Genomic DNA, 576,716 nt, shown 5'->3' with positions numbered 1-576,716 from the left:
TCAATCTCACTAGAGACTGAAAGTTTGAACCACAAGCCAAGTCACTCCCCAGTTCTTGACCCACAAAAACCATCAGAGATACTAAATATGTATCTTTGGTTTAGGCCACTATGTTTGGAAGGGATTTGTTGTGTAGCAGTAGATAACTAAAACATTGGGTTACCCAAGAACTACTGATTCCTTATATCCAAAGAGTAAGAATCCAACTCCTGGATTCCAGGAATTTCAGGTCCAGTGAGTGAGAGATTGAGAGATGGAGCTATCAAAGTCTCTTCAGTTTCCAGCTTTGTAAAACTGCCTGAGAGTAACTACAAAAGGCAAATATGTACAAATTCTAACTTTCAGAAATTCTGATGATATCTATGCACTGAACAGAAATGCATTCATTAAAGACACATGCAAAAATTTTTATAATACTGTTATTGATAAAAGCCAAAATTCAGGAACCACCCGGATGCCCATTAACAGTAGAATAGATCAATAAATTGTAGTAAATTCAATGGAAAACTCTAGAGCAATGAAAGTGATCAAGCAATCTGAAACTACACACAAAAATATGGATGAATGTTTCAAACACTGTATAGAGTGATAAAAGCCATACATAACAATACCAATCTATGATTTTATCTGTATAAAGTATAAAAAGGCAGAATTCCCATTGTGGCTTAGTAGGTAACAGATCCAACTAGAGGATACAGGTTCAATCCCTGGCTTTGCTCAGTGGGCTAAAGGATCCAGCATTGCCATGAGTTGTGGTGTAGGTTAAAAACACAGCTTGGATCTGGTGTTGCTATGGTTGTGGCATAGGCTGGCAGCTGCAGCTCCTATTTGACCCCTAGCCTAGGAACTTCCATATGTTGCAGGTGAAACCCCCCAAAAAAAGAAAAAAATAAAAATAAAAAGGCAAGCTCATGTATAATGTAAGGTAGTAGTTACTAGAGAGTATAATGAGGGGGCTGCTGGGGTACTAGCGGTGTTCTGGTTCTTGACCTGAGTGCTAATAACATGTGGCAGGTTTCTCATTTGGAAAAATCATTGAGCTATACACTTACATGATTTATACATCTTTCTGTATGTATGTTTACTTCAAAACACAATTTAGAATGCATAAACAGTAAGTCCCTACCGTATTGCACAGGGAACTATATCCAATCTCCTGGGACAGACCATGATGGAAAATAATACAAAAACTTTCCTTGAAAAGGATACATGCACCCTTATGTTCACTGCAACACTATTCACAGTAGCCAAGACATGGAAACAACCTAAATGTCCATCAACAGATGAATGGATCAAGGCGATGTGGTATATATACGCAATGGAATACTATTCAGCCATAAAAAGATCAAAAGAATGCCATTTGTAGCACCATGGATGGAACTAGAGACTCTCATACTGAGTGATGTAAGTCAGAAAGAGAAAGACAAATACCATATGATATCAGTTATATCTGGAATCTAATAATACAGCACAAATGAATCTTTCCACAAAAAGGAAACTCATGGACTTAGAGAACAGACTTTTGGTTGCCAAGTAGGAGGGGGAGAGAGTGGGATGGACTGGGAATCTTGGGTTAATAGATGCAAACCACTACATTTGGAGTGGATAAGCAATGAGAACCTGCTGTATAGTACTGGGATATCTAGTCACTTGCGATGGAACATGATGGAGGATAATGTGAGAAAAAGAATGTGTATATATGTGTGTGTGTAAGAGGGAGAGACTGGGCCACTTTGCTGTACTTTACGAATTTGAGAGAAGACTGTAAACTAACTATAATGGAAAAAATAAAAATCATTAAAAAAAAGAATATTATGTATGTATGACTGAGTCACTTTGCTGTAACATTGTAAATTAACTATACTTTCATAATAATAAAAAGGGACAAAAAAATAAATGTACATGAGAGCGGTATAATTTTAAAAAGGATCTTTCGTTATATTAAGCAGGGAGATGGGAAATTCCCCGTCTGCCGTTAACTTGACTGAGCCTCAGTTGCCTCATAATAATAAAATAACCATTATTATTTATTATGTATCAACCATACCTAAAGCATTTCGGCAAGCAAAGAAGTCTGCTATTATAATTAATTGTTAAATAATATTTTAGGAAGGCAGATAATCTTATACTCATTTTACAAATGTGGAAACAGAAGTCAAAAGAAACTGAGTAACTGGCCCAGAGGTACACTGTGAATCAACGACATGGGCTGCACTTGAACCTAGATCCCTAGCTCCTAAGACTGTTTTTTTCAACAATGGCCTGAGCCTGCTGAAAAGAGGGTGGTAACTAGGTGTGACTTTTCCTCTTCTAGTACAAGATTAAGACCTATGCAAGTGTAAATCTATATTGTACATGTATGTAAGTTTAGACACACACACCTGTTGCCAGGGGGCGGGCAGTGAAGGGGCTGTATAAGTTACATGGCCAAGGTTCTGTTTGCTCAGTGCCAAGATCTAGAGGGAAACTGAAAAATGTGAATATTCACAGGGCTGATTCCAAATATGTGATCTTTGGCACAGGCAATTCAAGCAAATGACTAGACCCTCTCTCTGCTTTTCATCCAGATACATTACCCAATATAGACAGTGGCTCAGGCTCAGTGACCCAGTGGGTGAATTGATAAGAACAATTATCACTTGATATCTGCACAGAATTGGTTCCAGGCCCACCAACTCCAACACCAAAACCCACAGATGCTCAAATTCTTCATATAAAATGGTGTAATATTTTCATATAACCTACACACATCCTCTTGTATACTTTAAATCATCTCTAGATTACTTATAATACCTAATACAATGCAAATACTATTGGAAATAGTTGCATGCATAGCAAATTCAAATTTAGCCATATGGAGCTTCCTGGAATTTTTTCCCAAATATTTTCAATCCTTGAAAGGTGGGTCGAATCCATAGATGCAGAATCTGCAGGTACTGAGGGATGACTGTATTCACTTTCCTGATGTTTTTTCTTGTTTTGGCTGCTCCTGATCTTGAACTTAGAATTAAAACTCCCAATTGAATCTGGACACATGGTCATCTAGCTAGAGACTATATTTTTCATCCTTCCTTGAAGTGGGACACGAATGAGGATAAATGAGGCATGGAACTTCCAGGTCGTCTCCTCAAAGATAATGTTCCTTATGCAGGATTTGCTTTATTCTTCCCTACATGCTGCAAAGCTGATGAGAGAGCAACCCAGCCTCTACTAGAGATAAAGACGACATGCTAAAGATGGTGTGTACATACAACAAATATTAACTGACATAAAAGGAGAAATTGATGGGAATCCAATCATAGTAGGAGACTTTAACACCCCACTCCCATCAATGGACAGATCCTCTAGACAGAAAATCAATAAAGCAACAGAGATTCTAAAGGAAACAATAGAAAAGTTAGACTTAATCAGCATTTTCAGGACATTACATCCAAAAAAATCAGAATACACACTCTTCTCAAGTGCACATGGAACATTCTCAAGAACTGATCACATACTGGGGCACAAAGCTAACCTCAACAAAGTTAAGAGTATAGAAATGATTTCAAGTATCCTCTCTGACCACAATGGCATGAAACTAGAAATCAACCACAGGAAAGGAAATGAGAAAAAACCTACTACATGGAGACTAAACAACATGCTACTAAAAAACCAATGGGTTAATGAGGAAATCAAGAAGGAAATTAAAAAATACCTCAAGACAAATGATAATGAAGACATAACCTCTCAAAATCTATGGGACGCCACAAAAGCAGTGCTCAGAGGGAAGTTCATAGCAATATGGGCCTTTCTCAAAAAAGAAGAAAGATCTCAAACTGACAACTTAGCCCACCACCTAAATGAATTAGAAAAAGAAGAACAAAAAAAACCTAAAGTCAGCAGAAGGAAGAAAATCATAAAGATCAAAGAGGAAATCTATAAAATAGAGATTTAAAAAACAATAGAAAAAAATCAATAAAACCAAGAGCTGGTTCTTTGAAAAGGTAAAAAAACTGACAAACCTCTGGCTTGACACACTAAGAAGAGGAGAGAAAGAACCCAAATTCAAAAAAAATAAGAAATGAAAAAGGAGAAATCACAATGGATACTGCAGAAATACAAAAAACCATGTGAGAACACTATGAACAACTGTATGCCAACAAATTTGACAATCTGGAAGAAATGGACAACTTTCTAGAGTCTTACAGCCTGCCAAAACTGAATCAAGAAGAAATAGACCAACTGAACAGACCGATCACTAGAAATGAAATTGAATATGTCATAAATACACTCCCCACAAATAAAAGTCTGGGACCAGATGGCTTCACAGGTGAATTCTACCAAACATATAAAGAGGAACAGGTGCCCATCCTCCTTAAACCTTTTCAAAAGGTTGAATAACAAGGAACACTCCCAAAGACATACTATGAAGCTACAATAACCCTCATACCAAAACCAGACAAAGATACCACCAAAAAAGAAGACTACAGGCTAATATCTTTCATGAATATAGACACAAAAATACTCAACAAAATTTTAGCCAACCGAATCCAACAGCATATCAAAAAGATCATACACCATGACCAGGTGGGATTCATCCCAGGTTCACAAGGATGGTTCAACATACACAAATCAATCAATGTCATACACCACATTAACACAAGAAAAGTCAAAAACCACACGATCATCTCAATAGAGGCAGAAAAAGCATTTGACAAAGTCCAATATCCATTTATGATAAAAACTCTCACCAAACTGGGTACAGAGGGAACATTCCTTAACACAATCAAAGCAATTTATGACAAACCCACAGCAGATATAATACTCAATGGAGAAAAGCTGAAAGCCTTTCCACTAAAATCTGGAACAAGACAGGGATGCCCACTCTCACCACTGCTATTCAACATAGTATTGGAAGTCCTAGCCACAGCAATCAGACAAACAAAAGAAATAAAAGGCATCCAAATAGGAAGAGAAGAGATGAAACTGTCACTGTAGGCAGATGACATGATATTAGATATAGAAAACCCTAAGGACTCAACCCAAAAACTACTTGAACTGATCAACAAATTCAGCAAAGTAGCAGGATAGAAGATTAACATTCAGAAATCAGTAGCATTTCCATATACTAACAATTAAACTTTAGAAAAGGAATACAAAAACACAATACCTTTTAAAATTGCACCCCAAAAAATCAAATACCTGGGAATACACCTGACCAAGGAGGCAAAGGACCTATATGCCAAGAACTATAAAGCATTAATCAAGGAAATTAAAGAAGATGTAAAGAAATGGAAAGATATTCCATGTTCCTGGATTGGAAAAATTAATATTGTAAAAATGGTCATACTACCCTAAGCAATCTACAGATTCAATGCAATCCCTATCAAATTACCCAGGACATTTTTCATAGAACTGGAACAAACAATCCAAATGTTTATATGGAACCACAAAAGACTCAGAATTGCCAAAGCAATCCTGAGAAACAAAAACCAAGCAGGAGGCATAACTCTCCCAGACCTCAAGCAATATTACAAAGCCACAGTCATCAAGACGTGTGGTACTGGTACCAAAACAGACAGACAGACCAATGGAACAGAATAGAGAGCCCATAAATAAACCCTGACACCTATGACCAATTAATCTTTGACGAAGGAGGCAAGAACATAAAATGGGAAAAAGACGGTCTTTTCAGCAAGAATTGCTGGGAAACCTGGACAGCTGCATACAAATCAATGAAACTAGAACACACCCTCATACCATGAAAAAAATGAACTCAAAATGGCTTAAAGACTCAAACATAAGATAAGACACCATCAAACTCCTGGAAGAGAACATGGGCAAAACATTTTCTGACATCAACCTTATGAATATTTTCTCGGGTCAGTCTCCCAAAGCAACAGAAATAAAAGCAAAAATAAACCAATGGGACCTAACAAACTGACAAGCTTTTGCACAACAAAGGGAACCAAAAAGAAAACAAAAAGACAACTTACAGAATGGGAGAAAAGAGTTTCAAACAATGCAACTGACAACAGCTTAATCTCTAGAATATGCAAGCAACTTATACAACTCAACAGCAAAAAAGCCAACAATCCAACTGAAAAATGGGCAAAAGTCCTGAATAGACATTTCTCCAAGGATGATATACAGATGGCCAACAAGCACATGAAAAAATGCTCAACATCCGTGATTAGTAGAGAAATGCAATGAGATACCACCTCACTCCAGTCAGAATGGCTGTCCACAAATAACAAGTGCTGGAAGGGGTGTGGAGAAAAGGGAACCCTCCTGCACTTTTGGTGGGAATGTAAGCTGGTACAACCACTATGGAGAATAGTATGGAGGTACCTTAGAAATCGATACATAGAACTACCATATGACCCAGCAATCCCACTTTTGGGCATATAGCCAGATGAAACTTTCCTTAATAAAGACACATGCACCCACATGTTCATGGCAGGTCTATTCACAATAGCCAAGACATGGAAACAACCCAAATGTCCATTAACAGATGATTGGATTAGGAAGATGTGGTATATATGCACAGTGGAATACTACTCACCATAAAAAAGAACGAAATAATGCCATTTGCGGCAACATGGATGGAACTAGAGACTCTCATCCTGAGTGAAGTAAGTCAGAAAAAGAAAGACAAATACCATATGATATCACATATCTGGTATCTAATATACAGCACAAAGGAACCTTTCCACAGAAAAGAAAATCATGGACTTGGAGAATAGACTTGTGGTTGCCCAGGGGGAGGGGGAAGGATTGGGAGCTTGGGGTTAACAGATGCAAAGTATTGCTCTTGGAATGGATTTACAATGAGATCCTGCTGTGTAGCACTGAGAACTATGTCTAGATACTTACAACACAACACGACAATGGGAGAAAAAATTATGTATACATGTATGTGTAACTGGGTCACCATGCTGTATAGTGGGGAAAAAAAAAAGATGGTGTAGAAATAAACTTGAGGAAACCAGGGTGGCTTGTGGAGTAAAGCCACCTCACTAAGCGAGACTGCTTGCCCTTAGAATTTTAAGAGAGAAAGTAACCTATTTTACATAAGCCCAATGTGGGGGCTCTCTGAAACCTTTCTAATGCCCATGGATTTACGAAAAGGGGTTAATGCACAGACACATGAACAAGCTCCTCGGCCAATAGCTCAGCCCTTAGAGAGCAGACACTCAGGTCCCCAAGTGACAGACCACTCTCTGGGAGGAACCGATAATGTCCTCTTCGTGGCTGACAACACAGTCTCATATACACCTTTTAATTTGATCCCCACCACTAATATATGTGGTAGGAATTAACTTTATTCCCATTCTGTCAGAAAACCAGGTCTCAGATAAGTGACATGGAGCCAAAAGCTGTTGTTCATCATTCCTGGTCCCCCTGGGAAAGGACCTCCATGGAAACTTGAGGCCAAGGAAGGAGTTCCTGACAGAGGCTTTTTCACCATTCCTGTAGGGCAATGCCATTCAGACGTGCAGTCCAGGCCTTCTCCGTGAGAAGGTAAAAAAAAATGCAGGAATGTCAGGAACACGACTTTAAACCAGCCTCGCTTTCTGTCCTTTGCCACCTTCGGGTTCAAGTTGGAATAACTGGAGAGCCTTAGGACCATAACCTAGACTTTGTTCATTTAAGTCACATGTAAATAAAAATTTAGGGCCTGCAGCAACCATAGTCTCATGAGCCTCATGACAAACCTAGAAGTATTTTTATTTTCCCCAATTTTTACAGATGGAGAAACTAAGCCTCAGAGAGGTTAAGCAGCTTGCCTGTGGCAACACAGTGAATAAGCGAGATCCTTCACGTCAAATACTCAGCTCTGTGTCTGGCTCTTTTGAAGTGCGCAATAAATTTAGTTACTATTTTGAATGGTAGACAGGGACTTAAATTGAAGTCTCCTGGCTATAAATCCACGATTCCACTTGGCCTCTGTCCTGTAGCTTTTGCTCTCAGATATCCCTGTCCTCAAGGCTGCAGTGGTAACCTACCCAGTAATTATGATTAGATCCTTGACATGGTGCTGATTCTGTGCCAGGAACTGTCTCCATGCTTCCATTTATGAACTTGTGTCCATGCCACCCAACCAAAGACCACCAGGAACAATCTGCAGCTGACTGATTCACTGCAGAGAAGGGAGCATGCACGTCACGGGGAACCATGGGGCGTTTCTGCAGAGAGTATCAGAACTTAGCAGAGGTGGGCTTCTAGGAGATGAAGTCAGGTGATCTTGGAGAGGGTTTAAAGAAGCAGGGGTTTGCTCTGTATTGGGTGCCATCAAGAAGCAAAGATAACTCTGATTTGATACTTAGTAGATCTTATCCAGAAAGAGGGAAGAAGAGACAGAGGCTAAAGAAGTAATTATAAAGAGTCAGCAGGAGTTCCCGTCGTGGCTCAGTGGTTAACGAATCTGACTAGGAACCATGAGGTTGGGGGTTCGATCCCTGGCCTTGCTCAGTGGGTTAACGATCTGGCGTTGCCGTGAGCTGTGGTGTAGGTTGCAGATGTGGCTCGGATCCCACATTGCTGTGGCTCTGGGGTAAGCCAGTCGCTACAGCTCTGATTCGACCCCTAGCCTGGGAACCTCCATATGCCGCAGGAGCGGCCCAAGAAATGGCAAAAAGACAAAAAAACAAAGCAAAACAAAACAAAAACCAAAGAGTCAGCAATCACTCACTTGTATTACTGGGAGATAGGGATGTTTGGTATTTTTGTGGCTGGCACGGTGACCTTGTTTCTGTATATGCTTAGAAAAAATATATAAAATAGCCCTTTTTGGGTTTCATGTGTAAGATTATGTTCAGCAAGAGAACCCAGGCTGACTGCAAGGGCCAGGCTGACACCTGGCAACACAGGAGGGAGGCCTTGCTATTAGTGCTGGGCCAGTTCACAGATGTCCAGCTGCTTTTCTCTTTCTCATTGATTTAATCTTAACAAAAATTATATTTATGACTTAGATCCTATTAGTATCCTAGATAAGGAACATGAGGTCCAGAGGATTTAAGTAACTTACCAAGGTCACACGGGTAATAAATGGAAGCGCTAAGGTGAGAACCCAGGCAGTGCAGCCTCAGAAATCTTCCCCCAGACCAGTGGGTGGACTATTCCACCTCTCCAGTTATCTCCCTGGGGGCCTAATCCTCTCTGTAAACCCTCAGAGTTTTACCCTAAGGGGACTCCCCTGCTGACTCCTGGAGCCTATGCTATGGTCCCCTCCCTCCCAGATAATCCCCTAGACAGATTCCACAGACCCATGATGGCCCAGACTCACCCTCAGGAAAACAGCTGAAATTTCTGACCTGAGAGCCTGCCTGGACCTTTCAATCAGCCCCATCTCCCAAACTCACTGGAAACCTGCCCTGCCTGCTTCGCTGGACACCCCTCATCACCTCCTATGGCTCCCCAATGTCCTCCCCGCCCTGGTGAATGAGGCTTGTTTCTGGAGGGGCTAGACTTGGGGCCTGCCCAACCCCAAGTGCCTGTTGTGACATCCTAAAAGAATCTGATGAAGGCTGCCTCGGAGGTTAGACGCTGCCTGTAAGCTCAGAGGCAGCATGCTGCAGAGGAAGCCTTAGTTGAGCCCCTACTTAATGAATGAACTTGTCCTCTGGGTGAGTTAGTTCTGAGGTTCATCCGCTGTCAAACTAAGGGCACCTAGTGACCCACGAAAAATGCTGCTGGAAGGATCAGATGAGGTGAAATATTCTTCTTTTGGTGGAAAATGAGGAAGGGATTAAGTTTCCTGCCTGGGTCTTGATATAACAGACGAGACAGAGGAAAAAGGGAGGTGAGCCACCATCCTGTGCAGGGGAGCCTTCTGGAACTATTGGCCTCCCCTCCTCTTACAAAGGGGATAGAAGGAGCACTGGGTCGGGACTGTCCCCTGAGGGTTAGGAGAACAGACACTGACATCAGACTTCAGGGTCCAAATCCTTTTCTCATCAGGGCTAGTATGTGGCCTCAGGCAAGCTGCCTAACCTCTGGGCTTTTCTCTCTTTTTTATTTTTATTTTTATTTTTTTGTCTTTTTAGGGCCACACGCAAGGCATATGGAGGTTCCCAGGCTAGGGGTCAAATCAGAGCTGCAGAGCTGCAGCCACCGGTCTACACCACGGCAATACTGGACCCTTAACTTGCTGAGCGAGGTCAGGAATCAAACCTGTGTCCTCATGGATGCTAGTCAGATTCGTTTTCGTTTTCGCTGAGCAACAAGGGGCCAGCTCCCTGGGCTTTTTTCTCTTTAGGTGTGATGCAGGGAAGAACAGGGGTTGTGAAGGAGCAGGGAGTTGCATCTTTGGAGGACAGTCCCCTGAGAGAGGTTCCCTTCCTTACTACCCCCCTACCCCGGAAACCCCACCTGACCAGGTTACTTGCATTTGAAAAGAGGGGAAAGGGCAATGCCTAACTCAAAGGTGGGAAGAGCTGACAGCAATTTTTTCAGGCTTCAGGGAGCTGGGGTAGGGGAGGGAGGGTATCCCAACCCCCATGAGGTGCTGACCTTTTGAACACAGCTCAGTGCAGGGCCTGCCCCCAACAATGTTAAGGTTAGGGGAGAATTTTGGTCTTTGATGGGCCTAGGACTGCAAGATACTGAATGTAAGGTAAAAGTATTGGAGTTAGACTTAGCTTAGCTAAGTTCTAGATCTGGTGCCACCGTTTTCTGCTGTTGGGCCAGTCACTTAACCTCCATCTTTTTCTCCTCGCTCTCCTCAATAACAGAAGGGAGGTTCTGAGAACCCCAAAGTTAAGCCCTTGACTTCAATTTTTCAGTCTTCACCACAATGCTCTCCAGGGTCCAATGTCATTACGCCCACTTCACAGAAGTGGAAACCCAGCTTAGAGTGGTGGTCCAGGGGCCTGTTTAAAGACACACAGCCAGTGGAGGCGGGGCTGGGACCCAGGCAGCCAGCCAATGGAGCCTGTACGCTCACCCTCCTCCCCGAGCACAAGTAGCATCTCATTGTTTCCTCTTTTACATCTGAACCCCCCACTCCGCTTTCTTTTGGGGGTTCTGAGGATCATACGGGCCAATGGACATGACTGGGATGTGCTCTCTTGCCTGGGAGACGCGTGGCGGAGACATGGTGGCATCCTATTCTCTGTGGCTTTGGAGGACAGTGTCTCAGTGTGGATGAGCAAAGCAGACTCAGCCCCAGTAAGGGACGGTCTTTCCAGAGCAAGCAGCTGGGCTGCCTCAGAGGCAGGAAGCCCTCCCAGAACAAGAAGCACCTGCTGAGAAGTATGGGAGTTTCCTTCAACACCCACTGGAGGTTCTGGAGGCTTCTAGCCCAGAGTTCCACCCAGAGGAGAGAACCATTCAGTGGGGTTGCCCTCCTCTTCCTCTCTTCAGGTTAGATGCTCGCAGCCATCATTTCCCCTTCAGACTGTGAATTTCCGTGTTTCCGTGAGGATGCTGGACTCCAGCTTGATCAATATGCTCTTTGCCAACTTCCTCACAGCCTCTGGGGCAGGGGTGGATCTGCGGGAAAACATTTTTCCTGAACTCTGGCTCAGGCTCCTATAACATCTGCAGAAAACAAGGGAGTTTACCACTCAGCCCTCTCACAATCACACACTCATTTCAGGCTTGGCTCCCCAGAGCAATCGTTCTCAAGAAAAATACCATTTCAAACTTTTTCTCCACCTCTCTCCCTTTCTGAGAGAGGGAGTTCTGAGGCCAACTACAGAGAAAGAGTCTTTGGTTTTCGCCTGCAGACTGTGGTTCTAATACCCTGGGCCAGAGCCAGCAGAGGGACCTCAGAGAGTACCCTGGAGTGACCTCTGCTCCGCCTGGGAGGGGACAGAGGAGGGACTGAGGTGAAGGGCTAACAAGGGAGCAGGGACTCCTTGGCAGCTTTCCCTGTCACCCTGAGAGGACAGGAGAGCCCTGTTTCCTCAGAAACACTGAGAGAGGATGTTGAGGACAACGATGATGACGGTGGTGGGTGAGAGAGAGGCACTGGGTGAGACAGAGAGGCACTATGATGGAATTTTCCTTTCATTTGAGATCTGGAGCCCTATGATTCGAGGTGTGGTCCACGGATTGGCAGCATCACCATCACCCATGAGCTTGTCTGAAACGCATCGGAAATGCAGAATCCCAGGCCTCACTCCAGACTGCCTGGATCAAAATCTGCCTTTCAACCAGACCCTCAGGGGGTTTGGAGGCACACTGGAGGTTTTTTGGTTTTGTTTTGTTTTGTTTTTGTCTTTTTAGGGCCATACCTGCAGTATATGGAAGTTCCCAGGCTAGGGGTTGAATCCGTGCTGCAGCTGCTGGCCTACAACACAGCTCATGGCAATGCTGGATACTTAACCCACTGAGTGAGGCCAGGGATCAAACCCATATCCTCATGGATACTAATTGGGTTCATTACCACTGAGCCATGACAGGAACTCCCACACTGAAATTTAAGAAGCATTCTTGGATGTAAGGTTGCCTTCAAGCTCCTAGCTGTGTTCCATGGAAGTCCAGATCCTGAGTGTATATTCTAGGGAAGTCCAAATCCCTTCCCATATTTTCCGTGAATTCCCAGGGAGCTCACTCTCTCAGAGTCACCTCTGAGAATCACCCAGTGACTGCCCCCTCTCTTTCCTATCCTCACCCCTTACCCTTAAAGGCCTATTTTCTAGAGAGGGTCTCAGATGAGTCATTTCTCAAAGGTTCATTCCTCTCTTGGGTTACTGTCAGAGGCAACTGCATGGTGGCTGTGCTTGGCTCTGGGAATCTTCTTCATTTGAAAATCCAAGCTGAAGAGACATGACACTCTTAAGGGAGAGTGAGAAAAAGACATGGCTGAAATTTGCAATGACTCAATATTTCTGCTTGGTCTTGATCTAAATCACTCCTACTTAGGTTCCATCAGCTAATGCAAGTCATAGGCTCACATCTGATGTTAGTAATATGCAGGAGTATACCCCCTTTCCAGGGAAACACTGCAAGCCATGGGACAAAAGTTGGGAATGTAGAATTCTCTTATCAAAAGACAGAGTGAAGAATTATGTCCAATAATATAACATGACACCACTTACGTATAAGGATGGCTCCATAGGTAGAAAAACAACAATTGGAAAAGCAACCAGATCTTCCCCAATCTGAATCCCAGGAGATAATCCTGAGGGAATGTAGCTGAAGCCTTGAGGGAAAAGTGTTGGCCTCATGATAGAGAATCTGGAAAAGAATCCTGCCTCAGTCAATTCATTGTGTACAACGGCAATAAATTTACTTCCCTCTGGAGAGTTCTTCACTTACTCATGACTTCCTGCAGGATCTACAGGAGCGAGTGCCCAACAGCAGTGTCTGTCCACTGTGACACTACTCATGGGCCAGGTTTGATCAGACCAGGGGAAGGCTCCCGTCCCAAACTGGTTCAACCAGGTCCCATCTGTGGTAATGTGGAATCCAAACAAAGAAGGGCAGAAGACCAATCTCTCTTATGGCTGGAGTGACGACTTGTGATAATTTGGAAGTGGGAGGTTGTCACTCCTCTAACCATTTGTACAAAGTGGCTGAAAAAGCACGTCTTTGGAGAAATCGATAGAGGCAGCCCATCAGCCAAACAGAGAAAAGGGGCAAGAAAGAAGAGCAGTATTCCCCTGTAGCTTTCTTCTTCCCAGGTCTTGTCATTCCTTGGTCCCTTTTCTGTGGCTCACACAGAGACTGGGTTATCTGAATCACCCTGCATCATTAATGAACTTTAGCTTAAGTTATATTCAGTTGGTTTCTGTTGCTTGGAACCTAAAGTTCTTTGAGCAAATCACACTCGCCTCTCTGAGCTTTAACTTGTTCAGCTTAAAAATCAAGACAGTGTTGCTAAGGCACTGAATTGTTGAAGAATCAAATGGATGTAAAAAGTTCTATAAAAATCTGAAGGGCTGTTATTACAGGAGAGAGATATCATAGATAAAGCAAAATGGCTTAGAAAGAAGGTTTGCTCGGAATTTTTGAAATAGTGGTTAAAAATAAGAAAAATAATAATAGAAACTAATCAGGAATATATCAGATGCTGTTCTAAGTATTTTATACATATTAGCTTCTTTAATCTTCACTTCCACCTTGTTTTGTATAGATTCTGTTCTTATGACCCATTTGATAACTAACCAAGGTCATATAATACTAGGTGGCAAAGTATTATCTTTGGCTTTTATATGTTTCCTAACTCACACAATGGACTATGTTTTGAGAATTAACCAAAAGCATCCTCACAAAGCATATGACACACAGTAAGTACTGACCCAATAATCTCTTCCCTAAGAACACACATCATAAATCTATTTCCTTACTACATTGCAAACAAAGAAAATAAGACATGCAACTACATGGAGGTAACTTTCAAATAAAAAAAAAAGACAATTCTGTTTCCATAGCAGGAGACAGGCTCATTAAACTCATTAACCCAAGTGTGAACAGGCTTGAAAATTTGTAGTGCTTTCATGAAATCTGGCTAAGCCAGGGCCTCAAGCCCTCTCATTCCAGCAGAATCATAACTCACACTCTGCAGTGCCTATTGACAATAAAACCTTTTTTTAAGGGGCACACCTGTGGCACCCAGGCTAAGGGTCAAATCAGAGATACCAGCCTACACCACAGCCACAGCAATGCCAGATCTGAGCCATGTCTGTGACCTACACAATAGCTCATGGCGACACCAGATCCTTAACCCATTGAGCAGGGCCAGGGATCGAACTTGCCCTTCATGGATACTAGTCAGGTTTGTAACTCCCTTAGCTACAATGGAAACGCCAATAAAAACAAACAAACCAAAAAATCTCAGCTTTGAGCATGGCAGGTCTCAATTGGGTATGAAATGAGAGAGGGCAAGGACACTGAGAATGAAGATATGGTGCTATACCTTGGGGCTTGTGCAGGCATCATGTCATGTTACAGATAGACAACGGGAGCTCCAGGAGGCAAAGTAACAACCAGGAAGCGGGAGGGCTGGATTTCAAATACAAGTCTCCCCAACATTGGAAGTGCCTGCTTTCCTCCCCACACCCTGAAAAGCTTTACAAAATTAGATAGTTTCCACTGCTCAACAAATAACCCAAAGTCAATAATTTCAAATAAGATGCACTTATTATCTCAGAGTTTCTGTGGGCCAGGAATTCAGGACTTGCTTATCTAGGTGGTTCTGGCTCTGTCATGAGGTGACAATCGAGGTGTCAGCTGGGGCTATAGTTAACTATAGGTTTGACATGGGAGGGGGAAGAGGACCTGTTTCTAGAGGTCATAGCTGACAATGTGGTGCTGGTGATGGAAAGGAGGCCTCGGTTTCTCTTCATGTAGGACTGTCCACAGTTTGCTTGAGTGTCCTTGCATCTTGGGGGCTGACTCCCCGAGAGCAAGCAATGAGAGAGAGAGAGCACGCCAGGAAAGCTACCCTAGCCTCAGAACTCACATAGCATTTGTCACATTTTATTGATCAAAATAAGACTGCCCTACATCCAAGGGAGGGAAATTAGGCTTCACTTTTTGAAGACAAGAGAATTATGGACATACTTTAGACCATGCCACTGAGCAAATGAGAAAGAATTGGCAGCTCTGCTGTGAATGGCCTGTCTTTTGTTTAAAATGAATCATAGGTTTCCAGTACCTCTCAGGTTAGAGATCAAAATCCTCAACATGACAGCAAGGCCATGCATGCCCTACAGACTGTGTGGCCCCAGCCTCAAATCAGGTCTTTCCCCTTTTGTTACACACCTGGACCACTTTCATTTCCTCTGAAATGCCACACTACCGACAGCCTGAAAACCTCTCAGAGAGGGTCCCTTGGCCTCCAGCCTGCTCTTGCCTTGCTCACCTTCATCCATCCTTCAGGTCCTGGTTCAAAGGTCGCCTCTTCATCATACTTTCCCTGAGCTCTCAGACTGCCTCAGGTCCTATCAGAAGCTTTTATGAATCCTTGGTTTTGATGATTCTTTTCATCTGCCATTGTGTATGGATGTGATCATGTGATCCACATCTGTCTTTCCCACTAACATTCGGTCTGTGTTGAGACTTACTTTTTTACTCACTTTTGAATCCCTGGCACTTTGCACAGTGCCAGGAATGTAAGGTGTACTCAGTCACAAATGTATTGAAGGATAAATGCACAGATAATGATCTTCTCGTCGCTGGAGGTGTGCAAGCAGAGGTGGAACCACCTCTTTATAAGTGTATTTCAGTTCTAATGTCAGATCAGAGTTGACTGGATGACTTTTAAGGTTCTTCATTTTCAGGGGACTCTGAGATTCTGTGAGTCTGTGATTCCAGGGTCTGCATTTACTGGGAGAAAACTCCATCTCCTTGAATGACTCACGGATGGCTCAGGTCTCAGGTCTTCTGGGCTTCTAGGATACACCCTCTCCAGGGGCGGCCAACTCCAGGCACAGCTGGCAGCCTGACACTCACATCAAACACAAGGAAGGCCTATGTTGGAAACCTTGGGAGCAGCTGCCTGGGGGCTCTAGTGATTGGACCCTCTGTGGCTCCTTTAAGAAGTTTTACAAGGTTAAGGTTTGCTCTAAAAATAAGCCCACAAGGCTTTTTAAAAAGCTTCTAAAACCATATGTCCACAACAGCCATTTTTTGAAGGGCCAGTGAGCCTTTAAAAGCTTCAAGAGCCACTACTTGGCCTGCCTCCCACAGTGGAGAAAATTCAATATGCAGTGTTTTTAAAAACAGACCTGCTTTTAAGTCTTCTAGAATCTGCACCTGAAACATTCTGCTGCTATCAAAGGGGTTCGAGACGGATATCAGTATGTGTGAGGTTCGTTACCCTAGAGGCCAGGTTTCTTTCCACAGTAATCAAGCGCCCCACATAACCACAAAACTGCAATTAGTTGCTCATAGAAAGAGTAGTTGAAGTTTTTCTTTTCCATTCCCTCTCTCCTCCCATAGGTCTCTTCATACTATGGCATGTTGTGGATTATTCTAAGTGCATACACACATGTGCACGTGCATGCACATGCACACACAAACACACACACAACCATGGTGTGTCCAAGAAAAGGTCCATCCAGATAGAGGGCCTATCAGATGATGGGCAGCAAATGCAGAAGAGCACTTATTTGTTCAGGTGTTGGTAAATCCACCATTGGAACATGATTGTTAGGCAGTTATATATTTATATACACTGAATACATTTCAGGTGGGAAGGCAGGGTTAGAGACAAGGGGAGAGCAGTAGAAAAGATATTTGAATGAATCAGAAATATGATCTCCCCCCAAGTTCCTCAAAAAACTAAAAATAGAGTTGCCATTTGATCCAACAATCCTGCTCCTGGGCATATATTCAGACAAAACTATAATTCAAAAAGACATATGCACACCCATGTTCATTGCAGCACTATTCACAATAGCCAAGACATGGAAACAACCTAAATGTCCATCAACAGAGGAATGGATAGAGAAGATGTGATACATATATACAATGGACTATTACTCAGCCATAAAAAAGAATGAAATGATGCCATTTGCAGCAACATGTATGAACCTAGAGATTATTATCCTGAGGGAAGTAAGTAAAAAGAGAAAAAACAAATACCATATGCTATCACTTATATATGGAATATAAAACATAGCACAAATGAACTTATTTATGAAATAGGAACAGACTCACAGACATAGAGAACAGGTTGCCAAGGCAGGTTGTGGGAGAGAACTGGATTGAGAGTTTGGGATTAGCAATCGCAAACTATTATGTATAGGATGGATAAACAAGTTCCTGTTGTATAGCACAGGGAAGTATATTCAATATCCTCTAATAAACCATAATTGAAAAGAATATGAAAAAAATACATATGTATAACCAAATTGCTTTGCTGTAAACCAGAATCTAACACAACACTGTAAATCAACTTCACTTCAATAACAAAAATACTTTTTCTCCAAAGGCACTTTACAATTTACAAGGATTGGAGAGGGGTACAGATGTGATGAACCATATTTCAAGCTCCTTGAATACTTCAAGCCTCAGTAAGGAATCCCCTATTGACCGCTTTACATAATGAGGAAACTGAGGCCCACAGAGGTTCAGACTATTGCTCATGATTCCACAGGTCTAGCAGTCTCCATGTACACATCTTGCTGTTTCCTCAACAGAAGAAATACAACCACCCAGAATAGTTACAGTGATGTAGGATGGGGCTCAGGACTATAAAAGCAGTATCAGAAAAACCTGATAGGGGAGTCAAAGAAAAAAGCAATCCCTTCCAGCTACAAGGGTCAGAGAAGGTTCTGAAATAACACCTTGCAGTCCACTAAAGTAGATTCTCTCTTCCCTGAACCTCGCCTCAGTCATCTGCCTGTGTAAGTACAGTATTTCTACTTCTTGTCAAACATCCAAGGCTAAGCACCCAAGAGAGAGGACTGCCTACAAACTTCTGCTCAGAATTAAACATCACAGGGGAGAGAAGAACCAATCCTCCTTCTATGACACCTTGACAGGTGCTCACCCAGCTTATGCCTATACATCCTTAGTGACAGGGAGCTTGCTATCTCACACAGTGTGACATTTCTGGGTAATTCAGACTACTGCTGACAGCTTTTTTTTTTGGTCAAGTCACAATCAGGCTCCCTATGGTTCCACATTCTAAAGTTGGGACCATCATGGCCCTGGAGATGCATGGAGATGCTTTCCACATGCTCTCTGAAGGCTTCTCTTTACCAAACTAGACTTTCCTGGTTCTTCATAGTGGTATAAAGACGTAGCATGAGGAGCGAGGAAGAAAACTCTCTGGAAATAGACCCCTGAGATATGAATCCTGGCTTTACCACTCGGTGGTTGTTAATGTTTGGCTAATTTATTTCACCTCACAGAACTTCAATTCCTTTATCTGCAAAACAAAGATAATAATATCGACCAGAGAGGATAACTAAAGAGATAAACTGCAATAATCCATATAAAACTACTCTCTGAATGCCTGGAATATAAGCATGTAGAAAATGTTACCTAGTAATGAGAGGGGTCTCTCTGAAATCCTGAGAAAGAAAGTTTTTCTTCCCTGTTTGGAGGCAGAAAGAAATGAGCAGAGAGCTCGTTTTGAAGGATTATGGCACTGAATCACTTAAGAGACAGCTGAAGAACTGAAATGTCTCAGGTGCATTCTTAGTTACCACAGAGAGCAGAGATTCTCAGGCTTGAGATGTACCAGAATCTTCCGGAGGGCTTGGTGAAACACAGAGTGCTGGACCCCACCCTCAAATTTTCTGATTCAGTGAGATGGGGTAGGGCCTGAGAATGCGCATTTCTATCAAGTTTCCAGGTGAGGCTAAAGCTGCTGATCCAGGGACCACACTTTGAGAACCACCGTCCAAGCGCTCAACTGGCGATAAGTACCAAGTTAACAGTGATGTTCCTCGGTGCTGCGCTCATGAACTTTACGTCTTATCTCAAGCAGGCCTCCCAGTAGTCCTCCAAGGTAACTACTTACTTCCTCTTTAGAAACAAAGAACTAACATGGGCGGGTGGGTAACTGGCCCCTCATGACCCAGTCAATGGCAGAACTGGATGGAAATCCAAGTTGATCGCCCCCAAAGTCTGTGCTCTTAACCCCCATTTAGCAAATGAATAAATTAAGGCACAGAGCAGTTAAATCTTGCCTAGGTCACCCATATAAAAGGAAATTGGATTTGTCTTCACATCTAGATCTGTCTGAACCCAAAGTCAAGCTTCTGTGCAAAGAAGGATATGTTCTATATGGGAAAAGAATCCGAAAAGGAATGGATATAGGTATACGTTTAACTGATTTACTGTTTATATGTTTACCTGAAACTAACACAACTTTGTCAGTCAACTATACTCCAATAAAATTTATTTAAAAAAAAAAAAAAAGCAGGGTATGCTAAAGGCTGTATCCATTCCAGCAAGGAGCCCAGGACCTCTTCCCTGGTACACGATTTTCCTTTGTCCTCTCCTCTTTGCTTGACTTCTCTGGGTAATTGCCTCCTTTCTCCAGGCCCTTGATAGGGTTGACACAGTCTTTCTGGGGATCAAACGACCACAGAAAGAAAATAACTTAGAACAGGCAGTTCTTCATTCTTCCTCAGCTGGTGTTTTTCCTTTGGAGCCTGGAAAGAAACATGGCCTCTGCACACTTTAAATTGGACCATCAATTATTTGTGTCCTGAATATGCAGAGCTCATTAGGGCTGTGTTGGCCACAGCAGAGCACCTGGGCTGAGAAAAGTAAACTTTCCTCAGCTATTTCAATCCATGCCACCCCTCCAGAGTGGAACCCGGCCTGGGACTGCCAGGCATTAATGTGACCAATTATTTCTGTCCTCAGTTACTAGGTCATAAATCCTGCCCTGGCACTGAGTCCCTGGTTTCTGGTGGAAGAAGGTTGGGTTTTAGGAACAACTCTACCTTCTGGCTGTGAAGTGGTGTGATGTTGTGGTTAGGACTCTTGGACTTGAAGCCAGAGGGTTGCTGGGACCTCATTACGGACTTTCAATAACCAGCTGTGTGTGACCGGTACCTTCTCATTTCACCCCTTAGCTACAAAATGAGCCCCGTGCCTCCCAAGTTTGCTCAGGTGACACTGGGTTTGAGAAAAGAGGTCAGGCATCCACAAGGGGCCACTGAGAATATCTAGGTTTATCTGAAGTCCCTGGTGTGGTTTCCTAAAAGGAAGGTACATAGTCAATCCCAGGCTTCTTCCTGTTCTGGGGCTTTTGCACTTAGTCTTACTCTACCCTAAGAAGCAGAGAAGAGATCCTGGGTAGCAAGAATGTGCTAAACTGATGACTACTTAGGATTTTTTTTTTCCACTAGGAGAAAAGAAATCTCCAGATCATCATCTGCCCAGTAATTCTGCACTACTTCTAGCGCTCTATGGAGTTTTTGCAGGGTCTGTGTTTCATTCATCTTTAATCAAATGTGAGAGAGGAAAGGCCAAGATGATCATGTCTATGACACAGATGAGAAAAATCAAGCCTTACTTTCAGCAAAATGCCCAGGGTTTCCCTTCATACTCTGCAAAAAGAAAGTTGATCACATGGTTTGCCTTGAGGCAGATAGAAAAAGAAAGATTAGAGGGAATCCAGAAGACTGTGAGTGTAGCTCTTTCATCTTCATTAAAGTGGTGTCCTATCACCTTCTGAAAGGCCAACTCTGAACCTTATCAAAAACTGTAACATGCCTGGAAGGGCATCATAAACAGAAGATAATTAGAACAAAAGTGAGACAGAAACCATGGGGGAAGGGAAAGGAAAGCAGATAGCCAATAGACAGACTCCGGCTGGCCCCTGAAGGGAATCTCAGACTTCCCAATCCACTGGGCAGGGAAGGACTATACCCCAGGCGCCCCACCCGTTCACTCACCCACCCCTTTTAATTGTTAATTCTGCTCTCCATGCAGATGTTGACATCTGTGTCAAAATGCAACACAGGGCCAGTCCCTAGGAAGAGGGCTACACCCATCTGTGCATGGCACACGTTTTAAAAAGGTATTTGAAAATATGTGCTCTAGATCTCACGAGAGAGTGACTTGAGAGGAAAAGAATTTTTTTATTGTGTTTTGGGCTGTTTTCCTCCCCAACTGTCACCTCCTCCCCTACTAGGAAGACAATTCACTTAAGAGGTGTCCCTTTCCCTTCTCCTTCCCTCTGGAGAGGAAGGCCAGAAATTCCAACATATTCTCATTTCCAAATGATAATGAAGTGGAATGATGGCCAAGGAGGGAGCTCGCTGGCCTGCAAAAAAACCCAGCTTGTGTAGGGTATTTCTGTTCACAGTCACCAGGCAGTCAGAAGACTCAGGATGGAGGATCAGCTCTAGTCCTTTACCAGCTGTCTGCTAGGGACAAATGACATCTTGCCTCTGAACTTCAATTTATTCACCATAAAATGGGGATACTCCCCCAAAGAGTGAAGAGATTCTGTGAGATGCCTCCAGCAGACATGTCTCATAAGATGTTCTCCATTTAAAGCTCTCACAAGGAACTTGGCAGGTGCCTTCATTCAGCTCTGGAGCTTTCTCTCTTCTCTCACTGCCAGCTTATTCCCAGAAATGCCCATGGAAGAAATGCACTGGTCCCAAAGACCATAACATCTTGAAAATGGGATTTAAACAGATGAGAGGAGGGGAGAACAAGCCTTTCAAATGGCAGTAAGTGGGAAATCTTGAATTCTTCCTTTAAAAATTACAGTTTACAAACTGGCAGGGAAGGATAAATTAGAGGATTGGGCCGAACGTATACACACTACTATATATAAAACAGATAGGTAACAAGGACCTCCTGTATAGCATGGGGTAACCTACTCAATACTGTGTAATAACCTATATGGGAAAAGAATCTGAAAAGGAATGGACATTTGTACATGTATGACTGATTCTCTTTGCTGTACACCTGAAACTAACATGACTTTCTAAGTCAGCTGTATACCAATAAAATTTACTTAAATATAAAATAAAATAAAATTATGGTTTATACTGGGGTAACCTGTTGCCAAGGACATTGTTTGGGAATTCTGGAAAATGAGCTCTGCTGGGACACAGCCAGTCACTGTGTTCTGTGACCCTCACTCTTCTAACAAAGGGGGTTCCTAAAGAAGGGTGTTGCATAAGAGAACACACCCTACACACTGTAGACACAGACAGATCTGGCTTCAAATCTCCATTCCTGTGGCCAACCAGTCAAATGACTTTGACTTCTCTCAGTCTTACTTTCCTTGTCTAGTAAGCAACTTTATTAAATGTACATATCTAATGTGGTTATCCTAAATATTAAACAAAATAAACTACATGAGATTAAATAGGTTGCTTGGTTGATAGTAAGTATTTAAGAAAAGGAAGTTGCTATATTATTAGAACTATCATTATCATTAGTTAATACTAAAACTAATTAAACTAAGTAAAACATTGTTACTGTGTGGACTTCAAGAAAGTAAAGCTCTTTGTACTCTAAGTTGAGATCGGTCTCAGCAGGGGTGCATTTTGAATGGTCCACTTTCTCCAGGACCCACAGCAATGCCCCAAAGAGAGGGTGTCCATCCTGTCTGGCACACAACTTGGGAAGGGAAATTAAGCCCTCCTATGCCCTCTCTCTGGAGTCTCATGTTTTCCTCCTGGCCCTGCCCTGCCTGGCCTAGGTCTGATGGCTGGAGCTGCTGTCCTCTGGGCTCACACTAGTCAAGCAGCCAGGAGGGAGAGGAAACCAAATAAACATGTTTTGCAACAGTACAGCCAGTTTAAGTGAAAGCAATTCTAAATAAGGACAATACAGAGCCTTGGCCGCCTGTTGGCAGCTTCCTCCACACAGGGGTTTGCCATGAAAAACCAAAGGTCAGACTGATAAGCTGGGGGTGTCTGCAACCAGGTTGGCTGGAAGTCCATGACAGGACCTCCTCATTCATCATTTGAATCCATCACAGGCCAGGGAGTGTGGGTACAGGGGCAGAAAATCCAAAGACCCAATCGGGATAGAATCTCAGCTACTCTATTGTGACTTAAGGCTGCCCCTTCACTTTGCTGAACCTCAGATTCCTTATCTATAAGGACATTGGTATCAATATAGATAGATAGATAGATAGATAGATAGATAGATAGATAGGGAAACTCTAACTCATCTTTTCCAGGTTCTGATGGCTGCACAATTCTTGGCTTATGCTTAGTTCAAGGAGAAATAGAGAAACTAGAAACATATCTTCAGACCTACATTAAAGAATTCTGATTCATTGTCTTCCTTTCTATCTCTAATACAGCTTCCCAAAAGGACCAGGATTGGGATTTGCTTCTAGGTTTTAGTACTTGGTTAAAAACAAACAAAAACCCAACAACTTTGATCAAGTGAGTTCTTTTTTTTCTTTTTAAAATTTTTTTATTACAGGTGGTTTACAATGTTCTGTCAGTTTCTGCTGTAGAGCAAAGTGACCCAGTTATACATATATATATGCATACATACACACACACACACACATATATATATACACATACACATTCTTATTCTCACATTATCCTCCATCATGTTCCATCACAAATGATTAGGTACAACAGGATCTCATGGGTCTTTCTTTCTTTTAAAAACTCCTTCATTAAATATTTTCTGAGCACCTATGACCTAGAACCTTCCTGAACTCCTTTCCACTGTGGGGCTAAGGGGTGAGAAAGGGACTGAACCATTGAGAGTTCCGTGGACCCAAGGCAAAAGCTGCAGTTCAAATGACTGGATGGAATTGGGTGGGGACAAGACTGGCAGTTGAAAGAATAACATCTTTATCAAGAAGAACTGGAAGAAATACTAAAACATAGATACCAACACCCAGGAGATCCAAAGGCCTTGGGAACAACAAGGAGTTGGATAAGAAATGCCCAGAGTATGTGTTATTGCTGTACTAAACTTTTGGGTATTGCTTTGTTTGAAAGAGCAGGCTACATTTAAAGGACCTATTTTCAAGGATTGTAGGATCTACCAAGAAAACAGATATGTATACAACAAATTTAAGATGGACTATGAAAATGAAGCTTTAGACATGCTACAGGGCAGGGAGATGAAAGCAAAAAATCCAGCTCAAGGACAATGAAAGGGGATGAAATTGGGAAAGTGTTTCAAAGAAAGTGACATGACATTTCAATGGGTTTCATGCTGTTTCCTGTAACCCTAGCCCTTTCAAAACATACTTTGAAGAAACAAACACAAGAGACCAGGAGAGAGATTATCTGGTTTAGACCTCTGCTTTCAAGTGCCTGTTTACCCCCATTTTATAGATAAAGTTGCTGAGGCCCAAAGAAACACAGGAAATGTTGGTAGAGAGAAAACGATAACATAGATTCTTCTGCTTCTTAATGTTCTCTATTTCCATACAGGATATGGAAGAAGATACAATTTTTAAAAAACATTGTAATTGCTAGGTCCCTAAAAGTATGATCAGTGAGAATGACAAAAATCCAAATAACAATGGGTTAAATAGAAATATATTCCTCTCTTATGTAAAAGAAATCTAGAGATACCTGTACACCAATGTTCATAGCAACACTACTCACATTAATCAAAAAAGTGAAAACAACCTAAATGTCCATCAACAGATGAACGAATAAACAAAATGTGGTATATGCGAACTAGTGTTCAGTCATAAAAAGGAAGAGAATACTGATATATAATCCATCATCCAAGATGGATGAATCTCAAAATCATTATGCAAAGTGACAGAAGCAAGACACAGTCACATATACTATGACTGCATGTATATAAAATATTCATAATAGAGAAATCCAGAGAAACTGAAAGCAGACTCATGGTTTCCAGTGACTGAGGGAAAGAGGGAATGGAGAGTAACTATTTGAAGGGAATGGAGAGTAACTATTTGAAGGGTATGGTGCTTCCTTTTGAGGTGATTAATATATCTTAGAACTAGATGGGGCAATCACTTCATAACCTAATGAATTATTAACTGCCACTGAATTATATACTTTAAAATGATTAATGGCCAATTTTATGTTACATTAAATTTACCCCAATTAGAAAAAAATAAATAAATCCTGAGGTGGGAAATTTAGAACTGGCAGGCAGTTTTACAACAACTTCAGGGATCCAGGCTTTTTCTGTTTTGCAGTTCTGCCATCTATAAGCTTTAACTTCTACCTCATGGTCCAAAATGGCTGCTCAGACTCCAATGATCACAACTACACTTTAGCTATCAGGAAGGAGAAAAAAAATAAGTATAATAGGGAAGGGCCTTGAAGAATGACATAAACATTGAGATTTGAAGACTGTACATGAATTAGCCAAAGGAAGCATGATGAGGAAGAGCTTTCCAGAAGACGGACTTGGAAGGTTGGAGTCTTAGGAAAGTTTGGAGGAGTCCAGCACAGCTGGCACATGGGGAGTGAAGAGGAGAGTCCTGGAGAGGTGGGCATGGGCAAGACTCCCTAGACCACCCGAGGTTCTGTCTGGCTCTGGAAATCTGTTATCTTTCCCCTCACCACCCCAGTTCTTTCTCATTTTACCACATCATAGTTCTGAATCTTAAGGAAATTGATTCCATAAAAATAAATGAGGGAAGAGTCTAAAGATGGCCTTTGGTACACATAAAAGCACACATTTTATCTTCCAGTCAAGGACTTTTTGAAATTATTTACCTCTCAGAGACAGCTGCCAAGGACCTCATGACTCAGGGGCTCTCTCCCGCCCCCTGATGGCATGTTTTACTGCTGCCCTTCTGGAGGTCTTTCCCGTTGTCTCCTTCCTTTTATGACCTCATCCTCAGTGCCAGTGAGAGACAAGGTAATTCGTACAGACTTACAGCTGGGGTCAGCTGCTGAGATGTGAACTAGTTGTTAGTCTCTCCAAGCCCCAGGGGAGTGGTCTTTGGGAGAATGAAGAGGAGGAAGCCGTTGCCTTAGGTCACCAGTGCCCAAGGCTCTCTCTGTTTTGGCTTTGATGGAAGCTGGGATTTTCTGTGCCCAGGGGCATACCCGAGGTCAGCCTGCCCTGCTGAACCTCTCATGCCTAAAGAGAGAAAACAGGAAGCTGCTGGGCTCAGCTAGGGCCCTAGGATACTTCAGTGTGCCCTAAAGATGCCGCAGTTGGTTGTGACGACAAGTACAGCACAGCTGGAGGACCTAAGTTCTGGATAGCAAGGGGATGCTCCCAAGGACAGAATTTGAAGAGTTAACCTGGGCAGCTCAAAGGTTACAGGTTATCTTAATAAATGTCTTTTGGCAATAACCCAAGAGAACTCCCTCCAAATTGCTCAGTTTTGACCAGGAAAGCTGTGGACAGAGGGGAGACAAGAATGCAAAGGTTAATAGGGAATGTGAGCTTTGTTACTGCTATGCATATAAGGGCTTTCCAGTGAACTCTTAGCTGGGAATAACTGCTGTGAATTGATTCCTAATCACGTGCTTAACTCTAAGTGCATTCATTATATGTTTAAACTCATGTCATCATTTTCCCAATGTTGTGAGGTAATATGGCTGTCTCCAGGTCACAAGGTGAGAAGCTGAGCCTCTAAGAGGTGATAGAACTTGTCCAAAGTCACCCAGCTATTGAGAAATACAGTCAACGGAGTTCCCATCGTGGCGCAGAGGAAACGAATCCGACTAGGAACCATGAGGTTGTGGGTTTGATCCCTGGCCCTGCTCAGTGGGTGAAGAATCTGGCGTTGCCATGAGCTGTGGTGTAGGTCACAGATGTGGCTTGGATCTGGTGTTGCTGTGGCTGAGGTGTAGGCTGGCAGCTACAGCTCCAATTAGACCCCTAGCCTGGGAACCTCCATATACCATGGGTGCGGCCCTTAAAAAAAAAAAAAAAAAAGAAAAAAGAAAAAAAAAAGAAAAGAAAAAGAAAAAGAAATACAGTCAATATTGAAACCTAGTTATGCATGACCTCAAGATCCAGGATCTTAGTCAATATCCCTCACTGTTTCTCTCTAAACTCTGCTAACCAGCATTGCCCTGTTGAGGCAGATATGTGCTTCATAGCACAGGAAAAGATGTGAATCAAACTCCTATTTGATTAAAAACAGAAACAAGGTGGAGTTCCCTTGTGGCATAGCGGATTAAGGATCCGGTGTCGTCACTGCAGTGGCCCAGGTCACTGCTGTGGCTCAGGTTTGATCCCTGGAACTTCCACATGCTGCAGGCATGGCCAAACCACCCATTACCCATAAAAAAAAAAAAAAAAAAAAAAAAAAGAAAGAAAGAAAGGAAGAAAGAAAGAAAAAAGAAAACAGAAATCAAGTAGCTGAGGATGTGAGACACCTGGCTGAAGCCTGGTGACAGACAGAGGGTGGAAGAGAAGCAGACTTCTACCTTCTATCATCTTGCAGTAGTCTGCAAAACTTGACATAAGCTGGGTAGTTTCCATTCACTCTTGCAAATCCTCTTTCCAGCTTGGCCTCTCTGGGCCCCTGAAGCCAGGTCTCCCTGGACTCCATTTCTGGTTTCCAGTTGGGTTCGGTCCCTGGGTGGCAACCTCAAGAGATTTGAGGGCAAGTAAGAAAGGTCAGAGTATTTATTCCCTGTTGCCGCCTGAGAGGCCACAGGTTGGCAGTGGCTGGTTTCCTCCCCCAGATGCCATCAGGTAGCTTTCAGCTGAAGCTATGGCACAGCTCCTGCTCTAAGGAAACTGTTATCTTGTTTGTTTCCCTTAATTCCATTCATACTTTTGTTAATTGTCCCTTCATTAAACTGTTCTCAATAACTCCATTCCAGTGAGCCATCTGTTTCCTGTTAGGACTCAGGGTAATTTCAAGTCTGGAAGGCATGTCGAAAGCCTGATACTCCTGTGGTTTTTAATTTTTTATTGTTACCTGCAGAAATCTAGTAAGAGCCATAATTCTAAAACTGATAACATTCTGGAAGGTCATGGAACCCTGCCTGATCCCATCCCACCCCAAAGCACTCCTCTTCTCTGCCTCCCTCCAACTGTTCCTTGAAATCCAAGTGCTGTAGGGAGCACATTCCGGAACCAGCTGACCTCATCCAAACCCCTCACTCACACCAGGAGCGAGGTGGTTGGCAAAGTTTCCAAAGTGTCCTTTGTTGGCCCGAGTCTGATTTATGCCCTGGGCCTTCATCAACCGTTTGCTTCAATATCTTCCAAAGTGCAAAGTGCCATAAATCTTCCCAAGGAGCGACAACTCGACCGCCAGCCCGTGTTATACAAACACACAGAAATGCCATTAAGGCAACAAACAGCCCCACTGGTTTTGGCAGAGACCTTTTCTGCCAGGCTCAAGTTACTTAAAATCAATATTTGAACAAGGACAAAACCACATGTTTTCAAAACCAAATCAGAGGGGCCTAATACCAGGCCTGGAAATGTGGTTACATCACGCGAGGTCCAGCTGGCCCCCAGGGGCTTCACCATTGGGCTTCACAGGGCTGTGCAGGCTTCCACCCCCTCAAAGGCACTGGACTGACTTGTCCTCAGTGTGTGACCTCACCAGACAGGTGACACCGAGGGACAGAAGGAGCAATAAACAGGGAATTTCAGACCCAGGCTTGTGACACAAAGGAAGTTGGGTGTGTTCCTTCAGGGGTTCCTTAAGCAGTGATTCAGGATGGGTACCAGGCTCCCCACGAAGGTCTGGGAGTCCAAGAGTGAGCAAAACCATGAGTCTCGGCTCCCAGGGAACTCACGCGACAGCGTGGGAAGAAGGGGAGAGCACAGGTCACTTCAGTCGGAAGGAGAAGTCCCAGGGGTGCAGGTAAGTTGATGATGCTTTGGAGGCACGTGGCAGGGACAGGTAACCCAGGGCCTGATTGGGGGTCTGTCAGAGAAACCTTCCAACAGCCAATATGCTAAAAGGTGCTCTATCTAACTTATTATTCTGGCTTTGTATGTGTGAGGCCCAGAAGAGGAAGAGGGTTGATGAGAAGAGAAAACCCTGCCTTCTCCCCAAGAGGAAAAAGTGCGCAAGGAAGAATTCCAGCTTCTTTCCTTAGTTTCAAGTTGGGGACAGGAATGGAGCATGCCCAGCTCCGCCTTTCTGGGTCCTCTCTATTATTATTACTATCATTATTATTGTTGTTGTTATTGTTATTATTGGCTGCACCCGCAGCATGCAGAAGTTCCCAGGTCAAGGATCAAACCTGTGCCACAGCAGTAACCAGAGCCACAACAGTGACAACACTGGATCCTTAACCTGCTGAGCCACCAGGGAACTCCAGCCTTCTCTGTTTTAGAACCAGCCCATCCACAGACATCCCCACCACCCTCCTTTCCCCAGATTCTCTGCAAGCCTGTATGGTAAGGATGGCAGGGTTTCTGCAGCTGGGACAGCCCACTGGCACCTGGTGCCTTGTGGGTAACTCTTACTCAGCAGGCAGCATCAACCTTTGGTTGCACATCTGAAGCTATGTTCTTTGGGTAAGAAAGCTTTTAGTAACTTGGCTCTCCACCTACCTCTTGTGTCCTGCATCTCTCTTGAAAGGGGAGTGTTAACCGCTGTTTTTTTCCCAAAACAAATAACATGAAAACTGGTTCAGGGTATGTGAACACACACAACTCTAGGATATCAAATTGTATTTTTTTCATACTGTGCTTAGAAAAATAAGATAAAATAGGCCAATATATAAACCATGGTTATATTTATATGTGGTGATACAAGATTTTCTTCTTTTTTAAGGGTATTTGCCTTCAAAAATCACTATGGGCTGTTTTTAATCATAAGGGGGAAAATAGGAGAAAAGAAATGGGCTTTTAAATTTGATGAAAATATAAGAAATTGTAAATCCTGAAAAAGATGCTGGGGGTCCTGGATGGAGCAGTCAGAGTTGGCTGAGAAGAGAGCAGGCCCAACCCGTCTGTCCTCATTCTCTTTAACTTATGAAGCAATTTTGTGTTCAGTGTGCAGGGCTGCAGTCACTCTCCTCCTGAGGATAGTATTCCAGGCTGCCCACGTTTTGCAAGAGCCTGTGACCTGTCTGTGCTCAGGATGCTCTGTGCTGTACGGCACATCTCTCCTCGGGGAGTGAACTCTGCCCTGTCTCTGTGCAGGCATGTGTGCCCCATTCACTCGGCTGGAAATGCATCCTCCCATCAAGCACACGATGAAGACACCATCTACCCTTAAGATTCAACTTCAGGAGTTCCTGTTGTGGCTCAGCGAGTCACTAACCTGACTAGTGTCCATGAGGATGTGGGTTTGATCCCTGGCCTCACTCAGTGGGTTCAGGATGCAGCACTGCTGTGAGCTGTGGTGTAGGTTGCAGACGCAGCTCACATCTGGCATTGCTGTGGCTGGGGTGTAGGCTGGCAGCTGTGGAGCTCTGATTTGACCCCTAGCCTAGGAACCTCCATATGCCACGAGTGTGGCCCTAAAAAGCAAAAAAAAAAAAAAAAAAAAAAAAAAGACTCAACTTTGGTGTCCTCTTCCCCAGAACATCCTCCCTGGTTTTTCTTCACTTTCCCTGGGCAAACTGGACATGGTTTCCGCTTGCTTAGAATTTAGCTGTGAAAACACTTGGGCACTTTGCATTGAGACCGCCTGTTTACTTAATCTGTTTCTCGTTGGTGTAAGAGCTGTAGTCTGTCCACTCTCTTGTTTCTTTATTCATTTCCTTCAAGCAGAACACTGATTACACTCTATTATAGGCCAAGTACTGGGTGCTGGGGGTGCAAAAAGGAAAAGACAAGGACTCTCCCTTTAAAGGGCTTGTTGTCTAATAGAGAAGAATTAATATTTCTCTTGCACATGATAAAGTGGAGCTTGGTGGTAGAAGGAAGGTAAAATCTAGTCAAGGAGTTTGTAAAAATTTCAAAAGAAAGATCAAGGAAGAGTTAATGGCAACCAAGACCCAGAAACTTGAAATGGTCCGTTTTAGGTAGGAACCTACAGGTAACTTAATATAGAAAAATGCAGCAAGCTGAGCAGGCAGGGAGGAGCTTGATTTTAGGGGAGACTCTTTCTGGGTAGACAGATGCACCTAAAAATTCTAGGGAGAGGTTGGATCTTGTGGGTGGAAGAATGAGACCAAGAGAGACTATGGTGACAGCAGCAGGATCTAGTGTAGAAAAAGCAAAAACAGGGTCTGGCACTTAGTAGCTACTTCATAAGTATCTGTTGATGAGCCTGTCTGCTCTGTGACTTCCTTGACAAGACAAATGGATATGAGTACTCAGATATGGAACCCTGAGTTAGGAGATACCAGAAGCCTGGGGCAGTGATCAGTATCCAGTAGGATTCTGCAAATAACTGAATCCCAATAAGTATTTCAGCTCAGAGTCCTGGGATTCAACACAGTGACTATGCAGGGGGGAGCAAGCAGAAGCATGGTCAGGCCTACGGTACCAGGGGCCATGGCCAAACTAGGAGCACTTCATTTGTTTATCCATCCACACTTCCTGCCCTTCAGGAAGGTGCATCCATTCAAACAACCACCCTTTTTGACAAACTATTTCCATAAAAGATAGGATTAGACTTCCTTCTCACTTCCTTCTCTTTCTTGCCACAAATCCTTGGCAGAGAAGTCATTGTTAGTAGGAATAATAAAGATATAAAGGGCATGTCAACACAAAAATACATCAAAGATGTACTAAGAAAGTTGGTCAAAGTTAGGAATCAAAATTCTTTGGCTTTGAATGTTGATGTTCCATGCTGAGGAACTAGAAGACCCTAAAGCTTTACAGATTTGCTGCTACCCCTTGGAGTTGAAGCTGAGAGTCTGGGCAGGGGAGGAGGAAAAATAGGCAGGAGGTAGGTGCAGAAAAAGAAGAAGATCGACAAGAGAGGAAGAAAGTCCCCAGATCTCAAATGTCTGTGTCAGCTAGACTCTGGCATGGGAGATGGCAACATGAGAAAATAAATGTTTTAGATCATCTTTATGTGTCCTCAGAAATTAAAAACAAAAAAATTGTGCACTTTCGTGGTGAGAAATACCCACAAGCTCTTCCTGATATTTTGTTCAAACTAGGACCAATCCTTCCTAGGCCCTGGGGACACCAACATGGATTAAGATACAGTCCCTGCTCTGGAGCCCCTCACATTCTAAGGGAGACGGCAGACAAGCATAGAAATGCAAAGGGGGATTTTTGTGTTGATAAGGCAGGCATTTCACCCAGATCGGAACTTTCATGAAGACTTTCTCAGAAGGTGTGAAGGCCAAGAAGCAGAGTTTTGGAAGAAGAGTTATCCAGAGAAAGAAGAAGTAACAAGTGTTGTGTGCAAAAGGATAAGCCTGTGAAAAGGGCTAGGGCATGAAACAGTGGTGGCTCATGTGGTTAGAGGAAAGGTATGAGCAGGAAGGAGAGGACTAGGTCATGAAGGATCTCCTATGCCAGGATAAGAGTTAAACTTTATTCTGAATGCTTTCAAGAGACATTTAAGACTATTCTACAGAACTGTGATCTTAAGTCACTGAAATGGAACTACTGGAATTTATTGGATGCCTCAACCGTTTACCTCTGGGTCCTAGGCTCTGATGTCTGGCCTGAAACTCATACAGCCTTTGGCTTCACTTCGTGCATTGGAAGCCAGGATGGACACCTCGGCCCAGAGGCTGGGCTCACTTCCATGGTGTTGGGCCACTGGGTGGAGCCTCTTTAGGCGGGGTCTTCCAGAAATGAGCTGCACACCCATGATGTCATGGGGGGCACAGGGGGAATGGAGTGGGGCGTAACCACTGTTATCACTGTGCCCGCCCCCCTTTACTCCTGAGAAATTACAAATCACTCCCCAGGCTGCTGATCAAAGAGTCCTTGCATTTCTGCAGAAATCCAACCTTTAGTAAAACTCAGTTACTTCTGGAGACTGTAGGGTTACGAAAAGACCTCAAGCTTTGTCGTCAAGTTGATCTAGATTTGGATCCTGGCTCTGTAACAAGCTGTGAGACCTTAGGCAAATTAATTACTTTCTCTGAGTCTTGGTTCTTTATCTATAGGATGGAAATAACAATGCTTTTCTCACAGGGGTTTTAGGAGCATTCCAAAAGAAAATATTTGTAAATCTTAGGCCATGTAGTTCTGCCCCCAGAGAATTTTCTTCGTGTGGAGTTTTACTCCTTTATTGGTCATCCAGGGCTCACTCAGTTCAGCTTTCTTGCCCTAGTCAAAGAATCAGGGACGTATTATTTGAAAACATGGGTGTTGTTTACTGGAAGATTCGGCTTATTTTATTTTATTTTATTCTTTTTAGGGCCACATCTGCAGCATATGAAAGTTCCTAGGCTAGGGGTCTAATTGGAGCTACAGCTGCAGGCCTACGCCACAGCCACAGCAACGCCAGATCCAAGCTACGTCTGGGACCTATGCCACTGCTTGTGGCAATGCCAGGATTCTTAACCCACTGAGCAAGGCCAGGGAGCATGCTCATGGATACTAGTTGGGTTTTTAACTTGCTGAGCCACAGCAGGAACTCCTCATTTTAAATTTGTTAGTAAACCACACTAGATCAGGTGCCATGAATTTATGAAGTTATAATGCAAAGAACCTAAGACTCAAAGTACAAGTCCCCTCACTGGAAAACCAGGTCCCTTCCAGTCTTGATGGTCTCCAGAACAAGCTTATAAATGAATAGATTCCAATAAGTCTCATGTATGGGGAAAACAGGAGATGAAGCACCAAAGAGTGTTCCTCTTTCTTTGTTCACATAAGTTCCGTGAATTTCCATGCAGGCCTGCTGCTAAGGAAGAAGAAATTCTTTCACGGGAAAAGAGTTAAAAAGGTCATGTTCCAAGGATGAATCATAAAATATTCCAAGAATGCTGGAGAGAAATATGACCTGACCCCGGGGACCCCCGGGGGAGTGGGAGAGGTGAGCAGCTGAAGTAGCCACATGGTGAGCCAGGTACCTCCTCCAGTTCAAGTCCAAAAAGATGAACACAATGCAATGCCAGGGTGGGACTTCTCTCCCTCTGTTTCTATCCCTGTCTTCTGGAATCAGAAGTCCTTTCTAGGGTGACTCTACTGACGCTGTCTCCAACATCTGTTTAGTAGATAAGAGAACTAACTTTGGAATCAAACATCTGGATTCAATACCCAATTCTGCCACTTACTGTGTGATCTGAGCCAAGTGAATTCATCTCCCCGAGCTTCAATTTCTTCCTTCATCTGCCCAAGAGGGATACAAACATCTATTCCCCAAGATTTTTAAAGGGACTGAATGAAATAATCTAATAAAGCCTTTAGTCCAGCATCCTGAGAGAGATTCCATCAATGGCAGTTAATATTTTGGGAAAAAGCAGCTGGGTGGAGTGGCTGTGTGCTGCATGCATGGCTCAGGCCTTCTCTGAATCACTCTGGGTCCCAGTGGATAAATACAAATTATGAGGCCAACTTTGGTTTCCAACCACAGATCTAAGTCTCTAAGGTGTGGGGAGGGGAAATGGAGACTTGTTCCAGAAACATAAAGGGAGAGAGAGAGCTTCCAAGAGGCCAAGTGGCCAGAGGAGTAGGCCTGGCTCTCTGCCTGAATGTGGACGTGCAGCTGGGCCAACACTGCAAGGGTGGGGTCTGAGGGGTGTGGTAAGCTCCATGGGCTTTTTCAGTAATCATTCAACTGCCCTCTGCTGGGCACCTACTATGTGTCAGCCCCTGTTTCTGGAAACTAGAGACACAGTAGAGAACAAGTCACTGCCTTGCCTTCTGACATGTTAGTGGAAGAATAGAAGTTAAAAATAATTAACTGATAATCTTTCAAGTAGTATGTACTTCCCTGATTCAGAGGGATCAACCCTGGGTTTCTGAAGGGAGGCAGAAGTCCTAGCAGGGGCCCACAGGTTGGCAGCAGTCTCTGCCCTCAGGTGGGCAGTGTCCCCAGATGGTAGCAAGAGTGATTCAGTTGCTGGGGTTAAAAGCACAGGTTCTGAAGCCAGACAGCCAAGGATAACACCTCATTCCACCAATTTCAGACTCTGGGCCTTGGGTACACTACTTAACCTCTGGGCACTTTAGTCTCCTGCTCTGTAAAAAAGATTATAACACAATTTACCTCTGGGGTTGCTGTGAAGATTAAATGAGATGATAGACACAAGGGCTTAGGAAAGAACCTAGCTCAGAGTAAATGCTCGATTAAGGTGAACCATTAATTAGATGGTTATTATCCTATGAATTAGCATGGGAAGAATGTATGGGTTCATCTGAATAGGGGTCCTAAGGAAAAGAATGATGGGGTGCATGTACAAGGACTCCATGACTAGGGCAGTTGCCCAGTCCTGTGTTTGGCAATGAGTAGGAGACAGCAGAGGGCATGCGGGTTGGGAGTGAAGGGGGAAGGAAAGTGGGATTCCAGTAGTCAATGCCAAGTATGGACCCTGGGCACATTTGGCAACAGAGCAAAAATAAAGAAGAATTCACAGACAACCCAAGGGACAAAGAGAAAGTTGATGTTCAAGCCAAAGAGTGATTAGTATTATCTCATCTTGACTGAATGCTTCCACGTGCCAAGCCCTGTGTAAATGTTTCATATTCCTGTTGCCATTTAATAATTCAGCAGTTCTCTGTAGTAGGTATTACTATCACTTATTTTACAAATGAGGAAACTAAGACTCAAAGAGATTGTAACTTACCTAAAAGTCAATTAGCCAGCAAATGTTCTTGAACCTGGATTTGAATCCAGATATATCTAATGCCAAAGCCTGTGTTCTCAGATAGAAGGCCATTCTGTTTTGTTTTTGTTTGTTTTTTTTTTTTTTCCCAAACTTACTTGGCTTCTTTCCATCGGGACTGTTACATTCATTCAAGTGACAAACATTTATGAAGCCTCCACCCTGTGCTAGCCATTTGCCATGGGTTGACTTGTGATGAAGCCTGCAATAACTCTTAGTAGTATTATAAACAGGGGTGTGCAATGGAAGGAGCCCTGCTTGGAAATCAGACAGAACTTTGTGACTAGGAGGTGACACTAGGAAGCTCTTCACAGCCCAATTCCTATTCGTCAAAACCTACCACAAAGGCTACCTAGCTAACACAGGTTTTGGCATCTTGAATTGCACTAAAAATGATGTTGCAGAATGAATCTGTGTCTCTGAGTCAGAAGACTAGTTGCAGGTCTCAGACATGTCATAGAACCTACTAGAACCTGTCTGCCACTGCAAAACCAGAATTAAGAACTAGAAGCCTGAAAAGACCCTTCTAGGATGACAGAAGGACCTCAGGCCTTAAAATCTTTGAGTGCAAGGGAGACCAGCCAAAATGGTGAAGATAGAAAAACCCTGAGCTCACCGCTTCTCATGAACACATCCAAATCAACAACTATTTGCAAAACAACCATTGATGAAAAAGACTGGAACCTACCAGAAAAAATCTTCTACAATCAAAGACATAAAGAAGGAACTTCAACAAGATGGGGAGGAGGGACAGACATGTGATACAGTCAAGTCCCATACCCCCAGGTGGGCGACCCACAAACTGGAGAATAATTACATTGCAGAGGTTCTCCCACAGAAGTCAGAGTTCTGAGCCCCACATCAGGCTCCCCAGCCCACGGGTTCTATGTCAGGCAGATGAAGCCCCAGAGCATTTGGCTTTAAAGGCTATCGGGGCTTAGTTTCAAGAGTCCCATAAGACTGGGGGAAATAGAGACATCACTCTTAAAGGCACATACAAAATCTCACATGCTCTGGGACCCAGGTCAAAAGCAGTAATCTGATAGAAGCCTGGGCCAGACCCACCGGCTGGTCTTGAACAGTCTCCTAGTGAGTAGAGTATGGGTCACCCTGGTGTTATGGACACTGGTGGCAGCCATTCTTGGGAGCTTTTTCTACCGTGTGGATGCAGGCACCATTATGAAATCCTCCCTTAGATCATTAGCGTCAAGACCTGGCACCACCCAACATCATGTAAGTGCCAGTACTGGGTTGCTTCAGGTCAAGAACCAATTGGGTGGGGACAAAGCCCTACCCATCAGCAGACAGGCTGCCCAAAGACCTCCTGAGGCCAAACCTGCCTCTAGACATGGCCCTGCCCACCGGGCCTTGGACCCTTCTCCACCCACCAGTGGGCAGGCACCATCTCCAGAATCCTCTAGACCTCAGCCCTGCCCTCTGGGAAAACTGCTCTATCCTCTAGACCAACCTCATCCACCAGAGGGCAAACACCAGATCTAAGAAGTCTACAATATGGTAACCTGCAGACCCAGCCAGCCCACCTCAGGTCAGACTCTGCCCTGGAACCAGCTGGGCCTTGACATTGCCACCAGCAGAATAACACAAGACTCAGGACACCTGTTCTACCTACAACAATCAGACAAGAAAAAGAAAAGACTCCAAATCAGAAAGGAAGAAGAAAAATTGAAAAGAATATACAATGGAGAAGCGATAGTTTCGTTAAATATTGCTGGGAAAACTGGACAACTACATGTAAAAGAATGAAATTCAACCATTCTCTAACACCTTATACGAAAAAAAAAAAACTCATCATGGATTAAAGACATATATATGAGGCTGGAAACCATAAAATTCCTAGAGGAAAACATGGGCAGAACACTCTGGCATAAATCATAGCAATATTTTTTTAGATCTGTCTGCTAAAGCAAAGGAAATAAAAGCAAAAAAAAAAAAAAAACAAAACCAAAAACAAATGGGGCCTAATTAAACTTAAACTTTACAGAAAAAAGGAAACCACTGACAAGCTAAGACAACCTATGGACTGGGAGATATGACCAAATATCATATGCAAATGATATGACCAGTAGGGGGTTAATATCCAAAATATATAAACAGCTAATGAAACTCAACATAAAAAAACAAAAAAACAAAACTGATTAAAAAATGGGTACAGGTCTTGAATAGACTTCTTCCAAAGAGGACATGCAGAGGGTCAACAGGCACATGAAAAGATGTTCCACATCACTAATCATCAGGGAAATGCAAATCAAGACCGCACCTTACACCTGTCAGAGTGGCTTTCACCAAAAAAACGCAAATAACAAATATTGCCCAGGATGTAAAGAAAAAGGACCCCTCATACACTATTGGTGGGAATGTAAATTGGTTCAGCCACTGTGGAAAATAGCATGGAGGCTTCTCAAAAACCAAAAGTAGAACTACTATATAACCCAGAAATTCTACTCCTGGGTATGTATATGTATGTATGTATGTGTGTGTGTGTGTGTATATATATATATATATATATATATATATATAAACAAGCCCCCAAACCCCTAATTTGGAAAGATACATGCTCTCCAATACTCATAGCAGCATTGTTTACAGTTGCCAAGATATGAGAGCAATCTAAATGTCCATCAACAGATGTATGGATAAAGAAGATGTGTTATATATGTACAACAGAATATTACTCAGCCATAAAAAATAACACAATTTTGCCATCTGCAACAACAGGGATGGACTTGGAGGGTATTATGATAAGTGAAGTAAGTCAGAGAAAGATAAACACTGTATACCACTTACATGCGGAACCTGAAAAATACAACAAACTAGTGAATATAACAAAAAGGAAACATATTCACAAATACAGAGAACAAACTAGTGGTTAACAGTGGGGAGAGGGGCTATAAAGGAGTAGGAGACTAAAGTTTAAACATAAAGGTATAAACTTTTCTGTTTCAAATAAGTCACAAGGATACAACTGTACAACACAGGGAATATAGCCACTATTTTATAATAACTATAAATGGAGTATAACCTTTAAAAATTGTGATTCATTATATTATACACCTGTAACTTATACAATATTGTAAAGCAACTATACTCCAATTAAAAAATTAATAAAATAAAATCTTTGCACTCAAATCCTACATCTACTGCAAGCCTACTCTGTGACTTTTGGTGATTCAACCTCCTATAACCATTCAGCCTACATCCTGGATTCCTTTGTTAAACAGAGAGAATTGATTCATTCAACATTCAATAAGCCCTTCAAGTTGGTGGCTGTTTCCTCCCCCACATCTTCGAATCACTGGGACTGGGAATGATATTGATTAAGTGTCTTCCTTCTAACATCCAGCCCATTGTCCCTCCCCCCTCCAAAAATTCCTCAGCTTAGAAGCTCATCAAATGCCTGACAGCTGGGAGAATGAGTATCTGGTCTGGGGTCACAGCAGTACAGATTCTTGTTTTGAATAGTAAGTTCAACTTGACTGGATAGCTCCTGTAAGAGCCTGTTTTCTTTCCCCAAGGAGACTTACAAGAGGAAAATTAGTAGTCCCTGCAACCGCAGTTGGTCTCCTAGAGGCAGGCAATTTGCACCATGTTCCTCCTTTTACCCATTGTATATCCCTGGTACCTTCTAGCACCTCTGCTCATCTGCGTGGCTTATGTGCGAAGATAGAAACAATCCATATTCTCATCTGTGAAGTCTGGGCCCCGAGTTATCATGACTTTCTTGTCCATTTACTACCAAAACTGGTCACAGGCATACCAAACGATGCCCCCTGTGAATCTCCCGGGTGTCAAACCAACTCCTGCATGACCCCATTGTATAGTAGCAGCCCCCCCTCCTCCTGCTGATGATCAGAATCAATGAACTCTGACTATGGTGGTGATTCCTTTCCTTGCCTGCTGGTCTTTTGACATAAGAAATTCAAGGGGACCAGTAGGTAGTGATAGCTTAAAGTTCAATAGGATTCTTGGAATGTATCCTGGTTGAAGTTTTCTTCTTTTGGGAGCCAGGACCTCTAAATCCACAAAGTCCAGAATTGTATGGATAAAAGCGCAAATTCTCCAAATGGATCATTAGAAGTCATGGTAGAGAAAACACTCTTACTTCTACTCCTTGGTTTCTGAACCCATGAATTCTACCTGTTGGGGACACAGCATTATATAGTGGTCATTGATTTGGCATATTTACTGCATTCTGGAAGATCATGCCCATCTTTGAATGGTACCATTTCAAGGCTGGCATTTTAACCATTTCTTCAAAAGGCCGTTCCGTCACTCTATCAGGTGGCAGCTTCTGGATTATACAATACATAATAGAACTGATGGACCTCACCATATGTCACTGCCTTATACATTTTGCTGTAAAGTGCATTCCTTGGTGTGTGATATAAGCACTCCCTGTATTGAATACTCTGTAAATCTGTGGAGGTGGTTCTGGCCAAAGCAGAAAAGTCAAACCTACACCCACAAAATGTGCTACTAAGTGACCCCTTTTATTTGGGGAATCCATCCTCCCCACTGCTATCAGGGAGTCCTGCGATACTATCTTCTACCATTAGCTCAGATCCAAACAGGACAACTAGGCTTCTCAGTGATGCTTGTTCTCCTCTGTCCAGACCATTTCCTTTGGTGCCGATCTTCTCGCAAAATACAATTGAATGGGGAATATGTTTCCTGTATATTTACTCTAATATGCCCATTTTTTTGGAGGGGGGCTTGACTCATATCTACCCCTTTTTTTTGATCCCTTCTTCTGCCATTTGCCATGACCATTCTGTTGATTCTACTTTGTCCAATGTTGGCTAAAACTTTTCTCAAAGTTTCTGGGATCCACTGTATCATCTCCTGAGGTTTTCCCCAGGGTATTAAATCTTATATCACAGGATAGTTTTCTCATGCAAATAAACTATCACTTATTCTACTCTATGTTCTGCTATCCCTGATCCATCACTCTTTGGACACAGGTCCAAACATGCTTGCTCAGCTCCCGCTGGTTTGTGTAGTGTAGGTCCTTCAGCTGCTTCAAAGTACAGTCCCTCTCCTCTTTTAGCAGGTCTAGCATTTCATCAGACTGCTTATGTTAGGACTTAATTACTGGTTTCAAAGCCACAAGGAGAGGTGGAGAAGGGTCCCTGGTGGTGGAATTTTGTCTTGTAAGTTAAAACCACACCACTTCTATAAGCCAAGAGGGTTCAGAGATATGTTGGGTCTTAAGGTTTTCCCATGCAATCAACCAAGCTGTTCCCACCCCAAGTATCAAGATTCTTTTCCTTCTCATTAAAGCCTTGGCCTTGGTTTAGCTGGCTCACTGTGGTTAAGAATTCAATCTTCTCTAGAGCTCTTCTACCTTTAAAATTAAGTTCTGGGATGGAGACTCAGCTTTTTTCTGCCCTCTGCCTGCATTAAATGAGAGCCTCTCTTTTTGCTGCCCAAGAGGACCTCTGACTTTCACATTTTGCCTTTAACTGGTCATTAATCACCTCGGTCTTTCATATCTTTTTCCAATGTGTTAATTGTACTCAACCATCTGACTCCATTGTCCTTATACTGACTCTTGCCCCTAAAGCTCTTAAATGGCTGAGATGTTGCATGGCTAGTTCATTCCTTTCCACTGGGCTCCCATTCACCACTAACTGAAGTGTTAACAGTGGTACTGCCAGGGCTATCAGGGCTCTGAAGATCACCAGGGATAGGGTCCTCACTGCCTGCCAGGATGCCTACTCACTGAGCCCCCACTGAGATAAGGGGTCAGGTCTTTGTAACCCTGTACCAACCAGTCATTGGATGTGAACTGCCCCTAGACAGCAGGGGCAAAACACAATCAAAATAGCTCCTTTACTTGAGGGGCAATTCCAGGGGACTGGTACAGATGTGAGCCGTCGGCAGCTTCTAGAAACTGGGAGAATGAATACCTTGGTCCTGATATGGGCCGTACAATACAACATTCACCAGGATGCCTTGAAATTACAGGAACATTCTTACCATTCACACTGCAAGTAAATGTCAAATTTCATCTTACCAGTAAGGCCTCTCTCTGGCATCCTCTGTTCCCCTCACTCTGTTTCATTTTTCTCCATAGCGCTTATCTCCGTCTGAAACTCCTGTTTATTATTTATCTCCTACCACCAGCTGCATACTCTAGACTTATGGTACCCATTACCCAGAAGAAGGCCTGGCACAAGACAGATCCCCAGAAAATAGGAAATGAAATGCCATGTATTTATATGAACCTACTATGTGCATCTCATTGGAATTGCTGTGAGGACTACAATCTCTTATGTGTAGGAATCTAGCTCATAGGAGACACAGCGCAAATAGGTAACATAAAAATAAAAAGGTAAGTAAAGAAACTCTTGTGAACATACGTCTATAAGTGGCATTAGGATAAGGAAAAGGACCTTTTATTCTTTGGAGAAAGACTGCAATTTGAGCAATTCCACAGCAGGGAACAGAGACTGAACTTCTTACTCAGGGCTTAAGGGCAGGCCTTTGACTCTCCATAGGCAGGGAGATTTAAGACTAGTTTTTATTTCTTCTAGCACCAGCATTTAATTGCAGACTTAACAGGGGCTAAGGCCTATAAAAGATTCACCTTGTTTCTCTGAATGTATATATTATTTACCATACAGTCTTATAAAATATTTACCCTTTTCTCAGCCGACTGCACCCTGCTCAGCCTTAACTACCTCACTACTGCCCAAAGCTGATCAAATAGGTGGCTGGCGCCTCTCCAGAAATGGCCGAAGGGAGCAGCTGGAAGGGAACCATATTTTATGCGTCTGTCAGAGTACATAGCAATCAAGGGTGTTGAAAGCCTTTCTGAAGGTACCAGGGAGGGGTGTGGGTCTTTAATCCCTTCCCACCTCCACCCACCTGCTCTAAAACAGGACTGCCTTTGCCAGGTCCCCCACATTCATCTATTCAGGATGCATTTATAGAGCAGCTATTGTGAGCTAGAGGTATTAGAGAGATGGATGAGCGTAATGCACATTGCTATGTCCTTGCTGAAGCAAACCAGCCCTGGGATAAAGAATCATGGTGAGAAGAACACCCAGATTTGGGGCTCTCTGTGTGACCAGCACAGGCAAAGCACATGGGCCAGATTTTCGGATTGAAATTCTATCATTCTTCATCACTTGAGTGGATATGCCTGGACAAGTTGTCTAACTTCTGGTTGCCTCAGTTTCCTCAGACCATTAATAGTCCTAATTTCATAGGGTTACTAAGCATAAGGCAGCCAGCACAGAGAAAGCACTCAATAAAGGTTAGAGGTGAGGAGAAAGGGGAGGATAATCCCAAGGACAGCTCTACGTGGTAAACACGTGATGATCCTCATTTTACAGATGAGAAACTGAGATCCAGAAAGTTTAGTACTTTGCCAAAATAAACTTGTAAGTGGAAGAGCCAGGATTCAAGCGCCTGTCTCCCCAATTCCAAAGACTCTATTTGTGTAATCCATACACAAACAAATTTCTGTTCGAAACATCAAAACACAAGCATACAGACACACGCACATGTAGAACATGTCATAATCACCATGTGTGCCATGATTTCAGTGACACTCCCAACCAACATTCAGTGAGATGAGATTTCCTTGTTATTTGTCTGTATAGCACCACTTTCAATACAGTCATTATGACTATAATAATTTATCAATTTCACCCTTATTTGCTATGGTCTGAGTCCCTCCCTAAACTGTACTGAAGACAGCGGTTTGTGTTGACCATGTATTCCCAGTGCCTTGATGAATGTTTCATATACATGGGTCACTTAATCTTCACAATCATGTTAAGATATAAGTAGTGTTTTTCTCCCATTTTCTTGCCAATGAAGCTGAGGCTCAAAGAAACTAAATAACTTATGGAAGAATATACAAATAAAAAAATAAGATTTTAACCCAGCTCAGTCAGTCCTAAAGCCTGTTTCCCTTCATTGGGCCACACGTCTTCCCCCCTGCCCCCCTGCCGCCCCACCACCAAGAGGACAAGCCAGATGACATGGATAGAGGAAGGAATTTCTACATATCAAGGGCCACCATGTCGGGCAGTATGCTGAAATTCATTGTCAACACTATCTCTTTTACTCCTCAGGACAAATCTTTGTTCAAAACAAGATTTTCGCTACAAGTTTTTTGCAGACCTATGTGCAAGCCCTGCTGGGATGAGCTGGTGAGGGTGGAAGAGGAGGCTGGCACTGAGGACAAAGTGAATGGGGGAAACCGACAAGGTTACAAAGCCCTCCAGTGTAGCCCTTTGCTCCACTACTTCATGTTCAAAGAATAAGGCCGGCTCAGTGGGGCTCAGGAAAATGCCCACGTCGGGCATGGGGATCAGTTCTGGGGATCAAGATCAGTCCTGGGGAGGTAGGGTGAGGCGGGGATCAGGAGAGAAGTCAGATGCTTTGAACCCATCATTTTGACTCTGACTCACACTGCACTACCTCTTTGCTATACTAATGCTCTTTTTCCTTTGCCTTTAAAAAAGAAAACACAGAAAAAATAAAAATAAAAATCAATAAATAAGAAAAGAAAACACGGGTATCATTTATCTTAGTCTTTTATGTTCACTTTTTGGTCGAGTCTTAATGAACACAACTGGTAGAAATGCTTGGCACAAAACAAAGTTGATAATGATAAAACCACACATAGTATAATGTGTCATTGGCTATCATTTAACAGAAATATCCACTCTACTTGAACATGAATAGCTTTTCAAACTGAATTTTACGGAATGAATGTTCACAAGAGAAAACTGGCAGTGGCAGAAGCTATAATCAGTTTAACTGGACATGAAAAAATGATGATTGATTCATATTTATTTTACAAGTTACCAAGAAATATTCTATTCTAGTAAAATTTAAGTGAGAAAATCAGAAATGGTTAACTGTGCTGTACAGAATTTTATAATCGAAATTATAAACTGGCTCCAGAAACAAATATTTGGATCAACACAAGTACAATTTTAATTGAAGTAGTTGTTTCATATAGTCACAGCTTAAATACCCTTTGGGTCAAATTCAAGGTCTCTGAACATCTTTTTCATCTTAGCCAGAGTCTGGTGCTGTGCTGAGTGAGGGTTTAATGTTATCTCTAATCCTACGAGAACACTTTGTTACAGGATTTCAATCCAATTATTTTTCTTTAAATAAAAAAAATTTGTTTGGCCACACCTGCATCATGAAGAAGTTCCCAGGCCAGGGACTGAACTGCATCACAGCAGTGACCTGAGCCACAGTAGTTATACCACCAGATTCTTAACAACTAAGCTATCAGGCAACACCTGCAATCTTCCAATTTTTACATAAAGAAACTGAAATTCAGAAAAGGTCAGCAATTTGCCCAGGACCAGGATTACTTGTTGATTAAAACAGAATCACCAAACCACCTGAACCTCCCTTCCTGGATTTCAGGACATTTTGCAAGAGGTGGGGGTACCTCTTCATTTCGTGGCCTCTCCAGAAAAGCAGGCGTACCTCTTTCCAGCTGGAAATCTTGAGACCTCAGGAGAGAAATGAACTAGCTTAAGGTTTCAAATTATATGAAGAGTCCAGGCCCTAATCCACAATTCTCTTTTCTTGATGGAATGACCTGCACAATGATGCTATCTTTAAAAAATAACTAGAAGCAGGGAGCTCTCTGCCCCAAAAAGGGTAGAGTTGTATGGACTGTAAAGTGATTTATTCACAGCTGAGAGCATTCACAGAATTTTGTTTCCCCCACCCCACCCCAATTCCCTAAAGTGAAACTATCCATCAAAGATACCCTAAGTAATATATAATAATAAGTAATATATCCTTAAAGGTCCCCGTGCTCCTTATTCAACACTTAGAGGATGAAGGGAAGGGCCTAAGTTGGTCATTTGCAACATCATAATATCACTGTCTTCTCTTATCACTGGTTTCTCCACGAAGAAGATTTTTCCCATCTGTTCAATAGTTATCTAAATCAGGGGTTCATGGGGGAAGAGAACTAACCATACTTCAGGTCTCTAGGTAAAGAAATTAAACGTTTCCAGTGTGATTTCCATTGGTTTAATACAAATCAGTAAAATCATACTGAATTTCATTTCACATTCCTGGCACGATACTTAGTGTTCTGTGATGGGGGAGCAATTTTATAGGGCATCTTAGGAGATCACCTGCCCTAGTTGCATCCTGGTTTCAGGATGCAAGGTTTTTCAGTTTTAAAATCCAACACAGGGAGTTCCCTGGTGATCTAGTGGTTAGGACTTGGTACTTTCACCACTGCAGCCCAGGTTCAATCCCTGGTCTGGGAACTGAGATCCCATATCAAGCCTCTGCACATCATGGCCAGAATAACAGTAATAATAATAATAATAATAACAACACCACACATATATATATCAAACATAATATATATATCAAGTAAAATAATATATATCAAACAAAATAATACACACATATATATCACACACATATACATATTGAACATAATATATATATCAAACAAAATAATAACACACACATATATTTCACACACACATGTATATATATATATATATCAAACACAGTGTCAAGCCAATCAGGATGGTTGGTCACTCTACTTGTTCACCACTGTATTATTAGCAACCATGCCAGTTCCTGGTTTGTAATGACCCTCTGCTACCCCACTGGAGTTCCCATGCCTTGACTCCTTCCTCTGTAGAATGAGAACAAAGGGGGCTAATACTTGTCCTGTGTCATTTACATCCTCCTCCTACAGTAATGCTGAAGGAGGATTGCTATGGTTGTTTTTCATTATTCTTATGTCTAGTAAAGCAAAAGGGAATCTGAATAATCTCTGAAAAATTCTATCTAGAGTGTCAGCTTTTTAGACTGGACCCATGTTATTGTATTGCATCCTGTAGCACAGTGCCTGGCAAAACAAAACAAAACAAAACAAAACAAAACAAAACAAAAAAAACTCAAAAACCTCATAGGAGGAATAAAAGACTGAATATGTAGATAATTAGATGAATAACTACATGAATGAGTAAAAACAGATTAAATTAACTAATTTTGTGGATTATTTTCAGAGCCAGAAGTTTATTTAATCCAACCCCTGCATTTTTCAGAACCCACATGTAAACAAATTCTTGGTAGGGTTAAGATTAAAACTGGGCCATTTCAATCTACTAAAAAATATGGTAAGGAGTTTCCATCGTGGCTCAGTGGAAACAAATCTGACTAGTACCCATGAGGATGCAGGTTATCCCTGGCCTTGCTCAGTGAGTAAAGGATCTGCGTTGCCGTGAGCTGTGGTGTAGGTCACACACTCGGCTCAGATCTGACGTTGCTGTGGCTGCGGTGTAGGTCAGTGGCTACAGCTCCAATTGGACCCCTAGCCTGGGAACCTCCATTAATTTTACTTATTCTCTCCAGTGATTTCTTTCCCCAACACCAGAAACTTCAATTCAGTCCACAGTTTATAGAAGCCTGAGGGCTTGTCTAATAGCAGAGCATGTGGGTTTGAGTCCGATCTCACATCTACTTTCTCCTCTCACCCAGCTATTGGTAAGCTTCAGAGGTGGTTTCAGGGAGACCTGAGAAGTGCAAGGGGTTTGCCCAGGAGCCAAGGTCATGGAAAGTCATTATCATCAGCATCAAGAAACTGCAAGTTGTTGGAGTTCCCTAGCGGCCCAGCAGTTAAGGATTCAGTATTGTCACTGCTGTGGCTTGAGTTCGATTCCTGGCCTGGAAAATTCCACATGCTGTAAGGACAGCCAAGAAAAAAGAAAAAGAAAGAAAGAGAGGAAGGAAGGAAGGAAGGAAGGGAAGAGAAAAGAGAAAAAAAAAAGAAAAGTGGAAGAAAATTTCCAGTTGTACTAGAAGCCTAACCAGAGCAAGCTAGAAATCTCAATCTTGTCTCACCCCTTCTTCTACTTTGCCTTTCCAAATCCACTCTCCTTCTAGGCCCCTATCAAATTTCTCCTCATAGTTCCAGCAGTGGTATCTGTGCCTAGCTTGAACTGTGATTTTGACAGATATTGAATACATGTATGAAATAATGAATGAATGACTGATATGAATGACTACTATCAATGGACTGTTGATTATGCAATAGACACTGGCTTGGAGCACATTATCTTATTTAATTCCTTTCAACAACCCTGCTTTATCTTTTTCTCCATAGGCTTAGCACTATCTAATATACCATACATTTTACTTATTTACTTTGTCTACTATCAGTCTCCTCCACAAGAATTTAACCTCCACAAGGGCCAAAGTCTTTGTCTGTTTTGTCTACTGCTGCTTCCTCTACCTAGAGGAATATTCTTGGTACTGAGTATGTGTTCAGTACATATTCATGGCATGAACACTGAATAAACATTATTATCCCTATCTTGCAGAGAAAAAGCTAAATTTAGTGATGCCAAGAAAACCATCCTTATTTTGTAATAACCTATAAGGGAATAGAATATATATATATGTATATATATATACACACATATATATATATATATGAATCACTCTGCTGTATATCTGAAATTAACATAATATTGTAAATAAACTGTGCTTCAATAAAATAAATCCCTGATCTTGTGTCAGACACTCCAAGTCTTCCACACTTTCAGTGAAACCTGGTCACTACAGTGTGATGTAGGTATTCAGGTATTTTCATTATTCTAGTAAAGTAGACACTTGAGACTCAGGAAAATAGCATCCCCAGCTCAAGTCAGAAAGCAGTTCACCTAATAAAGGGCTAGGTCACAATTCAAATCCTCATTCGTGTAGACTCAAAACCTTTGCTCTTGTCATGACCTCAATCCACCTTGCAATGAGAAGATGAACCATCCCTGAATTAGAATATTTATGGGAAGGTGTTGTTTGCATGCCCCAAACACTCAAGAGACCCCATTACAACCCAAGTCAATTTAGAAAGTCCCCGTTGAACAAAGAACATCCTTTTAACATTAACAATGCAATAAATGCCAAATGTAGGAGATTAGAAAAAAGTTATTAGGAGGAGAAAGACATGCCAGTGACTTGAGCTCTTAATGAGATGCCCACTGTATCTAGGAGTAAGCAATTACCCAGAGGATTATTCGATGTGAAAGGAATAGTAAGGAGCTCTTTAGCTGCATCCAGACACATCCCCTCACATACACACCTGCTCAGGGCTCAGTGAAAGACAGTGCGTAAATGTCTGGAATATTACATAAAAGCTGTCTGCCCAACCAGTCAAAGCTATTAAAATCCATCTTGCTGAAACGAACCCTGAGAGCAGGTCAAACAAATCTAATTTTTATTGTTCCTTAAGGAGATGACTGTGTCGGAGACAAAGGAGAGAGGCAGGAGGCCAGTTAGAAAGGGGGGGAAAAAAACTAAGAGGCCTTAAAAATTAAATGTTCAAAAGAACCGTGGCAGGCAAGATAAATGATATATTACAGTGCTGGTTTAAACCTAATTGATGACTAATGTTGTAATGCATCTGAACCTACACTGATCTATTATCCGTCTGGTCCAGGATGAAGGGACACTGCAAGGAGAAAAATTGCTAACTGTTTTAACCTGATGGAACTTAAAAAAAATAACCAGCCCAGTTACTTTAAAAGATAAATGGTTGGGTGGTGACCTCCTAATGTATATCAGGGTCTTGCAATGCAAAATCAAATGTTAATTAAATAGAATCCAGTGCAGAAACAATGCAGAAAGAGTGGGGTTTAGAGACTAAGAGGCCTTAGGGAAGTGTGTTGTTGGATTTCAGAGAAACTACCAATGGAGATACAGTAATGCAGATCACATAGGACCAATTGAAAAAAAATCAGATGTACACACCAAAAGCATCTAGGTAACACATATATACTAGTTATATAGAGTAGCCTGTGGGCACAGCTAAATCACAATCATTGGAAGGACAGGATCACCAACAGAGTTGCTTAAATTCACCATATCTGAGAGGCTTTATCTTCTCAATCTGTATCAACACAATCTTGACACCACCCTCAGAAAGCGAAACAATGTAAGATGTAAGAATATATCAAAAGGATTCGAGAGTCACCTTGAAAGGGCTCTTGATGGTCAAGTCTAGGATCATGTTAACCGCAAAAACAGTGGATGCAGAAAATTGTAACCAAAGGCAAAATAATGAGTTCATACTGATATTAATAAATGAATAAGTGAATGAAGAGAAGGGGAATTTCCTTCTTAGAGTAATAAATAAGATACAAGGGAAATGGAAAAGCATCATTTGGCAATCAGCAAAATAATGTTTCAGGCAAGAATCTGCAGTAGATACTAAAATTAGTGAGGAAAAAAATTTGAGAGATAGAATCTTTGCATAGCTCCACAATATCTTCACTTGAGGACACCTGGGCCAAGGGACAATGGTTATCACCAATTATGGAGCAAATGGACATCTTGCGCCTCCTGATAAAATGCACCGAGAAGGACACAGTGGTGTTCTTGATAGAAATGCATAATCAGAACTCAATCAAACTGAAGGAATCATCAGGCAAACTGAAGAACATCCTACAAAATAACTGGTCAGTTCTCCTCAAAGGCATCCAGGCTGTGTACCAAGCGTCAAGTCAAAGAATGACTCAAGTAGTATTCCAGATTAAAGGAGATCAGGGAGGTACAGCAATGGAATTGAACTTGTGAGGTTGCTTTGGACACTGGACAAGACATCTGTGGGACAACTGGAGACATCTGCACTGGGGCTGTGGATTAGATACTAATACTGTACCAATGTTCCTTTTGTAAAATTGATAATTACACAATGGTTATATGAAAAAAAGTTAACATGGGGAATTGGAGTAAAAGACACACATTCAATTCAGTGTTCTACTTTTGAAACTCTTTTTATAAGCCTGAAATTATTTCAAAATGAAAAGTTAAAAAAAAGTACAAAGGGTGCCATCTTTGTATTTTCTCTGAGGAATTATACCTAGAATGAGCTGTTCTCCTTAGAGGTGGGAAGAGCCTGTATATCCTTGTTCAACTGGGAAAGGAGAGAAGCAGGAGCAGAAAGAGGTGATCATTTTGAGAAAGTTCGCCGGAAAGGGTCAGATACCTCCTAGGCATGAGTAACACAGGATACTTGTGCCTGACTTGCTCAAACGTAGGATGGTATCTGACCTTTTAAGGTACAGGGGCTGCAAACAGGCCCACTGAGAACAGCTCCTTTCTGACTGTGGTTCAGGAGGCAGAATCATTAGTAACAACATAATAATAAACACCATTATTTTGCACTTACTGAATTAGTCTTTGTGCTATGTCTTTAATATGTGTCATCTTAATATACGTCATCTAAGATGCATAAAAGCCTGTGAGGAGGCGTTCCCATTGTGGCTCAGTGGTTAATGAACCTGACTAGCATCCATGAGGACGTGGGTTTGATCCCTGGCCTCGCTCAGCGGGTTAAGGATCCAGCACTGCCATGAGCTGTGGTGTAAGGTCACAGATGAGGCTCGGATCCTGAATTGCTATGGCTCTGGCTTAAGCCAGCAGCTACAGCTCCAATTGGACCCCTAGTCTGGGAACCTCCATATGCCATGAGTACAGCCCTAAAAAGACAAAAAATAAAATAAAATAAAATAAAATAAAATAAAATAAAATAAAATAAAATAAAATAAAATAAAAAAGCCTGTGAGGAGGCACTGTCTGCATTTTAAGAAATGGGAGAAGATGTATTTGTTTTCTGAAACAGACTTCTTTCGCTAAAAGAGAGATTTAGCAATTTGGCAATGGAAGCTTTAACCCATAGTCTCTGCTTATTATTCTTAAGCCTGAGCAAGAGTGCATAGCCCCCCTACCAATGATTTTTCAAATATTTAACTAGATTTGATCCAAAGATTAGAGGGAAAGTTGATATGTGAAAAGGAAAAAAAAAAAACAAAGAAAACAAAACAAAGAATTTCTTAGTCAAATATACAAATACATTGGTAAGATCAATGTTTCAGGGCCATTTAATCTACTGAGGACACCTATGATTTCCAGCATTTAGGGAGAATGTCACTTGTTTCCCAGGAATCATTAATGTACTAATTGCTAATGATCCTCGTCTGTTCTTTTGAAGTGACAAGGATTTAATGAGCATCTTCTGGTGCAAGATATAGTGCTGGGCCTCGGAGAGATAGAAAGAGAAAAGTTACTCATCTGGACCTGTTGAGGGCAGGCCATGTTAAGATACATCATGGCGATACTTTTTCCTCTCGCTCTCTCCTCCTCCCATTCTTCTCCTACCTTCCTTCTCCTCTCCCTCCCCCCCTTGTCCTTCTTCTCTCCTCTTCTTCTCCTCTTCTCTCCTCTACTTCTTTTTCGCCTCTCCCCTCCCTCCTTGTCTTTCTCCTCCTTTCCCTCTCCTTCTCCCGCTTTTTCGTTCACATCTATGGAAGCACAGATTATATATGGGATGGATAAACAAGAAAGTCCTACTGTATCGCACAGGAAACTATACTTGATATTCTATGATAAGCCAAAATGGAAAATAATATAAAAAGTATATATATACATGCATATATATATCTCAATCACTTTGCTGTACAGTAAAAATTAATACAACATTGTAAATCAACTATACTTCAATCAAATACAATTTTGAAAAGAGAAAAAAAAAAACTTTGAAAGCACAGGAAAGGGAGGAATGCATTTTAATTGGGAGATTTAGGAAGACCTAATGGGGCAGCAGAGCCCTGAGCAAGGTCCTGAACAAGAGGCAAGATTTCAATATGCAGGGAAGAGAGAAAAAGGTTTTCAGACAAGATACTCACTGGAACAAAACCATATACTGCTGGGAAAGTTCAAGGAAATAAGAACTACTGTAAATGATCAGAGCATGTGTGCATGAGACCATGAAGGTAAGGAGGAAAGAGCAAGGCATAGGAGTGGCAGGACTGCTCAGGGAGGCTGGAGCTGATCCTGGGGAAGCCATCAGCTCCATCAGGAGGAATCTGCATTTGACCTTCTGGATCAAAGAATGGTCACTTGTGAGAGGGTTGAATAAACAGATTCCTTGTCATCATCTAAGACTTGAATCCAATTTGTGAAGGTCAGGCTCTCAGGAATCTGCATTTAAACTCACCAGGAGAGTCTTACAAACACTAAAATGACTCCATGAGACCTCCACCTGGGCACAGGTTGTTCTTTACATTCATTTTAAAGAACAAATTGTATGTGCTGCTGTCCTTTAAGATTTATCCAAACCTTTCTGGATAATATAAACTGGCTGTCTCTCTGCTTTGTAAAAACCAGTAGAGTTGGCTCATAAGGGCTCATTTTCCATGATATATTTTGATGGAAGTGGATGATATGAGTGCCCAAAGTTAGCAAAGTAAGAACAAACACTGTTGGGAAGAATTATTAGCTTCCCCATTAGTGTAGAGCTAACAAACAGGCTTCCCTATGCAGAGGCACTGGCTACCCTCCAGGCTGGCCATGACCACTCGAGCTCCCGGACCACTGGCTAGAAAGGTCAAAGTCATATTTTATGAAGCTTAGCTAGTTCAATGAAAACATCATGTTGAAAAGCCTCAAGTACTCTGTAAATAGATTTCTAGGGTTTTCTTGAAAGGTTTATGAGAACACCATGGCTTAGCACTAAGTTCTGTGAGTGGAAGGACCAGAATGCACCTTTAAAGGCACGTCCGTCTCTCCGTAAATCTGTGCTTAGCCACTAGATAAGAACACGAGTTCTGGGGTCAGGAAGACCTGGGTCCAAATCACAGTTCTTCCATTTACTGGCAGTGTGCAGAGGCAAGTTACTGAATTCCCCCGAACCTGTTTTCTTGTGGCTATAATGCCCTGTTCTCAAGGTTATTTTGAGAGCTTTTCTCTTCTGGAAGACATCTATATGACTCATGTCCACAACCATTTGGGTCTTCACTCAATTTCCTTCTCAAAGGAGACTTCCCCAAGCTCTGTATTTAATATTACAAATAACCCCCACCTGCCCCCCCACACACACACTTCTTATGCTTGTCCCATGCTTTAATTTTCTCCTCGGTACTTATCACAATATAATACATTATATATTTTATTTTTCTATCTCCCACACTTAACATTCTAACAACACAAGGGCAGGGATTTTTGCCTGCTTTGATCACTGTTACATCCTTTGTTATATCCTAGAACATTACTTGGAACAGAAGAAGTGCTTAATAAATATTTATTGAATGAATGGATGGATGATTAAATGGTTAGTCAATGGGAAGATTCCTGGCCCAGAACTTCTGGTCAGTATGGTTTGATGAGTTCATGCTTTTCACTGTCCTTGAGTGCCAAAGACCCAGAAATAATAGATAAACTACAAAAAGAAAAAAAATATATATTAACAATCTAACTTTGTTATAGGAAAAGTTGATATTAGGAGAAGCAGCTAGGTAGAAGGTATTAGTGAACTTTATGTACTATCTCTGAAACTCTTCTAAGAGTCCAAAATTATTTTAAAAGTTAAAAAAACAAAACAAAACATGGGAGTGCTGCTGTGGTGTTGTATGTTAAAGATCTGGCACTGCTGCAGCTGTGGTGTAGGTTGTAGCTATGGCTCAGATTCAATCCCTGGCCTGGGACCTTCCATATTCCACTAGCGCATCCAAAAAAGCAAATAATCATGGTTGGAAAAAAGAAAGATGAGCATCTCTGCAGCCCAGAAGTAGAACCAAAAGAGCAATAATCAGGGCTAAGGGTGTGGCCCACTAGGCTCTTTGCCTAGCCAGCCAAGACTGGCTGTTGAATTTCCAGGGCAAGGAAAACCAAATGTGACAGGGAACCAGAGTGAACCTCCCCAGTTAAAACTGAGAGTCTGGGGCAGGACTCTCTAATCCACAAAGGGAGGCTTTAAAGCCGTACTACCTGTTGTTCAGGGCTATGGCTTGTGTAGGGCTCCTGGAAGGAGCCAAAACAGCTCCTTGCAACCAGGACATGGAACAAGATATTTGTAACTGACCCTCTTTTAGACAAGGGTGGAAAAACAGTATTTGAAAAGATAGTGGATGAGAATTTTTCAGCATGAAAGACAGACCACACTTAGAGTGAAACTCAACGAAGGCCCCAAATAAATGAAAATTGAACTATATTTACATAAAAAGTACAGAACGTCTTGGATACCAAGAGCATCTCCAGAGCTACTAGAGAAAAAGGACAGAGTATCTACCACAGAACATCAGTGAGGCAGATATCAGGCAACTCAGCAGCAGCAAGCTCCAGCGGAACTCAACAGATAGCTACAAAGTGCTGACAGAGAAAAGACCTGACCTAGACTTCTATACCTTGTACTACTGTCAATTGAAAGCATATTTTGATTGCCATAACAAAATACCACACACTGGATGACTTAATAGAAATTTATCTTCTCACAATTCTGGAAGCTGGAAGTCCAAGATCCAGGGATTAGCAGGTTTGATTTCTCTGGAGGTTTCTCTCCTCGGCTTGTAGACAGCTCTCTTCTTGCAGTATCCTCAAAAGATCTTGTGATCCTTTTTCTGTGCATGAAAACCTGGTGTGTCTTTTGTGTGTCCAAAGTTCCTCTTCATAAAGGGTCACCAGTCAGACTGGATTGGAGCTCACACTAACGGCCTAATTTTAACGGAATCACCCTTTTGAAGGCCCTCTCACCTAATATAGTCACATTCTGATAAAGCAGGGCTTAGGGCTTCATCATGGATTAGGAGGGGCTGGGCACAATTCAATCCACAGCAAAAATAAGAGAAATAAAGATATATTCAGATCCACAAAATATTAGAACACTTATTACTTATAGATATTTCCTTCAAGAACCACCAAATGTGTTTATCACTAAGGAGAAAAGGAAATATAAAAGAATGGTAGACATATATCCAAAATGTGGTAATTAAGTTGATTATAAAGGAATTAAATCCATCTTCTGAAAGCTAGAGATTATCACACTGGATTTTTAAAACATCCTGTTACATGCCTCATGAAACAGACATATCCCAAACACAATGACCCGAAGATGGAAACTAAATGGATGAAACAGGATGTCATAGCACATGTGAAGCAAATAAAGCTGGTACAGCAATGTTAGTGTTAAACCAAAAACAACTTAAGGAAAAAAAATTAGTGAAACAAATAATATCGGTAATAATTTAAAAATTCTGCCAAGAAGATATAAAAATCATAAACTTGTATTTACCTAAAATTAAATAAATATATATATAGGACAAACACTGACACATCATCAAATATATAATCATGACCAGAAATTTCAAATCATCTCTCTGAGAGATGATTTAAACAATCTTGGATATATACACATTTATATAGGTATACATACACATACACAGATACATGCAAGTTTCTAATGTAAAGAATATATACACTTTCCTAGAAAGTTCTCTCTACCTTGTGAACCTGGCAAATGCTTTTCAAACATCAAGACTGAATCCTGCTTGGGTCTCTTGGGAAGAATTAGTCACTACAACTCTGGGTTTCCTTAGTATCAACTACATACCTTGTACAGTACTTAGCTCAGCATTTGTAGAAAGGAACCAGTTTGTTTCCAGTAGACTCTGAGTCCTCTGCTGTTGAGCACTGGTGTGTTACCCATCTCTGCAACTCCAACGCTGGCACATGGTACATGGTTGGTAATTGCTTTTTGAATGAATGAATCCATAGTCTCTTCCCTTGAGATGCTCTCACAAGGTAGGATGATAAGTAGCTAACATGCATTGGGAGAGTCAAAGTGCTGAGCACTCTTCTAAGTGATTTACAGGTAGTATCCTATTAGGTATCTCAGCATCCCTGTGAGGTAAGTGTTGAGATTATCTCCCATTACAGATGAGAAAATTAAGGCCACTGAGCCTTTATAGCTTGTCCAAAGTTGCGTTGTTAATAAACGGCAGAACCAGGATTGGGCTCTGAGCGCTTCAGCATCATATTATACTTCTCATATTTGGTATGTGAAAACACAAACAGAAAGCAGTACTGGCTGAGCAACCATAGAACTAAACAGTAAATCCAATGCTATTTTGTTGAAAACACTAGTTGCACCACACTCATATCTTGACAAACTGTAAAATGACTCTGACTCTCCTCTGGAAAGCACTGCTCTCCCACATTTCTGGAAGCATGTGTTGGGTGGGAATAAAGGGAAGAAGGCAACTGGTCACTTTCCTTGGAGTCCAGCTCCTCTCTGAGGTCATTCCAGAACCCTACTGGCTACCCTACAATTCTACAGTCTTGGCAGGAACTGCAGAGTGATGCTCTGTGACTCTCAAATGCATCTGGCTTGCTGTTTCTCAGTTCCCTTAACAGGGACAGGAGAGACGAGTGGAACCCAGAACCCAGGTAGACAATCAGGCAGCTGCTTTTTTCCTCTGTATTATCCAGAAGGTTCAGCTGTGGTCAGTCGATGGATTCGGAGAAAAACTTGGGGTGGAAGGGAGCAAGAAAACCATTTGCTTCTCAACCCTCATTATCAGGAAAACATTATGAGATATTTTATACTTTCAGGCCTGGATCGTATGGGTCATGAACTAACTTACATGCATATAAAAATATACAGATATATGCAATTGACAGCTTATTTTCATGGAAGTTAACGGTCAAGATAAAAATACTGCTTTATTTGAGGAGATAGGTATCAACTTCTCTGGAGTTTTGGAAGCCCTCATACTCCACTCTGTGTCACCGAGAAATTATTATACAGCTTACATTGTCCGCTGTATTTGTTTTACGGTACATTTGACCACAGTTTATGAGACAGTTTACCACTGAATAATTTCCATCCAAATGTCAAAGCTGGAGACATTTTAATTCATGTCTAACTTCAAAGCTGAAGCAGTTGATGGCTGCAGCTGAGCAGTGAAGCAGTTGGCAGGGTGAACAGTATAAAGGCTTTGACTACAAAATTTAGAGCACATAGTTCTTGCCAGTACTTTAACATCAATGGTCCCTTTTTAAGAAATCATCTCAAAAAGCTCCTCTGGTTTTCAAGGTAGATCTCTCATGGCCCCGAATTGGTAAAAGATATAATAAGCAAAATAACAATACTCTGTTTTTGGTAGAGAGGGTTTGAGTTTTAAAATTGGAGTTCCTGTCATGGCTCAGGGGAAATGAATTGGACTAGTAACCATGAGGTTGCAGGTTCGATCCCTGGCCTCGCTCAGTGGGTTAAGGATCTGGTGTTGCTGTGAGCTGTGGTGTACATTGCAGATGTGGCTCGAATCATGCATTGCTGTGGCTGTGGCATAGGCTGGCAGCTGTAGCTCCAATTTGACCCCTAGCCTGGGAACCTCCGTATGCCACAGGTACGGCCCTGAAAAAGCAGAAAAAAAAAAGAAAAAAGAAAAAAGTATTAACAATTTAATCCCAATGCAAACTTTGCTAAGACTTTACAAATGAGAAGAAAAAAAAATTCCCAGAAAAGAAATGACTTATTTGGGCAAAATCACATCGTTGGTAGGAACTAATAGACATAAGACTTAAACCCAGATTTTTCTGTCCAGTCCAACACCTTCCCACCACATAGAAGTTTGTCTGTCTTGAACTCTGCAGGTTTTTTTTTTTTTTTTCTTTTTTTGGCTGTACTACGGCATGCGGAAATTCCTGGGCCAGTGAGTGAACCTGTGCCATAGCAGGTAGCCAAGCTGTTGCAGTGGCAATGTTGGGTCCTTAACCTGCTGAGCCACAAGAGGACTCCTTTGTGGTTATTTTTAACTGCTTCAGATGTCTTCTTTAGCCAAAGAGCTAGAATCTCTGCTGTGTTTCACAAGGGAAGGAAGGTTAGAAGATACTGGAGCTGAGAAGGACCTAAGACACCATCTGGTTCCCTATTTTTACTTTAGGATGAGAAAACCAAGGCCCAGAGAGATGAGATTACTTGTTGAGATGAGACCAGGGTCAGAATCCATCCTTCCTCATTCCAGGCTTTCTGCTGCTTCCTGACACTTCACCAGAAATGTTTCACCTCCAAACTCTTGAAATTCTATTTATTTATTCAGTCTACATTTACTCAACAGTTGCTATGGGACAATTAATGGTTTACTCACTGAGAACACAAAGATTTACACCACAGGAACTCTTAGTCCTTTAGGGAAGATAGATACATAAATAGTTACAGTTACTACATTGGAGGTTTATACAGATGAAATGGATTAGCAGAGAAGGAGCAATTGGAACAAGAGAGGATTTCACCAAGAGGCAAGAGTTGACTTTTCAAAGTAAGAGGAGAAGTTTGCTATGCAGATCATGGGGAAAAGGGTTTTGCATGAAGAAAGAATCATTTGTATAAAGGAATAAGGGCTGTGAGAGATTGCTGAGAGAGAAGCTAAGTCCTTAGGTATGGGTAAGACACAGGAGACTCGGGAGAGGGACAGAAAAAGAGAGTGGGAAGTCAGGAGGCAGATGAAAGCTTCACGCGTCACGTTGAGGGTGGACTCTCTCCACAAAGAGATGGGGCACATGTCATCACAGAAAGCAGCAGATTTGATTCACAGACTGATGTCGTTAGGCAGGTATTACCACCCCCAACTGTACAGATGGGGAAACGATGAGGTTCAGAGAATAAATAACACACTCTGGTCACCTACTGTGTGTGTGCGCGTGTGTGTGTGTGTGAGAGAGAGAGAGACAGAGACGGAAACAGAATGCTGCAACAAAGATCCAAGATTCAGATATTTGAATCCAAATCCCCACTTCTTTGGACATCATCATGTTGCACTTGCTTGTGAAAGAGAGACTGAGTCCTGAGGTCCTTCCAAAGATGCACAGCACAAAGAGTATAGAGGCCTCCTTTGACTCCATCCCTGATGAAACATCCACCTGGCTACTGCTGACTTCCCAGAGCCTGCTTTTCTGCTGGTCTGTAGAACTTAATTTATCTTTCCCAGGTCTGAAAAACAAGTGAACAAAACTACCACACTTTTCTCTGCCTTAGGGGTTTATGTTGACAGGACAGTAAGAGGCAAGCAGTAAGATGTAATGAGAAGAAGGCATCACTCTCTCCAGCTCTGCCTTCAAGAGAAGAGCTCAGTCCATGCAGGAAATTACTCCTGATTCACATTCTCCCCCTCCCTCCCTCTCTGTGTCTCCCAGATTATCTTCTCTCTAGACTCCTTCCCAAGAATGGACTTGTCAAGCCTGCCCTTTCTACATGATTCCAGGATCCAAACAAATTTTGTTTATCCTTTAAGCTACAAAAAAATGCATTTATTCTATGTTTCATTTCCTCTGTGATATACTTTCTGCTCTGATCATACAAATGAGAGACAAAGAGGAATTCCCTGGTGGCCTAGAGTTAAGGATCCTGTGTTGTCACTGCTATGGCTCGTGTTCAATCAATTCCTGACCTGGGAACTTCCACATGCTGTGGGCAATGGATAGGGCCAAAAAAAAAAAAAAAAGGGAGGAAAATGAGAGAAAAAGAATCAAAGATCATTAGTAGTGGCTCCGTCCAACTGCAGCATCTTTTGCTGCTTTTGTGTCTCTAGCATCATTTGTGACCAATTCATTGATAGTTTTATGCTTGGACTAGAGAAGACATTCAATAATTTTTAGCTAAATTGTCCAAATGCTTGATTCCCTTTTTAGCACCTCAAGTAAAAACTGGAAGAAAAAAAAAAAAAAAAAACAGCAGCCATCTATGTACAGCTGAGCAAATGTCTAAAAATGTAAAAAAATGCAATTAAGAAAATAGTAATTACCAGGTCAGTCAAGGTCCAGTTAGAAAAACAGAAGCTAGGCCAAGCAATTCAATAGAGGAAATTTAATATGAAAAGCTCATTTTATGTCTTGGGAGAACTAAAGGTACATACAGGGGATAGAGGAATAACCCAGGGTTGAACAGGAACCCACTGTCATGTTAAATGATGGCAGGACAAAGGAAAGAAACGGGATTAGAACTAAGAAGCAGAGCTGTGGAGAGGGAGGAATCACAGGCACCCTGGAAGTACTGCCCAAGCTGGCAGAGAGGGACAGAGGGATGCCCTGTCTTCTCTCCCCCCTCTCAACCCCCACCCTTGTCTAGTGCCTTCCATTGGCCAATCCTAACAGAGTGACTGACAGAGAGCAAGAATGCATGGGAGATGGAAAATGAAGTTTGCAAGGTTTGGCTCCTTACAATACAAAGAAGATCACAGCAGTGGTGAAAGGTCTGAAAACAGACAAGAAAATTACAGAAACAGGTAGCTATAAGTTCACTTTGAAGAGAGAGTTATGGTTTCTATGCTAGCATATTTACCTTTCATCTCCTTTTTACGTATTTTTCATTTGCATAATTGAGATCACACAGGTTTTCCAAGTTGATGTCCTCTGTTGACTCAGTATTATTTCTTACGTATTTTCCCACATCATTCAAAGTTTTATAAACTTGATTTTTATGGATGCATACTACTGAATTTTTATGAGTGTACTATGATTTATGTAGCCACTTCATTATTATTAGATATAAAAATGTATCCATCAAAGTAATATTTTAAAGGAAGGATAGAGCTAGAGAACTTCAATAGATTTCAAGACACATAGAGCTACAGTAATTAAGCCAGTACAGTATTGATGCTAAGTTAGAAAAACAGATCACTGAAACAGAATACAAGGTCCAGAAATAGATCCCCAAATATAGGATCACTTGATTTACAACCCCCAAATTCAGTAGGAAAAAAACAATTTTTCAATAAATGGTGTAAGGCAATTTGAATATCCATTTGGAAAAAACAAACTTTGCTCTCTACCTCATAGAATGCACAAAAGCTAATTCAAAATGGATTAAGAACCTGAATGTGAAGGCTGAAGTAATTAAACTTCTAGAAGAAAATATAGAAGAATAACTTCCTGATGTTAATATAGAAAAGATATACTAAATAGGACACACAAAAAAACCTTGCCTTAAAAGAAAAAATGATAAAATGGATTATATTAATGGTAAGGATTTTTATCAAAAAGTGAATATATAAACCACAGGTTGACTAGCAGGCATCATTTTTAATACATAAATCCAACAAATAAAACTCATACCCATAATATATAAAGAACTTCCAAAATCCCATAAGAAAAACACAAATACTCCGATTTTTTTCAAAGGCAAAAACACTTGAATGAGTACTGTGCTAAAGAGGTTATTCAAATAGCCATGCACATAAAAAAGTATTTGATTTCATTAGTCACAAGAGAAATTCAAGATAAAACCACAATGAGAAGCCACCATAAAACCCAAAGAATGAATAAAATTAATGACTAGCCATATCAAATATTCTCAAGACTGTGGAGAAACTGGAACTCTCATACATTAATGGTAATGTTGTAAACTAGTTTGAACATTTTGGAAAACTGTTTTTCAGTATCAAGTGAAACCATGACACAGGAATTCCAATCCTGGTGCTTACTTAAGAGAAATGAAAATACGCATCCACTAAATACATGTACAAAAATATTTATTGCAACGTTATTTTATAATAGACCCAAAATGACACAATTGTCCATCAATAGGACTACAAACTTGTGAAAAGTGTGCACAATGGAATAGAACAGTAATAAGAAAGAACAAACTATTTATATACACAAAATTTGCATGAACTGTATAAACATGAAGCATAAAGAATCAATCCCAAAAGACTTTCTACATGGTTCCATTTATATGAAGTACTTGAACAGACAATTAATCTATGTAGATGGAAGTTGGATAGTGATAATAATTGGATATGGGTTATCGGCAAAGAAGAGGCAAGCAGAAGACCACTGGGGCTGTGGGGATGTACTACAGCTTTATCCAAATGGCAGTTGCATGGTCCTATACATACATGAAAAAATTCACTGAACACTTCAGATTCCTGCACATTACTATAAGTAAATTATACATTTATAAAGTATCAAAATGTTCCCTAGGATAAATACTATGGTAATGCATATCTTTGTGCATAGATCTTAACCCACATATCTGTCTACATAAATTGGAGAGGCCACGAAGTATAGTGTTAAGCATGCCAACTCTGAAGTCAGATTGCCTCCGTTTAAATTCCAGCTCTGCAAATTACTAGATGTGCAAGTGTGGGCATGGCATGTCGATTCTACTTTTCTTACGTTTTCCCCTCAACAATGAAATGGTAATAATAATGTTATCTACCTCATGGGATTTAATTGTCCTAATACCTGCAACTTACTTAAAATATTGCTTGTACATACTAAGTATTTCATTGCTGCACCTGGATTCTCCAAAGAAACGGAACTAATAGAAGACTGATGGATTGATTTAATTTTTTTCTTTTTCCTTTTTTTTTTTTTTTTTTAAGGAATTTGCTCATGAAATTATGGTAGCCCAAGTTCCAAGATCTTCAGTTAGCAAATTGGAGCCTTGGTAAAGCCAATGGTGCAGGCCCAGCCTTAATACCAATAGGCTTGAGACCCAGGAAGAGGGAAGAGGAGATTTTTCAGTTTGAGTCCAAAGGCAGAGAAAAAAAAACAACGTTCTAGCTCAAAAATAGTCAGGCAGCAGGAATGTGTTATTTAGGAGAAAGTCAGGCTTTTGTTTTGTTCAGCCCTTCAACTAACTGAATGAGGCCCACCACATTAGCAAGGGAAATCTGCTTTATTCAGTCTGTCAATTTCAGTATTTTTTTTTTTATTACTGGAGTATAGTTGACCTACAATGTTGTGTTGTCTTCAGGTGCACAGCAAAGTGAATCATTATAATATACATATACACATTCTTTCTCAGATTCTTTTTCCATATAAGGTACTACAGAACACTGAGTAGATTTCCCTGTGACATAAGTAGATCTGTTCGCCTTCCAATCTATCTATAGTAATGTATATATGTAAATCCCAAATTTTAAGTGTTAATCTCATCCCAAAACACATAGAAACACCAGAATAATGTTTGTCCAAGCATCTGGGCAAATTGTGGTCCAGTCAAGCTGACACATAAAATTAATGACTAATAATTAGCTATTATTATTAATGAAAGTCCTGGATTAAAGAATATTGATCTTAAAGGTTCTCCAGACAACATCACACAATTTCTTTGAAAGAGTTTGTACCAGTTTACATTTCGATCACCAGACTGCAAGAGAGCCTGGAACACCATTTAATGAAGAAAACTATGTTTAGATGTTACTGAATATTAAACGGAAAGAACAAAAGCATTTAGGTCAGCCAACAAGCACAGAGATTTGCAGCTTTAAGGAGAGCATAAAACAACCCCAAAGAAGGCTGGATATGGTGATTTAAAACTAACTTGCTCCTATGAACTCCTTATTTCACAGATTCCATTTTGAAATGACTGTCACCACTTTTGGTACTTGTTCTGCATTTCGAGGCCCACTCCTGCTGTTTCCCCATTCCCTCTCCAACTTTGGCTACTACCTGCTGGCCATTCTCTTCTCTTGCCCTGGCACTCTTAATATGCAGTTTCTGCAACTGCTATCGAGCAGTTTCCTTAAACAGATGGTGGAAAAGGGGATTCTTGACAGTGGAATCAACACAAGCAAAGACAGAGAGGGGAACTATTATTAATGCTGAAACATATGTCTACCCCTGGGCTCAGCAATTCCAACACCAGGTATGTGCCATATGAGAAATAAAAGCATGTGCTCTAGTGATGGGAAGAGGGCTGATGGACTGGAAGTTCAGGATGCACAGGATAATAGGAGTGATAACTCACAATCATCACTTACCTGTCCTGCCATTCATCACCTTCCCCACTCACTACCCATGTTCATTTGGTATAAATGACTTAATGTCTCTGAACCTCTTCTGTTTTCTTTTGTCTCTGAATATTTGCATGTGCTCTTCCCTCTGCCTGGAACACCATTCTTAATTGTTATCAGTTAATGGGCTCCTATTGTTCTTAGGACTCATCTTGAGCATAACCATGTCTATATCCCCTTAAGTCAGGATGGTTGAAAGAAAGTTATATCCTGAGTGACCCTTCAAACCTGGAGAAAACCTAATTAAAGCTTTCAGATGCCTTTCTCATTGCCTTTAGGATCAAAATCTGGAAATACATGGCCCAAAACAATCTGGTTCTGAGTGCCACTTCAGCCTCATCTCGTAACACTTTCCCATCATGCTCCAAGGTCCACGTGATTGACAGCCACTGTTGCCTCTGGGCTTTTGCTTATGTGCTCCCTCCACCAGGAACACTCCTCTCTCTGCTGCTCACTCCTATAGGTGGCTGACTTCTATTCACCCCTAAGTCTCAACCTAAAGGCCACTTTCTCAGGGGACTATTCTGTGGGCCTTAGATTTGATTAGCTATGTCTCCACCCCCATGTACTTCCAAAGCCTCCTGACCTCTCAACAAAATACTCATTATGCCTTATGGATTATTTACTTTGCCTTTTTTTAGACTAGACTAGGAAGTCCATAGGGTAAAAATGGTACGGATTTAGTTTACCCTTTCACCTCCAACGCCAAGCACATGGTCTCTAGCAGCTTTTATCTCTATTATTTTTATAGTAGGTGCTTCAAACTCTTTGCTAAATGAATGAATGGTGCATGTGTGTGTGTAAATGCCAGATGTGCTGGTTAACCTGCATTTACCCTCTCCCCAGATCCATTTTCTGTCCTACTTTGCCCAGCTCTATGCTTCAGGAAGCCGGCTCTGTCAAGTTATACCACATTTGCAAACTGGCTTTCAGTTGGGCTCAATGGGAAGTGCCAGTGGAAAACGAGAAAACTAGGCAGAGAGAGGCTGAGGCATTTCTTCCCGGCTTCCTCCTTTTCTCGGGTGCCTTTTCTCTGGCAGTGGCTGTGACCCTGGCTGCAGCCCCCCCAAGAGGCTGCTCTCCAAGGCCCCACTTCTTATCAGACTCTAATACGCTTTGTCTTTCTCTTGCTCTTTCGATTCTAGAAGAGATAATGGCTTCCAAAAAGTATTCTCAAGGTGCCCCCAAATCCCTTGTTTGCGCCCATCATTCTCGAAGTAGTCCCTTTATTAGTCTCTTCATTTAAAACTCTCTGAATGAATCCTGTGGTTCCTTCGGGGGCTCTGACAATGCAATGATTGTTTCCCTCCCCTCTCCCAACTGCCAGCCCTCATTTAGGGGGCTCCCTCCGTTGCCTGGCATTTACTAGTCTACTTGCTGATCACTCATTTTTATGGGATAGTGAGTGCCTCAGGGCAGAGAAACATTTATGTCTGCATCCCCAGGACCTAAGACAGCACCTGGACTACACTAAACAATAATAACCATTAATTTTTGGACACCCCACTTCATCTGTAAAATGAAACAACTGGACTGAACTATCTCTAAAACCATTTTCATGTCTTCCTAAGCAAAAGAAGCAAAGAAAATGGCCTTTTAGATATCTTCTCCCCAAAGAGCTGCTTAGGAAGATGCAAACACATGTGTCTTTTCTGAGATGATGCTGAAGCTGTGGGGTAGATGCCTAAAGAAGCCCGTCTTGAGCAATTTATGTTGGAGCAGAGATTTACCGCAAAATATCATAGTTCAGATCAGATTTAATAGACCAATAAATGGCTGCTTAACAAGGACATTTGGTTACTGTTACATTAAGTTTCCTAAGGGACTTTGTTCTGTTCTACTAAAAGGCTGCAAAGGGCTATAAAAGTACAGGCCTTCCAAATTTAATTTAAAAAAAAAAATCAGTCCTTTTTGGAAATTGTTTTTCTTAAGCGACAGTATGAAAATAAGCCTCAAACGTTTTCTTTTCTAGGCACTTCCTTCATGTATTTTGGAGAAAATTTGGCCTGACTTACAAGGAAACCCCTTAATTGTCCCTTAAAAGTAGAATTGCGTCATTGTGGATAAGACATGGTGTTCAAATAGCTCCCCGGGGGCTGGACTCTTGGAAACTCAGCAGGATTTTAACTGTAAGCAGACAATTTGTTTTGGATTGTATGCAGAGCATGAAGATATAACTGCTATAGAAGCTAACAACATATAAGAGGATTAAAGTCTAGTATTTCTCTGCTGCTTTACTTCTTGGTCCCAGGCATTTTTGCAAACCATGAGTTCACCACCTAAGCTAATTCTGAATCCTTTTGAAAATCTGAAATGTATTAATTATTAGATCCTAGCACCTTAAGGGGAAACGTCAATCTTGTTCATGCCTGTATCACTGGTGCCTACATAATTGGCTATATCATCTGTGCCCAATAAATACACTGTATTTCATCAACTCTAAGGCGTATTTCTTTCCATAGTTGAAGAGCTCTGAAATCAGAATACTTTATATCTCATCAAAGGCATATCACAGATTAATAGGTTTTTCCTTTATCAGTGATACCTAAAATCATGATGCCTATTACAACTGAGGGTATCTTAGATTCAGTGAAATGTGGATGCTGAGTGCGTCTGGTGAGCCAGCTTCTATGTCAAGTCCTTTAATGCATTATTCATTACACATTGTGACAATAACTCTTCAATGGAGGTTCTATAATCTCCATTTGACAGATAAAACTTAGAGTAGTACAGTTAACTGCTTAGAGTCACGATTTCTGCTTGGAAAATATAGAGTTGGCCTCAAACCCAAGTCTGATTCCAGAGCCCACAATCTTCCCATTATATTGTGCTGTCTCCCAGGGGAGACCTCAGATAAATGTATTTTAGAAACTAGGTATTAAAATCTGGGATGCTTCACTGTGGTTTTAACTTTCTCTACCCTGGTTGTCCTAATTCAAGCAATGAATGCCATCCCAAAGAGCTCTCAAAAGTGATCAAGATGTATTAATTAACTTGCATTCTTGGTGACAGAGTGAAAGAAGCTCATCCCAAACCCAATTAAGAAAAATGTGGAATTTATTGGAAGCATCCATGAATATCTCACAGTTCCAAGGTTAGGCAAGGGTTGGACATAGTTGAGGCATCAGGGCACACTGCTGTGTCACAGATGGCTTACAGGGTGCTTGAGATACTGACCCCTCCATCCCTGGACCAAGCATCCTCCTCCTTTACTCCAGCATGGCACATGAAATAAAAAATACTCTAATTTTCTATGTGTGCCATGATGAGACAAAAGCTGAAAAGCACCCAAGAGGACACAATTCAAATATCTAGCTTACAACGTAATTCTCCTCTCTAATTTCACATCCATCACAATCTTCCAAGTCACCTCCAAGATAGGAGAGATACATAGGGGGCTTAATGGTGAGCTGGGACAATGTAACTTGTTTCTACCTTCTCTTGATCCTTGGTTTCAGAGTAGCATTTACAGGGGCCTTCGTGAAACTGACTCCTGATGATACAGGCATTTCCTGCACTTTCTTCTTTTCTATACCCATGAGCCATACAAATTTCTTTAATATTTTCTCCCAGCCCACCTCCCACCACACCTCTGTCAAATAAAGGTGTTTGACAGAGGTGTGGTTTCACATCTCCATGTCTTTGCTCTTCCTCCAACTTCCTGGACTGCCCTGACCCAAATCCCTTGGAACCCTAGTGCTGAGGGGTATTCATAAGTATTGCAAAAAAAGTAAATATGATTGCACTTGTAAGCAAAGAAGATGAGGGAGTCTTGGCTGACCAGAGTCAAAGGGTGCCTTCACCACAGGATTTCTCAGAGCTTTCCGCATGGTGAGTTGCACTCTGAATTTCTAGGAAGAGGAGTTATTTAGGATCCTGGGTTTCCCAAAACTCCTTAACCACAAGAGCCATTGTAGGTGGAACATCTGTGGGATCAGGAAATGTTCCCAAGGTTACATAGATGGGAATATGAAGAAATAATGGGGTTTGAGTTTAGTATGGAGGGAAGTAGAGTGAAGGAGGAGGGAGAGGGTAGGACAGAGAAGCCAGAAGAGGAAAAGGAGGAAAAGAAGACAGCTCTACAAGAATGAAGGCTCCCCTTCAAAGCCCAAAGACTTGCCAGATGGCCCCTAACTACAAGTAATTATTTTTTCCCTTGGCCGAGTCCTTGGAGTTGGGCTGTGTAGAGGGTAAAAATAAGCCAACAAAGCCACCTCCTGCTGCTGATCAGTAGGATGGTTAATAACCATCCCTAGAGGGTGAGTAGTGTCCTTTTGGTCAAGGTCCCAGCTGCAAGGATGGTTGCTGCTTGCTCTTGGGCTCTGACAATGCCTTTTGCATCAGGTTTTCCTTCCGTATCTCAAACAATAGCTCTTTACACCCCCGTCAGAGTTCACTTAAGGAGTAAGATTCGAAAGGCAGATGGTTGTGGCATCATTGCTTAACTGTTCTACCAGGTCTGTACTTTAACCACTTGAGCCAACTATATATTAATATTAATAATCAGGCTACTGATCATAGTTACCATACATTAAGCATATTTAATGCATCAGGAACAGTGCAAAACAATGTGCATAGTGAGTATTCAGAGAAGAATTGAAATAGCAAGATAATTATAAGCATGCCTTTTTTGTCCTTGTAACTGTGTGAGCTGCTTGACCAACTTGAGTTGCAATTAAGGTCACATTTTCATGATTTAAAATTAAGAGGAGCATGGCTCTTGGCTCCCTTCTCTCTTTTTGCTTCCTACTTTTGAATTGCCTTCCTCAGCACAAAACCCCAGGGCTATTTCTGATAATTCTTTAAAGAAGAATAGGAGGATTTGGTCCATGGATGAATGGCTTTACTTTCTAGCTCCTGACACTGCTGCATGAGTGTCATAACCACAGTCTGATCCTGTCTGGTTACCTTCACCCTCACCTTCTGCCTAAGTGCCTTTCTTGCTGTTTTAGACCCTTTCAAAGCTGCAAAGGGTTTTTTGGTGCATTTTTTTTTTTTTTAAGGAAAGACAATCCTGTCTTCCCAGTGTTATTCTTGGCCAGGTTTGCTCCCCATCTGTGCTTCCAACTATCCTCAAAGCATTCTGACCAGCAGAATCATAGGCCACACACTTGACTAAAATGACCCTTCATTTGCACCGTCTGAGTGCTAATACTGAACCTGGCTAATCAGTCCAGAAATTTCCTCCTGGGGAATTTTCTTTTTAAGCAACCCTTAGTGTCCTTTTTGTCTGTAGACTTCAGTTGGGCCAACTCTGAAAAGTGCTTAAAAAAAAAAAAGTGTCACTGAAAAGTGCATAAAACAGTTGACTATTCAAAGGAAAGTTCAGATCTCAATGCCTTGAGTCGCTATGCATGTGTTCCTACGTTGAGATTTTCTTCAACTATGAAGGGAGGGCAGCCTCCCAAAGCCACAAGTAAAAGTCTCTGTTACAGAATTCCTTCTGGCACTGTGTGCCCACTTGCCTTATGTTTGGGCAATTAAAAAGGGCCACCACGTGAAGAGACTACTCCCTGATCAAAGAAAGATGACTCCACTGGCTCCCAGACTCTCTCCTAGATAGAGAGGCAAATTTTATTTATTTATTTATTTATTTATTTTTTTATTTTCCCACTGTACAGCAAGGGGGTCAGGTTATCCTTACATGTATACATTACAGTTACATTTTTTCCCCCACCCTTTGTTCTGTTGCAACATGAGTATCTAGACATAGTTCTCAATGCTATTCAGCAGGATCTCCTTGTAAATGGAATACTACTCAGCCATAAAAAAGAATGACATAATGCCATTTGCAGCAACATGGATGGAACTAGAGAATCTCATCCTGAGTGAAATGAACCAGAAAGACAAAGACAAATACCATATGATATCACTTATAACTGGAATCTAATATCCAGCACAAATGAACATCTCCTCAGAAAAGAAAATCATGGACTTGGAGAAGAGACTTGTGGCTGCCTGATGGGAGGGGGAGGGAGTGGGAGGGATCGGGAGCTTGGGCTTATCAGAGACAACCTAGAATAGATTTACAAGGAGATCCTGCTGAATAGCATTGAGAACTATGTCTAGATACTCATGTTGCAAGAGAGGCAAATTTTAAATGACAGCTTACTTTCAAAAAATGTTTTGGATCCACCAACTCACCTATATTTAGGCCACTGTCCTTTCTCTGTCTGGTTTGACTTTCTTCCTCTTGAGTTATAAATTCTTGCTTCAGTGTCCACTATGTTGGTGACTCTACAAGTCTTTGTCCCTTACCAGAGGTATGTTGGGGACCTACCTAGAAGTCTAGCACTGATGTGGTGCTCAATACATTCATTATCTCTAAATGCCAAAGGAGGGAGTTCTCATTGTGGCATGGGGGTTACGAACCCAACTAGTATCCATGAGGATGCGGGTTTGATCCCTGGCCCCTCTCAGTGGGTTAAGGATCAGGTGTTGCTGTGAGCTGTAGGCCAGCAGCTGTAGCTCCGATTTGACCCCTAGCCTGGGAACTTCCATACGCCGCAGGTATTGCCCTAAAAAGCAAAAAACGAACAAAAAAAAAAAGCCAAAGCCCATTTCATCAGAAATTAACCTGCCTTTAAAAATGCATACTATTATGTAAAAATAAAATAAAACAAAACAAAACAAAATAAAATAAAATAAAGCTTTTTTTCCCCCATAGATATTGACCCTCTTTAAGTCTCCTTCTTTGGGTCAGTGGTGCCACCAGCTTCTCAACCAAACTTCAGTTCAGAAGAGTTATCTTGACCAATTTCCCCCCTCTACCTGCTGCTCTATTCTGGCCTATTTTCACATCTGTAAAATGGGGATAATTATATAATTATAGTATCTCCATCACAGCACCTAGCTTATTGAAGGCAATATATGCTAATCATTATCATTTTTTAATACTCATCAGAATTCCTCCATTTGGTACGACTATAGTCCTCTGAGGATGCAGGGTGGACCAACCGCCAGTTCAATTATGGTCTGTATGTCAAGAATGATGACACTGTCCCCACACTAGGAGGGTTATTATAAGAGGTTTATTACTCACATAATGAGGCTTTTTAGGGGAGATCATAGTGGTTGCCAAGCACATTCAAAAAATGGCTCCAGAGAGAACAGAGGCAGGAAACCTGGTTGGGGTTTTTACGGTGGTTGGGAGTGAAGCTGGGCTGAGGGTTCTCAGGCATGGTTTAAAATTCCCACTGATGTCAAAGGAAGGAGCACTGGGCTTTCTTATCAGCTTGCCCAGATGTGGGGGAGAAGAATAAGAAAAGGGAGGATGAGGCTTAAAAGCATCAAAAAAAAAAAAAAATGGATTCAGACTCTTTATTACAAAGATAAGAGGGTAGACCTCAGCCAATCAGCTACCAAATCTTCTCAATTTTTAATCTGATTTCTCTTGAATATGTGCCTTTTCCCTCCCCTCTTAGGATCCTGAATGAATGAAGGCTCCCATTTGAGCAGCACAAAAATCTCCTTTCTGGCTTCCCTACCTCTATTTCTCTTACCTACTCTTGACTTCTTTGTCCCTAACCATCTTTTTGCTAATGTAGTATCTCAAATGTGAGTTTCCTTCTAACTGTGAAGTTCAAAGTGGTTCCCCCTGTGACTTTTTAAGACAGAGTCTGAAAACTCTTTGACACTCTACCTAAGAAGAGGTGAGATCTATGTCCCCTTCCCTTGATTAATGAGGTACAGCATTCCCAAATTGGATCAGTAAAAGCCACGCCCCACTACCTGGTTTTCCTGGAACGTTTACCCTGAGGAAGGCAGCCACCCTCTAGCTGGCACACACCCTGAGCTCACCAGGCTATAGTGGCTGTATCTGGGGGCTCCCGTTGATCGCTTCAGCTGAGCTCCCAGCCAGCAACCAGCATCAACTGAAGCCAGGTGAATAAGCCACCTTGGACACCCCCAGGCCAACTGAGACTACTGCCTACAGCCTCATAAAATATCTGACGATAACCATAGGAAGGACCCTAAACAAAAACTTCACAGAAAGCTTATCACAAAGTTCTGGCCCACCATATTGTGAGTTAATAAATGGTTGCTGTTTTATATCACTTGTGTTAGGGTAATCTGTTATGCAGGAATAATAACTAGAAAACTCTTTTTTGGCATTAAAAAATAAGGACTGTCAAGGTATAATTTTTTAAAAATATAAACAATCCTAAAGTAAATATAAGAGTAACCTAACTCATTAATGAGGGAACCAGCAGGATTATAAAAAAATCATTTTAAAAAGCACATATAACACCAAATATTTATATTCACCAAAGAAAAAAACATTGAAATAAGACTACTCAGTTAAACACAAAACTGGTTAATGTCCTACTGAGCAATAAAACCATAATCTTTGGGGTTCTTTTTCTTCCAAACAAAAATCACTTGCATCCGTGTGGGGAAAAAATTTATGAGTTATTATATTTCTTCACAATTTCTGAGCCTCAAACAACAGTAAATAATATGCCAAACATCAGAAATTAATAATCCTATAGTAGGCCCATTAGATAGTGCTCCAACATAACACTGAAAGAACACACAGCTAACACGTTATTTAAGTTTTTGATAATTTTCCTTACTAGGACCTACACTAGATCTCACCTTTTTCTAAAAGCTTTTTGGAGGCTGAAAAAAAAATATATAAGCACAAATGGAGGATGAGTGAAGCTTCTGTTTCAGTGACAGACAGTCGGAGAGAGACATTAAGGGAGGTGCTATTCTAGCACCTTCAAACCACATAATGTAATCACCAGCCTCCTTCTTGTATTGAGGCCATCATTTAGCAAAATTGATGGTTTGCAGATACTATATGGGTTAGAAACTGACTGAGTATTTTTCCTTGGGAAATAATGGCACTCAATAATGAGGATGATGTTGGGGGAATGGCCTGAAGATTGGGTTTTCAGACCCTCAAAGTTTTTATGAGCATGTGATATATTTAAGGAAGAAGTTATTTGTATGGAAAAAGCAGACAGGGCCTGGACTAGGAATCTTTTTTCAAGCCACCATTGCCTAGTTGAATCATAATACTTGTTTTCCTGATCTGCGAAATGGGGCTAATAGTACTTAACTTTCCTACTCAGGGAGAGCTTTGGAAATGTAGAGTTCTGCTTCCATGAGAAGGATTAGGAGTTCCCGTCGTGGTGCAGTGGTTAACGAATCCGACTGGGAACCATGAGGTTGCGGGTTCGATCCCTGCCCTTTGCTCAGCGGGTTAACAATCCGGCGTTGCCGTGAGCTGTGGTATAGGTCGCAGACGCGGCTCGGATCTTGCGTTGCTTTGGCTCTGGCATAGGCTGGCAGCTACAGCTCCGATTTGACCCCTAGCCTGGGAACCTCCATATGCCACGGGAGCGACCCAAGGAATGGCAAAAAGACAAAAAAAAAAAAAAAAAAAAAAAAAAAAAAAAAAAAAACCAAGAGAAGGATTACTAGTGGGTTCACACTGTGGCGCAGTAAGAATCCCTCTACAGCAGCTCATGTCGCTGTGGAGGTACAGGCTCCATCCCTGGCCAGGCTCAGTGGGTTAAAGGATCCAGTGTAGCTACAGCTACAGCGTAGGTCTCAGCTGTGGCTGGGATGCAATCCCTGGCCTGGGAACTTCCATATGCCACTGGTGTGGCCATAAAACAAACAAACAAAAATACTGATGCTGCTGTTGCTACTACTACTACTACCACTACCATCACCACCCATCTGAGGACACAAATGAGGGAGAGGAAGAAATCCATTCTAGTGAGTTGTTGGGCCAATGCAGCCCCACCCAGGTGGCTGGACTAGAAGTTTATAGTGCTGCTGACTATTACCCATGGAATTGCCTGAGTGAACAGGATGTTTTGACATATATTGACAGGAAATCCCCTCTTCACCCCAGCAGTGACTCAGAGGGACTCAGAAAAACCAAAAGTTATCTGGGGAGGGGGTGGGGAAGTCTCCTGAGCCTTTAAGGAGATCTAGAGAAGAACCAGTCCTCAGAAGAGAGAGGAAGTGCTACTGCAGGCTTTTGAATCACAGGGGATTGGATTAAATCCTGACTCTGCCACTGTGTGGCCATGTGACAGCAGGAAAGCTTCCTATCCTCTCTGAGTTTCAGTGTCCTCACTCATAGAATGAAGATAATAATACCCATCTCAAAGAGTTGGTGGGAGATTTGAAACTGGAGATGGAAAAAAAAAAATCAGAGAGTTCTTTAGAGTAGGTGGTCAAGGAAAACCCCAAATCATTGTCAACAGAGCAGCTAAAGGCATGGTGATGGTGTCAACAACAGAATAGTAATTCCTTTTACTCAGCAGTGAAAGGAATAAACTATAGTGATCTGACCAGGCGGACTGAATCTCTGTAATACAATAAACGCAAACATGTGTGTGCATATGTGTGTGCATACTGTCTATTAAAAGAAAGGAATAACCATTGCAACAGTTAAGAGTTTGAAAAGCAGTTAACTTGCTTGGGTTAATGCCAAGGTTCCAGTGCTAATGCTTGGTGGCAGGTTCAACAGTATTTTATGTGACTATTAATAATGATGATGGGTGTTTACTCATAGCTAACATGAGGAGAGTGTATCATGAACCAAGGATTACAACTGATGCAGTTTGGTGCAACAGTAACACTCAATGGGCACTCAACACACCTTCCTGTCTCCTCGTCTCCTTTCTAACCATCTTCTTCCTCTGGAATTTTTTTTTAATAAGAGCAAAACATTTCTTCTCTGATATATTTGTTTTCAATCACACTGTATGTACAGTCCTTTGTCCCAGACGTCTTTAATTAAAACTAACCATTATTGGTATTGCTATGCTTAATTGTTTCCATCTTCGGTAACCATTTTACTATACAGTTGCCTGCTTCTCTTTTCTATGATGTCTTTTCTAAATTCTATTTCACACTCACATTTGTAATATAATCAGGGGGAAATATAACAAGATATTCCTATAATTGAAAGGAAAATGCTACCTGTGGACAAGATAAAGCCAAGACTTCAAAGCCGACATATAAGGCCTCCTGTAGGTCTCAGAACAAACTCAAATTCACCCCTCAGCATACCTTCCTTCCAATCAAACCGAGAGTCTCACCATTGCCCCAACACACAGCCACCATTTACACCCCCATGCCATAACCTTCTTGAATGCCTTCACGACTATTTTTTTTTCTCTCAAAAAATTCTTGCTCTTCTTTCAGAACCATTCTTAAATGCCACTTCCCCTACAAAGCCTGCCTGAGCACCCCCAAGAAGGCTGTTGCTACCTCTTCTACGAGCCTACATTACTTGAAAAATTCCAGTACATTAGCCCTTAATGCACAGCTATTTTAATTATATCTTCACAGGTGGTTGCCCTGCCACTTGTGAGGAGGAACTCAACCTAGTTCACCCCAGATGTGTCTGGCACATTGCATACAAGAAAAGAAAAATGTGTAAGAGTGGGGAGTTCCCTTCGCCGCTCAGTGGTTAACGAATCCGACTAGGAACCATGAGGTTGCGGGCTCCATCCCTGGCCTTGCTCAGTGGGTTAAGGATCTGGCATGGCTGTTTGCTGTGGTGTAGGTCGCAGACTCAGCTTGGATCTGGTGTTGCTGTGTCTGTGGCGTAGGCCGGTGGCTGCAGCTCCGATTAGACCCCTAGCCTGGGAACCTCCATATGCCGCAGGTGCAGCCCTGGAAAAGACAAAAAAAAAAAAAAAAAAAAAAAAAAAAAGTCTAAGAGTGACCTAGTCAGAGATGGTTGTATCAAATATTTCATGGCTCCTCGACTCACAGGTAATTCTTCAGTTGTGGTGTGGTGTTGACTGAGACTGCTATGGAGATCAAGTGTCCAGCCAGGGAGGTCTCTTGGAGAAGGAGTTTATCAGGAACCTTGAAGGATCAGGAATATTGGAAAGGGGGTATCTCCTCTGTGGACTCCATCCATCCGGAGTTGCCGTCTCTCTTGATTTGCACCAAGATCCACCCCCATCCTGGTAACAGCGCTCCCGTGAGTTCTAATAAGGGAGATTTCTAATAAGGAAGATTACTCTCTTGTGAGAGAGTTTCACAGGAAACAAACAAACACTTGTGGACACAGCTTTGGGTGGCCTGGAAACCATTTCCAGAGGGAAAAGTTGTAAGCTATTTTCATGTTACTCCTATTTGGTGAAATATGTTCCGTCTTCTGAAAGTGTGCATGGATGGACGGGAAGTTGGTGTAACTGAACTCAAATTACAAATGAAGTCAGATAGTAAATGTTATTGCTGTCCCTGGCAAGTGACAGGTTCTACTACTCTGGGATCTGTGTCTACAGGCTATCAGCTACTTCAGCCTATCAAGAAAAAATAGGACAATAGTGTCTAAGGAACAGGATTTGGAACTACACCTGGGCTCAAGCTCATGTTTCATACATTTAGCCAAATATCCTTGGACAAGTTACTCAACTTTTGTGATCATTTAGTTTGTCCCAGATGACATGGGCAGAAAATAACATTTACTTCATAGGATTTTCATAAGATTAAATGAGATGTGAAAGCAATTAGCATATCAGAATTGTCCAATACATGGTAGCGACTACTATTATTTAAACTCTGAGTTTGTTTGCTTCAAGAAAGAAAAAAGTGAGGGGCGGTCAATTTTACCTAGGTTAAATGAGGAAGCATTCAGTAAAATTTTTTTAGAATCATGTTTAGCAGGAGGGTCAGCATTCACTGAAAATCTGAATCAAGAAGAACGCTTAAAATGAGTAAGTTGATCTAGGATCTCTTATTTTTTTCCTCAGATGAAGTCAGAGACCTCTAACAATCTCAAACATCTATGAAGCATTTCACCAGGAAAAAAAAATATGCAATGTATGTATATATTTAAAATTCTAATAAAATTGTAGTGACACTTCAAATTCTATTTAAAAATAGAGTATTTGGATCCCCGGCTTTAAAATTCCTTATTAAAAAAAAAAGCAAAAAAGGTATAAAAAGTACAGGTTAGAGGAAATGGGAAATACACTTTTTTTTTCCCCCTTGGTTGTAAGTGTGTGGGTCTATTATTCATTTTTAAAACTCTTGTTAACCAAGGTAGGCAGACTGTTAAGTGTAAATTAATAAACTCTTTTGGTGGAAGATTCAGGAACCAGTGGCAAATATTTCATCTTTTCTCTTTCAGGTTGGAGTGGTTTGGTCTCTGCCCCTTTGGAGCATGCTATAGATTTGAATCCCCTTTCGGCCTCTTCTCTTGATTAGAGCTAATGGAATTATTCCCCCCTTATGTCTTCATTTTCCATTTCTCAACCTGTCTGGACTTTTGCCTCAGAAGGTTAACATCACTATGACATCATGTAATCCATCATTACCAGTTAGACAGATTTATGCAGAGTTCTCTCCCCACAGCTGTCTGTGAGCATGGTGAATCCAACATCCAAGATTGCCCAGTGGGGTTGGATATCACATTTATAGCATCTAAGCCCAAAGCTAAGAAGCAAAGAATCCTCAAAACCCCCACAACTTTAGCGAACTTAGTTTCAATAAATTGGCCTTACTTTGGGGCACTGGCGTTCCCTTACCACCATCTCCAGGTTGGATGAAATATGCAGATGCACAGACTCACAAACATTGAAGTTTAGAAGGCTGTCTAAGGGACAGCACCATTTCTTAAGGAGCCTGGCTGTGAAAAGATTCTCAACGGAGGCCCAGGTAGCTACCATCAATCAGTTGGAAATTTCTTAGGAGCAGAGACCATTCCTGGTATTTTAGGGAAATGCATTTGGAGAATATCCTTGTCATCATCTTCACATTTGAGTCCCTCTTTGGAAGGGGACCTCTTAAGGGCATTTTTCCATCTTGGGACCATAAAGCTTTTTTATATCCAAGAGTTGAAATCTGTCTACCCCATTGGAACTGACCTTCTCCTTGAGGAAAAAACACATAGAAACCCTTGTTCACTTAACAGATATTCAGCAAACTATTTAATTAATTGCTCCATTTACTATTTATTGAGCAATAACAATATCCTAGGCTCCCTGTCAGACACCTTGGGTACTGTGGTGAGCAGGATGGATTCTGGCTCTTACAGAGCTTATATCTCAACAGGAAGGAAAATTGATGACAACTGTGATTCTTCTTATTATTATTATTTTGCTTTTTTAGGGCTGTGCCTGTAGTATATGGAAGTTCCCAAGCTAGGGGTTGAACCAGAACTGCAATTGCCAGCCAATGCCACAGCAACACTGGATCCAAGCCGCTCTGTGACCTATACCACAACTCAAGGCAACCCCAGACCCTTAACCCACTGAGCGAGGCCAGGGATTGAACTCGCATCCTCATGGATACAGTCGGGTTCGCTACTACTGAGCCACAACAGGAACTCCCAACTGTGAACCTTCTTATCTTCAGGCCAACCACTCATAATTTCATAAACACTTCACCATTCTGCTCAGCCTCTTTGAAATTTGCTCTCATTGGGTTAACACCCTCAAGGGGTGGGGCTAAACTGAACCCCAGGAGGAAGGCAGGGCAGAGCTAGGCCTATCACTACTATCCCAGGTTAATGACTTTTCCTGTGAATCTCAGTACCAACCTTTCATTCCAGTCCCCCAGCTACTCTGTGGGGTAGGGGACAAGGGCAGTGCCTCAACAATCTGAATTATTTGGAATAGGTGTCAGTTTCACTCTGATCATGGGGTACTCCCACTGTAGGGTTGCTTATGAATTGAGACCATGCGCTTCCTGATCAAAGGGTGCAACTCTTGGCTTTGTCACTTACTAATTTAAGCAAGCTGGGCCGACTTTATGGGCATGTGACCTTGCAGGGGTCAGGGAAAGAAGGAATCATGCTTAGAAGGACTCTGAACTTGCTTTAATGCTCTGCTGTCATCATCTTGAAATTCTTCATAATTTCTCAACATGGAGCCCTGCATTTTTTTAAAAATTAAAGTATAGTTGATTTACAACGTTTTGCCAATTTCTGCTGTACAGCCAGTACACACACACACACTGGGTCTTTTCTTATATTACCTTCTATGAAGGTTCATCCCAAGAGATTGGACACAGTTCCCTGTGCTAAACAGTAGGATGTCATTGATTATCCATTCTAAACGTAATAGTTTGCATCTACTAACCCCCAACTCCCAGTCCACCCCACTCCTTCCCCCTGGGCCCTGCATTTCTATTTTGCACTAGGCCTTGCAAATTATTCAGCTGTAAGCAAGTTATTTAACTTCTCGGAGCTTTAAGGACCTCACCTAAGACACAAGGGTGATGATGACAGCTACTCCACAGGTTTCTGTGTTCTTTAGATAAGACAATGTGTGTACCATGCCTATTCCATAGTAAAGCTTACCCCCCAATCAAGGTAAGGCAATGGCATTGTTATTTAGAATATCTGACATGGACTGTTCTGAATTTTTATCTATGCTGCCACTGTGAGCACTTCTAACTTCTATGTGCCATTAATTATCTTATTTTGTACATCTTCTATTCATCTAACTCAATAATACATGCTTGGGAAAGGGGAGTTAATTTTTTTTTTCTTTACTGGGAATCTGATTTCTTTGCATGTGACGAAAAAATGCTCTGGGTCGCTTATGCAAGGGGGAAATTTTGCAATGAACACATGACTTCAAAAAAAAATAAATGATAGTTAAGTCTGGAGAATTGGGCTTGGAAATGAGTAGCAACCGAGACAGCCTAGCTCCTGGGCAGAAGAGTTCTGGCAACGGTAGAATGTGTGAGCTCCTACCATTTTAGGTCTCTGTGTTATTTTGCTGAAGATTTATATTCCAGAGAGAATGTGTCCATGACCTACCTTGGTTCACATACTCACTCCCAGGCCAGGGCAGGGCAGGACATCTGATTATAGTATTTACCATAGATTGGGGGTAGAGGGGACCCACCCAAATAAAAATGAGGTGCTGGTAATTGGCCCAGAAAAATAAAAAAACAACAGATATTCTCTAGAATGTTTGCTTTGTATGCATCACACTTCTAGGTGTTTTTGCATAATATTCATTTTACATATGTACAGTGCCTAGCCTGAGGCAGGCACTCTGTAGATATTTGTTGAGTAAGTAAATAATAAGTGAACTTAAAACCTTCACACAGCTGTTGGAGGTAAGTAATGACAGTTCCATTTACAGAAGGAGAAACTGAGGTTCTGCGAACTTATTTTGCTCAAAATAACACAATCTACAAGTAGGAGAATTGAAATTAAAACCTGAGTCTATTTGACTCCGAGGTTAATTTTTGCACTACCAAGAATGCCGCGCCCACCTTCCCTGTGGTGTGTGGATGAGATTATTTTAAACCTCAGGACCTCCTCCAGTGCTGCCCCAAGACACAGGAGCTGCATGCATTATCATTCATTGATGGGTTCTAGAAGGTTGATCTGGGCTGAGAGAAGTTCATTTTATGAGTCCCCACTAATTTCATTCATTCATTCATTCATTCATTTATTTATTTATTTATTTATTTATTGTCTTTTCTTGGGCTGCTCCCACAGCATATGGAGGTTCCCAGACTAGGAGTCTAATTGGAGCTGTAGCCACTGGCCTATGCCAGAGCCACAGCAACTCGGGATCTGAGCCGCATCTGCAACCTACACCACAGCTCACAGCATCACCGGGTCCTTAAACTGAGCAAGGCCAGGGATCGAACCCGCAACCGCATGGTTCCTAGTCAGATTTGTTAACCACTGTGCCATGACGGGAACTCCCCAATTCTCCACTAACTTCAGAAGAAAGTGGTGCAAACTGTTTAACTTTTGGCCAGATGTCTCAGTCTCTTCAACGTTAAACACTATAAATCAACTACACTTCAATATAAGTTTAAAAATGAAAAAAAAAAGTTATTATAAAATACTGGTGAAAAAATAAAGGGTATAATAATGGTGTCTCCTACAAGGTTACTGTGCAATTAGTTGAGAGAATCTGAAGTCTTTAGTACAGTTCCCACACACAGAAAGCCCTCAGACATGACACCTTATCTATTGTTTTGAAAAAGTGTAGAGAAACAGGAAGAAAGTACTGGGGGAGGCATCAAGTTTCAGTATCATATTTCATCAAAGTTTAGGCTCCACCACCTGAACCTCTAATTTACATATCTCTTAGGAAGAAAAAGCATTGGCAATTAAACTATAATGATGCTTTCTTATGATTTAAAGTTTTTATAATTTTATTAGGAGTTCCTGCTGGGGCACAGTGGGTTTAGAATCCGACTACAGTGGCTCAGGTCACTGCGGAGGTGCAGGTTCAATCCATGGCCTGATGCAGAGGGTTAAAGGTCTGACATTGCCACAGCTGCAGCCCGGGTCACAGCTGTGGCTCAGATTCAATCCCTGGCCAAGGAACTTCTATATGCCACAGGGGCAGCCACAATAAGCAAAAGAAAAATTACTGGTACTAAGAAAATCTCTTGTAGACATAATTAAACATGATTTAGATATATTTTTAGTGAAAATCTTTTAGACTTCTTTAGACAGTTCTTTAAATCATAAACTGCTCTTTTAAAAAAAATATTGAAGTATAGTTGATTTATAGCATTGTGTTAATTTCTGCTATACAGCAGTGATTCAGTTATACATATGTATGTGTATACATATTCTTTTTCATAATTCTTTTCAATTATGAATATAGTTCCCTGTGCTACAGAGTAGGACCTTCTTGTTTATTCATTTTACATACAATAATTTGAAAATACTAATCCCAAACTCTCAATCTTTTTCCCACCTCCCCTCCCCCTTGGCAACCACAATTCTGTTCTCTACATCTGTGAATCTGTCTGTTTCGAAGATAAGTTCACTTGTGCTATATCTTAGATTCCATATATAAGCAATATCATATGGCACTTGTCTTTCTTTTTCTGATTTACTTCAATTAGTACAATAAACTCTAGGTCCATCCATGTTGCTACAAATGGTATTATTTCATTCTTTTTTAAGGCTAAGATTTTTTCCATTATATATATGTACTGCATCTTCTTCATCCATTCAAACGTCAATGGACATTTAGGTTGCTTCAACGCCAATTTCATATTGCCCTTGTGTACATGTAAAAAGGAAAATTTAAGGAAGATGCAGTGGTTAAAGTATTCGTAAGGCTTCATATTCAAAATGATTCACCTCTTCTGGAGCACTTTCTCCTCAGTTGTTGATGTGTTTTCCCACACATTGTAAACAGACCCACTGAGAGAGCTGGAGAATGCAGCATTTCTTAAAAGAGTGCTACTCTATTGTCTTGGGAAGTTTCTGCCAATCCACCAGGACCAATGTACCAGTTTTGATTGTGGCGCTATTTTCTTACTCTACTAGAGGATACAAATAAAAGGTTCCAGGCAACAACTAGAATGCATATTTGTTCCTCCAAAGGAGCATAGGTGGTTTGTTGACTAAAACATCAACAACTGTGGCTGTCTAGTCATTTTGTCCAGGAATAACAACCAAGAACCTCCAGGCAGGTAATGTAAAACTATGGCACTGCCGGAGCCTGGCCATCTGTTATCACTGATTGTAAGGCATGCCCTGATTTCTGTGAAGTTAAAGGTCAAATAAGAATGTGTGTCTTGGAGCTTCTGCTGTGGCTCAGTGGGTTAAGAACTTGACCTAGGGTCCATGATGATTCAGGTTCGATCCCTGGCCTCGCTCATGTGCATTAAGGATCTCGCATTGCCACAAGCTGCCATGTAGGTCTGGATCTGGCATTGCTGTGGCTGAGGCGTAGGCTCCATCTGTAGCTCCAATTTGACCTCTGGCCTGGGAACTTCCACATGCCACAGGTGCCGCCTTAAAAAGAAAAAAAGGGAAAAAAGAAAAAGAATGTGTGTCTTAGAGTACCTGAAATATAGCAGTAAGAAAGTTCTGGGAATGAGATGTTCTCAGACCTTTCCTTGCTTTATCACAACCAACTTGTGACTAGAGAAAACTGTCAAGCATTTGGAGAGATCTGGAGCATAATTTGGCTGAATCCTCTCACAGGTAAGAAAACTGAGATAAAAAGAGTTGTGACTTAGTAAGGACACTCTGATTGGAAAAACCTAACTTATGTTTCTTTGCTTGAGCATTCTGCTCCACTGACTCCTGTGGAAGAAATGGTTATTTTGGAAGAATACAAATCACTGGTGAGCCAGTGCTGTTCTGTCACTAGACGTGCCACAGGTTTCTCTAATCGCTCACTATCCATTCTGGGCATTTCCAAAGGCTTTAATCTTCTTGGCCTTTAAGGTCTAAATCAAACGTCCTCTCTTCTCAAAATTCTTTTCTAAGAGCCACTTTCATCTCTCTGCTCCCACCCCCAAATCCCCAGGCAGGTAACTGCTCCAGGTTTTCTGGTTTCACAACACTTACTACCTGTTCCTCTCATAGAAGGTGTTGTATTGTTAGATATAAATTTATTTGCTTTTAAAAAACTTATGGAAAAATATACACATATACAAAGTAAACAGGATAGTTTAATGGATGTCAGTGTACCCATCGTCCAGATTCCATAATTATCAACATCCTGTTGTTCTTGATTCTTCTATACCTGGTAGCACTCTCTAGTTTTTCACTTGATATAAAATTTCCATGTAATGAAATGGATAATTGCAAAAGGAGATGCTCATGTAAGCCACATGTCTAGCAAGGTTTTGAACATTTGGTCACTCCAGAGTTTTCTCATATACTTTCATAGCCAGGCTTCCTCTTAACCTTCACTCGTCCACCAATCAGGAGAACCCAAGTAATTTTTTCCCGTCATTAATTAGGATGGATTTCACATAACTGTAACCATGTACTATGTGCTCCTTTATGTCTAACTTCTTTCACTCAACATAATTTCTAAGGTCCATTCATGTCATTATATGAAACAGTACTTGATTCTTTTTTATGACTAATACTCCATTGTATGGCTATATCACAGTTTGTTTATCCATTCCCATGTTAATGGACATTTGTGCTGCTACTAATTTGGGGCTATAAATAACAAAGCTTCTATGAACATCCAAATATTTTTTAGAAATATGGATGATATTTCTTGGTTGATACCTAAGACTGAATTGCTGGGTGACAGTATAGATGGATGCTTTTTGGAAAATGGTTCCGCCATTGTCCATTCCAATCCAGAACATAGGGGAGTTCCTGTTGCTCCACATTAGCTACCACGTTCATTGTCCATCTCTTTAATTTCAGTCATTCTAGACATGATGAAGTAGTTCTCATTGTGGTTTGAATTTGCATTTCCCTAGTAGCTAAAGATGTTGAGCCCCTTTTCACGGGTTTATTAGCCATTCATGTGTCTTCTTTTATGAAGTGTCTGTTTAAGTCTTTATGCTCATTTAAAAAATTAGCTTTACATTTTTATATATTCTGGATGAAAAAATTTTCCTGGATATAGGTTTTATGAATGTTTCTTCCCACTATGTGGTATGCCTGTTTATTTCTTAATAGTGTCTTTTGATGAAGTTTATCAACGTTTAAAATTTTGTGGTTGTTGCTTTCTTTGTCCTGTCCTATCTGCTTACATGCCATTTCTATCACTAGGCTGTGAGTTCCTAGAGGGAAAGAATATAAATATTTTTTTATCTTGTGCCCCAGTCTCTAGCACAGAGCCTGACCTATGAGTATGGCACTAAGGTTTTTGGAAGTAGGGAAGAAGAAACATATATTCTCCTTTCTGTCTAGCATCTCTTTGAGAAATCATCCCCAGCTCTTGCTATTCAGTCCTGCTGACACAGGGGAAGCTCAGCTCTTCCATATCCATCCCTAGAAATAGGCACTTGACAGAAGTCAGGCCAATCAAACTTGATAGCATTCTTGAAATAGGAGAATGGAGCTACCCTCCCCCTCATCTTCCAAGATTTATAGGGACATTGTAAGTCTAAAGCAATTGCTGGCCATCTTTACGACCACACATACTGATCTTATTTGAATATGAAGTAAACATGGGACTTAAAAGATGAAAAATGGAGGATAAAAGACCCTTAATAACATTATTTGAATGCCTGGATCTAGCCTTTCCTGAAGTTTATCTCCCTTCTGAACTGCCCAGATATAGGAGGCAATAAGTTGCCTTTTGGTTTATTTGTAATTTACTTAAGTTTGAGTTACATTTTCATTTCTTCCAACCAAGAGCCCTGTGTGGTACTTTCCTTAATGCTTCACCCTCACCTTCAATACCTGTATCACTTTCCATAGCTCCAGGAGGCCTTGGGGAGGTGAAGGAGATGCAGTGGAGACCACCAGTATTTGTAAGTGTCTAAAAATGTATAAACAACAAAACAGGAGTTCTGCTTCTATACATTATATAGCAGTGTTGAAAGTCGCACATTTTTCATCACAATAAAAACAATGAATTGCAACACTCATATCATGGAAAGACCTGACACTAACACGTCTGAGTGTACCCCTTTTCCCACCACCTCTTTATTTCAACATATTGTCATCAAATATTTGATTGACAACTGAATAAAAATTAATCCTCAAAAAGAGCAAAGTAACTCTTTTTTATTTTTTTTTTCTTTTTGCCTTTTCTTGGGCCGCTCCCGCGGCATATGGAGGTTCCCAGGCTAGGGGTCGAATCGGAGCTGTAGCCACCAGCCTATGCCAGAGCCACAGCAACGCAGGATCCGAGCCACGTCTGCAACCTACACCACAGCTCACGGCAACACTGGATCGTTAACCCACTGAGCAAGGGCAGGTACCGAACCCGCAACTTCGTGGTTCCTAGTCGGATTCGTTAACCACTGCGCCACGACGGGAACTCCGTAACTCTTTTTTAGTAGTGAAATGTTTATCACAATTTTTTTCAAAAATAGACTTTATCATGTAAAATTGATACAGCAGAGTTGTTCTGGTTAAAGATCCATGTACGTGTGCCCACCTGTGTATGTATCCACATCTGTGTGTGTCTGTGTCTGTGTATCTGTATGCTCTGTATGCTTGTGTGTTGTGTCCGTCTATGTATAAATGCGTTTGTTTATACGTGTGTGGTGTATATGTGGCTATGAGGCTGTGGGTGTATGTATGTGTATTTGTGTGGTATGTATGTCTGTGGGTCTATATCAGCTTGACTATATTTGTGTCTGTATAACTATGTCTACATTTCTGGGGATTATATTGTGGTCTAATTTGCATTTATGTGTGTCTATAAGTGTGCGGTATATATGATGTATTCATGTGTATATGTATGCGTCTGTGTGTTCTTCATGTAACACATATATATGTCTACCTGTGGGTTTGTATAAATCTGTACATGCATGTATGTGTAAGTCTGCGGGTATGTCTGTGTGGCTATATGTGTGTATATATTTGTGTTTGTGTGGTTGGGAGCAGGAAGGGGGCAAAGCTACCACTCTCCGATTCCGTACTTTGTGCACATCAGGAAGAGTTGCCCTCTCTGCTGGGGCACTCCACAGGCACAGAGCTTGGGTAGCAGAGTTGGGACTGGATTCCAGCCTCCATCAGCACTCTCATCTGGCATCCTGCAGAAGAAAACACCTTGGCAGGGGAGGAGGGCATTTTGGAAGGGCTGGGAGTCCATTCGCTCTCATCTTTGTTATGCAGGGACCTTCCCAAAGGATTCAGTCTGAAAACTACCCAAACCAGTGTTCTCTGATGGTTTCCAAATGCCATGATTCTAGAGAAGTACATGGCAGCATTCCTCTAACTGACATCCACATACTGTACAGGCTCCAGGGGCAACCTCTGACTCAGCCCCTGAGGCCTTGATCATGAACTTCCAGCAGGCTGACTCCCAGTCCTTCTTTGGCCTTGTCATCATCTCTCTGCCCTGGACTCTCTTCTTCCACCTGTTTCCACACTGTAGAAAAACACTCATTGGAGTTTAGGGTTGCACATTGTTGTCATGGCTCATCGCATAGTTTGCACTTTTGTTAAAATGACTCATGGCCAAGAGGCTGTGGGGTTGTGATTGGGCCGTGTCAGGGGAGAAGGTCATAGGTAGTGTACAACTCGTCAGGACAGTGAGGTCTTAGAACTGCGGAGTGGGTGAGCAGCTCACACCTGTAAGAGAAAACTGGTGCTGCAGGTTGAAATCAGTGAAATTATTAGGACCTGCACTCATTTGAAGCCTTTTATCCAATGTGAGCATTTTTTCCAACTTTAGCTTATCAGCAGAAACTCCCTCTTCAGCAGTTTGGCCTGTGGCATCTTTCAACAGATGACTTCTGGCAAGTTGCTCAGCTTTTGTGAGTCTCCGTTCCTTCAGCAGAAACCCCTACTTGCTCACGTGGGTGGTGGGAGGAATCACTGTGACACTGCACATGGCGGTGCAGATTCAGTGTCCAGTAAGTGTTAGCACAGTCTTTCCTTTCCCTTTGTACCTGTACCCTCTCTCTTTCTCACCATAGGGTGCCCCCAGCACTTTCTCTGTGCTTTAGTATAATACCATCCAGCTGTGGAGCAGCACTGAGCAACTATTTAGTATCCAGTAGATGTTGGGTAACTGAAGAGATGAAGGCAGGCAGGCAGGAAGAGGGCAAGAGACAAAGTAAGCTGGAACATTCCCCCATCTTTGGAAATGAGCTGCTGGCATCCCTTAGAGACGAGAGTCTGTAAAATATGGCTCTAGGTGGTAGGGAGGATGGGGAGCTCAACGGCCTTTCCAGTCAGTGGTTTCCCCTTACTGACCATCTGTTGGGTCTCCAGTGAACTATTTCAGTTATTTTCTTCCTAAGATGACAGTGTGGATTTGGAAGAGAGAGACTGTGCATGTAGTGGCACCTGTTCCTGCCAGAGTATCAAGTTTAAGGGGAGGCTTAAAGGAGTCTAAGTTGAGAAAGAAAGGAAGACAGAAGAAAACAAGTTTGACTAGGAGTGAAGGACCCAGGAGGGAGGTAAGGGCTGTTACTGCCATAATTAGATGACGATGACATACCTATTACTACAGACCACTGTGCTAGTTGCTGAGATGGTAAAGGAGAAGGCCTGGAGCTTGCCCTCCATAGGCTTCTGATCCAGGGAATGGAACTGCGTAGAAGACGAAGAAGGATGGAGCACTTACCATCTGTTCAGTACCAGGGCACATGTTTTAAGATATAGCTCAAGAAATAAATGTATTTCTTCAAAGAAACTATAGAGGGGTTAGGCAATGTTTTCCAGGTCACTCAGCAAACAAGTGGGACAGAGAAGAACCCGGCTCTGTCTGCTCTAATGACCTTGTGCTGCTCACAGGACTGCGAGCAAGGGCAACAGGGCAAGCATGTAAAAAAGGAGCATTAACTTTACAAGGTGTCCCAGGGTCAGCAGCACATGAGTAATGCATGACGATGATTGCAGAAGCTTAGGAAACAAGAGATGTGTTGAGGTTCCAGAGAGAAGGGGGCCCTCAACTAGACACCGAAGGCAGACCGTGAACCCAACAAAGGAAGCATGGAGAGAGAGAAGCTCTCCAGGTGGAAGGAGGCATAGTGTGTGCCAAGGTAGGAGGTGGGCTGTGCAGTGTGGCAGAGAGTGTAGCCTGCTCCGAACTTACTAATAGTGTAGCCTTAGGCCAGTCCCTGAGTCTCTCTAAGCCTCAGTTTCTCTGTCTGTACAATGGTCATCATAGCGGCCACTTTACAAGTTTACTGAAGACCTGAGACTACGTAAAGCATCTGGTTCCTCAGAATCACCAATCTAAGTTAGACCTCAATCTGCATCACGCTCCTTCTCGCATAGTATCTGATTTCCCTTCATACTGCAATTGCGTCCATTATATATTGGCAGGCTGATTTTCTGAATGTCTGTTCACGACTGTCAGTTTTACGACAACATGGACAATACCTGCTCTTCTCAACATCATCTCTTTAGTGCCTAGAATGGTAGGCACTCAAGAAATCTGTGAGTGAATACCTAAATGTCTGAATGAATAAATGAATTCATGAATAAATGGATAAGCATACTTATTTCTGTGCCATGACTCTTAAGAATCTCAGGGAAACTTCTCTCTGGTGAGGGGGACAGGTGTTAATGTAGGAAGAGCAGAGAATCAGAAAATGCAGTTAGAATATTGGAGGGCCTCCAGGGGCCACCAGGGAAAGCAGCAGGTCTCCTCTCTGCCTCCTGGTGCTGCATGGAACAGTCTCTGAGCAGGAAGGAAATTACACAAACTTCCAGTTCAGCTGGTTCCAGGGTTTCACAACCCAGCTCTTTCTTTCTCGCTCAAATCTGATGTGCTAATTCACTGGTGTAATGTCTGACCTGTCTACTGGACAATGACTCTGCGTGATCCCCATGCTGCCTTGCAATAACCCTGAGTGGACGTCTAGATTTTCCAATAAATTAGTCTTTGAATCCAATGCCACACAATAACACTTTATGGTGAGTTGGGGAGGAGGAGCAGGGATAAACAGATGCAATAAAACTACTAGGCATTTGATATGTTCTTGGAGTTCCACGATAGAGGTAAGGAGAGGGAACTGAAGGATACAAAGGAGGCTATCTGGCCCTGCCTAAGGTGAAACAGTGTAGTCACAGTTGGATAACATTTATAGCTTTCAAAATATAGGTGTTTTGTCTTTTTGGGTGTGTGTGTGTGTGTTCACTTATGGCACGTGGAGGTTCCCAGGCTAGGGGTCAAATGAGAGCTGTAGCCACTGGCTTATACCACAGCCACAGCAACACCAGATCGAGCCACATCTGCGACCCACACCACAGCTCATGGCAATGCCCGATCCTTAACCCACTGAGTGAGGTCAGGGATCAAACCCAAGTCCTCATGGATACTAGTCAGATTCATCTGCCACTGAACCATGATGGGAACTCCTCAAAATACAATTATGCATACCATATCATTTTAGTCTCCCTGTAGCCATGGAAAATGGAGGTATGGATAACATTTGCATTATTTGCTCCCGATATCTAGGAAAACCGAGGCATGAGGGATTGGTTCAGGATATAGATCTGGTTTGAGTCAGGCAGACATGAACTCACAGCCCGGATCTCGTGATTACCAGTTTAGGGATCTTTCTTTCTTCTGGACCTCACTGTCACACACTGGCCTTTATATTGTATTGATCAACAGGGTGAGGGTGCCTGCAATGTCACAACCCCCACCCCCCATCTTCTGTACTGTATTTGCCATGAACTTTTGTGATGGAATGTCAGAATCTAATAAATTACGGGATGGCCAGCCAAGGCCCACTGGGCTACAGGGGCCATTGCTTTTGTAAAGCTGTGTGAAACACAGTCACAACCACTCATTTCCTTTTATCTATGGCTGTTCTTGCCCTATCAAGGCAGAGGTGAATAGGTGCAACAGAAACTGTATGACTCACAAAGTCTAAAATATTTACTATTTGGTTCTAATACAAAAAGTTTGTCAGCTCCTAGAATAAATGAATGGAAAAGAAGCACATGGAAGAAAAATAGAGTCGTTCATTCACAATAGGCAGCGGGTAGAACTAAAAAAGAGAATGAGGATCAGCAAAAGAATCACGTCTCTGTCACTTGGTCGACTTTGAACAAGTCATTTATACTCTCTGGGTCTGTTTCTGTATCTATCCCCTTATAGAAGTACTGTAGGATTTCCATGAGGTAATGTGTATGTATCAGAAATAATGAGGTTTAGCCCCACGGGACAGAAAACACAAACTTAGTGTGTTGCACAAGACCGCTATTTCTTTCTTAAGATGTGGAAGTGGGCAGTGGTGTTGGTTTGGTGCTTCCTGGTGTTAGGAACTCGAGCCCATGCACCTTGGGTGTTTCTCTGTGGTTTTCATTTCTGAAACTCTTTCATGGCCCAAGATGGCTGCTGGAGCTCCAGCCACTTCTCTATTATTGCTATTACTACTACTGATAGCATGATAATAAGAGGAAACAAACCAAAATCAAATACAAACATATATATATATATACACATATATAAAGATCAGGCAGCGAATCCACATTAATTCAAGTCTAGCCAAGATGAGATCTCCTGCCATATTTCCTGAGGCAACCACTATATTTCATTTATTCTATTCCTGAGGTACACACTGAGGACGCTCTGGAAGCCATGTCTCGCATGTGTTCAGTACCTAACACTTTACAAAGTATTTCCATATTTATTACCTCATTTGCTCTTCAATACTCTGTAAAGGTAAGATTGGTAGGTCTTAATATTATTAAGACCTTTGTATACTATGATTCACACAGGTGCCGAGTAACCAGATCCCAGTATATCTCACATTCCCAAAGAGTCCGTAGTTAGGTTTTCGGGTATCTGCTGGAACCGAAGGGGAACGATCATGGTGTAGAAGAAAAATGACCCTGTAGGGGAGCAAAACTTGCCACCCCAAAATGTCTCTTTGGCATGAGAATTATTTTGAGCTGAAAACAATCATAGTCCAAAAGACTCAGGCAGAAACTGTGATGTTCCCCTTAGCTGCTTAAAGAATAGTTAGAAGACCTCTTCCAGGAAGAGTTATCATCATAGATAACTGCAGTATGAACTAGGTGTGGTAGCCTGGGAGGAACCTAAGGTCTTCTTTTGTTTGTTTTTAATTCTTCTTCGTGTCCCACTATCTCTGCTTGACTCAACAAACATCTGTTTACCAAAATTTGCTTTTCCATCTCTATGTGAATTGCCTTCCTCCTCTTTGAAGACCCAAACCACTATCCCTAACCTCCTTCTTTTGTCTTTAGCTGAAGATGGTTTTACGGAGAGACTCTGTTTTTCTAGGTTTCTCCTATGTATACAAGTTATTAAACATTATTTGATTTTCTCCCATTAACATGTCTTAACATGAATCAACATGTCAATTCAATTCTTAGACCAGCCAGAAAAACCTACAAGGATAGAGGAAACTTTCTTTCTCTGGCAACCCCAAACTAGGACTTCTAGCAGATGCAATTAATCATGTGGCCCTGGCCTCAATGAGCCAGAATCCTCACCTGTAAGACCAGGATAAAAGCACGCATTTGGGGTTGTTATGAGGAAAGTAGAGTGACTTTCATGCACATGGCATAGAGTCCCGTTCAGTGAAATCAGTTATTACCTAGGCTTACCTCTCATAACCGATGTGTCCTTTGAAAACCACTTCCTTTTACTGCACCTCAGTCTCCTTTTCTAGGAAAATAAAGAGTTTGGATTTGTTAAACTATCTTCCATATCTCAGTCCCATCAGCCTAGGAACCTGCCTTTTTAAAAGATCTGGCTCAGCTCAGCTCACGTTGGAATCTACTTTCCTTTTACTGTGTATCACAAAACAAGCTAAAAAACGTGTCTGACGCTCTGCATCTGTAGAGCGTCAAAACAGGGACAAACGATACCTAGCTTACTGGAAACATAAAGACGTGAAGATTACGTGAGATAGAGTGTCCGGGACCCATCAGCTTGTAACTGCCTTGAAGGCTGGGACCCATCTGTTTTGCAGATTTACAAGCCTGACACCTCTTCAGAGGGTTGGGTCACAAAACTAGATGAATAAATTCACGTGAAGTATCAGGAGCAAGACCTGGCACAAAGTAAGCATTCAATAAATATTATTAATTATTTTAACACCTGTCTGCAAGAGTTCGGGTACTCAGTATATGGTTGAGAAGTTAACATGATACACATTGGACACACACACCCACCAGAGGCTGCTGAGAGTTTGCGTGGGCGAGTTCTTGGAGAAGAGCCCCCAGAGCAGGACACTGAGAGGGCAGCGGCCACTTTGGGCCTTTGAAAATCCGGGAAAGCGGGAAGATCCGGGCGGAGGCTGCGGACCTAGCTCCCAGCCGACGCAGCACAGCACGAGGCGACGGCGGGCAGGCACCGACCAATCCGGGGCCTGGTTCAAAGAGCCAATCGGGGCGCGCTTTACAGGGGCCGCGGCCTTAGGGGGCGGGGCAGGGGGAGGGGCCACAGCCGCCTCCCGGACCGCCCAGCCCAGGCGCGGTGCGGCTCGGTGCGGTAAGCTGCAGAGCCCTGTTAACTAAAAATGTAATTTCAGATTGGACAAGTAAGTGATCCTCCTCTCGGTCCCACGTGTGCATCAGGGGCTTTAGCGGTTGCTCAGGCTCACAGCGAGCCGGTTCTCTAGCCTGAGAGCGCTGGGCCGAAGCCTCCCTCCCTTTTCCCGCAGCCGGCGCCTCCTCTTCCTCCTCTGGCCGCTTAAGTCTTAGTGCTGGTCGTGCTTTGGCTCTTGTTGAGTCCCCAGTGTCCACTCCTTGGTGAGGCGTCAGGCCACTCAAGAGAAGGGTCAGCCTTGACTGCACCCTCAACACTGCCTAGGAGCTTTCTGAAACCTGGGGTCCTTTGCCCTCACTGTCCAGTTAACTAGGTTAATTTCCTATCTTTATCACACCTCTCCCCACCCCCCACATCTTATTTTAGAATGTTTCCCTAGGCATTTTTGAGCCTTTTAATCCCAGGCTGGCCACCTAAAGCCTTTTAAGGCTAGTGCTGCTTGTGATTATGTTTGAGGTGCAGTTTAATTTAGATGGTGTAATGCTCTTTGTCTATAGTTAAACTGCATAGGAAAGGCCTAGAGGTATCTTTCCATTTTTATTAATTTCCTTTTTTTTTTTAAGGATGAACAACATGCAAAATGGGGCATTTCCCTAATCATTGGCTATTTTCCACTAAAGCACTTCTCATGTTGTAACTAATTTCGTTTGTAAAGAGTCAAGTCATTTTCAAGATCTGGGAAAGCAGTCATCCTTAGGTTAATTTTTAAAGTGATATCAGAAGGAAGTGATTATGCTTTTGAATCCATAAGAAAGAAGGCAAGCTTTCTCTTAGTTCCTGGCTGTTAGACGGTAGTTTTGCTTTGTTTTGTTTTGCTTGCTTTTCTCTTCTTTGCTGTGATCCACCTTCTATCCTGAAATTGTGCTTTGTAAGTTGCCAGCTGGGTCTTCCAGCCTGCTGACTGCCTCCTGGTCTTCTGGGAGTCTCCTGTTAATTAGGCCCTGTGCTTGGCTTTTGACCTAGTGGCCACAGGCCTGGCTCTTGGAGGGGCCAGCTGAGGAGGCCCAGCGAACTCTTGTTAAGGATGATTAAGGAACCAGAGAGGCTGAGAGGGCCTGGAGATTGATTTTGAGGGGGAGGGAGATTGGGAGCCTCCCTGATGGATTTGGAAGTTTTGGGAGAAGGGAATAACCCAGAGAGTGGAGATCTGTGTCTTTCTGGATGAAACTGAGAAGTTTACTGGGAGGAGACTGGGCCTTTTTCCAAGCTGTGTTAATTTTTTCTGTGGGCCTTGTCTTTTCCTGGAATCTGGTTCCCTTTCCCTAACCTTTCACTTAGTTCAAATCACAGTCAATTACCAGATGGTTTTGAAAACAATTTGAGGTAATGAATCTTACCCTTAAACTCCCAGTCAGAGTGGGACCATCGCCGTGCCCCCCACCCCCAGCCCCAACCAAAAGGATTTGAAATAATTATTTTACCAGAATGTTCTACAGAGATCAGGGAGTTCCCATAGTAGCGCAGCAGAAACCAATCCGACTAGGAACCATGAGGTCGTGGGTTCGAACTCTGGCCTCTCTCAGTGGGTTAAGGATCTGGCTTTGCAGACTTGGCTCGCATCTGGTATTGCTATGGCTCTGGCGTAGGCTGGCAGCTGTAGCTCTGATTAGACCCCTACCCTGGGAACTTCCGTATGCCGTGAGTGTGGCCTTAAAAAGACAAACAGACAAAAAAAGAGAATGTTCTGCAGAGATCATTCAGCTTCTCACCTGCCCATGTTTTTATAAGGTGGAATTTAGAGTCAACACAGGTGGTGTAAGAGAAAGTCATTGAGGGAGTTCCTGTTGTGGCTCAGTGGTGATGAACCCAACCCCGCTAGTATCCGTAGGACTTGGGTTTGATCCCTGGCCTTGCTCAGTGGGTTAAGTATCTGGCATTGCAGTGAGCTGTGGTGTAGGTTGCAGACATGGTTTGGATCCTGCATTGCTGTGACTGTGGTGTAGGCCAGCAGCTACAGCTCCAATTTGGCTCCTAGCCTGGGAACTTCCATATGCCTCAGGTGCTGCCTCTTTATTTAAAAAAAAAAAAAAAAAAAGGTTACTGAAACACTAGCTATTGTGTTTGTTCATTTGTTCTGTTTGGAGATTGTTCTGGGCCTGGCCCTGTGGTAGGCTCTGGGAAAACAGAGTAAATAAGACTTGGTCTTTGCTTTTGAGCTTTTATCCAGTCTGCTTCTATCTAGTCCTTTGAAGGAGATTATGTGATAGTGAGATTAGTGCAAGGTATGCAGAAGATTCTCAGGAGTTGAGAGAAATCCAAATGGCCCAATATGGGGTTTTAGGGAAAACTTCTCAGAGGAGATAATACACAAGTGGTATGACCCTTATGACTGGGCCAGAGAAGGACAAAGGGAAGGGGCACAAATTAACATAAGGAACATTTCTAAAACCCCCAGAGATTTCTTGTGCTCCTTTTTCTGCCTTAGAACAGTATGTGCAAAGCTCTACAAGCCTGGCGAATCGTTGATTAGTGTAGGTGGACAGGAAAGGGTGAGGTGAGAAATCACCGGAAAAGAGGTTGGGGAGAGTAAAAAGGCCAGATCAGGGAGGGTCAGGTGAGTCAGGTTAAAGGACTATGAATATGTCTCCAGGGCAAGCAGGAACTATTGGACATGCTCAGATTGATGTTTTACTTGTTTGTTATTTTTTATTCTTTTGGCTGTGCCTGAGGCATGCAAAAGTTCTAGGGCCAGGGATCGAACACACACCCCAGTGGTGACCTGAGTCACAGCAGTGACAATGCCGGACCTTTAAGTCAGTGGGCCACCAGGGAACTCCTTCAGATTGATGTTTTAAAACATTAATTCTGGCTACAGGGTGGAGCTAGAGTGGGGAAAAAATGGAGAAGAGACTGTTATAATGAAGGTGAGAGATGGGTTTGGGTAGTGGTTATGGGACCAGAAGAGAGAGAGTAGGAGGATAGAATGGTTAGGAATTAATTACTGATTGAATGTAGGGGATGAAGAAAGGATATAGCAATCAAGGTAGCATGGGGGAAAAAGGGCATTCCCAACTGGGATATTTTTCACCAGCTATATTGAAATATACTTGATGTACAGTAAACTGTATGTATTTAAATTGTCTAATTTGAGAAGTTTTGGCATGCATTTATCCATGAAACCACCATCACATAAGAACATTTCTAAAACACCAAAAGATTTCTTGTGCCCCTTTCTAATCCCCAGGCTGTAGTAATCCCCTACTCCAAGAACCAGTGTGCTGCTTCCTGTCACGATAGATTATTTAGCCCTTTTAAGAATTTTTATCTGGGGGTAATATAATATGTATTTCTTATGTGCGGTGGCTTTTCCTTAGCATAATGCTCTTGAGATTTATCCATGTTGTGTGTGCATACGTAGGATTTTTATCTATTTTAGTTTAGTTTATCTAGTAACTATTGCTGGACATTTGGATTATTTGCTGGGTTTTTTTTGGCTACTACAAATAAAGCAGATAAGAATATTCGCATAAACGTCTTTGTAGGGACATAAGCCTTCATTTCTCTCGGTTAAATATTTAGAGGTAGAATGGCTAGTTCACATGGTAGGTGTATATTTAACATTTCAAGAAACAGTAAACTGTACTTGTGTGATTCTAGTTGCTCCCACTGGTGTGGTCACTCTTTAATTTTAGCCATTCTAATATGGCATCCTCTCATGGAGTTTTAATGTGCGCTTCCTAATGGTTAGAAATTTCAAGCTTCTTATCCTGTGCTTATTTGCATATAACATCTTCTGGGGTGCAGTGTATATTAAATCTTTTGTCCATTTAAAAAAATGGGCTGTTTGTTTCCTTATTGACTTTTGAGAGGCTTTTGTATATATTCTCATTACGAGTTCTTTATTATAGCTGTGATTTGCAAATATTTTCCCTCATTTTGTGGCTCATTTTAAAATTTTCTTAAAGTGTCTCTCGAAAAGCAGAGTTCTGGAGTTCCCGTCGTGGCGCAGTGGAAATGAATCCGACTAGGAACCATGAGGTTGCAGATTCGATCCCTGGTCTTGCTCAGTGGGTTAAGGATCTGGCGTTGCCGTGAGCTGTGGTGTAGGTCGCAGACATGGGTCAGATCTGGCATTGCTGTGGCTCTGGCCGGCAACAATAGCTCGGATTAGACCCTTAGCCTGGGAACCTCCCTATGTCCCTAAATGGACAAAAAAAAAAAAAAAAAAGAAAAGAAAGAAAAGCAGAGTTCTTAATTTTGATGGCACAATTTATCAGTTTGTGATTTTGATGATGTCTATTTTATAATTTGATTTGTTTATGGATCATGGTTTTGGTATCTAAGAAATCATGCCTAGCATGAGGTCTCAAATATTTTCTTTTTTTTTTTTTGTCTTTTTGCTATTTCTTTGGGCCGCTCCCAAGGCTTATGGAGGTTCCCAGGTTAGGGGTCTAATCGGAGCTATAGCCACCGGCCTACGCCAGAGCCACAGCAACTCGGGATCCGAGCCGCTCGCGTCTGCAACCTACACCACAGCTCACGGCAACGCCAGATCGTTAACCCACTGAGCAAGGGCAGGGACTGAACCCTCAACCTCATGGTTCCTAGTCGGATTCGTTAACCACTGCGCCACGATGGGAACTCCCTATTTTTTTTTTTAAAGAAGCTTTATTGTTTTTCGTTCTGCATTAAATCCAGGATGCATTTTGTGTTAAGTCTTTTGTAGCCACAGAAAGTACTTTGTATGACTTGACTCCTTTTAACTTTTTGAGGCTTGTTTTAATGACCTAGAATGTGGTCTGTCTTGGTAAATGTTCTATGTGTTACTTAAAAAAAAAAAAAACGTGTATTCTGCCCTTGTTAGGTAGAGTACTTTTTACATGTCAAGTAGTTAGCTTTATTGACTACTATTATATATTACATACTTGCCAATTTTCTGCTTACCCATTCTATCAATTATTAAGAATTACATTTAAATCTATCATAACTATAGACATATGCATTTCTCCTTGCCTTTCTATCATATTTTGCTTTATGTATTCTGATGCTTTTTAGTAGGTGCTTTAATATTTAAGATTTTTAGGTCATCTTGGTGAATCATGTCTTTCATTATTTTATAATTTCTGATAATACTCTTTGCTTTAATATGTACTTAATCATTATTCCTGGCAGTATTTTTGCCCTCAAATCTACTTAGTGTTATACCAATGTAGTGAACTCCAGCTTTCTTTTGATTGCTGTTTTATGGTATTTCTTTGTTCTTCTTTTACTTTTTAACCTATTTGTCTCCTTTTATTTAAAGTGGGCTGCTTATAAGTATGCAGCATATAGTTAGACTGAGTAACAAAGCAAGACCTGACAATCTCTGCCTTTTAATTAGGGTGTTTAGACTATACATAATGTAATGCATATGGTTTGCTTTAAACATGCCATCTTATGCTTTTTTTTCTTTTCTATTTGTTCCATGTGGTTTTTTTGTTCTCTTTTCTCTCTTTTTCTGCCTTCTTTTGGATTAGTTTTTTTAAATTATTTTTTCCTTTTTTATTGGCTAATTAGGTATAACCTTTTTTCACATACTACTTTAGTGGTTGCTTTAAGGTTTATAGTACATATTTTTAATTTATCAGATTCAACTTTTGTGTGATATACCACTTAATATATAAAACCACATAATATTTTTTTTTGATTCTTGCCTCCTAGCCTTTGTGCTACTGCTATTTTATGTTGTACATTTTACTTTTACGTATATTTAAACCCCGTGATACATAACTATTATTTTAGTTTTAAGCAGTCAATGACTTTTTAAGACATTTAGAAACTTATTAGGGAATTCCTTTAAGGGCTCAGCAATTAATGAACCTGACTAGGATCCATAAAGATGTGGGTTCCATCCCAGGCCTCACTCATTGGGTTAAAGATCCAGCATTGCCGTGAGCTGTGGTGTAGGTTGTAGACACAGCTTGGATCTGGCATTGCTGTGGCTTTGGCCCAGGCCAGCAGCTATAGCTCCAATTCAACCCCTAGCCTGGGAACTTCCATATGCAGCAGGTACGGCCCTAAAAAGATAAAAAAAAAAAAAATTTAGAAATCTGTATATGTACCTACATAGTTACCTTTATGCTTTTCTTTCCATTTTTATGGATCCAGGTTTCCATGCAGTGTCATTTCCCCCCTACTTCTTGTGGTACAGTTCTGCTGGTGATTAATTTTTTCATGTTTGGTAGGTCTGAAGAAGTCTTTATTTCACCTTCAGTTTTGAAAGATTTTTTTTCACGGGATGAAGAATTCTAGATATAATGTTTTTTTCATTTAGTCATTCAAAGATCTTGCTCTACTGTTTCTTAGCTTGTACTATTTCTGGTAAGAAATCTGTTGTCATTCCCATGTTTATTCTTTTGTGCGTAATCTGCATCTCCTACCCTGACTGCTTTTAAGGTTTTCTCTTTATCATTGATTTTGAATAATTTGATGATGATATTTCTTGGTTTAGTTTTCTTTATATTTCTTGTGCTTGGGATTCACTGATATTCTTGAATATGTGGATTTTACAGTTTTTGACAAATCAGGAAAATTTACAGCCATTTTGTCTCAAATATTTCTCCTGATCCCTTCTTTGTTATAGTTTAGAAAGTTTTAAATTATTGTATCTTGAAGGTCACTGATCTTTCTTCATTTTCTAATCTCATATGGTCAGTTTTTCATCTCAGACATTTTAGTTTTCATTTCTAGAATTTCACAATGAGTCTTTTTTTAAATCTTTCATGTCTGAACTTTTAAGTTCATTGTTTCCTTTTTAAACATATGAACTTCAGAAATAACAGCTCTTTTAATGTCCTTGTGATTCTATCAAATGCGTCAATGCTAGGTCAGTGTCTTGATATTTCTCATTTTAGGTATTTTCCTACTTTTTTCCATGCCTGGTAATTTTTGATTGACTATCCGACATTATGTATATTACCTTATTCAATGCTGGATATTTTTGTGTTCTATAAATATACTTGAGTTTTGTTTGGGGGCATCTGTAAGTTATTTGGAAACAGTTTGATTCTTTTGCCCTTTGCAAAAAATCTTTGTTGAGCAGAACCAGGGCTAATTCTTTGGCACTGCTGAGGTAAAATTCTTCTGCATACTCTACCCAATGCCCTGTTAATTAGGAGCTTTTTTTCCACTGCCTAGTGTGAATAGGCACTATTCATGGCCTGTATGAAGTCCATTGATTGTTCACTGCAATCCTTTTGAATGCTTCTGGCTCAGATAGTTTCCTCACATGCATACAGTGATTATTACTCTACTGAATAATTGAGAAGTACCTGTTGCAGTTCTCTGGAATTCTCTTTCTGTGCAACTCTCTCTTGTCTTGCACTTTGCCCCAAGAATTCTAGCCTCTTTGTTTTCCATAGACTCCAAGCTCTGTCTCCTCAGCTTGGGGAATTGCAGGACTTGGTGTGGATTGCCCCTTCCTGTGCCCTGGTCCCAGGCAGTCAGCTTGAGCAATTTCAGGATACCTAATTTTTTCCCCATCTCTTTGTGTATTTTGTTGCCAAATTCTGATGTCCAGTGTCTGGAGAAACTTTGTTTCCTGTATTTTGTTCATTATTTTAGTCTTTTTTTTAAGTGGGAGGGTAAATATCATGCCTGTAACTCCATCTTGGCTAAAAGTAGGGTTTTTCAGCTGGAATTATTGAAGAAAATTGTAAATGGGACTATCTGGGGTTGTGAGGAAGGGATTTCAAGATGCCCAGCCTCTTTTACTCCTTAAGAGGCATAGTGAAGGAAGTATATTGGAAAGGATTATAAGCCATCCTCAAATTAGTATAAATTTAGTTTTATTTATTTATTTATTTATTTGCTTTTTATGGTCATACTCATGGCTTATGGAAGTTCCCAGGCCAGAGGCTGAATCAGAGCTACAGCTACCGGCCTACGCCACAGCCACAGCAACGCAGGATCTGAGTTGTGTTTGCGACCTACACCACAGCCTATTGCAACGCCGGATCCTTAACCCACTGAGCGAGGCCAGGGATCGAACCTGCAACCTCATGGTTCCCAGTGGGATTCGTTTCCGCCGTACCATGATGGGAACTCCAAGTGTAATTTTAAAGGGACTCTTTAGAAAGATACAGGCAGCGTGAATCCCTGTGGCTAATAGTAGTATGGTTGTTGTATCCCTCTACTTAAGAGGCAAGGAGAGAAATTGTTTCCAGAACTCAGAAGGATAAATTCCACAGAAAAGCCTGCCTTGACAGAATCCATTATCTTAGTTCAAGAGATGCAGCTAATCCAACGCGCCTCCAGAGGAAGTGAGCCTTGACCTTACTTTCTTTCTTCTTTTAAGGCTTCTAGTGCTCTCCATCTCTCTAGTGCAAACCCAACTAGATGACAGAGGGTTAGAGAGCCTTAGAGGTCAGATTATAATCCCAGGGCACAGGGCGGGCAGAAAAAGACTGAGCGTGTGGTGGTGGTGGGGGGGGGCAGGGGTAACCGGGGAATAACCTGCAAAAGGAGTCATTGATTTCCTGGCTACAGTGTCAGGGGGTTTGGTGGTGCCCCTCGAGAGCAAGAAGAGAAGTATGTTGGGGGAGAATTAGGTTTGAAATGTGAGGGAAAATGATGAGATTCTTTTCTAAGCTAGGCATACTTTTTCCTGGAGATCCTGTAACCCCTTTATCATCTGAAATGATGAAAGAAGTTCTTATTAACACAGATGACAAAACGAAGCAGAGTTCACGTAGCAGGTTTATATACAGTGTTGTATGTGAGTGGTGGGTTTAGGGAGTGTGGGAAAATAAAGTAAAAATTCTTCAGGCTGAATGTGTATGATGCCAGTCCTGTGGCCAATCTGGATTTGGGACTAAATTACGCTGAAATCTGTTGCAGACCAGACCGAGAGCTGAGTTCCTTGAGTTTCACTCAGCTGGCCATTGGATGGAGAGATTAAGGTAGGACTCAGCCTGAGAGTTCCCTTTGTGTATCTGCAAGTTAAGAACCCAACTAGTATCCATGAGAATGCAGGTTTGATCCCTGGCCTCATTCAGTGGGTTAAGGATTCAGTGTTGCTCCAAGCTGCAGTGTAGGTCACAGATGCAACTTGGATCTGGCATTGCTGTGGCTGAGGTGTAGGCTGGCGGTTCTGGCTCTGATTCAACCCCTAGCCTGGGAACTTCCGAGAAAGAAAGGATTCAGCTATTGATTGACTATGGCGGACGAAAGTTGAGAAGACAGATTATAAAATCAGTCATGACTTAGATACACCAAACTCAGAGTAGTTTACCAGATTCCGGGATTGTGGAATTATGTGGCCACCTTTGATGTTAGAAAGTGGCTATTGTTAGGCTGTTTTGAATCATCCTGTGACATAGTGGAAAGAACATGGGAGTCCCTCTGGTTTTTTTGGTTGTTTGTTTTGCTGAGTCTATGACATTGGGCAAGTGAAAAAAATGCACAGAAACTTGGTTACCCCATCTCTGAGTTGTGGATCCTCCAAAGTTGTTGGGAGGAACAGCAAGGGCATCTTCTGAGACACTGGTACCCGGCCTGGAAGGGAGGAGATGCTCATGAGAAATCTGTAGATCCAAGATGCGGGTTGACCCAGAATATAAGTGAGTTTGAGAAACACTGGGATTCATGTGAAGATATGTATTGGTAGAACACAGGTAACACTAATGTCTAGGGACTTACTAAGGGAAGAGTAGGGTCTTTGAAAAGGGCTACCTCAAAGCCCACCTTCAAAGGTGCTTGTGGAGACACCTCCGCTCCCTTTCTTTTTTTATCCGGAATACATTATTCTGATGTTTAGTGTCAGAGACTGGGTTTGGGGCTGGATGGACCACTGATTTGTTCCAGCATGTGATGCATCTGGGGGTCCTCGGGGAGGATAGAGAAGACCTACTGTGTGCTCACCATATGTGTGAGCTCAGCCCAGCTTCCCTCATCTCCACACAGTGTCATGTGGAAATGTGGGTGTCTGAAGAACCTTCTTGCTAGTTGTACCGAGTGCCCCTTCTCCCCTATACTCTGTTTTTATTTTGGGAAAAGCTATGGCAAGGAGGAGCAGTTATAGGAACTAGAGGTAGATAGCAGAGAGGAAAGAAAACCCAGTAGGAGGATGTGAGAATCATCTCAAAACATCTAAGAGATAGCTCACCTAAAAGAGATTAGGTGGTTTGGGTGATCCTGTGGGGTAAAAATGAGGACTAGAAGGTGGAAGTCGTATAAAGCAGACAGCTCAGTATGAGGAAGATCTTTCTTATCATTACCGTCATAGCTACTTCTTGCAAAATTTCAAACAGCATTGAGAAGGGATGTTAAAAATTGCCCTTCAGGAGTTCCCGTCATGGCGCAGTGGTTAACGAATCCGACTAGGAACCATGAGGTTGCGGGTTCGATCCCTGCCGTTGCTCAGTGGGTTACGATCCGGCGTTGCCGTGAGCTGTGGTGTAGGTTGCAGACTCGGCTCGGATCCCGCGTTGCTGTGGCTCTGGCGTAGGCTGGTGGCCACAGCTCCGATTAGACCCCTAGCCTGGGAACCTCCATATGCCGCAGGAGCGGCCCAAGAAATAGCAAAAAGACAAAAAAAAAAAAAAAAAAAAAAAAAAAATTGCCCTTCAAGCTTCCACTGCCTGTCTTTTCCCTAGATGTTACTGCAGTAAGCAGGCTTTTGCATATCCTTCCTGAAGTTTTGTGTGTTAGGTCTTCATATGGTACACTGGTTCTTAAACCTTAGCATCCATCAGGGTAGCCTGGAGGGTTTGTGGTGGTACAGGCTGCAAGCCAAGCCCTCCAGAGTTTCTGAATCAGTAGATCTGGGCTGGAGCCTGAGACTTTGTATTTCTGACATGTTCCCTGGTGATGCCTAATGCTGCTCTTCTGGAGACCACAGTTTGAGAACCAGTGATGCCCTTTCCTCTTTACAAAATTAATATAAATGCTGCCATTCTGTCTAAGAACTCGCTCTTTTACTTGATAACACATAATTAGCATTTTGCTTTAGCTCCTTCTCATTGCTTTTAACTGCTGCTTCTGTACCAATTTTAGCAAGTCCCCTGCTAATAAACATTTGATTTGTTTCCAGGTTCTTATGAATATGCTCTTGCTTTTACAAAAAAAGTTAAAGTAGACATTTTTATGTATATCTTTTAGGTGAGCCAATCTGCAAATTCTTAGAAGATAAATTCTTAGAAGTTCAACTCTTGAGTAAAAGGCAAATGTTGCCAAATTGTTCTGAAGGATGTTGAACCAATCATTCTCCCTCTAAAAGCATATCAAACTTCCCGTTTCCTCCAAACTCTTGCCGAAAATGAACATTTTCAATTTTTGCCCATTTTTTAAGGTATAAGAGTGTATCTAATGTTTTGATTTGCATTTCCCTCCATTATTTGTGAGGCTAATGGTTCACATGTATGCATTGTATATCTTTTTCTATGGAGTGCAAGTTTGTATTTTTTGCGTTACAGGAGGGGAGGACAGTATGAACAAAGGTGCCAAACCTTCATTTGAGGGGTTGCTAGTAGCTTTGCAAGGTTGGGGTATTAGGGGATTTGATCGGGGAGAGGTAGGGGGTAAGGTTAGAGGTCCAGGCAGGAGCCAGAGCTTCCAGGTCCTCGTGGGCCCAGTGAGGAACTTGGGCTTTACTTTGAGCAGAAGCAGCATCGATGGTGTTGGAACTTGCACTGTGGTCTTGGTAATTTTAATAGGACATGCTTCTGGAAGGGCACACGGTCCAGTCTAATGTTTAATCGTCTAATAACTCATTCATTAGGCCTTTCACTTTGGAGCCTCGAAGCCACTTGGCCATTCTTCATAAACAGGTAAACACAGGAATAGGCCAGAGACCTTAGCCAACCTCTGGCTGCGCTTTGTCTTTGAGGAAGGGTTTTGCAAGCTGGTGCAGGGGGTGGATTTTGTTGTTCTACCTGATACTGCCCTCAGCCCTTCCTGAATTTGTTGACATCTGACAGCAGTCATTAAGGTTGGTGGGTTCTTCTGTTGTTTTAATCTGAGTGACTTTCTGGGAAAAGCCATGGATTTTGGCCAATGTACTAATGATAACAACATTGCTTTGAAGGTCTGATCAGTGCTGTAGGAAATCACTTTATAGTTAATTATGTCCACAAATCAACAGCAGACTGTTGGAGAAGAAAGTGACAGAGGGGGAAGTTCCCTTTGTGGCTCAGTGGTTAACGAACCAGACTAGGATTCACGAGGATATGGGTTCAACACCTGGCTTTGCTCAGTGGGTTGGGGGTTCCAGCATTGCCGTGAGCTATGGTGTAGGCCAGCAGCTGTAGCTCCGATGATTCTACCTCTTAGCCTGGGAACCTCCATATGCCATGGATATGGCTCTAAAGAGGAAAAAAAAAAAAAAAGAAAAAAAAAGCCAAAAAACCCCACAAGTGACGGGGAAGAAATACGTATATATTTAAATTGCTCACAACTCTGAAAGAGGTCAGGAATTCTTATAAAGAAGAGTCCACTTAATAATACATCGCTAAGTTTGCTTGTCTTTTCCCCTGCTAAGTCCATAGCTTTGTAGCTGACATGTTGGCATTAAATTGTTATAACTTTGTGTTTAGAATCAGGACACCAGCCCTGGCTCTCTCTGCACCTGTTCTGCCATTTCTCTGCTTCCAGGGTCCTAGCATGAAATTAAGAGGCCATGAGTTTCAAGCTTTGACTTTTAGTGAACTCAGAGTGTGAACTGGGTTTGTGATAAACTTCATCCTTCTTCTCCCCTCTACACCTGTGCCTGTGGAAGTGGGGCTCAGAGTCAAGGAGGAAGATTATTCTGGGAAGGAGTGAACTTCTTTACCCAGAAGAGAGGCTTGCTGATAGTGCTTCTAGAAGTCGCCAGGGACAGAGAGTTTTAGAGACATCCCCTGCACACACACCCATGGCATCCAGGCTAGGGGTCGAATAGGAGCTATAGCCACTGGCCTACGTCATAGCCACAGCAAAGCCAGATCCAAGCCTCATCTTTGACCTACACCACAGCTTAAGGCAACACCCAGATCCTTAATTCACTTAGTGAGGCCGGGGATCAAACCTGCATCCTCATGGATGCTAGTTAGATTCATTTCCACTGAGCCATGATGGAAACTTCTAGAGCCTTTTTATGTTAAAAGGTATTTGACTATTTTATGCATTGATCTTTCCCTCCTTCCTCCTAACTCAGTGATTCCCCTACTGCTGCATTACACAGGCTCTGCCTCTCTAGGTGGAAGGAAAGTAGGAGACCAGACATCCTTAGTTAATATCTAGTGTTTCTCACAGTAGCATTTACAGTGACCTAGGTGGTCTTCATTAATCAGAACATGGAGGAGGCCTTTCTCATGGTTGAGTGAGAAGTTTTCATAGGAGAGAACACACTGGAATTGTGTTTGGAGTATATCCAGGATGAGAACAACTTGGGGGGGACGCCAAGTCATTTCAGGGGTGGGTAAGAGTCCTGCTCCAGCTTAGACAAAGCTCAATTGGAATATAGCCTCCCTCTGCTACGGGCTTTGTGATCACGCACTGGATGTTGCTCCTCTCTGGATTTTCAGTGTCCTCCCCTGTACAGGGGAGAAGGATTCGTGTCATAAATGTGGGTTCCCCTCTCCCTTTCTCTGCAAAGAGAATAGCTTGGTAGGGCATTCTAAAGCGCTTGGGAGGCATTTTAACAAGGAGCTGCTTTCTTGGATCCCAAGGGCTGAGGAGAAGGGAGAGTGAGTGAGGTTCTCTAGAAGAGGACATGGGAGATGCAGAGTTTAATCTGCTGCCAGGCGCTGTTTGTTTGTGGAGTTTGGGGATGTCATTTGATGCGTCAGATTTTCCAGCCATGATTTCCTTAGGATCTATACCATGCATTTGGCCTCAACATGGTTGGGTTTTTTGTTTTCTTTGTGTCAGCTGTCGTGCCATTGCCTGGCTTTTGGAGAGTGGTGGGTTTGGGCCACCATCCAGGACCAGCTTGGTTTTGATCCTTGTGGCTGCCACATTGTGAGGCTGGCATGAGGATTTGGGGAGTTTTGCCTTTCTTTTCTGCTTGTTGGACTCCAACTTTGAATTTAAAAGGACAGACAACCTTTCTACTTTCTGATTTCATAACCATACCTCTCCTCCAATCATCTCATATTTGTCTTTAAAGATGGGCTCAGTTCAGGAGTTCCCATCGTGGCATAGCAGAAACGAATCCGACCAGGAACCATGAGGTTGCCGCTTCAATCCCTGGCCTCACTCAGTGGGTTAAGGATCTGGCATTGCCGTGAGCTGTGTAGGTCACAGACGCGGCTCAGATCTGGTGTTGCTGTGGCTGTGGTGTAGGCTGGCAGCTACAGCTCTGATTAGACCCCTAGCCTGGGAACCTCCATATGCTGAGGGTGCAGCCCTAAAAAGACAAAAAAAGACACACAAAAGATGGGCTCAGTCCAAAGCACAAAGATGGGCTCAGTCCAAAGCACAAAGATCTTAAACATCCTGAAAAAAATACCAGTTTCTGGTCCAGTAGTTGGATAATAAACTCTTACTGCCCCCCCCCTTTTTTTTTTACCAGCTATCATCTCTGTATTCAGTGGAGTAAGGTGGAGTTGGAATAAGATGCTTGGCCCTGAGAGTATGGCTAGGATTCTGGTGGGACCGCTTTACTGCCATATGCAATGTCACCATGAGCGTGAGGTTGAGCTTGAAGTACGTAAACATGGCATCACTGGAAGGATCACCACTTGGTTTTGCTTACATTAAATTGTGAGCCCTCTAAAATCAAATTATGTATTTCAGACTCTTACGTTAAATTGTCAACTCTTTAAAGTCAGAAATTATGCATTTTTCAACTTCTGATTCCTAGCATCTTGGCACAGAGAAAACATTTACCATTTGCTTTGTTTCCTGGAATTTGAGCTGTTAGGTATGGTGAGAATACCTAGGTATAGACAATGCACCCTATTAAATAATTGAGGATGTCCCCAGGTGATTTGGTATTGGAAGGGAGGGTTGGCACATATTAATAATCCTAATAATTGCTGCCGTGTACCGAGCATTACCATACATCAGGCAACTCTGGCTATGTAATCTTGGTTAATTGTTCAAATACTATGAGACTGCAGCCTCAGGAGACAGCCTTTAACTTTAAGAGAAGTACCTGTCAAGTACCTGTACTTTTCCTCCAATGTGTATTTTTTGGAAAAGCCAATGGAGAACCAGGTTATTGCCAGATTATCTCCTTCCTTCCCTTCCCAAACTTTCTTTCCATCTTACAACATGTGGGAGTTGTTTAAAGTGGTATTTAATTCTTGTTGTTAAGGAGACTGAAGTGGACCAGCATACTCATTGCTTTTATCTTTTTCTTCCCAAACTTCCCAACCCCCTGACTGCAGTATAACTAAGTAAATGAATTGTGTGGGACGCGTGTACCTGGGTTCCCAGCCAAAGCCAGAGATCAAAGCAGAGAGAGGATATTGAGCTTCCTCCCAGATCCCCGAGACGCTGTCCCGACAGTCCTGGAGGAGTGGCTCTTTCGGAAATAGGACTGCAGGTAAGCTCATTCACTCGGGAGGGTTATAGGCTTAGGAAACAATGTTATTGCTATTTGGTCATTTCGAGGAAAAGAGGAGGAGAATATAGCAGAACAGCCCCTGGAGATTGGTTTTCAGCGCCGTCTCTGCAGCAGGATCTCTCCTTAGGATCCCGTGAATAGTTTTGCAGAGACCTGCCTCTCTGGGACCCTCTTCCCTTTTCTCACGCTTCCTCTGATCAGCTTGCACATTTGTTGAAGACTCAGCCGTGAAGCCTGTGGTTTCCTGTGGCACATTTCTAATAATATTTGGACAGGCTATCATTTAATGAACCACGTAAATATTTATCACAAGAGCAGTCTTTTGATCATGAACAGGGGCTAAAAACCAGTCCAGTCCGTGCTGGGGACTTGGCCGGGAGGCCGTTCCTGCCCTTCGGAGCCTTCAGTCGACTGAGAAGTTAGGTAAGGCTCTGGACATGTGTGCAGGCCGCTTGAATTTCTCTCTGTAGCTTTTCTTTCTCTTGGCCTCCCCAGTCCATGTCCTTCTTTCTCGGTCTGACCTGCCTCCCCAGATCCCCATCAGTTGTTTTTCCTTTTAGAGAATTGATCTCCGCCTGAAATGAATGAGCTGGGACCAACCTTCTGACCATCACCACTCATAAATCAGGCTCCGGAGCCCCACTGTCCTAGCCTGGAGCCCCAGCTTCTCTGATTTTGTGCTCTGTGGCCTTAAATAGCTTTATTGCGGAGAACCTCAATCCCCTTACCTGGAAAATGGGCTCATAGTGCCTACCTCACAGGGTTGTCACGAGGACGAAGTGAAAATTACAGAATCAGGTGGGTGACTGGCAGAGCATAGCTTAATAAATGCTATTGTTGCTGCTTTTGTTGTTGTTGTTGAAGAAGTGGTTGAAGGATTCTGTTTTCATTTTTAAGCTGGTGTGTGGAAAGAGCCCTAAACGTGCCTTAAGAGGCCAGGGTTCAAGTCCAGGTGCTGCTCTTGTTTACTCTTTGTGTCACTTGGGGTAAATTCCCCCATCCGTCTGAGGTATAAAATGCTGATAGGTTTATCAGCTTGATTGAATTTCAGTCAGAAGAGATGAACAAATGTATGAAAGCGCCAGACATGCACAAGGATCCTAATCCTTTTTTTTAAAAAAAAAACAGAAAAAGGAATAATGTTTTCCATTTTGCAGTTACTTTATTTTTTGAGGCCAAGAGGAACTGGAACACAGTTTGGCATCTAGGACACAGCAGCGAGGACTCATGACCCAGGAACAAAGGGCACAGAGGGATCGACAAAGAATCTGAGTTGCAGAAAATCCTCTGGCAGAGTTTTTATAACTCACGGGGTCAAGTTTCAGGGTAGCTGCCCGAGGGTTTGAACTTCTCTGCTTCCCTGCTTTCAGAGCCCAGGTGTGGAAACAATCATAAAGCGATCGCTGAAAACGATAGTAATGGGAAACACGGTGAACCTGAACTATTTAATTAGGATCTGTTTCTTACAGAAACATGAACTGGGAGCTGTGTGTGAACGGTGCAGGGCGAATGTAACACCCTGATCCCCTGGGTCTGATTCTCTTCCCAATGGATGTCTTGGTCGTATGGTCTAGAAATGGGTAGGGGGCCAGAGAGAAGTAGGTAGGAGCCTAGGTAGGAGTGGGTCAGTCTCTACAGGTGGCAGGTGTCCTGAGTTAGCCAGTTGTAGCCAAAGTAGGCAGGGACACCTAGCAGAGCCCTTGGCAAATAGGCGTTTAATAAAATGGAGGGTAACAGGCAGTAGAGCGTTCTAAGGACAGGTAGGGATGCTGGACCAGAGGGAATGAGATTGCTGTCACCTCTGTGACTCGCTAGTTGTACGACATTAGAGCGAGTTGCTTTACCCGTCTAGAACTCATTTTCTGCATCAGTAAGATGGGGATGTAACGGTAATTATCATCCAGGGTTGGTATCAGGATAAAAAGTGGATTAGAAATGTAAGCAAGGTGGTTAGTGGAGCATTGGATACACAGCAAATTTGTACCTTTTATTATTTACCTAAAGGTAGGTTATAAAGGTATCCGCTGAGTCCCAGAGACTTGGTGAGTTCGTGCTCTGTGCCAGAAACTGTGCTGGCACCAGGGATTCATCTGTGGTCCAGCAGCAGTGGAGTTAACTGTCTACTGGCAAAGCTCTACTTTCTATCCAGGGAGGGGGTGGGGTTCTTCTGAAGAGTGGGTTCTTTCCTGTTTAGCCAAGTGATGGGTCCACAACCCAGAGCTGGAGTAAGCCCTGGGTCAGCTGCAGAGTAGAAATCTGCCTCTTTGGGTTTGACTGGGAATAAATCAGGTGGGCTGGGTGGTGGGTGGCACGAGAGAGTCAACACTGAAGGAGCCAGGCCTGAGGGGCTGGGTCAGCCCCCAGGGGGACTCTCTTGTCACTGAAGCTGGCCAGAGAAGCCTGGATGATGGCCAGCCAGGTCTGTGTGGGCCAGAATGTTTGTATAGAGTCTTCATTCCCTATGTCCCCCCCACCGCCACCCGGTTCTCCTTGCAGTGTCTAGAATAATCTTGGAAAGTTGTAGCCAGGAATGAGAGATGTTGGCTTGCCAGGATCAGTGTTGAGGGGCAGCACCCTGGGCTCTTCCCAGGGAGACTGTGGGGAGCTAAGAGAGGGCATCCTAGTACAGCAAGAGCCTGTGTGTGGTCAGTAGGGGAGTAGAGCAGCTAGCCTCTCTGCAGGCAAAGAAACCGAGGAAGATGTAAGCCACTGTCCTGTTTTGTCCTTTACTGTATCCTCAGCTCTTAGCTGGGTGACTGGTCCTACATTTCTTCAAATATCCATCATTAATTGCAAAAGGCCTCATTATTTCCGATATTACAACGAAAACCTGCTACCAATTAATTGTAAGATGCCATTGATTGTAAGGTTCACTGATTTCAGAGAAGCTAAGTGAAAAAAATGAGTGTCTTAGAATTAATAAAATGTGATTGTTAGCATCCAATAAATATTTGTTAATTGGATGAGTAAAGCGTGCAGAAATTAGAAACAAGGCGAAACACTAGTGCAGATAAGTACAAACTTAGGAATTCAAACTGTTAAAGCATGAACCTGTTCATCCTTGTTTTCTGTTAAGTCACTGATTTAGGTGTTCATTCAGCAAAAATCTATTGAAAACCAATTATGTACCAGACACCGTAGGAGCTGGGGATACAGAAATTGGCCAGTTCCTTTTTTTTTTTTTTTTTCCAAGTTCAGACCAGTAAGGGAGACAGACACAGAGACAAAACCAAAAAATCAGAGGTGGTCTTTTTTTTTTTTTTTTTTTTTTTAATGGCTGCACTCCCAGCATGTGGAAGTTCCCAGGCCAGGGACTGAATCCAAGCTGCAGTTGAGACTTCTGCTGAAGCTATGGCAATGCCAGATCCTTTAATCCACTGTGTGCTGGCCGGGGATCTAACTTGGGCCTCTGCAGTGTCCTGAGCCCCTGAAGTCAGGTTCTTAACCTACTGCACAACAGTGGGAACTCCCAGAGTGCTAAGTTTTTAAAGACAGCAAGGGACACAGTATTCACATGGCACCCAGGGATGTAAAGATGCAAGAAGAAGTCTCCCTGAACCGGTGATGGTTGAGCTGGATCTTAAAGTTAAGTCCATGGTCGGCCGGCACCCAAGAGAGGAAGTAAGGGAAGAGCAAGTGTGAAGTGGTGACAGTGCTGTAGCAGTGCAGAGCCCCTGGGAACCTGTGGGGGCTTCGGAATGTCTGGAGCTTGGTGCGAGAATGGGTGGGGCTCTGGGAGGCGTGATTGGAACTGCAGGCAGAGCACAGCTCCTGGTGGGCTGGGATGCTGGGCCCAGGGCCTCAGCCAGTGGTTCTCAGCCATCTCGAGTCCTGAGGAAGGACCCCGCCCAGCGACTGCTGGGCAGGAGAGTAGAGAGCCAGGCAGGGATGACCTTTGCTTCAAACAGAGCAGTTCTGCTTTGATCTGTTTTATTTCAATTTTCTTCGAGTTAGGGCTTAAAGAAAGGGTATCCCTGTTGAAAGCATGAGGGGATGCGTGGTTTGAAAACTGGTGCTGCTGGTCCTGTGGGTGAGAAGAAAAGAAAGCCTTAGGCTGGAGCCTGAGGTTCTTCTCCGAAGTTCAGACGAGTGTAGCACATGTTCTTACTACAGCTGCCTCTCCACCAGCCTGTGAACCAAGGGGGGGGGGGGGGGCGTGCGCGCACGCACGCACGCACGCACACACACACACACACACACACACGCACCCCTTGTGATTAAGCTAGAAGGCATCACTCTTAGTGAAGCTGACTTTGGGGTGGACATCCAGGAAGCTGTAATGGAACATCTGCTGGCCGACTTTGTTTTAGGATCCCCTAGGGTGACTTTGCCCAGGAAACATTGCCTTTTGGAATGGAACAGCGCCAAGTGCTGCTGTGGTGGCAATTAGACTCTGGCTGGGCACTGAAACCACCTACCCAGGAACTTGTAGCATGCCCACCTGCCTGGGTGTCTTGGGGGCTTTTTCTTATTCTTTAAAAGGCCAGTCTGGAAAATGAAAGCCTCTGTGAGATGTCTCTATCATGGGGGCTAATCTGACCAAAGGGACTCAGGGCAGCAGTGAAGGCCACGGAATTCCTGAGTGTTCTCTGGTGAGATCTCCTTGTAACTCACAGGGGATCTGCAAAGAAAACAGATTGTCTGACACGTTCCTGATCCTGTCTCCCTTGAGGCTCCTTCCCAATTCTCAGTCACTTCCTGACACGACCACGGGTTATCTGCCTCTTCTCCAAACCTGTACTCAAGGCTGTTGAGAAGGAAAGGGAAGGAGGGAGACTTGGGAGCATACAGATGGGGGGGCGGGGTGGTGCCCTCTGAGTCCAGGCTGCTCTTGAGTGGTGCTGGTTAAATCTCTTATCTTCTCAGAGACCTGTCTGTCCATCAGTATAACGTGTATCATTGTAATAATGTGTATTTCCTGTTCTTAAGGTTGTGGACCTGGCATTAAGAAAAGTTAGGTATCTCTTGGGGTTTCATCTTTGTCACTGTAAAATGGATACTTAAATATACTCACCTCTGGGGCCAGGGGGAATTGGATGAAGGTATTCTAAAGGTACAGACTTCTAGTTACAAGATAAAGAAGTTCTAGGGAAGGTCCCATTGTGTCTCAGTGGTTAATGAACCCAACTAGTTTCCACGAGGATGCGGGTTTGATCCCTGGCCTCACTCAGTGGGTTAAGGATCCGGCATTGCTGTGAGCTATAGTGTGGGGTGCAGAAGCAGCTCGGATCCCGCATTGCTGTGGTTATAGCGTAGGCTGGTCCCGATTGGACCTCTAGCCTGGGAACCTCCATATGCCACAGGTGAGGCCCTAAAAAGATAAAAGACAAAGAAAAAAAAAAGTACTAGGGGTATAATGTTGTACAAAATGGTAAATATATTTAACCCTGCCATATGTTATACATGAAAGTTGTTAAGCAAGTTAATCCTAAGCGCTCTCATCACACAAAATTCTTATTTCTGTTTCTTTACTTTTATATCTAATAGATATAAAAGTTCACTATACTTACTGTGATAATCATTTCTTATGTTTGTAAGTCAAATCTTCATGCTCTACACCTCGGATGTATTCCATGCTGTGTGTCAATTATAGCTCAATAAACTGGAATTAAAAAAAAGACTTTGTAGAGTCAGAGTGAGGAGTAGAGGGGATGTTTATACTTTTTACAGTGCTTGCTGGCACATAGTAATGCTCAGTAGGTAGTTTTTCTGAATGAATAGTTGACTGGGTAGATGAGGTTTGTTTTTAGTACCATGGCCACAGTTGTTGGTTTGATTCAAACTCTGTGAGAATAAAGCATATCTATTGCCTCTAGAGTCTCAGTTCTGCAACCCTCTATCACGACTTTGCTTAAATAATTATGCAGTTTGCAAATGCTCACCATCTGACTCCCTTCCAGGAACGGAAACTCCATGTCCGAAGCCACATCTTTCTGTTCACCTACCACCTAGCTCAGAGCCTCTTAGCACACCATGGCACTCAGTCTTTGTTGGATGAATAAGAAATCAGTAGCCACCAGCATGTCAGCTGCATCTCTTTGATTTCTACCTTCAAAGTGTCTCGTGTTCATCTTTGAGGACCCACTTGGTCTTCACCTGGCTTTGCCCTTGATTCCCACAGGTGGAAGGATGGCAGTGCCCCGTGGAGACCGGGAACCAGGGAGCTACTATGTAGGTGTGGACGTGGGGACAGGCAGTGTCCGGGCGGCTCTGGTGGACCAGAGGGGCACCCTCGTGGCTTTTGCAGATCAGCCAGTCAACCAGTGGGAGCCTCAATTCAACCACCACGAGCAGTCCTCCGAGGACATCTGGGCTGCGTGCTGTGTCGTCACAAAGGTATGGCCACAGTGCTGGCATTCTCTTTTCACACTTGCTCCCTGGTCCTACCTGCTGAGTGAATGCTGTGTGTCTGTCTGTTGCCAAGGATGACATCAGGATAACTTTAGACACAGGCTTTGCCTTTCAGGAGCTCATAGTCTATGGCAGAGACCAATAGGCAGCTGAGCTATGTCGTGATAGGTACTAGGAACTAAGTGACTATGGCTGGAGCTGAGGAAGGGGCCAGCTCTGCAGGGCTCAGAGCAGACAGGACAGAGGATTTGGTCAGGTGTGACCCAATGTGAAGATGTCATTGATCACCACAGCTAATTTTTTTTTGTCTTTTTAGGGCTGCACCCACGGCATATGGAGGTTCCCAGGCTAGGGGTCGAATTGGAGCTGTAGCTGCCAGCCTATGCCAGAGCCACAGCAATGTGGGATCTGAGCTGCGCCTGCGACCTATACCACAGCTCATGGCAACGCTGGATCCCTAACCCGCTGATCGAGGCCAAGGATCAAAGCCTTGTCCTCATGGATGCTAGTCAGGTTCGTTAACTGCTGAGCCACAACGCAAACTCCCATAGCGAATTTCTGCTGTGCCTTCACGCGTGCCCAGTGCTGTGTAAAACGTGGTAACAGGCATCACTGCATCCTCACAGTGACCCAATAAAGTTAGTGCTATTACTGCCCTCACTTTATTGAGGACGAAACGGAGGCACAGAAAGATGGGATAACTTGCCCAAGTTCATGCAGTTGCTAAGTGGGAAAGGTGTCATTCTGACTCCAATTCCACACCCTGGGTCCCTGGACTGCCCTGCCTTGCAAGAGGACAAGTGAGGGGAGGCTCGTTTTGTTCGGAGGGAACAGCACATACAAAGGCGTGGTGGCCTGGGAACACGGTGGGTTCTGAGAAAGGAAGGAAAGTCTGGGAGTGCGTCTCTGAGTTGTGCCAGGTAGATGTTTGTCTTAAGTGTCCTTGGTTTGCCGTCAGCTTGCTGACTTGGGAAAAGGAGTGATGCTGCATGAGAATCGTTCCTCTTTAGTTTCACTTGACTGGTTTTATATCCCAGTGATGAGAAATGACAGAGATGCTGTCGTCTTTTTTTTTTTTTTTTTCCAGAGGGAAGAATAAAGTCCTGGGTTCTCTCTTCTCCCCAATTCCTAGTTTAGTTCCTTAAATATTCATGAAGGGCTTGGTAATTTGCAGATGGACAATTCACCATTCTGTCTGTATTGATCAGTCTGTTTAAATTTTTATGAGCTCTGGGCTGCTGTTAGTGCCCCCAGAGAAGAAGGCAGAGAGAGGAGGTGGGGGTGGGTGGCACTGGAGCATTCTGTAGGAATAAAAGGTGGCACATCTTCTCTTCTGCCTGTTTAATTTTCCTCCACCTTCCCTCCACGCCAGCCCCCACCTTGGTGAGAATCTTCTCCTCTTTGCCCTTGGGTCTCCTTTGTTCTTCCAACATATAGCCTTTCTTGCCGTTAAGGAAATAGTCAAGAAGAAAATATAATCCCCTGATGAAAAGCTGCTTGAAAACAGGTCTGCTCTAAGTACAGCTTGGTTTAATGTTAGATTTTTAATCATCTCCCAGTGGCAGCCACTTTGGCATCTTTTGAGCCCCGTTAGCCACGTGAGTGCTCTGGGCATTTGTTCTTAGTGACGCTGTCTCTCTAGCAAACCTGGATAAAGCTTTGGTTCTTAGGCTGTTCCCCCACATGGCATATGGCCATGCAGCTGCCATGCAGAAGTCATAGGGTAAGCATGAGGTATCACTCACTGCCTGTTGCTGTGTGAGGTTGAAGGAGGGAAGGTTTTTGTTTTGTTTTGTTTTGCTTTTTAGGGCCACGCCTGTGACATATGGAAGTTCCCAGGCTAAGGGTCGAATCGGAACTGAAGCCATAGCAGAGCCACAGCCACAGTGGATCCTTATCCCACTGAGCAAGGCCAGGGATTGAACCTGCATCCTCATGGATACTAGTCTGGTTTGCAACCCACTGAGCCCCAGCAGGAACTCCCGGGAAGCATTTTTATAAAAGGTAACATACCAAAGAGCACAGATTCTGGAGTCAGATCTCCTGGATTGATATCCTAATTCTAAGATTTATTTGCTGGTCATCTTGGACAAGTTATGGTTTCTTGCTTGAGTTTCCTCATCTGTAGAGTGGGTATGATGCTTATTCCTGTCTGCATTGGGTTGTTGTGAGGATTAATGCATCTACAATGTCCTAACAGTGCCTAGAAATGAGTAAACACTGTGATTCCTATGGGGATGATGACAACAATGGAAATGAGTAGATTATGGAGGAGAAGGAATTTCTAAGATGAAATACTGAAAAGTCAGAAGCAGCCAAGGAAGCATCTCATAGGAGTCTTCACTGACTCCCTTTCTGCTTAGGGTTCTTTCTATGTGAGATTTGAGAAGCAGTGGCCTGGGACACAAGGTGGCATAAAATACATCCTGACCTGTCTTTCTCAAGGACTTAAGGAAGTCAAAAGCTTGAGAACAGCTATACTGCTTTTGTTTTCCCCTACATTGTTCACACTGCCTGAGATGGTTTCCCCCTTCGTCAATTAATAAAAAACAAGAACAGTAATCATAATAATAATAGGATGATGGTGATGACGAGGGCAGCTAATATTTCTTGGACACTAGTTATGTTCCAGGTACCATGCTGAACATTTATACCTTCCACTTCATTTTACCCACAAAGCAACCCTTTTTTTCTTTTTATGGCCGCACCTGAGGCATCTGGAAGTTCCTGGGCCAGGGGTTGAATTGGAGCTGCAGCTACAGGCCTACACCATAGCCACAGCAACACCAGATCTGAGCCGCATCTGTGACCTCTGCTGCAGCTTTTGGCAATGTCAGATCCTTAACCCACTAAGCAAATCCAAGGGGTGAACCTGCATTCTCCTGGATACTAGCACGGTTCTTAACCCACTGAGCCGCAATGGGAACTCCCACAAAGCAACCCCCTTGATGTAATTATCATTCATTCTGTGTTTTGTTTTGTTTTTTTTTGATTGTCCACACTTGTGGCATTTGGAAGTTCCAAGCCAGAGATCAAATCTGAGCCATAGCTGTGACCTACGCTATAACTGCAGCAATGCCAGATCCTTAAGCCACTGCAAAGACAACACTGGCTTTTTAACCCACTGTGCCACAGCAGGAACTGCTATTCACTCTGTTTTAAAGCTAGAAGAAATGAGCTATGAAAAGGTTTAGTAGCCACTCAGAGTCCGGTTAGCCTGCCACTGCTCCTAGTCATGCTCTACCTCTGGCCCCTCTCTTCAGCCTCATCTCACTCCACATGCCCCCTTCTTGGAAATCATATGAAGCCACATGAATTTTTTTTTCTTTAATTACCACTATAGGGTGAACCTTGAGCTTATCCTGATTCTTACATGAACTTTTGTGAATTACAGGTGCTTTTACCTGGCTGTCTGCTCATGTGGAAAATGTGTGCCCCTGAGCAGGGGTCATACCTTAGAGCTCCTCGCTTGTAATATGCCCCATTCATGTCGGTTGAGAACATGAATGGATGAAATGTCTGTTGTTTCATTATCTGGAATGCTCTTCTCTCATCTTTTTTACCTGCTCAGCTCCTGGGTACCTTTTAAGGTCAGCTTAAGCATTCCTTCCTCCTGGGAGCCTTCCTTGAGGGCTTCTGACAGTCCCTACCCTCCTTTGAGCCCGTGTTTGGGCTGCTCCAGAGCCCATGTCTTCCCCTGCATCATTATGTGGTCCTTACCAGACTGCATTTTAATTGGTGGCTTGTTTAACCCATGAGCTGAGCTCTTGGAGAGCATCATCCTTGTATTCCCAGAATCTAACACGTTGCCTGGCACAAATCTGATGCTCAGTAAATTGTTGAATTAAGGTTTCTTAGAGCTAAAACCAACCAAACAAAAAACCTTCTGACATTCTTCATCTCGTTCAAGTGTTGCCATAATCTGGGAGACAGACTGCCATACTTCCTATTAGATGGCCATGCTTCCTACTTGACGCCTGAAGATACTGAGGCTCTGAAGCTGAAGAGTCTTAGAGAAAGACTCTAGTGAGGTGATTCCAAATCCTCTTCTCTGTTCTGTTCACCACTGCCCCTAAAATTGCCAGGTCTTTATTGAGTTGGTCCCCACACATCTAAAAATTTCTGTGGAAACACTCAAGTCCTAGAGTTCTATGTCATGCCTTATTTTCAGGGCGTCTTCCCCTCTTTGGAGCCACAAATCTCAATTCCCTCAACAATGCAAGGATAGTTTCAGTTAATGCACAGAAAGAAGATGATAAGCTGGAGGTACCATTCAGCCAGCATGTTATTTGTTAAATGTCACCTAGTTTGAAAATATTTATTGAGCACCTACTATGTGTTATGCTCTTTGCTAAGCATGGTGTATAGGCAAGAGGGCTACAATTTTCCATCCTTAAGGATGAAAGACTTCAGTTGCATGGAAAAGACAATACCCACAAAGCCAAGGAAGTAGCATTTTTAAGTTGTACCAGCTATATGAGTAATGGTTGGAGGGAGAGGGAGCAGAAGAACGAGTCATCCACATGGGATTGAGCAATCATGTTAAATTCTTACTTTCATAAAACCTCTATGTTCCTATCCATTTGACTGTCATACAAGGTAGGTAGGGGGTTGCTATTCCCCTGTTATATTTGAAAAGAAAACCTGAGATTCATAGATTTAAGTGACTTTCCCTAAGTTGTCCAGGAAGTGGGAGATAAGCCTGAACTTAGGTCAGATCTCTGCATTCCCTCCAATACCTCACTCCTTCATCCTTTGTCTAGATTAGCATTAGAGTGTAATGGACCTTGTATATGCCCTTCCCGTCTCCAAGCCCTTTTCTTCCTTCTTGGAGCTGGAATGATAGATATATTTTAATGCTGATCTGATCTTGTTATTCTTTGGCTGACAACTGTTCTGTAACTCCGCACTACTATTTGCATGGAACTCAGAATCCTTAACGTGGACCCCAGGCCCTGCTCATCTCATGATACTTCTCTCAGCTCTTCTTTCCACCCACATTCTCCTTCTGTCATGTCCTCAGACATGCAGTGCTTCCTCTGGCCACAGGACTTTTGCACACATTCTTTCTTCTTCCCGCACACTCTTCCTGCCTTCTACTGACATAGTTAAACATATTTAACTCTGTTCACCCTTAGACCCATACTGTCCAATACAGCAATCACTAGCCACATGTGGCCATTCATTTTCATTAATGAAAATTAAATCCAGTGTAAAATTCAGCTTCTGATTTGCACTGGCCACGTTTTAAGTGCTTAGTAACCACATGTGGCTGGTGGCTGCTGTATTGGACAGTTGAGACATAGAACATGTCCATCAGCACAGGACGTTCCATTGGCTAGTGCTGCGCTGAATCTTAGTTCAAGAGTCAGTTTTTCAAGAGAGGACTTTTCTCACCCAACAGGATCTCTAAACTAAGTCCTTTTTTCGCTAATGTTTTTACAGCATCTTGTAATTTTTCTTTGTAGAACTTCACATGGTTTGTGACTCATTCATTTGTTAATATCAAGTAATAAAATCATTGCATAATCAAGTAATAACAAATGGAATTAATATAATTCAGAAAAGCTTTCTTTTCTACTAGATTTTGTATTTCAGGAACTATAGTTTGCTCACTCAAGTCCAAACATACCATAGACCCAGAAAGTGGAGGAAGAATGAATGACTCAAGACGTTGGAACCTCCCTACTCCCAGTCAATGGAGAAAGTCCGAGGAAGGATGTAGGGCTTTTGAAAAGTGAGACTTGAGAACACTATTCAGGGGGAATATCATGGATAAAAGTGCTGAGATGGGAAAGTTAAGGCTGGAGCAGGTGGTTTCCAGAAGAAGGGCAAAGGGAGGCTGGTATTAGTGATGGGGGCTTACTTGGGAGGGCCAGTTCTGAGGGCAGGAGGGAGCTCTTCTAGAAGCATCCTGAGTCTCAGACTGACCAGCAACAGATTCAGGATGGCCTGGAGGAACAGAAACTACATTTAGGAATGCCAGTTAGGAGGCAATTTTTTCTTCTAATGAAGTTCTGGAGCCTGAAATGACTTACAACTCCAAGGTCTGGGGGGCCTGGGACTATGTCTGTCTTATTCAGCCTGGGTCCTCTGTGGTGTATACATTGGTGCTTAATAATATCTCTGTCATGATGACTGCCTGGGTTCAAATGTTGGCAGAGAAATAAACAGGGGGACCAGGACGGAGAGACTTTGGAAGGGAGATCTAATAGGACTTGGTGGTGATGGAGAGGAAGGAGATAAAGGCAGTTTCAGAGTTTCTGTTCTTGGAAGAATGTTGGCGTATTGACGTTAACTGGCAGTGTGTGGCCTGTTTCCCTACCTTATCTTCAAGGGGCAACACCACACCTGAGCTAAGATGCAGTGTAGGTAGTGGACCAGAATTGGACTTGTTCATTTTACTAGTTGCTGGAATGGATTTTGTAAAATTGAATGCCTCCGGGGGCCTTGCAGGTGACACAGCCCCCTTCACAAGCCGTAATAGCCTCCTTGCTATTCCTGCCTCAGGGCCTTTGCTCTGGCTGTTCTCTCGCCTGAAACACTTTTCCTACAGATTTCTACCAGATCTGCTCTTCAGGTCCTGCAAGTATTTCCTGAACTCTCCCGTTCCCAGCAACCACCTCCCCTGCCTCCGGTATTCCTGGCCCCTCTGACATCACTTTCTAGTACATTGTAGGTAAAATATATATTTTTCTCAGTTTATTGGCTGTTGATTCTCCCTGCAGTGTAACCTGCAAAAGACTAAGGGATTTAAAAATATATTTTGCTTTCCATTGTTTTCTAAATACTGAGAAGAGTGTACAGCCTGACCTTAGAAGGGGCTTGATTGCGTTTGCTGACTGACTGAGTAAATGAGTAAGTGATTGAATTGTGTGGGCAACAGGAAGTGATAGGCCTGAGAGAACAGGTATTTCACAACCTCATGCACCCCCTCCCCCCAAAGCTGACAGAGGCATTCAAATTAAGATTTAAAAGAGCACAGTACCAGCCACACAGAACTCTGTTGCAGGCTGGATTCTGGGAGGCCCCAGGCTTTTGACCCTTGCTCCAAGCTGAGCTCAAGATAAAACCAGGTATGCCTCTGACCCTCCAGTTCTCAGTTGGAAAGGTTTCTAAGGAACGCTGTCTCCCCACCCAGTATGGCAGAGCCTGCTGATTTAAAACACATGCAGGATTGAACCGGTTCCCACAGTCAGAACAAAGCGATGCACAATCCCTTCCCCAAATATTTGTTTGCTGCCCCATAGCTACGAGTTGACAGTTGGGAGACATGGACCAGGTTACCAAATGAACTTGCAGAAATCTCCTTCTCTGGAAATTCTTTAGGAGAGCAATGTGCTTTTTCTCTAGCTGAGGAAATTCCCTTGATGCCAGGCTGTTGGGGTGAGTTTACTAGACTGCTTTCTTCTTCCATTAATGAGAGTATAAAAAAGAATCCTCAGGTCAGCAGGTCAAGTCCTGGGGGCCTTCTGGGTAGTGTGACCCTGACAGCCATCTTTCTCAGATGGTTTGGATGGGGGTGGGGGTGGGGAGTGGGGTGGTCCTACACATGGTAGGCATGATCATAAGGCATTTCCATATAAGGCTGGGGAAATGACAGCGGCTGCCTAGCCAAATCAGGTTTAAATGCATGTCACAGTTATTCCTCCAGTTCCTTGAGATAGGTTTCCGATTTAGAGAAGGAGATGCTGAAATTTTGTGATCGAAAGGCCATATAGAACTCTTGTAGGTTTCACAGGAGATTCATACCATAGATTGAAGACAATCTTTTCTTTGCTCCTACTGTAAGGTCACTCCCACCAAAATTCTTAGGAAGGTTTGAGTTTATCCAATCTTTTCACTGTTCCCTTTGCCTGCCGTTTTTATACGTGCTTACATGATGCAGGGAGCAAACCACGCTTCCTTCATAAGAAAGTTTGCGTGAGCACAACTTAGAAGGCATTGAGTGCATTTTCCATCCTTCACATTTCCTGCAAAGGTTTATTGGTTCCAAAGCACGTTCAAATCCATTGACACCTTTGATCCTCACCTGGGAGTTTCTCTCCTGTGCCACTCCTCCCCCTCGTGGAACCTGAGGCTCAGAAAGGTGAGATTACTCCAAGGTTATCTTGCAGTGACCCAACAGTGGTGGAGTTGTAGCCAGCAGAACTCTTATGATACCATATCCCATTCTCCTTTCTACTCTAGAGCTGCCTTGTGGTAGTGAGTTTTATTGAGTTTTCTACATTTCCTCTCCCAATTCCTTTATTGATTAATGGCAGTCCTGTAGGAGAAGGGCTTGCCCAAGTCAGGCATACGCTCTCTGGGCACGAGGCCAATAGGGCTGCATGGCCGGTAGAAGTTAGGGCTAGTTTATTGAGTGAAAGGTTGATGCTCTGTGAGTTTAAAGGTTTGCGGCAGCTGATTTACTCAAATAAGGGCTGCCACTTATTGGACACTGAATGCCAGATAGTGGATTAATCATATCTTATTTTGCTGAATTCTCATACCAACATTAGGCAATGTAGGTCTAAGTACTGGTTTTGTGTAACCAAAGGTCTTCTGGCTTCCCAAAGTCACATGACTTGTCAGTGGCAGAGCCAGTTTTCGGAGTCAGGCAGTCTGCACCCAACACCACTGATTTTAGCCATCACCCAGAGATTTCCAAGCCAGGTTGGAAGGACATGGCAGGCAGAGGACGCTGTGCTTATAAATGCTAGAGAGACATGATCCAGCAACACAGGAGGGTGACTGGAATGACTGGAATTGTATAACCTGCCCTGGACCACATAAGCAGAGAGACATAGCAGAGATTTGAAACCAGGTCTCCGTGACTCCTTGTCATGAGACCATGCTGCCTGACAGAATTGGGCTTGGTCCTCATACTCTTCTAAGTCTAGGTGGACCAGTGCAGTATAGAGGTACAGGGCCCTCTCTTGGTGCTGTGGGGCAAAGTTATGCCAACACTCACAGGTGGGTCATGAGTGATGCTCTTCCTTAGAGCTCATGCGCTCTCTGTAGGATGAGTCTCTGGGCAAAAGAACTTCTCTGATGACAGAGGCAACCATGTGGTGGAATAGGAGGAACACAGGCTCTGAATTTCAGTTCTGGCTTTGCTGTCAGCTGGCTGTGCGACAGGGATAAGTTCAAGTTCTCAGTCTCTGGAGCCTGCTTCTTCTTCCCTTCCTTCCCCAGTCTTCCACTTATTTTTTTATATGTTTGCCATACCCACGACATGTGGAAGTTCCCAGGCCAGAGACTGGACCTGAGCCACAGCAGTGACAACACCAGATCCTTAACCCACTAGGCCACCAAAGAATTCCAGTCCAATTTTTTTTTTTTTTTTTAATGAAATGGAAATACTAAGTGTTTCTTCAGAGGGCTTTGTAAGGATTAAATAAAGTTGTATATGTAAAGTAGTTTCCTCATTATTTTTTTTAAATAATAACAACAAACAATAAAATGTCACCATATGTTGAGCATCCACTGTATGTCACCTATTTCACATTTGAAAAAATAATGTTTTTCTTTATTGAAAAGCTGTTATAATTGTGTGTAGCTTTTATTTGAGAAACATGTTAAACAGTAAGAAGTAGAATCCTAAATGACCAGCCTGGCATTCCAAAACAGGAAAAAAGAATAGTGTGTTTTAAGAGGTGGTGGACACTTTTGAGATGACTTTTGTAGGATTTCAAAGGTTGTTGTCATGTTTTAAGTTGATGGGAACCAGTAATGGGTATGGCCACTCAGGCATTTTCACAAAAGGAAACCATGGAAATGAAAATGTAAAAATAGAATTAATCAATAAATCTATTAACTTAAAAAATTATATAACAAAGTGAAAAACTCCCATCTCCTCCAGCTGCCATTTCTGCTCTCAGAGGCAACCACTATTAACAGTTTGTTGTTGTTTTTTTTTTTCCCTTATTCGCATATCATGAATATTCTTCCATTTCATCTTTTATAGCTCATCTCTTAGAAAAAAAAATCATTCAATGTTTTTCATGGTTTATATACTATAAAGTCCATTCATTTTAATTGTATAGCTCAGTGATTTTTTTAAACTTTCATGTCTGTGTAATCATCACCATAATCCAATTTTAGAACACTTCTGTTACCCTCACAAGTTCCCTTATGCCTGTTTGCAGTCATTCTCCAGTCTTAGTCATAGATAACCGTTTTCTGTCATTGTAGTTGTTCTGTTTGTAGAAATTTCATGGAAAAGGAGTCACACAACATGCCTTCTTTTTGCGTCTGACTTCTTTCACTTAGCATAGTGTTTTTAAGGTTCATTCATGTGGCTTCACATATCAATAGTTCATGTCTTCTGCTGAGTACACTTCCACTGTATGGGTAGATCACACTCGGTTTCACCATTCGGTTAACTCATAATGAACATTTGGTTTGTTTCTAGTTTTAGGGTATTATGAGTAATACTGCTCTGAATATGCACATACAAGTGTTTGTGTTGGCATATGTTTTCATTTTTCTTGGGTAGACCTTGATGGGTTATATGATAAGTTATGCTTAAAAATTGCCAAGCATTTTTTCCAAAGTGGCTGTATTTTACATTTTTACCAGCAATGTACAGGGGTTCCACCTTCTCCACAATTTTTTTTTCTCCACAATTTTTGAACACTTGGTGTTGTCATCTTTTTAATTATAGCTATTCTTATAGGTGTGCAGTGGTACCTCATGATTTTCCTTTTCCTTTTTTTTTTTGTTTTTTTTTGTTGTTGTTTTTTTTGTTTGTTTGTTTTCGTCTTTCTAGGGTCATACCTGCGGCATCTGGAGGTTCCCAGGCTACGGGTCCAATAGAAGCTGTAGCCACTGACCTACACCACAGCCACAGCAACGCAGGATCTGAACTGTGTCTGTGACCTATACCACAGCTCACAGCAATGCTGGATCCTTAACCCACTGAGTAGGGCCAGGGATCAAACCTGCACCCTAATGGATGCTAGTCAGGTTCGTTAACCACCGAACCACGAGATAGGAACTCCTACTTTTCATTATCTGTCTGTCTGTCTGTCTGTCTGTCTTTCTTTCTTTCTTTCCTTCCTTCCTTTCCTTTTCCTTTTCCTTCCTTCCTTCCTTCCTTCCTTCCTGTCTTCCTGTCTTCCTTTCTGTCTTTTTGCCTTTTCTAGGACTGCACCTGAGGCATATATGGAAGTTCCCGGGCTAGGGGTCGAATCAGAGCTGTAGCCGCCAGCCTATGCCAGAGATCCAGCAGCTCGGGATCCAAGCCGCGTCTGCCACCTACACCACAGCTCACGCAATGCCAGATCCTTAACCCACTGAGCGAGGCCAGGGATCTAACCCGTAGCCTCGTGGTTCCTAGTCGGATTCATTAACCACTGAGCCTTGACGGGAACTCCTCATTTTCTTAATGAGTGATGATGTTGAGTGTATTTTCTCGTTCTTTTTGGCCATTCATAGTCTTCTTTGGTGATACGTATATTTAAATCTTTTGCCCATTTTATAATTGTGTTGTTTGTCCTCTTATTATTGTTATAAGTATTCTTTATATGTCTATTATAAGATGAATGAATTGCAAATGTTTTTTCCCAAACTGTAGGTTATCTTTTCATTTTCTTATGATTTCTTTTAAATAGCAAAACTTTAAAATTCTGAAGACGCATTTATTATTTTCTTTTTCTTTTATGAGGCTTGCTTATTATTAAATCTTTGTTTAACCCATGTCAAAAGATTTTTCTTCCACAGGTTTTATAGTTTTAATTCTTACATTTAGTGACATATATTTTGCATTAATTTTTGTGTATGGTGTGAGGTAAAAGTCTAAAAATGTAAGTTCTTATTTATTTATTTTGCATATGGGCATTTAGTTTTTCTAGTACCACTATCAGACAAATTATCCTTTCCCCATTGAATATTCTTGGACCTTATACAAAAATCAATTTACCATTAATGTTTGCATGTATTTGTTATATTTTTCTTCTTTCATTCATGTATAAGTTTATCATACTAGTGCTACAATAAGTCATGGTAGTTTTATAGTAAGTTTAAATCAGGTAGCATAAGTTCTTCAGCTTTGTTCCTTCTTTTCAAAAGTGCTTAGGTGCGTCTGTGTCCTTACATTTGTATATTAATGTTTGGAGCAGCTTGTCCTTTTCATTAAAAAGTCTGCTGGGATTTTAATAGGGGTTGTGTAGAGTCTGTAGGTTTATTTGAGGGGACTGCCAACTTAACAATGTTGAATTTTCCATTTCATACATAAGGCATATTTCTCCAATTTGTGGTTTCTTTTTTAGCAATGTTTTGTTGTTTTCAGGTTATAGATTTTGAATTTATTTTAATAAATTTATTTCTGAATGTTTTCCTTTTTTGATGCTGTTGTGAATGGAATTATGTTCTAAATTTTGATTTTGTCATGTTAGTTGTTAGTATATAGAACTTTGGTTGATTTTTTTTATTTTAATCTGGTATGCTGTGATCTTACTAAGCCTGCTTATTAGTTCTGTTCCCATTTTAAAAATTAAAGTTCTTAGTATTTTCTGCATATGAGATTATTTCTTCTGCAAAATAAAACATTTTAACTTCTTCCTTTCCAGTCTGTATGCTTTTCTTTTCTTTTTTTTTTTTTCTTGCCTTACTGAATTTGCTAGAACTACTGGCATAAGGTTGAACAGAAGTGGTGAAAGAGAACATCTTTGCATTGTTTATAATAGGGAATAATTCATTTTATTGTGAAGTATGATGTTAGGTATAGCTTTTTTATAGATGTTCTTTATCAGCTTGTGGAAGTTCCCTTCTCTTTTGGTTTATTGCATTTTTTTTTAATTTTTCCTTTCCCTCTTTTTTTTTTTTTTTTGGCGTGTTTTGAGATGATCCCTTGACATTGTGTTTTATTCTATTAGTATATGTTATACAATAACCGATTTATGGATATTAAATCACCCTTGCTTTCTTGGGGTAGCCATACAGGGTCATTGTATATATATAATGCATTTTTTTCCTTCTTTTTAGGGCCACACCTGTGGCATATGGAAGTTCCCTGGGCTAGGTGTTGAATTGGAGCTGCAGCTGCCAACCTACACCACAGCTACAGCAATGCCAGATCTGAGCCAAGTCTGCAACCTATACCACAGCTCAAAGAAATGCTGGATCCTTTAACCCACTGAGCAAGGCCAGTGATCAAACCTGCATCCCCATGGATACTCATCAAGATCTTAACCCATTGAGCCATGACAGAAGCTCCTATAATGCATGTTTTATATGTTGCAGCATTTAGTTTGTTAACGTTTTGTTAAGGATTTTTATGCCTATGTTTATAGCAGATATTGGTCTATAGTGTCCTTTTCATTTGCTGTCTTTCTTTGATATCAGGGTAGTGCTGGCCACATCAAATTTGTTGGAAAATATTCCCTCCTTCATTATATTCTAAGCAAGTTGGTGTAGGAATGAGTATTCTTTTTCCTTGGACTGTTTCACAGAATTTCACTGACTCCATCTGGTCCTAGAGTTGTTGTTTTGTGGAAATGTTTTAAGTACAATTTTAATTCTTCAAGAAAGAATGCTTCTCAGTTTGTTATGTGGCTTTGGTCAAGTTCCATAGCCCCAAAATGGTTTTTGATGATTTTGTCCAGTTTTATACTTTTATTTTGCTAAGCACATTTGCCAGCCTCTTCATACTACCACACCCAGAGGTTGCTTCTCTACTTCTTCTTAATGGCCGTCGAAAATTCTGTTTTACAGCTGTATTATGATTTATTTAATTAAAAATCATTTTCCTAATTTTTAAATATGTTAAATAGTGCTACAGTTAACCTTCGTTTATATGTAATTTTGCTTACTCATGCTGATAATTCAGTAAGAGTTTCCTGGAAGTGGGACTGCTAAGTCAAAAGTTATATATGTTTTTAATTTTAATAAATACTATGCTGTACTATATTCTCCAAGATTTATACTAGATTATACTGCTGTTAGAACAATGTAGAAGACTTAATTTTCCCTCTCTTGCCACTGCTATGTACTATTAATTTTTTACATTGTTGCCAATAAGAAAAACAAAGATTGGGATATTTATATTTGCATTTATTTAATTATAGTAGAATTGGGAACCTTTTAATAAGCTCTTTGACTATTTCTTTTTATTGTATTAAGTGACTTGTCATATTCTTTACTTAATTTCCAATTAGATTGGTTGTCTTTCTCTTATTAATTTATAGGATCCTCTGATATTTTAGTGATATTGATCTTTCATCTATTCTGTGTGGTAAATACTTTTTTCTATTCCGTCATTGATTTCCTTCTAGTCTTAATTTTTCAATCTTTTAAAAACCTGCATTGTAATTTATATTTTTGTTTGCTTGTTTTTAAAACAGAAAGTTGTACAAGGGATCAATTTAAACCGAATTCGAGGGCTTGGGTTTGATGCCACGTGTTCTCTGGTTGTTTTGGATAAGGAGTTTCGCCCTTTACCAGTAAACCATGAAGGTAGGACCATTTCTGTCTTTCCCTGGTGGTGGGGGACTGGCTTGGGCCCAGTTGGAGCACGAGGTGTCTATTTCCACTGATGGTGAGAATTAGAGGTGGAGCATGGAGGCCAGAAATCACGTCCCCAGAGGTTAAAAGCTTGGAGAGCAGTTGGTAGGAGCAGGATGACATTAGGATTAGGTGGATCAGGAAGAGATTTTACTTGTAATCTACAAGAGCCACAGTAGAGAGCTTGAGGTAGGATGGACACAGTATCATCAGCCTAGAGTGAGTAGCCTTGAAACAGAGTCTGGGCCTTTTCAAGGAAGGGAGTGTTGTTGTCTGTGCCCAACAAAGACACAAAGTTGTCTTTGCCTTTGAAGCTCCTCTACCACGTTCATTTGCATGGGTGAGCCAGGTTCTTTTAATGGAAATAGAATAGGAAAGGGCCGTATATCACACAGAAGCTGGAAGCAAATGGTCTCCCTATTGTCAATAGCCAGACCAAGGACATTCCCGTTTAATGATGCTGTTCTAATATTCACTCCAGAGTACTGTAACGAGCTGTTTCAGATGTAATGGACATGCGCATCCATCATCAGAACTATTCATGGTAGAGGATGTGTCCCTTTGGGGGTATTTTAGCCAGTAGTGCTAGCACCAAAGTTGCAAACCTCAAAGCCTATACTAGTCAAGTAAACAATGTAAATGAGTGAGTAAAGTGAGTCAGGTTTGAGAAAAACAACAGCACATATGCAGAGATGTATTTCAACTAATATTTAACCTTTTAAGAGTGGCAGACATTTGGGAGTGGTGGAGACTGTGGTGCACTAGAAATTGCACGCTCCTTCCGAATAGGAGTGAGGCTCTTGGCATTGTCAGTCAGTTGTTGCCAAGATAGGCATTGCAAGCATGTTTGGGACTAGGCCATGTTTAAGAATCCTTAGTAATGGACACTGCTAGAGCAGTGCCTTTCTTAACTGGCGACTGTGGATACTAGGGCACACTGAGACTCCCTGGAATTGGAGTTAGGTAGTCCCACATCTCAGCCCTGCTCCTGCTCAGCTGTGACACCTTGAGTGATTCACTTAACCTCGCTTTTACTTGTTTCTCCTCTGAAACAATTGAAATAATTGGAATAACGAAACTGTAGCTTTGCTCTGAGAATTAAGTGGGAGCCTGATACCTGAATGCTTAGAGAAGTTTCTTCCATCTGATTATGAATTCCTTAAGTTAGGGGGAAGTGTCTCACTCTTATGGAATGGAACACTGATTTTTGTAAATTACCTGTCCTGGAAAAGTATGCAGATGGATAAATGATGAGGGCACAGTGGTAATGGTGACCATCTTTTACACATATACCTTTTTTTTTTTTTCTTTTTTACGATGCCACATTTACTAGCACTCTCTGTATGCCAAGCCCTGTCTTTTTAAGTGGTGGGGCTTCAAAGATATAAGTGGTCTTTGTTCTCACTGACTGACCACTAGCTTAGTTGGCATTTTTTCTGGGCCAGGATCGGGGGGCAGCCCCTGTCTGGACCCAGGGAATGGGATTGAACCCACAGACCTCAGCTCAGCAGCAGCAAGCACTGTCCAGTTACATGATGTGGCCAGCCATAGCGGGCCACTTGGGGATGCTGCCAGTGCTTCTTTGTTGGCCTGCTTTAAACAGAGGTCAGGTGGTGGTCTATTAGGGACACTTTGGGAGGAATTCTCTGTTTGGGCGGGACTCTAGATATTATGAGCCCTAAGTTTCAAAGACACCAAAGATTCTATTATGCTAAACCATGTGGGTTTTTGTTGTTGTTGTTGTTGTTACCTCTAGTGTCACATTAGAATCAAATGGGAATCTTTTAAAATCACCAATTCATGACCCTTACCTGCAAGGTTTGCGTTTACTTGGCTTGAGGTGAGGCTAGGGCATCAGTACTTTAAAAAAGTTTTCTCGGTGATTCTGGTATGCGGAGAATCACTGGGTGTGGATGAATCGTCAGCTAAACATTGGGAACAAGAACATTAGTAGCAAGAACTTCAAGGTGGAGGATGAGTGAGTTCCTTGTTAAATCTGCTTACACCAGCACCCTCTCGGTTGCTATCTTTTTTCTCATTGTACGTTGAATTGCCTCCTGTTAACAGCTCTTGTATGAGAAGGGTAGCTAGGTTGCAACCCTAGTTGTAAGTGTTGAAGAAATATTATTCCACCTAAAAGGTTAAAATGTACCTATTCATCACAGGCATCCAGCAACAGGTGCCCCTCACCAGTTTCTTGCCTTTCTGCAGATTCTATTAAGGTTAGATTTTATCTGAAATGGATTAGCTTGTGCTGGAAAATGAAATTTGAATTGTAAGGGTAGATTAAAGGGTCTTCAAGGACTTCTGCCTACCTGGCAATAGTGACCAATTCTTGATTGGTTAATGGGAGTAATTTGTGAGAAGCAGAAGAGCAAACTTGTGGTTGCCAAGGGAGAGGTGGGAGGGAATGGGATTGATGGGGAGTTTGGGGTAGTAGATGCAAACGACTATGTCAAATGGATAAGCAATGAGGTCCCACTGTGCAGCGCAGGGAACTATGTTTGATCTCTTGGGATAGAACATGATGGAAAATAATGTGAGCAAAAGAATGTACATATATATATGACCGGGTCACTTTGCTGTACAGCAGAAATTGGCATCACATTGTAACTCTACTGTACTTTAATACAAAATAAAAAATAAAGAGTTTAAGAACACTGAACATGATGAAATAGTCCCATTGTTCACCTTTTCTTGTTTGATCTTTCTTCCTTTGAAAATCAGAGCAGCACTGGGTTGGACCATGGTGCCATTGCCATGTACTTCCTACCTCATGCAGTGCATCTAGCTCAGACCTTAACTCTTAACATCATTCCAGCCACAGGAGCTCTGGGAGGGAGCAGAGCCAACAGTGATAATTTAGGGTCAGGGAGGAAGTTACTACCTAGGCTAGCAGACGTCTAATGGTGAAATGGTTTTCTGATTCATAGTCATTTCTTTCAAGTATCCTTAGAGAACCTCCTGTGAGATGTTCACAGTAGAAACTGAGTAAGTATACGGATGAATAAGCTGCCCTAAGGTAAACTGACTGTGTAATCCCAACTCTGCTCTGATGATTGTTTCTAATTCTCTTGACATATGATGTCTTCTTGGGTCTGCACTCTGTTGGTTTCACCTGTCTATTGTGCAGCAACTCCTTCCTCGCTCTTTCTTTGCCTGGCTAGCCATTGGCTGATCATTTTCAGGACTATCCTAAAGCTTTCCTGCCTCTTGGAAGAGCCCTGTGCAGCCTCAGGCTAACTGGGGTCTTCTCTGTGCTCCGCCTCTGCCTGTTCCGTGTCCAGGACTTCTGTTCTGGCAGTCATCACTCCATACAGATGGTTTTTTCCACGTACATGCTCTGTAAAGGCTGGGACTATGGCATGTTCTTCCTGGCATCTCAGCACCCAGCATGGAGCAGATGCTCAATAAAAGATTAAATGGACTTGCAGTGGAGTCATTAATTTGTGGTTTTTCAACAAGCCCCGCAAAAAGAATAACTTCTATAAGTTGTTGTCTATAAAGCAAATTACTAATATCTGTAATAAGTATATAATGAGGTAATCCATTCTGCACCATTCTCCTTGGGTCTTCCTGAGAGCCTCTTTAGGTAGAGGCAGTAGTGGCTGATTGGTTGTTCGTTACAGCTGAAAGTTTAGCAACAGGTGTTTTTGTCTTGAAGCAGCTGCAGATACATTCTATACAGTGTGGGAGATGCAGTACTGACATTGTCCCCCCCACACACACACCTGCATACCCGTATTCTGTGTGTGTATATGTGTGTGCACGCATGTGCGCCTACACACCCACATTCTGATTCCGTGATAGTTCTGGAATAGGACTTGAATTTCAGTATTTTTTTTTGATGATTATTTTTTATTGACCATATCCTTGCCAACTCTAAATTTATTAAGAAATTTAATACCCCAACACTTGAGAATTTTAATGTTGTTCTATATTTTAATTTTTATTTTTTATTTATTTTTTGTCTTTTTAGGGCCGCATCTGGGGCATATGGAAGTTCCCAGGCTAGGGGTCTAATTGGAACTACAGCTGCCTGTCTATGCCACAGCCACAGCAATGCAGGATCCAGGGCATGTCTGTGACCTACACCACAGCTCATGGCAATGCCGGATACTTAATGCGCTGAGCAAGGCCAGCAATTGAACCTGCGTCCTCATGGATGTTAGATTCGTTTCTGCTGAGCCATGATGGGAAGTCTTATTTTTTAATTAAAAAAATTTTTTTGTTATAATCGATTTACAGTGTTCTCTCAGTTTCTGCTGTACAGCAAAGTGACCCAGTTACACACACATATATATATATATATATATACACATTCTTTTTTTCATATTATCCTCCATCATGCTCCACTGCAAGTGATTAGATATCGTCCCTTGTGTTATCCAGCAGGACCCGCTGTATTATCCAGCAGGACCTCATTGCTTATCCACTCCAGATGCAATAGTTTACATCTACTAACTCCAAATCCCAGTCCATCCCACTCCCTCCCCTCCCCCTTGGCGACCACAAGTCTGTTCTCTATGGACATCAGTATTTTAAAAGCTATCCCATGAGATTCTAATGTGCAACGAGGGCTGAGAACCAGAGGTTGAAACAGTTTCGTTGTACAGTAGAATCACTCAGCTGTTTACCAAAAAAATCTTAGATGCGTCTCTGGAAGGTTTCATGTACTTTCTCTTATGTTCAGAGCGTAACTGTTGTTTGAGGAGTTTTCCTGGGCCCTGAAATCTTTCTGGGCTGGCAAACCAGTGGCGGAGTCCTTGACTCATTATGAGGATGACCTAATTGAGGTGTTTTCTTAGGTTAACTTTTTTTTTTTTTAATTTTTTTTTTTTTGGTAAGTTTTAAACATTCTTTTTCAAAGACTTGGAAAATAAGATAACAGCTTCCCATGTATCCACTACTGAGGATAGAAAGATAAAGTTTTGCCATGTTTGCCACAAGTCCTTTTTTTAATTTTATTTTTTTTAAGAACGCTCAAAAGTTCAGTCCATGCCCCCCCCCCCCGCCCCGCCCAGCAGGTGACCATTCCTCTGTAGTTGGCTTTCACAGACACGTTTCTCCTGTGCTATTACCACATGTGTGTACACCCGCAACAACAAACAGTATGGATTGTGTTTAAAAATATCCCAGCTGCTATCATTATTCATGTTGATATGTGTAGCTCAAGTTTAAATTTCTTTTAATTTATTTATCCATTCTCTGCCCAGATCTCCTTTCAAAGCGCACGTTGTGCTTTTCCCAGCTGTGAGATAGCAGGCATGTCTTCAGCCTCTCAAGCTCAGGGTCCGTGTGTCAGTGAAAATGACCTAGATTTCAAAGTTGTTTTGAGGATTAAATGAGATGTGTGTAAAATGTTTAGCATAGGGCTTGGGATGGACACACACATACACAATACGCCACTTTATGAACATTTGTTATTAGCAAGATTATATAATTACTGCAGGTATTTGGCCAATAAATAAAATACTGTATGAAGTGCCTAACTCAGTTACTTTTTTGGTCCCTTTTATCTTTCCTGTTTGTAATCTCCCAGGTATATTCATTGCTATTCTCTGCCTTTTGCTATCCAGGGAAATAGAGGACCGTAAAAAGAATACTGGCTTGCCCATCAGTGCAGGATGCATTTAGCAGAGGCTGGGGGAGGGGGAAGGAGCAGTTAGATCCTGTGTGGGCTGCAGGATGGTAGGGGTAGGTGTAAGGGGCACTGCCCAAGCTCCTTTTCAGGTGGTTTTAAATTCTGTTTCCTATGATTTATTCCTCTTGAGGGCCGACTGTATGATAGGTACTTGCCATGTCGTTTGTATACATTATCTTTTGTTCAGTGAATGAAGAATCTATTCATCCTTATATGTTATTAGGTGTTGTTATTGCCATTTTACAGAGAAGGACACTTGGGCTAAGACAACTTAAGTAACTTCTCAGTATCTCTGCTTTTACTGAAAGTGTTTCCCATTAGGTCTGCCTGGTTCCAAAATGGAAAATAGTTCAGTGCTTCCAACCAGCCGAGTTAGAAAAAAGCACTTAAATGAACTTTAATTAAAGTGACTACAGGAAGTGGGAATGAAGATAAGCAGAAAAAAGCCATCATGTAAATGTATTTGCTATATTATACCACTGAAATATTTATCCACATTTAAAGAAGATGTACCTTAAAAATATGAAGTATTGTTTTATGCTTATTTTTGATAGGCTTTTTTCTGGAGTATATATACTCAGGAGAGTTTTACTAGGATAGAAGGGAGAGGGAAAAAAAGGGGAAGAGTTGAGAGAGAATGAATGATAATATAATTCATCAGTGGATCTTGACTGATTTTTCACGTAGACGTTTACTTTGGCACTGTATTCAAAGAGTACATCTCTTGAAGGGAAATCTAAAGTTTGGGAAGAGCATTCTAGTTGGTGTTGGTGGTGATCCATTCACTTGTTCATTATTGATGTGTAGAATTTTACAAGTGGTTGTGCAGGTTTCTGCCCTTGGGAAAACCGAAAGTACACGCTTGAGTTAGAAGGATAAGGATGTGCCTGTGTCCTCATCTTCCTTGTTTTTGCCAGGGGATCCCCATCGAAACATCATCATGTGGCTGGACCACCGGGCGATCAGTCAGGTCCACAGGATCAACGAAACCAAGCACAGTGTCCTTCAGTACGTCGGGGGCGTGATGTCCGTGGAAATGCAGGCGCCGAAGCTTCTGTGGCTCAAAGAGGTAAGTGCGTAGGGTGAAGAAGAGATGACTGATAATAGCAGAGGATGCCATTTATGGAATCTGTCAGTACCACGCACCCAGCTAAAGTCTGTTATGCTTGATTTTTTTTCCAGCAACTCTCTGAGGAAGGTTGATCCCATTTTATTGATTAGGTTGCAGTTAAGTCATTCTGCTTTTATATGCTTAACTCATGTAAGGTACGGTGATAAGTATGTGACACAGATTATCTCTCTGAATCCTAACAGCACTCCTATAAAGTAGATTTTTTTCTTTTGTCTGTGTTTTGTAAAAACTAAAGCTAAAAGAGCTTCGTCACCTCACCCAGTATGACTTAATGCATATGCAACAGAACCAGAAATGACTGAACCTAAAACTGACTGACTCTGAAATTGATTCTCTTAATATCTCGTACTCTGCTGAAGTTCAGAGAAGTTAATTACCATTCCCATTAGAAAGTGGCAGAGCCGGGATTCAAGTCCAGATCTCCTGGCTGGAGCCTTCTTTCTCTTATTACTGTTAGCCCCCAATGATTAATCTCTTGCCTTGGTGGCATTGTAAAGAATGCCTTTCTCTCCTTACCTGAACATGAGTTTCTGTGTCCTAGTGTGATAAGGTGATCTGTGGACAAAGCACTTGCAGGCGGTTCCCGTTTCCAGATGTTAGGATCATTTATGAAGTGCAGAGAATGGTGATGTCAGCTTTATGGTTCCCGGTGGAGATGGAGGTGTGAGAAAGTTTGAGTCCTCAGGAGCTTCAGGGGCCTGAAAACCCCTAGGTGGTCTGGTGAGGAGAGACTCCATCCAGTGATAAGCCCCGGCATGATTCATGTACAGGCTCCGAGGTTTCAGAAGGGCTGAATCTTCAGTTACTCACATACGCAGTTGGAGGGAGTTTAAGCGTGCTGAGAAGGTGTCCTTGGATCGCCATCCTGGGGCAACAGGGAGACGCAAAAAGGGCATCACTACTCAGGGCAGGCTTGGCTTGTGATTTGTTCAGCATATTGAGCTGTGTTGTAAGTGTTTTTTGTTTTTGTCTTTTTTTTTTTTAGGGCAGCACCCACAGCATATGGAAGTTCCCAGGCTAGGGATTCAGATTGGAGCTGTAGCTGCCAGCAACGCCAGATCCGAGGCATGTCTGCGACCTACACCACAGCTCACAGCAATGCCACATCCTTAACCCACTGAATGAGGCCAGGGGTGGAATCTGCATCCTCATGGATGTTAGTCAGATTCGTTTCCGCTCAGCCACGACAGGATTTCCCTATGTTGTAAGTTCTAATTTGCAGAAACAATATTCAGCTACTCAGATATGGGCTTGGAGGGAGCCAAGAGGGTGTCCTTGGTTGGCCATTGTGGGGCAAAAGAGAGAAGCATAAAGAGCATCTCTAATGAGGGCAGTCCTGGCTTGTTATTTGTTTAGCATATTGAGCTATGTTTTAAGTTTTAATTCATAGGAAGATTTCTATATTTGCTAGGAGTTTGAAAACAGAGTGTTTTAGGAACTGGGGATCTCAGGATCCTAATTCTGACACTACTAGCATCACCCTGTATGATTTTGGGAAAAGCAATTCCTTTTTTTTTTTAGAGCTGCACGGGTGGCACATGGAGGTCCTCAGGCTAGGTTGAATCAGAGCTGCAGCTGTCAGCCTAGACCACAGCTCACAGCACTGCCAGGTCCTTAACCCACTGAGCAAGGGATCAAACCTGCATCCTCATGGATGCTAGTCAGATTTCTTTCCATTGAGCCATGATGGGAACTCCTAGGCAAAGCAATTCTTGTTGTGGGCTTCACTTTTTCCATCTATAAATTGAGAGAGTTGGACAGGATCAGTTTGAAAATTTCGTCCAAAAATATCCTGAAATACAAACCAGAAAGTAAAATTGCTCTCCCCTTCCCCACACTGTGCTATGTGTTCAGTAGGCTTTAATAGACTTAATCCAGACAAGCCCTGCCTGGTAGATCACATGGGAAACTGAGGCTGAGAGTGAGGGTTATGTGACATTCCCCAAACAGATGATAGAGCCAGAATTTAAACCCACGTGTACTGGTCTCCAAATCCCGGCTCACCCCATTAGTCATGCAGTATTGAAATCCCCTGTAAAGCATGCCACGTCAGGAAGGACCAGGAACGAAGGCAGTGGTGTTCTTCAAGCCAACTTAAACATGGTGCAGAAGAACAAGTGGGTTAGCTCTATCACCTTTCTTGGCCACAGGTAAGGAAGAGCTGTTCTGATGGGGCAGGTGGTTACTGGTGCAATGTCAAGGCCTTCTTGAGCACCTTCTTTGTAGTCAGTGCAGGGCTATAGTAGAGGAGACACGAAGGATATTCTAGAGAGACTGTGGTTCATTATGGTAGGTACGTGGGTATGTGAGCTGCTTCCTTAGTGTAGTAGGAGGGTAGCCGGGGCTCAGTTTGTTAAGGACCTATTTGGTGATAGAGATGAGCTGATGGTTGTTAGTCTGGGGAGGGAATGTCTTTGATAACTTTGGCAGGGTGAAGAGATTGGATAAGGAGTAAGGAAATGTAGGTGGGGAGATTAAGAATCAGTTTTCTTACTTTCCTGATTATAGTTTGTAGTTGGCCTTGCTTTTGCTCTTAGGATAAACATGAAGATTTGTAATGTGGCCCAGAAGATGGTCTATGATGTCATTTTCACACACACACAGACACACCCACACACCCCTGCCATCACTTACTGTGTGTCCCTCACTTTGCTCACTCTGATCCATGCACAGGGATTCACTCAGGGTGAGTGTGCCTCAAGCACACTAGCTCTTTGCCACCTCAGGGTCTTGACTAGGGGTTGGCAAGTTATGGCCCATGGGCCACATCTGTCCTGCCACCTGTTTTTATTTATTTATTTGTTTTTTGCTTTTTTTTTTTTTTTTTTTAGGGCCACCCCGGGGGCATATGAAAGTTTCCAGGCTAGGGGTTGAATTTCAACTACAGCTGCTGGCCTACACTACAGCCACAGCAATGCCAGATTGTGGACCCACTGAGCAAGGCCAGGGATCAAACCTGCATCCTCATGGATACAAGTCAGAATCATTTCTGGTGTGCCACAATGGGAACTCCCTTCTGCCTGTTTTTAGATGTCTCACAAGCTAAGAATGTAAATGAGTTTTATATTTTCAGATATTTGAAAAAAGAGTTGAAAGACAGTCCTATTTTGTGACCTGTGAAAATGATATGAAATTTAAAATGTAGTGGCCATAAACAAAGTTTTATTGGAACCCAGCCATGCTTGCTCATTTATGCACTGTCTCTGGTGCCTTTGCACTATGGTGATAGAGCTGAGTATTTGAGATGGACACTGCATGGCCTATAAAGCTAAAAATATTTTCTTGGAGTTCCCGTCCAACTAGGAACCATGAGGTTGTGGGTTCGATCCCTGGCCTTGCTCAGTGGGTTAAGGATCCGGCATTGCCGTGAGCTGTGGTGTGGGTTGCAGATGTGGCTCGGATCCAGTGTTGCTGTGGCTCTGGTGTAGGCCGATGGCTACAGCTCTGATTCAACCCCTAGCCTGGGAATTTCCATATGCCGCGGGAGCAGCCCTAGAAATCACAAAAAAGACCAAAAAAAAAAAAGCTAAAAATATTTTCTCTCTGGACCATTAGAGGAAAAGTATGGTGACCCATGGTATTTTTTTTTTTAATTTTATTAGAATATAGTTGGCTTACAATGTTGTGTTAGTTTCAGGTGTACAGCAAAGTGAATCAGTTATACCTATATCCATTCTTTTTCAGATTTTTTCCCAAGTAGATTATTACAGAATATTAAGTAGGTTTCCTTGTGCTGTACAGTAGGTCCTTGTTAGTTATCTATTTGATATATAATAGTGTGTATATATATTATTCGCAGCCTCTTAGTTTATCCCTCACCCCCGTGGTTTCCTCTGCTGACCATAAAGACCCCTGGTCTTGACTGTGTTATGATGCCTTGCCTTCTGCTTGAATAATCTTCCCTCTACTCACCATTGATTCTAACTCATCATGCGGGTCTCAGCTTTATTGCCACATCCTTAAAAAAGCCTTTCCTGACCCTCACATAAATCAGATGTCTCTTGTCATCATACTCTTAAATTTACTTCACTGTATCTTTCATAAATTGCAGTGACGTGGCAATTTGTATGATGATTTGTATAAAACTCGCCCTCTCCAACCATTGTAATCCATAGGAGGATGGAGATATCTTTTTTGTTCATTGCTCTTTCCCCAACCCTAACCTAATGCATGGCTAAAAGTAGGTGCTCAGTGAATGTTTTTTGAATGATTTGAGTGGCTCAGTAAGGGGCGAAAGCTATTCCACAGGTGTGAAGTGTGATGACCTAAATTAGGCACTGTGGGATGGAGAGGAGATGGGTTCCAGAAATTGTTAGGGGTTAATGTCAGCAGGACATTGAGGCTGATTGGCCATGAGAGGTGAGCTAGAGGGAGGAGGCAAAGTTGACTACTCATTTCAGCATTGCTGTCACTCAGGTGCTCCTTGTCCTTAGCCTGGAGTCAGAGGTCAGAGGGAGGTGGGTAGCATTTAGAGTTCAGACCTCCTGGAAGTCGGGAGTGATCTACGAGGACCACCATAGCTCTCGGACGAAGTCACTCAGGTCCTAGTTCCACAATATGGAATTTTAATCGTGTCCTTTACACTTAAGGTTTGTGTGTTTTAGGTTGACGTATGTCTCCTTAATAAGAATTGTCAGATAAAAGGAAACATACCATTTGAATTTTTCATAACCCCCAGCAGTCTGACTTTTCCATTTGGTCTCAATGATTCTGACTCTCATCTTAATGAAGGCCAAATGTAAATTAAGTTCTGTCAGGCTGGAACAGCTGGAGTCTCCTATCTTTATAAACATGAAACATCATAGGGTAACAAGGTGCAGACTGAGGAAGGTCAAGGAAGTTAACGGGCTGTTGTGGATCCTGACAGCTCCGTGTTAATGGAAGATAATTAACTGGCTTGTACGGGATGTGTGGAGATATTCCAATCTGTCTTTTAACTCATTTTCTCTTTTTTCGCCATTGTCAGCAGAGCAGAAAGCTCATCATTTTAGAGTTGGTGATTTTCCTTGTTCATTCCAGAGGTCTGGGACCAACTGGCTGGAATGTCAGAGGGTTTTGTTTATGGGTTTAGGAAATATAAGCACCCCTTTCCTCTCCTCAGTCCATGCCCTCTGCTTTCCTTCCCCTGCTCACATATTGGGAAAACGAGTAAATGATTCTCTGATTGGTTCTAATGTGCTTTTTCCTGTGTATGTAGATTCTTGGGAGGAACTCGGGAGTTTGGGTGCCCAGAGAGGTGGTTTGATAACTTCCTGGCAGCTGTGGAAAGTGTCATTTGAATGCTTTGCCGTAGGAACTATTGAAAAGAAAGCTCTGTTAGACATCAGGAACGCCTAGTTGTTATCCCCTCTGTAAAAATAAAAGGCTTCCTCCAGCTTATTTTTAGTGCCTTGACTGGCCTTATTCTTTCCTTCTTCTTGATGATATAGTAACATCTATTTTCCTTAGGGCTCCCATTTTGAAACCTTATGAAAGATAAACAAAGGAAGTTCTTTCCTGGGAAACACACCCTTTCTTTTTTAATGGCAATATGGTGGAAACAATAATCTTTCTCAGGGTTCTCTGGTAGTTACGCTGGCTTTAAATTCCATGCGTAAGCCTGATATTATGTATCTACATTCATCAGATCTTAACAATAGAGCTAATATGAGAGAGTGAGGAACTTTGGAGGATAGAACATAGTCTGTAACAACAATTAAAAAAAAAAAAAAAGCACAGAATTAGAAGCCAAACACACTTGCATTTACATCTTTCTCCACCATTTACCAATTTTTCAACCTTAGACTAAACCAACTTATCTGAGTCTCAGTATGCATAGTTGTAAAATGAATATAATAATATCAGCTTTGTGGAATAACTGTAATCTAGTCAGATGCTTGTAAAATGTCTTATACAGTAGATATTCAAATAGTAATTTCTCACTTCCAGGGTGTTTTCAAATGTTTGTCTCTACTGATAGGAATGTCAGTAACAGCCTATCACCAAGTGAGAGAATTTTAAACACTAAAATATCTTATATCATGTAGCTGGCTGTAATAAGTGTGTTTTTCCTGTTCGAATAGTAACTAAGGAAAGCATCTAAAAATGACCACAGACTTGTCAAGAACAATCATAGAAAATAGTAGAAGAATATAAAACGTATTTTTTGAGTCATTCATTTATTTGAATCATCCACATCCTATACGAAAAGGCAGCCAGCTTTGAACTGTAAAGCGAATGACTTACCGAATACCTTTTACTTGTTTCTCTAAATATTCGCCAATGCCTCTAGCCCAGAATTATTTTATTCCATAAGGATTATTTTCTTTAAACTTTGCACTAGTCCTGTGTGATAGATATTCTTTCTCTTTATGAATGAGGACACTGAGGCTCAAAAAAGTTAAATGACTTACTGCCAGTCTCATACTATGTAAGTATATGTACATCCAGAACCATACAAACTGCTCCATCCCCTGTCCCCCTCCTGTGAGAGCCCATGCTGTTTACCATGGGAACCCAGAAGTGGTCTCTGCCACTTCTGTAATTCATGAAATTACAGTCTTATTGGACTAAGCAATAATAGCAGAATAAGGAAATGGATGCAAACAGTAGGTAATGTGTATCTAGTGCTTATTATGTATCTAGCACTTGTCTGAGCATTGTATCCATGTGCAACTTATCTAATCCTCACAACCATCATATGAAATGTCTCATCTTTTATAGATGACAGAACAGCTCCAGAGATGTTAACAACTTGCCTAAGATCATTCAGCTAATAAATGGCAAGACTGGGGTTTGAACCTTAGCATTTCAGACCCGCAGAATGGGCTTATCACCACTTCACTCTACTGCCTCTTCAGGTGTTTGCCTTGTAGGGTTTGAATAAACTAGTTCAGGGAAGAAACTTTGAAGTGATGACTTCAGGAGAATCGGAGGCTGGGAACAATGGGTGGTGGGTTCATTTGTTTCACTAAAAAAGTATTGTCTGAGTGTCTCCCATGTGATGGGCACCTTGCTGGGCACTGGGGTTGCCAAGGTGAGCAAGACAGATGGGGGCCCTGGGTAGGCTTCTGGGAACTTAGGTTCTAGTGCAGAGAGGCAGAAAATCAGGAAAAAAAAAAGTAGATATATACAAGGTGATTTTGTTTTCTGGAAAATACCATGAAGAGGAAACACAGATGAACTGATTTGGCATGGCTAGTGTGTTCTCTTGAGAGGTTTGGGTTAATAAGAATGATGGGATTTTTAGGAGGAAGGAGGAACAGATGCAGTGAGGGGAGGAAAGTACTTGTGAGCTCAGTGTAGGAGGTCAGCAGGGCTGAAGGTGGATGAGCAAGGCAGAGAGTGGCAGGAGGGGATTGCAGAAATGACCAAGGGCTGATCCTGTATAACCTTGAGGCCCTGGGCAGGAATTTGGATTTTATTCTAAGAGCAGTGGGAAATGGTTGATGAATTTTAAACATGAGTGCGACATGATCTTTTTTATGACTTGAGAAAAAAAATCCTGGCACATGTGCTGGGTAAGATAATAAATATTTGTATAACATCAGTAACATTTATGCTATTGCTGTAATGTTAAAGGGAAAAAAATGACAAGATTGCACAGTCTTATAAATGCATTTGTTTTAAGAAATTTGCAGTATGGAAAAAAACTGGCTGTATATGCAGAAACCAATAATGAGATACTCTGCATGGTTGAAATAGTTTGCCACTGTTTGTGTTACAGCACAAAGCTCATGCTTTGATTACCTCTTAGTACTTTTCCATTAAAAAATAATCTCATAGTCCCAGCTAACCTTTCTGATTGACAATACTTGATTATTTAGCATGTTTTTTTTCCTCCCTTGGGATTATTTTCCTAAATAATCTGTACTGTTTGAGGGGCTTTACATGCAATATTTCATCTAAGCTCCTCAGTGACAGAGTATTATTATCCCATTGTACAGATGGGGAAAACAAGACCCACAGGGCTTAAGTAGCATCCCCAAAGCTACACAACAAGTAAGTGGTAGAGCCAGAGTTCTTACCAAGTCCAGCCCCCCTCCAGCTCCTGGGCTCCATCCCTTGGCTCTGTTGCCTGTTCTCAAAGGACGTTTGTTTCTGCCTGCGTGTAGCTTTACGGGCTAGCAGCCCACAGGCTGAATCTGGTCCCCAGATGGGTTTTCTTGGCCCCACCCTGTGCTTGAAAATAAATTCATTTTTGAACGAGTGTCCAACATTTAAAAATGAAAGAAATTTCACATTAAAATCCAGATTTTTCCGCTTCTCTTGAGAAAATAACAAAAGGACTTGGCCATCCTGGGGTCACATTCCCACGTGGAAAGAATTGGCCAGGGATGCGTAGGGGCTGCCCCTTGAGAAGGGGTGAGTGCCCTTTGTTTCTCAGGGGTCTCTACCCGGCCTGTTTCCCCATTTCCTTTTCCAGAACTACCCCTCTGGATTTGAGACACAGGCTATGGGAGTCTGTTCGCAGAGCCCATCATGAGTTTTCCTATAACAAAACGCTTAGAGAAATGGAAAGACTTTCCAGATGATGAATTTTTTGGTCAGTGGACCTCAGGATGCTGTATGGGTTTTCTTTTACACTCTGGGTCTCTGCTGAAGCCCTTTCCTTCTGCCTGGCAAACTTATAATCATTTCCTTCTTCACTTGGGGAATCTTATACTGATCCTTCAAACTCCAGGAAACCTTCCTTAACTTTTCTCCATCGCATGGTGATGAGGGTCCTGCCCTCTGTCCTCCATGGCATCCTTCCTTTATCTCGACCCTGGAATTTATTACACTCTGGAACACCTCCTGTATTTCCTTCTCCCTGGCCTCTGGGGCATTGCTTAGCATCCAACACTGATAACTCTGTAAATATTTTAACGGATAGATGGATGAAAGGATGAGCTTATTAAATTATTTCTCATGCCATTTTTCATTGCTGGGTGTCTGTCCATAGTTCTGTTCCTAAGTAAAGAGCCACTGCACGTGGAGTGTAGGTTAATTTTCTCTTCCCTGTTGTAGAAAGGGAAGTTTGGAGTATTACTATGCCTTTCCACCCCAGAACCACCCCTTGGCTGCAGTCTGTTTCCTTGAGTCACAGCTTATTTTGTGTGCAAAGCAAAGCCTTTCAATTCAAGCACTAACTCCTCTGGGTCCCTCCCCTGGGTCTTTGTACTCTGAGGTGACTAACTCCTTTAAGTTTCTTCCTTCATCCCAAAGAAAATCCAAGATGCCACAACTGAATCAAACAGGCTCTCTTTTAGAATGTTTATATCAGGGCCCTATTACTTTCGGACCAGATTCCTCTCAGCCTTTGAGCACTGTGGACGGTATTGTCATCTGGTGTTAGGGCATCTGTTGTGGATTTTCTCTCCAGGGTGGTCTTCCCATAAACTGAGCTTGTAACTAAATATTTGGAGTGTTGAGGCCGATGGCCTGCCTTCTTTTACCTGCCCAGTGATTCTTTTCCTTATGCCTGCATTTGCATAGTTGATTTATGCCAAATATGTGCTGTATCCCTTGTTTTATAGTCCACCCAAGTAATTTTAAAAAACAGGCCAAAAAGAAAAAAGCCTTGACCTGATACCTAATAACATTTAATAAATGTCAGCTATTGTTATGATGCTGTATTTTGTATTTTGCTTTACAGCTTATATGACTTAGATGTATGTTTTCTTTATTTGATCAGTGATATGGCCTTGTGAGTTAAATATTACTGTTTGCTGTGTTTTATAGATTTAAAAAAAAAAAAAAACAAGCCTCAAAGAGATGAAATGACTTGTCCATAGGTACCAGGACTGGGTTCTCATGAAGGTCCTTTTGGCTCTAAATCTTGTTTGTTTGTTATTTCTGCTTGTGGACCATTTTTCTCATTTGGGTTGGTGAATTCTTGGCTCCATAAGAGCAGAGACCAAATCTCTCCATACCTGGTTGTTGTAGCCCTCGACCCAAACACAGTGCTTGGCATTGAAAACATACTCAGTTACTCAATAAATATTTGCTAATGACTTTGTGTCTCCTGGTCAGAGTCAGACATACAACTACAATAGTAGAGCCTATGTGCACTGCTTCCTCACTGCCAGCCTTCCCGACCCCTGTGTAGGGGTGTCAGCTATGTCTAGGCATTTACAGTGAAACAAACATTTGTCTAGTAACTACTACGAGGGAGGCCCTGTGATGGTGATAGGAAGGCAAGGAAGAAGCTAGGAGTATCCTTTATCTCAGGGGGCTCCCTAACCCTAACCCCCTAGGACCAAGTGCACGAGGCTGTGAAAGCTATTTTTACCAACATTTTATTATCAAAATGGTCAAACATACAGAAAAATGGAAAGAATTGTGAACACTTAGAACCATCGTCACATGGATTCTGCCATTAACATTTTACTCTGCTTGGTTTATCATGGCTGTACCCATCTATCTGTCCTTCTGTCCATCCTGTCTGTCCACCTGAAGTGTTTGGAATAAGTCGAGACATGATTACACTTGTGAAAGCAGTTTGAAATATTACCTGAGATACTTACTAAATTCTGTTTGGTTGCTACCTACAAACATCATCAATACCTACACCAGAATTGATTCAGTATATTCTGTGCACTTTTAAGTCTGCTGTCTCATTTAATTATTTTGAAAATCTCGTAGGCTAGATGTTATTACGTTGCAGATGAAGAAGCTGAGGATGGAGGTCATTAGATAGATTTATCACACACAGACTGACTTCTGCATTGCTTCTGACAATGCTGGAATGCAAAGTCTGGCTTTCTAATTCTAGGAAATAGATTTAAGATGGAGTTATAAAGGTTAGCTGGTCAACTTCGGTCTTCATCAGGTAAGGTCCTTCTGTCTTACCCCACACATCAGTTACCTAGGTAAAGAGAACTAGTCCTTTTGGTTTATTTCAAATCCCTGGTAACATATTTGTCTAACATAAAGTTTTAAGATAAAAATGATCTCTAGAATAAAAAGTTATCCTCTTACACTCACAATTAAAGAATCATACTTGAGACTAGGTGAAATCTAAGATTCCCTCCTCTCCATAAGCTCCAACCCGTTACTCTTTTGTCTGTGCTCCAGAATATTTGAGTTACCTCCCAAAGAGCTGGCTTTTTTCTCTTCTTTGCATTCATCTGAAATGTTTATAGTTGGAAAAAATGAATAAATGATTCAACTAGTTCCTTACCTCTTCTGAACCCGGAGTTCCTGGCAGTACTTCTGCAGCTGAGACCCCAGTGGAGGCCGGTCTCTGTGTATAAAGCTGTGTCCACTCTGCTGGTTGAATGATAAAGGGATCCAGGGATCCCCATCAAAACCCATGTCTCTCTGAATCCTTTCTGTATGGAGAAGGCTATAGATTAGGAGCAACCATAACTTGGGAGCAATCTCAGTAATCAAGAAAGTCTGATCTCAGCTCTGCAGCCTCATCAAGAACCTAACCCACACCCTTTGAAAAAGCTGCTGTAAGCCTGGCTTCTCAACAGTCAGTATCTCTGGCTCAAAAATGCAAGACTAGGGAGTGTCGGAGGGAGTAAGAAGCTGCCTGGGTAAGTGGCTCTGCCCTCTGTAGCTTCTGTCTCTCCTGAAGGCTTCGGTAAAAGGTCTGAACCATAGCACAAAGAGCTGTTTTCTGCCAGTAATGCTGTGTGTATTGGAGAGTATTAGAGTTTTGGAGCTTGCCCAAGGAAAGCAAAGCAAGCTATCGGGACATAAGATCTTGTTGCCAATTAATTATTCATAATGTTTTTAATAAGAAGGATTTCATCTTCTCTAATATTATTTGGATAATTCACCATTGATTAGTGAAAATTATCGCTCATGGATGAGCACCAGTCCAGCGTCTGGCATTTGGGAGCAGCTGTTCTCCATGACCCCTGGAGTTCTCCCTCAGCACTGGCATTCCGTGAGCCTAAGATAGATGGGGAGAGAATCGGGACCAGAGTAAAGCCTACTGCAGTTGTCCTGGCATGAGGCCGTGTGGTCTGGCTTTGGCCAGGGGTCAGAGACCAGCCCGTGGACCTGAGAAAGAGAGTGAATCACTGTGCAAGTATTTATCGAGCACCTCCCATGTCCTGGGAAGCAGCAGCCGGACAGCCATGAAGGAGTATTGGGTTTGGAGTTCAAGTGGTCAGCATTTCACCCGAGGCTGTTCACTTACTCTCTTTATCATCTTGGACAGTTCATTTCACTTAATGGGTCTTAGTTTCCTATGTAGGGAATGGTATTGATGGCAGTATTTTATATCAAATGGTATTTGGTAAGTTGTAGCATGCTGGTGGTAGTAATGTGTTTTCAGATGATTAGGACAGAAGAAATTGATTTTTTGGGAAAAAGGTTAGTGGGGTCTCTTTTTCATATACTTATCTCTCTATGCAGTTAAAAAAGCTAAGAAGGGAAAAATCCGTATTGTTTGGGGGTAAGCACTTTTTTCCTTTTAAGCTGTTCTTAATCTTGATGGGTAACTTGGGGAGTAGGTAGTATTATTCCTGTTTGCATGAACGCCTGAGCTGGGTATCTGACTCAATCTAACTCAGGCCTATGCCCTTTCCAGCTCACAGGCCGAGGGTTGGAGAGAGTGAATCTCTCCTCAGATGCCCCAAGCAACTGTTTCCAGAGCAGTTTCACTTGTGCTCTTATCAGTGGCTTACAGGGTACTGTCTTCAGCAACCCACATTCTCAGGGTGATAGCTCTAAGGATGGGTACACGTTTCAGAAGAAGTCTAAAAATGCTAGTGTGGTACCCATCAGCTCCTGCCAGAGTTGACCAAGAACATTCATTCACTCAGCAGATATTTATTGAAAGTTTCTTTTATTCCAAGGACTTGGTTAAATACTGGGAATATAGCATTAAACCAAACAGAGGCCCTGTCTTCCAACTGCTCATATTCCAGAAGTGGGACAGAAATAAAGTCACAGCGCTGTATAAGTAGATGGAAATTCAGATTCCTTTGGAAAATATACCTTAGGTAGGGGAGAGGAATCAGGAGGAGGTGACATGTAGGCTGTGGGCCAAGGGGGGTAGCACTCGGTCGGCTGGGCTTGCAGAAGGCAGGCTGGGAGGATGGCCTGGCATGGGAGAGGTTTGGCAGTCTGGGGAAAGGAGGCCTCCATGAGGCTGCAGATAGAATGTGGTGTGAGTCTAGAATGTGAGAAAGGGGTTCTGTGAGTCAGTCTAAAAGCACCTTTTGAACCCCTTTTGCATGTTCAGGGAATCAGGGGAATTTCCTTTTTGGACATCATGGGATGGAGCCTTAGGCCCAATCAGAGAAAAGCCAGAAGCCTTTGTCACACCTCTTCTGACTCTCCCACCTTGGGGGCCTGGGACCTGAGAACTCAGTGGCCACAGGCTTGGAGCGTCCAGAGGCTGCAGTGTCCTCCCTGAGCCCAAGGAGAAACTCTCCTCATTTTAATTGCCTCAGGACCAGACTAGACAGTGCCCTGGAGCACAGGGCAGGGGATGAACCCCTCTTGTCCAGGAGGGTGGGACAGAACACCCAGCAGGGCGCCTCCACCTCCGCTTTGGTGGGCGTGTGACTCAGAGGCGGTGACATCAGCCATGACTTCATTCACCCAGAGGAGAGGCTCTGGCTTCTGCCCTTCCTTTTCCACGTTCTGTCTCTTCGTCGGGGACCTTGTCGGGGTCCTTCTCTTGTTTTCCACACATCTTTTCCGTTTCGCTGTGTTTTTCCGTCACTCTCACTCACTTCTCCTGTTTGACCCGTTATTTCTCTTCTCCCCATCTTTCCTTTCTCTCTCTGTCCATCTTTTGCTTTGTCTTTTTCTTCTCCTTCCTACTCCTGTTCTACTTAGTCTTTCTTGTTTCGCTTTCTTTCTCACTCATCTTCTTTTGCCTCATGTTTCCTTTCTCTCCTTCTTTCCCTCTGCTGGACTGTCCTCTTCCTTCTGTGTCAGAAATGTATATGGCATCCCATCCTTCTGCCTCCTGTCTCCTCTCTCCTCCAGACTCCTCACCATGCTGCTGCTGTCCTAATGGTCCTAAAGTCAGATGCACGAACCACCCCCTGCTCAGGACTCAGGGTGGCCCCCATTCTCTTCTGACCCAAGCATCCAATGTGAATTCAGATTCATCTCTTACTCCATCTCAACCACCGTCTCTCAGGCTGCCTTTCCAGGGTTTCAGCAAGGATGCTGTTGCTGCTGCTTCTTGCACTTTGGTGCAGCCGGTTATTCCAGCTGGACTGTCCTCCATCCCACCTTCCTTAGTCTTTGCCTTCCCTCCACACCAAGGTCAGATACTTCCTCCCAAGTAATACCTTTTCTCTGCTGCCTGCCCACAACAACGCCTTTCTTTCATGACCATGCAGCATCCTTAGTTTATAAATCAGGTATTTTTAAAACTTAAAATAGTCTATGCTGTTTATACATCCCTGCCTACATCCCAGGCAGACTTGTTGCTCCATCTAGCCATAAGGATTAGGACCAGTATATTCCTGCTTTTCATCCAGGGTTACCTTCATATGTGGCACACGTTTGGCTACAAACCAGGACTGATGGACAGACTATTGCACAGTCAATAAATATGGCATTTAAGAAATAACTGTTTAACTGTTACAACTGAGGCGTGTATAACTGAGGCACTTGGCTGTGCAGCAGAAATTAACACAACATTGTAAATCAACTGTACTTCAGTCTTAAAAAAAGAAATTGTTATTTTAACTGTCAGGATACAGGTGAGTAAATTATGGCTTCTCCTTAAAAGGACCTGAGTCTGGAAGGGAAGATGGATAAGCCCCATATAATTTGAGAAGAGTAAGAACTGTGGGGGAAACTTTACCAGGCATGTGCCAGGTTAAGTGTAGTAACATACATAACCCCCTTGAACTGAATCCTGCTAACAATACACTCCATTAAACATTGCAGTAAATGAATAAAGGGAGACCCAGAGATATTGGGTGACTCATTGGCCAGAAGTAATGCAATTACCAAAGAGGAGAACCAAGGTTAGAACTAAAGTGTATCATTCTCCAGAACCCTTGCTCCATCCTGAAGATAGAAACATGGTGAAACTGGCATTCGAACCAATAATAAGAACAATCCTTTAAGAAGTGCTTACCATGAGCCAGACATTGTTCTGAACACTTCACTTACACTTGTACAATAATCTCTCAACAACTCTGGTGAAGGTTGTACTCTTGTCCTCTGTAATTGTTACAGCACAGGGAAATTGCGAAGTGAAGACGAGTCAAATAGCTTTCCCAAGGCCACACAGCTCTGCTGTATCAGAGCCAGGATGTGCACCCTTGCAGCCTGGCTCTGGAGAGGAGGTGGTGGAGTGTGCCAAGTCACCTCATCGTGGAGTAGCAAGTTGCGTTGTTAGAATTGCCATTGCATCAGGCAGTGGGTAGAATCAGGGACAGGGTGGAGGGTGGTGGTACTGAAAGATGAAGGCATGGAGAGGTGAGGCTAAAGGGAAGCCTGGAGCCAGGTCGCAGAAACCTTGTAGAGGCTGGTGCCCTCCACAAGGACCCTTCACAAGAGATGCACAAGTGTTCCTTAGAGAGGAGTGTTTTCTGTGATGTTGGACCGTTATGCATCCATTATGAAGAGGAGTTGATGAAATTCTCATCTACTAGTGGAGGAGTGAAGGGATTTCTCAGGTGTGAACCTTGTCTATGCCCTGCAGGAAATGATGGTGGTATAAATGAACAAAGGACACACACACACACCCACCCACCCAGATAAGCTCATGAGAAAAGCCCAGTGGAACTGTAAAGGACCCCCATCCTTTATGTGTTGGGGATAAGGTTTGGGCTGAAGGATATCAGGGGAAGAAAGAGGGGGGCCATCTTTGCGAGCCAGCCTGGAACTGCTACAAGGTTGTCCTCAGATGTCCCAGAGCACTTGGCGTTTGATATAGCACTTTTCCCACCTCGGCCCCCCTCATTGTGCTTGGCCACCATTCAGCGTGGTGCTGCACTGACCCAGGAGTCCCAGCCAGGAAGTGTATGAATCCATTTTCCAATTAAAATGAAACTTCTCCAAAGGACCTGCTCACCTCAAAAAGAGAAATTTATCTTCCTGGCAGTCTGGCTTGGCTAGAATATGTCTCTGCCCCTAAGACAGATGGTGAAAAGCCATTAACTTGAATGAGAAAAGAGAAGCTGGGACAGTTCTTATTCACAACCTCATTCATTTATCCATTCATTCCTTATTTCCATTTCCACAAACTCTTATTTTGCTTGCTCATCTCTGCTCATTCATTTATTTGTTCATTCAGCTAATGTTCCTCATCGTTTATAGATTCAGATAAAATGCTAGGTCCTAGGAATAGAGAAATAGAAACAACAAAACAAGCAAACACCAAAACCACAATCCCTGACTCTTACTAGAGTTTTCATTGTAGAGAGAGACTGACAATTGAACAGATGATGGGAGGTGCCGTGGTGGGGTTATTCACTGAGTATTATGGGGGCTTAGCACAGGAGCACCTTATTCAGGTTGGGCAAGTCAGATGATGTCATGGGGTGGGTAACACTTGAGTCCTAAAGGATGAGCACACGTTGGCTGGGTGAGAGGGAGGGTATCCAAATAAGGTACACTCTGAATAAAGATGGAACCGTGAGAAAAAGGACAGTGTATGTGGGTGATTCTACTGTAGTATCTGAGTGATCAGAAATGATGCTGGCAGTAAGACATGACTTGTACATGCCATGTTAATGAATTTAGTTAACTCCAAAGGTAGAAAACTTGGAAGGGTGTAAAGCTTACTAGATTAAAAGCTCCCTGCGGGTGGAGGCTGTGTCTGTTGTTTACTCTTGTTTCCCTAACACTGAGTACACTACCTGACTAGTAAAGGATACCAGATAAATATTTACTGAATAAAGGAATGGATGGGTGATTTCTGTAATCAAAGATACATTTTAAATGAGCCATGTATTCTAATTGGCCCTAGAGAGGGAATCGAAGGCAGTTAACATTTGAAAGAGTGTCAGGATGTAACAAATCACCTCAACACTTAACGAAGGGAAAAAGCAACCCTTTATTTACCTCAGAACTATGCAGGTTGCTAATTTGGAATGGACTAAGCTAAATGGACCTTCTGGTCTCTGCTGAATTCCTGCAGGAGTCTCCTGAGAACTATGGGGTAGGGTTTGCTGATCTGGGCCTTGCTCGGCTCTCTTGAGTTTGTGTAGCCTTGGCCGAGGTGGTTTGTTCTTGATCCTCATGTCCTCTCATCCTCCAGCAGGTCAGCCTGAGTGCCTTACATGGCAGCTTTGCATTCCAAGAAGACAAAAGCAAGGTCTTCGAGACCCCAGGTCAGAAGTAGCACAGAGGTGCTTCTGCTTCGTTGCATTGGTCAAACAAGGTCCTAAGCGCAGCCATAATTCAAATGGTAGAGAAACAGATTCACCCCTTGATGGGAGGATCTTCAGAGACACATGGCAAAGGGCATAAACACAGAAAGGGGTAAAACCGTGGCCCCTTTCATGCTGTACCATAGATAGGATAGCAGTAAGCCAGGTGATAGAACACGGTTGACTGAAAATAGCATAGTGAAGATGTGATGTGCTGGGTAATTTTACGTGTCAGCTTGACCGGCCACAGGGTGACATTTGGTCAAACATTATTCTCAGCGTGTCAGTGAGGGCCTTTCTGAGTGAGGTTAGTATTTGAATTGGTCAACTGAGTAAAACAGATTGCCCTCCCTCGTGTGGGTGGGCCCCATCTAATCATTTGAATACAGAATAAAAAGGCTAAGAGGGAATTCCTCCTACCTGACTGCTTAGAGCTGGGACATGGGTCTTTTCCTGCCTTTGACTGAGATATCAGCTCTTCTTGCATCTTGAGCCTGCTGACTTTCAGATTAGAAATTACATCATCACTTTGCCTGCTTCTCGGGCCTTTGGATTCATACTGGAGCTCCTGGGTCTGCAGCTTGCCGACTGCAGATCTTGGGGCTTCTTAGCTTCTATAATTGTGTGAGCCAATCCTTATAATTAATAAGTAAACTAACATATATACATATGTACATATATGTAAAGAGATATACAGATGTACATAGATTTCACATATATGAACAGGAGATATATATGTGTATATATATATATAAAATACACATGAGGTTTTTAATATATGATATATAATATGTATGTATTGGCCATATATGTGTGTACACACATATATAATATATATACTCATATGTATATATTATATATATATATATACACACAATCTTCTATTGATTCTGTGTCTTAGGAGAACCCTAACTAATACAGGAGGTGAAGTGGTGGGAACCTCTTCGTGGGTTAATTGAGAGTTTAAATTAGAAGATTGATTGGATGAAGCAATGAGGGAGAAGGAGGAGAAGATGACTCCTTGGGTAACTGAATCACCTGACATAGAAAACCGAGGAGGAGGAAAATGTTTGTAGAAACCAGCAGCTTCCATTCTGAACGTGTGGAGTTCGAGGTGCAGAAGTGCCCCAGGAGACATGTCTTGAGAGAGTTTGGAGTCTGAGATCTGGCACGTTATTTGACTTGTAGTTGGTTGGAACCTGGGGAATAATTGCAATTGCCCAGCGTGTAGATGGTGAGAAGAACATTTGGGTGAGGCAAGAACATCTGCATTTAAAGGGAAACTAGAAAAAAGAGAAGTTACAATGGACATCACAGAAATACAAGGATCATAAGAGACTACTGCAGGCAACTATATGCCAATAAAATGGACAACCTAGAAGAAATTGACAAATTCTTAGAAAAGTACAATCTTCCAAGACGAAACCAAAATGAAATAGAAAAGATGAATGGAGCAGTCACAAATACTGAAATTGGAACCCTGATTAAAAAGCTGCAACAAAAAAAGAGTCCAGGACCAGATGGCTTCACAGGCCTATTCTATCAAACATTTAGAGAAGAGCTAACACCTATCCTTCTGAATCTATTCCAGAAAATTACAGAGGAAGGAACACTCCCAAACTCATTCTATGAGGCCACTATCACCTGATCAAAACTAGACAAAAAGGAGTTCCCGTCATGACTTAGTGGTTAACAAGTCCGACTAGGAACCATGAGGTTTTGGGTTTGATCACTGGCTTCACTCAGTGGGCTAAGGATCCGGCATTGCCGTGAGCTGTGGTGTAGTTCTCAGACTCGGCTCGGATCTGGCATTGCTGTGGTTGTGGTGTAGGCTGGCGATTAGACCCCTAATCTGGGAACCTCCATATGCCGTGGGTGTGGCCCTAGAAAATACCAAAAAAAAAAAAAAAAAAAAACCCACAAAAAAAGGAAAATTATAGGCCAATATCACTGATGAACATAGATGCTAAAATCCTCAACAAAATACTAGCAAACTAAATCCAACAGTACATTAAAAGGATTGTACGTCATGATCAAGTGGGATTTATCCCAGGGATACAATGAATCTTCAATATCCACAAATCAGTCAGTGTGATACACCACATTAACAAACTGAAGAATAAAAACCATATGATCCTCTCAACAGATGCATAAAAAGCTTTTGACAAAATCAAACACCCATTTCTGATAAAAACCCTCCAGAAAGTGGACATAGAGGGAACCTACCTCAACATAATAAAAGCTATATATGACAAACCTATAGCTGACATCATTCTCAATGGTGAAAAGCTGAAAGAATTCCTGTTGAGATCAGGAAAAAGACAAAGATGTCTGCTCTTGCCACTGCTATTCAGCATAGTTTTGGAAGTCCTAGCCACAGCATTCAGAGAAGAAAAGAAATAAAAGAAATCCAAATTGGAAAGGAAGAACTAAAACTATCAGTATTTGCAGATGACATGATACTATGCCTAGAAAAATCCTAAAGACTCTATCAGAAAACTGTTAGAGCTCACCAATGAATTTGGCAAAGTTGCAGGGTGCAAAATTAATACACAGAAATTGACTTCATTTCTATATACTAACAATGAAAGATCAGAAAGAGAAATTAGGGAAACAATCCCATTTATCATCACATCAAAAAGAATAAAATACTTAGGAATAAACCTACCTAAAGAGACAAAAAAGACCTTTACTCTGAAAACTATAAAATGATGAAAGAAATTGAAGACGATACAAAAAAATGGAAAGACATACCATACTCTTGGATTAGAAGAATCAATACTATCAAAGTGACTATACTACCCAAGGCAATCTACAGATTCAATTCAATCCCTATCAAATTACCAAGGACATTTTTCACATAACTAGAACAAAATATTTTAAAGTATGGAAGCACAAAAGACCCAGAATAGCCAAAGCCATCCTGAGAAAGAAAAATGGAGCTGGGAATCAGGCTTCTTGACTTCAGACTATGCTATAAAGCTACAGTCATCAAAACCATATGGTACTGGCACAAAAACAGAAATACAGATCTGTGGAACAGGATAGAAAGCCCAGAATTAGACCTGTGCACCTACAGTCAACTAATCTATGACAAAGGAGGCAAGAATGGAGAAAAGAGAGTCCCTTAAATCAGTGGTGTTGGGAAAACTGGACAGCCACATGTAAAAGAATGCAATTAGAACATACACAAAAATAAACTCAAAAATAAACTCAAAATGGATTAATGACCTAAATATAAGACCAGATGCTATAAAACTCTTAGAGGAAAACATTAGACACTCTCCAACATAAACCACAGCAATGTCTTCTCAGATCCACCTCCTTGAGTAATGACAATAAAAACAAAAATAAGTGAATGGGACATAATTAAACTTAAAGGTTTCTGCACAGCAAAGGAAACCCTAAACAAAATGAAAAAACAGCCCACAGAATGGAAGAAAATATTTGCAAATGAAGCAACTGACAAGGGATTAATCTCCAAAATTTACAAATACCTCCTACAGCTCAATACCAAAAAAACAAACAGCCCCATCAAAAAATGGGCAGGACTCCTAAACAGGTAATTCTCCAAAGAAGACATACAGATGGCCAAAAAACACAAAGAACATATTCAACATGACTAATTATCAGAGAAATGCAAATCAAAACTACTATGAGGTGTCCCTTTACACTGGCCAGAATGCCGTCATCAAAAAATCTACAAACAATAAATGCTGGAGAGGGTGTGGAGAAAAGGGAACCCTATTACACTGTTGGTGGGAATGTAAATTGTTGCAACCCCTCTGGAAAACAGTATGGAGATTCCTCAGAAAACTAAAAATAGAATTACCATTTGATCCAGCCATCCCATGCCAGGGCATCTGTCCAGAGAAAACCATGACTGGAAAAGATAGATGTACTCCATTGTTCGTTGCAGCAGTATATACAGTAGCTAAGACATGGAAACAACCTAAATGTCCATCGACAGAGGAGTGGATAAAGAAGATGTGGTGCACAATGGAATATTACTCAGACATTAAAAGGAACGAAATACCAGCATTTGCAGCAATATGATGGACCTATAAATTATTATGCTAAGTGAAGTTAGACAGACACCAGCATCATATGCTATAACTTACATATGGAATCCAAAAAAAAAACAGACATAACTTTTTTGCAGAACAGATCCTGACTCACAGACTTTGAAAAACTTACAGTTTCCAAAGGAGACAGGTTGGGGGCTGGGGGTATGGGCTGGTGTTTTGGGATGGAAATGCTATAAAATTTGGTTGTGGTGATCATTTTGCAACTATAAATGTAATAAAATTCAATGAGTCAAAAAATAAATGGAAACTAAGGAAGAGGAGCTTGGAAAGGAGACAGAAAAGGAAGGATTAGAAGAAGGGCATGGAGGAGTCCAGGAGAAGGGGGTGGTTCAGAAGACCTCCTCACTCTGTTTGTCCAGATCTTCTACTTTTATCTCGTGTCTGTTGTAAGACCCCACCCACTCCCAAGCCTTCTCTTCTCTTAGGACCCTTCCTTCCAGAGACAATTCCACCTTCTAGTAACTGTGTTTTCTAACTCACCATAGCATCCTTCTCCATTCCTCCTCCTCTATTTTACTGTACTTTAGGGATGTGGAGCCCTCAACTAGTACTGGGCTGGGCATAAGAAATCTACATGTTAGTCTGTCTTTCCATTTATTTGATGAGTATCCTTGGAACAGTTGTTATCCCTTTATGGGTTTTAGTTTCTTCATCTGCAAGGTGAGGTTTATAACTTCTTGCCTTCCTCGCCTTGAAGAATTATACAGATCAGATGAGATCATGCATGTCAGAGCACTTTGAAACACATGAAGCTCTGCAGCAATAATTAGAGTGAGCCGCGTTGACTTATCAGACACTCCACCTTATTTCATTTAACCCTCACAACATCCTTTGAGGTTGATGCTAGTAACGTGGCATTTGAGGAAACAGGGGCTTAGAGAAATTAACTTGCCTAAAGCTACACAGCTGGGAATTGATGAGGACAATAATCAGACTCAGGTCTGCCTGACTCCAGAGTTCTTAGAGCCCACATACCAAAGCCTTGTTTTCCTAATGCATGTCATGGTATCACATTCCTGGACAAAGCCTGCTTTGGAGAATAGGATCAGTTTTCATACAAATGATAACATTTTTACGGTTGGGAAATCAGCTGCAGTGTGGATTATAAATTGACCTTTCTGTACAACGGTAGGGCTTTAGGGGAGCTGGAGGGAGGAAGATGCACATATGTATCCAGTTCTTGAAAATTAAATAATTTAATGTACAGTGGGGAGCTCCCACTGTGTTGCACGGAGATCAGCGGCGTCTTCGGAACGCTGAGATTCGGGTTTGATCCCCAGTCCAGCACAGTGGGTTAAGGATCCAGCATTGCCACATCTGCTGCTTAGGTTGTGACTGTGGCTTGGATCTGATCCACGGCCCGGGAGCTCCATATGCCACGGGGCAGCCAGAAATGGGGAAACACACACACACACACACACACACACACACACACACACAAAATGGAATTATTTCTTTTTGCAAATAAATTCTGTGAAGTTCAGTCCTCCTCTCAGGGGGGTGATCTACCTTAGCATTTCAGAGTTGTGTTTCTTGGAAGTTGTTCTCAGCAGTAGCATAAGCATTTATTCTGCTGGACCTTTAGACTTCAGCTCAAATCTCTCCCCCCATGAAGTCTTTTTTAGTCACCCTGGCCTCAAAGCCCCTTTCCTCTTCTGAACTCTGTGATTACTCATTAGAGGCAGATATATGGCCACACACACAAAATATTATGATAAAGTTATGAGGCTGACTCACCAAACCTTGCTATCAGGCTCATTACATTATTGTCATACATCATCTTATTAATTACCGTTTCCTTTGCACACGTCTTTCTCCAGCGTTGTTGTAATTTCATCATAGAAGTGTCTGACTTTAAATTTCTTTGTACCTCCTGAAACTTTTTTTTTTTCCCCACGCGTTAGCTGGCTTTTGCCCTACAGGAATTTGTCTTTTTGAGATGGATTTAAGTGTGTGAATATATAGCTAGGACACAGCAAGAGATGGGGGGGAAGGGTGACATTTGAGCTGCATTTGAATCAAAGGTAGATGTTTGATCATGAGAGAAGATGGGAAAACAGTCTCAGTAGAGACCTCAACAGGGGCAGGAAAATATGAAGAAGTACAGTGTGTTTGGGGAAGGGAATGAAATGAGGTGAGATCAGGGTGGGGAGTGGCTAAGAGAGGGGGCAGTGAGCCCAGAAGAATTCATAAAAGTCGTGGCCAAGTTGGAGCTAGGTTGTCAAGTGTCCTGTGAGCCATGTCAAGCAGATAAAATGTGATTCTGGGCCACGAAGAACTGCAGGACCACTTTAAGCAAAGAGATGTCACCTTTGTGCGATGCCTCTGGTAGCACAAAGCTCTCAGCATATCTGTCTGACCTGAAGTATCTCCAGCGTTTGGTCTCTTTCTCTGTGTATGAGAGTTTGAAACACAATTGTTTCATTCATTCTGGGAATTTTCGGGTTGGGGATTATGAACATGTTTTTCAGCATTTTTTTTTTTCTTTTCCCCAAAGAGTGAGCTTAAGGATTGAGTTTCTTCCTGAAACATCTTTCCTCTCCGGGTTATCAGCCTGTGCCCTGATTCACAGTCCTGGGTGGCGTGAGGATCAAGTTTTGCTTTTTGTTGGGTAGTTGTGCTGGAAAACAACATCGTGAGTATTTGGGATGTTCTGGCAGGATCACTTAGTGGGAGGAGAGTTTCATTCACTGCACACAGCAGGGAGCCCAATAGCTTCCCTTTGCAAGTCATAGCAAAACACTTAGATGAGCCTTTTTTAATTGGCCAGCCCCTTCTTTCTCATGCTGTTCCTAGAGCCTGGCGTCTCCCAACATACTTTGCAGTGTCTGCTTCATCTTCCACTCCTCACCCCAACACCCCCCTCCAGGTTCCCTTGGGATCTGGAAGCCAGCGGAGACCTCACCCCCTCCCTGGACAGGACAGTGAGAAGGCATGGAAGAGGGTTCCAGCTCTGTGCCCCAGCCTGGTGGGCTGGCTGCTGCCTGGCCCTGAATCTTGGATCTATTACTCCATCTCCGCCCTCTGCTGAGCCCTGCAGCTGTGTGTGTTTTGAGTGGTAGCCACCTCCCAAGAAAGGCTGTGGTTTTATGAAGTAATAGATGATTTTATAAAAAAAGAGTTGTTCTCTTTGGTTGCTTTCAAGCCTGAGGGATCGCTTAGCTCAAAGGATTGTTATTGGAATGCGGGAGCCTCTATTGCCAAGTCACACACCCCAATCACTGCTGATTTCTCTCCCTCTCTCTTTTTTTTTTTCTTTCTTCTTTCTTGAAAAGACTAGTTTTTGTTAGTTGCTTGGTAACTGGGACATAGACTTTGCTCCTTCAGCACAGAGAGCTCTGCTCCTCATTTGAATCCGATTCAGTGCTTACACAGTGAGGTGTGCCTGACATTGGCATGCGCTGGGGACATGCTCTGTGTTTCCTGTAACCTGTGCACCATTTGTGCCCGGAGGTTGTTATCAAGGTCTTAGAATTTAAGTGAGTTGCCCCGGATTGAAAGTGAGAGCTCTAATATTAGGAAAAAAAAAAATTAAAAATATGTTGGGGAGGGCTTTTCTTTGTTTTGTTTTGGTTTTTTGTTTTTCTCTCTGTAAAGAATGGTAAAAGCTTCCATCACGATGCTTCCAAAAGGCCAAAACCCACAGCTCTGCTAGATCTGGGAGCCTTCGGGTGGTGACTGTGGCCTGGGCAAAGGAACTGTCACCTTAGAGCGGGAAGCCCTGTGCAACTTTGGGCTATGACCTTGTCGTTCAAACCTAAGTTTCTACATCCTTTGTAGGCACCTGTCCCCCACCGCCGCCCTGAGAATCCAAGGAGAGGAGGTGTGTGGGGGCACTGTTGTAAGCTGTGGAAGGACGTACGAAGAGAATCACCGTGTCTGATGCAGGCCCAGTGGTTCCAAGCGTAGATTAATTCAGTAACATCGAGGCCCTTGGCTGTGGTTGTCCTCTCTGGGGCGAGGGAGAGATGGAGAGATTTTCCCATGGCCCTGGATTAAAAATCCATCCACGGGGGCTCATAGGCCCTTTGCCAATCTAGCATGTGATGACTAAGCACTTGTGAATCATGGAGCTCAACTTCAGAACAGCATGGGAACCTCGTAGGTAGTGTCAGCATCTCCAAGTAAGGGGTCAGGCTCCTGGAAAAAGTCCCACTCGTCCAGGCAAACTCTTCCCCCACTTCCCTCTGCTGGCCAAGCTTCAGACTTTGCTTTTGTGGGGAAGGCAGAGGGTACACACTGCTGCTGTCTTCTCCCCAGAGACCCTGTGCATCCTTTTAGGGAAACACTCCTCGCAAGTTTCTCATCCTGTGGGGAGGTCGCGCCTCGGCTCAGTGAAGCCAGCGTTGTCTCAAGAAAAGATGACGCTGCCTGGCTGCCTTGCACCTCCTGCCCCCAGCGTGTCTCTTTCTGGCAGGAGGCCTGCAGTTCTCTTCGAGATATTCTGCCCGGGTTCCATTGTCCGCGGCAGCGGCTGTCCGCAAGGCTCCAGGCTGAAAGCTCTCATTCTGCAGGGTCTTTAGTGGCCGTACACAAGATCTAACAGAAGCAGTTGTTTTCGGAGTTGAGGAGGACAGCTTGGCCTTGGCTGGAGGCACTGGTTGTTGCTGCATTGGTTTCGTGGTTTATTTCTCATTGGCCTTGGATTTCTGGAGTCTTTAGAATGAGGCTTTTCTCCCTGAGAACTGATCACCGAAACCACAAAGCACATGGAAAGCGATTTGGGGGACTACCCAGAAGACATACTAGTTGTTTGACTCATAGTTTCAAAGGCTGCCATTTGCTGATTGGGACCTATTTGTGTATGGAGATACTGCTAGTTCAGAGCTGTGTCAGGCATCTGTAGTCAACGTTAAGTGCTGCTTTGTCCAACCTTAAGATGTACAAGTGTTCAAAGGAAAGTTTAGCCCTTTCTAGATGTAAGGTCTCACCCAAATGCTTAGGAATTTAAAACAAATAACAACAGTGACAGAGAATGGGCTTAACACTGTCTTTTCCGTCTAACCCCTTTTGATGTTACTCTTGTTTCAATGGGACCCTGCTTCTGGGTTAATACTCAGCTTCTTTGATGTACGTAGGTGTCTGTGTTCAGATAGCAGTGATAGGAAAGGGGAAAATAGGAAGAACTCATAGAACTGGAGGGCAAATGTAGATAAAGGCCAGTAGTACATCTGTAAAATTGATGTAATAACTTTTGTATTGTTCTAAGGAGGTAAGACATGTGGAAACCCTTTGTCACCTCTGAAGCACCCCTCATACGGGGGAGGTTGGAAGGTAAAACTGAGCAGTTTGTCCAGTTGTCCAACACATATTTATTGAGTGCCTGCTATGTGCCACCCACTAGCAGATACTGAACTATGTCTCTTTTGAAACTTCTGCCTTGTTGCCTTTAGGTTCCCAAAGTTACCCTTGTTCTTATGATACATTCCTTGTTGTTCCAGCCTCTTGGGGAGGGCATAATTGAAATCGGGTCATGGAGGAGTTCCCCTTGTAGCTCAGCAGTAATAAACCTGACTAGTATCCATGGGGATACTGGTTTGATCCCTGGCCTTGCTTAGTGGGTTAAGGATCTGGTGTTGCCGTGAGCTGTGGTGTATGTTATAGATGAGGCTTGGATCTGGCATTTCTGTGGCTGTGGCACAGCCGGCAGCTGTAGCTCGGATTTGATCCCTAGCCTGGGAACTTGCATATGCCGTGGGTGTGGCCCCAAAACAAAACAAAACAAAACAAAAAGAAATCAGGACATGGAGAGTTGCCTGGAGAAGGCATCTGTCTGCATTCCTCTTCTCTTTATGAAGTTCTGCTTCACCAGGTCTCTGGCAAAAAATGGTCACTTCACAGTTTCCAAGTTTTTGTCACCCTAAGTCCACTCATAGGCTGAAGTTAAATGACTCCATTTGGATCCTGATTCTAAATTCCTGGGAGAAGGAATCTGAGTGGCTCAATTAGGGCAGATGTTCACTCCTCGTCCAGTTAAGTGTGTAAGGGGACTGGAGTCGTGCCATTTCTACCCCACAGCTAGGGGTACAGTCCTGAGTGGGGGAGGATGGGAGATAGTCATGGAATATCGTGGTGCATGAAACTGACAAAGTCCTTGACCTCATAGAGCTTACAGTCTAGCAGGAGAGAAAGACATGAGGCAGATACTTGCGGAGTGATATGGATTGTATAATAGCCAGACCTCACCTGAGTAGGAGACCCTGGAAGATCTTCCCAGGGAAGGGAAGATCAAGTTTACCAAAGGGGGCAGGGCAGTGTGGACCCTGGGAAGGAACAGAATAGTGGGTGAAGAAGAGTGTTCCAGACAGAGGTGGTAGAGGAAAGAAAAAGCCCAGTGACAAGAAAAAAAAAAAAAAAATCTGACACCATTGGCTGGGTGGAAGAAAGTGGAAGAAACAAATGTTTCAAAACATGTATAAGCATAGCTTGATTCCCTACCATTCTCTCCGGCTTAGAATAGAAGTTCTTTGTGGGCAGGGACTGGCATTCCCCTTGCCTTTGGAACCAGTTGGCACACAGAGACTTTTTCATGGCAGGACACATTGCATTTTATCAGGTAATTTCTCAGTGTGGTTTTTCTCCCCCAGTTCACAGCTGTTCAACTTCGAAATCTTATATGTCTTGAAGCATATCCTCTTGCCCTTCAGTGGAAAGATGGATTACATCCCTCGCTGAGTGTGCTTCCTCCAGCTCCAGGTTGGCAGAGAGGAATAAAAGGGAAATTATCACTGTTTTTGGAAGGATCAATAATGGCCAATTTTTCCTTTTAGTATAATACTGCTTTTATATCATCCCCTCTTCCCAGTCCCTGAACAGATGTTTTATTGGGCATTGTTGGCTGTGCTTTTGTTTTGAAAAATTTGAAGCATTATTGAAAGAGGAGAGGGAGAGGAAAAAAAATAGCCCGTAATTGATTCTAATATATATTTAATTTGGCAGAACTTGAGAGAGACTTGCTGGGATAAGGCGGGACATTTCTTTGATCTCCCAGACTTCTTATCGTGGAAGGCAACAGGTGTCCCAGCACGGTATGTTAATTACAAGTTGGATTTTATTTGTGTTCATCCATTCTCGGGTGTATGTATATATATTGCTTTCTTAACTCACTTTGACTGGACGTACTGTTTGTACATCTGCATGCGATTTTGCATACTTGAAACATCTTGAATCTATCTTCCACCTCCACTGCACATGCCCAAACACCAAGGTTCCTCAGAGGCCTGGAATGTGGGTATGCAAGGTGAAGACCATTCATTAAAATTGGACACATTTAAAGGAGACGTACCTAGTTCATCATGAAATGTGACTTTTTTTCCAAAGACACTTTTTACTTGGGGAATAAAAGGAACTTTTTTTTTTTTTTTTTGGCCTCTAAAATTAAGGCAAGAGATAGGTTTTCCAAGAAAGCTGATTTTTACTTTCACTAGGTTATGAAACTATTTTGCTTTTTATAAAAACATACATGAATCATGCCAGAGTATAGAGGACTGTATGTTAAAGTCAACAATATTTTTCAATACATTATGAGTGATATACGTTATGTGCTACACAGTATAGTTTTAAAAAGTACTCACTGCATTGCTTGCAGCTCCTGTAATAAACAGAGTGGGTTTGTGCGTGGACGTGCATATATAGGGACAGGTTGGACAGGAACTGTCACAGCATGTGCATCTGGTGTTATCTTGACCTCAGGTCTCAGGGGATGCCCACAGGTGGGCCAGTGGGGCAGGGTGAGGTCCTCTCATCTTGAAAACAATTTGGAATTGCATCTGGGGAAGAGGCTCATTTCCCAGAGGACAGATAAACCTGCATAGTTTTACATATTTAGATGTATCTGAAAGTCTGCTCTTTCAGAGAGGGTGAAATCCTCGCCATTTTCCTTTTTATTTAAACTCATGAGAACTGAGAATCAGGGAACGGGGGTCCTGCTCTCCCTGTGCTCTTCCTGTCTGTCTCATTTTGTGTTTGGACCTTCCTTGCAGACAGTTGGCGAGAGTGGGATAGCTCATTCAGCAGCCAGGGCTTCCAGAAAAGAGATGGCAGAGGGCGTGTTTTATAAGCATCGTCATTCATCTTGTTGCTTTTCCTCCCCTCCCACCAGTGGGTAGAGGGGATGCAATCACGTATAAAATTGGCCTCAGCAGACTTGAGGTACTCACCCCTCTCTGGGGAGAGGGCTCTGGAGGAGCGGTCTGAACTGTACCCCAGAAGGTTCAATGTATCACCATTGTATTGTCATCATCAATGCAGAGGCAGCTGTGTGGCTGAAGAACTCATCTGGATGTTCCTCTTTTGGTGTGATATTAGTTATTTAGAGTTATTTCTGGAAGGACCTTTCTCTAGTTTCATTTTCCTGTCTTTGTGCAGTAGTGAAGGAAGTGTTTTGATTATTTTAGCCAAATGGACCTTGTAGTCAAAGCAGCGCTAATAAGCATGAGTATCTATAACACTCCATTGGCCTGCGAGCTCTGAGAACCCAAAAGCAGAACTACAGATAAAGGAGGACCTCACTTTTCCTTCTCTTTTTCCTTGGGTGTTAATCAGTCCAGGGCGTTGAAGTCCTCCCTGGTCTTTTCTTCTGGTGGTAGATAGTCTATGCCCCCACTTCCTAGTATCTGATGCCAAGGAGCAGGCTGTTTGAAGCTAGCTCTGGCTCAGAGAAATTTAAATGCAATGGCATGAGTACAACCTGACTTAACCTCCGTTCTGCCATTTGGTGAATTGGTGATCAGGAATTTGGTGACCTTGGGCATGGCCTGCCCTTTTTGAATCTCATTCTTCTTATCTATAAACAGGGATCGTGGTACCTGCCTTGCAAGCTTATTGGGAGAGTCCTATTAAACATTTTTTCCAAACTAGCCTGATTATAGGAATCACCTGGATCATTTGCTCAAATGCTGGACCCCCAGACTTCCAGTTTTAAGCCTACTGAATTAGAATCTCCTTACCTGGAAAGTTGTTGTTTAACAAGTCCCCCAGGTGGTTGTTTGGTCAGTAAGTTGGGACAACATTGCCTAACAGAATATACATGAAAGTAAGATGTGACTGTAAGATGGTCCACACCTGTGAAGGATTGGAAGATTTTTTTTTCTTTCTTTTTTTTTTTTATTGAAGTATAGTTGATTTACAAAGTTGCATTTGTTTCTGTATACAGCAAAGTGGCTCAATTATACATATATATTCTTTTTTTTTTCTTTTTTCCATTAGAATTTTTTTTTAATTAAAGTATAGTTGATTTACAACATTTTTTCCGTTTCTGCTGTACAGCAAAGTGACCCAATCACACGCAATTCCCTGTGCTGTACAGTAGGACCCCAGGATTGGAAGTATTTTAATTAAAAAAAATTTTTTTTTATTACTCAGTGAATTATCACATCTGTAGTTGTATAATGATCATCACAATCCAATTTCACAGGATTTCTATCCCACAACCCAAGCACATCCCCCCACCCCCAAAACGGTCTCCTCCAGAGACCTTAAGTTTTTCAATGTCTGTGAGTCTGTGAGTCTGTTCTGCAAAGAAGTTCAGTCTGTCCTTTTTTTTCAGGAAGTATTTTAAAAGGTCAAATGGGAGTTCCTGTTGTGGCTTAGTGGTTAACAAATCCAGCTAGGAACCATGAGGTTGCAGGTTTGATCCCTGGCCTCACTCAGTGGGTTAAGGATCTGGCGTTGCCATGAGCGGTGGTGTAGTCCGGCAGCTTTAGCTCTGAATAGACCCCTAGCCTGGGAACCTCCATATGCCACAGGTGCGGCCCTAAAAAGACAATGAATAAATAAATAAATAAACAAAAAGTCAAATGAATAGGGTGAATTAAATGGACAGCTTCTGCTTGGCCAATCAGAACAAGGTTGGGGGCATCCATCCCCACTATGACAAGCTCACATCCTGAGGAAGCAGAATGTTTAATGCTCATCAGCGATTCATTAACTGTCCCATTACCCCTGCCATTTTTTGAAAATTTTCTAATAACTTTGTCCTTTCTTTTTTTTTTTTTTTTAATTATACTTGATTTACACTGTTCTGTCAATTTCTGCTATGCAGCAAAGTGTCCCAGTCATTCGTGTGTGTGTGTGTGTGTGTGTATGTGTGTGTGTGTGTGTGTATCTGTACATACATTCTTTTTCTTACATTATCCTCCCCATCACAAGTAACTAGATATAGTTACCTGTGCTATTCGGCAGCCCTGCCATCTTTTTTTTATTGGCTGTGGCACTCAATGAGTCATTCTACTTTCCTTAGTAGGAATTTGCCGTCCCCTCCCCTGCCCTTGCCATACTGGCCAGCACCTTCCAGAGGCCTCCCCACCAGCTTCCCTCTCCTCTAGGGCAGAGCCTGTGGACCTTGGGCACCAGGCACCAATTTCCTCTGATAAAGATGGTTGCCCTCTCCCTGGGCAACTTACCAGTCTTTCTTTCCTGTTGTTTCCTCAGTCTCTTCATTCTTTCTCTCTTCTCATTTCAACCTGCATCATCATCATCATCATCATCTTCTCTCTTGATTGAATATAATAGGGAAGAGGGAGTAATTGCCCCATGGGGTTATTGTATAGACTGACTGAGGGAGGTGACGGAAAATTTCTCAACACAATGCTGAGAAACTTTTTGCAAGACTTAGCTATTTCATTTCTTTATGGATTTTGACAAGGAGTCTTTGCATTACGTTTCTGTCGTCATGGAAAGCAGGAAGTCCTTGTAGTCAGACTGACCTGGGTTCAGTGGCTCTGCTGTGTACTCTCTGCAATTCTGGAGTAAATTACCCTTCCCCGCCCCCAACCTCACCCAAGCCCAGGTCCTCATCTGGATGTCCCCAGGGTTACAGGTGCTGTGGATAAAATGTGTAACACATAGTATTTAAACAACTCACAGTTCTTTTAATGACCTCCCCCCACCCTCAGCCCATCTGTCCCATCTTCTAGAATAAGGAAAAGGAAGGTCTGAGTCTGAATGCGCCAATGCCAAAAAAAATCTGGGCAGTGGAACATGAACTTGGCATCCTCTGGGCCAAGGAGCGGTTCAAATTTGGTGTTTATTTGGCTCTTATTGTGATTGTTTTGGGAGGCTTTGGGGAAATGGATGCCAGAAAAGCTAGGAGGTATTTTTTTTCTCCCCCTTTCTATTTTTCATTTTATTATTCTAGTGGAGTCATGGCTGAAAAGTGATCAGATTTCACCTTGTCTTAAGTCTTCAGACTTGTTTTTGGCAGTGACAATGTGTAAGAAGTCTTCTTCCTCCTCCTCTTATCTGGTTTACTCTCCTGATCACCCTCCCCTTTATTTATTGTTCTTATACTCCAAAATATGATAGCTACTCTTGTGAGAAAAAAGAATGTATACATGTATGTGTGACTGGGTCACCTTGCTGTGTAGTAGAAAATTGACAGAACACTGTAAACTAGTTATAATGGGGAAAAGAAAAACATTATTAAAAGAAAAAGAAAATCACCCCTTTGGCCTATGATTAATTTGTAATTCAGTTCCATTTTTTTTTCATTACATTGATAAAAATAATCATTGCCATTTTCGTTAATATAATAACTTATGTAATAACAGCAACAGTCATTTGTTGAGGGCATTCTCTATACCTTTGCTAGCATTTTAATAAATGTGAACCCCATTAGTCCTCCTGACCATCAGTTAAAGCACATGGTGCTATCACTGTTTTGCAATTCAAGAACTGAAGTTCAGTGTTTTAGGAATTTGCCACGTCCTATCCTTTAGTGAATAACAGTCCAGAGTTTTGGTAACATGAGAAATGGGAAGTCAGAAATTGGAATAATAAAATTGTGTACAATCAGACAAAATCTTATTCATATTTATAAATCCTTTCCTCTAAAGAGATTTGAAGTGACTGGTACTAGGAGAAGATAAAAACAGTGATAGAAATACTTTAAAAATCACAATGGAGTGAACATATTAATAGAATAACTAAGGGTGAAGCCAAGAGCTTCATTAAAAAGTATGGTTCTTCATAATTACTAATAGATTTGTTTCTACACTTCCTAGTGGCTAAAGAAAAGGTGAGAAAACAATCGAGATTGACTGCATGAATATGTAAGAGGAACTTAACTAAGGAGAGGAACTTAACTAACTCAGGAGAGGAACTTCTGTCACTGGGATCTGAGAAATATTTCTTCTAGATTATTAAGGGTTGGGAGTATTCTGTAAATTATCTAAAGGTATGTCCTTTCAAATCAGTTGGAACCTTCCTACTCTGTTGGTGGGAATATAAACTGGTACAGCCACTATGGAGAATAGTATGGAGCTTCCTTAAAAAACTGAAAAATAGAGTTGCATATGATCCTGCAATCCCACTCCTGGGCATTTATCCAGAGAAAACCATAATTTGAAAAGATACTTGTACCACAGGCTTCACAGAGCACTATTTACAATAGCCAAGACACGGAAGCAATCTAAATGCCTATTGACAGAGGAATAGATAAAGATGTGGTACATATATATAAAATGGAATTTTACTAATCCATAAATAAGAATGAAATAATGCTATTTGCAGCAACATGCATGGATCTAGAGATTATCATGCTAAGTTAAGTAAACCAGAGAAGGACAAATATCATGTGACATCATTTATATATGGAATCTAAAAAAATGATAAACAGAACTTATTTACAAAACAGGAATAGACTCACAGACATAGAAAACAAACTTATGGTTACCAAAGGGGAAGGAGGGAGGGAGAGATAAATTAGGAGTTTGGGATTAACAAATACATACTACTATATATGAAATAGATAACCAACAAGGACCTACTGTATAGCACATGGAACTATACTCAATATTTTGTAATAATCTATAAGGGAAAATAATCTGAAAAAATATATATCACTTTGCTGAACACCTGAAACTAACACACCATTGTAAATTAGCTCTGCTTCAATTAATTTTTTTTATTTATATATATATTTTTTCTACTGTACAGCCTGGTGACCCAGTTACACATGCATGTATACATTCTTTTTTCTCACATTACGTGTTTCATCATAAGTGACTAGACACAGTTCCCAGTGCTACACAGCAGGATCCCATTGCTAATGCATCCCAAAGGCAACATTCTGCATCTATTTACCCCAAGCTCCCAGTCCCTCCCACTCCCTCCCCCTTGGCAACCACAAGTCTATCCTCCAAGTCCATGATTTTCTTTTCTGTGGAAAGGTTCCTTTGTGCCATATATTAGATTCCATATATAAGTGATATCATATGGTATTTGTCTTTCTCTGACTTACTTCACTCAGGATGAGAGTCTCTGGTTCCATCCATGTTGCTGCAAATGGCATGGTTTTGTTTTCTTTTATTCCTGAATAGTATTCCATTGTGTGTATATACCACATCTTCCTAATGCAATCATCTATCTGTGGACATTTGGGTTGATTCCATGTCTTGGCTGTTGTGATTAAACCTGCCATGAACATGTGGATGCATGTGTCTTTTTTAAGGAAAGTTTTGTCCAGATATATGCCCAAGAGTGGGATTGCTGGGTCATATGGTAGTTCTATGTATAGTTTTCTAAGATACCTCCATTCTGATCTCCATAGTGGTTGTACCAGCCTACATTCCCACCAACAGTGCAGGACGGTTCTGTTTTCCCCATACCCCCTCCAGCATTTGTTACTTGTGGACTTATTAATGATGGCCATTCTGACTGGTGTGAAGTGGTATCTCATGGTAGTTTTGATTTGCATTTCTTTAATAATCAGTGATGTAAAGCATTGTTTCAAATGCTTGTTGGCCATCTGTATATCTTCCTTGGAGAAATATCTCTTCAGGTCCTTTGCCAATTTTTCAATTGTGTTGTTGGCTTTTTCGCTGTTGAGTTATGTAAGTTGTTTGTATGTTCTAGAGATTAAGTTCTTGTCATTTGCATCACTTGAAACTATTTTCTCCCATTCTGTAAGTTGTCTTTTTTTCTTTCTAGTTTCCTTTGTTGTGCAAAAGCTTGTTGGTTTGATTAGGTCCCATTGGTTTATTTTTGCTTTTATTTCTGTTGCTTTGGCACACTGACCTGAGAAAGCATTTGTAAGGTTGATGTCAGAGAATATTTTGCCTATGTTCTCTTCCAGGAATTTGATGGTGTCTTGTCTTATATTTAAATATTTCAGCCATTTTGAGTTTATTTTCGTGCATGGTGTGAGGGTATGTTCTAGTTTCATTCATTTGCATGCAGCTGTCCAGGTTTCTCAGCAATTTTTGCTGAATAGATGTCTTTTCCCCATGTTATGTTCTTGCCTCCTTTGTCAAAGATTAATTGACCATAGGTGTCTGGGTTTATTTCTGAGTTCTCTATTTTGTTCCATTGGTCTGTATGTCTGTTTTGGTACCAGTACCACACGTCTTGATGACTGTGGCTTTGTAATATTGCTTGAGGTCTGGGAGAGCGATGCCTCCTGCTTGGTTTTTGTTCCTCAGGATTGCTTCGGCAATTCTGAGTCTTTTGTGGTTGCATATAAATTTTTGGATTGTTTGTTCTAGTTCTGTGAAAAATGTCATGGGTAATTTGATAGGGATTGCATTGAATGTGTAGATTGCTTTGGGTAGTATGGCCATTTTTACAATATTAATTTTTCCCACCCAGGAGCATGGAATATCTTTCTAGTTCTTTACATCTTCTTTTTTTTTGTTTGTTTTTTTTTTTTGTTTTTTTGCTATTTCTTGGGCTGCTCCCGCGGCATATGGAGGTTCCCAGGCTAGGGGTCCAATCGGAGCTGTAGCCACCAGCCTACGCCAGAGCCACAGCAACACAGGATCCGAGCCACGTCTGCAACCTACACCACAGCTCACGGCAACGCCGGATCGTTAACCCACTGAGCAAGGGCAGGGATCGAACCCGCAACCTCATGGTTCCTAGTCGGATTCGTTAACCACTGCGCCATGACGGGAACTCCTACATCTTCTTTAATTTCCTTGATTAATGCTTTATAGTTCTTGGCATATAGGTCCTTTGCCTCCTTGGTCAGGTGTATTCCCAGGTATTTGATTTTTTTGGGGTGCAATTTTAAAAGGTATTGTGTTTTTGTATTCCTTTTCTAAAGTTTAATTGTTAGTATATGGAAATGCTACTGATTTCTGAATGTTAATCTATCCTGCTACTTTGCTGAATTTGTTGATCAGTTCAAGTAGTTTTTGGGTTGAGTCCTTAGGGTTTTCTATATCTAGTATCATGTCATCTGCCTACAGTGACAGTTTTATCTCTTCTCTTCCTATTTGGATGCCTTTTATTTCCTTTGTTTGTCTGATTGCTGTGGCTAGGACCTCCAGTACTGTGTTGAATAGCAGTGCCCTCTTAGTGCAACAGGCCGCGCATCAGTCTCATAATCAATTAAATTTTTAAAAATTCAGTTATAATTTCAAATAGGCTTTTAAAGAGTTTGAGATCTACAGAATAGTTGTAAACATAGTATGAGAGCTCCCATATACTTGACACCCAGTTTCCCCTGTTATTAACATTTATGTTAGTATGATACATTGATCAACAATTAACAAACCAATGTTGATATCATTAACTGAGTTCCATATTAATTGCTATTTTTTTTTAGTTTTTAACCTGACTTTCTTTTTCTGTTCCAAGGGCCCATCCAGGTTACCATATGCATTTAGTCATATCTCCTTAGTCTCTTCTTGGCCGTGACTGTGGCTCAACTTTCTTTCTTGTTGACCTTGACAATTTGACAGAGTATTGGGCATGTATAGTATAGCATGCCCCTCTAATGGAGTTTGATGTTTTTCTCATGGTGAGACATGGGTAGTATGTTTTGGGAACGAAGTCTGTAGATGTGTTTTCTGTTGAGTACCGTTCTCATCAGTCGTACCACAGGTACGTCCTATCAGTAAGACGTCATTGTTGATGTTGACCCTGATCATCTGCCTGAGATGTTCAGTTTTATCCACTGTAAAGTTATGCCTTTCCTCTTTCTGTCTTGTGTGTTTTAGAAGGAAATCACCGTGCACAGCCCACATTAAGGAGTAGGGAGTTATACTTAAGGGTAGAGTTATCTTCATACATGTTTGAATTATTTTTTACGGACGATTTGTCTATTCTCAATTCACTTATTTTCATTGCTTTGGACTAACAGAAATTGATGACCAGGTTCCTAATGCACAAGAGACAGTTTGTTAAGTTTTCTCTAGAAGTTATATGTTAGAATTGCTGAGATTTTTTTTTTTCTATAGCATATGGGAAAACAGGGCTGAGTTTCTAGAATTTATTTTTCCTTATATTTTTTATACGATATATTGCTTTCCCTTCTCTCCTCCACTTCAGTGTACAATTCTGTGTAAGTCGTTGGCAAATATACTATTTTCTACTTTAGGAGATGAATTTAAGTTCTTTGGAACTGTAATCCCTTTTAAAATAACAGTTATTGTCTGGATTTGCATGGTTCTCTATGTTCGGGATTTACAAAGACTTTTATTGTGTTGTCATTTTTCTTATGGTTATTTGCTAATCTGTCAGGCAAAGTATATGGTTAGGTTATAGATCCAGATCTGTAGTCATTTCCCAAATGTAATCTTTAGTATCTCAAAAATACTATCATTATTTTACTCTTACTCTACTGTGTTTCATTTTTTAAATTGTAAATCTACTTTGTAAATTTTATTTTTACTTAATATATCATTGAAGTAATATTTCAGTAAATATCTGAAAACATGTTTTTGATACCTGTATAATATTCTGTCATGTCAGTATAATATGTCTGTGTCAGTTTTGTCATGTTTTTAGGCTTGTAATGATCACTTATTTTAACATGCATTTTTATTATTAAATGCAATTAACTTTTTTCTTATTTATCAACAACTTGTTTTATAAGTTTATGTCAATGTTAATAACCGTATCTATTAGTATTACATGACAATTAGCTATTTATGTCAATTACTAATATTTATATTGGATTTCAGTGTTTTCTTCGATATTGGTGAGAACCTTTTTTTTTTGCCTTTTTTACAGCCGCATCCACTGCAAATGGAAGTTCCCAGGCTCGGGGTTGAGCTGCAGTTGCTAGCCTACACAACAGCCACAGCAACATGGCATCTGAGCTGTGTCTGTGACCTACACCACAGCTCTCAGCAATGTTGGATCCTTAACCCACTGAGGGAGGCCAGGGATTGAACCCAAGTCCTCATGGATACTAGTCTGGTTCATTACTGCTGAGCCACGATGGGAACTCCAAAAACAGCTTTATTCAGAGAGAATATACATACTGTACAAGTCACTCATTTAAAGTATATAGTTCAGTGCTTTTCATAGATTGCATTTTATGAATTGTAGTAAAATATTTATAACAAAATTCACCATTTTATCCATTTTTAAGTGAACAATTCAGTGGCATTAACTACATTCACGGTATTGTGCAACCATCACCACAGTCTTGTTCTAAAACGTATTTGTTACCCCAAACACAGACTCTATAAGCATTAAGCAACAACTCCCCGTTCCTCCCTTCCCCCAGCTCCTGCTGACCTCTAATCTACCTTCTGTCTTCATGAATTTGCCTATTCTAGATACCTTGTATAGTCAGAAGCTTATGTCTGGCTTATTTCACTTAAGATAATGTTTTCAGGATTTATCCATGTTGTAACATGTGTCAAAATCCCCTTCCTTTTCCTGGCTGAGTGACATTCCATTGTAGGCATATACTATATTTTGCTTTTCCATTTATCTGTTAGTGGACTCAGGATGGACAATTGGGTTGTTTCTCTCTCCGGCTATTGTGAGTAATGCTTTACACATGAATATTGATCTATGAAGTATCTCTTTGAGTCTCTGCTTTCACTTCTTGTGGGTATATGTCTAGGAGTGGAATTGCTGAGTCACATGGTAACACTATGGTTTGCTTTCTGAGGACCCCCTGCACTTTTCCATAGTGGCTGTACCCTCTAACATTCCTACCAGCAATATGAGAGATTCCAGTGTCTCTATATCCTCACCAACACCTATTTTTCCTTTCTTTTTTTTTTTAAATTATAGCCATCTAGCTATAAAGTGGATTCTCATTGTGGTTTATGAGTTGATGTTTTAATGTTTAAAATCTATTTAATGAAAGTAAAATTGACTGAATCTAGGTCATTCTATAGGTAACATTTTATGAACAAAACTTGGTTGAAACTTAATAAGGATTCTAAGTCTGGAAAAAAGTCAGTTTTTTCTGATTTGACTGATGCAAAAACCTTTTGATTTTCATTGTTTTATGGTTGTGTTGAAGGATGATTTCTCAGAGCAATGGTATGAAACAGTTCTTCTAGGTTCTAGGAAGAGTGATTCAGTCATCCTCTCACATTATCTTATTTTCTTTAATAGTGCTGAGAAATGGCCTGTAAATATTAGATTTACTTTACCCTTTTTTGGGAAAGAAGAGTGCTCTCTCTCATTCTCTGCAGAAGAAACATAATCCTTATCTCTTCACTGATTGATAACAGAAATAATAGAAAATTCAAAATTACAGTGCTGTGAACACCTAAGTGTTTGTTCTCTTCTATAAATACATCCAGATATATGGAGTCTTGGGTTACTATGACAGTCCCATGAAGTCGTCAAGGACACTGGCCGTTTTGACATGTTTGCTTCACTATCTTCAGCCCTGACTTCCATTCTCAAAATGATCTCATGGTCCAAAATGGCTGCTGGAGTCTCTGTTTTTCAGCCCACATCCCATGTAGCAGGGAGAAGGAAAGTGAGAGCTGCATAAAAAGATGTACTCACCTGAGTCAGCCTTCTTTAAAGAACCTTCTTTGAAGAGCTACATAATACTGATGCTTGCATATCATTGATTCTTGCCCAGACCCAGGTAGAGTTGAGCCTGAATAAAATAGGCTTTTAGTTGGATGTGTTGATACTTGAATAAAATTGGGTTTCTCTTACAGCTAAAGAAAAAAGGGAGAGTTAATATTGAGCAGGAAAAAATATAATCACAAAATTGTAATTTCTCAGTAAATTACATTGACTTGTATCCCAGATACTAATTTATGATCCTTCTGTGATAGTGACAGAGAGGACAGTGAGCATACCATGCTCATAGGGGAGGTTATAGGGGAGGTGGCATATAGTTTGTAGCAGTCAGAGGTTTCAATTTCCTTCCTTCCTAACTTTATTCTCTCATTCACTTTATTTTTCACATACGTATTAATAGAGCATCTAAGGGGCTCCCCTCTAGTCTAGCAGTAGGTAGCTACACATTTATCTAAACTATTCAGATTCATGTTAAGGGCTGAAGCAAATACTCCATAGCTCAAAGTTTTGCTCTGCTGTTTATCAGCTCGATGAACTTGGGCAAGTCCTTTAATCCTTCTTGATCCCAGTTTCCTTTTATGGTTGAGGGAGGATGAAAAGGACATGGGTTTGTTTTATGGAGAAAATGAAGCACAAGTTTGTAGTACAGAATAGTGCATGGGAAGTGCTACTTCCATTTCTCTTTCCCTGCAGTCTTTATTTTTTTAGTCTTAGTTATAAATGTAACGGTGAAGCTAAATTCACTTGCACGTGGGGTGTGGATGGCAGTCTGTTTAGAAACGAGATAATATGTTTGACACCCTCTCTCCCCCATTTGGGATTTTTTGGGGTGGTTGTTTTTTGTCTTGCCTTTTGGTGGATGTGATCAGGGTTCCATGAGTCACAGAATATAAGTTTCACCCGAGGTCTCAGAGCTATTGTGGGCATGAAGAAATGAGCAGGTGCCAAGAGATCACTGGTTGTCAGTATTCAGAGGCTAAAAGAGGGGGGCAGGAGAGAACGGAGTATGTCAGGCTGTCAGGGCGGGAGGGGAAAAACGAGCTGTTCAGGTTCGTGGCTTCTCATCCACACCTATCAGAAGTACCAGAGTGACAGACTAGGAATCTGCTGCTGCCCTGCATGAACACTGATGCTTACTATGGGGTCAGTGACCATCCCTCTTTATCTGCCACACTGAGGCAAACTCTGGGGAAGATTGAGCTGTCTTCTTTCACTTTTCATTGGTAAAGCAGATATGGATGGAAAAGGTTAAGAATTCCCACCTTGGAGTTCCCGTCGTGGCACAGTGTTTAATGAATCCGACTAGGATCCATGAGGTTGTGGGTTCGATCCCTGCCTTTGCTCAGTGGGTTAACGATCCGGCATTGCCGTGAGCTGTGGTGTAGGACGCAGATGTGGCTCGGATCCCGCATTGCTGTGGCTCTGGCTTGGGCTGGCAGCTACAGCTCAGATTAGACCCCTAGCCCGGGAACCTCCATATGCCGCGGGAGCAGCCCAAGAAATGGCAAAAAGACAAAAAAAAAAAAAAAAAAGAAAAAGAATTCCCACCTTTGTCCTTTGGGACAAAGGAGGTAAAAGTGTGTGACCTTGGATCGATATGATATGCACCCTTCATTAAGTGGTTCTGAATTTGCTAGTTTCCATAATTTTATAAAAAAAAGAAAATCCTGTTTTTTAGTGAGAACTTGCTGTGTATCAGGCACTGTTCTAGGTCATTAAATATATTGTTTATATGTATATATAAACAATTTAACAATGTTTTGTTAGTTTTAGGTATATAACACAGTGATTCAGTCATAATATTCTTTTCCCTTACGGGTTATTAGAAAATACTGAATATAGTTCCTTGTGCTATACAGTTATACAGTTGGTCCTTGTTGGTTATCTATTTTATATATTGGAGTGCATATAGGCTAATCCCAAACTCCTAATTTATCCCTTCCCCTTCCTTTTCCCCTTTGGTAACCGTAAGTTTGTTTTCTGTCTGTGGGTCTCTTTCTGTTTTGTAAATAAGTCCATTTGTAGAATATTTTAGATTCCACATGTAAGCAGTATCATGTGATAAATGTCTTTATTTGTCTGGCTTATTCACTTAGTATAATAATTTCTAGGCCCATTTATGTTGCTACAAATGGCATTATTTCATTATATTTTAGGCTGTGTAATAATTCCATCATGTGCATATATATATATAAAATATTTGTCTTTTTAGGGCCACATTTGTGGCATACATATTTTATAAAATATATGTGCACACACACACACATATATACACATAGACACACACACCACATCTTCTTTATCCATTCATCTGTCTTTTTCAGCTCTTTGGTATAGATCTAGATGTGAGTTCCATACCCTTGAAAGTCATACAGCCAGTAGGACTGTAATTTTTCAACTGAGTAGCTATATAGCATTTCCTTTGCTTACCAGTTTTCTCTGAGACCTTGAATTTCTTTTAGAATCTAGTCTTGTTTGCTCTTTAATATGGTAAAAGTGGAGCAATCTCAGGCTGGGAGTCCTCATTTACAAATAGTATGACAGTATATTCTTTGCTGAAATAACATTTTTGACTGCATCCATGGCATGTTCCCAGGCCAGGAATTGAACCTGTGTCACGGCAGTAAACAGAGCCAAAGCAGTGACAACACCAGATCCTTAAACCTCAGAACTATCAGGGAACTCCTGCTGAAAATGTTTTGAAACTGTAAAAATGCTCAAGAATAGAGATCACGTTTTCCAGGTGCTATTACAGAATCCCGGAAGGTTCTTGCTGTGAGGGTGAAACTGCTAAGTGAAGTAGGGGTTAGGTTTTAAGGGGACCATATCCAAGTCATATATTGTTTAGAGTTCTTTTCTCTGACCCTGGAAGGCCTTCCTTGGGAGGGACAGGACATTTTGGTCTTGGTGGCCTCTTAAATCAGTTTGCTATCCTGGATGGCTGCCACTGTAGGTGAACTCTTGTGAACTTTTGGATATGCTGTACTTGTGTGATTCTAGGTAGCCTCTGAGTTTCAGTCTGATTAACGGTGTCAATATTCAGTCTTGGATACTGTAAGAACTCTGTGGCCTTGATGGTGAGGCCTTAGGACACATAGCATAAAATACACCTGGTGGCATGGTTTGAAACTTGGAAGAAATATCTGGTCCAGCCAGGTAACCCTGGGCCCTTGGTGCTCAGTTTGTCTGCAGAGTGTGGTGGCTGGATTAGGTGATCCATTTAGCCCCTCCCTGGACTGAACCTCTGAGTCCAAAAGTAATGGTGTCGACCAAAGTCTCCCTTTGACTTCTTTCTTAAAGCTCAGGTTATTGGAAGAAGTATTATAAAAGCCTGACATTAAATTCAACCCTTTGGGATATAATTTAGTGTCAGAATGCTGTATCCTTGTCTTCTTTTTTCACCTCTTCTAGTTAGTTTATTATTTTTTAAATACACCTTCTTTTTTTCTTGTTTTCTTCATTTTTCTTCCTTGCTCTAAATTATAGTCAAGGGCCTTTGAAGAGAATTCTTAAATGTTATTAAGAAATTGCAGTCAGGGAGCCCTTTGTTCCCAAGTCATTTAGAAGATTGCTTTTCCTTTTGTTAAATATGAAACATTGTCAACCTGCATTGTTAAAATGTGCCAAAAACTGCATTCACCACTAAAAAGTGTCAGCTCTCATTATTGCCCAGATATTATTCTTTTCAAAAGCTGAGCACTCTCCCCGGGCTTTCTAAACAATCTTCAGCTCATTCATCTTTCTGGTTTCGTTACGTTTTTGAACCTCTCTCAGTCCTACCTAGAGTGGCAGCCTGTCTTTTAAAAATTAATGGGTTCCAAATGCCAGTCAAACCTATTTCCGCCCTCAACCTCCTGCTCCCCTCTCCGGCCCTGCCTGTTAGGAGTCTTATACTCTGTATAAATATTGAGCTGCAGATAGTTTCTAAAGAGGTGTTTGGACTTTTAATTAACACTGACAGCCTGTCTGCCTGGGATTTTGCTCTGCTGTCTCCATGGAAAAGTCAGGCAGGTCATATGGAGAGGAGCGGGGCTCCGCAGTGGATATGTTCCTGGCGGCTGGCCCTAGAGACACTGAACTCCGAGCCAACCATGAAGTCATTTTGAATTTAAGGAGTCTTGCTAATCCAAGGCAATGTGTCTTAATTTGACAAAGTAAAGACTGCCCGATAAGCAACCCTAACTACAAGTTCTGTGAAACTGGGGGTGTTTGTAAGTTTAGATTGTGCTAGAGAAATGTGGTGATGTGGAAGAATGGGCTCGTTTTCTTCTGTTTACTCCCTTTCCCATCCCATCCCCCCCCTCCCCCCCCCCGACTTTGGCCCAGTTCAGCCCTGCAGTCTGGCCTCTGCAGTGGCTTGATATGAAATTTGAGAAACATATGTAGTTTTCTATTTCAGGAAAATGATCTCAGGGATTGAATGTGTTTTTTTGTCGGCTGTTAAGCTCTGATCTTGCCCAGTGTGGTTTTTTGATGATGGGAAAGAGGCTTCGAAGTGCTTTTTATCAGAATTCCTTGTAATAAACCTTAGGGCTTTTTTTTTTTTTTCTTTTTTTTTTTTTTTTCGTTAGGCCCCCACCCCCTCCCTGGCCCTCAGCACAATGTCATCCATTCTGTCAGAAGTGGGAAGAAGTGCACGTTGTTCATGTTACAATCAGTTCATTGCTGCGGGCAGGCACATACACAAAAATGGCCGCTGTGTCCACCCTTCACAAAAGCTGTTTTAAATGTAGTTCAGTGGAGGGCCAGGGGTCTGCATACTGTTGCCCATAAAGGAAAAGGGAACCATGGAGGAGAAGTCGGCCTTTGTTTTGCCTTGGAAGGGCCAGTATTCTTCTTTGTTCTTGAGGTGAGAGCCAACAATGGGCCCAGTGCCCTGTAAAACCAAACTTCATTGATCCAGGCATGCAGAGGATGTGTGGACCAGCATGGCTGGGCCTGATGAGAGCAGAGCCGAGAGAGGGGTGAGGTGAAGTGCTGGCCGGGAGATGGGGAGGTGGGAGGCCGACTCGATTATTTTCATTTGGGTCTGACCTGCCCCGTGTCCGAGGAGGAGGCATGGCTCCAGCCCATCAAGGAGCATCTCTGTCATGGTAGAGAAGGGTTCCCTGCTTATTCACCAGATGCAGGCCTCTTGAGGACAGTTGCATGTCCACGTTCATCTTTGCTTCCAGGGGGTACTTGCTGAATGAATAAGAGAATGATGTGCTCCAGCGGAGATCTCTACAGAATACGCTGAAAGCATAGACAAAGGACCGACCTACCCATCCCAAGAGTTGGGCAAAAAGGGGGAGAAAGCACAGAAAGGTGTACCCAGAGGAAAGGGAGCTGGCATTCCTGGGCAGCATGCCCGTTATCCGATTTGATCCTTGTATCATTTTAACAGATGAGGAAACCAAGACAGGGGACACGTTCATCATCACACAGCCATGAAGGAGCAGAGGCTGGATCTGAAACTAGGTCTGCATGGCTCCTAAGCGATGTCATTTGCTGTGGCTCAACCTTCCAGCAAGGGAAGAAGGATGGAAATCTTGGTTCCTCTCACACTTCATTTGTCTCCACCACTTGTTTGGTTTGCAGTGAAAAGCCCCCCTCCCTCTGGCCCTGAGATCTGGGCTTTGTCGAAATGGTTTGGGAAAATTTAAGAGACTTTTGGGCAGTGGTGGAGATGGGCTTCCCCTGAAGGAAATGCATTGAAATTGAAGCTTTGGGGACCTCGGATTGCATGGGCCCCATGAGTGCAGGTAGCTGTTGGGAGTCGTAGAATGTTCTGGGTGGGGAGGGGTTGCAGTCAGGAAGGACTTCTGTGTAGGCATTTCTCATCTCAGGAAAAGGGAATCTAAATGCCCTAGGTTCCACTTATTTTAGTTTTTTTTTTTCCTCATTGTAAACCTTCATTATGGTACCTGATTTTATATTCATAATTTTGTATTCCTTTCTTTGAGTTCCCCATGTAAAAGCTTCAGGCCCTTTAAGATGGGGATTTGTCCCAGGAAGTGACATGAGAGCACCTTGCACGGAGGAGGGAACTCAAAGTAGCCGTTGAGTTTGGGCTCTGGGGTGGCACGCCAGCCCTGGGACTTAATCGTGTGACCAGGAGCAAGTCTCTTACATCTTTTGCACGTTGTTTCCCTCATTGTACTCTATGGGCTTGCTGTGGGGATTGAAAGAGTTCACATGGATAGAGCTTATAGGCCAGCGTGCTGAGGACTCGGGAGATGTCAGCTGCCCTCGCGGCTCTTGCTGTTATTTGTTACTGGTACCTGAGACCCACATAGATGGTGCCAAATACCAGTGCCTGCCATTAAAACATTGACCTTCTGAGGGGGATAGTGCAAGGACAACTTTAGACTTACATTAAAAAGCCCACAGACGGTCCCGTTATGCATCCATCTCCTTAGCGTCTTTGGCCATCCTTCAAACGGCTTCAAATAGACTTTGTTAATTGGAAAACTGGTGCTATTTTCACAGAACTGAGAAGTGAGCTGTCTTTATTTCCTGCCAGTGTTCATCATACACCAACATTCCAGCCCCGTCAGCCGTCTCACACATCCTGGGGCCCTTTCATGTCTTCTTGCTTTTGCACATACCGTTCCCTCTCCAGAACGGCATCTGCCTGCTTTTATCCTGGCTGAGCTGTTACTCATCCTTCAGGACCCGTCTTAAATGTCCTGTTGTTTGTGGAGCCCTTCAGACTCCCCCAGGGCAGTTAGGCCCTCCCTTTTCATTGTTCCTCTAGGTTTTTTTTGTTTTGTTTTGTTTTTTGTTTTTTCCCTTTGAAACTACTTTTCTGGTTGTACTGTAATTATTTCTGGGCACATGTTTTTCTTCTACTAGCTTAGGAACCCTTTGGATGAAGAAACCACAGTTTACCTTTGCAGCGTGCAGATGCATATTAGGTGCAGAGAAATTCGGGGGGGGTGTTGATTGGAAAGGGTTTTTCTTTTTATATCATCATAGTGTGTCATTTTTACAAATGAGGAAGCCGAGGCTCAGAGAGGTCAAGGTACAAGTTCAAGATCACACAGCCACTAAGGAGCAGAGGCTGGATCTGAACCTCGGTCTGCATGGCTCCAAAGTGATGCCCCTTGCTGTGGCCCAACTTTCTAGCAGGGGAGAAAGGATGGAAACGCTGGTTCCTCTCAAAGTGCACTTGTCTCCACCACTTGTTTGGTCTGCAGTGAAAGGGCCACCTCCTTCTGGCCCTGGGATCTGGCCTTTGTTGAAATGGTTTGGAGACTATGTGATGCATGTTAGATACAAAGAAATTTGGGAGAGATTGACTGGAAAGAATTTTCTATTTTAAAAGCCATAGTCGTTTGCTCTCTAAGAGCTGTATGGTATGATTACACAGAATCATGTTTTTCTGTTGGTTTTTCATCCAGTTTAAGAAATGTTCTTAATGTCTGACTGATCTTCAATTTGGAATGACTTTGTAGAGTTTTCCCTTTGTGTCCCTGCTTTCGGCCCTCTGATTTAAGCAGATGACACTTTGTACACAACTAGTTAAGTTGTGTCTTTCTTTCTTGCTCTAGATTTTAACTTCATGAGCACAGGATGTTGCACGTTTGGCCTACGGCTCTATCCCAAGACCTAACACTAGGGTTGACACAGTAATAATTCTAGAAGAACAATTACCTCTTCTAGTAGAAAAGGTATAATATGACATTAGTGGTATTTTACAGTAATAACAGAGTATTTAACATGTACTGGCGCTGTTGTGAGCACCTCATTTATACGAGCCCCTTCAGTCCTCCTAGTATCCCTGTGTTATGTGTTATAGGTCCTTTAATTACCATGCGTATTTTACAGGAAGGAAAACTGAGGCTCAGAGAGGCCAAGGATCTTGACTGAGATTACACAGTTGATGAGGGACAGAGCTGGGACTTGAATCCAGGCCCCTTGGCCCTAGAATCCAGGCTTGTAACCACAAGGGTGTACCGCCCTGATTACTACTAATTAGCTCAGCATTGTTTGTTAACTGATTATTAAGGGAATCTCACAGAAACCTGCTTTTCTAAAGTAAAGAGTTCATTTGTTCATGATTATTTATCTTAAAACTAGTGGTTCTCAAAGTGTGATCCTCAGACCAGCAGCATGAACATCGCTTGGAAATATATTAGGAATGCAGATTCTCTGGTTGCCTTCCACCTATTGCATTAGAAACTCGGGGAGCAGGACCCACTAATCTGTGTTTCAACAGATCTTCCAGGAGCTTCCTGATGAGAACCACAGCCCAAGAGTAAATAATTTTCTGTGGAATATTACTCTCTTTTTTTGGTTTTCTTTCTCTTTCCCCTTTTCTTTCCCTTTCTTTTCCTCCCCTCTCCTCTCTTTTTTCTTGGAGGTAGAAAATAAGAACATTTAAAATTTTCCCAGGTTTATTGAGATCTGATTGACCTGTGACATTGTGTAAGTATAAGGTGCGAATTGTGTTGAACTGATACCCTTATGTCCCTTAACAACTTTCAGGTATATGGTGCAGTGTTCTTAGCTATAATCACCATGCTGTATGTTAGATTCCCCAGAATTTATTCATCTATTTGTCTTATAACTGGATGTTTATAACCTCTAACCAATATCTCCCATTTCCCCTGACTCCAGCCCCTGGCAACCATCATTCTTTCCTCTATTTCTGTGAATTCCACTTTTCCAGATTCCACTTATGAGTGATATCATACAGTGTTTGTCTTTTTCTGTCTGACTTATTTAGCACAATTCCCTCAAGGTCCATCTCTGTTGAAAATGGCAGGATTTCCTTCTTTCTCTTGGCTGAATAATATTCCATTGCCGATGTACAGCACATCATTCTTCTATCCACTGACACGTAGGTTATTTACGTATCTTGGCTATTGTGAAGAATGCAGCAATAAGCATGGGCAATCAGATGTCTCTTCAAGATCCTGTTTTCATTTCCTTTGGATCTATATGCAGAAGTAGGATTGCTGGATCATATGGTAGTATTACTATTAACTTTGTGAGAGACCTCCAGGCTGTTCTTCACAGTGGCTGCACCAATTCACTTTCACAATAGTGCACAAGGGCGCCCTTTTTCCACATGCTTGAAACACTTGTTATCTTGTTTTTTGATGATACTTTTGGCTTTTCCTAAAATGAGTCATGCTTTTTGAGTATTACAGTGTATGCCTGGTTTTAGTGACATTTATGTGGGAGGCTAATCACTGGCCTCATTGAATATTTTTCTAAGTTCCTGAGAGAGTTCAAGATTTGTGAAGTGTTTGTAGCTTCATGATTTTTTTTTTTTTTTTCAGTGCTGATGGATTTCAGGGTCTGGGACCTTAGGGAATGCAACACCCCCTCCATCCAGCCCTGCTCTCTCAGCCCCTAACTAGAGGGTAAAGAAGTTGGAAGGATAACAGGAAAGAGTAGGTCACAGAACCAGTGATTGGAGGAACTAGAGTTTTAGGCCATCACACTTTCCAGAAGTAGCCCCAGCCCCATTGACTCTTGGTTTATACACAGTAGGGAAAAACAAAAACAAACGAACAAAAAACACTGGACTTCAAATTGAGCTTGGACCCCCTTCAGCCTCTTTACATATGTGATTTTAGGGAAGTAACCTTGCTGAACATCTATTTCTTCATCTGCAAAATGGGGATAATATTACCTCCTTCATGATGATAATGATGATTTATTGAGGCAAATGATGATATTTAAGCCATACTAGTTGTATCTTTGTTGAGGGAAGCAGTAAGAGCTAGAGCTGTTCACTGGCATCTTCTGTGTCCTAAGAAATGGGTCGTAGGTTTTGCAAAGCAGCAAGGACTCCATAGTACCCCAAAGTGGCAGGTATTCCCGGGAGTGGAATTCTGGGAGGTCCAATTCCAGAGAAAACCAGGCACCAGGTTAGATACTTTATGTCTTAAATGTCCTTGTTTTCAAAAAAGTATCTAAAAGCCATTCAACAATATCAGGATTTAGACTTCAGTGTGTGTGTGTGTGTGTGTTTGTGTGTGTGGCCATTGGTGCAAGTCAGGACCTAAGGACTATAAAAATATTGATGCAACTGTCAGAGGTACATGGTATTTGACCTTCTATTAATAAAGACAAATTATTGCATTTCTGTGATATTTGAGTCTGCAAGAACTTCCCTTGATTCTGCTGGTACTTCTGCTCCCCAGCTCCTGGGGCTGCTGGGGTGAGGGACACGGGGTTGTGTTTCTGATTTATGAGGTGGAATAGTAGTCTGATTTACTCAACAGAAAGTCAGCGAAGGTTCAGATAACAACAGAGTGCAACTTCCTGAATGATAACCACAGCAACAACTCAAGCGTTTGGTGGCAGGACAGCAAGTTTGGCCAGAAGTCATCCACCAAATAAACTATGAGCCGGGTGGAATGACTAGTAGGTGAGCACAAATAAATAGAGGGCAAAGCAAATACTGAGCCCATGAAACTGGAAGCAGAAGGACTTCGAGGGAGGTTTTCTTGTGGACATTTGCAGGATGTCGGGAGTGGAGTGTTCATTGTGGCTGTTTGCTGACACCATCCCACTTCCTGTGTTGTTCCTTTTCACTCAGATTTCAATGGCAGGGCATGCCACCAGAGCAGGGTAGGGCAGTGTACCCTGCGTTACTTAAGAGACGTCTCAGCTTACACAGGGCGGCATTTTTATTTTTCACCCTCGCCTGTGCTGCATTTGAAGAGAGTACTTTGGAATCAGCTCATCTAAGCCTCCAACTTCAAAGGGGGCTCATTCTTGTTTGACAACAGTCAAACATTTTTGCCAGTTCTTTGACCTTTAGAATAACATGCACTCAGGTCTGCCCTGTCAACTGTCTATAAAAACCCAAGCAGATCAACGACTTGATCTTTTCAAGAGCACATCTAAAGGACGGAGACCCTTCTAATTTTGTTCCTCTAGGACTTGTTTTGGGAAAACCCAGCTGCTGCTTAATGAGATGTGACTTTAGAAGGGTTGAGTCTGTGGGCCTCGACTTACATTGTGGTCCTGTACCCTTTTATTACAAATTACACATGATGTTTTTAGCCACTCACGTCAGCATTTTTCCCCAGCTGCAGTCAATTTTATCTCATTCTTGTTGATCATGATCATTTGTGAAAGTATAAAAAGGAAAAACAACAACAACAACAACAACCAGTGTTTCCAAAGGCCATTTGCCATGGGGAAATAGAATATGTTGACCTTTCTGCTTGTGTCCATTTGGGGGCTTTGGCCATGAGGGTCAGGTCACATGTGGCTTCGGGAACTATTCCTTGGTGTGTTTCAGGCAGTCCAAATATCTTGAAATTTTGCAGAATGCGAAAGAAAAGCCAGAGGCTGGTGAGATTCAGCTAGAACCCAGTTGACTACTGAGAACAATAAAAACCTGATGCAACTTGTTTATGTCTTTGCAAAGTAGTAATAATAATAATATTACTTTACGTGTATATAGTTCCTATCTTCTTACAGAATTCAAAACAGTGTCCCTTTTTGTATGCCCTCTGTTTCAAAAATATATCTGAGATGTTGTATGTAAAATGATGCTGCCTGTAAAATGCAGGCACATCATCACGGAGAATAAGTGAATGTGGCGGTGGGAATTATATATTTTATCAGAAGTACCTAAAATCAGGAATGAGGAAGCCTGTCAAGCTTCTAATAGTTATGAGGCATTTTTGTATCTCAGTTTCAGTATCTATATTGTGAGGATAATAATAGTACATTTCCCATTGATGGTATGAATACATGTAAAGCATTTACATCGTAATGCTTGTACATGGTACATTCTCAGTAAGTATTGTTGTTCATGTTGGTTCTAGAATAGGGCAAATATGAATATAAAAGTCCACTCTGTCCCTTTTTGGTTTATACAGCCTTGGACAGTACTGGTAATGATCAATTTGGTTGCAGTTTATTGAATATAACTTCTACTGCCAAACATTATATGGTACTTGATATACATTACTTAACTCTTAATCCTTACGTTAACTTTCCAAGGTTTGTATGATTATACCCATTTTATAGATGAGTAAGGTAAGGCTTAGAAATGTTAAGAAACTTTCCCAAAGTAACATAGCTAGATTAGTAGCAAAGCTGACTCTCTAAGTTCTTGTTCTTTGTTAGCTACGTAGTTACCTTCTCCAAGACATAATTTTATCATTTGTAATAGGAATAACAATAGTTCTTTGTCAGGATTAGATATTGTACTTGGTACTTATAGACACTCCTGACACAGTGATAGTATCTTGATGCACAGTGATGGTATCATCATCTCCAATTAGCACTTTCCATGCAATAGAATTTTCCTTTTTTGTGTTCCTCATGTTATATATGTACCTGTAGGGATTGAAAGATAGTCCTTAAGGATGGGTTCTTGCATTTCTGAGAACTTTAGAAACACTTGTATGATTTGGTGCCATATTTGGTGCCTGGGCATCTATACTTTGCATCCATTCTAGAAGTAGATAGAATGGATATGGAATCTGAGTTCTATGTAAAGAAAATCACAAATGTTCAAAATTATGGATTTGAACATGAAATGTCTTGGCCTCAACATTTTGCTTTTCTGTTTACACTGAAAGTTGTTAAGAAAACTGGCTAAGCTGAAGCCATGCATTTGGAACCAAATAAGTTTGAATGGGTGGGGTGGAGTCAGTATTATATATGTGTGTGTGTGTGTGTGTGTGTGTGTGTGTACATACATACATGTATACACACATACAAAAATGTATATACATATATACATACATATATGCGTGTATGAGTATATATGTGTGTGTGTGTGTGTATTTGGCACTCAGAAATGACGAGAATCCTTTAGACTGGTGTGTGGAGATGTGGTGTATTCTGTGATGTTTTAGCTTATGTTTCCTGCCTCGGTAAGTGCAAACACTTTGTAACACTGGACTGCGGATTACTACCCCATTTCTCCTCTCCTCTTCTGGAGTCAGACCCTCCTCATCAAGGATCCACACCCACTTCCTTCGTGCATTCAATTACCCATTCACTCCTTCACCCCCTAGAATATAGCTTCACCCTATTACCCTCCTTGGAGGACACTAGTAATTTCTTCTTGTGTATTATGTCATAAATACCCCTCCCAGACATAGCTTCTCACCTGAATATCACTCCCATCCCCTCCAGAGATACAGAGTCTTAAGAAATTGTTCCCTTATCACATACTTTAAAGTTTGTAAACTTTAAAGATTGATGAGCAGGAACAAAATAGATTTTAGGGACTTTGTTTTTCTCTAAACATTTACTTTATGTACTTTTTGTATTTTTGAAAGTTTGTATCAAAGGTGATTTTCATCTGTGTTCTTGTATGTAATTTTGAAAGTTTTTTTATTCCTTTATGAAATACGGAGATCGGGAGGTTGGCGTTCTACTTTTAATTTGTCTTTATAAGATATGAGGAATTCCTAAATAGAGCTATCCCTTGAAAGACGTTTGACATAAATGGTACCAAACCTTATAGGTATTTCTTCATTATTGTTTTATTTTATGAGTGTTGGAACCAAACAGTGACGTAAAGATGAGAATTCTAATCTCATTTTTAATAATATTTTGCTTTATGTAATTTAACTTTTTATGTGGAGTCATAGTCTCAAAAAAGATACAGTGTTCTTTGTCAGATCAATTGGCTCATGTTCTCTTTCTTGATACTTGATGTAACTATCCATATGCCAATTTTCATTATTTTTCATTTCCTAATAATTGATTTGGTACCTAATATTAACAGTTTTCAAAATCATCATTAATAGCATTTTGCTTTTGTGATAATAAATGTACATTTGTATTTCAACCTACTGGTCCATCTTCAACATCCAAAACTCATGAAGAGATTTTTTTTTTTTCATTCCAAGTTGGATATAAATTATGAACCTGTATTTAGAAGTGATATGCTATTAACAATAAATCCCAAACTGCTCTTGTAATTGACAGTTACACTGTATAGAGGTGATGGAGCCCCTCGCTCTGATCATTATCACTGATCACACACAGGTCAAGTGAGGCCAACACTGAGGTTTAAATAAGCCAGCCAAACAAACACATGAAAAAATGCTCAACATCGCTGATTATAAGAGAAATGCAAATCAAAACTACCATGAGATACCACCTCACACCAGTCAGAATGGCCATCATTCATAAATCCACAAATAACAAGTGCTGGAAGGGCTGTGGAGAAAAGGGAACCCTCCTGCACTGCTGGTGGGAATGTAAACTGGTACAGCCACTATGGAGAACAGTTTGGAGATACCTTAGAAATCTATACATAGAACTTCCATACGACCCCGCAATCCCACTCTTGGGCATCTATCCGGACAAAGCTCTACTTAAAAGAAACACATGCACCCGCATGTTCGTTGCAGCACTATTCACAATAGCCAGGATATGGAAACAATCCAAATGTCCATCGACAGATGATTGGATTCGGAAGAGGTGGTATATATATATATATATACACACACACACACACACACACAATGGAATACTACTCAGCCATAAAAAAGGATGACATAATGCCATTTGCAGCAACATGGATGGAACTAGAGAATCTCATACTGAGTGAAATGAGCCAGAAAGACAAAGGCAAATACCATATGATATCACTTATAACTGGAATCTAATATCCAGCACAAATGAACATCTCCTCAGAAAAGAAAATCATGGACTTGGAGAAGAGACTTGTGGTTGCCTGATGGGAGGGGGAGGGAGTGGGAGGGATCGGGAGCTTGGGTTTATCAGACACAACTTAGAATAGATTTACAAGGAGATCCTGCTGAATAGCATTGAGAACTATGTCTAGATACTCATGTTGCAACAGAAGAAAGGGTGGGGGAAAAATTGTAATTGCAATGTATACATGTAAGGATAACCTGACCCCCTTGCTGTACAGTGGGAAAATAAAATAAATAAATAAATAAATAAATAAGCCGGCCAAAGACAGAACTCTTGGGGACTTGAGGTAAATACTGTCTCCATGCTAAAACTTCAGCGTGTTTCTGAGTGATATCCACTTTAGAGATGTGGGAATGTTGTGGGCCTGAGATAGCGAGTAACCTGCCCAAGGTGACATGGCTACTATACTTGCCAGGATTTAAACAGTAAAACTCAGGCTTTTAACCACTGCAGTCCTGCAAGCCACTCAATAAGTATTTGTCAATTAAATAAAATCAGTTGCCTTAGTTCTAGAAATGAAGATAAATGATCATGATATAAATTATGATTCATGGAAAAATATTGTAACTGCAGAGTGTATGGAACAATAAGAAACATGTGGAGAATAAAGATTTATGATGGGATTGGGGGACTGAAGGAGGAAAGGAATGGTGCGAGCAGTGTCTCAGGGAAGAGGCACCAAGCCTGCATTCCAGGCCTTTCCTTAAAACTTCCAGGGCAGCCTGTATTTACCCTGCCATGCGACATACTATTCAGTGTTCTCATGTATTTACTTGTCTTTACCTCTCACTAGACTGTGAGCTTTCTAAAGGCAGAGCCTAATCTTGTATCTTCATCACTTAGCACAGGCAAGGATACCTCATAGCTATTTAATACGTACAGGATGATGAGTGAGTGAGCAGCAGGTGTGAATGTAGTGAACTGGTGGAGACAGGACATTCAAGTCAGAGACATGATGAATAGGAATGAAGGTATAAATGCTCATTGTGTGTTCAGAAAAAAGTGAGTGGTGTGGAGTAGACAGGGCTTGGAGATGTAGACTAGGTCTTGTGAAGGGTTGGGACAGCCCTCTGTGCTTGTATGTGCCGTGATCCATGAGTGACCTTAGATTTCTGAGTGCATGCCTTTCTTCAGTATATCTCCATCTTTTTAAGGACAAAGGCAAAGGACCAAAAGCTGGGATATATGTTTGTATATAATATAACTACCCTATGAGCTTGCAATCCCACTCCTGGGCATACAGCCAGAGAAAACCATAGTTCGAAAGATAAATGTACCACAGTGTTTATTGCAGCACTACCTACAGCAGCCAGGACGTGGATGCAACCTGTGTATCCATCAACAGATGAATGGATAAAGAAGATATGGTACATACATACAATAGAATATCACTCAGCCATAAAAAGCATGAAATAAGGCCATTTGCAGCAACATGGATAGATCTAGAGACTATTACTCTAAGTGAGGTAAACCGGACAAAAAAAGACAAATATCACATGATGCCACTTATGTGTGGAATCAAAAAAAAAAAAAAACAGATCCAAATGAACTTACATAAAAAATGAAAATAGACCCACAGATGTAGAAAACAAACTTGTAGTTACCAAAAGAGGAAAGGGGAGGAGGGATGAATTAGGAGTTTTGAATTAACATATACACACTACTATGTATAGAAAATAGATAAACAACAAAGACCTACTGTTTAGCACAGGGAGCTAGGCTCAATATTTTGTAATAACCTGTAAGGGCAAAGAATCTGCAAAAAATAGATATATATGTATATATAATTGAATCACTCTGATATACACCTGCAACTAACACAACATTGTATCTGAAATATATATATAAATACATATATAAATATACATATTGATATTATATGTTAATATTCTATATATAATATTAAATATACAAATATTTAATATTTAAATATTTGTATATTTAAAGCTGGGATATGTCATGGGAATGAAAAAGATCTATTTTCATATCCCACTTCTGCTGCTCATTAACTATCCGACAGTAGGCATGTCACCTAGCTTTGTTGTCCTGCTTATCTTATAGGAGGCATTCAGAGAAGATTTGCTGAATGGATTAATTAGTTTAATTAATGTATTTTGGAAAAAAGACTTTGAGGAATTTGAGATAGGGCTACACAGAAGACCTAGTACTGTGCCTGATACTTAATTCACTGAGTGAGGGACAATGCTTAGGGATTTCTAGGCGTGAGGGACACTGGGCATCTAGACAGGGTGTGTGGTTCTGAGTGGCTGGTCTGCCTGGTGCAGAACCAGGCTAATGTCAGGGTACGGTAGGGACACTCAGATCCTGGGGCACAGGGACTATTGGGCAAAAGGAAGCAAGGCTCGTCGTAGCTCATCAGGTCAAGCAAAAAGCTCCAGTCTCACTAGAATCCTGGAGGGCAGATCAAGTAATAGCTGAGATGCTCAGTTGTTTGGACCGTGGCTGGCAGAGAAGGCAGGGTTCAGGGAAGCCTGTGGGTGGGGGCCCTGGACTCCTGAGGCCTCAAACTCCAGGCTAGGACATAGGTAGCACAGCCTCGTCCAGACTGCCTTATGCTGCTGATCCTCAGCCTCCTGTTTGCCCTCTGCTGTGGTTTGGATAGGGCTCATCATAAAGGTAGTAGGGTCCTGGAAGGAAGAAACTCAGGCATTTTGATTTTGTCTAAAAGTAAAACAAAATATGAGTTACCAGTGAGCTGGATATTTTGGAAGAATTGGATTTGTAAAGTAAAACACTATTTTTCTTTCCTTTGTTTCTATAATTCACACCAGAGAATAACATTTTTTTCTCTATAGCAACTTTGGCAAGACAGGACCGTTCTTTCCTTTCTTTCTATAAATCGTACCAGAGAGTGACATTTTTCGCTATGCTAACTTTGACAAGACTGGATCAGTGTAGAGGTTTAGAAAGCTCTCCATTCCTCAGCTCCCTGCACATTGATCACAGTCCTCCATTGTGCCCTGCCTTTAAGGGATGGAGATAACACCAAGTTTCCCTCAATCATAGTGCAGGGCAATTGGTGCCATAATGGAGATCTGGCGGGTTCTAGGTTCTCCAGCCACGGAAGTGGGGTGATCAGCTCTATCCAGAGAATCAGGACAGGTCTCACAAAGTAGGAAGAATTTACCAGATTAATGAGGAGGGCCATCTGGCAAAAAAGTACCACATGCAAAGCTATAGGTATGCAAGGCCATGCTGCATCTGCAAAGATGGACCTTGTTTGGCATAACCAGAGCATAGGGCATATGTCCGGAGCCTTTGGAGAGAAGAACAGGACGTCCCCACATGCTTTACTCAGACTTTGGGCTTTATGGCATGGGCTGTGTGCTAGACTATGTGGCTGTAAACCCCAGCCCCACTGCTGTGTGCCCCTGTGACCTTGAGCAAACACTTCAATTCTCTTTCCCTCCTTTTCCTCATCTGAAGTAATAAGAAGACAGTCCTCTCAGGGTGGTTATGAGAATTTGAATAATAACATAAAGCACTTCAAACAGTGTCTGGCATATCGGTTATGATGATGATGATATAAGATATGTAATTGTGTAATGAACAATGATTATTGTTCTTAAATTGTCCCCTATAGTCCCAGTGGAACGACCCGATATGAATGATGCTTAGGAAAGGTCACTGTCAGCTGGGTGGAACAGCGTGTGAATTGGAGCACAGAGGACTGGGGGCTGGCCATGGAGAAGTAGTGCAATGTTCCCGGGGTGTTGGAGGGTTGGCCTAACGTGGAAATGGAGATACATATGGAAGATGTTGGAAAGGTAGGCTGGTTTGGTGAGCCGTTAGATGAGGAGGGTGGAAACCCTCTTCTCTCAGCATTCAGGAGTTGTGCTAGATCGATGCTGATGTCCAGGGCCGTTTCCACGTTACCGTGGCTCATGCATCACCGCTAAGCTCCCATCCAGACTATGCATGCGGGCAGCATTCTCTTCATGATGTTTCCCGCTGACTTAAACGTAACCCATGATGATGAACATATTTACATAATGTGTGGCTGGTGAAATCATGGAAGGTTGGAATTTCCCATTTTAATTCCATTTTAAAGATGCTTGTTAAGCAAAAGGATATAATTCATTTTTCAAACTGCTGAAATGTTATTTTGGCCTCTTGAATCAAAGGCATTCCGCAAGTGTTTTCTTTATTACATGCCTTAAACTTTAATTAGAATTTAATTATAGGATCCTGACGGCATGAGTAAGAGGAGCAGATGGGATAGTAAAAGCAGCTTAGTGAAGGAGGATTAAAGATTAAAAGTTGCTCGTTAATGGCATAAGGAATGAAAGAGAGCTAAATTACTATGCTTTTCTGCTATTCTGATGCTTTTTCAGTTCTGCAGCTTAGTTTTATTCCCGGTCTGAAGCTGAAGAATCTCATAAATTAGGTTTTTATTTTATTTTTTTTTAATCACTAGAGTAGGTTTTGTGCATCCAAATAAATCCAGTGGACATTTTTTTATTTGAATCTCCATTCTCAACTCAGAAGGAGTCTTTACTGTTGGTAAATATTTTTGAACACAAATAGAGAAAGTGGTCCCAGGGTAGAGGCTTTTTTCCTTCTCTTGCTTGGGGCAAAAAAAAGGATGGGTATAGGGAGTTCCCTTCATGACTCAGTGGTTAATGGACCCGACTAGGATCCACGAGGATGCAGGTTTGATTCCTGGCCTCGCTTTGTGGGTTGGGGATCTGGCATTGCTGTGAGCTGTGGTGTAGGTTGCAGACATGGCTCAGATCCCCCGTGGCTGTGGCTGTGGCATAGGCCAGCAGCTATAGCTCTGATTCAACCCCTAGCCTGGGAACTTCCATATACTGCAGATGCGGCCCTAAAAACAAAACAAACAAGCAAACCAAAGGTAGGTGTATATTTCAGTTGGTATCTATACAATTGTGCTTCTAGAACTTGCTGGACTTATATGTCATTTTTATAATGTTCCCTGGGAGATGGACAGCTCTGGGTCGGGGAAGGAACACTGTACATGGGGTCAGGGTCTTACGTGATCTTGGAGAAATCACATCACCTCTCTGTTTCTCTTCCCTTACCTGTAAAAATTATTAAACAAGTCCCACTTCAGTGTTGTGAGGATTTATTCTAAACACAGTCATTCTGTGAGGGTTATTGAAGGCCTCCTAGGGCAATGCCTGTTCTCAGGAAGCTCAAAGACTAGAGGGAAAGTGAACCAAGAAATAAATCAAGATAATGTCCTATGTGATAGCAGCGGTGTCCACAAAATGCCAGAGGGATTCAAACTCCTAATAGAGACGGTTAAAGCCAGGGGATAGTGTATGTATAAGAATGTTATAACTATAAAGTGCTTTACACACACAAGCCATTTTTAAGTAAAAGGTGATGATGCTAGATACCCAGATCTTCGGATTATTCTCAAAGCAGGTGGAGCATTATTTCCAAATCAAGCAAAAGACGTGGCAAAAACGGTGCTTTATTTCTTCTAGCGCCCTGTACAGCCCTGGTACATGGGCTCACATGTTGGGGGCTCAAATCATAATTTGCTGAATTGATCTGAAAAAGGGCCACATTTTTCATTAGTGCACTTGAATTTAGCACAAGAGAGATTTGGGTTTAGATGGATTGGGAAGGTGAGGCTATGGAGCCAGCCTGGGTTGTTCCATGGGAAAGTTTGGAAATGAGTTCAATGCCCCTCCTGGCCCCAGCCTGCCCCGTGGTTGGCCTTTGAAGCTCCCACCCCCACCCCTACCCCCTGTGTCTCTGCTGGAGGAGTGGTAGTGATTTGGAGTGGAGGCACCTTGGGACTGCCCCCCACATCACACAGTGTGGATGACCCGCTCTGCCCTTGGGGGTGTATTTAGTATAACCCTCCTGCTGGACTGAATGATTCCACTTCTTAATGCTTTTGCTCCTAGTTTTTCTTTCTTTTGGAAATCTTAAATTTATAATCTCCCCCCCCTCCCAACTAATTACAAGCTTAATGCAGACCAGGCAACTATAGAAAATTAAAAGGAAAAAAATATATATAATGAAACAAAAAGCACTTCATCTCGTACCCAGGGACAACTTTTTTTTTTTTTTTTTAAATATCTTAGTGTCTGCTCTGTTCTAAATATTTGAAAATTCTGTATTTTTGAACCCACCTACTTGCTAAAATTTGTTTGTAACCCCTAAATTAATATTGGTGATGCTTTTGTGGTCATTCTCAGATGTGCATAGAGTGGCAAGAAATTTTTGAGTTGCTCTGATATGTGCCTTTCCAGCTGAGTTTGAGTGAAGTGACCCTCTGCCTTCTTATTTCTGTTATCATACTATAAATTGGTGTCCTTTTGGTGGTCTCTTAGGGCCCCATTTTTCTCATTTTTGTGCTTTTTGTTGGTGATTTACTGTTTAACTGACCCCTAAGCATTGGGCTGGAGCGCTGTCATATGTTTCTAAGTGCAAGAAGGCTGTGCTGTGACTTATGGAGAAAATATGTTAGAAAAGCTCTAAAAAGTTATGAGTTAAATACTGTTGGCCATTGAGTTCCATGTTAATGAATCAACAATATATATTAAATAGCGTGTTTTTAAACAGAGGAACACATGGAACAAGGTTATGTGTTGATCGGATTTGAAAACATAACCAGAGGCATACAGGAACCGAACCCTGTATTTCCCCTAAGAATGATGGTCCCATGTTTGTGGAGACTTTGCAGAATCTAGCGCCTGTGACTAATGAGAACTGACTGTGTATCTTTCTACTCTTCTTGCTCTCTCTTGATCGTTGCATCTCACAATACATCTGTCTCTGTGTTGTGGGTAGTATGTATATATTTGCTTAGATTGCATGTGCATATATTTAGCAGTTGTACTGTCACACAACACACTATTCTGTACATATCTTCTAACTCATCAATTTTGTGGACCCTTCGGCCTGTTTGCATTCGATCCATTTGTCGCCTGCCTTGCTCCATTCTGCATTCCAGACGGTTGACCCCTGCCCTCTGACAATTTGACACCAGTGGGAGATGGGAAGACAGGAGCAAGGGCAGACAGAGCCTTTATCCTTCACCCTCTCTGTCCTGTAAAGCATTGCTGGCAGTGGCCATACACCCCCAGCCCCCATGGCTCTCCTACCCATGTGGCTCCAGCTTCTGCTGGGTGACCCTGCATCTTGGGTCCCAGCAACTACACCTCCACCCTTTGTCCTTTCAGCCAGTGAGTGGGAGCAGCTTTCTGCTGTCACTATCCTAGGCAGAGCGTTTAATTCAATGCCAAGACAAGACAAAAATGGGGGGGGGGAGCAGAGAGAAGGGTCCAACGCTATATAGAGAGACTGAGAAAGGGGTGGAGAGTCATCAGCACCCTGGCCCTGTGTGCTGAGTATGTGATGCTGGACTCTGCGTGCACAGGTTACTCAGCTGAGATGCCATCAACAGCTGGAAAGCAGCCAGTGCCTCTCATCCAGAGCTTATTTGTCTGGAATATGATGCCTCTTATCCTGACTAGCTCATCCACTGAGGGAGAAAAAAATCCATTCTGTGCATTATTCTGACAGGGTTCTAACAGGACCTCATTCTCTAGAACATACATGTATTTTTCTGACCTTTTTTTTTAATTCCCCTCTTCACATTAGGATCCTATATCCCAAGAGTGTGAGATCCCCTGTGGGTCTTATGTTCCATTCTGAGCCTCTTGTGTTGGCACAGATCTTATTAAAAATGTATTTTCTCTGAGCCTTGGCAGCACCCCCTGAAGTGTGGCTTTACCAAAAGGCCTTCAGATCTGAAAGACATTGCTGAAGAACCGCTTTACCAAGTGGCATTAAGAATTTATCACCTGCCACATGTAAATTGTCGATCTATTTGCTTTACTTCTTGGACCAAAAGGTTTCTTGTCTCTTTTCTGCTGGAGTGGAGATCACAGAAATGCTGCCTTCTGCTTTACTTTCCTATCCCTGTGGTGTTTTCCTGTCCTGGGAGTATGGGACATTTCTCTGCTCCCGTAGCAATGCTTGGAAAGATTGCTTCGGACTTTGGGTATTTCATTGGGAGGTAAGGCGGAATGATGATGGAAAAAACCTCGGATTCTGGGGCAAGCAGAGTGAGCTCTGCCACTTGCAAGCTGTGTGGGTTTGGGAATCTGGTATTTACCATTGAAGTTGGCTTGGTAGGTAAAATGGGGCAGCACATCGTCAGCACTCAGCCAGCTCCTGGCATCCGGTGGCGCTGCCATAAAAGGAAGTCCTCTCCTCATTTTCTTAGGTCCTCTCTCTGGGACTTTCCAAATACATTTCTAAGCAACTGGAATAAAATATGCTATTAATAATAACCAAAAGCACTCAGTTTAATCTTATTAAATGCAAAACTGAAATGTTGCTCAGACACCCTTCCCTGTGTATGGAAATCCTTTATAAATAAAAAGTTGATTTCACTAAAGAGAGAAAGAAAAGTAAAGGAAGAAAAAAGCCTACAGCATCTCAGAGACTGGTTTTAGCCTTCGCCATTCATGCCTGAAAACATACAAAGTTTGGATGGGTATATGCATGTGCATGCACATATATGCATATAATTATTCTCTTTTTCTTTCCCTCTAATGTGTATATGCAGGCACACATATAACTCTTTAAGAAACAGTCTCCTAATGTTTTATTTTCTTAAAGTCTGTACTTCACATCATTTTTTTCCCCCAGAACTGTTTATCCTCACTCCAGACATGACCGTTGGAAAGGTGGCAGAAAAAACAAACGGCTGGTGTGTTTTGGGGCAGTCTGCATTCCTTTCAACTCTCTGAGACCGGGCTTATGCTTGGGCTTTCAACCTATTTGTGCTGGGGCCCAACCACTTTGATTCCAGTTTGAAAATTGGCCTGTTGTTCAAGCTCATGAGAACCACCTCGGAGCTCTTTGGGGCTTGCAAACTGCAGATCTATGAAGTGCTTGACTTCGCTTGTAACTTTAACCAGGGCAGTCTTAACTGGGATTTTGCTTTCCTATTTAACTTTTATCCTTGTCACCGTAGCCTCAGTTCATTTTCAAATCTCCGTCCTCCCCCATCCCACAATTGCTAATCCCTCTTTTGTCCTCAGATTTTCCTCCCAAGTCAAGAGTATGACATTTAAATCCATCCTTTAGGAAGTGTCTAAAATCTAACACACACATAGATTTAAGACTTTTCTTCTGGGTTGTTAGGAAGATTAAATAAAGGTTTTAGAATGCAGAATTCAAAAAAAGCACGGACAGAAGTTGCCGCGTGGCCTGCAAGTTGGAATGTGGATTTTAGAAAGTACCTTGATGCTTCACCTGGCCCTGGGGGGACTTTTATTTCCTCTGGGAGGGGCCAGGGCCGGGGATGGTTTAGACAGGAAAGGGTTGAAAGGATAACTGCTTCCAGACCCTGAACCTTGAACACTCAACGATGGTTCAAGGCTCTCAAGGAAGGGAGCCAGAGGCCTAAGGTGGTTGGGGGGGGGGGCTGGGGGGGTCTCCACGCAACTTCCTTCAGATCTGGCTTGTGTGTATTGATCCCAGTGAGTCCTCGGCACCATGGAACAGACTTGCACACCTCCATCAACCCTCGCACAACCCGACGAAGGCAACGGTGGTAGTAATTCTCTTTCACAGAGGAGAATTCTGAAGCTCCGCAAGGTGATGGGAATTTAGGTCTCACCAGGGTTACGGCGAGTCTGGATTGCCAAGTCTGAAGATTGTGTCTCTTTCCTCAAGTGCTTTGTCCTCCTTGGGTTGGCTGGCCCTTCTTTGAAGCTTGCTTTCTTGTAATATTACAGCCCAAGGGAGGAACAAAGGTCTGGGCAGCCTCTAAGATGTGTCAGGCACTGTTTTATGTGATGCACGTCCACGCAGGCTGCATTCTGATAGGAAACCTGTGAGAGGGTTGTGGTACCCCCACTTTCAACAAGAAATCCCTGAGGCTTTGAGGATTGGGTAATCTGTTCACGATCACAGGGGACAAGGCGGTGACTCCTTGGAGCCCAGGTGTGACGGCAGGACCTTTGCCGTGTCTGCTACACCAGCTCCCCACCTTAAGAGGATGTCCCAATATTGGGGGGAAGCCACTTGGACTAGAAGTGGTAGATACGTGGCCATCAGTGCAGAGTTGTGTGTCATGCTCTTTTGGAACCTCATTTTATTTCTGGGGATTTAAGGCAGAGGCAGGCTTGCTTCTTTAGTTTCCTTGGAAACAAAAGTAACAATGATGGTGAGTATTGCTACCATATGTGAGTATCTATGTGTACCTGGCAGTTACTTGGCTTTTATTTATCTTTTATTCTTTCACAACAGCTTCAGAGTTTTCTCTCATTTACAGATGTGGAAAAACTCAGGGAGATGGAGTCACTTCCCTGCCCCACCTGACACAATTTGTAAGTGAAGGAGTGGGGATTTGAACCCACACCAGAAAAACTATTCTCCTTCCACTCAGCCTAAGGGACACATGCCCCTGGGAACACATGTGGGGTCTTCAAGGGATACATAAGATGACTTACAGCAGGGACGAGGCGTAAGAACATTGATTCACATAGTCAAGAAGTGACTCTTCCTTTTTAGGCTGTTTTGGATTGGATTACATCAAGGGGAAAGTCTTAGGGAAAGTATGCCTTTTACAACTTTAGTACTTGACCTTTCTTTTCTTTTTTTTTTTTTCTTTCCATTTTTAAGCCAGGATTGAGTAGGGCTTGGGTTCTTAGGCTAGGCAACAGAATTGAAAAGAACATGAAACATTTGTTATACTTTCATTGCATCTTAAATTTTTCTCTAATTCTGGAAGCAACCTAAGTGTCTATCAAGAGATAAGTAGATATATATGGAATATTACTCAGCCATAAAAGAGTGTGTGCAGTAATGCCATTTGCAGCAATGTGGATGGACCTAGAGATTATCATACTAGGTGAAGTTAATCAGACAGAGAAAGGCAAGTAGCATACAATATTACTTATATGTGGAATCTAAACAAATAATTATGAATTTATTTACAAAACAAAAATAGACTCACAGACATAGAAAAAAATTATGGTTACTTAACAGGAAAGGACAGGGGAGGGGTAAATTAGGAGTTTGGGATTAACATATACACACTACTATATATAAAATAACTAACCAAAAAGGACCTACTGTATAGCACAGAGACCTAGACTCAGTATCTTGTAATAATGTATAATGGAAGAAAATGTTAAAAGAGAATTATATATACACAGACACACATATATATATATTTGCATCACTTTATACCTGAAAGTAGCACAACATTTTTTTTTGAATTTATATCTGATACTTTAATTATCATAATCACCAGTACAGTGTACATTTTTTTTCTGTTTAAATTTCCCTTATATTTGTTTTTTTGTTGTTGTTGTTTTTGTTTTTGTTTTTTTTATTTTCCCACTGTACAGCAAGGGGGTCAGGTTATCCTTACATGTATACATTACAATTACATTTTTTCCCCACCCTTTCTTCTGTTGCAACATGAGTATCTAGACAAAGTTCTCAATGTGAAAGTAGCACAACATTTCAAATCAACTATATTCTGATAAACTGTCTGGGAGGGGCAGGAGACATAAGTGAAGGAGATTAAGAGGTAGAAACCTCCAGCTATAAAAGAAATGTCATAGGGATTTAATATAGTGTGTAGGGACTATTGTCAATAATACTTCATAACTCTATTCAGTGGCAGGTGGTAACAAGACTTACTTACCACGGTGATCATCTCCTAACGTACAATAAAAAATCACATCACTCTGTTGTACACCTCAAACACCCCCCAGAATTGCATAATCAGAAGATACCTGAAAACAGAACACATTTGCCAAATTCATTATAATGGAAATAGTTTTGTCCTGAAATTTACAGATAATTAGCTCCTAACCAGTACACATGATACCAACTTTAATGATTAGCCTGTAACTTTAGAGGAATACTTCATCTATATTCAAATATTTGAAAGAATTCAAGGATCAATCACAAAAAAAATCACAAAAATTTAAAATATACGGTTGTAATAAAATCCAGACTTCCCCTGTGGCTCACAGCATAACTACTTGGCGATGCTTCTGCAGTGGCTGTGGCTCGACCCCTGGCTCGGGAACTTCCATATGCCGCAGGTGCAGCCACTTGCTTAAAAAATAAAGAAATAAAATTCATTACTTTGTATACTTTTAATTGAATTTTTAATGTTTAGATAATACTTTTTATATAAATAGATTATATAACTAAGTAGTAAATAATACCTACGTTTAAAATAAATAAATAAACAATCAAAAACTTGAAAACGTATTATGGCATGTTTATGCATGCAGAATAACATGCATATGTAAGGTATAAAAAATATTATAAAGGACATCCGTGTACCGATCACCTGCTGAAGAATGATGCACAATTTTCAGGTAGTATTGGAACTTTCTCTCTTCTCTCTCCCCATCATGTTTTCCTTCTTTCTCTCCCACGGACATCTTCCATCATCACTGTACAGTTGTCGAAATCAGGCAATATGACATTCAGACAGTAGTGTTGTCTGTTAGAACCTATTCTAGTTTTGCCTATTGCCTCACCGAGATTGCTTCTTCTGGACCAGAACATAATCTGGGATCGCAGAGCATGTAGCGATCATATCTTTTTTTTTTTTTTTTTTTTTTTTTTGTCTCTTTTAATTTGGGTTAGTTCCTCAGCCTTGTCTTTTTTTTTGGACTCTGACATTTTTGAAGCATCCAGCCAGTTATTTTGTGTCAGGTCCCTCAATTTTTCTAACGTTTCCTCGTTATGCACTTTTGGCAGGAAAGCCACAGAAATGACGTGCTCTTCACAGCACGTCCTATCGAGGGGCACAGGATGTTGATTTGTCCCATCACTGGTGAGGTGAACTTGGTTAAGGTTGCGTCTTCCAGTTTTGCCACTATAAAGTTACTATTTTTCCCCCTTGTAATTGACATTACCTGGTAGGGTGATACTTTGGGACTATGTAAATATTATGCTTCCTATCATACCTTTGCCCACTGATTTTAGCATCCATTATGAATTCTTGTTTGAGACAGTTATTCCTGTGGTTTTGCCAAGTGATATTTTTCTATAATTCTTTTTGTATTTAATTAACTGAAACCCTTTTGTAAGTGGCTTTGCCCTTGTCTCCCATTTATTTATTTTTTCAAGTATTTATTCATAGTAGTATGTACTTCCGAATTTTTATTCTGTTCATTATAATCCATTATTATTTTTATTTTCTTGCTCAAACAGTCACCAGCTGAACCATGGGGAACCCCTTCAAGTTGGCTTCTGTGTCCTCTTGGCTTGTCTCCATCTGTTTTTTTGAGCACGCTTACTTTCAGGCACCATGGGATGTTACTTAGTGCTTTCCTTTACCCAGCCCTGGTATCAGCGGATTCTCCAAGGGGCCCTAAGAGAAGCTGACTCTTGCTATGCTGCTTCCTTTCCTCCCCGTCACTTACTCATCTGCTGTAATATGACTTCTACTCTCCCCAGTGCACTGACACTGATGCTGTTAAAGGCAGTGGTTATTCTCTGTTCTTAAATTACTGTGTATCAGACACCTCTTAGACCCATATCTGACCCTCTTACGAGGACGGTAAGAAGTGGTGTGTCGTCTCTTGCTTCAGCTGCCCTTGCAGCACCCAGGTGTCTGTGGGCTCTGGAAGGCCTCCCTCAGGTATAAACGGAGTGTGCCTCCCTTTGTGCTGTGCGCTTTCGATTCTGAACTGTGGGGCTTCTCTGTTGATGCCACCTCTTGATCTCACTCTGCACCCACACATGCACAACCTGGATGTGTGGAGGCGTTGATGCTCCCTCTCCCCCATCATGCATGTCCTGAGACAATTTATGTGGCCCAGGGGGTTGGGGTGTGGAGGTGGAGGATGGTACTGTGGGATGGAAAATCAGTTTTTCTTAGTGGGGCCAGCCTGATAATGCACATTCATCTTACTTCTCTCCTCACCCATTTCACTCCCTTTGTCTGTCGCTCCCTCCTGCTCTTTGAGGTTGTGCTTCCTAATCTAATACAGGTACTTAAACCCTCCTGCTCAGGATCTGCTTTCTGTGTTTGATACTCATTCTCTATGATCCCTTAACTTTCACGATATAGTATGTTCCTTCATGTATTTACTCCGGTTCATGCATTCACTTAAAACGGACTTATTGAGCCATTCTCTGTGTGAGGCATTTGTAAACTGGTGGACCAAGACCTTGATCCCATGGAGCCTATTATAGTAGAGGAGACAGAAGTAACCAAATAAACAAGAATAATTCCATTCAGTGATAAGTGCCTAGAAGAAAATGCAACATGGAGAAGGTAGACGGATGGTCCAAATGAGGAATGGCATGGAGAATGTTAGTGGGTGCTGTCTAAGAAGGTGACCTTGAACTGAGAGGGACTGTGGAGAAGTGAGCTGTGGGAAGAGTGATCGATCCATCCAGGAGGCAGAGGAAGGACAAGGACTTCCGAGCTGGGGTGCGTACTCGGCCTGTTCGAGGACCAGCAAGGAGGCTGGGGTGATGACACATCATATGCCAGGAGGCAGGTTTTGAGGTTCAGGTCACCAGAGGTGGAAAGGACCACTCCTTGGAAGACCTTATAGGGCGTGCTTTGGAGTTTGGATTTTTTTTTCCAGATGTCCTGGGAAGCCACTGCATAGTTTTGGCAGAGGAGTGACATGACCTAATTTACATTTTAATGAGCTGTTTCTAGCTGCTGTGTGGGGAAGGAATTGTTGGGAGATAAGAGCAGAAACAGGCAAGAGGCAGTTGCAGTAATCCAAGTGAGAAATGACTGTGCTTTCAACCACAGTCATAAAGATGATGGGAAGTGTTTAGATTGGAGCTATATTTGAAGTTGATGCCGAAAAGACTGGTGGTTTGGGGGAGGGGAGGGTTCAGGCAAGGAGTAATCAAGGATAAATCCTTGACCCTTCTATTCCCTTAACTTTGATGATAATGTGCATGCTTATACCTTTCTGACACTTCTGTCTGACACTCCTTCACAGGTCCTTTCCCTTCTTTTCCATTCTCTTTTCTTTTCTTTTCTCTTCCCTCATGTCCTTTCCTTTCCTTTTCCTTTTCCTATTGGCTGCACCAGCAGCATGTGCAAGTTCCCAGGCTGGAGGTCAAACCAGCACCAGAGCAGCAACCCAGGCCACTATAGTGACAGTGTCAGACCCTTAACCCACCACACCACAAGGGAACTCCCACAGGTTCCTTTTCTAGAATGCCTTTCTGCTAGTTTTCAGAGTATTCCAACCTTAAGTCTTTACTCTTTATATTCTGCTAGAGACTGTACAGCGGAAGATACAAACACACTTTGCTCTAGGGTCCCAGAAGGTAACAGAGGAGAGGGACAGACTGAGATAACCACACACACTGATACCCTGAATGGGGGCTACCACGGTGGACCACACAGCAGGAGCCCGGTCTCAAGGGGGCTTCCTGAACTGAGCTCAAGAGATGCTGGCCCTGCACCGCACTGTCTTCTGCTTTCTCAAGTCAGAAATCTTGATTTAAAAAAAGAAATTCAGAGTTCCCGTCGTGGCTCAGTGGTTAATGAAGCCAAGTAGCATACATGAGGATGCGGGTTCCATCCCTGGCCTCACTCAGTGGGTTAAGGATCTGGTGTTATTGTGAGATGTGGTTTAGGTCACAGACATGGCTCAGATCTGCGTTGCTGTGGCTGTGGCATAGGGCGGGCGGCTACAGCTCCATTTGGACCCCTAGCCTGGGAACCTCCATATGCCGCAAGTGCGGCCCTAAAAGACAAAAGAAAAAAAAAAAAAGAAAGAAAGTCACAGTCTTAAGATTTTTTTATGTTGGTTGAGCCTTTTTTAGAACTCTGTGGGAGCCAAACAAATCAGGTCTGTGTTCCAGATGTGGTCCATGGGCCACTGACTTGCAACTTGTGCCGAAATATTCTTTCTGGGGTAACTCAGTGCACATGGCTTAGTTTTCTTGATTTAATTTATTAGCCGGTGACTTCCAAAGCCGTATTTCCAGCACTCTTCCTTAAAATATAACTAGCCATTGGACATGGCTATGTAGCTTTCCACAGTTGTCTTCTACCAGAAGGTCCCAGATTCACATGCCCCACCACCTGCTCTTTCCTGCTTGCTCCAGCCTAGCAATTGGCTACATCTACTTGGAGGTCCAGGCTGGGTGGCTGAAACCTAGCTTCACTTTTGGTGACTGTCCTCTGACCAAGTCAGAAGAAGTCCATCTCTGTGTCTTGCTTGTGTTGCTTTCTTTCTTTCTTTTTTTTTTTTAGGGCCACACCTGCAGCATATCAAGGTTCCCAGGTTAGGGGTTGAATCGGAGCTGTAGCTGTCGGCTTATGCCAGAGACACAGCAACGCCAGATCGAGTGGCGTCTGTGACCTACACCACAGCTCACAGCAACACCAGATCCTTAACCCACTGAGCGAGGCCAGGGATCGAACCTGCAACCTCATTGTTCCTAGTTGGATTGGTTTCCTCTGTGCCACGACAGGAACTCCATTGCTTGTGTTATTTTCTAAATATTTTTCAATGTGCCTTCTTTCTCTTTCTGTACCACCTTAATTCAGTCATTCAGGTGGCTTTGGAAGCAGTATAACTAAGTCTCCATTGCTGTATCCATTTTTCGGATGATACAAACTGAGACTTTGTAATTTATCCAAATCATGCAATAGTCAGTGGCAGAATGGCCATTTGAACCCAGGCAGTGTTATTGTTGAGTATGTATTCATCAGTACAAACTAATGAGTTGTTCATCTATATTATCTGGATTTAAGTAACAAGTGCATGATAATCATTCCTCAGTGTATTATGTCTGTCAACTCATCATGTTGTATACTTTAATATATATACAATTATGTATGTCAATTATTCCTACCTAGAATTACCTAGATTTGCTTTTAGCAGACTTCTATGAAGTTGATAAATATATGTATATTTTCAGTTATGTTATCATCTTGATAGAAAATGGTGCTTGGTAAGTACTTGAGGGGTATTTGGAAACGCCCCTTTCCCTTGCAGGTTTTTAGCTCCTTGTTTTAGATACGTTTGCTTCAGCCGTGAAGTCAGCTGCATCACAGGGAAGGTGGGTACAAATTGGGAACGTTCAGTGTTCACGTTGAAGCACTTTCAGGTCGCTTACAGATGTGACATAGAGAGGAGTCCGTGTGTCTCACAGTGAACAGTAATGACCCCTGTGACAGCGAACCTGTTGCTGGCTCTGTCTGGGTCCCTTTTTCAGATGGCTTCTGTGTCGGTCATCTGCATCTTCTGGCAGCCTTCCTGCAGCTGTCCCCAGCAGACAGGCCTGGCCTGGGCCGGCTCTGGAAAGAGATTCCGCCTGCCTGCCATCTTCATGGCATTTTCTAGAGGGTTTTTTGTTTGTTTATTTGCTTTTTAATGGGAAGCTGCTGGCAACTGTATAACTGCATTTTGACCATGTGGCAATACCCAGTTGGTGGTCAGTTTTCTGCTTACTTTAGAGGACAGCTTTTATTTTGGACAAATTTTAGTCACCCACACGAGAGCAAGCTTATCCCGGGGTACACTCATGCTCGGGGTTCAAACATAGCCAAAAGGCTTTGCAAGAAACCCTTGGGGATTTTTCCACTAAAAAAAGAAAAGAAAGAAAAACAACAACAAAAAAACCCCAGAATGTAGCTGGGATGGGTAAGAGCTTGAAGTCTGGATTCAGATGTTCCTGGAGGTGAGGCCCAGCTCCTTTCTCTGAGCCTATTTTTAATCTGTGAAATGGGAATGATAAAACCTGCTGCATAGGGTCCTTATGGCAAATGAACTAGATAATGCCTGGGAGACCCTTAGTCAAGTACTTGGCCTGTACGAAGCACTCAGTAAATGTTCGTTATCATTGTTATTATTGCATTAATCGTGGAGTGTTTGAATGAGCTCAGGGAACAGTTCTTCAGCCAGCTGCTATCGTGTTCTCCCCCAGCATAGCTCTTCTGTTGAAGGAGTGGCTTAAATACTGTGAAGCTGTGCTTGCTCAGCATTCCTTCCAGTCCAACTTTGAATGAATGAATGAATGAAACATACACTTTTTGAGTATCTTCTAGGTGCCAAAAACTGCACTAAATACTGCGTGTTTAAAAATGATGTACTGTGGAGTTCCCATTGTGGCACAGAGGGAACAGATCCAACTGGCAACCGCGAGGTTGTGGGTTCGATCCCTGGCCTCGCTTAGTGGGTTAAGGATCCGGTGTTGCCGTGAGCTGTGGTGTAGGTCAGAGAGGAGTCTCAAATCCTGCATTGCTGTGGCTGTGGCATAGGCTGGTAGCTGTAGCTCCAATTAGACTCTTAACCTGGGAACCTCAATATGCCATGAGTATGGCAAAACCCCTCCCCCCCCAAAAAAGGAATGATGTACTGTGAAATTTCACTCCTTTTTATTCCCTCTTTCACCATCTCTGCATTTTTGTGATTCCTCAGATGTGCCTTCTTTCTTTCTTCCCACCTCCATGCTCCTGTACAGATTGTCCCCGTGACCTGGAACGCTCTCTCTTGCTTATCAAGCCGGCGGACTTCTCCCTTTAGATCAGATCTCATCTGAAGCCAACTTGACTCCCCCAGGGCGACTGAAGTGTTTTTCCTGTTGTCCATGTGCCGCACGTTGGGTACATTATTCCTTTATAATGTTCTCATGAGTGTGTGTATTACAATTGTTTGCCTCAGTCTCTCCTCACTGGACTAGGAACACTTTGAGGGCAGAGACTGTATCTGTTTACTTTTCTATACTTAACAAAGCGCCTGTAGGAATGTAATTCTATTTGTTGGTGAATTCGATGGATGAATGGATGAGTAGGTGGGATAAAAAAGAAAAACAATACGCGGATTGAGACAAATGAATAAATAAACGAAAGAACTAATGAAAGGCACAAGGGCCTGACCTTAAGATATTGTCACGCTTGTAGGGAGACAGGAATGTAAACACTCTCAGGGAGCAGTGATAAATACTTAGAGATCCTCAGAGGGGAAATAGCAAGTGGTCATCAGCAGGCTCTGCCTGTAGACCTGCCTTGTTTCAGCTACACTGTGTTTATTTACTTATTTAAAAAAGTAATTCAGATCCCGAATATAAAAATCCAGACCTCCAGCTTCCAAATTTGGCCACCCTGGGCCATCCTTCTACAGGGACCAGTGTCCTGGAGCTGGAGAAGCTGAGAGTCAGGGGCTGTGTTTAGTGTGGGCCAGTCCTCTGCAGCCCCCTCAGCTTCTCTCATTTATGTGACCATCCTGACTTTGAATGCACTTGGGTTTGTAACCCCTACTGTAGATGATGACTCGGAATTTTTCCAAGGGGGACGTGAGAAAAGGGACAGTTCAGCGTGGATGGAAGGAAGGAGGAAGTCGCAGTGAAGGAAGATCCCAGGAGATGTGAAAACTACATAGACTATTGGAAAACTGGCACGATTCCCATCCACCGGAAGTATACAGATTGTGGGGGACTTAAAGAGTTGGTTAAGGCCAGAGAAACCTGCAGGGGGCCCCATCACAGGGTCTTTTTTTGTAGTTCTTTGCTAAGGAGTTTGGATTTCAATTCATGGTAAAGGGGAGTACTTGGGGAGTGGTCAAGCTGAGGGATTGCATGGCTGTCCCTTGTAAGGTAGAAGATTCCAGAGGGGGAAGAGGGGAGGTAAGTGATCCTGATGGGAGGCTATTTTCTGGTTCAGTGGTTCTTAAGTCTGGGTGATTTTGCTTCTCGGGGGACGCCGGGCAAAGTCCGGAGATGCAAGGAGAGGGTGTGTTATGGGCATCTCGTGAGTAGAGCCTAGAGGTGCTGCTAAACATCCTCCAGTAACAAGACGGCCCCCACAACAAAGAACTATCCAGCCTAAAAGGTCAGTAGTGACAAGACTGAGAAACGTTGTTCTCTTCAGCTGAGTTGTCCAGAGGCCATGAGCTCCCTAGTGACAGAGAAAGGGATGCAGTCAGTGTGTTTGGGAAGCGGAGTCAGCGGGCCTCAGCAGCTGATTATTTGATTGTGTTTGTTAGAGGGGGGAAAAGGAGAATGAGCAAATAGGGAGACAAAGCTGAGCAAGATTTATTTGGCAAATGAAGAAGAAACCAGCCTTGAAAAGTAACTGCAAGTGCTAAATTATCAATGCCATCTTTCGGGTCTATTGATTAAACAGCACAGACTAGCACATTTTCATCCTTTTACGTCTTTAAGAACAAGCTGGTATTTGTAATTTTGTTGGGGACTAGCAAACCTAGCCTATATGTGGAAAAAATATAGAAAGGTTTCCATTTATTCTTTGGTGGCTTGTTTTGCAAAAGATTTTTACTTTCAGGGTTTGCGATAAAGTCATGAGTCCAAGGTCAGTTTAAGTGCTCTCCGAGGTCACTTTCCTGATGTTTTTCTCTCGCTAGAAGTTCTTTTGACCTTTTAGTATGTATTTCTTACATAAATCCATTGGAAAATGGGAAATCGTGAAGGTAATTCTCTCAAACTGTGTTTGAATTTTTGTTCTAACATGACTATTTTGACACCCATTTTTATTAGTTAAGGAAAAATGGATCTTGGAATTGACAGCTTTTAACCTTGCATGTGCTAAAATTAATTTGATCTCTTCTGTTGGTGCAGGAATTCAGCTTTTGAAGGACCAGGAAGAGGAAGGAAGGTGGAGGTGAAAAGGAAAAGTTGATTAATAGTGACCTGGAATATTACTCAGTCTTGGCAAAAAGCTTTTTTTTTTAAGTCCCAAATCTCTACCACAAACATGGCTTCCTTCAGATTCTGGTTACTTGTAAACCTTATGTGTACTCAAGGGGTATAGAGCAGGTAGGATTCTGACCTGTCTACCTTAACTTCCATCTTCACATAATCGTAGCTGTTCTTTGTCTTCCCTCTCTGGAAACTGGCATAAGGAGAAGAGTGAGAAGGTGGGAGAGGGCTCCACTGGTATTCATCCAGTACCCACTGGAATGCCTGTGTCCATCCTGTTTTGTCAGTGTATTAACCAGAGTCCCTGCAAAAAGCAGGTGGCACACACCAGTGGGGTAATTTAAGAAGAATGGGCAAGTGTGGGGAAACCACAGGGGAATGTACACAAGACCCCTGGGCGCCCAGAATGGGCGCCGGTGCCAAGGACAAGGGTGTGGGTGGGCGTGTTACCAGGTCCTGGAGAGATGATCTGCAGAGAGCCTCAGGAGTTTGACCATTGGTAGAGAGTCACCGCCAGGCCACACTTCCCTCTGGTCTTCTGATGTCCCTCAGTGTCCCCTCCTTGGCCAAACCAGTTCCAGGCCAGAGGGCGGGGGGCAGCAGGGGTGGGGTGGGACGGGGCTTTGGCTGTGATTCATACCACCACCATCCTGGGCGAGAAAGCAGGGTGGAGAAGGTTAGGGGGTGCATCTGAAGAGGCAGGTGGAGGATATCTGGAGCAATGGGACATTCGTTCTGATTGTTTCCCTCTTGTGGTCAGATATTTGTGGAGGAATCAGGTGGTGGGGGTTGAGGGGTGGCTGTGCTTTGGAGTCAGAGAGTCTGGTACAGAATCACATCTGCTCCACTTGCTCAAGAGTGATTCTCGGCTCTTCTAAGTTCACCAAGCTCGTGTTTCCTCATCGTATGGTGGGATCAAGTCTAATGCCTAAACCAAAAGCTTTTGGGGAGGCTCAAAACAGAAAATATTTCGCTGCTCTTGAGGGGACTTGGAAAAGGCTGGAAGAGGCTGTAGGAAAATGTGAGCAGCAGACCTCAGTGGAGTTGTTTTTCTATAAAAACAGATATAACTCTGTCGTGAGCTTAGAGTTGCTTTTTTGTTCAATACATTTTTCTATATTTCAGATTCCTTACCTCAGGAAAACGAAAACAAGGGTTATTGATAAATATGTTGGTACTACGCTCCAAGTGATAATTGTTCGCTGACACTGTGCTCTCTGCTTTACTGAGGTGTGTGGATTAGCATCCACAGCAGAGCTGGCTTGACTGTGGGCACACCGCCATGTGTCATTTCTTGTGATGTGGCCATAGGCGCAATTCTAGTGTCTCATCCCCAGGAAGCCTCTGCCAGCCCCTCCAGGGCTTCTCCTCTGAGTAACTGTAGCCCAGGGCTACTCCCAGCACTTAGCACATCCTGTTGCAATGATTCCCTCTGCTAGACTGGGACCTCCTTAGGCCCACGCTGTTCTATTCATCTCCGAATCATGGGCCTTGTCTCTTGTTCCTAAATGCTGCTTTCCTTCCTGTTGTCCAGGTTCCCTTACAGGCTACAGGGAGTCCTCAGGCTCAGGAACCAGAGCTCCTGCAGCAGAGAACAGCTGATCTATGCTTTGTCTATTCTCCATTTCCAAAGTCCTGGGGAAGAATTTTGATTATTTTCATATGGGTCAGGTCTACATCCTTTCAACTAGTCCCAGGGAGTGGTATGTTATAATGATCTCAGCTTTAGTCAGTGGTCCATTCCCAGGGGAATCTGGTGCGGTGAGTGAGGCAGGGTCTCTACAATCATGTCAGCTCTTATAAATCCATTGGTTGCAGTGGAGGAAGATGAATCAGTTAGGAATGCATTCAGCTTCATGATAATAGCAAGAAGCTCTTATTTAAATCAACGGGTTGCCCTGGGGAAGAAGCATATATCAGGAATATATTTGCAAAAGTGCAAACATTGGTTTTTGGAGGATGAAAGTATCTGAGATACTGCAGTGATGTGTAGCCTTCTAAAGCCCATCCCTACCTAACAATGTAAACAGATATGTATAGGTATTAAAATTTCATGAGGGCAGGGATAGGAAAGGTATGTCTAAAAAGGGGTTTCAGTGGATTTGATGGTGAAAAAAAAAAGGGTTGCGATGCGATGCGAGTTATAATGACAGTAATCATGCCTAACACTTATGTAGTACTTAACAAGCGACAGAATTTTTTTTTTTGCCTTATATATTTTATTAACTCTGAAAATATGGCCGTTTTACAGTGGCTTCAACAAGTAGACTTGATTTCCTACTCTCTTGCTCTTAAATAAAAGTCCAAAGGTGATTAGACCATGTCAAAATGAGCATATCTTTAGTTGTGTAGACTTTTCCTTCAGGCTAGTAACCTCATGGTTATGAGATCATTGCTGTAGCTCCAGACATTGCATCCACCTTTAATACTAGAAGAGTGGGGAAAAAATGGAGAAAGCAGTATCTCCTTTTTCTTTTTGTTCATCTTTTTTAAAAATGAGAAAAGTAAAAGCTTTTCCAAAAACTCTCCTACTGGATTTCTGCCTATGTCTCTTTGGGTGGAATAAGGTTGCCTGGCCACTTGTAGCTAAAAGACAGGTAGGGATAGGAGAACAAGATTGTTCTGTTCACTTAGATCCACACAATCTAATATGATAGCCAGCTAGGACTATTCAAAACGGGTTTTTTTGTAATTGAGATACAATTCATAGTCCATAGTATTTACCATACTAAGTGCATATTTTGGTGATTTCTTATATATTCATGAGATTATGCAACTGTCACCACTATTTAATTCTAGAATATTTTCATCACTACCAAAAGATTCCAATATTCATTAGTAGTCACTCCCCATTCCCCCTTCCCCCAGCCCGTGGCAACACAAATCTACTTTCTGTCCCTACGGATTTGTCTGTTCTGCACATTATACATAAATGGAATTATATGATATGTGGCATTTTATGTCTGGCTTCTTTCAGTTAGCATACATTTTTTAAGGTTCATTTAAGTTGGAACATGTGTCAGCACTTAAAAAAAAAAAAATAGGAGTTCCCATCCTGGCTCAGCTGAAATGAATCTAACTAGTATCCATGAGGATGCAGGTTTGATCCCTGGCCTCACTCAGTGGTTTAAGGATCCAGCATTGCCATGAGCTGTGGTGTAGGTCACAGATGCAGCTCAGATCTGGCGTTCCTTCGGCTACGGCGTAGGCCTATGGCTACAGCTCAGATTCCACACCTAGCTTGGGAGCTTCCATATGCCCCAGGAGTGGCCCTGAAAGGCCAAAAAAAAAAAAAAAAAAAAAAAGAGTTCCTTTTTATGACTTGATAATAGTCAATTGCATGCATATTCCACATTTTGTTTAATTCATTCATTTGTTGTTGGAGATTTAGGTTGTTTCCAACTTTTAGTTTTATAAATACTGCTCTGAATATTCATGTACAAGTTTTTGTGTGAATGGATTTTCATTTCTCTTCAGTTCTCTTGGGCATGTTCCTAGGAGTGGAATTACTAGATTATATCCTAACTCTATGTTTAACCCTTTTTGTCCCCCTTTGGCCATGCCTGTGGTACGAAGAAGTTCCTGGTTCCTCACCACAGCTGTGACAAGCCCAGATCCTTAATTCATTGAGCCACCCGGGAACTCCTGTGTTTAACCAGACTATTTCCAAAGGAGCTGCAGCATTTTATTGATCCTGGTGGAAATAAATAAGGCTTTTGCTTTTTCCCATTCTCACCAACACTTGTTGTTTTCAATTCTTTATACTCTAGCCATCCTAGCTGATGTGAAATGCTATCTTATTGTGCTTTTGATTTGCATTTACATAACAGCTATTGATATTGAGCATATTTTCATGTGCTCACTAGCTATTTGTATTTCCTCTTTGGAAAAAAGTCTGTTCTGATTTTTTGTCTCTTTTTTCCAAAAGAGTTGTGTTTGTAATTATTGAGTTACAGTGGCTATTTTAATTTAGATCAGTTAAATAAGGTTAAAATGTCAGTTTCTCAGCCTCACTAGCCACATTTCAAGTGCTCAGTCACCACGTGCGGTAAGTGGCTGCATCACCGGACTGCGCATGTGTAGAGCATCTCCACCATTGCCGAATTCTCTTGGGCCGCCGGATTAGATCACCAAGATTGACCACTTGGAGGTGCGCATGTGGCCACTCTAAACAAAGTCAGAGTTTTGTTATGCTAAGGGAGATGGAATGTAACTATAGACCATTTTTCAGAAAGAGTAAGATGTCCTGGTCCCCAAAGATAGGAATACACATATTCAGTATATATCTCCTGAAGGTGCCTAGAATTTTCCCAAGGAAAGAGCTGGGGCAGGGGGTGAGTGGGAGGCCAAAATTCTAGACCAGGCATTGGCAAACGTTTTCTGTAAAGATCTAGATACTAAATTTTTTTGGCTTTGCTTTTCTGTATGATATTGGTCACAACTGTTCAGCTTTGTCACTTCAGTGAAAAAGCAGTCAGAGACAATAGTAAGTGAATGGGTGTGTGACTGTGTTCTAATCAAGCTTGATTTACTTAGCGGGTTGTGGGCTGAAATTGGCCAAGGGCCTTGTTTTGTGAATAACATTATGAGAACAATATGGAAGTTTATGTGCTGCAGTAGAGGGAATGGGAAGATGTTTGGTGTGGCTGGAATATCGACTTTAGGGATAATGGTATAGAGGAGGCTAGGAAGCAAAATCACTAGACTGTAGAGCTCCTCAATGCATATCAATGTTGTTTTGTTCTGACGTTTCTGTTTGTGTTTTAAGATACTGTGACAAGAAGCCATTAGAGGTTTTTAAGTTGGAAAATTATGCAATTATATTGGCTTTTTAGACAGCCCTCTGGCAACATTGTGAAAAGTGGATTGGAACAGGGGAGGCTAGAGGCAGAGAAGACCAATTAAGAAGCTGTTGAAGAGCCTGAACAAAAGCAGTCGTTCAAACCAAGTAATTCTGTTAATTGAATATACGCATCTCCCTAATCATCTCAGGCTGTTTACAGTACACCCGTGACTGTGACACAGGTTAGGCCTTTGCATCTTGGATACAGAAGAAGATCTGCGAATTATCGGCTAATTGCATCAGCATAGCTGTAGACAACTAAGCTCATAACTCTTATCCCCCCAACCTCTTCACTGACGGCTGGGCAAGAAGCAGTGTTCATTTAGATGAGGTGTGAAAAGTAGGACGTGGCCACTTTTCGTGTCCCAGGAGAGTCACCTGGAAAGCCAGGGAACTGGTGCTGAATATACTTCTGAGAGCATTGGTGGTCTTTGGAAAGCTGTGAGACTGGAGTAGACTGGGGAGACTTCCTGCGGCCTTGGAAGATTTCTAAGTGGGGAAGTGAGTTCGTTCTCCACACTCACTTCTGAAAGGACCTTGGAGGAGGAAAGGAAACCTTGAGGAACCCTTCATTTATAAAGTTAGGTCCAGAGTTAAGCACAATATGGGAGTGTCCGCCATCAGCAAAGATGAGTTATCTGCATGGACTTAGAAAATAGCAAATGCAAATTACGTGTCTGTGGATTTTTTTTTTTTTTCTAATTCAACATGGTAATCTTGCCCACTGAGTACCCAAAAAAATACACGGGTATTTTCAAAACCCATTTTGCAGACTACGTAATAAGAACTCTACAATAAATGTCGCTAAGCTGTTGGTAGGTTGGTTTTCCCACTTGGAAGCATGTTAGTTGAGAATCCTCTGAACTTTATTTCAAACTGGGATAATGCATAGTGATTTCTGACAGTCTTTATTATGTGACTGTGCTTGTTCAGATAAGCATCTAGGCTTGTTCACTAGTTAAATCCTCACTGATTGCTAAAATTGTGAAATATAAATTAAAGTATAAGAAACAGCTTTGGGCTCTTCACAAAGCAGAATTATTCCTCACCCCGGGAATGAAAATAAGTGCATATCTTATACACACAGCTTTTTTTTTCCCCCTCTCTGGACGTCCTAACTTCAAATACTGTGAGCCTGAGGAAATAGCTCCTGAATCTGATTTTGCATGGCCAGACTCAAATGTCCAGTGGGAATTATGAGTATTTCCAAAGGTGGAGTGGACAGAGTTGCTAACATCTAAAGAGACTGCCCCTTTGTCCAGGCCCATTTCACGAAGTCATCTTTCCTGGGGTAGGGGGTGGGTGGGGGTGGGTACCCCTGTGGAAACAGGTCTGCTGCCTCTCCAGTACCAGTCCAAGGGCACAGGCCTGGCTCGCCCTGAGTGTCAGTGTCTGATGTTGTTCCGTGGCCGTAATGATGAGATGGGTGAGGAAACCTTACCCATTTTCTGAGTCCAACACCCCTGAACACAGAAGGGATGGACGGAATCCGGGGCATATGGAGTTCACTGAGTTTGTCAAATCATTTTTCAAGCTTGTACGGTTCAGAACTTCCCCAAATGCATTTTGTCAAGTGTTTGTACCCTGGTGTCTATGAAGGGCAGTGCCCTCTGTGCGTTTCTGATTCATCTAGCCTGAAGTGATCCAAATGTTGTATTTCGGAGATCTCTGACATCCAGAAAAAGATCTTTGAATTTTTAAATATAGTTTTTGCTCTTTGATGAGACCAGTAGAAATGGGTGGTCCCAGTGACAGCAAAGAGACCCACATTTGCCCCCAACTTCCTGGCCATGGAGAAGCTTTGGCCACGAGTATTTTCTAGGATATTTATGCCAACAGCACTATTCTAGGGCATGTTTCGGATTTGCTTTATGTCTACCTGCTCAGTAAGGCTGCATTTGACAGAGTTCCCGTGGTGGCGCAGTGGTAATGAACCGACTAGTATCCATGAGGACACAGGTTCTACCCCTGGCCTCAATCAGTGAGTTAAAAGATCTGGCGTTGCCGTGAGCTGTGGTACAGGTTGCAGATGCAGCTCAGATCCAAGTTACTGTGGCTGTGGTATAGGCCAGCAGCTGTAGCTCTGATTCAGCCTCTAGCCTGGGAATTTCTATGTGCCTTCCATGTGCAACCCTAAAAAAAAGCTGTTTTTGAATGATTTGTCCAGTAATTGTTAACCTTTTTTTCTTTAATGCAGCTTCTCAAGTCTTTTCTTAGAGCAAAAGTTAGAGTTAGGTAACCTAGTTTCTTCAATAACAACAACCAAAAAAGTGCACAAGATAGGAGGGAAGAGAGATGGAGGAAGAACTATAATGAAAAGTGGCTTAGGAAACACGTGAACCACTCGTGATGCATGGCCTTATTTGAATCCCCATCAAAAAGCAACTGTTAAAAGAAGAAAGTAGGAGTTCCCTTTATGGTTCAGTGGTTAGCGAACGACCCGACTAGGATCCATGAAAATTTGGGTTCGATCCCTGGCCCTGCTCAGTGTGTTAAGGATCTGGCATTGATGTGAGCTGTGGTGTAGGTCGAAGACAATCCTCAGATCCTGCGTTGCTGTGACTGGCATAGGCTGGCAGCTGTAGCTCGGATTTGACCCCTAACCCGGGAACTTCCATAGGCGGTGGGTGTGGCCCTAAAAAAGCAAAAAAATTTAAAAAAAGAAAGCAAAGGGGATTTGTAGTGTCTCTGAAGCCCTGGGAGGTAGGATTGATCCCCAGCCTGGCACAATGGGTTAAGGATTCAGTGTTGCCAGAGCAGTGGTGTAGGTTGCAGTCTTGGCTGGGATCTGATACCTGGTCTGAAAATTCCATTTACTGCAGGATTGCCAAAAAAAAAAAAAGCATTAGGAGAAGTAGGGACACAGAATGGACATTTGATGGTATTAATGAATTATTTTTTAAATTATGATGCTATTGCAATTGCTTTTTAAAAGCCACACTCACAGCATTTGGACATTCCTGGGCCCAGGATTAAATCCCAAGCTGCAGCTGTGACCTGTGCTGCAGCTGCTACAATGCTGGATCTTTAACCCACTGCACCAGCCTGGGGTTGAATTTGCAGGACTGTAGAGGCAAAGCCAGATCCTTAAATCACTGCGCCACAGTGGGAACTCCTTAAAAGATATCTGACATTTCATAGATACACGCTGAAATATTTGTGGAAAAATAATGCAAAGTCTAGAATTCACTGTAAAAGAGTCAGAGTTGGGTACAGATGAAACAAGATGGCCGTGAGTTGACATTATCTGAAGCTGGCTGATGGGTACAGGAAAGCTCACTGTTCTTTCTAATATTGAGTATGTTTGTAATTTAAAATACTAAAAAGTTAAAAAAAAATTAACAGTTTGGAATCTCTGAAAGTCTTGGATTCCTAAAGGAACTTCTTTTGGTTGCCTTTGCTTTTGTTGCACATTTCCCTAAAACTCGGTGGAGGGACATTTTTCCCCTTAAGTGGTGTCTGTTTCCATCTCTTCCTCCCTCCGTCCCTCCCTGTTTTCTGTCTGGTGTCTTTCTGTCCCCCTTCTCCCTGTCTGTCTTTTCCATCTGTTTTCCTGTTTTTCTGTCTTCTTTCCTTCCTTCTCTTTCCTTTCCTGACCTTCACTGGGGCTGACAAGAAAAGAAGACACATGTTTTGTATCAAGTTACAAATATACTCGGGGCATATTATCATGGCAACACAGAGGCCAGGCCCTTTCTGGAGACTCGGATGAGTGTGGCAGGCTGCCAGGGCCTGCCTGACCTCCAAGCAGTCACACTGGGCTGAGGACAACACTCGACCAGACCACCCCTACCCCCCAGCCAGTCACTGCAACCGGTTTTTAAAAATAATTGCCATGATGAAAATGGGAAGGATTAGATCGAAGTTAACCTTTTATCATTAATCAGGATTTTCGAAGGAGAAGTTGAAATCCCATTCTTATGTTGTTACTGTCTGTGATTTGGAATGTATTCTTGGCTTCAAGCTTTTTCTGTGAGATTGGTCTGATTTAATCCCCGCCTGAGCAGACAGAGAGATTAGATTATTGAATCCCAAACTAGCTTCAGAAAGTAAGTCATGATGGCAAGAATCACCTGCAGAGACTTTTAATTAAAAAAAAAACAAACCAAAAAACCTTTAGTAAAGATTCTGAGTGGAAACAGAAGCTAAAAATCTGTATTAGCTTCGCATATTATTCTTATGATCACTAGACTGGAGATCTGCTAGATTCAGTGGTTTTTTAATAGATTAGAAAAGTTCTAGTTGTGCAAGGAGCAGATCAAGATTGTATTTCCATGTAGTTCTGCTTTCTTACAGTGGATGTGGCGGTTTTCCACTGGGGTTGTTGTTTTTAATTGATTTCACTTAAGACTTGTTTCTGAACAAGGCCTTGCATCTGGTAGTTATTACATAAGCATAAGGTAAATACATGGTGAACACAGAAAGGAAAGTCAGGAAAAAGAAAGGTAACACTTATCAAGCGGCCACCAGTTGTTTTTGTTTTGTTTGTTTGTTTGTTTGTTTGTTTTAGTATCTTTCATCAATATTCAAAACTTTACTTTCAGAACAGAAGATCGGCTAACTTAACTGAAGATTTCACTGCTTCATTGAAAAGACATGACTTCACTCGATCTACCCCTGTCCAACCTCATTCTTTATCTTTCTCATCACCTTCTCTTTTCTCCTTATTCCCTCTTCAAGAAAAACGTCATCTATCCTTTTGCCAGACTTTACCAGATTTTAACTCTAATCACCTGTGCATCTGAGTGCATCCACAACTGAAAAAATGCTGCCTCATTTATACCTTCTTCCAGCGCCTGTTCCTCTCACCTTCCTTTAGATTATCCTCATCTCTCCCAAAACACAGTCCAACTGTTTTAGTCGACTTGACTCATCATTTATGTTTTCTCCTTTAATTATTTTGCCACAGCTCTGGAAAGTAATTATTATTACCTAGGTTGCATCTGATGAAATTAACACTCAGAAAAGTTGAGGATTTTACCTAAAGTCAACACAGTGAGCCTGCAGCAAAAGGTATACCTGAACCCAGATTCGTCTTTCTCTTGTGCCACGTAGGCTTTCTGAAAACTGCTGTCCATTTCTCAGTCCTTCCTTGGCCCAGAGGATGGTGTAACAGGAGGAGAAGTCTGTTTGGAGGTCAGGAAACCTGACCAATGGGGCAAGCTGCCAGGGCTTCCTTTACTGGGCTATAACAGCGTGTTTGTTTTTTTTGGACTAGGACTGGGTAAAGGTCCCACTGAAAGCTTTTGTCACTGCTCCGAACACCAGGGTGTCAGCACTGGGAACTGTTTGGCAAAGGAACATGACAGCTGAGGGACAGAAGCCTCTGCTGGGTGGTTTGCCCATTTTTGTATTTGTGTGTGTGGCATCTCGTAATCCGGCTGAGAATGTGGGAGTTCTGTGCCCATGTGGTCACTGTCCAGCATATGGGCTTTCTTTGATGATGTGAAGGTCAGAATGTCAGCAGGAAAGGAGCAATTCCCTTAGTGGATTGCAGGTCACGTATTGTCACTCACCTGGTGTATTGCAGCAGCCTGCATACTGGTCTCCCTTCCTGAAGCCTGTCTGTTCTCCAAGTCACTTTCCTCCGAGGAGAGCCCTGAAAAATGCAGATCTGATTGTGTTCCTCAAGTGCAAGATCCCTTCAGTGACCTCTGATCCTTGAGCCCATCCGCAGGGCAGAGAAAGACCCTTCCTGCATGGGCTCTGTTCCTCCAGCTGCATTTCCTACCCGTCCCTGCATCAGGAACAGCCAGAATCCTTTCACTTAAGAGCTATGCAGCCCATTTCAGAAACAGAGTGAGGAGTTCTATGAGGATACAGGTTTGATCCCTGGCCCTACTCCATGGGTTAAGGATCCGCCATTGCTATGAGCTGCAGGTTGAAGACAGAGCTTGGGTCTGCTGTATGTGTTGCTGTAGCTGTGGCCTAGACTGGCAGCTGCAGCTCTGATCTGACTCCTAGCCTGGGAACTTCCATATGACATGGGTGTGGCCCTAAAAAGAAAAAGAAAAACAAACAAACAAAAAGCAGAAACAGTGAAAAAGAATCTCAAGAATATGTATATAATTTAGTTCTAACTTTCATGGGGCCTGATAGTATTTTTTTTTATTGTTATTTCCCCAATACAATTATTTTTTCTACTAAACAGCATGGTGACCCAGTTGCACATACATGTATGCATTCTGTTTTCTCACATTATCATGCTCCATCATAAGTGACTGGACATAGTTTCCAGTGCTGCATAGCAGAATCTCATTGCTAATCCATTCCAAAGGCAATAGCCTGATACTATTTGATTTTTCTATGTATTTGTTGTCTGTCTCCCCCACTCTGCTGTAAGCTCCCTGAAGACAGGACCTTTAACTTGTCTCCTCTTGTGTTATCACCTGTGGAACAATGCCCAGCACATAGTAGGTGTGCATGTACACAGTGTTTCAGGGGATGGATGAATGGTGGGCCCTATGCAGTGCTATTCAAGGTCAGAGGGAGGCACGGTTATTGGCTGGAGTGGTCAAGGAGGGTTTCACCCATTGTGAAGGATTTGGGCTTTGAAGAATCAGCAGAAGAATTGGTTGTGGGCTTTAGTCTTAAGAGAATCAGAATTTTTATAGGGCTCTTGGTGTATTGGAAGGAAGATGGGTTTTAGAACTGAAGAGTTCTGGGTTCAAATTTGGACTCTTTCACTTACCATCTTTGTGAACTTAAGCTCTATGAGTTTCAGTTTCTTCACCCATAAAATGAGATTGATGCCACTTTCTTTATTCCTGTAAGGAATAAAAGTGGTATCATACAGCAAGCATGTAGTGTAAGGCCGAGCATGTATTAAGCTCTCAGTGGTAAATAGAAATTTATACAGATAGAGTGACTAAATGCCTGGGAAACAGGGATTATTTAGATGAGGTAGTTAAATTTGATTAAAATGGCACAGTGTTCATCCTGGCACGGAAGAATCAGAGTCGTAATACATTTTGCAGTTTTTGTGGCTATTTTCATGTGCTTTACAGATTTCTCCCAATTTTCTCTACTTTTTCTTGACTTCGGAAAGTTGGGGGAGAGGAATGTGCCTCCAGCCAACCCACCTGGTACCTAGATCTCTGTGCCCTAAGACTAGGGACCTGCTTGAAGGGAAGGCTTTTCTAGAAGGGAGATCATGATGAGTAGAAGGAGGGGAGAGCGGATAAGCTTTCTTTAGGTACAAAAATGAGCTCCTCTTCCCATGACAAACTACCTACACCTTCTGCTGTGTATGTCTATGTGTGTGTGTGTCTATATGTGTATGTGTATATATGTCTGTATGTGTGCGCACGTGTACACGCACGTGCACACCTGCAGGCCTTGGTGGGACATGTGGTCCCGATCCTGGCCTTTAACTAATTTTAACTAATTCCTCCTCCCCATCTTCTGCCATCTCTCTCTTTCTCACTTTCTCTACCCACATCTGCTTCTTCGGGGCTTCCACAGCCACCAAGTTCTTTTCTGCCTTGGGTTCTTGAGTCTGCCAGTCTCTTTGACCAAAATTCTTCTCCTCTGGCTCTTTGCAGTTTTCAGAAAATCAGCAGTCTTCTAATCCTATAATGATATTGGAGTGGAATAACAAAATTGGGTTTTCAGTGTTTATTTTACATAAAACCAAGGAATAATATTTTAAAAGTGTTTGTAATTCTTAGTTTTTTTTAACCAGTGAAATTTAATACATTTCACAATAAAAAATGTAGGCATAGGGTAGGAGGCTTTCCTCTGGGTGCTACTAGTGGTTCTACTTTGGTGTCAGTGTCCTCTCTCCTGGGCTCCTTATAGAGCTGCTGTCTCTTCCATGGAGGGTGTTTAAACACCCCCCCCAGCCCCCTGCACCCCCACCTTCTCCTGCTTGAGCTTTCAGAACCACTGCCTCTGGGCAGTTCTGCCTTAGACTGTTCCAGCTGATTTTATCCCTCTTCCTGCTAATCCAGTAGGTGCCCTGCTGGGAACCTAATTCCTCCCTTTCCCCAGTGGGAGATGGGTGAAGGCAGAGGAATTGGTAGAGCTGAGTGGCAAAGAGGGGCCGGGAGTGTTTGTCACTAGGGCATCCAGGAGGACAAGGAGGGAGCAGCTGGATGGGAATAGTTAAGAAGGGCAAAGGTGACATGGAAGCACCGAAAAGTCCACCAAGAGATGAATGGATGAAAAAGATGTGATGCACACACACACACACAGGAATACCACTCAGCCATAAAAGGAATGAAATAATGCCATTTGCAGCAACATGGATGGACCTAGAGGTTATTCTGAGTGAAGTAAGTCAGAAGGAGAAAGACAAATACTATATGATATCACTTATACATGGAATCTAAAATATGACACAAATGAAATTCCATAACAGAAACCGATTCACAAACATAGAAAACAAACTTATAGGTACCAAAGGGAAAGGGGGGAGGGAGAGGGATAAATTAGGAGTTTGGGACTAGCAGATACATATACTGTACATAAAAGAGTAAACAGAATGGTCCTGCTGTATAGCACAGGGAACTATATGCAACATCTTGTAATAAACCATAATGGAAAAAAATATGAAAAAGAATATATATGTGTATATATAAATATATGTATATATAAAATTGAATCACTGTGCTGTACACCAGAAACTAACACAACATGGTAAGTAAACTATATACCTCAATAAAAATATTACAAAGCTGCTAACTGATGTCTCAAATAACAGTATTATACCAACAGAAAGTAGCAGTAATTCAAGGCTGAAAAAAAAGACAGCACATATACTTTCATACCGAAAGGTTGTAGTGTATTTGTAATTCTCACTGTAGAAGTTACCTCCCTGGGGAGACCTTTTCAAGTGGGCCTCTTCTCTATTCTGCCTTTACGTCCCCATCATACTTACTACTCTCTGGAAATATATTATTTACTCTTTCGTATTGTTTGGTCTAGTCATCAGACTCCCCTGGTTGTAATCTTAGCTCCATGAAGGCAGTGACCTGCCTATTTGCTGCCTGGTGCCCAGAAGTGTGATAAAATATAGTCGATTCCGAGAAATTTGTGTTGAGTTGAGAGGATGGGCATTGAGTGAGTGGCAACCAGTTGGCTTTGGACAAGATTAATGTTGAAGAAGGGGGTGCAGTTGCCTACAGTTCTCTAAGTCAGGTCGGGCAATACTTAGGCTTGGTTATTATTATCACGCTTATTATTTTATTTCAAAACCTTTTTCGGATGCCAGGCATGTTGTAGAATTGAGGGAGGTAAAGCTCTTGCAGCAGATGGTCCCACCTGCAAAAGAAAATAAGTCTAATTTTCCACCCCACCCTCTACTCCCCACCACAGATAGAAATCAACACACACCAAACCGTTTGTAATGCTGACTTTCTGAGTCAGGCAAGGAGCATCTCTAGCCACAGGACAGCTGGGAACTCAGGTCCTTGGAGGTCCAGGATGGAGGTGAGGAGACGGCGCCTCCTTGTCTGGTGACAGCAGCTGGGGCCTTCTCTGCTTCCCTCCCCACAAAAATCCAGTTGGAACCAGCACACACTGGGATCCTGCCTGCGAGACAGAAACAGATGGCCTCAGGCTGCCGTTCATCTGCCATGGCACTGAGTGCATAGCTGCTGCCTTACTCATGGGCAAGTGAGACCGGGTCGGTGATGGTGGAGGTGAGGGCCGGTCGCCTTGTGTCCGCTCTGCAGCTGAAGTGACTCACTTGGCCGTGGCTAAAGTTTCAGGTCAGGTTCTATGGGTTGTGAGAATTCCGTCTGCTCACACCTCCGAGAAGCAGACTTGGCTGGGTATATGTGTAAACCTGTACATCGTCAATCAAAGCTTTGAGAAAGATGCTTTAATTTTTTTCCCCTTACTCCTTCACCTGCCCCAGAAGGCGCTTGCAGGAGTTAGGTGAGCATCTGTGAAGTGCAGCCTCCCTTCTGTGGATCCTGGAGGAGGATGGCAAAGAGGGCACCACAGTGGCTTCTCCTGCCACCCTGAGGATGTATAGGCAGCGAGGGAGGATCTAGGCGCTTTACTTTCCAGGATTGTCACTTATTACACGTGGGACCCTTGGCAGGTCACGTAACCTCCGTGGCCTCCTGCTGTCTCATCTCCCACATGGAAGGTGAGATTGGATTGGGAACATCAGCTAGGTTAGCTCTCACACCTTCACTTACGGATTGGAAATTGCTGTCTAGAGCAGTGTGGGGGAAGCCGGTCTAAATGAGACGCTTTATGTTCTCCAGGTGTATGGACAGGGGTAGGGGTTCACGTGCCAGGTATTACCTGACCTGATGGTAAATTCTGCTGCTGTTTTGGGTTTTTTGGGTGTTGTTGTTCATTTGCTTGTTGTTTGTTTTTAGGTTGTTTGTTGGCTGCACCTGCAGCAGGTAGAATTTCCCAGGCTAGGGATCGAACTAACCAGAGCCACATCAGTGACACCACCAGATCCTTAACCTGCTGAGCCACTAGGGAACTCCCTGCCTCTGTTGTTTTGTTTCCATATGTCCTACAGTGATTCTACAGGAATCATGTCACATTTTCCCATCCTAATCATCGCCTGAGTAAAATAATGATTAAATAACGAAGGGGAGGAACATATGCACAATCTGACTTTTATTGAGAGTTTGAGATTCTGCCATTTAACCCTCATCGTTATGGAGAAACTCTTAAATGACTTGCCCAGAGTCATTCAGCTCATAAGTGATAGAGCTAAAATTCAGACCCAGATCTGTCTGCCTTCAGAACCCACGTGCTCGACCACCACCCTGCAATACCCCTCAGTTAGAGATTATCATTAACTGCCCGGAAGTTCCCGTCGTGACTCAGTGGAAATGAATCTGACTGGCATCCATGAGGACGCAGGTGCGATCCCCGGCCTTGCTCAGTAGGTTAAGGATATGGCGTTGCCATGGCGGTGGTGTAGGTCGCAGACGCGGCTCAGATCTGGCATTGCTGTGGCATAGGCTGGCAGCTGTAGCTCCAATTTGACCCCTAGCCTAGGAACCTCCATATGCTGCAAGTGTGGCCCTAAAAAGACCAAAAAAAAAAAATTTTTTTTTTTTAAGTTGTCATAGGAATTTAAAGGTTAAAGAATAACAGCCACACATACCTAAATATATATGTAGGGATTTTAAAGTACATGTGAAAACTGGGCTCTTCAGAGGGTAAATGGAATATGACTTTCTACTTGACCAGTTTCTCCTCTTGATTTTTCACTTGGGGAACTTTCTGTCTTTCCCATCAACTCAATTCATGTGGTGCTCGTGCTTTCCGTGTATGAGAACGATTAATTCTGGGGATTTTATCAAAATAGAATTGAAACTACAGCCCTCAGATGGTAGCTAGGCTCTGGATTGGCCTTTTCTGTGCCGAAGTTGTCGGCTGGTACACTTGCTGCCCTACCCGTGCCTCCACCCCACAACGAGGAGTCACAGCCTTTTCCGGGTGCCCCCTCCCAGTTTGTTTCCAGCAGCCGTGCACACACACCCACACACACACACGTGTGCCTACACACTCGCCCACATTTTTGACTTTGCACTAATAGATAAAAAAGGCCCCCATCAGCTCTGCTGGGCCGCAGTCCTGTCTGGTTTAAATCTAAACTGCCTGAGAGATCGGGGGTAATAAGTGAGTGACAACAGGTGCAGATTTCCTTACACCCCTCCGCGCTCGGCCCCTAGTTCTTTCTTTGATTCTTTTCCCCCAACACCCTTGTCCAATAAATTTTATAGCTGCACGATCCTGTTTCAGAGCGGAAGGGAGATTTTTCTCTCCACTCGGCTAAATGGTGCCTAAGTCAAAACCCTGCTTCCTGCCCCGCTCCTCGCTTTTGAAGAAGCAGTAATAAGGAGTAACCGCAGGCCAGGAGCTGCTGCTGGGTCCGGTATCTGCAGTCTGACACATGAAGAGCTAATTTTCGGGCCCTGTTTCAGAAAAGCCAAGAATTAACTTGCAGAGAATTAGCCATAATTGGGGAGAAAATAATCACGTGGCGTTTTCTGCCCTGTGATAACTGTAGCCACTGACAGGGCCTTCATAGCTATGTCAACGCCCACCTCTATTTAAAATAAAGCATTGCTCAGGGCCTTGAAAGCCCTATCTGGATGTTCTCTGTGGCACATTTGTGTGCAAGCCACCTGAATGTGGGCGTTAAAAGGGGATTTGTTTCATGTCTTTCTGGTGCAAAGTCCCAGGGCAGTGAGACATTTTATATCATATTTGCAGACATGAATGGCTTCTGCAGGTGTCAGATAAGGTTCGCAGGCCCTGTGGGCAAAGCTGCGGTCGGGCCTGCTTCAAGAATGGGCTGTGGTCTGAAGAGAATCATTTCTGATAAGGTCCTGGGTCCTTTAGAGAATTTGAAACTCAGTGCCTCTTTTGTCCTGTGTGTGTGTGTGTGTGTGTGTGTGTGTGTGTGTGTGTGTGTGTGTGTGTATGTGTTTAAAGTATCCTGGCCCACAATACACATGGAAGGGAGATGATGGACTTTGTTATTGGAGGTGACCTGAATACAGTGGGCCAGAAGCCTCAGTCCCGTCAGAGTACAGCCAAGTGTCATGTGTTCCCATGATTTAAACACCCGCTCTCTGCTGCCGGCTTCACAGTCTGAATGTCTGTCCTGCGTGCTCTCCCGAGCTCCGTACTGCTCTGCCACCCTCCCGGTGGAGGGGATCAAAACACAGAGATCCCTTTATGCTCTTTCAACTCTTAGTACTTTTGCATGTGCTGTCTCCTCAGCCAGTATCCTTAGGTATTGCTACTTGCTGGCTCACAGGCGCCTCAGACGCCACTCCTTTTCCCTGAAATACTTTTGCTTTTCTTTCACTGTTTCCTGTCAGAGGCAAGGTGCTGTCATCAGTTTGCCAACCCCAAACCTTGACATCATACCTTCCATATTCATGACCATTCCCTAAATGAAGGGCAAAATCTATGATATTGTTCCTTAACTATCTCCGGAGTAGTTGCCATCCTCAGCTTACCCTCCTAACTGGGCTCCTTGGCTCCCACCATCCTTCCCCCAACTTCTGCCCTACCTCACCTCACCAAACCAGTACTCCTTCCTCCTCTACTTTAGGCTCTGCCTGTGGATCTGATATTGCTTTTCTTTGAAACCCTTCAGTAGCATCCCGGGTCTGCAGTTTTCAAGTCTCACCTCACCTCTCTTGTGTGGAGCGTAGGTCTGCTGTGATCTAGCTGCTCCCTGGTCCTCCCAGGTCACTCTCTGCCAGTTTCCTGGTGGAAGGGATCAAAAAACAGAGCTCCCATTACTCTCTTTCAGCTCTCTGTATTTTTGCATATGCTCTTGCCTCTACTAGTAATGCCCTTTCCTGCGCTGGCTTACCAGTCAACCCCTATACTTCTGTGTTAGTAGGTGACAGTCTTTTTTTTTTTTTTTTCTTTTTTTGGCCTTTTTCTAGGGCCAATCCTATGGCACATGGAGGTTCCCAGGCTAGGGGTCTAATCAGAGCTGTAGCCTCTGGCCTACGCCAGAGCCACAGCAACGCAGAATCCAAGCCAAGTCTGCGACCTACACCACAGCTCTCGGCCATGCCGGATCATCAACCCACTGAGCAAGGCCAGGGATCAAACCCGCAGACTCATGGTTCCTAGTTGGATTCGTTAACCACTGAGCCACGACGGGAACTCCAGTAGGTGACAATCTTATCTGTGGCTCATAGATGATGGCTTCTTTTTTTCTTACATGACAGTCTAGAGATCAATGCTTTCCACGAGATCCTCCCAGAACCAGATGGTTTCTGTGTGTGAACAATCCTTAATATTGATACACTTGTCTGCATGATCGAAGGTGGCTATCAGCCTCCTTCTTCCAGGCAGCGGGATGAAAGATGAAGAAGACACCTACCTTTTCTCTTTAGTGGCACATTCTAGAAGCTGTCCCTACTTCTCCTTCCCAATCCTTTCTGCCTCCTGGCTGTCTGGCACTCAGGCTCTGCATAGGGGAAGTACAGAAGCCGTATCAGTAATGGTGGCAGTGGTGATGGAGCTCTAGCAGAAGTTGTAGGAACAGTGGCAAGAACCACAATAGTAGTAGGAATAGAAATAGAGTCATCGTTTCCCGTTCAGAGGTTCAGAAGAAGTCAAAAGGTTAAGCGTACTGTCCAAGGTCACACAGCTCATGAGTAAACTGCAAAGCCCACGTGCGAACCCAAAGGTCTCTTTACAGGTCATCCCCCGCCCCGGCTGTGGTAGCTTTCAGTCCCATCTCACTGAGTGACAACTGTTTCTTTGCGTGATTACATCTCCACTAGACTCAGAACTCCTTGAGAAAAAGGACTTATCCAATTCCCTTTGGCTTTGTAGTGCTTAGTACAAGGCTGGGCGTATAGTCAGGAGTCCAGAAACCTGTTAGGTATCTTCATCAGGGTTTCATAACCTTGGCACTCTTGACATCTTGGGCCAGATAATTCTTCATTGCTGAGCTCTCCTGTTGTGTGTTGTAGGATATTTAACACCATCCTTGCCATCTGCATGCTAGATGCCAGTAGTACTCTTCTCTGTGCCCCTGTCAAGTTGACCAAAAATGTCCCGAGACATTGCCAACTTCTCCCCCACCCCGGGGGCGGGGGGCGGGCGAGGGGTTCTTAATGGCCTGGTTAAGAACCACTGATTTAAATCAGATGAGGGCTGAGGAGTCTTGAGTAGCTCTCACACCCAAAAAGGACAAGTTCAGGGTTGGTAAGGCTGCTGAGTCTCTCAAAGATGATGATGTATTTTCCAGGCCTCTGTGTGTCTGGCGCACACAGTGGAAGCTTACTACACTCCGAAGGTGTCTGCGGAGGCGGCTGCTGTGATCCCCTGAGTGTGCCAAGCCTTCTTGGGAAATACCAGAGAGGGTCCCTCTGGAGGCCGAGCTTGCTGGGCCATGCAGATCTGCTGTCTGGCCTGGCACCACCTGGCAAAATCTCATCGCCTTAGCCAAAAAAATATACTTCCGTAACTCTCCTGGCAAAAAGGGCCATGTTCTGTTTCCTGATTTCTTTTTTCTCTTTCCAGATGTGTCACTGGTGACACGTGGAGCCCGTGGAGAACTCTCTTGGAACACAAACCTCTTATTCTTTGCCAGCACTGTTGTCAGGATTTTCCCACCATCAGAGCCAATCTAAGTTATGCTACCATGTGGTGGTCAGTGTCTGGGTATCACCGTCATCTTTCTTATTCTCAGGCCTGTGACATGTTACAAAGAGAGAACTTTAGAGGTTTTTCCATAACCCGAGTTAACCTCTCCCTGCTTGCAATGCTTCTGTTGATGAAAAGGGACAGGATTTCGAGATCTACCATCTTGCTGTTTTATTTTGGACACTATACTTAGCTTCTTTGATCCTTCATTTGTTTCTCTGCAAAGGAGAGTAACCTGCTTGTCCAGGCTACCCACCCCTCCAGAGTTATTTTAAGAGTAGAATAAGATAATCTGTGCAACACCCAGTATGATGTAATATTAGTGTACCTTTTGCACCCAAGGAGACTACAGCATCCACATTCACGAGCACTGGATTGTAAACTCAGTTAAGACAGACTCTGAGAGTTTGTGTTATGGCTCAGAGGGTTAAGAATCTGACTAGTATCCATGAAGATGTAGGTTCGATCCCTGGCCTCGCTCAGTGAGTTAAGGATCCAGTGTTGCCATGAGCTATGGTGTAGGTTGCAGATGTGTCTTGGGTCCAGAGTTGCTGTGGCTGTGGCGTAGGCCGGCTCTCATTCAACCCCTAGCCTGGGACTTTCATATGCTGAGGGCACAGCCTTACTAAGGGAAGGAAAAAAAAGTCACAGACTCTGTGTGTGTCTTTTTCTCCTGGTTATCAGGATCTAGAAAGTATTCAATACGAAGAAAAGTTAGAAAATGAGACCCTGTGGTCCATTGCCCCAGTGGGGGCTGGAGAGGGGATTAGGGAGTTACTGTGTGGTTTACAGGTCACATTTCTGACACATGTTCCAAGCCACATTTTTAAGAGTTCACCCAGTCACATCCTGAGTGGACTCCAGGAAGCTGGGGGAGCATCTCTAGCCTGAAGGCATCCACAGTCACGTATCTCAAAATCTCTATATCTGCTGAACAAAATGTCTTTGGGCCAACTCACATCTTCAGGCAACCATTTGTGACTCCTGATTGACAGAGACCCTAGGATTAACACTGGAACAGGTGCTGGGCCGGTAAAGGTGAGGAGCTCAGAATCCAGTCGCAGAGACAGACAGGGAAAGAACAGTGAGGAAGTGAGAACGGCTCAGGTGTATGGAGCGCTTAGCCATGCCCTGTTCCTGCAAATGACGGCAACTTGTATTCAAGAGCCCAGTGTGAGGCAGGGGGTGTTATTGCCCCTGTGGATGAGGACAGTTAAGATGCCAGGAGGTTGAGTAACGTGCCCAAGGTCATGAAGCCGGTAGCTGGCGGGTGATGAAGTGTGCTCTGCGCAGTGGAGAAAGGAAGGACAGAAGCCCCTTCTGGATCTCACTCCTTCACTCAGGTCTCCTTCCTGTCCATCCTCCACAGAGCAGCCTAAGTGACCTTACAGTGTCACTGAGATCAGGCCATTCATCAGCCTCTGTTGCTCATGCAGTAACATCCCCCCTCCAAGGAGGCCCTGTGCCATCAGGATGCCGCCTCCCTAGCCAGCCTGGCCCTGTGCCTCAGGCTCTGTGCTCAGCTCCACGTGCTCAGCTGCCCAGGCCTTTGCAGTCACTCTGCCCAAGTCTCTCCTTGTTCTGAAGGACCTTTGTCGTTCCTCAGGCCTCAGATCCAGGGTCTTCTCCTCAGAGGTCCACCCTGCCTATCCTGCCCCAAGGCAGCCTCCCAGGTCACTCTCCTCCTCGTCACCCTGCTGGTTTCCTCCCTGGCGTATTTGCCAAGCTGACGCCCCCACTGGGATGTAAGTTCCAAGAATGGCAGGACCTGTTCTGTTCCCTGTCCCGTCGCATTGGTGACATGTGGCTGGCACAGAGTAGACGCAAAATACAAGCATGTTTGTGAGGGAGATCCTGTTGTGGCTCAGCAGTAAGGAGCCCGACCAGTATCCATGAGGATGCGGGTTTGATTCCTGGCCCCACTCAGTGGGTTAAAGGATCTGACATTGGTATGAGCTGTGGTATAGGTCACAGACGCAGCCTGGATCTGGCGTGGCTGTGGCTGTGGCTGTGGCTGTGGCTGGCAGATGCAGCTCCAATTCAACCCCTAGCCTGGGAACTTCTATATGCTACAGGTGTGGCCCTAAAAAGCAAAAAAAAAAAAAAAAGAAAAGAAAAGGCAAGGACATATTTTATTGGTGGATCAAAGGAGACACTGTGACCCACCCAATGTCATAGAAGTAACAGTGACAGGAGCTGAACCTTACACTCATCAGGACAGCGCCTTGCCTGAAACGCATTGCCTCCCCACTGTTCTCAGGTCAGAGTCCCCAGCGCTTGGCCTGGGCCATAGACCTTGATGACCAGCCCCTGCAGCCTCACGGCCCCGGTTCTCTGCACACCCTCCCCAACTGCTTTGGCCACACTGACTTCTCCACAGCGCACATTCCAGGCCACCTTCTGCCTGGTCCAGCCCTTTTCCTGTTCTTTTCCCACAGCTCTCACTATCCTTCTGGTTTCAGCTTAAACCTTCCTTCCCTGGGAATCTGTCCCCGAGCCCCTGGCCCAGATGAGATGCCGCTCAAGGGCCCTTCGTTGGATTGAGCACCAAGACAGTTCTGTGATTTACTCTCTGGTTTCTGGCTCTCCTGTCCTTGCCTGCAGGAGAGGCAGCCTATTCATCTCAGCCAGCTCTGTGTACCCTGGGCCAACTCCTGGGCCCGTTAGGTGGCAGATGCTAAATAAACACTCGTCAAGGGACTGAGCACGGAAATGGACAGGTGTAGAGTGAGTGAGTGAAGAACTCCTAAATCTACTGTACCTCCCCCCTTCTCTGGGGAGGCTCACAGGGTAAGATTCCCTAGCCTTTCGCGGATGTCTGCCTGGTTCTGGGAACCAGGAGAGGTTGAGTGACAGGAATAAGGAGGTTTGTGTTGGTCTCGTCTCAGCCTGGGCAAGGGAAGAGCTTTGGCTCTGAATGTTATAACCCAAACTAAAATTAGTCATCTGTTGACCGCTGCCTAAGGCCACTGTTCTTGGAGAAAGGTCAAGAGAAACTGGACAGGAGGTGGGTGTTTACAAGATCTGTCCCAACTAGCCCATGATACGGCACCACAAGCCCTCATTTCCCTGACCCCTCGTTAATCAGAGCTGAAGAGGCAACTTCAGACATGGGTTTTGTCTTGGAAGAAGGATCCAGAGCCCAGGATGACATCCTGAAGGCTTTGCTCTCCTCCTCTTCCTTGCTTAGTCTCTCACCAAGGTTATTCCATCTGCTTAGAACCTTCTCTTTATCCTTCTGGGGGAGGGGGTAGGCGGGGGCAGTGGGGGTCAGAGTATCATTGTTGCCTTAGGAGCCCAGTGTTTTAATTTGGCAAGATCCTGTTGTGGCTCAGTGGAAATGAACCCGACTAGTATCCATGAGGATGGGGGTTTGATCCCTGGCCTCTCTTAGTGGGTTAAGTATCTGGCATTGCTATGAGTTGTGATTAGGTCACAGGCGAGGCTCAGATCCCGCCATTGCTATGGCTGTGGTGTAGGCTGGAAGCTGCAGCTCCGTTTCCATCCCTAGCCTGGGAGCTTCCATAGGCAGCACTTGTGGTCCTTAAAAGGTAGGAAAAAAAAAAAAAACTTGCATCACATCCACCAGGTGGGATGTTCTTCTGAATTGGTGGTAGGCAGCCAATTCTGTACAGAGATATAATCAGAAGGGAAAAGTGTCAGGGCAGAAATAATCCTGTTTTTGCCTTAAGAACAATGACCTCTGCCACACCCCTGGTGGACCTTCTCTGTAGGCCAGGCTCTGGCCAAGCACATGGTCTGTGCCAGCCTGGGCTGCTGGCCTGTTCTCCATCATGTTGGGATCCAGATGTGGCTACTAGCTCATCCTCAGGGCTTCTGTCCCTATTCAAGCCCGAGGAAGGTATATCAACTCTTGTGTTTTTTAGCTAATAGCACTCTTTGAGACCTGGAACTTCATTGGTTTCTAATCCCATCTATATATATACACATCTGTATACACATCTCACTGTGTAAACATTTATAGTTGCCTTACACAATTACTCAGGCAACTGTTTTTTGTTTTTTTTTTTTTTTTTGGGGGGGGTTGCATGTGTGGCACATGGAAGTTCCCAGGCTAGGGGGCAAATCTGAGCTGTAGCTGCTGGCCTACACCACAGCCAGAGCAACGCAGGATCTGAGCCGTATCTGTGATCTATACCACATCTCACAGCAACGCTAGATCCTTAACCCACCGAGCAAGGCCAGAGATCCAACCTGCATCTTCACGAACACTAGTTGGGTTCATTACCACGGAGCCACAAGGGGAACTCCAGGCGACTGATATTTGAAGAGGATCTGGAAGAGAAGTCATAGTTGCTCCTAATAATCATGAATAATTTTGGCTCTGCAGCTCTGAGTCAGTTACTTAGGTTGATTCTGTTTCTTCTGACCAGGGCCATTTGGAGGCAAACCTCAGTTATGTCAAAGGTGCCTAACCATTTTTTTCCTTTGCTCAGCTTGGCTGTCCTCCTGGTTGGGATACTGCCCCCTCCCTCCCTCCCACTTCCCTGGACGGTGCGTGTTCATCCTTCTGGTCTCACCGAGATGTCACTTCCCCAAGCAGTCCTTCCCTGACCCTCACTAAATTGGGCCCCTCTATAAGATTTCCTGGTACCCTGCACCTTTCCCACTTAAGATGACTGTATGTATTCATGTAATTTAAATGAAATGCTGGCCTCTCTGGCTTCATCCTGCATTCCGGAGGGCAGACACCATATCTATCGTATTTCCTCTGGTAATTGGCACAAAATAGGCATTCAGATCAGCTTTCCCTGAGGTCAGCACCAGACCTCCATGCCACTAAACTCTCTTTGACCCGATTTCACTTTTTATTGTGGACATCTCCAAAGGTGCACAGTAGTCACCAGAAAAGAAATTCTGCATACCCATGGCATGTAGTGGCTGAGAGGATACTTGCCCTGCATTCCACTTTCTAAGTGATGGGGCTAGTGATTGCTTTGGGGGAAATGCTAGGTACATACTTAGTATCTATTAGCAGTGATGTTACAGATGTGTCACCATGAGCCTCAGATTACATGTGCGTGCACACATGCATGTGTCAGTGTTTGCTCTAATGGACCAGGAGGAGGGTAGACATTTAACATAAAATTGTTCTGATGTTCAGTTTTTACGTAAATGCCCCTGAACACATGAATAACTGTTCTTCCAGTAGACTCTTTCTCAATCTGGAGTGGTTATTAAACTCGAGGGAATGGACTCTGACTGTTTGGAGGGAATCTGAGCCATTTCTAGGCTGACAAGAGAATTGTGTGATGACGTACGATCTCCCCTCAGCACATGGTCTCTGCATCAGTCAGGCAAAGATCTCAGGAGTTCAGAAGAGAGTGTTTAATGTGGAGATTTTCCATAAGGTTTGATGGACAGATTTCAGGAGGAGTATGTAATGCCTCTGTGTGTGTGTGTGTGTGTGTGTGTGTGTATGTGTGTGTGTGTATGTGTGTGTGGTGTTGTGTGGATGTGAGTGTTTAAATGTGCCAAGTGAAGTTGAACTAATAGGAGTACTGCTAATAACAGGTATTGTTAATGAGGGCCTGCCTGGGTCAGTGGCTGTGCTAGGAGGTCCTTTACAGTATATCTATTCCTTAACAACGAGGTTAAGTTCAATGTCATTAGTCCACCTTAGATGTGAGAAAATGGAGCAGTTCAGAGAGTCATTCACACCTGATCCCATAGCCAATGGCAGAGGTAGAATTTCAACCTAGGCCTGCCTGTTTCCAAAGCCTTTGCCCTTTCCATAATACTACACAACTTCCTAAAACATTCTTTTGTTTAGTTAAGAGGTAAATACCAGTAGGGGACTTATTCACTTCCTCCTTTTTTTCATTATAAACCCAGAATGCATTACAAATTCTGCAGAAGTAGCCAGCTGTAAGGTTTAGGCATATCTGATTTTTTTTTTTTTTTCAAATGGCCGGTGTTGGCGTTTCTCTTCTTCTGGTTTGGAAAGATTTTTCAGAGTCAGATATTTATTGTGACAACATTTTAAAACCCTTATTTAAAGTGCCAAGGCCTTCCCATTAACTGTTCTTCCACTAGGCAAGCCAATCCATCCTGGCCCCTTATGGATGCATTGAAGTGGGTAGGAAGCCAAAGATTTTGCATGTCTTTACCAGCTACCAATTGCCTAAATTGCAGCTTTACAATATTAGGAGTTTTGTTTTAAAACACCATAATAAATTTGATCTAACTTATTCCAGGTGAGGGAGAAGTAATTAGGAAATGAATTTATTTTGACCCAAGGATAATAATTATCTCTTGCCTCATCTTTAGAGATTTATATATTGGGTCACTTCTATGACCCAAGCCAACTTTCAAATTTTCTTTCTTATTACTTCCGAACAACTACCTTTGTTCGCTTTAAACAAGGTCATGCCTGTACCCAGGCACGATTCAAATATTCATATTTCTGTGTCTTTCTTTATAATGTTTATAACATTTACCATCTTATGACTTTTTAATACCTACTTCATAATCTACTTCTTCCTCAAAATTTTTCCAGCACTTGACAGTCCAACTGTATATTGCCTTTCTATTTTTTGTGACTCCACAGTTTGGATTTCTGTAATCCACTTATTAGTCTCACTTACATCACAGTAATTCATGGGCTCATTTTCTCTCCTTCATTGGACTGAGGACTGGGACTCATGTTTTATCTCCATGCTCCTGACACCTCACACAGAATTTGCACTTCATAGCCACTCAATATATTTTATTAAATTGAAATCTAAAAGGAAACGTGTGTGCTTTTATTTAAATAAGACCATAAATCCAGTACACCTGTCTTAATGAATTCAAAATTTTCAGAAACATTAGTCTCCAGTATTGTTTTTTGTTGAGATCGAAGAGGTTGGCTTTACAGTAAATGAAATGAATCACAGAATCTTTGAGCCAGAATAATAATGACAATAATGTTAAAAACTAGAAATCATAGGTGTAATCCATTCCCTTCTCTTCAGGCCAGACAGTTCCTCGGCACCTTAAGCTGATGTGGTTCTTCTGTCTTAAAAATCCCTTTAAAGAAGAATGTCGTCTTCTCATACCACCCCATCGTGTTTTCTAGCCTTGTAAGTTAGGCACTTTGCTCTCTTACTGAATCTTCCCTTACTGAAATTTATGCTCATTGCTTTCATAGAAATGGAAACCATCTGCTTTTACCTGAAAATATTTCCCTTCCTAAAGATGGTTATTCCATCATTCCATAGCCTCTTCCCCTGGTGTAATTCTCCCTTCCATCCAGCATTCCTTTGTGTTCTCTATTTCCAAACTATTGAACGCTACTCTCTTAATTTATTGGTCTTTTGCCTAAAAAAACTCAGGCTAAGTATGATTAGTAAGTGATCATTGATTTCAGGTGTAACTTGAACTATGTCTCACACCATTAAGATCAGTGAATCCAGCCAGGTTGGTGAGTAACTGAAATACCATGACCCCATGTGATATATGGTGGGTTTTTTTTTTTTTTTTTTTTTAAGCCTGCCATCAGCCATTCCCATCTCAGTTTCTCCAGTTGCTTAATTTACAAGACATGATTTGTTTGTCATAAACTGCTTTGCAAAGGTTCAAAAGAAACAGAAATGATGCACAAGGGAAACAGTAAATTTAGGACATGGATTTTTTTTTCAGATCTGGTTTATAAATAAGCCTTTCTCGATTAGAAAAACACATGATCATTTTAAAGGAGATAAAAAAAGAACATTGTGCACTGTAAGTACACTTTTACCTGTTGTATGGTTTCTCAATTAAGAAACCGCATGAGTTCCTTTGTGCTAGTTATTAAAGAGAATGGCAAGCAGGCAACTTCCTTGCCTTATTTTGTTTAGCAAGGATATTGACTTAACACTTGAGCAGAGGCCTCTGGGCCCTTTTGTTGGTTGGTAGTTGTGTTTGTTTTTAGTTCGAACACGAAAAACTCAACATATGGACTGAGTTGCAGGGGAGGAGTTCCAGATCAGCACTCCTAGCAGACTTCTTGTGTAAGAATAAAATGGGTATGTGTACAGGTTAAAGAAGACATCAGTGGTAGGTATTGAGTCAGCACACATTGATTTAATGTCTTGGAGTTGAGAACCCAACTAGTACTGATGAGGGTGTGGGTTCGATCCCTGGCCTCACTGAGTGGGTTCAGGAACTGGCGTTGCCACAAACTGTGTCGTAGGTTTCGGATACAACTCCGATCTAGCATGACTGTGGCTTTGGCTCCAATTAGATCCCTAGCCTGGGAACTTTTACATACTGCAGGTGCAGCCCTAAAACAAACAAAAAACCCCAAAAAACCAACAATCAAAGAAAAAACCCCACACATTTATTTAATGTCTTCCGTGTGTCAGACTTATTAGCAAAGATGCAGAATGCATACCTAGTTTAGACCCCAGAGTGGGAGACAGCAGACGGTGATATAGCCGGCTATCACTCGAGGTTCCCTGGGACATGGATCTCAGGCACCTTTTTCCTTTGCCTCTGGTATTTTATCAAGATTTCCAGAACATGCACGGAGTTAATTTCCCGAGTCTTCTGTGCTTCCCCAGAGCTTGATATATACTCGCATGAAAACCCTTGTTTCATGGGGTTTTTTGCATTAACCCCCAACTTCCGACTAAGTTCCTTCTTCCCTCTGAGCTTCTCAGGGAGGAGGTTGAGGACTAACCACTGCACCTCTGGGACGCCCTGCTCAGTGCTGGCAAACCTATGTTTGGGAATTAATGAATCACTCCATGAATGTGTGAAGTAATCTGACTGGTCCCTTACTTTGCTGAGGGGACACAGTTTGAGCCCTCTGTTAATGCCAGATACAAATCAAGAATTCAGTTTTTATTTTTTATTTATTATTCATTCATTTATTTGTCTTTTTGCCTTTTCTAGGGCTGCTCCTGCGGCATATGGAGGTTCCCAGGCTAGGGGTCTGATTGGAGCTGTAGCCTCCAGCCTACTCCAGAGCCACAGCAACGCGGGATCCTAGCTGAGTCTGCAACCTACACCACAGCTCACGGCAATGCCGGATCCCTCACCCACTGAGTAAGGCCAGGGATCGAACCCGCAAACTCATGGTTCCTAGTCGGATTCGTTAACCACTGAGCCATGACAGGAACTCCAAGAATTCAGTTTTTAACTCAGTTTTCTGTGGAGTTGAGCAAGAGTGACCTGGGTTGCTTAGGTCATTATTTCATTTAGTTCATGTAGTGGTCATTTAGAGCTGAAAAGCCGGCTCATTTCTCTGTAGAGTTCTTACCATATCTCAAATCAAGTGCTCACTGAATGTTTCTCTTTCATTGGTATTTTCTTGATTAGAGGTGGCTAGAGATGATGCTGGTGGTGGTAGTGTTGGTGGTGATGATGCTGAAAACAATGAGAACATAAATGGCCACTGTTGGTTGAGCACGTGCTGTCTACCCGGCATTGTGCTACATGCTGTCTGTAAACTAACATTTAATGCATTTATGAGACAAGTATTAACTACTGTTACTCTCCTTAATGGATGGTGAAACTGAAGTGCAGGGAGGCCTCACCGTGTCTGATACAAACTCTGTATGTGCTTAGTTATCCCTTCCTCAAAGCAGCTGTGAAATCAAAAGACTCAGGAGCCCTGAAGTCAGGTATTCTGTCTCTCATCTGGAGGCAGGATCACTCCTGAACTGAATGCCTTGGTACATGAACTCTGCCTGAGATGTCTCCTCTGTAACCTCTGTTCCCCTGCTGAACCCCTATTCATGTTTCAGGAGTCACCGCTCGGACTCCTCCTCTAAGGGAAGCTTCCTTTACATCCCCAGGTAGGGTCATCCTCTTCCTCCATTGTTCCTCTTAAATACCTTATATTTCACCTGTCAAATCCCCTGGTCCATGTCATGCAGAAGGTGGGTTCCTGGATGGAGGCATGGTGTTTTGTAGTTAAGGACATGCTTTCTGAAGCTGTTTGGGTTCAGATGCTTGCTCTACCCATGTTAGTTGGGTGATCGTAGGGTGCTCTGGTCCCCTGAAAACCTGTTAACCCCTTGAGGCCAGAGAGGTCATATTTATTATAGCTGGCTTAAATGGCTAAAGCTAAGTCACAAAATCACCACATTCTTGACATTAATAGCAAGTCTGACTGCATCCTCCTTCTGAAGAGTTGTTTTATTGTTTCTGCCTATCCGCTTCTGAATCTTGATCCCTAAAGGACATCGAGACAGGAGTTTATTTTGTTTTTAATAGACAGTTTTTTAGAGCAGTTGTAAATTTACAGCAGAAATGAACAGAAGGTTCAAATGTTTCTACATACCCCCTGCCTTGACACATTCATAGCCTCCCACGTTACAAACGTCCCCCCACTCAAATGGTACATTGCTTACAATTGATGAACCTACATTGAGACATCATAAGCACCCCAAATCCATAGTTTACATTAATGTTCTTTCTTGGTGTTGTGCATTTTAAGGATTTGGACAAATGTAGACCTGTGTCCACCGTTAGAGAATCACCCAGAGTAGTTTCACTGCCCTAAAACTCATCTGTGCTCTATTTAGTCATCCCTTTGAGAACCTAGGTTTAAGGCCATTTTTTTGTTGTTGTTGTTTGCTTTTTTTTTTTTTTTCTCCATTTCGTCTTCCTGTTTTTGTTCCTTCCCTTCCCCTTTTTAGAGACCTTGAAAGTTTTGAAAACATCAGGTCCATACTTGTAGTTCACCAGCTCTTTCTGTTAATGTTTTCTCCTCTTTGTCTTGTTTGAAAAGTCCTAGGCTGGCTATTTGCTCTTTGTGCTGGAGAGATACTACTTTATGTTAAAACTCTCAGCTCTGTGGGCTCAGTAAGCAGGTGGCCCCCTGGTTGCTAGAACGATTGACATCGTAACTGAGAAGGACACTGGCATCACCATGGTGACCCCCACTTATCATGATGGCCATACTCATGTTGGCATCCCCAGTACCTGGAGTACAGTGAATCCTGACACACGAACAGGTAAGGGAAAGAATTCTCCAAACACAGGTACCTTTTTCATCATGGGAGAAGAAGAGCATTGTTGCTAGAGAGCAAACCAAAATTGGTAGAGAAAGAGAACTAGAAAAATAAGATGTGTTAAATATCCTCAGGGGTTATATGTATTCAATGCCTGCAGTGGTATCATTGGACAAAATCAAGCATGGCAGTTTGGAATGTTTATTGTGAGGGGAGTCACTATGCTGTTCCAAACACCTTAGAGTTGTCAGTGTCTCAGAAAGAGAAAGTAAAAAAAAAAAAAAAAAAAAAAATTTTGTTGAGCCTGCCATTTGTTAGGTACTATGCTAAGCTACAGCAGAGTACAATTGTCATTACTAAGGGGATTCATAAAGGTAATCCCAGCTTGTTAAGGAAAGATTGATTTTATAATTTGTTTATATATTTATTCATATCAAAGGGTAGTCTCAAGTTAGGATGATGTTTGCTGGGTGCTCCAGAGGCCAGACATTAACCACTAAGTGGCCTAATAGCCAAACAGAATTGGAATTATGGGGCCAGTTGGCAAGAGCTCTTTGAATCTGTCCCCTTCTCATCTCTGCCAGGAATCTTACATTATCTCTTCAAGGCAAAGCAGCCTTGAATGACCATGTACTAACTTAACTCTCTTTTCCCTGCCTTTCCCCCAAGGAGTTGCATTAGAGTAGCTTTGCTCTTTTTCACATGTTTCTTGTCTGTAGCATTAGATCCCAGGCTTAGTGATGTGCACACTGGGGATAACTTTGGATTAGGCCAGTGCCCAGCTTAATAAGTGGCAAGTTTGAGATGCCTTAAGGACTGAGGAATGTTGGAAGATAAGGATTGCATAGACACCACTGCCTGTCTCTGTTGATACACAGTGTGTCATCCTATAATAGGATGGGCCAAAATAAGTTGACCTTGGAAGAGAGACTTTAATATTGGAACTCATAAAATGTTTGGGAAATTCTCCCTTCTGAGTCAGACTGGGATAGGTGCTTATGTCCTCAGCCTCTTCTAAGTTATACTAGGACATAGCTATGATTGAAAATAGGTCTTTGTGTCCAAGGCCTCATGTACATGTTAGAGTAGACCTTGCAGAAGAAGCCAGCATCAGAGTGTGGGACCTGAAAGCCCAGAGGTTTGGGAGAAGGAGATTGGGGACCAGTGGTGAGTCTTCAGACCAGAGCCAAAAGGCTGAGATCAAACCTCAAGTGCAGGAAGTCAGAGTAAGCCTGAAATGATTGAGTTAGAGACCCAACATCACTAGAAGGCAAAAGGAGCTAGGACAATAGCGGAGGCAGAGGAGGGAGGTGAAATCCAAGGATGTTCCCGTCAGCTATAAGTTCTGCCATCTGAAACCCTAGAGTCCACGTCTCTGCCCCCTAAGAGGAAGAATCTAAGACAGGGTATAAATTCGTGTTGTTCTCCATGTCTCTTGCTATCATAAGCTGTATGGACACCCAATAATACTTCTTCATTATACTCACCCTTCATAGTAGTTATTAGAAATTCGAATGAGCTCTTCATGGATTTTTTTTTTTTTTCTTACTAGATTCAGAGCCTCATGAGGAAAGAGACAACTATCTGTTCTTGGTACACAGTAAGAGCTTATTGAATATTTGTTGGTGAATGTGGAAAGGAAGGACCAAATGGCTGTTTTTTTCCTTTTCCTCATTTGGGGTTTGCATGGTGAGGCTCTGAGATGGGCTTTTTGCTGTATTATTTTCCTCTCCCAGCCCCTTGCGTACGTGGTTCTTTCCACCTGCAACATTCTTCCCTCTCCCCACTGACACCCATCTCTGCTTCTGCCGTTTCTGTTCCCACCTCTTCCTTTCCTCCATGCCAACCAACCATCCGTCCGATGGCCACATTCTTTCTTTAGCCATCTTGATGCCTACAGGCAGGCTGCTGGGAACTTCGGAATGTCCTGGAACCCATTTTGTCTTTTTAGGATTATTTTGCAGATTTCTACTCTTATTCACTATGGATTCATGTCACATCTGAATTCTTAATAGCAGTCTTAATTTTCCCATCTTGGGGCTGCATCTCATTGTCACCCCTGTGTCCCTGCCGATCACTGCCTGTCTCCTGAACAGCTTGACTTTACCAGACCATCTTCTCAGGAAGCCTAAGGCAGCAGCTCTTTGCTCCCTAGAGCTCTGTGTTTCTTGAACTCTTCATCTGTTTTTAGTCTCGTGTTTATTTTTCTTTATTAAGACCAGATAAACACAGAGAATCAAGTATCTCAAGTTTCCTACACACTTCGCATGCTCTGATTGGCTTCTGCAATGACATATAAATAGCCTTTCACAAATGGGCATGAGTAAGCATCAAGTGTGGACTTTTTACTGGTTCAGAGCAGAGTCTGAATTTCCGCCTTGCTCCTTCCTAATGGTGTGATTTCAGCCTTTCTGAGTCTTAGTACCCTTGCTCTCAGATGGGGATACTGATAGTAACCTTACCAGTTTGCTGTGGAACAGTTGCAATAAAATCCATAGAAGGCCTAGACACAGTGCCTGGCATTCAGCAGGGACTCAGTAAGCTGTCTGTTCCCTTCTCTTTCCACTGTTCCCCGCCCCCCTCTTTTTCATATTGCCTTTAATGGCTAGCATCCTTAGTTTTTAGGGGAGAAGTCGAAATCCACAAGTCCAGGAGGTTCAGCAAGATCTTGGAATGTTTTGGCAGCAACTTTGGGATTCTTTGTCCTCTGACTCTTGGGGGCATGAGAAACGTCCCTGGATTTGATTATTTATTCAGTTCTTTCATGCTCCCCATCTTGTCATGGCCCCGTTCAAACCATGTTATCCGCAGGCCTAATTGAAAAGGCAACTTTATATTGTCTTGCATTGCATCAGTGCATATATTATTTCAGTCTTCTGCGGACCTGTCAGCAAGGCTTGATGAAGTACAGAGCCAATAGGAACTAGCCTGGAGACTGACGACTCCTTAACAGAAGCGGCTGTGATGGGTGCAGTGGGATTTCTTCAGAAATAAGGCCCTCTTGGTCCCTTTGTTGATAATTAGCAATCCCATCTGAGTCCTGTCTCCCCAAAAGCTGTATCTTCAGTGCTGGTAATTCAGTCTTTTGTATGGCTTGGAAAAGCAGAGCCATCCTCGGCCTGCGATGTCCTGAGTGCTGCAGCCAGGAATATCTTAGCAATTTATCCTTCCTCTCAACTCTAATTATTCCGTTATCCACTCGCTTGTTCGATTGAAACTCTCCAGGTTCTACCTTCCCCAAGCAGAGAACAACAGGTTTCCCTTGAAAGTGGGGGCCTGGCAGTGTCAATACAGTGAACTGTATATAAATAATGCAGCAGCATCGACTTCATTTTTATAAAATCATGTTGGAGAAATATGTGATAATGATCAGACCCCTGAAACTCAGCAGGCATGTGTTTTTGATGTGTGCCTTGCTCTGGGTAAAAGCAAGAAAGTCAAAAGTTCTTCTTATTCTGGCTAAGGCTGCTTCATGGGCTTAGGAGTCTGGCTGGAATCCTGCTAACACTTTTCCTTTGTTTCTTCCAGAGTCTGAGGCTCCCACCAGCCTAGGAGAAAATTTACATGTACCTAGGGAGCTTATGGTAATATTTTCTGAATTAATGTGTTTCTTTAAAATGATGATAATTATAGCATTTACCACTGTTGGTCATCAAAAACGAGCCTAACATGTCTTTTTTTACGATTTTTGTTTTTTCTGTTATAGTTGATTTATAATGTACTGTCCATTTCTGTTGTCCAGAAAAGTGACACAGTCATTCATTCATATATATATATATGTATATATATGTATATTTTTTCTTTTTCTCACATTATCCTCCGTCATGTTCCATCACAAGCAACTAGATGTAGTTCCCTGTGCTATACAGCAGGGTCTCATTGCTTATCCACTCCAAATGCAATAGTTTGCATCTACTAACCCCAAGCTCCCAGTCTACCCCACTCTCTCCCCCTTGGCAACCACTATTATGTCATTTTAATCCTCTTCAACTGGAGTCACCTTGCTGCCTGTTCTTTCTGTACCCTCTGTCCTCCCAACTAGCCTTAGGTTTTTTTCTTTTGTCTGGCCAGCCTCTCCAAAAACAAATCTCCAGGGCATAAACCTGGCAGCCAGAGCTCTGGGGGTCGGGTTGAGGAAAGGATCTTGACGGCTGACGTGGTGAAAGGCAGGGCCTTTCTTAACCTGCCTGATCTTGTCAAGATACTCTGCTCTTATCTGGGCCTTGGACCTCACTCTTGCTGAGGGTGAACTGGAGTCTTCCTCAGAGTGTGGGAGAGAGAGTGTCCAGGGTGCTCAAAATGAGGGCACATGGGGTCTAGTTTCTTCCCACATGGCTTTCAACCATCCTATTGATTTTAGCCCCACTTTTATTCCCACTTACCAAAGCACCACCGTGTCCTGAACCTGCATCTCTTTGGGGTAATTGGTGCACTTCTGGGTTTTCCCCACTGCTTCTTAGGTTCTGTCTTTCTAGGTCCACCAAGGGAATTCCTGATCACCCACTTGTGTTTTCTGGTTTTCAGATTCCCTGTTGCTGTCATCTTCTATCCTGTCTTCTTTGACACTGTGGGGTTTTGCCTTTTTGAAATTTTCTTACACTGCCATTTTGTTGGATTTTTTTTTTCCTTTTTTTGTCACACCTGCATCATATGGAAGTTCCCTGGCCAGAGAGTGAATCCAAGCTGCAGCTGCAACCTATACCATACCTGCAGCAATGACAGATCCTTAACCCATTGTGCTAGGCTGGGAATTGAACCTGCAGCTCAGCAGTGAGCCAAGATATTTCAGAGACAGCACAGGGTACTTAACCTACTGTGCTACAGCAAGAACTCCCCATTTCATTGGATTTGGCGGGGGGGGGGGGGCACCGGACAGCATATGGAGTTCCTGGCCAGGGATCAGATCTGAGCCACAATCTCAACCTAAGCTACAGTGGTAACACTGAATACTTAAAGTGCTGTGCTGGGCCTGGGATAGAACCTGCATCCCAGCACTCCCAGGATGCCACTGATCTGTTGCACCACAGCGGAAACTCCTTCATTGGAATTTTTAAAGGGAACAGAGGTCAATGTTTCTAGTTAGTCTGGCATCTTTAACTGAAAGTCTCTTTGTTTTTCATTTTTCAGAGAAGGAAAGAAATGTTAGAGATTTGGCATGTTTTGCCTCAAAAAGCTGTCTCCGTTCTGTGCAGGTGGATGGTCTATGCAAGGACCCCATTGTTCAGCTATTGCCCTAGGACACTGCAGGGATCTAACTTCTGTCCCCTTTAAGGCTTTCACAGAGGGCAGTAACTGAAGATCTGGACCTTAGAATACACACAATTAAAAAGTGATTAGGAACCTGAAGGCTTCCTTCTATAACTGACATCCTAGTGTTCTCATTCATTACTTAATAAGCATGCATTGAGCTCTCAGAATTTGCCAGACAGGCACTCTGCTTGGTGCTGGAGAATGACATGATGGATGAGGCAGATATGGTCCCTGCTCTGGGAGGTCATGGCCAGGCCTGATACACTGAAATTCCCAGAAGCCCAGATAAAACATCAGGAAATGAAACAAAATAAAATAATAGCATTCCTTTATGACAAGGTGGTAGATCCTTCAGTACCTCCTGGCCTTACCCACTCATACACACTGTTGCCTAAAATAGCATAAAATGCAACAAGCCTATAGTTCTGGACTCCCCCAATTTGTCAGGTCCTTTTTTAAAAAAATTTTTTTTATTATGGTTGATTTACAACGTTGTGTTGATTTCTGCCGTATAGCAAAGTGACCCAGTTATACATCCATATACATTCTTTTTCTCACATTATCCTCCATCATGTTCTATCGCAAGTGATTGGGTATAATAATTCCCTGCGCTATACGGCAGGATCTCATAGTTCATCCATTCCAAAGCAATAATTTGCATCTACTAACTTCAAACTCCCTGTCCTTTAATTGACATGGGCCACTGAAACCACTCAATTTCAGGCGTAGCTGTATGAAAAACAAGAGCGACCCTAGGTGGCCACCTCCATTTACGTCATCTTGAATCCTTGATTTCATATACATTTTTTGTGCTGCTTGTTTATTAGTTTTGGGATAAACAAAGAAAAAAGAAATCTGACTTTAGTCGAGTTCAAGTTGCCATTTTAAAAAGTTACCTCTTTAACCCATGGATCTTCTCAGTGAATTGAACCCTTTTATCACTATGTAATGTACCTCTTTTTACCTGGTAGTATTTCTTGTTCTGAAGTCTACTTTCTAATGTTCATATAACTACTTCACTTTTTTACTAGTAGTATTTTTATGGCATATCTTTTTCTATCTTTTTACTCTTTAACCTATAGGTCTTTAAATTTAAAATAAATTTCTTATAGGCAACATGTAGTTGGATTTTATTTTTTATTTTTAACCAGCTTGATGATGCCTGTCTTTATGTTGGAATTTTTAGGCCATTTACATTTAATGGTTATATTTTAATCTACTATCTTGCTCTTTGCTTTTATTCTATATATTCTACGCTTTTTTTTTCCCTTTCCTGGCTTCTTTTCCCCAATACAATTTTTTCTACTGTCCAGCATGATGACCCAGTTACACATACATGTATACATTCTTTTTTTTTCACATTATCATGCTCCATCATAAGTGACTAGACATAGTTCCCAGTGCTACACAGCAGGATCTCATTGCTAATCCATTCCAAAGGCAATAGTTTGCATCTATTAACCCCAAGCTCCCAATCCATCCCACTTCCTCCCCTACCCCACCTTGGCAACCACAAGTTTTTTGTCTATACCTGTGAGCTTCTTTCTGTTTTGTAGATAGGTTCATTTGTGGCATGTTTTAGATTCCACATAACTTCAACTGTTTTTGATCAGATGCTGACATTGTCAATTTTATGTTGCCAAGTGCATAGATTTTGTTGGCCTCCTTTAAGGAAGGATTGTTGAACTACTTTTTCTGATAAACTGTTAATGTATGTTTGGCTTGATTTTATGCTTTGTAGTCTTTTTAAACTTGCTTAGTGCAGATAGTATAGTTGCACTTCTAAGGCATATGTCTTCTGGGGTCTCCACTGAATGTCTTGAGTGAAGAGTGAGGGCATTCCACTCTTATTTTTTTTAATTGAAGTATAATTGATTTACAATGTTGTGTTAGTTTCAGGTGTACAGCAAAGTGTGTATATCTATATCTATCTATCTATTTCTTTTTCAGATTCCTTTCCATTATAGGTTATTATAAGCTATTGAGTATAGTTCCATGTACTATACAATAAATCCTGTTTATCTATTTTGTATATAGTGGTGTATATCTATTAATCCCAAACTCCTAATTCATGAGGACGTTCTACTTGTAATTTTAGTAGTACAAGTGGTTCCCAGCTCTTTGTGAATTCTGAGGACTGTTCATCCACAGCTTTCTGGTCATCCTTTGCCAGACCTCATGGCGTGTCAGTGTGCATGTCATCACCTCAGTAGTCAGCAAAGATTTTGTAGGTCTCTTGTACAGATTTTCAGGGCCTTGTTTTGCATTCCTACCTCCTCCTGGGAAATCTGTGCTTCCAGCCACCTTAATTGCCCTGAATTCTGATCTGAGTCCCGTTAACTTTATGAAGATGCCAGGTTTTTCTTGGCATCCCTCTTTGTGCCTTGTGGTCGGATGTGTGCTCCTCGGCAGAAGGCCAGTGAGATCTTAGGGCTCACCCCATAGTTTCCTACTCTCTGGGACTGCAGTCCTGCATAGCCTCTCATTCAAGGTCTGGAGACAGTTGTTTCATGTCTTCTTGGACTTTTGTAATTATTTAAGGCAGGTGGTTAAAAATCCAGTGTCTGTCATTCCATCAGGGGTAGAAGCAAAAGCTTCCGTTATTCCTACTCCGATGAATTTCTATCTTGATGTGCCATTTAACTTCATCAAGTACTTTGTATTCTTCAATATGAGTTGATCATTTTTCTTGCTCCTAATAAAATACTGTGGTAAAATACATTCACGACCACAGCAATGCAAGACCTGAGCCGCATCTATGACCTACCCCACAGCTCACAGCAGCACTGGATCTTTAACCCACTGAACAGGGCCAGCAACTGAATCCTCATCCTCATGGATACTAGTCGGGTTCGTTTCTGCTGTGCCACAATGGGAAATTCCTAAGAGCTCTTATTTTATATGTTTCACATTGTGTTGTTCAGCTCATAAAATTTAATGAAGGATAGTATTCTTCTTTAATTGAGCATTTAGTCATTGTAATCTTCCTCTTGGTCTTGCCAATGATATTTTTGCGACTCTGCTATTTATATTGTCATATTTTTAAAAATTTGTATTTATCGTTTCTTTGTTGACCTTTTAAGAAAAAAAACTCCTATCACATTTTTAAAAAAATCTGTATTGTGAATAAGATATCCCTTAATTTTAACCCCAGTGAGGTTATTATTATCTTTCAACAAATTGTGGAATTCAGCGCATTTATATTTGTTGTAATATATTTGTTGACATAATTGGTTTTATTCTTTCTATTTCATTTTCATTTATGTTTATATTACATTACCACCTCTCTCTTTTCTTTTCTTTTTTTTTTGAAATTTTATTTTTACTTTTTTTACAGAATAAAATACATATATTTAAACACAGTTACATTTACACAGATTATTATATCATGGATCTTAAGAAACAGATTAAGTGACTCCCTCTGGAGAAGTGGAATGGAAAATATGCTGAGACAAAAAAGAAATTTATTTGATACTTTATCTCATTTTGTATGGCTTTCATTTTTACTATTTAGTATTATCTATTACATTTCAATTTCTCTTAAAAAATTAGCATTATATTAAAATTGTGTATATTATGCAACTAAAATTTATAAAGAAGAAAGCCTTATATACCATTAAATATTTTATATAGCATAATAAAAAGAATAACTTAACTGGTAAGAATAGCAAAAATAATACACTCTCTGAAAATAAGTAAAATAATACACTCTCTGAAAATAAGTAAAAAATGCATAAATAGGTAAAAAACAGTGTAATTATATAAATATGGCCTCACAATTTGTTACATCTTATTGATTCTTCAATATAGGCATTACACCATTCTAGGTGATGGGATAAACAAGACATTATAGACTTACATTGTACCATGGAGATAAATGGTTATTAATAATACAATTGTAGAACTGTATTATTTAATCATACAGTTGCATTACTTAATTATAATTATCATAAATTCTTTGATGGAGAGGAAATCAGAATCAGATCTAAGAAGACTTCAGCATTCCAAGAATGATGTCAAATGACCCCTTTCATGGTGGATTATGCACTTATTTACTATGAGATATGTTTCTTCTCCAGAGATTCCTTGTTTGTGTATCAATTGTAGATTTTTGGTTTGCAGTTATTCTGAAGTTTTGATATAAGAGTCTATATGTATATGAGATTGTTTTAAGTTGTTGTTCTCTTAATTGCAAGTTCATCTCCAGTGTCCTGCATTTGTACCCACCTCTTCTCATGATTTCTGATTTTGGTGGTATAATTGTGCATGGATAATTTCGTATCTTTACTGTATATATACCTTTACTGGTGAGCCTTGTCATTTGTGGAATTTTTGTTTCCTGTTGCTGTGTTTTCTGCCTAGAGAAGTTCCTTTAGTATTTGTTGTAAGGCTGCTTTAGTGTTGCTGAATTCTCCCAGCTTTTGCTTATATATGAAGGTTTTGGTTTCCCCTTCAAATCTGAATGAGAGCCTTGCTGGGTAGATAAATCTTGGTTGGAGGTTTTTTCCTTTCATCACATTAAGTATATCCTGCCACTCCCTTCTGGCCTGCAGATTTCTGCTGAAAAATCTGCCAGTAACCTTATCAGAGTTCCCTTGTATGTTATTTGTTTCTTTTCCCTAGCTGCTTTCAAGATTTTCTCTCTGTCTTTAATTTTGGTCAGTTTGATTAATATGTGTCTCGGTATATTCCTCCTTGGGTTTATTTTATATGGTACTCGTTGTGCTTCCTGGATTTGAATGAGTGGTTCCTTTTCCATGTGAGGGAAGTTTTTGGCTATTATCTCTTAGAATGTTTTTTCTGCCCCTTCTCTCTCTCTTCTCCTTCTGGCACCCCTATAATATGGATGTTGGTGTGTTTAACGTTGTCCCAGAGTTCTCTGAGACTCTCTTCATTTGTTTTCAATCTTTTTTCTCTTTTCTGTTCCACATCTGTAATTTCCACTAATTTGTCCTCCACCTCGCTTATTCGTTCTTCTGCCTCCTGTATTCTGCTGTTAGCTGCTTCTAGTGCATTTTTTATTTCCGTTATTGTATGTTGCATCTCTTCTTGTTTAAGTTTGATATCTTGTATCTCTTTGCTCAGTGTTTCCTGTAACTTATCCGTCTTTGCCTCCAGTTTATTTCCAATGTCTTGCATCATCTTTAGCATCAACAATCTAAAGTCTTTTTCCTGGATGCTGAGAATCTACTCATTGCTTAGCTGTTCTTCTGGGTTTTTTTCTTTCTCCCTCATCTGAGTTATAGTTCTCTGTCTTTTCATTTTTATAGGTTTTTGGTGTGGTGACCTTTTTACAGATAATAGAGTTGAAGCCTCTCTTACTTCTGGTGTCTGCCCCCCCTTGTATGGGGGCTTGCTGTAGGCTTCCTGATGGGAGGGGCTGATGCCTGCCTACTGGTAGGTGGAGCTGATTCTAATCCCTCTGGTGGGTGGGGCTTAGTCTCTGGATGGGATTAGAGGTGGCTGTGTGCCTAAGGGGTCTTTAGGTGGCCTGTTTACTGAGGGGTGGGGCTGTGATCCCACCTGGGTTGTTGTTTGCCCTGGGGCTACTCAGCACTGACTGATGGGTGGGGCCAGATTATTCCAAAATGGCCACCTCCAGAGAAAGGCAGCTGCTGAATATTCCCGAGAGCTTTGCTTCCAATGTCCTTCCCTCACAACAAGCCACATTCACGCCTGTTTTCCCAGGATGTCCTCCAAGAACTGCAGTCAGGTTTGACCCAGATTCCTATGGAGACCTCACTCTGCCCTGGGAGCCAGTGCACGTGAAAGTCTGTGTGCACCTTTCAAGAATGGGGTCTCCATTTCCCCCAGTCCTGTGGAGCTCCTGTGCACAAGCCCCACTGGACTTCAATGCCAGATGCTCCGGGGCTCTTTCTCCCAGTGCCACATCCCTGCAGGTGAGGGTTTGATGTGGGGCTCAGGGCTCTCACTCCTATAGGTGAGTCTCTGTGAGCCAGTTAGTTTCCAGTCTGTGGAGCTTCCCGCCCCGGAGGTATGGGGTTGTTTATATCATGAAATCGCCCCTCCTACCTCTTGATGTGGCCTCCTCTTTTTCTTCTGGAGTAGGGTATCTTTTTTACGGTTTCTGGTCCATTTGGGTGGTGATTGCTCAGCCTTTAGTTGTGAATTTTGTTGTTTTTAGGAGAGAATTTGAGCTCCAGTCCTTCTATTCCGCCATCTTAATCCTCTCTTTTCTATTTTGATTGGTTTAGTTTGGTTGTGCTGTTAATTTTGTTTTTTCTTTTTTTTCTTTTCTTTGGTCTTTTGTCTTTTTAGGGCCGCACCTGCAATATGTGGAGGTTCCCAGGCTAGGGGTTTAATTGGAGCTACAGCTGCCAGCCTATGCCATAGCCACAGCAGCACTAGATCCAAGCCCTATCTGCGACCTATACCACAGCTCATGGCAACGCCGAATCCTTAACCCACTGAGCAAGCCCAGGGATTGAACCTGCAACTTCATGGTTCCTACTCAGATTCGTTTCCACTGTGCCACAACGGGAACTCTTAATTTTCTCTTTATTCCTTTTTTTATTCCTTGTTAATTTGAGCATTATACTAAGCTTTCAATTTCCATTAGTGATTACTTTCTCATTCCTTACAACCAACATTAAACTTATGTTCTGTTCACATATACTAAGTCATTTTCCTTTGTCTCCTCCAACATCTCATTTTGATGTTTTGCTAATTTCGTATTTTCAGTTCTAGGCTATCATTAGGTTTTCCTTCCAACAGATAATATCTGTTTGTTTCAAGAAGACCCAATATTACAAATTCCTAGTCAATTAATCATCATCTATTTAGATTTAAATATGTGTGCATCCTTATATATATGTGTGTGTGCGAGAGAAACAGAGAATATGAATTAATATCAGGGTTTACCACCACTGCTTCCTCTAGTCTTTGTTTTCCCCTCTGTTGAGATATCTGCTCGGAACCAATTGGTTTTTGCTTATGCATTCTTTCTCAAGTATTGTCCTCAGAGAACATATATGGGAAGTTTACTTTTGAATCCTTGCACATCGAAGTGTTTTCCTTTCCCCTGACAGCTGAATAGTATTTTGTCTGGGTATAGGATTCTTGGATCATTTTTAATGGTCTATACCTCATTCCACTGTCTTCTACATTCCAGAGTTGTAGTTGAGAATTCCTTAGCTAGGCTGAATCTCTTGCCTTTGTAAGTAACTTATTCTTTCTGTCTGGAAGCTTGTATAATTTTCTGTTTATGCTTGAAATTCAAGTATTTCCTGGATTCACTTCCTGGACTTAATGAGACATTTCATCTGCACACTTAAATCTTGCTTCAGCCAGTTAAAAAAACAAAAACCAAAAAAAAAAAAAAAACCTCGTACTGTATTTTAGTACTGTCTTTGTTTAAATAAAACATTTCCTCATCTTTTCCTTTTTTTCCTTTTCTCCTTTTTATAAATTCCTTTCTGGAATTCCTATTATCCATATGTTAGGCAGTTAGATCTGCCTTCCAAGCCTCTTATTTGTGCCCTCATTATTTCTTCCTTTGTGTCGTTGCTGCAGGTAGTACAGTATTTTGTACACTTGGCCTTCCAGATCATTATTGAAGTTTTTAAGAGTGCCAGTGATTTATTTTTTTTTTTTAGTTCCTCTATAGAAATTTTTAACAAAGTTTAAAATTAGTGGTTTGGGTTCAGAGTCTTTCTTGCTGCTTTCTTCTGTTTTCTCATTGCCTTCCTTACTGATGTTCTCGTCCAGTTTTTTTCACCATTTCTACTTCACTGAGACCTTCCTCTCAGAATTCTTTGGTGTGATCTTCTCTCCAGTGAGCTAGTTTTCTCAGTTAGGTGTGGTTTTCATTTTGCCTACTCATCAATGTATGTTCTTTTGACTTTCAGTGAAGGTTTTTCTAGTCTCTTTGGCATTAAGGAGTCTGAAAGCAGTGAAATATACAGCAGTTTCTGCCTTAACATTCTTCCTGGCAGGTAACAAATAGTGACCATTTTCCCTAGGCAGAAGCGGCTCTCCTTTCCCGCTCCTAATCTTTGAAGCAACTCAGCCTACCAGTATAGCCCATGCCTTTCTCAGTCCCCTACCTGTGAATCACTTCCTGCCACCACCACCCCCATGCTCACACTTATGAGAGTACACGTGCACCCACACGCACACACACAGGCAGATAGGTCAGCTCGCCTGAAGCTGAATAGCTATCCTGAGAGTGCAGGTTGTTCACTGAAACACCTGATGCAATGACAAAGTGTAATCTGGATAGAAGCCTCAGAGGGAGGCAAACCATTTGTTCTGCTGCTGGTATCTTGCCTTTACTTACTAACAAGATAAAGTCCTCTACTTGCCCTCTCTCTGCTGGAGATTTCTGTAGAATGTGTGACCTCAGATGCACTCTTTAAATATTGCCACTTCTGCTGCTTTCACACATCCATATTACCCAAGAGTTGCTTTAGAGAGATCCAAATGAGATGGACCCTCATAGAGTTTGAATAATCCTAATGGAGGGTGGACTTGTCAGAGGCATCTGCAGCTTTAAAACTTCCTGCCTCCTATCTCAGTGACCTTCACTCCAAGCATATTCTCTGGCCACTTATTCTAACTTGCTATGAGAACTGGACATCTCTCTCTCTCTCCTTGCCCTTATTGGGGAAAAAAAAATCTACCTGGAATAGCTTAGTTATGCTGCAAAGTATTGAATTGTTTAACTGTCACTCTGCATAAACCATAGCTAATGCTCAGTAGTTCAACATAATAATCATTTGACCCATGAGTAGAGTAGCTCATTTAGGCTGTGCTCTGCGGAGTGGTTCTTCTCTTCTCAGCTGCACTCACTCATTCGTGTCTTAGTTGCCTGGGGATGTGTGATCCACGCTGGGCTTAGTGGTCATTGCTCTGTTCCACATACCTCTTATCCTCCTGGGACCAGCAGGCTAACCCTACATGACCTCCTCATGGTGATACCAGAGAGCAAGTAGAACCATGTAGTGTCTCTTGAAGTTTAGACTTGAAACTAGAATACAGTCATGTCTGCCTCTTCTTTCGGCCAAATCCAGTTACATGACTGAAGCCAAAGTCTGGAGGTAGGAAAGGAAGCCTTGTCTCAGTGTGGGGTTGGGAAGAGGAAGGTTACAACAGATATGTGGAGAGCAGAAGACTTGGGGCCATGAGTTCAGCCTCCCTCAGCTGTTGGGAACCACAATGCAGAATTTCCAAGTTATAATGCTACTTCAAAGAAGACAGTCATGAGGTGAGCTTGGAAGCAGTGAGGAAACTTGTGCAGAGTTGGATCTGGACTGTAAGAATGACTTGGTGATTTTCAAGTAGACAAGGATGAGTGAAAGGAGCAATAATCAATTAAGACAGAAGGGCAGAGTAGAGGCTCGGAAGTCTGCAAATGGGTGGGGCACTTGGCCGTGAAGAATTGTCCCCTGTGGTTGGATCGGTAGAAGCAGTCCTTGCACACCATCTTCCATTGCATTGGTCTTTCCAGTGAGCTGTCAGAGCTTCTAAAAAGTCAGAATTTCAGACATTGTTCCAGGAGGTGTTATCCTATTGCATATTCTGCAGAATGTGCTACATAGGTGTCTGCGTGCTTTATACCTCAAAAAAAATTATCTTGCTTAAATAAGATGAAGGGTCGAGCACGTATGTATTAAGTTTCTACTGGCATGAGTATTCCTTCACTGTCGGTGCCACTTAGCTTAGCTCAGTGTGTTCTGCCTTCTTGCCCATTTGAAAAAATCTTTACTGATAAATAACATTTTTTTGGCCATACCCACGGCGTGTAGAAGTTCTGGACCAGGAATTGAACCCACCCGTGCCACAGCAGTGACAACTCTGGATCCTTCACCCATTGAGCCAACAGGGAACTTCACATTTATTTGCTTTCAAAAGACATTTAGATCTCACAAAATGTGACATCTTTTGTGGAGCTCTCCCCAACACTTTCTCTCCCTTTCTCCCACCAGGTTCTCCTCCTAGACATTCTCATTTCTCACTCTGCTTCTTTCAGAACCTTTTTATTAGGATGTGATTTTAGGTATGATTGATCCACTTCTGTCTCCCCACTGAAGCTGTCAGCTTTTAGGAGAGCAGTAGACCAGGTCTGTTGCAAATAACCAGTTCCCCAGGACCTAACATAGTGCCAGGGTCATAGAGACTATATATTCATTAAATGAGCTAATCAATGAATGAAATAATGAGTCCATCTGTATGAATGACTGAATAAGATAGGCCTAGACTATTGGCTCTATAAGATAGATAGGTTTTAGTTTATCCATAAAACTATACAAGCCCCCCCCACAGGTTTATCACTTACCTATAATATTTATATTCATCCTCTAGATCTTCATCCATTTAGTATTCTTTGTGGGTTGACATATGGCTGAATATGGACTAGGCACCAGTGATGTGGACTAGGTACCAGTGATGTGGAGATGATTAAGTCTGGTTTTGCTCTGAGTTGCTGGTTTAGTGGGAGAGATGGGGAAGGGAGGGAGAAAAGACAAGTACTAGGCTATGTGTTAAGATACGGGTATGTCGCCTTGAAGTTGGAGAAGAAGAGGCTTTGGACTCAGCTGGCCTCCACCAGGACTTTGTGAAAAGGGGAAGTCTGAACTGTGAAATGAAGGGTAACGAGCAGTTAAACCTGTAGCAGGGAAGAACATTCTGGGCAGAAGGAAGCAGAGGGTTCAAGGCACAGGGAAGTGAGAAATCAAGGGCCAATATGGGAAAGTTCAGATAATTCAGTATTGCAGAATTGAGAATACAAGGGCGGGAGCAACAAGTGAGGAAGTCAAAGGTCAAAGTGGTCACATTACAAAGGATCTTTCAACCCTGGGTAAGGACTGGACTTTTTCCTGAAGGGAGGGAGAAATAATTGAAGGGTTTTTATCAGGAGTTGGTACAAAAGATATTACTTTATAAAGTTTACTTTGGACACAATTCGGAGAACAGATTGGAAGGCATGGGACTCTTGGGAAGAAAGACGAAAAGAAGCCGTTAATTACACAGTGTGATAAGGAGTGTGATAGACCTGGTGCCTGCTCTGTGATCTCAGAGGAGAGGCCCCTGAGCCAGAACTGGGGTCTCAGTTTTAGGCTAACCAAAGTGTTTTGAGGTATGGGCGAAAAGCTGGGGAAGATTTTCCAAGCACGTAGAAGAAGGGCAGAGGCACAGAAGTGTATAAGAATGTGACTTTTTCAGAGCACAGAATCATCTATTCTTTATTGCTGGGGTGTAGAATATCAAGAGTGAATTGGTAAGAAATGAAGCTGGAAAGGAAAATGCCCTCTAGCATCAAGTCTTCTTCCTGTGAAACGTTGGTTTAGACTGCAGTGATCACATCTATACCAGGCTTTTGTTTTGTTTTGTTTTATTATGGAGCATTATGAACATGTATGCAGTATAATGAAGACCCATTTAACCACCTTAAGCCCACAGCCGTCAACCCAAGGGCATTTCTGCCTCATCCCTAAGGCCATTCACTTCCCCTTCACTTATTAATGTGAAGCAAATTCCAGATAATATATCACCACTTTATACATAGATATTTCAATATGTATCATTTAGATAAGAGGCCTTGTTCAAAATAAAACCACAATTACCAATAGCATACTGAAAATGTAATAATGATGCTCAGTATCATCAAGTAGCTTGTCATGGTTGTAATTTCGGCTTATCTCACAAATATGTGAATATGACTGTAGATAAATACAAATATTTATGTACATGGTTTGATCAGGATCTAAAGGGCTGAGACCCTTTTGAAAATGAAAGAGAATACTCTCAGTTGTAAACAGGTGTCACCAGGGACTTTTGAATTTTTTTTGTTTTGTTTTCTTTTTAGGACCGCACCTATGGCATATGGAAATTCCCAAGCTAGGGGTCAAATCGGAGCTGCACCTCCTGGCCTACACCACAGCCACAGCAATACCAGATCTGAACCCCATCTGTGACCTTTGCCACAGCTTGTAGCAATGCCAGATCCATAACCTACCAACCAAGGTCAGGGATCGAACCCACATCCTCATGGAGACTATGTCAGATTCTTAGCCTGTTGAGCTACAGTGGGAACTCCAAGACTTTTGATTTAAACAGGGATGAATAGGAGTTTCCAGGTGATGCAGCGGATTAAGTTTCTGGCATTGTCACTGTTGTGGCTTGGGTTGCTGCTGTGACATGGATTCTATCCCTGGCCAAGGAATTCTACATGCTGCAGATGTGGCCCAAAAAAAAAAAAAAAGATGAATAATTACCCACTTCAATTTGTTGTACTTTTTCAATTCTATTGCAGATATCTGGGCAAGTATTCGGCAAAATATAATGGAAGTATGTCTCACATTATTGATTCTGCCTTTCTTCCATTTTCTTAGGTCTCTCTGCTCCCTGGTGTGTAAATGGACATACTCAGCAGAGAAAGGCTGGGATGACAGTTTCTGGAAGGTGATTGGTTTGGAAGACTTGATTGCAAATAATTACAACAAAATAGGTAAAAAAAAATAATTTTTGTGACTATGTGTATGTATACATGAGGATGTTGGTGTTTGGTTGATAATTTTTTGGTCTGAATTGAAAGTTAAAAAAACAGCCCTGTTTTTCCAAGGGAAACAAGTAAGTTATGATGTGGAGGCCATGACTAGTAGGCCCTTGTATTACCTGTTGAGTTATGAAGATCTACCTTGAAATGTAGATGCTTCGCCATGGGGCTGGACTGAGGAAGCTGTTTGCAGGGAACAGCTGGGAGGAGCATAACCAAAGGATCATCTCCATTCAGACCTAGAAAATGTTTTCTGATTTAGGTTCAAGGAACCAGGCAAGGGCATAGACAGGAAAAAATAATTGAAGAGATCAAAATTGGAAGAATCAGGAATAAGACAGAAACGGGATGTGAGCTCCTGACTAAAGCCATAGATCTCTAACTGTCAGTTTTATGTGACACTAAATGGGTGCTAAAGGGGTGGATGACTAGTAGGGGTTTACCTGGTAAAAAGAATTCCAATACTAGGTGCATATAATGGTAGCTGTTATGTTCAAATTTACATGTTCTTTGCACAGAAAGATGTTTATTTCATATAGTTGCTACCTATGATTTCCAGTAAGCTCTCATCAGGTAAGCAGTTATACCTGATTAAATAGAAATATTTCTGTATTCTTTCATGTATAGGCTAGGAGGTTGTAGCTATGCAAAAGTACTATGGGTTAAACAGGATGAAGAGGATTTTTCTTTTATGTAGCAGAACAGACAGAAGTAAACGATTATCAGAGGTAAGGTCCACCATTCACACAACATGACCTCCAACTCTGGGTCCAAGTTAGCAGCTTCGGTTCTCATAGTTCCCAGCCACTGGGTGGGAAGAAATGAAAAGGACGCAAGAATCCATCCACATTCTTCTGGAGCAAGTATAACATGGCAATGGGCGGTGTCATTTATGATCATATCTCATTGACCTGCCCTTGTTAACAGGGCCCCACTAGGCTGCAGGGTGGGCTGGGAAATGTACTTGGCCAGGCAGCCATGTGACCATCTGTGGGATGGGCCAGAAGTTGAGTGTTGTGCTCTTAAATATGGGTGAACAACTAGTAATGTCTGCTACAGTGTCTGACCACGCTTGATAACTGAGTCACATAGTAGGTTATTTCAGTTCAGACTTTCTCCAGTGGAGTTCTTATGACTACTGTCTTAGGTTTCAGGAATGCAAGGATAGAAACATGAAAGATTCGAAGAGCATCTGTAGTATGATGCTCTGGACAACACAGCTCAGTTACTAATAGCTAAATCTGGGGGAAAGAACAAGGCCAGGGTAGTATGCAGAAAGAAGCCTTCTGGCCTTTCTGTGGCTCATCTGAAACTGTTGTAGGATCTGGGCTGGTAGAGAAGGGGAGGAGCTCGGGATTAGAGCAAGAGAGGAAGAAAGCAAAGCACCAGTCATTAGTCAACAGCTGCTTTCTAAGTCCTTTGGTACATAAGATTAATTTATTTATCTCTTTTGGCCCTCACGAACCTATCTGTACAACTGTTTACATTTTCTAGATTGGAAAACTGAGATCCTGTTCTTTGTCCACTGTTTAGTTGTAGTCTCAGTATTAGAACTAGAGTCTCTGACTCCATACTTTTCTACCAAAGCAGACTTCCTGCTGCTTGGTAACTAATGTGGCTGTATCTGGCCTCCATCAGGATTGGGCAACAGTCCAATAGTTAGCATCCAATCAGCTTGAGCTTGATTGGAACAAATGTCCATAGTCCGCATCTAGACATAAATTTGACTGTGATGGGCTCTTGGCTGATGAGTGGATATAACTTCACATGGTATGAAAAGCATTCATACTTTAAGGCATATGGAGGTTGGTTTTAAATCATCCTAGGTATTCAGACCATCTGGAGTCAGCAACGGAGATTGCAACTGGAAAAGAGGGTCAATCTTTAATACTAGGGGCTGAGTGAGCCAATCAGAGGATGGTGTGTCAGGACTCCAGCCAGCCTGACTTGGGTTTTGGACAGTGCTTTCCAGGAGAAATAGGCAGCCAGACAGGAAAGTGATACTAAACTGAAAGCTTCTGGAGGGCAAAGACTGTATCTGCCTTCCCTTGAGTATCTTGGCATAGAAGATTGTTGATAAATATCTCCTGACAGAATGTGCAAGGCATAAGCACACTTGTGTTGAGTTGAGATGGGTTGGAAAGAGTTGAGAGAAACCTATGGCAAAAGACATATCCCAGGTATCTTTGTCTGCTCCAGCTGCCATAGCAACATACAATAGACTGACCTAAACAGCAGAAATTTATTTCTCACAATCTGGAGGCTGGGAAGTCCAAGATCAAGGTGCCAACAAGATGGTTTAATTCTGAGGCCTCTTCTTGGCATGTTGGCAGCTGCATCTCGCTATATGCTCACATGACCTCCTTGTTCACGTGCAGAGGTATGCACACGAGAGAGAGCGCTCTGCTGTCTCTTTTTGTAAGGTCACTAATCCTATCATATCAGGACCCCTTCTTTTTGGCTTCATGTATATAACCTTCACTACCTCTTTATAGACTCTGTCTCCAATAGAGTCACACCAGGGGGTTAGAGCTTCAACATACGAATCTTGGGGGCACACTTAGCCCACAGTACCAGGGTACTAGTGGACTGGTCATTAGAATTAAAGCAGGACTGCTAAGACCTGAGTCCCCAGTCTTAGGTTCTGGCAGCTCCTGCCTTGGTGAAGACCATCAGGACTGAGTGCCGGGGAGGGGCTCTTGTCCTATAATTGAGGTGGGCAGGCAAGTTAGGTCTAAAACAATGAACTGGGAGCAAGGGTAGTTTTAGTTTTAGCACTGATGGTGTGAACTTTGACAAGTCCCATAATGTTTCTATGTCTCTATAGTCTTGCCTGTGAAAGATACAGTTCATGGTAGAATTAAAACCAATAGTCAGAGTTCCTATCATGGCTCAGCGGTAATGAATCGGACTACTATCCATAAGAATGTGGGTTTGATCCCTGGCCTTGCTCAGTGGGTTAAGGATCCAGCATTGCTGTGAGCTGCAGTGTAGGTTACAGACATGGCTCGGATCTGACATTGCTGTGGCTGTGGCTGTGGCTGGCAGCTGTAGCTCCAATTTGACTCCTAGCCTGAGAATTTACATATGCCACAGGTTCGGCCCTAAAAAGCAAAAAAAAAAAAAATATATATATATATATATACACACACACACATATATACACACACACACATATATATAAATACAAATTAAAAAAATAAAACTAATAGTTTACTGCCTCTCAGGCTTGATACTTTTGCCTTTCAACCATTATCACTTTTAAATTTTCAAAACAGTGTAATAGAGTTATTTTTATTTACCCTACTCTACAGCTGAAGAAACCAAGGCTCTGAAAGGGGAAGTGTGTCTAACTTATAGTTGTGCAAGTTGTAAGTGGTAGAAGCAGAATTTAAACCTAGATTTGGAGGATTCCAATAACTTTTGCTGTGTGTCTGTAGTAGGCAACAGATACACGTTCATCCTTCCCTTTCTATCTTTCAAGCACATTTCTATGTGCTTTCCCATCCCTTGTTGCAGGTCACTCTCATCACCACTGACAAAAGTACTATTACCTTGCTTACAGATGTGAATCAAAGAAAAAATAACTTTCTATAACCACATGCAGAGACAATACATGATGTCAGGATTGAAACCCTCCCAGTGGGAGGGCCTAAAGGAGCTAATATTTTACTGGAATGCAAACTTCAACTGTCAGTTGCGTAATTGTTTAAGTGATGTTTAAACTGTATATGCTTACCCTCTCCATCAAATTCCATTGTTCTTTGTCGAGTGTTCCCACGATATGCTGAACACAGCTTTATTACAGTACATGTCGATTAACTGTTTACATGACTCGATGCCACATTAGACTGTGAGCTCCTTGTGGATTTTCACTTTCTTTTGCATTCTGGTCCTTGCACAAGGCATGGCATATTTTAACAGCTAAATTAGTGTTTGATTAATAAGTGGATTAATGATTGATTGAGATGACTGGTACTGGAATGTCCACAGTTTGCTTTTAAAAGCTTCAGCGAGGAGTTCCCATTGTGGCGCAGTGGTTAACGAATCCGACTAAGAACCATGAGCTTGCCAGTTCGATCCCTGGCCTTGTTCAGTGGGTTAAGGATCTGGCATTGCCGTGAGCTGTGGTGTAGGTCGCAGACGTGGCTCGGATCCTGAGTTGCTGTGGCTGTGGCGTAGGCTGGTGGCTGCAGTTCCGATTAGACCCCCTAGCCTGGGAACCTCTATATACCGTGGGAGCAGCCCGAGAAATGGCAAAAAGACCAAAAAAAAAAAAAAAAAAAAAAGCTTCAGTGATATTTACTGATTTTAGCAGAATCTTTGGTGACTTGGGTCCAACTTCAGCTCTGACTTTCTGATTATTTTAAAGTTTCGGGGCTCTCCCAACACAAGACCCATGTTTAATTAGACTATTAGCCCTGCTGATAGAGCAGTACCTACAGGAAATATTCATTAAAAGTCCATAATGTTAATCTAGCAGAAAATTTCCAGAGTAACTTTATTAGATTTTGCCTGTTAAGTTAATGGATTTTTAATGGATGTCCTAAGGAGACATATCATTAACCAGAATATTACCATCCATGAATTAAAACTTACCCATTCATCAAAATTAATTATGTGATGTTTCCTTCAGTGTTCATTTATGGTGACTTGAACTCATAGTTTCAGTCTGAACCAGAAGTAGATGTTTAAGATGATGTGAACTCTCAGTTGTGATTTTGAGAAACTCCTCAGGAAGCTCCCTCCAGACATTCGATAGTAATTCTTGGAACTATGAAAAATGAATCTCGGAAGCCTCCCTATGAAGTGTTAAACATTTCCAGTGGCCTCCTTGCCCATCAGATGTGTTCACTATAGTGCAAAACCTTTTAGCAGATTTGAACAGTGCGTTGTGGATTTGAGCATTAATACAATTACCATAATTCGCTCCGTGTGGAGCTCTTAGCCAAGTCTTTACCAGCCTTCCTGGGCTCGTGCAGTAAATAAATGCTTTCCCCGAAAACTGAACACCTCAGCAACTGGTAGTCTCCTGGAGGGATGTTTTTGAAATAAATTATTTATGAAATGTAAGTTAAGGATCAAATGCAATATTTATACGGTGCATTTCAAGGACAGGGAGAAATTTACAATGTTTTAAGTAACAACTTGCAAATTTCCAAAGGTAGAATGTTACTACCTAATGCCTCCCTTCAAGGAGGTATTTGGATAGCTCAGTTTGAGAACATTATAATGTGAGGGGGAAAAAAAAACTTTTGCAAATCAAAATGTAATAGATGTTTCTTTACAATTGAAACTACCCTGGTTGATTTAATGTTCAGAATTGATGGAGAAAACCCAAATGCAGTATCTTGTAGGGAATTATATACCTGTAGTCCTATAAAATGATCTGTGTCAATAGATTTTGACCTTCAGTCCTATGTGCATCACTCCCCAGTTACCTATGTAATCCTCAACATCTATGAAAAGCAAACAAGAAAAAAGAGATCAACAGGGAGGTAGGACCCTTAGGAAGCTAAGCAACATCCCACCTGTGCTAACTGATTATCCAGGCTCTATACAGGTTCCAGTTGCTTTTTCACTTCCTGGGGAAAGCACTTCATTGTATTATTGGGGCCAGCCCCTTTGTACATGTGGATACCATGGCTGAATTGTAGACGGATTATTTGCATTACAGAAAGAGCCTTGTTACATGAAAAGGTACTGTGTATTAGCTGATCGATCATTTGTGTTGTAGGGTCAATGAAGCCAGGCATTGCAGAAACTCAAAGTCCAATTAGGAGTTCTAAGTGTTAAGTGAGAGGAAGAAATGACGATGAAGCAGATGTAAAGGGAGACCTTTCCTTGAGGGGAGAGAGACTGCGTGTTTTAACTGGTCTTCTCTCCCTTTATGAGGCTGTGTTTTAGGCCCTGGACTCTCTGGGCCCAGCATCTACTGATGAACTATTTATTGAAGGAGCAAATGTATGTTTGAATGAAAGATTTGATAAATAAGCCCTCCTTTGGTTTTCATTGTTCCTACTATTTAATGGACTTTCCATAACTTCTTTTGAATTAAATGATACTACTAGGTGATAGACAATGATTTCATTTAATAAATTCAGTGTTCCCAATCCCTTTTTCATCAATCTATGTGCCACTTAAGACAAGACTTACGTGCAGGACACATCCCCACCTGAATGAGAGCTACAGCCCAATCTCATTCCTACAGCAGTCTCTGACTTTCCCTGACAGGAAACGTTACAGACTCCTTCACAAAGAGACCCAAAACAACTGAAACAACTTACTTTCAGAACATTGGGAATATCATTTTTTTCCCTCCACATTTTAAATATTGAAGTATACTTAATTATACTGTTGTGTTAGTTTCAGGTGTACAACAGCGTGATTCAGGTGTGTATGTGTGTATTCTTTTTAAGTTTCTTTTCTGCTATAGCTCATTATAAGATACTGAGTATTGTTCCCTGTGTCATGCAGTAGGTCTTTGTTGTTTACCAGTTTTATATATATAGAAGTGTTTATATGCTGATCCCAAACTCTTCATTTATCTCCACCACCACCACCACTGCTATCTCCTTTGGTAACCGTAGGTTTGCTTTCTGTGTCTATGAGTCTGTTTCTGTTTTGTAATTTCATTCATGTCATATTTTAGATTCCACATACAAGGTTTTTGTTTTTTGGTTTTGTTTTTATTTTTTTTGTCTTTTTAGGGCCACACCTGCAGCATATGGAGGTTCCCAGGCTAGGGTCGAATCAGAGGTGTAGCCACTGGCCTACACCTCAGCCATAGCAACATGAGATTTAAGCCATATCTGCAACCATATACCACAGCTCATGGCGAGGCTGAATCCTTAACCCACTGAGAGAGCCAGGGATCGACTCCACGTCCTCATGGATACTAGTCAGATTCACTTCTGCTGAGCCATAATGGGAATTCCGGATTCCACATATAAGTAATATCATATGATATTTGTCTTTCTGAGTTTTTTCACTTAGTATAATAATCTCTAGGTCCATCCATGTTGCCACGAGTGGCATTATTTCCTTCCTTTTTATGGCTGAGTAGTATTCCGTTGTAGACATGTACCACATCTTCTTTATCCCTTCATCTGTCAATGGACATTTGGTTTACTTCCATGTCTTGGCTATTGTAAATTAGTGCTGCTGTGAACATTGGGGTGTATATATCTTTTTAAATTAGAGTTTTCTCCAGACACCTGTCCAGTAAACCCTGCAGTTAACTGAAACTGCATTTTAGATGTTTTTGTCCTATAGGCTTTAAATTGTAGGTAAAGAATCTTGACTAATGACACATATGTGCTGGGGACGTAGATATAGCACTACCGCCCCTCTGCTCTAGAGTCTTACCCATTGAGAACAATTCTCAGAGACACCTAAAGAAAAATAAATATTGACTTTGGCTAGACTGAAATAAAGAATGCAGGGGGAATCCTACCTCTTTTCTGAACCTGGGTAGCCCTTGAGACCTGAATGACACTGACTTGACTCATTTGTTGGCAGAAGGAGCTGGGACAAAGAAATCTAGCTGGGTTTGCTTGAGAACTTGATCTTCTGTTGGATCTGCTAAAGTATAAACTCAAAGAGCCCATAGGTGGTTCCAGAAGAGGGACACAGGCCAAGCCTGCACTGATCCCATTTCAAGGCTGTGACTCCACTTCCTAGTTAACGTAGCCCCATGGATGTCGGGTTTTTTCCAAGTCTCATAGATCAGTCAAGCAATTCCTCTTCCCAGGATGGAGTAAGTTAGAGTATAGTATCAGCAGGTGGGAGTGTCCACACTACTCCATTCCATCCTTGGGGAGAGAAGAGGAAATCCCGTTGTGGACACATGCCCAAGGGGTTTTCAGCAGCACTATGCATCAGGAGCAATGTTGGGAACCCGAGGCCAACCATGGCATCTATAGTTGTAGGTCTTATCAAATTCTTTTAAGCTATGCTTACTCAATGTTCTGAATTTGCCTGGTAGAACTAGATATGTTTACAGGGATTTATCCATTCATTCCTTCAAAGGTGAGGCTGGTTTTTCATTTAGAGCTTTGATGAACTGTTCTATCTCGGTATTGCAAGGTGTCAGTGCTGTCTTTAGTAATTCATAGTGGGAGGTCTGGAGAAACCTTTGGCCACAGGTATTTACAGTATTTTCTAGGCTCTGAGGGGCCTCTTGTCCCACCTCTTCCTTCTCCTGAGGGAGGCCATCCCTATGGGTTCTCTGTACTGGGCTCTGCCTTTGCCCTTGACCCCAAGCCTTTGATCTTACCTTGTCTTCTTGTCACCCTTCTCATTCCTGTCCAAGTGAGTATCATGCTATGTCACTTTACCCTTTAAAATTAAACTGCTGCCTGATGGAGAATGACCTAGAGGTCTTCATGTCCACTAGTGACCTATCCAGTCATGCATCTGTCCCTCCAGCCACACTGCTGAGTACCTCCTATGTGCTAGGTGCTGGGCTAAGTACCAGAGGTATAAAAAATGAATTCATCTCTATCACCTTGAGTATCTCAGGTCTATGGGGTAAGGACTGAGGTAAATGAATTAATAATCTCAGTGTGTTTGTGTTTTTTTAATAACCTAGAGATGTCCAAATTACTATGGGAAAACAGACCAGGAAGTCACTGACAACTAGAGGTTATATTAAAGAAGTCTTCACATGAGATGGCATTTGAGATGTATCTGAAAAAATATGAGTAGTAGTTCACCAGGCAGAGAGGGGAATGACTTCTGAGGCAGAAGAAACAGCACAGGCAAAGGCACGGAGGCCCAGAGGGTGTGAGTGTCTTGTGAGTTGTTGGATGGACTGCAGCAGTGGACTTGGGATGGGGTGGGGATGAGTGGTGGCGGATGGGATAAGAGAGGGGACTGGATTTCATTTCTTTTTTTTTTTTTTTTTTTTTTTTGTCTTTGTTGTTGTTGTTGTTGCTATTTCTTGGGCCGCTCCCGTGGCATATGGAGGTTCCCAGGCTAGGGGTCGAATCGGAGCTGTAGCCACCAGCCTACACCAGAGCCACAGCAATGCGGGATCCGAGCCGCGTCTGCAACCTACACCACAGCTCACGGCAACGCCGGATCGTTAACCCACTGAGCAAGGGCAGGGACCGAACCCCGCAACCTCATGGTTCCTAGTCGGATTTGTTAACCACTGCGCCATGACGGGAACTCCTGGATTTCATTTCTAATGGGACTTCTATCCTTCCTTGAAGATGGGGCCACTGTTAAGGGACTTAATATTACAAGATTTGACTTCATTGCTTTAAAGAGATAATTCCAATTACTACTCCTGCCAATGCTGTAAATAAAAGGCAAAGGCAGTTTTAGGAATTTCATAGCTCCTTGAAGATGATGACGTGTGTGTGTTTCTCTAGCCCCTTTCTTTTAATCACATATAGTACTCATTACCTACCCTCCCTTCCATAAAGATTTGTTGGGAAGCTGGAATGAGATACCCGATCACAGGCAAGATGGTTTACAAAGCGTGTAGACTTGTTAACTGTTTTAATTTGGGGGGGCTGTGCCCATGGCATGTGGAAGCTCCCAGGCCAGGGACTGAACCTAAGCCACAGCAGTAGTAATATCACATCCTTAATCACTAGGCCACCAGGGAGCTCCAAACTCTTATCATCTTTAAGTGTACCTAGGCAACTGGAGGACAGCAATCTTGACTCCCCAGACACTGTGTTTCCTACCTGTGGTCCTGAAAGAAGTCACTGTGCTCCCCCCTCTTCACCACCGTAGCTTCCCAGAAGCTGCTGGCCCTTCCAGGAATAGCCCTGCAGGCCCAGAAGGGCAAGGGAACAGCGATGACCACATCATGTTGTAAGCTAATGGCTTTCAGGGGTTTGCTGGATATAAGATTTCATGGAACTGCCCCTCCTTTCAGGAAGATAATTGGGAGCTTCCCCAAAGTGAGGTCAACCTCTAGCTTCTCTTCCTACCACTGGATGGTCAGTGAATACCAGAGCCAAAAGGGGATCATGGAGATTTTGCTCTAATGCCCTCGTTTTATAAAGGAAGAACCAGGCCTTGGAGAGGCAGGGTGAATTCGCTTCATCTGGCAGCATCTTAGTGACAGAGCTAAGACTGAAAACCAGGACTTCCAACCACCCCTACCCCCCAGGCCTATGGCTGTTGCATGGTTTCATGCCACCTTTCCTGTTTAATGTTTTTTGGGAAGTTTTGGTCATTTAGCCAGTCTGGATGCTGTCATTTGAAAGGGACTAAGTATTAGAAGAATGTTACTGAGGGAAAGTCTTAACATAGATGAATTCACCCAACCTGTTGTCCAGTCTTCACCCTTGAATATGTGGGAACTGAACTTGGCCCAAGCTGCTGGAAATGGTTGGAATATATTTATCAAGAACTTGAAATAGGAGTTTCCGTCATGGCTCAGCAGAAACGAATCTGACTAGCATCCATGAGGATGCAGGTTCGATCCCTGGCCTCGATCATTGAGTTAAGGCTCCGGTGTTGCCGTGAGCTGTGGTGTAGGTCACAGATGCAGCTCAGATCTGGCATTGCTGTAGCTTTGGCATAGACCAGTAGCTACAGCTCCAATTTGACCCCTAGCCTAGGAACCTCCATGTGCCGTGGGTGCGGCTCTAAAAAGATTTTTTTAAAAAAAGAGAGAGATCTTGGAATATGTATTTATCAAGCTTTTAAGTGACTGATGGAGATAAGTAAATTAATTAATTAATTAATTAGCCATTGTGTTTTAACAGTTAGGGGCTTGGTCACCAGAGTCAGATGCCTGTGTTCAGTTCTAGCTCTGACATAGGTACTGTTGGATGAGGTTCTTGATCTTTTATGAGCCTTAATTGATATACTCTGAGAGTTAAAGGAAATATTGCAGGTAAAATTCCTAAGGCATACTAAGTCTTCAGAAATTGTTACTTCTTAGTATTTTAATAACTATCTGTACTCCTGAACACCAACTCTAGGTGATAGGTCATGCCTGCCAAAGTCAGTTCCTCTTGCATATCCCATGTAATTCTTACCAACCTCTGATTTGGGGTGATGTCCTTTTTCTGAGCTCCACCTTTGGGTTCACATAGATTTTTTTTTTTTCAAGTTGAGTATCAGAAGAACTAGTTAGATTTCTGCTTCTAAATCAAAATCACATTCTTAACTCTCTCAGAGTTTACCTTGATCAGAATCATAGAATTTTCCTAAATTCTTCAGTCCTATAAATGGCACTCTTTAGTTTTTTTTGTTTGTTTTCTCCTCCCATGAACAAGAAGTCACATATCCATAGGCAAATGAAAAAAAAAAAAAAAGATACGGAAGTTCCTTTGTGGCTTAGCGGATTAAGTGGATTGTCACTGCTATGGCTCGGGTTCAGTCCCGGGCCTGGGAACTTCTGCATGTCAAAAAAATACAGGATACATTGATAATAATCAACTGGGAAACTCTGTGATTAATGTTTCTACAGTGCGTTATGATTTTGTAAGAGTGTTTCTATGCATGTACTACCACATTTATATTTCCCATCAAATTTGAAAAATAGGCATTAATACAGGTTTACATATGAGGAAACCAGAAATTACGAGCTTTCAAGTTAGACCAGGGATCAAATGCCAGATTTACTACTTATTGGCTATATAACCTTGGATGAGTCACCAAACCTCTCTGAGACTTGATTTCATCTATTAACAGGTATAGGAATACCTACCTTGCATGGTTCTTCTAATGGAATGCCTAGATAGATAGATATAGATAGATAGATATACACACACATGTATAATGTTTGGCTTCTGATAAGACCTCAGTAAACTGTAACTAAATTAACCAACAGAGAAAGATTCAATACTCCATAAAATATCAGAGTAGAGCTAGCACTGGGCTCCCCTAATGCCAAATCCTATGAATAACTATGAAAAGAACTTTTGATCATTTTATTCAAAAAAAGGAAAACTGAGAAAGTTAGGTTAATGGGGTGCGAAGACGAGATCATACTAATGATTGAGTAAAAACCGAGAGGACATGTTCTTATTTTCCTTCCTTGTTCTCATTCACCAACCTAAGGGTACTAAGCCTCAATGCGACATGCTGGAGAAGAGTGGTGAACCAAAGCCAATGGGGTTCTTGCCTTCCCAGGGTGTTCACCCTACTAGAAAGAGCATGAATCAATTGAGCACAAAATTGCCACTGAGGTGGATGCTACAGAGAACAGGTGAGGGGGGCTTCCAAAATTTATAAGAAGGGAGTATGAACTTGTCAGAGAAACTCGGAAATGTTTGAGAAAGTAATGCATAAAACAGGTTGATATGCATTAACTCTGTGAAGAGGAGTGGGCACAGTGTTTCAGGCAGAGGAGATGGCTTTTGTAATGTCTCTGTGGCAGGAGAGAGCGTGGTGAAACGAGACCATTGTGGCCAGAGCTGAGAAAGTTGGAAGTTGACATAATGCGAAAGATGCTGAAGTCATTATCCCAGAGAACAAGCTTCATTCAGACCAAGTTTGGCTGAGCGATCATGAAACCTCAGAGAGTATTTTGATCATCTCGGTCAATATTATGTATTTTTGCCCAATCCACATCTAAGAACATAAGTTGCAGATATGATCTTGGAGCCCCTGAGAATAAGATTGAATTGCTGCTTAGAGATAGGAAATGGTCATATGTTATCCCAGAGTTTGGTCTCTTAAAACTATTGACCTGTGCCCTTCATATTAATGATACCTTGGTTTTGATTACTAAGCCTATAATTTTGAAAGAGGATGTCATTAGGTGGTAGCTCAGGTTCACTATGAATAAGTCCCATTAACCTAACCTTAGGTGTTGCATATTCTAAAACTCTTTTCTCAGTAACTCTCTCCTTGTATGGGTTGCTGGTGCATAGTCCAAGCTCCAGTAGCACCTGGTACCTGCATCTTGTCTGTCTGCTTTCATTTTCCCAAGGAGCCTGTCCATGTTTTAAGACGCTTTGTCTCCTGGCGTCACCACTAAATGAATGTTTGATAGCTGCATAGATGCTGGGAGATTGCAATCCAACAGAGAACTCTTGATTTTCCCACACAGCCCAACCACCTAGCATACTGCTCCTTTGGTCTCCTCCATCTCAGTGGCAGGTACCACAGTTCTCCCGGTTGGTCAGGAACCAAACCTAGAGGTCCTTTGTAATGCTTCTTTTTCTCTCACACTTTACATTCACTTCATCAACAAGTCCTTTCTGCTTTGGTCCAAAATGAACCCGGAGTTATGCTATTCCTACCCCTTTCCACTGTTACCATCCTAGTTCAAAGTACTTTCATCTCTTGCTGGGTTAGAGGACCAGCCTTTTCATTGGTTTCCTTGATTATGTTCTGCCGTCTGATAATCCATGTTCTCCATGGCAGCCAGAATATTGTTTTGTGTTTTTTGTTTGTTTGTTTTTTAATACGTCAGATCATTGTTACTGCCTGCCTGAATCTCCGGTGGCTTTTCATTGCAGTTGGTGGGGCGGGCGGGGGTGGATCTAAGTCCATTGCTGTGTTTTACAAAGTCCTATGTGATTGCTCTCTCTCTCTCTCTGCCCTCCCACCTCTCTCCCCTCTCCTCCTCTCCCCCCCCGCCCCCACTCATTGCTTACCACACCCCCACTTAGTCACCATCCAACCACAGTGACCTTCTTCCTGTCCTCAACATTTCCAGCATATGTTGTGCTTGAATTAACTCTACCCTCTGTCTAGCTAGGCCCTTCTCAAAATATGTACATGGCTATCTCTTTCTCTTTGTTCAGGTATCATTATAGAAAATAGTGATATTTATCCTTATCCACCTGTGCTAACACTTCCAGCCCCTGGTCCAGCAATATTCTGTTTCTCTGTCATACTTTCTTCTTAGCACTTGTCTCTATCAGAAATTACCTTATTCTCGTACTTATTTATCTATTTATCGAGAGGATAGCTGCTCATTAAGTATTATTGAATAAATAAATGAGTTAATTAATTAGAATTTTGAGAACATGATAAAGCAATAACATGGCATAGAAGAAATGTATCCTGCATGCTACACATTTTTTCAGAATTTTTAAAGTTTTCTCACAGTTAGCATAGAGACATTTGAAATGAATGTGTTCAAAAATGGATTCCCAAGAGGCTGAGGAAGTATCTTAAAGGCTGTTTGTAAAGGACCAGATCTCAATTTATTCGAGTCTGTGGTGGTGTGACACATGGCATTGCATTTTAAGTTGTCCTTGTCAACAGTTTCAATCAGCAACTTAAATACATAGAAAACTTAGTGAATAAACATGTAAATGATATAAAACAAGGAACCATTGTTAATATATCAGATAACAAAATCCAGGGGTTTTGTTAAACATCAACAGACTGGAAGGTAGTTTAAACTTAACATGTTGAATTTTTATCAAGGATTTACAGTCCTGTCTTCATTTAAAAAAAAAAAAAAACTACAAGGAAGGAATGAGTAGAAGATAAGAATAGACCTTTTCCTAAAAGGACATATAGATGCCTGACAGGTATATGAATAGATGCTCAACATCTCTAATCATCGAGGATATGCAAGTCAAACCCACAGTGAAATATCACTTCACACTGTTGAATGGCTGTTATCAAAAAGACAATAAATAGATGGTGTTGGTGAGGATGTGGAGAGAAGGAAACATTTATGGCTGTTGCTGAAAAGGTGAATTGGTGCAACCACTGTGGAAAACATTATGAAGTTTCCTCAAAAAATGAAAAATAGGACTACAGAAGTTCTCGTTGTGGCTCAGCGGTTAACAAACCTGACTGGCATCCATGAGGACACAGGTTTGATCCTTGGCCTTGCTCAGTACATTAAGGATCTGGTGTTGCTGTGAGCTGTGGTGTACGTCGCAGACATGGCTCGGATCCCGCATTGCTGTGGCTGTGGTGTAGGCTGGCAGTTATAGCTCTGATTTGACCCCTAGCCTAGAAACCTCCCTATGCTGTGGGTGTGGCCCTATAAAGACAAAAAGGCAAAAATAAATAAATTAACAAATAAAAAGTAGAACTACAGTGCAATAATTCCATATCTGGGTATTTATCTGAAGAAAATGAAAACACTAACTTGAAAACACATATGTGCTCCTGTATTCATTGTATCATTCTTTACACCGTCTGTGATAGTGAAGCAACCTAAGTGCTCATTGATAGATGAATGGATAAAGATGATGTGAAATATATATACAGTGAAATATTATTCAGCCATTAAAAAGAATAAAATCTTAGCATTTACTACAACACAGAAGGATCTTGAAGACATTGTGCTAGGTGAAATAAGTCAGACAAAGAAAGACAAATACCTTATGATCTCACCTGTATGTGGAATCTAAAAAAAAAAAATCAACAGAAAAAAATTTATAGAAATAGAGAACAGCTTTTGTTTGTCAGAGGCCAATGTTAAGTAGACTTACTGAGATGCTCATTTCACATTATCTACAAACATTAAGTCATTATGTTGTATACCTAAAAGTAATGTAATGTTATATGTCAGTTATGCTGCAGTAAGACAAAATACAAGGAAGGCAAAAACAAGTATCTTCTCAGTGGTATATTATAAACTCAGTAGTAACCTAAATTTCTTAGAGAATTCTTGATTGCTAAGGAGCAATGAATCAAGTAAATATGTGTTGAGTACTTATCGTGTGCCAGTAACTTCTAGATGCTTTATGACTGTTAACTTATTTAATCTCCTTAACTAGTCTAGGTAAATATTGCACTTATCTTACTGATGAGCAAACAAAGGCACAGACAAATTAAGTAAGTTGCATAAAGTCACACAGTAAGTCATGGAGCCAGAGATGGGTCTTCTCTAGAGCCTGCACATCTGACCAAAGGCTGAAGAGCCTCCTTGGGCTGGGCTTCATTAATACAGCTGCACTGTTCAGATCAAGATGGCAAAAGCCACTTCTGATCAGATTATATCTGAACTCCTGTGTCCCATTCCAGGCTTCACAGTTATAAAGGCCGCTGAACAAACAAACAAACAAAAAGATAAGGAAAATGACTCAAAAAAAAAAAAAAAAAAAGATAATTTAGACCCAGCGACTAAGGGGTTGCCTAATCTGATGAAATCACCTGCCCAAAGTCAAAATATTAGTCAATCATGGAGCTAGATTCTAATCCATATCTGCCTGACACCAAAGCCCCTTCTCATTGCTGACTTGGGAGATTACTCAAGAAGACCACAAAAGATGCCTGCCCTCTCAGAGGCTCTTTCTTTCCTTTCTCTGAAATAGCACAGGGAGAGACCTAAGGATGTGGCTCTGAGATGGTTAAAACTATCTGGACTCCTCTGAAATTCCAAGAATGAGTGAACAACATAACACCTTGCAAAGCTTCGTGCGTATGTAAAAATGTACAATTCCAGAAGTCCCCTGGTGGTAAAATATGTTAAGGATCCGGTTAAGGATGCAGCTGCAGTGTGGGTTCAATCCCCGGCCCAGTAACTTCCCCATGCCATGAGTGGGGCCAAAAAAAATGTATAATTCAGGTTTTGGATTTTTTTCCCTTGTTTTTAATAGTTATTGCTTTGGAACTTGCTTCTAGATCCTGGTTGGACATCTGAGGTCAGGCCTTATTGCCATCCATTTAAAGGTCATTTAATTCAGTGTTCTTGAAAGGCAACCATTTCCAGTGGCTGCCCTTCTTTGTTGCATGTGGCATGTCAGCTGCTGCCTCTTCTGCTTAGCCTCTATTGGTCATGCAGCAGGTGGTGTGACCTTGGCTTTCTAGGTGGCCCTTACCTCTGACTTCCTAGCTCCTCTGCTATGCCCTTTACCCGAGTTCTGTAGAGTTTTGACAGCGAGACACCCATGACCTTTTTATTTTCCCAGCACGGGCTAACCTTTCTGAGAATCCACATCAGAAGGCTGCTGTGGTCAGGTTGGCAGGTCACCGGTTGACTAATGGCCTTCTTCAAGGTTTGCTGGCAGGTACTGCATTGCCGTGAACCCTATTGATCCCAGAAGTTTGCCTGCTGCTCAGACAGCCTCTGTGGGCATGAGGAGGTGGTGAGTCACGGCCCACCACCCCTGCCACCCATCTGCTCTCTTGGCGAGGAGAAAGAAGAGGATCTCTTTGTGGTATCGTAAAACCTAGAAAGACATTAAAAATTCCGTTAAATTTTCATACCCTTTTAGCCGTTGAAATGTACAATCTATCAGGAGGGGAAAAAAACCTCCTGCAATTTTTTTTCCCTACTGCCCTTACTTCAGAGCTACTTAAGGGACCAGGTAATGATTTTACGGTGTTTATTAATACTTCATGTTCTTCCTCCTCTCACCCCCTCCCAGTCTTTTCTACCAAGGACTGTGCATTATCTTTAAATCGAAAGTACAAAAGCTGCTAGGAGATCTTTAAGATATAGAGCTTTTGTGGTATCATGTGTCTCCTACTATGGACATTGTGTGTAGGCATCTGTTGTCTCAGAGATGCTGGGTAGGGGTCATTTATTTATTTATTTATGTTTGTTTGTTTGTTTTAAGCCCGCACCTGCTGCTTATGGAAGTTCCCAGGCTAGGGGTCAGATCGGAGCTGTAGCTGCCGGCCTACACCACAGTCACAGCCACACCAGATCCCTGATCCACTAAGCGAGGCCAGGGCTGGAACTTGCATCCTCATGGATACTAGTTAGATTCATTTCAGCTGGACCACAGTGGGCGCTCCTGTGACATTTATTTTCAAAATGCAATTTCAAGTAATGGAAAGAACATGAGTTTTGGAGCCATATGTCCATGTGTTTGAATTTTGGCCTTGCCCGTGAATAGCTGTGTGACTGCTATCAAGCATATTACTGAACCTGGGTTTACCCACCTGCCACATTGAGAAAATAATTCCTGAAAAATACCTGGTAATTAGGTAGGATGACCTCACACAGAGACCACATAATGCAGGCTTCATCGAAAAAAATCTTGTCTGATCTGAGTACTTAAATTATTTTTAGTTTCTCCTGGTTTTTCTGAATAACTAACTTTTATTTTCTCTCTCTCTCATGGACATCATATTGAGTCACTGGTAAGATATCCCTCACTCCTTTGACTACTTGGGAATTTAAAGGAAATTTGAGACTTGTTTTTAGTGGATTTTTAAGCCACTGGTATATATGTTTAGGCCCATCTTCATTTTTTTCCCCCAACTTTGGCTTTATTTGATCTTTAATTGTGCTTCCCTTGTTTTATCTTTGTCTACTAGTTACAAAAACCCTCAAATATTTCCTAAGAGAGAGTTCTCTTGTGGTGCAGGGGATTGAGGATCCAGTATTTTCACTACTGAGGTTTGGGTTGCTGCAGTGGCGTGGGTTCAGTTCCTCGCCCACGAATTTTCCTATTCTCCAGAAATAGCCCAATAAAATAATGTCCCTAAAAAATAAATAAAATTTATTTATTTTATATAGTGAAAATTACTCTTAAAAGTATATTTCCTGGTGTTCCCATTGTGGTTCTGTGGGTTAAGAACCCAGCGTAGTCTCCGTGAAGATTCAGGTTCTATCCATGGCCTTGTTCCATGGGTTAAGGATTTGGTATTGCTCCAGGCTATGGCATAGGTTACAGATTCTGCTCAGATCTCGTGCTGCAGTGGCTATGGCATAGGCTGGCAGCTGCAGCTCCAATTCAACACCATCTCAGGAACTTACATGTGCTTCAAGTGCAGCTATAAAAAGAAAAAAACTTTCCTAAGACAACGTAGTATATAGAAAAAACTCTGGAACATAGTAGTACGCAGTAGATAATTTGGTAAATGAATGGATGCAGAAATGTTAGAGCATGCACACGCAAAGGCTTCCGAGGAGTTAAAACAAAGGAAAGAGTGTTGAGACCATGATTCCTGCCTTTGAGAGGTCCAGATGAGGATGAGAAGTAAGCAGTTGTGTCTGTGCTGACACGAGAGATGAGGTTAGAAACAGAGATTTGAAAGTCATCAGTGTAGGTGATATTTGAAGCCGTAGACATGTGTTAGAGAACTCTAGCAGAAGAAAAATGGATTCGGGGGAAAGGAATTACAACACTTAAAAGCCAGGTAGAGGAGAATGTGCCTGCAAAGGAGGCTAAAGAGTAATGAACCGGGAGCTGGTCACACCAGGAGAGTTGAGAATGGAACAGTGTCCAGGGATCTTGAGAGAGGAAATGAGATTAGAACTGAAAACTATCCATTTGATAAAGTGACTGTTGTACTAGTGGGGGCAGATGATAAGGGTTGGGAAATACATGATGATTAGTGTAATAACTACAACTAACATTTACTGGATGTCAGTCACTTTGCGTGTGCTTCATTCGTATCGATTATTATATTACAGCATGTAGTCATTTTCTGCCCTCCCCCTCCCTTTTACAGAAGAGGTAAATTGAGTCTTAAAGAAGGTAATCACCCAGTGTCACATAGCTGGCTAGTGTAGATTCTAGCCCACAGGTCAGATATATAGTCAGGTTTCCAGCCAAAACGGTCAGATGCCGACTCAGAGAAAACCGAGCCAGCAAGTTTAAACGACGCTTAAGACATATGGTCGGAAGGGAAAGAAAGAGAAATGGGGGCAGCCTCTAGAGGAGGAATAGCTGAAAGTAAATGAAAGTTTCTGTGGCTTGGTTGGTTGGTTGGTCAAAGATGGCAGAGGCTTGCTTGATCAGGTCTGCTTGTTGATGGGAAGGTTCCAGTGATGAGTGATAGATGGAGGGTTCCAGAGAGAGAAGGGAGAATGACCACTGTAAGGTTCCAGAGAAGGCGGATGGAATGGCTTCCGGAGAGGAGCAAGGATCTAGCCATTCTGTAACAGACAAGAAGATGGATGCGGACCCTGGGGAGTCAGAAGGGGGAAGTTGAGGGGCTCCCTCCTCGTGGCTTCTGTTTTCTGTGTGAAGTGGAAGATGAGGCAGTCATGTGGGAGTGTGGGAGAGAAGTGGGGGAATCAGAAGTTTGAGCAGAGTGGAACAGGTTTAAATAGATGATTAGAGAAAACCTGGAGGATTGTTGAATGGTGCTGAGATCCTTGCTGAGGGGCAGTCGTGGATTTATTATTCATCTGCCCTGTCATGTGATTTTCTCCCGAGTCACTCAGCACTCTGCTTGCAAGCACAGAGGGTGGGACTTTTCCTTTGCTGCAATTTCAGTGAAGAGTAGCACCACCCATCTGGTTCTGCAAGCCCCTGACACCGCCTTCTCCTTAATTTCCCATATCTTCTCAGGTATCAGGTGCTGTCAGTTTTATTCTCCAAATATTTCTAATTCCTGCACTCTCGCCACCTTAAATGCTACCACGTTTGTGTTCCTTTACTCTCCCACCTGGGCTATTTTGTTTATTTGTTTGTTTGTTTGGTTTTTTGTTTGTTTTCTTTTTTAGTGCTGCAGTGTGGCATATGGAAGTTCCCAGGCTAGGGGTCAAATTGGAGCTGCATCTGCAGACCTATGCCACAGCCGTAGCAATGCCAGATCTGAGCCATGTCTGCGGCCTATACCACCACTCACCCAACCCCTGATCCTTAACCCACTGAGTGAGACCAGGGATCGAACCAGCATCCTAATGGATACTAGTCTGATTCATTTCCACCGAGCCACAACGGGAACTCCTCAACAGACTTCTAATATGTTTCATTGAGTGGAAACTTGGTTCCTTCAATCCATTTTGCATACTGCAGCCAGCGCGAACATTTTATAATGAAAATCTAATCCTGTGACTGACTTCCCAGCCTAAACCTTCCCAAGCTTTCCTAGTGGTCTTGGGGCACAAAACAAAAGCTCCTCCATGGTCTCGCCTTCTGTCACTATTCTCCCTTCTGATCTCTGTCTTCTGATCGACTGCCTTTCTTTCAGTCCTCTGCACACCACACCCTTGTTCTCACCACCAAGCATCCTCTTGTGGTCTTATTGTCTTGCCTCCAGTATCAAGTCCATGTTCTAGGTGGAAAAGAGCAGGGCCAAGGGCAGAAGTGTGCATGTTCAGTGTGTCTGCTTCCATTGTAGGATGTTACCACCAGCATCTCACCCAGCCACTCTGCTTATGTCTCCCTGGCCCAAATTGTGTTACATGAATACAGCTGTCTGTAAGGGGAACTAGGAAAAAAATAAGTGTTTCCCTGGTTACACTGCAGCCTCCAATAAAATCAAAGTTGTGTTATTAAAAAAGAAGTGGAGGATCTGTGACGAGGTAGGCAACTCAGTCTCCGCCATAGATGAGACGTTGAATGAAGGGTATTGCTAATAGAAGTGACAGCATAAATAAAGGTTCAGAGCTGAGTAATGTGGTGTGTGTAGGAAAGAAATTGCTGGAATATTGGGCTCAAGGCCAGGAAAGGAAAGGGATGAAGCTGGAGCAGTAGTAGGCAGGGACTGAACTATAATGGCCATTCTGTGCACCATGAGTTGCTTAAACTGTATCCTGTGTCTTCACGTTCTCTAAATGGGATTTAATGCCCCAAACAATATCAAGCAAGATGGCCCATGGAGTATGGAAAGAAATTTGGAATTTCTGTTTATTTCCTTCTTTCTAAATTCCATTTTTATGTATGTGTCTCGATACACACATAACACTTGTAAGTTCAATAGCACATGTATGTAACACAAGAAATATATAGATATAATTGGGAACTTATGCTGAAGACTTTTTTGGTGACATACACAATCAAAATGCTAGAAACCATTGCATTAGGCTTGAGGGAATTGTTGGAGGATTTTATTTTATTTATTTTATTTTTTATTTATTTATTTATTTTTTTGTCTTTTTGCTATTTCTTGGGCTGCTCCCGCGGCATATGGAGGTTCCCAGGCTAGGGGTCCGATCGGAGCTGTGGCCACCGGCCTACGCCAGAGCCACAGCAACGCGGGATCCGAGCCGCGTCTGCAACCTACACCACAGCTCACAGCAACGCCGGATCCTTAACCCACTGAGCAAGGGCAGGAACCGAACCCGCAACTTCATGGTTCCTAGTCGGATTCGTTAACCCCTGCGCCACGACGGGAACTCCCTGGAGAATTTTAAATAAGGAAATGATGGAGTTCGCGTCACCATTTCTTGCCTTAACACTACAAAGTTCTTGAAATTAAAAAAAAAAAAGAAAAAAAATTTTAGAATGTTAGTACCTGGAAAGGCGCATAAAGATCATCTACCTGGTTTTACAAGGAAGACAACTAAAGCCAAGGAAGGTGAAATAATTAGAAACAGTCTCTGAATTAGTTTGCAGCAGACCCTGGGCTCAAACTCACATGCCATTTCCTAACAGTCTTTCGTGTGTTTTCCCTACATGATTCTTCTGTTCCTGATTCTCATTTTCTTTCATCAGCAGTTACTCTCCTCACCAGAAGCATGGACATGGGGGAGCCAGGAATGGAGCAAAGGTGTACATTTTTAATAAACACGAACATCAACAAAATCGAGTTTAGATGACAGTGAATTAATCAGTTTGGCCTTAGATTCTATGGACTGTTTTGCTCACAACCTCAAAGTCTCAAGGCAGATTCCTACAGGTTCTGTTTTCATGATTCTGAAACAGTTCAGGTCCTCAGAAGGATTTTGCACATAGTATTTGCAAGGCTAGCGGGCTACGAGATTGAACTGAACAGATTTCTGACTTGGGAAAATAGACTTTCCAAGAGGAGTGCTGTTCCACTTTATCTCGGCTCTGTGCAGACAAAGAAACACGTGTCCCTGTGGAAATGTATCTGTGTTTAGATATATTTCACAGAAAGTAGCTTGTAAAAACTGATAGGGGGAAAAAATCTGATTTATGGAATCCTGTTTCCTGATGCTGTGAATACTAGTTCAGGTCTCGGTTAACTGCTCCTCGGCCAGTGTAATTGATTTATTTCTCATGCCATCATCGGCCCAGCTATACAAGTTTGGGAAGAACAGGGGCTCTGATAACCAGATGGTGAACAAGATGTGTACTCTCCCGGGTACGCTGAACTATTCAGAACATTCAGTTTATAGGGGTACAGACCAAGGGTTAGATGTCTCTAGATGAATGTGTTTGTCAAGTTGATGATCATGTTTACCAAGATCCTTTTATCACCAGCTGAGTCCTCTTTTAATGGCTTAGGTCACCCTGGAATTATTTCAAAAACCAGCCTGAGGTTAGAACCTCCTGTGGGCTTGCCAGACACAAATCTGAAGTGAAGTCTGTAAGTCTTCATGGTAGCAAACTACAGCCTCAAGCTCAGTTATATGAATCCTGGGCAAATGTTTCATATTTGAGCAAGTTCTTGCCCCTCTAAAGTATTTGCTGGTGAGCTGAATTCTTGCCCCTGTAAAAATGACCATTTTTTTTTTAAAAGAGAGAGCCTATTTAAAAACATAAAAAAGTTTTGGGATATAGGAATCTTGACTGTATTTTTCCAAAGTGGAAATACACACACACACACACACACACACACACACACACATATATGCATATATATATGAGAAATTTTTTGTATGTATATATACACACACATTGCACACACTTATTGGTGGTCTTAGGACGGGATAACAGATATTTTTTCCCCTGCTGTACAGCATGGGGACCAAGTTACGCATGCGGGTATACATAATTTTTCCTCCCATTATTTATTTATTTATTTGACAATCCTGCATAGTCTGAGATTAATTTGCTTATTTTCTGGAATCTTCTAACTGTTCTGGGTACAACAAGAAAGAATCCAGTATATCCCATATAATTTTATGGTCGTTTGTGAACATATATATGCCTAGGGTTTCTGATTATTATTACTTAGAATACAGACTATTGCTACAATAAAATCTCTGAGTACAATGACTCAAACAAGGAAGGATTTTAATTCTCCTGGTCCCGGGCTGTACTGGCCCTGAATGGATTCAAGGACACAGGCTTTTCAACTGGTGTTCTGCTACCTATAGGGTTTTGACCATGTGACTAAAGGAGGAACCACTCCAGCCCTTGGGAAAGAACAAAGAAGGGGCATATGGTCCTCTTTAAGGTCATAAACAGGTATTTCTCTGTATCACTCTTACTTTCAAACCCTTGATTGGAACCTAGTCACAAGGCCAGAACTAGCTACAGGAGGGACTGAGAAATGTGTTCTTTAGCTGGTGGCTATGTGCCCAGCTGAAGTATCTTATTCTATTGAGGGGACAGAGAATGCATATTGGGGACCAACTCTTAGTCTCTGCCATACTGATTAAGTTGAATATGAGATTTCCAGCATCTTCTTTTTCTATCTTTACTAGAAATGGATGTCAAATCCTGTGCGACTGGTCCACAGTCTACCCTAAAGAGTGAGGGGACAGGGTGGTTTGAGAACTGAACTTAGGGAAATGTCTGCTCTATCCTGTGTCCTTTGTATGTAGTATCAATTATTATAACCACTGTAAGGAAATATTGTTCTCAGTTTACAGGTAAGGAAACTGAAGCTCAGAGAGGTGACATAATGTCCCAAAGCCAAGAAGTGGTACATTTTTCACACTTTAATTTTCTGGTTATTACAAAAGTTGATTCTGGAAAAACAATGGGGATTCTCCTTTCCTGGACCTCCATTTGTTCCCTATAAACTGAGGGATTGGACTGTATCAGCTATTCTCAAACTGGGGTGCTTTCTTTTTCTTTCTTTCTTTCTCTCTCCCTTCCTTCCTTCTTCCCTCCCTCCCTCTCTCTCTTCCTTCCTTCCTTTCTTTTTTTAGGGCCACACCTGCAGCGTATGGAAGTTCCCGGGCAAGGGGTCTAATCAGAGCTGTAGCTGCTGGCCTACACCACAGCCACAGCAAGCTGGGATCTGAGCCATGTCTGTGACCTACACCATAGCTCACAGCAATGCCAGATCCTTAACCCACTGAGTGAGGCCAGGGATCAAACCGCATCCTCATGGATACTACTTGGTTTCATTACCACTAAGTCATGATAGAAACTCCCTGGAGGGCTTTCTTAAAAAACTGAATGGCAGACTCCCTTTGGAGTTTCCAGTTCAGAAGACGTGGAATGGGGCTCCGGCACTGGCATGTCCAGCAAGTTCCCAGGCGATGGTCTCCAGCTGCACTTTGAGGCTTCTTGGAATAGATGATTTCTCAGATTTCCCTCGGCTGTTGCCTCCTGAGGGGTCAGTGACCTGGCTCGCTTCCGCTTCTTCATCTTCTGCATTGGTAGATGATCAGAAATCCCGCTGCTACTTGTAGTGACTTCCCAGTAGCTTTGGCCAAGTTTTGATAATGATCCAAGAAAAGTCTTAGGATGACATGGAGAGAAATATTGATGAAAATCACTCCTTCATGTATTATTCATTTATTAATTTTTCAACCAATATTTATTGGGTATTCCATGTGCCAAGCATTGTTGTACAAGGTACTAGAGATAGAGAATGATGAAGATACACCTGGCCCCTGCCTCAGATGTACACATAGATAATGGGAAAAAAAAAACAGATTTTTAATTTATTGTTGTTACTGGAAAGGATGGGCAGGCCCCATGAGGATAAATAGTCTTCTCCAGAATTTGCAATGATCACGTCAAACTTTACCCAAATAGCCTTACTTTTTACTGTTCTCTTTAAGTCATAAATTGTTTTTTTCCTTTTTATCTAGTTTGATGTTCGTTCTTTGTTTTTTGAAGTATTTCTACTGTACCAACGCACTAAGTGGCATTTTCATTTCATTTTTGCCAACCTAAACATTGGCTTCCTGTCCTAGTTGAAACCTTGGCTTTGTTCAAAATTTGCATTTTCATTTTTAGCAGATAGTGACAGTTTCAATCAACAGCAAGAGCAGGAACCCTTGTCTAAAGCAATTTCCTCAGTATTATTACAACTTCAATGAAATTAGGAGTCCTAGGGAGAGGAATTCAAATAGTCATCACTCTCACCCATACCTCCAGCGATTTGGCTTTTATAAAGAATCAAAGTTGAAGGATGCAGGGTTCTCGAAGGGAGGATGTATAGGATAAAAAAAGAAGGAAAGGGAACAGTGTCCTGATAAGGGTTATCATTTGTTGAGTGTGTATTATGTGCCAGGAACTGTTGCCAAGCACTTACATGAATTAAACTTTGACACACCAGTGAGGTACACATATTATTGTTATCTCGCTTTGCAGAAATGGAAATCGTGGTTCGCAGAGATTACATAACTGCCCCCAAAGTCTTCTAGTTATTTGGTGGAGGAGCAGAGATTCAAAACCAGGCCTCTCTGACTCCAAAAGCTCATGCTTTTTACCAGTAAATTACATCCCCAGTCATTTCAATCCATGCATTTTTCATTTGGCTTCCTGGTTTTCTGACTCATCTCACTGAACGTGGCCAGATCCGATGTATCTTCTGCACTCTGCCTTGTATCCTTGCTTCCTGCCCTTTTTTCTAGCTCAGTGAACCTGCTCCATCATCTTTCTTTCCATTGGTCTTGAAGCAACAGCTTCTTACAGATTGTCTCTGGGATACAGTAGAAGTCTAATAGGCTTGCCAGCGAGTAAAAGTGCATTTGTTCAGGACTATAATGTTTATTTGAAAGGGATGTTCAATCACAGATTTGACTTTTTTATGAGCCTCATCTATATCCTTAGGATTGGAAAAATGCTTCAGTAAGTAATGCCTCCATGAAGATTCACTATCACATGCATTATTTTTAAAGACTTGGCAATAAAAAGCACACAAATTATTGATAATACATAATTAATATGAAGTAAATAATATGTGTTTTAAAATAAAGTTCACCACAATAGTGATGAGAATACAGGCTTTTATCTTTTGTAAGTCAAAAACTTGATGAAGAATGTGTATCAATCAGGAATATGCAAACACTTTAATCTGGGGGTTCAGTTTTTCTCTTTTTATTGGTGAAGACATGATTCTACTCCTCAAAAGAAAGAGTTAGTGGTTTTATTTTTTTAAGCTCACTAAGATGGTTCAAAAAGTCTTGGCTAGCAAACACCTTTTTAAAAAATCAATTTTTCAATAATTTAGAGTGAATCAGACCCTTAGAGTTACATTTCCCTTAAGGGAGATATGCTTTCAAAATAATTAAAGTCGAGGCAGCTTTATAGATCTTGAGAAAATGTGCTCAGAAAAAATGTCCTTTGATTTCTTATGAACCCCAAAGCTTCAATAAAAAACTGGACAATACTGAGGTCGACTTCATAGCTTCATCACTAGCTAGTGGTACAGAGACGGCTCCATGCCCACCTAATTTTTATATCTTTTTCCTTTCTTTAACAAAATTCAGACTTTTAGCTGGATATAGGGCTCTTTAAAGACTATATTTCCTGGCTTCCCATGCAGCTATATATGTTCGTCTAAGTTTAAGTCAGTGAGATGCTGGCAGAAGTGTTCTGTATTCCCGAGAGGTCTCCTTTAAAGCAGGATAAGGGGACTGTCTAAAAGGGTATCCTTCCTGTCTACCTGAATCAGGTATGCTGACTGAAGTTCTTGTGCCCATTTTAGACAAGGAAGACAAGAGCCATTCCACAGGGTTGGCAGAAATAGGAGTTTTTGTGGTGCTACCATAAGTGCCTTGGATTTTCTATCTTTGGGCTTCTTTTACCAAACAAATTTATTTCTGTTGTTTCTTTTTTACGTCACTATTTTGTGGGTTTATAGCTGAATTTAATCATAACTAATAGAAAATAGTGACTCATCAAGTTTGGAAAAACAGCAAGAATATTAACATCAGGTGACATTATCGAGCACCTTCTGTATGCTGGGAACTCTTCTGAGAGCTTTATTTGTAACAGCTCATGTAATGCACTCAACAGTCTTCTTGTTTTACAGATGATGCAACAGAGGCATGGAAAGGTTATATAACTTGCCCTGGGTCACACAACCAAGGCAAGAGTTGAAACCAGTCAATCTAGTTCTAGAACTTTCTCTCAACCACTGTGGGAAAGTGACTTGACAACATTTCAAAAGCAAGCAAACAGTGGACTCCGATCTAGCTTTTCCCCGTTTAGAGACTTATCCCCTCCACCTGACTTGGTCGCTGATAATGTGTCCTCTGTCACTTCACTTAACACCCCCTGCACCTCAGGCTCTCCACCAATAAGAGGCATATGACAACACCTCCCCAAATGTATTGGGCATCTACTTTGAGCCTGGCACTCTGCCAGGTATGTGGATATGTTAGTGACAGCCTTGCCCAAAAGGAGTGCACAGACTGGGCAAAGAATTGAGACCCGAACCTTTGAGAAAAGCTGGAGAATAAGGGAAATGCAGAACACCACCATGCCCAGGAGAGTTTTCTGTGCTGGGCACATAGTAGACAACCCGTGAATGTTTCTGGAACGGAAGTGACAGCCCATGACTAAGTGCCATATAAGCTGGAAGACATGAATGGTGTGACTCAAAGGGAAAGAGCTTCCTTTGGGGTTCAGAGAGCTCGGGGAGCAAGGCGCTTACTAAAGGTAGGTTCTGGGTTAATGTTGGTGGAGTCAGTAAGTGAAGGAGGCTTACAGATTTGGTAAATTTGGGTTGATGATAAGTCGAGTAGGCTCCTCCCTCCTTCCTGTTCTTTCTGTCCCAGGTTTAGTTCCTTAAACAGAGTCCATGCTTGCCTGCTTTAGGACCTATACCAATACTTTTCTCTCCACCAGCCATGCTTCCTGGCTTCTCTTCCTCGATAAGTTCTGCTACTCAGCCTTCTAGACTCAATGACCTACAGGGAGGCTCTCCTGAGTAGACCAGATCACTCTTACATTCCCCAAGGGGTGGTGGAACCCATCCCAGTGGAAGACTTGATTCTAAAGTCAGGACATATTGTGAGAGTTTTTTCAGCCAGATGTATCCTTCAGAATCCCTTAGGAAGCAAGCTCCAAAGTGGAAACTGACCGACCAGCACAGGCAATTATTCCAATATTTATTTATTTATTTTTCTTTCTTTGGTATACTGACCTATTTTAGGGCCTAGGTTTATGAAGAAATTAGATCACATTCAGCCAAGCAGTTTATGCACTTCAAGGGCATTAGGTAAGTAGACCATGATACGAATGGCACCCCCGAAAGTTGTTCAGTGCTTGCAGAACTGTATGCAGTGGGCTGGTTAGAGTCCTGTGTAGCAAAAGAAGATACACTGAGAAAATCAGAGCTGAAGCCAACCCAGGGAAGAGTTTATTTACATCCCACTCCAGGGCTGGGTTCCCTGAGTGCCATGGTGAAGTAAACCACCTGCATTATTTATATTGTTTAATTTCTCTCTGCATCTCTCATTTGCTTCCTGAATCCTGTGTACAGTTGAATTTGTGTGTCATATCTATGCAAACCACAAATCTGTTGCACTTCCTCTTATAACACTCATTACATTTGAATTTTTCATGGATTGTTAGTAATTATGGGTTTTATTTTCCTACTACATTATACATTCCACGAGGGCAGGAACATGTCCACCTGCAGTGGCCTCAGCACAAGCGCAGTACCTGGTGTAGGTTTTTCAGGCAGTTCCACGCCAAACATTGATGTGGCTTTCCACTCTCCAGCCTTCAAGAAGATCTGTTGAACTTTTTTCTCAGTTCCTCAGAGCTTAGATCTGTAGCTACTGAGGCTCTCAGTTAAGCCTGGGGGAGATAAAACCTGCCTGGGCTGGTGCTGCTCTAATGCTCCAGAAACTCCTGGAGCTGATAATTATCCAGAGACACTTGATACATGAAGGGTTTAAGGAGCTTTGGACCACCTTGGCTCATTATCACCTCATTAAGCCCTCCCACCTCTAAATGGTCTTCTCACCATTCCCACTGCCATCCCCAGGCTCCTCCCCAGCCTGACTTTGACTGAGGCCCTTTCACAAGTGAACTTCACAGAAATGTGATCTTGAGCCTGTGTCAGTGTTGGTTTCTGAAAAGGCTATCTAGTAACACCCGCATTACCTTCTCCTTTTTTAATGTTTTTCTTTTATTTTGAACAAAGTAAACCAGAGAAAGGTTAGAAAGAAAATGAAAGCAGAGAACAGTGTCCTCACCTTAATACCCCAATAGAATTTTAACCAACTTTGCCTTTTGGGGATAATTTGACACAATGGAAACCCTGATTTAATACTAGTTTGTGACTTGCAGTTTTTCAAGTAATACTGTTACATGCTCATATTTCCATTTTCCCAATATGCTCTTTATAAGCATAATTTTAATTATAGCATAATGTTTCATCTTGTAATACTTTTACCCCTTGTGTCAAGGTTGAACACATAAATGTTTCCATGTTTTTCCCTCTAGAATATACGTATTTTAAAAACACTACAAGGAAACTGTTTATTTTGTGCATTTTATAAATTGTTAGGTATAATTGTTAGAATTAGTAGGTAAAAATTAAATTCTTTAATCTTTTAAAATTTTAAGTTATACCTAATGCATATTTAGTGTAGAAAACTTGGAAAATCCAGAAAAGTGTTTCTTCCAACATTCACCTCCAGAAGGTGGCCGCATTGTGGTGGGGTTTTTTTGTTTTTTTGTTTGTTTGTTTTTTTGTTTTGTTTTGTTTTTTTGCTTTTCAGGGCCACAGTGGTAACATATAGAGGTTCCCAGACTAAGGGTCGAATTGGAGCTGCATCTGCCGTCCACAGCAACAGCAATGCAGGATTCGAATCACTTCTGCAACCTACACTGCAGCTTACGGCAATGCCAGATCCTTAATCCACTGAGCGAAGCCAGACATTGAACCCTCATCCTCATGGATACTAGTAGGGTTCATTTCCACCTTGTCACAACAGGAACTCCCGTTTTCTGTCTTTTTAATGCATATATAAAAATATGTAATAGGAGTTCCTGTCGTGGCTCAGTGGTTGGTGAATCCGACTAGGAACCATGAGGTTGTGGGTTCGATCCCTGGCCTTGCTCAGTGAGTTAAGGATCTGGCGTTGCCGTGAGCTGTGGTGTGGGTCGTAGACATGGCTCTGATCCCACGTTGCTGTGGCTCTGGTGTAGGCCGGCAGCTACAGCTCCAATTGGACCCCTAGCCTGGGAACCTCCATATGCCGTGGGAACGGTCCTCTAACTGGCAAAAAAAACCCACAAAAAACCCCAAATAAATATATATAATAATACATGTATATAATATATTTTATAATATTTATATGTTTAGACTCTATATGATTCTAGATCATTGAAATAATTTATATGCATTTAATTAAAACTTCAAATATATAATTTTTAGCTTACTGTATAATATAATGATTTAGTTAACATTTTTCTTTCAACCATTTGTGTTTTTTCTGAGTCCTTATTTCTCTTTTGTGTTTTCTATTTTTGATTTATCTTTCCCAGTTTATTCTATTTCTGATTATTTCTATGAAGATTAAAGATGGCTGTGTTTGTATACATACAACTTTGTCGGCATTTTATGTTATTTCTCAGGATAGACTCTACCCATGGTGTTACCAAGTCAGAAGACATAAATATTTCTTGAATCTCTTGATGAGCATGTACTGCTAAGTTGCTTTCCAGAAAGATTATACGAAATTGCATTTTCAACAATCCCTAAGATTGTAAGTGATGGAAAGTAGCACATCGTTTGTTTTAATTTCTTTTAACTAGTGAGCTGTTCGTGAGCTTGAACTTTCATGTTATTATTCATGTGTATTTTCTTCTGTGACTTGTCTATAGTCTTAAAAGGGTAAGAATATTTTAATGTTTTTGACACATATTTAAAAACTTATTTTATAGAAAGTAGTGTGTTGTATTAAATATTAAGGAGAAAGGACCAGATAAATATGGAGATTACAATTTTCTGATTCACTCTTTCGTACAAGGCCACAAGATTCACCTAGGAATGCTTGAGAATTTTTTTGTATTTAATTTTGCTCTTGTAAAGTAATAAGAAACAATTATATATTGTCCTTAATGGAGACAAGCAATCAGGCTTTGTCATTTTCTCAGAACTCATCCTCCCAGCTCTGGAATTCTGTAAGAAAAGGCCTGAGTATATTCAGGGTGATAAAGGTAAAATACGGTATTTCAACTCTCAACTGTTTGAAGAATTCTACGACTGTGCCTATCATTGTGATAATAATTGTTATTCATTTATTTTTCATTTACATGTGCTGTCAGGTCCCATACTACACACACACACACACACACACACACACACACGCACGCACGCACGCATGTGCTGTCAGGTCCCATACTACACACACACACACACACACACACACACACACACACGCATGCACGCACGCACGCACGCACATATAAAGAGATAGCATGTGCCACTGATTCTTCTATTTTCTCCAAATTTGTTATCATTTTAATCTGCTTGCTTATTGAGGTTTCTGTCTTTCATATTGGAGACTCTTCAGATGATCAGGTGATCTTTGGCTGTCAGTTTCTATTTGAGAATGGGATACTAAATAGCTAATTGAATATTCTGTGCAGAATGTATCAGCATGGTCGTCACTGTAGGGTGATCTAGATAGTTTGCTTAGTAAGGGAATCTTTGAGTCTTTTCTCTTGCTTTCATCATAGTCCCCAGAAAAAAAAATATCTTCCACTATTTTAATGTTCTATAGCAGGGGTGGAGGCCTCACGTCTTCATTTCAAGAAGCCAGGGGAGGGAAGAGGTTGGATACCACTACCTTCTTTACAAAATTTTTTTAGGTTTTTTTTTTTTTTTTTTTTTTTTTTTTTTCCACTTTGACTTCCCTACTCTCAATTGCCTGGGCTCCTGAATCTAGGTTCCTGTGTTTTGGCATTTCCAGGGAATAAGTGTCCAGTCCTTGTCCAGTTTGGGGAAGAGGATGCTCATGTCAGTTTCCAGTCAGTGTTGAGTTTACTTTTTTATTTTTATTTTTTTGTCTTTTTAGGGTCACATTCATGGCATATGGAGGTTCCCAGGCTAGGGATCGAATCGGAGCTGAAGCCATTGACCTATACCACAGCCACAGCAACACAGGATCTGAGCCACAGCTCACGGCAACGCCAGATCCTTAACCCATGATGCAAGGCCAGGGATCAAACCTGCATCCTCATGGATACTAGTTGGGTTTGTTCACTGCTGATCCATGATGGGAATTCTGAGTTTACCTTTTTATTAAATAGGCTTTCAAGCAGACCTCCTATATTCATCCACTCTTCAACCTAACTTCCAGAGGTAGTGTGTATCACGAAATTCCTTAGCTTCTTGGGCTTCTGCAGGTCAAATCTGGTGGCTTCTTAGCTTTCCTCACAACTGACTTAGGATTCAGGTCACTTAGGATTGGTAAATCAGTTACCATTCATTGTTCTTCTAAAATTTTGTTACTGCTGTCACCTTTTACATGTTTTTGGCCTGTGTCTTTTTACCCCTTCTACCTCATGCTCATCAGGATGACAACTATCTCAAAAACAGAAAACAGCAGGAGTTGGCAAGAATGTAGAGAAATTGAAAGTTTTGTGTGTTGTTGATAGGCATGTAAAAAAATACATCCACTATGGAAAACAGTATGCTAGTGCCTCAAAAAAAAAAAAAAAAAGTTATTATTTGATCTGGCTTTCCATTCCTGGATATATAGCTAAGAGAATTGAAGGCAAGACTTGAAGAGACATACGTGTACACCCATGTTCAGAGCAACACTGCTGGAGTTCCCTCCATGGTGCAGTGTGTTTAATGACCTGGCTCGTCTCTGTAGCATTGTCGGTTCAATCCCCTGCCCCGTGCAGTGAGTCAAGTATCCCATGCAGCTGCCGCTGTGGCTTGGTTTCGATCCCTGGCCTCAGAACTTCCATATGTCACCAGGGAGGACAAAAAAGGGAAATAGTTATCACTACTCAACATAGTCAAGTGTCCAATGATGGATGAGCAAATAAAATGTGACATATACGTATAATGGAATATTATTCAGCCTAAAAAAAGGAACTTCTGATACATGCTGCAATATGGATGAACCTTGAAGAAATTATATTAAGTGAAATAAGACAAGCACAAAAGGAAAAATACTACATGATTCCACTTCTATAAGTTATCCAGAGTAGTCAGATTCAGAGGGAGACAGAACAGTGGTTACCAAGGGCTGGGGGAGGGGAAAATGGGGGGCTATTGTTTAATAGGTTTGGAGTTTCACTTTTGCAAGATGAAAAGAGTTCTGGAGATGGGTGGTGGTTTTTTTCAGGGTGAATTACTTAATTGAACACTGAGCTGAAAATGGGTAAGATGATCAATTTTATATTATGAATTACTTAATTGAACACTGAGGGTGAATTACTTAATTGAACACTGAGCTGAAAATGGGTAAGATGATCAGTTTTATATTATGTTTATTTTACTACAATTTTTAAAAAAAGGAATAACCATTTACTTTTATTTCACTCCCATCTTGAGGGAAAGAAAACTAATTAATGCATGCAATCTTTTCCTTAAATAGAAGTCCATTATTCCCTATTTTATATGAAGGTATTTGGAAGTTAAATGACTTTCCCAGGTCACAGAGCTAGTCGTTTGGAGGTGAGGATTTGATCCTTTTCTAGGAAGAAGACTGGGGCTCTTACCTGCTGTGATACATAGATCCGTGCATTCTTTCAGTAGCCAGCAAATGTTTATTAGGCATTTGCTTTGTTCCATCACTCCTGAAGGTATCAGTGAGCACCAGTGTTTAGCTTTGATGATATAGTGCGAGGAAGGGACTCCCTACAATAGCAAGAACACGTATAAACAAGACAGTGACAATTCCTAATACCTCTTAGGATGAAAATAAAATGCTGGCTGCAATGTGGTGGGAAAGACTTTTTGAGTTGAGACCTCAACATGGAGATGATTTCAGCAATGTGAACATGTGAGCAGGCATGTTCTTGGCATAAGAAACAGCATGTGTGTAGGTCTAGGGAAAGAAAGAAGCATGGCTCCTTTGAGGAAGTAAAAAAAGACTAATTTAGCAGAATGTAGTTAGGGGATTGGCAAGAGATGGGGTAAAAGATTTTAAAACTCCGGAAACTCAGAGTTTCCCTTGCGGCATGGTGGGTTCAGAATCCATCTAGTACCCATGAGGATTTGGGTTCGATCCCTGACCTTTCTCAGTGTGTTAAAGGATCCAGCGTTGCTGCAAGCTGCAGTGCGGGTCACAGATGTGGTTTGGATCTGGCGTTTCTATGGCTGTGACATAGGCCAGCAGCTCCAGCTCCTATTCAACCCCTAGCTCTGAGAAGTTGCATATGCTGCAGGTAAGGCCCTGAAAAAAATGTAGAGCCTCATAAGCCTTAAGTCAGTCAAATGTTTCTTTCAGGATGATAACAGAAAGGAGGGTTTTCAGAAGGAAAATGACATGACGATTTAGCTTTTTAACATGCACTTGGCTTTCACCACATGCTTACCCTATAGCAAGTGCTTAGGTGGACACCAGAAATGCAGTAATGAGCAGACACTGTTTCCCACGAAGAAATTACTGTCTGGTAGGGAAGAAAGAACAGACAATGCCAGTAAAATAGAACCGGATCACCCACAGTGTGCACTCTGGGACTAGAGATGATTTTTAGGAAAAAATATCCCATGATCAGTATAGAAACCTAACTCTGTTTAGTTTGGCATTTTCCAAATCTGTTTGCACCAAGAGCTTCCTTTAAATAACATCTTCCAGCAGCTTTTTGAATTCACGGAGTGTGAAACACGCTTTGGGAAACACTGAATTAAGGGAAGATGATAAGTTATACACTGGGTGTGATGGCTATGCTGAAAGGGAACCTAGCCCAGTTCAGCGTGTGAATCAGAGAGGCATTCAAGGTGGCCTTCTAGGAGGAAGTGACCCCTGAGTTGCTGCCCATAGGAGGAAGAGAGGTTAGCCATGTGAAGAAGCAACGAAGCATATTCCATAGAGAAAGAATGGCCTGAGTACAGACATGGAGACCCAAACAGCCACCTCTCATCCTAGGAAAATAGAGGTATAAATTTCAAGCAGGAAGAGGATCCATGTGCTTATTTTGCTCTGTGGTGGAAAGAGTTGTTTTCAAATGGAGACAGAGTAGAATGCAGGTTTTTGTTGTTGTTGTTTTGTTTTTCTTTTTATGGCCACACCTGTGGCATATGGAAGTTCCCGGCCCAAAGGTCCAGTTGGAGCTGCAGCAGCTGAGGCCTACACCAAAGCCACAGCAATGCCAGATCCAAGCCGCTTCTGTGACCTACACCACAGCTCATGGCTACATGAGGCCCTTAACCTGCTGAGCGAGGCCAGGGATCCAATCCATATTCTCACAGACACTATGTCAGCTTCTTAACCCACTGAGCCACCACGGGAACTGCTATAATGCAGTTTTCTTAATCTGGGTTTTAATATGAACTGCCGATTTCTGTTGTCCAGGAGGCCTTTGTCCTCTATTGCCACCATCTGCCTATCTGACCTTCTCCAGTCTCCTTCCCTGCCCTGCGCACGCTGTGCAGCTCTGTCTTGGGAAGGCCGGACAAGACAGAAGCCCCTCTCAGTGCACCTTTCTGGCCTGTGTCAGTTGGCTCAGCCTTCCTGGAAACATGGACGTCCTACTGGTACTGACAGCCCTGCCGGCACCACCACGTCTGTCTTCACATTGCTTCCGAACCCTCACAAGGTTCCTTTTTATAACTGATTGGTGCAAGGCAGCATAATTCGAGGATGTCACACTTCCCACAACTGATCTCATTCTCAGCAGGACCCAAGGAAGTGGAAAGGTCCCCCCTCCGCCTGCATGGTCTCCCTCTGCGCCCAACTCCTTCCATTTGGCAGACAAAAGCCTCTTTCCAGGGGTTAGGCTTTCTTCATTGTTATTAGGTGATTAATAAAAATAGACTGGCGATTAATTAAAAAACTGGAGTTCCCATTGTGGCTCAGCAGTAACAAACCCGACTGGTATCCATGAGGATGCAGGTTTGATTCCTGGCCTCACTCAGTGGGTTGAGGATCCGGCGTTGCCGTGAGCTGTGGTGTAGGTCACAGATGCAGCTTGGATTCGACCCCTAGCTTGGGAATTTCCATATGCCATGGGTGCAGCTCTAAAAGGACAAAAAAAAAATAGTCCCCACTTTTTTTTTTTTTTTTGTCTTTTTTGCTATTTCTTTTTGGACCACTCCCACAGCATATGGAGATTCCCAGGCTAGGGGTCTATTGGAGCTGTAGCCCAGGGCCTACGCCAGAGCCACAGCAACCCAGATCCGAGCTGCATCTGCAACCTACACCACAGCTCATGGCAACGCCTGATCGTTAACCCACTGAGCAAAGGCAGGGACCGAACCCGCAACCTCATGGTTCCTAGTGGGATTCGTCAACCACTGCGCCACGACGGGAACTCCAGTCCCCACTTATTGATCACTTACTAGGTACCAGACACTATGCCCAGCATTTTCTATTATATAATTTTCAAAACCCTAAGTGTATGTTATCGATTCTCTTTTATAAATGAGGAGAGGGGGTCTGGAGAGTCACTTGCCCAAGGTCACTCAGTTGGTCAGAAGAAAGGCCATTATTTACACCGAGGTTGCAGTTGTAAAGTTCACACATCAAGTACACAGTGCCATTAAAAACTCTAATTGTAAACATATATTTTCTGGAGATTTTGTGCTCACATCTGTTTGTGCCTCAAGCTCAGCAGGGAGCTTTTAAAAATGAGGATTCTAGGGCCCCACCTCATAACTGTTGAGCTGAAGTCAGATGGGGCCCAGGGAATTGGCTGCTGTCAAAAGCTCTCTGGGTGATAATGCAGTGGTTTTCATCAGAATCACTTGGAGGGTTATGCTGGGCCCCACCCTAGAGTTTCTGCTTCGCTTTGGGAGGTCTAGAAAGGCCTGAAAATGTGCATTTCTACTGGGTTCCCAGGTGCTGTTCATGCTGCTTTTGGGGAACCCTGTGTGATGACACTGGCCTGATGCATAGATGAAAAATGAAGGAACTCAGCAACGTGATAAGAAAAGGAGCATGAGCATTTGGAAAGCAAACACTTATGCCCTTTTCTTCTCTTTCCTTAAGCCCTTGAGGTTTTATTTGGTTCTGACCAACCATTTTAATTAAGAAATAGGAGTGGGATTTGCAGTCAGATAGCTGGTGTCAATTCCCAGCGTCACCACTTACGAAGGCTCTGGGCTTCAGTTTCCTCTGCTGAAAAATGGAGATGCTAATAGCTGCCTCCAGCAATTTATGAAATGGCATTTCAGTCTCCATCTCTTCCCTTTCCACTTAGCCTGAGAAAGACTTGCAAAAGTGCAAAGGCTTTACTTTGTTCAGGAGCTTATTTGAGCTAAGGAAGGATGCTAGCTAGTGTGTGAATTCCTTTGGTGAATTATTTAGGTCTGCAAGAGATGGTTTCTCTTCTGACTCTCTTGCTTTCTCCTTCATTGTTCCCAAGAGTGTATGTGAAGAAGGAAAACATTGTCTGTTGAATTGTCTGCCAGTTCAGGGCCTGGGGCATTGGCTCTGGGGAGATGGTCATACCATCCTTTCATTGGGTAGCAAGGCTAGAGGTTACTGAGCAGAATTGCTAAGGGCATTTACAAGCACTTTTGGAAGATTGTCATTTTCTCAGAAGGAAAGAGTAGAACTAATAAAAACACCTGAGCTTTGGGATATGGGTGTTTCAACTCATTGGCCGACAGAAAGGAAATGGGCTTTGCAACCAGAGCAAAAGGATCCTAACTCCAATCCTGCTGTGTTTTTGTTTTTGTTTGTTTGTTTTTTTGAAGAGGGTGGGACCCAGACAAGTTACAGGTCCATCCTATGTTTTGGTGTCTTTATGTACAATATGGGAATGGCGGCCTCTCCATCACAGGCCTAATAAGAGTTTAAATGCAATAAGAGCTGTAAAGTACATTGTGCCACATGCTTGCGTTGCAGCTGGTGCTTAGAACAATGTGGCCTCCTTTCCTTGGACCATTATTTGCTTCTATATAACTTCTTCTCTATGGGGAGAAAAAGAAGAAAATAAAATATTCTTGGAAAATCAGTTATGTGCCTTGCAGCGTGCTCGCTAGATCCTTTTGCATTCATCATCTCATTCATTTTTTCACAGCATTCCTTTTATGTACTGCTCTTCCCAGCTTGTATAAGGAGAAACAGCAGTTAAACCCATAACCCACATTCTTATAGCTGGTAAATGTTGGAGTAAATTTCGGCCCAAGTGTGTCTAAATCCAATCCCTGGGCTCCTTCCATCCTATCTCATTGTCTGAGCAAGGAGCCTAGGACAGCGTCCATCGAAGGAAGAAGATGCAGGTGTTTCATATTCAATTCTTACGTCTGTAGAAAAGTATTCGTACGTTTGCCTTGTTTTTCTAGCTCCTTAAGAGCTACTGGGCTGGAGGATGTCGGACAGCCTTTTACGGCTTCTGCTGTTCAGTGAAGGATAACAGAGGTGCCATTTCTAACTCCTCAGCTAATCCATGGTGCCGTGTGGGTTAGGATATGTTCAAAGATGTTCTCTATGGTATTTTTTTAAATAAGAAAAGTGAGAAATGACAGTGTTGAGTTTTACCCAAGCCCTGTGCTCCTGGAAAATAGTGAAAGTTTATAAATGTCCCCAAGCTTTTTGTTCCAGGAAATGGCCTACAGCAGAGGTTTTTCCTCTCCCATATGATTTGGATAAGATTCAGGGATGCCTTGTTTGTTTACTTCTGACAAGACCAGACACAGACCCCCCAGATTCCTATATTCCTGATTAGCTTGAACTGCTTGTCCCCAGTGATCAACTGGAACAAAATGCATGTTAACCAAACTTTGTCCTTCCTCAGGCCCCTGGACTTTGTCAGTCTGGTCCAGCATACAGCCCTCCTTAAGAGTCCTGTATTAGTAAGGGTTCTCCCGAGAAATAGATTGATACTGTGTGTGTGTACGCGCGCACGTATTATAATGAATGGGCTCTTGGAGTTCCCGTCGTGGCGCAGTGGTTAACGAATCCGACTAGAAACCATGAGGTTGCGGGTTCGGTCCCTGCCCTTGCTCAGTGGGTTAACGATCCGGCGTTGCCGTGAGCTGTGGTGCAGGTTGCAGACGCGGCTCGGATCACGCGTTGCTGTGGCTCTGGTGGAGGCTGGTGGCTACGGTTCCAATTAGACCCCTAGCCTGGGAATCTCCATATGCCGCGGGAGCGGTCCAAGAAATAGCAAAAAGACAAAAAAAAAAAAAAAAAAAAAAATGAATGGGCTCTTGCAGTTGTAGAGACTGGTAAATCCCAAGATCTACAGGGTGATTTGGCAAAGTAGAGCCTCAGCCGAGCTGATGAGCTCCAGTCTGAAGGCTGGCAGGCTTGCGACTCAGGAAGAGCTGATGTTTCAAGTCCAAAGGCAAGGAAAAAAGCCCATCTGCTAGTTTAAAGGCTGTCAGGCAGGAAGGATTTTCTCTTAGTGGGGGTTGGAGGTAGAGAGAGTGAGATGTCGGTCTTTTTGTTAGATTCAGGCCTTCGACTGATTAGATGAGACCCAAAATCCACTTCACTCAGTCTGTTGATTTAAATGTTAATCTCATCCAAACACACACACATACACACACACACCTAGAATCATGTTTGATCAAATATCTGGGCACCCTGTGGCCCAGTCAGGGTGACATACAAAATCAACAATCACAGGTCTCTCCTCGCCAAATAGACTGTCCTCAGGGTAAAATACTCTCTGATCTACTATCCAGTCACACCACACACCATACTTTCATGCCATTTCCCCACACTTTGTTCTTAGCCTTATTTACTCTGTCAAATAAAGGCCATTTTGGTCTAACTCTTGGGATACTTGCAGATTTTGTGGTCATAATATTCTCTCTATTGCAATAACTTCCCCTCCCTTACTGCAGAAGCCCTTCGGCCCCTTAAAATAACCCTACTAAGTCCTTCCTTCCTAAGTCTGTGTCTGTTGTAAATGTCACAGGAACAAACTGTCTGAAGCTAAAGATGAGGTTAAATAATATGCTACATCCATATTATAGAATATGATACTTTTTCAAAAAGCATGCACTCTACTCACTGATGAGTAAAGAACCCTGAGTTAAAAAGGCAGATTACAAAATTACATACTTGTGATATCCCTTTTATATAAAATTAAATACATGGGTATCTTAATATTTTGCAAGAATATTCTGTCTTAGTTTCAGTGGTAGTTATCTCTGGGAGGAGGCAAATAAATAGGAGGGTGTTTTTTTTCCCTCCCCTCTTATTGCATTGTTTGAATTATCTGTAAAGTAGTTGTATAATATTTGTAAGCTGAGGAAAACCCATAGTGCATCATAGCTTTGTGATCTTGATTTTTGTTTAAAAAACAGTCGATTCTGTTTATGCAATCCAGGGCCTGGTGGGCCAGCCTCATGGACACCCTGCTCCATGGGTGTCCACCCTTGATCACCTTCCAGAGGTGGCACAGTCCCCACAGTTTCTCTAAAAGGGGGAGTCTTGCATGGCCTGTCTCGTTCCCCTCCTGGCTGAAGGCAGTGAATGAAGCCTGTTGGAGATCAGGGCTGCCTCCCTTGGCCCTCAGTGCTCCCTGGGAGCCGTCCCTGCGGCCACTGTGAAACAATGAGATGGCTGGTGACACTTCTGGGCTCTGGGCCAGCCTGCCTTTTTCATTTTGCCCAAGGTCTGTTCATTCCCCAGGTCCTGCGTCCAAAGAATGAAACTTTAAAATGGAGATATTATGGAGTTAAATGTGTTTTATTTACAAAGCTGAGGCTCCCTCTTCCCTCACTTGGGCATTTTCCCCCAAAATCTCCTTGAGCCTTCTCCCTCCCCTCCACATACACACTGGATGACCTAGATGGAGATGTAAATGACATTAAGTTAGAGCATCATTTTTGGAAACTTCTTTTGCTCAATTCCCATGGCAACATGGTTAGGGCTTCAGGGATTTTACTCTGACTTTTGGCTAAATGCCAACCTGGCAAATTCCACTCCTCCCTATGGGTCCTGCAGTGCCAGTGTCCTCCTTCACTCAGAATGAGGTCATTGTCTTTGTGGTTAAATAGTGGACACTTTCTGCTCTTCAGATTTTGTACTAAGTACAGCCTGAGAGGCTTGCAGTTCTCCCGCCCCAGATTACTAGCCCTCCCCGCCGTAATGCCTCCATACTGGTGGTCTCTCACCATTGATTAAGTTCTAGATTTGAACCTCCGTTCCTCATCCCCTCAAGAGCATCCATCACTTTGGGGCATTTCCTTCTCCAGTTGAACCAAATCAGATGTATATACTGACTCTTTTTGGTCCTTGGAAAACAAAAGTTTAAAAACCATGGCCCCATTCCATTTCTTTATATATTTGCAATGCTTCTGGGCTTTGGTGATGAGAGAATCTAACAGCTTAGGATAAACAACAGCAAAAGCTTATCCCTTTTTGTGTTTATGTGCAATATTTCTTTGTAGCCTGGCTATTGAAACAAAACAGCTATTAAACTCTAGGTGAGTTCTTCATACCAGCCTCTCCTTGCACAGTTGAGTTCCTTATACGTTCGTTCCCCTCTCCTTCTTTGTGTGGATATTTGTATGTCTGTATCTGTGTATTTATTTCCCTCCAGAGGATCTCAAAACAATAAGACCCTGGTCTTTAAGTATTATCTCTGTCTTGTTGAGCTCTACTACTATTAAACCTGACCAAAGGGACACATTGTCCTCTGCCTTTCGTCTAGTCATTGTCCTCTAGTAAATGAATGGTTGTCAGGACAACAGCATAGAAGGTGAAGGGTCATTGATAACCACATGAATTCTTTAAACACGATGAAAGCAAATGCCAGTGTGTGCTGGAAAGCCATAAAAGAAGAGGAAAGTTTGCAGACAGGTCCTTCCTTTTACAAATTTGATACTCCCTTTAAAAATTAGCTTCAGTTGGAGGTACTCATATTTTATTAGAAATCCTGAATCAAGGGATCGCCCTTGTTGGGCACTATGCTTGTCATTCCAGCATATTAAGCCAGGAATAGCACCCCCTACCTGAGGGCCTGCATTAATAACGAGTCCAGACGCCACCATGGCAGTTCTCCTTGTGTCTTAGTAAATGCCCAATACATATCGTAGGAATAAGTGACCTCAGGTCTTTCTAGTATCCCTTTTCGATGGGTTTATGATTTATATCTACAAAGAAACTGAATTCAGAGACCTTAAGAAACTTTTTCCAAGGCCCTTAAAAGTTTGTGGTTGGATATATACACAGAATTAGAAAGCGATTCATTCTGACTCCTGAGACTACTCTCTTTTTATTATAGTACACTGCCTCACTGTAAAAAAAAAAAAAAAAAAGGAATAAACATTTTGAAAAGGCAGAATACTCCTAAGATTGAAGTGTTGAAGTATACGCTTTCCAAAACAAGAGTAGAAAACCTTTTTCAAAGGTAAACTAGTTGGGAAGAAAGAAAGAAAGAATATGTAATTTAGTGCTCATTGAGAATAAGCAATTAATTCTGCCCTCCAGGGGTGAATTTATGTCTAGCTTATTTGCACATGAAAGTACAAGATTGGCTTCATTTATATGAAAGTAAGACATCTGGTTGGGAAGTGAAAAATTTGGCCAATTACCTGAATCATGTTTGGTCTGCACGATGGAAAAGCCCCAGATGTCTTCAAATCACCAGATGTGTGGTGGTGTGTGTGGTTCACACCGGACCCACCAATTGACTTTTTTCATGTGCGAGCTTGCTGTTTGATGCTCCCATTGTTAGAAGCTGGAATCATTCTGTGAACCAGCAGTTTGCAAACAGTAGTCTAGACTAGAGATCTATGCTGGCCTCGGACAAAGTGTTCAGTGGTGTGTGATGGGATAAGAAAATAAAGTCATAAAAGGACATGTATTTAATTTAAGAGAATCCCTTTATTTTGAGATCATCTCATCTCCCTCTTCTTTTTTTAGTGATAGGGCATTTTGTCAAATGATCTTGATTCTAGGATTTGTTTGTTTGTTTGTCTGTTAGCTACACCAACAGCGTGGAAGTTCCCAGGCCAGGGATCCAACCCATGCCACAGCAGTGACCTGAGCCGCTACAGTGACAACTCTAGATCTTAACCTGCTGCACCACAAGGGAACTCCTAGGATTTGTTTTTAATGCATCCAGGGGACTAAGTAAAAAATTAAGTCTGCGTCAGTCCTCAGGTTTTTGTTTTTTTTAATGTGTTTTATTTTTTATTGGATTGTGCGAAAAGCAAACAAAACTGGGAAGAACCACTGCCCTAAACCTGGTAATGTCTTCAGCACAGTGACAGCTAAAATATTTTCATAGATTTCCTGAATTTGCCTTCCCCTAGCAGTGGGAGAACTCTCCATGGCAGAAATGTTTGCCTGTGTCTTAAAAGCCTTGGTCATCTTCATAGTCAAGGGTTTGACAAAATCATATTTTTTCCTTTTGCAGTAAGCATTCGGTCCTTAAAATAACTCTAAAGGGAACACCTTCAGTGCTTTTTAAAACATTTCACTCTGGAGACCTGCCATGGAGATACGACCACGGGGAGACACTTTTTGTGCTAGAAAACTGAATTCCATCACTGTGAATATTTTAACAGCTTTCACAGTTTCTGCGGTTTGCTCTCGTAACCCCCAAAGCGTCTATCTCCACATGCCCTAACATCGTCGGTCTCTCCTCAAGCTTTATAAACGTAGCCAGAGTGAACTGAGTAAGCACTGTGCGCCATACCCCTACACCAGCCGTATGGAGGCTTAACAACCTTGCTCTCTCAGGTTCATCACGCATTTGCCTTGTGGCAGACGGCATCCTAAAGTGCCTTTTTTGCACCGTCTTGTCAGATTCTCACAACCGCTTTGGAAGAAAAATAGCATTATTATGGCCTTTTTAAAGGTGAGGAAACGGCAGCAGGGAAATTGAATCACTTACCAGGTCACAAGCCCTGCGATTGGTAAAGCCAGGATCCCCACTCAAGCCTGACCACCTCCTAAGCTGACCTCTGGAGTGCTCTGCCAAGCTTCCTTCCTTCTCCGGATATATCTTCCAAAAGAACTCTACCCTCAAGGCGGTTAAAATCTAAAATATAAGCATGAGGCACAAGGAAAAAAGCCATTATGTAAAACAGAATGATGTAATTTCAAGAAACATGCTGCGGGATTGTAGAGGAAAGACTGATTAATTATAATCTACCCAGGAAGGGCTCTTGGGAGGTGGCCTTAGGCTAGGTGAGGACAAAATAGGGCATCGGCAATTATCTGGAGAATTGGGTCACTGTGGGTGTCAAAGTAGATGATTTCCAGCTAAAAAGACTGCCTGTTATGCTCTGAATAGTTCAGAATTGGCTGCCTACACCGCTGGAATCCACTGGGTTCTTGCCAGCGCCCCTGTTCTCCCTGTGACTTACACCCTGGCTTAGGTGTACTTCCTGCTCCAGATGGGGAAGGGGGTGGGTGGCACTGTCACTGCAGGGAGTATGAAGAGGGGGAGGAAACCTGCCTCTAGTTGGGAGCCTTACGGTTCAATCCAGACTCTGCTGCCATAGCGAGTGACCCTAGAAAACCCACCTCCCTCTTTGGGTTCAGTTTTCTCTTCTGCAAAAGGAATACACTGGAGACGATGGTCCCTAGGGGTGATTCGAAGTCCGGCATCCCTTTTTGGAATCTATGTAGGAAAAGAGAGGAAGGAGCTAGAAGATTCAGCGTGTTGTGATTTCATGTTCCTGGACGTGACCCACCATGGGAGCCCCTTGTAAATGAAGCTGCCTTGCTTTTATATCCATGGCTGTCCATATGCACTTGAGGTCATTGTTCCTAGCTCCACTCTCTCCCCTGTCTCACCAACGGGGTATAGTGGGAAGATCTCAGAGTTTGAAATCTGAGAATCCTGGATTGAAACCCTGCCCCTGCCCCTCATCAGATAGGTGACTTTGAACAAATTGTGAAACCTTTCTGTGCTGTTTATTTCTACAGCTGAAACATGGTGATTCTAATACTAGCCTCATAGGTCTGTTGCTTGCATGGAAGTGAAAAATGAAAATTACCAAGAACAGTGACTGAGAGTTTGTGGGTTTCACTAACTGGGCACTATTATTATTAGGAGATTTATCTTCCTAAAATACAAGTTGTATATGCCACTCTTTGGCTCACTGATCTCTAGTAATTACCAATTGCGTGTTAGAACAAGTCCAGACCCCTTGGCCTGGTGTCCATCCTTCCTCAGACCCCCTTAACTAAAAGACCTAGGGCTTTTCATCTATAAGCCGACTACCATGCACTTCTTGAATTAGATGCAAGCAGCCAAGGAGGTTTGAGAGTCTCTGTTTCACTAAGTATGACATCTACATTGTCTTATACCATAGTATCATTGTACCTAGTGAGAGACTTGAGCCTTCTGGTCAACCATTTTCTAGGCACGTGCATAGGACTTAGTACATTACATTGTGCCTGAGTGAGAGAGGAGAGTGAATCACTCGTGGGATTATACTAGGAGTTATGTTCCTTGCCTCAGTAGCATTCAAGAGGTAATCTTGAATCCAATCTCTGCTCCTTACTCTCCCAGCTGCTGGTATTCAGCATCATATATGTGCATAGTATTGTTTTGCCTAAGTTGATCGATCTGTGCTTTCTGCCCTCTTCTTTCTAAAAGAAATCTATAAATTCAGTTGAATGAACATTACTTAGAACTTAGATTGTGGACACTGCTGGGTTCTAGGGGGAGGGGAAATGATAACACAGATAAATTAAATCATCTTTGATCTATTCTTTGTCCAGGAGGAGAGAGAGGGAAAGAGACGCAGGGAAAAAACAAAACACAGCATACAAGTCATTCAAAATTTGATTTAAAATGTATGGTGTGTTTATTGATTAAATACCTACTGTAGGTCAGAATACAAGGCTATATAAAAATACGTAAAAGGGAGTTCACATTGTGGCTCAGTGGGTTAAGACCCCAACATAATGCCCATGAGGCTGCAGGTTCGATCCCTGCCCTTGCTCAGTGGCTTAAGGATCTGAGGTCACCACAGGTTGTGGCATAGGTAACAGATGCTGCTTGGGTTTGATGATGCCGTGACTGTGGTGTAGGTCTGCAGCTCTGATTTGACCCCTGTCCCCAGAACTTACATATACTGCATAATACATAAAAGACAGTCCAAATCACAGAAGAACTTATAAGACTGTAATAGTTACAAGATGTAATTCAGAAAAGGCACTGGTTGGGAATAGTGTCTACTGAGAATAAGCCTATAAGGGCAGGGACTCTTATCTATCTTGTTCTTTAATGCATTTTCAGCAGGACAGCAGTGCTTGGTACATAGTAGGTACTTAGTGAACATTTCCTTAATGAATTACAATTGATGAGGATATCATCAGAAAATTATTTAATCAGCTATATTGCAATAAAATTTTTTACAAAGTTAGTAAAAATATTTAATCAATAATTTAAAATAGAATTTAATAAAATGGAATTGAATTCCTAGTGAAAATGATTCTGGTTTTAAGAGGGAAATGAATGCTTAATGTTTCAGCAGATGTCTTTCAACAGGTGGCTGAACATGTCAGGTTGGAGTTTTTCATTACTTTCTTGGACTGAGTGAATTGTTCTGGGCCTTGGGTACCTTCCATTCAGGAGTAAGAATTGCTGGAATGTTTTTCATTTAGTCTTGTGTCAGTCGTGGTTCCAGGTCTAGAAAACTCCCTAAGCCAACCTGCCCAGGTGAGATCTCTATAGAGGGATTTAGGTGCTAGGTACAGGTCAAGCCCCTGACTCTGACAGTTCTTTTAAATCAGTAGCCAGTCGGAGTTCCTGCTGTGGCTCAGTGGTAACAAACCCGACTAGTATCCTTGACAAAGTGGGTTCGATCCCTGTCTTTGCTCAGTGGGTTAAGGATCTGGTGTTGCTGTGAGCTGTGGTGTAGGCTGGCAGCTGTAGCTCCAATTCTACCCCTAGCCTGGGAGCATCCATATATTGTGGGTGCTACCCTAAAAAGCAAAAATAATTAAAAAAAATATTAATAATAAATCAGGAGGCAGTCTGCTGGCCATCATGCACACACAATGGCACTATTTTTTGTGGGTTTTTTGTTTATTTGTTTTTTGGTTTGTTTTATTTATTTATTTATTTTTTCCATTGAGGGCTCATGGTTCACATAACGTTGGGGCTCTACAAGAATTGGACCAGGTCTTAACAATCTTTGAAGCTACGCCAGGACATAGTATGCCTGTGTAAAACAGCAAACTCATGCAAAGTACCACAGTCATTTGAAATTACCTCCAGCCTATTGTTTGAGAGTTGCCCGTTCTTGTTTTTGTTCTCCCTTCCCTACACCAAATTGAAAGTCCATTCAGTCCGAAAGGACTCTGCAGGCAGGGCAGGATGTCACTTAGCACTGTCCCGGCCGATCCAGCTGACCTGTTGACCTTGGCAAAAATGAGCGGGGACTGGGGGTCCGGTGCCAAGCACAGAGGGACCAGGGTCGCATACCACCCACGCCCAAACCTCTCGCTGACATTTCCATGGGCTCTGAGCCAGCTCTCCCCGCTGGGTTTCATCTCCTGTTTGTAGGAATACAAAGGAACACTGAACCTTCCAGTTAATACAACACCCTGCCCCCACCTCCCCCTTCCTGGAGAGGATAACAGTTCTGTTGACCATTATAATGCATTTTCTGTCTCCCAGCAATCCACACAGTCATTAATTTCTGCTGCTGACGTCAGGCAAGAGGATTATGTGTGTGTCTGAAACTGTTCCCAAAGTGCTCATTAGTCATAGATAATTGAAAAACTGGTAGGGGAGGATTTGGTGTAATAGTAGCCCCCGCCTATGAAGAGAGACGGCAACCACCGGCTAATTGTAGGCCCCAGCGTGTGACCCTCACACCGACTCTGCCCATGGGAATGGGAATCAGTGGCCATGAGCCCAGCAGCCCTCAGAGCGGTTGCTTTTTTACACCCCAAGGTGAGCTTGTGTTCACAGGAACAGAGGCCACAGCCAGAGCAAGGAAATACGTGAACGGGCCTCGGGCCTCTCTCCTGCCTTCAGGCTGAGGAACAGGGTTTAAAAAAGGTGTGCAGTGTTCTCCCTAGTGGAACTGTGCGTTTATTTTAACTAGCTTGTCTCGATCATGAAAGACATACAAGGCCAGGGTACAGAAGAAGCCCAAATGACAGCCCTTCCCTGGACCCGAGTCTCCACTGTAACAATATTCTGCATATTTTTTCTAGGATTTTTCTGGGAGTGTATGTGCTTAATTTCGGTACCGTTTAATACAAGTCACAAATGGGATCTTACTCCAATTGCTATTCTGCAGCTTGCCACTTTCCCTTAACTTATCCTGGACTCCCTTCCACATCCATACTTTTAATTCTTCCTCGTTCATGTTAACGGCTGTGAAGTGTTTTCTGCTGAATACATGTGCTCTAATTTGTTCACCCTGCATAGAGTTAAGGGGGCAAATACCTTTGGAAATATTACAGAAAAACTACGTTCAAAGTAGAGCAATTAGAAGGTATAGGTTAATTAAAAAAAAAATGAAAAACACGTATTTTCTCTCTCCAGGGAAAACCTCTTCTCTGTATTGCTTCCTTAGGAAGGGATTTTTACAAATAAATCCATCTACATCTCTGTGGTTGTTTTTTAAAAGAAGTCTTCTCTGCTACTGTTTGGCAGCCTGCTTTTTTAGTTGGCTTGATTGTTTTAAAGATGAAAATGATTTCCTGTTCTCGCCTTTCTCTACACTGCAGGTTTATCTTCTTAAATGATAAATCAGGGAGCTCAGAGCTGTTGGTCATTGGGGCCACACTGCCTTAGTTGGCCCTGCCTGAGGTCCCCTGCTCTTGTCCAGGTGGCCACAGGTCCCCTTGCCTACCTGGTGCCCTTTTTTGCCAACATACCGAATGCCTCACACCCTCTGTGCTCATCGGGACTCCCTGCAGTGAACCCACTTTCACTCTAATGGCATCCGTTTCCCCAAGCACTGAAACCAGCAATCGGCCACCTGTCTTTCCAGACCAAGCTCGGATGTCACCTTCCTCTTGATTTCCTGCCCTCGCCAGTGCTCTGAGACCACCACGCACATTCCACCTTCAGAGCTTTTATCTACAGTCTTGAGGGCCTTGGTTTGCACAGACTGCTGTGCAAGCCTTCTGAGATCGGAGGCTCGTCTTTCACTCATTCCCCAGCACCCAGATCTAGGCACAGGGCAATGGAAAATATCTGGGGCCTTCATCATAACCATTGTCTTGAAATGTTCGCTGAATGGTTGAATGAAGAAATGAAGAGACCGCAAATGCAGAGGCTGTGAAGTTCTGATGAAGTCTGGGAAAACCGATGCTGTGATTCATTGAATGTTAGGGTGAAAGAAGAGCGGAAGGAGGATTATTTCTGGAAAAGCCTGCTTCTGACAGCTCCTCTGGTCCCCTCAGTGCCCCTCGGGCAGATCGGTTGTGATCTGGGGTGATTTCTCAGAGATTTCCTCTTATTTCTATCCTCCTCTCTTATGCCAAGCTGTTTCCAGCTGCCCCACACCACAGCCACAGCAGCTTGGGATCCAGGCCACATCTGCAACCTACGCGAAGCCAGATCCTTAACTCACTGAGCAAGGCCAGGGATCAAACCGACATCCTCATGGATACTTAGATTCTTAACTCACTGAGCCATAGCAGGAACTCCAAGAGTGTTAATCTTTGTGCATATTTATTTTCATTACTAGACTATTGGATTGAGGAGAAAGCTGGGCTCACTTGCCCTAGGTTGGGTTCTCTGGAAGCTGATGCTGAGACAGATTCGGGGGTAGAAGATTGAGGGTTGCCATCTGGGAAAGGAAGGAGGATGGTAGGATTGGACAGAGGGAGAAGTCAGACATGATCCAGTCCCAGGACACCTTGTCTTCTAGAGTGAATACCCCCCTTCCTGCTCTGCTGAGTCTCCAGGTGTGGCCGCCCTGGGAGAGGCGCATGACCTCCTCAAGGGGACCTGAAGGAGCTGGCAGCTGGAGCCTCTCTGCCAACCCGACCACCCACCAGGCAGCAAGTCCACCCTTAACAGGGATCCAGGTGGTGTTGTCTCCCTAACTAGCATCCTCTCTGTATCCAAGAAGCCACCACGACAGGCTCTTTCTTGCTCCACAAAAGCCTCTGTTTCTGCATCTCACTTGCCAGTAACCTCTATGAAGGCCCTCCTGTCTTCTCTGGTTACTGAGTTGTCTTTACTGTCGTTTTCCCTTACCCCTTTTTGTCATCTGCTGCAGTGCTGCCAGAGAGATCTTTAAAAAGATGCAAATCTAGGAGTTCCCGTTATGGCTCAGCGTTAATGAACCTGACTAGTATCCCTGAGGATTCAGGTTCGATCCCTGGCCCCACTCAGTGGGTTAAGGATCTGGTGTTGCCGTGTGCTGCAGTGTAGGTCACAGATGCAGCTTGGATCCTGCTTTGCTGTGGCTGTGGTGTAGGCTGGCAGCTGAGCTCCAATATAACCCCTAGCCTGGAAAATTCCATATGCCTCAAGTGTGGCCCTAAAAAAAAAAAAAAAAAAAAAAAAAAAGGCAGATATATGACTGAGAGTCTGGATATAGGGACTATATTCAGCATCTTGTAATAAACTATAATGGAAAAAATTCAGAAAAAAGAATATAAATTTATACATGTATATATAACTGAATCTCTTTGTGGCACACCTGAAACTAATACAATACTATAAATCAGCTGAACATATATATGTATGTGTGTATATATATGTATGTGTGTATATATATATGTGTGTGTATATATATATATATATATATATATATATATATGCAAGTCCAGTCACCTCATTCCCTGGCTTAATGCTCTTTTTGAAGCTTACAGTAGCCTTTGTGATAAATTCAGACCTTAGTCTGGCTTTCCCTGCTTTCCTCTCCACCCACATCTGCTCCTCCACCTGCTGCCAGGCCTCACCCCCACTTGCTTGCCAGGTCACTCAGCCCTGTTGGTGGTCTCCCTTCTCACTTGGTCTTTGCTCAAGATTCTACCTCTGCTGGGAAGTCTACCTGTGCTCCACCCCCAAAACATGTAATTTGAATCCAGATCTTCTGGCTGCAAGCCCAGGGCTCTCTCTGCACTTTCTAAATTACTGTCCAGAAGGCTCGGAATTATGCTTTACCTAGCTAATCCTTTTCTGTCTTCTGAACCTTTTTTTTTTTTTTTTTTTTTTTTAATGAAAACGACAGCCTTTATGTTTGTGAATACTGGGGATGAAAGTGGAAGAAAAGCTCCCATTTTGACCTTCCTATGAAAATTGCCCTTTAAAAAATTTTTTTGAGTGTACTGGGCATGATTTCTAAATGGTACCACTTTTTAAACATATATAATGTTTGCTCTACAAATACGTCTCTTGATTCTTTCATTCATTTAGAAGCTGCACCAAAGCGTAATGTAAAGAATAAGAGCACAGTTTTGGTATCCATCAGAGTGGAGTCCGTGGCCTGTGTTCCAACACTAATGCTACGTGACTGTGGAGAATTTCCCTTTATGAACTTGACTTTACCCATCCCAGTAATAGTAACCACATAAAGAATGTTCCCATAGGATTATTGTGATAGTGAAGTGAGGAAATGCATGGTATGTCTTTAACATGGTCCCCAGTGGAGAAGAGCTCAAAAGATGGGATGCTGCCTGTTATATGCTTAGTACTAGATGTGGTAACATGATTGAGTTGGTGTCCATCCAGAGTCAGACGGTCCACAGCTTAAGGGTTCAGCTCTCTTCCAGGTTTCTGCTGGCTGGACAGTTAAAGCAGACTAGAGGTGCTCTTTGCTCTCCACCCAATCAATTGAGTACATTGATGTTATTCTCTGGACCAGCACTGTCCCAGAGAAATACAACATGAGACACATAATGTCATTTAAGATTTTCCAGGAGTTCTCATTGTGGCTCAGCAGGTTAAGAACCTGACTAGTATTCATGAGGATGCAGGTTTGATCCCTGGCCTCTCTCATGGGGTTAAGGATCTGGCACAGGTGCAGCTTGGATCCTGGGTAGCTTGGCTGTGGCTGTGGCGTAGGCTGGCAGCTGCAGCTCCGATTTAACCCCTAGCCCAGAAACTTCCATATGCCATGGGCGCAGACCTAAAGAGAAAAAAAAAATTAATAAAAATTAAAAAAAATAAAATTTTCCCAGCCACATTAAAGTAAAAAGACATAGGTGACATTAATTTGAGGATATCTCATTTAACCTAATATCTCCAAAATACCATTTCAATGTATAATTGGTCTAAAATTATTAAAAAGATAGTTATAGTCATTTTCTCTTATGGAATCTTGGACATCTGTTGTGTATTTTCTGCTTAGTACATCTCAATTCAGACACTAAATTTTCACTGTAAATACTTGATTTCAATTTCTTCAGTTCATGTTGAAAAAGTAGATTTGCACATCTATGTTGTTGCAAACATACTTAAAAGTTTTTTCAGTAACTGAATTGTGTATCGGTTTTTAAATATAAATTGAAGTGAATTAAAAAGAAATCAATTTAGAAGCTTGGCTACTCCAAACACATTTAAAATATTCAATCCGTATGTGCCCAGTGGCTATACATCGGACAGTGAGGCTCTAGAAGCCATGAGTGGTTTTAGTCTTCTGCTTCTTTTTCTTAGCCAAACTTTTTCAGATTGGATGAAGTATGATATATGGGTAAAATGGTGTTGTGGAGGTGCTTTGTTTTCAGTTAGAGGAGGTTGGTGAGCCGTTCACCCTCTGCCTCCTTTTAACCCCACCCTTCACCCTCAGAAGTCCTGAAGTATCTCTGCCCATCCCTGGAACCCCATGGAACAATTAACAAGTGGTAGAAATCTTAGCCCTGAGGAACTCACACACATTCAGCATCTTAGATTCTTGGAGCTCAGAAAGATCTTAGCATATATATGGGTCCACCTCCCACCTCCTCCTTGCAGTGCAGAAATATTTATTATAAAGACTCAGCCTCTGCTAACCACCTGGGAGCAGATGGATCCCTTCATTCTATTCTGAATTACATGCTTCTCTGTGTCCAGCCCTATCTCCCTAACTAGGTTGGGCCAAGGACTGCCTTTTACAGTGCCACAGCGCCCACACAAAGCAAGACAATCGATAAATTCTTCACTGAGGGCCTGACTGACTGCCGGAATTCAAGGTCACTTTAAATATCAGGGTCACTGCATTGCACAACTCCAAAGAACACCATTCAAATTGTATTCTATGGCTGTGCAAGTAGCAGCCTGGTAAAGTTTGCAAGACTTAAGCTAGGCTCTCTTTTCTTTTTTCTTTCTTTTTTTTTTTTCAGAAACTGAACACATCTATTTTATTAGCACCCAGATCAAGAAATCAGACACGAACAACATCCCCAAAGCCTCTTTCATGATCCCTACCAATCCCAGCCATTACTCCCCACTTTATTAAGGCATCATTGACATGTAAAGCTATACATATTTAATGTATGCAATTCAGTGAGTTTGGGGATAAGTACACACCATGAATCCATCACCACCATTAAAGCAATAAACATATTCATCACCTCCCAAAGTTTCCTCCCTCCCCCTTATTTTATTTTTTTATTTTTAGGGCCTCAACTGCCACACGTGGAAGTGCCTAGGCCAGGAGTCCAATATAAGCTGCAGCCACTGGCCTATACCACAGCCACAGCAACATGGGATCAGAGCCACAGACCTACACCACGGCTCACAGCAATGCTGGATCCCCAACCCACTGAGCAGGACCAGAGATCAAACCCCAATCCTCATGGACACTAGTTGGGTTCTCAGTCCGCTGAGCCACAGTGGAAACTCCCCTGCCACTTTATTATAATTATCTTTGCGTGTGTGTATGTACTGTAAGAAAATTTAATATAATATATACACTCTAAGCAAAATTTAAGTATACAATACAGTATTGTTAGCACAGGAACTATGTTATATGTAAATCTCTACATCTTCTTTAAACTTGCAGAACTGAAACTTTCCACTCTTTGATTATCACCTCCCCATTTTACCTTTCCCTGGCAACTGCTTTTCTACTCTATGAGCTTGATGAGCTTGAATATTTTAACTTCCACATTTAAGTGAGGTCATGAAGTATTTGTTTTTCTGCATCTGGCTTATTTCGTTTAGCCTGATGTTCTCCAGATTCATCCATGTTGTCACAAAAGGCAGGGTTTCCTTTTTTTTTTAAGGCTGGATAATATTCCAGTGTGTGTGTGTGTGTGTGTGTGTGTGTGTGTGTGTGAGAGTGTGTGTGTGAGTGAATCGCGTTTTCTTGCAGTTTTTCTTGTTGTTGATTTCCAGTCGTATAGTGTTGTGGTTGTAAAACATGCTTGATGTGATTCCAATTTTCTTAGTTACCGAGGTTTGATTTGTGGCCCAGAATGTGATCAGTCTTAGAGAATGTTCCAAATGCACTTGAGAAGACTGTGTATTCTGCTGCTTTTGGATGAATTGTCCTATAAATATCTATTACGTCCATCTAATGCTTCATTCAGGGCCTGTGTTTCTTTATTGATTTTCTGTCTGGATGATCTGTCCATTGCTGTAAGTGGGGTGTTAAAGGCCCCCACTATTATTGTGTTATTGTCAATTTCTCCTTTTAAGGTTGTTAGCAGTTGCTTTATATATTGTGGTGATCCTGTGTTGGGTGCGTATATGTTTACAATTGTTAATTCTTGGATTGATCCTTTGATCATTATGTAATGTCCTTCCTCATCTCTTAAAATATTCTTTAAGATATATTTTGTCTAATATGAGTATTGCTACTCCAGCTTTCTTTTGATTCCCATTTGCGTGGAATATTTTCTTCTATCCTCTCACTTTCAATTTATATGTGTCCTTAGAAGTGAAGTGGGTCTCTTGAAGACAGCATATATATGGGTCCTGTTTTTGTATCCATTCAGCCAGTCTGTATCTTTTGGTTGGGGCATTTAGTCCATTTACATTTAAGGTAATTGTGGATATATGTATGTTCTTATGTTGCCATTTTATTAGCTGTTTTGGATTTGTTTTTATTGCTCTTTTCTCTTCCCTTCTTCTATTCTCTCCTCTTGTGGTTTGATGACTATGTTTAGTAATATATTTGAGTTGATTTTTCTTGTTTGTTTGTGTATCAATTGCATATTTTTGGTTTGCAGTTGCCCTGAAGTTTTGATATAGGAGTCTATATATGTATATGAGATTGTTTTAAGTTGTTGTTCTCTTAGTTGCAAGTGTATCCCCAGTATCCTGCATTTGTACCCTCCTCTTCTCATGGTTTCTGATTTTGGTGGCATAATCGTGTGTGGATGATTTCCTGTCTTTACTGAATACATGCCTTTACTAGTGAGCCTTGTCATTCGCGGTATTTTTATTTCTACTTGTGGCCTTTTCTTTTCTGCCTAGAGAAGTTCCTTTAGTATTTGTTGTAAAGCTGGTTTAGTGTTGCTGAATTCTCTCAGCTTTTGCTTATCTGTAAAGTTTTTGATTTCTCCTTCAAATCTGAATGAGAGCCTTGCTGGGTAAAGTGATCTTGGTTAGAGGTTTTTCCTTTCATCACATTAAGTATATTGTGTCACTCCCTTCTGGCCTGCAGATTTCCTACTGAAAAATCTGCCAATAACCTTATCGGGGTTCCCTTGTATGTTATTTGTTTCTTTTTCCTAGCTGCTTTCAATATTTTCTCTTTGTCTTTAATTTTGGTCAGTTTGATTAATATGTGTCTCATGTTGTTCCTCCTTGGGTTTATTTTATATGGTATTTGTTGTGCTTCCTGAATTTGGGAGAGTGGTTCCTTTCCCATATTAAGGAAGTTTTCAGCTATTATCTCTTTGAATATATTTTCCATCCCTTTCTTTCTCTCTTCTCCTTCTGGCATCCCCATAATAACAGATATTGGTGCATTTAACATTGTCCCAGAGTTCTCTGAGACTCTCTTCATTTCTTTTCAATTTTTTTTCTCTTTTCTGTTCTGCATTAGTGATTTCCACTAGTCTGTCCTCCACCTTGCTTATTTGTTCTTCTGACTCCTGTATTCTGCTGTTGGTTGTTTCTAATGAATTTTTTATTTCAGTTATTGTATTTTGCACCTCTGCTTGCTTAAGTTTTAAATCTTGTATTTCTTTGCTCAGTGTTTGCTGTAAATTATCAATCTTTGTCTCCAGTTTGTTTCCAGTTTCTTGCATCATCTTCAGCATCATCAGTCTATAATCTTTTTCCTTGAGGCTGATAATCTCCAGATCACTTAGGTGTTTTTCTGGGTTTTTTCCTTTCTCCCTTAAGGGAGTTATGGTTCTCTGCTTTTTCATTTTTATAGGTTTTTGGTATGGTGTCCCTTTTTTGCAGACAGTAGAGTTGTAGCCTCTCTAACTTCTGGTGTCCGTCCCCCTTGTGGCTGAAGTTGGTGTGGGAGCTTGCTGTAGGCTTCCTGAAGGGAGGGACTAGTGCCTGCCCACTGGTAGATGTGGCTGATTCCTATCCCTCTGGTGGGTGGGGCTTTGTCTCTGGGTGAGATTAGAGGTGGTTGTGTGCCTGGAAGGTCTTTAGGCAGCCTGTTTACTGATGGGTGTGTCTGTGATCCCACCTGGATTATTGTTTTGTTTGGCCTGGGGCTTCTCAGCACTGATGGGTGGGGCCAGATTTTCCCAAAATGGCCACCTCCAGAGAAACACACGCTGATGATTTTTCACAAGAGCTTTGCCTCTAATGTCCTTCCCCAACAACGAGCCATGGTCACCCCCTGTTTTCCCAGGAGATCCTCCAAGAACTGCAGTCATGTCCAATCCAAATTCCTATGGAGCCTCTGCTTTGCCCTGGGACCCAGTGTACATGAAAGCCTGTGTGCACCTTTCAAGAATGGGTTCTCCATCTCCCCCAGTCCCATGGAGCTCCTGCACACAAGCCCCACTAGCCTTCAATGCCAGATGCTCCAGGGGCTCTTTCTTCTAATCCAAGATCCCCAGGCATGGGGCCTTTACATGGGGCTCCAAACTCACACTCCTGCAGGTGAGTCTCTGTGATACAGTTACTTTCCAGTCTGTGGGCTTCCCATCCGGCAGGTATGGGGTTGCTTATATCATGTAATCACCTCTCCTACCTCTTGATGTGGCCACCTCTTTGTCTTCTGGAGTAGGATATCTTTTTGAAAGTTTCCAGTCCATTTGGTTGAAGGTTGTTCAGCATTTGGTTGTAATTTTGTTTTTTTGTTTTTTTTTTTTTGAGAGAAGTTGAGCTCTAGTCCTTCTATTCCACCATCTTAATCCTCAAATCTAGACTCTCTTTTCCAACTGAGAAAAATTGTTCAAAAATCCTTTATTGGAACAAAATAATTCTCTCCCTTATTTTCTAACAGGAGATAACTATGTAAGTCAATTTTCTCAACTTCCTTAGGAATATACATTAATCAAGGAGTTTTATGGATGGTAATGTGTGTTTGTGTGTATGGTGTGTGTTTGTGTGTGTGTGTGTGTGTGTACAGTATGCTGGTAGGGCTGCTCTGCTATGAGGCTCGTTTGGAACAGTTTGACCATTTTTAACCTAGTCTCCAAGAGGCCACTGTGTTTATGTCTTTTGGAATTTCCCATGAATGGAATAGTTCTCTGATTTGAAAGATGCCTTAAAGCTCTTGGCTTTGTAAAAGCACCCCAGAGCATGACCTGTGGGAGGAAGGACACACACCTAAGTCACCCAATGAGCACAGGGACTCTGTGGCTGCATGGTTTCCATCTTCATGACTTTGAGAAAAGGCAGAGGAGGGAGGAGGGGCAGAGAGGTTCTCTTAAGAAAATTATCTGTTTGCTTTTGTGTTTTTCACACTGACAGGTGTTTATTTTTTCTCATGTCTACCCAGGAAACAAAGTGCTGCCTCCTGGAGCTTCTCTTGGAAGTGGGCTCACACCAGAGGCTGCAAAGGACCTTGGCCTTCCTGCTGGAATTGCCGTGGCTGCCTCACTTATTGATGCCCATGCAGGAGGACTAGGTAATCTCTTACTCCATGCCCCCACCAATGCTGTGTTCAACAGAATACTCCTCAGAACTGGAAGACACTATTCTGTTGTTAAAGCAAAGATTGAGAGTTGATGATTCAAGATATAGTTAAAAAAAAAAAGAAAAGCCTTTTCTTACAGCTAGGCTTTTGGGTAGAATTACAGAACTTTTCATCAAATATAGAATTCATTTATATTTTTATTTTTCCATACAAAAAATAATAGAAAAATGATCTGAGTAAATATCTGGATAGTTCTTTGGTTTACTGAAAATTTGAGAAAGATACCGTAACTTCCAGCTAGCATGTATGATGATGGTGTAGTTACCTCTACTGTATTCTTCTATACATACTCCAAAAACCTTACAAGTCTATAATTTTTACTTTCATGGTATATTTGGCTTATATCCAGTTGCTTCAGTGCATTCTGTATTTTATCTTCTAAATAACTCTCCATCCTGGCATTCCTGTATTCATTTACTCATTCATCAAAGACCCATCAAACACTTAGTATGTCCCAGGCATGGTGCTAAGGGACAGTGAACTTAATTAATACAAAGCAAGGTCCCATTCCCATATGGAAGGCAGACCATGAGACAAAGTTTACAGGAAAGTGTAATGTCTCTGTCTCCTTCATCCTTATTGCATTTGGGGGGTGTGTTGGGGGGGGGCATTGTTCAGATTCTCAGTATTTCTCACTTCAACCATAGCCAAATCTTTTTTCCTACTCTTTCTGGCGGTGTTTCTATTTAAGTTAGGGTTCAAACTTCACGCAGTCAATTTAGTAGATCATGACCATTGTATTTTCAGAATAGGATGTACCAACCATAATAGAAAATATCAGAATTTGTCTTACATATTAAGGGTAAGCATTTTTTTTGTAATTTATGTTTCCATTTCCATTTTATTTATCTGTGTGTATGTATACAGTGCCATGACAAAAATAATTTTTTTTTTTTTTTTTTTTTGCTTTTTAGGGCTGCAACCAAGGCATATGGAGGTTCCCAGGCTAGGGGTCTAATCAGAGGTGCAGCTCCTGGCCTACGCCACAGCCACAGCACCTCCAGATCCAAGCCCTGTCTATGACCTATACCATAGCTCATGGCAACGCCGGATCCTTAACCTACTGAGTGAGGCCAGGAATCAAACCCTTATCCTCATGGATCCTAGTCAGGTTCGTTAACTGCTGAGCCACATGGGAACTCCAACAAAGAATTTCTTACTATCGGTCATAGTCAAAAAATCTTTGAAAGATATTTTGGTCTGTACTTCACAATATCTATCAAATGCTCACATGAGGCTGTACTCCCCGAACTCTGCATTTCACCTCCATGTCTTTGCACATGGATTTCACTGCCTAGAATGACTGGTCCTCCACTTTGCCCACTAACTTCTACTCTAAGTTGAAAATCTGTCTTAGATGGTTTCTCCTCTCTAAACCTTCCATGGGACACTTTGATTTGTTTTGAAATTCTCTAAGCTGTACTTCTTTCAGCACTTTTACCTACACCTCTAGAGGAAATGATTGTGTTATAATTGCTATTTTACCTGCTTATCTTTTCCATTAGACTCAATAAACTGTAAGCTCCTTGAAGGCAGGGCCATTGTATTATGCATCTTGTCTAACCTGCGCTGAGCCCTGTGTCTGATTGATCAACTTATTAAATGAATAAAGTCACATTAAGCCAAGAGTAGGATAAAATGGCCCTAACCTGTAGAGTAAAACTTAAGCAATTTCCTTATACAGCAGGTCATTAAGAGTATCTCGTTCTTCTACATCATCTCTGAACTTTCAGAGCAGGTTAGGTCTTATCCACTTGCAGACGTGTCTGTCTTAGTCATCTTTATGAGTTCAGAATCTAACACAGTTCCTAAGAAATAGTAACCAGCCTAGAGCACGTGTGGCTTGTTTAGTGGTAGACAATTTTGCTTATAGGCAAGGGCGTTACTCTCACTTTTCAGTGTAGGCAGTATGCGCTTTTGATTGGAATGTCATGATTTGGGTTTTTAAGAACAGGCACAGAGAGAACATGTGGTGTAGGCAAATGTGGAGTGTTCCTGTCTCCTGGTAATCCTGATGTTCCACATCCCGTCTGAGGCCCGGGAAGCTTCCTCCATCATGCTTTCTCAGTTATCCCTGGGGCAGCAGTCGAGGTCATCCACCCTCCCACCCCAGGTGACAGGCCCTTGGCTTGGACCTCCACATGCTGAGAGAAGGAGCACTACACCTGGGAGCTTTCAGAACTCTGGGTCCCTTGTCAGTTTCCCAGAGATCCCTAAGGGACAAACCAAAACATGCTTTGCTCTTCCACCCTGGGACTCGCCATGCCCTCTTGGAGGGGAGGCTGCGTTCTCTATGGCACCGGAAGACTTTCAGAGAGTGTAACTTAAACTACACTGAGAGGAACCCGGGCCATGAAATCACCTGAATTGGAGGATGTGCAGTGGCAGAAATTTTACCCTTAGAAGCTTTGGCTGCAATGTCTTATCCATTTTAAGATACATATACACTTACATTAGTGAGTGTCTCTTGTTTTCCAAAAGTAAGTTCTTCAAGTGGAAAGACAGAATAGGACCTTGGATTCTTTTGGTTTTTTCCATTGTTCAAGGGTCAACTGTACTTTAAAGTGGCAAAGAGAATAAATCTTAAAAGCGTTTAGCACAAAAAAAGAAATGTGCAGTGATGGCTGTTAACTAGACAATGTGATCATTTAACAATATATACAAATACTGCATCATCGTGTTGGACCCCTGATGCTAATGTAATTTTATATGTAAATGATCTCTCAATTACAAAAGGTAATTTAAAGAAGAAATTATACAGAAAGATCTAGGAGTTCCCGTCGTGGCGCAGTGGTTAACGAATCTGACTAAGAACCATGAGGTTGTGGGTTCGATCCCTGCCCTTGCTCAGTGGGTTAAGGATCCGGCGTTGCCGTGAGCTGTGGTGTAGGTTGCAGACGCGGCTCTGATCCCGCGTTGCTGTGGCTCTGGCGTAGGCTGGCAGCTACAGCTCCGATTAGACCCCTAGCCTGAGAACCTCCATATGCCACGGGAGCAGCCCAAGAAATGGCAAAAAAAAAAAAAAAAGACAAAAAAAAAAAAAAAAAGGATCTCATACAACCTTTGCCTAGTTTCCTAAATGGTAACTGCTCACATATATGTATTATGTCATACAGTATAGGACCCTGGATTCTTAAAGGGCTGAGCTTAGGGGCCAGAAGTGGCTGAGGAAAAGCCCAGGAAGGTGATTCTCAGCAACTGTGGGACGGGAAAGACCTACTTAGTAATTTTGTCCAAGTTTTATCCTTCTTATGCCTCCACCTCCCCCCTTCACCTTACAGGCAATTTAGGATTAGGATATCAGGAAAAGAGAGCAGCCCTGGGAGCAAGGCTTTTGCTTTCCCTCTTGTTTCCCACTCTGCCTATCTCCCTTTCAGGATGTAGAGGAAAATAGAGGCCTGAAAGTCTTGAAAGGGTCATCCACTTATCCGGCCATGTAGTTACTAAAGATACGTATTGAGTGCTCACACACCTGGTGGTAACTGGTCTAGGCACTGGAGATTATAGCAGTGAACAGCACAGCTAAAGCCTCATACCTTTTGGAGAGAAAATTCTCTCTTGGCCTGCATGTCTGAAACTTCATAGTATTGGTTGGATGGACTTTCCATTGTGGCTCAGTGGGTTAAGAACCCAGTATAGTATCTGTGAGGATGCAGGTTCAATCCCTGGCCTCACTCAGTGGATTAAGGATCTGGCACTGCCGTGTGGTGTGGTGTGGGTCGCAGATGCAGCTCGGATCCAGTGTTGCCATGACTAGGGTGTAGACTGGTAGCTGTGCCTCTGATTTGACCCCTGGTCCAGGAACTTCCATAGAGTATAGGTGTGGCTATAAAAAGAAAAACAAACAAACAAACAAAAACCAGTATTGGCTTAAGAGAACTAACGGCTGAGACAGGTCGTGATTTTATAATAAAGACCAAACGTGGAGTCCAAAGATCTGAATTTAAATTCTTACTCCCACTACCTGTGTACCTTGGACCGAATATCCTACCCTTTCACACTTGTGAATGTCCCCTTCTGCAGTACGAGATAGCAATACCCTCTTCAAAGACGGGGTATGAGAACTAATGATGCAAACAGGTAAAGCAGCTGATGTAGCATCTGACACATAGTAGATTCACAATAATGAAGTGTCTTTCTTTTTCTCACTCTGGAATCACAATGTACAGCACAAAGTAGAAGCTTTATAAGTGGAAGTTCTCTTATATATTATCCAAGAGAACTATCTAATGTTTGTACAGGCAGTTGAAAATCCCCAGGCTTTTGGACTTTATCTGCCTTCCTTGAATCTGCCCTAAATTTCCTTCCCTGGTGTTCTTTCCCAGAATGCAGGATTCATTATGTTAATTTTTAAATTTTTTTTAACTTTTTTGGTCACCTCATGGTGTATGGAGTTCCTGGGCCAAGGACTAGATCCGAGCTGCAATGTGACCTATACTGCAGCTGCAGCAATGCCAAAACCTTAACCCACTGTGCCCGGTGGGGATCCAGCCTGTGTCCCAGTGCTACACAAGATGCCACCGATCCCTTTGCACCGTGGCGGGAACTCCAGAGTTCACAACTTTAAGATTTCTGTAGACAGAGTTCCCATTGTGGCTCAGTGGGTTAAGAACCCCTGACAGTATTTGTGAGGATGCAGATTCAATCCCTGGCCTCACTCAGTGGGTTAAGGATCTGGCGTAGGTTGAAGACACAGCTTAGACCAGGTGTTGCTGTGGCTGTGGTGTCGGGCGGCAGCTGCAGCTCCAGTTTGACCCATAGCCTGAGAACTTCCATGTGCTACAGATGCAGCCATAAAAAGAAAGAAAAAAGATTTCTGTAGAGTTTGAGGTCACAGATAACCTCAAGATATGATTAGATGAACTCCATGCTGAGAGATCGCCAATAGTCAGGTTCAGAATCTGGCTTTGGAATCACATATCATTTGGGTCTCTCACAAACAAGTCCTGAATCCCTCTGAGTGTTGACTTGGCCAGACCCACCTTGGACCCCACATTCTGATTAGTAGGCAGGGTCAGCATTCTGCTTTGGAGAAAGACTCCTGCACTTTTGGTCTTCAGGGAAGCCTGGGCCAGGAGGATAAAGATCAAAGAAGCAAGTGTAACTCAAGTCAGGCTTTTCTCAGTTATGGAAAAAGGGGAGGAAGGACTTTGTGGGAATGAAAATCAAAGATAAAAGAACATTTTGTGGTAAAGGTGCTGGTTACTAAGTTCTCCAGCAGATAGCCAGAGGATAGGAGTAGCTTTCTTTGCTCTTTGTGGGGGTGGTTCTGGCCAGGGCTCCCACTGCTGATATTTTTCTAGCTTATAAAAATAGTATTAACTTTGTTCCAGGTCTGTGCTTGGCTCCAGTAGCCCAGCTTGTCCTGAAAGGCAATAACCTGATTTCTGTCTCAGGCCCTCTCCCCCCGTTGTTCTTCCCTTTTAGAACAACTGCTGATTCTCCATCACATCTTTTTTTTGGCTGCACTCCATGGCATATGGAAATTCCCGGGCCAGGGATTGAATCTGAGCCACAGCTGCGACCTACGCTGCAGCTGTGGAAACACCGGATCCTTTAACCCACCACACTGAGCTAGGAATCGAACCCACGCCTCCGCAGCAACCCAAGCCACTGTAGTGGAATTCTTAAACCACTGCGCCAGAGCAGGAACTCCTCTCCTGATGATATGTAGGACTCTACACATCCACCAGGTTTGTGTGTGCAACTTTTTCTCATTTACGAGTCTGTGTACTCTTTAAGAGTGAGCCCTGTGCGGTTTTATTCTTACACCCCAGTAATCACAGTGCTTTGCATGTGCAGGACCATTAACCCGAGCATATTTAGTGAATGAGTAAATGAATGGCGTGCCCTCTGCGAGGGATGGATATTCAACTGAGAACTGTCAGAATCTCTCATTACAGAGGCAGCTGCACAGACAAACATCCTTATACCGTAGGTGTGCCTGCTCAATTCTCCATGAAGCAAAAGAGTTGTTTTGAGCACTCTCTGACCCATTACAGGATGTCTGGAAACTTGTGGACTTTGCGCTCCCCTCATATTAGCAGGTGTTGGCCAAGAGCAAATCTTGTGCCTAGGTTTAGCATCCTCTGATTCCAGATACTGGGTTCTTGCCAGATGTTGAATTGGCTTAAATTACTCATCTGAGTTGCGGAATCAAACCAAATTGAGCATTTTGAATTTCTTCCTCCCCACCCCACCCCCCCACCTCTCTCCTCTTCCTTCCTTCCTTTCTTATAGCAGAAGAATTGGTTTAGCCCATCTTGCAAAAAGAGCTTCTGGCTTATGCCCTCTTCAAGCAAAACATAGTTTATTCCAGTGAGCAATGAAACTTGCCAACTTTTCATCAGACCATTGTGAGTGCTCTAGAAGCAACACTGACTTTAAGGCAACTTTAAACATACTATCATTCTGTTCTGTTTTTTAAATGAAACAGTGAGGCTCACAAAGACTACCTGATTTATCCAAAGTCATACAGTTAGTAAGTGGTCAGAGGTGATTTAAACTCACAGTATCTGATTCCAGAGCCCACACTTCTAATCACTGTGCCATATGAATGTCATATTCGTTCAACTGTGATCCAGCCTACTCTTGAATTTGACCCTTAAAATAGCATTTGAGAGAGTAACAGTATTTTAAAAAGACTGTCTTTCAATAAGTATTTTTTATGACCCTCTTTATTTGATCAGATATAAGGTAAATATCAGAGAAAACTGGACTTCTGCATGTTCTAGTAGAGAAAATAAACACTAAATAAACAATGTAATTACATTTCCCAAATATATGAAGTTTTGGAAAAATATGGGATGGGCCCAACATTGAGACTTGAATTATAAAAGAATTCCTCGAGAAAGTGATTCTGTAATATAGTTGCAACAATTCCTGCCTTATTATTGTTTCTTGGTAAGATAGAATTTATTTACTTGTTGTAACTTTCAAACTTCAGTTAGGCTTTACGCATAATAAAAAGAAAAACAATAATATCACTAATAAAAGAAGAACCCCCACTTTTATTGGTACCACTACTCTTATAACTATTTCTTATTTGCCTTCCATGTGCCAAGTACTCTGCCTGATGCTTCACGCACTTTATCCCTTGTCTCTCATGATGATCCTATAAAACAGAGGTGGTTTCCCATTCTATACATGAGGAAGTTGAAGGTAGAAAGAAAAACATTTCCACTATCACATAACCAGTGTTTGAACTTGAGTCTGACTCCAAAGCTCATGTTCTGAAAAGACTCTATACCAGTGGTTCTCATCCAGGGGTGATTTTTAACCCCTCCATCCCATCCCCAGGGGACATTTGGCCATGACTGGAGACATTTTTTGATTATCTTTTGGAAAAGGGGAACAGGCTTGGAATATGTTGGGCAGAAGCCAGGAATGCCACTGAATGTCCTGCAGTGCTCAGGGCGCAACAGAGAATTACCTAGCCTCAAATATCAGTAGTGCTGAGGATGGTAAGTCCTACTCTGTACCAGAACCCTTCTGTGACTTTATTTCCTTTCAGCAACTGAGTTTACTTCTGTAAAAACAAACAAACAAAAAACCCAGCATCCAGTAAGGGTCCTACTAATACTTGGTAAACAGCATCCAGGAAGTGTCCTACTAATACTTGGTCCAAATATACTTTGTGAAATTAACTCCTCATTAAAATACCTGTGAGATAAGAAAATCAAGTGGAGACCGCAGAGTAGGGAGTATGCGAATCTTCCTGCCCCTTCTGTCTTAACGCAGCATCTAACACCCGACCATTTAACACCCAACCATTTGTCCTCCTTTCAGCTCTTCACATACACTAGCCTCCTTGCCTTTGCTCCTGCAAAGTGCTGTTCCCCCTCCCTGCTCCCCACCCACACACTCCTACTCAAGTCAGCAGTCAGGTTAAGTTTTACTTCTGCGGTGGACTCTTCTCCAGACTTCACCACCGTTCTTAGAAACCAGGAATCACTCCCTCCTCTGTTTCTGCCACACTTTCACCTATCACAGGTTTCCCACTGAATTGTGTTCACTAGCCCCATCATTCAGCTTAGAACCCAGAGGGTCAGTCCTCTATGGATCTGAGAGTTAATTAAGGGCGTGTTTTGAAAGATCCAAAATAAGGATTGCTAAATCCAAATAGGGGAGTGTTTAAAAATATATAATTCCTAGGCCCTACCTCCCAAGGATCCTGAGTCTGAATGTCTGGGGCTAGGAAGCTGGTTATAGGATGGAAGGTGCCACTTGGTGCCCAGTGGAGATGTCCTGCAGGATGTGTTGGCACTGGGCACACAGGTCAGAAGTGGAAGTGATATGCAGTGCTCAAGTAGACCAACTGGGTGAGCTGTGCTGAGAAGGAGCCAGGCGCAGACTCGGACTAAGAGCTGGGGGCAGGGAGCGTATCCAACATGAAAGAGGAGGTGTCCAAAGATGCAGACGGTCTGTAAGAGAAGGAGGGGGATTAGAAGACAGATACAGTCTTGCCGAGGAATCTGGAAGGAGAAAAGTGGTGTCAGTGCCCAAGCCGATAGAGGCAAGGACGACTCCGGGAGTTCCTGGATGTGACTTAGAAGGGGAGGGAGTTTGTTAGTGTGATGTGAAGGTTACTGTTTTAGGTTGAGGTTTGGTTTAATGAGAAACACTGCTGCCTGATAGCAGAACAGCTGCGGGAGCCTTGATGAGGGGCAGAGCAGGGATGGGGGAAGGGCAGATTTGAGTATGACATTTCAATAAATAATGAAGTTGGAGTCTAGGTCTATGTCTTTCTGACTCCAGAGTCTATGCGCTTTCTCCTACTTGTCCTGCTAATATATTAATGTATGTCTACATACGTCTGTGCCTTTTCATACATTAGCCTGAAACTACGCAAACATATATCTATATCCAAAACGGAAGATAGAGCTTCTAGTTAACATTCTTCTGGGTAGGTGTGTTTTTAGATCCATTTTATGGATGAGAGAGTTGAGGCCCAGTGTGAAGAAGTGAATTTATTTAAAAAAAAAAAATACTTAAGGACAGCACCGGTGTCTGGGGTTCTCCCAGTCACGGGGAATAAGACGAGGCTTATTAGACCAGGCTGGCTGATTTTTGACTGCATGGTGGAGAGATCAGTAATCCTAAAGTGGATAACAATTTTGTTGATTACTTTTGTTGATTAATGTTGAATTGAATGTTGATGTTATTAAAGTCAGGTGTGGAGTGACTTGCCCTTTTCAAACCATCATCCTGGTATTTTTACCTCTATTAATGGTTGAGCAAATGGACACTACAGTAGGCAGAGGGATTTGCCCAAGCAGAGGGGATAAGGCAGGTTTGGATCCAAGGCTGATCTCTCTCTCCCCACGACTTCACATCTACTTCATGAAGACTTTGCATCCAATAGAGGAAAGTTCTTCCTCCTGAACAGAGCAGAATGTTTGGACTTAGTATAGGTTCCTATGCCCAGAGACCCTGATTTCAAGCAAATCTCTGACCAGCTCATCTGCTTCAGAACCTTATCTGGTATCCAGAGGGAATTCATAATCGGAAGTTTCCCCTTATTCTCTCATGGATTCGTATGTGACTGAAAAGATGAGCTTTTGTCTTCTTTTGCTGAACTTGGGAACAAAAACAAAAACACCAGGATAACCCAGCTCCTGGTTCTACTACTGCCAGCCACCTGTTAGGAGCACTTCAGCGCTCCAAGTTCAAAAGGTAGAAGACTGCTGGAAACGTGTTTTGTTTGGGGGCCCGATGTCAAGATTGCACTTGCGTCACTGGCTGCAAGAGTAGGCTTACCCCAAAGATCCACTGTTTTTCATGGCACAGAAACTCAACACATGGTGCTTCACATCCATATAATATCCCTGAGCACTAATGTTTACTTTGGGGCTTGTACATCAGCAGCTGTTGGTGGGAAAATGCACATCTCCAGTTATCGCTTCTTGGCGGCGGCCTCACATCTAAACTGCCGGCTGCTTCCTTATCATCTCTCCACGGGCCTGGTTAATTTCCTTGTTTTCAACTTTCTCTTAACTAAGCATTCATATGAGTCATCATAAAGGGCAAACAGAAAAAAGAATTTATTTCCCTACACTGGGAATCTTGAAGATTGCCTCCTACCATCTTGTGGCCAGGATAACTATCTAGAGAGACTAAAAATAAAAAATGTCTGGAATATAGAAAAATGGTACTGGTCACTAGTTATACCTGAGAGTAGCACCTCCTCCACCCCACCTTCCATAACGCTAATCTTTATCATGCTCTGTACTATGATTCTGATGTCAGAATCTGGCTTCTGAACACAAGGAAAATGAAAAGTCTTGAGGTAATACAACATAGGAGTTCAAATCCTGGTTTGAACACAAATCCTAGTTCCATCTGCTGTCTCTGTGACCTTGGGAAGTTGCTTGATACTTCATGCCTCAGTTTTTTTCCTCTCTGAAATGGGTATAGTACTTGCACGCACCTCATAGAGTTGTTTGAAGAATAAATGAGCGACTGTCTGTAAAGCACTTAGTGTCTGGCAGTGCCGTGTATATTTAGCTATGATTGATGGGATCTAAACGAATGTGTATTATGAATGATAGAAGTGTTCAAGGCGAAGTCATTCTTTTATTTTAAAAAATACGTGATATTTTCCTTTTATGTGCCAGGCATTGTTGTAGATGTTTGGACATAGTGGTGAATAGAGACAAGTTCCTGCTCCTATGAAGCTTCCTTCTTGTTGGGAGTGTCCATAACCTCCCATAGAAACATACTCATGAATATTTTTATATATACAGTATGCATGCATACAGAGTATGCATGCACATGTGTGCTTGTGTATCCACATATATGTTTATGTGCACATCTGTCTGTGCATGTGTATATGTGTGTGTTTGTGCATATGTGTGCACAGATGTGCCTCTATTGGCATGCTCAGCAATGTGCATGTACGGCTGAATGCTTGTGCATATGTGTTTGTGTACATGTATGTATACCAGTATACATATGTGTGTGTGTGTGCATATGTATATGCACATTTGGATATGTGTGTTTGTGCATGTGTGGGCATATGTGTACATGTGTGTATTTGTATATGCATCATTATGTGTTTATCAGGTACTGCTAAGTGTTATTAAGAACAGGTCTGTGTAAAGCAGTAGAGAGTGCCAGGAGTGAGAGAGTGCCAGTACAGAGAGTTCTGGAAAGTTTAATCCAGAGTGGTGACATTTGAGGAAACTGACCTCAATGAAGAGAGGGAACATTTTATGGTATAAGAAGCAAGGTAGCAGATAATTCAATTAGCAAATATGTGTTAGACCCATACTTGACCTCAGATGCCATGTAGGGCATGGGGGCTGCCAGGCTGAAGATGATCCAGTCTTTTCTCTGGAGGAGCTTAGCAGCTGGTGGAGAAGGCAGACCTGTCATCAGAAAAATCCCATTGTAACCTTCACACTGCCTTTCCCAGATGTGAGGGAAGTGTCACAAGAGCACACGGAATGGATCAACCAGCTCTGCCAGGACAAGTGAGGGAAGCATCACGTAGGAGGTGCAAATGGGACAAGCATTTCAGGAGGCGGGAATGGAAAGTGAAAAGAGTGTGGAAAAGCCTGACTCCATCATGGGTCTTTTCAGTATGGCAAACTCGTTGTGCAAGTATGAGGAAACAGTGAGAGAGGGCCAGGAAATCAGAGCTGTGTACCATGTGTGGATTCTGAACTCCCAGCTTTGCCACTTGTTAGGAGCAAGTTACTTAACTGCTGTCTCAGATTTCCCTTCTGTAAATGGGGATGACAACAGCGCCTTCTCTGGTGGTTGTACTGTACTGGCGCCATTTCCTGACCTGTGTGAGCAATCAACAAGTGTCAGCTCTTCCAGGTCAGAAGCTCAAATGTAAAAAGCCTTGAATTCTAAGTTGAGGAAATTGGATGCTGAAAATCAACCTATCATTCAAATAGCTTCCTTGGCACTGACTGTCGTGTGAAAACTGTCAAGTGTTCTACCTGAAGAATTTGCCTTTGGGCAAGCAGCTAGGATTTGTCATACCAATGGGTGATACTGCAAAGGAACAGATAAAGCAGTAAAAAAAAAAAAAAAAAAAAAACTCATTTTATCTTAGAACAAAAGTTCACTTCAATGGAATGGAGCAGATATTTGTTTTCCCAGGCCCTGGAAATTCAGACATAGCTCACTTGCTGCCAGGGCTTTGCACTCCACCTTTGTAATGTTTGTTACTCAAACTGCAGAAGCATAGCTAGATGGGAAAGTACATTTCTCCATCTCCGACTTCTGTATCTCAGCATAGTCTTTACTCATCCACCAGGCCTGAGGCTGGAGGATGCTGCTTTTCAGGGTCTCATACCCACTCTGATCTTGGCCACTGTCTTAGTGAGAGGATTTTTGTTTCTGCTCCTGTCTCTTCATCCCATTATCTCTTCTCTTTCTTCAAATCGAAGTAGAGAGTGTACAAAGTCTGCCCAGGCTCACTACAGTCTGAGCTGCTGAATATTCTTCCAGAGCCTTCTAGTATTTCTGTGCCCATCCCTCTGAATATTCCATCTTCATTTTATCGATGACAGTGTCAGATTTTCCCACTAAACTTTCTTCTGTTCCCATTTTGACTAGAACTAGAAAGTACTGTTTGCTAGAAACTGCAAATGGAAAATATAAAGAGAGACAACATGAGAAAATAGATTATTTACATTATTTCCAGTTATCCATAGTAGATTGAAATCATAATATAGATCATCTAAAAAATGAGTATTTTATTTTGAACATAGAATGACATAGGATTTTTTTATTAATTAAGTTTTTTTTTAGGATATAGTTGATTTACAGTGTTGAGTCAATTTCTGTTGTATAGCATAGTGACCCAGTCATTTTTTTTCTCATATTATCTTCTATCATGGTCTATCTCCTGATACTGGATATAGTTCCCTGTGCTATACAGTAGGACCTCATTGCTTATCCATGATCCATTCTAAATGTAATAGTTTGCATCTACTAACCCCAAACTCCCAGTCCATCCCACTCCCTCTCCCAACCCCTTGGCAACCACAAGTCTGTTCTCTATATCTGTGAGTCTTTTTTTTTGTAGATAGGTTCATTTGTGCCCATGTTTTAGATTCCACATATAAGTGATATCATATGGTATTTGTCTTTTTCTTTCTGACCTCACTTAGTATGAGAATCTCTAGTTGCAGTTGTTGCAGATACCATTATTTTTTATTGCTGAGTAGTATTCCATTGTATATATGTACCACATCTTCCTATCTGTTCATCTGTCAGTGTACATTTAGATTTGTTTCCATGTCTTGGCTATTGTGAATAATGCTACAGTGAACATGGGGGTATATGTATCTTTTTGAATGAAAGTTTTTTTTCAGATATATGCCCAGGAGAGGGATATAATTTTAGGTAGGAATGTAAATTGGTACAACCACTGTGGAAAACAGTATGGAGGTTCCTCAGAAAACTAAATATAGAACTACCATATGATGTGCATTTTTCTTTTGTTTGTTTTTATATCTATTTCTGTCCTTATTTACTTATTATAGTGGTTTTCAAATTTGAATATGCATAGTCAACCAAGGAGTTATTTAAAATGTGGGTTACTGGGTCCCCACAACCACCACTATGACAGGTTCTGATCAGTAGGTTTGACTGGGCCCTGAACATCTGCCTTGTATACAATCCCCACATGATCCTAATGAACTTCTCCAGTAGCATCTTCGAAGATGTAGGAGTGATGGTCAACACTCAAGTTCATCGCAGTTACCTGTATATAATCTAGAAAGAACAAAATTGTGTTCAAGGAAACTGGAAGAATGAATTTTAAAAATTTTATTTCAAAAGCAGAGCAGGGAGTTCCCGTCATGGCGCAGTGGTTAACGAATCTGACTAGGAACCATGAGGTTGCAGGTTCGGTCCCTGCCCTTGCTCAGTGGGTTGACGATCTGGCGTTGCCGTGAGCTGTGGTGTAGGTTGCAGACACAGCTTGGATCCTGTGTTGCTGTGGCTCTGGCGTGGGCCTGTGGCTGCAGCTCCGATTGGACCCCTAGCCTGGGAACCTCCATATGCCGTGGGAGCAGCCCAAGAAATAGCAAAAAGACAAAAAAAAAAAAAAAAAAAAAAAGAGCAATAAGGAGCTCTTCTGATGTGGTGCCCTTACCATGAACTGGGAACTACCTAAGTGTTTGCATAGATAACACTTGATATGAACAATAACTGTGGGTGCACATTCTTACCACCCCCATATAAAGGCCAGAATGATATTCATCTTGGCTCAGGTATGTGTGGTGGGGTGGGAGGAGAAACTTGAAGGTCTGTCTGACTCTAGGTCTCCTGGTTTTACCATTGTATAGCTTCACCCATGCCTGTGTTGACTGAGTTATCCATAGTTTTTTTTTAAATGTTCAAGAAACAGAAAACATGGAGAATCTTTGAATCCTATGCTCAGGTCTAGGGAAAGCTAAGGATTGTGTTAAGCTGTTGAGCTATACAGGTTCCTGGGCTGAATTTAGCATAGAGAGTTAAAAGTGTACCAGCCTTGTGACTCACCACTTTGAAAACTGAGGGGTCATTCTGCCACCAACATCAGTAATATGAGGAAAGACTCTATACACCTTTTATATTCAGGCCTCTCACCACTGAAAGTTGTAAAGAAAAACCCACACAGTTCAGTTCTGTGAAATATATTAAATAAGCCTGAATAATGTGTCTCTTATTCACACATTGTCTGCTTTACTGTGGTGTAACCTTATTGCCCAGCCTAATGCATGTGGCCTAATAATTCTTTCACTATGTGCATATCTCTGAATGCTAACAGATATACAATAATGTTTAAACATTTAAATAGATGGTTACATTACTGTCTCCCCCATTTAGACTGTGAGCTTCTTGTGGGCAATGACTCTGGTCATATTCATCTCTGTAACTTCAGACCACAGCCCTTAACTGAGTAAATATGTGCCTTAGTTAATGTTTTTGTCTATAAACAACATGCTAAGCACTATACTAGTTACTACCAGTTACTGAGGCAAAGTCAGCAATATAGAGAACTAGAGATATAGCATGAGGACTGAGTTCTATAGGAGGTTGAAAAAGGGAGAAGACTTTCAGTAGGAACAATAAGGCAAAGGAAAGACAAAGCTATACTTTGCATGACTTCAGCATAACAGGAATGTTCTGGATAGTCTACTTGTATAATCTTTACGTCAACTCCAGCAGCTTGCTCAAGGTCATACAGCTACTAATGAGAACCTCCAGAATGTCAGCTGCTATGGTTCTTCAGAGAAGTGGGAGGGGTAGCCTTTGAACTGGACCTACGATAACAGGGGCCTTCCCCACCGAAAGCAATGACATGTAGAGTAATCTGGATGGAGAGAATAGCATAAGTGATGGCCCTGAAATGGGGTTGGGAAATACTAAGAATTTCAGTTTGGCCAAAGCCTGTGATATCTGTAAGAAATCCCTGAAAGATGAGGCTATTAAGCTCAAGTCGATGGAGAGAGAATGGCTGTACTTGAGCACCAGGTTGCAAAGTCTGTGCTAGCCCTCTTCTCCTCAGATGTTGTCAAGCCACTGGAGGTAGATGTAAGCAAGAGTTCCCATTGTGGCTCTGTGGTTAAGAACCTGACACAGTGTCTGTGAGGATGAGGGTTCAATTCCCTGGCCTCACTCAGTGGATTAAGGATCTGGCAGTTGTTGCAATCTGCGGTGTAGGTAGCAGATACAGCTTGGATCAGGCCTTGCCATGGCTGTGGTGTAGGCTAGCAGCTGCAGCTCTGATTTGAACCCTGACCCAGGAATGCCATATGCTGTAGATGCAGCAGTAAAAAGCGGGGAGAAAAAGCAGAATTCTTTCCTTTGAAATACAGAATTTTTTTTCCAGTTATTCACCTTTTTTAAAGTTTTTTATTGAAATATGTTGATTTACAATGCTGTGTTAGTTTCAGTATAGTGAAGTGATTCAGCTACATATGTATATATAAATATACATATTCTTTTTTAACATTCTTCTCCATTATAGGTTATTACAAGGTATTGAGTAGAGTTCCCTGTGCTATACAGTAGCTCCTTGTTAGTTCTCTATTTTATTTATAATAGTGTGTATATGTTAATCCCAATCTCCTAATTTACCCCTCCCCCCTTTGATAACCGTAAGTTTGTCTTCTGTCTGTGAGTTTATTTCTGTTTTGTAAATAAGTTCATTTGCATCCTTTTTTTTCAGATTCCATACATAATTGATATCATAGAATATTTGTCTTTCTATTTGCCTTACTTTACTCAGTCTGATAATCTCTAAGTCTTTCCATGTTGCTGCAAATAGCATGATTTCATTCTTTTTTACAGCTGAGTAATATTTGAAAAGATACCTGCACCCCAGTGTTCGCAGTAGCACTATTTACAGCAGCCAAAATGTGCAAACAACCTAAATGTCCATCAACAGATGAATGGATAGAGAAGATGTGGGTGTGTGTGGGTGTGGGTATATATATATATCACAGTCTTTATTGAAATATAGTTTATATACACACGGTGGTATATTACTCAGCCTTAAAAAATGACATGCAGACTTTAGAAGGAGAGAGAGCAAAGGCAGAATGAAAAGTTGTATGCATGTACAGAATTTATCCAACAAAACTGAGTAACTGTGTGCACCAAAAAAAAAAAAAAAAAAAAAAAAATAGCCTAAGAATACCCACAACACCATTCTTGCAGCCTCATGGTTGAGGAAAAGCATGATTTCTGAAGCGAGACTGCCTGAATTCCTAATCCACACCGTCACCTGCTCTCCGTGTGATCACGGGTCAGTTACTTAACCTGCTGAGTCTCAGGTTTTCATCTCCAAGATGGGCCTCATACCAGTAGTTGTGAGGATTCAATACAATACATAAATTTATGTGAAGCACTAAAATAAAAACACCTGGCACAAGCACATTCTACACGGGTATCAAGTGTCATGATGATGGTGCTACAGAGAAGACCTAAGGTGGAGAGTTGCTGCAACAGGCCCCGGAGTGAGTGGCTGCAGTCCAGGTGGAGACCTCTGACCATTACATCAAAGAGGGCCTCATTTGGGGAGCCTGTTTGGACTTGCACAGGGGAAGTCTGCTTGCTGTGTTCCTTTTGACAGCCGCGGTCAGGCTGCTGGGTACCAGCATCCTTGGCTCCTAGAAGACTGTCAGCTCCTTGAAGACAGTGATTATGTTTTTCCAGGTATTATTTCCTCTGCAGTGCTGAGCACATGCCTCATGGAGAGTGGTGCTCACTCAAGGTTTATGGCACTGAATCCTACTGAACGGTGGAGAGAGAGAATATTATTCAGGGCCCAACATGTGCCAACACTCTTCTTTCAAAGCGAGATTGTGTTTTTACACTTTGCTCTGAAATCATCACTTCCTTTTTACAGAGGAGATATTAGAGGCGCAAGGAGCTCCGCGCCTTTGCCCGAGGTCATGCAGCGGCTAGAAATGTCTCTCTGAAATGGGTGCCCTCTTCCGGCCACCGCCCTTTCCCCAGTGGCCGTGCAGGCACAGAGAAAGGAGAACAGGGCCTGGGGCTGCTGTCCTGAGAAGGTGGGTGTCAGGAGCAGCTGCAGAGGTGGAAGGGGAGGGCTGACTCTTGATTTCTGCTGAAGCAGAGATGGCTTTTGAACTGCAGTTTTTGAAAAATGCAAGTATATTCCTTGTGGGATTTTCTATAATTCATTTTTGCCCTTGTCTTCCACACTATTTATTTACCTAAGCCTTTGTTCTCTTAGAAACTATTTGAGCCACATGTCATTGATTGTGTTAAAACCCTGGGCCCTTTATCCTGCTCAGGTTTTTGTTTTTATTTTGTTTTGTTTTTTTTTTCCTCTCTCCAGCTGCTCTGCATAGCAGTTAATTCTCTGACTCTGTGGCCTGACTCTTATCCGGTGATGGGTCGCCTTACACTCCCACCCCTGCTCTTTCAAGAATGGGGGCCAGGGATGTAGGATCCAGCTTCAGAATCTATTTTTCTTTTTTGTGTCTTTGTTGTCTGAAGCTCAGGGCAGAGTCCAATCAATCCGTGTAGGTGTGGTGGAGCCCTGTGACCCTTCCCAGGGGAAATCCTAGCCCCATAGAAACTTGGCTGGTTTGGGCTCTGGGAATAAATCCCAGGCTTTGAAGAATCTGTCAATGTTCAACTAACCCCACAAAACCTCTGGAAATTTTTCATGGAACCGAAACTCACACCAAGGGAGGAGGCTCTGAGCTTGGCATCAGAGTCTGGGAAGAGGGAGAACTGGGGAAGCAACTAAGATCTTTTCCTCCAAAAACTTCAGGCCTCTTCCCCACATTCAGGTGTCCTAAAGAGTCTATCTGAGCAAGTCCCATCTCCTTCCTGCTTTTTCTTGAAGCATCTCACTGGTTTGCTCTGTGTCTTCAAGGAGATTGTCAGGGCAGCTAGTTCCTTTCCCACCTTCTAGGGGTCTTCAGATAATTCTATAAATGAGACCATTTGTCTAGGGGCAAGAAAAGGTTGCTGAAGGAAACCTAGCCTTGTTATCTGCCAAGAGAAGCTGTCACTGATATTTATTTAGCAGTTCTAGTATCCCAGGTATAAGGCTGCAATAAGGTGACCATCCAGTACAGTTTGCTCAGGACTTGGGGGTGTCCTTTCTGGGACACTGGGCACACAGTGCTAAAACCAGGAATAATGACCTTTAAAGTAGATGCTATTACTCCCGACTCACACCTGAGCACACTGAGGTGCAGAGAGGTGAGGTAGCTTATGGAAGGTCACACACAACACCTGTGGAGGACTTGGGTCTCCAACAGAGATGGTCCAGTGTCAGACCCTGACCTTTGTCCAGCCCTGTTCTCGGGAATACAAGCTTCCATCTCCTGCAGACTGTGTTGCCCAGCAGCTCGCATCAGCTGACTCTCTCTCCTGGGCCTTTGTTTAGCTGTCTCTTTTATCTCCAAGTCTGCCTGAAGTGCCATTCGTTTCCTGTCCCTCCCCCTGCTGACTGAGGTCCCTCCTGCCTCACCTCCTTCAGGAGGCCCTTTCTGACCTGACCATCCAACTAAACCCAGGGTCCTGTCTCCATACTTTCATTAAACATCTTCATATGTGAGTCACTGGCTGCTCCCTACTGTCTTGTAAGTGTCTGCCTGTGTATCTTTCCATCCCTTCTGGATGAGGATCTTATAGAATAAAAGGGGACAGCTTTCATCTTTGGGTTTCTAGCTTCTCACACAGCACCTTACTTATAACTGAGGACCAATAAATAGCTGCTGAATGAATCAGTTGATTTATAAAATATCAGAAGGTAACTGTGATTTAGAGTCATAGTTTTAGAGCCATTTAAGGATTTATTCCACGAGATACATTTTGTGCATTTTGTGGTACTTGGATCAGATCTCTTAAATTTTTTTAGTTTTAGAAAATAAGTACTTTTGGGGAGTTAACTTGTCCATTTGGATTGGATTTCAACCTGACCCTTTACCATGTCTAATGCCTGCAAGTGAAAAATTGTCTTTCCTGAGCTCATAGATAAGAACTTCCAAGTAATCTAGAGGCTGTGTGGAGGTTAGGAAGAAAGGAATTTCTTAAATCAGGTTTTTGCTTTGTCTTTACTATGGATTTTGTTAGTGTTCTGAGTCTCAGATTTCCATGCTATTACATATGAGTCTGCCTTCAAGAGTTGATCTTTCTGGGCAGAAGAGAGGAACAGAGAAGTGAGACCCAGTTATCTGAGGGCCTATTCTTTGGTCTCTGGGTCTCCCAATTTTGGCATCTGACTGGTGCAAGTCATGGCCAGGTGTATGGCATTTGCCATCACCGAGTTGAATTGCAGAATGAATGGTGTGACATGTTATAGTGGTTTTTAGGGATATAAACAGCTTTTGGTTTTTTATTAACAATGTTTAAAATGTTAGCCTGGATCATTCCTGCTACTTGGTACTTCATTTTCTTTATTCCCCCGACCCCCCCCCCCATTATTCTGTCATCAGTTGTATACTCAAGGGCAGAAAACAAATGTTACAGTCAATCTAAGCAAGCCCAAATACCTCTGGCAAAGCAGACATCATGCTAAGAGGGAATGCCTGTACCATCATGCCAAGCCCTGCTATTAACAACAAAGACTGAGAGTGGTCAGTAGTAACAACAGTGGCAAAACTGTGTTGAGTAAACCACGTTCCAGGTACTGTTCTCCTTGCCTCATCTTCGCAAGAGCCCTAAGAACTCCATTCTCTCATCGTTCCAATTTCCTAGACCAAGGAACTGAGGCACAGGAAGGTTAAATGGCTGTTAAGTGGCTGGACCAACCTGCAGACTTGAAGTCAGGCAATCTAATTCTAGAGCCTTCATTCTTGACCATTATGCCCTAAATAGTGCAAAATCTGTTTGCATCTCATTTACACAAAAACCTTCCCTATTACCTTTCGGGCTCTGTGAAGGGGGTGGAATGTGGGGGATAGGAATGGTGGCAGTGTCAAGGTCTATTTGATTTCTTTGTAGCTTTAGGATTTATATTGGTTGAATTCTGAATGGCATTTCTTTCAAAGCCATGGGGAAGCTTCATCAAACACTGGGATGAAAGAAATCTCTTCAGCTGTTTCACTCCCCTTCATTGGTTAGGCTTGGGATGAACCCTCTGGGCTTGCTCCAGTGGCATTAAAACAAATAAATCCTGAAAGAGATCTGAGTTCACCTCTGCTGTCTGTGAATGCTTAGAATTCTTGAAAGTAGTTGGAAAGAAAGGAGCTCGTTTCTGCAGGCTCCATGAGAATTAGAGTTGGGTAGGTCTGTGTGCAGCACCTTCCTCCTTGACTCTTAACTCTGGGGGACCTTGGACAAGCTTCTTGAACAACTTTTGGTCTCATTTTCTGACTTAGTAAAACAGTGCAATAACAAGTACTTCTCAAGATCATTATAAGAATCTAATACAGTAATATTTGCAAAGTATGAGGCACCAAGCAATATCCCAATAAACAGAAGGATTGTAGGATATTTGTTCTTTACCAGTGATTTTGACAGTTCTAAACAGAATGTATGGGAATAATTTTACTGTTACCCATGAGATGTTCCTCATGACTGTCCAGTACCTTTCACCATGAATCATAATTAAGACATAGAGCATTTGTTCATGATTAAATCTGCTGACTTTATCTGGAAGATGTCTCGTATTTTCCTAGTACCTGCCCTGTGCCACACTCATTCATTCATTTGTTAAACAATAACAGTAAAAATTAGTGCCACTGTGGTGTCAAGCTTAGCCTGGGCTTCAGCCTGCTCATAGTCTCATAGAAGGAGACATCTATGCAAATAAACATATTACAGATACAGTGATAGAATCTGTACAGTGTCAGTGGTTAAGGTATAAGCAAAGGGACTTGGTCAGTTCTCCTTGACTGGGATTCCCCATGGAGGAGTGGAAGGGGGAAGACATGGTCAGGAAAGGCTTCTTCTGGTAAAAAAGCTGAGTCTCCAAAATGTAGTCCATGTACCCCAGGTAGCTTGCTGGGGGATGGCGTGTACTGTGGGAAGAATATTCTAAGAAGGAACAGCATGAGGGAATGTTCAGCGGCATGACCAAGCAAGGCTCATTCAGGAATAAGTAGGATGTCTCTACACTTGTGCTGAGCACGTCTGTAGGTCCTGTATTTAACAGTCCCATGTAGTGAGTACAGTGTGTTCTCCATACATCTTACTTAATCCCCACAGCAATTTTGTAAGGCCAGAATCTTCAGATGTGGAAATTGAGGTTCTCGAGATCAAGGCATTTGCCTAAGACCTGTCAGTAGGATTCAAGCCTAAGTCTGAGGACAACAATACTAGCAACAGTAGGGAGTTCCCACCGTGGCTCAGTGGTAAGGAACCCAACTAGGATCCATGAGGATGCGGGTTCAATCCCTGGCCTCCCTCAGAGGATTGAGGATCTGGTGTTTCCGTGAGCTGTGGTGTAGGTTGCAGATGTACCTCGGATCTTGTGTTGCTGTGGCTGTGGCATAGGCTGGCAGCTGCAGCTCCGATTCAACCCCTAGGAGCTAGGAACTTCCTTACACCACAGATGCAGCCCTAAAAAGTAAATTAAAAAAAATTTAAAAAACAACAGTGATGAAAACAGCAAGCATCCATGTAGTACTAGGCAGGCTCTAACCAGCACTGTCCAATACAGCATCCACTAGCCACATGCACCAATTAAAATTAAAATTAAAATGGAAAATTTGGTTCCTCATTTGCACTAGCCACATTTCAAGGGCCCAGTTGCCACATGTGTCTGGTGACAGCTGTGTATGGAAATGCAGATATAGAATATTTCCATCATCTCAGAATATTCTCTGGACAGCACCAGTCCAAGCACTTTGCATATATTAGCACATGTAATCCTTGTGACAGTCTCATGAGGAGGGTACTGTCATTCACATTGTGCAGATGTGGACACTGAGGCCTGAAGGAGAGAAGCAACTTAATCAATGTCCTGTGATGAATGAGTGTAGGTTTTTAAGCACAACACTATAATGCCAAAGCCATATATTATATTCTACATAAAGTGAATGAATATCAGTCAAAAGAAGAGAATTCAGTACCTTTCTATGTAAGACTGGTGCTTGGTCCTCTGCAGAGAAAATGCCTTTGATATGAGTCTTACCCTTCCAGGAGCTTACATTTATTGGGACGGGCTTTGCAAACATGAGGCTGGTGGTCTCCAGAGAGCCTCCTCCCCAGAGACCCTATGAATCTCTAGCCCAGCTCAATCAAACAGCTCATTTGATGGACTTTATCTGTCAGTTCATTCCTCCAAATGGCTGATTCAAGAGTATCAAGTTGATACAGTCTTAGGTGATGTTCAAAACCCTTTTTTTTCCTTCAGAAAAGGTATCTGGGTTATTATTTTACAAGTATCTTTATCAAGATGCCAACACTTCAATAGCAGACATTTTAATTTTTCAAACATAGGGAAAAAGACTAGCAAACAATAAATCCTAGTTTGAGCCCTGCTTCTCCCGCTAAGTAGCTAAATAAACTCAAGTTACTTTACCTCTCTGAAATTCAGTTTTTTTCAACTGTGATCCCCCCAAATAAAATAACATGTGGGATTTTTTTTTAAAAGCTAAATGAAGGGTACAGTGTTGAAGGCTGCTTTGTAAGCTGTAAAGTACTTTATATGGCTATAAAGTATGAGATAATTATAGCACAAATGCTAGAGCTTGGGATGTTTTTCTTCTATATAACCTTTTAGAGTTTTCAAAGCAGTTGTGGCTTGATAAATTACAGGATAACCCGTGCTTAATCATAACATTCACAAAGCCTCTTTTTTTGGTTTTACATAAATATAGTAGATATTCAATAAATGTTTGGATGGAAAGATGGATAGTTGGTGGATTGGGCAGAGGGAAGGAGACAGCATGTAAAGGAAAATAAGAGAGTTGTTCTTGAAGTTTTAATTTTTCCTTTTTGATTTTATGTGTTGAGAACATATTTCTTGACACGAATTGTCTTATAGATGTGGAAGTGGAAGGGTCCTTAAAAAGAGGCCCTGAATTGATTCATGGACTCCATAAGCTTGTTCTTCTGCTGTCTGTTTTCCATTCAACAACAACAACAAAAGAAAAATGGATTAAGCAACTACCATCAGCTGAGCATTGTGCAAGGGTCAGGGAAAACACAGTTGACTATCTCACAGTTTTTTTTGGTGCCTGTTTCTTCAGCTGCTCATTTAGCCCTTTAAACTTTCTGAGGAATGCTGAATTAACTGACACTTGCACAGTCATGTGAAGGGCCCGCAGCGCTGAGGGTTGCGCTTGTCAAAACCCCGTCGAAGGAATTGTTTCCTGATGTACCTTCTATGGATTGTGAAATGTGTTTGTCCAGAAAGGAGAAAGCTCCTCCTCCCCTTCTTTGCCTTCCCTGCTTCGGGCCTCTTTTCTCAGGATCGGCCCCTCGCAGCCAAAGGAGAAGGGAGATAGGTCAGCGCCAGGATTCTCGGGGCCTCTCAGGGGCACCCGCCCTGCCCTGCACTTGGACCAGATGGACATCAGGCAGCATATGAGGACCTCCCTGGAGGGGAAGTTTTCTAAGTCTCAGGACTTGAGAATATAGAATCCTAGGAAGGATTTTTCCCCACCCTCCTGTTTCCAGGCAAGGAGACACTTGGTATCTTTAAAAAAAAAAAAAAAAAAAAAGCTGTGTATATTGTGTACTGAACATGGCTGAGAAAGAAGCTCCATTTGCAATCCATTGCTCTCCTTGCAGATGAGGGAGCGGGTCAGATTTTCCGGTGGTTTGTGGCATCTTCTAACTCTAAATCCATGGCTATTACTAAATGTTCCCTGGTGAACTACATTTCAAAATAAAACAAGATTTCCTTTATATAAGACAATTGTAACATCACAAAGCGAGGGATTCTTCAAAGAACACGGGCTTTAGGATCAGACAGAATAAGGTCAAGGTGCCAGATCCTAGGACTGCTCTTTGTGACCTTGAGCAAGTTACCTGAACACTCTGGTCCTTCGCTTCTTCTGTAAGTGGTGAAGGGAGGAAATAATATTTATGTTTCCTAGATGTTGCAGTGATTAAATCAGGTAACATGTAAAGACTTTAATGCAGTACCCAGCCTATCATAGCTGTCTGTTGTATTTGCTAAAAAGGTAGGAAGAATACAGCTGTCTCTTGAGAAAGAGTTCAGATGAACTGAGAATATTGAGAGTGAGAGTGATGGAGGTCACGGGGACATAGCAACCAGCCATCAAACTTTTAAACATATCCTCAATAACAGAGCCAGTGTGATATTGTTATTCCCTTCATTTTATAGCAGGCCTTTCTGTCTCCAAACTCCATTCTTTTTTCATTATAACTCACTCATTCTCGGATTCTAAACCTAGTGATATCTGCAATGAATCTGCTAACCAGAGGAGAAAGAAAGAAAGCATTCCACAGATTTATTTTTTTCCCATGTCTAACCCCTTTCAGAATTGAATTGCCCTGCAAGATAAACTTTGCCTGGGCTTTATATACAGGAGACCAGGAAAGGCAGGCCATCATCAGGAATTCTTGAACTTACTGATAACACTCTGGACCAGCAATAGGAAATTCCTTTTCTGTCCAGGATCTCAGGATCGATATCTTTAAGGCCCAGATTTGAAGATATCCAGATAAGTAAATATTGACCACCTGGTTTGGGGGGGTTTATCTTGGAAGAAAACCTAAGACCCAGTTTGGAATCAGATTACCTGGATGTGAGCACCAGCCCTGCTTCTTGTGTGCTGTGTCCCCTTGGTTCTGTTACTTCTTATGTCTAGGCTTTAGTTTCCTCATCTGTAAAATGAGGATGAGAATAACACCAATCACAGTCAATGGTTGCAAGAATACAATCAGGCGCATGCAGGTAAAAAGCACGCAGGAAGAGCTCAATTAAAATTATCTTGTATCTGGGGCTTCTTCCTGTCTGAAAGCCTCTGTGCCGTGGATGGGGTACTTCATCACTGATCCACCCAGAAATTCATAAACCACTCCAAGTGTGCGAAAAAAAAGGGCCGTTAATACTCAAAAATTTTGACCCAGATTATGAAGGAACTAAGAAGGGTTGTATTTCCTGCAAAGCAAGCCAAAGATCAGCTAAATGGAAGCTGTTGCCACCCCTAGCTGGAGGGACAGGAGGAGGTGGTGGACACCAGCAGAGTGGAGCATCGGTGGCCCTGTCAGCAGAGCTGAAGCCATGGAGGAGAAGCAGCCGTCCGCCTCGGGGAAGCAGGGGAGGGGAGACTCCCGCACCTTCAGCCCTCGGATCTCCAGGCAGGGCCGACCTTGGCTGTCCTGGAACTTGGGGATCACAGGCCAAGGGCACAGCCCCACGATGGTGAGCAGAACAGGGGACTTGGTGAAAGCCGACAGGTCCAGGACTTTTACAGGCCTAGTCCCAGATCTCCATCACTTGGTTGCTGGGACCTAACTACTGTGAGAACAGAAAAAGTCCTGTGGTAACACAAACGTACTGTGATAACCAACACAACAAGTTTAAAAGAGGTGTACTTCTTCCTCTGCTGGGCATGCACAGGTTACTGAGGTTCACAGGTGCCCAAGCAGGTAGAATTTTGGAAAAAGCATGAGAAAAACCTAGAAAGTTGTTGGAAGACTAGAGGCTTATTAATGATCCCCCCAGCTCCTGCTTTCTGGCAAGGACTGCTTGCTGAGCAGCCAGTACCTTCAGTAACAGGGGATCTGTGGCCTAAAGAGGCACCCTGACCCCACCTTTCACCCAGCTGACTCCTGCCTGAATCCCTACAGGGGAGCCCAGCCACCCCACAGGCCCTTCCTCCCACACTGATCCCTGCATTATAATGCTCCATTTAGGCTTCTCCCTCCCTCTCTCCCACAAGACCCTGAACACGCAGGACAAGGATTGTCATCTCTATCCTCTCGTCCCCATGCATCTACACTTTCCCTTGTCACTGTGGTTGGTGCTGGGTGGGGGCTAAGTATGTGGACCATGCAGCACCAGCTCCCTGCAGCTTTTATCATAGCAGGAGAGGCAGGTGGGCTATGGTAAGTCTGTAAGTTACCAGTGTCTTCTTGTGTGCTAGGAAAGTCCAAGCGTGTGTGAAGACATTGGACAGAGAGCCACGTCTTTCCTGGAGGCACAGGGAAGCTTTCAGAGACAGTTGAGTTAGGAATGAGTTGGAGTTAACCTGGCAGAGAGGTTGGGGAATGGCATTTCAGGCAGAGGGAAGAGCACATGCAGAGGTCTTGAGGTGGGATGGAGCACTGAGTATTGGAGATGGCAGGCAGGGCGCTGTTACACAGAGCCCCCTGGGCCCGAGGGAGCTATTCTCTCCCGCATTCCGACCTCTGCTCTCTGCCCCCAGCACTTTCCACCTCCTGCTGTGACCTCGTTGGAAAGGTTTGCGTGGTTGTGGCTCCCACATCCTACCCAATGTATCATGAAGGTGCTTGCTGGGTATTTGAATAAATGACGGGCAACTCCAGGCTCTAAACACTCTCTCTGACTCTCCCCTCACAGTTGTAACTTCACTTGCCCACAAGTATCAAAGAACACGCCCCGTGTATCATTTTATGGGTAGAAGGTGCTTATGGGTATTTGGATAAATGATGGGTGACTCCGGGCTCTAAACAGTCTGACTCTGCCCTCACACTTGTAACTTCACTTGCCCAGCAAGTATCAAGGAACACACTCCGTGCAAAGCCGCCTGAGCTTATACCATTTATGGGAAACTCTCTGCTACCTGGCGTTCTTTCAACAGACACTGACTGTCAGTCACTCTGTCCTTTATTCCAAGTTCTGGGATGAGCAGTACTGAGGATGGTGACCCAGAGATCTGATCATCAGAGGATTCTGTCGCCTTCAGTGAGATGGAAATGTGATGTGTCAAACCAGAGTCCCCTCCGCCCTGCCCCTTCCCAGCAGTGTGACCTTGGACGGGTCACTCAGCCCATAGATGAGCCTTCATTCCTCTGCTGATGTGTGCCATTCATCATTTCAGCTTGATAGGCTTCCTATAAAATGAGACCGTACATATAAACATCAGCAGAGTGTCTGGGATTTTGTGAGCAAAAAAATCACTGATAGCGGGTGCCTTTATTATTCTAATGACAGTGACTTATTATTCCAGTGTTGGATGCCATACACTGACGCTGAAAGCCAAAAACAGGTTTCCTGGTTGCCCAGGCTGACCAGTGAGCCCTTTTGGTTTCTGTTTGAGACTGGTCTGCACGTCTGTTTGAGACGTGGTCTCAACGTCCTTTGGTATAAAAAAGAGAGTATCATTATGTTTGTTTTAGCTTTCTTTCCTTCTCCTTTTTCTAAGAGAGTTTTGTTTTGCTTTCTCACAGGAGTGATTGGAGCAGATGTGAGGGGGCACGGCCTCGCTTGTGAGGGACAGCCAGTGACGTCACGGCTGGCTGTCATCTGTGGAACATCTTCTTGTCACATGGGGGTGAGTCTGCCGGGTGAGGGCGGGGCTGCCACACTCGGGAGGATGGCCAGCCTGGGAGGAGGGAACCGCTGGCCCCTTTGCCCCTCAGCTCCTCCCTTCCTGCCCCCCCACCACACACACACCGTGGTTTATCTAGCTGGAAGCCCAGCCTTCCCACTAATAGCCTTGCTTATTAGATTTGCCAGACCCTTTTCCAGGGGCCAAATTCTTAAAAAGTGTGAAAAGGGTAGAGTCTGCCTTTAACATCACCCTGGCCAGAGAACCCATGGCTTGAGGGGTGAAATCGGATCCAGAGATGGCAACGCCTCGCTCCCAGACAATCTGTCCCCAATGGGTAGCTGCGTCTTCTTTGCAAAGGGGTGTCTGTTTTCCTTGGCCACTGAGCTCTCTCTCAATCAATATAAATCCATCTCCCTGGGAGCGCCCTGGTGATGTATAGAATTAGGCTGCATATCACGACTTTGAAAGAACACTGATAAGCAATTTTCACTTTGCTAATTTTTCTCCATGAATTAGTAGAAAGGCTTTCTCCAAGATTGCAGCTAAAATTTAGTGCCTGCCCTAAAATTTATATCTTCTTTAAATGCATGAGTCTGAAAGCATTCCATTTCGATAAGTACCCATTTCTACCATATTTTTATTTAAAAGTCATTACTCTGTTAAACTGAGATGGACGACTCCTTGAATTTTTCCCAGATAAGTAAAATAGGGGCGAGAGTGGTGGAGGAGGAGGAGGGCAAATGGGGGAGTGAGCGGCGGGGGCATGAGTAAGGATTAGAGTGGGGTCTGAGATGCAGTCGAGGGCAGAGGCCCTGTGACAATGGAGGGTACATATGATGCGAAACTGTTTAGCTGCCGTAGGGACCAGTGATCGTCTTGTACCATAAAATATTTTGGTTGCGTAAATATCGATACATTGACTTATTCATGGATCCTCTGCCCTTGTGTCTGGGACTGTGGCAAATCCTGGGGACACTAGGATAACATAGGGCCTCCCATTGGTGAGATGGAATTATAATAGGTATGACAGTAAAAGGCTCCACAGTATAGATGCAGATTGAGCCTGTGATACTGAGCATCTGGTAGGTACCAGGCATGGCATCGGGGGTTTTCATTTTGCAGGGGTGGTGGGGCTGTGTTTCCAGACTGGTTTCCAATCCCACATCCTCCATGAGCTAAGGATGGGCCCTTGGGCTGGGCACTTCACACCTCCGGGCCCCAGATCCTTCCTGTGCGAGATGTGGGAAGTATAATACATATCTCATAGTATCATGAAGGTGATTTGAGGCAATATAATGTGCTTCATATGAAGTGAGCCCTTTTCAAGGCTTAGTCTCTGTCATCAGCCCTCATATTATTGGGCAGAAAGGACACAGTGATTACCTGCCTGGGAGGGTCCAAGGCCACTACCTGAGAGGACTTGGTGCCAGACTTTCTCGCAGCCCTTCAAAAAAAAAAAAAAAAAAGCTTTCCTGGAGCTCCCGTTGTGGCACAACAGGGTCAGCAGCATTTTTGGGAACACTGGGACACAGGTTTGATCCCCAGCCCAGACCAGTGAGTTAGGGCTCCGGCATTACTGCAGCTGCGGCTTAGGTCATGACTCTGGCTCCAGTCTGATCCCTGGCCTGGGAGCTCCACATGCCGTGGGATAGCCAAAAATGACCAACAAAAAAAAGCGCTTTCCTTCTATTTGTTTCTCTGGACAAAGTTTTAAATGGAACTTCAAGTTTAAGAGTCCTGGCCTCTTTCTTCCGTCGGCAGCCCTATCATGAGGCTTAGCTGTCACTGAAGGGAGAGATCTGCAGGGCCCAAGGCCGCCTTGAGCAGGAGGTGCCGCCAGGGCAGTCAGTCCTCAGCTCCCTCCATGTGAGTCTTCACTCGTTAGCCCGCCTTCACCGAACACTGTTTCAAACCTCTTTAAATCATCTCCCATTTTCACGGGGACACATCGAATCTGGTTTCTCCTAGAAAGGCAAAATTTCAGGCGTTTTTACCCCACTCAGCTCAGACTTAGGAGCAAAAGCAAATCCAAATGAATGTGAATCTGTGACATCCCCACTTCTCAGTTTCCTGGCCTCTTGAGGAAAATGACGCTGGCTTGTGGTACAGCATCCATTTTTATAAATTAAGCCACCGGGGCAGAGAAAGGTCCAGTCATATTCCCAAGGTCACACAGCTATAAAACTTGAGCTGAGAACTCAGATCTAACTCCGTCTGAGTCCCGCGTGTACCCCCCTTGATGCCTTCCTATGTTGCGTGCGATGACAAGCGCCCATAGAGGAATAGAGAGCATGGTCTCTGGCATCAGACAGGGGTAGCTTTGGCCACGCGCTCATGCACTATGGCCCTGTGACCCAAGGTGAACTACATACATTCTCAGGTGCTCATGCATCACGTTGAGGCTGAGGATGCCAGTCCTAGACGGTTGCTGGATAACATGAATTATGTACATACATCCCTAGTCCCTAGGAGATGCTCAGAAATGGTGGGAATTCTTATTGCACTTTCCTAGTAACATAAAAGCCCCACTTGAAGTAACTGGTTGAGCTTTAACGAGTTTGATGGGCAGCTGCAGTTGGTTGCAGTGAATGAGGGCCATAAAATGCCAGTTTATTATGGTCGTGTTGTGCTGGAAATAAAGTCCCCACCCCCAGCCCGCTTTGTACTTGGGAGTGGGAAGGGACCTTCTGGGCCAAGGGGATTAATCATCAGCTTTAATGTTATGTGGTGAGGGCGAGACTGTGGTCATGCCGGCATCGGAAAATACCTTTGATCTGACTCAGGTGCTGGGCGTCCAGTGAGCCAGCAACAATAACACCTTTGTCAGGTCTAGGAGAGGTGCAGGTCTAAGGAAACACTCCCAGGGAAACTCAAGGACCCTCTTTGTTGTGGTTCTGGCAAATAAAACCACCAACTGTCAGGAAAAATTCACCAAACAGAACCCAGGGACGAGGGGGCAGTGGGCTTTTCAAAAAGTGGCTTCCAACATGGTCTGAAGGATTCTCATGCTTTCTGTCTGCTCACTGCTGATGTTTCTAATTCAGTAGGTTGACTGGGTCAAAATTCCCAGGAATATTTTGCGTTTGATCCAGGTTGCCTCTTTCTAGAACAGCCGGAGTGAATGAATGAACAATGTCCAAGTGCCAAGTATTGGTATTTAGAAGTTCTCTTTCTCCAGGTCCCTGTTAACTTCCAGGAATCTGGAGAAAAAGCCTGAGGTTGAACGTAAGCCTTACTAATCAGGCCTTTGATATTTTAGAAGATACAAGTGTGGGCTGCACATTTATCTTCCTTGCAGATGATTTAATTAACAAGGGAAAAAAATACTGTTCTTTTTTTAACTCCATGAAAGCAGAGCTGCTTGTTCAGAGTTAATTACTATCAAGTCACCAAAACCCAAGATCATACACAGCAGGGGTTAGCCAGAGGTTGAAAAGTCATGGGGTCAAACAGAGCTGATCCCTGCCTTTGCTCCAGCACCCCGTTTCTCCAGCTGTCAAGTCAGGTTGTAACTTGGCAACTTATCTTCAGTTAGCATGACAGATGGGGAGGGAACCCTGGGGAAGGGGTGGGGAAGGATGGAAGAGGTAAGATTTGGGCAGAACAATAGTTGGTGAGAGCTGGGAATTACGTCTGCATCTTAAATGGCTCAGAACTGAAGTTTTCATCCAAGTCCTGGATGAAGGTAGGACTGGTGGTTTGCTCTCACTTACTGAGTGTGGAATTTCAAAGACATGGTCTCATTCTCTGGCTTCACCACTGGCGGTGTGAGTTTAGGTAAGATACTTCATCTTTGAGTGCCTCGGTGTCTTCGTCTGTTAAATGTGGGCCCATAAAGTGGTTTTGAGGATTAAATGAGGTCACCTTTGTGAACAGCTTGGCACTGTACCTAGCACCAAGTACCAAATCGGGTGTTATTGTTAAAAATGATTCATTAAAGCTAGAATGATCCCTGTGACAATGGATTCAAATTAAAGATGCCAGAATAATGAAATCACGTTTAGCTTAATGTAGATTACCGATGGCCACATGTAGCCATATTTATAGACATGTGTAGGTATATAGGCTAGTAAACACACCTGTATTTCCTAGCTGTGGCAGCAGAGGGGCCTGGAAACAAGGACACCCTAGCAGCTAATTGCTGCAAGCACTCCTGGATCTTGGTTTCTAACACCATTCTCCATTAAGGAATCAGGACTTCTTGGGGAAATGGTTGACTCTAGGACTGGGGCAGGAAATAGACATGATGAGCCTAGGTGTATTTTAGTCGCACCAGAAAGAAAGGAAGCACAAAAAGAGAGAAAGAGAAAAAGAGAGAGGAGGGGAGTGAGGGAGGAAGGAAGGAAGGAAAAGAAAGAAACCCACAACCGATGAGATTATTAGGAGCCAACCAAGAGCCACCAGTGGCCAAAACTTTAACAATTTGAGCAGAATAATAAAGTGTATTGGATTATAATGCAAAATATGAATACTGTGAGTCCATACTGATATAAATAAATGAGCGGAAGAGACAAATCTCTCGTACAGGAGAATTCTAAATAATTTATGTAGATATCCCCCTGCAAGGCGGTGGAAAACAACTCCCTATTCCTAAAGTGTGCTTCAATGAGGATAGTATAAAAGGGGGGGCGGTAATTAAACAGTGGAGAAATCTGGCACAGTAACCTCAGCCAGGTGTTCAAGGTCAGCACCAACGGTGTTAGGTCAAGTTGAGAAAATGTGCTGTTGACATGATGCAATGAGAATGGGGCTTTCTCTCTGTTGTCTCTCTCCCCTCAACCTATAACCGCTACTGTCTAATTAATCTTAAAAAAAAAAAAAATCAGACAAATTCTATTTGAGGGACATTCTACAAAATACCTGACCAGGACTCACTAAAACTGTCAAGGTCATCAGGAAACAAGGAATGTCTGAGAAATTATCACAGCCTAGAGGAGCCTAAAGAGATGTGACTGCTGATTATAATGTAGCCTCCTGGGTGGGATCCTGGAACAGAAGAAAGACCTTAGGTGAAAACTAAGAAAATCTGAACCAAGTAAGGTCTTTAGTTAATGATAATACATCAATATCGTTCTTTAATTATGCCCTTGAACTTAATGTAAGATATCAATGACAGAAGAAACTCAGTATAGGGTATGTGGAACTTTGTACTCTCTTCCCAACTCTTCTGTCATCTAAAACTGTTCTAAAAATAAAAGGCCATTTAAAAAATTATTCATTAAATCATTCACTCATTATCAAAACATGTTCTTGTATTTGCCTGGCTAAGTGCTCAGAGGATAAAGATAAATAAGATAAAGCATCATTGAGAAAGACAGCAAGGAGATGACTGCAGTTCAGAATAGTAGATCTGATGGTAGATTTAGGACCAGAATACAGAGAAGGGACCACTCAAGTCTTCAGCAGACAGAGAGGCTTTCCTGTAGGATGTGAGATTTTTCAGGAGTGTGTTACCCACCTCACCCCGCCCATATGCATGCACACTAGGATGCTCTTCTTTCCAGCCCAGTTTCAGGCACTAGGCCCCAGCCTCACCCTTCTCCTCTGTGCCTTTGTCTTCTGTGGACACAGCACCCACAGCTGACTTTCTCTGTGCCTGGGTAGGATGTGGGTATTGCAGTCCCATTGGAAGAGCACCACAGGAAGGGAGAATGTCAGGGGGCAGGTTTCTCTCTCTTGGTCTCTTTAGCAGATGACATTGGCAGAGGTCATTGAGAGAGGTGGAGAGGGAAGGAGTCCATATGGCACGGATGGGAGCATGGTTACGCCTCCCAGTGAAAGATCTGGGCTACTGTGCATGATTCACCAGGACCTACTGTGGTCAGCCTCTAGGACCAGGCTTCTAAGGAGTCAGTCTCTCTGTACCAAGCCTCACCCTGGGCCCCACAACCACATATGTTGAAAACAGACCGTATGCTAAGGCATTTATTTGGCGAGGGGAAGTTTGACGTGGCTCCGTAAGCAGTAAGACAGCCTGTGCACTCAGGAAGCTCAGGGCAGTGTTTTTCTGGGTATTTGAGGCAGGACAGTTCAACACTGTGCTGGACGGAAGATGTTTAGCATCCCTGGTCCAACCTCGGTTATTATGGAGAGATAGGCAGTGGCATTAGCTGCTACCATCTATTGAGCACCTACAGTGTACCAGGCACTGTGCTAGACTCTTTATATCATGGAATCAGCTTAACAATCCTGTGAGGCTGGCACCATTACTCTTCCCACTTGACAAGTGAGGAAACACAGCCAAAGAGCAATTGAGTGGCTCACACAGTGTGCAGGAAGGGGATGCTTGTCTGAGTTCTCTAGGGACTGACCCAGACAGCTTGCTGTTCCCTTTCAGTTAAATAGCTTCTCTCAAAGGCTCAGAGGATATAGGAGCAGATTCGACTAAAATATGGGCACACATTGGGGATTCGATTAACATATGGGCACATGTTGGGGCAGACATCTCCACAAAGAAAAGATTTGAATGACAAATGCCTGAGAAGATGCTCAGTATCACTAGTCACTAGGGAAATGCCAGTTCAAACCACGGTGAGATCCCCTACACACTTGTGGAATGGCTGACATTGTGGTGAGGATGTGGTGGCGGGGGCGGGGAGGGGGGACTGGACTTACATGCTGCTGGTGGGAATGTGAAATGGTACAACCACTTCGGAAAGTGGTCTAGCACTTTCTTACAGAGTTAACATAATACCTACCAAGTGATCTGGCCATTCCACTCATAAAAGCCGGTCTCTATGGAAACCCATGGCAGTTTTATTTATGATGGCCCCAAACTGGAGACAACCCAAATGTCTATCAACAGTGTGTAGATAAACAAACTGTTGGTCTCTCATTAGAATGGAATACTACTAAGCAAGAAAAAGGAGTGAGCTATTAATATAAGCTATAACATCGCTTAATCTCAAAATAATTATGCTGAGTGATAGAAGCTGAGTGAAAGAGTACAAACTATATAATTCCATTTATTTAACATCGTGGAACTGCATACTAATGACAGAAAGAGGACCAAGTGTTGCCTGCAGTGGAAGTGGGCACAGTGAGGGCCAGGAAAGTAGGGGTACAAGTAGGCACAAGGAAACTTTAGGGGGCAATGGATATACTTATCTTCAGTGTAGTAATGTCTTCACTGGTAGGTGTCTGCTGTGTTGCAACTTACCAAACCAGATGTTTTAAATATGTGCAGTTTGTTGAATGCTAATTATAGCTCAGTAAAGCTTTAACAAAAAGAAAGTACAACAGCAATAACAATATCTACCAGCACTTATCTAGTGCTTACTATATTGAAGGCACTGTTCTAATATCTCTAAAAATTCTTCAGTCCTCATTTTAAAAATAGTACATAGTAAGTGCTCAATAAATACTAATGATTACTTCCTTCCTTCTAACCCAAGTTTATTCTTAGCTACCCTGATACATTTTACTACCCTGCTCTTTTGGCCCCATGCACAGACCACTGGGTATTGTTATTTGTCTTTGAAAGGTACCAGCTTGTATCTCAGATGATGCTGGTGTGCTTCCTGAGTCCACATTAGTGAGGCCATGTCTCCCTTGCCCTTCTCGGCCCATCCTGGCTGGTCGAGAGCTGGTGCACAGGGGTGTGTGGCTGTATGGTTCCTCACCCATGTCCCTTGCTGGCAAGTGAGCAAGTGCTTTGATTTTCCTGGGTCTCTCCTCACTCCTTGCTGATCCAGAGGGCCCGTCTCTGCTGAGTGGGGCCAACTCACTGGGAGAACCACCCCCTCCCACCATGCTTGAGGTGCTGTCAGGCTGTTTCCTGTCCACCTTTCCTGGGCATAGCTGAGGGTTCATTTGATCACTGTGGGCAGTGAGAGTCTCACTGAACAGTGTTACTTTAGTGGGGCCCGGGAAGCACAAACCAGCCACGCCTGCTCTCTCTTCTTTCCTCCACCAAGCAGTCCTCCAGAACTCTCCACTCCCATCCATCATCTGCAGTCCACCCCTCCTGCCCTTGCAGGGAGAACAGGACCCCTTCTCAGCCTCTTGGGATGCACTGGGGCTCAGGATGGGTCTGCCACCCAATCTCTGTTCTGCTGGGAAAAGACGGTTCAGGAGCCCTAGAGGCTGGGGCTCCAACCAGAGAAAAACCTCCCATCAGACCCTTTGAGTCAGTGGGGCTAACTCTTTGGGTGATGACTGTAGCAGCGCTGTTTCACCCGGACTCAAGCTGAGGAGCCAAGGGTGCTGCATATGGTTCCAGGGAAATGCAAATTCAAACCACAGTGAGCCCCACCACATGCTGGTCAGAATGGCTGAAGTCCTGTTGCGGATGCAGGGGACTGGAACTCTTACACGCTCCTTCTGGAAACGTGAAATGACACCACCACTTTGGAAAATAGTTTAGCATAGCCTTACAAAGAAACTCTCATACCTCCTGTATGATCCAGCCATTCCACTCCTATAAAAGCGGGGGAGGACTGAAAGATCCCATGTTTCTGGAAGCCCACCAGAAACACAGCAAAGTCAGGTAACATAAGGCATTTCATGAGGTCAGAAACAAAAGCCTTTGGTAAGAGTCTGTCCACTGGCCTGAGCCCAGCTTTGCATAAAAGACAGCAACTTGACCAGAAGAATGGTAGAAGCCGGGGTGGGGGGGGACGGGAGGGAACATGACAAAATTAGCAGCAATAACAATAGCTGCTCACATTTACTGCATGCTTATTATGGGCTAAGAAGTTTGGCTATATTAGTGCATCTGACCCTTATAATAACCTTATCCAGTTATCAGCATTATCCTCCCATTTTATAGACACTGAAACTGAGTCACAAAGAGACTAAGTACTTACCCAGGTCACAGAACTAGTAAATCCTAGAGACAGTTTCTAACTCAAGCTGTTTGATTGCAGAGCACATATTCTCAGCTCTTTGCAGAACCATGAGACTGGGGCCAGGGGCTGGGTTGGTCATGCCCACGAATGTCTTGTGGGAATGGGGATGAAGTGATTACAAGGCAGATGTTTTCCAAAGCCGGATGAGAACTGCAAAGTGAGGGCTGGATGCAGCTCAACCACAGCGTTCTCGTTTTTCCCCTCTTCCCAGTCTTTCACATCGCTGCCTTTCAAGAGGCCCCCAGTCTAATGACAACAATAAAAATAAACAGCATCACTTGTCACCATCATCCCCTGGGTGCAGAGTATTTATGAGACTTTTTATTTATAATCTTCCCTGGTTCCCTGCTGCTCTGTGGTCTAGTACTGAGTCAGGCAATTTGAAGACACGCAGCTAACTTTCCAAATCATGGAGATGTTTTTGCATTCGTTTGGAAGAGCATGAAAGGAAAACCACACTTTTTTTTTTTTTTCCTTTTTCTCTTTACCACTCATCTGCCACATGGATGACTCTGATACCTGTGGCTGCTGAGGGCAATCTAGCAGTGATGGAAGTTTGTGTGTTCTTCCAGCCAGTGAGTGAGGATGAAAAAGAGGCTGAGGCAGCCACAGCAGAGCCCTCGCTAAGTGTCAGGTACTGACAACTGACCATGCCACGCCCCCCCCCAAACACACACACACACCAGCTCATCTGCTTCTGTATACATTTAGTTCAGGGGTTGCAGGATTTTTGCCTTCTCGATTTCCCCTTATTTTTTTTTTTAATCCCCATCTCCCACTCTCCTTGTGTGGTCCAAAGCCCTGTTTTTCATCTTAATTAAATTTTAGTATATTTTTGTCCCCCAAGAGCCTTCAGAATTTTGGAGTAGTTTCTAGCCTTCCACCAAGAGATCAAAAGTCCAAGAAGAACCCATGAGAGATTTTTTGGGCAATTAATGTTGAAGTGTTTGGATTGAAAGTCCCTTCCTTTTTTGGGGGGGGGGGCACACCCACAACATGTGGAAGTTCCCAGGCTAGGGGGCAAATCAGAGCTGCAGCTGCTGGCCTATGCCACAGTCACAGCAATGCCAGATCCAAGCCGTGTCTGCAACCTATACCACAGCTCACAGCAATGTCAAATCCTTAGACCACTGAGGAGGCCAGGGATCGAACCCACATCTTCGTGGATATTAGTCGGGTTCTTTATCTGACTGAACCACAATGAGGACTCCAAAAGTCCCTTCCTTATGAACAGTCAGTGGCTCCCTACTACCCAATAGAAAAAAGGGTTCCTGGAGTTCCCATTTTGGCACAGCTGAAATGAATCCAACCAGGAACTATGAGGTTTCAGGTTTGATCTCTGACCTTGCTCAGTGGGTTAAGGATCCGGTGTTGCCGTGAGTTGTGGCGTAGGTCACAGACGCAGCTCGGATCTGGCGTTGCTGTGGCTGTGGCGTACATATGCCAGCAGCTGTAGCTCCAATTAGATCCCTAGCCTGGGAACCTCCATATGCCGTGGGTGCGGCCCTAAAGATACAAAAAGACAAAAAAAAAAAAAAAAAAGAAAGAAAAGGAAGAAAAAAGGTTCCATGTGAAAATCAAATGGGCGGTTTGGCTGTGTTGTTGTAGATTTGGGATATATTTTATTGAAAAAGAATGGAAGTTTTAAATCTCAAGGAGGTAAAATTTACTGCAAAGCTATGATCTATTTTTTAAAAAACTTTTTTTACTGAAAGATAATTCACATACCATGAAATTCACCCATGTCTTGTATTTTTCAAACCTGTAGAAAACTGAGTCTAGTGATGTTTGAGAAAGAGAAATATTTAGGGCCCATCTTTTAGGTTATACCATGGAATGATACCAGCATGTGGTCTCTGTTACTTACAGAGGTAACAGAAAGATACCACAAGGCAGTAAATTTCCACTTGTTTGCACTCAGTGTAGCACCTGACACATGGTCTGTTTCTAGTAAATACTGGATTGATCAGTGGGCAGAAGGACAGACAGAAATATACTAGATAGCCACCATCAAAGTTTGTTGAAGAAGAAATGGTGGCATGCCAGTCTGATGTCCTTTGTTTGATGGACAGGCTGTGTGGTGCAGGAAGGGAGCTCCAGCGTGTTAGCACTCTGGTGTTCAGGAAGGCTTCAGGTTCTTTCCTTGACGAACTGACACTTCCCACTGACATAGCAGCATTAGTCAACACAGTCACAGAATTCCATCCCCCTGAGAACTGATTTTTTTTTTCACTCAATTATGCTTGGAAGCAGGCCAAAAGCAAAAACCTAAAACTGATTGAAAAATATCCACATCCTCTAATTGCCAGACTTGTGTTTGGGCTTTCAACCATTGGTTTTAGCCTTGTAAAGAGCCAGGCAGAGACTACACCTTGATTCTGTTGGTTGAGGGGACATTTAACTGGAGAGTGCTTTCAATTGATTAATGAGCTGCCCTGGAGCTGCTTGATGGAGACAAGTCACAGGGCTACCCTGCCCTAACTTGTCATGTTAAGATCCACTGAAAGTTCCTCAAGTTTCCATGTAGCTCTTATCTGAGAGCTTTGCTGTGATCTTGAATGACAGGGCTAGGGTTCTCTGGAATTAGAAACATGGCCCATGAAAAAAAAAGAGGGAGCCCATAGAAAAGATGACGAGTTATATTCATATATGTACTCATTCTCATGTGATGTGCAAGGTACTAATTAGCATGGACCTACCTTGACAGACTCATGGTGAAGATTGTCCTGAATACTAAGTCTGCTGGCTACTCTCCTGATTAAAATCTATCTGACATCAAGCCTCCTGAATCCTAGCTGAGCCTAGGAGATCACGCATGATCTGACCCCTACCCACCCCGGCCTTGTTCCCTGCTGTCCATCCCTTTTCATCCTGTATTCTAGCAGGTACATCTCACACCCTTATATAAATTCCATGGGGCCAAAAGTTTGAGAATAGAGACTATCCAGATTTTAGAAAGTTAACACGGAGTTCCTGCCCTGGCTCAGCAGAAACGAATCTGACTACTATCCATGAAGACGTGGGTTTGATCCCTGCTCCTCGCTCAGTGGGTTAAGGATCCAGTGTTGCTGTGAGCTCTGGTGTTGATCACAAACGCAGCTTGGATCTGGCATTGCTATGACTGTGGCTGTAGATGTAGGCCATCAGCTACAGCTCCAATTTGACCCCTAGCCTGGGAACTTCCATATGCCTCAGGTACAGCCCTAAAAAGACAAAAAAAAAAAAAAAAAAAAAAAAAAAGGAAGTTAACACTGTTATGTGTACAGTATATTACATAACAATGCCAGTAAGGTCTGGGGCAGCACTTAGAATGGATCACATTTATATTTCTACAGTGAAACTTATGAATATTCACACTAAGTAGTTTAAATAGGTTCTAAAAACTTTGACCAATGCTGATCAGCTTTGGCCATCAAATGAATTATGAAAAAACTTTTGGTATTTGGAATGCTTTGATTGAAGATGTATAGACCTATATTGTCTCTTCTTGCAAAGAGCCTGTGCTCTCATTTGTCCTTTAGGCGTACTTATTTCTCTACCTAGAATGGTCATGTCTCCTGTCCACCTGGTGAATATCATCAACACCAGAATCATCACCATTATTGTAATTCCTATGTTTCGAGCATTCGTTTTGTTATTTGATACTCCCAGTAAACTCCAGGATGGCTCTCATTATATTATGATATCCCAAATGTTCAGATGAAGAAACTGAGGCTTGGGGAACTTACAGAGCAAAGAAGAAGTAGAACTGAGGTTGAACCAAAGCCCAGGGCCCACAGAGCCTGTGTTCTTATTCAGGACAGTATCCTTAGGGTGCAGCATCCCCAAAGTTCCCGGTCAGGCATCATGGCCTGCATGGCCCTCATCCCTTCCTCCAGCGTGCTGAGTGAATTGTGCCTTCATGGCTCTTTATGCCCAGCTCCAGCGTCTGCTCCACAAGCCTGATCTCATTGAGCAGTCAGCGATAAGCCGACTTCATGCACTATCTCTGTAGCACATGGTAGGAACGCAATATCTTGTATATTATCAAGTTCACCCAAGAGTTAAGCTAACAGCAAACAATTTTTGTAACTCAGTGAATTTTATTATATTTATAGTTGTACAGCGATCATCACAACCCAATTTTATAGCATTTCCATCTCAAACCCCCAGCCCCCAACCTGTCTCATTTGGAAACCGTAAGTTTTTCAAAGTCTGTGAGTCAGTTCTGTTCTGCAAAGAATATCATTGTGTCCTTTTTTTTAGATTCCATGTGTAAGTGATAGCATATGACATTGGTGTCTCACTGCCTAACTTCACTTAGCATGATAATTTCTAGGTCCATCCATGTTGTAAATGCCATTGTTTCTTTCCTTTTAATGGCTGAGTAATATTCCATTGTATATATGTACATCTTCTTTATCCACTCCGTTGTCGATGGACATTTCGGTTGCTTCAATATCTTGCCTATTGTATATAGTGCTGCAATGAACATTGGAGTACATGTATCTTTTTGAGTCATGGGTTTTCTCTGGATCGATGTCCAAGAATGGGATTGTTGGATCAAATGTAATTCTGATTTTAGTTTTCTTATGAATCTCCATACTATTTTCTACAGTGTTTGCACCAATTTACATTCCCACCAACAGTGTAATAGGGTTTCCTTTTCTCTACACCCTCTCCAGCATTTATTGTTTGTAGACTTTTTTTTTTAAGTGGCATTTTGTTTTGCATTTTTTTATTTTGTTGTTGTTCCCTCTGGTTGAACGCTTTACTTACATTTATTTATTTTTACTTTTTAGGGCCGTACCCATGGCATGTGGAGGTTCCCAGGCTAGGGGTCAAATCAGAGCTACAGCTACTGGCCTACTCCACAGCCACAGCAATGCAGGATCTGAGCCGCGTCTTCAACCTACACCACAGCCAGATCCTTAACCCACTGAGCGAGACCAGAGATTGAACCCTCATCCTCATGGATGCTAATTGGGTTCGTTAACCGTTGAGCCACAATGGGAACTCCTGTTTGTAGACTTTTTGATGACAGCCGTTCTGGCCAGTGTAAGGTGGTACCTCATAGTAGGTTTTTTTTTTTTTAAGGGCCATACGCTCGGCATATGGAGGTTCCCAGGCTAGGGGTCTAATCAAAGCTACAACTGCCAGCCCACACCACAGCCATAGTAATGCAAGATCAGATCTGCGTCTGCTACTACACCACAGCTTATGCCACTGCTGGATCTTCAACCCACTGAGCGAGGCCAGGGATCAAACCCGCAACCTCATGGTCACTAGTTGGATTCCTTTCCACTGGGCCACGACAGGAAATCCCGTCATAGTAGTTTTGATTTGCATTTCTCTAATAATTAGTGATGTTGAACATCTTCATGTGTATGCCCAGTGGAGTTAGGTAGTAAACAGCATCACAGTTTCAAGGAAAAGAAATTTGGACTAAAAAAGAAACATTCAGGCGTTCCCAGATACCTCTGTGGGTCATGAACCCGACTAGTATCCATGAGGATACCGGTTTGATCCCTAGCCTTGCTCAGCTGGTTAAGGATCTGGCGTTGCTGTGAGCTGTGGTGTAGGTCGCACACGCTACTCAGATCCTTTGTTGCGGTGGCTGGCAGCTGCAACTCTGATTTGACCCCTAACCTGGGAACTTCCTTTTGCCACACGTGTGGCCCTAAAAAGCAGAAAAAAAAAGTTAAAATTAAAAAAAAAAATACATAATAAAGAAGTATTCACCAAAAAAAAAAAAAAAAAAAGTGCTGCTCAGGGTTTTGTATATTATGTGATGAAGAAGAATTTTCCAGGGACAACATTTTAGGGATGAACAAGGAATATGTTTATACTTAAGAATTATGATTGCTAGGATTTATTAAATAATTACCAGGTTCTGTTTTCTCTGCTAGGCAGTCTGCATCTAGAATATCTAATCCTCACAACAGACATGTGAGATTAATTTATGAAAGGGAAAGATACAGTAGCCATGTTTCAGGTCAGAATAAAGGTTAATACTATTCAGATTAAGCAATAGTCAAATGTCATTAGAGGGTGGTAGCCTAAAATGACCCAGTAGAGTTCATTTCTCCATCTGAGAAATGATAGAATTGAGGTCAGAGAAATTACAGAGCTAGGACTTGCAGGGGAATCCAGATCTGGCTGGTCTCCTGGCTTTTGTATTCATTCCTCGAAAATGTTAACATGGTACCAGAGGTATATCCCACTGTCCTATCCAGGACTAGGTCCAGCTTCAAGCTCTGCTTTCAGGAAAAAAACCTGTTATAACCAGGAAGGAAGCATGTAATACACAGCTGCAATATTTAAGAGAAACTGGGACCCATGACCAAAGTTTGGGATGGTTAAGAGATGGCTAATTGTAAATAATCCTGCAGTCCGGCTTCTGGGTGTATATCTAGAGAAAACTATAATTCGAAAAGATACATGTAACTCAGTGTTCCTAGCAGCACTATTTATAATAGCCAAGACATGGAAACAACTTAAACTTCTGTCAACAGAGGATTGGATAAAGAAGATATGGCACATATATACAATGGAATATTACTTAGCCACAAAAAAGAAAGAATAATGTCATTTACTGCACTGTGGATGGACCTAGAGATTATTATACTAAGTAAATTATGTAAGGTCTAATATTATATGATATAACTTATACATGGAATCTAAATTATACAAATGAAATTATTACAAAACAGAAATAGACCCACAAATAGAGAAAACAAACTTGTTACCAAAGGGGTAAGGGGTGGGGTTAGAATAAATTAGGAGTTTAGGATTAATTTATACATTCATAAAATAGATAACCAAGGACCTATTGTATAGCACAGGGAACTCTACCCAGTATTTTGTAGTAACCCATAAGAGAAAAGAATCTGAAAAAGACTAGATATATATGTATGTAAAATTGAATCACTTTACTCTGCACCTGAAACTAACACAGCATTGTAAATCAACATTACTTCAGTAAAAAATTTGAAAAGAGATAGGCTAGTTTTAACTGTTTAAAGGAAACCTTATGCATTGGCTTAATTTTCTTGTTTGTTAAAGTTTTTGTGGTCCTAAAATGACTAACTCTTTCTTAGTGCTTTAGAGTTTGTAAAAATGCCTTGTGGCATATGATGCTCAGAATAGCTAAGACAGAGCAGGTGTTGTTTTCCTTTTTCAAATAAGGCTCAAAGAAACTGAGTGATTTGTCCAAAGTCCTGCAGCTACCAAGGGTTAGGGCCAAGACTCAATACATATGTGAGCAAACCCCAAGCCATTTTTGCTGCTTAGTTAGTTCCTCTCCGTTGACTCAAATTGAAGGATCCTGCAGTTGGGAAAAGTCTGGTTCATCACAGGAGGGGCTCCTGACTCTGGGTCACTAGTCCCCACTATGATTGTAAATTCTTCATGGAGCTGCCAGCCACCCCATTCTCAATGTCCTTAAAATGTTCCTGGGGATCTCCTTCAAAATGCAGTTCTTCAAGTGCTGCTGTCATGGGGCGTGAATCTTGCTGGGAGGAGTATACGCAAATCTGTCATTTCAGGAGATGCCCAACTGATTCTCATCAGGGACTATGGCTTTAAGCTCCTTTGGAGTCGAAATTATATCTCTCCACCATTGTTTTCGAGTGCCTATCAGAGTACCTTGTACATAGAAGTTACTCTAAATTTACACTAGATGAACGGAAGAGTGAAAGAAATGAATGTAAAAGTTGTGTAGAATGTGGTAAATTCATGTGGACGGTCTGTCAGTTCCTGTGGTTTGTGTCACACTTGGAGATTTCTTGAGTCTCCATCCATTCAAAGGAAGCCTTTCTTGGTAGCTTAGGTCTAGATTTAAAAGTCAGGACTTGGAGAGAGTACCTTGTAGAATGTGCCAACAGTTAGGGATTGTAGGATTCTTATTTTCTTGTGAAAAGCAGGACAGAGTGAAACAGTTGAGGGACCCTATTTGCAGCTTTGTGCAGACAGACTCAGAAACCAAAGCACAGACACAGCAGGATGCAACAGGAAACCACAGAGGCCTAAGACTTTCAGTGTAAATAGGAAGTCAGAGTTTACTTTTGAACCCACAGTGCCGAGCTGAATTGCAATGTTTAATCCAGCTCTCTGCCCAGCCCTTTTTGAGCTCAGGCACAGATGAAAAATGATGCCACTTGGGTAAAAGCATTTTCAAATGTTTGTTCTTTTTTTTAAGATTTTTTTATTTTTTCTATTATAGTTGATTTACAATGTTCTGTCAATTTCTGCTGTACAACAAAGTGACCCAGCCACACCTACATAAATACATTCTTTTTCTCACATTATCCTCGATCATGTTCCATCACAAATGACTAGATATAGTTCCCTGTGCTATATAGCAGGATCAAATGTTTGTTCTGATCAGGGCTTGGAGCAAGCAGCTTTTATTTGTGCTGGTGAATAATTTGGGACACAGGTGCAATTTGGACTTGAAAGCATTAATTGGTCTCCCTGGTTTTCCCTGCAGTGATATCTGAAACCCCCATCTTCCTCTACAAAGTAATCTTAATCCACATACATTCATAAAGCATTTGCCATTGAGAGTCACCTGTCATATACCCCGTCTGCCGACCTTTGTGTCCAAGTGCACAGTGGTGAAACGTTGGTGGACACTTAACAAGTACTCTGTGCTTACTGGGTTGACACCATTACCATATTTGATTGCTACCATTGTGTTGGAAACTAATAAATAGGATACAGATGATCATCACCATGTTTTTTTTTTTTTTTGTCTTTTTTGTCTTTTTGCCTTTTCTAGGGTCACTCCTGCAGCATATGGAGGTTCCCAGGCTAGGGGTGCAATCGGAGCTGCAGCTGCCAGCCTACGCCAGAGCCACAGCAACGCGGGATCCAAGCCGCGTCTGCAACCTACACCACAGCTCACGGCAACGCTGGATCTTTAACCCACTGAGCAAGGGCAGGGATGGAACCCACAACCTCATGGTTCCTAGTTGGATTCGTTAACCACTGCGTCATGACGGGAACTCCCATCACCATCTTGAGGTAAGGAAGATGTTACAGTGGTGGAAAAGACATGGGTTTTGAAGTCAGACCTGTGTTCACATCCAAAATTCTTAAACTTCTTGGAGTTCCCATCGTGGCGCAGTGGTTAACGAATCTGACTAGGAACCATGAGGTTGCAGGTTCCATCCCTGGCCTTGCTCAGTGGGTTAAGGATCCGGCGTTGCCGTGAGCTGTGGTGTAGTTTGCAGACGCGGCTCGGATCCCGAGTTGCTGTGGCTGTGGCTCTGGCGTAGGCCGGCGGCTGCAGCTCTGATTGGACCCCTAGCCTGGGAACCTCCATATGCCGCAGGAGTGGCCCTAGAAAAGGCAAAAAGACAAAAAAAAAAAAAAAAAAAAAAAAAAAAAAATTCTTAAACTTCTTATCCAGAGTGCCTTCTTTTATTCAGCCATTGTTTTTGAGCTGCTACTATGTGCCAGACAATGGAGTGAAAAGGGTGAGCAAAGTAGACACAGACCTCACCGTCTAGAGGGAAGATGGATACTAAACAATCACACAAATTTGCAAATACAGACCTTGGTAAGTGCTCCACACTCAGACCGTGCTGCTGGGAGTGTACACTGGTGTAATCACTGTGGAAAATTGTGAAGCGCTGTTTGAATATGCACATTCAGTTCCTGTACTCCACCAATTCCATTCCTAGGTAAAAACCTGGAGAAACTATTGTACCCATGCCCCAGTATGTACCCAGAGATGAGGACAAGAGTAGTCATAGCATTATTTTTCATAATAACCCCAAATTTGAACCAATCCAAAGTTCCACTCTTCATTCTATAGTAATAGAATGACTATATTGTATTATATGCTTAGAGTGGTATACATACATAAATTGAAGGAACTACAGCTACATAGAAAAATGCAAATGAAGGAATTCCCTGGTATATCAGTGGGTTAAAGATCTGGCGTTGTCATTGCCATGGCTTTGATTAGTGCTGTGGCATGGATTTGATCCCTTGCCTGGAAACTTCTATATGCTACAGGTGTGGCCAGAAAAAAAGAGAAAAATATAGATGAATTAAACAATTTTAAGTGAAAAAAACAGAACATGAAAGAAATAAAAAATTATTCACGTAAAATTTAAAAAGGGGCAAGAGAGGCAATGTATTTTAGGAATGTATATGTAGGTGCTGAATCTAGAAAGACAAGTTAGGAAATAATGTTTTGCCACAAGTTTCAGAGCACTGGTTAAATACATGGCTGAGGTGTGTTGGTTGTTGAGTTTTTTGGGGTTTTTTTATTGTTTGTTTTGTTTTGTCTTTTTGTCTTTTCTAGGGCTGCACCCGTGGCATATGGAGGTTCCCGGGCTAGGGGTCCAATAGGAGCTGTAGCCACTGGCCTACGCCAGAGCCACAGCAACGCAAGATCCGAGCCGCGTCTGCAACCTACACCACAGCTCACAGCAACGCCAGATCCTTAACCCACTGAGAAAGACCAGGAATCAAACCCACAACCTCATGGTTTCTAGTCAGATTCCTTAACCACTGAGCCATGGTGGGAACTTGGAGATTTTTTTTTTATTAATTTTTTTAAATGCCTTCTCGGAGGGGCTTTGTAGAACTGGCATTTACTGTGAAGGGTGGATGAGTCTTTGTTAGGAGTCTTTACATTATCCATGTGTTTTATACACTCTTCTGTATATATGATAGTTTAAGTGCTGTGAAGCCGAGGAACGGCCAGGTAGAACACAAAGCCAAGTGACTGATAAAGTTTGGTTGATCAGCCCCTGTAAGGCAGGGATGTTTGAGCTGAGATACTCTGATTAGGTTACTAAGCAGAATCTAGTAAGGAGCAAGGAGGGTTGTGAGTGGCAGAGGTCGAGAGGAAAGTGGTCCAGGGTCCTGCTGTATAACACAGGGAACTATGTCCAGTCACTTGTGATGGAACATGATGAAAAATAATGAGGAAAAGAATGTGTGTGTGTACATATATGTATGTTAGTATGTGTGTGTGTATATATATGTGTGACTGGGTTACTTTGCTGGACAGCAGGAATTGGCAGAACAATGTAAATCAACTATAATTTTAAAAATTAGAAGAAAAGAAAGTGGTCCAAGAAGAGCACAGCAGGATAATAGGAGGGAAACTGGCAGATTCGGGGTGGGGGGGCGGTGAGGCGTGTCAAAAGTTAAGGCTAGAGAAGCAGAAAGGGCAAGGACATGCTAGATTTATAAACTTCGTGAAAGAAGTTAGTCTTTTATCTCAAAAGAAACTGAAAGGCTTTAAGCACTGTGGGTAACGTGAGTAGGTTTACAAAGGATCAAAATAATTGCAGTTTGGAGACCAGATTGGAGAGAGACCAGAGCAGATGCTGGGGAACCAGAGAGAAGGAGATTGGAGATCAGGTGAGAGATGGTATTGCAGCTGCTTGTCTCAGATTGTGGTGGGGAGATGGAGAGAAGTGGATATATCTGAAAGATGGTTAGAAGGTAAAATTGATGGCACTCTGGGAAGTGGAACTCCAGCTTTGCAAGGTGGATACCCTTGAGACTTCCTAGCAGAAACCTTTTTGAACACAGATGTTAAGGAGAATAAAGAGACCTGACATCTAAAGGGAGTCAAGAATCCTGAATTGGATCCTGAGCTAGAGAAACTTGTTTTTCTTTTACTATAAAGAACATTTTGTAGGCAATTGATGAAATATGAATAAAGCCCATAAGTTAAATAATAGAATTGTATCAGTGTTTATTTTCTGATATGGTAATTGTACTATGGTCATAAAAAATAGTATCCTTTTTATAAAATATTACTGAAGTATTTAGTAGTAAATGGGCATTATATTTGCAACTTTCAAATCGTTCAGAAAAAAATTTTACATACAGTGTGTGTGCGTTTGTGTGGATGGTTAGAATGCTTGTGCAAAATTTTGAAAGAATCTGAATCTAAAGGCTATACAGAATTTTTGTTCTATTTCTGCAACTTTTCTCTAAGTCTGAAATTGTTTTTGAATGCAAAATTTTAAGTGCAGAAAAAGAAAGAACAATGGCCATGTGGAAGTCATACCTCTGATTACTATAACTGTGCTGATACATTAATATGTCACTCATACCTCAAATCTAGTTCCACTGCAAAATTCCTTTAGAATTTACTGGTTAAAAAGGTGTTATTTAATCTAAACTGGTATTTTTTTCTTCTTTCCAGTCATGAAAACGATATACCTGATCCTATTTTTCTTCTGCGTCTGCAAACCAGCAGGCTTCAAATTGGAATTTAACACTCAGGCTAAAATGTTGAACCTTGGTTTGTCATGTTTCCATTCTTCTTTTGATTCATTTTGCATTACGCCTTCTGTTTATGAATTGCTATATCATCTGTGTGTGTGTGTGTGTGTTGAAGGGCATTGTGTATAATATCTAAAACCCTTTGTATTAGTTTCCTGTGGCTGCTGTAACAAATTACTTGGTGGCTTAAAACAATGCACATGTATATTCTTAACGTTATGAAGACCAGAAGTCAAATTCAGGTTCACTAAGCTGAGATGAGGTGTGTGCCTTCTCTCTCTGGAGGCTCTAGGGGAGAATATGTTCCTTGCCTCTTCCTCCTCCTTGTGGCTGCCAGCATACCTTGGCTTGTGGCCACATCACTTCCGTTCTGACCTCTGTGGTCACAACACCTTCTCCTCATTTGTAGTCAAATCTCCCTCTGCATCTCTCCTAGAAAGACACTTACGATTGTATTTAGAGCCCACCTCGGTAATCCGGGTTTATTTCCCCATCTCGGTAGCCTTAATTTTATTACATATGCAAAAATTCCCCTTTTTGCCATATGCAGTAACATACACAAATTGCAAGAATTTGGGCATGCCTGTCTTTGGGGGGATCATTATTCAGGCTGCCACACCCTTTTTGAAAAGAAGTGACACATGAATACATTTTTAAAGTAAATAAAGAGAAAATATAATAGTTTATTTGGGAAATGCAAAGTACTTCTGCATTCTGATTTGTATATAGCAAAGGAGCATAGATAAAGCAAAGGAATCAAATTCTTCTATAGTGACTTTTATTTATTTTTATGAATTGCATCATTTTCTATTAAATTTACTATTTAGTTATTGCTGGAGCAGAGAAATATATTTGATTTTTAAAAATTGATCTTATATCCAATAACTTTGTTAAATGTACTTTATTTTTAATTGAAGTATAGTTGATTTACATTGTGTTAGTTTCTAGTGTACAACAAAGTAATTCAAATATATTTATGTGTACATATGTATATATGTGTGTATATATTTTTTTTCTTTTCATATTATGGGTTATTACAGGATATTGAATATAGTTCTCTGTGTTATACAGTAGGACCTTCTTGTTTATTTTATATATAGTATTTTATATATACTATTAATCCCAACTCCTAATTTATACCCACCCTTCCCCTTTGGTAACCGTAAGTTTGTTTTCTGTGGCTGTGAGTCTGTTTCTGTTTTGTAAATAAGTTCATTTCTATTATATTTTTTTTGTATATTTTTTTTTTATTTTCCCACTGTACAGCAAGGGGGTCAGGTTATCCTTACATGTATACATTACAATTACAGTTTTTCCCCCACCCTTTCTTCTGTTGCAACATGAGTATCTAGACATAGTTCTCAATGCTATTCAGCTGGATCTCCTTGTAAATCTATTCTAAGTTGTGTCTGATAAGCCCAAGCTCCCGATCCCTCCCACTCCCTCCCCCTCCCATCAGGCAACCACAAGTCTCTTCTCCAAGTCCATGATTTTCTTTTCTGAGGAGAGATTCCACATGTAAGTGATGTCATGCGATATTTGTCTTTCTCTTTCTGACTTCGCCTAGTATGATAATCTCTAGTTGCATCCATGTTGCTGTGAATGTCATTATTTCGTTCTTTTTTATGGTTTAGTTGCACTCCATTGTATACATGTACCACATCTTTATTCATTCATCTGTCAGTGGTCATTTAGGTTGCTTCCATGTCTTGGTTATTGTAAATATGCACTTTATTAAATTTTAAAATGTATCTGTGTTATGCATTCTCTGCATGCATGATAGCTTTCACAATAATTTTTAAACTATAGAGCCAGGTGTTCTTATGTGGTTTGGATGGTCAAGGAAGGCTTCTGTAAGGCAGTGATATTGGAAGTGTGATATTTCGGTTAGAAAAGAGAGAAATCCAAACAGAAGGATCTCTGAGATCTATGAGATGTATCTATGAGATCACCATCTACGAGATCACTATCACCTGCAAAATTTCATTCCTCTCTTCCCTTCTTTATACCTTTTGTTGTTGCTAATTTTTATGTAATTGTTATTAGTCAGACCCTCCAGTAATTTTTTTTTTGCATTTTTTAGAGCCACACCCACAGCATATGGAGGTTCCTGGGTTAGGGGTCCAATTGGACCTGCAGCTGCCAGCCTACACCACAGCCACATCAATGTGGGATCCGAGCCGTGTCTGTGACCTACACCATAGCTCACAGCAATGTGGGATCCTTAATCCACTAAGCAACACCAGGGATTGAAATCTCATCCTCATGGATACTAGTTGGGTTCGTTACCTCTGAGGCACAGCAGGAACTCCAGACCCCCCAGTATTATGTTGAACAGTAACAATGATGAAAAAGTAGTCTCATCTTGTTCTTAATATTAGAGGGACTGTGTCTGTTCTTTTTTATGGCTGAGTAGTATTCCATTGTGTATATATACCTCATCTTCCTAATCCAGTCATTTCTCAATGGACATTTAGGTTGTTTCCATGTCTTGGCTGTTGTGAATCATGCTACAGTGAACATGTGGGTGCATATGTCTTTTTCAAGGAAAGTTTTGTCCGGATATATGCCCAAGAGTGGAATTGCTGGATCATATGGTAGTTCTATGTATAGTTTTCTAAGTTACCTCCATACTGTTTTCCATAGTGGTTGGACCAATTTACATTCCCACCAGCAGTGCAGGAGGGTTCCCTTTTCTCCACACCCTCTCAAGCATTTGTTGTTTGTGGACTTAATTTACAACATTAATTTTTCCAACCCAGGAGCATAGGATATCCTTCCATTTCTTTGCATCCTCTTCAGTTTCCTTGATAAATGTCTTATAGTTCTCAGCATATAAGTCTTTCACCTCCTTGGTCAAGTTTGTTCCCAGGTATTTGTGGGGTACAATTTTAAAAGATATCGTATTTTTGTATTCCTTTTCTAATATTTCGTTGTTAGTATACAGAAACGTGATTGATTTTTGAATGTTAATCTTTTATCCTGATACTTTGCTGAATTTGTTGATCAGTTCGAGCAGTTTTTGTTTTGAGTCCTTAGGGTTTTCTATATATAGTGTCATGTCATCTGCATACAGTGACAATTTTACCTCTTCTCTTCCAATTTGGATACCTTTGCAAATTATTTTTAAGATGAGCCCAAATTTAGCTGCTTTACACACCCTTTGTACCATGAACTGAGTCCTTGGTGCTGCCATTCATATGTTCTCTCAGCACCTGGCACAGTCAGCTGAGCATTTGACATGGGAAGGAAGAAATGAATGAGTCAGTCACAGAACATTCTGTCGCTGGCTATTAGACTTTGCCCCTAATGATTCACATTTATTTGAAATGGAGCCAGGTGGTTAGAGATGATTTAATCAGGACAAACATAAAATACTCTCTTTAATGGAATAATTGCTTATTTCATTTTCTCCTTAAAGTTGGCCATTCATCTCATGCCACTCTTTCAGTTTATATATGTTGTCCACGAAGTATTGAAAGTGATTGTTCTGAATTAAGGCAAAAGTACTCACAAAGGATTGGCTTAGTGTGTTAGCAGAGGGTTCAGAATTCCAACATGAAATTGGAAAGGGCTTGATATAGTGGCAAGCTTATAGTTTACCTACAAAAAGACCAATTTGAATGCCCAAGTAAGGTTATATACAGATTGATTGGTGAATAATTGAGAGGGACTAGTTATCATAAAACAGGAAATTATGTAAGAGTATCTTAGTAGTTTTGAATACTGTGTGGTGGTTCTAACCCTATGTGTATTTCCTGTTTCAAAGGGGATTTTATTTAATAAGTTAAAGTATCACCCAATATTATAATGTCCAGTGTCCAGAAATTGATGGCTTTTCCTAACTTATATCTCTGCTCAGAAAGTCTTTGACAACTCCTGTTCCCAAAAAGTGAAGGTTAAATTATTGAGCCCCAGTCCTCTCTGTCCACTTCCTCTCCCACTGTGTACATTCTGCTCCAGCTGCCTCTAACAAAAGCTTCTAATAAGGGGCTCCCTTTCCTTGTGCTTTTGAAAGAGCCCCCAGAGACCAGACCACCTATGCAGGGCTTCCTAAAAGATTGTAAAACGAGTGTTACAAGCCACCCTGAGGATATAAAACAGTAGGAGAAGTCTGAGGAAGGTTTACTGTTGTATCTGAGATACTAAGGCAGAAAGTGAGGGCTGCTTTGGGATGGGCTGCATGTCCACTGAAAATAAAGCAAAGATATGTGTGGATCCAACTCAAGGCACCCAGGTGGTTCTATCTTAAATAGGACCCCGTTCAAAAAGAATGTGTGAGGAGCAGTTGGGTTTACCCTTTAGGGCCTGGAATGAAAGGGAGAAGGAAAGGAGAGAGGGAAGAAGGGAGGGGATGGGGCTTGGGGGAGAGAAAGAAAAAAGAAAGGAAGAAAGAAAGAAAAAAAGACAGGGAGAGAAGGAAGGAAAGAAAGAAAAAAGAAAGGAAGATAGAAAAAAAAGGGAGAGAAGGAAGGAAAGAAAAAAGAAGAGAAGAGAGAAAGGGGGGAGGGAAGAAGGGAAGCGGGGGAGGGAGGAAGGGCGGCAGGAAGGAGAAAGGGCACTCCAGGCATATTTCTGTGGGGTTATAGGGAGTCCCCATTGGGCCGGTCGTAGTGAATCACCAAAACCACATCATGAGAGAGTTCATTTTGGACCTGCACCCCACCCTGAGGATGGATCTAAGCCAGATCAAGTAAGACTTTCTCTAGGCACCCGTCCTACGTGGAGCAGCAGGAAGCCAGGCAGCCAAGGAAAGAGGGGAGAAGGAAAGCCAGAAGTAGCTTGACACCCCCCACCACTCCACCCCCACCCCCACCCAGGTGAGCTTCTAAACCTGAAGTAAGCTGTAGCCATAGGAGGGAGATGTTTTCAATCAGATGAAATGGGAGATTAGTTTTATTTTGTTTTTTAGCCACACCCGGGCCAGGCATCAAACCTGTGTCACATTAGTGACAATGCCAGACCCTTAACCAGTAGGCCACCAGCGAATTCTCAAGAGTTTTTTGTCTTTTCTTTTCTTTCTTTTTTTTTTTTTTTTTTAGGGCCGCATCCCCGGCATATGCAGGTTCCCAAGCTAGGAGTTGAATCGGAGCTGTGGCCGCCAGCCTACGCCACAGCCACAGCAATGCAGGATCCAAGCTGTGTCTGCGACCTACAGCACAGCTCATGGCAACACCAGATCCTTAACCCAATGAGCAAGGCCAGGGATTGGTCCTTCGTCCTCATGGATACTAGTCAGGTTCTTTTCCTCTGAGCCTTGACGGAAACTCCAGGAATTTTAAATATTGCAATGGAGTGAAAGGGACCAAGGACATTTTAGTGTTTCAGGGTGAAGGAATACTATGGCTGTGCCTGAAATTTCATTCCAGAACGAGGAACAATAGTTCATAGAACAAATTTCACAGGGAGTAGAGAAGTGAAGCTATAAATGTATGGGTCCATCAGTAAACTAGGACACTCCAGGCTCTGACCGTTCTCCCCTTCCCCTCCTATGCTGACAGATCTTTTTCTACTTAATCATATAAAAGGACAATATGGTATAATAACTCCCTTCTAAAGAACCAGCAGGAGGAAGAAAAAACTATCTTAACACCATGTCTCTGTTGTGTTTACTTTTCTACCCTCAGTTTTCCCTCCGTTCACACCGCCCCAGCTGCACTATTCTCTATTCTTTGTTGTTCATGTAAGACAGCAAACACACCCCTACCACAGGGCCTTTGCACTTGCCCTTACCTCTCAGTCCCATCACTCCTAACGTCACGCTTCCCTCCCTCCTCCCCTAACGTCTCAGCTAATGTAACTCATCATTAAAGCCCAGACAGATCACCCTGTATTAAAACAGCAACACTTTCCCTCCCCACAATATTTAACCTTTCTCCTCTGCTTTATTTTTCAAAAAAGCCTTATCACAGCTGGCAGATGATCTGTTTGAATATTCCTGTATATTTATCACCTCACTTTCCTCGAGACTATAAAGTCCATGAAGGCAGGACTTTGTTTTTTTCCTAGCTGTATTCCTAGCCCTTTGAACAATACCTGCAGTATAGTAGACATTTAGAAATAACTTCCTGAATTAAGGACTGCTACTTAACCATTCCATGTGCTGTTTCTTCAGGCCACAAAATTTTTCTTCCCCTTCTTTTCTTATACCTCCACCCCAAATGAGCCTGCTAAAATCCTGTGCATCCTTTGAGAGCCCATTTCCATACCACCTCCTCTGTTCTGCTGCCCTAGCCAGAGGTTGTTGCTCTCTCCAGAACTCGTCACTCTTGGTTATACTTCACTTGAATCAAGTTCATGCTCTTAGCCACCGGATCGCCCTGCCTCTCAGCCTCATGTTCTCTCTTGATGTTTAGGTTTTAGAGATGACTCATTCTTCAACCACAGGTTCTTCTCATGGTGGAGAATTAATTGTAGAGTAGCTGTCTTTGAACTCCATGCAGCAGGATAAATCCTAACTTTAAACTTTAATCCCTCAGTATTACCCCTTTTCCTTTTCTTTCTCCTCCTCCTCATTTTTCCTCTTCCCTTCTTCATTATTAGAAAGTACCAAGCACACGTTATCAGCCAGTCATGTATTTCAAGCTTCTTTCATTTACTTTTTAAGGAGAAAGCCCATCTTTTCATTGAGTGTCCTTCCCTGTGACCGTGGCTTGGCCTGTGGAACAGTTGAAATGTCCCCCCCCTGTCATTACCATTATACTGCTCTCCTGCTGTGCAGCACAGGGAACTCTATCTAGTCACTTGTGATGGAACATATTGGAGGATAATGTGAGAAAAAGAATATGTATGTATGTATGATTGGGTCACTTTGCTGTACACTAGAAATCGATAGGACACTGTAAATCAACTATAATGGAAAAAATCAAATAAACTTAAATAAATAAACACATAAAAAGTTAAAAAATATAGTGCTAAATGGTGTCTGTCCACAAGGACTTTGGTAAACTTATCAAATGTTTTTCAAGTATACAATTTATTTTTATTCACGATACCCCATAAAAGGGTAAATTTTAAAACTTTGAGTTATTTAATACTTGTAACTATTTTACTAATTTAAAAATTTATTTATTCATGAGGGAAATGACACTGAGCTGTTGAGCACATGAAGTCTTTGTCTTCCTTGAAATGGTTTGGGAGATGAGTTTCATCCGTCACCTTAGCGGTGTGCCTCTCTAATAAAATCCCATATTCAATTTTTGGCCAAGAAGATGATAATATTTCATGACAAACTTGTAAAAGTTGAAAATTTACAGATGAGTTTTTTTTCTCTTTCTCTCTCTCTCTCTTTAACTTCCTCCCTCTTTTTATTCCCTGAGAACATTTACACGAGGAGGAATTTCATTAGAATTCTTGGTGGAGAACCTCTGTAATGAACAAAATTGGACATGGAGATAAATTCTCTCACAACTCCTTTTGAGTGAGATATATTGAATAGTAGACAAAGCAGCTTTTTTATACACCACTGTAGGTCACCAACTGAAATAGCATCTCACCTGTCACACCTGAGTCTCCTCCTATGAGCTCAGGCAGAAGTAATCACTCACAGCCCCCACAGTCTCAACAAGTTCTTGGCAAGTTCGATGACCCAGTCTACACGTGGCCCCTCCTGACCTAACCCCACGTTGCAGTCTCCTCCTTCATCTGCCTCTCTAGTCCTGCTTTACACTCTCTGCATCCTCTCCTCTCCCACCTGCAATGCCCCTTTCCCACTCCTCCTGACCCACTGGCACGTAACCTTCAAATCTCAGTTCAGGCATCATCTCTTCCCGGAAGTTTTCAGTCTGCATTAGGTGGGCTATCTGTGTGCCTGCATGTGATATATCTCCTTTCTGGGGCTTGCTGTGTGTTTGTTATTAGCTAGCTGCATGTCTTCTTTGCTCATGTGGCTATGAATTCCTCCAGGGTCAGGGGGGTGGCCTATTGTTTCTATTTCCCCAGTGCCTGGTACAGCCTCTGATACCAAGTTGGCTTTCAGTGAGTTTTGAATGAAACAGTCACTCACTGAGGATTCGGGTCCATAATGGGACAAGCATTAAGAGATGTAGTGGTGTTGACTGCTCAACCTCTTTTGGTATCTTAAAGGTGTGTTTGAAGGCTCTCCCAGTCTTGAGCATCCAAAAAAAGCCCACTTTGCCATCATGGCACATTTGTTTACTAGTGTTGGAAATTATAATAACTCTGGCTCGGGTCGTCAGTGTCGGAAAGTGAGACACGTGGACAAGGAGAAATCTCGACAAGGCTCTTTACTTCTGCAGAAGGGCGTGGGCACTCCAAAAAGTAGTGCACCGAGCAAAGGACCCTCCCCTATTTATTCCTAGCGCAGGTGATTTACCTGTCCCCTTCCCATTGGTCGGGTCAGGGTGCACATTCTTCCCTGTTGGCTAATTTGAAACAAATTGTTACTGGGAAAAGAGGTAAGGAGGAAGGGGGTCGCAGGGTTGATTCAGCAGAAGCCGGAGCCAGAGCAAAATGGAGTCACCGAGATTTCCTTTGATAGAAAAGACATGTTACTTTCCACACTGGTGTCTCTCATGCCAGGGTGCTATTGTTAAACTGCACCAAGGACTTCTGTAGAAAGGTCTGGCATGACATGCACAGCCTCCTCGCCCAGTTCTGATGATCTCATAGTGTCTGTTCTTCACTGCCACTAAGAGAAAATATGCTTTAAGAGCAGGGAGAGCTGGCAGAGTGCATTTGAGCCACAGTTGTCCAGAAGAGTCAAGATTAGAGCTCATGTGTGGCTTAACAGGTGAAGGATCTGGCATTGTTAACTGCTGTGGCATGGGTTCGATCCCTGGCCCAGGAACTTCCACATGCCACAGGTGTGACCAAAGGAAAAGAATAATCGGAATTTAGAAGACTGAATTCAAAGGCCAGGCCCTCCAGACCAGGCATGTCATGAGTGAAAGATGGAGACGAAGATCTTGGGCCAGATATAACCTGAATCAAGGAAGAAGCAGGTCTCAAGTGGCCCATGGTATCCCACCCCCTTTGAGATATCCAAGGCTCACATTTATGTATTGGTTTTTCTGCCTGGGTTGGTCAGGTGGTTTAAAAGTCCAGAGTCAGGAGTTCTTGGTACCTAGTGGTTAAGGACTTGGTTTCTCACTGCTGTGGTTCAGATTTGATCCCTGCCCTGAGAATTTCCACATGCCATGGGTGCAGCCAAAAAAAACATAAAATTCCAAGGTCAAGGTAGCAGGTTTGAAATGTTCAAAGCATGGAGTGGCAGAAGGTGGCAGAGAGCTTTAATTTGGGGAGTAGCAGATGGATGAAGAGGCAGGAAAGGACTTTCTGGAGAAATGTGTTTGAGACAGAGCCTCTTTTCCTCTGCCTAGACCTGTCGACCTAGCAAAACAGAAGAAACCACACACACCCTTACACACCATGAGGCTTGATCCCCAGCTTGCAGGCTCCGGAGGAAAAGCCCGGCTCTGTGTGGAACACTTACGTAGCCTGTGACCACAGGAACTTTGGAGCAACGTAACAGACAATTATCATTCATTATGCATTCAGTTGTGAATCAAAACAAACCAAACTGAAGCATTGTGTAAGTTTGGCCCCTGGTAATCCTGAATACGTGCTTGAGAGGGCGCAGTGGTAGGATTGTGGACTTCCGGCTAAAAAGCAACCGAAACGTAAATTGGGATTATGTCCCCTGTTGCCTTCAAGAAAAACAATTCCTGCACCTTAGCATGTCATGAATGGATTTTCATCATCTGACCTCTGCCTACCCTGGACTCCTGGGTCTCACATCTATTATTTGCACATCCTGCTCCATGGCTGCGTGACCTTGGGCAAGTTAGAGAACCTCTCTAAGCCTCAGTTCCCTCATCTGTAAAGTGGGAATGTAGATACCTACCTTACAGGCCTGTGGTAATTAACATGAAATTGTGCAAGAAAAGCTACTCACCCAGTCTTTTGCTCACATCACAGCATGTGCCAATTCACCATTTGTGTGATGTTTTTGTTATTTACCATATATTCTACATTCCAGCCAAATCATAACACCCACTTCAAGCCATTATTGGGCTAAGAATTTAGCCCTTTATTGAGGTGCTTAACAGAGTCTCTTGCCATTTGGGGATTAGCTGTCAGACGTCAATCACGATTACACCAAAAACTAAGGCAAAGAAAATATCTTTTTCTTCATCTGTGTTTCTCCAGGACCTAACACATAGTACGGGCTCAGTTAATTGTTTGCAAAGGAAATGTGTGACGTGTCTCTGTTTCCCAGAATCTTGATTCTTTGAAGGGCCCAGGTATTTTCCCCACAACCCTAGAAGGCAGCTATGGAAACTCTTCACAGATGAGTGCAAAGCCTCAATTAACAGAAATGCCTCAAGGGTAAACATTATTTTATTTTTTTTAAACCATCAACCCATTAGGGATACAACTTGAGATCCAAGCGATCCTCTTGGTCTGGCCTAAGAAAGGAGACCCAGACGTTCCCATGTGGCTCAGTAGTAACAAACCCGACTAGTATCCATGAGGATGTGGGTTCGATCCCTGGCCTCGCTCAGTGGGTTAAGCATCCCGAGCTGCTGTGAGCTGTGGTGTAGGTTGCAGACACGGCTCTGATCCCAAGTTGCTGTGGCAGGCAGCTGCAGCTCCGATTTGACCCCTAGCCAGGTAACCTCCATATGCCTCACATGTGGCCCTAAAACAAACAAAGACCCAGATTTCTACCATCTGAAACCTACTGTATCTCCAGATATCCACACCCTCTGCCGGCACCTCCGTTATTCTCACTTTACAAGGATGAACCGGGCCTGTCTGCCTGCTTCACTCAGAAAAGTGTAGGTTAAATATTTCCTGGCTTAACATTTCCTGGTTCAAAAAGTTAAATAATCAGCTCTCACTTGTTGATTATTTACTGGGTGCTTGCGGCATGTCAGGGATTTCTCTATGTTGCCTCTAATGTTCCCGAACATTCTGGAAGGTGAATATTCTTGTCTGTCACTGACATGGAAGAAACCAAGATTCATCAGGGTCTCATACTTTGCTGTCTGGGCTGCGATTCCCAGCCTGGCTGAACGAAGTGTCTCTTCTTTGTGGCACTCTTGGTCCTTAAAGAAGCAGTCTCACCAGCCCCTAGGCCTCATGAACCAGCACCCACCTCTCTGTATCCCCCCAGAGGCAGGCCTGGAGGGTGGAGGAGTATTTTTGCCTACCATGGCTGAGTGCTCAGTCACCGCCCTCTGCAAGCAGGCCAGTGAAGTGGAAAAATAGCTCTGACTCCTAACCCTGACATCTGTCCCTCAGGTGAGAGCCAGAGTCTCAAATTGCTGTGCCAATGACGAATGGGCCCACGCCACACACCGAGGGTATCAGCACACAGAGCGTCCTGCCGGAATTCACACATCCTGGAAGCCAGGCTGGCCCTGGTGGCCAGTTTCATTTAATCTTGTGTCTGATTGCTGCATGATGAGTGGAGAGAGTGAGGAAGTCAGAATCTTAGGGAAGCACACTGGTCTCCAGCAACCAGGCTTGGTTTGCTCTTTCCCTCGCCCAGTACCCTGGCGCCCTCTCTGTAAACCCACAGCCCAAACTAGAACCAGGCTAGGGGAAGGGCTGTGATCTTTTTGCGTTCATCTAACTTTCCTGGTTCCCAAAGAAGCAGCTATAGAAGGAAGACCATGGCTTTGGGGGGGTCAGGCAGACCCAGATCAAATTTCCCTTCTGCCACTTGGCACTTGGGTGACCATGAACAAGGCTTTGAATTTTTGTGAGCCATGACTGACTTCTTTATCTATAAACCAAAGGGAGTGGCAGAATTATCAGGAAGACTCTGTCTGAGAATATGTCTAAATTATCAGCACATAGTAGCTGCTTAGCAAATGTTAGCTGCCTTCCTTCCCCTTCCCCTTCCCCTCCCCTTTATTTGTAAGGCTTTAAAAAAAAAAACACATTGTGATTGTCATTTGTTACATTGTGAGTTAAATAGACAACTGATGAATAACAGAAACTCTATTTAAACTACGCCCAAAGAACTGTAACCCTGTCCTTCATCAGGTCGGAGATTTTATATTTTACAGATAGCTGTTCCACACCGCCCCCCATTCTACTTCCACCCCCATATCCTTTTTTTCTAAGGAAATCCAGATGGGCCCTGATCCATTCTCATATACCAAAGAGCCTTGGCCTAGCCAAGGGTTAAAATCAGGCCTGCCTCACATACAGAGGATCTGTTGTAACAGAAGCTGCCTCCTGGCCATAGCCCACAGCTGAACACTGTTACTCTGAAGGCTTTGTTTCATTTGTTTCTGATTGTTCTGCAGTGTTTACATGTTTTAGTGGGGGGGGGGGTCTCTTATAAGTGAGCAGGCAGAGGGCAAACCCTTCCAGTCAACTTCCCGTCTGGGCATCCTTTCTTCTTTACTCCGTTTCCCTCTGTTGTACAAGCCAGGAACACAATTTTTATTTTTTTTTATTTTTTTTTTTTAATTTTCCCACTGTACAGCAAGGGGGTCAGGTTATCCTTACATGTATACATTGCAATTAGGAACACAATTTTTAAGTACTTTCTTTTTTTTTTTAACATGGGATTCCCCCCCCCCCCCTTAACATTCTTAAAGAACTGCTATTGAATGTGAAGAAGAAAAGATAGCGCTGGAGTGTGTGGGCTCTCTCTCTCCTTCTCTTCTGCTCCCACCCAGTATAGTAATATCCCGTCATGTCTGTTGAATTTGCAAAGGACATATTCCACTTGAGGTCTAGGAGGAGCTGGGCTGATTCCAGACCAGACGTTGAAAAGGGTGCTCCCTGCCTGTCTCTCCTTTACACAACCTCTTTTTTATTTCCTCTGAAAGTGTCTCAGAAAAGATACGGATTCTTGGCTCTGATTTGAGTCTAAATCCTGGTTCTGTCTTGTTTGGAGGCTGGAAACTTGAGTTAATATCTCTGAAGCTCAGTTCTCTTTCCCATCAAAAGCAAGTCCGACACTGGCTTGCCCAGCACCTTGGGTGGGGGGAATGTGTGTTCAGGGGCCCCTGCTCCCTGTGGGAGGACAGAGAGGCTTTAGGTCATGTCACTTCATGTGACGGTGGTGGCTCTGCAGCACCCTGCATGCCTCATCCAGAAATGGCAGCACGGAGGGTCATGATCACCTGTCTGCTGTGGCCATGCTGCCCCATGTGCCACCTGGGCACTGCCCCTGTGACATAGTAGGTAGCCAAGCAAGGGTAGGTTTCACACCCCGACTCCCCATCTCCCTTCTCCTGACCTCCTTCATCCAACCATCACTCTCTACAGTCTCCATTGTTGTAGAGAAAATGTAAGAGATAACCTCCTTCATCCTATGCCCCTCGGCTGATATTCAACAAACGCTTCTCAGTTTATAACAGTTCTGCAGTCGCTCACTGGGGGAGCCATCCATGTAGCTATAGGTAGTTTCTAGTTCTGTTTGCCCAGCCAGGTTAGCCGTCTCTTCTTTTGTGAGGCCAAAAATGGAGAGAGAGAGTTCTGCAGATCAGGATTTTTTTTTTTTTTTTTTTTTTTTTTGCTCTTTTTGTATTTTTCCAGGGCTGCATGCGCAGCATATGGAGGTTCCCAGGCTAGGGGTCTAATTGGAGCTGTAGCCACACAGGCTTATGCCAGAGCACAGCAACTCAGGATCCAAGCCGAGTCTGCGACCTACACCACAGCTCATCTGCGACCTACATTACAGCTCCCGGAACTCCAGGATCAGGATTCTTTAGGTTTAGTCTTGTATGGACATGGCCCAAATTCCCTTGAACTAAACCTGATTAGCAGGAGTGGGGTCTTTGGGGAGTGCTTGCAAAAGGCAACAATGGATGCACATGCACAGAAATTGTGACTTTTATTGAAAGAGGCCCCATTATAAAACAGCCTATGGAGTTCCCATCGTGGTGCTGTAACAAATCTGACTAGGAACCATGAGGTTGTGGGTTCAATCCCTGGCCTCACTCAGTGGGTTAAGCGATCTGGCATTGCTGTGAGCTGTGGTGTAGGTCTCAGACACGGCTCAGATCCCAAGTTGCCGTGGCTGTGGTGTAGGCCAGCGGCTATAGCTCCGATTAGACCCCTAGCCTGGGAACCTCCATATGATGCAAGTGTGACCCTAGAAAAGACAAAATAAATAAATAAAACAGCCTACATTCTCTTTGCCTTTATATAATAAGCTGTTAACAAGGTAAAGCCTCAATTGTGTTTAATCCCAGTGACAGATCTTCCCAGTAGAAATGAATCCAGGTGATAGTTTCTTATCTCGCTTTCTCTTCTCTAGAGTCAGTACAACATCTGTACCCTACTTTAGCATTCTAGTCAAGATGGTATCAGATCGTACTTTTTAAAATTAAACACCCCTGTGTACACCAATCCATAAATAAGAAGTACACTTTGGCCAGTATGGAGGTGATGATATTAATACAGGCTACGTTTCCCTGAGTCACTGAATGTACCAGGCACTGTACCAATGCCTATAATAGACTGTGTCACATTTAATCTTTACAAGTCTGTGAAAAGAGGTCCTGTTTGCCCCATTTTTCAGATGAACACCCCAAGGGCCAAGGTCACACAGCAAGTTGAGACAGAAAATTGAGAGTCGAACCAGAAAATCAAAAGTCAGTGGTCACATTGTTGAGACAATAACTCAGGCCAGACTCTGGTCTTAATAAGGGAAACACAGAAACTAAACAGGAGCAGGGCAGGGAGAGAACCTGTCCCCAGCAACCCAGAAGTCAAAATCAGAGCATGGCCAATGGAAGCACTGTGTCATAGGTGCCAAGGTCTTGTCACAGGGGAAAAAGCTATGTCATTCTCCTCTGTCCCTGCTCATCAGCCTTGACTGTGAGGCTGCTCCCAGGCATCTTTTCAAAGGAACCCTAAATTCTATAGGCCAGAGCTGCTTTTCCTAACAGCCAGTTTAGAATCAAAAGAGCATTGATTGGGCCATATTTGAGAACCACTTGATAGTTAGTGCTTGGCTCACGCATGAGGGATGTGACAGAAATAGAAAATATGGTTCTGACTTTAAGGGTCCAATTTGCTATGTGACATCAGAGCAACAGAGCTAAGAATCCCTCTGATGATTAGCTACTGTGTAGACTGGGCACCCCCCCCCCCGAAGCTCCTTCCCCTCCACCCCGCCTACCCCTCCCCCACCACAGAAGAAACTAGTAAATGTTCACCCACCACAGATTGTTGGGACTGTGAAAAAGATATAAGACATGATTTTACATCTTTGGGGTCAGACAGCTCTCAGAGCTTCCAAAGCCGAAGCCAGTCTGAGCTCCCTGGAGCCAGTCAGGCATTGGTTTAGGAAAGGCCACGTGTGGTTTCTTGTCCACAGGGGAAAGAAAATCAGGGGGAACTTGAGGAGAACCTCAAAGTTTTTTTGGGGGTTCGGTCTCTCTTGCAATTAACTTTGGGTGCATTGAGGTAAGTAGATGAGAAACATATGAATGACATTTCTGTTGTGATCATATATGGATGACAGAATGATGATGAATGAAGAATGATAAAGATGAAAGTTTAAGGAGTCTTAAATCCTTTGCGAATAATTCAGGACATTGCAAACGATACTTGGCAGCCTCCCTCCATCCCAAATTTGGGGACCGTTTGGTTGGATGACACAGTTGCTTGGCGCCTTTCCTGTTCAGTCAGACCACTGAAGATCTGTGAACAGGTTTCATGTATTCTTGTTTTGCTCAGAAATAAAGGGATTGGGTTTCTCAGAAGGACCAACTCTGAACCTTTCCAGAAACCTCCAAATAGAGGAGAGGAAACTTTGGCAAGCCTGAGCTTTATTAACCACGTTTCCCTTATAGCTGATTGGATGTATGGTTATAGTCTGTTGTTGCTCTTCATGCTGGTGAGGTTGTCATGTTAATAATAATGGTAGCCATGCCCGGCATTTGGATGATGTTGGCATTTGCAAGGCATACGACACATGGCACATGAAGTATGTATTATGTATGTATTTACAGATCTTGGCATGTACATTGACCTATGTAACATGTGTTAGGACACAACGTGGAAGTACAGAGAGCTAAGGGAAGACACGGGGAGGAGCAGCCAAGCCAGCACTGGGGAAGAAGTCAGAATTTAGAGAAGGTTTCCCAGAGCGGGTAATACAGAACAGAGTCTTATAAAAGGACATGTAAGCATTAGTCAGGGGAAGGTGAGAGAGGCAGCCTTTTTAGACAGAAAGAAGAGAATTTATGAAGATTTGGAGATGAGGAAGAAGATGGTTCACTTGAGGAACTTCTAGGCTTTTATGGACTCACTGCCATCAAAAATGATGGGACAAAGGCTGGGGGATATGACCACATGTATGATTAGGCCAAATAGATCAAAGCCAGGTCTCATATGCCATGGGGAGCATCTAAAGATGTACATAAGGGAAGTGATTTAATTAGGTTTGTGTATTAGAAAGATCAGGAGTTCCCATTGTGGCTCAGTGGTAAGGAAGCTCACTAGTATCCACGAGGGTGCGAATACGATCCCGGCATTTCCATGAATTGTGGTGTAGGTTGCAGATGCAGCTCAGATCTGGCATTGCTGTGGTGCAGGTGGGCAGCTGCAGTTCTAATTTGACCCCTAGCCTGGAAACTTCCATATGCTGCAGGTGTGGGCAAAGAAAGAAAGAAAGATAGATCACTGTGTTGGAGGTATGGAAGTTGGAGTCTCTGAATAGGGCTTGCAGGGTTGCAGGGGGAAGGACAATATTTGAAACCTAATTTAATTAATTGCTATTATAATAAATCCAAGCAAGAAAATGAAATTGATTGACTAATATAGTGGCAGTGGGGAGAAGCACAAGAGCTTGTGTTTGAAAAATAGAGTTAACAACACATGCAACCTTATGTGAAACAGATGAATGAGATCAAAAAGTCAAGAATGCTAAGCTGGGCGTCCCCACTGTGGCTCAACAGGATCAGCAACGTATTTAGAGCCCTGGGGTGCAGGTTCGATCCCTGGCCCAGCACAGTGAGTTAAAGGATCTGGCATTACTGCAGCTGCAGCATAGGTCACAAGTGCAGCTTGGATCTGATCCCTGGTCTGGGAATTCCATGTGCCCTGGGGTGGCCATAAAAGAAAAAAACAAAAAACGAGAATGCTGTCCTACTGGTTACTGGTTGAGTAAAGAGGGTACCATTCATTGAGATGGGGACAAGTTAGGATGAGGGGGATGACAGGTTCTATTTTGGACATGATGATTAGAAATTCAGGTCAAATGTCCTGTGTGAAAGAAACTCAGGAACAAGGTATGAGTTTGGGATGAACATTTGAAACTCGGCAGCATAAAAATTGTCATAATACACATAGAAATGCTTGAGCTGACCCCGAGAGATGCAGTGAGTGAGACCAATCCAAGAGGGAAGAGGAAGAAAAGCTCACGAGGGAGACAGAGCTGATGAAGGGTAAGGTCTAGATGGACCTGATACCCAGGTCTTTGGAGTCACATCTGTCCACTGTCCCCAAAAACATTGGCGTAAAAACCATTTGTTGTTTCATGTATCTGGAGAGCATGTTATGTTTTTGGATCATTATATGTGTTATACCACTTAAGACTAACATAAAACTCTGGTGGATGTGATTCTCTCTATTTACAGAAAGGTGAATCTCAGAAAGATTCAAAGGTACATGGTGGCTAGGATGCGACCTAACAGCGGTGAAAAGCAGGTTTTCCTGACTTCCAGGTCTATGCACACATTACATGTTTATTGACCGCCTTTCAGATAAGACTTGGTTCCTCGCCATTTCTTAGGAGAGGCAAACAGCTCATTGCAGTTCAGTCTGAGAAGTGCAAAAATAGACGTGAAATGCTAAAAGCCCCCATTCATAAACAGAATTCTCCCTGCTCTTTGTTGCACTGTGTTGGGAGTTGGCTGAAATGTGTATACATTTTTTTTTTTTCTAGTAAGACGAGAGCACAGTCCATTTGGGTGGCCGGGGGGGCGGGGAGATGAGCCACCACGGAAATACCCGGTCCCACACATGCCTGTGTCTACCCTCTAACATTCCCAGCCTGGCTGGAGGTACTCAAAACAAGACCTCCTGTTCCCTCCCAGGACCACTGGCGCCGGCAGCCTGCCTCCTGCCCCTGCCAGAGGCTTAGACGCAGCTCAGGGCGATGGAATGGCGGGAGGCGGTGCAGACAGGGCTGGAGCGGCTCCCTGCTCTGAGCCCCGTCATTGCTCCCAGAAAGAGGTGTGAGCAGGTGCCTGGGTTTTATCACTACAGGGAAACTCAGCTGACAGTGGCATAGCCTTGGATGAAACTCTGCCAAGGGCATCCAGTCACAGAGCCAGCCTGGGCACAGACGTGGAAAGAGGCAGGAGTACATGGAGAGAGACTTCTCATCCCAGCTCTACCACTTCTGAACTTTGTGATCCTGGCTAGTTTGCTTACCCTCCCCACCTCTGTGTCCTCACCTGCAAAGTGGGCCGTGTATATTTGACTCCATATACTATTAGGGTTAGTCTAAGTCTGGATGCAAATGTATACTCAGAAGTCACTTGATACCTGAGTTAATACCCAGCCCACCCTGCTCTCCAGTTCCTACTGCATTGTGAACTCCGAGAGAACAGGGCTTAATGTCACTGAAATGGCTCTCGACACCTATCTTTCTGTCTTTTTATGTTTAAAACAGTATGTATCCAGTAAATATTTGCTGAATATTTACTCAACTAATATAAGATGTTATAGGTAGTAGCTATTGAATACAGCCCGTGAAGTTGGAGGTCCAGAAAAAAAAAATGATACAAAAGAACTTATTCACAAAACAGAAATGGACTCAAAGATTTTGAAATCAAACCTTATGGTTACCAAAAGAAAAATGCTGGGGCGGAGGGATAAAATGGGAGGTTGGGACTGACATATACACGCTGCTGTATACAAAATAGGTACGTAACAAGGACCTACTATATAGCACAGGGAAATCTATTCATTGATAGCCTATATGGGGAAAGAAGCTGAAAAAGAAAGGGTGTGTGTGTGTGTGTGTGTGTGTGTGTGTATACATACTATATATATACATATATATATGTATATATAAAATATACTATACATACAAAAAGTGGATTCAGTGAATGGATTCACTTTGTTGTACACCTGAAACTAACACAACATTGTAAGTCAACTATACTTCAATAAAATTTACTTTAAAAATTTTAGTTGAAAAAAGAGAAAACCCCCAATCATCATGTCTACAGGTCAGAGAGGTGGTAGAGCAAAGCGGATACTTAGAGAAGCCTCAAGAGATAACCCCAGGCAACCCCATGACCCCCAGGCTACATGAGGGCAGAGTCTATGTTGAAATAGCTTGCTGGAGAGTTCTGACTGGCCAGTTAGGGTAGAATGACTCAACTTCCCAGAATCTTAGAGAAGACAAAAGAGATATGAAACATCTCTAATCCAGTCTACTTTGTTTACAATAAGGAGAATAAAATCTAGAGAGAAAAGCAAGTTGATAGATCATAGTGCTTGGATCCTGCTTGGATCTTGCGATTACTTTGCTCCTATTCTACTAGCTGTGTGACCTCCTTTAGCTTCGATTTCCTCATTTGTGGAGTAGTTATAATAATAGGACCTCTTATTGGGTTGTCATGAGTATTAAATGTGATAATGTCTATAAAGAGTCTAGAAGAGTCTGGCACGTAAGAAGCTCACAGTAACTATCAACAATTACTCTTTTTTGTTTTTATAAAGTCAGGATTTTCTTTTTTTAATTTTTTATTACAGTTGATTTACAACGTTATGTCAATTCTTGCTGTACAGTAAAGTGACCCAAATATATATATTCTTTTTCTCACATTATCCTTCATCACAAGTGACTAGATATAGTTCCCTGTGCTCTACAGCAGGATCCCATTGCTTATCCACTCCAGACGCAATAGTTTGCCTCTACTAACTTTAAACTCTCAGTCCATCCCACTCCCTCCCCTACCCCCTTGGCAACCACAAGCCTATTCTCCAAGGCCATGACTTTATTTTTTTCTGTGGAAAGGTTCATTTGTGCCATATATTAGATTCCATATATAAGTGATATTATGTGGTATTTTGTCTTTCTCTTTCTGACTTACTTCGCTTAGTACCAGAGTTTCTAGTTTCATCCATATTGCTGCAAATGGCATTATTTTGTTCTTTTTATTATTTCTTATTATTATTCTCATTTCCATATTCTTATTTATTCTTCTTATTGCCTGACTTTGAGGGTGATTTCACTGAAGCTTTTTCTCAGCCACCACATTTTAAAAATTAAATCTTTGACGAGCAGTAGGATTTGTTGATGCAAAAACATAGCCATCCTTCTAACCATATGATCTCTTATGTAAAGTAAAATGCAGAACTTTAAGCCCTCATGACAATCAAAATGCTAGCCCAGCGTCATGACTCTGAGCCATGCTACCTGGAATGCCCTCCCTTTCTCTCTAAGGAAGCACTTACTCATCCTCAAGGCCTTGTTCCTCTGGGGCCCCCTCTGTGAAGTGCTCACTCTTCACCCAGGCATTTGGGGCTTCTACCATACTCCTCACCTACTTCACTGATGCACGTGGCATGTTTTGTTGTAATTTTTTTTTTTTTTTGGCTGCACCATGGCACATGGAAATTTCTGGACCAGGGACTGAATCAGAGCCACAGCTCTGACCTATAGCTGCAGCTCTGCTGGATCCTTTAACTCACTGCACCAGGCTGGAGATGGAACCCGCACCTCTGCAGCCACCTGAATTGCTGCTTTCGGATTATTAACGCACACCACCACAGCGGGAACGTCTATAATTTTTTATTTCCACCTGTCTGCCTGGTCTGATTCCTTGAGGAAAAGAATTATTATTACCTTATTAATAATAACGTAAATTATAAATAGTATAAATTATTGTTATTATTAGTAATTATTTGTCCCTATGATCTTTATAACCTTGTGGTTGATCTCAGTGCCTCGAAGGTAGTGTGCAACCAAATGTTTTGTTTTATCATGGCTTTTTATAACTTTATTGCTATCACACATAACTAAAGAGTATATCAAAGGTCTACATACTCTTTGAACAACACTAAGTGAATACTCATGTACCACCTACCCACGACAAAGAATGTTATGGACGATAATATTCCCAGTACCTTCTAAGTACAAAAATTTACTACATAATTAAATAGATGGTAACTGTTTTCTTGTTGAATTTTACTTAATGTTCTAGTTCTTAAGGCAACTTTGGGTTTTTTGGAGGGGAAAAAAATAAAGCAGTGTTTTATTATATTGATTCTTTCCCCCACCCCTCCTCTCTGATGCATTGTAAAGCTGTGTATGTGCTGTTGTCTAATCAGCACAAGACAAATTACCCTGGCATGCCATTCACAATGGGAAATAAGGTATGTGGTAAATCACTGAAAGAATTTTATAGAAACAATTGATTGCCATAATATTGTTTCCAATAACTTTTTCGTTCTTTCTTTCTTTCTTCTTTTTTTTTGGCTACACCCATGGCATGTGGAAGTATATGGGCCGGGGATCAAACCCATTTGAATGTCGATATGGACATGGCTCATGATAATTAATCCTCCAAAGTTTATACCATTTGAAAATATGATAAATTTTGCTTCTACATAATCTTCTACTTCATTATTAAGAACACTGACTAAGTAAGACAGGAATGAATCTAGAGACCCCCTTGCATGGTTGCAGTTATTTTTGGCTATGGTCATTCAACCCAGCCCCCCCCCCCCCAGCTATTCCATCATACAAGCCTTATTTCAGGGAGAGCTAAGATTTATTTGGTATTTACCATATAATAAGCTATTTATATGTGACAGCTTGTTTAATTTTCACAAAAGTCTTCCTATGTGAATATCACTCTTCCCATTTGGGGACTGAGGAAACTGAGGTTCAGAAAGATTACCTTTTATAAGCTTACCTGCCTAGAGCATGGTAGTCAAGATAGACTCAAACAGGTCTTTGACTCAACCCGTGCTCTTTCCTCTGATCCTCACAAGCACATCAGGGAAAACTTTTTGAAGGCCTTTTGCACGTGAAGATTCCCTAACTATGTGTCATCAAGACCAGGAGGTTGGTTCATTTGGAGTGAAGCTAGGTTGGCTCTAATGGCCCTTGCTTTCTGCCCTTGAAGGTAAATGAAGGGCTATGGTAGCCAAAAAACAAGGCCAGACTTTAGCAGAGACAAATGCAGATACTGTGGTGCTTGATAGCTTTATATTTTTATAACCTTGGGCATGCTATTTGACAGTCTGCCTCAGTTTACACATCTGCACAATAGGAATAATGATAGAATCTTCCCCTAGTGTCAGCGGGAGGATTAAGTAATTGAATTCCTGCAGTGTGCTTAGAATAAGACCTTTAGTAAGTACCCAGTCAATCACCCAGTCCATCTTAGCTATTGTTGCCAATAGCATATTATTACTGGGAAGTTACTGTCCTGTGTGGACACCTGTCATTAGAGAAGGAGAATGTGCTCCTTCCTTTTGGGTCACAGAGCAGCCTTCAGGCCAAGATAGCCATCAGCCTGGAAAGAGCTTTCGCAAAAATATTTTTAAGCATTTAAGTTGATTGCAAAGATTAAAGCACACATAAACACATAAATATGTGCTCACCCTCTCACCCTCACTCTCTTACTCTCTCCCTCCCTCTATCAAAACAAATTATAGTTGTTTTGTCTCAGAGTTTGAAAGTGATTGGAAGTGCTCTGGGGAATGTATTTCTCTTTGTTTCCTTGCTTTAGTGAGAATGTCTGATGGGAAGCATGTACCATTCCAAATCAGTGAGCACAAACAGGAGTCAACTGAGAACTTTCTGTGGGGACAGAGCCAGGCAGAGCTCTCACCTGACATGTCTGAGCAGCAGAGCCACGGTCTTCCAATGGAAGTTCTGCTGCAGCTGATGCAGGGACATCTTTAAATTGTGGGATTTGGGGTTTGGAGGGTAGGATGCATGACCCTCCTAAGCCATTTATGAATACAACACTGTAAATCAGCTCTGTCTCAACAGAATTTTTTCAAAGGACAAAGAATGAAAAAGGAAAACAAAAGGCCTATCTCAGGGTTTGAGGCCAATATCTATCTGCCTGGGTTCAAGTCCCTGTCTGGCCATTTACTAACTGTGCGACTGAACAACCTGCAGGCTCTCTTGAGACTAATCTGTCAAGTGAAACTGGAGGAGTTCTGGAAGGGAAGGGGTGCTGATCATGAAAAGAGATGACTTGATTTTGGTGGGTGTCCACTGACCTGTCCCAAGTCCTGGGTCCTAAGTGCTCTAGGACATGGGCTGTCTTGTTTACCCCAAAGCAGCTCAGGGATGCAGTGTAGGGCAATAGTTTCTAGGCTTGACATGCGATAAAAAATTTTCCCTGGCCAGGACAAAGTCACAAAAAATGAAAACCATTCAATGTGTGCTTCTTCTGTTTGGAACACTTTCTGTATCATATATACACACAAACACACGGATACCTACATACATATACATTTTTTCACACCTGAATACTTTCTGTGTATGTTTATATCTTAATTCAAATATTACTTCCCCAGAAAAGCCTTTCCTGACTCTTAAACTAGATCAGGTACCTCACGTATAAGCTCTTAATAATATCTTTTTTTGATTTTCCTTCATTTACTTGTCGCACCTTGTAATTACACATCTGTGTGCTGTGTTCGGGTGACCAGTTGTCCCATTCACCAGGTCCTGAGAGCTTTCCAGGACATGGGGATTTCCATGCAAAAACTGGGAGAATCCTGGCCAAACCTGAATCATGGGCCACCCTAGTCTGCTTCCCTCTGAAGAGAGCAGCTCCATGAAGACAGAGACGACACTCTTGTTTGCATTTACTTTTAGTGCCTGGATCGCAATAGGAACTCAGGAAACATTTGCTGAACCCATAAAGGAATGAGTGAATATATCAATGAAAGCCAAACTGCCTTTTCTTGTAGAAAAGATAAACTGATTTGTTCCTTGAGATTATTCTTTTTATTTTAGGTGTTAATTGTCCCTTTTTATGAATGACCCCTATTTGACACAATTTATAAGCGGCAATATTGTGTAATCTCCTGCCTTCCCTCGCCCCCTTCCTGTTTGGGGGTTGGAAGTCCTACCAAATTGAGGACTCATTAGTTTAATGAAACTAAATGTGGTGGTTGGGGTCCAGATGTTCAATGACAGTTTGCCCATGACAAGGGCTTAATACCCAAAACAAACAATTATGTTTGAACAACAACAGAACAGAAACAACCCAATCAAAAAACGGGCAGAAGACCTGAAGAGACATTTCTCCAAGGAAGACATACAGGCAGCAGGCACATGAAAAGATGCTCAACATCACTAATTATTAGAGAAATGCAAGTCAAAACTACAGTGTGCTTGGGGTTAGTAGCTGCAAACTATGACATTTAGAGTGGATAAGCAATGCAGTCCTACTATGTATAATAGGGAACTGTGTCCAGTCTCTTGGGATAGACCACGATGGAATATGAGAAAGGGAATGTACATATGCATGACTGGGTCACTTTGCTCTATGGCAGAAATTGGCACAATATTGTAAATCAACTATAATTAAAGAATCAAAAAATACAATAAAAATATTTTTGAAAAGATGGTTTGCCCATATTCTAAAATACTGTGCTATATATAGCCTTCATGAGGACAGCAATTATGGATATATTCAATTCACCTCTGTATCCCCAGGGCCTGTCATAGTACCAAGCGTATAGTAAAGGCTAAATAAATATTTGTAGAATAAATGAATGAATAGGCTCTCTGCCCAGCCTCAAGACATGAGGAGTAGACCCGATGTACCTAACTCCCTCTTCCTCCCCGCCCTTCTAACACACCCTCCCACAATGACTCCAGCATTCATCCCTGCCGAATGGATGAGAAGCTCGTGCCATCATCGTGAGTGAACATGTGGTCCATCCCGGCCCGGCCTTGGCTCATCTCTTGATGTACTTTCCTAACACCTAAATGGACATCTATGGCCTGTGACCAAAAGAAAATGTTTCTGTATCTTGACTACTCAGAGCAACCTCTGTCTCACTGACATGGCATTGTTCAAGCTGTCCCCTTGTCCTGGCTTACCTATTCTACTTCACCTGGCTAAATCTTATTTGTCCAAGCTTATGTTCCATTCTCAAAGAAGCCACCTCTGGACTATTTCATTCCTCACCTGTTGTGTGGCTCCGTAGTATTCTGTGTTTTGTCTTTACCATCCCATGGACCACACTGTTTTCTTTTGACTATACACTTATCTAGATCCCCTCTAGGTGAGGAGCTTCTTGAAGAAAAAAACTCCTTCTGATTCATCTCTGTGTCCCCAGCACCCAGTTGAGGGAGATAGTATGCTGTGAGGTGTCTAAGTGTTTATAGACAGAAGGGGGTGTATCAGTTATCTGTTGCCATAAAAATGCTAGGTAGGAAACAAACATAAAATCCTAGCGACATACAGCAGGACATGTGTTTTTGCTTGCAAGTCTGTCTGTCGGTTGAGTGACTAGTGATCCAGGCTCACCAGCCACTGGTTGCCTAGGAGGATTTTCTCATCCTATCTGGGCTCTCATGTATCTGAAACATCACCCGTGATAACTGGGCTGACCCACCTTGCTGCCCACGTCGTTCCACCCAGCAGGCCCACCTGGGCATGCTCTCATGACAGAGGCAGAGGAGTAGGAGGAAGAACAGAAGCACACCGTTCTTGAGGCCTAGACCTAGAAAACTAGCACAGTGGTACTTCTACCTAAATCTCTTGGCCAAGACAAGTCACAAGGTTGACCAGGGCTTAAGGGGTAGAGACGCTAACTCTCAATGAGAGAAACTGACAAGTCACATTGCAGAGCAGGTGGATGCAAGGAAGGGCTAGAAAATGGGGACCATTTCCAGCAATCAGTCTACCACAGATAGGGAACCAGCCAGGAATTGTTTGTCCCAGCTGTTTCTTTCCAAAATGATCCCTTTCACTACCTTGACATCCAGATAAATTCATCAGAAAGGTTTCCAAAGATGAAGCCAGGCCCCTCCTTTGGAGGGAGTGGCTTCCCCATCATCAAAGGTATTTAATAAAGAAGTTGAATTCCATGGTCATAGAAACATCATGGGAGGAGATGGGAGGAGGATAATGTTCCTTCTAACCTGGAGGGTCTGTATTTTCACATACTTTGCTCCTTTCTTTCCAGATAAGCAAGAACCCAATATTTGTACCAGGTGTCTGGGGCCCTTATTTCTCCGCCATGGTCCCTGGGTTCTGGCTGAATGAAGGTGGTCAGAGCGTTACTGGAAAACTGGTAAGTTGTCACTCTCTTAGTATGGTTTTTAATGTTTTTATGCCCTTGACTAGTCCATTTTGTCACACTACCCATATACCCAGGGTCTGAAAGAGATGCAGACTCCTACATCAGAAGAACTTTCTCTTGGTGCGCAGCCTCACATATAGTACATAATATGCAGCCCGTGTTTGCCAGAGTTTTGCCAGTGTTGGTCCAGGCATCGACGACCGATCCATCTTCTCACCTATCTTTCTTTCACCTAACAACCCATTTTTCTCATGGCAGCAAGAGTGAATAGTCTACCTTGTAAAAAGGACTATGTTAATTTCCAGTCGGAATCCTTCCATGGGTCCCCATAGCCCTTGGGACTTAGTTCAGATGGTTTTCTAGGCACATCATTCTCTTTGTGGTTTATCCCCTCAAGCCTTACACATGTACTTGTCACTAAAGCCAGACTGCCTTACTCACAGCTTCCCCATGGCTTATGTTATTCTACTCCTCTGTGCCTTTATACATGCTTCTCTCCCTGCTCGGAGAGTTCTTTATCACTTGAGAGTTTTATTTGTTCTTTAAAACATAACTCCAGTACTTAGCACATTCTGTGATAATCTGTCATTCCCAGAAATCTATAAGTTCTTTAAAAGCATGGGTCATATCATCCTTCTTTGAATTCAGCTCAGTGCCTGATTCATAGAAGGTGCTTGGGGAAAATGTGTCGAATTCATGGGGCATCTCATAGGGAAGACAGCAGATAAAAATGAGATGCGGGGTTCCCACTGTGACTTAGCGGGTGCAGAACCTGATGTGGTGTCCGTAAAGATTTGGGTTCAAATCCCTGGCCTCGTTCAGTGGGTTAAGGATCTGGCAGTGCCTCAAGCTGCAGAGTAGGTTACAGATGCAGCTCAGATCCTGCATTGCTGTGGCCGAAAGCTGAAGCTCTGATTCATCCCCTAACTTCCATATGTTGCACGTGCAGCCATAAAAAGAAAAAAAAAAAAGTGAGATGAGTCCTATCCCAGAGGTACAACACACAGAGTTGGCACAAAGTGAGATTAAGAAATTCTTTGCAGGGAGCTTGGGCTTATCAGACACAACTTAGAATAGATTTACAAGGAGATCCTGCTGAATAGCATTGAGAACTATGTCTAGATACTCATGTTGCAACAGAACAAAGGATGGGGGAAAAAATGTAATTCTAATGTATACATGTAAGGATAACCTGCCCCCCTTGCTGTACAGTGGGAAAATTTAAAAAAAAAAGAAATTCTTTGCAGGGGAGGAAGCATTTGTGCTGAGCCTTAATGATAAATAAGGACTAGCCAGACAAAGGGAGGTAGGGATATACTTCTAGGTAGGAGAATTGGCCCTGGAACAAAGATATGGGAGTGGAATTAACAAGGCATATTTGAGGATAATTGCAGAATTTCAGGTATGACATAAACTGTTCTTATAAAAATGACAATAAAAGTTAGAGAGCTGGGTAGGGACCATACAGAAGAAGTCCCTGTAAAACAAATTAAGGAGTTGAACTTTAAGTAGTAGGCCAAGGGGAACAGGTGAAAGATTGGAAGAGTAACAGATGTTGTCAGATCTTGCTTATAAAAACTGGCTAGCTGCCATCAGGAAGAAGACTGGAGCATGTGGACACAGAGAAAGCCAGCTTTAGTAGGTTAGTCCACAGACAAAAGCCATGAGGGCTTGAACGAGGATAATGGCAATAATGACTGAGAATTGAGGTCGAGATTAGCAGACCTCAGAGTGATTAAATGTGGAAGGCAAGGGGAAAATGAGACCTAGGCTCAGTTACCCAGCCTCACATTGACCATGTTCTATTGAAATCATCTGTTTATGATCTGATCCCCTACCAGCTCTTCTAAATGTTCAGCCAAATCAGAAGTGATCTGATCCCAAACTGGATGTGGATACAAATAACCATTAGTTTCTATTTCTTTCTTTCTTTCTTTTTTTTTTTTTAGGGCCACACCTGCAGCATATGGAGGTTCCCAGGGTAGGGGTCCAGTCAGAGCTGCAGCGACCAGCCTACACCACAGCCACAGCAACATCAGATGCAAGCTGCGTCTGTGGCCTACATCACAGCTCAGCAATGCTGGATCCTTAACCCACTGAGCAAGGCCAGGGATCAAACCCGCAACCTCATTTTTCCTAGGCAGATTCGTTTCTACTGCGCCACGATGAGAACTCCTAGTTTCTATTTCTTAGTGTGTTTCTGTTTTATTCTTAGCTGCCTCAAATTATCTCTCAGAGTTGATGGAGGCATAGGTGGATGTCTGGATTCAAAGAGCATGTGTTGGGAGTTCCCAGTGTGGTTCAAAATGTTAAGAACCTAACACAGTGTTCGTGCGGATATGAGTTCAATCCCTGGCTTCGCTCAGTGGGTTAAGGATCTGGCATTGCCATAAGCTGCTGTATAGGTCACATATGCAGCTGGGATCTGGCATGCTGTGGCTGTGGTGTAGGCCGGTAGCTGCAACTCTGATTTGATTCCTAGCCCAGGAACTTCATGTGCCGTGGATGTGGGCCTTAAAAAAAAAGAGCATGTTTTGTTCCTTCACTCTTGTGCCAGGCTATAGAGATAAGTGAATTTGTCCCCCATTAGTCCTTGGTTTTAAGGAGTTCAGTGTGTAGCAAGGAAGCTCAATGAGTGTAAAATAAACAATATCTGATTGGTCTTAATAACCAGTGCTACAGAAGTGGAGGAGAACACACAACTCTGTGCCTAAGGTGCAGTGGGACTGGAACTTTACACTCTCCTATTTAAACTAGTATCATATTGGAGTTCCCGTCGTGGTGCAGTGGTTAACGAATCAGACTAGGAACCATGAGGTTGCAGGTTCGGTCCCTGGCCTTGCTCAGTGGGTGAAGGATCCGGCATTGCCGTGAGCGGTGGTGTAGGTCGCAGACCCGGCTCAGATCCCGTGTTGCTGTGGCTGCGGCATAGGCCGGCGGCTACAGCTCCAATTCGACCCCTAGCCTGGGAATCTCCGTATGCCATGGAAGCGGCCCCAGAAAAGGCAAAAAGACAAAAAATAAATAAGTAAGTAAAAAATAAACTAGTATCATATTTACACAACTTTCAACTTAAATATCCAGTTCCTTTCTGTGACACATCAAAACCCATTACTGAAATGTAGCCCTTTTCAAGCCCAAATCATGGTATAATTACCCTTCAGAGACCCAGAACTCATAGCTGACACAACCCAGTCTTTTTAAACAAGGATAACGATCCAGTCAACCAACTCTTTGTTCAGGATGCGTTGTCCATGAAGCTGTCCATCAACAGGTTTTCAGAGACTTAGCATGCTAATCGAACATCTGTGCCAGTCTAGAAATGCTTTTCCCAGTATGTGGCTCAAAGTTTTCTCTGTTGCTATGGATATAAGCCATCTTTTCCCAAACATTATGACGTATCTTGGTGGACCAGAATTGGTTACGCCTGGTTCCTCTGCCTGAATTTCAGTTTTTAAAAGTAACCCTTTTCTTTTTTTTTTGGCCATTAATAAGACCTTCATAATAATTCACTATGGTTTTTGAGAAAAATCATGGGAATTGTTGGCCTTTATCTAATTAGTTGATTTTTGCACCATCAACCAATGAAGTTGCATGTAGAGTTCCACTTTGGACAATGTGTGTGTGTGTGTGTGTGTGTGTGTGTGTGTGTGTGTGTGTGTGTTTAGTTTCATTGGACGTGGTATGGGGCATGATTGACCTATGGGTTACAGAGAACAGAATCTAAGGGAGTTCAAAAGCTAACATAATGGGGCAAAATCTGAATCAAGAACAAAAGAGACTGTCCAATAAAGCATCAGTCGAGAGAGGCCAAGCGAAGAGACAGAAACACCTATAAAAAGAGATAAAAAGAATGACGATGAGGATGGCAATAATAACAGTAATTGTACCTTAATGAGTGTGTTTTCCCATGGGAAAGATTTATATATATATAATCTTGTTAATCCTAGCATGATATTCATAATAATCACCAGGCCTAATACTTACTTTGAAGGCTTTTTTCCCAGTGTCAATTCCAGGAGCTTTTCATGGACTATTTTATTTAATCCTCTTAAAACCACTACAGGTTAGGTACCGTTATTATCTATATTTTACAGATGAGGAACTGAAACTCAGGGTAGCAAGGACCGCCTAGAAGGATTCCTGATGGAGCTTTAGTGGCCTTTTTATACGGTTCCTTTGCCCCTCAGCTTCCTTTCCATTTACTTTTTCTGGTTTGTCCTTTGTGAATTTTCGTCACTGTGTTTATATAACATGTTGTCGTCATACAGAACATCGTAAGAGGAAGTTACATCTCTTTTGTTCCGTGTTTCATATGTGTTATCTTCTCTCATATACCGTGTGTGAAAATGTCTCCTCTGTTGTGACTTGGTCCAGAATAGACTAAAAGCATGAGGTCATAAATACATCCACTAAAGCAGAAGAGAAGAGAAGAAGAAAAGGAATGTAAAGGAGGAGAAAGAAGAGTAGAAAAAAGAGAGACAAAAAAATTAAACTCTAGATTTGAAAAAAGAAAGATATTTTGTCACATTTTTACAATTAAATACAGATCTTCCATCACAAAGCAAAAATCTTTCACTGTAAGTAGGTGAATAGATTGGTACTTTAAAAAAAAATCACCATCTGGTTCACTTCAGGATGAAGGAAAGAAATAGGATAGGATCTTTTCTGGCTCTGGAGCCCTTGCAGTTTCATCTGACTGAGATTCAGACTTGTTTTTCACTCATTTCAAGCTTGTGCTGCTGATATTTATTTCCTCCTAAAAGGGCACACACCCCATTCCCATGCATGATTTATTTTAGTTCACCAAACATTCATCAAAGATTGTCTCATGCTTATCAATACTCTGTCCAGAATAGTTGTGCAAAAGAAAGAAAAAAAAAAAAAAAAAAAAAAAAAAAAAACGCTTTTTGCCCAGACTTTTCCCAAAGAACACCAACCCATGCAATCACTGCATCCAGATGCTGAAGCTTATTTCCACCTGGACCTCAGCCATCCCTCTCTCTAAGCATCTCTATTTTATTTGAAGTCATTTTTATTGGGGGAGGCATTGGGTAAAGAGGCTAAGACAATTTCCTAAGCCACCGCTGTGATGGCACTGGCTTTAGGGGACAGTTGGTCTTGGTGGGGGACGGTTGGTCTTTGTATTGTTTGAAGCCAGGATTATATGTATGTTCTTGAGCCCCAGGATTACAATGTAGCAAGCTGCTGCATGCTCTTGGAGTTTTAGGATTTGTGCATTGTGACGACCTATCTGACCCCTCCCTTATCGCTGATGCCCCCCAGTCTAGGGCTGACCTTAGGAGGTCAGCTAGTCTTCCATACCTGGGAGTGCAAAGAGCTTGCTGTGTTATAGAGTGCTATAGAGTTAGTGATGTCATCCTTTCATTCAGTCACTCTTTCCATTATGTTACAGAGATTTCATGAGGGATTATTCTGGGCCAGGCAAAAATACTGTCCTGTGATTCCTGTCCTCCAGTGGCTTATCATCTAATGAGAAAGTTGGATATAGAACTGATAATTACAATTTACTGCAGCACATAACAGTAGATTTCACTGCCCCTCCAGCCAACTGGGAGGATCAGTTCAGTGCCAGGTACATTGAGGCCCTTAAATTCCGGACTCCATCTGGTCTTCACAGTGTGTCTATTGGTCTTTTTTTTTTTTTTTTTTTTTTTTTTGAGGCTTTAGGAATTGGAATCACCTGATTCATTAGTTGATACACTCAGATTTCAGTGGGCATGAAATCTTGTTTCCCTAGTCCTCAGAGTAGAAAAACAGTGTTCTATACCATTTTGTAAATATTCAAGGATTTCCTGATTAGAATAATTGTAAAACTTTATTAGTGTATCAGTTTTTTATGGGAACATGAGGTAGTAAATCTGCAATTCAAATTGTTTGTGTCTTGTTTATTTACATTCCTATGTTGGAATTTCCACAATTTATATTCCTTTAATAGATGCAGCAGCCATGGAATTGTGCTGCTCAGATCTCCTGCTGTTGGGTGTGTAATTGGTGGATGGATCTAGCTGCTGGCCTCTGAATCCATCATTGCGTTTTCCCAAAGGCCACACTTCCCATACACTGTTCTCGGTCCATGGCAGCATGGTAGGGACACTAAGGCAGGTCATTTCCTGCAAGAAGCAGGATTTCTCTGCAGAATGACTTTGGCTTGAAGACTCCCTGTTGTCCTGGCCAGAGCTTCTTTGAATGGCCCTTATTGGTCAGTCTTTTATGGTAGTGACTACATAGGCTCAGAACAGTGAGGTAACTTAATCTAAGTGGAAGAGCCTCGATTCAGACTCAAGTCAACTACGAGAAGCCCTGATCTTTCCAGAATTAGGTCTTTTGTAGAGCTCCCTTTCTGAGTTTTTCTTATAGTTCCCTTATGGACGTCCTTGAGAAGCAGTTATTTTATCAGTTACTGTGGCTTTCTTCTCAAATGCGTTAAAGCACATACAGTTGGCAAGCTTTGGAAGCCCATGAGAGAGAAACCTATGTGTATCAGTGTTGATAGGATCTAGCTATATATACTTAGGTGTGTCCCCAGCACCTCACATTAGCTCATTGGAATGACTTCACGGATACAAAGACTAGCTCTGCATAAACAGATGTCCCCCTGTTCCCTCCTCCTGCCCCAGCTTTCACTGTAACTTTTGTACACCCACCTGGATTCCTGCACAGCTTCCTATTTAGCTTCTCACTCCTGATCTTTCCCCCCTTTAACCTGTGTCTTAGTTTGGGCTGCTAGAATAAAGTACCACAGACCAGGTGGCTTATAAACAATAGACATTTATGTCTCACAGTTCTGGGAACGTCCAGCTGTCTTCCTGTATCTGCGCCTGGTGGAAGGGGAGAACTCTGGTCTCTGCAGACCCTTATCTGGGCACTAAGCCCATTCGCATTCACGACAGCACTACCCTCATGACATAACCACCTCCTAAAGGCCCCACCTCCCAATTCCACCACAGTGGTGGATAGGGTTTCAAAACAGGAATTTGGGGGGAAACAGACATTTCGTCTACATCACCCTCTCTAAAGAGAGAAGCTAAAAATAATCTTTCTAAAACATAGGCCTGACCCCATAACTCCTGATGGCTCTTTAAATATCTCTAGGATAAAGTCTAAATGCTTCAGAGTGCTGTTCATTAATACAAGCAGTCTTTCGTGAGTGCCTACTATCCTCAAGGTACTGTTCTGAGTAGGAAAATGCAGTGGCTTAAACAGTCCCTTCTGCCCCTCTTCTCCAAAGATCTGTCCCCTTGTCAAGCTTATATTCTCCCAAAAGGAGACAGACAGTGCACAATAGCATGATAAGTAACTAAATTTTATTTTATGGTATAAGTTCTTTAATAGAGAAAGTCAGCCTGTTGAGTTCAGGGAAGTGCTTTGCAATTTTAAATATGGTAGTCAGGGCAAGGCTTACTGATGTGACACACCAACAAATAAGGAAGACAGGGAAGTTAGCCATTTGGAAACATGGGAGAACATACCAGGCCAAGAGAACAACCAGGACAAAGATCCTGAGGGGGCTGCTTGCCTGGGGTATTATAGAAATCACAAAGAGGCCACGTGCGTGGGACAGAGCGAACAGAACTGAGAGTTTTAGGGAATAAGTTCAAAGAGGTACTGGGGCTGTTTTATTGGCCGCTGTCAGGATTTTGGCTTTTACTCTGTGAAACTGGGAAGCCATTGGAGAATAATGAGCACAGGGGACTTATGATATGACTTCAGTGTTTAAAATATCATTCTGGCTGCTGCCCCCTATGTTGGGAATAAACCGTGGAGTTGGAGTTGGGGGATGGAAGCAGGAAGACCAGAAAAAGCACTTGGAGTCAGCCAGCTGGGGAGATGGGGAGGATGCGGCAAAGGTGGTAAAAAAGTGGCCAGATTTGGGATACATTTTGAAGGTAGAACCAACAGGATTTCCTGATGGATTGGATGTGAGGTGTGCAGAAGAGAAGTCAGGGTTTTTGAAGGATAGCATTTCTCTCAAAGGAGAAAATGGATTAAATGCCAGGAAGGCATTTAAGATTTTCTTTTGCTAAATCCAACACCTTTTTTAAAAAAATTTTATTGGAGTGGAGTTGACTTACAGTGTTGTGTTAATTTCAGGTGTACCCCAAAGTGAATTAGTTGCATACATACCTATATCCATCCTTTTTCAGATTCTTTTCCCATGCAGGTTATTATAGAATATTGAGGGGATTTCCCTGTGCTATATGGTAGAACTTTGTTAGTTATCTGTTTTATGTATAGTAGTATGTATATGTTAATCCCAATCTCCTAATTTATCCGTCCCTCCCACATTTCCGCTTTGGTAAGCATAAGTGTGATTTCAAAATCTTTGAGTCTGTTTCTGTTTTGTAAATAAGTTCTTTTGTATCTTTTTTATTAGATTCCACAGATAAGTGATATCATAAGATATATCTTTCTCTGACTTAGTATGATAATCACTAGGTTAATCTATGTCACTACAAATGGCATTCTTTCATTCTTTTGTATGGCTGAGTAATATTCCATTATGTATATGTACCACATAATTTTCTCTTAATATTCATGTTTATTATGGTGTGCCAGATATGGTGTTTGGGGAATTTATCCTCTTCCCCCAGGTTTGCTATACTTCTTAAAATTATCAATTGCTATCTTTCACTAAGTTTAGGAAATCTTTAGCATTTATTTTTTTTATTTATACATTTAAATATCTTTTCTGCCCTATTTGTTATTCTTCCTACTATGACTCCAATTACAAGTGTTTAAGATCTTTGGCTATTGTTCCATAGCCCATGAGAGATTCTGGTTTTGTTATCCCCAGTATTTCTTTATCTCTCTCTCTTCTCTCTCTCTGTCTCTCTCTCTTTCTTTCTCTCTCAATTAGTCACTCCCTGTTGGTCTTTCTTCAAGTGCATTGACTCTTCTGTCTTCAGTCTCCAGTCAGCTATTGGGCTTATCCACTAATATTTGTTTCAAATATTGTATTTGTCAATACTAGAATTTCTACTTTTTAGTTATTTCCATTCCTTTGCCTTTCCTGTCTGTTTGCTGTGAGAATGTTATCCTTTATATTGCTAACCATTTAAACTATTGGCTTTTAAATTCTTGTCTTTTAATTTTAACATCTGTGTTATCTCAGGGTTATTTTCTATTAAAAGGCCTTTCTCTTAAGTAAGGATTACATATTCCTGTTTCTTCATATGTCTAGTAATTCTGACTCATATCTTAAACATTGTGATTGATAAATTGTAGAGACACTGGGTTAGACTTATTTCTCTGAAGAGTTGTTTGTTTGTTTGTTTTTAAGCTGGTCGTTTCAACGGCTTAACTTAAACTCCAAGTTTTGTCTCTCCTATGATGGGCAATTTTTGAAATCTTTGTTGAGTTCTGTAAGCCTTAGCTGGGTTACGTTATGTAATTCAGAGGTCATCTAGAGATTCAGGTAACATTTATTAGCATAGTGTTGAGCTTCTTTTCTGTCTCTCCTTTCTGAGATGCCCCTACCCTTACTTTCTGGTTGCTGTGGTTGTCTTGAACTCTAAGCTCTCATTTCCAGCTAGGAAGACTAAATGTTTCTATCCGAGTGTTAGCAGCCCTGCATTGTACTGATTGGGGTCTGCCCTCAGGCAAAAATCTGTAAAATCAAGGAATACACGGAGTGCTATTTTTTCCTTCCATGTGTCTATTCCTCTTCCTTTCCTACCTGGTTTTGGTCACTTTCCAGTATCTTCGGATATATCAAAATATATCAGAACTTTGTGATATATTTTGATCAACATTTATAATTGTTATCTGAGAGAGAATTTATATGGTAAAAGTTATTCAGTGATTTTAAGAAGTGGAACTCCTGAGTAATTTCTTTTAAAGCAAGGAGGATTACATTTCTTCCCTCATTAAAACTCTTCTGTTGGCCATCTGTATTTCTTCTTTGGGAAAATATCTGTTTAGGTCTTCTGCCCATTTTTTGGTTGGGTTGTTTATTTTTATGATATTGAGTTGTATGAACTGTTTGTATGTTTTGGATACTAATCCCTGGTTGGTAACATCATTTGCAAATATTTTCTCCCATCCTGTAGGTTGTCCTTTCATTTTGTTGATAGTTTCCTTTGCCGTACAAAAGATTTTAAGTTTGATTAGGTCCCATTTGTTTATTTTTGCATTTATTTATTTTGCCTTGGGAAAATGACCTAAGAAAATACGTTGCTATGATTTATATCAAAGAATGCCTATGTTCTCTTCTAGGATTTTTATGGTGGCCTTACATTTAGGTATTTAAACCATTTCAAGTTTATTTTTGTATATCGTGTGAGAGAGAGCTTTAATTTCATTGTGGTCAGAATGGCTGTCATCAGGAGATCCCTTGTGGTACAGCAGGTTAAGGATCTGGCATTGTTTTTGCAGCAGCTCAGGCAGGTCACTGCTATGGCTTGGGTTTGATCCCTGGCCTGGGAACTTCCACATGCCACAGGTGTGCCTGCTCACCCAAAAAAAGAATAGCTGTCATCAAAAAGTCTATAAATAATAAATGCCGGAGAGGGTGTGGAGAAAAGGTAACCCTTATATACTGTTGGTGGGAATGTACGTTAGTGCAGCCACAGAAAACAGTGTGGAAATTTCTTTAAAAACTAAAAATATAGCTACTATATGATCCAGCAATCTCACTACTGGGTATATATCCAGAAAAAAAAATTAAAACTCTAATTTAAAAAGACAAATGCATCCCAGTGTTCATAGCAGTACTATTTATAATAGCCAAGACATGGAAATCACCCAAGTGTCCATCAGTAGACATTTGGCGCGCACACACACACACACACACACACACACACACACACACACACATACATGTGTATATATATACACTCACACACATGTATATAATGAAATATTGCCATGAAAATAATGGAATATTGCCATCTTGCAGCAATATATATGGGCATATAAAATGTTTTACTTAGTGGAGTAAGACAGAGAAAGATAAATGCTATATTATATCACTTATATGTAGAATCTAAAAAAATAACACAAATGGAGTTCCTTGGTGGCTCAGCAGGTTAAGAATCTGGTATTGTCACTACAGTGGCTTGTGTCGCTGCTGGAGTGTAGGTTCAATCCCTGACACAGGAACTTCTGCATGCCAGGGGTACAGACATAAATAAATAAATAATTAAAGTAATACAAAAGAATATACATACAAAATAGAAACAGACTCCTAAACATGGAAAGCAATCTTATGGCTCCAAAGGGAAAGGATGAGAGGAGGGACAAATTAAGAATATGGGATTAATGGAGTTGCCGTCATGGCTCGGTGGTTAACGAATCCGACTAGGAACCATGAAGTTGCAGGTTGGATCTCTGGCCTTGCTCAGTGGCTTAAGGATCCAGTGTTGCCGTGAGCTGTGGTGTAGGTCACAGACACGGCTCGGATCCCACGTTGCTGTGGCTCTGGTGTAGGTGGGTGGCTACAGCTCCAATTAGACCCCTAGCCTGGGAACCTCCATATGCCGCAGGAGCGGCCCTAGAAAAGGCAAAAGACCAAAAAAAAAAAAAGAGTATGGGATTAACAAATACAAACTACCATACATAAAATAGGTCAACAATAAGAATTTGCTGTACAGCACAGGGAATTACATTCAGTATCTTATAATAACTTATAATGGAATATGATCAGAAAAAAAAAAACCACCTGAATCACTATGGTATATACCTGAAACTAACACAGTACTCTAAATCAGCTATGCTTCAGTTTTAAGAAACCTTCCTGTGCCTTCTCATTGTATTTAGAATAAAATCTAAAGCCTTTGCCCCGACCTGCTTGATTTGTCCCACTTCCTGCCTCTCTGTCTTCATTTTATACAATGTTCCTCCATACTTACTCCAGTCTAGTATTGCTAGACTCCTAGGACATATGAAGCTCTTTCCTACTATAGAATCTTATTCTTACTCTCTTTACTTGGAAATTGTTTGTTCCTTTTTTTTTTTTTTTTGGCTTTTAAGGGCCACACCCGAGGCATGCGGAGGTTCCAAATCTAGGTGTTGAATCAGAGCTGCAGCTGCCAGCCTACACCAGAGCCACAGCAACACCAGATCCGAGCCACGTCTGCAACCTACACCACAGCTCATGACAACACTGAATTCTTAACCCACTGAGCAAGGCCAGGGATCAAACCTGGGTCCTCATGGATACTAGTCAGATTTGTTTCCACTGCGCCATGGTGGAAGCTCCCTTTTTTTTTTTTTTTTTTTTTTTTTTTTTTTTTTTTTCTTCTTTTCATGTCTTAGCTTAAACTTCACCTCAGGTCTTCCCTGAACCCCCTATCTAAAAGTCTGATTACAGTAACTTACCTACTTACTTCAAAGAACTAATCACTGTCTTTAATTAGTAAAAGTATTTGTTGACTCTTTCTATATTTCAGTAGATTATAATCTCCATGTGCACAGAAAGTACACTTGTCCTAATTGCTACTGAATCCCCTGTGCTTACTGACCATGGCCAAAACAGTATTTATTAAATCTAAAAAGAGCCTTACCACTCTAGACTATATTTGACTATTTGGATGCCTATTTTCCCTTCATAGGCAGAGCTTTGTACAAGCAATGACTTTATCTTTGATCCTGAATTATTTATTTTTTAAAATTTATGTATTTATTTATTTATTTGCTTTTTAGGGCCGCATCCTCAGCATATGGATGCTACCAGGCTAAGGGTCAAATTGGCACTACAGCTGCTGGCCTACCCCACAGCCACAGCAACGTGGGATCTGAGCCACGTCTTCGACCTACACCACAGCTCATGGCAACGCCGGATCATTAACCCACTGAGCGAGGCCAGGGATCAAATCTGCAACCTCATGGTCACTAGTCGGATTCATTTCCACTGTGCCACAATGGGAACTCCTGTATCCTGAATTATTAGAATGATAACTAGCACAAAGTAGCCATATATCAAACTAGTTTCATGAATAGGTGAATTAATAACCTGTAAAAATGAACAAAGCTATCCATTTTGATGGTGAATGAAACTGGCTAAACTAACCCTGCATTCAATCAGAATTGATCCATGTGTAAGAGAAATTATTCTAATAAAGCTAATATTAAGGTTGTTTTTTTTAAAAAAGGCGTAGTTTATATTTTCATTCATTTCCTAGAATGTTTGTTGTTCTAGGAAATGTTCAGTATTGAAACTCATAGCCCTTTTTAGCAAAATAAAAGAAATTGTCTAGATTGGGCTTTCTTCTTTCATTAGATTTTCGTGAGATTTCAAAACTGGGAAAAATCAGGTAACATGCTTTTGCTTTAAGATAAGATCAGGTAAGTAAAGACTTGAAATAACATGGATAAAAAAATGACATTACAGGTAAATACAAATGGAAAAGAGGCAGTGGTCACAAGGAATGAACATTTCTCTGACCCTAATGATTATCTGTCAAGCAAGGAAAAGACTAATACGTAAAACTGATTTTAATAGAGGAAAAATACGTCATGCAATAAGACGGCTTTGTCTTAGCAAAATGATCATAGAACCTAAAATTCTTAAATGTTCAATTTGCCTTTGTAATGTGTTTTTCTTGCCTGTAAGCTCCCTGCCAACAGTTTTGATATCTCAGGCGGTACAATTCTCTATGTAATTTTACAAAGTCTTGGCTCTTCGTTATATTAATTTATTGAATGGTTTAGAGAGAGAATGAGAAATGGTCATGCCTTAAGCCAAACCTCAGCTCAGGTCTTAGAAGTTCCTTGTCTGCCTTTTCTCTGCTATAGCAAGGGTCAAAAATTCAAATGCTGGAGTTCCCTTGTGGCTCAGTGGGTTAAGAACCTTACATAGTGTCCGTGAGGATGTGGGTTCAATCCCTGGCCTTGCCCAGTGGATTAAGGATCTGGTGTTGCTGTGGCTGTGGCGTAGGCTAGCACCTGCAGCTCCAATTTGACCCCCAGCTTGAGAACTTCTATCTGCCACGGGTGGGGCCCTAAAAAGACAAACAAAAGCAAAAAACCTCAGATGCTTAAAGGAGTCACACAGGCAGCATAAATGAATAAATAGACTAGGCAGAGAGAGATTTTTTACTTCTATGGAGAAGTTTCTCTTTTAGCTCACAGCACTCTCGGGTTGAGTTCCATGTTGCGTCCTTGACAGAGAGATGGGCATAGAAAATAGATTTCTACTGCAACTGAAATACTAGCACTCTCACAACGATAAACTGATGAAATCCAGTGTCTGTTGTTGGGGGCTGATAGGGAGTAGCCGGGCAAATCACAGACTAGAGGCTGCAGCCCTATCCGAAGGGATCAGTCACTGGTCAGGTCCAGCTGACTCTTGTCAGGAGGGAATATGGGTGACTCGAGGCTTTAAATTCATCAGTTCTTCAAGAGAAAACAGAAATCTGGCCTTTAAGTGAATCTCCCAATTTTCAAATATTGGCTCATTTTTAGAAACATTATATAACATTATTTTATTTGGATACAATAAATAAAATGTACCTGTGAGCCAAATGCCACCTCATACTACCTGCATATGATCTCTGTATTATATACTGTATTGCATTTTTCCCATGTTCCAAATGCAGAGGCCACCTTTATAAGGGAACACCAAAAAAAAAATAATAAATAAATAAAATAAAAAGCAAAACAATTACAGTTGTATACTGTAAAATGGCCTTTTCCTCTTGATCCTGACCTGACCTCCATTCTGAGGAAGATCTGGCTCCACCCAACTTAAGCTTCCTACCCATCCAGTTTGTAGCCTTTCCTGCCTACGTGTACAGCTGTCAGCTTTCAGAGCTGCTAGAAGATGGAGGAAACAAGAAAACAGTCATAGAGTTAGGATAGCACTGGCTGTGTATTTCGAAGGCAGCTGCTTGGCAAATATAGTTATTGTGGTAAAACTGGTTATTTCACTGGGAAACCAATAACCACTAAAGGGGACACTGTGATCTTCTATACCGAGCTAAATGCATTAGAGAACAGAACTGAAGTAGAAAGGTTAACCTTTGGAACAGGCATTCCAGGCTTTCGAAGTGAGTGCTCTGTTATTTCACAAACTGGCTCCTTCTTTACTAACCTGGGTGGGTCTTTACCATCAGATGCTGTGGAAAAACAAAACGTGTAGCTAACTTTTTAAGATCCCGTTCTTCCAACCATTTCTACCATTTCGGTGGTGTCCTATTCTCTTACTTTTTAAATTTTTTGGTGGCTGCTGCACTGCTGGCATATGGAAGTTCCTTGGCCAGGTATCGAACTGTAACCACAGCTGCAACCTGAGCTGCTGTAGAGGCTCTGTGGATCCTTACTCTGCTGCACCACAGTGGGAACTCCCCCCTTCTCTTTAATGATAAAGTGTGGTGAACTGAAAACCACCTATATATCAGGCATTTCAACACATCCCTCCCTAAAAGCAAATATTATTATCCCCATTTTACAGTTGTAGAGAAGAGGTCAAGTACATTTTCTTAGGTAGCAGAGAACTTCAGTATCACCATGAGTTTGAACCTAAGTCTGTTTTCAAGGCCCATGTTTTACCTACTGTTTTATTTATTTGTTTGTTTGTTTAGGGCCACACCCACAGCATATGGAAGTTCCCAGACTAGGGGTTGACTTGGAACTGTAGCTGCTGGCTTACACCACAGCCTCAGCAACGTGGGATCCAAGCCACATCTGCGACCTACACCACAGCTCATGGCAATGCTGAATCCTTAACCCACTGAGCAATGCCAGGGATTGAACTGGATCCTCATGGATACTAGTCAGATTTGTTACCACTGAGCCACGGTAGGAAGTCCCTAGGTACTGTTTTAAAATGTATATTTTATTATTATTCAAGTGTGATGAGGCCAGCAGATAAGAGATGACTGCCATTGAAAGGATAGTTTGTTACTGCTGGTTCTCAAGAAGAAGGGGCTGGCCACTCCATGGAGGGCCAGATGGGAAGCACCAGGGTTGTCCCTCCCTGACTGGTCCCTGGCTCTGGGGAGGTTAGAGCAGGGAAATAGCGGCCTATGGAGGAAGTGATGAGGAGCTGGGCTCTGGATTAGTTAGTCTGCACATGAAAGGTATGCACCCAGGCCAGTTGAGTTCTTTCATATCTCTAGGAAATGGCTAGCCCTGGAAGGGGCAGTCTCACCAGGGTCAGTAGGGCCCTGAGTACCAAAGCATCATAAATACAGAAAATCAAAAGACATGATTAATGTGACCACATTTCCTTTTCTAAGACCCCCAAATTCAAAGACATCTTTGACTCCGATTTTCTTATATTCTGGAACTACTCACTCACTAAATGTGTTTTAGTTTCCTCAAAATGTGTCTCTTTCATTCGTTTGAGAGGCCAACCATTGTTGTAGACACCAAGGCATGGGAAATAATGAGGCTTTGGATTTAAAAGAGCTCAGAGTGTAAGGTTAAGAGTCAGGCATAGAAACTAATGATTATGGAAGCACTTGATAAATGCTGTGATCAAGCAAGGACTGGGGTATCCAGGCCTCGTAGTCCCAACATTAGCCTCTGCGCCTTGTCTGTTTTTCCTCCCCTCCCTGTGCCCAGTTATCTCCCTGTTGTTCATACCCTACTGGGTGAATTTTCTTTGCTTCTCAAATCAGAATAATTTCCTAGGGCCTACAGTTCAGTAAAACTGTAATCACTTATCATACTTTTCAGAACTGCTGTCTGTCCACAACCTCCTCATTCATCCATATTTTTACCACTTGATTTATTCACTAATTTAGCAGTTACTGCCTAACCAGTGTGAACCCCACACAAATAGGGACAAATGAGAAGTGTGGTAAATGCTCCCAAGAAGTATGCCTCCGCTGTGGTTCGTATATCCTACATTTATCCAGCGGATGTTATTGAGCATCTACAATATGCCAGGCTCAGGGATGGACCAGTATCCCTACTGTCTGTACCCAGGTCTGTCTTTCCATCTTCAAATCTTTACCCGTCATGGCCTCCTTTCTGGCCTCCCTTGCCTCCAGCCCTTTACTTCTCCAAACTGCCTATTCTTGGCCTCTCAGGCCCCACAACTGTATAATAATTGCCAAACTATGCTACTATGTATTATATGTATTTCTTGCTTTCTACTCTATCTCAGAGCCTAGTCACAATCCTCGGTGCCTTAAGGATTCAGTAAATACCAAATAACTGCTTTCGAGCATGTGGGACACAGGCTAGGTTCCTCTGGGAAGCTCATTTAAATCTCTCTTCTCTGAAATATGAATCAAACCTACAATGAGGTACCACCTCACACCAGTCAGAATGGCCATTGTTAATAAGTCTACCAATAACAAATGCTAGAGAGGGTGTGGAGAAAAGGAGACCCTCGTACACTGTTGGTGGGAATGTAAATTGGTACAATCACTGTGGAGAACAGTACGGAAGTTCCTCAGAAAACTAAATATAGAACTACCACATGACCCAGCAATCCCACTCCTGGCCATACATCTGGACAATACTGCAATTCGAAAAGATACCTCATCACCTATGTTCATAGCAACGCTATTCACAACTGCCAAGACATGGAAAGAACCTAAATGTCCATTGACAGCACTGACAGATGAATGGATTAAGAAGATGTGGTACATATATACAATGGAATACTACTCAGCCATAAAGAAGAAAGAGATAATGCCATTTATAGCCACATGGATGCAACTAGAGATTCTCATACTAAGTGGAGTCAGAAAGAGAAAGACAAATACCATATGATTTCACTTATATGTGGAATCTCAAATATGACACAAATGGGAGTTCCCATTGTGGCTCAGTGTTTAACGAACCGAACTAGTTTCCATGAAGACTTGGGTTCAATCCCTAGCCTTGCTCAGTAGGTTAAGGATCCAGCGTTGCCTCAAGCTGTGGTGTAGGTCACAGATGTGGCTCAGATCCCGAGTTGCTGTGGCTGTATCGTAGGCCTGTGGCTACAGCTCTGATTCGACCTCTAGCCTGGGAACCTCCACATGCCACGGATGCAGCCCTAAAAGACAAAAAGGAAAAATAAAATAAAATATGACACAAATGGACCTCTCTACAAAGCAGAAACTGATTCACTGATGTAGAGGACAGACTTGTGATTGCCAAGGGGGACGGGAGAAGGAGCGGAATACATGGGGAGTTGGGGGTTAGTAGATGCAAACTATTACCATTAGAATGAATATGCAACAAGGTCCTGCTGTACAGCACAGGGAACTATATCTGCTATCTTGGGATAGACCCTGATGAAAGATAGTATAAGAAAAAGTGTGTGTGTGTGTGTGTATATATATATATGCGCTGTCACAGCAGAAATTGTCATAACACTGTAAATCAACTAAAGTTTAATAAAAAATTGTAAAAATTAAAAAAATAAATCTCTCTTCCCTGAACTCCTAAAATGCTTTCCACAGAAATCAGCATCAAATCAAGTAATGGTTTGATTATCCTTTATTGGTGCTGGTAGGTTCATCTTGATGCTCCAGCTAGATTGCAAACTCTTTAAGGTCCCAACTATGCCTAATTATAGTAACCCCACACTGAACCTTTAGGAAGTAAATATTCAAAACTTGCATGATGTTCTTTCCATGGAAATGACCAGTTGCTTTGGTACTGTTTTGAAATATTTCTGCAGCACTACACCAGTGGAATTCAACAACCTATGCCTGGGAACTCAGTAGACAGTGTGACATAGTAATTAAGAATAAGGACCAGGCGTTCCCGTTGTGGCTCAGTGGTTAACGAATCCGACTAGAAACCCTGAGGTTGTGGGTTCGATCCCTGGCCTCGATCAGTGGGTTAAGGATCCGGCATTGCTGTGAGCTATGGTGTAGGTTGCAGACAAGGCTTGGATGCCTCGTTGCTATGGCTCTGGCGAAGGCCAGCAGCTACAGCTCTGATTGGACCCCTAGCCTGGGAACCTCCATATGCCGAGGGTGCCGCCCTAAAAAGACAAAAGACAAAAAAAAAAGAATAAGGACTTCAGATACAGAGTTTCCTCAGTTTGAGACTCTGATCTGTTACTTACTCCCATGTGACCTTAAAAGAAGTTACTTTCCTCTTTCAGTCCTAGTTTTCTCATCTTCATGAATAAGAAGAATAGTATCTTCTTCACCAGAGTATTGTCAGGAATAAACAAGATGATGTATGTAACATGCTTAGTTTACTATATCTGGTAAATGAGTCAATACATTTTAGGTGACATCACTTACACTGTTGTTGGCATTATGGTAGACACTCTTTAAGTCCCAGAAATCCTACTTTAAAAGGAAACTGGGATAGGGGAGAGGGGATTATTGAGGCTCAGAGCAGTTCAGTGACTTGTACAAAATCACACAACTAGTCAGTATCAGAGCCAGAACCCAGACGGAACCTTGGAGGCTCCAGAACAAAGTCTCTTCCTTTTTACACAGTCCCGACTCTCAGGAGACCTGCTCAGAGAAACTGTCTCCATGAGGCCGCAATAACCGATCTGTTCGTAGTTTGAATGAAAATAAGTAGGTCAGAATGGTTGTTTTGGAGACTGTAAACATTGAGAAAATACACAGATTAGGTTCAGGGACTCAAGCCCGGTGTTGGGTGTGTTTTAGCACGCAGAGTAACGGCGTGTGGCAACATTTCTCTCCCTGATGCCTGGTACATATTATTTTGTTTAAAGCCACCAAGTAGATTAAGGAATAAATCCCTGACATGGAATTTCAAATGTGAAGGTGGTTTTCCGCAGAACTCACATTTCTGTCCTTGGAGAGCTCCATCCCCAGTGTGCCCTGCGATAACTTCTCAGTATGAGGAGGTTCTCTTAACAGCTCTGGGGAAACTCTTTTTTTTTTTTTTTAATTTTGTTTTGTTTGTTTAAACTGGGACTCCCTCCTCCTAGTCTCTTCCACTCAACTTCTCCATTCCTAAGACACGGTAATTCAAGGTCCGACATCACCCTGGGGTACCAGGAAGGGGAATGATGCGACACAGGGTCTGTGCTTTTAACACCCAGCTCCCCTATCATTTATCTTGAGTTACCCCCTCCTTCTCGCTCCTCTGTCCAGCCTCATTCTTGGACCTGAGACGACCTGCTGCAACCAGTTCAGCCTTGGGAGTTTCATTTTCTGCTGCTTTTCGCTTTCAACTTCTTTGTTTTATAAATCCAAGAGGCTGGCAGTTGGTTCAGCAAGGCTAGATTTCTGAACACATGGAGCCCCTCTTGCTGAGTTAGCATTTTAACATTCTTGGATCCTCTATAGACAAAGAGTTGAAAGAAACAAGACATTTTAATATATCTTCTTTTGACTTAAACACAGACTGGAGAAGCTGTAAAACTCACCCATCCCTCTTGTTTTGCAGATAGACCACATGGTGCAGGGTCATGCCGTCTTCCCTGAACTACAAGCCAAGGCCACAGCCAGGTAACAGCTCTCTCTCTCTTCCCTACAGCTTTTCGTGCCCAACCCCACGGGGGACATACGCTGTGGGCAGCTGTGTGATTGGCAGACCCTCCGAGCCATGAGAATGCCTAGCAGTACTTGCTTATAAAGCAGTCATCTGGATGATCCAGAACATATGCATGTCAATTTTCAAAATAACCTGAGCCAACTCACAAAGAACCTAGAGCTCCCCGCCCCCAAATATACCAGCAACCATGGTTGAGAAGCTCTGATGTAGAAGAAGGAACATGGGTTTGGGAGTCAAATCTTAGGTTCAGATCCAGTTTTTCTCCTTAGTAAGTGTGTGACCATGAGCAAGTTCATCAGCCTCTTTAAGTCTATCTCCTCATCTGTGAACCTGGATAGGAGCTGATAGGAGTGATTGCCAGGATACACTGTTAAGGGAAAAAGTGGAATATAAAGTCGTGTTTACCATATGCTCCCTTTCATGTAAAAAGGTGATAAAAGAATATATGCATATCTACTTATTTATGCCACCAGAGAAATACAGGAACGTGAAACCAGAAACTAATGAGGGAATGTAGGTAGGAATGAGATGGAAATAGTGGGGAAACAGGAACAGGCCCTTCTCTGAATACACATTTCTGTATAAATCTCACTCTTCGAAACATGGTTGCTTCATGTCCCTCTGAAAATAAATAGAAAGGTAGATGGATGGATAGATGGATAGATACAGAGATAGAGAGATGTGTGTGGTAGGGGTGAAATACAACACCAAACAAACAGTAATAAATGAACCTTTTGTATTCATAATAAATGGCACCATCACACTAAAGGGAGTTTGGGGGGAAAAAAGAACTAACCTAATTTGCTTTGGGAAAGAATATTTTGAGAGTATGCTCTGTGGCTAAAGATAAAGATAACTACATAAGTATTATACTCTAATTACTAAATTTGTCTTTTTGTGATATGGGTTAGCTATTCTTAAGATCCTTTATGTGTATACTACACTTGAGCAAATAAATAAATGTGTTGTGGATAATAAGAGCCAGGTTTCCCATGCGTAGGAAAAGGGGAAGGTTAGAATGAACTCGATCGTAATGGGTATCAATCAGAGTTATCAGAATCAACTTGTGGTTTTTAATGATATATGTGCTGTATCTATCCCCTTGCTCTCTCTGCTGAGATGGCTTCAACAGTGACACCCTAGTAGCAATGTGTACGCCTAGCACCCTGGTTTGGGTCTCTTTATTCTTCAATAAAAGTTATCAGGACTTGTTGGAAAAATGGTGAGTTGCAGGACTAGGGCAAGGAAAATACATGCACATTTTGTGGTGCCAGAATGTAAGGGAAGGCTTGAAAAGGAATTGTTGAATTACATGGACACCAGCTTTAACAGGCTCTCAGTGGCCTAATCATGGACCATTTGACCAACAGAAAAAAGTAATGATGATTTTTATAAAATATCTCCATGGTACCCTACTATTATAAGTAAATAATTGAAGAAAGCACAGAACTTGCTGTCCACTGTAAGGATAATTCAATTAAAATCTATAACTGTAGAGGAAGTAATGGAAATAGAAAACCATTATTAGGCAAACACAACCATAATAATTGCTGTAGGCAAGAATCACCAATGGATTCTAAAATGAGTGAGTGAGAATATGACATGAAGCCTGGTTTTTGCATGATCAGATAGTATCTCACCACAAGATACTTATTAATATAAAAGGAAAAATAGCTAACTTCACCATGAAGAAATCTGGCAAACAACACCTTACCCAAGTGATCAAAATTAACAATACTGGCAATAAGTTACATCAACATGATGGACCTCTTTTTATGATGCACTGAGAAGGACACAGCATCATTTTTGTAATGTTTTTGCCAAAAGTGCATAACCTCAGTGTAGACATGAGAAAACATCGTGCAAACCCAAATTGAGGGACATTCTACAAAATTATTAGCCAATCTGCTTCAAAAGTTATGAAATTTTAAGAACTGCCCCAGATTCAAGGAGCCTGAAGACCTACTACATCTAGAAACAATGTATGATTATCACTTAGATCCTTGGCCAGAAAAAAAGGACATTAGTGGGGAAAATTGTCACAATTAAGTAAGTATGTAGAGTAGAAATAATATTATATTTATTTTGATTTCTTAGATGAGGAGTATAAGGGAAGTCTGCATACTATTTTTGCATCTTCTCTGTAAATCTAAAATTATTTTGAAGTAAAAAAGTTCAAAAAATAGTAAATAAATGATTTTTGTGATAATAATGCTTCCTTGTTGGGCTTTTTAACAAAAACAAAATATTTTATAATATTATCAGAGACAGCCCATCCAGGTAGCAGATACTTGGCAAAAGGCAGCCTAGTCCAAGGTATAGATTCTGGAGCCCAACTGCCTGTCTCAGCCTCACCTCTAATGGGCAATGTACTTAACCTCATTGTGTCTTTGTACTTCACTGTGTGGGAAAATTATAATGGTACACAAGGTTGTTGAGAAAATTAAATGAATTTCAATAGTGTCTGGTACATGGCGGCAGTTGTCGGGCTGTAATGTGTATGTAGCAGATGGTAGGGGTAGTGATCAAAGTCGTTGTTGTTACTTGTATGGACCTTTCCTTTCCACCAGGGGATGGATATTCTTGGGGGAAGCACACCTTCCCAGAGCAAATGAAGTGCATCATGTGCTAGGATATAACCAGTGTGTCATCAGGGTGAGAGGAGGGGGATTGACCCCCACAGAGAGTATAAGAAAGGCTTCATAAGCTTCGCCTTCTAGGAGTCTCTAGTTACTGTCTGAAGGGACCACACCGTATATCCAGTCAACTAGCACTTTAGTTGTCTCAGAGACCACATAAGCTAGAGCAGGGACGCCTAAACTCAGGTCATCAGAGAAGTCCTTGTTTGTGTGCAGCGTTTTATTGATTCTGTACTTATGCATATATTTCTGGGGAGAGGGGCCATAGCTATTATCAGATTCTTGAAGGTCCTTTAAACCTAGCATTTAAAAACCACTAATCCAAAGAAACGAGTTCTGACTTAGAGTTCAGAGGTCTGGGTTCAAATCCCAGCCCCCACAGGCATCAGTGTGTGAACCTTAGTTTCCTAGTCAGAACATGGAATAGGAGGAATGAGAGAACCAGCCGTGGATACCTCTGAGAATTTGAGTTTAATAAGGTGGTATATTTGGAAAGGCTTTGTGAACTATGTAGTGACAGTGACAACAACCATCCTGCTACTACTACTTCAACTGTTGCTAATGAGTATAAAAGAGGAGACACTTTGGAGGTGATTGCTCTAGGGTGAGGCAGCAGGTGTCAGTCACCATAACCTGCTCACCTTCTTATGGAGAAGCAAGAACACTGGAGAGGGAATGGGAGGTCTTGGCTTCTTGTACTAATCCTGCCACACATGTCTCGGTGACTTGTAACCTCACCCTCAAAATGACAGTCATACCACCCTGGTTAGCCCATTTTCCTGGTGTCAGGAGGATGAAAGTAGATCATGGCAGTGCCAATCTCTGAAGATCTTAAATCTCAACACAAACGTAACAGATAGGAGTTCCCATTGTGGCTCGGCAGTAATGAACCCAACTAGCATCCATGAGGAAGCAGGTTCAGCCCCTGGCCTCACTCAGTGGGTTAAGGATCCAGCGTTGCCATGAGCTGTGGTGTAGGTCACAGATACTGCTTAGATCTGGCATTGCTGTGGCTGTGGTGTAGGCCAGCAGCTGTAGCTCCAATTCAACCCCTAGCCTGGAAGGTTCCATATGCTGTGGGTGTAGGCTAAAAAGACCCCCCCAAAAAAAGTAACAGATAATTTAGACTTTACTATGAGATGCTCAAAATTTCCAGAACTTTCTGCTACGGCTGAACCTCATGTGAGTACTTTTTATTGAAAATGGGAATAAAAGGATTTATGGATTAGCATGCATACTCCGAGAAACAGCAGCCTGGGGTGGTCCAGAATCAGCAATTTATAGAATTCAGTCTTAAAGTCAGATTAGATTTAAATCCAACTTCTATTCACATGCCAGCTAACGCCATCCCCTCTTTCAACTACTTCCCTGTGTTTTTTCTTCTCTTTGGAGTTAAGTTTCTCCAAAGCATTGCCTGTGCTCTTGGTCAGTTTCCTCCTTTGCCCACTCCACTTTGAATTCTGTCACCACTGGCCCCTGAAACGTGGTGTTAAGGTCCTCAGCAACCACATCACGTCATCAAGTCCCCTTCCTGGAGCTCTCAGCTGCATGGGTCACCTAAGGAGGATAGTCACCCACGTGCAGTTTTCCTTCTGCATTTCTGACTCCTTCTTGTTCTTTTCAAGCTCATGGTCCTGTTCGTAATCACTAACATCAAAGTTCATCACAGCTACATTCTTGGACCTCTTCTCACTTTTTTTTTTTATGCTTTTTAGGGCTGCACTCCCCCCGGCACATGGAGGCTCCCAGGCTAGGGTCAAATCGGAGCTACAGCTGCCAGCCTATACCACAGCCACAGCAATGTGGGATCTGAGCCTCGTCTGCAGCCTACACCACAGCCCACAGCAATGCCAGATCCTTAACCCACTGAGCAAGATCAGGGATTGAACCCATATCCTCAGGGATCCTGGTCAGGTTCGTTAACCGCTGAGCAACGACAGGAACTCTCGGACCTCTTCTCTCTTTGTGGTCTCTTCCATGATCCCATCTACATTCTTAGCTTCGTTTCTTTTTGTATTTAGACAAGTCTCAAATTTTATCTCCAGCTCATATACTTAGTAGGCATTCAATGCTTATTCTTTTCCCTCCCAACCTTCTTCTATTGTCTTGCAAAGGAAAATGTGTCTGTATCTTATGGGCTCTATAAACGGACTATAGCACCCATTGCACTTCAGGTATTAGAGAGAAATAGGCATAGTTGTTATTAAGGGAAATTGGCTCTTTGGAAGGGATAGCAAATCCCTTGGAATCAAAAACCATATGCCTCTTTTGGTATGACTCGGGGCTGTCTGAAAACAGCAGTGCTTAGCATCAGCAAATCCTGTTTGAAACTATAGAAACAAATGTTGATAAACTGCTTTAGTATTTTATACTCTTGATTCACCATAATCCTTCTAGGCTTCATCCTGAGCAGAAATGTGTTGGAACTTATGAATTAAGTAAACAATAACCTAGATGTAGCCATGCTTATAAATGGCAACCAGAGCCCCTCTTTCTGTGGGGTTGAATGTACAGATATTTTACTCCTTAGCCAGAGATTGTCATACATTGATCATAACATCAGTTCTTTTCCTCTAAACTGCCCATTATTGTCTTACTCCTCTTAAAGAACCTCACCAGTGTTTCAGAATGTGTTTGTGGTGATGTCAGTTTAGTGAGAAGATGTTGGCATAATCCACAAGTGCTGAATTCAAGGTTGCAGCACACAGGGGACTAGATCCGGCCACTTGTCATGGAACATCGTGAAAGGATAATGTGAGGAAAAAGAATGTGTGTATATACACACACACATATGCATATGTATATATAGATAGATAGATAGATATACACACACATGTATATATATATCTATATATATATAGATATATATATATGAGTGGGTCACTTTGCTGTATAGCAGAAATTGATAGAACATTATAAATCAACTATAATAGAAAAAATAAAAATCTTAAAAAAATTTTAAAAAGGTCCTCTGTCTCTCTGATAAGTGTCGTATGAGCATTTATGGTACAACAGCTAACAAAGCCGAAAGAAAAAAAAAATCCTGTTTTCATGGAAACTATGCTCTTGAACATACACATAAACACATATATACATGTGTGTGTAGAAACAGAGACAGAGTTTGAGAGAGAGCACATACTCCAGGAATTTACTGGTAAGCATTCTAAAGAAAAATAGAGATGAGTAAGAAGAACGAGAGGTGTTAGGGTGATGGATAGGAGCCGTTTCTGGTGGGGAAGCCAACCTTGGTGAGGTGACACTCAGATAGGACTCTGTATGAAGAGAGGGAACAAGCCATGGTTATATGGGGAAGATCCCTTTGTAGGAACAGCAAGTCCCAAGGCCCGGAGGCAGCAGCCAGTTTGGCCGGCTCAGTGGGCTTTGTAAAGGGCACCATGGCTGGATCAATGTGGGAGGGAATGGGGGAACGCATGCGAGCTGAAATTTAGCCAAGGTCATGTAGAAATGCAGACATTGTAGAAAGCTCTAAGACCACTGGACTTTATTCAGGATTTTAGTTTTTAAGCCGGGGAAAGACACGATCAGATTTACCTTTTAAAAGGATTACTACGGCTGCTCTGTGGGTAGCAAGTCAGACCTTTGGTGGAAAGGGAGGGTCAGTGGAAGACGTAGCCCCTGATCTCAGCAGGCTTATAGTCTAGTGGAGGAGTAAGACTGTAGACAGAGAAGTCCAGCCCATTCTGAGCTACTTCTGCAGCAGTCACTGCTGCAGTGACCATGTCTCATTGTGATTCTGCTTCTGGTCTCAGGGGTACGAGCATGAAGTTCCACTAATTCACATCCTCTCTCCCGATCTTTCTTTTCTCCCACTTTCCCTGGGTTTTTTGGTTATTCCTTTGAGGGAAATAAATTTTTGCTTGACCTGACTTATTCCGGAAACTTCTTTTGCTTCCGTGATTTCCATAATCCCACTGAGGATCACTTTTTTAAAATATAGTGTTCCCCCCCTCTTCCCCCACCCCCCCACCATATGCTCAATCTCAGGGTATATCTAATGCTTCCCGTTAAAATCTTTATGAATCCCCCTGGAGCAAGAAAAGGAGAAAGAAAGGCCAAGAACCAAGAGTTTTCAATGTGCCTAGCCCTGTGCTTAGTGGTGGTTTTCTCTATATTATCTCATTTAATTTTGTGTAAGGAATTGAGTGTCATAGGGACTTTAAACATGGTTCTCACTGTCCATTTTACTGTTGTGTTCTTAAATTGCTCCCTAAGCCTTTATGGCTTCTTCAACCTTGGTTCCTCAGTCTGATAACTGGGGCTGCCAGTCTGCCAGCGAGTATTTGCTTAGGCTCCCCTGAGCTAGGACAGTCATAGAATCAGGGTGATGATATTAATACCTTTAATCCCTAGACAGTGCCAGGATGATCAGTAAATTCTTGATGGCTCTTGGATGAGAAAAGTTTTCTAGGTAAACAGAAGCTGGATATGTTTTCTCAGTAGACAGAAGACTTTCTTTGACTTCTATTCTACATACCAGGACATGGGGGTTCAGGGCATGGGGGTTCTCTCAAGAAATCTGAGAGCTCTGCTGACTTAGGAAATCAATTTTTTATCATCTGCCTCTCAGTAGATTAGCTCTAACCCAGCATAGTGCTTGGCACATGGGTGGAATTGGAGGGGGATTTTCACAAGATGCTTGTCTCTCTTCTCGCCCTCTTCTGTGAGATACACAGGCAAGCCTGGAAGGTCATGTCCATATGACTGCAAAGATCTATTCTTTGGCAGCCCTGTGCTGCAATGAGATGTAGACATAAAAACAACCTCTCATAGTCTATGTGGGATTCATTCTACACTTCAGTAACTGTGTTGAGCATCTGGTAGGATGAATAAGATGCGACTCTTTCCCAGAAGGAATTCAGATTCCAGAGATGGATATAGATAAAAGGAAGAGGCAATTATCATACAGTGGAGGAAAGGCCATTCATTCATTTGATGAATACTCTTGAATGGTACTATGTACTAAGTTCTTTGCTGAATTTTGATGATGGTCTGCCTTCATGAAGCTTAAAGTCCAGAGGAGGCCGTAGGCAGTTAACAAGTAACTAGACCCATAAATAAGTCTGTGGTGACCAAACTTGGTATGAAGAAACTAACAGAGTACAGTGATAGAATATCAGGAAAACCCCATTTAGGTGAGGTGGTCAGGGAAGCCCTGAGTGATGGAGGCACAGTTAAGATCTGAAGGATGAAAATGATTCTAACCATGTGAAGAGCAGAAGGGAAGAACACCAAAGGTTACCAAATGGGAAGGGTGTTGGGGGGTGTATAAATTAGGAGGTTGGGATTAGCGGATACTAACTACTGTATATAAAATAAATAAACAACAAGGACCTACTGTAGAATACAGGGAGCTATATTCAATACCTCGTAATAAACTATAATGAAAAAGAATCTGAAAAAATATAAATATATATATGTATAACTGAATCACTTTGCTCTATACCAGAAACTAACATAGCATTTCAAATCAACTATACGTCAATTTAATTTTTTTTTAAAGATGAGTTTAGAGCAATGATTGACATAGGTAGGTAAAGAAGGTTAGAAAGAGAAGTCTAGGCAAGAGGGAGAAGACTAGGCAAACATTCAGAGGTTAAGACGTGCATATTTTAAAAAATTGGAAGTAGTTTAGTGTCACTAGAACATGATGTGTGCAGGGGCGAAGAGGGAGGAAGAATGGAAGACCTATCTGGAACATGGTGCAATGTAGGGAGAGCTAGATAATGAAGAGCATCTGTGACAGACAAGAAAGTTTATGCTTGATCTTTCTATTTTTATTTTTCTCGGCCGCATCCAAAGCATATGAAAGTTCCCAGGCTCAGGGGTCTAATTAGAGCTTCAGAGCCAGCCTGTGCCACAGCCACAGCAACCCAGGATCCAAGCCATGTCTGTGACCTACACCACAGATCCTTAACCCACTGAGCAAGGCCAGGGATTGAACCTGCATCCTCATGGATATTGGTTGGGTTCATTACCACTGAGCTGCAACAGGAATTCCCAGAATTGCATTTTAGAAGAAGCACCCAAGAAAGAGTACAGAAAACCTAGGGGGAAGGGCAGTATTTCAGGAGGGAAGATGAGCTGTGAGGCCAAAGCTCTAATCCAGGCATTTGAAGGTGGCCTGCATAAAATAGTAGCAGTTGAATGGGAGAAAAGCATGCTGGTTAGATGAATATTTAAAATAATAAATTGGAGTTCCTGTTGTGGCTCCATGGTAACAAACTTGACTAGGATCCATGAGGATGTGTGTTCAGTGCCTGCCCTGGATCAGTGGGGGTTAAAGATCAGCATTGCTGTGAGCTGTGGTGTAGGTCACAGACACGGCTTGGAACAGGCGTTGCTATGGCTGTGGAGTAGGTCGGCAGCTGCAGCTCCGATTTGACCCCTAGCTTGGGAACTTCCACTTGCTGCAGGTGCAGCTGTAAGACAAAAGGAAGAAAGAGAAGGAAGGAAGGAAGAAAAAGAAAGGAAAGGAGGAAGGAAGGACAGGTCCTAGTGAAAGTGTAAATTGTGGAACTGAGGGAGGAAGACAAGTCAAAAATGATCCCAACTCTGACTCTGCCACCCAAATGGTTGCTTGAGCAACCACTTAAATGAGATTGGCTTTGGTCAAACAAAGAAACGGAAGGAAGAGTGAGTATATCGGAAAAGGTGATGTGTGTCTTATTAGACAGTCTTAGTTGAGGTCCCTTTGGGCATTCGGGGGAAGCATTTGATGTGTGCGTGACGTGGATCTCATCACAGAGAAATGGAAATCTTCAGCACTAGATAGTTAACTGCAGCCATGAAGGGAAGCTGGGATCATCCAAGGGTCTAGAAAGAATGAGAAGAGGGCCACGGACAGGCCTCTGGGAAACTTCATTTATTTGTTTATTTATTTATTTATTATTTATTTTTGTCTTTTTGCCATTTCTCGGGCTGCTCCCATGGCATATCGAGGTTCCCAGGCTAGGGGTTGAATCGGAGCTGTAGCTGCTTGGCCTACACCAGAGCCACAGCAACACGGGATCCAAGCTGCGTCTGCGACCTACACCACAGCTCATGGCAACACCAGATCCCCAACCCACTGAGCAAGGCCAGGGATCGAACTGGCAACCTCATGGTTCTTAGTCAGAATTCGTTAACCACTGAGCCACGACGGGAACTCCTATATATTTATTTAATAGACAAGCAAAGGAAGAGAACTAGTGGGAGAGGAGGTGGGAAAACCAAAGGAGTAATGTGTCCAGGAAGCAAAGGACAGAACAATGAATAAGAAGTGGTCAGGTGGTACAGAATGCAACAGGCAATTCAAGTAAAATAAAGACAAATAATGGGCCATTGGAGTTAGCAACTAAGAGGGGCTTGCTCAGCGTGGTGGGTCCAGTCTCCGTAGAATGGGGTGACCAGAATATGTATTGCAGTGGGTCAAAGAGGAGCAACCTGAGATAGGGCAGAAGCTTCTTTTCCAGGACTTTCTCTTACTCCTACAAAGGGCACAATTCTTCTCTGAGACCATGTGTTCCAGTTTGGGGTTTGAAAGTATGGTCACCATACTTTTGGGCAGCCTGTGAAGCCAAAGAATTAAACGATTTATGAAGAAGGAAAGGAGAGATTCCAGGCATGCCATCTGTACTGAAGATTGGAACCCATAAAGCCTGAAAAATATCTTCCTTGACTCTGGGATTTCTAAAAGCTAGAAATGAATTTCCTGTGATGGGAAACAAGAAGGAACTATTTACCGATCACCTATCCTTTTAAAGTCCTCAGGCCTCCATATTTAATCCTCACAGCAGCCCATAAGGTAAAAGTATTAACCCTGATTTCAGAAAAGTAAAGTATGCTTGGCAGGGTTCAGTGTACCTGGTCACCCAGCTGGTACACATGAAGTGGCTCTGAGATTGTTGACACAGTATTTTTTTCTTTCTGCATAATGGGATGAGGACGGCAAGGATGAATCTGGAGTTCATGAGAAAGAAGGAGACCGATCCACTTGGAAGAGTTAATGTATGATTCCTGAGCAGGAAGAGGGCAGACCGCCATTTGAGAAAGAATTGATAAAACATACAAACTGAAAGTCAGAACTGAAAAAGGCGCTGTGCAAGGTTAAAATTATGTGAATAATGATGTGCATTTGTTATTTTAATGTTTTCCAAGTGCATTTCATTTTGAATGATAGACTCAGATAGCACACATGGTAAGGGATAATTGAAACAGTGTGCAGGAGAATGGCTGCATTCAAAGAATAAACATACAGCTGCAAGGTTAGGAGTCAAAGGGGTAAGCATATGCCTCGTCCCCCAGGGATCTCATTAGTGCATGAGTGACCATATATGTAGAGGCCAAATGAATCTCACTGTTTGCAAAGACCCACAGTAAATGAGACAATGACGAATCAATAGTAATTAGGCCGATAGGTTCTTATTGACCCAGATGTCTGAAACCAAATGCGCTGCTCTGAGATTCCTTTGGAGACAAAAGATTTATAGACATGTGATTCTTTAAAAAAAAAAAAAAGTCCCTTTACTCTGAGAGCAGTGATGCTCTTCTGAAGTGGAATGTTGCTTGAATTAGTGCAGACTCTTGACTTCTGGCTGGAAAGGGTGTTCTTATGGCCATCGCTGGCCGTGTGATTCTATTGGGCCAGAATCAGAGAGAGCTGGGAGGTAGAAAACTAGGGTACGGGCATATTTTCCCCAGATTCGTGGTTCTGGCCTGACCTTCTGTGGAAGCTCAGAAGAACCTTTCCTGACACTGTCATTGAATCATTCTCAGAGTTTGAATGTGGGGCTTTGACACATAATTCCTGACCAGCGGTACAGAAAGCACATGGCTTCAGAATCATACCTAGAGGGCTTAAATTTGGACTTGCTCGCTGTCTTCACTCCTCACGCATCCCCTCTGTAAAGGGGTGTTAGGGGTACTCAGCTCACTGGGCTGTGGCTGAAGGCCAGGTTAAAAAGGCCAGAGGAACAAGGAGCAGCAGTTGATGTTACTCTAGATGCTGAGCCTTTTCCCAACAAGATCCTTATCTTCTAATATGACATAGAGCAGAAGATTTTCACAGATGAGAATGAGGGATCATGGCAAGAACCAAAGAGAGTGCCTGGTGGGTAGGACTGTTCTTGCCTCCACCCAAAACACATCTCTCTCTCTCTCCCTCACACACACACACACATACACATACATGCATGCATGCATGCACGCACGCACTTACATAGAGCACTTTTGCTTTCCTATATTTTCTATCGTGGAATTCCACATAAAATTTTTATTGAGTAAGAGTTTGAAAACCACTGCTCTACTCTCTTTTTCTCTTTCTTCACACTTAGCTTAGAAAACTCTCGGGACTTTCATGGGATCCAGAGGGACATTTTACAGTGACCCAAAACTCGAACTAGAAACCACTCAGCTGTACCCCTAAAACATTTTTAAATGTGAAGAATAAATACTGTCTTAGCTCTCTTCTCTTGGACAGTGATCTCCCATACTTTTCTATTTTTACCATTATCCAAGCCATTTCTGTAACCTTTAAGATTGTGGTTCCAAGGACACCAGTGGGAAGTGGTGTGGGGTGCCAGCCCACTTTTTTTGGTCTTTTGTCTTTTGTCTTATTAGGGCTGCCCCCACGGCACGTGGAGGTTCCCAGGCTAGGGGTCTTATCGGAGCTGCCGGCTTATAGCTGCCGGCCTACACCAGAGGCATAGCAACACCAGATCTGAGCCGTGTCTACGACCTACACCATAGCTCACGGCAACACCGGATCCTTAACCCACTGAGTGAATTCATGGTTCCTAGTCGGCGATTCGTTTCCCCTGAGCCAAGACGGGAACTCCCCACTTTATTTTTTATTTATTCAAGAGATTATTGCTTTTAAAGTGGGAAAAGGTAACCAATGTTCATCTTTGTGTCAGGCGGTGAAATTTCACTCAGTGAGATAGAATTTTATAGATATCATACATGTGGGAAAACTGAAGTTCAGAGAGGTGAAGTCACTGGCCTGTGTTACCCAGTCAGGACAGGCAGAACCAGGATCTGAACTCAGGACTGCCTTGACTCCCAAGCCCGTTGTCTCTGCCTCCCTCTCAGCAGAAGAGGCTGAGAGAGGTCCCCTGAGTGTCCTTATTCTCCACGTGATGAAATTAAGGCTTAAAAAGAGAAAGAACTAATGCAGTGTCACTTGGTGGGTTTGGATGGGAAATCAGGCTGCCTAACTCCTGATCCTAAATGCATTCACTCCATCCTGTCACTGCCCTTAGCAATCTCATATCCCGAGTCTAGGAACTTACATCTGCCTCCATGCATCATCATGTTATTATTACAATTAGGAATGCTGATTTTTAAAAATCCTTTGCATATGTACAGTATTGTACAGTTTGCAAAATACTGTATCTTCACCTGCATAGTCTCCTTTGATCTTCACAATAACCCTATGAGGTCAGTTGGGCAGGGATTACGATGGCTGTTTTTACAGATGCAAAGAGAGTGGCTCAGAAAGTTTAAATAACTTTCTCGTGGTTACATACCTACTATGGAGTAAAACCATTCTTGGATCTGGTTCTCTGATTTCAAACCTTTCCATCTTCCACCAGGATGGGCCTTCTATCTTTGGTGAGAATACAGTGTGATTAGGGAGTGTGGTTTGCTGATTTCTATGAGTTGGGGTTAGTTTCTTTATTGATGCTTTGGGGACCCTGCCTGCTTTCTGGATCTGATATTGGAGTACAAATGGTTTCTTTCTGCAGAACAATTTGCTCCCTGACCCTACCTGCCCCCCCCGCCCGCTTTAAAAACAAAATCCACTTCTCTTGCAGATGCCAGAGTGTATATGCATATTTGAACAGTCACCTGGATCTGATTAAGAAGACTCAGCCTGTGGGTTTCCTCACTGTGGATTTACATGTTTGGCCAGATTTCCATGGTAACCGGTCTCCCTTAGCAGATCTGACACTAAAGGGCATGGTAAGTAACAGCCAGTCCTTGCTTGAAGGTGAAGGCGGGCCAAAGGGCTGCAAAGCTTGGAAGAAGCAAAGTGAGGAGAAGGGAAAAGAGGAAAAATAAACAAAGCAGGCCCGCAGCCCACTGGCTTCTTGCAAATGGATTGCTGTCTGAAGGTTCTTTCTGCTCTCCGGGATGATCTGCTGAAAGTTCTTATTGTTTCTGAGCCAATCTTGAGAGCGTTAAAAGCAAGCGTTCTTACATGTAGCTACTGCTGCCTCTTTGTCCCACGGAGCGGCTGGAAGTCAGGAGCCCCTGCCTGTGTAATTTTTGTATTTACATCAGTTTGTAGAGTCATGTTTTCCATCTGCATCTCCAGGGCACCAGTTAAATAAGTAGTAAATATTACCACCCATGGTCTTGCTTGCCACAGCCACACTGTGCCTAGGCTCTGAGTCAGGGCTGTTCAGAGGGCATGCTAACATTATTAGGATTTCAGATAAATGTTGGTAAGAGTAAATTAAAATAATAACTTATGTTGGTGGATTATTTCAGCTCTTAGTGACTTTTTTTTTTTTTTTTTGGTCTTTTTTGGGCCACACCCGCAGCATGTGGAGGCTCCCAGGCTAGCGGGTGAATTGGAGCTATAGCCGCTAGCCTACACCACGGCCACAGCAATCAGGATCAGAGCTGTGTCTGCAACCTACACCACAGCTTATAGCAATGCCAGATCTTTGCCTCATTGAGCAAGGTCAGGGATGGAACCTGCGTCCCTGTGGATACTAGACTAGTCAGATTCATTTCTGCTGAACTCCTTTTTTTTTTTATCTTAGTGACCTTTGGAGTCACTTCTACCACAGAGGTGTGGGGCTGGAGTGACTAGGATGAACTTGGTGGGAGAGCTCACAACCTCCTAAGCTAACAGATAACATCTTGATAGCCAAGCGAGATTGGGTGGTTGAGAGTATCTTAGTTTAGCCATCAAGCATCGTGTTCAAGGATGGATGAAGCTGGTGAAACCCAGAGAAAAAGAGCTAAGTTTCAGGTCCAAGAGGCCAGGAAGTACTGCAAGTAGGAAAAGCCATGAACTTAGAATCCAGGATGTCAGGAAGTTGAGACACAGAGTGAGAAGTGCGTTGAAGCAGGGTGTTTAGAATGGAGGCTGCGAATAGTGCAGGGCTTATGCACTGCTTACAGTAGAACAGGTCTGCTGGCTTGAAAAACATCAAGACTTGACAGGCTTTGGTTTTGTAATGAATTCTATTGAGATTATTTAAAATATTTTATGAGGCCAACAGAAAGACCCAATCTTTATTTCACTACCTCGTTGACATAATCAGCTTCCTCTAATAAAAGGGAGTCATGATGGAAAGAAAATTGGATATAGCAAAAGTTATATCTCTCTGGAGTCCACGAAGCATGCCCACACAACAAACAATGAGCTTGGCCTCCAATTTGGCCCATGGACGAAGAAGAGGAATGTCCAGAGAGGGCCATGTGGCTACAGGATGCAGCTAGAAAGCTGTGCTTTCAGATAACTGACTCTCTGGGTACAAACAGAGGTTGGGGGTAGGACATATTTTGTATGAGTACCAAAATGCAGGACTTATTTGGAGACAAATCTCTGAAACCAAATATAGGAGACACTTAAAATGTTAAAGAAATTAAGGAGTGTGACCAGTTCATAAAATGCCCCCCAAACAAAGCAGGGATGTATCATAAAATGATGGTGGCTCTGAAGTCCTTTCCCTGGGGTCCTCCTCTTGCCAACATCTGTTGTGACAGCTTTACCACCCAGCATGGCATGTGCATGGCTTCCCACTGGCCTATGTCTATTTCTCAAAACCAACCCTGACTTAAGAATCACCATGATCAGGATTCAGTAAAGGCAACACAAACACAGAATGGAATTCCAGAGGAGCCAATGGTGTTTTGAGGCGTGTCTGCCTCATTTGAATAAGTACAGATAAGTACCTGCTCACCAACCGATATAAACCGATACAAAGAAAGCCCTAACCGGAATCCCTTGCAGCACCCTGGTACACTTCTGTCATTGTCGATGTGGTGGGTTTGGTAAAAGCTGTGGATGGAAACACATCGATGATCAGGAAATTCATGCATGCTTCGGGGTGGGGTCAAAAAATTCAGAGAGAGGGAAAGAGAGAAAGAGAAAAAAAAAAGAATCCAGAATTTCCTGTGTGAATGAAAGAATCACAGGTGGAAAATTAAGGAAAAAAAAAACAGCTGCATATCTACATAAAAATCCTCAATAATGTATAAGTGCGGGGACTTCTTGTGTGGGGACATATGCCCACTTGTATTGAAATATCCTGGTATGTTTACTGTTTTTAAAGTTTATTGTGTTATAAACATATTTGATAACACTATCTGGTGTTTTTTTTTTAATATATTTTTTTATTTATTTTCCCACTGTACAGCAAGGGGGTCAGGTTATCCTTACATGTATACATTACAATTACATTTTTCCCCCACCCTTTCTTCTGTTGCAACATGAGTATCTAGACATAGTTCTCAATGCTATTCAGCAGGATCTCCTTGTAAATCTATTCTAAGTTGTGTCTGATAAGCCCAAGCTCCCGATCCCTCCCACTCCCTCCCCCTCCCATCAGTCAGCCACAAGTCTCTTCTCCAAGTCCATGATTTTCTTTTCTGAGGAGATGTTCATTTGTGCTGGATATTAGATTCCAGTTATAAGTGATATCATATGGTATTTGTCTTTGTCTTTCTGGCTCATTTCACTCAGGATGAGATTCTCTAGTTCCATCCATGTTGCTGCAAATGGCATGATGTCATCCTTTTTTATGGCTGAGTAGTATTCCATTGTGTATATATACCACCTCTTCCGAATCCAATCATCTGTCGATGGACATTTGGGTTGTTTCCATGTCCTGACTATTGTGAATAGTGCTGCAATGAACATGCGGGTGCATGTGTCTCTTTTAAGTAGAGCTTTGTCCGGATAGATGCCCAAGAGTGGGATTGCAGGGTCATATGGAAGTTCTGTGTATAGATTTCTAAGGTATCTCCAAACTGTTCTCCATAGTGGCTGTACCAGTTGACATTCCCACCAGCAGTGCAGGAGGGTTCCCTTTTCTCCACAGCCCCTCCAGCACTTGTTATTTGTGGATTTATTAATGATGGCCATTCTGACTGGTGTGAGGTGGTATCTCATGGTAGTTTTGATTTGCATTTCTCTTATAATCAGCGATGTTGAGCATTTTTTCATGTGTTTGTTGGCCATCTGTATATCTTCTTTGGAGAAATGTCTATTCAGGTCTTTTGCCCATTTTTCCATTGCTTGATTGACTTTTTTTGCTGTTGGGTTGTATAAGTTGCTTATATATTCTAGAGATTAAGCCCTTGTCGGTTGCATCATTTGAAACTATTTTCTCCCATTCTGTAAGTTGTCTTTTTGTTTTCTTTGGGGTTTCCTTTGCTGTGCAAAAGCTTTTCAGTTTGATGAGGTCCCATGGGTTTATTTTTGCTCTAATTTGTATTGCTTTGGGAGACTGACCTGAGAAAATATTCATAATGTTGATGTCAGAGAGTGTTTTGCCTATGTTTTCTTCTAGGAGTTTGATGGTGTCCTGTTGTATATTTAAGTCTTTCAGCCATTTGGAGTTTATTTTTGTGCATGGTGTGAGGGTGTGTTCTAGTTTCATTGCTTTGCATGCAGCTGTCCAGGTTTCCCAGCAATGCTTGCTGAATAGACTTTCTTTTCCCATTTTATGTTCTTGCCTCCCTTGTCAAAGATTAATTGACCATAGGTGTCAGGGTTTATTTCCGGATTCTCTATTCTGTTCCATTGGTCTGTCTGTCTGTTTTGGTACCAGTACCACACTGTTTTGATGACTGTGGCTTTGTAGTATTTCTTGAAGTCTGGGAGAGTTATCCCTCCTGCTTGGTTTTTGTTTCTCAGGATTGCTTTGGCGATTCTGGGTCTTTTGTGGTTCCATATAAATGTTTGGATTGTTTGTTCTAGTTCTGTGAAAAATGTCCTGGGTAATTTGATAGGGATTGCATTGAATCTGTAGATTGCTTTGGGTAGTATGGCCATTTTTACAATATTGATTTTCCTAATCCAGGAACATGGAATATCTTTCCATTTCTTTACATCTTCTTTGATTTCTTTGATTAAAGTTTTATAGTTCTCGGCATATAGGTCCTTTACCTCCTTGGTCAGGTGTATTCCGAGGTATTTGATTTTGTGAGGTACAATTTTAAAAGGTATTATATTTCTGTATTCCTTTTCTAATATTTCATTGCTGGTATACAGAAATGCAACTGACTTCTGAATGTTAATCTTATATCCTGCTACTTTGCTGAATTTATTAATCAGTTCAAGTAGTTTTTGGGTTGAGTCCTTAGGGTTTTCTAGGTATAGTATCGTGTCATCTGCATACAGTGACAGTTTGATCTCTTCTCTTCCTATATGGATGCCTTTGATTTCTTTTGTTTGTCTAATTGCTGTGGCTAGGACTTCCAAAACTATGTTGAAGAGCAGTGGTGAGAGTGGGCATCCCTGTCTTGTTCCAGATTTGAGTGAGAAGGCTTTCAGTTTTTCCCCATTGAGGATTATATTTGCTGTGGGTTTATCATAAATGGCTTTGATTATATTCAGGAATGTTCCCTCTATACCCACTTTGGCGAGGGTCTTGATCATGAATGGATGTTGAACTTTGTCAAATGCTTTTTCTGCGTCTATTGAGATGATCATATGATTTTTGACTTTTTTTTTGTTAATGTGGTGTGTGACGTTGATTGATTTGCGTATGGTGAACCATCCTTGTGAACCTGGGATGAACCCAACCTGACTACCTGGTGTTTCTTAGCAGTGACTTCCCTTCCTAAGTGTCCTTGGGTTAGCCTTACCTCCAAATAGCAGTCATTCCAGGAACTTACCTCATAAGATGAGATAAGGAGAAGGAGGTGATCTAGATAAGATAGAAAGAAGGAAATTCTGGGCTAAAAATTTCCTCCTAAGTGTCTTTCCCTCAGTCCAATTTTGGATAACATCAAAATAATCACCCAGAATCTATTTATCATGTTACCCTTTTGCCAGAACCCACAAAGCCTGCTTTATGCAGTATTTATTCAGGAAATGCTTATTTGGTGCCTACTTTGTGCCAAGTAAATCGCTGCAGTAAAGTTCAGTTCTTACATTCATGGAGCATATTTCAAGGGAGAGAAGTGCTTGCTAACATGTTCAGTTTAAAAAATACAGAGCAGGAATTCCCATCGTGGCGCAGCAGAAACGAATCTGACTAGGAACCATGAAGTTGCGGGTTTGATCTCTGGCCTCGCTCAGTGGGTTACGGATCCGGCGTTGCCATGAGCTGTGGTGTAGGTCGCAGACGTGGCTCGGATCCCGAGTTGCTGTGGCTATGATGAAGGCCGGCAGCTACAGCTCCAATTATACCTCTAGCCCGAAAACTTCCATATGCCACGGGTGTGGCCCTAAAAAGGACAAAAAGACCAAAAAAAAAAAAAAAAAAATACAGAGCAGCAACTAGAGTTGTCAGGATCGTCCCAGTAGGGCAAGAATCACGTGTGATTTTGTGGGGGGAGGACTCCTGAATCACTTCTCTGAGCACATACTAAGTGCTTAAGATGCACTTATGGATAATTGAGAGTCATCATGGAGATAATAAGGAGGTCATCTGCTGGTTTAGAAAAAAATTTACCCTATGAACAATTTGCTAATTCTAAATGAATCAGATTGCTACTAACTCTTACCGTTTACATGATTAGTGTTTAAAGCCAGTTATAATGTCCAGGAAAATTAAGAAGTTCCCATTTTATTATAATTCCATTGTTCATCAATGAATTAATTATTTTAACAAATACAGACCATTTTATAGTTGGTGAGGGTTATAAGGGTAACTAGACACAGTTCTAGCCTTCGCAAATATTCCTTTTTTTTTTTTGGAGGAGGGGTAGCCAGAATATCTAAACAGGCAGTGAGGCTATAACGTCCTGCTCCCAGTACCACTTACTGTCTGGGGCTCCACAGATGCAGGGAAGATGATGGTCCAGCCTGGTCTCAGCTGTCAGGAAAGAGCTTCAGAGAGGAGGTGATATTGACACTGAATCAAAGAGGGAACAGGGTCTGGGACCAAAGGAATCATAGTATGTGCAGTATTAAGAGGGGAGGAGAGCATGGCATGTGAATGCTTATGATTTGGGGTCCTTATACCATTGTCTAACTGGTAAGAGGGTGCATTTAGCACTTTATCTAGATAATAACAAAAATAATTTTCTCAGAGAACCCCTGGCCACTCCCCATTCTTCTGCTTCGGCAGCATCACGTGCTCTCCCCTCTTTTCTCTTATGCTTGTTAGACATTCACCCATTCAATAAATGGCCAATAAGATCACCTACTATGTGCAGGCCTATACTAAGCTGAGGGAACAAAAAGAAAAAAAGCATCTTTAGCTGTCCCAAGTTCACATATAAATGGGGGAGATATTATTGTCCATGCATGTGTGTGTTTATGTAGTATGATCCCTATAATCGATCCAAACCAAAGGAGGTGCTCAGTAAATGTCTGGCTTTGAATTCTTTAGGTGGCATTTAGGCAGCAAACTCTGATGCCATCTTTCTCTTCTTCACTTGACAATACCTGTGAAGATGCGAAAGAAAGCATACACTCATGTTGGCTTTGACAATTAAGGTGACATTCAACCAGGAAAACTAGAATTGGTGTTCCCAGGGAGAATCTGGGAAGACTTTCCAGAATCTAAAAGATCAAATGTAACTTGTTTGATAAACGTAACATCTAACACATGAACAAAGTAAACCACCAGCCTTGCAAAAGTCAGGACCTCTCCACTTCCTGTTCCTAAGCTTAAAAATGCAAGGTCCCTTTAAGCCTAAAAACAGAGCCTCTACTCTGTCACTGGTGGTTACAGTTTTTGATTTGGTTTGGTTTTGCTTTTTGGAAGAAGCCAGTGAGTTTGATTTCCCAGAACTCCTCTACAACCCAGACCTTATCTTCCCTTTGAGTTCCCTACAGTAGGAAACTGCCAACCCAAGCAGCCACTGGGGCTGGAAGTCTGATCTAGGATGAATGGAGATGCCCTGCAGTCTGATGAGCCTGAGTCAAACTCTGTGAATGAGGCAGAGCTATGGAAATCCAGGGCATTTGGAGGAGGGGGGGTGTATCTTTGTTTGTCTACTGTCTCTTCTAGAAAGCTGGGCTGTGGCAATCCACCTCAGGCCAGCAGAGCTTATGCAAAATAAAAACTGCTAGACTCCGGGAATTGGCAACTAGCTACCAATCTGGAGAGGCAAATCCACATTACAGTGAGTAGGGTTGAGATTAAATCATGTGTCCTGGATGCTGGGAAACACTGAATATGTAAAGCACTCTAGTTAAAATGAATTGTAAAAAAATAATAAAGTGAGTCCATTAGGAAAAACATGTTGCATACAAAAAAAATACATTTAAGGGAAAGGCCTCTTAAAAAATTACTTACTACTGAAACTCAAAATATTTTTAAAAACTCCTTGGCATATTCAATAGGATTTTTTTTTTTTAAGTACATTTCTGTGAAAGAGGGCAGAAACTTACAAGGAAGAAAAAATGAGTTCAGATGGAAAGGCAGTAGAATGAAAAAAAAAAAAAAAAAAACAAAGGAAATCATAGAGACAACTAAAACCTACATGGAAGGTGATAAAAACCACAATTTTTACTGAAGAAAATAGGATCAGAGCTGTCATAAGATGTGACGTATACTTTAAAGTTATTAGAAGAAAATTTGAGTGCGGGGGCTATGGCTTATTTGCTTTTGAATTTAAACTTGGCTTGGGTCAAAGATGGGCACTGAATAATTGCCTTCTGGTTAAGCAGTTATTTCAGTCTTCACTTGTCAAGGGAGGAATAAAGTGACCCACCCAAGGTCACAATGCCAAGAAATGGCAGAGCTTAAATGAAAACATGAATCCTGACTTTTGGGAGGCACACCCCCCGAGGCTCCCTTAACTCAGACCTTGGGACTTCACAGGATGCGCTAAGGATGCCAGAGCCCCAGCAGGCATGGTTTCCTACCAAACCACCCTCTGCAACCCAGTCCCTGCTCCCTGTTTGTACCACCAGCCTCCTGGCTCATTCTCCCACTTTTCCTCTGACCCCAGTTCGTGGATGTAAGCTCTGACCCTGCCTCTTCACTATAATGGTTCTATTTTTCTTCCAACCCTCACTGACTCAGATTTCAAAAGTAATCACCACTCCTGGTTTGACCTGGCTCGAAACCCTTCTGCCCTCATAAGTAGGAACAGGGCATAACCCAGGAATCCTTCCATTAGGCTCGAAAGAATCATTTATTGTCTTTTGTTCTGGGAGGAGTTGGCTCCCTGCCATGTCCCTAGCTGTTTCCTGTCTCTTTTGATGTTGCAGGATTGACCTGCAGCGCTGGGCTGGAAAGAGGTGGCAGTTGGTGGTGGGCAACTTAACAGTATGCCTGAACCAGGTAGCCACTATGGAGATATTTCTCCTTGTCGCTTGATAAAGGAGGCCCAGAGAGGTAAGGGCTGTGCCGATGAGTTTGAAAGAAGCAGAGGCTTGGATCATAGCAACCAGTATCAGAACATTTAACACCAGCGGTTCTATGTTATTTAAAAACAAAACGAAACAGTATTTTTTAAAGAACTCCGCTGTGGTCACATATAAAGAGAGATGAAACACTCCCCACCAGGAACGGCTGTATGTTTTAGACAGTCTACCTGTGTGACTTTATTTTGAATGGTTGGTTGGATAGCTTTTACTATAGTGAAATAGTAAAGAGAGCCCAGGATTTGAAGTCAGACCTGTGTTTGCATCCTGGCTTGACAGCGTGCCAGTTGTGTGACCTCTGAGGTTAGCGGTGAGGTCCATCTATTCATCAGTAAGTAGGAGCAGTGCAGGCATCCTTATAGGTCATTGTCAGGATCCAATGGAGAGACTCATGTAGAAGACAGGCAGCCACAGCCGCTGCTTGTGAATCTGTAGCTCCTGCTTAATGGCCTTTACTTGCATGTTTGCAAGATGACCTTTGAATCCTGGGCCACTGGTCCTCAGCCATCCATGCTAGTGCCAGGACCAGCTGGACTTACCAGCCACAGAGGTCACCAGGCATAGTCAGTCAGCTAGAGAAGCTGAACAGTCACATGGCATGGCATGACAGGAACCAAGTTTCATACAGACGTATAGGTTAGCCTTCTCTCTACTGAAGTCCTTGGCCCTCAGTTTCCTTGTCAAAGTGGTAGGAAACTCAACTTTGGTGTACCCTACAAAAACAGCTAGTGCTGTGGGAATTTTGAAAGAATCCTTGCCTCCTAGTGTAAATGACCAGTTTCTCTTCTCAAATTTATACGACCTTTTCGTCGAGGGGGGACTATTTTGTAAAAATTTCTTGTCCTGAAATACCCACTCAAAGAAAGAATTACCTCAGAGACATATCAGCCGTGAGAACACACCGTCTTCACCGCTGGTTGAGACGTGTTTTCCCTGCTTCATTTTGCAAGTACAACAGTGCCCAGAACACAAAGTTATTTTCTGGTTCTTTGAAGAGCTGTGATTTCTAACATAAGGCCATATGCTGCTCAAACTGCTGGAGACGTTGGATGCTGCTCCAATGGCTCTTCAAAGCAAGCGAGGAGCAAAGTGCTTGTGGAAAACTGGGAGAGAGTCAGGAAAGAAACGTTATGAGATCTTAGCCAGTTCCCAGAGGACTGACTCCCAGCTAGAGATGGGCATCGCTAAACAGAGTCAGATGTGGTGCAGTCAGCTACTCAGATGAGTATTCGCAAGAGCTCAGGAAAAGCCAGGGGCTGTGTCCCTGTGGCCTCCTCTGATGGGGAGATGGATGATGGAACTGGAAGCTCATGAGCCAGTTAAGCAGCTTTTAAGCAACATATTTTTAGGCCTTGGAAACCCATAGACTCTTTGACATGAATCTGTTGATGGTTTTGTTATGAATTAATGCTGTTTAATGTAGCAATTTTTTACGTATTATTTTTACCTATGAAGAATCGAATCCTGTAACAAAGCTTAATATCCTCAGTGTCATTTAACTGGTTTTCTGATGATGTGTTTTGCTACTGAAGCAGCTAATTTACCAGCTGGTATTATGATTTATATGATGTGCTATTTTTTTAGGGACCATGTACCAAATACCATGGTAGATGCTTTATCAGCACCAATGTTTCTTATAGCCCTGCACGACAATGTTATTACTCCATTTAGAATGGAGAAACTGAGGGTCAGAGTCTAAATAGTTTACTCAGAGAAGAAAAGACTAGAAGCGGTGTTAGAACCCAGTGCATTCAAACTGAGGTCACTGACATTCTTTGGGAGGAAAACAATTAAGAAATGAAAAACTTCCTTTATATTTTTGGAATTCCTTCTGCTCTGTTTTCAATATGTCTGCAATATTCCTCCCTCATTTTAATGATTTTTAAACATTCTACCATAGAATCAGACTTTTCTTTCTTATTGTTTTTTATCTTCCCAATTTATACTCAATGTCAAAACTGGGGGTAAGGGGGAAGGTGTGGATTGTGGACAGGAGGCCTTCCAAGGTAGTGCTCAGTGATAACAGACTGAGGAGTGAATCAGGTAGAAGGTGGCCAGGGAGACTCCAAGAGAGAAATAATGGGAAAAAATCAAGGCCAGACGACCAAGGATAGGATCCACTTTGGTGAGTAAATGCAAGACAGGGTTAGATGACAGCAAGTAGAGGCCTGGACAGCTGACCAAAGCAGCCTTGGGACATTGGTATATCTGCATATTAAAATGACTTAGATTCTGGAGTTCCCATCATGGCTCAGTGGTTAACGAACCCAGCCAGTATCCATGAGGACGCGGGTTCAATCCCTGGCATTGCTCAGTGGGTTAATGATCCAGTGTTGCCGTGAGCTGTGGTGTAGGTCGAAGACACAGCTCGGATCCCATGTTGCTGTGGCTGTGATGTAGGCCGGCCGGCGGCTATAGCTCCAATTAGACCCCTAGCCTGGGAACCTCTTTATGCTGTGGGTGTGGCCCTAAATAGACAGACCAAAAAAAAAAAAAAAAAAAGGCTTAGATTTAGTGCATCAGAAGCAGCACTAGCAAGGGCGTGAAGCGTACCTGGATACATCTCAGAAACAACAAATAGACTAATGTTACCTGGTGTAGAGTTCATCAATAGAATAAGGTTGTAAGGAAGAATGTCAGTCCATTATCCAGTTATATGTGTATCAGTTGTCTGTTGCTGCTGTAATAAAGTACCACCAGCTTAGAGGCTTAGATTTATTATCACCATTGTATAAGTTAGAGGCCCAGGCTGGCTCAACTGGTTTCTCTGCTCTGGTTTTCACAAGACCAGAACCACTGGGAATAATCTGCTACCACGTTGTTGGTCAAGTTCAACTCCAGCCAGCTGTAGGGCAGAGTACCTGTGGCCCGGCTGACAGTCAGCCAGGGATCTTCAGGTGTGAGAGGCCTCCCACATTCCCTGGCTCATGGCCCCTTCCTCCATGGTCAAAGCCAGCAATGGCAGCTCAGGTTCCTCCCATGCTTAGAAGCGCTCTGATTTCCACTTCCACCTCATCTCTCCTGCCTTTACCCTTCTAGTCTATCTCTTGACTAACTCTTCTGCCTTCTGCTGCTGCGTTTAAGAACTCATATGATTACATTGGACCTGAGTGGATAATCCAGGATGATCTCCCTAGTTTAAAGTCAACTGGCTAATAACTAGTTCCCTCTGCAGAGTCCCTTTTCAGCAGAGCCCAGATTAGTGCCTGATTGAGTAATCAGGGGGTGAGACTCTTGGAGGAATATCTTTAGACTCTGCCTACCACATTGTGTTAACGCATTGATATGCATTTCCCATATCCGGGTGAGTTTTCATAAATTCCAAGTGTTAGTCTCCATTCCTGATACTGAAACCTACACATATCTTCGGGGAGATGTGTCCCTCCTTCTCTTCCAGGCTGCTGACTATCTCGGGCCTCTCGTCCAATCTCTGGCCTCTCTCCAGAGGCTTTCCATAAACCTTTCTCTTATCCTCCTCCTTTCCTGGCTTTCTGTCCATCAACTCCTCCTTCATTATTGACTGAACAAGCAGAGCGTCTTTTCGCTCCTCTGTGTCCTGAAATTCAACCAATTTCCCAAGCCTTGGATATTCCATCAAGCTCTGACGACCCCAGAAAATCTGAGGACAGGGAATCTTGGTGTTTTTTTTTTTTTTTTTGCCTTTCATAATCTTTAGAAACCCTTTGAGATCTATTTCTGAGCCCTTTTATTTCTTACCATCATATATATTCACTTCAATTCTTTAAATAACTAAGAAGGGAAAGCTTAGCTAATGAAATTCCTGATACATTTGTTTATATCTCAACTACTTCAAGGCCACATCAGTGTGATCAGCAAGAGGAAGCCAGAAGTAGCTTTTGAACTGGCTCTGATAGAGAGAGAAAGAGAGGGAGAAAGGGAGGGACGGGGAGGCAGGGGGAGGAAGGGAGAGAGAGAAATGGAGAGAGAAAGAGAGCCTCTTGGACTAGTAATCTTGACGCAGCACCACTGCATGCCCTGGGGCTGGTTGCTCACACAGGGTGTTCAGCTGGGGAAGGGGTGGGTAGGGAGGTTAGGGCAGGGCTGGAATCCTGTCCACTCTGCTCCTTTTTCTAATTCATTCTTCTAGATGGGATGCCTTTTGCATTTAGTCCACCTGGGTGGGTGTGGGGCACCTTTTTTTTCCTGATTCACACAGAGATCCCATGTAAGCTACAAGGTCACTACTTTTATCCCAATCTCATATAAGCCACTCCTCTGATGAGGATGTGTAAGTGCAGCCTGGAGGTTGGAGGAGGGCAGAAGAGCATGGAGTGAGCAACTGAAAGTGATAGTCCGGTGTTTTTCTCTCTTGGGACGTGGGGGACTATACCTCCCTCCACCTCTGTGCCTGTGAGGGGCTGAGATGATAAATGCTCTCCTTTCATAATTGTATCATTTGACCGAGAAGGATAGGATGTTAGGAGAGAGAATGGTGTGGGAAAGGAAAACGGAGCGTCTAAGTGTCACTTACTCACACATTCCACAAATGTTAACTTAGTGTCGCCATGTGCCAGGAGCAGGGGCAGGCATGGAGAATTCTATGGCGAGTAACACAGAGTCTGTCAGAACACCTAGATCCTGGCTTCAGTTCTCTGGGTTCTCTCTGAGGCAAATCATGTGCCGCCCTGTGAAGTGAACTTCTGTGATAGGTGTTGTTCATGCTCTCCTAGTGCCAACATTCTTACCATACACTGAGGTCTCTGGGGAACCTTCTGAGAGATGTTCCTTCACAGAGTTATTGGCCGGGGAACACATGGCCCTAGTTCCTCTCTGGTTTCTCAAATCTTCCACATTTCTCTGTGTTAAAATCAAAGCCGTTTTTCTTATGGCGTGGCCCAAGGACTTGCCTCTTAACAGTAGTTGACTGGATTCAGGAATACCACCTTCACCAAGTTTAGGAGAGTCATCCGACCAGCCAGAACACAGGCTGCTGAGCGAGGACAGGCCAGAGCATCCCCTGGAGAAGGAAGCAGAGCAGAGCCCAGGAAGAAGCAGGCACAGAAGACAGCAAGGGCGTTTCTGCTGCAGAAGGAGGCCAACAGGGAGAACTGTTCACATTGATCAAATTTGCATTTGAGAATAAGCACTGGCTCCCTTGTAGGGAGGAGCAAGCACCATTAGAAACAGGGAGCTTTGTTCAGGGGCTGTCTCAGCCATCAGAAAGGATATAGTGAAGGCCTAGATGAAGGAAGTGAGTGACAGTGAGGAGGAAAAGAGGCGAAAGATTCAAAAAAAATTTTGGAAGGAGTTCCCTGGTGGCCTAGTGGTTAAGGAGCTGGTATTGTCACTGCTATGGCTCGGGTTTGATTCCTAGCCCAGGAAATTCTGTGTGCTACAGGTGCAGCCAAAAAAAGGAAAGAAAGAAAGAAGGAAAGAAAGATTGATTGATTTGTGAGCTCAAATGTATACAACTTGATTACTGATTAAATACAGGAAGGGAGGCAGTTCCTTTCATGGCTCAGCAGTTAACAAAACCTGACTAGGCTCCATGAGGATGCAGGTTCAATCCCTGGCCTCACTCAGTGGGTTAAGGATCCGGCATTGCCTGAGCCGTGGTGCAGGTTGCAGACGTGGCTGGGACTCAGCGTTGCTGTGGCTGTGGCATAAGCTGGCAGCTGTAGCTCCGATTCAACCCCTAGCCTGGGAATTTCCATATACGGCAGGTGCTGCCCTAAATAAATAAATAAATAAATACGAAAAGGGAGAGAAAAGTCAGGAAGTACTCCCAAGTGTCTGGTATCTGTGCCCTGTAACAGGCCCAGGTGGCCCCTTAATCCCAGCTGGCAGTGGGATCTAGAGAGAATAATTAATGGGGCTGGAGTGATGGACAGGGGCCTGGGCAGACCGCTAGGCTCTCCTGTCTCAACACAGGCTGCATGTCGCCACCTTGTTGAACTCAGGACTATGCATACCACAGGTACTGAGAAAAAGTATGTTAGTTGAACTGATTTTGTAATGAAAATTTAAAGTGAGCTCTGGCATTGATGCCCACAGACTTCAGACTAGGTTTGAAGATCCCAGCAGTCTTCACTCTCTAGAAGTGTCCCAAGAGAACACCTTCATGAGTGGGAGACGTGAAAATGAGCCTGTGAACAATTCTTGAAACTACCCAAATCCAGCATCCTGTTACGTTCTGGAATCTCTCAGAAATTGACGTACTCCATATAAGCATGTGGTTCCGATTGACTTTAATGGGATTCCCTTGCAAACCACAGATTCTAAATTATTCCCTAGTAGGTATAACATTTATAGGAGACATGTTATTTTACTCTGAATACCCTCTGAATGCTGTTACGCAGAATTCTGACAGTAGCAGAATAAGACCATCTTTTACTAGAATGCCACGGCTACGTGTTAATTTCCATAAGCCAGAGAAAATCGGTGTTTTTAATAAAAGAACATTGTTTTAAAAGAAGAAAGTTATTTACTTCCATGCTAAGAAATTTCAAACACATTCTTCGTATCGTATTTGTTTTGTTTTTTGTGTAATCCAAAGCAAGGCATTTTCTTTGGGAAAAGAAGGGAGAGTTTTTCCCAGGTCTGGAGATTAAACAATTTAGTAGTCACTTCACGTTTGGCTCACAAAAAGGAGATTTGCATATGAACTTGTTTCAGCAAGAAAACACATCTGAACATGTTTCACGGGAATGATCTCTAACCATGGAGGCTCCTTCAGCCACCTCCATCTTTTCTTTGCTTCATCCCTACAGGTCACCGGATTGAAACTGTCTCAGGACCTGGATGATCTTGCCATTCTCTACCTGGCCACAGTTCAAGCCATTGCTGTAAGACAGTCGCATACCCTTTTTAAAGAGACTTGGGTGTGTTAATAAACTTTAGACTACATACTCCTCAAGATATATCATATGCTTTTGTGGTAGATGCTCTGGGGACCTTGCCAAAAATAGATGCTTGTCTGTCCAGAAGGCAATCTTGAAGATCATTGCCCGCTTTCCATAACCTCACATAGCTGAGAGCTCAAAGGAGTTAAGGTTTTTGAACATCATAGGTATTGTGTATCTAATTTTTCTTCTGTGTTCAGTTAAACAGAAGCAAGTCAGCAGATGCCACGTATGCTGCTTGCATTAAGAAAAGCTGGCGTTAAGAACACCCAAATTTGTAAAACACATGATATTGTTCACTTTGCAAAAAAATCCGGTGTGGAGTTCCTTTAAATAGTACGGTCCCTTGGCACATGAACATGTTTGTTTTTAAGTAATTAGCAACTTCAGTGAGAGCGTTGGATGGTTAGGGAGAGAGAAAGGGGAGAATGTAAAGTGTTAGAGCTCCTAAACTGAAGATCAATCAAAAATGAAAGCAAAATCCTAGAAACTCAGATCTCCTTGTCTAAGAACTCTTATTCTCTAGAGGCGACCCACGAGTGAGCTACAGGAGGGCTGTAAACCCTGAAGTCACACATGAAAGGTTGCATGTGTGCACATGCTACAAAGCGCATTGGGGGGAGTGGGAGTGGGTCATGGCTTTTGAGATCTTCCCCAAAGAACAGTTAATTCGCTGAGGCTTAGCTGCTTTGGAAAGAGAATTGGGGACCAACAAAAGAGCCCACTGAATTCTGATTCAAAATTGATTTTTTTTTCAGAAACATACCTATTTAAACAAAGTATTTTTGTTTCTTCATGCTATATGGACATATCTGTATGCTATTCAGTTATTCTGTCTCTCCACATACCACTTCTGTATCCTCATTGCTGTAACTAGTAAAACTACATGTACTTTTTCTGTATTTCCATCTCATCAACAAAATTGCTTTGATTTTCTTTCTTCTTTTTTTTCAATGTCCACACTCACAGCATATGGAAGATCCCAGGCCAGGGCTTGAATCTGAGCCGCTGCTGCAGCAACACTAGATCCTCTAACCCACAGTGCACCTGGCTAGGGATCGAACCCACACCTCTGCAGCAACCCAAGCCACCACCGTCGATATTTTAACCCACCGCACCACAGTGGGAACTCCAAAATTGCTTTTCTTATGTTTAGATTTATCCAGGCGGCAGGTACATATAAGCAGAACTTTCCAGCTGTTAAAGGAACATACAATCTTTAATGCAGCTACTTAGGACTATGGAATTGGCCAACTCAGTTGGATTAAATGGTCCTTTTTGGTTTATAGAACAGTTTGTATCTTCCTAAAGCAACTGTCTTATTGATTTAATAGCTTGTACAATTCCATAATATCAGTCAGCCTGCTTTTTTTTAATAGGAACTTAGTCAACAAAAGATAATTCTGACATCTGTCCAAATGGCGAGAGTGACTAGTCAGATGAAAATGCAGACTAGAAATGTGCATCAGTAATAAAGGCAGTTATTCAGTGATCCTGCTTTATAGTAAAGATAATGATAATATATAATATAGTTTGGCAATATTATGTGTCAGGCACTATGTTGTATATTTTTTCATACATTATCTGATTTTACCTTATGAGGTAGGTGTTAGAATCCCCATTCCAAAGATTAGAAACGTAAGCCTCAGTGAGGTTAATTAACTTGCTCAGTTTCATACAGTTAAGTGGCAGAGCTGGAGTTTGAACCCATGGCTTTCTAAAATAAAACTAGACAGATGATGTATTGAAGAACTTTTATTTTCTGACGTTAATGTCATTGAGTGACACGTCTTACAGTGGAATGAATCTCATGTATTAAAGGGAATAACCGTGGGTAGTCAGGGCTGTGTGAGGCTTATCCTTCTGCATCCATGCCAAGAGGGGACCTGAAGAAGAGGGCCACACTGGGTGAGCCAAGGCCACCATCGTGTGATGATAATGACTGTCCCCTCTCATTGCCACCCACTCGCTGTGCCAGGCACCAAAGTACCTTACCCACCCGTGAGTAGCCTCTAAGTAGATGGGATTGCCTTCATTTTACAGGCAGAGGGAACACTGCTTGCCAAGGTCAAACAGCTGGTGTATGGTAGAGTCAGAATCCACACTGCAGTCCCTCCCCTCTCAGGCTTTTGCTCTTTCCATGGTACTGCATTGCATCTTGTGTTGAACTATTTGTAAAAGCTTCGTGGACAAAATAAGCTTCCAGGCATTCCTGAGAACAGTTTCAATTTGACACATCTTAGAAAACAGCATTTATTTGGCCAGGATTGTCTCATGGAGGTCCCCTTACTGGTAAGAACACAGTAGCAGAAGTTCAGGAATGTAAAAAAGAAGTTAAATTTAATGCGGGCAGCAGGGAGAGGAAAGGGGGGGTGGGGAATGTGAGGGGAAGCCAGCTATATTTTCCCAAATACCACACACTTGGAGAATCAGTTTGGTCTATAACGAGCCATATATGATTAAAAGCTATCATATTTGCTCTGTCCATTGTTTTAATAACCTTTATAATACCACAAAGGGAAGGCAATTTAAGACGGATTTTTCGATAAGGCTGTATTGAGGAGTCAATTGAATTGTGAGTTCAGTCTGTTTTGCAAAAGCATCTGGGTGTTCTGATCTTTTAGTGCATTTGAATGTGCATTTTAATGAAGCATTCCGATAGCAGATATTTTCCCATGATGTTTAACTTGGAAAAAAAAAATGTGTTCGCTGCGTCTGAATATTGCCCTTAAGTTCAAATTAAGCAAATTCCTCTCTATAGTCATATCTGTGGTTGATATTTTGTAGGAATAGAATGGAATTAAAGAGATATTGTAATGAAGTTAACTTGCATCTGTACAAAACTCTCCGTGAAGTGAAATTCTCTCTTGACCAAGCTTAATTGAAAGAGCTGTCAAACACTCCGTTTATCCAGAGCCTGTTCATCTATAGTTTTCTTTGCAGAATAGACCCTTAAAAAGTACTATTTGCATTTGAAGTCTCTCCATTTGCATTTGGTTCCGTACATTCCCAGTGGAATAGCCTAATTTTAATTTAAATTTCTCTGTGAAAACATTTTTTCCAGAAAGGTGAGCACAAAATCATTTTAGCACAAAGCCCTTTGGTGGGGCATCTAAGGAGGACGGAGAGCAGTCTGGGGTACCAGCAGGGAAGGCTCTGTAACTAACCGCCAGCCCTGAGTGGGAAATTCTGGCTGACAATGCCACAGGGGAGAGAGACAGGCCTTCTGGAAGGAGTGCCTCTCTGGCGGATCACTTCTTGCCTTTTCCCAGGACAGGCTTTGTGTTACTCTCTTCTCTGGCCCCGCTCATCATGTGAGCCCCCAGGCCTCTGGTTTAGAAATATCAGAAATATCAATTTTGCACGGCATTTCCATGCATATTGGAAGGCAGCTTTCCTTCTTCCCCTGGAGCAGACTGTATGGCTTTAAGCAAATTGTAGAACTCCTACATGGGGATAACGCTATGCAGCTTCTGAGTTTTTCATAAAATTGGAGATGATATGAAAGAGCCTAGCAGAGTACCTAGCATGTAGCTAATCACCACAATAGCTTTCATTTCTAAATGCCTTCCGTGTACTGGACATACTTCTGCAAGCTTTACATACACTGGCTACAACAGCAGCCTTGCAAGGTAGATATTACAGTGTTTCATCAAACTTAAGACTACATTCTTAATTTTCGGTGCATGTTAACTTTGCAGACAATCCACAGAGTTATCAAGTGAAAATTTTTGGCATTATTATTCCCATTTTTAAAATGGGAATTGAATCATAGAAAGGTTAGGTACAGATTTGATTTCAACTATTAACATTTAGAATGCATAGGCCGTGAGGTCCTACTGTCTAGCACGGGGAGCTATAGCCAATCTCTTGGGATAGAACATGATGGAAGATAAAATGAGAAAAAGGATGTTATATATATATACATATGCATGAGCAGGTCACTTTGCTGTACGGCAGAAATTGGTACACACAACATTGTAAACCAACTATACTTTAATAATTTTTTAAAAAGTTAAAAAAACAGAGATATAGGAGTTCCCATGATAGCTCAGTGGTTGATGAACCCCATGAGGACGCAGTTTTGATCCCTGGCCTCGCTCAGTGGGTTAAGGAGCTGGTGTTGCCGTGAGCTGTGGTGTAGGTCGAAGACGTGACTCGGATCTTGCATTGCTGTGGCTGGGTTGTTGGCTGGTGGCCAGTTCCAACTGCACCCCTATCCTGGAAACCTCCATATGCCATGGGTGTGGCCCTAAAACAACCAAAAAAAAAAAAAGGAAAGAGAGAGAGAAATAGATGAATTGCCTGAATGCCATCCTGGATTTGTTTTTTTATTTCAAAAGCCATGCTCTTAGCTACTGCGGAATCATGCCCCTAAAACAGATTAGGGTTACCTGGAATCCACAGATTCATGGAGGATGTTAGGACATTTATAGAGCTCTTGAAATTAGTTATAATACTACTTTATATGTGACTTTTTTTCTGGGGAGGTCAGTAGGTTTTATCATATTCTCAAGAGGGTTCATGACCCCCCCGCCTCCTGCCACAACGCTTAAGAAAGAACATCTGGGGGTAATCAGCCATATTCAATGAGCAGGATCTGGGCTGATACGGTACAACATGTTTTAATTTTTTTTTAACATGCTACATCTGTGGATTATCTTTGGAGGCCCAAGTTTTACCTAATCCATATTCTTACCAGATTCACTAATAATTTCAACAAACCTGAAGACCTGTGGGCTGAAAATGCTTGGTTCTGCTCCTGAACTGCCCCTGCCCCTCATCATTTACTCCAGAGCAATCAGGATTTCACACCCCCAGGTGCCAGATCATCCTCTAGCCACCACCCCCTCCAGAGGCACCCCTTGGCCAGAGGGAAACAGCTCTCCAGAGAGTCTTGTCAAAGAGGCTTCTACACCCCACCCTGGGGATCAGGAGAGTGTCCTTTCTGTACCTTCCTTCTTTACTTTGGTTAAGCCTGTGATACTGCATGCCCTCAAACTGAACCATCTTCTCTTCCTCTAGGCACTTGAGTGGCATGTTCCCAGGACCACTGTCACACCTACCCTAAATCTGTGATACTGGCCCACATCTTCTCTCCAGCCCCAATCCCTTCTTGATGGCTGTACCAATTTTGGCCTCCCAGATCCTTGGCCTCCTTATCTCCCTCGACCTTCTCCTCCCTCTGCTTCAGCCACCCACTCCCGTGTCCACACATGGGACTTCATCACCCCTCTGAGTTGCTCACTCACTAAACATCTCAAGGGCTGTCTCTCCACCCAAAAACTCTCTCCCTCATTTCTCCCCAGAGCCACTCCCTCAGACATTGCCACGCAGCTGCCTCCTGAGGTCATATTGCAGTTCATCTTTTTGTTTTTAATCCTTATCTCAAATAAATAATGATGTGTGGCCTTTGAGCTTTTGGTCTTCCTAGTGACCTCTGATTTTTAGCTACTTGAGCAGGCTAGCTAAAAGTAATAAATTGAACATTAAGATTCACCTCGATGCCACTGCGGCAGTGTCCTCTTGTCAAGCATCAACAGTCTTTACTGAGTTTAGTGAACTGAGCAGACCAAGGACAAAGATAACACGTTTTAGCAAGATAGGAAGACACAGGGGCTGGAATGAAAATACAGTGAAGTTCTGAGCCAACCAGAACATGTCATTTCTACATCTTCCTGGATCATTAAGGACTGACTGGGAATGGATTCTGTCTTGGGAAGCCTCATTATTAGAAATGCTACTTGGTTTCAGATGATAACAAAGGTCCCGTTAGCCCTTTGGCAGCCTGAGGTCTATGTCTCACCTTCATTCATAATTAAGAGGATTTTGGAGTCAGGTAGACCCAGGTTGGAATTCCCACTCTGTGACTCAGTGCACCAGTGTGGTCATAGCCCATGTAATCTCCGTGAGTCCCAACTTTCTGAAACTCTGAAACAATGGATGTAGAATTCTCAGTGCGATGTCTAATACTATGTAAACACCTAGTAAACATTCCACATCATTTACCGTTGCTACCATGCTGATGCTTGCTTCTGTTTTTCCTTTTAAGTTCGGGACGCGCCTCATTATAGAGGCCATGGAGACAGCAGGGCACTCCATCAGCACCCTTTTCCTGTGTGGGGGCCTCAGCAAGAACCCCCTTTTTGTGCAAATGCACGCAGACATTACTGGTAAGTTCAAAGAAGAAAAAAGTCATCGTGGGCTTGGCAGCAAATGGGTATGGCCAAGGACTAGGCAGGAGACTGAGACTAGGAAAATACAGGTGGTGTGCCAAGTTACTCTGAATTTTTTTTTTTTTTTTTTTTGGTCTTTTTGCCATTTCTTGGGCCTCTCCAGAGGCATATGGAGGTTCCCAGGCTAGGGGTCTAATCGGAGCTGTAGCTGCCAGCCTACGCCAGAGCCACAGCAACGCAGGATCCGAGCCGCGTCTGCGACCTACACCACAGCTCACGGCAACGCTGGAACCTTGACCCACTGAGCAAGGGCAGGGATGGAACCCGAAACCTCACGGTTCCTAGTCGGATTCGTTAACCACTGCGCCACGCCGGGAACTCCCCCTGAATGTTTATATTAAAATGTATCTTTTTCTTAAGATTAGCTATTGTGGTCATAGTGGGGAAAGTGACTTCTGTACATATCCAACATGAAATAATGGTATGAAATAAGACAAGAGAGGTTAACAAGGGCCAAATCTTTCTTTTTTTTTTCTTTTTGTCTTTTTAGGGCCACACCCACAGCATATGGAGGTCCCCTGGCTAGAGGTCATTTGGGAGCCGAGTCTGCGACCTATACCACAGCTCAAGGCAACGCTGGATCCTTAACCCACTGAGTGAGGCCAGGGGTCGAACCTGCATCCTCAGGGATACTAGTCAGGTTCGTTAACCGCTGAGCCACAACAGGAATCCATCAAGGGCTAGATCCTAATTCAAGCATTTATTCTAGTCTTGAGTAACCTTCTGATCCCCTCATTGTGGGTGTTAATGAAGATGCAGTGGAGACATGATTCCTGCCCCCCTCCCCCCAGGGAGCTGAAGATCTGTTGAAGAAGGTGGACCGCCAACACACGTGTTAAATCTAGTGTGGCAAGAGCTCTGAGTGACAGCCAACACACGTGTTAAATCTAGTGTGGCAAGAGCTCTGAGTGAGAAGCTTAGGTACTGTGGATACACAGTGGGCCACTTGGCCCTGGTTTGGACCTGTGATGGTGCCAGGCAAAGGAGTGGAGGAAGGGATCGGGGAACTCTCTTAAGGAAAGATTGCAGAGCCCCCCATGTGGAAATGGGGTTTCTGCCTGTAGATGGGAATTTGAGCCCAAGATCTCCAAAATACTGTGATTCCTTAGCTCATCAGAATCAGGGATCATGATGCAGACGGGGAGAATCTAGAATAATGGGCTGATCGCTCTGTGACACAAGCAGACAAAAGCAGAATAGGATCCATAGTGCAGAGCGCTGAGCCCCCAGGACAGAGCCCCATTGGCAGGAGGCTTGCTAGTGTCCCAGAGGCTGGCCCAGGCTTCCATCCCTCTGGACTTGGTACCTCATACCTCTTGCTCCTTTTTCTCCCAGTGTCTCCTGGGGACTGATGTTTTCCCTCCCCTCCACATCCCAGGGTGGCCAGGCACCAGGCAGGGCAAGGAGAGGAAGGTGGGAGAGGGTTTGGACCCTGCTTACAGCCCCAACTGCAGTCTCATCTGAGCCCACCCTACTGGCCTCCATTTGCCATGTTCTTTCTCTGTTCCCATCCCCTCGACTCCTTATCTCTGATGACCAGCCAGGTCAAGTTTCTACCCCTGTCTCTGCCTCCTCCTCACATCCCCCTTTCTCTTCTAGGCCAGGCAGATCCCTGCAAGTGAGCACTTTCCCAAACCTGATGGAGATAGTTGACTCCTGCCCCTTGTGAAATCAAACTAAATAACTTAGTACGCCCATCTTAGAGATAGGTAGACTGAGGCACAAGCCAGAAAACAGTATTCAAAAAACACACAATCTAAGGGTAAGTATAGAAATTACTACCATTGAAGTTCCATTATGGCTCAGCAGATTACAAACCCAACAAGTATCCATAAGGATGCGGGTTCGATCCCTGGCCCTCCCTCCGTGGGTTAAGGATCCACCATTGCTGTGAGCTGAGACGTAGGTCACAGATGCAGCTCAGATCCCCAGTTGCCATGGCTGTGGTGTAGGCCAGTGGCTGCAGCTCCAATTCGACCCCTAGCCTGGGAACTTCCACATGCCGCAGGCATGGCCCTAAAAATAAATAAATAAATAAAAAGAAGAAAAAGAAAAGATTCCGTTACCCATGCTCCCACTCTCTGTTGATGTAAAGCACTCTATTTTCATTTAATCCTCTCATACCACCAAAAGGTAGAAATGGGTGCCCCCATCTTTAGACAAAGGAAACTGAGGATCAGGGAGGCAAGTTAAATCATCTGTCCCAGGTCAAACATCAGTAGCCACAGGACCAGGATGGTACCAAGTACGTCCAGACCCAGTGCCCCCTATACTATGCTGCTGGCCCCAGTTTTGTAACTTTTCTGCCCAGTTTGTAACCACTTGCTAACGACTTCTCCTTTCCTATATTGTCCAAAACCTATGGAAGTGGGCCATTCTGGGGAGAAAGAGGAAAGACATAAAAAGGAGCCCAAATTACCTTATAATTTTCCCTAGGAGAAAAGCCATAACTGCATTTTATCTGTACGTCAGCTAACTTGTTCAAACACAATTCAGACTTAAAATCGCATCTGTGAGTGACTTTCTGATTTCCAGCCTCCAAATAGCCACCAAGACTTCCTACCTGGATTCAGGAGGGAAGATAAAATCAACTTTGGCCAACATATCACTGGAGCGAATGGGAGATAGGGCCCCCAAGAGCAAGGCAGCCTGTGTGACCTCCGGCCATGACTCTGGACCACAGCCCCCAGCTTTTATGAAACGAGCTCTCTTCCAGGCCTTACACCCCTGAGCTGACTCAGAAGCAGGGGTACAGCAGCTTCACAGAAAGTTCTGCTTTGGAAACTCTTCTGCTTCAGGCTGTTGAATGAAAAGGCTGTTAATCGTTATTTGGATTCCGATTGAAACTAGACCCTTTGTCTCTGACTGTGGACCAGTTACAGTTCCGGACAAAGGGACCTTTTCTTTAGCCTAAATTCCTCTGCCTTGGGAAGCCAGTGATTGACAAGTGATGGCAAAGTGCATCTGCCTTTAAAGGCTTTGGGTTCTGCTAAGCTCATTAATGCATCAGATAAAATAGTTCACATTCCAGGCAAAGCGGCCTTCTTCCTCTCCTTCAACCCAGCACTCTGAGAAAAGAACACATTTGCATTTGCTTCCCTAAAAGACACTTGCACAAGCAGTGGGTGTATAGGTAGAGGGCTCTGTGCCTTTAAAGAGTGTAATTGCTCTAGTTTTCCTGCAAAGAAAGCTGTAGAAAGAGTCAGGGGCCTGGTGATGCCGGAAATCCAGGTTCTTGTTCACGCAGTCGAAGAATGAACTCCCCGAACACACAGGCAGAAAGCAAGCAAGCGAAGTCTTTATTACAGGAAAGCAAATAGCTCCCAGGGCTGCCGGGAGTGGGGAGAAAAGCCCCCGCTCCCTATTGTCCTATGGGGTTTTAACATGTGGTCCAGAAAGATGTGGTTTTCTGGAACCATTGGCCTTGCCCAGTTGCCTATATCAGTCCTTGTCCAATAGGAATTTTAGGGGTGGACATGTCCCGTTTTATGGTTTCTTTGTCCTCTTCTTCCCGTGAACTGGGTCACAGGGGATTAGGGATTAATGTCCAGCTGGGTTTAGGCACACTCCCTCTAGCAAACAAGGCCTGTGGGGATGTTACTCCCTGGAGCCCCTAAGCCACAAACGTTAATCAATAGCCATATCAAAGAATGCATTGAAGCCCATGCTCCCTGAGTTATTATTCTGCCTCGCTGGTACATGATTCCCGAGAAAGAATACATGTGAAAAATAATGAAATTTGGAAGGTTCTTTGGGGATAGCATGGAGTAAGGGAAAGAGTGGAGGACCAGCTCTGTGACTTGGGGCAAGTTACTTTATCTCTCTGAGCTTCATTAACCTCTTCTGAAAGGTAGACACAATATTTTTTCCCCTCCTACAGATCATACTGAGGAATACTCACGAGTTGGTGAGCCCCAAGCTCTAGGCTTTGCCCCACATAGCTGTTCAATAAATGCTAGTTCACTTCTTCCCTTAAAGCAGCCACACACCAAAAAGATGGAGGTGCGTTTGAGGAAAAAAGTTTGCTATCTTGTAAGCCAATCTTTGCCCTTTGGGGAACCGAACGCTCCTGCTCCGTGCAAGCAGGGAGAGTGATCCTTTGCCAACTTGGGAAATGTTCTCTACGTGAGGAGGAAGAATCTCCTTGTACCCTAGGCATTTAGTTAACTGTGGTTTTAAGAAATATTTTGTGTGTACTAAGTAATTGTAGGTTTCCCCCACTGACTTGGGACTCAATGTTCCTCCTAAATTTTGTTTTGTTGAATTGTGGCGTTTCCATAGGGGTTTCCCTCTTCCTGTCTTATTCATTATTTCAGTCGTTTAGGCCTTCACATATTCATTCCAAAGCCTTCTCTGAGCACCAGCGCTGAGCCTGGCATGGGCACACAAAAGAGAAGAGGAATGTCCTGCCAAGAGGGTCATTACAGACAGCAAAAGTGCTCTCATGCTCTGACCACTGTCCAGAGAGGATGCGGGGACCCCGAGGAGGCCGGTGTCCCTGAGTCAGATCCAGGCAGAGACAGATGACACAATGCTAACTGGATTAACTGAAAAAAAAAAAAAAAAAAAAAAAAAACGTCAAACGAATGGTCTACTGACAGAGGTGTGGGCAGAGTAGAGGGAAAATCCAGCCAGCAGGCAGTACCATGGGGCTGCTCTTAGACTGACCGCTCAAGACTTGCAGGGGCTGGTGTGACAGGGAACCAAGCTGAGCGTGAGGGGCTTTATGAAAAGCGCCACCTGACTGGAGGAGAGCTCGGTCATGGATGCAGCCATGAGCCTACAGAGGTGGTCCCCACAGACCAGTGTCCCAGGACCCAGAACAGGTTGTGGTGCTGAGAGGGAAGGAGATGGGGATAACTGAGATAAGATAAACATTAAGAACCACAACAGCTAATTCTGTGCTTCCTGGAAGCCGAGCCCTCTTTTAAGTGCCTTATTTACAACAGCACTTTCAATCCTGCCAGCAACTCTGTGAGATAAGTAGAATTTTAACCTCACTCTGGAGATGGGAAAACTGAGGCACAAGAGAGGTTAGGTAGCTCACCTAGGATCACACAGCCAAGTCAGTGAGCAAGCCAGAATTCAAACCCTGGCAGCATGGCTCCAGAGCTCTTAGGGCCGCAGCTGGAGAGCTGATGGGGATTTACCCAGTTCCTCTGTTTTTCTGTTCTGGGGGAGAGTGCTGTGAGTAGTTCCTACCTGCTCAGACTAGTGAGGCTTTGACAGGGCAAGGAGTGGCCGAGGGTGAGCAGCATGTGCCGTGCTTTCTTCTAAAAAGTCCCAGGCCCTTGAAGTTCCTTCTGTGGCTCAGCGGAAACGAACCTATGAACCTGACTTGTACCCATGAACATGCGAGTTCAGTGACTGGCCTCGCTCAATGTATTAAGGATCCAGCATTGCCATGAGCTGTGGTGTAGATCGCAGACACGGCTTGGATCTAGCATTGCTGTGGCTGTGGTATAGGCTGGCGGCTGCAGCTTTGATTCGACCCCTCGCCTGGGAACCTCCATATGCCAAAGGTGAGGCCCTAAAAAAATAATAATAAAATAATAAAAATAGGGAGTTCCTATCGTGGTGCAGCCGAAATAAATCTGACTAGGAACCATGAGGTTGCGGGTTCGATCCCTGGCCTTGTTCAGTGGGTTAAGGATCCAGCGTTGCCATGAGCTATGGTGTAGGTCACAGATGTGGCTTGGGATCTGGCATCGCTGTGGCTGTAGTGTAGGCTGGCGGCAGCAGCTCCAATTCAGTCCCTAGCCTGGGAACCTCCATATGCCAAAGGTGAGGCCCTAAAAAGACGAAAGACAAAAAATAAAATAAAATAAATAAAAATAAAAAGTCCCAGGCCCACAGGATGGTCACAGTCCCTCTCCCGTCTCCATGATCCCTGGACTCTGCACAGGCTCACAGTGCTCTCTCCTGATGCGGCCAGCATAGCGCTTCAGTGTGTCCTGGTGTCTCTCCGGCCCCCTCGGATGGTTGACGCGCTCCCACCCCCTCCTCTCCCCACTGGCCCACTTCCCCGCTCTAGAAGGGCTTCGCCCCTCCCTGAGAGTCATCTGAACAGTGGCCACCACCATTCTCAAGGGCTTATCATAGGCCAGGAAATGCATGAAGCACCTTATGTGCCTTTTTTCATCCACCTTCTCAGCAACTCTCTTCTCAGCCCCATTTTTCACAGGGAAACCAGGTCTAAGAGGGTGTGAGTGACTGGCTGAAGGACACAGGGCTGGTCTTCGCATCTGAAGCTTTTCCCAGAGACCCCACCCCAGCTGATACCTGTCAGCCTTGTCTCCAGCAGTGGCCCTGTGGTATGAGGCTGGTGTTCCTAAGTCCCCTGAGATATGTGTGGGAATTCTCTCCCCTGTCCCCTTTGTCTGGGGTGGCTGGGGAGGAGGATGAGGAGGATGTGCCAGGGAGGTCTTCCTAAAAGAGATAGGAAGAGAAAATCCAGTCTTGGGACAACTGATGTCTTGAGAAGAGGAAGATCCTCCAGGTCTGGCTGCAGAGTTTACCTCTGTGGAGTTTGCTGCCATCTCCTGATTAGCACATATATTTTTATGTATGTTTTATTTCATACACACACACAAGATACTCAGAACCCTAAGTTAGTCCTATTAACTGTAAGCCCATGAGCCCTCAACCTCTGGGAACTGGCATGTGGAGTGTACCTCCATGCCTGGTGAACCCCTCCCTACTCATCCTCAAATACCTGTTTAATCCTGAGCATCCCTGCTTGGACCCTGCCCCCATCTCAAAAATTCATTCTTTCATCATGTAAGTACTTGCCCTGTGCTAGATCCTGGTCTCCCTTCTGGATCCAGCAATGGGCAAAATAAAGACCCTGCCCTCATGGAGCTTATATTCTACTAGAGGTGACAGAGTAAAGGGGATATGTCATAACCTGAGGAGGAAACAGTGAAACAGTGTGTGGGGGTGAGGGGTGTCGTGGGTAAGTTGTCATTTCATGTCGAATGGTCAGGAAAGCTGCAGGGGGATGGGCATGTTTACACAGACTTGCAGGAAGGAGAGGGCGTTGTCATGGGGACATCTGGAAGGGAGCACCCCAGTCAGAACAGCACAGGCAAGGGCCCCGAGGTAGGCTCAAGAGAGAGCAAGGAGGCCAGGCAGTGTGGCAGTGAGAAGAGGAGAGGCCAGTCAGGGTGGAAGAAGTGACACCCATCCTGGAGGGCCTTGTCAGCCTTGGCAGGGGCTTTGGCTGGTGCTCTGAGAGAAATAGGAAGAAATAAGAAGCCTCCAGAAGAATTAATCACACCCTCTCTTACTACTTCCCTTTTCTTAGTGCTTCTCAGTTGCAGACCCAGCCCCTCTGCTCGGCCTTTATCTCTTGCTCATCCATCCCCTTTGAGACCTGAATATGAATAGCAAGACACCCTGTATTCTCTGGGCTTAGCAGGGCACTTGATCAGTGTTTGTTGAACTACTTGAAATGGTAGGTAGCTGCTAGCAGAAGCCTGGAAAACCTGGGCAGAAAGGTCTCCCGAGTTGATGTATATGGTGTTGGCTTCTGGGGGGCCCTTGGCTACTGCACCAGCAGGCAGAGGCAGTGAAATCCTTTAGAACCAGGTAATCCCAAAGAACAGGGAACTGCAGGGGTCAGGGAGGCCCCACCCCCGCTGCTGCCTTTACATCAGGCCTTTGTGCTGCTGGAGCTGCTGGCTGGCTCCCCACTCTATCCCTGGCCCTGCTCCCTAACCAAGGTGTGGCCTTGTCCTGTGCAGGCATGCCTGTGGTCCTGTCGCAAGAGGTGGAGTCTGTTCTTGTGGGCGCTGCTATTCTGGGGGCCTGTGCTTCGGGGGATTTTGCTTCTGTACAGGTAGGTGAGGACCGAGGGGTGGGCCATGGCCCCTCCCCTGTCTGGGGCTATCCTTCCTCTTGACAGCAGCTCATGTCTTGCAAAACACACACAGGATATAATTAAGAAATGATAGGTTCCAGCCAGGGAAAGCACAAACACTTCTAGCCTCAGACATATTTATTGCAGTTTTCATTTGACTTGGCCTCTGTTGCTGTTGGTCGTTCTGTTTTTCTGTTGGTTTTTTTTTTTTTTTTTTCTTTTTTTTTTCCTCCTTTAAAATAGCTTTTAAATCGTTTCATTTAAATTTCCTCTTGGCCATTTTTCTTTTAGTACGTGGAACAGGTAAGGTTCAAAACTTAAGTTTTTTCATGTCAATTTCAGACTTATATGTCCTTCTTTCTTCTCCACCCACCACTTTCCAAATACCTTTGAGGTCTCTTTCAATAAGAGACACAAATGAAAATGTGAGTAAAAAGGGAATTAAAAGAAAAAATAAGGAACAAAAATATAAGAAGAAGGAAACAACTCAATTGGATGATGGCACAGACAATTTGAGCTTCCTGGCAGCCAAGACAAAAAAAGAACACATGATAAGTTGCATAATTCTTATTTTCAAAAAGAGGAAACATACTAGTTTCTTTGGGAGACGGAGCTTTTCCTACCACCAAATTGCAAAAGACATTTCACATCACACGTGGATTTTATGGAGGGAAATTGATAACATTTAACAAAAGGTTTACAAAAAAGTAGAGAAGCAGTATAGCTCAAGGCTGAGCACACAGGCTGTGGATCAAACCTCGCTTGGCATTCCACTCCCTCTGTGACCTGAGCATTCTTCTCTCTGCTCCGTTTCCCTATCTGTCAGTATAATCAGTAGCACGTTATGAGCTCTTTCTCTGGGTCAGGAATGCACGTTCAGTCCCACAACAACTCAGTTATTCCCATTTTATAGTTGAAGAACCTGAGGCGAAAAGAAGTTAAATAACTTGGCTTATGTTGAAACAGCTAGTAAACACTAGAACCGAGAAGTCTGGCTCCCAAGTCATAACTGAGAGTTGAAGAAATATTGGTTCGGCTGAGCAGTAAGAACGGAAGTGACTGGCGCAAGGTCTCAAGGTCAGGGTTAGAGGCCAGGTTTTTCACCAGTACCAGTAATGAGAGCTCTATGTATTGTGACCCTCTTAGGTACCAAGAACTCTTCAGGGTACTTTTTTTTTTTCTTTTTTCTTTTTTTTTTTTGGTCTTTTTGCCTTTTCCAGGGCCACTCCCTTGACATATGGAGGTTCCCAGGCTAGGGGTCTAATCAGAGCTGTAGCTGCCGGTCTACACCACAGCCACAGCAACACGGGATCTGAGTCACATCTGGGACCTACACCACAGATCATGGCAACACCAGATCCTTAACCCACTGAGCAAGCCAGGGATCAGACCCGCAACCTCATGGTTCTTAGTTGGATTCGTTAACCACTGAGCCACAACGGGAACTCCTGCAGGGTACTTTTCATATAATCTTCCTGGTACCTCTTACAACCCACACGGGCAACAGGGATCCAGAAAAAGTAAAACTCGACGGTACACTGTAAGAAATGGTCCCATGCAAGTGTCTGATTCCAGTAGCTGTGTGTTCCACGTTTTGGAACATGTGGTACCCTGCAGCCGATTCAAGCCTCTTGAATCCATCTTTGTGAAATATCTCTTCTGGAGTTTCTGCTGTGGCACAGTGGGTTAACAATCCGGATTGTCTCTGCAGAGGCGCTGGTTTGATCCCCAGCCTGGCACAGTGGGTTAAGGGTCCAGCCTTGCTGCAGCTGTGGCATAGGTCAAGAGCCCTTCTAATTTGGATTCAGTCCCTGGCCAGGGAACATCCATATGCTGTGGGTGCAGCTGAAAAAAGAAAATTAAAAAAAAAATTTTTTTAAATATCTCTTCCAAAGAATTAAACATACTCATGAATGCCTGAGGATTTTAGTTGGAGTTTTGTTTTGGCTTTTTTTTTTTTAAATGGAGTTTTTAACCAAAGACAGTAGAGTTGAATTTTCAACTTTTTTCTGGATTTTCTAGTACTGTCTCAGAAACACCACATAGAGATATTTATTTATTGTTGAGATGTCAGTGGCTTGTCAGTTATTATTTTAATGTGTCGATTTATGAAGATGTTCTCATGATTAGGTGACTTGCCCATACTGAGACAAATCATACTTGCTAAAACCGTGCAAACTATTACATTTAGAATGCATAAACAATGAGGTCCTACTGTGTAGCACAGGGAACTATATCCAGTCTTTTGGGATAGACCATGATGGAAGATGATATGAAAAAGGGAATATGTATGTACTGCCAAAATTGACACAACATTGTAAATCAACTATATTTTATTAAAATAATAATTACTAAAACTAAGTCCCAGTATAGGTTATTTCATAATATGGATTGGATGTTTGTGTCCCCTCAAAATTCAGATATTGAATCCCTAACCCCATTGTGATGGTATTTGGAGATGTGGCTTTTGGGGGATGGTTGGAATAGATGAGGTTATGAGGCTGGGACGTTTATGGTGAATTTAGTACCCTTAAAAGAAGAGCTTAGTTTCTCTGACACAGCAAAAAAGTGGCCATCTGTAAGCCACGAAGAGGGCTCTCACCAGAGCCTAACCAGGCTGGCACCTTGATCTTGTACTCCCAGCTTTCAGAACTATGAGAAAATACATTTCTGAGAAAAATCCCCACCTGTGATATTTTGTTATGGCAGCCCTAGCAGATTAAGACACCTCATTTAATCATTATTTTTGTGTTGTATATGAGGAAACTCAGACTCTGAGAGGTTTTAGGAAATTTGCTCAAGGCTACAGTTAATCAGGGGCAGAAGCAGAATTGAAATCAAGGTCTCTGAATTTATATGCTCTGCTGATTTTCATTCTTTTTCTACTTTAATGTTTTCTTTTTGCTTTAAAAGTGTTTTTTGGCCTCTTAAATGTTCAAAGGTGAATTTTCTGAAAAGAAGTAGCATTGGTCACAAATCAGGAGTTAGTCTGCAGCTGAAACACAGCAGTGTGATAAGATCTGGCTTCTCTGATGGATACTTCATACTCTTATGGTACCTCGTTGATGTCTCAGTCAAATTTGGAGTTTCTAGCTTCTTTTTTTGGTGTGCGTCTTTTCGTCTTTTCTAGGGCCGCACTCGCAGCATATGGAGGTTCCCAGGCTAGGGGTCTAATCGGAGCTGTAGCCGCCGGCCCACGCCAGAGCCACAGCAACTGGGGATCCGAGCCGCATCTTCGACCTACAACACAGCTCAGGGCGACACTGGATCCTTAACCCACTGAGTGAGGTCAGGGATCGAACCTGCAACCTTTTGGTTCCTAGTCGGGTTTGATAACCGCTGTGCCACAACAGGACTCCTGGAGTTTCTAGCTTCTGCAAGATTCCACTTCAACATGGAAACCGAGCTTCATTCCACACTAACATCTTCATTCCATGATATTTTCTATTTTATTAATTTTATTGAAGTATCGTTGATTTGCAATGTTATGTTAATTCCCGCTATACAGCTAAGTGCTTCAGTTTTTATATTTATATATAATTATAATATATATTATATGAATATTATACACACACACATACACATTTTTAATATCCTTTTCCATTATGGTTTATCACAGAATATTGAATATAGTTCTCTGTTCTGTACAGTAAGACCTTGTCATTTATCCATTCTATATACACTGGTTTGCATCTGCTAACCCCAGACTCCCCATCCATCCATCCCCCACCCTCCATCCCCTTGGCAACCACAAGTCTGTTTTCTATGTCTGTGAATCTGTTTCTGTTTCGTGGATAGGTTGACTTGTGCCATATTTTAGATCCCAGATATAAGTGATAGCATATAGTAGTTGTCTTTCTCCTTCTTATTTCACTTGGTATGATAATCTCTAGGTCCATCCATGTTGCTACAGATGGCATTATTTTCATCTTTCTTTGCCTGAGCAGTATTCCTTTGTATATATATACCACATCTTTTACATGATAGTTTCTATTAAATTTCTGGAGCATAATCTATGATATGATAGGTTAAATATTGGAATTGCTGACTTGAGTAGCAAATGCAAGGCTCACAACATCTTAAAGATGAGCTCATGTCTCCTATTTAACCCAAAGAAGCATGTGCTTCTCCTGACTGTTTTTAGGAGACACCGTAATCTAGCAAAGAAAGTGTCCAGGTGAGAGAGACCTGACTTGCACCTCTCATCACCTGCCTGATATTCCATGTGGTCTTGACCTCTGTGCTTACTTTTTGTATATCCTTAAACAATGCCACTTGGGTTCTCCAGGTGCCTGTTTCATTTATTCGTTTTATTTCCTTTTTTAAAAAAATTTAAATAAGAATTGCCACTCCTGCAGAACTCTTGAGAGAGAGCCTTTGAAAGCTTCAGTGACCTCTGTGAAGCCCCGATGTAATTATCAACATTGTTATCATGATTATGTTACAAAAAGTAAAAGCATGTCGACTTGGCTTCTTCACCCGTCTCTAAATAAGAGGTGCCAACTTGTATGTCCCAAGCCTGGGGACCAGTTCAGAATTCTGGCAAGTTGAGGTGAAACAATTACTTCCTCCCTGTGATCCATATTTTTTCAACCTGAACTTCAATGTAATTTTTTTCTTTGAACATCAAAGATCCTAGCTTGATCTTCAGGGTGCCTGCCATTCTTTCCTTTGAGAAAGCTGAGCAATGCTTGCCAACAACTCAACCATTCCAGCAGACCAGATGTTTTGTCTTCTCATAGACCACACATCTGGTAGTTGCATAAAGAATTTCACTTCTTATCTAGATGGGCAGACTTTGGTAAACTCAGCTAAAGTCATCTCGTTCAGATGAAGGAAAGGCTAAGAAGATTCCAGAAGACCCAGGCTCCAGACGTAGAGAAGAGGCCTACATGCGAGGGGAGACAGGGTTTCCCAATTTTCTGGGCCCATGAACGGATGTCTTCAGCCAGGGATAGAGTCTGGTACCTTCCTGTGGTTGTGCCAACAGATCAGAAGGAATTACAGTTGTGGATTTTACTTAACAGCTCTTGTAAATATCTATATAATTCAGTACTGGAGAAATTTTATCAGCTGGAAGAAAAGGGATAGTGGATGGAATTTTCAGATAGGGTATTAATGGGAAAGATTGGTCAAGTTCAAGGTCCATTGCTATTCCAGTTGTGAAGCCTGCTGACGAGTCCTGGCTTCCACCTCTTCTTCTTTAATGCATTCATACTCCCATCTTAGAGTCTCTATCTCCATTTCTTTCTCTACCCTTTCCTGCCCTCTCTTCCTTTACACATCTTAAATCTTCCAGCTGTTCCCTTTTCTAGGATCTCACAAAGGATACTGACAGAGCCATCCATCTGCATTCAAGAATAGAATGACTCCTAATTGTAAAGAATTGTCCCTCTCCGGAAATAGTTTTTTCCTCTTAGTGGTTTTCAGAACCCTGCCTCCACTAGACAGTGTGGCAAGCATCGGGTCACAGTTGTCTTTGTATCTTCAGCTTAATAAAATGGAATCAATCACAGAGATGGTAAAAGTTCAGCTATTGAGTAAGTGGGAGGAGATGCAAGGAAGGGAGTCTTCTTCCCTCCTGAGAGTCATGAAAACATGGAATCCAGGCAGTCTCAGCATCTGTGACCTTTCAATCTGACCACTCCATCCCTAGAATGCCATCCATCAGCGCACTCCCAAAATGATCTTCTCTAATTCAGAATATCCTTGAAAGGAAATATTTATAATTAGAAGTTCATGACAGTTGTGTAGGCTCCCAGGTCCTGGTAAATTAACAGACTAAAAAAAAAAAAAAAATAACTTTGTGAAACATCAGTACACTTACGTTTTCTAAGCACAGACAGTAGAGAAGTTTCAGACAATGCAAAGGACACATAAAACAAGGAACCCACTTCAAGATGCCATGAGAGAAAACTTAATCAAATGGCAGGTAGAAATACAAAATGGCTTTCCACTTTGTGCTTCCTTCATCCCCTCTGCTAATGTTATTAGCTTCTTGTAATTTCTTATCTTAAAAGACAGCTTTCCCCCCCTTAAACAAGCTTTAATTCTAACAGCGCAATTTATCTTGACACCCCCCTCCCCCCCAAAAAAAACAACAATAAAGGAAGCATCTGAAGCAAAAATCAGCAAAAGGAGAAGGTGACTAGACATCACAGTGAATTCAGCCATCGTTTGAAGGGGAGTGCTAGTGTAAAGAAAATAAGCCCCGCGAATCAATTACTCAAAACCTTTTTCCTCGGATGCTGTGAGGATTGCCACCTCTGTAAACCGTTGACTCCAGCGCTCCCACCATCACTTTCCCTGTCACGTTCCAGACAGACTCCTGTGTCTCGCAGACCAATCCATGTAAGTGGCCAGTTGAGAGCTATGATTACTCACTCTTCTGTAATGCGTGCCCACAAGATAAACCATCCCCACTGACCGCAGTGGTCTACCCTCAAGGTCAGTCCTTGCATGCATCTTTCTGGCTTAGCTGAAGCCTCTCCTGCTCTTTTTCACAAAGTTAACTTCATTTAGAGCCAGTTTGTATCCATCACCTATTGTGTGCTTTAAAGCCTGTGATTTTGTTTGTGATACAATGCATCTCCATTTTGTTTGATTTTGTGAGAGTCAACTTTTTGCGTTTTTTTAGTTTGGTTTGGCTTTCTCTGTCACCATAAATACCAGTTTTACATTTTTGCAAAGTAAAGTTGATTATCATGATTTTACTTTCTGGAGGTTTGGAAAGACTGATCTGTAATGGATGTTCAGAAATATGAAACCATCCCATTTCTTGGCGCATTCAATATTAATTTGCCTTTTTTCTTCTTTTTCTGGAATACAACTAATAATTCACATTCATTGAGAAAAAAATAAGAAAAATCTGTTATGCTGGAAGAAAACCATGAAAACAAAGAACTTACTACCCTAAAATAACCGCTAAATAATATTCTAGTTTCTATCCTTTTAGTCCTTTGTACATATTTTTAATGATTTTATGCTTTTTTAAATTTACAAAAATGGGTTCATACAATGCGTACTGTTTTGCAGCCTTTTCCCCCCAACCAAAAATATAAACATCTTTTTCATTTTTGTAGGCTGCATAATTTTCTGCCCCAGTGAATATACCACGACTAATTTCCCCAGTCCTCTAGTTTTTTTTTTTTTTTTTTTTTTTTTTTGTCTTTTTGTCTTTTGTTGTTGTTGTTTGTTGTTGTTGTTGTTGCTATCTCTTGGGCCGCTTCCGCGGCATATGGAGGTTCCCAGGCTAGGGGTTGAATCGGAGCTGTAGCCACCGGCCTACACCAGAGCCACAGCAACGCGGGATCCGAGCCGCGTCTGCGACCTACACCACAGCTCACGGCAACGCCGGATCGTTAACCCACTGAGCAAGGGCAGGGACCGAACCCGCGACCTCATGGTTCCTAGTCGGATTCGTTAACCACTGCGCCACGACGGGAACTCCAAGTCCTCTAGTTTTGAACATTTAGGGTATCTCTGGTTTTTCTGTTTGTTTGTTTTGTTTTTTGCTTTTTAGGGCCACGCCTGTGGCATATGGAAGTTCCCAGGCTGGAGGTCGAATCAGAGCTACAGCTGCCTGCCTACATTTTAGCCACAGCAATGCAGGATCCGAGTCACATCTGCGATCTACACCACTGCTCACGGCAATGCCAGATCCTTAACCCACTGAACGAGGCCAGGGATTGAACCCACATCCTCATGGATACTAGTCGGATCTGTTTCCACTGAGTCCTGACTGGAACTCCGGTCTCTGTTGTTTTAAAGAATGCTATAACTAACATCTCTGTAGCTCAGTTTTTTCCCACACCCTAAATTATTTCCACACAGTAAATTATGGAAGTAGAGTTGTTTGGTCAAAAAAATCTGCCCAGCTTTTAGGAGTTTGATACATATTAGCACTTATACCCCCTCCCAATAGTGTTTGAAAATTTAGGGCTCACACATCTTGTGTACAAGGAATCTTTTGCTGTGAATTTTAGTTTCATTTAGCTTTCATTCCCTAGTCTCTTAAAATCTTACTCATTTCACATATGGTCTTGATATTATCAACTTTTTTTTACTAGCCTTTTGCCCTTCTGCTTAAGCCTGTGTTTCAGGAGATAGGAAGTTCTGGTTTCTAATTAAATAGATTCAGGTTTCTGATTGGATTTTCTGAGTGTCCTGTCCCATATGTCACTGCCTCATAGAAAATCAATAGCAAAATCCTGGAATGGTAATTAATAGTTTCAAGAAGGATTAAGTTAAGAATGTCCTGTTGACCCTTATATTCCTTATACTTATCGCCACACCTGGTTAATAGTTCATTCTTGTCTTTTTGAGAGTTGCTCCTTCTCCAAAAATACAAAACAAAAAAGCAAAAATCAAACTCAGGTTCCGATTAATTGTATGTCTCCTTGTTTCAGTCCAATTTGCAGAACGGCACCATGGATATAAAAGTTAAAAGTTAGCTCAAAATTAGAATTCTGTTTTTAAGGAAAGTATTTCAATAAACACGATATTTGACTCTCCTCTCCCTGCTCTCAGGAACAGGGCCTCTGGGGCTTAATTTCCATAGTTGGTCGTTCAGGGAATCCTTGCAGCAAACCAATGGGTGTTAACAGTCCCCGCTGTACGCATGAGGACAGTGAAGCACGGAGAGATCATATAACCTTGCTTGGTACAGAGTCCATACTCCTTTTATTCCATCCTTCCATATGCTTTACATTCCACTAAATATATATAAAAAGCAGAGATTCCAATATGGCAACTCAGCTGTCTACAGGGTGGTACAGTACATAGAAAATAACAGCATCTGGAGCTCCTATAGTGGCTCAGCAGGTTAAAAACACAATGTTGTCTCTGTGACGATGTGGGTTCGATCCCCCTTGATTGGGTTAAGGATCTGTCATTGCCTCAAGCTGCAGCAGAGGTTGCAGATGTGGCTTGGACTCATTGTGGCTGTGGCTGTGGCTGTGGTGTAGGTGGCAGCTGCAGCTTCCATTTGACCCCTGGCCTCAGCTTCAACTGTAAAAAAGAAAAAAAAGAAAAGATCAGCATCATGCATTTGCCACCACTGCTTGGCTAAGTATGGATGGAATATAGAAATAAAAAGAAGAAATATATACTCTTTGGTTTGGAAATTTTCTAATTCCTTTGCCTGGAGAAGACTTCATACCATGCTTCCAGGAGTGTTTTGTTTTACCTATTTGTATTTAATTGTAACCTGTCCATTTACTTTTTATGGAGATAGATATAAAAAAAGCACTTTAACTGATTAAGAGCTTTAATTAAAAGATGCTTTTTATAGTATTATTAGCATGAAGATTTAGGCTAACCAACATTTTCCCAAATATCTCCCTCCTATAACTTATCACGAGCTTTTATAGAAGCAAAGGGTAGCCAAACATCTACGAAGTCTTTTCAAAATGTTTAGAATGGTTACAGAACTATATTTCTTAGATGAAGAGTTTATCTAAGTTTTTGACTTCATCTTGTTCAAGACAACATTTTTTGTCCATGCCCATGGCATGCAGAAGTTCCTGGGCCAGCGATTGAACCACTCCACGGCAATGACCAGAGCCATTGCAGTGACAATACCAGATCCTTAACTGCTACAGCACCAGGGAACTTCCTCAAGACAACATTTCATAGTGGCGCAAATCTGAAAAAATACATAGGATTATTTCATAGAAACAAATGCCTGTAAGTAATTAATTTGTCATTCTAAATTATCAATTATCCTTTTACTTTTCATAATAAATGTCCTTGTTGGAATAAATCAGAAATGAATAGGTTAGGGTTTATTTTCCCATTAATCTAGGATAATTCATGCATAGACGATCCATGCTCTATAAACTTAATATTCAACACAGTAAAAGAGATTACACAAACAAATTAGAGATGAGGGTAAGCTTGAGACTGACCTTTAGTTAAATCAGAAATTTTCTGTAATTGGGGAAAAAAATCCTGAAAAATGACTACACACACACACACACATATACCACTGGACAAAGTTTGATTCAGAGTCATGGAATGCATAGAGGTCTTACTGGAGTCCATGAAAGACTTTTAGTTCCAACATTGACACAAATGATCAAGAAGTATGCAGAAGAAAAATATCATTATTACAGTTTATCAAAGGTGTTTCATACTCTGTGATAAACCATAATTCAGACACCTGAGTGACATGTTTCTATTCATATGCATACCAAAGAAATTTGAACATTTAAAAATTTGGTCCCCGTTAAAAGTTATGTATAAAGAAAGTTCCTATACTGTTAGCATCATAATTTTATAAATGAAAAAACAGGGTAGGAGAGTTTCAGTGACTTACCAAAGCCAATGGCTAGAAATGGCTGGAGCCAGAATCCAAGTCCTAGCCTAGGATTTCAAAGCTGAGAATTGTTCACCTTGGTCACACATGGAAATGGACTCTCCATGATATTTTTATTTTATTTATTAATTTTATTGAAGTATAGTTGATTTGCAATGTTAATTCCTGCTATACAGCTAAGTGCTTCAGTTTATGTATATATAATTATAATGTATATGTTATATATGTATATACATACACACACACATTTTTAATATCCTTTTCCATTATGGTTTATCACAGAATATTGAATATAGTTCTCTGTTCTGTACAGTAAGACCTTGTCATTTATCCATTCTATATACACTGGTTTGCATCTGCTAACCCCAGACTCCCCATCCATCCATCCCCCACCCTCCATCCCCTTGGCGACCACAAGTCTGTTTTCTATGTCTGTGAATCTGTTTCTGTTTCGTGGATAGGTCGACTTGTGCCATATTTTAGATCCCAGATATAAGTGATAGCATATAGTAGTTGTCTTTCTCCTTCTTATTTCACTTGGTATGATAAGATGCAATGAGAGAAAATTTAATCAAATGGACTCTCCTGGAACTGAGTGTGTTGCCATTATTTTTTTAAAAATTCAGTGCCAGTGATAGACAACTAGAATTTGAACGTGCATTAAAATGTCACTGTGTTGGTAAAGGCCCCCACAGAAATTGCCCTCAAGTTAGGATAGTTTTAGAGGTTCAGTGGAAGTACAGTTTGGACTGGATTGTGGACCAGGGCCTAGAGAAAGCACAAGGAAGATGGTAGTGCACCGGGGTTCATGACAACTGGACCTTACGAGGCAGAGGAAGAGCACAGTCATTGGAACCCCTGAGCCCCGGAACAGAGAGCTGTGTGGAGGCTACTGAGTCAGCTGGCCTGCCAGTGACCCTGGAAGCAAAGAGTTGTCTTATTGACCCCATTCTCCTCCTTCTCTCTGATTTATTTTCAGGCCCCCTGTTGGCTGGAGCCAAAGTCAGAGGGCGGGGGATTCATTAGTGTGGTCCATGCATGTGGGCCTGACTTGGCCCAAAGAAGGGTGGGGGGTTGTTTAGGAGTGAATGCAGGCATCCTACACAGTCATCCAGACTAGGCTGTGCAGGTCTGTCTGTGGACCAGAGGCCAATCTGTGGCTGGTTTGTTATAGATTTGCAGTGAGAGCAGGGACTTGCATCAGAATGTAAATGTCTTACATTTTGTTCCTAGCAAGATGTTCTTAAAGAAAAGAATCCGCGTGTTTGTTTTCTTTCTGGAGCAACTCCTTAGGTCATTATGGATGGGCCCTTCGTGCAGCACGGACCTAGACTCCACAGCTCTGTGGGTGACACACAGGTTAACATGTTCAAAAGGGACCCCTTCTCCCTGACTTCATTTCCCCCGCCTTAATGTCATCTGAAGGCCAGAGAACTGTCTGTGCCTCTCCTGAGCTGGGCACTGTACTAAGGTATTGGAGGTGACATTTAATCCATGCAAGGTAGGTTATTCACTTTACCTTTACAGTTAGGAAGTTGAGGTGTAGGAAGTTTAAATAGCACATTCATCATCTAACAGGGAAAGAGTAGCAAAGCGGGCAATCAGATCCAGAGCTGACTCCAACGTCTCTCCTCTTCTTAGAGGCTGGCCCAGCCATGCTTAAAATGATCTGGCATGAATACCCGGGAAACAGTGCAGGGTTCGAAAGGGATTGCCTTGAGGGGAGACCCATGGCTGTGTTCTCTGGTGTTGGTAACAACAACCAAGTCATGGTTTCTGGGAATAGACACACCCCCAACTCCCCCAAAAATCAGATGGCACATTTTATGGATTCCATGTTACTTGGCTTTCGCAGGCCTTTCCCAGCACAGCCAGCCAGATCAGAAGGTGAAATCAGTTTGTTTCTAAGGGGCCCTTGTCTGTTTCTATTTCTTTCTAAAGCTGGGAGGTCTAGAAGGAAATGGGAGAAAGAATTCATGAGAGGGATACATTTCCTTAGAAATGTTATTAATTGGCTGTGCAAAACAAGAGAAGGAAATAAAATAGCTGCTCCTGACTAAGTAAAGGCATCTTCTTCCCTTATCTCATTAAAAATTAAAAGCACTCTTGGTTTAAGTAGAGCAAATTAGTAATTAAGTGCTATATAATCAACTTGTATAAACATAATATCGAAGGGGAGGCCAAATGAATCACTCTACTGACGTGTTTTTACCCCCATTAGTGCACCTTTTACTTGGGTCCTTCCTGTGATGTCAGGATGCATTTTCTCCTCTCCTCCGCTGCTGGAGGTAGAGTGGGCTATGTTAACTGGCCTGACAGATGACCGTGGGCTAGATCTGGAAAAGGCATGTGTCTGGCCTTGATTCCTCTAGGCGATGAGGCTCCCTATTTAATGTTTTTCGAGTCGAGGCTCATCACCAGGTAGCTTCCCTGTAACAGGGACCACCCTAAATGGTAGCAGGGCAAAGGAGAATTAAAGACATCTTGGAGCCTTTGGAGTTCTAGCCAGGTGGAGAGGAAGAGGACACAGACAGATACAGTTATGAAAAAGTCAGTATTGGAGTTCCCTTGTGGCTCAGTGGTAGTGAACCCAACTAGTATCCATGAGGATGCGGCGTCCATCACTAGGCCTGATCAGTGGGTAAAGGATCCAGCATTGCCTCAAGCTGTGGTGTAGGTCACAGATGCAGCTCGGACCTAGCATTGCTATGGCTGTGGCCTAGGCTGGCAGCTGTAGCTCCAATTCAACCCCTAGCCTGGGAACCTCCATATGTGGCAGGTGCAGCCCTAAAAAGAAAAGGAAAAAGAGAAGAAAAAGTTAGCACTAGGTGTAATGGCAAATACCGAAGGGCCTTGGCTTGGGCTCACATCTTAGTTCTGCCATTTGCCTAAGTTACTTACTTTCTCTGTGCTTCAGAGCCCTCGTCTGTAAAAGATAAATGATATCGAGTTCCCTTCATGGCTCAGTGGTTAACGAACCCAACTAGGACCCATGAGGATGCAGGTTCAATCCCCCACTTCACTCAGTGGGTTAAGGACCTGGCGCATGAAGATGCAGGTTCAATCCCCCACTTCACTCAGTGGGTTAAGGACCTGGCGTTGCCATGAGCTATGGTGTAGGTCACAGATGTGGCTTAGTTCCTGCATTGCTGTGGCTACGGTGTAGGCTGGCAGCTGTGGCTGTGATTCAGCCCCTAGCTTGGGAACTTCCATATGCCGCAGGTGCAGCCCTAAATAGCAAAAAAAAAAAAAAAAAAGATAAGTGATATCTGCATCATAGATATATTAGCTCATAATTTCTTTTGTAAGAACTAAACACATTAGTACATGTAAAGTAGAATAGTGTTTATTTAATGTTGGCTGTTGTTTGTTTAACCACTGTTGTGGTACAACAGATAAGGGAGCACCAAGGAAGGAGCATCATCCGTTGTCTTGAGGGCTAGGAACATCCTTCTGAGAAGGCAACACTTGAACTGGTCCAGAGAGGATCAGGTAGTGATAGAGGTGGAACCCCGGTTTGGGGGGCATGTGACCCCAGGCCTGCTCATCATCTTTGCAGTGGAGAACCTTCTCTGAAAGCAGAGAAAGGGGCATGGGCCTCAAGCCTGCACAAATCTCTCTCCATGTGCTCAGCACAATAAATATCAGTAATAACTGCTTGAGCTCAGTGGTGTTATGGCAGCTGCCTCCAAGTATGGGGGCGTGGAAGAGGGTGAGGGAGCTGAATCTGATGTGGGCAGAATCAGAGGAAATCAAGGGAGGCAGAAGAAAGCAGCCTTCTAAATCACCTTGCTACACTCAAGAGGATGCATCTCCTTGGCTTGCTAGCTCTGAAAAAGGACCTGGCGGCGCAAGGTATTTAATTTCTCTGAGCCTCAGTTCTATATTAACTGACCCCACTGTGTCCCTGCAAATATTCTGTGATTAAAAGCACACTTAGCCCAATGCCTGGCACACAGAAAAGGATTCCTGTACTTAATCCTTAGCAAAAGACCGGTGAAGTAGACGGTATCATGGTCCCACTTATAAAGCAGGAAATTGAGGCATCAGAATGCTGATAAGCTGGGCTAAGATCACACGGATGGTTAGTTCAGGGAGGGTGGCTTCAATTTAGCTGGTCTGACTCTAGGCCCATCTGCTGCTTCTCCCCTGCTGCCCACTGCCTCTTAGAGCACCAAGAGCTAGACTCTATGTTATATGCTAAAAATAAGGCAGATGTCACTTGATTATGTCCAGACCCCTCACTTGCTAGTGAGGAAGAGGTCCTTTCTCCTGATTGAGGGAATGATAGAACTGAGCCTACAGCCATGGTAGCCCTTTACCAGGTGGGGCCAGAGTCACTCACCAGGAATGTCAGCCCGCAGATGCAGTGGAAAAGCAGCTGCTTATACCGATCTTGGCAGTTTTCTTTGGGGAAGAAAATGATTTGTTTAGGAGTTTATCACTCATATTCCTCTTCCATAAAGGATTTGAGGAACCTTCTAATAGATGACTAAGCAGAATAAAGCTAAGTGAAATAAAACTCACAAGTTAAGCCCTGTAGAGAGTGAAGATACCTCTAGTCCTTAGACTAGAGGGTCCCCAAATATAGATGCCCTCAGGTGCCAGGTTGGTCCATAGAAACAAGCAGAGGGCAAGATGATTTCATCCTCTTCCAGACTGGAAGATGCACACCCTGCCTAAGGATGTTGAAATTCAGATTGTTTTAACCCTGCATTGGTGAGTGCCAGACCAAGAAGATTTCTGGGACAGCTTTGGCCTGTGGGTCTCTGACCCATAAATAAGGGGATTACTTTGAGCTTCCAGGCAGCCAACATAAAACTGGGAAATAGGTCAAGTCATATAGTATGCACAGAGTCAAAAGAGACCACATTTTCCCTGGTACCAAATTCTAAAATTGCCAGTCTTTTAAAAACAAACCTAGAAATCCTTCCATGGAACTTTGCAGAAGCAGCTGAAGAATACACTTCCTTGCTGAGTCCAGAGTAAGACATTGCAACTCGACTTCAGATTAAGAATTGCCTGGGTTTGTAACTTTCTGGAGCTGCTGCTTGGCCCCCAGAGGTAGAATTGAAAGTATCCAGCATGGGAGATGGATGGCATGTCCCTTACCACGCTTCTCTGAATGTTCCTTCCGCCGGCCAGCTTCACAAACAAAGCTGTGTCACTGACCTAGGAGTGTCTTAGAGGACCTCAGTACTAAAGCTTTTACCAGCCTGGCATCAGGGAAGTGCTAAAATGAAGCACCCATCAATCGAGAAGGGCAACAGATGTTGAAGCATATCAAATGTCAGTAAACAGCAGGCCTGCAGAGGCCACTGAACTTGGCATCCTCATAGCAAAAATACGCTGTTGCCTTCAAGAGGGAACGCCATGGACTATCACAAAATGCATTAAGTGATGTAGTTTGTTCTTGGTCTCTACTTTTTAAGGGCAAATTTAATGTTCACAGAGTGTTCTAGGCTTTCAGCCCTGGAAATGTAGGTCTTCAAGATATCCTCCCAGTAATTATGACAAATTTCATCTTCAGCTTATCTAGGACCCTCCCTTTTACTGCGAGCTGTATGATTCATATTATAAGTAATAAATAGGACTCAGATGTCACATAAATCTGGGTTCCAATCCTGAGTTCAGATGCTATAACTGTACATTAGTTCAATCCTTTTGACCTAAGCTGGTTTTCTCACTGTAAAAATGAGGCTATGAAGAGTGCGTGCCTCATGAGATTGTTGTGAAGATTAAATGAGATAATATATAGAAAGCATTTAGAACAGTGACTGGTATGATTAAACCTTCAGTGAGAGTTATACAAAATTAGAATGATATTTATGATGATACCTACCATTAGCAGCTGGCCATAAATCACACATTGTACTAGCACCTTGTATATGTTACTGAAAGATGGCTGGGCCACTCATTTGCCTGCTTGCTCTCCGATGGCTTGTTCACCCCTGTCCTGCTGTGTACTGCATTTCCCAGGCTCCCTTGCAGCTGGCCACTGAGTAAGTTTGGCCAATGGGAAATACTGATGGAAGATTGACATGCGGGAAGCAGGGAGAAGTCAGGTTGTTTCTTTCACTATAGCAGCTGCCCCATTCTGACCGCTCAGCCCTTCTTTGGTTTCACCTCCAGCCTGGCATCACCAGCCCCTGGCTCTGGTCCCTCCAATGCCTCCCATCATCTCTTGATCCCTAAGAGGAGTAGCAGCTTTTGGCCTTTGCTGATCTCTTCAGTTCCTTCAACATCATCTGCCCGGCTTTAGTTTCTTCTGTCTTCTATGAACAAATTTCCTGCACTCAGTTCTTGTTGAACGACCTAGAGTGGCTTCTCATCTCCTGACTGGATTCTGAGTAATAGAGTTGCTTTTAAATATTAAAAGAGAAGTCAATCCTTATGGTGAATCCATTCCCCCCTCCCATTGGAATGAGCTAGGCCAATGGGAGAAAGGGTGGCTGGTTACCATGGAGAGCAGTCCACTTTGACTAAGTGGCATGCAAAGGACGAAAATTGACCTAAGCAACTTTAGCGAATGCCCAGATCTGAGTAACCCCGCTCTGAGTTAGGCATTGGAGCCTGTAGCCATACGTAACTTACCACTTTCCGGAGGAGATCTGACTGGATTACAAGTCAGAGCTGGGCACAGTTCAAGGTAGTGTCTAGTCAAAAGGAATAGAAACTCCTCTTTCTTGAACCAGCACTCTGGACCATTCACCATACTATATATGTGATTATTCTCATCATGCAAGTGAGGATTTAGAGACTCAGAAAGGGCAAACAGTTTCCCTAAAGTCACACAGCTATTAAGTAATGGCATGAGGAATTGAAGTCTGTATGTCTCAGAGTTTATGTTTCTTGAAACATATCTCTTCCTCAAGGTTTCCAAATTTTCTTCCTGTTTCAAAGCAAATTACAAGAAAGCTGCATGTGTAACTCATATTGCTCTGGTCGCTTAGAAATTTCCTTGCAGAACCAACATTTAAAGTTTCTCATGTAGTTCTCATAATAAGTTTATGTTCGAAGTTTGTTATTTTCATTTTTACAAATGAGAAAACAGACTCAGAAAATTAAAAGAACGTACCCAAGGTCAGACTGGCTGTTAATATTCAAGCTGAATATTTGAATACAGGTTTTTCTGTCTGGTACAGAAAAATACACTGTTTTCTGTCTGGTACAGAAAATACACTGTTTCTACTGGTGACATCAAAGGATTGGATTTTAGGAGAGAGGGCCTAATGTTTTACAGGTTTAAAAAAAGAACAAGAGGAAAAACAAGGGCAGGTTCCCCACCTTCAAGGAGCTGACAGTCAGGCTAGAAGAATAAAAATGAAGCAACCTGAAACCAGAGAGTACCATTACATAAGCTGCTCCCTGGTAACAGCTACAAGCAAGAAAGAGAAGTGTGGTTTTGTATAAGACGGAGGGCTTGAAATGGAAATGCTAACTTAGGGAGAGCAGAGAAGCAGCAGGAAGTGGACTTTTCAGATAGTTGGTAATGAAAGCCGAAGAATAACACAGGCAAAAAAGATATCCACTCAAGTCCTAGGAAGGATCCCAACTGGGGAGTAACAATAGAAAGCTTAGTATGTAAGGGCCACACTTGATGGGGAGTAGGGATTGTCAGCTAGAAACAGATTGCTATAAACTGGATCAGGAGTCCTGGGAGCATCCTTTGCCCAACATCCCCTGACTCTTATCTATCTTTTTTTTTTTTTTTTATGTAATAAGCTAATAGTCTCATTTTTAAAAAATGAACAACATTAAGTGCTTCTTAAATGATAACACTGCTTCCTGCTGAAGAAAAAAAGCCTGTAAATTATTTCAAGCCTGGGAGTAACAGCAAAGATTTATTATGTATCTCCAACAGTTTTGAAGACTCCCTGAAATTGAAAGGGAACACTTTAAATGCCCCTAGGAAGTTATCCTGTTTCACCAGAGTGCCTTTGTGTAGAGTGTTACATGTTTGGGGACATGGGGACTGACAAGGCACCTTCTGAGACAAGGCCGCTGAGATGGGAAGCCAGCAACTGCTTCACCCCACCTCACAATTGACCTCCCTTCCCCTCCCCCTCCCCCTCAGCTGACACTTTGGCCAGAGGAGCCTGGGTGTTGGATGGAGTTGATCAGACTGAAACTCCTACCAAGTTGGCCATGTCACTTTCAGCTGTCGGCATCTCTGATGAGGAGGGATCCGGACAGGCCAGGCTGGTTCAGATAACTGGATGACAGCAGTTGTTTTCACCCTAGGAAGCGGACTAACGGCTACAGACAGAAATCGATGGAGGAGAAAATTACAGACAATCCTAAAGCGGAGATTCGAGCAAGTGCTTAGACGATGAGGAAGCCGCTAGCTTTAGTGAATCTGGCATATTGTGGTGTGGTGGGGACTGGGACCCTTCTCTTCAAGGGGCTCCTGAAACGATAACAGAGGGTAGTCAGGAAGTGTCAGCAGTCATTGTGTGTATGACTATGGATTAACTCACTTAATCCTCACAAAAATCCCATGAGGTCCTGATCTGTCTTGTGCTTTGCAGATAAGGAGGCCTTTACAGATAAGGAGGCCAAATCACAAAGAGGTTAAGTACTTTCCCAAGGTTAGCTAGCTAGTAAGATACACTCCTGCCATGTTTTGAGCCTGTGGACTGCTCACTGGAATAATACTGGAACCCATCTGTAAAGCTGCCTTGGGATACTCCTCACAGTGGGCCCACGTCTACACGCACCCCCTCACCACTGCTTCTCTGCAGTGCTGCCCTAGGGTGTTTCAGTGTCGGCTTACCCCACCTGGGGGTGAGCTTCCGGGAAGGATCCCAGTCTCCCTTATCCGTAACTGGTAGCAGGTATGGCATGAGCAGGTGTTGTATTACCATGGAGGTGAAGTTGGCAGAGATTGCATATTCCCCCTGAGCTGCCTGAGAAGGCTGGTTACCCAAAAAGCCAGCCACTGAAAGGAACGGTGCTGCACTGGAGGAATGTGGATTGGAAGCCCTTAGCCGGTAAAATCCAAGCTAACCCCACTTAGCTCTTAGCCCTGTCTCTGCAAACAGCTTTCCGTGTTCATACCGGCCCCACCCCAGACTGTTCCTTGTGAGTCTCAGTTACTCTTTTTTCAAGGATACATACCCCAGCTTCACTTGTTGGTTCAGTGACTGAACAACTCGATGTATAACCCAGGACAAGAGGTCAACCTCTTTGGCCCTCAGTTTCCTCATCTTTACACTGAAAGAATCAGGTTCTGGTTTTCACAGAATGTAAAGTTGTGGACCATTTGTAAGGCCAGTGTATCAAACAGATAGAAGCTGAGCCGTGTCTCCTCTTTGCTGTGTCACTCCCTCCCTTTCCCCACCACATGGCAGCCTTGGAGGGTCTCATTTGAACTTAAGAAGCACTGGACTCCGGTTTCAAAGGCAATAACCCAAAATTATTAATTAACTCTAATAATAATACAATCACACAGTATTTCAAAATGGAACCCGTTGGGAAAGGTGGGTTCAGGGACTCTCAGTGAGACCCCTGTGTCCACTTGACTGTTGGATGCTGTGGGCTCCTGGGGGGTGGTGTCAGCTTGGCTTGACTGTGTACAGTGGGCTAGGGAAGCTAAAGCCTCAGCCCTGTCCTCCTTGGCTGGAAACAGACCGCGTGTCCTGGCACTGGTGAATTAGAAATTCTATCCAGCGACTCTTAGAGATTAATTTTCCGTCTGGGGATCTGACCTCTTGCTTCAGCAGCCGAGGGGATCAGACCATTCTGGGAGGAGTCAGCGAGCTAGCCCTCTGAAAGGCCTTCCTTTTCTTTCTCTTTTTCTTTCTTTTTTCAACTGTACGTTTCAAAGGGAATTTCTGATTACGTTGGGGGCTTAACACCACCAGTCTGAATCCCTCTTGGCATTTTCGAGCTTTGGAATATCCATACCACCCCCCACAACGGGGCTTTGTGCTAGAAGATTACTGAAGCTTTAACTCTATTTATGTCTTTGGATTTATTTAAAAAACAAAAAAAAAAAAAAAAAAAAAAACTTTGGGAGTGAGGGACGAATGCCCCATTTCTTTTTATTTATTCATTTATTTATTTATTTATTTATTTAGTCCGTTTTCACAGATCTCTTAATGCTTCAAGGGTAAGAATCTTTCTTGGGTTATTTCCATACCTTTAGTGCCTAACGCAGAGATTGGCGTGGACCACTTGGTAAATATTTGTACATCATTCAACACATATTCCCCTAGATACAGTGATGTGTGAAATAACCATTGTACCAATCTTCAGCACATTCACAGTTGAGTGTAAGAGATAGCTTAAAAAATAAATACAGGGAGTTCCCATTGTGGCGCAGCGGAAACGAATACAACTAGGAACCACGAGGTTGTGGGTTCGATCCCTGGCCTCGCTCAGTGGGTTAAGGATCTGGCATTGCTGTGAGCTGTGGTGTAGGTCGCAGACGCGGCTCAGGTCTGGCGTGCTGTGGCTGTGGTGTAGGCCAGCAGCTACAGCGCCGATTAGACCCCCTAGCCTGGGAACCTCCATATGCCATGGGAAGCGACCCTAAAAAGATAAAAGACAAAAATAAATAAATAAATAAATACATTCAAATACATACATACTATCTCTTGGGTAAAGAAAAAAGAACAGTTTCAATGGAAGAACCACTCAGAGTGATTGATGAATGAATGAAAGTAAAACAGCTTCAACTACCAATCCAAAATCTCTATCTCATCTCATCTCTTCATAAATAATTATGATCACTATTATTTTAATTGTTACAGCTGCTACCATTTCTTGAGTATCATGATCAGAGAGCTAAGTGTCAGAGGTGAATCCAGGTTTGTCTGATAGAGCTTCTGCATTGAGCAGAAGGGAAGAAATTCCAAAGATATCACCAGGGATCCAACAGGGTTTCCTGTTTGAGGAACACTACATCCTGCCTTGTTGCAAAAGATCAATTATATTGGAAGAGAAGAAAAAATCTTTGCTGGAGAGCGAGAAGGAAGAGGAGGAAGATAGTATTTTTGAAATGACTGTCTTATCAGCCTAGCAGTAATAAACCATCACCATGGGAACAGAAACTCTAATTAATGACAGATGTTGAGTCACTTTAAAAACCGCACCGACTGAATGCCGAGCTGGTGCCGTAACCCTCTCTCCCCTGCTGCAGCTGGGCTCAGCATGCTCTGGTCTTGTTGGAGAGACCCATTTTTCATGGGTGGAGCAAACTCTGGACTTGGCATCCGAAGACTTGCATCCACCCCAGCCCCCATCTGCCCTTTCTGGGCTCTTTTGCCTTGAACACTAAGCTTACCAAAAGTGCAAGGTGACTATCCTTAATTTTGTCATTATTATTATTACTAGCGATAGTAGTAGCTTTTTGAGCTTCAGTTTCAAGATCCATAAAAATGATAAGCAACATCGTTTCATCAGTTACTACAAGAAGTACCCTTAGAGCAGTGCCTGGCACAGTGTGCCATAATATTCAACCATGGGGACACTGATGCTGGGAAAGAAGAGGAAGGGTGAGGAGGAAGAAGAGCAATCGCAGTGATGTACATCTGTAGAATCCTGAAAGCTCTGAGGTGTGATACAAATGAGGGCATTCTACTCATTGTCAAAATATTTTTTGGTCAGTTTCTGAGCTGGTAGCTCATGCCTATGTTTAGTTTTCTCAAAGGTTCTATTGTCTATGTTGCCTTTTTGTCCAGCCCAGTATGTATGTCTGTCCTGATCCCAACTGTGGGGAAGGACCACTGAGGCAAAGAATTTACAGAAACCATGAGAAAAATTTACTTAGAGCCTAAGTTCTCTGTAAGATAGGATTTTCAAAAGAATGCTCTTGAGTATATTAAAAGGTGTTCCTAGAAAGAATTCATTTGTTAAATGCTACATTCAAGTTAACTAGGTATCTTTGTAGCAAGATGTTGCATAAAGCTTTAATATATAAACATGATGGTGAACTTCCTGGGTGGGGAGGCATATGAATATAGTTATTCCTAAATTTACTTGGCCAAAGAATTAGTTTTCCATGGAGCATCTTACTTTGCTAAAGCACCAGACATTGGGAGATGTTACTGTAAGCCCATGATCAAGACCATCAAGTGTACAAGTAATAACCACATAACAGGTTTGAAAACTCCCACCAATCTGCCATCAATTTATGTGTCCATTTAACAAATTAAAAGAGCACCCATTCTGTATTTGGCAGTGACTACCTACCTGCTAGATGGTGAAGAAGCAACAACAAGATCCATGTATTTCCCACCCTTACCCTCTCAGAACTCCTGTGAGCCTACTGGATGGCGAGAAGTTGCCTGGCAATTTCAATGCAGTATGACAAGTGAACAGATGGAAAGCACACTATTCCAGGGTACCCAGGGCAGGGGGTTCTTATCCAACTTGGTGGGTGAATAAACGATTCCCAGGAAGAGTGACTTCTTACTTGAGATCTGGAGGAACAGTAAGAGCTGTGTGATTGTCTGTACACTTTCCCAAATGTTGTCACATTGCACCCTCATGGCAACCCCTCTGGGTCAGACACAAGAAGACTGGTAAGAAGAAAGTCGTGACTGCCACTTAGTGAGCTCCTACCACAGGTCAGGGGCTGTGTGTGGCATCTTCTAAACTTACTCCATTTAATCTTTACAACAGTGAATGGTAGCCTCAGGTTACAGATGAGAACTTAAGGCTCCAGTTAAGGTTGTACAAAGCTGCACATGTGATTCCTACAAAAGCGGGACCTGAACTCAGAACCGCGTGATCCCAGAATGATATAGTGCCATTTGCAGCAACATGGATGCAACTAGAGATTCTCATACTAAGTGAAGTAAGTCAGGAAGAGAAAGACAAATACCATATGATATCACTTATGTGTGGAATCTAAAATGGTACAAATGAACCTATTTACAAAACAGAAACAGACTTACAGACATGGAGAACAGACTTGTGGTTGCCAAGGAGGAGGGGGGTGGGATAGACTGGGAGTTTGGAGTTCATAGACACAAACTATTATATTTAGAATAGATAAGCAGTGGGGTCTTATCCATGGTAGCACAGGAAACGATATCCAAGCTCTTGTGATAAAACATGGTGGAAGATAATTATGAGAAAAAGAATATACATGTATGTATGACTGGGTCACTTTGTTGTACAGCAGAAATTGACACATTGTAAATCAACTATACTTTAATTAAAAAAATTTATAAATAAACACATGGAGTTCCATGGTGGCTCAGCAGAAATGAATCTGACTAGTATTCCATGAGGATGTACGTTCGATCCCTGGCCTCGCTCAATGGGTTAAGGATCTGGTGTTGCTGTGAGCTGTGGTATAGGTCATAGATGCGACTCAGATCTGGCGTTGCTGTGGCTATGCATGGGCCAGCAGCTACGGCTCCAATTTGACTCCTAGCCTGGAAACCTCCATGTGCTGTGAGTGTGGCCCTAAAATAAATAAATAAATAAAAGACAAAAAATTTTTTTAAAAATTTAAAAAGAAGCACATTATTCCAAAGCTATTTCCCATTGTACTCTTGTCCACCAGTACTGAGTCTGGCCAGTGGCTAGTCCATTAGAGTTTTCACCAGAATGAGAAATGTAGAAAAGTATGCAGCATCATAAATGTATTCTTCTTAAATGATTTATGATACCCTGAAAAGTACCCTGGTCCCAATTGTTTGGTATAGAAAGTTCTATGCTTTTTTTTTTTTTAAATATTATCTTGTATGAAAATAACTTTTTTTTATTCTGAGTTCTTACTTGGCAAAATAAGAACTTACTAACCATATGTTGTTCTCCAAAGTAATTTTGGAAAGCATTAGTGTATGTGAAATTTTAAAATTTTGGAAATATTCTGTATGAAATATACTCATTCTAAAGAGAGGAATATGAACCAGCACATTGCTTTGGGTCTGTTAGTTCAGACCTGGATGAGTTACTAAACTCCATGGACTCCAGGGTCCAGCAGCCATAAATGGAGACAAAGTAGGATGACGTGACATCTCCCCAAATGCACACGTACAGCACCAGTGGCACTCAGGATGATTTTAGCAGGCATGTGGACACTCTTTATTTTATTTTTTTACTTTTTATTAAAGTATAGTTGATTTACAATGTTGTGCCAATATCTGCTGTGCAGCAAAGTGACCCAGTCATGCATGTGTGTGTGTATATATATATTATTATTCCCTTTCTTATATTACCTTCCATCATGTTCTGTCCCAAGAGACTGGATATGGTTCCCTGTTCTATACGGTAGGACCTTGTTTACCCATTCTAAATGTAATAGTTTGGATCTACTAACCCCAGACTCCCCATCCATCCCACTCCCTCCCGCCTCCCCCTTGGCAACCACAAGTCTGTTCTCTATGTCTGTGAGTCTGTTTCTGTTTTATAGATAGGTTCACCTTTGTACCATATTTTAGATCCCATATTTTAATGTACATTAGAAAAAAAAGATAACCAGGACCACACCTATGTTTTCATAGACATTTTTACGTGGAACAAGGCAATTTGGAAAAAGAGAAAAAAGTTTATTTGGAATTTAGAAAAAAATATTGCATATGTAGTAAATACTACAGGTGGTACGTAGATATGGAAACAATTATGAAGATGGAATGTGAGTAACTAAAATTTGTGAAATAATAAGATAACAAATGTAAAAGCATCTCATGCTTAGTAAGCCCAAGTAAATGTTTCTGTTCTGATTCACCTGGCTACCAAGTGGTAGAGCCCAGGACTAAACCTCATACTGTGAGACTCCCAGTCCAGTGTTTCTTCCAGGGCACTTTAACTCCACTGCTTCCTGTCTGCCTGCCTTGCCCAGCATCCTTCCTCTCTCCACGCATCCCTCAGGAAAAATGCAACGAGTTGGTATTTGAGAAGTGACTTGTGGCTTTGCAAAAATGTTCTGATGATTGTCAATAATAAATAAAGTATACCTAATGGTGTAGACAGTGTTCACATTTGGAAAAACAGGAATTGGCATCTGAGAATTGAAAGGGCCCTCAGAAATCATCTCACCCAATCCTTCCTTTTACAGATGTGGAAGTTGGGACCCAGAGAGGGGAAGTGCTTTGTTCAGAGCCCTTAGCTGATCCAACCAGGGTGAGAATTCATGTACAACAATGCAGATACACAATGTTACATGTTTATAAAAAAGAAAAGATCTATTTCCTGCTTTCCAGAAAAGTAGCAGGGATGTCCCACAAAAGGAGTTTTACTTGCACAAATCTAAAAATTGGAACGGTCACACGTCATATTGTGCCAAACAAGAGAACACTGCAAATGATCACCAGAGAAGGCATTCTTGGTTGTATTCTTTTGTATATACAGTTTAGTAGTGTTAAGTATTATTCATATTACTGCACAATCAATATCCAGAACTCTTTTGATCCTGCAAAACTGAAACTGTACCCATTCCGCGATGATTCCCCACCCCCACTTCCCTCCAGTCTCTGACAACGTGCTTCTACTTCTGTCTCTGAATTTGACTACTTTAGGTACCTGGTAAAAGTGGAATCATATAGTATTTGTCTCTCTTTCTCTCCCTCTCTTTTTTTTTTTTTTTTTTTGACTGGCTTATTTCACTTAGCATAATGTCCTCGAGAGCCATCCATGTGGTAGCACATGTCAAAATTTCCTTCCTTCCTGGTTGTGGTCTTGATGCAACACAGCCTGTGGCCAGTGGTCCCCGACTATACCCACCGTCACTGTGAAGACTTTGGCATGCTTCACATTTCAGTGACTTCTCCCCCATGGGGGAAATAGATAGCTCAGGTGGGGATGACAGCGGCAGTGAAAAGCAGAGTTCTAAGAACCCAAACCCTCTTCCTTCAGTCTTTTCTAAGTAGGTGACAAGAGATAAATGTGGTTGCATGCTTTGTCCCCAGCCTCACCCCAATTTCCTTCATCGCTCCTGCCTTGAGTCTTCAGTCAGCTGCAGAGAAGGAGCGGGACAGGGGTGGTGGTTGGTGAGGAGGGGTGTTCGTGATTTTTAAAAGTGGATTTTCAAGTAAAACACCCTTGGGTTCCATCTACCCTCTATAACTTCTTAAATCTAGGATCTTGGATAATATGATTAACCTCTCAAAGCCTCAGCTCTATCATCCATGAATGGACAGAATACTGTCTGAATATTTAAAAAAAACAAAAACAAAAAAACTTGCACTAATCCCCTTCTAAGTGGTATGATATTCTTTTCTGGACTTTTCTGGACTTAAACTTAGTTTCTCAAATTAAAAAATGGTAAGAATATGGTGACCTTTCTGCTGGCTTTTTCAGAGATGGGATGTGATATTATCTGACGTTTTAACACCTGGGATGTCTTGTTCTAGCCTGAGGATTTTAGGGAACCTCATGGCATTGGAAAGGAGAGGATGCTTATTTGTTTTGTAGCGTCTGTATGTTAGATATATTACTTTTTTATTGGAAACATTGAGTAAAACTCTATCATGGCCCTTGACTCTTAGCATCATTAACATTTACTGTCTTCCTGACTTGTCTTAACCACCCCTTGATCAGTGCCTAGCATAATACCCAGAAAACTAAAGATCCCCCCTACTTTGAAAAAAAGAAAGTATTTCTCTAATGCATTGGGAGTCAGTAAACATTTGCCTGCATTTGCCTGCATTTATTTGGCTACTGTTACATCCTCCATATCTTAAAATACTATCTTCCTGCTCAATAATGCCCCTGACTCTGTGGGAAAAGATAGCATTTATTCCTTCTTTCAATTCTGGCAAAGAAGGAAGCCTGGCGATAGAAACTGATTTTGGCTCCTCTCTGAAATTAGGCACTCTCTTTGCTGACCCCTCAGGCATTCCCCCCGCCCCTTGCTCTGGACCCTCCTCTCTTCTTTCTTTTGATAAACAGGACAGCTCTTCCCAGAGGGATGCATCCATTACCTTTCACCAGAGTTGAGTTCGCTTTCCATTGCATGTTTCTGTTTAAAAAGAAAGCCTTTTAAAAGGGTTGAGCGTACACTGAATGTGTACTTAATTTTTAATATGTGTGTGCCCACAGCCAAGAGAACAGATGAGACTGAATTGTACATGATGTGTGTTTTATGTGGCACTGATTCCTAAATATATATACTCTTAGCAGCCAGGTATTATTTGACACATCCCCATTACTTGAGATGCTGAGTCTAAATGAATACCATGTTTAGATATATTTAATAACATGACTTTTGGTGGGCTATCAAACCAACATAACTTTATTTTTTTCCCCAGCCAACCCTCATTCACTGTCTTATATTTCTACTCTGAACATTAGTTCTTTTGTGCTAACAAGCCAGTTTTGATCATAAAATAATTTATACCACAAACTTTTTAGCGTCATGTGGGTTTCTACTGGGCTCTTAAATATAAGTGTTTTAGAGGGAGGGAACAACCCTGAGATATTTTTTCTGGCTGAAAAATAAAATGTCTCTTCTTCGTGGGGTAAGCTCTTGAATTAAAAAGGAAATTAAAAAGTGTCTTAGAGATACTAAATTGTTTGTAGTTTTTGTAACAAATAGTGTCTGCTTTTGAGTTGTTATTGCTTTTAGTGCTTTGTACTAAATGTACTATGTTTATTATTTTTTCTTGTGAGGAGTCAGACTTCTGTTAGTTTTGCAATAGCTCCACCTAGGGGTTCTGGGGAACATTGCATGTGGTGTTAAAGCGCTCCCAGTACTTTTTTAGAAAGCAAACCCCTTGCTCCTTGATAGGAGGTGACCAAAGAGTTGCGGCTCTTGGGGTTGAAGGAGAGAGAAGGCAGTAGCAGCCTGAGGAGGTAGGTTGCTATCTCCACCAGGTTTCCAAGCTGGCAACAAACCAAAAAGAGCTGTACTTAGTCTTTTTATCAAGAACTCGCTGAATTTGGAGTTATATATTCTGTTCTAGCACATTTTTTTAAATTATTAATAAAACATCATGTATTTACTTATTGTGCTTAACTAACAGTTCTTGTTTTCAGCAGTTTTCTTGCTATTTTCATCCTTGGTGACAGGCATTTCCCGTAGTGATTATAGTGAAATGATATTTGCATGTGGGGCTTCTATTTGCTGTCTCATTATAATTATTTGCTTCTCACATCTCCACATGGTCTCCTCTTTCATTCTTCATTCTCTGTATCAGTCATTATAAAGTTTTATTTCAGCGTTTAGCCTATTTATTCTTTCCACCACCGTTTCATTGTCGTTTCTTCTAGTTTCTCAGAATTCTTCCATGGTTCTTTATGTTTACATCTTAAAACTTTTAAAAACCTCATTAAAACTATCACAAATGTGTTTCTTAAAAACCTGCAATAAAATGTTTTGACTATATAAACACTGATAAACAATTCTTATGAAACTGTTTTTGCACCACATTAAAATCATAGGGGATGTGTGTTTAACTTTGTACACTGTAGAAATTCTATGGTTCATTTTATTTTATTTTTTTTTAATTTTTTTTTGTCTTTTTTTTATTTTTTTTTTTGTCTTTTGTTGTTGTTGTTTGTTGTTGTTGCTATCTCTTGGGCCGCTTCCGCGGCATATGGAGGTTCCCAGGCTAGGGGTCGAATCGGAGCTGTAGCCACCGGCCTACGCCAGAGCCACAGCAACGCGGGATCCGAGCCGCGTCTGCAACCTACACCACAGCTCACGGCAACGCCGGATCGTTAACCCACTGAGCAAGGGCAGGGACCGAACCCGCAACCTCATGGTTCCTAGTCGGATTCGTTAACCACTGCGCCACGACGGGAACTCCTATGGTTCATTTTAAAAAGAAGTAAACATAGTGCTTAGAAATACATTAAATTCTTAGTAGGGGGTGTGTCATGTTTCTTTGTAGATAATGATTATGATGATGATTTTAGGCAGTATTTGTTGATGCTTTCTAAATGCCAAGTACTGTTCAAATCACTTTGCATGAATTAATGTATTTAATCGCCACAACAATATGGGATGGGATCTAAAACTACTCCCATTTTACGTATGTTCACAGAATGCTTATGGATCCCCCAAAGGGAAATTCAACGAGGTAATACATAAGCCTACCATAGTTGGTGTGCAGTAGAAGTGTTAATATCACTAGTTCTTTCTTGCACTGTGGGAGTTAGTCTGGATCACTTTTCTTTGTCTCATTAACTGGCTTTTACTTTGGGAGCTGTGCTTCCTTCCGCCCTTTGATCCCTATCTGCTTCTCCTCACCACGTGCCACTGGCACTATTTATTGAAAAAACCGCGTCTGCCCTCACAGAGCATATCGTCCAGTTGGGAGGAGTCCAGTAATTCCAGAAGCAGGTAATCACAACAAGTAATATGATTTGAGGGCAGAAAAAAAAAAAAGTGAAAGTAAAGCCATGAAAAGTGACAAAGAGAGGCCAGGCAGGTACAGTAGGAAAGACTTTGTGAGGGTAGGAAAAACCCTCCTGAAGAAATGTGTTTGACATGAGACTGGGATAGCAGAGAGCACAGGAAGTGCAAAGGCCCTGGGGTCAGTCAGAATGAAAGGAATAGTCTGAGGAAAAGCAGAAAGACCAGGGAGACTGGATTTTGTTGACTAAGGAGCATTCTGTGGTGTGCATGTCCTCTCTCTCTTTCCCTTCTCAGCTCTCTGAGTGAATTTCTGCCTCAGACCCTGGTCTCACTGAATTCTAAGAAATGATTTGCATCAACTATAATAAAAAAATAAAAATCTTTAAAAAATTAATAAATAAAATTTTCAGAGCGGGAAAAAAAGAAGGAAATGATCTAGAAGGGCGAAATCCTGAGATGACATTCATGGGAGTCGAGGGCCGGGAAGGGACACAGGCAAGAGAATGGGACACACAAGGTTGCACTCCATGTATCTTCCACACACACCCATGTGTTACACATGTCTGTCCTCTAAAATCAAGTTAAGATGCACAGAAGGCAGAGGCAAGACCCCAACCATCTTGGCACAGTGGGTCATTTATTCTTCAGTGCTCTCATCACACAAAGCAGACCTTGGACACATTCTTTCCCACACATGTTCTGACTCTCCTTTGTGTGTCCACCTCCCAGCAGACTGGAAGCCTGCTGAGAGCAGCGTCTATGTCAGAATCATGCTTCAGTCATTTTCCTTTCTTGCATCCATTTATTCAACCAATGTTTCTTGAGCGCCATCTGTGTGCCAGCCCCCTGTGCTAGCCCTGTCTCTCCACTCACAGTCAGAAAGACTCAGTCTTTGTTCTCAAGTTTCTCTACAAAATTGCAGATATGGTAACAATTGACGAGTATACTACAGCATGCTCTGTGCTGTGATAGGTGGGTGATTGCACCTCACCCAGCCTTCAGGAGGCAGAAAAAACGTTCCAAAGGAATGACAGTTGAGCCAGGGCTTGGAAGTGTTAACTGAACAAAAGTGTGTGTGTGTGTGTGTGTGTGTGTGTGTGTGTGTGTGTGTGTGTGTGTGCGTCTGTCTGTCTGTCTGTCTTGAGGGGCTGAGAATGGGAGGGAAGTGTGTAACGAATTTTAGATCTTGTGAACAAAAGATTCAGGAACCTAACGGTGAATTCATTGTGTCTAAGATGAAAATGTAGATTTGCGTGGTAAAATGAATGAACAAATTAATGCTTTTATCTACACACATTATTAGGGCAGCTCATGAGACAAAAATATAAAGCCAAAAGGCATTTTGTTAATTCACCTTGGTAAATCACTATTCCAAATTCTGCCCATCACTTCCCTGTAGGCAGACTCTTACAGAGATCCATATCATTATGAAAGACTTGCTTGCCTAGTAGGTTATTCAGTGATTTCCTTGGAAAGCAAGCTAAGCAGTCTATGGGGGACTGGACATGTCCAAAGCCCAAAGGCTAGCCCATTGGTCAGCAATGACTTTCCTGAACATTGCTTGGATGAGAGCTATGGGAAGGGTGAATGACTGAAAAGGATATCAAAATCTCAAGGCTGTGCATAGAAGGGAGGGTGGCTACTAGTCTGTTCCGGTGCCAGAGGCTGATTGCTGTCTTGAAAAGTAGGGACTCTGGTCTTTACTCTAATTGTGGTGTGGCATTAGCAAGTAGTGGTGCTCTAACCTGTACAGCAGAGTGGCCACAGGCAATGGCTAAGGTCCCTTCCAGCTCTGGAATTCTAGGTTCGTTTTAGTTCTATAACTGAGGAGAGGGAGGTGGTGAATGCTTATGGGCATCAGCTCTGTAGGAGGGTACTCACTCTTCCTGAAGCATGGGCAGCTCCTGGCCCCAAGCGCTCTGAGAAGCTGTCCTAATCTGCCATACTCATGGGTGGGTTCTGGCTGTCCACCACCTGTCTTCCTGCAGAGCCACGAGTGACCACACTCCTGCTGTCTGCCTCCTTCCCCTGTGTCTGTTCTTCGACAGTGATCTGAGAGGTGGACTGTTCCTGATGTAGCCTTTCCTTGGAGTCCATGCAGGGAGCCTCTGGTCTGCTGTCTTCCCTCCCCGCCTCCTGCTCTAAAGCCATCCCGCAAGCATTCAGCTCTCAGGCCCTCGATTGACCACCTGTGTGGCCTTGGTCAGGGTTCTTAATCTCTCTGTGTCTCAGTGTGGATAGTAAATAACCTCCTGTGTTATTTGTAAAGATAAATGAGATAATCCATATAAAGCGATTAGAACAGTGTCGGGCATATCATAAGTACCAAGTGCATTGCTGCCTGCCTTCCTCAAATACCTGCTGCCTCGTTCTCAGATGAGCATTAGGGATGCTGAGGTATACAGAACCCTGTCTGCCTTGAGGAGTCCTGTCCCTGCTGTTTACTGAGTGTCTCCTGTGAGGCACACACTTTGCTTGGGTTACCTCATTGAGTCCCCACCACAATCTAAAGTGGTGCTTACTCTTCTCAGAATTCTTCTCAGACTGCAGCCCAGAGACCAGAGAAGTCATGTGACATTCCCTGTGGCAAGCAGTTCACAAATGGTAGCAGTGGAATCAGAACTCAGGTCTCTCAGGCTCCAGATCTAGTGTTTTTCACCCACCTCACTCAGGCTGCCATTGCCTGACTTGTTTCGAAAGGAAAAAAAAAAAAGCAGCAGCAGTGCATCGTGGGAGTGATCATATGGGAAATAAACTCTCCTTCTCAGGGCATCCGCTTCCAGCTTTCAGAAGTGGGGGGTGGGAATGGGCTAGGCTCAAGAGCCCAGCTCCCAGCAGTCCTTGCTTCTACCCATCTGAAAAGGATCCGTCTTTAAAAGCAAGGAGCCAGAAAAAATAATTCATACTAAAAACAAACTCTGTCATGAGTCATTTGACTTTGCTTTCCCCTGAACACATAGTTTATGTCTTGGGCGAGCTAAGGCTAAAGGAACATCTGATATGTTTTAGGCTAGCAGAGCCATTATTTTTGGAGCTGTACGTCCAATCTGTGCCCATTGGACCCCATGGTTTAAATCAAGTCTTCTGCTCAGGAGACCCGACAATTTGTTATTGCTGTTGGAGTTTGTTTTGGGGTTTGATTGTGTATGAGTTTTACCAAGGTGACAAGAATCTCTTTGTTCAGTGATTCAAAAGTTCTCAGGTGGTGAACTAACCTAGGCAGTGGTTATTCTGAGTCAGCACATGCTGGTGAGGACTGTGTGTAAACCCACATGTGTTCAGGTAGACGAGCCCCTTCAGAAATGAGAGGGAGAGAAGAGGGGAGGGCAGTTTCCAAATGAGCTGCTTTCTTCCCATCCGCAGAGGAGGGAGACGCGGCCCTGGGTCAGAGTATTTCTCAATCCTGCGCGAACAGGATGTAACCCCGAACACAAGGCAAGTGTCTCTGTCTCTTTGGCTGACTCGCTTCTCTTTAGATAGTGAACAATGGTAGAAATACACTTACACTGTAAAAACGCAGACGACATAGAAATTCAGAGTAAAAGGCAAAAGGCACAAGCCTCTCCTGATCCCAGAGGGAATCGTTACTGTCTGTTTTGTATGTCTTCTTCACCTTGTTAATGCATTCACAGACATATGTATGGGAGCGTCTAGGATCATAGTGTGCAAATTGCTCCACAAGGTTTTTTTTCACTTATTAGCTGTCGGGAGGATGTCAGTGCATATAGAGCCGCCCTATGTCTATTACCTGTGGGTGGTAATTCCAGAGTCTGCATTTATAAAAAGTTACTTAACCTATGTCCTATTGATTGACATTTAGACTGTGTTTGGTATCTAGTTTTGCATATGGCAATGCCAGGATCATCCTGGGTATGGTTCTTTACATACATGTGTGAAGAGTTCTCTTGGAGAGATACAAAAAAATAAAATTTCTTCTGGGAGGATTCGTGCGCTTGAAATTGTCTTAGCTATGGCCAAAATGCCCTCCATAAAGGCCAGCCCAGTTTGTATTTCTGCCAACGGTGCCCCTCTGCCTTTGCCAACACTGCGTATTGTCAGTCGCTTAACATTTTTGCCAAAGTCTTGGGCAGAAAATGACTGCTTATGTTCTTTTCCTTTGCCTCTGCCCTGTTGCTAGTAAGAATGAACATTTTCTTTATATCCTCGGTCTGTCATCTGTCAATGGCCTATTAAGATCCTCTCTTCATTTTCCTATAGGGTTTTTTGTCTTTCTTTTGCAGATTTAGAGGAGTTCTTCGTGTGCTCTGTACCTCAGTCCTTTGTCGTATATATTGAAGTTTTTCTTGTAATAGGATCCTCATCATCTACCTTTGCTTATAGTGTCTTATCCAGAAGTTTTCAATTTTCCTTTACTGACATCTGTGAATCTCTTTCTTTATGGCTTCAAGATTTCTTGGAGACTTTCCCTATAAACTATTTCTTTTCCTGAAGCTATGTTTTTCAGAATAATAACATTTTAGACCAGAACACACCAGGCTGGCAGGATGGTCTCTGTGTTTATGCAGACATTCCTGGTAATTTCACCATTAATTACGGGGAAATTCTGAAACCATATGGATCAGTCATAGGCAAATGAGAGGCAGTCGGGGACTAGCTAGGAGCTTGCAGCCTGAAGTCATGTATATGGGCCTTGGACCAACCACACCTAGGCTCCTGTACTTGCACTTGATTTGAGGAACATCATTTCGCTGTTCTGAGCCTTAGTTTATTTCTCTGTAAAACGGAACAAATCACAGTTTTAAGGGTTTAACATCTCCTTTGTTTCTGCCTACTTAATACATGTTTATTTCTGCCCCTCCTGATAAAAGATCTCCCCCCCACACACACACATTTAAATGTAATCAGTCACTTAAAACTATTGACTTCTATCTCTTCTGAGGATTTTGTAGCTGCATAGAGGAGTCACAGCTTTCCCCAGAGTCTGAGGCAATTTCCTCATGATGCATCTCCATGGGCCTAAAGGAAACTAAACACCTACACCATTGCTCAATGCTGGAAAATTCTCCAGGGTGGCTGACCCTTTTTGGAGGAGAGGAGCCAGGGCTCTGGGGGACTACTCCCGTCCACGTGAGTGGGGAGCTTTTGGTAGTTCCTGGATTCACTGAGCCTCCTGCCTGTCCTGAGACAATTCCTTCTCATTTGTTTTTTGTTTTGTTTTGTTTTTGTTTGTTTGTTTGTCTTTTTAGGGCTGCACCTGCGACATATGTAAACTCCCGCGCTAGGAGTTGCAGTTGAGTCTACACCACAGCCATAGCAACACAGGATCCGAGCCACATCTGCGACCTACACCACATCTCATGTCAACATCAGATCCTTAACCCACCGAGCAAGGCCAGAGGTCAAACCCTTATGGATACTAGTCCTCATGGATGCTGGTCAGATTCATTCCCTTTGAGCCATGATGGGTCCTCCAATTTCCTCCACTTTGAAATCATCTCCTCTTCCCCTCCCCTCCCCCGGCATCCTTCATTTATAGCAACACAGCACTCGACGTTGGGGGCCCAGACACTTGCACCTAACTACCTGGGTTCAAAATCTAGCTCTGCCACTTTTACTTGTGAGCCTTGGAATAGATGTCCTCATTTCTCTCTGGCTCAGTTTCCCTCTCTGTAAAATGGGAATATTAGTATTACCTACCTCGTAGGGCCATTATGAGAGTTAATATTTATCAGGCCTTTGACACACGGTACAGTGATCAAGGAATCACAAAGAAATAATGTATGGTACCCGAGTCCTGGCTCACAGCCAGTTGACTTTGAATAACATACCTGTTCTAACCTTGCCTCTCTCATTTGTAAAATGGGTATGAAAATGTCTGCTTCATAAGATTGCTGGGAAGGTCAAATGAGGTAATGCATGTAAGGCGTATAGGGATTCAGTTAGTGGTGCTACTGTGGTAATGATTTTTGAAAAAGACAGGCATGAACATGCAGGGAGTACCCAACACTCAAAAGCAGAGAGGCTGGTCATGAAAAGAGAAGGCTCTGGATCCTCTAGTAGAGGATAGTACTAGTAGAATTCCTTTTTACGAATTAAGCCTCTAGTCACCTTGGCCCTATGACCTTGGATCTAAATCTTTTCGGCATCTAGTTTCCTGATCTGTTAAATAGGACTGGTAATTGCGCCTACGTCTATGCTTGTTATGAAGAGGCAATGCTGGTAAACCAGAAAAAATAGAAAGTGCTTAATACAGTTAACTTTTTGTTACTCTTATCTCCTGCCTATCAGTGGGAAGATTCTTCCCCTCAGTCAGGGGGAGGAGGATTGGCAGCACAGCCAGAGCCCCAGCCCACCCCAGCCTGCAGGGTCTAGAGCATGAGACGAAAGAAGATCAAAACTTAAGAAGGGAAACTGAGGCAGAAGCCTGGTTTTTTTTTTTTTTAAGTTTTATTGAAATACAGCTGGGAGTTCCCCTTGTGGCACAGCAGAAGCAAATCCGACCAGGAACCATGAGGTTGCGAGTTCGATCCCTGGTCTCTCTCAGTGGGTTAAGGATCCATCGTTGCCATGAGCTGTGGTGTAGGTCACAGATGTGACTCAGATCTGGCATTGCTGTGGCTGTAGCATAGGCCGGCAGCTACAGCTCTCATTAGACCCCTAGCCTGAGAACCTCCATATGCCACAGGTACAACCCTAAAAAGATAAAAAGACAAAAAAAGAAAAAAAAAAGAAATACTGTTGACTTACAATGTTGCAATAATTTCTACTGTACAACAGAGTGATTGAGTTATACATATACACACATCCATTCTTTTTCAGGTGTTTCCCCATTATGGGTTATCACAGAATATTGGGTAGAGTTCCCTGTGCCATATAGAAGGTCCCCTTTGACCATCCCTTCCATGTACAATAGTGTACATATGCCAATCCCAAACCCCCAGTCCATCCCTCCCTCTCACCTTTCTCCTTTGGTGACCATAAGTTTGTTTTCTATGGTGAGTCTGTGTCTCCTTTTAAAATAAGTTCATTTGTATCGTTTTGTCCGAATCCATATATAAGTGACATCATATGATATTTAACTTTGTCTGACTTAGTATAATAATCTCTAGGTCTATCCATGTTGCTGTAAATGGCTTTATTTCATTCTTTCTTTATGGGTGAGTAATATTCCACTGTATATATGTACCACATCTTCTTCTTCCCTTTCTCTGTCAATGGACATTTAGGTTGCTTCCATGTCTTGGCTATTGTAAACAGTGCTGCTATGAACATTGGGGTGCATGTAACTTTTCAAATTGTGGTTTTCTCCAGCTATGTGCCCAGGAATAGGGTTATTGAATCATGTGGCATTTCTATTTTTAGTTTTTTAAAGGAACCTCCATACTGTTTTCCATAGTGGTTATAGCAATTTATGTTTGCACCAGTAGTGTAGGAGGGTTCCATTTAACTCTGTACTCTCTCCAGTATTTATTGTTTGTAGACATTTTGATGATGGCCAGTCTAACCAGTGTGAGCTGATACTTTATTGTAGTTTTTATTTGCATTTCTCTAGTAATTAGTGATGTGGAACATCTTTTCATTTATTTTGCCACCTGTAGGTCTTCTGTGGAGAAATGTATTTTTAGATCTTCTGCCTATTTTCGATTGTGTTGTTGGCTTTCTAATATATGTGTGTGTGTGTGTGTATATATATATATATATATATATATATATATTTTTTTTTTTTTTTTTTTTGGTCTTTTTAGGGCCGCACCCACAGCATGTGGAGTTTCCCAGTCTAGGGATCTAATCGGAGCTATAGCTGCTGGCCTATGCCACAGCCACAGCAACTCAGAATCTGAGCCACATCTGCAACCTACACCACAGCTCACGGCAATGCCAGACCCTTAACCCACTGAGCTAGGCCAGGGATCGAACCTGCAACCTCATGGTTCCTAGTCGGATTCTTTTCTGCTACACCATGTTGGGAACTCCAGCTTTTTAATATTGAGCTGCATGAGTTGTAGTATATTTTGGAGATTATTTCCTTGTTGGTTGCATTGTTTGCAGATATTTTCTCCCATTTTGTGGGTTGTCTTTATGTTTTATTTATAGTTTCCTCTGCTGTGCAAAAACTTTTAAGTTTAATTATGTCCCATTTATTCATTTTTGTTTTTATTTTAATTCCTCTAGGAGGTGGAGCTGAAAAAATATTGCTGTGATTGATTTATGTCAAAAAGTGTTCTACCTCTGTTTTCCTCTAATAAGAGTTTCATAGTATCTGGTCTAACATTTAGATCTTTAATCAATTTTGAGTTTATTTTTGTGTGTGGTGTTAGACAGCGTTCTAATTCCATTCTTTTACATGTAGCTGTCCAGTTTTCCCAGAACCACTTCTTGAAGAGACTGTCTTCTCTCCATTGTTTGTTCTTGCCTCCTTTGCCATAGATTAGTTGACAAGCCCGGTTTTTATTAATCAACCAAAATGATTAGAACAGAGAGAAAAACACTATTAAGGATGTCTGTCAGGATCTATCTACAATGATATGTCTCTTTTTAATTCTTAAAATAGTCCTGTTGCGTAGGTCCTGTTATTTTTAATTTTCGCCTAGTGAAACTGAGAGTCAGAGAGGTTAAGCGATTTGCCTAAGATCGCACAACAAACAAGTGGAAGAACTGGGATTTGAGCCCAGGACTGTCCAACTCCAAATCCCTAATGACATGCTATTAACATATGTCCTGCCTCTGTTGGGAATGACTCAGAGGCCAGGCGTGAGCAGGGTTGGAGGGGGTGACCCTGTTTCCCTGAGAGACCAGAGGAGGTGGAGGCGGGGGCAGGAGGCCTGGAGCTTACAGGCTGCATGTAAAAGTTTGGAAATTTTGCCCTGAAAGACAAGAGAGTGTTTTCAACTGAGGCCATTTTCAACTGTACCCTGTGTACTAGGCCAAGGGTAAACCAAAACACAGCCATAAATAGTACTCCCCGGAATTCTTGTCACCACAGCCCACTGTGCTTCTTCTGTTTGGAGATGACTGTTGAAAACAGTTCGCGTGAAAATGGCTGAATCTGTTACTGTTCCCAAAGTCAGTCACAGCCCATCTGAATGAGGTGTCTTGGGTGTGAATAGAGATGCAAGAATCATCAGCTGACCAGCCATTGTGGTGTCTCAACAGATGGCCTGCCCAAGAAACCCACATCCCTGGACCAGGGCCAGGCCTTCCTAAAGCCACTGCTTTGAAGGGACCCATCCTAGTTGAATGGGCATGCCTCACCTTCTTATAGAATATATATTTTTTATAGTCATCCTTATTCTAATTAAAAATGAGGTATCAAAGCTGGAATAGACTTTAACAAGTCATCTAATGCATTTAAAAAATGGAGACTTTTGCTTCCAAAGTGGGAGGTGCCAGTCCCAAGGTTATAGAGAGAAAATCTGAGACTAGATCTGGGCTTCTTGGAGTTCCCATTGTGGCTCAGTGGGTTAAAAACCCAGCTGAGGACCCATGAGGATATGGGTTCGATCCCTGGCCTGGCCTAGTGGGTTAAGGATCTGTCATTGCCATGAGCTGTGGCTTAGGTCTCAGATGAGGCTTGGATCCCGCATGGCTGTGGCTGTGGCATAGGCTGGCAGCTGCAGCTCCAATTGGACACCTAGCCTGGGAACTTCCAAATGCAGCTGTTAAAAAAAAGGGAAAAAAGAAAATAAAAAGAATCTAGGCCTCCTAATTCTTAGTCTAAAACACATCTAATGCTGTCCTCCTGAACCTTTCCATCACGGTTACAAACTTTCTGTCAGCCTCTCCAAAGGGCACGGCTCGGATGTGGGAAAGATGGGCAGAAGGTCATGTTTGTCCTGGATGCTCTCTACCTTCCGCTGTAGGTCTGTCCCCCCATTGCAGGATTTCCTCTCACCTGTCAAAACTAACTAGTCCTGTGGGCCCACCTGTCAAAACTAACTAGTCCTGTGGGCCCAAATCTAGCTCCTTGAGAAGCAGCTTCTGGGGTTTCTAGAGTTACTGCTGCTCACCTGCCCAGGACTTTTTCCTGCTTGGCAGTGCTGCCTCTTGAACAGTGGACAGGCCCCTGAGCCAGGAAGATACCTGGCTCAGCCCCTGTTGGGCGGGTTTCCCAGGTGAGACACGGCCTCCCCGAGCATCAGTCCTCATCTCCAGGGGGCAGACGAGGAAGGGGAAAGGGACAAATGCGAACTGCTCACTTGATCACAAACTGAATTCTATAACCACCTTTACTTTTTAAACTTAGGCTATGTGAGATAGGTAGATACTGTCATCTCCATGTACAAATGAGGAACTAGTTTAGGAAGGCAAATCACTGAGTCAAAGCCACGTGGCCAGAAAGTAAGAGAGTTGGAATCTGAACCTGGATTTGTGTGAAAATCCAAAGTATAAGCTCTTTCAAGTTCAGCAAGCCAGAGAAGGTAAGATTAGTGTGTGTACACACACACACACACACACACACACACACACACACACACACACACAGTGGAAGAGTGCTTTCTACACTTGAAGAGCCACCCTCCCATGGAGGATGATGAGATTGACAATTAACCACGAGTCCAGGCCAAGCATGAAATGGTTCCAACAGACCAGTGTTAACCTCTGGGGACATTTGACTTCCATTGGGAAGTCTGGGAACCAAGGCCGTTACTCAGAGAATCTACATACAAGGAGAGGAGTGGAGGAGATATTTCACGGCAAGGGTCCCTCAGCTAGTCTGGTAGTTCTTAACTTCATCAGAGGGCTATGGCAGGCAAAACCAGCTACGTAATTGGTGGGATACGGTACAAGATGAAAATGTGGGCCCCTGGCCGGGGGCAGGGAAATCACTCATGGCTGACAGGGGACCCCCAAGGGTTTCCAGCTTCCCATTTACCCACCCAGCTCTCCATAGCAATGGGGAGTAGTGGGGAGAGCCACTGCTTGCTCCACCCTGAGATACCTGTCTCATGACCTGGCCTGTGCATTCGGCTACTCTTCCCACCCCCACCCCCGCCCATGTAACCCTGTTGCCCCTCCAGGACTGCAAGGTCAGCAGTGGGGTTGTGAGTAAAGTGCCAGAAGGCAGGGAGCAGTTAGCCAAGAACTGGTCCTGGAAAGGGAAAGGCAGCCTCAGGGCCACCAGCACATGTTCCCTTGTCCCATCAGCCTGCATCCACAAAGCGTACATTCAGAGATAAAGTGAAGACTTTCAAAACAGGGATTTCAGATCACCAGACCCCAAGCTTGAGCCCTTCCTGGTGTGGAGCCCCGGGGGACTCTGCAGGTGACAGATCCTCACTGCAGGTCCTTAACAAAGTTTCACCAGTTCAAGAGAAATTAAAAAACGAGGGCAGTATATGGACATTTTAACACAGCTAGATATAATCAGTTTAAGTGATTTCCCTATATTCTGAGATCATGGTAACCTCTTTTTTTTTTTAACCCTTTAATGCTAAAACTTCTTTTGTGTTATGACAGAATGTTCAGAGTAAATGGTGAGTAGTGTGAGGGGTTGTTTTAAGGTCTTCATATGGCAGAACAAGAAGCTGACAATTCTTTGTAGGTCTCCAGAAGGTTGGATACTGTGGTGATCCAGAGTTGGGAACTCCTGAGCTGGGCTTCCAAGAAGATAGCCTTCCTGATTGTGTCAATGCAGCCTCTTCCCCAGCTGCTGGCATCAGAGAGGCCTACGGTTAGCAGTCATTGCATATTTTAGTATTTTCTAAGTATAGCTTTGCTTTTGTGAAGTCCACAGTCTGGTGGAGTCTGTGGTAAGAGGCAACACAGAATAAGGGCATCAAAATCATAATTCAAAGTCTGAAACTTCTCAGTTACCTACGGCCCCAGAGAGATGATTTCTCTAAGACTCGCAGCTAGCAACAGCTCCATAGAAGTAACAGCTCCATCCACCATGGATGACAACACACCCTGGACAGACCTAGCCCAGTCTTATGTCCTGATGTAATTATTATAATTTATCATTAAAAGCAACCAGAACTCAGAGTTCCTCTGTGGCTCAGCGGATTAAGGACCCAACGTTCTTTTGTTTGTGTTTGTTTTGTTTGTTTTTCTGTCTTTTCTAGGGCCGCTCCCATGGCATATGGAGGTTCCCAGGCTAGGGGTCTAATCAGAGCTGCTGCCGCCAGCCTCCGCCAGGGCCATAGCAATGCAGGATCCAAGCCGTGTCTTAGTTAAATAGCAACGCAGGATCCAAGCCGTGTCTTCGACCCACACCACAGCTCACAGCAACACCGGATCCTTAACCCACTGAGTAAGGCCAGGGATTGAACCCACAACCTCATGGTTCCTAGTCAGATTTGTTAACCACTGTGCCATGATGGGAACTCCAAGGACCAAACATCCTTACTGCAGCAGCTCTGGCTGCTGCTGTGATACAGGTTCAGTCCCTGGGCTGGGACCTCTACATGCCACAGGTGAGGTATACCCCCCCCCAAAAAAAATGGTTAAAAAAAAGTGTCCAGGACTCAAAGGAGAGTTTATTGGGATAATAAACTATGGCCACCCCTGTTAAAGGCCCCTTCATCTCTCTTGAGACAGCAAGCCCCACAGAGGCTGCCATTTCCCTGGGCAGGAACCCATGCTGGCCTGTTGAACCTCTGGTGACATGTATTGTGCCAGAGGCCTGGGCTGGGTAACAACCTAGAACCTCAAAGTTCCCCTTGCGGTGGTGAATCTGTGAATCCCAGCCCAGTGGCTCCCCATGTTGTGTTGTCTAATAAGAGCATCAAGTTGAAGGCTAAGCCACAATTTCACTTTTGATGAGGGAAAATACAGCAACACAGTGGTCCACTGAACTCTGGAAAGAGACAGCAAGCAATGCCTTTGGGGGTTTGTAGCCTAAATGGTTTTACTCCAGAAGATGTGGAATCCCACATAAAGCAGAGAGCTGATTGCTGTTTCACCCATGTGTACAAAACCAACAATTATGGCATCTTTTCCATTAGAAGACCAGAGAGGCCTTCTCTAGACTACACATTGGTAGATTGGGCTTTGGAGGAGAAAAAGAAGGACGAAGAGAAAAATAACACATCACAGAGGTGTACGGTTTTGAAAGGTACAAAGTCCGTGCCATTTAATGGGTATTGGTTTTTCTTTTTCTCCATGTGGATTTCTTTTTTATCCATATGGAAAGAAATCTTTGCTGGTACCTGCTTCAGAGCCTCAGGTTTAAGAAGCCGGTCACTGACCCGAGGAAAGAGCAACATAAATCACGTTCAAGTTCCTCAGACAAAGAACGACTGGAGGCAAGCTGGAGAGTTTGCAGGGCCTTTTGGTGACATTTCTGGATGCCCTCTGTTTCCCCCTTTCAAGAAAAAGCCCTTTCTTTCCTTGCCTTCTCACATAACAGCTTGGGATTCTTATACGCCACCATCCCCTCCCCTCCCTGCCTCCCCCCCACCCCGCAATGTATTTGAACTTACTGGGTTTGTTAAGAGTCAGGGCATGAAGCATTTTTCCATGGTAGAAAAGTTCTGGCATTCCAATGCAGAACTAATGTGAGATTTGGAAAGGCTGCCCTATTTGTGCACTTAATTAGGGCTCCCCAAAGGCCATTGATCCGCCGGTGTCATAGGAAACCGACGCCAAGGCCAGCGAAGGCTGAGACTGTGTGAGCAGCAGAGGGAGGGGGCAGTCCACATGGATCCCACACCTGTTCCCCACTGACTTGGATCAGGGAAATAAAGACCAGGGCTTTCCATCAATGCTCGTTTGGATCCCACGCCTGATCTCACTGTTGTGTTTGTCACCAATGTTTGAGTCAAGTCCCAGAAACTTGGAGATATAGGATCCAAGTTATAGGTTCTCTAAGTATGCGAAATAAGGTCTTGGTTCTGATAAGATCTTGGAAGTTGACAAAATTACAGTGGAAATGTTACAGACTTTAGAGATCAACCAGCCTGTGCTCTGAGTCTGACTCTTCCACGATTAGATTAAATTCTGAGATTTAGTTTTCTTCCCTGAAAAAGGGTACCCTAACACCTCTAGCATGGGTTCATTGTCGTAACAACTGCTAGTATTTGTTAAGCAATTATGGTGTGTAAGGCACTGTTCTAAGAGCATGAACTGGATTAACTCTTCAACCCTCTATGGACCCTATAAGGTAATATAAGTCTATATTAGAGGTTGGCAAACTGCTCCCCATGGCCCAATTCTTACCCCCTGCCCATTTTTGCAAATAATGTTTTACTGGAACACAGTTATGCCCATCTGTTCCTATAGACTCTGTGGCTACTTTCATGCTATAGCTCCAGGGCTGAGTTGTTGGAACAGAAGCTGTGTGTCCAACAAAACCTAAAATATTTACTATCTGGCTTTTTACAGGAAAAAAAAAAAAAAACTTGCCAACCCCCTGCTTTAACTGATCTCAATTTAAAGATGAAGAAAATAAACCATAGCTTAACTGAGGTCATACAGCTGGTAACAGAAAGAACTGGGATTGGAACCCGATAACCTGACTCCAGATCTTGGGCTTTTCATGGGTACCCTGCATGTAATATATATGAATTGCCTAGTACAGTGTATGACACGTAAGAGATACTTAATGCATCTGTGTCATTAGCAATCCTTTGCATTCCCCCACCGTTTTCCTTTTCCTTCTGCCTCCCTCACAGGTTCCTATCAATTCCAATTGCCTTTTCATTCTGCCAGATTATGTTTTCAATTCAACAGACTTCTACCGCTTTTATAGCTATTATCGCAATCCATCAAATGGCACTGTGAGATCTGTCTCCTTATCTTCATTTAAAAGATGTAGAAACCACTCTGACCTCTGAGCTCCCGGGGATGTTCACACTTCATTTGTTAACCCTCAGAGGAAATATTGCTGGGGCTTTGGGAATATTTGTTTAATGCTGAAAACTAACATTAGAGGGGGAAAAAAAAATCTCAGCAGTTACTCAAGAAAAAATTGCAGTCTAATTGGAGTGAGAAAATTGTGTAAAATATTGGAAGAATAGCAGGCATTTTAAGAAGGGAAGTTATTTAGTACAGACTGTGAGTGGGTGTGAATTCAGGGAGCTGGGACAAGAAGATGGACCGGGGCTGTGGGGGTGCAGAGATGGCTTCCTGGGGACAGTCCAATGTGAACTGGGCCTCAAACATGGGACAGGATTTAAAAAGAGAAACTCTGAGAACAAAATAAAGCCACATGGATAAAACTAGAGATTCTCATACTAAGTGAAGTTAAGTCAGAAAGAGAAAGACAAATACCATATGATATCACTTATATGTGGAATCTAAAATATGACACAAATGAATCTATCTATGAAACAGACACAGACTCAGAAACATGGAGAACAGACTTGTGTTGCCAGGGGGTAAGGGGGGATGGACTAGGAGTTCGAGGTTTGTAGATGCAAACTATTACATTTAGAATGGATAAACAACAGAGTCCTACTGCATATCACAGGGAACTATATCCAGTCTCCTGGGATAGACCATGATGGAAAAGAATATTTTAAAAATGTATATATGTGTATAATTGAGTCACTTTGCTGTACAGCAGAAATTGATACAATGATATAAATCAACTATGCTTTAATTTAATTTTTTTCTTCTGTGCATACCTAGATTTTTTTTTTTTTTTTTTTTTTTTGCTATTTCTTGGGCCTCTCCGGTGGCATATGGAGGTTCCCAGGCTAGGGGTCCAATCGGAGCTGTAGCCACCGGCCTACGCCAGAGCCACAGCAACACGGGATCCGAGCCGCGTCTGCAACCTACACCACAGCTCACGGCAACGCCGGATTGTTAACCCACTGAGCAAGGGCAGGGACCGAACCCGCAACCTCATGGTTCCTAGTCAGATTCGTTAACCACTGCGCCATGATGGGAACTCCTAGATGTTCTTTTTAAAAAAAATTTGTTATAGCTAATTTACAATGTTCTGTCAATTTCTGCTTAAGAGAATACTATGAACAATTACATGTTAACTAATTAAAAAATTGTAATAAAAAATAGAAACTCAGGTTTGGGTATTATGGGAGTGAGGATAGGAACTAACCCAGAGAAGACACAAAATGGAAATGTCTCAGAGGGACAGGCCAGCAAATCCCAGAGAACTATGAGAAATGAGAATGGGTAAATGGAGTGGGGGCAGGTTGGACAGGACTTTGAAGGCCAGAGAGAGGCATCTGGGTTTTAGAACAATAATGGTGCTAGTTATGACAACACTTTGGTGCAGGACTGCTGACCCAGACACTCTAGATCTGTATCCTTCTTTAACCCTGCCAGTGCTTCCATGACGGAGGTATTGTCCTATTTTGCAGATGAGAACATTGAGGCTTAAATTATAGCAATCAAGTATTAGTGGGAAAATTAGAAATATTCCATAGTTTAATGGCTCAAGGCTTTTGTTGTTGCTCTCCTTCTGTAGATACATGTGCTTACAATTGGGGTTTTAGATATGCCCATATGGTACTTTCTTTGGCTCTGCTGGCAGAAGTGTTCCCACTTTCTCTGATGCTGTAATCCATCAGCAGTTGCTCATGGACTCAAATGGAGAACTCCAGGAATTAGAGGCTCTATACCACCTGGACCAGTACGATACCTCCCAACACCAGCAGGGGAAGCTATAGTGTGCTTTTGAGCAGGAGATGCCTTAATGAAAGGAACTACTCTGCCTACAAAGTCAGGCTGGGCGGGAGCTGGGAAAGACAGGAAGGAGGAAGTAGTATGAACCCACAGGTGTGATACGCAATTGTAGGTCCGCCTTGGATTGAACCAGAAGAGCTTAGGTTTGGGATGACTGAAAAGGACATGCCAAGAAGAGAAGGGCACATGGGTGTTGTCAGAGGGCTATGACCAGCACTGCTTAGACCTTACTACTAGACAGCCATGCTTGGGGAGCATAGCACTTGGAGCCTAAAGATTTAGTTTAAGTCCTGGCCATACTGCTAAAAATGCACTGTGTGAAGGAAGAGGGAAAAGGGAGGAATTCTTGCTGTTGGAGTTAGACAGCATCTCATGTATCATCTCATCAACTCTGGGAGGTGATAATAACAATAGGTGGTACATAAATCCTTCCGTGTGCCAGCACTTTCTATATTATCTTATAGTTTTTTCTACATATATTTGATCCTCATAGAAACCCTGAGATAGGGGGCATTGTTATTCCTTTGGATAGATGGGGAGAATGAGGCACAGAGAAGTTAAGCAGTGTGGCTATGGTCACACAGCTGGTAAATAGAGAAACTGAGTTTGAACCCAGGCAGTTTGGCCCAAGAGTCCATGCTCTTAGTTACTGTTACAGTCTCTAAGGCACGTGTACCTCAAGGAGGGTTCTGGGGTTAAGATTATTCCATCCCGGAGTTCCCATCGTGGCGCAGTGGTTAACGAATCTGACTAGGAACCATGAGGTTGCAGGTTCGGTCCCTGCCCTTGCTCAGTGGGTTAACAATCCGGCGTTGCCGTGAGCTGTGGTGTAGGTTGCAGACGCACCTCGGATCCCACGTTGCTGTGGCTCTGGCATAGGCTGGCAGCTACAGCTCCGATTCGACCCCTAGCCTGGGAACCTCCATATGCCGCGGGAGCGGCCCAAGAAATGGCAAAAAGACAAAAAAAAAAAAAAAAAAGATTATTCCATCCCACCCCTTGCCCTGCACATTGACACTCCTACCTCTACACCGCAGGGCTGGGGACCCCCTCCCCCCATCAACTGAGAAGGCTCCCTGCCAGGTGCTTCTCACAGCCTGTCTGGAAGCTTTCACTGACCCTCAGCCTTGGCTTCCAGCCGCACCAGTACCCTTGGTTCTAGCTTCCCACCCTTGTAGGATTCATGCCCAGCACCACACTTCCTGCTCCCCTTTTCTGAATAATTTGTTTTTGCCCTTGGGACACTTTTACCTCTGTTCAAGGTAAGATTCCAGAACCCAGAGTCCTCCCCCCATGCCAGCCCACACAAGTGGCATCCCCCTCAGATTTGTACCAGCTCCTGGGAACAGGACTGGACAGCTTGTTCAGCTGCTTTCTTAAGGGCCAGTCCCTGGCAGCTTTACTGGTCCCACCTGTTCCTGGCCTCACAGCTGCCAATCCATGCAGATGAGGCTATTCTGGGAGCAGCAAGAAGACTTATTCACTCTAGTCAAGTTTTTCTTAACAAAAGAAGTCAAAAGTCCTTTTGTTGTTTATTTGTGTTTTTTTTTTAATGTGCATTAACATTCTGCACAGAATACTGCAGCAGTTAAGACATGGCCTCTGAAATTGAAGGATATGTGTTCAAAATCCAGTTCTTCGACTTGCTTGTTGTATCATCTTAGGAAAATTGTTCCATCTCAGTTCTTCATTTGTAAAGTAGAGCTAAAAGAAGGCCTACCTTAGGTGGTAGTTGTGAGAATTCAGTGAAATGATGTTATGTGAGCACACATCGCAACACCTGACAAGCAGCATGTGCTCAGTAAGTGGCAGTGACTATCAGCATTATATTAAACATCATTATATTAAGTATCACTATGTAAAAGATCATTCAAGTCTCCCTGGAGAGATTTCATTCAGGCAGTTTTTTATTCAACAGGTATTTACCAGGTGGCTACCATATGCCGATCAATGCCAGGTGCAAATATAGGATGTATGTTTATGAAAGGAAGCAATGCATCTTAATCACTTCTTATAGGCCAGACACTGTTTTAGGCATTTTAGGGACATATTTCATTTAATCTTGATAAGGCCCTTGCAGGCAGACATTGGGCTGAGGTTCAGAGAGGTTAACTCCCCCCAAGATGTGGCCCCTGATTGGTTGTAGTTTTTGTTTGTTTGTTTTTTGTCTTTTTTCTTTTTGAGGGCCACACCTGTGGCATATGGAGGTTCCCAGGCTAGGGGTTGAATTGGAGCTATAGCTGCTGGTCTAGCCACAGCCCTAAAGCAACAGCAGATCTGAGCCACATCTGTGACCTACACCACAGCTCACAGCAACACCAGATCCTTAACCCACTGAGTAAGGCCAGGGATCGACCCTGCAATCTCATGGTTCCTAGTTGGATTTGTTTCCACTGTGCCATGATGGGAACGCCTGGTTGTAGTTTTAAATAAACCAAGATATTCTGAGATCAAGTCCCCACAATTGAGAGATGCGCGTTTTACTTTTGTACTCATGTAATCGAATGCCTTTGTTTATGTACCTTTCTGGTTAAAAGGAAGTTCAAAGGAAAGTGTTATTTATTTCATCCTTAGGGATACAAATCTCAGAAAGATTAGAGAGTTCTGTGCCTCTCATAGCAAGGGATGAGCCTGGGGGACTGTCCCCCAGTGATTGGGGATTTCATCATCCTACAGGATAACTTCTCTCCATGGCACTAGAGTGAGAGAGGGAGAAGGCAGCAAGCAAGGAGTTCCTATTGGACTCATCCAAGGCGTACTTTGCAAGTTATTTTGTTTTGTTTTTTAAATCAGCCCCAGTTATAAGCTTGCTTTTTGGATCCATGCCTTATGCCTCTAGCCATTGAAAGCCAAGTACGTCAAGGGAAAAATGGTCCTTCAGTTAGTTGAGATTTTATTCTGTTTCTCCTTTGGTGGTTTAAAACTAATTACAGACTCTGGGTTATGCCTACATGTCCAAAATGAAATGAGCATTTGAGCCAATTGCTTTAATAATGAAGAGAGGAAAATCCACTTTTCTTTCCATTATCTAAAGATTTTTAAGCATATGTAAGTCTTTTTTAAATTGAATTATGTGAAAATTTGGCCTCAAGCCTTCATTTCACTTTGCTCATCTAGAAACAGTCTCAAATTTTGTTTCGGAAAGGAGATGACATTCCTGAGACTGCTTCAGTGGGACTAGAGGGTCTAGTTGGAGCAGTTGTAGGCTATAATTATGATAAAATATTTGTATGTGTTTGGGGAAAGGAGGTATATTACAAAGCATGACCTTCATTTATGTTTTCATTTCTTTATTTTTTTTTTAAAGGCTAGAGAACCCAACATAAATTTCAAGATGATCAGTTTCCATTCATCTCATTTATTGAATCATTTATTTGGTTCTCACTTGGGCACCCGACACCCATCCAGCCTGGCACCCACTCCTTTTAAGATTTCATCTCCTGCTCTTCTGCCCCTTCTCTAGGCTGCTCCATTTCCCTGGCCTCTTCTCTCTGTCCACTCCCACCTCTGGGCTTTCAGACTTACAATTCCTCTGTATGAGATTCACTTCCTTGGATTTCTGAATGGTTCATCCTCTCATCCCCTTCTGATCTCTGCCCAAATATCATCTTCTCAGAGAGATGCCAGGCCTGCCACCCTATACAAACTGCCTGCTCTACGTCTGCCATTCTTCACCCATATCCTATTTGATTTTGCTTGCCTGGTACTTATCAATCACCTGACATAATATATGTGTATGTGTCTGTAGGTACATATGCATATATTATTTCAATCAACTCTGGTTTTAGAACAGCTTTGTATTTGTGGAAAAATTGTGAAATACGCAGAGTTTTCACAACCCCCATGCCCAGTCTCCCTTATTTTTAACATCTTACATTAGTATGGTACAGTTGTTGCAGTTGATGAGCTAATGTTGATAATGTTGTTATTAGCTAAACTTCTTACTTTATTCAGCTTTCCACAGTTTTGCGTAAAGTCCTTTATCTGTTGCAGGATCCCATCTAGGATAGTAGATTGCATTTAGTCAGCCTATCCTTAGGCTCCTCTGGTTTTTGGTGACCTTGACAGTTTTGAGGAGTACTGGTCAGGTATTTTGTAGCATATCCCTCAGTTGGCATTTTCTGACATTTTTCTGATGATTAGACTGTGGTTGTAGGTTTGGGGGAGGAAGACCCCAGAGATAAAGTGCCACTCTCTCAAGGATACGTACTATCACCATGACTTATCAGTGTTGATGCTGATCTTGATCACCTGGCACTGTAAAATTACTCTGTTTTTCCACTTTCCACACTGTTGTTTTTGGATGGAATTTACTATGCAGAGCCCACGCTTAAGGAGTGGAAGTTAGGCTCTACTTCTTGGGGGTGGAATATTTACATAAACTTGGAATTCTTCTGCATGGGAAATTCATCTCCTCATTCTTTCTTTCAATTTCTTACTCATTCAGTCATTTCTTTTTAAAAGTTTATTGAAATGTAGTTGAGCTACAATATTGGGTTAGTTTCAGGTATACAGAAAAGTAATTCAGTTATATACATATATATAATATATTTCTTTTTAGATTCTTTTCCAGTATACATTATTATAAGATATTAAGTAGAGTTCCCTGTACTATACAGTAGGTCCTTGTTGGTTATTTTATATATAGTAGCATATATATGTTACTCACAAATTCCTACTTTATTCCTCCCCCTACTTTTCCCCTTTGGTAACCATTAGTTTGTTTTCTGTATCTGTGAGTCTATTTCTGTTTTGTAAATAAGTTCATTTGTATCATTTTTTTATATTGCACATATAAGTGATATGATATGATGTTTGTCTTTCTCTGGCTCACTTCACACAGTATGATAATCTCTAGGTCTATCCATGTTGCCAGAAATGGGATTACTTCATTCTTTTGTACGGCTGAGTGTATATTGTGTGTATATACCACATCTTCTTTATCCATTCATCTGTCAGTGGATACTTAGGTTGCTTCCATGTCTTGGATATTGTAAACAGCGCTGCTATGAAAATTAGTGTGCATGTAACTTTTCGAATTGTGGTTTTCTCCATATATGTGCCCAGGAGTGAGATTGCAGGATCATACGTAACTCTGTTTTTCAGTTTTTAATGAACATCCGTAGTGTTCTCCTTAGTGGCTGTACATTTACAGCCAGTTTACATTCCCACTAACAGTATAGGACGGTTCCCTTTTGTCCACACCCTCCCCAGCATTGATTGTTTGTAGACGTTTTGATAATGGCCATTCTGATTGGTGTGACGTGATATTGTAGTTTTGATTTGTAGTTCTCTAATAATTAACAATGTTGAGCATCTTTTCATGTGCCTTTTGGCCACCCGTATGTCTCCTTTGGAGAAATGTCTATTTAGATCTGCTGCCCATTTTTTTGATTGGGTTGTTTCTTTGATATTGAGCTGTACCAGCTGTTTGTATATTTTGTAGATTAATCCCTTGTTTGGTCTCATTGTTTGCAAATATTTCCTCGAATTCTGTAGGTTGTCTTTTTGTTTTGTTTATGTTTTCCTTTGCTTGAAAAAGCTTTTAAGTTTAATTAGGTCCTATTTGTTTTTTTCTTTATTTCCAATACTCTAGGAGATGGATCCAAAAAGATATTACTGCAGTTTATATCAGAATGTTCTGCCTATATCATTCTCTAGGAGTTTTATAGTATCCGGTTTTACATTTAGGTCTTCAATCCACTTTGAGTTTATTTTTGTGTTTGGTGTTAGAGAATATTCTAATTTCATTCTAATCATTCCTTTATGACAGTATGGGCTCGTAGATATTTATGATATATTTTGGGTTATAATCCATTACTACTTATTGTTCATTTCTTCCAGTTATGGGCATTGCAGGCTTCTCAGTTGGCTCCTTTATCTCTCTGACATAACCCCATAATTGTGTGTGTGTGTGTGTGTGTGTGTGTGTGTGTGTGTGTGTATTTTTAATTACTTTTAATTTTGAACACTACAAGATGTTGCAGGCTCATAATGTATATTTCTTGCCCCAGCCCTAGAATCAGCCACTTCTCTAAGAAGCCCTGATTGTTTTCATTGGAGTATGGTATTAGAAACCAAGACTTGGGCACTAAGTGTGCTTATTGCTCCTGTGCTGTTGTTGCTTCTAGGCCTTCTCAGCAGACAGTGCAAGGAAATATATGTGTATATACTAATCTGTGTATGTACTCATATCTATAAATATTTCTGTATTTAATTATCTCTTTCTACATTAAGATATACATTAATTTATAGTGACATCTTCAACTGTAATCTGTTATCACATAGATCATACCAGCCTTCCCCTTTTGCTTATTTGTGAACTCCCACTCAAATAGTGAGAAACCTGGTTCCCATCATTCACTATCAGTTTTTAATTGTTCAATTCCAGTATACTTGTGTAGAAATATTAGAATTGTTAGCCCACATCCCTATGGGATATAGCTTTATCAACCAGAGTATGGGGAGGGGGGATTGCCTTTGGTTTTACAAACTCTACTCATTTTCAAAATTACTTAAGTCAGCACCTTTATCTTCCATGACCTTCTGTAAGACTGTTTCATACATTTGTAATACAGCTAGATTGCTGGACATATGCTACATTCCATCATAGGAGTCACCTTACCTCCTAAAGTAATTTCTTCATTTGCATACATTAAGGTTCACTGTTTGTATGGTAACATTCAATAGTTTTAAAAATGCATAATGTTATATATACACATTTACAGTTTCATATAGAATAATTTTATCACCCCCACCCCAAAAAATCCCCTATGCTTTACTGATTTAATCATCCCTCCCCTCTCCCTGAGCCCTTGGCAACTGCTCCCCTTTTTATTGCCCTCGCAGTTTTGCCTTTTCCAGAATGTCACATAAATTGAATCATGAATATGTAACCTTTTCACACTGGTTTGTCTCACTTAATAATATGCATTTAAGATTCACCCGTGTCTTATTGTGACTTGATAGTTCACTATATTTGAACTTATTACTTAATCATATGTCATCACTTAATAATATTTAGTTGTCTGGATATGCCAGTTTGTTCATCCATTTGCCCACTGAAGGACATCCTCATTGCCTCCAGTTTTGGGTGACTATGAATAAACATCCGCATGCAGGGTTTTGTGCCTAAGTTTTCAAACAAGTTAAGTAAATGCCTTGGAACACAACTGCTGAGTTGTATCCTAAGACTCCATTTAGATTTGCTATAAACTTCCAAACTGTCTTCCAAAGTGGCCATACTATTTTGCATTTCCACCAGCAAAGAATGAGAATTCTGTTGCTCCATTTCCTCATCCATGTTTGATATTGTCAGAGTTTTTTTATTTTCCTAGGTGTTTTGTTGTTGTTGTTGTTTGTTTGTTTTTAGATTTTGGCTGTGCTAATAGGTATATAGTGGTATAGTACTGTTGTTTTAATTTGCAGTTCCCTAATGGCAAATGATGTTGAACATGTATACATATGATTATTTGCTGTCTGTCTTCTTTTATGAAGTGTGAGTTCATATCTTTTGCTCGTATTTTCACTATGTCACTTATTTTGTGGAGTTTTAAGTATTTTGTATATTTTAGATACAGAATATATGTATTTTGGATCAGATATGTGTTTTACAACTTTTTACTCTAAGTCTGTGGCTTATCTATTCATTCTCTTAAAAGTTTCTATTACAGAACAGTTTTTAAATTTTAATGATCCAGCTTATCATTTTTTATTTCTTTCATGGATTGATTTTTTTTGATGTTGTATCTAAAAACTCATCACCAAACCCAAGGTCACCTTGATTTTTTCCCATGTTATATTCTAGAAGTTTTGTGGTTTTACATTTTGCATTTAGGTTTATGATCCATTTGAGTGACGTTTTGTAAAAGGTGTAAAGTCAGTGTCTAGATTATTTTTCGCATGTATGTGTCCACTTGTTCTGGTACTATTTGTTGAAAAGACTACCCTTTATCCTCTGAATTGACATTGCTCCCTTATCAAAGACCAGTTGACAGTGTTTATGCAGGTGTATATATGGGCTTTCTCTTCTGTTCCATTGATCTACCTGTTTATTCTTTCACTAATATCACACTATTTTGATTTTTATAGCTTTATAGTAAGCCATAAAATCAGGGCATGTCCAATCCTCTGACTTTTTTCTTCTTTAGTATTATGTTGACTAATCTCAGTCTTTTGCCTTTCCATATAAATTTTATATGTTGATATTTACAAAATAGTTTGCTGAGTGTTCCCTTGGGACTGTCTTGAATCTATAGATCAGGCTGGGAAATTCTGTCACCTTAACAATATTGAATTTTCTCATCCATGAACATAGAATATCTCTCCTTTTATTTAAATCTTCTTTGATTTCTTTCATCAGAGTTATGTAACTGTCCATATATAGATTCTGTACATTTTGTATTAAACTTACACCTATGTACTTTGGGTTTTTATAGTATGCTGCTGTAAATGATTTTAATTGCAAATTCCAATTTTCATTGGTAGTAATTGGTGGAACATAATTGATTTTGTATATTAACCTTATATCCTTTGACTTTACTATGTTCCCTTATTAGTTCAAAAAGGTATTTTATTTATTATTCTTTAGGGTTTTCTACATAGTCATATTGTCTGAGAATAAAGACAGTTTCATTTCTTCCTTCTCAATCCATATGCCTCTTATTTCCTTTTCTTGTATTATTGCACCAAGATTTCCAATACGATCTGGAATAAGAGCCGTAAGAAAGGACATCCTTGCCTTGTTCCCAGTTTGAAGGGGGAAAAGCATCCAGTTTTTCTTCATTAAGTAGTATGTTAGCTGGAGGATTTTTCTGTAAATGTTCTTAATCCAAATGAAGATGTTTTCATATATTCCCAAGTTTGCAAGAGTTTTAATCATGAGTAAGTTTTGGATTTTATCAAATGTTTTATCTGCATCTAATAATATGATTGTATGATTTTTGTTCTATAATATGTTGATATTGTGAATTACACTGATGCATTTTTGAATGTTGAACTAGCCTTGTATACCTGGAACAAATTATCCTTGGTTGTGGTGTGTAGTTCTTTTTATACATTGTTGGATTTGATATGGTAATATAATGTTGAGGATTCTGCATCTATATCATGGGTATATTTGGCCTTGACTGTATCTGATTTTGGTATTAGAATTCTGGTCTCAGGATTATGATCCATTTTTTTTATAATTTATTTTTTTTCCACTGTACAGCAAGGGGATCAAGTTATCCTTACATGTATACATTTTGCCCGCACCTTTTGTTCTGTTGCAGTCTTAGTATCTAGATATAGTTCTCAATGCTACTCAGCAGGATCTCCTTGTAAATCTATTCCAAGTTGTGTCTGATAAGCCCAAGCTCCCGATCCCTCCCACTCCCTCCCTCTCCCATCAGGCAGCCACAAGTCTATTTTCCAAGTCCATGATTTTCTTTTCTGTGGAGATGTTCATTTGTGCTAGATAGGATTATGATCCATTTGAGTGAAGTTTTTAAAAGGTATAAAGTCAGTGTCTAGATTATTTTTTTGCATGTATGTGTCCACTTGTTCCAGTACTATTTGTTGAAAAGTCTACCCTTTATCCTCTGAATCGACATTGCTCCCTTATCAAAGACCGGTTGACAGTGTTTATGCAGGTGTATATATGCACTTGCTCTTCTGTTCATCAGGATGAGCTATGATGTCTTTCCTCTACCTCTGTTTTTTCTGGAGGAGATAGTGAAGAACTGGTATAATTTACTTTTTTAGTGTTTGGTCAGATTCACTAATACACCCATCTGGGCCTTGTGCTTTATGTTTTTTGAAGGTTATTAATTATTGATTCAGTTCCTTATAATAGATATAGCCCTAATCAGATGTTCTATTTCCCTTGTGTGAATTTTAATAGTTTGAATCTCTCAAGTAATAGTCTTTTTCATCTAAATTATTAAATTTGTGGACGTAGAGTTACTCACAAGATTTTTTTAGTGTCTGGCTAACGTCCATGAGATCAGTATAAGACCTTTCTTTAATATCTGATACAGTAATTTGTATCCTTTCTATTTTTATCTTGGTTAGCCTGGTTAAGGTTTATCTATTTTGTGTGTGTGTATGTGAAAGAATCAGCTTTTAGTTTCATTGATTTTTCTCTGTTGTCTTCTTGTGTTTAATTTCATTCCTTTTTATTATTTATTTTCTTCTTCTTACTTCTTTTTCATTTTCCTCTCTTCTTTGCTTGATTTAGGTTTAAATTGCTCCTCTGTCTTTGGGCTTCTCCCAATAACTCCATAGACAGAGCCTGCATCTTGTAGCTCTCTCAGCTACAATCCACTATTATTATACTGGAGCCCTGTTGGTGTGGTTTCAAGGTGTGGGGAAAGGAAGGCCCTCTGGAATCTTTTGATTTAATCTTTGGCCTAGGTCCTTGGGTTGTGACTGCTACAGATGTTTCTTACCTTCTTATTCTCCCTCAGAGGTGATAAAAGAAAGCTAAAAGGGATATGGTAAAGGGATATCCTTTCCCTGGGTGTGATAAGGTTTTGGTTAAGTCTTTGTTCCTTAAGAATAGGTCTTTGTTACAAAGAATTTTTACTAAGTGAAGTAAGTCAGAAAGAGAAAGACAAATGCCATATGATATCACCTATATCTGGAATCTAATATACAGCACAAATGAACCTTTCTACAGAAAAGAAACAAAAACTCATTGACTTGGAGAACAGACTTGTGGTTGCCAAGGTGGAGGGGAAGGGAGTGGGATAGACTAGGAGTTTGGGGTTAGTAGATGCAAACTATGGCATGTGGAGTGAATAAGCAATGAGATCCTGCTGTATAGCACAGGGAACTATATCTGGTCTCTTGTGATGGAACATGATGGAAGATAATGTGAGAAAAACAATATATATATTATGACTGGGTCACTTTGCTGTAGAACAGAAATTGACAGAACAATGTAAATTAACTATAATAGAAAAAAATAAAAACCTAAAAAAATTATATTTCTTTAAAAAAAAAAAGAATTTGGGTGTTCCCATCATGTCTCAGCAGAAATGAATCGACAATATCCATGAGGATGCAGGTTCAATCCTTGGCCTTGCTCAGTGGGTTAAGGATCCAACGTTGCCATGAGCTGTGGTGTAGGTCACAGAAGTGGCTCAGACCTGGCATTGCTGTGACTGTGGCGCAGGCTGGTGGCTTCAGCTCCGATTAGACCCCTAGCCTGGGAACCTCCATATATCGTGGGTTTAGCCATAAAAAGAAAAAAAATTTTTTTAAATAAAAAGTAAAAAATTTTTTAAATTAAAAAGTATTTTTTGGCATGTTTCAGTGTTTACTCCTTCTCATGCCTGCTAGACCCAGTAGGGGATCATTCTTGCCTCTTTACACTGAGAACCTTGTAGGGTTCCTGGAGGTAAAATCCATGAAAGTGTGGGCTTCCCACTATGACGGCAGCCCCCCAAAGTTTCTCAATCTTATGCTGGTCCACACTCAGCCCCCAGCACTTCATCAAAATGATCACAGAGATGTCCCACCAGTTTGTGGCTCCAGTGGCCTTTGCTCTAGGCAGTGGATCTCAACAGTGGCTCTCTAGAATTCTCCTGTCTCTCCGGATCTCAGGGTGGTAGTTTGCCTTGTAACCTCAGTTTTCCACATAATCCAAGAAAGATTCGTTCGTGATTTCTCAATTTGTTAGCTTTTTCTTCTTGTGATGGAGATGGGAGTAATGACTTCTAACTCCTTTATGAGCAGGAGCTGTAATGGAGAGTCTCTATTTACAATGTGTTTACGGATTCTCCTACAAGGATACAAACATATGAAATCAGAGGCTGGGTCTGTTTTATTCACTGCCGTATCTTCAGGAACTTTAAGATGGTACCTGACTCAGAGTATGTGCTTAATAAATATTTGTTAAATACATTGATAAACCAGTTGATATTCCACAAGCACATCACATACCAGACAAACTGTGCTTGGTATGGATGTACAGTGACAAAGAAGAAAGATCCTATGTGTCTGCAGTCATTACATGGTGGTAGGGAGCATGGTGGGCATATGCTTTAAGTGAAAATAACAATAAACTGTGGATTAGAGGATAGGGAAGTCTTGAAACATACAAGACACCTACCGAGACTAGCCTCACTCCGCAAAAGGGAGGTAAAACAATGCCAGAGGAGAAGACTGCCACCTGAGTTGAGCTGTGAAGAATGAAGAGCTTCTGGCCCATAGGAGGGAGGCAATCCAGACAGAGGGGCTAGAGTAGACCTGATCAAATCTGTGTTGGACAACATGCAAAGTGGTTTTCTCACCCTGCCTCGTGTAACGTTGAGTACTCCACACAAGGCAGGCCCCATTAACGCATTTCACAGATCAGAGAATTTAAGTGGCTCGAGAAGATGTCTCCAGTGCTGCGTGATGGAGCAAGTCTCTCTGAGCCCAGAGTCCATTTCTTCCTGCTACAATAATGACTAAAGCACGAATCAGAGCCTGGTGGAGAAGCCAAACACAGAAACAGATTTTTTAGGGTACCCGTGCTCCCTTTGACTTTGCTTCACTGTTGTTTTTCTGTAAGACTGCAACCCTAGAAGTAGTAAGCCGCAAATCAGGGCTGCTTTGCAAATGCCCACAACGTACTGGAGGGAGTTTTGTCAGAGAAGGCGGGAAAGAAAAATAAATGTGGGCTTCTGCTCTTTAAACCCCAGCCCAGTGAGGCGGACTTCCCGGAATACTTCAGGCTGCTTCAAAGGCCTATTGTGGAAAGTCTCCAGATGTGCGTGGAAAACCTCACTGGGGAGCTTCCCCGTGAAGAGGCCTTTTAAGCTGGAACTGAGATGAAGGAAGTTGATGTGATGGGTCCTACCAGGTGGCCCAGTTTTCTGAAGGCGCCCAGATTCCACCATAACCTTAAGAAGGCGGGGGGATTAGCCAGTTCAGATGCCTTTGCCAAACAGTGCATCTTCTTTGAGTGCAGAAGTCAGTGATTTTTTTTTTTTTTTTTTTTTTTTTTTTGCTAGAGTTGGTGGCGGGGACATTCACTAAATGATTTATCTGCCTCTAAACTGTTAGTGACAGCCTGATCATTCCTCCAACTCACCTTGGGAGGGCTGGGAAGGACTTAAGGTTGAGAAAAGTCGAGGTCCTCAGTGATTTGTACCCATTCCTGCAATGATGCCTATTAGCGCTCTGAGAGCCGGCATCCAATGGAATTTTGCCCTGAGGCTCTGCACTGAATCTCCGCTTAAGCTGTCTACTTAGTGTTCTGTCTGGCCTTAGTTTGAGACCCCATCTTCTTCTAGCTAGACATGGTGAAGTCAGAGAGACTCAGGTTTAAACCCCACCTCTATGGTTCACTGTGGCATCTTGGACAGAGGAACTTTCAGTTTACTAGGTCTCAGTTTCCTCATCTGTAAAACGAGGGGACCCTAGATCCGGCATCATCCTCTGGCTCTGGGGAGGAAATGAATGGCTGAGTTGATGCACTCAAGGTGCCAAGCCCAGAGCCTGGCACCAAGGAAGGACCCAGTCTGTTTTCATTCCCTTCCCTGCCATCACAAGGGAAGGCAAGGGCTCTCCCATTTGGCCCCTGAATGTTCCTTCTGTAGCTCTTTAAATCCTTTCCCTGCCATGTCCATATGCGCTTAGCTAAGTATTTTGAGATCGCAGTGTATTTAGGGGAAAGTCCTTTTGACTACAGCTAAAATTAGGCCTCTCTTTTGCTTCTCTGTTTACCAACCCCCCTTCCTATTTTAACTAATGAGAGGCATTGACACTGAGACACACTTGAGAAAAGTTGGGAGAACAGCTGGGAGTTGTTCTAGATATCAGCAGCTGCTACTGCTCAGCTTCAGGCACCCGGTGAGGATGCTCCTGATGGGGAGGCAGGAAAGGGGCCTCAGAGAAGAGAGAAGGAGTGCCAGAGCCTGCCCCAGGCCCACTGAGCAGGGCGGGAGTCCTGCTACAGTGTCCTCCACCTTCTGCTGAAAGAAGGGGTGGGGTGGGGCGGTTTGCAGGGGGAGGAGTGGAGGCAAAGGAAAAAGAGAGGAAGACAGAGCTGACAGGAAGGCATTAAGAAGTTCAGCAGGTGGCTAGTTATGTAATTAACACCACTCCTCCCACCTAGACTACTGGGGTAGTCTCCCAACTGGTCTCACACTCAGGGCTGCTCTCCCACTGGAACCAGAGAGGGTGGGGGAAAGAGCAAATCTCCCTTCCTAAAACTCTGCAGTGGGTTGCCTCTATGGACTTAAGGAAACATTTCTAAACCCAGCCAATGGTCCTTGAGTGCCTGCAAGTGCCCTCACCCTCCTTCCCTACAGTTGCTACAGCCCAGCCTGCTGCATTTGCTTCAGCTCCTCTCACCAGACCTTCCTTTCCTGCAGCCAGATTACCTGAATTGCATCCAGGGGCCTCTACCATCGAGCTGTATGACCTTGACTTTGGTTGGGCAAATTACTGCACTACTTTGTGCCTCATTTTCCTTATCTGAAAAATGAGGACAGTAATAGTAATTGCTTCAGAGAGTTTCTGTAAGGGCTAAATGAATAAAGAGTTAATAGATATTTAGGATAATGGCTGGGATATAATTGCTCGATACTGCTTTATCTACTGTTGTCCACCACATCACTGCTATCATGTCGTTATTTCTTTTATTCCCTTGGCTGTAATGCTGCTCTTCTCCCAACACACAAACTTGTTCTTGACCTAGGTCCTCCACGTCTTCAGCTGTGAGCTTAAATGTCACTTCCTAAGAGAAGTATTCCCCAATCCCCCAATCTTAGCTAGTATTCCCCCCAAAATATCCTCCAGCCCCTTGTACTTCTGCTTCATAGTACTTTGTGTAACACATTGGTATAGATTTTTTGAGAATATTTGTTTACTGTCTGTATCCCCTGTAAGACTCTAAGTTTCTCAAGGGCAAGGACTATGCTGATTTTGTTCACCAGGGACTGCCAGAGCCTAAAACAGTGATTAGCATATAGTAGGTGTTCAATAAGTGTATATAATGGGAGGAAGGGAGGGAGGAAGCCAGGAGAAAGGAGGAAAGGAAAGAAGGAGAGAGGGAGGGAGGAGGAAAAGAAAAGGAAGATTATTGGGAAAAAAGAAAAAATACCTCCCAAACAGTCTTCTGGGGATCTAGTTCTCTCCCCTGCCTTAGGCTGCCAACGGCTGAGAGGACTTCTTGCCCCTCGTGCCCTCTGTCCTCACTCCTCTTTCCTGTGTCCCACCCCTTTGGAAAGGCTCTAAGCATCTCCAATCATGTTGATATAACAAAGATACTTTCCAGTATATTGACTACTCCACTAATCCCTTCTTGTTAAACACAGTGAAGATGCAAACATTTGTCTTCTGGAGATACTGTCTTAAACTCTTGTAGGATAAAAACTCTAGATAGTGAGCCATTAGACATAAGCAAGGCTTTGGTGTCACCTGTTCATGTGGGGGCCTTCCTTTTGAAGACCCTTCCTCCAACACCGCAGAACTTTTCAAAGATAATCATGGCAGAACCTAGGGGACAGGAGACCTTCTTTCTGACCCCTTGTTTGCCTGTTCTCTGCTTGACTCCATGTTAAAGTGTAAGCCATTCTGTTGATTTGTACCTGTGGCCAGCTGTGTCTGTCACCAGGGCACCTACGCCCATGGTGTGCCACCTCATGGTATGCCTCCCTCCTGGGCGTCCAACATGGGGACTGACCTTGCTGTGACCCACCTCTCAGAGGAGACCTGGGAGCTCTTCTCTGATGGGCAGACCACTCAGGTTGCCTGGAATGTCATTTTATTTTTAGGAGAAAAATACAAAAATATACTTAAAGCATAAAAAAGGGAGACATGATGCAGCATGATATCTAGAATGTTTCACAAAAGAATACAGTCTTGTTTAACAAATGGGCTTTAAGTGACTTGCTGTGGGGTTGCCAACTTCATAGTGCTGTAGCAAAATATGTCTTAGCTTTAATGAATTTACAAACCAATGTGCTTCCATTTCAAAGTAAAAACAACATCTCAGGTCAAAGAGATGTCTGCAGAGTTACATCGATCTAGCAGCTAAGAAACATTTATCTGAGAAACATGCCTGAAACAAAATAGATTTTTCTAAGGAGCATACTAGGGTTTTTTTTTATATCTAGATCCTAATCAAGGATTGCATAGTCTTAAAAATAATCCAAATCTGTGCCTCAGTATAAATAGTTTCTGGCCAAAGACAAATCCAGTAGCTATTAGTTCTCAGATATCAGTCTCAAAAGGGGTGTCTTCTCTTCCTGAGGATGGTGGTTCCATAAGGAGCAATGTCGGGGTGCCCTAAAGCTCAGAGCTACACTAAGACCCATGCCCATCCCACCTGGCAGAGAACTTTCTGGGCTGCCATAGAGGGAGAAGAGCCCAGCCCATCATCATCACAGCTTCCTCTCTATAGAGCTAGGTCCTTCTTCCCTTAAGGAAAGCTTCCTGGAGGAGGTGGCATTTTAGGTTGACCATTTCTTTACCCATCTTTTCTTTCAACAGATGTTTACTGGGTGAGCACTGTCAATAAGCTGAGCCTTGTGTTTCACCATGACCTGTAGATAGAGCCCCTGCCCACAAGGAATTGTTGGTCCAATGACAAAGACAGATAATAAAATAATTGCACATATGGTCAATATACCTGTTATGAGAGCTTAAAGGAGAGGCACAGGGTGTGATCAGAGTGGGTGGAATTCAAGATCTCTAAGTGTGACTAGTGATTCCTACCTTCTAGGTGGTTAGCTTACAAGGGTACCCTGGAGGGCAAGATTGTCAGTAAATGTGATCATAAAAGCAGATGGACCTTTTAACCAGTCTTATTATTGTATTTTAATTCAGACACCCTCCCCACCCCCAGGGTGAATGGCTCACATACCCCTGCCCTTTGATATACAGCAAAGTTAAACAAATGGATCCTTTTTTTAAAAAAAATATTATCTTGTGTCTTTTTATTTATTTACTTATTTTTTGGCCACATCCATGGCATGTGGAAGTTCCTGGGCCAGGGACTGAACCTGCAACTCAGCAGTCACCCAAGCTGCTACAATAACAATGCCAGATCCTTAACCCTCTGTAACACCGGAGAACTCCCAGCAAATGGATTCTGTTGCCTGGGTTTGAATCCTAGTTCTGCCATTTACTAGTTGGGTGATCTTGGCAAGTTACTTAAGCTCTGTTCACCTCACTTTTCTCCCCTGTAAAAGAGAGATGATACCCATCTCGGGGGGTTGCTGTGAATATTGATGAGGTAAGGAATGGTCACTCAATGTGGTGCCAAATGCATCTGATACCAAAAAACGTTAGCCATGGTTATTACTAATGAGTGCTGAAGGAACTGTGACAATTCTTACTTCCATTCCATTTCTACCCCAAGGGTGAGAGTAAGATCTGATTCCTGAGCAGGATTCTGATAGGGATGTGGGAGAGACTGGGAAGTGGAGGATATTTCCTTCTAGTTTCTGATGCAAACAGGCCTCCCCACCTCCATTCCAGCCTTGAAAAGCTGCCGAGCTCCCCTTGAATTCCCTCTGCAGGTCCTGCACACACTTACTCCTAGGTGGAGGCCACCACCCTGCACGCCCCCAGGTAAAGGCTTTGGGGTCCCAGGCAGTCATAGTTTCTTGCCCCAAGATGTCTGTGCATAAGGGCGCTAGCATTTTCCATTGTTTCATATGTTCTGTCTTGACACATATTTTTCCCTTTCCTCTTCTCTTCACCACCCCAAGGAAACCAGGAGATGCCCTCTTTGGGAAGGTCTTAGCCACAGGCACTGTGCTAAGTGTCCAGAGGCTGCACCTAAACTCCTGAGTTGTCCCAAAGTTTCTGCTGCTTTAAAAAAAAAAAAAATGCCTTCACTTCTCAGGTGCAGGTGCCAGATCTTGTAGCACTTACAAGGACAAATCCATTTCTACTGAATAATGGAGCTTAAAACCCACATGACTGGCTGATGTAAGCTCTGGCCAGGTCTGTGAGGAATCTTTGCAACATTATTTCTTTTGATGTTCTTTTCTTATAGCTGTTATCCTCTGAACAGGAGGAGGCGGGGCTGAGACTGTGCTGCCCACTCTGCTGTTTTGTGACCCCATGACCCTGAGTGAGCCCTTGCAGATCCGGAGGAGCAAGCTCTGTGCATACAGCCTGCACTTCCTCACTATGCCTCTACCTGAATGGGCCAGTGCCTAAGCCCAGAAACCTAAGAGTTGTTGATTTATTTCTGACAACTCTTTCCCCCAACATACCCACCTAAGTACCATTTCTATCTGTGAGCATCTCTTGTCCAGCAGTGCCACCTTCATCTCCCCCTGGACCCTGCACCCGGCCCCCACCAGACTGAATACAGCAGAGTGGCCAGATGGCAGCACTCTGGCTCCCCTGCGCCCCAGGAAAGGACCCTGTGGGGGCTGCCTGTTTCTCAGCTCTATCACCTACTCCCTTGCACTTGCTCTGTTTACTCCAGACACACTGACCTTCTCATGCCTCCGATGTGCCATTTTCCCTTCCCCCTTGTGGTCCTCTCCTCTGCTGGATGCATGCTTCCTCCATCATTCACCTAGCTAATGCCATCACATCCTTTGAATGTCACTGAAGCCACAACATACAGGATGCATGCACGCAGACATCCCATACCATACACGCCTGAAAAGCATACATAACATGAGGCAGTGGAGGCTCAGGAATGCCAAGATCCTCCCTAGCCTCTCCCCTGCACCAGGCGCTGCAGGAAGAGAGAGCCTCATCTCTCAGAATCAACCCGCTCTCAGCAGGGAGAAGAAGGATCTGAAGAGCTAGCCGTCTGAGCCCCCCTTGCCGTGCCATGCATCCTCACGCTTCTGAGCCAAGCATCCAAGGAGAAACTGTGGACAAGATCATTTCTTCTCTCCTTGCCTCTAATCTGACACATCATTTCTTGATTATTCATCAGAGATTAACTTCTGCAAACAAACTAGCAAAGTTTTTCTGCCCAAACTATCCAGCGCAGTCTCACCTATCCATCTGGCCACATCCAGAGCATTCATTCGAAGAATTTTTGTTCTTGGAGGCTTCACTCTCCCAGACACAGAGACTAGGCAGGAGCGGGGAAGGGGAAGAGGGGCAGAAAGGAAGGGTGAGAGAAGAGAACTGCTCAGAGTGACCTGAGGACATTCACAAAAAGGTATTCCACTCACCCCCCTCCTGTATGCACTATACACTCCTATACACACTCCTCCCTAACCCCCACCCCCCGAGATTTTCTTCCACTCACCAGCCCTCTAGGGTAAGGCTTAGGCCACCTTCCTCCCTTGGCCAATATCTGGTCCCTAGTGTATCCCACCCAGCCCTTCATTTTCATGCACCCCCCTTCAGCTCATGAGAAAGATCTGCAGCCCAGGAGTCTAGAGTCCCAAATTCTAGTCCTGTCCTTGACAAGAGCTGGCTTTCTGATCTTCTCTGAGTTATTATCAGTTTCTTCCTCTGAGGCTTTCTCAGCAGCCTGGGTTTCACCCCTGAATCCACCTGGCATGGAAGCAACCAACATTAGTGAGTGCTTATTTTAATGCAAAACTCCAGCCTGGAAATTACTGATGACTTATCCACTGGCAATCCCTACAAAGAAGATAGTATTCCCATTTTACAGAGAAGGAAGTTAAGACTGCAGAAAGTTAAGAAACCTGCCCAGATCCACAGGCTGGTAGAGAAGAGGCAGGTTTCAAACCCAGGTGTGGGAGTTCCCATTGTGGCTCAATGGTAACAATCCGACTTGTATCCATGAGGATGTGGGTTCGATCTGTGGCCTCGCTCAGTGGGTTAAGAATCTGGCATTGCTGTGAGCTGTGGTGTAGGTTGCAGACATGGTTTGGATCCCACGTTGCTGTGGCTGTGGTGTAGACCAGCAGCTATCACTCCAATTCGACCCCTAGCCTGGGAATCTCCATATGTTATGAGTGTGGCCCTAAAAAGACTAAAAATAAATAAAAGCAACCCATGTCTGCTCGTTCCAGAGTTCCTGAGCCATAATCGTAAGCTGAGTCCCAAGTATACTGCAGGGAAAGAAACCACAGTGAGTTTTTATAAAACATGAAATAGAGCTCATTGCTTTTCACTCATGCACTATGCAGAAGATGGGATGCCTTTCTTGGATCCCTTCTCCCCATACACACTTCTGCTTGGGAGCTGAGAAGAGGGAACACGTACATTGGGGCCTCACCTACTAATTGTTAAGAGCCACAGAGCAGTATTGGAGGAAGAGGAAGAAACAGGAGAGAGAGCACTGCGTGCTATAAGGCTCTTAAGTATCATCCAACCCAGCCTGGGCCTTCGGATACCCTATGAGGAAACAGAACCAGAATGGTCGTAGAACTTGTTTGAATTCACGCCACTTCCAGATGGAGAGCAGACCCTATAACCCAGGCCTCCTGACTCTTTCCACAGAATCATGCAAGTCAAATAGGCCTCCTCCATTCAAAAAGAAGAACCCTTCAAGAACATTGATTTTGTACCGTCTAAAAGCCACGCCGAGCTATGCTAAAGGTAACAGGCACTGCAGAAATGTTCCCACAGAAACACTCAGCTGAGCACACAAAGAAATGGGTCTCCAAGGAACAGGGTAAGAATTGTCTCTGAAGGGATCTGTGCTGGTGAGATTACAAAAATCATAATATACGAATAAATGAACATATGGAAGAAATCAAGCAAAGCCCTCTCCTCCTTCCCATATGTAAACTCAGCCTTCGCCTCAAGTCATTAAGCAAACACAGATGCAGCCAAACCAGGCACCAGATGGCAAACGAGAGTTGGAGAAAAGGTAAAGAAAGCTTTTGGTGTTTATTCAAAGATGGGATAAAAAGCCATGATCCAAAATGCCGTGGTTTCCACAGAATGGTCACCTAGGGTCACCAAGACCCAAACCAAGGCCCATAAGTGACCAAAACAAAACAACACAAAACTAGGGTAGTCATGGTTGGGAAGCTGTAGGAATGGACAGTGTCAGAACAAAGTGATAATTCAGAGAAATGAAAGAAAGGATTCAATATAGTAAAAGGACCAGAGAGGGACAGGAAAGTAGGAAGAATGAGCTTTTGCTGAGTACTTGCATAGGCCAGGAGCTTTGCACCATTGGTCTCATTTAAGCTTTCAACTACCCGTTAGGTATTAGCCAAGTTTTATACAGGAGGAGATTTCATAAGTGGGCCAAGAGAGATTAGGCTCCAAGATCACATCATAGCATCACATCACCTAGCTATTTGCAGCCCTTTCTGTGCACTGTCCCCAGCTTTGCAGTCAGAGAACTCTGTAATCTCTTATCCTGTTGTCAGATCATGTAATGTTTGACACAGAAAACATGGTCCTTGAATGACTCCATTCACCCTGTAATTGTTGAGCATTCACCGACTGACATGCCCCTTGGAAAGACGCCTGGGTTTTAGCTGTGTCCCAGACAGCCAGGGGAAGTCCTGTGGCCTCTCACCCCTTCTGCCCATCCCACTGGGAGTAAAGAAGAAGGTGACCTAGTCAGGAACTGTCTACAGGGGAAACCAGAGCAGATGCACAGTGGGGAAGAGAACATACCTGAGAACGTGAGAACTGGACGTCTCTGCACTTTTTTTTTTTTTTGCTTTTTAAGGCTGCACCCATAGCATATGGAGGTTCCCAGGCTAGGCGTCTAATCGGAGCTACAGCTGCCAGCCTACACCACAGCCACAGCAACGCAGGATCTGAGCCAAGTCTGCAACCTACATCACAGCTCACAGCAACGCCGGATCTTTAACCCACTGAGCAAGGCCAGGGATCGAACCCTTGTCCTTATGGTTTCTAGTTAGATTCTTTGCCGCTGCGACACAACGGGAACTCCTGGACTCTACTTCTATTTCACAAAGGACACCCTTGCACATTCCTCACCCACGTCTTAGCTGGTACACTGGGGATAAGCACCTGTAATGGCAATCCCAAGGGCATCCTAGCTTTTCACTGTGCATGAGTTTCAGTGTGCATTACTGGGATAGAAAATTCCAGTAATGCTTCAGTTTCAAAAAAGAGTTTAAATTGATCATCAAACTGTGCCTCTTCTCCCCAGATCAATCAGATCACTCCTTAGCTTGCAGGTGGAACAGCTGGGCAGGAAACTGCTCCTGAACTAGAGCTAGGCAGACCTATCTCCTAACTCCTCTACTAGCTAACCTTGCTTCTTGGGCAAGCCACATTCTGCTGTAGTTCCAGTTTCCTTGTCTCTGAAACAGGGTTAACATGTAATTTGCAAGGCTGTTGTGAAACTTCTGTATTTTCCTCCTACCCCTCTTCTCTCTTTCCACATGGCCAATCTCCATGTGGCCATTTAATTTTCTCATTTTTCCCCCATTGTTCGTCTTTTACCAAATCCCCATCCAGGATGAATCCAGCTTTCTGCCTTACTTATGCCTGCCTAAAAGCCACTAAACCCTATAAGAAAACATCATACAACAGTAAGGCAGGCTTCAAACATGTATTGGTGATCCCTGGACAGCTCCCCTCACCCTCTGGTTTCTTTTGCCGGATAGACACCAGAGGAGGCTGGGGGGGCAGATGAAGCTCTTATTTTCCCAGCTCTCTCCTTGCTCAATTGCCACAGTTTTGCTGATCCATGTATCTATAGCATAGACCACAGTTCCTGCACAAGGTCCTCTCCCTACAACTTTTTCACTGGATGAAGGGAACCACTCCCTCCCCTTGCTCCTTCAGCCCAGGAGGTAGTAACGGTTCCTCACTCTTGCTAGTCGTGGGCTACTTATTTCTTTTTTTCATGGCTTTATTTTCTAATTTATTTTTTACTGAAATATAGTTGATTTACAATGCAGTGTTAGTTTCAGGTGTATAGCAAAGTGATTCAGATATATATATGTGTGTATATATATATTTTTTTCTTTTCCCTTATAGGTTATTATAAAATATCGAGTATAGTTCTCTAGTCTATACAATAAGTCTTTATTGGTTATCTATTTTATATATGGCGATGTGTGTATGTTAATTCAAAACTCCTAATTTATCCCTCTCTATCTTTCCCCTTTGTTAACTGTAAGTTTATTTTCTGTGTCTGTGAATCTATTTCTGTTTTATATATAAGTTCACTTGTATCACATTTTTAATATTCTACATATAAGCAATTTCATATATTTTTCTGTCTTTTTTTGGATATTTTCTGCTATTTTTCTGATACTTGTGTCTGATTTTTTTCTAATATTCGTCTGATATTTCTGACATCAGATTTCTGATATTTGTCTGATATTTTCCCTGTCTGATTAACTTCAGTTAGCATGATAATTTCTAGGTCTATCCATGCTGCTGCAAATGGCATCATTTCATTCTTTTTTATAGGTGAGTAATATTCCATTGCATATACTTACCACATCTTTTTTATCCATTCCTCTGTCAGTGAACATTTATGTTGCTTCCATGTCTTGGCTATTGTAAATATTGCTGCAATGAATTTGCAGTTTCAAAAGTTTAAACTTTTGAATTATAGTTTTCTCTGGATACAGGCCCAGGAGTGGGATTGCTGGATCACATGGTGGTTGTACTGTTTTTTAAGGAACATCCATACTGTTCTCCATAGGGCTGTACCTGGGGTACGTATTTCTCTTCCTAAACCTTCCTTTGAAGAAACCTTTTATTAAGCATTATTTCATTTTTCCAATAGAAGTGTCCATCTCTTTCCTGGTAGGAACCTGCCGAATACGTCAGCTCAGTTTCCCATTTTCTGCAATTATGATATCAAACCTCCCCAATTCCCAGCCCTACCTTTCCTCTCACATTCAGACATAGGACCTCTCAACCACCAACTACCTCAAAAAGAAATTATGCTCTGTTAGAAATTCACCTGCCATCAAACCTCCTATGTTTCTCTTATCCAGCGCTGTGCTGGACTGGTTCATACCCACTCCCAGGAGCCAACTATGGGCATCTCTACCCAGCTCCACATTCAGTGACATTACATTAGTGGCTTGGAATTAGCCAGTGTGGAAGTCTTTACACCACAGGAATTGGTCCTTTTTTGTTTTGTTTTGGTGGAGCCAATTATTGGGTATCTATCAATACACTACGGCTTACATCCAGACCTTTTTCTCCTTTACATCTGTTATAGTGGAAGAGATGCCCCACCTATAGAAGGGGCAGAAGTTTCTTCACCTCCCTGACAGTCCATTCAGTCCCTTCCCTGCCTATTTCACCTCTCCTTCCCTGCTAACGCCTTCTCAGCAGCATTTAAACTTGCTCTGGGTGTGTCCTGTCCAATACTGTAGTCACTCATCAGAGGTAGTTACTGAGCCCTTGAAGTGTGGCTCGTCCAGACTGAAAGGTATAAAAGATACCCCAAATTTCAAAGACAGTATGAGTACAAGAACATGGAATATCTAATTAATAATGTTTGTATTACTGGTTGAAATTATATTTGGGGTATAATAATTAAATAAAAAATAATAAAATTAAGTTCATCAGTTTCTTTTCACTGTTTTAAGTGGCTACTAGGAAATTTCAAGTTACTTATGTAACTCATATTATTTCTGTTGGAAAATGCTACCACAAACTCTTATAAGTACAATCCCTTCTTCGATCTGTCACCTTCCCGTTATTGCCTCTCACAGTCAAAAAATTTTAAAGGTGGCTATCCTGTCATCTTCTCAGCAGCCACCTCCTCCTTAACCGAGGATGACCTGCCTTACACTTCCACAAATCCACCACACTAGTGCTAGTCGAGGTCACTGATGCTAACCTAGGCCGTGTCCAAGCCTTACCCTGCTTTACCCTTAGCAGCATTTTGCAACTTGGATCACTCCCTTCATTGAAACACTTTTCCATTGACAACATACTTTCCTGATCTTCCTCTCACTATTCTGCTTTCCAGATTCCTTTGCCAGCTCCCCTCTCTCCTCTACCCCGCCTTTTATGTTGGTCTTCTATGAGATTTTGTCCCTCTCATCCATTTCTTTTTTTTTTTTTTTTCCATCCCATCCACTTCTAAGGACTCATGTTCTATCTATATGTCAGCAGCTCTACAGCTGTCTTCATAGCATCTCCACTTGAAGGGCCCACAGGCATCTCAATTTAAACATGTGCAGATCTGAACTCATCATGTCCACCTTTGCCTATGAAAGTAACAAGTACTAGCTTAGGCCATGGCATTATTGGTAAATGACCCCACATCTGCTTAGTCACTCCTGCCAGAACTTCAAGGACGTTCTGACCTATCTTCTCTTGTCCTCCCGCCTCAGTCTCTCCAGGTCTCTTTCTAAACGACATCTCATATTTCTTGAATTCTTCCACTTTGCTTTAATTCCACAGTCACTGCCATGGTCCAGGATGCCAGCATTCTCACCCAGACTGCTCCAGGGACCTCTTGAATGGTTTCCCTGCCTCCACGTTTACTCCTCTCTAATCCATTCCCTACACATTACTCAAAGTGATCTCTTACAAATTTGAATAGGGCAGCTCTGGCTTAAAATTCTCCAATAGCTTCCCCTTGACTTTGGCATAATGTCAGAAACCTTTAACATGATTTTCAAAGGCCACCCAAAATCTGATTCCTGCCTTCGTTCGTAGCTTTATCTCTTAGCACTTTTTCTCTTCACTCTTTCTACTCCAGCCATCTTGGACTTGTTTTAGTTCTATGAATGCACCATATTATCTTGATTTGGGGCCTGCAAATACGTACTTCCTTCAGCCTGGGACCGTCTTCACCAACTTGATTTACCTGTTTCTCCAACACCTTTTGAACCTTCAGATATTTCGTTAAGCCCCCAATCTAGTATTGTCTTCTCTGACCCTCTCTATTGCACCTGTGTTTTTCTACTAGACCCTAAACTCCATGAGGTCAAGGATCAGAGCTACCTGATAACACGGATGTATCCCCAGTGCCTAGGACAATACCTGGCAATGACAGGTACTCAATAACTACTTGCTGAACAATAAAATAGTATCTGGCTCAAAGTTCCCATTTTGGAGACAGGAAAACTAGGATCCAAAGAAAGGAGGCAACTCATTCAAAACTATAGAGCCCAGATGAAGACGAATAGAGGACCAGAGCCTCTTGATTTCCAGATCCCTTCTCTTTCCAGTACAGCATGTACTTGTCAATAATTTAGTAACCAAAGGGAAGCAGACTGAATTCCCAATGTCTTGTGAAAGCCAGAGCAAGCTTGTGTTTATAAACACAGCTGACATAGTTGTTGTTTTCTTTGTTTGTTTTAAGTAAAAGGCCTGGAAGTCCAACCCAAAAATAAAGTCCACATTTCCAAGTACGGGCTCCTACGTCTATTCCCTCCAGCCCCCCATTCTGCTCATTGTCCATCTTTCCTCCCCTCATTGACCAGAGCCATCAGCTGGTATTCAGAGTTGAATGATTCCTTCATTCTGTTTCCTGTCAGAGTTCTTGGCCTTCTTTAATAGAAATTGATAAGAGGCCAGACAAGAAATTTAGACAAGGCTTTATTTCAGGTTCCCTCTCTCCTTCCCAGTTTCCTTCCAGCCCTTCTTGTCTTTTGGGTGCTTTGGTGCCACCCTTGGTCTCTCCAAGTCCTGGTTTTAGACTGAACCACTCTGCTTGCCTTCTTCCTCTAAAGTTGATTTGAAATGCATTATGGCTTAGCCAGAGGCCCTTGTACCATCAACCAGTTTAAGGCCGGCCCCAAAGGCTAGACCAGGGTGTCTATGCCCCACTTCTTTTTTTCTTTGCTTTTTTTAGGGCTGCACCCATGGCATATGGAAGTTCCCAGGCTAGGGGTCGAATCAGAGCTACAGCTGCTGGCCTATGCCACAGCCACAGCAGCTCGGGATCTGAGCCACATCTGCAACCTACACCACAGCTCACCGCAATGCCGGATCCTTAACCCACTGAACAAGGCCAGGGGTCAAACCCTCAACCTCATGGTTACTAGTCAGATTCATTTCCACTGTGCCACAACAGGAACTCCTCCAACTTCTTTTTTTTTTAATGATTTTTTATTTTTTCCATTATACTTGGTTTACAATGTTCTGCCCCATTTCTAATATGTTTTGGAGATCCTAAACATAGAGCTTTAAGGCGTGTGGAGGGAGAGATAGATGGATAGATAGCCTGTGTCTTAGATAATTTGGTTACTTACCAGCCTAAACATAAATTGACCCTAGTGACCACCCAGTATCCCTTGCAGCACAGTCGTTGTCTACTATGTTAATGCTGTCATATTTTGATTCTTTGCTGCCGATTATGGTTCCTGATCTGTTGGCCAAGGAATCTACCCAATACAAAATTAACTTTGAAGCAGGAAGTGTACCTTTCCTGAGAGCTTTTAGGATGTTGCATTTTCTAGAGTTGCAATCTCCCATTGGCTCACTCCATCCTAAACAAAGTTCCTCCCTTGCAGTCATAAATGAAGCATATCCTGGCTAAAGAACTTTGTGGATTAGAGCGACCGATTGACTTTGGCAACTAAAGGAGTAGTAGAGGTGATTCCTGTTCATCAATGTGTTTGATTTAATAGATGGGGCCCTTCTTCTATATAAAGAAGAAATTAGAGTCAGAAGAAATATATCGATTAGAAGAAAAGGACGTCATTGAGATTCTGGAAATTACCAGCAGGTGAAGAGGACATTTGGTGGGAATCATGGGGCAAAGTGGAGAACTGGATTAATGGGCAGTTGAGGTCAGAAGGTGGCTATTGGAATGCTGTAACCACTTTGAAACCACACACCTCAAGTGTTGAATGGATCTTATAAACAGATGCTGAAGCCTTACATGATGATGACAAACCTCCAGATGGATATGGAGACTGAGATCTAAGCCTTAGCCTCATTTACCATCAGCAAGAAGCTGATGATGACAGCAGTGAGCTGCAGAGGAGAGAGGGATGATTGTATCTGTATCATTGGGTGGTATCAACCTCAGAGCAGCAGGGCTATTGCTTGCAGATGGAGGAGTAATCATCAGGAAATGATAATGAGGAGCCATTCGAATAGTAACGCCCACCACCTTCCCCAGCCTACCCACTCCACCAACCTGAAACATACACCCAAGTGATATATATTAATTCTAACTTTTAATAATGTTTCTGGGAAAATAAGGTTTGTTTCATTTGATGGGTAAATAGTAGTAGTGGTGATAATAATAACCACAACTGTACTTTTAATCATTCATTCCATAACAACAGATCTACAAAATTGGTATTCATATTCCCCTTTTTCTTTTTCATTGAGACTCAGCACGTTAAAAGGCAGAGCTGGGTTTTGAATCACAGTATCTATACCGTCAAAGCCTTTGTTCCACAGTGAGTGGTTAAGAGTAGAATTCCAAAACTGAATGTCTCCTTACCTTTCAGTTGGGGATATAAAGTAGCTAAAGTGTTTAGCACAGTGCTGGGCTGTAGTAAGTGCTCAATAAATGGTAGCTGCCACTATTATTGTTGTTGTGTTATTATTTATGTTATAGCTCACTGTAGTAATTTATGTTCTCAACCAGAAACATCAGCAGGACCATTTCTTTTCCAGTCAATAATAGATTATTAGATGGGTGATAGCTTGCAGTTTTGAAGTCTATAATCTATCTAATGCTTTTAGCAAGAATCTTGATCTTTTGGCTTTGAGGAAACCGATAAGAGGCAAGTCAAACTCATGTAAGTAGAATGAATACTTGTTCAGCTATTCATACTAAGGCCCAACCCCTAAGGAGTCAGGCCATGTCTTTGGACTGAAGCTCAAAATATCACAGTAGAAGGTAGACTTACTTGTCGTGGAACCTCTCCTCTGTGCCATGTTTGCTGTGACTGAGTTGGACTGAATCTCTGCCTTGCTGGTGAAACACGGTGGACATATCCCCTCTTAGAGTGGATCTAGTTGTTTAAAAAAAAAAAAACCCTAATAAAATGTACCATTGGGAGTTACTGGTTCACTTGTCAACTGAGAGTTAATCAAAAAGAGACATGTACATGGAACCAACAGATTGCAGAGCTGGCAAAGACTTTAGAAATAATTTAATCCAACCTCTTTATTTTGCTGATAAGGAAAGTGAGTCCCAGGGAGGGGAAGGGTCTTACTCAGGGTCATACAGCTGGCAGTAATTTTGTTTCAAAAATTAATATGAACAATCTTTCCATACATGAATGAATCCATCTTTCTGCCTTTGTAAGCACAATATCATGACTGTAATTGAATTTGTCTTTGATGGTGGAGAAAGTAAGCTTTTAGAGTTTTACAGGGTCCTAAAGTCATCAAATTCAGATAAATTGTCATGAACTAATGCTGGAGATCTGCCTGTTGGCTGTGACCTCCTCCAGGAATGGCTCTGGTCTTATTCATAAGTTAAAGCAAGTTTCAAATCCTAGCTAAGCCATTTACTAACTTAGGGACTCTAACCTCTCTGAGCCTCTATATCCTCAGTATGAATTTAGATAATAAGACCTACATTACAGAGTGTTTGTGCACATCAAATGATTCTGATATACACCGTGCCTCACCAAAATAGACATTTACATTTAAATGTATACTTTCAACTAACCTTTAGCTAATGTCCTGCCAAAAGCAAGGTATACACCGATGAATAAGAAAGACAAGAAACTTGGCTTCACAGAGCTTAGGTTCACAAGGGATGATTTGAGATGAGGGCCAAAGGAAGAAGTAAACAGAAAAGGAGGATGAAGATACATTAAAATATAATTTCAGGCCATGCTAAATGCTGTGAAGGGTTTATGAAGACAAGAAAATGAGATCACGTGATAGATGGCGTTTGGGAGAGGTAGGCTGTTTCAGCCAAAAGTGACCGAAGGCATTCTGTTTGAGATTATATTTGAAGAAGACCTAAATCATAGGAAAAAGCCAGTCTCAGATCCAGAAGAGCATTCCTGAAACAGACATGAAGGCCCTGGGTGGGAGCAAACTTGCCACGTTGAATCAGCAGCACCATAGCTATTGCATTTCCAGAATGGCGAGCACAGTGAGCAAGATATGAGGTGAGGTCGAAGATGTCTGCACAAGTATGACCTTAAAGTTCTATCTAGGCCATCTGAGGAAATCTGAATTTTATCCAAAAAGCAATGTGGTCTGTTTCTCTTCTGTAGATAGGTTCATTTGTGCCATATTTTAGATTCTACATATAAGTGATGTTATATGGTATTTGTCTTTCTCTTTCTAATTCACTTCACTTAGTACAAGAATCTCTAGTTACAGCCATGTTGCTGCAAATAGCATTATTTTGTTCTTTTTTATGGCTGAGTAGTATTCCATTTTATATGTTTAGAATGGATAAACAATGAGGTCCTACTATACAGCACAGGGAGCTCTATCCAATCTCTTGGGATAGAACATGATGGAAGATAGTATGAGAAAAAGAATGTATATATATGTGTGTTATATATATATTGCTCTATGCTATGCAACTATGCTATATATGCTATATATATAACACACATATATATGCTATATATATGCTATATATGTGTGTTATATATATATTGCTCTATTGCAACTATGCTCTAATAAAAATAAAATTAAAAAGGAAAACAATGGGGAAGTTCCCATTGTGGCTCAGCAGGTTAAGGGCCCAGTGTTTTCTCAGTGAGAATGTGGGTTCGATCCCTGGCCTCACTCAGTGGGTTAAGGATCTAGTGTTGCCACAAGCTGGGTGTAGGTTGCTATGCGGCTCCCATCTGGTATTGTTGTGACTGTGGAGTAGGCTGGCAGCTGCAGCTCCAATTTGACCCCTAGCCCGGGATCTTCTATGTGCTGCCACATTTGCTCCCATAAAAAGAAAAAAGAAAAAAAAGAGCAGTGGGGGTCTATTACAGTCTTTAGGAATGAGAAGTGTTAAACCACAGTGAGAGACTATGATATAAAAAAAATAAATATTTGATCTCTGTGCTTGATTCCTGGCACTCAGCTCCTAAACCCTGGGACTCTGGAGTGAAGTGTGTCTTTTGTATACTAATAAGATGTATACTAAGAAGCATCAACACAGGGGCGGATCACCAGAAAGACTCAGTTATGATTAGAGGGCTGGAATTTTCAGCCCCACTCCCTGACCTCCAAGGAGGGGAGGGGGCTGGAGACTCAGCTCATCACCAATGGTGAGTTTATTATACCTATATAATGAAACCCCCATAAAGCCCCCTAAACAGCAGGGTTTGGGCAGCTTCAGTTGATATGTCCCAGAGAGAGCACGGAAGCTCTGTCCCCACCCCCATCACTCCTTGCCCTGTGCATCTCTTCCATTTGTTCCAGAGTTATATTCTTGATAATAAATGGGGCATAGCAAGTAAACTGTCTTCCTGAGTTCTGTGAGCCATTCCAGAAAACCTGAAGTGGGAGGGATGATCATGGGAGCCCCCAGTTTATAGCTGGTCAGGCAGAAGTACAGGAGGCATGTAACTGGCATTTGAAGTGAGGGCAGTCTTGTAGGACTGAGTCCTTACCCTCTGGAGTCTGACACTAAACTCTGGGTAATGAGTGTCAGAGCTGAATTGTTGAACACCACTTGGTATCTGGAGAGTTGGAGAATTGATTGGTGGGAGGAACCCAAACATTTGGCGCCAGAAATATTGTGGGTAAAAATAGCTCAGAGAAACAAAATCCAATTTACCTCATTTGTTGATCCTTCCAACAAATACTTAAAGATTGCCTATTCTGGCCAGGCGCGGTTTCTGGTGCAATGAATGACTCAAATAAAAGCCCCTGGCCGCATGGAGCTTGCATGCTAATCGAATAATAAATTTTAAAAAGTTTCTGGAACCTTTACCATGTGCTGGCAGTGGTCTCAGTGCTTTGCCTGAAATAACCCACATGGCTCACAAAACAGTCCTAATAGCGGCATACTGTTCTTATCCTCATTTTTAGACAAGGAAACAAACAAATGAAAAAGTGATTTGGTCATGATAATGCATTATCATGAGTGGTAAAGCCTGATTTCAGACTACTCTGGTAGTCTGCTACAATCAGAGTCTATCTTTTTTCTTTTTCTTTTTCTTTTTTTCTTTTTTCTTTTTTTTTTTTTTTTTTTGTCTTTTCTAGGGCCGCACAGGCGGCATATGGAAGTTCCTAGGCTAGGGGTCTAATCGGAGCTGTAGCCACCGGCCTGCACCAGAGCCACCACAAGCCGTGTCTGCAAACTACACCACAGCTCCCGGTAATTCCAGATCCTTAACCCACTCTGCAAGGCCAGGGATCGAACCCGCAACCTCATGGTTCCTAGTCAGATTTGTTAAACACTGAGCCACAACGGGAACTCCAGAGTCTATCATTTTTAATCACTGCACTCTATTTTCTGTCTTTCTAAAGAATCACTTTGACTGGCCTTGACTGTTGCTAGGGTACCAGTTAGGAGATATTGTTCAGAGAGTGGGGTACTCAAATTTTCAACAATGCTGTGAGTAGATATTATTATTCCCACTTCATAGGTGGGAAAACTGAGGCTTCGTTCACGTATCTGGTAAGTAGCAGGACTCAGCATCTATCCCAAGCTTATTTATCTCTAAAACCCGATATCTTTCCACTGTCATCTCCAATTCCTGCAAAACTAGAGAGCTCCAGGCCCCTACCCCTCCTTTATGATCAAGAGACCAATCTGAGGTGAATTTTAAGAGTCAATATTGGAGAACGAGGCATTTGAAAATTTTTATTTCCATTTGGTAGGTATTACATAATAAAAAATTAAATGAAATATAAATATACTAACACATACACTTAATAACACATACAGCATTTTTTTCTTTTATGCTTTTTAAATCGGTATAGTGTACGTAAAGTGAAATTCACAGATCTTAAGTGTACAGCTTGATGAATTTTGAGAAATGTGTGTACCTGTGTAATCAACCTCATTAAACAAGATGTGTGGCGGGGAGGACATGTAGGGAGCTATGTAGGTTGATGGATTGATACCATGTGTTTAAGGTTATAAAGGAGGTGTGAGTCTTCATGTCACAATTGGTGATGAAGACCTACCTCACTCTTTCCGTCCCTCCACATCCCGCTTCTAAACTGACATGGTTGTTTCCAGTGCATGGAGGTCAGGCAGAAGACCAGGTGCCGGTCAAAAGATGACTGTATCAAAAATCAAAACAAAACAAAACAAATAGAAGAACAACTAGCCATTTCTTCATGCTTGTTGGGGGAAAATCACGTTGCCCTACTTTGTTTTTCTTTGAAAGGGTCATGTGCCTCAGCCCACACATTATCATGTGAACTTGTTGTTCCAGTAAAATGAGTCAGAGTTCCTCAAGAAGGCAGATTCATGTATTTCAGAGCTGTGTGTCAGCATCTCTGAAAAAAGGTGCAGTGTACAGGATTGGTGCTTCTCAGGCACAAGCACACGCTCATTCTTAGCCAAGGAGATCACACAGCTAATGAGCAGCAGAAGTGGGATTTGAACTCAAGCCCAGAGGACGCAAGCATCAGGCTTTTTGCATTGTAGGGGGGAAGTGTGTAGGGTCTGAGCGCAGGGCTAAGCAAAGGCCTGGAGTCAGAAGGGGCTCTAAATTCTGGCTTTTCTGCATTTTTGACCTTGGGCAAATTCTTTATACTCTCTCAGTTCACTTCTTGGTCCATGAAGGGGGAAGAGGTGATGATATCTGTGTCATAAAGTCGTTTTGAGAATTTCAAGAGTCACGTCCATAAAGCGATTAGTGCAGCGCACAGCACAGAGCAAGCACCTGGGAAATGTTGGCTTGAACCGGTAACCTAGCAACTGCCACGGGAATTGGCTGCTGGGACAATGAATGCTTTGTTTTTCTGATCATACCCCATCAGTTATAAAAATTTTGAGCTTGCATCCTCAATATGTGGAAATGTATTTATGAAGAGGCATACACATGTTTTATTGGGCTTATAGGTTATCTATATTATAAATATAGCTGAAATAAAAGATTTCAAATATTTGCTCATCATGATGTTATTATACTAACATTAGACAGTGTCTAAAGATCCACAATCTAAGGCCAGGTGAGTTTTGAATGATTTTTTTTATTATTTCTAAATGATTTTGTATGTGCCACTGTATTTATATCTCAAACAGTATTCTTGATCATTTTAATTTTTGTCTCAATTCTTGTCATAGTCTAAGCCGTCTTTGTTTTTACCTTATACTGTGAAAAGCTAATACCAGGGAAAAGTGTCATCATTTTTCCTTTTTGTTTACTTGAATCTGCACCGTGACCATTGCCTTTAGTCCTTTGGCCAAGTCTTTCTCAGTTGCTTGCCCATTTTGTGAGAGTTTGTTTAAATAAAATTAGATAGCCCCTATACACTCCCACCCTGGAACATGTAGATGACGATGGGTAGCAAACCCCTGGAAGCTGGGGACATAGACTGGAGGGCATGCTGTCATGCCCCCATGATGTAAGGCTCTCACTCTTACCTTGGGAGATTTCACGTGTCTTACTCACTCATGACTGTCTGATGAGGGACCAACGGGTGGTGCTGGTGACAATCTGCGTATTAAGTGCTGGTAAAGTTGAATTCATTTCTTTAGACTACACGTCTTATAAACGGCACTTCCAGTATGTTTTTCTGGAATCCTAACCAACCACTTCAGCACTCCCTGGAGTGAATGTTTACCATTTTAGAAACACCATTCGATGATCTTCCATAACCTCTGTCATGAAAGTCATCACCCTTTCATTCAGCAGCTCAGCAAACATTAACCAAGCCCCTGTAAGTGATAGGACCATGTTGGGCATGAGACCTACACTGGCATGCTTACTACCTTCAGGGAGTTCATGGAATAGCTCTCCCCAGGCCAGGTTCTGGTTATTCTTCCTGATAGACCATGACGCTGCACACTGCCAAGTTTGCAGTGTCCTTTGATTCCTGGCTCTAGACTACCTATAGCCTTCCCAAAGTCTTTTTTTTTTTTTTTTTTTTTTTTTTTTTTTTTTTTTTTAGGACCACACCTAAGGCATATGGAAGTTCCTGGCCTAGGGGTCAGATTAGAGCTGTAGCTGAGACCTACAACCACAGCCACAGCAATGCCAGATCCGAGCCACATCTGTGACCTATATAGCAACTTGGGGCAACGCCGGATCCTTAACCCACTGAACAAGGCCAGGGATCAAACCCACATCCTCATAGATACTAGTTGGGTTCTTAACCCACTGAGCAACAATGGGAACTCCAACCTTCCCAAGTCTTAAGGCCGTTGTTCCCCTTCCCCTGCGCAGGGGAAAAGGTATCAGGTCCCATGCTTCCCAGATTTCCCGCGTTTGTGTGTCTGCCACTCATGGAATCCCCATCTTCTGCAAGGGGGCTGAAGAGCCCCTACCTTTCTTAAACCTAACTTCCCTGGGTAGCTCACTCAGTGTAGCCGGAAGCCCTTGGCTGGCTCCCAAGCCAGGCCGTAACCCGTGAGAACTGGGAGTTCCCTGTGCCCACACAGCCTGATGACGGCCGGCTCTGCTCCCAGGGAAGTGGTGAGCAGCCTGTGCAGACGGGTATCTCAGCCTTGACACACCAGCGAAGGGTCAGCTCCCATGAATGCGGTCTTTCATGGCCTTGGTACAGGGCTCCTATTTTTTCCCTACAGAAACCCTTGCACTTGCTTTCAGAAGTGACGATCAAATGTGAACTTTCATGGTTTATTTATAGCTCGGCCTTATAGAGAGAAAGAAAAGAAGTGATTAAAATGCAATTTTACCAAATATTTTGTTTTCAAAAGCTTTCATTGTGTGGGCAAAAAGGAAAGAGAAGAGCCCCTGTATTCGTTGTGCTGTCTAGACTCCCAAACAAAGAGGGTAGCGTGCCGCAAATCCAGATTGTCCGGCTCCAGCCTGCTGACAAAAAGTATGAATTTTGAGGCCAACTTCAAATACACTCTTTTAACAGAAATATATTGTGGAGGTGACTATATTTAGCACTGTCAGCATTTCCATAATAAATTCATATTGTTATGCTGTGGTAATTTCCAGATTTACTGCAGCCCGTGGGTTCATGAGGTTTCAGTTTTATGTTAATTATTTGGAGAAATGGGAAAACTCAGCAGTGCTATTTCTGATGACAGCACTGATTCTCTGGGCATTCTCCACATTGTGTCAAATACCCTTAATGAGCCCTGCCTCCCAAGAGAGACAAAAGTGAGCACAAGTCATTCTGGCTGCTTGTAGAAGCATAACTTTTTTTTTTTAAGAGTGCAGTATAGTTTTATTTTCTTTAAAATGATCAAATCCCTACATGCCACTCTAGAAAGTTAAGAAGACATACAGAAAAGCAAGTTCGCAAGAGAAAAATCATCACCCATGCTCTTGAACCTGTTAGTATTTTATATATTTTCATCCAGTGTTTACTATGCATGTGTTTCTTGGGTTTAGCACAAACACAGTTTTTGAGGTAGAAATGAAAAACAACTGTGTTTGTGTTGTTTTGCTCTACTTATTTATTTGTTGACATATAGTTGATTTACTGTTTCTGGTGTTCAGCAAAGTGATTCAGTTACATACATCATATATTAGGTTATATATGGATGTGTGTGTGTGTATGTACATACACATACATAACCTTTTTCATATTCTTTTCCATTATGGTTTATTACAAGATATTGGTTATAGTTCCTGGTGCTAGAGTAGGACCTTTTGTTTATTATTTTATATGTAGTAGTCATATCAGCTAGTGCCAAATTCCTAATTTATCCCTCCCTCCCTTCCCCTTTGGTAACTATAAGTTTGTCTTCTATGTCTGTGAGTCTGTGAGAAACAACTGTATTTTTCACATACACTGTCCATTTTCTCTGCCCTGGTTAAAAATTCTGATAATTCTGTTACTTTCTTAGATAAGTAGAAAGCCACTTAGATAATACAAGTTTTATGGTCCCTTTAAGTTGTGATACCTAACCAAAATCCAGACATTAGAGTATCAAGAAATATATAATAGTCATCACTTCTCATCTAAAGATAAGACAACTCCTTACTCCTTGAGCCAAGGATGCTATCTGTACATGTCAGGAAGGAGATGGCTGTGATCAGATTCTTCTTTTTTCCTCATTCACTTTCTCTCCAGTATATTAGCTTTCTTCTTGTTCTTCTGATGTGGTTGGAGGGTGTGAGGGAAGAGAGCTTAGCAGTGTAGGAAAGTTCTTTTTTTAATGAATTTTATTACATTTATAGTTGTACAACCCAATTTTATAACATTTCTATCCCAAATCCCCAACACATCTCCCCACCCCCAACCTGTCTTATTTGGAAACCATAAGTTTTTCAAAGTCTGTGAGTCAGCATCTGTTCTGCAAAGAAGTTCACTGTGTCCTTTTTTAGATTCCCCATGAAAGTGATAGCATATGATGTTGGTGTCTCACTGTCTGACTAACTTCACTTAGCATGATAATTTCTGGGTCCATCCATGTTGCTGCAAATGCCATTCTTTCTTTCCTTTTAATGGCGGAGTAATATTCCATCATGTATGTGTACCACATCTTCTTTATCCACGCCTCTGTCAATGGACATTTAGGTTACTTCCATGTCTTGGCTATTGTATATAGTGCTGCAATGAACATGTATCTTTTCGGAAAGTTCTTATCTTGATCAGCGCTGCCATAAATGTACTTCATGCCCTCTTAGTTTAGACCAGGACCTCTTAGTTATGTGTTTACAGCTAGACTCTGTCATAGCATAGTTTCTTTCTTTCTTTTTTGAGACTTTTCCACTTATGGACACCTCTCACTTAAGTTTATCTTGTCCTGGTCCACACCTTTTAGTCTAGTAAATTGCTTACTTTTTTAATTCCTTAGAAATCCCATAGGTTGTCTCAGGCTTCTTTTTGTAGACTCCCTCTGCCTCCCTAGGTGGGCATCTTGGATGGGATCTAAGACAACCCATGATGCACTCTCACCTGTGGGCAACCTTGCGTTCATGGGAAACAGTCATGCCTTTTAAGTCAGATAGACTCTGGCAGTGCTGGCTGATCACACTCCTTCACGTCTACACTGAAGCCAGAGCTGCTTCTACAGACAGGAGACTCAGTCTATCCAGATCCCTGTGCGTCTCAGGGAAGCCGTGCTCTCTTGATTCGTGAAGGGAAGACTCCTCATATAATCCCTTGCAAAGAGTTCTGAGGCTTGATAAACACACAGCTCTCTCCTAAAAATCCATCTTTTTCTGACCTTCCATGTAGATGAAAGGTTTAAGAGTTAATGGATCCTCCACTACTCTTTTTACAAATTCTTCAGGGTGGTCTATTTCCAACTCACTTTGGTATCTTATATCTGTCATCTTTAGATCTCAGCCAAAACTTTCATTTTAGCATTCTTTCACGTGTATGATCCTTAAGTTCATTCATCCCATAGACATTCACTGAGTGCTTACCATACGCCAGATGCTGAGTTTGGCAATGGAAATAATTATAACAGTTCCTGCCTCGAGGAGCTCAGTGTAGTTGGAGCGGCTGATGTGCTAACAAAAAAATTGTGGTGCCATGTGATAAATGCTGTGATGGATGGAAGGACAAGTTGCTTGGTTAGCAAATAACTCATTCTAGGTGGGAGGCAGGCAGTGGGGGATGAGTCAGGAAAAATCTTTTGTGGAATCGACACCTAAGCTAAGTTTAACATTTAAATCTGTACTTTTCTGAGAAACAAAATAACCTCTTTTTAAACCTTTAAAATCTTTATTGCTGGTATTCCTCAATAATTTATTTTAAAAATAAGCAAAGGGAACACAAAGAAAAGAATTCCCTGCTACCTGTCATTGGTCCACACATCTGTTACAATAGGAAGAGAAGTGACATTTATGGAGCTCCTTCTAGAATATAAGTTTCCTGGATCCCACCCATGAAGGTGGTCCTAGAATGTCAGTTCAAGTCCAAGACCCAAGCACAACCTTGAGGAGTATTCCCGAAGGGTATTTTCAAGATTCAGAGGAGGCAAGAGGAGGTGAGATCCTCCCTAAAACAGGCAGAGCAGAACCCCTCTATGAAGCAAGAAACAAGCACAGAATAAGAGAACCAGTGACAAAGTTGGTGACAGGTTTGGGTGAGACCATCTTAGCAAGACGGAGGCTTGCTTTTGGGAATCGGAAGTTAGTTTATGAAGGAAAATGTTCCAACACCATGTTGGGTGAGCAGAGCTCTTAAAATCTTCTTAAGTGGACTGGCAGTGACTACACTAAGGTGTGTTTGACTGTTTGCTCTTTTACAAAATGACTCCAGACCACCCTTTGTTGGTTCTTATTCTTTCACCTTGATTTTCCTTTTCAACAGTTTTTCATGATTTGTGTGTGTGTGTGTGTGTGTGTGTGTGTGTGTGTGTGTCTCTTTAGGGCCGCCCCCATGGCATATGGAGGTTCCCAGGCTAGGGGTCACATCAGAGCTGTAGCTGACAGCCTTTACCACAGCCACAGCAATGCCAGATCCAAGCTGTGTCAGCAACCTACACCACAGCCCACAGGAACACCAGATCCTGAACCCACTGAGCAATGCCAGGGATCAAACCTGTGTCCTGATGGATGCTAGTCACATTTCTGCTGGGCCATGATGGGAATTCTAATTTTTCATGAATTTAAAAAAAATCTCCTCTTTCATAAGGCTGCCATTTCTTTCCACTGTCAATCTGCTTGCTACTCTCTGCATCTCTGATCTCCCAGACAAAGCTTTGAAAGCCACTGGGTCTAGGAAACTGGATATCTAGTTCACAATGTCCATGGCATCTTTGGGGAAGAGTGGGTAAAATATCCTAACCAGACTGGAAATATGTCTGTGGTTAGCAGGTGAAAATGTATCAAGTTTATCAATCCTTGACTAACTATTGCAAAGAACTTTTATCTGCTTCTAGCATAGTATTTATCACACTCCATTTTAATCACAGTAAATGTCTTTTCCATTCTGTGGTGAGCTCCTTGGTGAAGGGACCCATTCATTCTTTGTCTCTGTATTATCATTGAATGCTGTACTTGGCACATAGAAGGGACTCAATATGTTTTATGAATATTCTAGGTACTGAGATTAAGCAGCAAATGGACCAAGCTCCCAGCCTGTGTAGCTTACATTCTGGTTAAAATAAGAAGTGGACAGGCAGAAGAGGAACATATAAACCAGTACATGGCTTGTCAGAAGGGAATTAGCGATAAATAATAAATATAGTATTTAGGAATTCCCCTTGTGGCTCAGCAGGTTAAGAACCTGATATAGTCCCCATGAGGATGTGGGTTCAATCCCTGGCCTCACTCAGTGGATTAAGGATCCATCATTGCCATGAGCTGCAATGTAGTTCACAGATGCAGCTAGCCTCTGTCATTGCTATTGCTGTGGTATAGGCCTGCAGCTGCAGCTCCATTTGACCCCAACCTGGGAATTTCCATATGATGTAGGTGAAGCCCTAAAAAGAAAATAATAATAAATACATGTTTATATAATGATATAATTATATATGTAAATCACAAGGTGGCAAGGATGGGCAAGGAGACAGTTACATATGACTTGAAGATACCCAGAGGCTTTCACATGCTGTATGGTGGTCAGCTTTTTTATTATTATTTTTAATTTTGGGGGGGCCATACCCCCCGCATTTGGAGATCCCCAGGCTAGGGGTTGAATCAGAGCTGTAGCCGCCAGCCTATGCCAAAGCCATAGTAACACTAGATCCGAGTCTCATCTGTGACCTACACCTCAGCTCCTGGCAACACTGGATCCTTAACCCACTGAGCGAGGCCAGGGATTGAACCTGCCTCCTCATGGATGCTAGCCAGATTTATTTCCTCTGAGCCACGATGGGAACTCCCAGTAGTCAGCTTTTTACATTCTTTCTTTCTCCGCTAGTATATGAGTTTCTCCAGGACAAAGAATATGTCTTATGCAAATGTGTATCCCTAGTATAATGTCTGGCACCTAGTGAGTAATTAATAAATACATAGAATAAGAAGTTGTATATGTGTGACCCCAGGGTGAACACTTTCTTAACAATAATAGCTCCTAAGACAGAACCTCTTCTGAGCAGCTTTGTCATGCTGTTGCTTGCAGTCTCCCCAGTCAAGTCTTCAGAATCCAAAGTTTGGGTTCACTTCCTCCCCTCCTAACTTTCCCATATATTTAGCAGCATTGGGAGACCACCCAAGGTAACCTGACTTTTCCATCCATATAATGGAGCCAACACAACCTGTGATTAATTTCACTGCTCTTCACTCCCAACCATGTGCGCCCAAGACCCCACAACTTGCCAAGGGCCTGATTGACCCATTGTAAAGTTAGCAATGTCCTGAAGTCTGGTCAGTTAGGCTCAGACCAGAGGTCTCATCTCTATACACGCAGCAGCAGAGACTGCTAGACAAAGAACTAAAAGTGAAATGAAGAGGTATGAAATTCTTTGTCCTACAGTACAGGTACCAAGTGGCTACCATTAGGTGCCGTTGTCATGAGTTAACTTGACACCGTGTTCAGAGGCTGATTATGTTGCCCTCTTAAGCCCTCATGTCCAGGCAATGCAAAGGGGAAGTCATTCTCTCCCACCGCCCCCTACAAGCCATAGCAAAACTGCTTGGCTTTCCTTGTTGTTTATGTCCCAGAGGTTTTAATATTCATCCATTTATTAAGCCCAGTCCATGTGGTCATAGGTGTAACTTTTATGTTCTTTTTTTTTTTTGGATTTTTAGGGCTGCACCCGTGGCATATGGAGGTTCCCAGGCTAGGGTTGAATCAGAGATGTAGCCGCCAGCCTACACCACAGCTACAACAACACCAAATCCAAGCCACATCTGCAACCTACACCACAGCTCACAGCAACGCCAGATCCTGAATGAGGCCAGGGATCGAACGGAGTAAGGCCAGGGATTGAACCTGCATCCTCATGGATACTAGTCATATTTGTTTCTCTGAGCCACAATAGGAACTCCCATAGATGCAACTTTTAATGTTTACTGGTTTTTAATCTTATCACCAAAGAAAATAAGTTGGAAAAAAAAAATGGACCCACTGAATTTCTTAAAGGGAAGTAAATTCTCATTTGAATGTTCTTGCTTGTGACAAGCCTCCCTTTGGTTTTAATTTTCCAACTTAGCTCTCTGTGTTCTGTTTTCCATTTGACAGGAGGCAATGGCAAGAATGAGCAAAGTTGGGAAAGTTGTGTTTCCTAGATGTGAGGATAAAAGGTAAGTTAATACATTTTCCATGCACAATGCAGAGGAAGGAGGACAGCAAACACATGCAACTCTAGAGCTGGAATAAATCTCAGGGTTCAGCAATCCAGGCCTCTCATTAAGTAGGTGATTAAGTTCAGAGAGGTAAAGTCACTTTCAGTTCCCTAGGATTACAGAGCTAGGTAGGGCCAGACCTGGAGATCAGATACAAACTTTAAAATGTTTTATTATCATGGTTGATATACAATGTTGTGCCCATATCTGCTGTACAGCAGTGACTCAGTCATAAATATGTATATCACCAGCCCCCTCCCCCTTGGCAACTGCGCATCTGTTCTTGTCAGGGCAAGACAGGGGAGAATATTGTCAGTAGAGAAAATTATAACATATGCAGAATTATAAAGATGGAACCAGCATGGTATATTCAGGTAACTCTAAACAACTTATAATTCTGAAATACAAAGTATGAGATGGGGGATGGCAGGAAGTGAAACTGGATTTGGCAGGAACAAAGGGGGTCCTTTCATACAGAGTTTTGAGGCTGTGCTAAGGACCTCATACTTCATCCTAGTGCAGAATGGAGATACTGAATTTTAGGCAGTGGTGGAACCTACTCTGTTGTGGATATTAGAAAGATCCTTTTAGAAGATGCATTAGAGGGCTAAGGGTAGAAGCAGAGAGACCTAAGTTAGAGATGGAAAGCTTTTCAATAATCCAAATGAGAGATGAAAAAGACCTATACTGAATCACTGGTAGTGAGCTTAGAGAGGAAGGAACAAGCGGCATTTATCATTTTAGGAAAGCATTTGAGATTAAGTCATAAAAGCAAATTCTACCTTATGTAATGGACAGTCAAAGGCACTGATCCTACTCAAGCACTATCAACATTTAACAGAATGGAACTATACACGGAAAAAACCATCTAGTGTCTTTTCATTTTCTTAAAAAAGGGTCTGAAAATGGAGCTGCATATAAACCATCCTGTAAATACCAGGGTCTGTGGAGCAAGTCCCTACATGGGGGAGCTCAATGCAGGAACCTTGAGAGTTCTGAGTTCCCCATGACAGTGGAGGCCCTGGGCCAGCAGCATCCCTCTCTTGTTGAAATTAGAAACAGATTATTCTTCTCCATCTCTTTACTGACCTTCCAAAGACTTTTGAAGGAAGTCTGTTTTTAAGTCCTTTGTGTAAACCCACGTATTCTTTGGAAAAGAATCCTTGGCTTCTTGCTGTCAGCTGGGAGCCCTCCTCTTTGAGGGAGGCACACACGATGCTCTAGCACCATCTGCAGGCGACTGGAAGATTTGCAAGGGGAAAGAGAGCCAGTTTGCTGAACTACTCTCATATCTCCTTGACTCAAATCACGTTAGTTATCTGTACCACACAGTTATCTGTGCCACACAGACCTAAGAACAGGAAAAAACATTTTTATATCATACAGCTGATAAAGTATTAATATCCATATGCAGAGTACTCTCCAAACTCAACAACCAAAAAACAAACAACCTAAATCAAAAATGGGCAAAGGACTTGAATAGACATTTCTCCAAAAATGATATATACATGGCCAATAAACACGTGAAAAGATATTCACCATCACTAAACATAGGGGAAATTCAAGTCAAAACTGCAGTGAGATAACAGTTTACACCCATTAGGGTGGCTACCGTCAAAAAAATAAAATAAAATAACAAGTGTTGACAAGAATGTAGAAGAATCGCACCCCTTGCATACTGTTGGTGGAGATGGACAATGGTGTGGCCATTGTAGAAAATAATATGGTGGTTCCTTAAACAATAAAGATAAACCACCATATAACCCAGAAATTGCACTTCTGAGTATGTGCCCAAAGAACTGAAATCAGGGTCTCAAAGAGATATTTATATACCTATGTTCATAGCAGCATTATACACAGTAGCTAGAACATGGAAGCAACCATATGTCTTATTAAGATAGAGAAAAAGGGGTATATAATACATACGATAGAATATTATTAAGCCTTAGAAAGGAAGGGTCTAATGAAATATGCTACAGTATGGATGAACCTTGAGGACGTTATGTTGGTGAAAAGAGCTAGTCACAAAATGACAAATATTACCTGATTCCACTTCTGTAAGGTTCTTTGAATAGTCAGATTCATAGAGACAGAAAGTAGCATGGTGATTTCCAGGGGATGGGGGGGAGAGGGGAGAATGGGTAGCTATTGTTTAATAGATAGAGTTTTACTTTTGCGAGATGAAAAGAGTTCTGTGGGTGGATGGTGGTGAGGACTGCACATGGTAATGTGAATGTACCTAGTGCCACTGGGTTGTACACTAAAAAGTGGCTAAAATGGTAAACTGCATATTTTACCACAACTTAAAAAATTGAAAAACAAAAAGCATAGGGAAAGAAGTACCTTGGACCTCAGCTTCCCATGCACACAAAAGGAAAAGTATAGTCTATTCATCATCTAACATTCCAGGATAACAGAAGGATGTAAGAACATTAGCTCACATTCATAAACACTTGACAGCCTGCAAAGTATTTCATGTTGATTTTCATGTTTAAAATTCAGTCACTCTATGATGTAGGTACTTTTTTTTTTTTCTTCTTCTCTTTTTAGGGCCGCACCTGAGGCATATGGAAGTTCCCAGGCTAGGGGTTGAATCGGGGCTTTAGCTGCCAACCTACGCCACAGCTCATGGCAACATTGGATCCTTAACCCACTGAGCGAGGCCAGGGATCGAACCCATGTCCTCATGGATACTCATTGGGTTTGTCACCACTGAGCCACGATGGGAACTCTCATGTAGTTACTATTATCGGCCCTCTTACAGCAGGGAAACTGAGACTCAGACCATTTAAAGAAGTTGCTTGAAGCCTCCTAGGCTTCTCTGCCCAGAGAGCCGGTGATTTTCCCACTGCACTAAGAATAAGGCCAATGAAGAAAGTTGCTGCAAAGTTGTCAGTCTTAAAATTGGAAATCTTCAAATTCGTGAGAAGGAGTACTGACGCAAGATCCCTTCCAGAAGTTTCCTAAAGTCAGAAAATGCATCGCATATAGTGCAAAAACTGCTTGATGTTAAATTATCAGAGAGTAGCACTAGAAAGAAGAAAACTGCTGTCCCCCAAATTGTTCTGTGATTTAATAACTTTAGAGGCTCATAGAGTAGATTTTGGTAGAACCTACATACAGAGAGACTGATGATAATATCAGAATATTGGTCTTTTTAAAGTTGTAACCATATCTAGCATTGATAACACTTACTATGAGTCAGAAACTAACTGCTTTTCAAATATCACCTTACTTTAATTCACATAAAAGCTCCATTGAGGCAGTTAATCATTCCATTTATAGATAAGGAAATTTAGGAACAAGGAAATTAATTTAAATATATATGGTCACACAGCTTGTCATGGGGCTGAGTTGAGATTCAAACACCGGCTTCAGAGTCCCCCTCTTAACTCTGTGTTTGGCCCCATCACAGCTCTTAAGGTACCAGAATTCTTAAGGTATAAATGCTGGGTTGGGAGGCTCCTGTGAATCCTTTATCTCTGCATGTTACAGGTAGATGCCCCTGTGTGTATCCACAGTTCCTCTTACACATTCTCTCCCCCAATTCACAAGCTGGCCCCGAAGCTCCTTCATGAGGACTTCTTTTTGGAGCACCCTAGCATCTACCAAGACATGCTAAATATCAACCCCTTACCCCCGTCAGCTCTCCTAACCAAGAGGAGTAAGAACCAAGTTGCAATCTGCAAGCATAGTCTGTCATAGCTACTATAGTCCTTTTCAAGATTGTGATGCCAGGCCAGGTTGAGCTGCTCTGCCGTGTGACTCACGACCAAAACCAGTTCTAACAGGTCTCACCAGAAGAGTCAGCTGAAGTACACAGGAGAGCAGGGTCCTCTGCAGGATGCCTGTAAGGCAGGGCACAGCTATAGGAAAGACATGAGTCACGTTTTCATGAGGGTTTACCCCCAGATAGAGCAGTCTGAAAAGGAAATGTATGTGTAGAACTTCTGAAAGGTGATTAAAATGTTCAGTTTCATCTCTGGTCCAGCTGTGACTTTAAACCAGTCATTAAACTGGGAGGGGGTGAGGGAGAAGGTAGTTATATGTGAAATACATAGGAAAAACCAAGTCCAACAATACATTAAAAGGATTGTACATCATGATCAAATGGTATTTATCCCAGGGATGCAAGGAGTCTTCAGTATCCACAAATCAGTCAGTGTGATACACCACATTAACAAAGTGAAGAATAAAAACCATATGATCCTCTCAATAGATGTAGAAAAAGCTTTTGACAAAGTAAATTCAATGCCTATTTCTGATTAAAACAAAACAAAACAAACAAAAAAACCTCTCCAGAAGGTGGTAGCAGAGGGAACTTACCTCAACGTAGTAAAAGCCATACAGGACAAATCCACAGCTAACATCATTCTCAGTGGTGAAAAATTGAAAGCATTTCCACTAAGATCAGTAACAAGGCAAGAATGTCCACTCTCACCACTGTTATTTAACATAGTTTTGGAAGTCCTAGCCATGGCAGTTAGAGAAGAAAAAGAAATAAAAGGAATAAAAATTGGAAAGGAAGAACTAAAACTATCACTATTTGCAGTTGAAAGACTCTACCAGAAAATTGATATAGCTCATCAATGAATTTGGCAAAGTCGCAGGATACCAAATTAATACACAGAAATCAACTGCATTTCTATATACTAACAACAAAAGATCTGAAAGAGAATTTAGGGAAACAGTCCTATTTAGCATCACATCAAAAAGAATAAAATACTTAGGAATAAACCTACCTAAAGAGACAAAAGTCCTGTACTCTGAAAACTATAAGATGCTAATAGAAATCAAAGATGACACAAACAGATGGAAAGACATACCATTCTCTTGAACTGGAAGAATCAATATTATCAAAATGACTATACTACCCAAGGCAATCTACTGATTCAATGCAATCCTTATCAAATTACCAAGGACATTCTTCACAGAACCAAAACAAAATATTTTAAAGTTTGTTTGGAAGCACAGAAGACCAAGAATAGCCAAAGCTATCCTGAGAATGAAAAATGGAGCTGGAAGAATCAGGCTTCCTGACTTCAGACTCTACTACAAAGCTATAGTCGTCAAAATGGTATGGTACTGGTACAAAGACAGAAATCAGTGAAACAAGATAGAAAGCCCAATATTAAACCCAAGCACCTAAAGTCAACTAATCTGACAAAGGAGGCAAGAATATACAATGGATAAAAAACAGTCCTTTCAATAACTGGTGCTGGGAAAACTGGACAGCTACATGTAAAAGAATGAAATTAGAACACTTCTTAACACCAAACACAAAGTAAACTCAAAATGGATGAAAGACCTAAATATAAGACCAGATACTATAAAACTCTTAAAAGAAAACATTGGCCAAACACTCTCTGACATAAACCACAGAAATATCTTTAGATCCACCTCCTAGAGTAATGACAATAAAAACAAAAATAAACAAATGGGACCTAATTAAACTTAAAAGTTTCTGCACAGCAAAGAAAACCCTAAACAAAACAAAAAGACAACCCACCAAATGGGAGAAAATATTTGCAAATGAAGTGACTGACAAGGGATTAATCTCCAAAATTTATAAATACCTCCTATAGCTCAATACCAAAAAAGAAAAAGAAAAAAAATAAAAAATTGGGCAGAAGATCTAAACAGACAGTTCTCCAAAGAAGACATACAGATGGCCAAAGACCACATGAAAAGATGTTCCATGTCACTAATTATTATAGAAATGCAAATCAAAACTACTATGAAGTACCACCTTACACTGGCCAAGAATGGCCATCATCAAAAAGTCTACAAACAATAAGTGCTGGAGAGAATATAAATTGGTGCAACCAATGTGGAAAACAGTATGGAGATTCCTCAGAAAACTAAAAATAGAATTACCATTTGATCCAGCAATCCCACTCCTGGGCATCTGTCCAGAGAAAACTATGACTCAAAAAGACACATGTACTCCAATGTTCATTGCAGCACTATTTACAGGAGCCAAGACATGGAAACAACCTAAATATCCAATGACAGAGGACTGGATAAAGAAGATGTTGTACGTATACACAATGGAATATTACTCAGCCATTAAAAGGAAAGAAATAATAGCATTTTTAGCAACATGGATGGACCTAGAAATTATCATGCTAAGTGAGGTTAGACAGTGAGATCCAACATCATATGCTATCACTTACATGTGGAATCTAAAAAAAAAAAAAAAAAAGGGACTCAATGAACTTTGCAGAACAGATGCTGACTCACAGACTTTGAAAACTTATGGTTTCCAAATGAGACAGTTTGGGGGGTGGGAGGATGGACTGGGAGTTTGGGATGGAAATGCCATAAAATTGGGTTATGAAGATAGTTGTCTAACTATAAATGTAATAAAATTCATTGAGTGAAAAAGGAAAGAAATACTTAGTGAAGCCGGGAATGTAAAAGGTCCTAAGCTAAGCCTGAACTTTTCAGTACATTATAGAAGAATCTTTGAAGTTGGATAGACTTGGGTTTCAATTCTAGCTCTGCTGATTTTTAGTGTTACTATTTTAGATTTGCCTCTTTGAGCCAATCTCAAATTTTTACCCCTGAAATGGAGCTTGTAGGTTAACCCATGGAGGTTAAAGATAATGGGAGTGGAACATGCTGGTCTGTGGCTTAGGATGCTGTAAGCATTCAAAAAATAGAAAGTGTCTGCAAAACCATAGCAGATATATTCCTGTTCTTCTAAATGTCAAGGAAAGCTGCATAATAGTTTTGACATCACTTAATGTATTTATTTTTCTCCCACAGATATTATGACAAGAAATATCAAGTATTTTTGAAACTGGTTGAGCACCAGAAAGAGTATGCAGCCATCATGAAAGGGGACTGAACAGAGCTTGCAGGTGCTGATGCCAGGTTTTAGGTCATTGCACTGGGGACCTCTGTTTATTTCATCTTATATTCAAGACCCTTAGGTATCATTTCATCATTTCTGTATTGTCTGTTAATAAAGAAAACTGAGATATGTGCAACCAGACCTAGAGTCTTCCATCTCAAAATACCACCATTATTTACTTGGTAGTTTCCGCAGGCACTATCTTGAAGACAGACGTTTCACAGAGTCGTAGGATCTCCTACAGAACTAAACCTTGGGGATCATTCAATCCAGGAGAAACTATCCTTGGTGATTGATTCAGTGTCAGCCATCAAAAACTTATATCACTTCAGGTAGGACATCTAATGTTTATTCTATAGGTGGCTAAAAGCTTGTTATTAACTTTTTATTTGTAAATAATCTCACACTTATAGAAAAGTTGCAAGAATAGGAACAATACAGGGAACACCCATGTTCCTAATTTTTACTTTTGAATATTTATCCCATCTGCTTTCTCATTTATATGTTGTCTCTTTCTCATTTATATGTTGTCTCTTTATATGCATGTGTACTCATACATGTATGTACACATACTTGTGTATATACTATACATACAAATGTTTTATGACTCATTTGAGAGTAAATTCCAGCAGAATTCATTTTCTTTTCTTTTTTTTATAGCCACACCTGTGACGTATGGCAGTCTCCAGGCCCAGGGTCATATTGGAGCTGCAGCTGCTAGCCTACACCACATGGCAACAGCACATCTTTAACCCACTGAGCTAGGCCAGGTATCAAACCTGCATCTTCAAAGAGACAATGTCCAGTCCTTAACCCACTGAGACACAATAGGAGCTCTCAGACTTAATTATTATATAGCACATTAATCTGTCATTCATACTCCAATTTTGTCACTAATTCAATAATAGCTTTTATGGCATTTTTCCCTCCTGCACAGGATCCTGTCTAGGCCTTTATTGTATTGCATTTAACTGTAGAATTGTCATCTTGCAAACATTTTATTAAATATAGGTACAGGCAGAAATCATGAATGGATCCAAAAGGAAATTTTGGTGAGAAAGGTCTCCTCATGGACTATTAGTTACAAGAAGAAAAAGAATGTTAGTTACAGGAAAAAATAGATAGCATCTTGATTGATCCAAATTAATTTCAGGTGGGTAAATAGAGATCATGATCCTCCAGATGTGACAGCCTGAAAAGGACACAACATCATTCTGGCTGGGCATGCATAACCTGAATCTAATCATAAGGAAACAGCAGACAAAACCCAAATTGGGCAGCATTCTGTTTTTTTAATGGACTGTGCTCTTTAAAAATATCTATGTCATAAAGACAAAGAGTAAAGAAACGTGGTAGCTAAAATCTTTTGATGTAGACGAGTGTTTGAAAGCACACAACTAGAGTTACTTAGTTGATACCGTAACATGCACATAAAAACACAAACATTCACCTGTGTACCTGCATGCACACACACACACACACACACACACACACACACCCCATTTTGAACCCAAGAGTAACCACTAGTGTTGGTTCTAGTCCTGTCTTAGTTCAGATGAGTTTGGATAGAGGACATATGGGACTGTAGCAACATAAGTCAGCAGGTAGAAAAGAAAAAGGCCAGGACACAGGGAGAGATAAATTAGGAGTTTGGGATTCAAGAAAAGAAAAAGCCAGTACAACTCGGTCAACAAACATCTTTTGGAGTGCTTATTCTGTGCCAGGTATTGTGCTAGGTACTAGAGTACAGGGATAAAGGAAACACGGTCCCTGCCCTCAGGGAGCTCCCAGTCTAATGAGAAACAGATCCAAGTAACTAAGCAGAGCGCTTTGTAAGAAATGCTGCATTTGAAAAAAAGGTACCTGCTGCCATAGAGCTCATCAGACAGCCAGAAAAGGAAGAAGCAGTGGAAGGTTGACAGACTGGATGCAAAGCAATGTGGTATAATGGCTGTGAGCCCTGGCTTGGGATCCTAGGCCTGGGCTTCACCTCTGACTTGCTGTGTGACTTGGAGAAAGGCCCTCAATCTCTCTCAGCTTCAATTTCTTCATTTTTTGAATGAAGATATTCATAGCACCTACTTTACCAGACCATAATGAGGATTAAGTGAAATAATACACATAAAGCACTTAGCTCAATTGTCTGGACCATGCCTGTCTTTTTGCAGGACCTGGAACTTAGGAGATGCTCAGAACAATAACCATAAAAATTATGAGTTGGATACCCACACCCAGTTGCAAAGGCCAGTGCTGTAATAGCGTTTTACAGTACGCAAAGGATATAGACACCTTTGGTATGGTCCAGGGTGTGAAGGTGGACAAGCGTATCCAGTCCATCTGGCCATGGCAACAGGATGAAGCCCAGTGCATTCACCGAGACCCTAGCCAGAGCTTGGGCTGGGGTGAGAAGGACTGGGGAGTCAGACTCAACATCTCAGAGGAGAATTCAGGTACAGCAACATCTAGGCACGATGTTAGGACCACAGTTAGACAGGCTCAGGCTCTAGTGCTGATCATCACTGACTCAGAAACAGGGCAGGCCTGGGCCAACTCCAGCAAAGCAGTGATGACTGCAGCAGCTGTGCCTGGCTAGGAATGCAGAGGTAAGAGAATGAAGGATTACCAACTATTTGCCAAGTCCTTCCTGTCCATTCTCTGCAGTCCTCACTACAGGGCTGGGAAGTAGGTAGCATTAACTCCCCATTCCAGTTAAGAGAGCTGAGGCTTAGGAAATATAAACAGCTTGGCCAGAGTCCCTCAAGTGGCAGTAGAGACAGGATCCAAACCTAGCTCTGCCTGGGTACAAAGCTTTGGGTGTTGCTCTCTTGTAACAGCTGGAGAGGAATCCAGCCCCACCAACCACTCTTTAGTTAAATCACTCCTACTGTGGGTGGCCAGCTGGGGTGCTGGTCATTCTCTTGAGGAACTCCTATTCAACGCTGGTCATTCTCTCGGGTAACTCCCATCCAAAGCAAACCAGACCTAGGCACTGCTTTATAAAGAAAGAAAAACACACAGAGATGTGGCAAGGTCAACGTGGGAACCCTAGAAATCGCTTGCATCTTAACAGTTAGGAGCCCTGTTAGAAGGGCTGGAAAACCTTGGGCAAGATATATAACCTCTAGGCCTCTGTCTCCCCCTTTGTCAGTGCTGTAATTCTGCTACCTGCCTCCTAACGTGGGCTCTAAGGATTCTGTGAAGAAACTACATGGCCCTAGCACAGTGCCTTGCAGATAATAGGCATTCTACAAATAATTGTTTTCACACTGTTTTCTGGTGTCATCTGGACAGATGGTAAATCCCTAAGAAAATAGTTTTGCTTCCAGCTCAAAAGCCAGTATTTTAGGACAATGTCAATGCCTATATGGATTTCTTTAACCATGTGTAGCTCAGTAATAAAAATTATGGCTCTAATACTCACCTTCTTGCACTGGGAAAGGAGGCTTTATATAGAGCACACATGTAAAGTATTAAGTATATTTAGCTTTTATGAACAGGAATTACAAGTGTGGCCAGAGTGGTTTGTGGCATTTTAGTTTGGTTTGGTTGCCTACTGAAAGCTTTTCTTTCAAGTTGAAGCCAGGCTGGTTTCACAAATCATTTTGCCAGGAAACACACTGTGGCTTTTTCGTGTTGACCAAAAACACTCCTCATGTGTGAAGGACAAAAATTGTGGCTCCCCACGGGGAGGGAGGACGGCAGAACGTGTGACGTGTGGCAGAGCTGCAATAAAGGCAGGACCCCATCGCCAGGTGGGCAGGGGTCCAAATGCGGCATCTAGAAGATATGTCCCTTCTCAGGGAGAGCCCGATGGGGTGCTTGGTCTTTTTATTCTGAGCACCGTCTGCATTGTTACCAGTTGCATCAGGGAGCAAAGAGTACTGAGTTTCAAGAGGAGGGGTGAAAATACTGTTGATCATCCCTGGAAACACCCAGCTTTGAGGAGGCGCCAAATCAGCAGGTGAGGGTAACAAGTTGGAGCATTAACGTCTTAACATGAACACGATCCTCTGTTTCTCAGACCTGAGGATAATCGGGTTATTCATTCCCCTGCCCCTGGCGTGGTCACTCTTGTTTGACTGAGATGCTCAAGACCAGTGTTCTCTGCATCTGCATAGTTCCTGACACATAAGGATGCGCAATATATATGAAGAAATACACCAACAGGAAATATTTTTTCTGCACAAAGAGGATGAGTGGAATTAAAAATTTCTCAAAAATATCTCACTTTCAGGTCAATCTATGATATGTGGGGTTCTTTTTCTTTTTCTTTTTAGGGCTGTACCCAGGGCATATAGAAGTTTAGGCTAGGGGTCAAATCAGAGCTGCAGCTGCACGCCTATGCCACAGCCACCAGATCTGAGCCACATCTGTGACGTACAATGCAGCTTGCAGCAACGCAGGATCCTTAACCCACTGAGTGAGGCCAGGGATCAAACCTGTATCCTCATGGATAGTAGTTGGGTTCTTAACCCTCTGAGCTACACTAGGAACTCCTATGTGTTAATGCACCTTAACTTAAACAATGTCAAAAACTTTGAAATATGACATGGTTGTTAAAGGTTAAGAAAATCATGTGTTATACCTAAAGACTTGCTTTTAGTTTTTTTATTGCACACACAGACGTACAACTACACACCTCATTTCGGTTTGTAGCTCAAGCTCAGAAACCTTTTGCAAATTTTCAGTGCTGTTACAGACCTGCAGATCATGTGTGATCTCTTACAAGAAAACCAGTTGCATTGTAGTCCAGAAATACCCATTGTTTACCAGGTCTGTGGTACATGTGCTTTCAAAATTCAAGGGCATGGTTACAAATAATTACCATCAAAGGATTTTAAATGAAGGACATTGTCACTAAACAAGAAACTAATGACTGAGCAGAGCTGTGTAATATAATTATACTTAAAGATGGGCCTTCTGAGGAATTACAGAAGAATCTTTGTGCTGTCTCGTGTCTCCATAAATGCACTTAACTGTTAACAGGAGGAAGTCTTGCATACAAAAAGTTTTTTTTCCCCTCCCTTTTCTAGTTTCTATAGAGAGAACTTAAAAAGCAGTACATTTTTCAAAAGAATGTTTCTCCCAGTACTTGAATATTTGACAATTATGTAAAATTTATAAAACAAAAGCGACTTAAATAAAAGCAAAGACTACTGCTAATAGAGTCAGGTTTTCCAGCTTATTATTACCTCACCCATTAAACTTGTGGTCAATTTCCATTCTGTGCAGAAAATCTTTTAAGATTACATATTAGAGTAAATACTTCTAAAGACCTAATTTTATTTGCTTAAGTCATGCCTTAAGTCTTGATTAGAAGTGTTTCCTTATTAAAATCTGGGGTGAGGAGTTCTCACTGTGGCTCAGTGGTATCCAACCTGACTAGTATCCATGAGGACACGGGTTCGATTCCTGGCCTCACTCAGTGGGTGAAGGATCCAGGGTTGTTGGGAACTGTGGTGTAGGTTCCAGACATGGCTCAGACCTGGCGTTGCTGTGGCTGTGGTGTAGGCCAGCAGCTACAGCTCTGATTAGACCCCTAGCCTAGGAATTTCCATATGCCACATGTGTGGCCCTAAAAAGACACTCACCACACACACACAAATATCTGAGGTGAGCCTAGCTCCCAGCTGTACAATTTTAATGTATGTGAAGTGGAAACTATTTTATTAGTATCTGGTATTTAGGCAATGTCAATAATGAGACTTCCATTTGACTGTTTCCTTACAGTATCCATATTGATTACACATATGTAATCTCAGCTGTTCCTCATAATGGATTAGTGAGGGGAGGCCTGACAAAGGAAGGGATCTCATTTTACAAATAGAAAAACCATGGTTCCAAGGGTTAAAGAAACTGGCCCAAGATTCCGTAGCTGAAACACAGAGGCAGGATCACTCCATTGCTTCTTCCTAAGTAAATTCAATTAGCTTATTTGTGCAACAGAGGATGATTCATTAGTTAGCTAATTGCTCTCTTCTCCATGGTCCGCCTCTTGATCAGATGCATAAATATCGAGGAGGCCCCTTCTGATGCTCACTGGTTGATCAAGTCCTGTGTTATTTCTTTTGGCAGCAGAGGGATGAAGTGATAAAGCCTTGAGCCATGGAGTCACTAAGGTCTGCCGTCAGATCACAGTTTTCACTGTTTACTAATCCACACAGGGTATGAACTCATGCAATCAAATTAACCTATGCATCACTGTTCCTTATCTATAAAGTGAAAGACAAGAAAATCTGCCTCCTGGCTGATGTGATTTTTGAAATAAATGGAGTGATGTTTTGAAGCACCTGGCACGGTGCCTGATATAATAGATACACAACAAAATCAGAGTTTGTAGTTCCCATTGTGGCTCAGTGGGGTAAGAACAAGACTAGTGTCTTTGGGGATGCAGGTTCGATCCATGGCCTCACTTAGTGGGTTGGGGATCCGGTGTTGCCACAAGCTGCAGCACGGGTCATGGATGTGGCTTGGATCTGGCATTGCTGTGGCTGTGGAGTAGGCCGGCGGCTTCAGCTCCAATTCAGTCCCTGGCCTGGGAACTTCATATGCCACAGGTACAGCCTTAAAAAGATTTTTAAAAAATCAGTTAATCTTCAACCAATCCATTTTTACATTATAAATATTTCTAGAAGCATTGCTTCCCATCAAGTTGGATGACTTTATATCAGTTTCTGTATGTAAAATATTTATGTTCTATCAATAACAACCAACCATTATTGGGCTCTTACTATGTCAAGAGTGCTGGAGTAGTTCCTGTCAGTGCATACAGGGGCCAGCAGCAGGTTGCAGAGAGAGGGGAAGTAGATAGAAAGAGATTTAACAAGCTCAGACATCTCATATTAGGTGCCCAGGGAGCACCACAGTGAAGAGGTGCTACGAAGTCCAAGGATGCCAGTAGCACAGGTCTGTCTGGAAAGGCTCATGTGGAAGTGATGAAACCCCAGCCCTGCTTTTCTCGCTCTGCTGAGCTCAGGTACCGGAAGTTCTTCACCTGAAGATTGAGCTTTATTCCATCTCTAGTATAAACAGGCTGAGCCAGGCAGTGGACACCCCATTCAGACCAGCCAGTGAATCTGGACTTCGTCTTTCTGCCATCAGGCCCAAGGCCCCTGGGAACCTCACTAAATAACAGGCTTCTCCTGTAAGGAACAAACACGTCTGTCCAGTCGGGCCTGACCCCTTGAAATTGCACAACTCTCCTGCTAGGCACAGAGAAGGAAAAGTTGAGTCCTCTCACATGGTTCACTGCATTCTTCCTAAGCCATCTGTCAAAGCCCATGCCTCGCATTACATTTTGTTCCAGTGTAATCCTCCTAAGCTCAGGCTTTGTTTACTTATTCTCTTATTTCTGGTCTCACTAATCCCTTCAAATTTAACTTTTGAAACTGTCTCTCTGGGTAGAACCTTGGCTGTCCTTCAACCATAAATTGGTTAAATCCCCCTTCCTGCTACCCCGACTTCTAAATCATCTCTCCCATCCCACCTGGCCCCAGAAAGCCAATCTCAGATTCAACCATGTGAAGGGCTTATCTACCTGCACTCAGCCAGCAGAAGCTGGAGGTAAGCGTCTGGCCCGCCAGTCTGAGACCAGAGTTCTGCTTGGATTTCAGGCTGTTTGATGAAACTGAGATACATTATCTAGCACTTAGCAGCTCTCTCCCCCAGGGCCAGATCCAATTGCTGTCATTCTCCAGCCACCAACCCAGGCCTTGCTTGTGCCCAGACAGTCCTCCCAGGGAGAATCTAAGGCGCATACTTTCAAGCATAGTTTCTGGCCAGAAGCATCTAATGCGATGCCCACTGTGCTGATGTGAGTGATAATGAAGATGTTCTCCGAGTGCGGTCCATTCCTGGCCTCCTTATGGCTGAGTGCAGTCTTGGAACCCATTCCGTTTAAGGAGCTGTGAGAAGTGGTGGGTGTTATTTCTGGACCAAGTCTTTGATGGTCCAGCGAGAACCCCCAAAGCTCTCTTTTCTCCTTCCTGTTCCAGAGAAGGATTCTCCCTCCTCCTGGGTTCCAGAGGGAAGATGACTCAAAGAGCCCCCAGCCAGCCCACGATGAATGTGTAGCTTGAGTAAGATGTGAGTTTTAAGGTTGTTTCTTACCTCAGTGTAAGCTTTTCTATCCTCACTGATGTCCCTCACAACCGGCCCACCTCATCCTATTAACACCACACTGACCCATATAAGCCTAAGTTTGACAAGATTGGAATGGCAGGCTCAGCCTTGTTCAGTTAATCCCCTCGTTCCCAGCCCTGGACAATCCTTCATGCTTCCTTTCTCCACTAGTGTGCATTCAGCGCTCCATCTCACAGGAAATCAACCGGATACCCTCTTATTCTACTCCAGAGTTTCCTGAGAGAGGGTTCATCTGCAAGTTGGGATAGTGTTTAGCTGCAAGTGACAATAACCCATTTGACAGTGGCTCACATACAATGTTTATTTCCTTATTAAGAAATATGGAGATAGGAGTTCCCATCGTGGCTCAGCAGAAACAAATCTGACTCTCATCCAGGAGGACCCAGTTTCAATCCCTGCCCTTGCTCAGTAGGTTAAGGATCCTGTGTTGCTGTGGCTGTGATGTAGGCCAGCGGCTACAGCTCCAATTTGATCCCTAGCCTGGGAACCTCCATCTGCCCTGGGTATGGCGCTAAAAAGATTAAAAGAAAAGAAAGAAATACAGAGACAGGCAGTCATCAGGTTGACCTGTGGATTCAAAAATTCCATCAAGGATCCAAGCCCATTTTATCTTGTTCCACTAGCCTCAGCCAGCTGGCTTTTGACCTCATGTTTGTTACTTCCTAATTGCAAGATGCTGTCACTTTTAGAGGCATCTTATTTTTCACATGACAGCAAGCAAAGAATGATAGGACCTTCTCACCAGGCCACCCTTTTTGATCTAGGTAGAGCCTCCCAGCAGACTTCTCCTTAGGTCTCACTGGCCTGATTCTGCATCACAGTCCTACCGCTAGGGATTAAGACTGGCTTAGAGAACTCAAGAGCCCCTGGGACCAGGTATATTGCTGTTCCAATGAAATCATTGTTCTGTTAGAAAAGAGGTGGGGGGGACAGAACTGTTGTGTAGGCAGCCAAAGGGTTTACCAGAATAATAGGTTTTCTTTGGAAAAATGAGTCAGGGCTAAATAAATTTGGGAAACACTGAGTGTTATTTTGTTATTATAGGATATCTTAGAATAGTCTTAATATGCTTTGTGCATTGTGAATCTCCAAGAGGGAGATAAATTGTGAGCCACTTTTGTAGAGAGCATTTTATTATATTCATATAGAACCACCACAGTAATTCGAACGCTAATTGACCAAGAGTTCGTAATGTTTTGACCTGAGTTGTATGAATGTTTCCTTCAGCTTATCTGTGAATAAGAGGTTTTTCAGAAAAATTAACGGCTGCTAAATGAAATTTGGTTGTTGTACCTAATTACAGAAACAAAATGCTATTCACGACTTTATCAATTTTCTGTATTCACTACTTTATCAGATATTGTCTTACAATTGAATATTATTATTAATTATCAAGGTCTAAACTAGTCATCGAAATAGACTCAAAGGAGCTCTTTATTTAGAAATACATTACAATAAATCTTTCAATTAAATTGTAGCTCTAGAAGCACCATAGATCAAACCATTGGGAAAACTAGTGTCAAATACTAGCTGAAAAAAAGGATCCTACATTTCTTGGTGACCCTTTTAAATTTAGTATTTCCATCTCCTCTATCATATAATCCAGTTAAGAAACCCTTAGTCACACACAGCAGCCTGAGGACCTCTCTCTCTTATCACCCCTCCCTGTGCATACCCTAACTCTAAGCCATGCATACATACCTATAACATAGCATTAGGTCTAAAAAGAATAGAAAACTCTTTCCCTGAGACCAAGAAAACACCAATGGGAAATATATCTAACATTAGCTGTTTTGTGATACATGGAGTTTCTAACACTAAATTTTATGAATTGCATTAAGGTTGAATGATTTAAATTCAAATATTGTATGGAAATTTTAATATCCTTTTGACAATAGGCTTCTAAGATTTTTTTTCCTTTTTTTTTTTTTTTGCTTTTTAGGGCTGCACATGCAACATATGGAGATTCTCAGGCTAGGGGTTGAATTGGAGCTGCTGCTGCTGGCCTACATCACAGCCACGGTAACACCGGACCCCCAACCCACTAAGTGAGGCCAAGGATTGAACCTGCAACCTCATGGATACTAGTTAGATTCGTTACTGCTGAGCCGCAACAGGAATTCCCAGGTTTCTAAGATTTTTTGATTTATTGTACTTTGATGGTTTTAGAAGACGTTTTGACATATCCTAGAAGGTAAAAAAAGACTTGTTACAATGAAAAAGGATTTGAAGAAACCATACAATGGAGTTATGTCCATAGCAACACATTTTTTTTTTTTTTTTTTTTGTAACAGCACATTTTCCTTTTTGACATCTACGGAGTAATCTTTAAAGTGTAATTTCTGAAACATATGGTTTAGCTCTTCTACACAGGTGTTATATAGCACTGGAGAACGTATTATGCTTTTGTGTATTCAAGCATATGTTTCAGACTTACTCTTCTTAAAACAAACATTTCATAGACTTCCTGCTATTTATATCAGGAACATATATTTGGCCTTGATATCACCTGCTCTTTTCAATACAGGATCTTGCCAGGAAACTTCTGGGAGCTTATGAAATCCACAGGAAATAAATACAATGTTGACTTTGTTATAAAGGTGATTGAGTCGGTAAGGAAGTGGTTAAAAAAGAAAACACCTTTATGATTGAAAATGTATAAGGAGATAACAGTGTGTTATCCTTTTATACCTTTCCTTATTATTTTACTCTCCTCACAGTCTTTTGTGCTTGTCCTTAATCTGGCATTCTAAAAATTATTGTCTCTCATGCTATAATCACCACTCTCATTTTCAAGAATATGATAGTTTATGAACCAATAAAAATAACTAATAATGATAGTATCTTACATTGGATAAGTGTTGTCAAAGGCTATTGGGTCATATTAAAATAATATTAGAGCCAACTTGAAAAGTTTCCATTGGCCAAAACAGGGCAATTGTTGAATCAAAAAAAAAAAATTCTTAGTAGGTAGGTATATATCAATATAAAACATCTACGAGTGGCCCCTAAATATGAACATGACTTAATTTATACTTACCTGCTTGATAGCTCTATAACATACTGCTCATCAAATCATATTTATGCAAATAGATTTGGTCCAATCCCCCCACCTTGGACCTGAATATAGGGTGATATTTAACCGAAATTGTCTCTTTGAGGAAAATGAAGGTCCATATTCCTCACAAGAGAAGAGGAATAATAGATGTCTTCTCAGATTTGGAGAGCACAAAGGGCCATAAGAGTGACATCTGTATTAGTGTTCTGCAGAGAAATAGAATCAATACTGTGTGTGTGTGTGTATTTATATATATAATATATATAAAGATATTTGTTATAAGGAATTGACTTACAACATTATGAAGGCCAAGAAATCCCATAATCTGCTGTCTAGAAGCTGGAGACCCAGGAACACAAGGAAGAGCCCGATGGTATAAATCCCAGTCCTAGGGCAGAAGATAATGCCCCGCTTAAGCAGCTGGGCAGAGATATTGAGTTCTCTCTCCAGTTTTCATTCTATTCATTCCCTCAATAAAAATAAGATTGGATAAGGCCCACCCACATTAGAGAAGTCAATCTGCTTTACTTAGCCTCCAGATTCAAATGCTAATCTCATCCAGAAACAGCCTCACAAGCACACACACAAAAATCTTTAACCTGATACCTCATGGCCCTGTCACACTGACCCACAAAATTAACCATCACACCATCCAACTTCAGATCCATGTTGGCGGATGCTCACTCCCACCTGCATGTTAGAGCCACCTTCAGAGATTCTGACCCAATTGCTCTGGGAAGTGGCCTGGCATTGCTATATTTCAAAGTCTCTCCCAAGTAATTCTAAAGTGCAGCTGGCATTAAGAACAATTGCAGTCTAACTATAGTCTCTCTGTGAGCAGGCTCTGTGGAACAGGAATGAGAGAAAATATCCTTCAGGAAACACATTTAAAAACACTACCACTAACAACGACTAAATGCTGGATATTCCGGCTCAGATAGTATTACTCCTTTAATCCTTTAAAAGGCACTCTAAGGGATATGCTATTGTCCTGACAGTAAAATAATAGATGGTCAATAAACTGAAGGACAAGGAAGTTAAATAAATTACCAACAGTCACAGAGCCAATAAATAGTGAAGCCAGGACCCAAACTAGGTCTGCATGCTTGTGAAACCCACACTCTTCACAATATCACACATTAGAAACATTTTCTTCCTGGATTCTAAGCCAAAAATAGGCTGTTGTCTAGGCTAAGCAGATAACATCTCAATTTCAGCCTGTAATGACAAACAATTTCATTATTCTTCATCAAAGAACCACCTCTGAGGAAGTGAATACTTCCAGGCTCACCTTCACAGGTGAGAGAAGAAGGCACATGTGGGTGACTTGTATGACAGTGCCCATAAGACTGCTGGTTCTGGAGTTCCCATTGTGGCTCAGTGGACGAATCTGACTAGCATCCTTGAGGACACAGGTTCGATCCTTGGCATCACTCAGTGGATTAAGGATCCAGATTTGCTGTGAGCTGTGGTGTACATGGCAGATGCCGCTCAGATATGGCGTTGCTGTGGCTGTGGTGTAGGCCAGAGGCTACAGTTCTGATTCAACCCGTAGCCTGGGAATATCCATATGCCGTGGGTGCAGGCCTCAAAAGACAAAGAAAAAAAAAAAAAAGACGACTAGTTCTTTAGAATCACTGCCTAATGGTATTGTTTTAAAATAAAGTTTAGGGAGTTTCCATTGTGGCTCAGTGGGTTAAGAATCTGATGTTGTCTCCATGAGAATGTGGGTTTGATCCGTAGTCTCTCAGTGGGTTAGGAATCCAGTGTAGCTACAAGCTGTGGCTTCGGTTGCAGATGTGGCTCCGAACTGGCATTACTGTGGCTGTGGCATAGGCTGGCAGCTGCAGCTCCAATTCAAGCCATAACCGGGGAATGCCCATAGCTGTAGGTATGGCCATTAAAAAAAAAAAGAAGAAGAAAAAACACAATAAATAAGGTTTAGGAGTTCCCTGGTGGCCTAACAGTTAAGGATTTGGCATGAAGATTGCTATGGCTCAGGTTTGATCCCTGTCCTGGGAACTTTCACATGCCACAAATGCAGCCAAAAAAATAAAAAAATAAAGTTTAGATTTTAAGTGCCATGGTCAATATTTGATAGCTATAAATGACTGCTTTCAGCAGAGAATCAATTTCTATATAGGAATTGCTTTGGGGACTCAGTATGGTGGGAAGGAGGAACGAACAATTATAAAACTGCTTTTGCAAAGAAAGCCCTTTCCATAAGAATAAGAAAATGTCAACTGTCCTGATCAAAGAATTGAAGGGGAAAGCTAGTGGAAACTGTGGAAAGCAAAAGCCCCCTCAAGCTGAAAAACCTACTTGTTACTCGTTACTTCTCACCACTGCAGTCCCACAAGTAGATATTATGGAATCTGACTGCAGCTAAAAGAAGTGATTAGGTACCCTGTAAGATATTTTCGTCTTTTTAATTAAACATTATCACTATTAAACCTCTCTTTAAAGAACCCTCTCGGACTTCTCATACAGCTTTACCTCCTCTACTCTCATAAGTCTGGATTCCAGCAACATCTGCCAGACAGCTTCCTAGCTAACTTCTTGCTTCTATCTCTCTTTCTTTTAATCTAGCCTGACTGTTGCTGCCAACCTCATCATCAGCTCTTCCATCCTATCTTTCATTTGGTTTCCTATTTTTAGGGGACAATTGAAATGAAAGGAAGACCTGGTGAGGCCCTAAGTGGAGATATGGAAGGAAAGCCCTTCATCCCTGGTGGGGTGAGGAGCTGGGAGACAAAATGCCAGAATGCTATCCTGGAAGGGATACCTCTGCTCTGGCTCCGATACTCCAGCATATTCTGCGTCGGCGGGGCTCTTTAGCTCATCTAACGTCTGATGGATCCCTCACTGGGGCTGGCTGTGGTGTCACTGTGATTCTGAAACTTCCTTCTTCCATCAGAAGTTTCATGTCTGAAGCCTTCTCACTCAAATCTGGAACAAGACAGGGATGACCACTCTCACCACTGCTCTTCAACATCGTTTTGGAAGTCTTAGCCACAGCAATTAGACAAACAAAAGAAATCAAAGGCATCCATATAGGAAGAGAAGAGATCAAACTGTCACTGTATGCAGATGACATGATTCTATACCTAGAAAACCCTAAGGACTCAACCCCAAAACTCCTTGAACTGATTAATAAATTCAGCAAAGTGGCAGGATATAAGATTAACATTCAGAAGTCAGTGGCATTTCTGTATACCAGCAATGAAACATTAGAAAAGGAATACAAAAATACGATACCTTTTAAAATTGTACCACACAAAATCAAATACCTCGGAATACACTTGACCAAAGAGGTAAAGGACCTATATGCCGAGAACTATAAAACCTTAATCAAAGAAATCAAAGAAGATGTAAAGAAATGGAAAGATATTCCATGTTCCTGGATTGGAAAAATCAATATTGTGAAAATGGCCATCCTACCCAAAGCAATCTACAGATTCAATGCAATCCCTATCAAATTACCCATGACATTTTTCACAGAACTAGAACAAACAATCCAAACATTTATATGGAACCACAAAAGACCCAGAATCGCCAAAGCAATCCTGAGAAACAAAAACCAAGCAGGAGGCCTAACTCTCCCAGACTTCAAGAAATACTACAAAGCCACAGTCATCAAAACAGTGTGGTACTGGTATCAAAACAGACAGACAGACCAATGGAACAGAATAGAGAATCCGGAAATTAACCCTGACACCTATGGTCAATTAATTTTGACAAGGGAGGCAAGAACATAAAATGGGAAAAGGAAAGTCTATTCAGCAAGCATTGCTGGGAAACCTGGACAGCTGCATGCAAAGCCATGAAACTAGAACACACCCTCACACCATGCACAAAAATAAACTCCAAATGGCTGAAAGACTTAAATATACGACAGGACACCATCAAACTCCTAGAAAAAAACATAGGCAAAACACTCTCTGACATCAACATCATGAATATTTTCTCAGGTCAGTCTCCCAAAGCAATAGAAACTAGAGCAAAAATAAACCCATGGGACCTCATCAAACTGAAAAGCTTTTGCATAGCAAAGGAAACCAAAAAGAAAACAAAAAGACAACTTACAGAATGGGAGAAAATAGTTTCAAATGATGCAACTGACCAGGGCTTAATCTCTAGAATATATAAACAACTTATACAACTCAACAGCAAAAAATCCAATCAATGGAAAAATGGGCAAAAGACCTGAATAGACATTTCTCCAAAGAAGATATACAGATGGCCAACAAACACATGAAAAAATGCTCAACATCGCTGATTATAAGAGAAATGCAAATCAAAACTACCATGAGATACCACCTCACACCAGTCAAAATGGCCATCATTAATAAATCCGCAAATAACAAGTGCTGGAGGGGCTGTAGAGAAAAGGGAACCCTCCTGCACTGCTGGTGGGAATGTAAACTGGTACAGCCACTATGGAGAACAGTTTGGAGATACCTTAGAAATCTATACACAGAACTTCCATATGACCCTGCAATCCCACTCTTGGGCATCTATCTGGACAAAGCTCTACTTAAAAGAGACACATGCACCCGCATGTTCATTGCAGCACTATTCACAATAGCCAGGACATGGAAACAACCCAAATGTCCATCGACAGATGATTGGATTCGGAAGAGGTGGTATATATACACAATGGAATACTACTCAGCCATAAAAAAAGATGACATCATGCCATTTGCAGCAACATGGATGGAACTAGAGAATCTCATACTGAGTGAAATGAGCCAGAAAGACAAAGACAAATACCATATGATATCACTTATAACTGGAATCTAATATCCAGCACAAATGAACATCTCCTCAGAAGAGAAAATCATGGACTTGGAGAAGAGACTTGTGGTTGCCTGATGGGAGGGGGAGGGAGTGGGAGGGATCGGGAGCTTGGGCTTATCAGACACAACCTAGAATAGATTTACAAGGAGATCCCGCTGAATAGCATTGAGAACTATGTCTAGATACTCATGTTGCAACAGAAGAAATGGTGGGGGAAAAACTGTAATTGCAATGTATACATGTAAGGATAACCTGACCCCCTTGCTGTACAGTGGGAAAATAAAATAAAAAATAAAAAATAATAAAAAAAAGAAGTTTCGTGTCTGTTTGGGACTGTCTAGAAGACAGTGGTGCTTCAAGTAACCCTAAACAGCCTCTAAACTTGACAGTGTCCAAAGCCCAGGGTGGGGTTGTGAACAACCTGCTGACTCTGCCACAAATACTTAAGAACACCACCAGTGTCTCAGCCTAGGATGGCATTAGGAGACCTTGCCCGAGTTTCCATCAGTCTGGAAAACAGAGAATTTCATCATGACTTCTTTTTGTCAGAATCTAACCAGAAAATAGAAACCACCTGAGTATTCATAATAAGGATTTCAAAACTGGGAATGTTACACAGGTAATGGAGGAACTGAGAGCCCAGTAGAGGACAGTGAGGCAACCCAGAGAATAATTTATAAAAGGGGGCCACAAAGGCCCTAGGCTACAGGGGCAGAGGGAAGAGGTAGTGTTACAGGCCCCTGGGGAAAAGCTGAGACCATGGTAGGGCTGTTCATGGAGGAGATGTAGCGGCTGCTGTGGTCCCTGCCCAAGTTGGCAATGCCAATCCCCCACCCTCCATTGTCCCACCATTGCCTCCCATTGGCCATATTCAGCTGGAAACCAACAGAAGTGGGGGTCTGAGAAATGCATTCTTCAGAGGTCAATGTCCTGCAAATACAGAGCAGAGCAGGAAGAATAGAGAACCTACCTAAGGGTCGCTTGCCCCAGAGAGGCTAATGGCTCTTCTTTGTCTTCACTGTGAATCCAAATACAGGACTCTCGGGCCTCCTTCCATATCAGTGTTGCTCCTTGTTTCACTCCCCACAATGTGTCCTTATACTTCTGCCATTTTTATGCCATCTCATCCACTGTGCCTAAAGGAGTCACCATTCCATTCAAACTACTCTGCATCCTGAACCTCTCTTCGAAATATTCTCTCTTGCTGCCTTTAATTGAATCATGACTTCCTCTTAGCAAAAGGCTTGCCTCAATCATACTCTCATTCAACAATGATATGTTGAATGGGAATGGAAGCAATGATAACTCAACTTGCACTGCCAATTGCATTTTAGACATATCAAGGCCTGCACTTCTCACAACCACCTTATGTTCCTTTTTATAGATGAGAACACTGAGACACAGAGTGGTTAAGGAACTTGCTCATAACAGAGCTCATAAGTGGCTGAGCCAGGACTCAAACATGCAGTCAGAATCCAGAACCCAAAGTTCAATCGAACATACATCCCTGTTCTAGGAATAGACATATAGGAATGATCTATATAGAGATGATTTCTGCTCATGGACTTATGTGGGAGAAGATACTTTAACTTCTCATTTTAAAATAATTTTTACAGAACACTTGCAAACCATGTAGAGTGTTCCTGTGTAAGCTTTCCCTACCCCCCTCGTGTTAATATCTAAACAACCATAGCATATCAATCACCACTAAGCATTAACATCAGTACAATACTACAAACTGAACTACACAGTTTGACAGACTTTATCAGCTTTTCCAATAACATTTTTGTTCCAGGATTCCATGCAGAACACCACATTGCATTTTTAAAATTTATTTAAAAAAACTGTGATTTTTATTTTTTTATTGTAGTTTATTTACAGTATTCTGTAAATTTCTACTGTACATCAAAGTAACCCAGTCATATATATATGTATATATATACCCACACACACATATATATATATTCTTTTTCTCACATTATCTTCCATCATGTTCCATCACAAGTGACTAGATATAGTTCCCTGTGCAATACAGCAGGATCTCATTGCTTACCCACTCCAAATACAAGAGTGCCTCTATTAACCCCAGACTCCCAGTCCATCCTACTCTCTCCCCCTCCCCCTTGGGAACCACAAGTCTGTTCTCCAAGTCCATGAGTTTCTTTCCTCTAGAAAGGTTCATTTGTGCCATATATTAGATTCCAGATGTAAGTGATGTCATATGGTATTTGTCTTTCCCTTTCTGACTTACTTCACTTAGTATGAGAGTCTCTAGTTCCATCCATATTGCTGCAAATGGCATTATTTTGTTCTTTTTTATGGCTGAGTAGTATTCTATTGTGTATATATACCACATCTTCTTAATCCATTCATCTATCAATAGATAATTTAGGTTGTTTCCATGGCTTGGCTATTGTGAATAATGCTGCAATGAGCATACAGGTTCATGTATCTTTTTCAATGAAAGTTTTGTCCAGATATATGCCCAAGAGTAGTATAGCTCAGTCATGTGGTAGTTCTATATTTAGTTTTATGAGGTACCTCCATACTGTTTTCCATAGTGGTTGCACCAGTTTACATTCCCACCAACAGTGCAGGAGTTTAATTGGCCTGTCTTCCTACTCTCTTCCAGGCTGTGATAGTTTCTCCAATCTACGCCAATTTCTCAGACTTCCTATGTTTTTTATGACCTCAACACTCTTGAAAATTACCAATTAGGTAGTTGTAGGAAATCCCTCAATTTGCATTTGCCTGATGTTTTTGCACAATAGACTGAAGTTATGGATTTGGGGATGAATGATTGAAAAGTGGATTATTAATAGTTAATCTAAAAAGCCCTTCTCATCACATCATGTCAAGGATACATGCTATAAACATGATTTAACATTGGTGATGTTAACCTTAATTATTTTGTGAAGGGGGTGTATGTCATATTTCTTTACTGGAAAACTACTGTTTTTATAGAAACTGTTTTCATATTCTATTAATTAGAAGGGAGTGACTAAGTCTATCCTACACTGAAGGGGAGAGGAATTAAGCTCTACCTCCTAGAGGGGGAAGCAACTACTCTTATTATTTGTAATTCTTTTTTAAGGAACATTGTCCCTTCTCCTCCAATTATTTATATACTTAATCATGTATTCATAGATGTTTGTTTTATTCTTTAGGTTATAATCCAGTACTATCATTATTTATTTTGTTGCTCAAATTTTTCCAACTTTGGCCATTGGGAACTCTTTCAGATTGACTGATGTACCGTTTTCACATACCACCATTTTTAAAGCACTTCTTTGCTTGCTTTACCTAAAATTTAATTATTTTTTATTTTATAGTTGATTTACAATGTTATGCCAATTTCTGCTGTATAGCAAAGTGATGCAGTCATACATATATATGCATTCCCTTTCTTACATTATCTTCCATAATAATCTATCCCAAGAGACTGGATATAGTTCCCTGTGCTATACCTCATTGCTTATCCATTCCAAATGTAATAGTTTGCATCTGTTAACCCCAAACTCCCCATCCATCCTACTCCCTCCTCCTCCCCCTCGCGTCTGTCTCTACAAGATGCTCTAGGCCATCTTGCATTTTCTGTGGCCCAGCCCTAGAATCAATCATTTCTCCGAGGATTTCTAGCTCCTTTTATTGGAGAATGGTATTAGAAACCAAGATCTGGGAGTTCCCGTCGTGGCTCAGTGGTTAACGAATCCGACTAGGAACCATGAGGTTGTGGGTTCAATCCCTGGCCTTGCTCAGTGGGTTAAGGATCTGGTGTTGCTGCGAGCTGTGGTGTAGGTTGCAGACATGGCTGGGATCCTGCGTTGCTGTGGCTCTGGCGTAGGCCGGTGGCTGCTGCTCTGATTTGACCCCTAGCCTGGGAACCTCCATATGCTGCGAGAGCGGCCCTAGAAATGGCAAAAAAAAAAAAAAAAAAAAAAAGACAAAAAAAATAAAGTTACAGCCTGCTGAGGTGGATTTAAAAAAAAAAAAGAAAGAAAGAAACCAAGATCTGGTTGCTTATAGGCCCTCTCAGTGGACAGTGCTAGAAAATACACGCGTGTGTATACTAACATAAGAATTTAAGTAAACTAAAGCACAAATACATTGTTATAAATTAACTAGGAAGGAAAACGTCACATTCTATGTAAAAGAATTATAGGTGTGATTTGATATAAGGGGGGTGAGGTGGAGCAGAATGATCCAAGGGAGACATGCTTGTGAATGGGCAGAGGATGGATGATGTAGGGCCCTGAAGGCGGTGGTAAGAACTTTGGGTTTTGTCATGAAAGCATTGGATCTTACTGAAGGGTTTTGAATAGGGGAAGGAAGTGCATCCTGCTTCATGCAGAAATGTAGGGGTACTTAAAGTGGGAACCTCCCCAGCTTCCTCAGCCCTTCAATCCCACCTCCTACAAACTCTTCTCTGCTGGCACCATCCCCAGGAAGCCATATCACTCTGGTTCACACCACAGTCTTATCTTTCCACTTTTTTCTTTGGGTTTTTTTTCTTTTTGGATTTCATCAAGGCTGTATCTATAAAATGCACTCAAATGAGGGATACATGTATACTTCTGTTGTAAAGTGAGATCTCATTTACATTCTTTAGTTCAGTCAAAGCCTTGTCTAGGAACAGACTTATCTCCAATGTGTCACAGAACTCCAGGTGCCTCTAAATCCTAAGAATAATGTTTTCCTCAGTTGCTAAGAAGCTCATGACTACATGTTATATACACTCAGTTCTATTTTCCTGCGAATTCTTGATAAAATATTTTTCCTCTCTTCTTTCAGATTAGTTGTTTTTAGTGAATGCCAGGGTTGTTGATTTTATTGTACATGTACTTTTACTGCAAACTAATTAAAGACTTTTTTTGAAATGAGGACAGTTACACATTTAAAAAATAATAGTATAAAAATAAGAAGCCCGTCCTACCACTTGATGCAGAAATTTTCTCTTTGGCACCATTACCAGCCTCAGCCCGAGGATTCCGGTAACATGAAGCTCCTAGGGTTGCTTTGTTTCTCTGAACGGCTCTAATTATTGCAGAATTATTAATGTTTATTGATTGTTGGGCCAAGTGAATCAACAATGGTCTGTTGTTTTCGTTCAATAGTGAGGCAGTGGTTGTTTTAAAATGTTTGCAATGCCTTACATGGAAACTAAAGGTTTACTAAGCTTAAAATACCTTAAGAAAATAATTTATTTATTGAAATCATAGATTTACAAATGCATAGATCAAATGTAACTGTTAAAATGAAAATAATAGGTTCTCTATCCTCTACAGAGTTGTATTGCTGGAATGCAATAAAGACAAACAATTATCCCCAGAGGAACACTGTTATAACCATTGCTTAATTATGTTTTATTTTTCCTTTCCTCTTGTGATAATTACTCACTCCTTCAGACGAAGGGATGCTGACATTTCACTAACAGTGTGATTGTTTTTATTCCACACACCCTATGATTTCCTCTCATTTCAGTCCTAAGACAATGTGTTCAATTATTTCAGGTTCTACATTTGCTTTATTAGCATCTATGTTTATTTAATGACTCTAATTTAAAACATTAGAATAGTTTTATTTTGATATTTTACAAATATATCAAGTGCCAGTTAGCTTGTTAAGGAATTCTCAGTTTTTACACCATTTATAAATTTAAGTTTGAAAGTCAAGTCCGAATAGCATCAGGATTTGGAACCACAAGACTTGAAGTTGAATGGCTGCTCTATCACATACTAGCTGTATGTCAGCTTAGAAGAATCAGTTAATCCCTCTGAATTGCTCGTCTTTATTTGTAAGATAAAGTTGGTAGTCATTCTTCTGTCGAACTCACTGGGATGTTATGAGATTCCAGTGGAATAAAGGCTGGAAAACTCTTCACTTTGTTCACCATAAAGTTCTTGTCAAGTATCAGCTGTAATAGATGTAGTCATTTAATTCAGAAGCATTTGCTGTGTACACACTATGTGCCATCCCTGGTGCTCTTACCAGAAATGTAAAGATGTTTGAATAGATGATGATGATGCCAACAAAGTTTTATAGAATTTAATATGTGCATAATATTTCTTATATCTATGTCACAGCATCAGAATATCATAATGGAGTTATGATGTTTTCTCCTGTTAAATATATATATATATATATATATTTTTGTCTTTTTGCCATTTCTTGGGCCGCTCCCGCTGCACATGGAGGTTCCCAGGCTAGGGGTCTAATTGGAGCTGTAGCCGTTGGCCTATGCCAGAGCCACAGCAACGCGGGATCCGAGCCTCATCTGCAACCTACACCACAGCTCACAGCAACGTCGGATCCTTAACCCACTGAGCAACCTCATGGTTCCTAGTCAGATTCGTCAACCACTGCGCCACGGCGGGAACTCCCTAAATTTTTTTTTAAATGATTTTTATTTTTCCATTGCAGCTGGTTTGCAGTGTTCTGTCAATTTTCTACTGTATTCTCCAGCTAAATCTTTTAAATTTATGTTTTACTCATTTTGGAAGCAATAATTTTCTTCTTTGTCGTAGATATTAGATGCCGAGTATTAATAATTAATGTAGCTGAAAATCTGGATTTGCAAACAGGATCTAATATGATTCTGCTATTTCTACTAAAAAGTCAGACACCGGTTAATTTGTCATCAAACTGGTAAATTTTATCAGGATTTATGTTTTGTTCGCAGTATTGTCTCTGATCAATTCTTCCTATTTTGGACTGAGAGGGGGAGCAGGCCAAGTTTTGAGACAAGTCATCACAGAAAAAGACTTCTGAAACCTTCTGTATCATCTGGTTTTCAGGAGTTTATTTCAGAGTCAGAAGTAGAACTGCAGTAGGATTCCAAGAGTAAGAGAAGTGGGAGCTGTGGTTAAACTGGGCAGCAAGAAACTGAAATTGCTGCAAGGACAGCACCAAACAAAATGATACACTGAGTTCAAATAATGTCAACAAATACCGATGGAGTATTTACCATGAATAAAGCACCAGTGACAGGGATACAGCAGTGTATACAGAACTGTTACCCCCCTCCTGAAGTTTAGAGAGATGAGGAAGAATTAAGAAGAGTTAGGAACCATCTTCCAGCAGAGAAAACAGCATTTGGGAAAATCTGGAGGTAGACAGAAGCATGGCACCTGTGAGTTACTCCTCGGCATTGAAGGGCGTGTTCTGAGGTGTTCCATGGATCTGTGTGTCCCTCCCAATGTCTGGTATTGTGTTGTGCACATGGAGATGAAAGACAGATGTTGGGTTTTTTGGTTTGTTTGTTTGCTTGTTTATCTTTTTAGGGCTGCACCCGTGGCATAAAGAAGTTCCCAGGCTAGAAGTCGAATCAGAGCCACAGCTACACCACAGCCACACCACAGCCACAGCACCACCAGATCCTTAACCCACTAGTGAGGCCAGGGATTGAACCTCATGGATACTAGTCAGGCTCTTTACTGCTGAGCCACAATGGGAACTCTGAAAAACAGATATTTTTAAATCAGCAATAAACGGTGAACCCCAGTGACTATGGCACAAATGGATCAGCTGCCCCTCCCAGAGCTTGTATAGCTATGAATGCCAGAGCATTAATGTCTGCATTAGCGAGGTACAAACCATGATATACACTGCACAGGATGATAGGGAAATACAATGAGCTGATATATGGGGAAGCAATTTTTAAAATGTGAAAACATCATCACTGTGTTCATCGTTCATCTTTAAAATGAGTGGAGGAATCGTAAGAACATG

The 576,716-nt window shown here is 42.3% G+C and overlaps 1 protein-coding gene and 3 long non-coding RNA genes across 48 annotated transcripts; 1 reads left to right on the top strand and 3 right to left on the bottom strand.

The window, feature by feature from the left end:
* The first annotated feature begins 93,353 nt into the window (after positions 1–93,353).
* Positions 93,354–553,127, top strand: FGGY (FGGY carbohydrate kinase domain containing). 45 transcript variants are annotated; one of them, XR_014808144.1, is made up of 19 exons: positions 93,354–93,424; positions 108,723–108,880; positions 109,238–109,324; positions 115,023–115,237; positions 129,580–129,691; positions 136,301–136,452; positions 164,816–164,904; positions 260,410–260,525; positions 319,038–319,166; positions 347,010–347,113; positions 394,342–394,449; positions 414,751–414,812; positions 428,312–428,459; positions 443,742–443,816; positions 449,926–450,046; positions 457,855–457,949; positions 524,477–524,651; positions 546,026–546,087; positions 552,901–553,127. XR_014808144.1 is itself a non-coding variant. In XM_084964927.1 (19 exons), exons 4-18 carry the CDS (start codon positions 115,031–115,033, stop codon positions 546,042–546,044), a joined length of 1,635 nt encoding a protein of 544 aa, XP_084821053.1. In that variant the 5' UTR covers positions 93,354–93,424; positions 108,723–108,880; positions 109,462–109,699; positions 115,023–115,030; the 3' UTR covers positions 546,045–546,087; positions 552,901–553,127. The 45 variants fall into 45 exon arrangements, 43 of the variants coding, with proteins under 43 accessions (XP_084821053.1, XP_020953455.1, XP_084821045.1 ...); XM_084964927.1 differs by lacking the exons at positions 109,238–109,324; positions 524,477–524,651 and adding exons at positions 109,462–109,699; positions 531,532–531,629; XM_021097796.2 differs by lacking the exon at positions 524,477–524,651 and adding an exon at positions 109,462–109,699.
* On the bottom strand, positions 134,669–148,065 carry LOC146402932 (uncharacterized). Its single transcript, XR_014808151.1, has 2 exons — positions 147,659–148,065; positions 134,669–137,380 (listed from the first exon to the last, which is right to left on the bottom strand). It is a non-coding gene; the product is annotated as an uncharacterized LOC146402932 (long non-coding RNA).
* On the bottom strand, positions 171,853–178,149 carry LOC146402931 (uncharacterized). Its single transcript, XR_014808153.1, has 2 exons — positions 172,776–178,149; positions 171,853–172,493 (listed from the first exon to the last, which is right to left on the bottom strand). It is a non-coding gene; the product is annotated as an uncharacterized LOC146402931 (long non-coding RNA).
* LOC146402930 (uncharacterized) lies at positions 471,727–473,348 on the bottom strand. Its single transcript, XR_014808149.1, has 3 exons — positions 473,209–473,348; positions 472,634–472,695; positions 471,727–471,860 (listed from the first exon to the last, which is right to left on the bottom strand). It is a non-coding gene; the product is annotated as an uncharacterized LOC146402930 (long non-coding RNA).
* Positions 553,128–576,716: the final 23,589 nt, after the last annotated feature.

This window comes from Sus scrofa, chromosome 6 (assembly GCF_054392235.1).
Source record: "Sus scrofa isolate SSC_HxYL_T2T_F1_AM1 chromosome 6, Sscrofa_HxYL_maternal_Yorkshire_Landrace_v2.0, whole genome shotgun sequence".
Classification (NCBI taxonomy): domain Eukaryota; kingdom Metazoa; phylum Chordata; class Mammalia; order Artiodactyla; family Suidae; genus Sus; species Sus scrofa.
This window is presented reverse-complemented; position numbering and strand designations above follow the sequence as displayed.

Bases quoted from the DNA above. Each gene is read 5' to 3' on its own strand.
- FGGY (XM_084964915.1), top strand. From the start codon at position 115,031: ATGGCAGTGCCCCGTGGAGACCGGGAACCAGGGAGCTACTATGTAGGT. The intron at 428,460-443,741 runs GTAAGTAACAGC...TCATCCCTACAG, and splicing joins ATCTGACACTAAAGGGCATG to GTCACCGGATTGAAACTGTC. The intron at 457,950-546,025 runs GTAGGTGAGGAC...TCCATTTGACAG, and splicing joins GGGATTTTGCTTCTGTACAG to GAGGCAATGGCAAGAATGAG.